This window comes from Eleginops maclovinus, chromosome 10, assembly GCF_036324505.1.
Source record: "Eleginops maclovinus isolate JMC-PN-2008 ecotype Puerto Natales chromosome 10, JC_Emac_rtc_rv5, whole genome shotgun sequence".
In the NCBI taxonomy this organism is placed as follows: Eukaryota; Metazoa; Chordata; class Actinopteri; order Perciformes; family Eleginopidae; genus Eleginops; species Eleginops maclovinus.
The window spans coordinates 21,532,470-22,087,469 of record NC_086358.1 but is presented as its reverse complement, the minus strand read 5'-3'; the positions used below and the strand labels follow the sequence as shown (position 1 = coordinate 22,087,469).

The 555,000-nt window shown below is 43.5% G+C and overlaps 10 protein-coding genes, 1 long non-coding RNA gene and 1 pseudogene across 31 annotated transcripts in view; 3 read left to right on the top strand and 9 right to left on the bottom strand.

The window, feature by feature from the left end:
- LOC134870801 (protein shisa-6) overlaps positions 1 to 6,880 on the bottom strand; it is an 82,401-nt gene extending 75,521 nt beyond the window's left edge. For 9 of the 15 annotated variants that reach the window (XM_063893216.1, XM_063893218.1, XM_063893223.1 and 6 more), the window contains exons 1-4: positions 6,802 to 6,880; positions 5,549 to 6,422; positions 3,983 to 4,143; positions 3,042 to 3,146 (exon numbers count right to left, since the gene is read on the bottom strand). In XM_063893216.1, coding sequence (XP_063749286.1) covers positions 3,042 to 3,146; positions 3,983 to 4,143; positions 5,549 to 6,078 — 796 coding nt within the window. In that variant the 5' untranslated portion in view covers positions 6,079 to 6,422; positions 6,802 to 6,880. Of the gene's footprint in view, positions 1 to 3,041; positions 3,147 to 3,982; positions 4,144 to 5,548; positions 6,533 to 6,801 lie in introns of those variants that run through there. The other 6 variants (XM_063893221.1, XM_063893222.1, XM_063893229.1 and 3 more) reach the window with 2 other exon arrangements.
- A 96,579-nt stretch (positions 6,881 to 103,459) lies between these two features.
- LOC134871300 (dynein axonemal heavy chain 9-like) lies at positions 103,460 to 369,726 on the bottom strand. Its single transcript, XM_063894016.1, has 78 exons — positions 369,367 to 369,726; positions 366,980 to 367,176; positions 366,752 to 366,910; positions 365,257 to 365,387; positions 364,919 to 365,130; positions 363,674 to 363,907; positions 363,345 to 363,512; positions 362,897 to 363,013; positions 362,666 to 362,816; positions 356,748 to 356,862; positions 356,586 to 356,654; positions 354,784 to 354,910; positions 353,378 to 353,524; positions 351,952 to 352,060; positions 350,034 to 350,275; positions 349,811 to 349,946; positions 348,774 to 348,970; positions 348,434 to 348,696; positions 348,190 to 348,351; positions 341,430 to 341,652; positions 341,090 to 341,256; positions 340,296 to 340,439; positions 340,035 to 340,194; positions 339,094 to 339,249; positions 325,646 to 325,778; positions 325,280 to 325,557; positions 324,888 to 325,018; positions 324,680 to 324,806; positions 307,184 to 307,336; positions 306,644 to 306,769; positions 299,611 to 299,850; positions 299,274 to 299,434; positions 289,844 to 290,000; positions 288,437 to 288,541; positions 285,360 to 285,517; positions 278,691 to 278,829; positions 277,184 to 277,471; positions 275,355 to 275,565; positions 275,148 to 275,275; positions 274,304 to 274,412; positions 273,889 to 274,036; positions 272,867 to 273,041; positions 271,958 to 272,131; positions 271,475 to 271,682; positions 271,171 to 271,336; positions 267,111 to 267,213; positions 265,064 to 265,303; positions 257,866 to 258,027; positions 255,072 to 255,265; positions 253,873 to 254,035; positions 252,609 to 252,732; positions 246,714 to 246,856; positions 244,205 to 244,366; positions 243,360 to 243,593; positions 237,077 to 237,157; positions 236,514 to 236,693; positions 235,753 to 235,983; positions 234,509 to 234,703; positions 228,521 to 228,640; positions 223,436 to 223,624; positions 222,661 to 222,896; positions 222,458 to 222,580; positions 221,238 to 221,442; positions 187,643 to 187,807; positions 187,004 to 187,144; positions 185,656 to 185,826; positions 185,361 to 185,483; positions 177,471 to 177,664; positions 150,222 to 150,370; positions 138,284 to 138,411; positions 131,058 to 131,285; positions 118,670 to 118,861; positions 118,334 to 118,525; positions 115,116 to 115,286; positions 111,444 to 111,626; positions 108,824 to 109,077; positions 108,595 to 108,730; positions 103,460 to 104,299 (listed from the first exon to the last, which is right to left on the bottom strand). The coding sequence occupies exons 1-78, from the start codon at positions 369,724 to 369,726 to the stop codon at positions 104,072 to 104,074; spliced, it is 13,401 nt and encodes a 4,466-aa protein (XP_063750086.1). The 3' UTR covers positions 103,460 to 104,071.
- LOC134871071 (uncharacterized) lies at positions 232,049 to 233,795 on the bottom strand. The gene is made up of 3 exons (XM_063893662.1): positions 233,754 to 233,795; positions 232,160 to 233,497; positions 232,049 to 232,079 (listed from the first exon to the last, which is right to left on the bottom strand). Exons 2-3 carry the CDS (start codon positions 233,317 to 233,319, stop codon positions 232,049 to 232,051), a joined length of 1,191 nt encoding a protein of 396 aa, XP_063749732.1. The 5' UTR covers positions 233,320 to 233,497; positions 233,754 to 233,795.
- LOC134871301 (uncharacterized) lies at positions 247,453 to 249,331 on the top strand. The gene is made up of 3 exons (XR_010166663.1): positions 247,453 to 247,490; positions 247,727 to 247,901; positions 248,156 to 249,331. It is a non-coding gene; the product is annotated as an uncharacterized LOC134871301 (long non-coding RNA).
- LOC134871297 (uncharacterized) lies at positions 249,476 to 252,311 on the bottom strand. Of its 3 annotated transcripts, none has more exons than XM_063894012.1 (3): positions 251,911 to 252,311; positions 251,101 to 251,694; positions 249,476 to 250,976 (listed from the first exon to the last, which is right to left on the bottom strand). In XM_063894012.1, the coding sequence occupies exons 1-3, from the start codon at positions 252,256 to 252,258 to the stop codon at positions 250,569 to 250,571; spliced, it is 1,350 nt and encodes a 449-aa protein (XP_063750082.1). In that variant the 5' UTR covers positions 252,259 to 252,311; the 3' UTR covers positions 249,476 to 250,568. The 3 variants fall into 3 exon arrangements, with proteins under 3 accessions (XP_063750082.1, XP_063750084.1, XP_063750083.1); XM_063894014.1 differs by having other exon boundaries at positions 249,476 to 250,223; XM_063894013.1 differs by having other exon boundaries at positions 249,476 to 251,694.
- LOC134871294 (52 kDa repressor of the inhibitor of the protein kinase-like) lies at positions 313,999 to 318,041 on the bottom strand. Of its 4 annotated transcripts, XR_010166661.1 has the most exons (3): positions 314,795 to 318,041; positions 314,333 to 314,444; positions 314,006 to 314,190 (listed from the first exon to the last, which is right to left on the bottom strand). XR_010166661.1 is itself a non-coding variant. In XM_063894009.1 (2 exons), the coding sequence occupies exon 1, from the start codon at positions 316,802 to 316,804 to the stop codon at positions 314,828 to 314,830; it is 1,977 nt and encodes a 658-aa protein (XP_063750079.1). In that variant the 5' UTR covers positions 316,805 to 318,041; the 3' UTR covers positions 313,999 to 314,444; positions 314,795 to 314,827. The 4 variants fall into 4 exon arrangements, 1 of the variants encoding a protein (XP_063750079.1); XR_010166662.1 differs by having other exon boundaries at positions 313,999 to 314,444; positions 317,793 to 318,041; XM_063894009.1 differs by having other exon boundaries at positions 313,999 to 314,444.
- Positions 369,727 to 401,980: 32,254 nt separating the features above from the next.
- LOC134870438 (uncharacterized) lies at positions 401,981 to 404,397 on the top strand. Its single transcript, XM_063892601.1, has 6 exons — positions 401,981 to 402,495; positions 402,769 to 402,897; positions 403,073 to 403,266; positions 403,450 to 403,597; positions 403,748 to 403,952; positions 404,053 to 404,397. The coding sequence occupies exons 1-6, from the start codon at positions 402,283 to 402,285 to the stop codon at positions 404,361 to 404,363; spliced, it is 1,200 nt and encodes a 399-aa protein (XP_063748671.1). The 5' UTR covers positions 401,981 to 402,282; the 3' UTR covers positions 404,364 to 404,397.
- A 60,983-nt stretch (positions 404,398 to 465,380) lies between these two features.
- On the bottom strand, positions 465,381 to 472,027 carry LOC134871141 (uncharacterized; annotated as a pseudogene).
- A 34,755-nt stretch (positions 472,028 to 506,782) lies between these two features.
- Positions 506,783 to 528,141, top strand: myocd (myocardin). Of its 2 annotated transcripts, none has more exons than XM_063894007.1 (11): positions 506,783 to 507,037; positions 511,044 to 511,109; positions 517,905 to 518,092; positions 518,518 to 518,622; positions 518,707 to 519,008; positions 521,179 to 521,320; positions 521,402 to 521,902; positions 522,253 to 522,732; positions 524,187 to 524,318; positions 525,237 to 525,294; positions 525,491 to 528,141. In XM_063894007.1, exons 1-11 carry the CDS (start codon positions 506,983 to 506,985, stop codon positions 526,027 to 526,029), a joined length of 2,568 nt encoding a protein of 855 aa, XP_063750077.1. In that variant the 5' UTR covers positions 506,783 to 506,982; the 3' UTR covers positions 526,030 to 528,141. The 2 variants fall into 2 exon arrangements, with proteins under 2 accessions (XP_063750077.1, XP_063750076.1); XM_063894006.1 differs by having other exon boundaries at positions 525,413 to 528,141.
- Positions 528,142 to 529,120: 979 nt separating this feature from the next.
- Positions 529,121 to 539,432, bottom strand: LOC134871296 (dual specificity mitogen-activated protein kinase kinase 4-like). Its single transcript, XM_063894011.1, has 13 exons — positions 539,413 to 539,432; positions 538,564 to 538,793; positions 536,543 to 536,578; positions 534,194 to 534,296; positions 533,412 to 533,586; positions 532,982 to 533,101; positions 532,779 to 532,898; positions 532,640 to 532,691; positions 532,361 to 532,488; positions 530,392 to 530,469; positions 530,150 to 530,298; positions 530,025 to 530,070; positions 529,121 to 529,600 (listed from the first exon to the last, which is right to left on the bottom strand). The coding sequence occupies exons 1-13, from the start codon at positions 539,427 to 539,429 to the stop codon at positions 529,484 to 529,486; spliced, it is 1,371 nt and encodes a 456-aa protein (XP_063750081.1). The 5' UTR covers positions 539,430 to 539,432; the 3' UTR covers positions 529,121 to 529,483.
- A 447-nt stretch (positions 539,433 to 539,879) lies between these two features.
- On the bottom strand, positions 539,880 to 543,142 carry adprm (ADP-ribose/CDP-alcohol diphosphatase, manganese-dependent). The gene is made up of 3 exons (XM_063894015.1): positions 542,456 to 543,142; positions 541,386 to 541,508; positions 539,880 to 540,837 (listed from the first exon to the last, which is right to left on the bottom strand). The coding sequence occupies exons 1-3, from the start codon at positions 543,072 to 543,074 to the stop codon at positions 540,542 to 540,544; spliced, it is 1,038 nt and encodes a 345-aa protein (XP_063750085.1). The 5' UTR covers positions 543,075 to 543,142; the 3' UTR covers positions 539,880 to 540,541.
- A 3,187-nt stretch (positions 543,143 to 546,329) lies between these two features.
- On the bottom strand, positions 546,330 to 548,162 carry LOC134870298 (uncharacterized). The gene is made up of 2 exons (XM_063892377.1): positions 548,014 to 548,162; positions 546,330 to 547,510 (listed from the first exon to the last, which is right to left on the bottom strand). Exon 2 carries the CDS (start codon positions 547,499 to 547,501, stop codon positions 546,623 to 546,625), a length of 879 nt encoding a protein of 292 aa, XP_063748447.1. The 5' UTR covers positions 547,502 to 547,510; positions 548,014 to 548,162; the 3' UTR covers positions 546,330 to 546,622.
- Between the last annotated feature and the right edge of the window lie 6,838 nt (positions 548,163 to 555,000).

Here is a 555,000-nt window from a genome sequence, read left to right as displayed (position 1 = left end):
AGGGGGCTGTGAAGCTTGAAAACACAGTGCTTGGTTTTCCATCATGTTCTCTGTGTTCCTGTGTCTTTTCATCATATCAAATGGAGAACTTTCGAATGGATGAGAGGGGTGGAAAAGTGAACCATGCTCGCGACCATAGTGCAACGATCCTCAGAAAAAAAGCAATATATTTTCCACCAGCAGCCTACCAATGCTCTTTGAACTCAATCACAGCCTCTCTGCTCTGCTGTCAGCGCTGCAGAGACAATCTGCTGGGCTTATTTTCCCATTCAATCATACTAGCAATTTTGTGTGTGACAGGAACGCCTTTGTTGTCTCCCTTTGTCACCTTTGTCATTAGTAGGCCTCTTCACGACACACTGTAACAACCCTTACATGTAAGAGACCCTTCAAAAGCAATCCTCTTTGTTCCTCCTGCTCCCGTTCGCAGCTCATTAAGGTGAGGTAGCATGAGGCACCTGCAGGGGAAGGCTACGCATTGTGAATTTATCGTCCTTGATACAAAGAAAAGCGTGACTTTCACCTTAACGACGCACCGAACTGCTGCTGAGGATTCATGTGGTAATACTTTTCAATCACATTACAGGGACTTCTTCACTGAACCTACATCTCTGAGTGGGAATAATAAGGTCATTATATTATGAACGGAATTGAGGGTGGGACTGTGTGCCTGGCATTGTGGAGGTTATCTAAATCAAAGGTCGATTAAGCTTTAACACAGACCATCATTTACATGGTTTACTGATTGTATAGCATTTTCAGATTCCGATGGGCTTGAGTGGACCTGTAGCGCACATCGTCTCCATGAAGCCGTTCGACTGGAGCTCTGCATCGCATATATCCATATCTTTATATTCCTCTTCTAATAAATAACATTTTGGCAAAAAGATAGCCTTTTGCTTGCCCTCCTGAAACTATTGGTGCAGCCACACCAGCTCATAATGAACAGGCACAGATATGTTGATAGACACACACACACACACACACACACACACACACACACACACACACACACACACACACACACACACACACACACACACACAGGCCAAAGTTCCAGCTGTATAATAAGGGCCAGTAACGAGATACAGGGCAGGAGGAAAGTAGGTGGGGTCTCATCCATGCTGAGGAGCACTGGAGGAAGCTTCTATTAGACATATTGAAGCAGTCAGCATGGAAGTGTTGTTAAAATACGAGTGACCATCTGACCAATAGGGAGCCACAGGGTCGTCACAGTGGTGATGTCATACCGCCACAATTCAACTTATAATTGTGTGTGTGTGTGTGTGTGTGTGTGTGTGTGTGTGTGTGTGTGTGTGTGTGTGTGTGTGTGTGTGTGTGGCTGTACATTTGAACATCATCATGCTTCTTTCTTGCCTATTTGGGTTCTTCTGGTGCTATAGGAAGGATTTTTTTGTTTCTGCAAACTGTGACAGCAGAAGCAGCTACTCTCTGCACAACCTCAAAACTATTTTCCATCATCCTGAACATTAAGAAAGTGTCAAAGAGGAAACCAAGCAATACTTTAAAGAGGAAACTCTTTCCCTGTGGTGTCTGGTAAATAAATCAACTTCATCTGAAGCGAGCCGTGGGCCACACTGCATTACTCACACACAGTAATGTTTACTTAACCAGATGCGACCTCCTGAGCAGGTATCTACTCCTTCCTTCCACAGGCGACTGTTGTTGTGGCCCTGGGTGCTCTGTGTTTAAACCCTGACCTAGAAGAGGAACTGGGCACGTAGCATTGCAGAGTGGATGCAAATAAAAATAGCAGCACTTGGGCTGGTATCATATTATGCTGAGTCTTTTACTTTAGGATCTGTTATTTTAAAACTATATATCGCTCTTAAAATGCAGGAAAGTTTTGCAGTGCACCAAAGAAATTCATGTCACTACATGAATATGAAAAAAATAAATGAGTATGTATTTTAAGAATTCAGCCTAAACAAATCTGAGGATGAAAGACAAGACTGTCTGCTGAGAGTGTCTGCATGGTGAGGGTCAGAGGAGGACTGGACCTGAGTCCCACTTTGGACATAAGTTGATAAGATTTCCCCTGATTTAAAGTGTCTGAAAAAGCCTCTGTATATGAAGTGCCATTCATGACTCAAGCCGAGGATCACCCCCCCAAGAGGCCTACCTCCCCGCTCTGTGCATAATGCCCATTAAGGCATACATGAATATGCATTTTTCTATGAGTGCGAGTGGGCTTACTCTCCACAGAACCTTAGAGCCACTGGAGGCATGGTGCGGAGCTCTCCGTTTATCTGCACACATTAACCACGCTTTGCTAAGAGTGTCACTGCCTTTCATGTCCGGCCCCATCAGGAGAAAGGGAGGCTTGGCTGTGGTTGTGTTTTCTTTGCAGTTATTGTGTACAAAGAGGCAAAACCATCTAAGCCTACTACCAGATATACAGATAAATTGATGCCAACCTTTACTGAGAATAAATGCATGCAAGGTCGAACTGAAGGCAGCCTGCCATGTGCAGCTGCGTATCAACCTCCCTCTGCAGGGCAGGATCCCGAGCGATAGAATAGAGTGGTGCTGCGTATGAGAGGAGAGAGGTCGCAACACTGAGCAGCAAGGAACGGTTCCAAGCATTTGATGGACAGCGATGTGGCAGAAATAGGCCAACTTTACATGACAAGAGTCTGAATGCACAATATATTATTTAAAGAACAACACACAAAAATATTTAGATGTCCTGTAGCTCCAATCCACGGTAACACTGCAGGAACTGTTCGAGCTGCTGTGTGCTGCACAACACTCAGAAGCAAACATCCTTATTTACATCCCATAATGCCCTGGGAACTTTAATCAACATAAACAATGTTTAATCAATATGTAAATATTTACATGTCTGAATAATCACAGTGGGTATTAGTTACAATCTGTTGTGGGAACATACTTTTAGATCCACTGGTCAGACTGCCGTGGGATTATTTCACATCTTTTAAAGAATACATCATGTGCATGAATCTCTTAGAAGCATATCATTGGCTTAAAGGCGTGTTATTTTATATATATTTCTTAACTGTGACTTTCCGTTTGTTCAGTTACAGCAGGCTGCTGAGGACATCTTCTTGATCCGAAGCGGGTACATTTTATGTTCCAAAGGGCCGACAGGAAACTGATCCTTTCTAGGTAACAGTGAGGACGAGACAGTAAGGGAGTGCACTGGAAATACAATATCTTGGTGCTTGTATAAATAGATGTTTTTCCTAAACCAAGAATAATCTGCATTCTGGATGTTTGAAGAACATTATTGAAAAGAATACAAGGAGAATGATTGCAGTAATTACACAAAGGCAGAGTGCAGAGAATGTTGTGCCTCTAATATCTCTGTGTCATGAACAAAAGCAAAAGCTATTTTATGATCTCCTAAAATATGACAAAAGTGCAAAATCTCCAAAATGTTTTTGGAAAAATAAATTCTGTTATTCGGAAAAAACCCGTAAACCCGAAAAGATTTCACTGGACATGGAGGATTCACTCAGGAATGATTGTCTTTTCGTCTTTGGATCTGATAACACCTCTCTGTAGAGCAACCTGTCTGTCTTGGACTCCTGTTTCTCCTGCAAAGTTTGCAGCTATAATTCACATTTATGCTCCATACCTGTTCTCTGAATCGCGGGTTGAATCATCCCTTGTGTGCTGCATCTAATTCACCCTGATTGATGGAGAGGACATCCCTTCAGCCTGCCAGAGACAGCAGGGCTGCACTATGCTGCCAGCCTGTAATTATCTCCACTAGCAGGCCCCTCTTTTCCTCTGTCACTCTCTCTTTTCCCCTCAAATCGGATGATTACTGGATGTTAACATTGGAGATAACACTGCTGAAAGGGGTGAGCACAGTGGGTGCTTTTTGGAGAAGAGTGCCAAATGCTGCATGGAAAACATCAATGTACCCCAAATGCTTTAGACACATTGAGGAGGATGTGTGCCAGAGGGAAGACTGGTGAGTGAGAGGACTTACCGTGGTTGGACTTGGAGCTGTGGACAGGGGTGTAGTGGTTCTTGGAGGAGGTTCTGACTGGTGTGTTGTCTTTGGGTGAGCCGTTCATCGCTGCAAAGTTCTCACAGTCATATTGCGATATGGGGATGGGCCCCTGCTGCCGCAGGATGTCTGCAAGGGCCCTGGAAAGCGAAAAGACAAGAATGACTGTTACCACTGCACTATGTTAGTCTGGCAGTGCAGCTGAACTTGTTAAAATGAAGTGATAGCGTGTCTGTTTTGTCATGCAGAAGGCTGCTAATCGTTCAGACAGTTTGTGCTATCATGGTTCAGCAGGGCTGCTGTGTTTCGTTCATTTTTTATTCTGGGAATACGACAAATGTTCATTTGCAAGAGAGACAACATTTGATGTGTTAGTATCTTGTCTAATTGGGTTGAATTTGAATGTGTTTCAGACCGCACCAGGTGCATATGGAAGGAAAGAGCCCTCGAGGGAGGAGAGTGGAAGAGAGGGAGATGTAATCATGATGAAAGAAAGTTCACAAAGTGTTTATTTGCTTTTTTCTGCCATTGCTTTGGAGAAATTATATCTAATTAGTTTTGCATTGCTGCGGCAATTCAAAGCTTTTTGTACCACAAATGTGTCATCTAACCATAACCTTTGCTTTTATATTCATATTTTAATTTCACTGCACCCCTCCCGCCATTCCCGTTCCTTCACTGTGTGCAGCGGTGCGTGCATGTCACACGACCTTGATACAGCCCAACGTTAACACTATCCATTATTCACAGTCTTTAGATTGCTCATGTGTTGAATTATACATCCAATAAAAAAAGCTATTCAATCTTGAGGAAATAATGTGTGTCAGCATTGTTTTTGATGGAGCTGCAGCACAACATGTGGTCCTCCGTGCTGAAGCCCCAGGAGGGAGTAGAGCCAGCTGAGGAGGTGAGATGCAATCTTTGGAAACAATATCCCATCTCTGCTCACCATTCTGGACAGATCCCCACATGAACACAGCAGACCATGTGCTGGGGGGGGGCAAGTTTATCGGCTAATGGGATTCAAATATGCATGATGTTATTGTTTCCCAGCTGATTGTAAAAGAATATTGTATATGCTAACAAATACCGCATATACATGTTGCCCTCCTCTATCCAACACAAAACAACTCTCTCTCTCTCTCTCTCTGCAGACTACACACTCACTGGAAGAGTTGTTTTATTGTTTATCGTATCCACTTCTTTGGGTTTTTACATCAGCTGCACATCCAACAGAATCTGATCTGAATAGCGCCTGTCCTAGTGTCAGTCTGAATAATCCTTTATGACATCAGGAATAAACACACACTTTAGCTACAACTAGGTGGTATTATGGTACATTGGAAACTACTGCTCTTAAAATGACTCCAAGCATGTTTCGTACACGAGACCTTTGACCCTGTCTGCAAGGAGCTCCGGTCTGTCTCTGTGTGTTTGTGAACCTTACAAAGGAGAGAACATTTCAAAGAACAGATGGAGTGTGCTTCAAACACATTGCAATCATTCTCACGTAATATGTAATTTTCAACTGTGCATCCCACTCACCTGTGAATATTCATCTCCTGAGGGGGCTCTGTGGCTTTGTCGTATGCGACTTTGACTGACACCCCCAGCACTATGATGAAGGCTATTACCCCACAGGTGATGTACACCGCCGTGTTGGTCTGATCCATGCTCGGATCATATGTTTCCCCGGTCGGGATGGGGGACGGGACCGCGGTCTGAACCCACGGCGGTGTTTGGTAATTCTTGCAGGCTTTCTGGTCCAGCCGGTCTTTCTTGTACTCGCAGCAGAAGCGCAGGTAGCACGTCCCGCAGCAGTACCGGTGGTTCGTGTTGTTGCACTCGAACATTTTGTCATACTGCCCGCTCACGTCGTAGTAGCCCAGGCATGTGTCGTGGTTGCTGGTGGGCGGCAGCGGCGGGGTCTTCTGCGGGACAGCCGTGGGCACCGCGGTGGCTTTGGGAGGCTTTCGAGGGGGCACCTGCTTGGTTTTTTTCCCGCCTGTAGCTGCGCCCAGCGCGCAAAGAGGGTCCAGGTATATGAGCAGCAACAAAAGGTGCCTTATCCCCATGGTAGTATGAAGACCTAAAGTATTAGGCTGTGTTTTGTCAAGGAGTCTTCAACTCTGGTGAAACATGCACGGGTTTAGACTTGTTTAGCCACCTAGTCTGCCGCTGATGGCTCAGTGTCCGGGGCTGCCGTCATGCTGAAAACAACTCTGCATAGACTGCTGTCAAGGGCATTCCTCTACTGTTAGTATGCCATTGACAAACTAAAGCTCAATGCGACCTAGTGGGGGGCCGTGCCAGGGGAGCCCCATGTCCTGTGTTCCACCCCGGCTCTGAGCTCTCCTCCGCGGTGTGTGAGAGCCGCGTTGTGTCTGTCCGAGGTGCTGATATCTGAAGACAGTCACTTCTGCTCGAGTAAGGGTGTAGAAACAAATAAAGCAAACGGGCTCATTAGATATATTCTCACGTCAGATGCACGTCATTATTAACAAGAAGGCTTTACACGTCTCCATAACTTGACAGATTGGATTCCTGAAAATGATCCTGTGTGAAGTCGTTCGTGCAGTTTGCATGACGCACTCCACTTGATAACACCCACACACACAACAGATTCTTAATGAATGTTCTCTCTGCGCTCAGCATTACACAACCGTCTCTGCATTCAACTCACTGTGGATACAATTACTGTCCATGATTTTATTCACACGATTCTAAAAAATATTGTCATATATTGTGACATTTTTCTGTAATCTTTGAAAGACTGGGAGTGAGAAAAGCCAGCCTACCTCAGTTCGGGGACCCGCTAGGGAGGAGCTCCGTCGGTGTCTCCTTCAGTGAAGAGAATATCAGAGCAGAGAACCTCTCTCACTCCCCCCTCTCTCTCCCTCTCTCTCTCCTTTGCTCCATGCGTGTCGTCTTTCTCCATCCCTCCGCTTCTTACATCATTCTAGTCAAGTATCGAACAGCTGACTGTTACTGTGTGGCAGCTCCATGCCCATGTACAACATCACTTTCAGGATGTCATAATTGTCTCTCAGTTCACAGTTAATGTTCAGTTGAAGTTCAGAGATCATCTGTCACCAAGTAATGGGGGCTCGGTGGGAGTGGGGTAACGGAGAATTGATAGGGCTAAACTACCAGTTCCGCTGCACTGACATGAACCGGAGCTGTTTAGCATACTCCTACATACCATTTTTTTTAAAATCTGCTATGCCACTTTTCCCCGCTGTGGGACTAATAAAGGATTTTTGATCCTGCCACTGTTTCTGCACATGTTGGAGAATTGGGTTGGCAATGAAACCTCTCTGATGGGCGTGGAAGTTGGACTCACATATGCCTGAACACTCCTCTGTTCTAATGATCCTTTGGTAAAATAATATCCATACCCAAATAAGATTTCTTTTTTTTTTTTTAGACAAATGCATCTTCAGAAGTATTCCATAACACCAGAAGGGAGGAGTTAGAATCCTACTTGTGTGGACAAATGATTGGTTAAGTTTCAAATACCAAAAAGGTAGAAAGAAAGACACTCAATACAGCATCCAATATGCGTTGAGCCTCTGCTGTGTGAGTCTTTCTAAATCCCTTTAAAAGGCAGCTCCCAACATGCAGCACTCCCTGTTAAAAAGGCAAGCAGGACACACACCCTTGGGGTTCACTGTTTATATCACTGATCAACCGACATGGAGGCTCTTCATAGGTTTTTTAAATTAAGTATTTCATGTTTGTCCCAAAATGGATTTGTTATCATTAAACCAAAGCCTTCAGACTTTTTGGAAGGAGGTATTTAAATCCCTTAGTGACACCTATATTATGATGATCAAATCCCTCCCTATAATTGCCTCGTTGGTATTTAGTCCCTAGTACACTATGCAGGGCAGTGGTTGCCTTTACTACTTTGTTGGAGATCAGTGCCACCGTCTCATACAGATGGCTAAGAGAGATGACTCGAAGCTTGAAAACATGTTTGCACTCCTGAAAGAGTGACTCTCACTCTCTGCAGTAGGCTGGTTCGCAGTATCTGAAGTAGAAGGCAGCGCTCAGCAGGTCAGGGGGGGAGATCTCTCTGACTCATTAAAACTGCTCCCTCCAACGAGCCATGATGACATGTTCTTATAATTGCAATATGTGCAGGCTCTGAACTCTCTTTGAAATGACCATGGGCAAATCAGAATGCTTCAGATCAGGGCCCCCCATCTGGAATTAGTGACCATTTTCACCAGTCACAATACAGCATTGTAACTACTTTGCACAAGTTTAGTTGTTATTTAAAGAAAAATACTGGCTATATTCTTCTTTTACCTTATTGCCAATACATTCAATGAAGATAATAATACACATCAGGAATGTATCTTTAGTTGTGTGTGTATGTCTCTTCTTCTCCTGTCCTCATAAGTCATTATTTTGACTCCAGGAACAGTTCCTTCTGTCTCACAGACTCACTAGATCACTATATTTAAATGATTCAAGCTAGAGGTGGTTTGGGAAATCACAGTTTTTAAAAACTAAACCAAATATTTCAGCCCCCTTTTGATAGAATTTAATACATTCCCTTCATCCCTAAATATTTCAAGTAAAATACATTTATTCAAAGACAAAGGTTTATTCTGAGCTGATGTTCATTCAAAGAAAAAGAGTTTACTACAGGATGTTGAAAAGTTGCTGCTGCTGCAGATGGAGGTCATGTGGTCACATGACATTGTTTATAAAACAGACAAATCTCAAACCCAAGAAGGACTTCCTTATTGTGGCACTTTTACTGCTGTCATACTCCCCGCTGCTGCTCCGGAGGAAATACTGAAGGAAGGTGGAATGCCAGCTTTCATTAGAGAAAGCATTTCAAAAGCTGCCTGACAGGAACAGTAGGGGCAGCAATGCTTAGCATAAGCATCTTTTTTAATATCACCAGCGGTGTGACTGGCAGCAGGTTAGGGTACCAAATATCCTAATTTAAAGACTGAGCCTTTTCTATTAAACTTAACTCCTGAACGGCTTACACTCCTTCAGTACATCAGGCTGAAGGTGATCGGCTGACTGAGCAGATAGATTTCTCCTTCAGGAGAATGCAGTGAAAAGACATTTGGATCAAAAGCACTTGTTTATTAAATGACTACATATCTAAGGAATCCATTCAATAAAGCTTGACTGAATCACATGCAGAGGACAAGACAATGTGAGCATATTTGTGTCTGAGTCTCAAACCAACAATGCTTCTGATTGGCAGGCTGAGGAGCAGTTGCTTGGTAACCGTGTTTACTATGCCATCCATACTTGTTGTGATGAAAAATTTAAACTCCTCACTACTGAACTATTCTCCGGGACTTCAACATGAGATATAGATGTGCTCTGAGACATATGGATCAGGGCTGGCAGCCTAGCATCAAATACAGGCACACGTGATACAAATGTAGAAGCTTAAGTAAGAACAGAGACCTCTCTGTCCATGTGCCTCCAAACAAACATGTCCTTTAGCTGCTCCGTGAGTGGCTGAAACACATGAAGTCATGTTTTAGCCCAAGTGTTCTACATCTGAGAGCTGCAGTCTGGGACCGACTGGGATGATGTTCCATTAATGTTTAAATCCATTTCTGTTCCTGCAATAAATAGACAGGGGCTCCTCCTGCATGACGCTCCGTGTGCTGCAGTTACTACTCCCTGTTTTTTTCTATGGGTTACTACATATTAACACTTTTGTACCCAACCCTTTTAGGTAGTTAAATTAAAATGAAAGGACAGTTTCCTAATCTGGTATGAGTGAACGGAGGGGCTGGAGTTGATTCAAATCTTATTTGATTGATTAGAAATTATTTTGTTACCCCATCCTGTAGTGTTCTCTTCCGTCCTTCAGTGAGACACTTCTAAAGGTTTGATTTCCATTAATTAAAGAGTAAGGGACTCCAGACGCTGCAGAAATCTGTTAAAAAGCTTCTGCATTTCTGTTTGTGTAGTCATAACTGAGAGTAAAGAACTTCACAGTGACCAGCTGTGCAGAAAAAAGGCCTTTTAACAGATTTTTTGAGTGCCTTGGCTCTCTTTTTTCCTTCTATAATTGTAAGCCTGCAATTATGACTAGCCATGCAGAATAAAGGCTTCAGACACATTTTCTAAGTGCCTTTGATTTTTTTTTGATGACCACCGAAAGACCCTTTTTCATTCCAAAAGGCTTTGGATGTCACAATCGTTGGGCTAGGAAACCCTAACAGATTCTTATTTGTTTATGAAACGACCCAGGACCAGCGCACACTGACTGTCTGAGATGATACCCAGAGTCTAAATGTGGTGGGTACACAAAAGCAAGCTGAGGAAAGACCGTTATTCAGCGGACAAACTTTGCTGTTACACCACTGACTGAATGAAAGCACTGAAGCGTGGCCCTGTCTGAGGCGGACACCATTGTTCTAGACTCCTCTTTCTCTCCAGGGGCCAATCCTTTATACATACCATGTTCTTCTGCCATTATCATGACCCATTTTCTTTTGAAAACTGTTTTCCAAATTACAAAAAGAGCCAAGGCTGTTACAACAGCTTTTAAAAGAACCTGTCCCCTTGAGTTTAACTATGCGTGCTGCTGAGTCCTTACTGCTGAAAGTGCTTTGTCAAGAATTTCTGATAACGCTCTGCTCTCTGTTCACAGTGCTCCAGCTTTGAGCTATAGGCTTTTGGCTGGTGGAGTATCCAGCTGGGCCGGAATTATAGTGTAGCAAATTCGAACCGCGTATCCTAATGTAAGTCATTTAACCCTGCTTTAGTCTCGTATGCTGTTGATGAAAGTGAATGATACACAATGATCCTCTCTGTATGGTCTGCTAATATCAAATGAAACCAATTGTGTGAATTGTCAGTCATTGGAAATACCAAAACATTTAAGCCCTGTCGATATTTCTGTCAGATTTCAGGCATTTGCCAGCTGCCTCCTCAGAATGAGCAGCATGGAAGGTCTGGAGTAACTTGCCAGCTTGCTGTCATCACTTCCCATAACTGTCTTGTTAGGCTAGAATGCTGTCCCTGGCACCAGCACTGGCACACTATAATGTCTCTCTAATTCAAGGCCAGACTTACAACTGAATGAGCCTGTTTGATTTCAGCGTTGGCTTTTGATCAGGGCCATATATTCACAGAGCTCAGTGGTCTGGGTTATAAATGATTATTACTCTAGTTCCGCTTTGTAAAATATAATGAATGGGAGTTAGGGGTGTAGTTTGTGTGCCTGGGGATGATGTCCTCATCAAGAAAGCTTTCTGAAAGCTTGATCACTTACAGGTCATGATAACAGGGGCGGTAGTGGCTCAGTAGGGACTTGGCTCGGGAGCCAGAAGGTCGCCGGTTCTAGTCCCGGAACGCCCTAGCACTACCGAGGTCCCCCTGAGCAATGCACCGTCCCCTACACTGCTCAGTGGCGTACATAATAGCTGCTCCTCATACTAGGATGGGTCAAATGCAAAATCCTGTATTTCCCTATTATAATTTCCTAGCCGGATGACTGGCAGCATTGACTTTATATATATATTACATTCCTACAAAAATATATTTTGAACAAAAAGACAGAAATGTGTTCAACAGGAAGGAAAACAGAACACATTTTTATGTTAAGGTATACATCTGCACACATGCATATTTTTGTCTGAACAGGAGATGAGTCGGATCTGTTTGTGAAAGGGTTTGAGTGAGGAACCAGGAGAGAACGCTGTGCAGCTCGCTGCTGTCTCTCAGTGTCTCAGCTCATTGTTGTTGCTTTCTGGCCCACAGCTCCATTAATGTCATATCCTGACGCAGCAAGCAACTGTCTTCAGCAAAACATCTCTGAACCCACGGCTGTACACTTCCACAAACAGCAGACGGATACAGTTAGCAGCCAGCAGGTGAACACAGCGGAGTGTTTAGCAGCTGAAGAAATAGATCTGTGTTGGAAGGGACCAAAACAGCTGAAGAGAGAGTAAAGATTAGACCTTCATGTAAATGAGTTAACGCTACATTAGTCTGCTGTATGTGTAATGTGACACTTATAATTTGGCCATTAAGCATTTTAACAGCCATTTTCAGACAGTCTCAAATAGAATTAATAATGTTAGTCAACCATATTTGCCATAGAAGCCATTTGTTTCTTTCTTTCAGCATATGCATAGACCCCAATAACCAGGTCTTCTGAATTGCAATTTGAAAAGACCATTCAATAAGTCCCGGTCATAAAAAGCAGACGGCTAATCATAACGTAGCATCAGCCAGCTGCAATCAGGGACCATCCAACCCAGTCTCCCAAAAAAATGTGTAAGAGCTACTAAGTTGGTCTACCAAAATCCCTCTCAAGACGGGACAGCGCTACAATATTTTTCCTATAGATTTCCAATGACCAGTGTCCATGTCACGGGATCGTTTTCTTTCCAGGCGTGAAAAGAAAAAACATGGCGGACACCCAACTTATTTTTAATGGAAAATGCTAATTTGTAGGATAGTTTGGCCATCATAATGCTTTTTGATTACATTTCTAGCGAGAAGTGTATGTGCTACTTTCAGAATCTACGTCCAGTGTAGGAACATGTATGCTATGCGCTCACCCCCTGAAACTGTGAGATTGCTACATCTATCCCCCCATTGAATTTCTATTGACCAGCGTCCATGTCAAGCTATCGTCAATTCTCACGGCGTGAAAACAGTATTCCGGTTATTTTGAGTTGTCACAGTAAATAAGGTGGTTGCTAAGGGCGCTGCTCCCGCTGCATAGTACAGCCGGAATTATTCTCCTAAAACATATATATATATATATATATATATATATATGGAGTATCCAAAGTATACACTATATGAAATAAAATCTAAGAATTCAAACTCACTATAATAGATCAATCTATTACTACAACAGAAACATTTGGGTCATACTATAGTTTATAAACCGTGTGCAAATATATTTAGTATCCTAGCCATGTGAAACTGTTTTAATTTGGGGGTGGTCCTCACATCCTTTAGGGTCGTCCGGAGGCATGTTCCTCCAGGAAGATCCATCCATCCATCTTCTCCCGCTTATCCATCAGGGTCGCGGAGGTAACAGCTCCAGCAGACAGCCCCAAACTTTCCTTTCCCTGGACACATCAACCAGCTCTGACTGGGGGATTCCAAGGCGCTCCCAGGCCAGCGAAGAGATATAATCCCTCCACCTGGTCCTAGGTCTACCCCTCGGTCTCTTGCCCGCTGGACGTGCCTGGAACACCTCCCTAGGGAGGCGCCCAGGTGGCATCCTCACTAGGTGCCCGAACCACCTCAAATGGCTCCTTTCAAAGCAAAGGAGCAGCGGTTCTACTCCGAGTCCCTCCCGGATGACTGAACTTCTCACCTTATCCCTAACGGAGATGCCAGCCACCCTGCGGAGAAATCCCATTTCGGCCGCTTGTATCTGCGATCTCGTTCTTTCGGTCATGACCCATCCTTCATGACCATAGGTGAGGGTAGGAACGAAAATGGCCCGGTAGACAGAGAGCTTTGCCTTCTGGCTCAGCTCTCTTTTTGTCACAACGGTGCGGTAAAGCGACTGCAGTATGCTGCCTCATTCCCTACCTGGAGTGGACAGTCCATCGGTTTCCTGCTGAGAACCATGGCCACGAACCGATCCAGTGAGTCCTGAAGGTCACAGACTGATGAAGCCATTAGGACCACATCATCTGCAAAAAGCAGTGGTGCAATCACAAACAAGATTGGTGACAAAGCGCAGCCCTGGCAGAGGCCAACCTTCACGGGAAATCGGTCCGACTTGCTACCGAGGACCCGGACACAGCTCTCGCTTTGACAGTACAGAGATTGGATGGCCCTGAGTAGAGACCCCCTCACCCCATACTCCCGCAGCACCTCCCACAGTATCTCCCTGGGAACCCGGTCATACGCCTTCTCCAAATCCACAAAGGACATGTAGACCGGCTGAGCGTACTCCCAGGCCCCCTCCAGGATCCTTGTGAGAGTAAAAAGCTGGTCCGTCGTTCCACGACCAGGACGAAAACCACATGGTTCCTCCTTAATCTGAGGAAGATCTTTTATTTATTTTGAGGTTACATGAATCACTCTGGTGCACTTTGAGAGCAAAATTAAGAGATTAGATCTGTGGATACATGCCTCATAATTTATATAAAACAGAACTGTATATATTTCAACAATCAAAAAACCATTAGAATATGGTCACAACCAATAACATACTGCACCATAGCCAATAAAAACTCATTTAAACTTGTTTATCCTTTATATTTGTAAGAGTGTGTCTGAATCTGTGTCAGGTTCATGCTGCATTAAATATTACAAATCTGCCGTAGTTCTTTATTTATAGAGCCCAGATTAAAAGACTTTTGGACAAACTCCACAGTTAAACTGAATGCATAACATATATCAACGTCTTTAATTTCTCCTCACACAATACGTCTCCTTGCAGTATCAAATCATTTGGCTGGCTTTCATATTTAATCAAATCGGTAGAAAGTCTATATAATTTTTTTCTAAAAACTGTAATCGCAACTCCTTTTGTGCAAACCAAAAAGAAACTACAAAGATGTTGTTTTTTTTGCATAATGGTGCACAGTTGATATAATGGGACTTTTTAAAAGATATTATTGATTTTCTTTGGATTAAAGAATATAAATACTGAGTTGAGAGTATAGGGTTAGGGTTACCATTAAATGACTGAACATATGTATATTTATATATATATATATATATATATATATATATATAAATCCTGTAAAATGATGTGAAAACGTAAATAAAACTACACATCTTCAGATGTGATTCATACATATTGTCCCACACTAATAATCAACAGTTTGTATGGCATTGTATGCTGTGTGTATCTTTTCTGTTTCATCCTCAGAAATTACCTTTCACATACCTCATCCGCAGCTACAGGTTAATGGTACAATGCATAAGTCTCATATATCCATATTTTTGCTTGGTTATGATAATTTATTTTTGACTATCTTTACTTTATGCCTCTGTATCATCCTCAGAAATTACCTTTTGGACTCCTCATCGGCTGCCTGTTTTTGAGTATTACAGGTGTCTACAGGTTCATGGTACATTGCAAAAGCCTCAAATAGTGCATATATTACTTGGTTATGATAATTACATAAGTGTAGAACTTGAATAGTAATGGTGTAAGCAATAGCAGCATTGTTGAGGTTGATGGACAGTTACCCTGGGCTACGGCTGTGTGGAGGAAATGGCAAAATTGAAACTTGGTCGTAGGAGTAAACAAAATACACATTGAAGAGGTTTCAATCTGTAGAGTAACATCAAGTCAGTCTGAAGATTATAAGCAGGTTGTTCTCTCAACTGGTAACCTTTGAACCTTGGTCTCAGGGACATTTTAAGTGCTTGTCTTTCTGTTACAGAAGGGACTACATACATGGGACCAAATGGGGGTGCTGTAAAATTGTGAGAGAAATTATGTTCAGTCATTGAATGGTTAGATACTGCAATTCTGATTCCATAGATGTGTCTCCCATCACCCTGACTATACTCTACGCTCAGTATTTACTTTCTTTAAGAAATCAATAGTATCTTAACAAATACAACTCCTATTATACCAGCTGTGCACTGTTATCCAAAACGACACCATATTTGGTCATTTCTTTTAAGTTTGGAAAAAGTTGTGGTGATTCAAGTTTTTAGAAAAAAAAAAGAGACTTTCTAACGATTGGATCTAATATGAAAGTCAGCAGAATTATTTGATACTGAAGGAGATGTATTGTCGGAAGAGAAATTAAAGACGTTGTTTAATTGCGATATATTTATGATCCATGTCATGCATTCAGTTTAGTTGTGGAGTTCTTCTTGTTTGTCCAAAAGTCTTCTAATCAGGGCTCTATAAATAAAGAACTATGACAGATGTGTAATATTACAACGCAATAATGTGAGGACTTTGAAAGAGAACAGCACACGCGGATTAAAGTATGATTTTTTTCATTTCGTATGTTTTTCATATTAAATCAACACCTTATCCCAACATGCATAGGCAACTTAAACATCCAATCACAGAGCTTCAACGACAGCTGAGGATTATGGTTAGTGTAATGTTTTCAACTATCCAAAACTCTGAAAAAAAGAATGTGTCTCTCAGAATCTAAGGGGAAAACACTAAAGCATTGTACACAATTCAAACTATTACACTAACAATTAATGTAGTGTAATTAAAAAGGACTAAGAGGTGTTTTTGACTTGATGAGTGGGTCAAAAATGACCCGGTGAGGTTGTTTTCTTGAAATATCTTCGTAATGAAAAATTCCTATCATTTTATATTCCAGGTATTCCTCAAAAAACATGTTTTTGATATCATGCCATTTACATTTTTAACTTACCTTGTTTACATTTTAGAAATTGAAGTTTTTGTATTACTACCCCAAGCTTCCATAAGTGGGTCAAAAATGACCCACATTAATTTTCTATGGAATCCAATAGGAACCTTTGATTCTTATCAACTGTGGCTGTCAGGAATAAATTAACTGTGGACCACACAGACTACATCAGAAGTGTCACCCCTCAGGAAGATTGTTTTACACAGCAAGATCTGATACGTGTAAGTATTATCCTCAGAAAATATTGTGTGTGTGTGTGTGTCATTCATGACTGTTGTGTAAAAGAGTATGTTATTATTATGTATCAAAAATTAGGCTTCTTTATAGCTAGCTAACACTAGCTAGCTAACTAAGATTACTATATGTATTGTGTGTGTGTGTGTGTGTGTGTGTGTGTGTGTGTGTGTGTGTGTGTGTGTGTGTGTGTGTGTGTGTGTGTGTGTGTGTATGTGTGTGTGTGTGTGTGTGTGTGTGTGTGTGTGTGTGTGTGTGTGTGTGTGTGTGTGTGTGTGTGTGTGTCTGTATGTGTGTATGTGTATTTATTTATATAGCTACATATTGATCTATTGAAAACATTCCTCTTATGTATCCTCATCCAAAGTCTCATGGCTGCTAGGTACACAGTTGAAATGGTCCTACAGATGCTGGATGATGGAGAGGCAGTTACGGGGTTGGACTCAGAATCGGGAATCTTAGATGATGAGGACCCAGACTATTGTCCAGGTTGCAGTTTCAGTGGTCCACCTGGAAATCCAACTCTACAAACTGAACAGGATCAATCAGACACAGAAGATTCTTCTTGTGAGTCCTCTGAAGAAGAAAGTGAAGTCCAAATCACGTCCAACAGAATGACTCGTAAGGTCTCTACTGGAGCGATTTACCTCCCACCCAGGGCAGAACACCGAGCCACAATATCCTCAGAAGTCAGTCAGGGCCTGCACAAGGGCTTACCACCACTGTTTCACCAAAAGATGCATGGGAGCTCTTTATCACTGATAATATCATAGAGGTGATGAAGTGCACAAACTCGGAGGGACGGAGAGTAGCAACAGCTAGAGGAAAGAGTGGAAAAATGTCAACAAAGATGAATTCATGGCCTTCATTGGATTGACCCTTCTTGCAGGAAGTGAGAAGAACTGGGATGTATCAGTCCGTGAGCTGTTTGGGAGTCCTTTACATAATCCCATGTACAAGGCCACTATGGCTGTTGGAAGATTTGAAGATATTCGCGGTGTCTTGCGCTTCGATGACAAGAGGACCAGAGCCGTCCGACTGGAAACAGACCATATGGCAGCCTTCCGCTATGTATGGGACCTGTTCCTGGTCAACTGCAGACAGCGATTCATCCCCAGTAATTGTGTCACTATGGACGAACAGCTTGTGCCATTCAGGGGGAGGTGCAAGTTTCTACAGTACATGTCATGCAAGCCTGCCAAGTATGGCCTAAAGATCTTGTGGGTTTGTGATGCATGCATCCCATATGCAATAGATGGTATAATTTACACGGGGAGACAACCAGGGGAAGAAGTTCAGAAAATCTGGGGGAAAACATTGTCCAGCAGTTGTGTAGTAGATTTAGAAATACAGGTCGCAACATCACCACGGATAACATTTTCACAAGTGTGCCTCTTGCGCAGCATCTCCTGGAGAAGGATCTCACTATTGTGGGGACTCTACGTCAGAACAAGCCAGACATCCCTCCTCTGATGAAGCCTTCGAAGTCAAGGGAGGTTCACAGCACACAATTTGGATTCAACGGCAGCCTTACCATGGTCAGCTATGTCAGAAAGAAAGGAATGACTGTGCTCCTGAGCACGATGCACCACGATAAAGTAGAGGATGAAAATAGCAGAAAGAAAAAACCAGAAGTGATCACAGTTTACAACAAGAGGAAAGGAGGTGTAGACACCACTGTCCAGATGCTTGGCACCTACACCTGCAAGCGCCAAACACAGAGGTGACCCATGGTACCGTGGTAAAACATACTTGACATCGCCACCCTGAATGCCTACAGCTTTTTCAGGGCTCAGCACCCAGAATTCAAGAGCGGAATCACCTATGCACGACGGCTCTTCCTCAATGAGCTGTCAAAGGAGCTTGTCACACCACACATGAGGAGTCGACTGGAAGGCTGCCCCCAACTGCAAACCCCGATTATTGAAGCAATTGGAAGGTGTGGGGTGACAACCCAGCCACAGGAAAGAAGCAGACAGGGCCAACCAAAGAGAAAGAGGTGTCAGATCTGCCCAAGTAACAAAGATCGCAAAGTCAACAATAGGTGTGGGAAATGCAATGTACCTGTGTGCAATGATCACAGCCAGAAACAGGTAGTTTGTATGAACTGCATACAGTGAGGAGACAAGAAGGCAAAACAGGGAAAAGAGAGAGGAACTGTCAAAGTTACACACACACACACACACACACACACACACACACACACACACACACACACACACACACACACACACACACACACACACACACACACACACACACACACACACACACACACACACACACACAATGGATGTTCACATTTTTCTTTTGCTGTTCTGGGTAATTTTCTTCGTTTTCAATTATCAAAATGTTAAAAATGTTAAAAAGTGAAGAGTTAAAGATATTTCAAACATGAAATCATTCTTGTGTGCTCCTAAATATAATACAACATATTATACAAGTGATTATTCTTAACCAAAATGATAAAAATGGCATAAAAACACATTGATTCTAATATGGGTCATTTTTGACTCACTTATGGAAGAGTGTAGTCACCCGTGCATCTAAGGGTTAAACATATTTTCCTTCGCTAATGTATGCGTTGAAATGTGTTTTCCTTCTTTCAGAGCTCCTACAGTTACAATAACCTGAGCTTGCAGTTATAGAGAATACAAAAAAAGAAAAGTAAAACCACAAACAACTCCATCACATCAAAGACGTGTGGCCAGTGGACATTCAGTCGATTCAGCTCCAGCTGGGCCTCAGGGAACTTAAATGCTTCCCCACACTCCTGAGGAGACACTTAAACTAGAGTTAAACATTAATGTGCAATTATTTATACATTGTGTGGTCTCACATGCCTCCTTACTGTATGGTACAGTATATTCCTCAGCTCCCTACGCAGGTCTACTTATGTGTTTCACCAATTAGTTCTGCATCCATCAGTTCCACAGCGAATGCACTGGAAAGGCACCCAGCAGAGCGCTCTACTACTAAAGTTCTGGGAGAAGCAGTGAGCCCCCGCAAATCATGTCAATGCCTCCCAAAGGACGACTTTTCCAGATGCTTCTGTTTTCCTCTTCACTGATGCGGTACAGCGTGTGTAGGCATTTGGTTGTGTGTATGTGTGTGAATGTTCAGCTCAAGTATGAATGTGTAAAAGTGGGTCACAGCTGCCAATATAAGACCATTTTTTCACAGTGGGTTTTCCTTGAGCAAAGAGGAGAAATGAAATGAGCGCACTAACCTCGTCCTTCCCTCATCCTCACCCAGCCTCGTCTCTAACCACATGTTCTTTCACATGGGAGTGAGAGGAACAAGCAGAACCATGCAGGCTGTAATACTGATGAGTATCTTTCACATCTTTTTTATCTGCCTCCACCTTTCTGTGATATGTGCCCTGTCTCCCACCCTGAGCACAGCTGGGTCTCACTGCCTCACATTTTCAGTTCCTGCATACTGAACATTTTCCTGAATAATTAACGTTGTGTTTTTCTACAAACAACCAAAAGTTTGAATTGGGGAGGAGACATTTGGTTTTTACATTTTAAAACGAAACATTATCAGCAAAAAACAAGTACTTTTTTTAGCTTAAAATCATATGTAGAACACAAGCATCAAGATGTAATAAAAGTTCAATAGCAATCCTTTGTGTCTCTCCTCTCTTTCTCACCGTAGGTTTTCCTAACTTAACACAGTATTTATCAGACATTTTCCCACAAGTCGGGCTGATGAGAGTCAACATTATTGATTCAGTTTTCCAGCTTATTAGCCACAGCTCTCCTGAGAGATGATTGGCTTCAGTGTGTCTGTAGAATAACACGGCATGGACCTGGATATGTTAACAGAGAGAGAAGAAACAGCAGCTGAGGTTTTAGGGTTTGTAAGATACTAATAATGGCTCCAGGCTCTCTATTTCTGCACCATCCATATGTCCATGGTGGCCGTAGTCACATGTAAATGGCCTCGGCTCCTGGATTTCCCCTCCCTGCTCCTGTCTCACTTGTCATGATCCTTGTTTTGTGTTTGTTGTTTCCTGTTTTATTTTTAAATGTTTTCCCTCCTGTGTCATGTTTAGTTTCACTTCCTGTCTGCGTTTCCCTCTTGTGCCAGATTGTGTCATTGTGTTCACCTGTTGCTCCTGTGTTTCTCCTCCCCTCTCCAGCTGTGTCTTGTCTTGTGATTACCCTGGTGTATTTAGTCTTGGGGTACGGTCGAATTGTCCAATAAATCAGCTCCTATCGTCTATTCCTATCTACTATTCCTTGACCTTTGTGTGAAACGTCACAGGGTTAAGGAATAGCGGATAGGAGAATTCAAACGGACTTAGGAAAAGAGACTGGGTGCTTTGAGAATCCGACTGCAATAACACTATCCCACGTATTTATGATGCGCCAGCAGACGTTATTAATATGCGTCTGCTGTGGGCAATCTACAGTTTTCTATTAAGCGCACCTAGAGACTTTGCACCGTGCTCTTTGATGGTGTTGTTTTATGTTTTATGAACGAGGACAACAGAGAGACATATATTCTTCATTATACAAAGGTTGGAATTGAAATAAAAAAGTAAAGTGAAACTTATGCTCGTCCCCCTCACCCTCCGGTCCAAACGTATTAATCCACATGAATCCAAATACGTATGATTATATGAAAATATTTTAAAATACAAATGTATTTTTAAAAAACTATGCCTCAACCTATCACTTTCTATATCACCATTAAACATGTTTTAAAACGTTTCAGAAACCCCACACAGCTCAGTAAACACTGAAATGTTGACTGACTTTATTTGATCATTTCAGTTAAAAAGTAACGTTCATATTTTTCCTTTTTATTAATATAGAGCTGAACGTTCAAAACAAAGCACTTAAGGAAGTTACGGCATACGTTTTAAACTACTTAATAAGCACTGTAACCTTCATGAAACGCATTTCTCCGTCAGAATCGGTTGTTCCTAGAACATAGAACAGCCTTTTCTCCTTTCCTTTCCGAAAGGAAAGTGTTTCCTAAGTTAAAGGAGGTTATAAAGGAAGTTTAAGAGCTCCTTTCCTGTCAGGAACCTTCCTAAGATATACTGACTATTCGACCGCAACCTGGTTTCCCCTTTTGTCTCTTGTCCAGTTGTCGTCGTCTTTCCTGAGAGTCTATTCCCTGTCGCATGTCCTGGTCTTCCCTCCCTTGTTCTCCTGCGTCCTTTGATTTGTCATAGTTTTCATTTGCTACTTTTCTGTTTTGTTGTACCTTGCCTTTTTGTGTTTTGTTAACCTCTTTTATTTAACAAAGCTCGATTTTAGTTCGAACCCCCATAACTGCCTCCCCTTGTTTCACAACATTTGGGTCCTGCTACCATAACTGTGACGTCACTGTGGGGACAGGAGGCTTCCTGAGGGCTGCGTGAAAATCCTGGATCCTGAGGTACTCTCAAACTACCCCATCTCAAACCTTGGCTATGGTTCTGGAAAAAGTTGTTGCCCTCCAGCTTCACGAACATCTCCACTCTCACCAGCACTATGAAACTTTCCAATCTGGTTTCAGACCATCTCACAGCACTGAAACGGCTCTGGTGAGGGTCCTAAATGACCTGCTGATGGCAGCTGACTCTGGCTCCCCAAGCCTTCTCATCTTGCTGGATTTAAGTGCAGCATTTGACACTGTTGACCATCACATCATGTGTCAGCATCTCAAGGAGGTGGGAATCACTGGCAAAGCTCTGGATTTTTACCAATCATACCTCTCAGGAAGACAGGAATATGTATCTGCTGTGCATATGACAAATAAAACCTTGAAACCTCTTGGAAAAAGCACCTCCGACACACACTGTGTCACCTCTGGTGTCCCTCAAGGGTCAGTCCTGGGGCCACTTCTTTTTTTAATTTACATGCTGCCTCTGGGACAAATACTGAGGAGCCATAACATACACTTCCACACATATGCTGATGACACACAGATTTACCTCCAAACATCTAGCACTTTCAAAAGTCTCAAGATGCCTGGATCACATACATCACTGGATGAGCAAAAACTCCCTCCAACTAAATAGCAGCAAATCAGAGGCCATTCTCATTGGAACACCCCATCAATTACTCAAATCCCTCAAATCGTCATCAATGGCCAATCCTCTCTCCCCTCTTGTAACAAACCTAGGCGTGAAACTGGACTCATCCCTTTCTTTCCAAACACACATCAAGAAAGTCAGCAATGTTTCCTCAGGGACTGCAATATGTACAAAACAGTGCCGCCCGGATACTCACTAAAACCAGCAAGTCTGAACACATCCCCCATCGTTCACTCAATCCACTGGCTCCCCGTAACCCACCAGATCAACTACAAAGTCCTCATCATGGTTTAAAAAGCCATTGACCACACTGGCCCCACCTACCTAGGGGACTTGCTTAGTGCACAACATTCACAAACATCACGCACCCTCAGGTCATCCAATACCAATCTCCAAGCTGTTCCCGTGACAAAACTGGCCAGCATGGGAGACTGTGCTTTCTCCTTCCTTGGTCCACGTCTGTGGAATCAGCTTCCAGAAGATTTAAGGACTTCTGCATCCCTCTCGGTCTTTAAGAAAATCCTCAACACCCACCTGTTCCTCACTGCGTTTCACTGACTGTGTCCTTTATTTTATATTTAAACCTTTTATGCTCTTAACCTTTTTTCTTTTATCTTTTTAAAACTCAGCTCCCTAGTTTGATTTCTTCAGAATCAGAAATACTTTATTAATCCCAAACTGGAAAAATATTTTCATTGCAGCAGCAAAATACAAAAAGAAGAAGCATAACAAATAATTAGAACTAAAAATAAAAATGAATAAAAATTTGAAACATACAAATATACAAGTGTCAAGGTGTGCATGTCCAATTCACAGAGAGGCTATGGAGCAGTGAGTTGTCTGCCAGCCAGGGGGGAATTATTGTACAGTGTTATTGCAGTGGGCAGGAATTTTCTCCTGTATCTGTCCTTTATATGTATTTTATTAAATATGTTCCTTAGATAACGTTTTATTTTCATTTTTGTTTTCTCCCTCATAGCATTGTGAAGCACCTTGAGATAACGTTGTTTTTACAGTGTGCTATAGAAATAGAATGTATTACTATTATCATTATCATTACATTCTTATTCTTCTTATTCTTGTTGTTGTTGTTGTTGTTGTTATTATTATTATTATTATTATTATATTTGATCTATATGTAACCAATAAGGATCCTCATGGAGGTTCAACAGAAGCTTTGGGAAAGGCAGAAGAAGAAGAAGACGAGAGGCTGGGAAAAAGACAGCAACAGAGAGACAGTGAGATCAAAAGGGTGAACCCAAGAGTAATACTGGGAAATCACCGCCTGGATGCTCATGCTCACATCAAACTGAGCCACAGCTGTGCTGAGCCGCTCTGAGTCACCGGAGTGGAGCTGTATCTGCACCCATGCATGGCCGTTTGTAAGCATACTCTCGTGTTTTTATGAGTTTGGGAGTATTTATAGTTGTGTATGTGTGTGTGTGTGTGTGTGTGTGTGTGTGTGTGTGTGTGTGTGTGTGTGTGTGTGTGTGTGTGTGTGTGTGTGTGTGTGTGTGTGTGTGTGTGTGTGTGTGTGTGTGTCTGAGACAGGTCGGGGACAAACAGTGACAATGACAGAAACATGACTAACCTTCAATGTTATGAGCAGTCAGAAAATCAACCGGATAGACAAAGGATTCAAAGCCACACGGTTAAACGGGTGACTTGTATCAAGCACAGATCACCATGTGCTATACGGTTGAACATTGATGGCCCTTCCACTCATAGTGAGCACCTGTTCACCTGTCCAACATTAGAGGGCCAAAAACCACGCCTACCCGTCTCTACAATTTGGTCAACATCGATCAAAACATTAATAAACATCAACCAAAACATCCTGTGCATAATAAAATAACGCTTTCAAAAAATTCACAATATTTCATTATAAACATAAGGTAGATATGTAGAATCAACAATCATTACGAGCAGAGGTTGAAAAAGTACTTGAGTAAAAGTAGAAGTAGCCTACTCAGACCTTATACTTGAGTAAAAGTAGAAGTACCAGAGTAGGAATACTCTGTCACAGTAAAAGTCCTGCATTCTAAATGTTCCTCCAGTGAAAGTAGAAAGTACTCTCATCTAAATGTACTTAAAGTAGCGACAGTAAAATAGTCATTGTTTGATTGGTGCCAGAATAATATCTCTGATATGTTTTATAATTATACTGTTCTCATTGAGGTGTGGCAACTCCAACTAAACATTAAGCTAAACTCTCTCTATTCATGAACATGAAGAAATTCTGAGTTGTTTGTATGTAGATTTATGTTCTTCATATTGTACTTAGGCTACCTTTACACGGAAACGATCTGAAACAAAAACGCAAAAGTGGCGTTTCGTTTTCACTTTTAAATCTGCATTTAGACGAGCGTTTTAGGGTGAAAATCTGCGTGCATACGAAAACGCAAAAGACGGGGACAGGCGCCCTCATGTTTGTTACTTGTCCGTGAGGACGGAGTTCCTCACTCAGGGCAAACAGAGACTCCTTCGACATGCGAAAATTTTCATGCCACGCTTGGTCGTCTACCACCTCATTCATGAAGTTATCCCACCACTGAGAAGTCCTCCCAGGTCTCACCCACAGCTGTCTAGGTCGCCTGCTCTCTCTATGAACTTCAAGAATTTCGAGAACGTAGTTCATATTTTTGGTCTGTTCTTTACTACTCTCGCTCATCATTGCTGTTATCTGATGAAATGACTCTTGAACGTCAATTACAGCGCCTAAGGCGAGTTGAAAGTCCGCAGGGACGGACATGTTGATAGCCTTCTAATGTGTTTCCCTCGGTTTTCTGGCGCTTTATTATGCTTGTCACGTCATTTCTATGTGACGAGAAACGAAGTTTTGCGTTTTTCATCCTTTACACGGTGGCGCGACAGTGGAGCGTTTTCAAGAATTCCACTCTGGAGGGTGGTTTCACTTTCTTGCGTTTTCATCCCCCCAAAACGCCGTTTCCATCTAAACGATATAGTCAGTGCATCCGCAAAAATGTTTTGCGTTTTTAAGCCGTTTTCGTTTCCGTGTAAAGCCACCCTTAATCCATACATAGCTATGATGAGAGACGAGAGAGTGAAACTAGAAAACAAACAGCAAAATACTGTAATTAGCTTAGCCGCCTAGCTTTCATGAACATTACTTTCACAGCATGAAATCAATATGCTTAAAAGTTAACTTAGTCAGAACAAAGATTAAATACAAACAAGCGATGCTTCTGCTGGGGAGTCAACAGGTAGGATGCATTTTCACTGGCGTAATGACCGTCTGCATCTTTAACCAGCCTGCCGTTTCTCACGTGTTTCTAACGTTGTGAATTCTAACGCGATTTCCTACCTCCTGTTTTAGCTCAGTAAACACACGTCAAAATAAGAGTCTGCTTGAAACTGAAAGTATACCAAGTCAAATGCATAAAAATTCAATTTAAATGCCCGAAGGGCAGAACAATTATTGATCATTAAAGTGTTCTCAGAGCTGGTAAAGGTGCAGCTAGTTTTAATGGCTTTGTAGACTGCAGGGTAGCTGCTGAATTTACTCCAGGTGAACTAAAGTCTGATTTAAGGGTTGATCATATTTCACACCATTAATCCAAAATCTTAAAGTAACTATAGGGATTAAATACATGTAGTGGAGTAAAAGTAGACCATTTACCTCTGAATTGTAGAGGAGAGGAAGTACAACGTAGCAAAAAAGTAAAGTACCTTCAAAGTTGAATTTACGTACAATACTTGAGTAAATGTACTTAGTTACTTTACACCTCTGTTCATGAGTCAGTGAAGAAGGAGCCTCTGACAGGGACTCACAGAATACAGGGATATACAATACAACATTCAAAAGAACATGATCTCTTTAGGAAAACCTCTAGCTAGTTGAAATGTAAACTCACTATTGTCTGCCAAATGTGATATAGCTCTTTTACATACAGTTTTATTTAAAGAAAACACAAAAAAGGATATATATCAGCCTGCTCTGCTACAAGCCCATTTGTGACAGCTCTTTGTGGAAATGGCTCAATTCAAGTGCATTAAAAAAAGAAACATGGCTGTATCAGAGGAACAAATGCCATTAAGGGGTTTTTGTTTTTGAAATAGCCCTACCTGGGTAGAACAAAGCATGTTTAGCTGTATACCTCTGGAGATAATGATCAGAAAGTTCCAAATGTGGATTCATGTTAACAGAGAGTTATTACATGCAACAAAGCAAATGTCTCATCAATAACTTAACCATCTTTAAACACATGAATATAAAGGTGGAAATGAAAAATGTAAAAAAGTATGTCTATGCTCATACATGTCAAGTGATGAGGCAAATCCCCCCAAAAATGTCATTTAATTGTACCAGACAGGGGTTGAAGGTATTTGTGTGCTGAGAATTATATTTCATTTATTGGTGACAGTGCTCTGCTCTTCCTGCAGCAGAGGCTTGAGCTCTTCATGTTCATTAGAATAACTGAACTATGATGGAAACACAGCGGACATTGTTTTTTAGGCTCTTTTGTATATTTAAATTTGGTGTAAATACTTGTCCATATTCTTTTTTAATGTTGAATAGTTTTTTTTTTTTGTTATATTATCTTTTTATAATCGTTATTATTTTTTACTCTTACAACACATTTTCTAAGATTGTCTATATTCCCACCACCAGACACCAAAGCAAATTCCTTACATGTGTAAACGTACCTGGCAATAAAGTTGATTCTACAATCATTTGTAAATATTAAACACTGCACCAGGTGAGGATATGTTAGTAACTGCTCACACACATTCTATGGCAAACAAGAAGTGTGAGTATCATTGTAAAGCTCAATGAGATTGGCGCCCAGAGGGTCCCTGGAGCAAGAGCAATAGTGCATTGTGATTTAAGGTCTGGTAGAACAGTCCCAGGGACCTTTTGAGGGAAGGTCCCAAGCGCTCTGTTGCAGAACACTTTGCAGACCTTTCTCTAGTTCCCAGCCTGCACTGCTGCTGCTTTAGACTGAAGGACACAGAAATGGCCCACTCATCCCAAATACCGCCCAGCTCATCAAAACAGTCCCGACTCAAGTTGATGTTGGAACATAGCGCACTTTTCTTACCAGAGAAAAAGTGAATATAGCGGTCTCAGCACTCCTACAGGCCCTGCTCAGGGATCAATGTCATTGGTATGTATGGGTTGCTGCACCCCCTCCCTGCTCTGTAAGCCTCCAGGCATCATCTTCAGCACTTTTCAATATAGGATCATCAGAAAGAAAAGTATAATCTCCATGTTTTTTTAATCTTTTTATTTCAGCATAGGAGATGAGCACAAAGACATTTTCCATTACCGGTCCGTCAATGATTTCATCTTACCTCCTCATTATTTTATACAGCCAAAGCTCAGAATAATGTTGTTTGTCAAGATAATCACAGGCCTTAGTTTGGATGTGTTGGTGTGATGGAGAAGTGTAAAAGACACCTGCAGCAGTGTGTGTATCATCGGTTTAACTGCAGCTTTGATACTCAAGGTGTTTTAGTAACTACTATAGGGTTCTAAATTCTATAGTAGGAATAGGCGAAAAGAATCCAACAGACTCCTCATCTAAATTTAACAGGATTTATTAATACAATGATATGATAAGTTTACAAAGGACACTCGGCCGAGGTGTTCTCCTATTTAACGGTCCACAGTCCACTTTCGAGTGGTTAGCTGTCTACAGCATCATAGGAAGAAGGGCTGATCCCAAACTTTGGAAGTTGTTTTCTAATCTAAGGTCTTTCCGGTCTCGTCTTCTCATTGGTTAGTAGCAACGGGGCGGGTCTTTGGCTCATCTGACTTCGTCATCTTCGTCTGTCTTCTTCTATTGGCTGACGTCGACGGAGGCGGGTCCATGGAATGTTCTGCTTAGCCTTCCCGTGACGTCTCTATTTATGATATCTTATACAATTCTTCTGAGGTTTATTGGTTATTAAACACGTAATAGTATTATTGCAGCGTCAATGAGTGATAGAGGTAGAGATGGTGTGTTTAGTATGTAACTCCACATGTCATTCTCCCTCCACTCATATTTACAATACAATATAAGCTACATGCTACCTGAGGCTAAAACCAATAACATCCAGTACTACCGGAAGTTCAAAATTTGGTCCGTCGGGAAACAGTGAATCATATCATTTAATGTTCCATTTCAATATATTGCCACGGTATAAGAGAAACAGGTGGGTCCTCTGTGACGGAAGATATGTAGACTGTCCGCTGTCCTGATATCAGTGGGAAGCTTGTTCCACGTTTGATTCAATAATGGAATGTGCTTCTCTATTACATCAAAGGTTTGATGTCACTAAATGTGGATGTGAAGCTAGTGAGTTTGGGCTCAGCAAACTGAGAATAAGTTCATAAGAATGAGATTTTATGAACTCATATAGGGGTGAGTGGGATAAGATGAGCCAATTTTTACATATATCGTCCTGTAGTCACGGCAAAACGAGATAGAAGTCAAATGACAACAACAACAACAACAACAACAACAACAACAACCGTTACTTCAGGATCTCTTCTGCCAATCAGAATGAGAATAATGCATCTATGACAAAGGGCCATGAAAATATGACTGCTCAAAAAACTTGCCCCATCTGAGGGGTAAGTTGATCCAAGTCGAGGGGTACAGTGAACCATCTGGGGGTAAATTGACCGACTGACTCTTTCATGGTTGACCCTGAGTTGTTGTTTGCTACATGAATGTTGTTTCTGTAACTCAAAGCCAGTTCACAGCATTTCTCCGGAGGAAGGCCATGGAACTGGTCAGCAGTTTTCTGATCTGGTCTGAAGCTCCTTCTATCTCTGTGAAGACCCTCTCTGCCTCTGCTACTCCACTGTACTGTGTCCACTTCCTTTCCTCTGATGGAGCACATGGTAAATGTATGTTTTCACAATAAACCATGTTTAGCTTGCCAAAGTAAATGCAGACAGAAACAACTCCTGTAGCAAACAACTCAGGTTCAAACTTGAAAAAGTCAATTGCTCAATTTGCACCCAGATGGTTAAATGCACCCCTCGACTCTGATCAACTTACCCCTCAGATGGGGCAATTTAGGCCACAAGCCCACTTTTTTTGAGAAGTCATATATTCATGAACCATGATAGATGCATTATTATCAATTTGATTGATGAAGACAGAAGACGTGGGATTTGAATTTCACCTTTCTACAGGTTTTACACAATCTTGATTGACAGTCATCAGTTTGTAAAATGAAAAGATTACTGTTAGCCAACGGCAGGGTAAGAATGAACTTCATGGCACAAACTTGCTGAAACTTTGAGAGCCCTTAAAAATAACACTGCTATCTTATAAACTGTCAACATGCAGCGTTAATCTGAAGATTACCTTACCCCTCTGTGTCTTCACTCTGCACTTCTGTTAACCGGGGGCTTTACTGCATTAATTTGACTGAATCAAAAGTGGAAGAAACAATCAAACATCTTTACTGAGGTCATACTGGCTTTACAGAGCATGCTAACTCCGTGAAACGTCCCTGCAACACAACACGCAGAAGACTTTGACATAACGTCAATTTTATTGTTAATAAAAAAATGTATTGTAGCCATATCCTACATATTGATTCATGTGGGTTTGAATTTTGCTGGTGGGTCACAATTGGAATAGTTCACAGATTTATTAAACTGAATGAATGCACGTTTTTTTTCAAATACATTTAGTTTTTCACTGCATTGGTAATAAGTCTTACCACTTTAAGTATTCCTCAATGTTTGAAAACAGTAGGCCATTTATCCAGGCTAAAGGTTTGCCAATATAATATTGGATTTCCCATCTATCCCAGCTCTGTTGCCAACGATGTCGCAGTTGCCCCTGGTCAGCCACAGGAGACGTGTTGGGTCGCAGGATTATTTCAGATGCTGGCACAATGCTCAGAGCTTGCTCACAGGGCCACTCCAACATGAGTGATCTCACACTCTAGATGGGATGCAATCTGTCTTCTCCCGGGGCTCTTTGTCTAATACTGCTTATTAAAGAAGGAGAGAAAAGGATCAATCCTCTCTGTGTGGTCTCTGTACACTACAATTACTGGATTAAAAGGCACACTACCAGAAGTCACTTAGAAAACCAGGGCATACATGCACTGTCACTACCAATATAAGGCTAATAGTGACTGTAACAAAGCCCTGAACTGCCCTGTGCTTTGGACCAAAGTCGGCCATTAGCTGATTACTGCAGTTAATGTAGAAGAGAAGGCAGATAAAAGGTTTCATATATATACTTCTGAAAGAAAGAAATCACCACAACAGAAACAGTATCTGAATGTGAGCTAAACGTCATTGTACTCACCGACACTGACTTTTAAAGAGATGTCTTTGATGTGCAGTGAAACATGAGGACCCATAATGCCTTATGGTGGTCCATAAGGCATTGGAAAAATATCAAGATATCATTTGGCTCGACTTGTTTGCTTTTCTGTACTGTTTGCTCCCCTAAACATCATTTCAGAAATGTGAAAGAATGGGCATCTCAATCAAAGGGTGTTATCCAGCCAACATATACTGCCAAAATCCACCATCTGTTCTTTCTGGGACGGAGGTAGTGGAACAGTGTATTAAAGAAACTCCAGAAACCTTCTCCTGGATGGAGTCAGTAAAAGTTGCTCCTCTCCACTTGATGATTCACAAAGTTAACCTTCCCAGACATCATTTTTAACAACCCTACCTCTCTGCAGGGATGTGGTGTAATGCTATGTAAATACATCTACAGGTACCAGATGGTTTGAAACGTCATTGAATGTACCATGTGTAAGAGACGTGCGAGATGGAGCTGCAGCGTGACCCTACATCAAGCCTGCCTGGTCTCTGCACCTGCTGTTTAGATTCAAGATCTAAATCTGGTTCAGTATTAAGCCTTGAGATTATGACAGTATTTTCCTTGGCAACATTGAAACCATTGAAAAACAAGGCAACACTTTGCTTAGAGAAACAGAATCTCCCTGGTGGCTACAACTGTAGTTATGAAATTGGAAACTTGTGGGTAAATGCAGGATGATTCACACATTGGACTATTTTACAGACGGCTCTCTGCTGAACCCTTCAGTAGAGATGTGTTGATTTCATGGCTCGAAGCTTTTGTCTGGTTTGTGTTCTCATTTTGTAATGCAAAAAACCCTTAGAGTTTTCCACAGATTGTATAAAATACACTTTTACATACATAAGTCATAACTCTTGTCTGAATAAGTTGTGCAACATATTCACAGCAAATCAAGCCTCTTTTGAAGGGGAGAGCCCCCCATCCCTTCTGCTTTTTAGCCAGCCAGTGACTTGACAGTGTTTAATTGATTAAACTATGAATGCCTTCGAAGGCTCAGCTCCACCGAGAGCTGCAGTGCAAAGACAGCATATGGATGGCAGGCGACAGCAGAGAGCACCTAATCTCTAAATGACTCACGAGTGCAAGAGAATATGCTGTTGATTATATAATTGTGTGCATGCCTCCTCCAGTAAGTCTCATTGACACAAGCTTTCATGCAGCACTCGTATCGTCAAAAGCACATTAGTGTTATTCCGACAATTTGTGTGTGTGTGTGTGTGTGTGTGTGTGTGTGTGTGTGTGTGTGTGTGTGTGTGTGTGTGTGTGTGTGTGTGTGTGTGTGTGTGTGTGTGTGTGTGTGTGTGTGTGTGTGTGACTTGTCTTACTAACAACCTACTTCACATGGAACTTTTCTGTTTGTCTGCTTTCATTTGATCTGCCAACACTGTTTATGCTTGTTAGCAGGATTGTGTATTGCCCTGAGAGGCTCAGTTTTGTCTCTGGACAGCATGTCAGCTGGACACTGGTTTCCTAATAAATTGTATGGCTTTTTTCTTTTTACAAAAAGATAATTCGTTTGACAACAATAAACAGCAAAGTTTCTTTAATGTCACTGAACTCTGATTGGACGACTTCAAGTCATTACAATGGTTGTTTGCTGTGTAGCCTTGGTCTTGTGTTTTCTTCATTTAAAATAAACTTGCTCTACAATGGTTACTTACAGACTGGTTCAGCTTTTCCTCCAGCCTGCCAGCTTCAGCTAATTAACATGGTATCATGCTAACAAGCATTACATGGTAAAGTTGATAAACAGCATGTTAGCTTTGCCATTTTGGGCATTTCAATGATGGGTACTAATGTTGACACATATTGAATATGTTCTTAAAGTCTGTTTTGACTGTTTTCTTACTTTAACGTCAAAGTGTCTTTCTCTGTTTTTCAATGTCAAAAAGCTTCATTGTATGAAGTGATATGGCCCCTGCAGGGAATATCTCCAAGTCTTCACCACACGTACAGTACGTGGAGAAACTGGCCGAGTCAACTAGGAAAATCAGGATTTATTGAAGTATATGAAAAACAATTTCATTTCTTCTGTGACTGGCTTATGATAGGGGTGAATATTGGAAGGATTCCATAGAAGAGAACCAAACAATGCTTATCAAAGGATATCGATAATTAGTTTCCACCATGGGAATTGTCTTTTTTCTCTATCATTTTCGAAAAGCTTGATCAACAGATGCAAATATTACATAATCCATTTGTATGCACGCCAGCTGGTTTGTGAGCTCCTGCTGACAGGATGACTCCTGGTTTACAATTCTAATCATAAAAGCAGGACTCACCGAGGAGCCAACCCTGTGTCAGAGCTGTCACATGATTTTAAACACTTGGGTTACTGGCAAATATTCTGCCACTCATTAAAGGGTCCATTTTATAATAATATAGTGTCCATGCTGATTTGATAAACCACATTCCTCCAGCCTGCGTTTGTACCTATTTTCATTACCCCTGTTTCTCCCAGTTTGAGTCTTCACAGATATGATTGCATTGCTTGGCGATTTTCATGAGCCCACATGGCAGTAGATATTCACTGCTGATGGAATGCATGCAAGGGTGCAAATTCCTGAAAGTCAAAGTGGATCATCAATCTGGCCTCTTTGGTCTGAATCAAAATGGAAGAACTGACTTTGTTTAACCGTTGTACCCAATAATAACAGTTTAAACAATCTATGAAATCAATGCATTTATGTCCGTTGCTTTTTTCTTTTTTTCTCCAAAGCGACTATTATTCAGTCATCAAGTTAATAGTTAGTAAATATAATAAAGTATAAAGAACCTGTTAAGGTGCTTCTGTGGGTGTGAAGTAAACTCAGCCTCTGTCGACCGAGTGAGAGATAGGTTTTCTGTGGTGTTGCCTGGATTTGTTAAGAGATATATTAAAGTATTTTATTTAAAATTCAACTGTCAGTTTTGATACAGTGCAGGGATTTTATTTAATTCATTCGTAATTGATTATTAATTCTGCATTGACCAATATTCTCTACATAGTAGAGACAGAGCATCACAGAGCTGCTTTACTGCTGCTGTGAACGCAGCAGTGGGAAAACATGAACCATACTCCGACTGCAAGAGGCCTGAGAGCACCCTCAGCTGAGGAATCAGTCGATCCCTCTGATCAGGAGGTAGAATTACACCACCTTTCATGTTAGTTTCCAGATGAAGTGAAAGGTGGTTGGTAGGCACTGAATTTCTCAAATGAAGGATTTTTTGTGAAAACATTTATGTTCCTCAGGGTATGAATTTGACTGACTTTTGTGATCCCTCAAACCAAATCTGACCCCTTTGCAAATCTTTATCAGACATGCATATCAATTTAGGACCTCAACTCATTTTGGTCCACCTCAGCTGAAGAAGAACGGATGAAATTGCATCATAAAATATGTTTCAGATGTCTGTTAAAAAGCCAATATCTGTGCGTAAATAGCATGCCAACATTGATGCATCATATTTACCTATGTGATTTGGTCTGCATGTGAGATTGGCTTGACTTCAAAGTTAACTATTCTGCTTTTATTTGCAGATGTTTGTATGCCAGAAGTCTTGGCTGTGGGATATTTAAACTACACAATCAAACTCATTTTACTTTAGTCTTCTTCTTATTCAACGCCGCACACTCCCGTTGACCTGTCATATTCACGCCTGTAGAGCACTCTGTATGTAATTCAACTTTAACTGGATGCCTACTTTAAAGCAATAAGCTGTATATGTCTGGCCCTTGATGTGATTCTTATTCCTAAGTGTGGCCCTTAGTGAAATTTGCTTTGACCCGTGTGTAAGGCATTTATGAGGGGCATTGTTACTCTTAATAGTGTTCACAGATGACTCGATGTGTGTATACCATCACAAAGAAGGGCATCATGTGTTGTCTTTTTCTCATGTTGAGCAGTATTATTTCTTCTCCCAAAGACACTGCACATTTTCATTCTTCCTGTGATCGTCGTCTATGTTTCCTGCCTGTTTCTGTCTGTGTTTCTGTTCCTTGTATCCTCTGGTTTCGTACTTGTTAGTTTTTCTTTGTTTTGTGTTTTTTACGTTACCTGTTCTGTTCAGATAACACTAACTCTATATGCTACACTTTTATTTACAAACTCAAATACTGTTACTGTACTTATTGTTGTTCACCTTGATGGATACTTTTGTTAATTGGAATGCGTGTCATTTCTTTCTCTAATATTTAATGCATGCGTCTTAATTAATATTATGCCTCTTTACTTTTGCTTTAACAATGAACAACTAACAAAGGTATTCTGATTCTGATTGTAAGTTTGTCAGTGTTCTGTTGTTAGCTTTTAGCTTATAGCACTGATGTTTCTATAACTTTACCATCATTTTGTTTAACTATAAACTAAAGGTCCTTTCTGTTTTTTTTTTTTATCATTTCAAGCATTCTTTTGAATAATTCCATGCACAAGTAACTACACTGCACTGATAACAATGGTCTGTAGATATAAACCGTTCCAATTCAGTGACGCCCTGAAGACAGCCAGCCCTTCTTTCTGCAGGGCTGATTCAACGGAGCAGATGAGAGTTGAGCTGGCAAGTAGTGGAGTTTGATTCCACTTAGAGAAAGGTAGCCCTCGAGATTTAGAAGCGAGTATTTGCTGCATGCATCGTTTGCTTCTTTAATTTAAGGATCCGAGCATAAGGGAGTGGTGCTGTATGGCTGAGCGATTCCATCCCTCATTAAAAACATGGCCGCTTGTCTCAGTCCATAGTCTTGGTCCTAATACTTCCACTGTGTCCGACAGTGGTTATTATAAAGCTCTGCAACTTATTCACAACAGGCTTATGTTTGGGAATGGCTTCTAGTTCAATCATTTTAAAAGTTACACAATATAGAATAAGTGATTTGTTTGTATATATAGCTCCGGAAAAAATAAAGAGACCACTCCAAATCTTCCTAAATTTCAATCTCTACAGCAGCCATTCCAGTGTCTGTTGAATTCCAACATAGAGAAAGGTTGTCAGTAGTTTATAGAAACCAATAAAAAAAAATAAAACTCAAAACACATAACTTATAAATAGTATTAGAAACTGATAATGCTGCAGTGGACTGTATGTCTGTAAAGAAGCCATGTGAGGTTGAAACCTTTGCATGGGATGTGTTTGAGGTTTCTCTCTGCAATTTTATCCCTCCCTTTAAATCCTTGTTTTATCATACTAAATCATTTGATGATTTCCCTCACAATCCTTCCACTTCAAGCAAACACTTCTAAATAATGTATTTTTTGCTCTCACCTCCTGACATCCTAATGTATTGAAACGTCTGTATTTTACCATATATTACTGGTTCGGCTCACTTCATGCCTGATTCCTCTTGCCTTTCAATCGCTCTGCTCTGGGATCAGATCCAAGCTCCAGCCTCAGCCAAAGAGAGACAATGCAACAGATAATGCATCCAGACAGTCTATCACTCTGATGGCTCGCACAATGATGCCTCTGAGATTTCTGTCCAATTTCAGGCGTTCATAACTCTTGTTTGTATCACAGCAAAAAACTGGACAATATGGGGGGGAAACAACAAGGTGTCCAAAAAAGAAAGTGCAGCCTGGAAACAAAACATCCTTTCTCACTCAGATATATTTCCCTTGACTTCTTGTCTGGTTGTCCTCATGTTCATGTTCATTTAAATCCAAAATAGATTGACAATGTATTTCTTGGTATTACAATATGAGATGGTTCTCTACCTCAAATGAATTACCAAAGCTCCTGCTGTGTAAATGTCATCTTTGTAGTGTGCATGCACTAACCTTGCATGCTGCCGGTTGCAGTTGCTCCTGCTGGATTTTTACTATTACTATCTTCAATTTTTATTGTTAACTTCCAACTGACTTCAACAATATATCTGACGACAACATTTCCAACAATGGCTTTTGGTCTGTTTAGCACTAATCATGTCTTAAGCATGAAGCTGAGCCCTCATCATGTCTTCATCATGAGCCTGAGTCTTCAGGAGTGAAATGTCGGGAAAATGCAGAGGTATAACATTGTGTGTGGACAATGTAATAACTGTTTTGCCCCAACAACACACCGTACATAACTAAAGAGCTTAAAGACTGCTTCAATCAGATTTTTTTTTTATTTTTTAAATGGGATAAAACAAAACTGAAAATTCTGCTAAAGGAGCTTCATCCCATGCTCAGAGAAGCTGGGAGGACACATAAGGGAATCATTAAACAGAACTTTTCTACAAAGAACTCCAAGGAAACTTTGGGATACTAAGAAGGCAATCACAAATATGTCTCTGTACTTCTGATGACCTGCAAAAAGCAAATAAACCGAACTTACTTTTACATCAGACTTTAAACCCAGGACTTCTATTCTGAATGTAGAGGCGTTTTAGAGACAATATCTGCCACTGACCAGGACGCGAGGGTGATGATTGACCCTTTTAAGGTCCAATCACTTTCAAGCACACCTGTACTAAGAAGGCCACAGGGCCAGATGGCATCTCTGCATTCCTCCTCAAAACGTGTGCAGAAGAACTGACATCAGCATGGTGTCCCATATTTTTTAAATCTATGGATTTTCACACCATCCCACCCTCTGGAAAACAAAAATTCACGGACACGAACGGGACGTATTCTTGCTATTTTTGTCTCCAGTCACAGCAAGTCATTACAACAACAGAGAAGACGGAGGCAGCAGAGGAAGTTAGTTAAGTCAAAAGTCAAAGTCCACTTTGTCAAAGTTTCCACATGTGTTATACATACAGAAAATTGAAATACCGTTTCTGGCAGTCCCACAGAGCAAATATAAACAAGAACATATAACATACAAACATAATTTACATCGTAAAGTTCCTAGATATGCCTGGGATATGTTGTGCTGTGGGCTGTGACAAGAGCCGCCAGAGAAACCCCAGACTACAGTTTCTATGAATCCCCAAATACTTAGACTGTCGTAATCAATGGTAGGCTGTCAGCCGACGTCTAACTCCAGATTGTGCAGTCAACACTTGGTTTCAGGTAAGCCCTTCACTAATTGTATTTTGTCAGGAAAAAGACTTCAAAATACTTTAACATAGATCATCCACTTCCTGAAAATGTAAGGTTCACAGTGTGGTAACTTAGCGCTATGAACATCTACCCAGGTTCCCAGCATTGAAATGACTTACGTAAAAGACTGCATTATGCTCTCTGTTCCTTTACACTGGAAACAGACTGTGAATAAGAGAGACATTTCTGGCAGTTAACCGAGGAAGAAATTACCTTGTTTGATATGATTATTATACTTATATGTTTGTACATTTGGTAAAGAAAGAATTTGAATGCATGCCTTCTTGAAACAGTGTCATAATCCTTGTTTTGTGTCTGTTTCCTGTTTTATTTTGAAATGTTTTCCCTCCATTGTGTCATGCGTAGTTTTACTTCTGGTCTTTGGTTTTTCTTGTGTCTGATTGTTTCATTGTTGTCACCTGTTGCCCTGGTGTTTCTTCCTCCCCTCCCCCGCTGTGGCTTGTGTTGTGATTAATGTCTTTGTATTTAGTCCTGCTTTCCCTTGTGTTCTTTGTCAGTTTGTTGTCGTTCTTCATGTCTCAAGTCAGGCGTTTTTCATGTCCTGGATTTCCCAAACTTTGTATTTTTGTTAAACAGCTTTTTTGGAATAAAGCTCGCCTTTTGTTTGGACCCTTACCTGCCTCCCTTTGTTGCTGCACTTGGGTCCTATTTCCCCCACCCTGACATAACAAACTGACAACAGGTGGACCCAGCAGCTGAGCTACACGAGGTGACATACAAATTAATTTGCTTACATTTTTTTTTTATTTCCCCCACCCTGACAAACAGGGAATTGATATGAAATATTATTGCTACTTTTACTTAAGGATTTTATTACTTCTTCCACCAGTGTCATTATCTTAATAGGAGGCCTACACGCACATTAATATTCTATAATGTTTGCCTCTGTCTCTGCTAAGTGTGGTGGTGTGGTTAAATTTAAATTATAATGAAGTGGAATGGAGGACCGACAACGCCACCTGGGGACGTGCACCCCAGGATATAAACATAAAAAGTGTAGGACACAGGTTCAGGACTGAGGGGCAGAGGCCTGTTTCAGAATAAAGGAACTTTTATTCATTGTAAATCAAAATAAAAAAAGGAAACTCAGGAAAACGGTGCTGGAAGACAAAATAATGGGTTATAAAACAACAAAAATTACTCAGTTTTAAAATGGTCTATAATGGGATTAAAATCTTTAACTAAAATGTAACATTTAGAAGTCTGTATAAAAAAAGAAATTAACTCTAAAGTGGGCTGAGGCCAGTTAATGGGGTGGCAGGCTGCTTCTCGTGACACTAGGGTGCAACCAAATACTCACCAGGTTCAGCCACAGCAAACCACACAGCACACAGGTCACTCACTCGTGCTCCCCGGTGATCTTCACCACAACAAATAGTGAGGATGACTAGCCCCCCCAATGACCGGCATTCAGCTTTGCCAACGGAAAAATAAATAAATGAAAACAAGGTTAAACAAACAAAGGGTAAACCCAGTTGGCTAAACAAAAACTAAACTATAAAGAGAAAGGCTAAACAAACAATATAAACAAAACAAGCGAACATGCTAAATAAACAATATGAACTAAATCAAAACAGTATAAACCACACAGTTAACTGGCCTAAACAAAAACAGCAACTGGCATACACAAAGACAGCAGCAGGTGAACCTAAAAGCAATGGTATAAGCAATCCGGTTAAAAATTGACTACCATGAGTCACAAACATTTGAGGTTCTCTACTAACCACAGGAATAAACAGTCACAGGACAAACTGTAAGGAAACAGCAAGTGAGCTTAACAAAAACTAGAAGTAACTGAGACCAATATTTTGAGAGAGACAGCCTACCTGCACCACCGACCATGAAAGCAGAGCCAAAGAAATTGCAGCAGGTTCCATTTATACTCTGCCCTAATTAGGGGAGTGGTTGGGGGGAGGAGTGCGGCCCTGAGCTGCATTCCCAAGCACCCCTCTACATTAGGAAGAAAAACTTAGAACCCCATGTGCCCTGATAACACCCCGAGCCTGTCTCCACTCACATCGGCTGGACAGCGGCAGATTAGAGCATAATACTAAGCAGTTGAAAAGGAAACAGACTGAGACTGAGTTCATGATACTGACCATGATTCCATGGCACTTTCCAGCACCAGTGATGCCAGTATGTTTGACAACACACTCCAGACTGAATGTGTGAAAGATGACCACATTACTTTCAGGCCATTCCTAGTCCAGGTTTTGTGGAAATATGCTCAAATGCTGCCTGCCTGTCGTGTGCACGACTCAGAGCTGAGGTTAATTCTCTTAAGGACAGATTTAATGAGCTGTCTTTCAATGAAAAATCTTTCAAAGGAAATGAAGAAATGGTACAAGAACTAACAGGCCGAGACTGACTCCCTTTCATAGCTTTTTGTTAAAGGTCACCTATTATGCAAAATCTACTTTTGGATGTCTTTTAAACATAAATATGTGTCCTCGGTGTTGTGACTTGCTCTCTGTTCAATGATTTCATATGATACACTCATTAGGGAGCTTCAGTTGCGTGGTTTTTATTATCTATCCAGCTAGCGTACATCACCTAGCTACCCTCAAGCAGCCTATTCCATATTACCACTTCCGGTTTCCGGGTAATAACCTTTCAGAATACGATTCCTGCATATAGCAGTATCGTTAAACATTACATCTCCCTTCAACCAAATGAGAAACAGTTCCTGCAATGTAACAAAGAATGCAAGTAAACAACCAAACAGCATTGTATAACATTGCCTTATTCTACAGTATACAATAAATGTGTTTTGGCTTGTTGTTTTCATCTGGATCTGTAAACTGAATAACATAAATGAGAATCAACAACATAATATCCTTTTTATAAACTTCCAGTAATGTAAAATAGTGTACTCAGTAATTGTGAACAACAGAATAGCACTAACAAGGCACCATATGTTAGTGTCAGTTATAAATCAAGGGTTTTCCTTGGTACGGCCATATCTTGTGCGTGGAGTTGTGTGTGTGTTATCAGATTCAAATGTTGGTCTGTGTGTGGGTTTGTTTTGTTCTGTCTCTGGTTGCCTAGGGGTCAAACCGTCTTTGTTGGTCTTTGGCTGCTGTGTGGTGTGTGTGTGCTTGTTGTCGTGTATGTGTTGACAGTTACGCCGGAGCGTCTCTCCCTCGCCGGTTTCGATGCAGTAACTTTGTGGAGTCTCTGCAGGTTAGAGTATTGTTGCAGGTGCCCATCGTCCATCTTCCCGCTGGAAACGGATGGGATTTCCGGTGTAAAGCGCTGGCAGAGGTCGAGAAGACTTGTCGTAATGCTGTTTCTGGCGCCTCTGGCAATCCTCCCTACTTTCTCGCACTTTTTCCGGGGGGATTATCTGGGGTCGCAGTTGCTGCGTTGTTGTAGGTTAGATGGAGCGCAGTCTGCGGCTCATTAGGATTTGGGATGGAGATTTTAAGCCGTCGGCAGGTGTGTTTCTGTACTCTAATAGGCTGAGATATGGGTCTTTGTTATCCTCTTTAGCCTTTGTGAGGATCCGCTTTGCTGTTTGAACAGTCTTTTCGGCCAGCCCGTTGCTTTGTGGATAACGGGGGCTTGAGGTGACGTGCTGAAAACTCCATGACTCTGCAAACTGCTTGAGCTGTAGCATGGACTGTTGTTGCTGATTACCTTCTTTGGTATGCCATGCCTTGCAAACACTGCTTTCATTTTTTTTAACAACAGCAGCTGTAGTGATGTTGTGCAGGCGTTCGATTTCAAAGTAGCTGCTGAGATAGTCACTTATGACAATGTATATGCAGAGTTCCAGGAAAACAGGTCTGTTGCTACAGTCTGCCATGGGTTTTCTGGGATTGCTTGTGAAAGCATGGGCTCCTTTGTATTGGAGTTGCGGTGTGTTTGGCATATTTCACAGTTCATTACAGTTTCTCACCTTTTTAAAAGGATTCCTTCAGCTTCAAAGATCTCATCCTGGTGGTTCCAGTACTCGCTGTTGAGTGTGGGACATTTTCTTCTCAGATCTGGCCAGCCTGAGCGAATGACCTGTTTCAGAGCAGACAGCTGGGTGTCCTGAGCTGTGGCTATCCTGATGTCATGTAGCCTGTCTTCACTCACTGGTGCTGTGCTGAGGACAGTGTGCACCTGGGTCTCCATAGCCTCAGCAAGCGAGCTGTCTTCATCATGCATGGACTTTCTTGCAATGTGTCTGCCACTGGTATTTTCTTTCCCGGTCTGTGGATGAGATTGATGCTGCATTTTTGCAGCGCGAGCAGCATGTGCTGTAGCCGTGGTGGTGCGAGAGCTAGTGGCTTCCGAAGTATTGTCTCTTATGGTTTGTGGTCCGATTCCACTGTTATTTTACACCCGTAAGGGTACTTGTGGAACCTCTTAACCCGTACAGGACTGCATAGGGCTCCTTTTTAAAATTTGGGCATAGTTCTGCTCCGTGATGTTGAGAAGCTTTGAGGCATATGCGACTGGTCTGCTTCCTTGCATTATCACTGCACCCAAGCCATTTTTTGATGCATCCACCTGAAGAGTCCTTTATTTTTGTGGATCGAAATACGCCAGCATTGGCCCAGGTTCAGCTGTGATGGTTTCTTTCATCTGCTGGAAAGCTCCGTCATGCGTTGTATCCCTTTTGAACTCTGTGTCTTGTCGTAGCAGGTGTCTCAGTGGTGCACTCACTTCGGCTGGGTTAGGAGCGAATCTCGTGAGGTAGTTCACCATGCCAACAATGGTCTCCAACTCAGCCTCATTCTCTGGTGGTTTTATGTCTCTGAGTGCTTTCACCTTGAGAATGTCATGATTTGTCTGGGTTTTATTTTCGAAAGTGTGCACTCCCCTAGTTATGTCTGCTTCTTCTTCCTGTCTCTGTGTTCCCCTCTTGTTTGATTACCTGATTGTGTTCACCTGGTGCTCCTCCGCTCCCCCCCCCCCCCCCACCTGCATCTTGTCTTTGTGATCACTGTTCTTGTATTTAAGTTCTGTTTGTCCTTCACTTGTTGATAGATCCTCCGTTGATTTTGGATGTGTTATCCAGGAAAAGAGTTCAGATCTGTTTGTTTAGTTCTCTGGGCTTGAAATAAAGGTATTTTCAGTTAAACCCTGTGTCTTCCCTGCATTTGGGTCCTGCCTTCTTCGTTCTTGGTAACAAAAGGATCTAACCAAGAATGGACCCAGCAGGCGACCTTTATGAGGTAACTTTTAACTTAATTTGCCTCAAAAAGGACTGCCGCTATGACTCTAGTAAGGAGGAGAGGCAGGCCATTATGTCTATGGCACGCATGGAAGTAACTTCAAGGCTCTGGTTAAAGAACTTATTACCTGAGTAGGTAGAAGACTTTCTTGGTAATTCTGATGTCAAACCTGATACTCTGCCTGCTAGCCCCAGGCATGCTGCCTGTCACAGTTCCCAACATGGCTCATTTTGAGGACACTTTTGTTGGATCTCGTCTGGCTTTTGGAGGTTCTCTGAGCCTCCGCAAGGCTTCAAGGCCTCACGGTAAGCAACGCAAGGCCAGGATACCAGCTCCAGCCCCAGCAACCGTGCTTCCTGCTCCAGCTCCGGCCCTGGCAGCTGTGCTTCACGGTTCAGCTCTGGCCCCAGCAGCCGTGCCTCCCGCTCCAGCTCTGGCCCCTGCTCCTGCAGTCAAGCCTCCTGCAGCCACGCTTCCGGCTCAAGTTCCGGCCCTAGCCGCCATGTTTCCAGGCCAAGCCCTGGCCGCCATGACTCCAAGCCCAGCCCTGGCCGCCATGCTTCCAGCTGCGGCCCGGCCAACACCTGCACCTGTTCCGATGGGGGTCCTGCCAACACCGGCTCCGGCCCTGTTGGGGGTCCCGTGGTCACCTGTTCTGCGGGGGGTCCTGCCAACGCCAGCTCCTTGTCCGTTGGGGGTCCCGTGGTCACCTGTTCCGCTGGGGGTCCAGCCGACACCTCACCCTGTGAAGTCGAGTGCCCCGCCGCCACCTGTTCCGATGGGGGTCCCGACCAAGACCTGTTCCTTATCCATTGGGGGTCCCGCCGTTGATCACTTTTCTTTTATTTAAGTTCTGTTTGTCCTTCACTTGTTGTTAGATCCTCCGTTGATTTTGGATGTCTTATCCAGGAAGAGAGTTCCGACCTGTTTGTTTAGCTCTCTAGGCCTTGAAATAAAGATATTTTCAGTTTAACCCGGTGTCTTCCCTGCATTTGGGTCCTGCCTGCTTCGCTCTTCATAACAGAGAGGGTCTGGTGTTAGGCCATCAGTTGTCAGCTTGTGTCCAAAGTAGCTCACCTCAGAGATGCGGATGCGGCACTTCAACCCTCTCTCTTTGGTGTGGCTGCGCATGGCTCTGAGGTTGTGATCATGTTCTTCTTTGGTCTTACCGAACATAACGACGTCGTCAACTATGCCGGCCACTCCCTCAAGGCCCTCGTAGGTCTCGTCTATCCGCCTCTGGAATTCGTCCTGTGCAGACACGATGCCGAAGGGGTGCCTGAGGAAATGGTACCTGCCAAATGAGGTGTTGAATGTCGTTGGCAGCGACGACTACTCACTGAGCTTAATAGCCCAGTAGCCTGATCGTGCATCCAAGGTGCTGAAGTATTTTGCTCCAGCCAGCTTTGATGTCACATCCTCCAATGTGGGTAGGGGGTAGTATGGCCTTAATATTGCCTTATTCGGAGGCCGTGGGTCGAGACACACTTGAAGGTTGTGTGTTTGTTGGTTTCTCACAAGTTACTAGGGCGTTGACCCACTTGGTTGGCTCAGTCACTTTGCATATTATGCAATCTCTTTCCATGTTGTCCAGCTCCACCTTTAGACGGTCTTTTAGGGCAAATGGCACCCTCCTAGGCGAGCAAACTACTGGTGGTACGTCTGGGTTTATTCTGAAACTGCATTCACCGTGGAATTCACCGATGCCTTTCAAAACGTCTGAGTACTCATTCAGTATGTCAGCTGAATGGGAGCCGCACTCGTTCTTGTTTGCCTCAGTGATTGCTTACACCAACTTAATTAGTCCAAGGGCTTTACACGTCTGTAGCCAAGAAGAGGTGGGCCATCACAGTCTACGATGTGAAACTCTTGTTATTGTCTTGTTCTTGTATGTGCTTTCCAGGTTGCAGTAGCCTTTAACATTCAATGTGTGACCCCCATAGCCAAGAAGCTTACGCTTAACTTTTTTTCAGTGGTGCACTGTGCCCAAGCTTAACAAAGTCAAGTCTGTTCAGTTTGGAGTATGGGACTTCAATTAACATGATCTGGCAAAGTGGTTCAATTTGCAACAACATAACATAAGGCATTTTTTACCTTTTGCTGGACGCTCAGTTTGCTTGATGTGGTGCCCACCACATGCATAGCAGGTTTTGGTAGATAATTTCCCCCTGGCTGGCAGACAACTCACTGTTTCATAGCCTCTGTTAACTGGACTTAACATGCACACTTTACACTGTACATTTAGATAAACTGCTCGACCTCCAGTGAGACAGGATTAAAAGACTTGGAGAGAAGGAAGCCCACCCCTCCACTGAGAGAGGTGTTGTGGCTTAAAATGACTTCCCCCTCCCACTCTTTTTTTTCCAGTCATTCTCATTAACAACATCGCTGTGCGTCTCCTGTAAAAAAAGCACGTCGACATGTTTTATTCTTGCTGTTTGATAAATTAAAGCCCTCTTTCTTAGCTCTCTGGCTCCATTGACATTCAGGCTTCCCACTCTAAAAGTGTCCATTGTGAGTGAGGTAGTGCATACAATAATAAAAACAAACAAGTTCATTAAAACACACATAAGGGGTTTTAACCTCATTGCTGCTTATTTGTTTCCGTACACTATACACAAGTTTTCTTAGTCTCCAAACTTCTTGTTCTGTGAAGACAGACTCCTCTTTTTGGCTAAGATGGAATTTGGCCGAGGAACAAAAAACGACCAAATCAGGGAAATACTCTTCTACAACTACCCCATGCTGGTTCTTTGTCTGGAGTAGATAGTTTTTAATCATTTCCACTGTGTACATTTTTCCTTTTGATTGTCACTGAACCCTATCACGTCACTGCCGTCCGACACACACTCATCCCCACTCTCATCTGTCTGCCATTGCTCTCTTCCTTTCTTTCCCTCGCTCCCTTCTTTGCTGCTCTTTCTAACAGTAGGTGCGTTGTTCCTTGTGATTCTGCGTTTATTAGCAGTCTTTTTTTTTGTTGCTATTGCTGTTGCCACCTCTTCATCCTCCATCTTAGCAATCTCCACCTGCTCACCCCATGTTTTCCTCTCCTCTCCTGTTTTCATCATATGCTGTTGCGGCTTCCAAACACAAACCTTTTAGCCGCTGAGAGTCTATGAGGTTTGGGTCCTCAGGTACGTAGATTTATGACGCGCCACAGTAGACCATGACAAAGACACGCTGAGATCCAAATATGCTTAGGTGCATTTATTGAAAGCACAGAGCTATCACAGCGCAGCAAGGATGGATAAATGAATGAATGAGTAGCGGTAGCGGTCAACAAAAATTACGGCTACTCCCAACCCTGACTCTCTCTCTCTCTCTCTCTCTCATCTGCGTCACCGGTGAGTGCCCACCTTTACGCACACACACTTCCGCACGCACACACGCCCACTCCCAGGTGAACCACCCCCTCTGCAACACACACACACTCTAACACACCGTGCTGCTCATCTTCAGCCTATATGTCTCTTACACACCAGCCCCTAATTATTAGGTCTCACATAATAATTCACATTTCAAAACACAATAGGAGACATAATAAATCATCATATCAATTTCAACGATAATGCAAAAATCTCTAATAAATTGCTCAAGTCCATGAAAAGTCATTACAACGAATATTCCTTCTTCTGGTCGTCATGACCGATTAGTGCAAAGTCCATCTGACGTCCGAAAACACAAAGTCCATATAGAGGTCAGCAACGTCCTCATGCTGCCTCCTCCTTCTCCAGCAACAAACACACCTTGGATATGGGTCTGTCCAAGCAACTGGTTCTTGTCTTAATCCGAATTTGACGCACAAATCCCTTGCGATCTGGAAAAGTTTGCAAGACACGTCCCATAATCCAAGAATTACGAGGTGCAGTACTGTCCATTAGCAAAACTAGATCTCCTGCGACAAGGTTTCTCTGGACTCCAGTCCATCTCTGTCGTTCCTGTAACAGAGGCAGGTACTCCTTTGTCCAGCGCTTCCAGAACAGATCAGATATGTACTGGACTTGTCTCCATCTTCTCTGTGCGTACAGGTCTGCTGCTTGGAACTCTCCAGGTGGTAATGAAGGCTGGGTTTTAAGCAGTAACAGATGGTTCGGCGTCAGTGCTTCCAGGTCGTTAGGATCTGTGGAGGCCTTGGTGATGGGCCTGCTGTTAATAATGGCTTCCACTTCGCAAAGAACTGTGTGGAGTCCCTCCTCATCCAAGCGTTGTACTTTGAGAGTGGAGTTCAGGACTTTCCTCACCGATCTAATAAGCCTTTCCCACACTCCTCCATGATGTGATCCAGCAGGGGGGTTGAACGTCCACTTAATGCCCTTTTGAAGTAACACATCATGCACCTGTGCCTGGTTCCACTGCGCAATCGTTGTTTTTAGCTCACGTTCTGCACCCACAAAATTTGTCCCATTATCAGAGCGCAGCTCACGGACCTGTCCTCTTCTGGCTATAAAACGCCTTAGTGCATTTATGAAGGAGTCAGTGTCCAGAGAAGGTGCCACCTCGATGTGAATAGCTCTCAATACAAGACAGGTAAATAGGACACCATACCTCTTCACTGTACTCCTCCTGCTCCTCACTTCGATGGGTCCAAAATAATCAACCCCTACACATGTGAATGGAGGTTCATCAGGCTTGAGTCCATCTCTGTCGTTCCTGTAACAGAGGCAGGTACTCCTTTGTCCAGCGCTTCCAGAACAGATCAGATATGTACTGGACTTGTCTCCATCTTCTCTGTGCGTACAGGTCTGCTGCTTGGAACTCTCCAGGTGGTAATGAAGGCTGGGTTTTAAGCAGTAACAGATGGTTCGGCGTCAGTGCTTCCAGGTCGTTAGGATCTGTGGAGGCCTTGGTGATGGGCCTGCTGTTAATAATGGCTTCCACTTCGCAAAGAACTGTGTGGAGTCCCTCCTCATCCAAGCGTTGTACTTTGAGAGTGGAGTTCAGGACTTTCCTCACCGATCTAATAAGCCTTTCCCACACTCCTCCATGATGTGATCCAGCAGGGGGGTTGAACGTCCACTTAATGCCCTTTTGAAGTAACACATCATGCACCTGTGCCTGGTTCCACTGCGCAATCGTTGTTTTTAGCTCACGTTCTGCACCCACAAAATTTGTCCCATTATCAGAGCGCAGCTCACGGACCTGTCCTCTTCTGGCTATAAAACGCCTTAGTGCATTTATGAAGGAGTCAGTGTCCAGAGAAGGTGCCACCTCGATGTGAATAGCTCTCAATACAAGACAGGTAAATAGGACACCATACCTCTTCACTGTACTCCTCCTGCTCCTCACTTCGATGGGTCCAAAATAATCAACCCCTACACATGTGAATGGAGGTTCATCAGGCTTGAGTCGGTCTGTGGGCAAGTCTGCCATCTGCTGGCAAACTGGAGTGGCATTAAGTCTTCTGCAGATGGTGCACTTGGACAGAACTCTCCTAATGGCAGTACTTGCTCCTGTCATCCAGTATTTCTCCCTGAGCTTGGACAACATGTGGTTGCGGCCGCTGTGTCCTACCTCTTGATGTATATTTCTCAGCAGCAGGGTAGAAATATGAAGGTCTTTTGCCAGAATGATAGGATGCTTAGACTCCAAAGGCAGTGCTGCTTTGCTAAGCCGTCCTCCCACACGCAAGACTCCATCCTCCAGCCTTGGACACAATTTGTGCAGGTGACTATTTTTCTTGACATTTTGTCCCTTTTCCAGACACGAGAGCTCCTCAAAAAACTTTCTCTTCTGGCAAAACTGAATTATGGCCAGCTCAGCCTTGTCAATGTCCTCCACTGTAGGAGCTCCCAGAACAGCTGCACCTTTAAATGTGCACCTTTCCTGCTCCATCATTCTCTGTTGCTGCATGCTCTCTTCACTCTGATTGGCTATTAGCCTTTTTCTCTTCCTGATACAGGACGACAACCATTCCTTGTATTTCAGCCACCACGCCACAGCTTTCTTTAATCGGATCCACGAGGAATAATGATGGATCAGGTGAGTAGTGGGATCCTCTTCAGCTTGTACAGCATTGACAACAGCAGTTTTCTTCACCTCTGGATCGTCCTGGGGGAGATAACTCACAGGCTCAGGGTTCACAGGCCATTCTGTTTCAGGTTGGCAAAGAAACGGAGGTCCTGTTAACCAGAGTCTGTCCTTCAGAAATGCCTCCACTTTGAGCCCTCTGGATGCTGCGTCTGCTGGATTTGAAGCTGTATCCACGTACCTCCACTGAGCGGGGTGAGATGATTTCAGGATCTCCGAAACACGATTGGCAACAAACACCTTAAATCTGGAGCTTTCGTTGTTAATGTATTTCAGCACAGAAGCACTATCAGTCCAAAACACAGATTCCTGAAGACTCATGTGTAGTTCTTTCTTCCACAGGACATCCATGCGACTGGCCATTGTTGCAGCAATCAGTTCCATTCTTGGAATTGTAACTGTCTTCAGTGGAGCAACACGAGCCTTTCCCATAATGAAAGCACTGTGCATTTGGAGGTGCTCATTCTGTAACAGCAGGTAAGTGACTGTACCATAGCCTTCCTCAGAAGCATCGCAGAAATGGTGTAGTTGTGCAGTAATAACATCTCCAAACTCCAGAGGTTTTAGACATCTGGGCAACTCAAAGTTGTCCAGTAGGTGGAGCCCTTGCACCCACTTAAGCCACTCTTTGGAGACAGTCTCTGGTATGGGATCATCCCAACCAACTCCTCTTCTGCACAAATCCCTCAAGATCCTTTTTGCTGTCAGAACAAGGGGACTTAACATGCCCAGAGGGTCATAAATGGAGCTTACAGTTGAAAGGATGCCTCTGCGGTTGAGTGGTCTGTCCTTCCATACAATTTTGAATTTAAAGGTGTCTGACTTGATACACCACTCTACACCCAGCACTCTCTCAATGGGCACAAACTCCCGGTCCAGGTCCAACTGCTCCATGCCTTTAGCTCTGCGGGGCTCTGGGATGGTCTTGAGCACTTCAGATCTGTTACTGTGCCACTTGGTCAAACAGAATCCCCCTTTAGCGCACAGAGACATGAGCTCATGACAGAGGATCAGTGCCTCCTCCTCTGTTGCAACTGCCACCAAACAATCGTCCACATAAAAGCAGTGCTGCAGCTTGTCCACTGTCTCCTCCTTATGCTCATGTCCAAAATCCTCTGCACATTTCCTGAGGGAAAAGTTGGCGCAGCTAGGGGAGGATGTAGCTCCGAAAAGATGTACCTTCATCCTGTATTCACATGGTGCTTGGTTCAAGTCTCCTTGTGACCACCAGAGGAATCGCAGCAGATCAGCATCATCTGGGGGCACTTGCACCTGGTGAAACATAGCTTCTATGTCAGCCATGATGACCACAGGTTCCCTCCTGAACCTGGTCACAACTCCAATCAGTGAGCTGGTTAGATCGGGCCCTTGCAACAGCTCTTCATTCAGAGATTGTCCTTTGTAACTGGCACCACAATCAAAAACAACTCTGAGCTTTCCCTTTGTCGGGTGGTAGACACCATGGTGCGGTATGTACCAGACCCTGCCATCACTTCTTTCCAGCTCTGCATCAGGAACCTTTTCAGCATAACCTTTACCAAGTAGATCGTTAATAAAGGTGTTATACTCCCTGTAAAACACTGGATCCCTCTGGAGCCTCCTCTTCAGATGGTTTTGACGCTGTTCCACCACTTTCCTGTTATTTGGCATGCTGACGTTTGGATTTTTCAAAGGCAGGGCGACCTGGTAGTGACCATTGACATGTTTGGCTGACTTTGTGACCATGTCCATGAACCTCAGGTCTTCCCTGGACAGACCCACTTGTTCCTCCACAGCAGATTCTGGAAAGTCCATCTTAAATTGCTGTTGCCACAGTTCATCCAGATTTACAATGGACACACGGTTCACAGTTACTGGCTGCTCACAGTAATTGGCCTCTCCACCGTTTCCTGTCAGTGGTCCATTTACCGTCCAGCCCAGTGCCGTCCTTATAGCGTAGGGTCCATTGTGCTCACTGCGGATAACTTCCAGCGGTTCCATGGCTCGTGGAACATTCGTTCCAATCAGCAACTCAATTCCAGCCTCAATCTGTGGTAAGGAGATGTGTTTTAAATATGGCCACCTTGTCAGATCCTTATTTGTGGGTATGTTTGCTTTGTGGACTGGCATTGACAACTGAGTATACGCTTTTGGCAACTCAATGAAGCTGTCATCTTCAAGTGCTGCCACCTCCAGCTCTGGCACAATGTAGCTACTGACCACCTTCTCCTGCCCCATGGTCCTGAGAAGAATGTTGGCTCTCTTCCCAGACAAATTGAGCTTCTGCTTCAGACTCTCAGTACAGAACACCGCAGTACTTCCCTGGTCCAAAAAGGCGTATGTGAGAATGATTTTATTGCCCTTCTTCGCCTTCACTTGAATCGGCACGATAGGAAGCTTGCAATCCATCTCACCAGCCCCTGTAAGCCCACTGGAAACCAAGGTGTCGTCCACTGTAACCTGGATGCTTCTCTCAGCTGGTTCTGCCGTTGCCACACTATCCTTATGGAGCACAGTTGGATGTCTTAGGCCACACTTCGAGCAGGAAATCTTCCTTTGGCAATTTTTGCTTATGTGTCCTATACACAGGCAGCGAAAACAAGCACCATTTTCCTTCAGGAAGTCAATTTTCTCTTTGTGTGCCATTTTTTCCAACCGCGCACACACATCCAATGTGTGTCCTCCGGTGCAGCAGGGACAGATCTTCTTGGCTGGTGGTTTTATGTATGTAGCTTTCACAGGTTGAGCTGTTCTCTCCACACGATTCACTGTGGTAGCGAAGCTGGTTCCTCTGATGCTGGAGCGAGGGGGAGGTTTGTGATTCATTTGTTTAGTTGTTATAACAGTGTCCTGAATGTTTCCAAACACAGGGTCTGTCAAGATTTTTACCTGTTTTTCAACAAAGTTGGCAATATCCACAAACCTTGCTCTCCTATTGTACCTTTCCTGCAGGTCACATGCGTCGCACCTCCAGCGGTCTCGGAGTTTGTACGGCAGTTTTTTAATGATTTCCACCATGTTTGTGGGTGTGTCCAGATCACTTAAATACTGCACATCCTCCAAAGCGTTGCAGCATCCACGCAGAAAGAGGCCGTACTCCTGGAGGGCTTTCACATCTTCTGTTTTAATAGTGGGCCATGACAAAGCTCTCTCCATGTATGCTGCTGCCACCTTTTGCTCATTGCCATAGTGCTCTTTCAATAGAGCCTTCGCCTTCACATATCCTCTGCTCGACTCAATGTGCTGACAGCTCCTCACTAGTCCCTTTGCATGCCCTTTGGTGTATTGTTCAAGGAAGTAGAGTCTGTCACAGTTGTTACTGGTGTTTCGCTCAACTCCATTTTCAAATGCTTTAATAAACGAATGGTATTTGAGTGGGTTACCATCGAAAATGGGAATTTCCCTTTTTGGGAGTGCTGAGAGGCATTGTTGTTGCATCAAGAGTGTTGAAATTTCATTTTGTTTTCTCATTATGTCCAGCACACTGTCATTTTGTGATGCATCAGTTTGTGTAACATTGGTCACAGGATCTTCAGGAGTGGTTAGATAACGTTGGAGCAGGTAAGAAGGACCTGGGAGATGTTTTATGTCAGGTAAGTGAGTGACTTTAGGCTTCACAACTGTCTGTGTGGTTTCAATTGCGTTGGATTTTAGTTTAACTGGCAGTGATGGGACAAATTCCATAACATTGATGTTAAGTTGTTGTTTTGAGCATGTCTTTTCATAGTATAAGTTCATCCCATCTGAAACCTTTGACTTTGATTTACTGCCAACACTGCTTTGTGATTTTATAACACTTAGTTTTGCCATTTCCTCAGCGATTTCATTCTCCAGTAAAAGCTGTTCTCTTCTTTTGCGTAGCTTTAACTCCTCTTCATCCAATGCATGTTTTTCCTTTAATGCCTTTTGTTTTGTTGCCAAAATTGCAAGATTTGTTTCCGTTTTTAAGCGAGCAGATGAGCGTGAAGCCAAGGATGAGGAATGATGTGAGCGTGATTTCTTGGTTGCATTTGAGATGCTGTCACAGGGCTGTAGTTCATCCTGAGGATCTTGTCCAGTGGAAACAGGTACTGGAGGGTCAGCAACAGACAAATCCTTACTTTTTTCGACAGGAATTTGTTCTGCATAATTTATTTCCTTTGTTGGTTGCTCAGAAGTATTTGTCTGTAGTGGTAATTCATTTGAGTTTTCATGCGGATTTTCCTTTATCCATTTTTCCACTTGTTCCTTGAATGCATCACTGTAATCCATAATGCTAGAAAACCACTCCTTTTGTTTTTTATGTTCATCATCAGGAAGAAGTTGCAATACTTCGTTGTGCAGGTCAGTGGCCTTTTTACACAGTGCATTCAAGTTATTCAGTTGTGAGGGGATTTCAGTTACATTTTCTTTTGATTTCATGTGCGCTTTTATTTGCGGAATAAGCTCTTTGATTTTATTAACGGCACTTTTGCGCTCATGCTGCAACCGTTCGATTTTATTTTCCATTGCTTTGGCCGTCAGTTTGATTTCCCTCTTTTCACGTTCCATGTTTGAACATTCAGCATCAGCGTTTATTTGACTCATTTTCGTTAGATTGTATTTTTGTATGAAGCAACACAATCACATTTCATTCAAGAGCGTATTCAAATCCATCCATAGACATTGCATTTAAATTTATTGACAGAGCGGATTCGATCCAAGCATTTCAACAAGCAGTAGGTCTTTAGACAACATCAGCCGCCACATGCCACAAAGTCCCGACATCACAATCCATTAAAGCACGGAGAATATGCGCCACCATCAATGCGCCAATGCAACCAGCGTATCCATTTAATACATTGTCCTCATTTGACTCAATGCATTCCAATCGAAGCGGATTCCTTAATCCACAAACATTAACAGGTTCAGGCCTACCTGTTCCCAGGTAAATGTTTGGCGTGGTGTGGCACCTTTGTTCTCGGGCTAGTCGGTGCGGGACGACTTGGTTCTTTGATGCGGCTTGATGATTTTCATTAAACGCCTGTTTTTTGTTGACAAATGTTGCGGCTTCCAAACACAAACCTTTTAGCCGCTGAGAGTCTATGAGGTTTGGGTCCTCAGGTATGTAGATTTATGACGCGCCACAGTAGACCATGACAAAGACACGCTGAGATCCAAATATGCTTAGGTGCATTTATTGAAAGCACAGAGCTATCACAGCGCAGCAAGGATGGATAAATGAATGAATGAGTAGCGGTAGCGGTCAACAAAAATTACGGCTACTCCCAACCCTGACTCTCTCTCTCTCTCTCTCTCTCTCATCTGCGTCACCGGTGAGTGCCCACCTTTACGCACACACACTTCCGCACGCACACACGCCCACTCCCAGGTGAACCACCCCCTCTGCAACACACACACACTCTAACACACCGTGCTGCTCATCTTCAGCCTATATGTCTCTTACATATGCGTTTCGTTTTCCATATTTTCCTCCTGTGTTTCGCAGACTTCACCTGTCTCTACCATTTTTTCAATTATCTCAGTTTTTTTTGGTGTTTTTTTTTACCATTTTTTTATTTTATTTATTTTTTATTTTTCTCTCCCACCCTGATTTTCTTCACCTCTACACAAAACCACAACCTCCCTTTCGTGAACATCTTTACCATCACCCACACCCTGTGCAACACCCCCGCATGCCCCGTCGGACACAGCAACAGCAGCAGCCGGCTGCTCCGGAGCAGCGACGCCGTCAGCAGCCGCGGCCGCCCCAGGAGGGGAGCCCCCCACCGCCACAGCGGCCGCATTAACGGCCACCGCCGCTGGAGACGCCCCTCCCTCAGCAGCACCCGCCGCCGCCTCCGGAGGGGAGCCCCCCACCACCACAGCGGCCACCGCCGCTGGAGACACCCCTCCCTCAGCAGCCGCCCCTCCCTCAGCAGCCGCCCGCTGCTCCACTACAACCGGCACGGCCGCAGCCGGTCCCGGCGCGGAGGCAGAAGTGACATCCGGACCAGGCGGAATCGAGTCCCTGCGCCCCGGACAGGCACTCACGGTGTGCCCCTCTTCCCCGCAACCAAAACACTTCATAACCGATGACGTTGCAAAAAAATCACGTAGTCATAGTCATCTACTTTAACGTGAAAACGGAGGTTGAGCTCCGCGTTCCGATTGTTCAGTATCATATAGACCTGTCTGCGATGAGACACCACATGCTTCAGTTACTGAGACTTACACCCAGACAGCATCTTCTTCACCGGAGAAACAAGTTTCCCGTGTCTGGATAGCTCTCTACTGAGGAACTCATCAGTTATGAAGGGAGGGACGTTGGACAGAACCACTTTGGTTGCGGGGAGCGTCAGCGGCTGCACCCGAACAAACATATCACTCACCGTGATGCCTGTCTCGATAACGCAGTTCACCTTTTCCACCTGGTCCAGGAAGATCACGACTGCACTGTTCATCCGCGCCAGGGACTTAATGCTGCTGTGTCCGACCTTCTCTCCCACAGCCAGCCCGATGTCCTCCACAGTGCATGGGAAGCCAGCTGATATTTTAGTGCCGTGCTTCCGCGTGAGTTTGGCAAAGTCTCCATTCACCATGGCGTCAGACGCCGGCCAGGGAGACACCTGCAGGAGAAGCCCGCAGAACACCCAAAACCACCACCAAAAGACCCAAAAGTTAAAGCAAAATACACTATCACCGATAAACTATATTAAACTAATACATAAACAAGCACAAACGGAAAAATGTAACATATAAAGTGTTGCTCTTTTCTTCCGCTCACACTCCAAAATCTCCCAGCATGCACAAGAAGAAGAAGAAAAAGAAGATATACTTTATTAATCCCTTACAGGGAAATGTCTTTCCCCACTCTTTTATGTTTACACACACATTACACACAGGGAGGATACACATGCAAAAATAAATATGATAGGCCTATACATGCACAAACACAACCACACATGAAGGGGAGGCTGCCAGACACCCGGCGCCAGGGAGCAGTTTCAGGATTCGTTTCCTTGCTCAAGGGCACCTCGGCAGTGGCTGAGGAGGAGAACTGGCACCTGTCCAGCTACCAGCTCACTCCTTTGTTTTAGGTCCAATCAGGACGTGAACCGGCAACCCTTTGGACCCAAGTCCAAGCCCCTACGGGAGGGACTTAAGAGTAAAGTTGTTATATATATATATATATATATATATATATATATGTCACTGTTCTAGTGGTAAATACTGAAGAAAGAACCATCTATGTGCAATGCGCCATGTGTTTTAAAGCTACAGTCACAGAATTAGCACTTCAGGAACAGGGCTGAAATAGAGGGGGATGAGGCATGCTCCAGGATTCCCTGGACTATGACTCGAGCCGGACTCGAGTGACGATTTTCGTGACTCGACTTGGTCTAGCGCACTGATGGACTCGGACTCGAACTCAGACTTGTGAATTCTCGCATATGAGGACTCGGACTCGCACATTGATGATCGGACTTGGAATCGGACTCGAACAAGTTTTGTCTCAAGTCCAGATGTACTCAGCCCCAGGCTTTTACAGCTGGGGGGCGAGTTCCCGTACCATGCTGCATGTGCTTTAACAGAAAAGACGATTGAGGACATTTCATGACCTAAAGTTTTGTTACATTTTATTCATGTATTTTATACATGTTGTGTTTATTTCATTATCTTTGCTCTTAAATGACTGTTTTTAAATGCCCTTTTTTCATGTGTTCATACTGCACTATTTTGTACTGCTCTTAATGTTTTTCATGTTTGTAAAGCATTTTGAATTGCCTTGTGTTGAAAGGTGCTATATAAATAAACTTGCCCTGCCTTGCCCTTGCCTTACATTCTTTACTATCGGTATCTGGACTGTAGTTTGGATGCTCAGCGGCAAGGTCTGACACGGCTCATTGTCAGCGGGTAACCAGTTGTCTGGACTATTATTTATCATGGAGAAAAGATGAATGGGCGTTCAGGTGCCGTTGGAAACATCCATTATTGCTGGTTCTCCACAGTTAACAATAAACACAAAACTAAACTGGACTCCTCTCTTTGTAACTACTTTGTCTCCCTTTTCGTAAACCTGAAAGTCACTGTGTTTATTGTAGAGCATTTTTATTCGTGAAGCAGCTCTTTGAAGGCAGTCTTGGAACTCGACCCAACCTTAGTAATTATTATAATTATATTTATAAGCCTTGTGTTTGTAAATGCAGAAAATAAGAGTATAAAAGCAATGTAGAGAATAACAAATATTGATAAGAACCAAACCAACAGCTAGATTTACACAGATATATCCTCTCAGATTAATACATGATGACTCAGACAAGTGCAATTTTCACCAGTCCTGACGTACTTGCAAAATTTGGTGAGTTTTCACATACAGTATAATACGGGGGTCAAAAGTGTGCGCAATGTATTAAAAGAAGATTTGTAATAATAATAATAATGCGAGCGGTTCTTCGACGATCTGCGCAGGTTCGCTGTTGTCCACACGTCGACATCACGCAGATGTGTTTTCCCGACTGGGCTGTTGGCAAATGTGTGAACTTTCTGGCAGATCTGACATGTACATGGGAGTTACAGCATTAACATAAACATTGTGTTTGATGACGAGTGATCTGTTGCCATGGCAACTGCATATGATGACACTCCAAAATAGGTCTAGATGTCTTGAAGGCTGCATCATTATCAAACATGAGAAATTTGGGATGTTTGGAACATTGTTTATCTATGGCAACGGCATATGATGAAATCTCAAAACTGACACATGAATGTCTTCAGGGCTGGATCGTTAGTACAGTTGTGAAGTTTGGGGCCTATTACAGCATTTTCTGGGGGGGACGCACACGCTACAAGCACCTAACAGAAAACTGCTCACATCCTGAGTAATGATCACCAGGAGATGTTGTTCTTGCTGATAGCGGCCTCAGTGTGAGATACACTGTGGGGCTGTATAGTGCACAGTTGAAAATACCAGCATTCACCAAAGGCAAGCAGCAACTGCATCCACAGGAACAGGAATCCACGAGGGACTCCCTGCCGCCAGGATCCATGTGGAAAGAGTCATTGGCCTGGTCAGGAACAAATACACCATCATTCAGAGCACCGTCCCTGTCTCTTTGCCGAGCAGCCACTCAAGGACAGCCTACCTCCCTTGACAAGATGGGAGCAGTTTGCTGTGCTCTTTGTAAAGTTTAATAATCTGTGATTCCCACAGAATAGACGGATGACAGTTCTAAGTCGCTTTTGATAAAAGAGTCAGCTAATTGAAATGTAATGCTTAAAAAAAATATTCCTACAATACTACAATGTAGCACATTTAAAAACAACACCGTTGACCAAAGTGCTGTAAATCAATAAATATATAAAAAGCAGCATAATACATTTAGACAAAACAAATGTAAACCATGAGACAATAAAACCATACTTACAGCCACAGGCTGAAAACTCTCTTTATATTTAAATGATGTAAATATAAAACACGAGTAAATAAAACCCCAACTTAAAAGCACAGACTGACCCACCTTATAGGTGGTCTTCAAAAGCATGGGAGAATAAGTCTTTATAAGATATTTAAAAACATACAAAGTGGGAGCCAGTCTGATAAGAGGTAGAAAATGGTTCCCATCCTGGGAGCAGCAAAGGCCCTGCCCTGACTCCCCGCTGTTTCAACCTGGACCTCGGGACCACAAGGAGGAATCTATCAGCAGACCTCAGGGACCGTGAGGATGTATAAAAGATGGACGAGGAGTTCTGTCAGATAAAGTGGCGCCAAACCATTAAGGGCTTTGTAGACAAACAATACAATTTTAAAAGCAATTCTAAACTTTATCCGAAGCCAGCGCAGAGATGAGAGAAAAGGTGTGATGTGCTCACGATTGCGTGTTCTCGTAAGAAGGCGAGCAGCAGCATCCTAAACTAGCTGTTAGCGGGAGATGGAAGCCTGGCTTACTCCAACATAAAGAGCATTAGAGTAGTCAAATTAAGTTGTGATAAAAGAACATCATACCGCCTCAAAGTCATTCATTGAAAGGAAAGGCTTGACGTTTAATAACATTTGCAGCTGAAAAAAGCTGACTTTTACAACAAAACTAATCTGTTTATCCAATTTTAAATCCCGATAAATCTGTTCACCAAGATGTGTTACAGTGGGTTTTTGTATGGGACCAGAGAATCAAGCACAAGCGGAACTTTTTGGCCACCAGTGGGTCCAAACACTATCACTTCTGTCTTATTTTTATTAAAAAGTAAAAAGTTCAAGGCCATCCAGGCTCTGATGTCCTGCAAACATTCAGTCAGGCGTTGCAAAGAACTGGGGTCATTTGTCTTCAGGGCCAGGTAGATTGGGGCGGTACTACTGGTTCCCACAGAATGCTTCAGGCAAGAGATCAGAATGCCGTGATCAGTGTGGAAGGCAGCTGAAAGGTCTGCTTTTGACATACATGTTCCTGTCATAAGGAATTACAGGCATATGTTGGCTGTACTGAGGAAGGGAAATGTATAAACAAGTGCTGTATATGAAGGGAGACTTCAGCCCTGATAAGTAATGCATACACATGAATAGTAGCCAGGTCACCAGTATGGAAATAAAAAGTAACATTCATGGCCTTACCAGTGACCGTTTTTCAGTGGACTGTTTTAACTGGGTCCAACTCATGCCACAAAATGAAGTTCAGATTTGACTGGACATGTCAGCTTCATGGAAATATAATTTGGAGGTGCAAGTGATAAAGTAATCTACTATCTTTAAAGTTCAATAAAAAATGTTTGGTACTGTTAATAATCTGCATTTGTCTGCAATAGCGTTTACATTCAGCAATAATGCGCTACAAGATTCCCAGAAAACAGTGCATGGATGAACTCCAGTGTTTGGAATTATATTAACAGACCATCTCTATAATACAAGTTGTTAAAGCAAACCAAACCTCCGATGTCCAAATCCCAAAGAAAGGCCGGTTTTCCTTCTATTATAAAAAACAAAATGACTTACATCTGAGAAGCTGAACCAGTTAACATATGGCATGCTTAAAAATGACTTGAATGATTAATGGAATTTAAAAAAGGTTACAAATACATTTTCATACTCTCAACTCATTCATAAATTGCGTAATTGTTAGAGTTCGGCTTTTTACATCAAGTTAATGAAATGTTTCTTAGTGGATCAGATCAAATAGAGTAAACCCCCAAACCATATTATTTTTGGTGCAAAGATAACCAGATCTCTTTCAGTTCCACTCAGAGCTACCTACAGGACACACTGCATGTTTTATTGTGGTAGAGAGAAGGTGACAAGTGGAAGAGCACTGGGTGTTTACCACGTCTCTGTTTCAATGTAGAAATGGTCATTATTTTTGGACTCATTAAAAATAACGCAACCTGTTATGGCTATCTAAATTGGGACCTTTTGACTTTGGATCGAAACCGGAGTTATCACAACTTAAGGCATAAGCGAGGATGAGTCAGTCACATTGCTGGTGTCAGCAATTTGCCCACACAAGTGTTTCAGGCATTCATGCAGTCCCAACTAATTGATATATGTTAGAGTGTGGGATATGCTGATGTGCCAAAGTCATTAGCTGAAATGTGAGGAATAATCATTTTGTTTCAGGGCCATAGGCCAAAGCAAGATAGAGGCCCTATTCTAATTCTCCAGCCAACGGAGCCACAAAGTGAAGTAAGCTCACCTGGACCAGATCCAGGATCTGCACTTGGAAGTCAAGATCCCCTCAGTTTATCAGAGAAGCGCATCAATATCCGCCAGGAAGATATGAATAGGAACACAGATCATTTAGCAAGCCCTCAGGAGCTCAAATGAATCTACAATCAGTGTGGGAACATTCTCTGAAATCTGCTCATCTGCTTTGCTAAGCTTTATTGTTTCAAAATGGATTTGGATTTTGTGGTTTCACATCCAAGTGTTTCTGTTTTGATATAAAATATTTTTCACTGTTAACTTTATCATCTCCGCAGTGAGTGTTACGTACAGTAGGCAACAGAAACCTGTGAAATACAGCCACTGTGGATTACCATAATCAGCTCTGACATGATTATATGATACAACTGGGCTTCATTCGCATGGCTCTGGTAATTACATTACAGCAATGTTGTGACCCTTTTCCCTTTGCACAATTTGTCTCAAATAAAGAAGGCGTTAAGCCCTGTGAAAAATTGCCTTTGTGCCTCGTCTTCTTCTGCTGCCTAAACCAGAGGAAAGTGGGTCACATAAAAATATGAATGAAACCAAGAGAGAGCTGAATGTGTGGCCAAGGAATCCCTGTGACGCGCTGAGAGAAGAGGCAGCAGGAAGAGGAAGGAGGTGTCACATGGAGCTAGGTGCATTCAGAAGCGGTTGTCATGGTGTTGCTTTTTAGAACTATTAAGACAATTCAAAGCACAAGGTTTTATTACTTTAGTTATTTATTTTACTTAAATTACAATTGAATGATTTCATATTTGGCATATTAGTTGAAACATTGTATTATTCGTATAGCCATTTTAACCAACTTTTGTTGCCAACAGCTGGTTTCTGTGAAGGTTTACCTACTGTGGGTGTGTGAGAGGTGGTGGTTCTATGGTTGTATTTTCGGAGATGTAACCTTTGTGACAGTTGGTAATGTCGTGCAGAAGTAAAGTCTGAAAGCATACAGTTGTTGTTGGAGTTTTTCAACTAGCATTGGTAGCATAAGATGTTGGCTGGCATTAGAAAGTTCTGCCGCCATTTAGAAGAATCTTAGGAGAGTTGCATAAAGGAGGTTGAAATATGGAGACTTGTTGCTGACCTGGATAAGAAGAAGCAGACCTTGGCTTGGGAGAGCAAGGGACAGTGCACTGGAAATCGCTGCAGAGGATTTGAACAAAGATGAAGGAATGTCTACGCTTCTCACGAAATTAGACTTGTGTGTTTCTAAAAGAGGAAATGGACTGCCAGTACGAGTCGTACACAGAGTTTGACCAGATCACGAGAGAAAATGGCATCTCTATGGTCGACTACGTAGTTGAATTTGAACGCGAAACACATAATTGTAGGAAGGAGGTTCCAGATGCTGTGTTAACTTTCAAGCCACCAGATGCTGCCAGACTTAATGCTAAAAACAAACAGTTTGCTCTTACCGCTTGGAGATCCCAAAAGACTCACCTACTATACATGTGCCTTTAAAAATGATCATGGATGATGAACTGAGCTTTTTCACAAGGTAAAGACTGAACCCGAAATGTCTATATCACCCTCCCCAAGAAGCTCAGAGCAAAGGAGCTCTATGGAAGAAGTGTGTTTACTGCCAAGCAGATGCTTCCCTGTATTGGTACGACAGGGTGAAAGACACCATGCAGCAGCTGGGAGGAGCTGTGTCACAGGTTGATCCAGCAGGGTTCTACTGGCTGTGATGGGAGTCCTCGCTTGTCATGTGGATAACTTTATCTGTTTTCCTATTCTACCTAAAGCTGCACCTCCCTTTAAGATGCATCATATCACCTTGGGGTCTCATTGCCAAAGACCTGTCCCATTTCTATAATCTTGTGCTTTCCAATAAATATTTTTTAATCAGAAAATAAGTCTCTCCTGATTGAATTGTAGTTTTCAGTTACCAATTAGAACTTGTCTGATGGCAAAAAGAGACATTCAAAATGATGACACAATATGCTACAAAAAGTCAAGCATAGTGTGAGTTGTGAATCTGACCCTCAGTTTCAGTTAAAACAGCAATGTGGTGTATAAACAAACGAATAAACAAATTAATTAATACATAAATGAATTAACACATTTCTGAAATAATGCAAAAGAAAACAAAGCATACAACAAATGGAAATAACTGTAAATTAAATATTAGATAATGACTGTTGCAGTAAACTTCAATGTCATCACAACACTCTGTAGGCCTGTTAGTGAGTTGGTTAAGGGTTTAGCAATGCTAGTTACTGAACAAGCTACATATACAGCAGGTTTTAATAGCATTACCAACATGCAATTAATATCCTTCTTTCATATGAACAATGAAACTCCATGAAACAATTGGGATCAGTTTTCCACATGAACATTAAAGCAGCTCTCCACTGGACTTCAGCACTGTAGAGACGCAGAAACCATAAAGGGGAGAATACAGACACTAATCCCAACAACAAAATAAAAGTGTTAGTTTGGGCAGGCTCTGATTCCCTCCCTGCATCAGATTGCTCAACCTCAAACAAGGCACTGCTGAACTCAAAGCTAAAATAGCGACCCCCAGCTTTCTTAAACTCTGGCCGATTAACTGTATTGGGTTTTCAGAGTAGTCCTAAGCCAAGTCTATCCACGCTTCTGCTTATGTTGCTATGATACAAAAACTATGGCATTCAAAATCCATATTTGGCATTTAATGGAGAGCGAAAATGTATCTTTCAGTTAGGTATATAAACTTAAAACCACCTTTCGTGCTTCATCTACTCTAGAAAAACCAAAACACTTTGCTCAGAGATACACAGACATGCGAATGTTCATGCAGGATTCTTGAGTTTGCATCTTCATGGTTGAAAGCACTCATTGTCGCTTTCGATAAAAGCATCAGCAGAATGAAATGTAGAGAAGAGAACAAAAAGACGGCGTATAAAGAGCAAATGACTCACCTGAAGAACAACCTGTCAAAGAATGTTAGAGAAACTAAGCAGTGGGTAGTGGAATTAAGGAGACAGGAACTACCTCAGGATTAATCTTATTATGTTAATGAATTAAACAGCAAATCAAATCAAACTTTATTTGTAAATCCCATATCACAAAACACGTTTGTCTCAGTGGGCTTTACAGATTTAAAAAAACGACAACATTTTAAATGATGCAGTTACAGCAAAATGAGCAAGACAAGATACTGTATCTAATACAAATAGAAATAAAAAAAACAACAACAAAAGACAATACAAATACATAAAACATTAAAATTATTCAAATTTAGTACCAGCAAAATAAAATGAATACCACAAAATGACAGCTCTAAGGTTTTGTTAAAAATGTAGGTCTTCTTAAAAGTTTGGACACCCTTTGCTTCTCTGATTAAAACAGGAAGTTGGTTCCAGAGCAAAGGAGCTAGCTGAACGCTCTGACTCCTGATCTGGTTTTGTGGAATCTGGGCTCCACTAACAGACCTGCACCATGGGAGCGTAGTGTTGTGGCGGGGCAATAGTGGATTAAAATATCTTTTAGGTACGAAGCTGCCTGACCATTTAGCGCTTTGTAGGTTAAGGGAAGTATTTTAAACTAAATTCCGTGCTTTACCGGTAGCCAGTGTAGAGCAGCTAAAATTGGTGTGATGTGCTCCATTTTCCTGGTCTTAGTTAGTATACGGGTTGCAGCATTTTGTACCAGCTGAAGGTTTTTAATAGATGTGGTGGGACAGCCTGATAGAAGGGAGTTCCAGTACTCCAGCCTAGAGGTTATAAAATGCAGCAGTTTCTAACAATTTAAATAACATGATCAAGTTCCATCAAGTAGAGCGAGCCATACTGAAAGATATCACGTGTTTTAGAATGAGACAGAGAGCTTTACTCTGGACATCACTGCAGCATTTCAGCACTAATCCTCTTCCCAGGCTAATTAAGTCCATAGGCACGGCAGTAGAGCCGAAATACAGCTCACACACAGCAGATGTGTAGGGTGGGGAGGGTGTGAGCTGCTGGTGTATTACTTCTCTTTGATGCCCCCTCCCCTCCCCCCCATCACTTAGCAAAGATGGTCTGCAATGGCTTGATAACTGGAAGAATCCTTTTAATCTATTTCCTTGTAACCCTACTCCTCTCATTGGTCACACACACACGCGCACACACACACACACACACACACACACACACACACACACACACACACACACACACACACACACACACACACACACACACACACACACACACACACACACACACACACACACACAAACACCATGTTTCTCACAGGGCAAGGCTGGATGTAATTCGCCTTTCGCTAAACCACACCTTAGAATGCAGACTGGCCAATCACAGCGGAGCCAACATCGGACTCCGACAAAGCTCTGACACTTTCATGACAGCGCTCTATTGACTGTATCTCAGATTTTCGTTCTTTTAACACTGTCGTTTGTGGACTATAAGAAAGATATGGTTAAACGTTGTGCCTGGAGCACTTGTAAGACTGATAGTCGTTACCCAGAGAGGTTGGAGATGGGTGTGCGTTTTTTCCCCTTCCCCAAACCCAAATCAAAGCCTGACAAGTGTCGCCTGTGGATTAAATTTAGTGGATGTCCTCACTCTCAGCTGAACCCCTCAAGGATCGACCTGCACACTTGTGTGTGTTCTAAGTTAAGACTTTTGTCTTTAACCCTACAGTTAAGTTAAACTATTCGGTATTCTGTGATTTTAATCTATACATTTGGTTGTTGTGTTGGCAGAAGATGGGTCGCCTTTTTCTATCTGTCTTGGCCCTGGCCACAACGATTAATGTCACAGGCTGTGGTGTTACTTTGACACCTCTGGGTTTATGCCACTGTTGTGGTAAGCTTGTGGAGGACTGTAGTTCTAGGCCTACATACATGTTGGCGTTTTGTGTCTTACAGAGGTCCAGGGTATGGATAAGCCCGATGATGTGGGCGCAGAACCCTGCGGAGCTATAAGATCACCTCGTTAATTACAGCTAGCCTGCTAACATTGCCTATTATGGTTATGATACGCTAGCATATAAGGCTATACAACGTTATACGTGCTTTGTGCTTTTGCTTTATAATAACGACGATAATAGTGAATATAGACCTACCAAGCTTTACAGGAACAGTGTTGCTCGTTGACATCATTTGTGCCAGCCTCGGTCTGGATCATCAGCTGATGTGGCAACTCACTTTTTGATTGTGATCTATACACTATTGTCTCTATTTCCTGTGTGTAACCCTCAAAGGCATACTGTAAACCTCTCTGTCTACTTCGGTCAGAAACAGCATTTGCTGCTTTGTAAAAGCAGGACAGCAGTTCAGCTGGAAGAGCTGTCAAAAACGCCATGTTGAAAGTATGTTTGTCGGACTTAGCAACAATAACCAAGGGGGGCAGGGCTTAGCGAAAGGTCAATTGTTGGATTGTATTGCTGCTCTCCAGAGGTGAATGATCTAGAAGTGAGCTGCTGCCTTCCGTGCTTTTATAACAACGCTCAACCTCACAGACAGCATCTAGACAAAAACATAACTTTGTGTTTGTGAGCTGTAGAGGTATTCAGTACAAACACTGCAATCAAAGAGGATTAGATTCAGACACACAGGCAATTTAGGATTCTCTTTTTCAGAGACACTGATCTCTTTAAAATCCTCCTAATGTGTTCCAGAACAAATGTTAAATGGATTAGTTTTAAAAAGTATATATATTTTCGTTACTTTGGTTCGGTTTACGTTGTTGCCCCTTGTTTTAGTCTTTATTGTCTTCTAGGGTGTCCATGTTAAATATTTAAAGATATAAAGGATAAATAGCATGACAATAGAAAGCGTTTGGAGTTGTACTACTGCTGAATTGTTGGACCGTTGGAAATGTTAACCTGGATGTATTTGGGTAATCACCAAAGTCATTACATGTATATCTTTGCTGCTTTGTATGGAAGCCTCTGTTTGAATGTGTGTGAAGGCTGACCTGTATAAATTAAAGCGTTTTGAGGTGTCGTAAAGACTGGAAAAGTACTTTGTACATGCAGTCCCTCCATCATAATCTGGCCACCATCAGCAAAATGCTTATCTCGAATCATTATCCATATTGTAAACTAAAATGCACTGCGCAGACCACCTCTGAGGCCAGTACTGCGTTCAGTTGCTCCTGGCTGTTTCTATTTCCCATGATGGGAAGTTGTTCCTCTGACGTCAGCTGAAATGTAGAAAAAAACATGGATTATATGCTGTTGCTCCAAGTTGAAGGGCATTTAAACAAATTGTCATAGTAGGGATCAATTATAAATCATTTGTTAATGCCTATAGCAGACAGTGATTTATTTATTTGAATTATGGTTAGAATATTGTTATTGCTTACACAGTATTTTTACGTAGGTAAAGTATTCCATGATTAAAACAATGCAAAGAATATTATACAAACAGACCCTCTCTTTAGTCACCAGTGAAGTGAAACATGTGGCAGGAAAGCTGCTGATCTGATCCTCAAAGCGTCCGGGGTAAACATGTTAGAATGAGTGACATTTCAACATTAAAGAGCGACAGCAGACACAGCTCCACCTGCTGCTGAGGGCCACTCGGAAACATCACCTAGACATTGAGGCTGGACAGCAGCCTTCTGCTCTCACAAAGCATTTTGCACATAGTCTCCTGTCCCAGCTGAGGAATGACTCTGCTGCAGCAGTGAGACAGTGATAAATAGAGGTGTTTAGGTGACTCATAGGGAAGCCTTTAACAGCTTAGAGCAGGGCGGAAGTGCAGCACAACTGCATTGAAGAGTACTTTTTTGTTGGCTTGAGTTTGTAGAGTGTCTCTGAGGACTTTGTCTGGTTTTTCCAACCCTGGAACAAAGCTAATAGATAATTGTCTTAAAGAAAGCAACGTTTGTTCTTTAACAATGTCAAATGGTGTCTTGTGAAGAGTGATAAGTAAAAACTTGGCAGGTAGCAGAGCTGCGTATATCTTACTTCTGTGCAACGTCTGGCTGTCACTCAGCAGGGCAACGACATGCACAGTTCCATTAAACTGCTGGACCTTTGAAAGCTGCAGGTGCACGCTCTTCTCCCAGATGGCGCCGAGGATGGCTGCCGTGTCTCGAGCTCCTCAACAACTCCACATCTTAGTGTTTTTATTGTTTTACTTTGTTGGTTGTTTTTAACTTTTTTTGCAACATGCAAACCGCCCAAGCGAGCCCTATCATCCAATATGATAGAGAACAACTTTTACACATCAGGTCGCTGGTGGACAGCAATAATCCACGACGACCTGCAAACAATGGAGAGTCTCCGTGTTTACCTGCTGGAGCTCTACCTGTGGAGCGCAGGAGGAAGAGACCACGAGGTTCCCGGGCCGGGGTCCTGGTCAGGCTGAGGAAACGTGAAAACAGGCCTCCTCTACCGAGTTTACTTCTGGCAAATGTCCAATCCCTGGATAATAAGCTGGACGAACTCCGTAGCAGGGTGGCATTTCAACGGGACATTAAGACCTGTAATGTTTTGGTTTTCACGGAGACTTGGCTCGACCCCACGATACCGGACGCCGCCATTGCTCCACACGGATTCTCCATTCATCGCCAGGACCGGACAATAAACTCAGGGAAGAGCAAGGGAGGAGGTGTCTGCTTCATGATTAACAACAACTGGTGCTCAGATGTGGAGATCATTTCTTCGGACTGTTCTCCCAGCCTAGAGCACATCATGATCGGATGCCGGCCTTTTTATCTGCCGAGGGAGTTCACATCTGTTGTTCTAACAGCAGTGTATGTTCCGCCGCACGCTGACAACAACACAGCGCTGGAGGAGCTGTATGGGATTATCGACAGGACAGAGACTTCTCGGCCAGAGGCCGCATTTATTGTGGCCGGGGATTTTAACAGAGCCAACATGAAGAAAGTCCTGCCGAAATACTATCAGCACGTCAGCTGCCCCACGCGCGGTGGAAATACACTGGACCATGTTTACACTCCTTTCCGGCATGGATATAAAGCCCTCCCCCGCCCCCCCTTCGGCAAGTCAGACCACATATCTCTTCTTCTGCTCCCCGTTTACCGGCAGAGACTGAAGAGGGACCGACCTGTGACAAGGACAGTGCAGCGTTGGTCCGAGCAGTCTGACTCTGCTCTCCGCCACTGCTTTGGCATCACGGAGTGGTGTGTGTTTGAGGAGGACGATATAAACACACACACTGACGCGGTGATTTGCTACATCGGCAAATGCATCGATGACGTCGTGCCGCGGATTACTGTACGGACATTCCCAAATGAGAAGCCCTGGATAAACGGCGAGGTCCGAGCTAAACTTAAAGCACGGGCCATCGCGCACAGCGGCGGTGATTTGGATGAGTACAGGAATTCCAGGTATGCACTCCGGAGAGCTATTAGCAGTGCGAAAAGACAATACAGGGACAAGGTGGAGTCGAACTACAAGGGCTCCAACGCCAGAAATATGTGGTCTGGACTAAAAACAATAACAGACTACAAAAGGACAACGAGTGGTGCTGAGGAAGTGTCTGCATCTCTCCCAGATGAACTGAACACATTTTATGCACGCTTTGAGAAGCCCCCGGCTGTGGAGGCACAAAAGGCCCAGGATCCCTGCTCACTGGTTTTAACCAGTGCAGATGTGTGTAGATCTCTGAAAAGGATCAACACACACAGGGCTCCTGGAACTGATGGCATCCCTGGCCGTGCTCTCAAGGTGTGTGCAGTTCAGCTGGCAGATGTGTTCACAGACATTTTCAATAGGTCACTGCTCCAGTCTGTAGTCCCCACATGTTTTAAAAAGTCCATCATTGTCCCTGTCCCCAAAAAGACAAAACCCATCTGCGTCAATGACTACCGCCCAGTTGCACTCACCTCCATCATCATGAAGTGCTTTGAGCGGTTAGTCAAAACTTTTATCACCTCCTCCCTCCCTGACTCACTGGACCCCCTGCAGTTTGCCTACAGAGCAAACAGGTCCACGGATGATGCCATCTCCCTCACCCTCCACACTGCCCTCTCCCACCTGGACCAGAGGAACACTTATGTGAGAATGCTGTTCATTGACTACAGTTCAGCATTCAACACCATTGTGCCCTCCAAGCTCATCATTAAGCTCAGGGACCTCGGGCTCAACAGCGCCCTCTGTGACTGGATCATGAGCTTCCTAACGGGCAGATCCCAGGCAGTGCGGATGCGGAACATCACATCCTCCACCTTGACCCTCAAAACCGGAGCCCCTCAGGATTGTGTGCTCAGCCCTCTCCTCTACTCCCTGTTCACGCACGACTGCGTGGCCACACACAGCTCCAACACCATCATCAAGTTTGCTGACGACACGACCGTCATCGGCCTGATCACAGACGGCGACGAGACGGCGTACAGAGAGGAGGTCAGAGCCCTGACATCTTGGTGCCAGGACAACAACCTCCATCTCAACGTCAGCAAAACAAAGGAGCTGATTGTGGACTACAGGAAGAGGCAGAAAGAGGCACACACACCCATCACCATCGACGGGACTCCTGTGGAGAGAGTCAGCAGCTTCAGGTTCCTCGGGGTAAACATCAGTGAGGACCTGACATGGACACATCACACCAGGGTCATATCCAAGACGGCTCGACAGCGGCTGTTATTCCTCCGCAGGCTGCGGAAGTTCAACATGGACTCCAGGATACTCTGCAACTTCTATAGGAGCACCATTGAGAGTATCCTGACTGGCTGCATCACCGCCTGGTATGGCAGTTGCACCGCTCTCAACCGTAAGACTCTACAGAGGGTGGTGAAAACTGCTCAGCACATCACCAGGATGGAGCTGCCATCCATGGAGGACCTCTACACCCAGCAGTGTAGGAAGAAGGCCGGTAGGATATTAAAGGACCCCCATCACCCCAGCAACAATCTGTTCTGTCTGCTGCCATCTGGCAGACGGTACCGCAGCATCCGGACCAAGACCACCAGACTCAGAGACAGTTTTATACCACAGCTATAAGACTGCTGAACTCCTGAGCTCTGTGAATGTCTACTCACATCTGTTTATAGTACACACATACATATATATTATACATATCTGCCATATACATCTGTTATATGTAATATATGCATCTGTCCATACCTCCTCATTCAACAGTGTAAAGTATTTAAATACTCTCAATGTATTCCATATATGTATATATTTCACATCCTTAAATCTTTATTGTTGTTATTGTAAATATTCTTCTCTCTTTTTGCACTATTTTATTTATCTTATTTGCACCATGTATGTTGAGTTGTTGGAGGAGCATGGGATATAAGATTTTCATTGCCAACATATACATTGTATATGCTGTGCATATGACCAATAAAACCTTGAAGCCTTGAAACCTTGAAAAAGCCACAACATCTCAATCGGATTCAGGTCAGGACTTATAGGCCCCTCCAAAGTCTCCTTTTTGTTTTTCTTAAGCCATTCAGAGGTGGACTTGCTGGTGTGTTTTGGATCATTGTCCTGCTGCAGAACCCAAGTGAGCTTGAGGTCACAAACAGATGGCCGGACATTCTCCTTCAGGATTTTTTGGTAGGCAGCAGAATTCATGATTCCATTTACCACAGCAAGTCTTCCAGGTTCCTGAAGCAGCAAAACAGCCCCAGACCATCACACTACCACCACCATATTTTACTCTGGGTATGATGTTCCTTTTCTGAAATGCTGTGTTACTTTTACAGCGGGTGTAATGGGATCCACACCTTCCAAAAGTTCAATTTTTGTCTCGTCAGTCCACAGAGTATTTTCCCAAAAGTTCATCAAGATGTTTCCTGGCAAAACTAAGACAAGCTTTTATGTTCTTTTTGGTCAGCAGTGATTTTTGTCTTGGAACTCTGGCATGCAGGCCATTTTTGCCAGGTCTCTTTCTTATGGTAGAGTCATGAACACTGACCTTAACTGAGGCAAGTGAGGCCTGCAGTTCTTTGGATGTTGTTCTGGGGTCTTTTGTGACCTCTTGGATGAGTCATCGCTGCACTCTTGGGGTAATTTTGGTCGGCCGGCCACTCCTGGGAAGGTTCACCACTGTTCCATGTTTTCGCCATTTATGGATAATGGCTCTCACTGTGGTTCGCTGGAGTCCCAAAGCTTTAGAAATGGCTTTATAAACTTTTCCAGACTGATAGATCTCATTTACTTTGTTTTCTCATTTGTTCCTGAATTTCTTTGGATCGCAGCATGATGTCTAGCATTTGAGGATTTTTTGGTCTACTTCACTTTGTCAGGCAGGTCCTATTTAAGTGATTTCTTAATTGAGAACAGGTGTGGCAGGAATCAGGCCTGGGTGTGGCTTGAGAAATTGCACTCAGCTTTCCAAAGATGTGATAAACCACAGTTAATTTCATTTTAACAGGGGGGGGCAATCACTTTTTCACACAGGGCCATGTATGTTTGGATTTTTTCCCCCCTTAATAATAAACACCTTCATTTAAAAACTGCATTTTGTGTTTAGTTGTGTTATCTTTGTCTAATATTTAAATTTATTTGATGATCCGAAACAATTAAGTGTAGAAACCTGCAAGAAAATAAGAAATCAAAAAGGGGGCAAACACTTTTGCATATATATATATTATTGTCATTTGAGACTTTGAAGCCTAAGATAAGATGACAGTCCTAGATAATATTAATGAAGCGTACTTAAATGACGGGGCTATCAGACTGTCAGTATGATGAGGTCACTCAGAGTGTTCTGTGCATCATTTGCTGAGGATGGAAAAGCACTTGGTGGCCTTCTTGCTGCACAAAAATGGACCACTAACATCCTGCTGGCATACCCTCAGTATAAATATATAAAGGGCACTCAAAATACAGAAGATCGATGAATTATTAATGGAACCTTTGCTGTTCAGGAGGAAGGCCGTTTCAATGAACAAACCTATTAAACAGAATCTTTGTTGCTCTGTGTATAATGCATATGTGCTGCTGAGCATCATCAGACTGTATGTCCCACTGAAGATTGTGTGTGTGTGTGTGTGTGTGTGTGTGTGTGTGTGTGTGTGTGTGTGTGTGTGTGTGTGTGTGTGTGTGTGTGTGTGTGTGTGTGTGTGTGTGTGTGTGTGTGTGTGTGTGTGTGTGTGTGTGTGTGTGTGTGTGTGCATCTGTGCGTGTGCATCTGTGTGTGTTTGTGTGTGTGTGTGTTTATGCTGAAGAGGCTTGTGACTACACTGCTTATGAGGATGTGAAGAAAGCCCTCACAGTTTGTCACAGAGATAATGGCTCATCACAGAGAGGTTGTCTCATGCAGCTTATACACAATGTGGGATAACATCCGGTGAAATGAAACGATGGAAGAGCAGAACTCACAGCTTTTCTGCTTTGATTTCTGAATAAAGAAATCCTTTGGGGGTGGCCATGGAGTCTACGATTTGTTCCTACCTTTGCAGAATCCTGGACCACTTTTTATAATTTCTCATCACATATTTTTTTATTGGGATCAGTGACGGCTAGTGAATTCTTTTTTCTGCTTCTCCCTCACCTCAAAGGTGAACCTTGAAGGTCCAGCTCCCAAAAAGTCCCCATTATCTCCAGGCCCCAGGAGCCCCATGCTGAGAGCCTCCTGACCCTGCTGATGAAGGAGTTCTGTGGAGAAGGAGGGGACATCCTCAGTCGAGGACAGACTCCAGGCTTTTCAAAGATCAGCACTGCACTGAAAACTCAAACGTTCATTAGTTTATCATCTGTTAAATATTCATATAATGACTTTTATTCGTTTTCCTCAAAGCCAAAGATTTGTTTGCCTCTTTTGATGAAGCATATTCCTCTATATGGTTTGTCAGTTGGTTCTTCTCAAACCTATATTGGTTTTATGAAAAAACTATTTGGAAATACAAACAAATCTTTAAAGCTATTTCAACTGGATCACCGGGGAAGTAAACTGTTCAAAAGAATTACATTTCAATGCCAATCAGAAAATCAACAGCTGTGTTCCAGATTATATTTTTTGACGAAAAGGAAGATGCAGCCGTTACAGTCAGACTGCAACCAAACAAATTCTATGTACTGTTCATTATCTCATGCTCTGATTCACTCACACACACACACACACACACACACACACACACACACACACACGCACGCACGCACGCACACACACACACACACACACACACACACACACACACACACACACCCACACACACACACACACACACACACACACACACACACACACACACACACACACACACACAGGGACAATCTGCTCTGAAAAGCAGTGGGTTTTATGAAATCACCTTTGCTTTAATCTTATGGGTTACTGAGTGGACAGTAGGGTAGCTGCTTTATTCTCACTTCTCACCATAGAGTGTGCATTGTGTGTGTGTGTGTGTGTGTGTGTGTGTGTGTGTGTGTGTGTGTGTGTGTGTGTGTGTGTGTGTGTGTGTGTGTGTGTGTGTGTGTGTGTGTGTGTGTGTGTGTGTGTGTATGTGGCACAGGGGCCTTGCCATCCATAACAGCCTAAATGAAACACAGTTTGGATGTGATGGAAAGTGATTTCTCTCACAGCCTGTCTTAAATAGAGATCCCATTTACTGTTCTCACCCCCTCCTCTTTTGTCCCTCATGTCCTTTCTGTCTCTCTCACTCTTTCATCATTCTCTTTTTTCAAATCATTTATGAGTTTGAACGTCCCCGCTCTTATCGTCCTCCCATCAATCTTTTTGTTCTTTTGATTTTCTCTCTCTTTACTCAGCCATTAGTCTATCTTTCACTCACTGCCTGTTTTTACTGTCTGACTCCATATCTGTCTCTAGTTTCAATTCTCACCCTGTCCCAACCCATTCCCTCTCATACTGTGTTGATCCACACCACCCCGTTTATTCCCAGCACTCATTTACATACTGCGATGTAGTGTTTCTCAGCGTCTCATGTGTTGTTGCCCTGAATGTTCAGGTTTATATTCCTCTACAACATGTTAGTGTTATGGTTTGAGCAAATAATTCTATTATCATTATACATAAAATTATAAATATTGGTTGATATTAGCTGACACTACAATTAAGCAGGTGCATTAGCTCGAAATGATATTAATATGGCTTTCAGAAAATGATGCATGCATATATATAAATATATGCTGTGGAGCATAAAATCTCCAATGTGAGTGAAACTGATGTGATCGTTTCAGGAGTTGCCACTGCTGCGGGAGTCGGGTGCTGTCAATCCACCGTGGTCACCAGGCTACCAGACCCAAGGCCCTGGCTCTGACTTCCACACCACTTCGTTACAACTTTTTGACACAGCTATTCTGGTCGGAGATCATCCTTGAGGGTAGAGACCGCCCTGCTGCAGCTACATCATGGGTTCGACTGCAGATGTTGAACCGCTTTGCAGCTCTTCCTAAAGAGGCTCCAGCTTGACTTTTGGATGCCGCAGCGTTCTCGAATTTGCCGGACATGGAAGCTACCCCTTCTGGTGCTGCCGTCTCCCCTCCACCACCTACCCGGAGTATTCGAAAGGCCAGCACAGGAAAACAGAGCAAAACCTCTCGCCGCAAATTACTGAAGGAGGCAGTATTCAGGAGAACTCCTGGAAGACTTACTCGTTCAGGATCCCGGCTCCGAACACCCAGCCTCAGCCAAGAACCACTGCCAGGCTATCCTCTCCCCTGTCACTTGATCCTCACCTACAGTTGCCGGGACCCATCCTCGCCGACGGTCAAGAAGTCCAACTCCGGTCGGCACTTCCATGGTTTGACATGTGGCGGTAAGCGGCGGCCAGACCTTCTTCTTTGCTGGGGCCAGGGTAAAGGACATAACATCCTCAGCTGCTCAGATCAGTGATCATACAAGCTGGGACTAATGACAACAATGATCAAGAGTCCTCTTCGGCCCAATCCCTCTGACCCGTCCTGGTGATGTGAAATTAAGCGGCTTACGCCATGTTCACATTTGGCTAAAACGCAATTGCAGGAATAGAGACATCCTTTTCCCATCCCATCTCTTTCAAGGCCTTTGAAAGTTGAAAGCCAGAAATCCTTCTGCCTAGATACTGCCTTAACACAAACGTTAATTCAAAAATACCTGTCTTAATCACCAAAAGAATACTTCAAGAAATATTGGTGCTCATTCTATTAACCTTAGATGTCTGATATTATCTGATAATCCAAAAAATAATTCAAGTCTACCAGTAACCCAATGGCACTATTGAATGTCAGGTCACTTTTAAATAAAACAGTTCTTATGAATCTAAATCTCAAAGCTATGTGTTACACTGATTATTGACCGTGAAGGGGGAGATAGTATTGTTTCTATTTGTGAATTGTCTGTGTTCTGGCTCTGCCAGCAGTTATTTTAGACTAAACGATGTGGAGACTTTTATTTTGATACTCGATGCACTGTAGCTACAGGAAGTCGGCAGAAAGCCAGAAGAAGAAATAGTAGACAGCATGGTTAAGAGCAGCACGGACGTTTTATGCTTTTCCTGCGTAGTTGTTCCTAGGCATTCTCTGTAAGTACATGTTGTTATGACATTTGTGCCTAAAACTAATTACATTAAGAATAATGCCTTATAATTTCCAGCCAGAGTTTTACAGTTTATTTGCCCTGCTAGCTTTGAATAGCCTTGTATTGATCGCATCTGTCTGAGCCATTTATGTGTAACTCATATTGCCATATATTTACTGGTGTATGTACTGTGTGTATTTCAGTTTCACAATTTCCCATATAAAGAGTCATCTTCACCCTCGGTGTCCGGATCTCATTGTGGGAAGGTGTTTAGCTAGTTGGATAGCAGAATAAGGACATTCTGTGAGGCCATCATAGTCTGTATTTGTTAAATATATATATATAATATATACACACAATGGTTATTTTTTTATACATATGATATATTGTATTTTGTTAATTATTAATTATATTAAATCATATGAAATGGTGTATAGTGTAATAAAGTAAACTAGACTATCAATAAACATTTTTAATCAATAATTAATTTAAAAATTACAGACAAAACGATAATTTCAAAGGCTAGTAGATGCTGAACGATTTTGGAATACTATAACAGAATAAAAATCCCTTATTCACAGTGGTTTGTCTAAGTCATGGATAACAGCATAGAGAATCGATGTGTATGTAATTTGTTTGCGTGAAGGGGCCAAGAAGACCAAAGCGGTTCTGGGGCCACCAAGGCCGACAGAAACAAGTTGTATTATTTGAGTAGATAATAGAAGGCTTGTGATATCCGTGTTCTGTCTGAACACCGCTGTTGAAACCAAAACACTATGTTTAAAGGCAGTCATGAATATGTATTGTATGATATGTGAGCAGCATGATAGGGTTACAAGAGGGCCTTCATTTAGGAAGATTGTTGAGTGTGACCTGACACAGTTACAGGAGTGGGGTCTACAGAAGAAAAGCATGGACAAGGTTGATCAAATCCTGTTTAGACATACGTCCTTTAGTCCTAGATATAATCATGAAGTGATAGGACGCAGACTTTGCAATTGTCCTTAGGGTACTGTTGAAATTCAGATTTTAAAACTACACCATGATTGCTGGCTATGGTGTTTACATGACTGAAGCTGAGTGCTGACTTGTAATCGTTCCTCCGCATCGTTTTGTTTTTGTTTATAGAATCATTGATTTGTTTGACGCACTTACTGAGCTTTTATTGGACCACAGTCCCCAGATGTAATGATTATGTAAACGTGTGTAACCTCTGCTTCATATGGTAACTTTTTCCCATTCAAACTTTAACAAACTCAGAAAACACAGGAATGATCAGAGAGACAGCAGGATGAGGCATGCAGCGTGGGCCAAAGAAAGATCCTGTTTTGTTTTAAAAAGCGAATAACTTTGTTTCAGTTTTTTTTTCACAATTTTGCATTCATCTGGTGTCTGGTTAATTGGAAACATTCATTTGAACAACTCTAAAGCTATCAACATACTGTTTAAACAACTCATCTTTGTGGCACCCATGACCGTTTGAAAGTATGCATGGTTCAAATTCTACAATAAAATACATACATTTAAATAACAAACTGAAACCCTTATTTCTCAACACAGTAGAAAGACAAACATTATGTTTCACACATCAGATACATGCAGATGAATAGTCAGATAGTGAAACTAAACTAATCTAAGGTAATATTGTAGTGACTGTAATACACATAATTCACCTCCTTCTAAAGTGTGGTTCTACACACTGTTGTTTCATTGCTGTAAGTATGACCGTTGGTTTATGCTTGAAAGTACAACTGTAAAAAGGGATCGTGGTCCCTTTAATTAATCTGTGTTTACGATGACGTGGAGCCCCATGCTTGTTGGTTTACAGGACAGCGCCATCTTGTTTTGTTAACTTTGACTGTGATTAAACGAGACACGCATTCGTGTGCTGAACGGTAATGAACGTCTCCTGCGTTTCAATACGATCTCCACAATATATATATTACGTTCACTACCTTTGGCTACGGCTGAATGCACAGCCTGTCTGCAATTGCTCCCAGCTTCATCTTGGTGACATTTAGCAGCTATACCCAACCCTCTTACATACTAAAGGGAAATAGCAGCAAACTCATTATGGAATCAGGCGTGTGGTAGCTGCAGCAGAAACTGATATCTCTTCATTAGGGAAATGATAGTCCTGAGAGCAGGGGCTCTGAACCAAACAAGCAGTTCGCCTGAACCATAGTGAGGAACAGTAAATTACAGTCAAGATCACAGCATCAACATGGATGCATGCACGCAATGCAATAGTGTTGGCGTCCAAAAAAAGATGTCTTGCTCGCTAAAAAACTGTGATTTACTCAATAATAGCATCCTATAATTTAAGGGAACTGTTAATGTGATAGTTTACAATATGAAGAAAAAATCTGCAGCAGTGCAATCATAATATAACCTACCTTATTAAGTTGTATTACAATCAGAAGTAAATTAAAATCAGAACAAGGAGTGTGAAACCGCTAAACTGCTAATAGAGTATTACCCCTTTCCCAACAAAAGTTTCGAGCGCCATGCTAGTGTTGTTTTGGTTCAACACTGTTTCGCCTGGACTTAAACCATACTGTACATTCTATAGTTATTCTATTTAATATTCCACACCTTCACACTGATTGTACATATTATATTCTGCTTTACATTTTGTTTTGTTTTATATTTTCTGTAAATTCTTTGTCCAAAATGTATATTTTTTACTTTCTTTTTAAATGTTATTTTATTGTAATTACATTGCCTTGTTTTTATGCTGCTGCAACGACAACCTTTCCCAAATTGGGATCAATAAAGTAATTCCCTCCTTTTGGGACCACTTGTGTTTCCACCGCCCAGAGCCCGACTGGTAACGCGCACAAATTGGAACAAGCAATCCCAGCAGGGAGATATCTTTATTTCGGTAAACATCCATCCATCCATCCATCCATCCATCCATCCATCTATCCATCCATCCAGCCATCTTCTCCCGCTTTTCCGTCAGGGTCGCGGAGGTAACAGCTCCAGCAGAGAGCCCCAAACTTTCCTTTCCCTGGCCACATCAACCAGCTCTGACTGGGGGACGCTCCCAGGCCAGCAAAGAGATATAATCCCTCCACCTGGTCCTAGGTCTACCCCTCGGTCTCTTGCCCGCTGGACGTGCCTGGAACACCTCCCTAGGGAGGCGCCCAGGTAGCATCCTCACTAGGTGCCCGAACCAGTCATTTTTCTTCTTTTGTGATGAAAAAATATAAATTTCCCTTGGCCAAAACAAGTATGTTTTTGCCGCAAACATAAGTGTGCAAAAATATGGAGGGGTAGTTAATCTCAATATCATAACCCTGATTTTATGATCTGTCCGGAGTCTAACCAATATTCACTCCAGCCAACAGTGGTGGCTTGACATTGAGTAAGACAGAAGTTGATAAACCACACAGCTTCCGGTCTCTCGTCGATCCGACTCTCGCCCTGATGGGGCAATGCATCAACACGCCTTTTGCAGTAGGGCTGATAAGACGCCGCTGCCCCAGCAATACAAGAGTTGATTAAATTAGCCATCCATTTTTCTCCCAGCTCATACATCTCGCTCAAGCGAGATGTATGAGCTGGTGGCCAAACGCTTGGTGCACAAACGCACTGGTGGCCAAACGCTTGCGTTGGTTGGGGAGACTGAAGAAGAGAGGAAAGTCAAGAAGTTGAGAGGACATGCTTGAAAAATGAGAGACAGAATGTGAAATTACTTTCCCACTTTGTCCTGCAACTGTTGCACAGCAATTTCCCTTGGGATAAATAAAGCTTCTTGAATCCTGGATCTTGAAAAGTGGATGACTGATGGGGGAAGGCAGAGCAATTGAATGTTTTTGAGTTGGGGTGAGGGGGTCATAATAAACGCCTAAGCCTCTTTTTTGTCTCTTGTCCTTCAGATCTCGTCCTTTAGCCTCTGAAACTGACACACTGTATAATAGTTTTTTCCCTAACCCAAGCATTCCACCATCAGACAGAATGAGGGGAATGAGGTCAACAACTAGAGACGCCCAGCGAAAAGTCCTTCACATCAATGATTAGAGTGTGTGCCACTAAATCAATGATGTACTGAGAGGACGTGTGCTGTGGCATGTTTGTGAAACATCTGAGACCTGAGGTAAAAAAGGAAAATGCTACAAAGGTTTGCAGCCCTCCACACCGGGAGAATATAAAGCATGAAATGCTGGAGGGAAGACGTGTCCCTGTGGATCATGTAAGATCTTACGGGCCCAGACTTTGAACAGCACCGCTGCTTATTAATATTCCTGTCCCACCGCATGCTTTCGTGGAGGCTGAGATGGGATTGCAGCGATAACTGAAGTACATGGCGTTGGATGCAATCCCCTGAATTACCTGGAACCTGACCAGCAAGCTAAGCCGCCCATAAGGCACCCTGGAAGTAAATCAATGCCTGTAATTGGTTTGTTCCCCCCTCCTCCCATGCTCTTGCTCTACCTTCCTTTACTTCTCTTGAACAAAGTTGACACAATCCCAATTTGTGGTCTTTATTGCTGTTAATAAAAGAATGGACACTGTTAGGGAATATTTTGTGTAAGCTTGTAAATCTTTAGCTCATTTGCATCTCTTCTCTCGGTCCTCCTTCGACCTTGCTCTACGGCCTTGCAGGTGCTGTTATCTTCATTAAGGAGGGGCAGCCTGTGCTTTCAAAGCCTTGTTGTTCCCCCAGTGGGTACAAGCTCATGCTGACCTAAGATTGGCTTTATTGTTTAGGGACAGCTGGCTCCAGAATTTGTTTGGCAACCGCTGTGGCAACTCGTGTCTACAGAAAATGTCTTGTCAATTCTCCGGCCGTAACTCCGAATAAACCCAACAGTGTTTTGCCATCCAGTTCCTGCTCTCCAGTGTCTCTCTGTTTCGTCTCCATTGCTTCAGAAGTTTCCACCACAGACACTCACATGTTGAGGGTGTGTTCAGAGGGACATCTGGAGATCCAGGAAGTGGCAGATACTCTTCCTTTAGCTTTGATAACTTGATCTTTGTTGTATTACTTTTCATAGAATAAATCTTTCACTGTTTTATTCAGAGTTTAACTTGTTGACAGAAAACATTTTAGAAAACATTCAGCAACTTGAGGAAACATGAGCAACGTTACTAAAAGCTGCAGGAACCAAACGCTGCAAGAAGCTCCAAACACAACGGAGACCAGGGGACACTAAAAAGTGACGCACACAGCTGGGATCGGAGCTCCTGGTGAAGTTCAGGATAATACAGCTGGACAACTGTCTCAGAAATGGAAGTGTTTGTCTCTGTATCTGGAAGTACCACGTTAGCTTGCTACATTTGAGGTAAGTTTCCAATGTTAATTAACTGCTGGCCCTGTTGCACCTCCACACCTACATAATTTATTGACATGTAACTTAAATGTTTTCAATTGATACAGTAACTAATGTTTAATGTGCGGGCAAGAAGCCCCAGACCTTTTTCATTACCTCCAGAGTAAATGCAAGAATTTGTGTTTCAGAAAATATATAAAGATTAAATAAATGCAACCTGCTGTCTTGAGGGGGAAGTATATTAATTTAAAAAGCTTAAAATAGTCTAGCTTTAAAAAGATTAAGAGCTAAAAGCCTCCCTGAAACCTCAGTTCCAGCAGCACCCAGCAGTTTGTAGGCAAAACCAGTCCCATAATTCTGATGGACTTTTTTTTCGGTTTAGTTCAAACATTTCTCATTTGTAAGGGAAACCATTTTTTTTTGGATGACTATGATGATGAGTCAATATTTGTATGATTTGATGGGCCAAGCCATGATGACTCAGTGGACGGTCCTCCTGTTTGGAGAGGCAGCTGTCAGACTGTGGACTGAGGAGCAGTCCCACAGTTTCGTACCTCTGAAGTCGTTCAGAGAAAAAGTTGACCTCGGATCGGGGTTTGCTCAACTGGTCTTCGCAGTTCTGTACAGATAAATGGCTGCGTGTTTTTCTGCTGTCAGAGGTTAAACAAAGGCTTCAGATGAAACAGATGGGTTGATGCAATCCTCCATCATCGCAGCACCATTCCTCTGCTTCACACCTAACCAGTGATACTGCAACAAATTCATTTCACATTACAAGTTACTTAAAAAAACAAGTAATGTGTTACTCCCTGCTGAAAGTAACTAGTTATATTACTCTTAAACATCACTATTACTCAAGGACAAATAACAATATAAAGTTAAACCTCATATCCAGATCAGCACAAATCCTAAATCTAATCAGGACAGTACTGAACACAGACCTCTGTTCCTGCTCTCTGTTTGAACATCTTGTTTTCTTTAGCTCAGTTTCCATCAGAACTCTGGTCCAGGTAGATTCAAGTGTTCCTGTCTGATGGCGGCCGCCTGTATCTGTATCTTGCTCAAAAGGATTTGGAAAGATGGCGATTCCACCGGGGAAACAGTCATTTCCTCCATGATGTTTACTGCCACAAACCTGTTTCTCTCTGCTATGAGACTGACATTGCCCGTCCTCCCGTTAAGCAGATAGTGGAAGACCTTAAAGTAACACGATCATTTTGTGCTTAGTAACTGTAATTACTGTGAAACCAACAGTAACGTGTTATATAACTGCGTTACAGACAAATGTAATCTGACTATTGCGTTACTTTAGCGCGTTACCCCAACACTGCACCTAACCCAGCTATACTCACTTCCACCTCCGAAAGCCCCCCCATTCCTCTCTCACTGTCCCTCTCATGTGTGAGCGACCATGTTTTGAAATGTTTTCTTTCCCTGGTTTTAGAGTTCACCTGTTTATTCATCTCTGTGTGATTAGTCAGGTAAGTTTCATTTATTTTATGTTGAAGGTTGGTTGAGTTATCAGAGGTTTAGTTGACCTCCAAACAAAACACTTCATGTCAGTACGAGGTCATTCTGTTAAAATTCTGAAGGATCTGGTAGACTTTGACCTTTGAAAAAATAAAACGTATTCATCTCAAAAAATAGAACAAGAAAAAAAGAGGCCAGAATTGGAAAAAAATGCCAAAATCATTATCATGATCCTGCAACCCAAGGTGTTTTCCACTAAGAGCTACCCGTCTCTCACTTCTGTTTCTACTTCCTCTATACATACCACACTGGGTCTCTGAACATGAATGGTGGAAAAGACATAAGAATGATGCAACAATATGGAAGGTATACACCATAAAAAAAAAAATTGGGGCAAATAATTTTGTTTAAGTTATTATTACTTTTTTTTAAATTCCATTTTCCAGGTAATCATCTGCAGGGAAGGGGTTTGTTTTCTAAATTGATCTTTTTGCTATCAGCGACGTGCAGTCAGGGGAGGCAGAGGAGGCAAAGCTCCTTAATTTTTTTTAAACTCAAACTCAATAAAGAGGACTTCTACAACAAAGTCACAGACATCTTTGTCCAGAAGAATAGGACAATGGACTTCATTTATAAGTAAAGGTAAGGCCATGCAATATTTTCATTTGTGTTGAATGTATGAATAGCGGTAGTAAAAAACGTTTTTGTAATATACTATCCGTGCCTTCCCAGGCATTGAGCTCACCACACGTCACTGGTTGCTACCCCAGCTGTCGTTAATGGTAAGGGTTCTGGTGGGCAATACGTTGGTACATACCCTTTTTCACAGACTTATGGCCCTGCTACATCCAGAGAGCGACGCAGACTTTTTAATGGTGTGGGGGGGATATCGTTCCATGTAGCTGAGGGAGGTTTTCAATGACCTAACAAGGAATAGAACACTAAAGCCTGCCAGCCTGGCTGTACCAAACTAAGACATCTACTGAAGATGAAGGTGACATCGCTGGAGATCCTGAGGAAAAAAAGAAAAATCACAATCCCAGGAGGGGCTGCTGTAAGCCATACTGAGGGTGAAACACACATCTGATCATAGGACAGACAGGAAGAGCTTATTGTTTGTTTTCAGTAAACAAGCCCCTTTTCTTTTGAAATGATGAGTTGAGAGTGATCTGTTATCTCCATGCAATAGTTTAGTAAAAGGACCTTAAAAAAACAAAAGCTCTCCCCTCTCTGCTGAGTGCTGCTCAGCAGGGGGTGAAAAGCAGCTTCCTACATTTACATTTTTTAAAGAACAACACTCAGAGGGATCCAACTGTATATTGGACCCTTAATAGCTTAAAAAAATAAATCTTAGTCATATAGATATGAATTATAGCTGCTTTAATCTAAATAATAATTTGGTCCCATGCTGAACTGTAGCTTCTGTCTTTTCGTACAGTAATGGACAGAAATAGGAGCGGGTCCAGGCATAGGAATGTACAGGACAACTGTATCTATTATCAGTGGTTCAACTTAACCCCCCATGAGGCACTGGAGTTAAGTTAAGTCTATGAAGTATAAATGCTATTTCTGTGTAGTTTTACACAACTGATTTGTTTTTTATGTTTAAACACTGTAGAAACTGTCATGCCCAGAAAGTCCCAGAGAAAGACTGAGGAAATGGAGAGACCAGCCTCTGACGGGAGGCTGAAGAATCCATCCATCAGAACAGTGGCTAAAGACAGAGATATCGACAGGTCCACCCTGAGTAGAGACATAACGAGGGAGGAGGACAGGAAGTAGAGACAGTACAGTGGAGCAGCAGAGGCAGAGAGGGTCTTCACAGAACTGGCTTTGAGTTACAGAAACAACATTCCTGTAGCAAACAACAACTCAGGTTCAACCATGAAAGAGTCAGTCGGTCAATTTATCCCCAGATGGTTCACTGTACCCCTCGACTCGGAAAAACGTACCCCTCTGATGGGGCAAGTTTTTTGAGAAGTCATATTCACATGGCCCTTTGTGATAGATGTATTATTCTCATTCTGATTGACAGAAGACATCCTGAAGTAACGGTTGTTGTTGTTGTTTGACTTCTAGTATGTCATTCAAGTAAAAATTTACTCGTCTTACCCACTCTCCCCTATCGACAACATAGTCATCATCAACATGCTTAGTGCCAGAATTTAAAGGCAGCATGTCTAAAAGGAAGATGGGTGAACACAACAGTAGTTTTAAACTATCCTCATAGCACAATCAGGTCTATCGTACAAACCTGCTTTATGTTCAGACACCATCAGCAAGACAATCTGGCTAAACTGATTGTTTTTTAGCTGTGCGTATGTTTGTGTGTTATTTTGCATGTGTCTCACATTGTCAAGGACATGCTACACTGCGAGGGGCCCCTGTCAGACAGGGTCAGAAGTCTGCTGTAATAAGGCACCACGTCAACCTGCCTGTCATACACACACGCATACACACACACACACACACACACACACACACACACAAACACACACACACACACACACACACACACACACACACACACACACACACACACACACACACACACACACACACACACACACACACTCACACACATCATAATCAAGTTAGGCCTGGGCACTGTGTTTCACTCAAATCTCTCCATTTGTTTTGATCGATACATGGAAAGTGAGACGTGACCAGTCCAATGGCTTCTCCTGACAAACAGGCTGGAGTGTGTGTCAATAGAGAGCTTTTACTGCATTCTGTTCTGCTGTGGTGCTTATCGGGTAAGAGCAGGACTCTCAAACCACATACATGCCTCTGACCCTATCCCCCCACCCCCGTCTCTTGGGTATTAATAGGTGAGTTGATACTTAGCAGAGGGTGTATGGCTGTATTTGTTCTGATAGTTCCAACAAGCACGCCAATGATGAGAGCATAACCACGCTCAGTAACACCTTGGTGATAGCAAGAACAGAGAGACTCTCATGGCAAGTCCTGCAATCCAATTTTCATATTATGCCGAGCGAATCATTGTTGCCAGGCAATAGCATATCTATGGTTCCCTTAACTTAGCAAGACGAACTCTGTATGCATTCCTCTGTATGCCTGATGGATTCCCTACACGCTCAGACACCATTCAGAAAGGTTCCCCTGCGTCACTGAGATTAATATCCTAAGGGGGAAATGAAGGAAACTGATTTTTTGTTTTAAGAACTGAGAAACTCAAGCAGGCGTTTCCAAATACAGATTTATTAAAAAGTAGAGAAGTGAAAAAACAATGCTGCTTTAAAAGCAGAATTCACACCTAACAACAAAGCATTTTTCAGTTCATCATGTGTGGGGGCTTTATTGCACAGGGACATCACTATCTGAATAAAGAGATGTGCATGAGAAGTGAAGCTCCTGCTGGAAATAAACACCCGCACCTGGTGTTGTTTGGCTGGTGCCTGCAGAGGACCAATCTAGCTGATGCAAAGATAAAAATGCCTTCAGACTGCTCTCAGTACACTACACTGTCATCTGCAGCAGCTTTCCTTAAGCTCTGCTCTTCCTTATCTGCTCCACAGCCTGAAAAACAGATGCACACAAGCACAGAACAAATCCAGGTTGGACACACCGAGAGCACGGAATCAATCCAGGATCAATAGCTTTCTGGGAGCGCGGCCAGAAACACTTGTATCCTCAGTTTAGTCTGCGCTTACTACGTGTGGCACTTCACTCATGTTAACAGGAGTTCTGCTCTTGGTTAGGATGTATTTTCTGCTTGAATGATCGGATCTCTCACACTACAAACACCGTTTTTATGATGTGACTTAATCCTCCCATGTTCTCATCCTCCCTTCTTTCTCACAGGGAACAGAAAACAGCAGCTTTTGTATCACTAGCAGGGGTTTTCTTTGTGATCGTGCGATCACTGTCTTGACCGCAGAGATGCCGGCAGACAATTGGAAGGAGGAGAAATTCCTCCAACCCCAGGATTGCAGAGGCATGTTTGTTGCTGGTGAGGATGATGATGTGACCTGTGTCGCAGAGAGGGGGCAGTGAAGGTGGAGTTTGAGCCAAGGAAACACGGCTGTAGTTTATTACTGCCTGCAGGCACGACCAATCAGAAAGGAACAGAGACAGATCTCCACTTCCTTCACCATAACAAGGAAACAACAGCAAACTTGCAGTCGCCCAGTCAATATGAGGATAGCACTACACAGATCCGGTATCTGCAGAGAACAGTCATCAGAGGAGAGCTGCCTTTTGGGAAGAAGAAGTTTTATATTGTATTTTAAAATGAAAGAGGGTATTTAATAGATCTGTGATTTCAAATACATAAAAAACACAATCCACCCTACACATCCAACAAATATAAATAAATACAAACTAAACACTTCAATAAAAAAACATTTATCAAACATCTATTTGGTGTCTATTTCCTGCAATAATAAGGTAAAACATTGACTATGAATATATGAATGCATCAGAGCACATGATGTTGCCTGAATAAAAGTAGTCTTAAAGTATAATGTTTCCCTGAGGCAGAGAACAAATGAGAACATGTTGAGTATAATCAAAGCATGGTATTTAATCAATAAAACATGTATTTTTGTACATATTCATGCACATACATACTGTATTTTCATATGAAGTTTTATACATGGATGTGTAGAAAAACTAAAAGTAGTTCTCAGGCAAATTGCTTCCTGAAATGACTGCCCCCCGCTACAAAAAAAGTCCCACACATACAGTTCAACCCATACTTTCAGTGAACACATATGTCTGGTGATATGATATCTTTAAACAAGTATATTATTTAAAAAAGTTAAACGGTGTTGGGTACAAAAAGGCAGTTTCTGCCAGAGGGCAACAGTGTGCCATAGTTTTTTAAAATATTAATATTATCAAAGCATTATTTTCAGATCAGACAAGTAAGAAATGGGTTAATGGGACAAATTTAATTAAACAATTAGTTAAATGCATGTATGTATTATGTTATTATTTATGCTGCCAAAGCTGTCATATGCACAGTAGTTAAAGTGTAGATATGCAATGAACAAGTCCCATAATATATAAAGGACATACATATCCATGGCAGAGTCATTGCCCCAGACAGATTTTCTATAATGTCGTAACTCATGTGCTACCTGTTCCCCATTACCTAGGTATTGTTAACAGTCGTCCCGTACAGGCAGCAGTGGACACAGGCTGTGAAGGCAGAGAGACGGCTTTCATAACTTTGCACATGACAGAAGAGAGGGATGAGATTTTTTTTTAATTACATATAGGTCAACTTTATTTTGGAAATGTTTATGAACTAGGTGGATTAATCGTTAGCTAGCAAGTAACAGAGCAGCTAACTATTCCGTTTATGGTGACAGTGTACTCGCTACAGCATTGATCTGTTGGCTCAGCAGTATTCAGCAAAAAAAATAAGCAGCTAAAATATTTTTCTTTTAATGAATATATGATATATATTTTTTAATGTTGGCATTTATCTAACTCAGAAGAAAATGTCATTATCTCACATGAGGGTTAGGGTTATTCTGGAATTCTGGGAGGAAGTATCAGGATGTTCTCAGTTCAACAAAAGGTGAAGGTCATACTGTTGGTGCACACAGAGTGTAACCATTCTTCTTAAAAAGAATATTTCCCAAGCTGAGCAAAGACCTGAAAGACAATAACTAGAAACACACATTAGCAAGTAAGAATCACACTGTGATATTGTTAAAGTGAGTGAGTGACTATGATACTTTTCTGTTACAAGGCTTAGTCCTGTCCTTGCGGTAAACCCACGAGAGAGAAACGTTTGAGCTCCAGACTGTTTCAGAAATAATGCTGGATGTGGTTTGGAACATAATGTGGCGTTTAATCACGGCAGCGTTTAGCTGAGTTTCTCCCGGCCAGCAGCAGCTCCAAAGGGGCGTGGCCAGCAGCAGCTAGTTCATTTAAAGCTACAGCACTTCAGGAACAGGGCTGAGATAGAGGGGGATGAGGCATGCTACAATGGGGGATCTGTTTGGTATTTTGAGCAAAACACTTCCCAGACATGTTTTGTTTAGATATGGCCCTACAATATGTTGTTCAAATATAGTATAATATGAGACCTTTAAGGCTTTAAGTGCAAACAACCACACTGTAAAGGTGCTTATGACATTAAAACCTTTGAATCTTATCATTCCACTCAGCTGGGGAAGTATCTGAATTTTTTGCTTCATATATGTAACTTTGGACTCTTTTAGCCTGGTCTCTTGTTGGGCTGATGTGTAACAGAAACATTAAAGTGCAGCTGCACAAAGGAAATGAGCTCATACTAGCATCCTTTAGGCAGACTAGAAATAACATTTGTGTTCACCTAGGTGCAAAAATCTCAGACTGTGACTGGTTTGAAAGCTGCATCTGCCACTTTTCATGATCAGTGCATACTGTATGTTGTGCTATGATAGGATGCTTGACATGCAACAATAAGAAAGGATATCTGAGCTAAACTAGTAATACTATTACACAATACATTATTACAACATGTTTGCATCACGGCAGATGATACATCAACCTGCCTTCCTCCTCCTACTTCCCCACACCTTCTCCTCACACCACTCAGTCTCAGCTGCATCGTGAAAGCTCTCCAGTAAACAGAGACAGGAGACACTGGGGAGCCTGGGCTGAGATCAAGGAAGAGGCCTGTTTAATCTCGGGTGAGCAGGAGGAGGGAGGAAGAAAAGAGAGATGTGGAAGGAGATAGTGCTCTCAAGACTTGGGAGAGAGGAGGCAGGACTGGAGATAGGGGAATGACTGCATATTGGAGCTGAAATAGGTCTGGAGTGTGTGAAAATAAACTCTGTGCTGACATCCTCTTTGTTGAGAGAAAAGCAGTAGTTTATTAGTCGTTTTTTAAATGAATTTAAGCATACCTACACACCTATAAACTGTATAAGATTATAGTTATAGAAAATGTGGCCAAAGCTCAGGTACTTTAACAGATTTTGATCCAACGTATGACTCCCTCCCAAGCACAGTCAGACACCAGTGGTTTTCTTATAAACGGGTTTTATGAAGTCTTCTCCCCATCCAACCGTGAAAACTAAAACACGGTATGAAACACATAGTACAAAACGTTAACGAGTTAGCAAACATACATAAAAATAACATACATTGAAAGTAAATGACAAACGGACAAAATACCTCTTTGGCTGCATGCACAGAAAGGAAATCTTCTTCTTTTATAACACTTTTCTCCTTCAAAAGGCATTAACTAATCTTATAATGACCTCTTATAACTCTTAAACGTGTGTGTCACTACAGTACGTACATCTTCTCTGTCTCTATCTCGAGCTCTCTCCTGGCTCCGCCGAGGCTTCAAAATAAAAGTCCTACACATGAAATCATTTACTATCGGAAGCCCTTAACAAATTATACAGCAACAGTTACACTCCCACCAAATCACACAACCATACTGTGAGATTTCCTTACACATATTGTTACACTTTGACCTTTACATTAAACATTTCCTGTTATTAACCACAAATATGGAATGTCAGAATAAACATTAAACATTTCCTGTTATTAACCACATATGGAATGTCAGGATAAACATTAAACCTCTTGCACAAAATGCAAAGATAAACATTATACTTCTTATATATAATGAAGATAAAAATTAGAAATATTAAACCTGTTCTGCTTCAAGCAGAGTGACCAACTTATGCACAGGTCTCTCTAAGAAAACTGTCTTAGTTGTGGATTTACCCTTTTCATTGAATGTAGTGTCACTAACTAACAATCTGACCTTGGATAAACTTCTGTTACTCTGGCCAGCTTCCATTCATTACGTGGGGCTTGATCATCTTGCAAAAGCACAATGTCGTTCACTTTTAGGTTTCTTCTGTTCTTTTGCCACTTCTGTCTTGGTTGTAAACTCAAAAGATATTCCTTTTTCCATCTAATCCAAAATTCATTGGCTAAATATTGGACTCGACGCCACCTCTTTTGAAGATAAAGATCTTCCTTGATAAATTCTCCAGGTGGAGGAAGAATGATTGTGGACTTCATTGTAAGAATATGATTCGGAGTCAAAGGTTCAGGTGAGGATGGGTCATTCAAGTGCTCAGCGGTAAGTGGTCTGCTATTAACGATCGCCATCACTTCATACAGAAAAGTTCTGAGAGATGAGCTATCAAGTCTTTGCGCTGACTGGTCAAGAATGGCAGTGAGAACACTTCTTACAGTTCTGATTTGCCTCTCCCAGACGCCACCCATATGACTTGCCGCTGGAGGATTCATCCGAAATTCACATCCTAGAGCCTTTACTCTGTCTTCATCCATTCCCTTCATGAGTTCTGCAAACTCTCTCCTTGCACCAATGAAATTGGTTCCCTGATCACTTCGAAGTTGGCGAACATTCCCTCTTATAGCAATGAATGCTCTTAAGGCATTGATGAACGCGTCAGTTGTCATGTCATCAAGCATCTCTATGTGTATGGCTCTTGAACATAGACAGGTAAGTAAAAGTCCATACCTTTTAATGTCTTTTCTTCCTTCTTTGATATGGATCGGACCAAAGCAGTCAATGCCAGCGTAGGTGAACGGAGGACTTGTTTCCATTCTATCTTCAGGTAAGTTACCCATTTTCTGTTCTTCAGTACATCTTCTGTACTTTCGACACTTGACACATTTAAAGATGTGTGATGATACTGCACTGCTGCACCCCAGGATCCACAATCCATTAGCTCGCAGTTCATTAACAGTCATTCCACGTCCCTGATGATGAACTCTTTCGTGGAAGTGCTTGATAAGTAAGTCTGATATGTGACTGTTTTTCGGAAGTATTGCTGGATGCTTCACATATGGGTGTAACGTGGCTTCACTTAAACGTCCTCCCACTCTTAGGATCCCTTCCTCATCCAAAAATGGACATAACTTGTGCAGCTTGTTGTGCTTTGTCTTACAGATCACTTTCTTTACTTTCAAGCTCTTCATCTCATCTGGGAACGCTTCTTCTTGAACTAACCTAATGATAGCAATTTCCGCTTCTTTCCTTTCTTCTAAGCTTGTACTTCCACTGGTTCTTTGTTTGTCAGCTCTGTGTTCTTTAACTCGTCGTTTCAATCTGGCAACTGCTTGCACTACCCTTGTCCAGTCAGAAAACTTCTCGAGGCGGTCCAACAATGATCTGTTCTCCCTTGCCTTAGTGCTCAATACAAGAGCCTTGCGGAGCTCAGGATCATCTTTCGTAACTTCTCCCACCTTGCATGCTCTGTCAGGTAGGTCCTTTTGCCAAAGAAACTTCGGTCCAGAGAACCAGTTGGAAGACTTGAGTTGCTCTGCAGTTAATCCTCGGGACGCATGGTCGGCTGGATTATCCTCGGATGCAACGTGGAACCATTGTTCAGGCTTTGTACTTGACTTTATTCTTTGTATGCGGTTGGCTACAAACACTTGAAATCTTCTCGCATCGTTGTTTATGTAGCCGAGGACGACTGTGGAGTCCGTCCAAAAGTATTCTTGCAGGTCTTGAATTTCCAATTCATTGCGGAGCATGTCACTGGTGCGAACTGCAACTACTGCTGTAGTGAGCTCCAATCTTGGAATTGTTGTCACTTTGGTTGGTGAGACTCTGGATTTTCCCATTATTAGAGAGCAGTGGACTTCGTTGGACTCATTGATGACTCGCAGGTAAGTACATTCACCATATCCGGAGGAGCTTGCATCGGAAAAGTGATGAAGTTCATGACCCTTAATGTTGCCAAAACTTGAATGTAAGTAGTATCTTTTGACTTCCATCTCAGCTAGATTGGGTAGATCTCTGGTCCAGGACGGCCACTGGGGCTTCAGGGTTTCAGGAATTTCATCATCCCAGCCAATCTTTTCTCTGCACATTTGTTGGAGAATTTGTTTTCCGAGAAGGACGAAAGGTGCCATGAATCCCAACGGATCATACACAGAGGCTACTGTAGAGAGCACACCTCTTCTGGTGAGTGGATTGGACTTAACTTGAACTCTGAATCTGAATGAGTCAGAAGTAATGCACCATTCAACTCCAAGCACTCTCTCCATGTGAGGTAAGCTCAAGGCCATGTCTTGCTCTTTAATTGTGGCACGTTCTTCTTCTGGGATGGATGCCATCACATTGTCGTTATTGGAGACAAACTTGTGGAGTCTTAGCTTGCCAGTGGAGCAAAGTTCTCTTGATTCCTTTACAAGCTGAATGGCTTCCTTCTCAGTGTGAACACTTGCTAGACCATCATCTACATAGAAATTTCTTTGTATGAAGCGGATCGTGTCTTCACTAAACTGACCTTGCCCTTGTGCTGCCAGATGTTTCAGGCCAAAGTTGGCGCAGCCAGGAGACGAAGCCGCTCCAAACAGGTGGACTTTCATTCTGTAGGTTGAGGGTGTGGTTTCCAGATTGCCATGCTCCCACCATAGGAATCTTAAGTAATCCTGGTCTTCCATTTTCACATGAAACTGATGAAACATCCTTTCGATGTCACACATCACTGCGATCGAGCCTTTTCGGAATCTACACAGGACACCCACTAACATGTTTGTCAGGTCAGGTCCGGTGAGTAGATGATCGTTAAGAGAAGTTTCTTGAAATTTGGCAGAACAATCAAATACAACACGAATTTTCCCTGGTTTTTGCGGATGATAAACTCCATGGTGTGGAATATACCAAGCCGGGGTGTTGTCAATTTCCTCCTCAGGCACTTTCTCTGCATCGCCACGTGAAATGATGTCGTTCATGAAGTTCACGTAATCCTTGCAGTAAGCTTCATTCTTCATTAGTCTCTTTTGAAGACAATTTAGACGATGTGTTGCACATATCTTGTTGTTCGGTAGTTTCGGTCTTTCCTGTTTGAACGGTAATGGCATTTTGTAGTGTCCATCCTCCTTTTGTGTAATGTTTTCTCTTATAGTTGACAGGAACTTGAGATCGTCTTGAGACACAGGATCCTCTTCTCCAGCTCTTTCTGAGAAGTCTGACTCGAGGACCTTTAGGATGTCTGAGGGGGTGACTTCTTTGACTTTGGTTCTATTCACATAGTGTACTTCTGTTTTCATTGCAGTCATTTAGAATCTCCAATGCTTTGATGTGGACCATGGCAGCCTCGCAACTTCTGAGAAAATCAACAAACTCTCTGAGCTCAAAGCTCTCTTTTGTGCCGATCCTGGGCCATGCTTGGAGTTTGTCTCTGTATGCCTTTGCAACTGTAAATGAGTCTCCATATCTTTCCTCCAAAAGCTTCCATGCAGACACATAGGCAGATTCAGTCCCAAGTAGGAAGTACCCATCTAGTGCACTCTTGGCTTGTCCACTTACATATCTACGGAGGTAGTATATCTTCTCTTTCTCATTAATATTCTTCTGGTCTATCAAAGTTTGGAAAGAAAGCTTCCAGTCACTGTATATCAATGGATCGCCACTGAATACTGATGGTTCAGGAACTGGTATTCTGTTGGCACTTAAAGCATCTGCCAGGATCTTGACAAGCTCTTGTGTGCTTTCACTCGTGGAGGAAGTGACGGCTTGAGGGGCAGGAAACACAGGCAGGGGCAGGTGTCTTGGGGGGCTCCGTGGCTGGTTATCTGCAACCAACCGATGGCCTAGGATGTCTTTTGGCTCTTGATTGTACACTTGCATTCTTGCTTGCGCTGCACTGAGCTCCTTCATGGCCTCCAACTGCTTTATTCTTCTCCGTCTTTCCTCAAGAGTTCTTTGTATAGCCATATGCTCTTCTTCCAGCTTAGCTTTCATTTCAGCATCCTCTTCTTCTTTCTTTATTCTTCGCTTCACCTCTTCTGCTTCTTGTTCTAAGCGACGCTTTAGAGCTGCGGCCTCTTGAGCAGCAATCTTCCTTTTAACCTCTTCCTCCAGGCGCTGTATTTCCAACTGTTCTCTTTCTTGTTCTTGCAACACTTCCAGAACAGCTTGGCTTGCAGCAGCGTCAGCGGCAGCTTCTTGATGTTTCACAGAAGACCTATTTGAATGCACTGAGGCAACCTTTAAGATAGAGGGGACAGTTCCGAATTCGCTAATGCTTGAGTCCCAAAGAGAGCCTGCATCTGGCCAACCTTGTTCTTCTCCCTCTGGCGTCTTCCCACTAAACCGATTTGAGGCTTTGGACACGATGAAGCTGGAAATCTCTACACAAAAATCCACTCTTCGACGTGTGTCTTGGTCTGGTGTTGTAACTCCGCGCAGCTCTTCATAAGCACGCTGGACATCTGCACAAAGGCCTCTGACGTCACCAATGATATCATGAAGCAGACTGTCTTCTAATGAATCTGATAATTGTGATAATGCTTGCTTAGCTTGTTTAACTTGTGTTCTCCATTTTTGGTTAATGTAATTAAATCTTTGTTGCAGTGCTTTAATTTTCGTATCTTGCATTTCTTTGCCTTTCTCTGTTAGATTACGGACTCGTTCACCGCGTCTTGGCTGATGCACTTCCTCTTGCTGAGCTTCAGTGTCTCTAGCTTGATCTTGGCTCATTCTCACTATCCCTAACATTATCCCTTACCTGGATTGGAGACTCACTACCCTCTGCCATTATCAAAATGTCTTGAACAGTTTACATGTAAATTGTAAATAAAACTAAAACTCAGAAGTATAATAAATGTCTAGATGAATTGCTAAAGCTTACTCAAATATGTATAAAATGTGTGTACCTGCAGTGTCTTAATATTTAAACTGAAAAAATAATCATTAGCTATGATCATAAATAGCAGTAAAGTCAGTGGGTATTTTACACCTAAATAACTCAAAATGCACTTAGAAAATGTACAAATAAACCTTGGTTCCCTTGGAACAATAATTGAGACCTTAAATATCAAATGGCAAATAGCCTTCACTTAGTATTACCACTTTACACACACTTTAAATTTGTATATTAGAAATTCAAAACGAAAAGGTATGTAGCATACAACTTTAAGCCTTTAGCTTCTTAAACCTGGCTATACAGTAAATGGCAAGATTCAGTTGAACTTGCTGAACAAATAAGTTGCATTCACCACTCACACAACAGTGCTTCAATGTTAGCATCCAAATAAACATTTAAGCAAACTTTGTAAAGCCCTCTTCTTAGCCCACTCTTATTAGTGTCCAAGTTCTTATGGCATTGCATATAAACGATTGCTAAATGAGTGTGTGTGTGCGTCTTCAACTGTGTGAAAGTGCGTGATATCGACTCATCTGCCAGTCCTTCGACGAATGTTCCAAGCACCGTAGCCACCGTAGCCACCACGTTGAGATTAGCTTGCTAGTCTTGGGACTTCTTGCTGCTTCGCCCACTCGCGTCGACGAACAGTCAGAGTTTTCACTATGACTCCCTCCCAAGCACAGTCAGACACCAGTGGTTTTCTTATAAACGGGTTTTATGAAGTCTTCTCCCCATCCAACCGTGAAAACTAAAACACGGTATGAAACACATAGTACAAAACGTTAACGAGTTAGCAAACATACATAAAAATAACATAGATTGAAAGTAAATGACAAACGGACAAAATACCTCTTTGGCTGCATGCACAGAAAGGAAATCTTCTTCTTTTATAACACTTTTCTCCTTCAAAAGGCATTAACTAATCTTATAATGACCTCTTATAACCAGGGCTGGACTGGCTATCTGGCGTACCGGGCAAATCCCGCCAGGCCCTCCAACGTTTTGGGCCTTCCCAGGGCCGGAAACAAAACATACATTATATATATTATATTTTTTATTGATTGCGACGGTAAAAACATGACACATCGTGGCCCATTGGATGCTTCTCTTGAGGCACATTTGGCTTGTCCAATGAAATTCCTTGGTTCTCGAAGGCCCGCCCCTCCCTAGAGGCCCTCACTTGACCCAAGTCATCACCTCAAATTTTGTAAGCGAATGGTGGAGGATAGAGAGGTCGCGAGATGGAGAAACAAAAGAGTGGCCATGAGAAGCGAATGGAAAAGAGAAAGCAAAAACTTAAAGACGACGCAGCAAAATGTGCAAAAATCACCGACTTATTCAAAAGCACAAGCTCAACCTCGGGTTCGGGTAGTGGGGCTGCTGCTGGGGCCGTGGGAGATGATGGGGAACCAGGCAGCTCAACCTCGGGTTCGGGTGGTGGGGCCGCCGGTACAAAGACAACGAGCGCACAGGTGGTGGAGAATGTAGAGGAGGAGGAGGCGGAGGAGATGGTGGTTCGAGCCGGGGAACCAGAGGAGGAGGAGACGGAGAGACGAGAGTCACGAGACGTGACCCAGCAGGGAGAGATTGAGGTAAGAATTCAGCTCAACACACCCGCTAGCTAGCCAATGCAGTGTAGCTATTCACTGCCTCTGCGTTTCGTTTCCCATTTATTGCCTGAAACCGAGACCAAGTTGTCATCCTGACTTTATCAAATCAGTCACAAACATGTACCCATTTGATATATTTTCATGCACTTCTCTTGTAATGTTGCGCCAGCATATATAAATCTTCCATTTGTCGAGCTGTTACAAGGTCATGTGATGTGTTTTAAGTTATGCTTGTGCCGTCCCGTCTAGAAATACCCTAGCTAGCTAGGCAGATTAGCTATTCACTGCTTCGGCATTTTTCCCATTTATTGCCTGAAACTAAGACTAAATGTGTCGCCCCCACTCTCTCAAATCAGTAACAAATATGTACCGATTGATTTTCGTACACCTTTCTTGTATTGTTTTGACAGCTTATAGAAATCTTCCATTTGTCTTGTGCTGTCAGCTGTCACAAGGACGACATGTGCTGTGTCTTGTAATTGCTAGTGCGTGTTAGTTATGGCATCCCCCCTTTCACTTTCTCAAATCCAACAAATATCTTATTTCTACTCCACTGCTTGTCGTGTCTTGTGCAACTGTGATTTTATACAAAATGTATTTTTGTAATATTTTCCTTCTGTAATGGCATGCCATCATTATCAAGACATCTCGTATTATCTTAAGTGTTCTGCCTATTTGCACGGTAGATGGATAGGTAAGAAGCTGACTAGCCGTGCTACTGTAGGAATAGCTGATAGCTGATAGCTACGCGCTCACTCCAATTTGCATGACATGTAAAAACATGGTAGATTAGCTTTGTTGTTGGCAATGTGTATCTGATATTTTAATCGTGTCTTTATGAGTTGCATTTTCCTGTGGTGGTCATGGATAGGCTATCCTACCATTCAAACACGTTGTGTTCTGGAAAGCATTAAAGCAATGGATGTTTCAATTTCTTCATGGTTGAGACAACGCAGTTGGATGTTTCAAGGCGTATTGTACACGGAACTTTAACAAGTTATGTTGGAAGCCTAAGCAATAAGAAGCGGTCACTTGGTTTTGCTGTGGTGAAAAAAATGACGAGTGTCCGAAAAAAAACACTGTTAGACATAATGACTAGCTTACGCTGTTTTGATCTGTCTCAAGTTGCATTACAGTATGCCTAGACAACTAGAAACGTTTTGGGGGGGGGGGGGGGGTGTTAACATTCCATTCAGTAAGCTCACTAACAGTATGTGGATTGGAGGAATTTTAAGCTGAAAGTATAAAAACATTTAACCAAGGAAATTATTACTACAGGTTTAATTTTATTCAGTAAGACTTAAAACATACAGTAGTGTGTGTGTGTGTGTGTGGTGCCTTAGCTTTGGTGTCAAATATTGCTCTGACTAGATTTGGTTTCCAACTTATATTGTTGTGTTTAAAGCCAAATCAGAACGTTGAAATGGGAGTGGAAGATTTATATATATTTATATATATACAGTGGGGCAAAAAAGTATTTAGTCAGCCACCAATTGTGCAAGTTCTCCCATTTAAAAAGATGAGAGAGGCCTGTAATTGTTATCATAGGTAAACCTCAACTATGAGAGACAAAATGAGAAAAAAAAATCCAGAAAATCACATTGTCTGATTTTTAATGAATTTATTTTCAAATGATTGTGGAAAATAAGTATTTGGTCAATAACAAAAGTTCATCTCAATACTTTGTTGTATACCCTTTGTTGGCAATGACAGAGGTCAAACGTTTTCTGTAAGTCTTCACAAGGTTTTCACACTGTTGCTGGTATTTTGGCCCATTCCTCCATGCAGATCTCCTCTAAAGCAGTGATGTTTTGGGACTGTCGCTGGGCAACACAGACTTTCAACTCCCTCCAAAGATTTTCTATGGGGTTGAGATCTGGAGACTGGCTAGGCCACTCCAGGACCTTGAAATGCTTCTTACGAAGCCACTCCTTCGTTGCCCTGGCGGTGTGTTTGGGATCATGGTCATGCTGAAAGACCCAGCCACGCTTCATCTTCAGTGCCCTTGCTGATGGAAGGAGGTTTTCACTCAAAATCTCACGATACATGACCCCATTCATTCTTTCCTTTACAGGGATCAGTCGTCCTGGTCCCTTTGCAGAAAAACAGCCCCAAAGCATGATGTTTCCACCCCCATGCTTCACAGTAGGTATGGTGTTCTTTGGATGCAACTCTGCATTCTTTCTCCTCCAAACACGACGAGTTGAGTTTTTACCAAAAAGTTCTATTTTGGTTTCATCTGACCATATGACATTCTCCCAATCCTCTTCTGGATCATCCAAATGCCCTCTAGCAAACTTCAGACGGGCTTGGACATGTACTGGCTTAAGCAGGGGGACACGTCTGGAACTGCAGGATTTAAGTCCCTGGCGGCGTAGTGTGTTACTGATGGTAGCCTCTGTTACTTTGGTCCCAGCTCTCTGCAGGTCATTCACTAGGTCCCCCCGTGTGGTTCTGGGATTTTTGCTCACCGTTCTTGTGATCATTTTGACCCCACGGGGTGAGATCTTGCGTGGAGCCCCAGATCGAGGGAGATTAGCAGTGGTCTTGTATGTCTTCCATTTTCTAATAATTGCTCCCACAGTTGATTTCTTCACACCAAGCTGCTTACCTATTGCAGATTCAGTTTTCCCAGCCTGGTGCAGGTCTACAATTTTGTCTCTGGTCTTCTTTGACAGCTCTTTGGTCTTGGCCATAGTGGAGTTTGGAGTATGACTGTTTGAGGTTGTGGACAGGTGTCTTTTATACTGATAACGAGTTCAAAAAGGTGCCATTAATACAGGTAACGAGTGGAGGACAGAGGAGCCCCTTAAAGAAGAAGTTACAGGTCTGTGAGAGCCAGAAATCTTGCTTGTTTGTAGGTGACCAAATACTTATTTTACCAAGGAATTTACCAATTAATTCATTAAAAAATCCTACAATGTGATTTCCTGGATTTCTTTTTCTCATTCTGTCTCTCATAGTTGAAGTGTACCTATGATGAAAATTACAGGCCTCTCTCATCTTTTTAAATGGGAGAACTTGCACAATTGGTGGCTGACTAAATACTTTTTTGCCCCACTGTATATATATATATATATATATATAAATTAAAAAATGGCCCTTGGGTGATCAAAAGTGCCCGGGCCCTTTTCAGATGCCAGTCCAGCCCTGCTTATAACTCTTAAACGTGTGTGTCACTACAGTACGTACATCTTCTCTGTCTCTATCTCAAGCTCTCTCCTGGCTCCGCCGAGGCTTCAAAATAAAAGTCCTACACATGAAATCATTTACTATCGGAAACCCTTAACAAATTATACAGCAACAGTTACACAACGTGTGAAATCACTTGATAGTTGCTTTTTTTCTGTGGGTTTATAAATCTCCAGGTACATACACCTCCTATGAAGTGACTCACAGAAAAATGATATTGCTTTAGCTTCATCTCAAACACATTCGGATATTTAGCATCAGGTTTTAATGGTCTTCAAATACTGAAGTCTGAAAAAGTTGAATTTAAATGCAACTTAACTCAACACTGCAGCCCTCTGAAAGAGAAGTGTGATTCACTTGCTGCTGTTTTTGACACACTTGAGATGTGTCCCCAGCTCCAGCAGGGGGGTATGACAGCATGAGTATGAAGATCTTCAAGTGAGATGTGATGACGCTGAATTATTGATTATTGAACTAGGTTGGCTTTAAAGTAAGGCAACAGTGATCAATGTGGGCACAAGACGTAAATACTGCACAATGTATTTCTTAAGTCAAGTGAAGAAAACATCACATTGGGGGACCTAACTGTGGCACTGAGCTGTGCCCTCAATTGTATTTAAAAAGCCTGCATTCCAAACCATACTTCCGTTGCCGTATGGAAGTTGTATAAGCCATCGGTAAGGGGTGCTGTACTTTAGAAGCGTAGTGTGCTGATCTTCAAATCATTGCGTCAGCAGTCCAATCCCTCTGCAGTCAACATGTCAATGTCCTTGATCAAGACACTTAACCCCAAATTGTTCCCATAGGCATGTCCTCGGTGGTGAAGTCTATGACGTTGCATTGTCAATGCACTTTTTGATATCTTTTACACATAAATATGTGTCCTCGGTGTGTAATGCCAAGTTCACACAACACGTTTTTTAGCCCAATCGGCCGCTCCCAGACGGATTTTGGAGCTCGGGGACGAATCGGCGTTAAATCGGGGGCTCGGCAGTCGGCGTTTGATCGTTATGTGTGAACTGCTCAAAAGCGAGGTGAGAGACTCCCCAACGCCCCCCGGCGCCTCCCCGACGCCCGACAGATCTAGCAAGCTAAATATCTGGACCTGTCGGCGAGTCCAAATCCAGTAGTGGGAAAAGGGTTGTGCCTGATAATGGGTGCGCCGACGAGCTACAGCCAATGAGAGCGCAAGACACGGGGTGGGGAAAAGCCCCGGGGAGGAGCTGCACAACTTTCTAAAAAGAAGAAGAAGCGTTGTCCTACACAAGTCGACACAGCTGTTTGAAGCCTGATTTTGAACTGTGAAGTTGTAGCTAGGCTAAACAATTCACTGAAGTTAATGTTAGCTGATGTGCTAACAAGCTTAAGCAAAGTAACTTATTGACAGTTTTTAGGTAAAACATAATAACGTTCGAAATCTGCGTCATTTCCCGTGTCACTTCTCCAAGTTTCCGTGAGAAAACGTAGTTTGGAGACCAGACAGACTCTTCAGGGATTTATCCTGGTGACAGATCGTGTAGTGTGTGTGACCCCCCTGTCTCTGTTCAATCGTGTAGTGTGCACACCACAACGACTTCAAGACTCCCGAGCTTGTTGTGTAGTGTGAACTGGCAAGCGATCGTACGACTTTGAAAGTAGGCCTAGTGTAGTCAGTGCAAGGCATAAAGAGACTCACAAAGTGTCAGAAAATACAACCCTCTCTCTTTTCCTCCTTACCCACATCTCTAGAAATGGGGGTACAAACGAGCTGATCCAGATTTGCCGTTCTTATAATGTAATCAGGAAAATGTGGGCTGGCTTTACATTGAACTCCTGGCAACGTCCCCCCCACGTGACACATCTGAATACCGTCTGCTTTGGAAGTAATATGGTCTATGTGAGACTATATAAAGGTCCTGTCCTTGTGGTAAACCGAGAGAGAGAAACGTTTGAGCTCCATGCTGTTTCAGAAATAATGCTGGATGTGGTTTGGAACATAATACGGCGTTTAATCACGGCAGTGTTTAGCTGAGTTTCTCCCGGTAGAAAACTCTCTTCAGAGGAGAGATCATGACGCTCCAAAGGGGCGTGGCCAGCAGCAGCTCCAAAGGGGCGTGGCCAGCAGCAGCTAGTTCATTTAAAGCTTCAGTCACAGAATCAGCGCTTCAGGAACAGGGCTGAAATAGAGGGGGATGAGGCATGCTACAATTGGTGGATAATAGGAGACCTTTAACTAAATAACATGCAATGTAATGCACTTATAGTATCAAATCATCAGGTTGTGCAGTTTGTTGTAACGGTTTATTTAAGAATAACTGGACAGTATATAAAGTGGGGAGAACAAGTATTTGATACACTGCCGATTTTGCAGGTTTTCCCACTAACAAAGCATGTAGAAGTCTGTAATTTTTATCATAGGTACACTTTAACTGTGAGAGACAGAATCTAAAACAAAAATCCAGAAAATCACATTGTATGATTTTTAAAGAATTAATTTGCATTTTACTGCATGACATAAGTATTTGATCACCTACCAACCAGTAAGAATTCCGGCTCTCACAGACCTGTTAGTTTTTCTTTAAGAAGCCCTCCTGTTCTCCACTTTTTACCTGTATTAACTGCACCTGTTTGAACTCGTTACCTGTATAAAAGAGACCTGTCCACACACTCAATCTAACAGTCTCCAAACTCGCCACAATGGCTAAGACCAGAGAGCTGTGTAAGGACATCAGGGATAAAATTGTACACCTGCATAAGGCTGGGATGGGCTACAGGACAATAGGCAAGCAGCTTGGTGAGAAGGCAACAACTGTTGGTGTAGTTATTAGAAAATGGAAGAAGTTCAAGATGACGGTCAATCTCCCTCGGTCTGTACCAAATATTAAGTTCTGTTTTCCTGATGTATCAAATACTTATGTCATGCAATAAAATGCAAATGAATTACTTAAAAATCATACAATGTGATTTCCTAGATTTTTGTTTTAGATTCCGTCTCTCACAGTTGAAGATTACCTATGATCAAAATTACAGACCTCTACATGCTTTGTAAGTGGGAAAACCTGCAAAATCGGCACTGTATCAAATACTTGTTCTCCCCACTGTATCTTTTCATTTATATACTGTATGTACTGTAGCTTAAGGAAGAAGAGAATTGTATCCGTACATAAAGGAACTTCATTCTTCAGTTTATTCTTTAACATTCAAATCAACACATCTGGAGACACATGATTTACACTCGACAGTGAGGGGATACAAACTGTAATCTGAAAAGGGAGACAAATGTCAGACAAATGTTTTTGAGAGGAAAATACAACCTCTTCTCTGAGATAAGAAAATAATAATAGATTTATTTCATATAGTGCTTTCCTGATAACTGAATTATTCTCACAAACGTACATGAAAAATGTATGTTGAGAAGATACAAATATTGGCACATTTTTCTCTTTGGTGCTTTACTGACTGTTCAAGAACTTGTCAAAAGGTAGCATGGCCTCCAAAAAGTATCCTGCTAAAGCCCGGCAGCTCTCTCCACAGACACATTACAGTGGCTTACACATCATTGTATTTCTGTACTCACAAAGCTTTATACTGTATATCTTTTTGTTTGCAAACATGAGCTTGTGTTTGCCAGCACAAGCTATTGGTTGCTATTGGTTACACCACACTGCCTATACTGAATTGAGTAAGGCTGTGTTTTATTTCTCATTATCTGCATTATTAGTCTCCCTTTAAAATGTCTAAAGCGATCAGAACCAGAACAGGGCCAGGGTTAGGCTCACTCCTAGATCTGCAGCAGCAAGGCCACTCCAGCTAAAGTCCACTTGGAGGGCCTTTCCTTGGTTTTCAGGTTGAAGGTCCAGATGTAGGTGGGCCCCCTCTGTCGGGTGTTGTAGACAGGACACTGATACACACCCCTGCTCTCCTGTTTGTCCTCAGGAATGGCCCTGAGAAAGATGACTGGCATGGTTGGAGTGAGCTCTTTCAGACGGGCATCTGCAATCAAGCCAGTCTGAGGGAAAGGAAGGGAGGGAGGTAGTTACACACACAAAAAAATCACAATTATAATCTTTGATACAACAATTAATGACATGTTTAAAATACAGTATTATGTTCGTGTTATGTCTGCTGTCACTTCCTGTCTCTGTGTTCCTTCCTGTTTGATTACCTGATTGTGTTCACCTGGTGCCCCTGTGTTTCTCTTCCCTCCCCGCCCGTGTCTTGTTCTTGTCATTAGTCTTGTGTGCATTTAAGTTCTGGGTTGCGGTCGATTAGTCAGTGTATCTTAGGAAGGTTCCTAACAGAGTGAAATTACCCGAAAGTCCCTCAGTGGCAGCCATGATAAGAGCTGTTCCAATTCTCTAGATCAGGGATTCACAAAGTGTGGGGGGGGGTGCGCGAGCTGCCACCAGGGGGTGCGCGAGATGAAACATGTAATGGTGGTCTGGAGTAAAAATATTACAGTGTTGTTTTTTAAGTGGGATTTTTCCATAGGCTACAATAAAAAACAGGAACAATAAACATTTCCTTTGTAATCCCTTTTATTTTAAATCAAAAAACTGTAATTTATTACTTTTTGATAGAAACGTAGAAGTAGACAGCTTCTACTAAATTTTACTGTAGGCTAGGATATACAGTATGCGCGCCAACTCGTTTCATTCATTCTTTCAAATATGATTAACTGGCAGAAATCAGGGAAACTGTCAAGTGGAACGTCTCATGACAAAGTTATTTATATGGCGATAAAACAAAGATTGGTTGCGTTTTTTGGGGGGCTGCGTTAACCCGGTTGGGAGGTAGAAGGGGGTGCGCCGCAAAAAAAGTTTGGGAACCGCTGCTCTAGATGATAGGAAAGGAGCTCTGAAACTTCCTTTATAACCTCCTTTAGCTTAGGAAACACTGGACCTTCCTTTAGGCGGCCACAACTTTACCTGCGATACAACATTCGGCCTTTCACGGAAACAACCGATCGTGACAAGAAGTGCATATCATGAAAGTTACGGTGCTTAAACTAGTAATTTTGAACTTGTATAAATGTATGTCCATAAGATATTGAATTTTAAACATACGCTGTAACTTGCTTAACTGCTTTGTTTGGAACATTCAACACTGTATTAATCAAAAGGAGAAATATGAACGTTACTTTTTTACTGAAATGATCAAATAAAGTCAACATTTCTCAGGGTTTGTCACAGTTTCACTTTCCTTTTTCATTTCCTACGATTCCATCCTAATGAAAAATATATGTCTCTCTGTTGTCCTCATTCATAAAGCATGAACAACACCATCAGAGCACGGTGCAGAGTCTCTAGTCTTTCAGTAGTCCTTTACAGGGAACTAGTCTCCCCACAGCAGACGCTGAATAATTATAATAATAACGTCCGCTGGAGCATCATAAATACGTGGGATAGTGTAAGTGCAGTCGGATTCTCAAAGCACTGCAGTCTCTTTTCCTAATTCCTTTGAATTCTCCGATCCACTATTCCTTAACCCCATGACGTTTCACACAAAGGTCAAGGAACAGAGCAGAGGAGAAGATGAGAGGAGCTAATTTTTGGACAATCCCAACATACCCCTGGTTTTTCTTTCAGTCAGTGTCTTGATGTTGTTGGACGTTCTTGTCCTGAGAGACAAGAACGTCCAACAATCCATTACTGGCACAGCTCAGCCAGTAATAGATTCTGAATTCTAAAAACAGTTTTCTGCATTTGGGTCCTAACTGCTCCGCTCTCAAACACTGACAGCCTGCGCTCGTCGCTCTGCTCTCTTTGCCTTTTCACTGTCATACAATTCATTGCTGAAATCTGCCCTTAAACGTGGTTATTAATAGAAAGCCCTAACAGAAACATTTTACAGAGCTTGAAACAAGCGTAAGATTTAGTAATGTTGTCGTTATGTGAGTAATAGATGTTTGATCAATTTAACAACATCAACACGTTTGAAGAACATAATGTCATGGTACCCTTGGAAAGTGTTGAAAGTCAGCAGTTTGGGAAGTGGAGCTGCCTCAAAAAGCACTCTGAAAGCAGTGAAACACAGAGGTCCATCTCATTAATTAATCCTCCTACACTCAGCGCCTGACAAACACAAGTTTCGCTATGCATGCACAGTGACTTTCAGGAATGACTGGACATCCTGATGACTTTAGAACGCTCAGAGGACAAATCCCTAATTGCATCTGCTTCAAAGTTTTTAAGAGCTTTTAAATATCCATAACTTTATGTTTGTTTGGGTAAATACAAACGATGGGGATCCCAGAGCAGGCCAGTTGAGATGTAAATGACACTACACTAAAGCTGCAACAACTAGTCGACTTTTGTTGTCGACACGTCGTATTATTTAAGCAACCTAGGCATTTAACTCATGACTCATTAGAACACACGCAAAGGAAATTGCAATAGAGTTGGCAAGCCACCACCGTCATTTTGTATGCTGCGGATTAGCATTTTACTGCTTTCGGTTCTGAAGGGGAAGTAAAAGGACCATTAATTTTCCCATTGTTTTGTTTATAAAGTGTCTAATCCCCATTGATGCTCCACACCCGTTGGCACCGAGTTGGATGCCAACTGCCAATAAAATAAAAAAAGAAGTAGTAGCTTCGTCTTTGCACCATCTGCGTCCTAAACCAACCACTGACGAAGTTCAACAGAGATGAATCATGGCAGGGGCTCCGGATCAGCGTGAGCCGACTGCAGTAAAATTGAGTCCGCGATTATCTAAAGTCTGGGCATTTTTTAAGGAAAATAAAGCTAATAAACAAGTCAAGTGTACTGTCTGCAACGCAGAGCTGGCCTACCACGGCAGTAAAACGGCGATGCATGAGCATCTTAAACGCAAACACCCAGGACGTCTAGCGCCCGAAGTTCCGGATGGGTAAGTTAGCCGGTTTTTGTTTACCTTTCGGAAAATGCGTCCTCTAGTCCAGAGTGACATTAGTTACTTTTAGGCCCTCTCATGAAAGATAATGTGTTAACCCAATTGCATAAGAACATTGAATTACAGTCTAAGTGTCCCTCTTCTGTTAACATTGTAAATTCACACGGTCACCTCGCCTACCTAACTTTACTTAGCTCTGTATGACTGCACGTATGCTAAATAGATAGGAAGATAGATAAATACCGTAGATAAATAAGTGTATACATAACTAATTATAAATCATTCATTTGTCAGATAAAATCAATCAAATTGATTAATTTAAGTCTACAATTTGTGGTAACTATGCCTAATAGTTTTCTATTTTCAGTTTGCTATTTTAAAAGTTCCAAGCAAAGGCGTGTGGATGACTTCGTCCTGCGGAGAGGCCCCTGCACCCCTCAAATGGCCAGACTCCTCACAGCGTGTTCTAAACATGCTGGTCTACGACATGAGGCCAATGTCAATGGTGGAATCCGAGGGTTAATTGTTGGCTAATCGAAAAAAAAATCTACTGACTAGTCGACTATTAAAATAATCGTTAGTTGCAGCCCTACACTACACATACACAGTTACTATGGTAACAGAGTGTAAAATCCCATATTTAGAGAACATTGTATTACAAAGCTGCAGTCTTCATCACCATTTACATACACACACATGCTGTCTCTCTTATCCTTTCAGCACACAGTGTTTTACACACAGCATCGAGCTGTCTCTGAAGTTGGAAATCCCTCTGAATAAAACGCAAGCTTCATTCATTAATAAAGATGAACAGGTATAAATCTTAAACTTCCTTGCAGCACAGAGCTGTGTCCAGATGGAGCTCTGCTTACTCTCCTCTCATTCTCTGCTGCTCAATGCCAGTGGCACAGAACTGGCCTTGGGGCTGAGAGGAGAATTTGAAGAGAGGAGGAGAAGAAGAGAGGGGGAGTTGTGAGCGGGAGCCTGTCCACCTGTCTTTTTGCCTGCGTCTCCACTCCTCTAAAGGGCGATCTAAGTGTTCAAGAGCACCGTCTGCACATTCCCTAATTAAAGAGTGTGCAGGGAGGCTCCTCAGAGCTGGGTGTGTACAGAAGCTGCATGCATGCAGATAGATGGAGCTCTGGGAAACTGAGGAATATCCTGCACTCTGAATGAAGCAGGACGCAAAGCAGAAAAATAAGACTCAAAGGAAATGTGAAAACAATTCAGGGGAAAATATCAAGTTACTTTACTTGATTTGCTCAGATTAAAGAATCATTTTTAGGTCAGCTCTTCTTTATGCTCAGTCTGTCAGCCATCATCACAAGTGCCATGGCTGACATGAGGTAAGGAATACCTCTGTGAATGTCAATAGAAGTGCAGTATTTTGTATCCACACTGAACAAAGTCAGCCATCAGTCAGTGCAGTACCTGGGAGTCCCAGCGTGCGCCCTCCATGTACAGCCCGTGTAAGTAGGCTCCATCACGGGGCGGCAGAGTGAAGTCCTCACGGTTTTTCTTGGTGACATCACACTGAAGACACATCCTGTCCAGAGGCCACTCATTCCTGCCATTCAAAAAGAGGTTGATCTGCTTTTTCACACCCAGTAGCTTCTGTCACATTTACACCCTTTATGTCTAATGTGAAAAACAGCCCTACCTTCGAGCCATTGCCTGCATGATAGCTGTGAGGAAGGACTGTGGGTTAAAGAAGCCAGCCAGCCACACCACAGAGGGTAAGACGAAGTCTGCTGACCAAGCCTCCAGCTCCTTGATCCTGAGCAGCAGGTCAGACAACCACAGCGCCAGGCCGGACAAGGAGGGGTACGCCCGCTTAGTCCAACCGTCTGGCACCATGTCCAGAAAAATAGCATTCTGAAGGTTCTCCATTTCACTGGTCATGGTTAACTCTCCCTAAAGTGTGGGGAACAGAATAAAAACTGGAATCATCCATTTTGCAGTCAATCAACAACACCTCTTTATGTGTTGGTCGAGGCAAAACAGCGATACATGGACATTCACATGTTCTGGCAACAGCAGCTTAGCAAGATCTATGTTAACAGGCAAGCCAGATTGGACCATGGAATGATAAGCTAAAAGGAGGCTAAGCTATTATGTGAGCTAGAAGGCTTTCAGTCAGTGAACAGACAGCGTTTCATTAGTAATGGTGTTGTAGCATAAAGGCCAAAGCATTTAGCATTTATGCTAACTGACCTTGGCATTTATAGCTAAGCATTGCTGTTTATAAGGTCTTTATTTGTTGGCTGATTAGCTAATTAAATATGTAGCAGATATACTGGTCGTAGCAGGGCACTGCCAATATATTTGGTACTTAAGTGAGAAACAACAATGTGTGTTCTTGTTTGTAATTCTGTTCTTGGCTAGCAGGCTAGCTCTCAATCAACGTCCAGGGTCCTGCCAAGCAGAACACTCGTCTCTCGAAGGCTTTTTTGATCTACTTTTACAAATTACATAATAATTCCTTTTGGAATAATTACGGTCTTAGGGTCAAAAGCAATACACAATTATTTGTTTCCAAATTTCTTTGGCTGAAGTTTATTTTCCACTTTTAATTGGACAGTTAGCATGTATTATAGCATTGCCTTTTCATCTTTTGGCCTGTTATTAAGTTCTTGATGCACCAATGAAGTGTAGAATATTATTATGATTCCATTTGCTGATACATTAGTCTACATGGCTTTTAAATCACTGAGCCGATTTATTAAGGCTTGTAGTGTTGGGGGATCGAAGCCTCATAACTCTTGACAAACGCTTTCCCGCTCTTTCTCTTTTCACTTGTCAGCACTCAGTCAGACAGTGATGTCTCATTCTTCTCTGTTCCTCTAGAAGACTTTCTGACAAAAAAGGGATACAATGGGTCAAGTTCAGTCCCAAATTTCCCTCATGACTCTTCACTTCCTGAGTATATCATAACCTTCAATGTCTTTGCAAATAAATTGGCATAAACAATAATCTTCAGGTGTTTATGTTTTATTAAAATCTGGTTTTTCTGTAGAATAATCCCTGAGATCCGCTTTAAAATCATTCAGTCATTTTCAAAGAAATTACACGCATTATCAATTAATGTTTATTATGATGAGAAAGCAATGTGAAACTTTGATTTTTAATTATTTTTGGATTGGAAAAACAAGGACCAACACTGGCAGAACACAGAGAAGGGTTCATGATGTAGGCTACTGTCAGGTCTCCCCAGCCCTACTTATTCAACTGTGCCTGTAGTCCAAACACACACTCCCAGACCAGTCACACATCTGAAGGTGAGGGTCGATGTCACAATGTTCCTGTCTGCCTGCAGTGAGCCAGCCTCTGGGTCTAAGAAGCACTTCACAGTGCCTTGAGTATTGACAGACCAATACCATCCATCTTTCCCGCTTATCCGTCAGGGTCTCAGAGGTAACATTTCCAGCAGAGGGCCCCAAACTTCTCTTTCCCTGGCCACATCAACCAACTGTGACTGGGGGTGCTCCAAGTGTCTCCATCATTGCACACGTGTGAATACTCTGAACTGCTGTTTGGTGCATAAGCACACATAACAGTCAAGAGTTTTCCCCCCATAACCCGCAGGCGTAGGGAGGCAAACCTCAAGTCTACTGGGGTAAACTCCAACAAAGCGGCACTCAACCGGGGGCTTGTGGGTATTCCCACACTCGCTTGGCACCTCACACCTTGGGCAACTCCAAGAATAGAGTCCAACCCCTATCAAGAAGTAAGGTTCCAGAGCCGACGCTGTGCCTAGAGGTGAGCCCCACCAGATCCAACTGGTAACGCTCCACCTCCCGCACAAGCTCCGGCTCCTTCCCCCCCAGAGAGGTGACATTCCACGTCCCCAAAGCCAGCTTCTGCCGCCTGGGTCTGGTCCGTCGAGACCCTCTGCTTTCGCTGTTTCCCGTAGGTGGGCCTGCGGGACGGAGAAGCGGAGATGTGGCCCACATTGCTTTTTCGGGCTGTGCCCGGCCACCAGACGCTCGCTGACGAGTCCTCCTTCTTGGCCTGGCTCCCGAAGGGGACCCCGGGCTTCCTCCGGGCCGGGTATCCTCGCTTTCATGTTTGTTTTTCATGAGGTCTTTTGAACCAATCTTAGTCTGGCCCCTTACCTGAGACCAATTTGCCATGGGAGAACCTACGAGGAACACAAGCTTCCAGAAAACACAGCCCCCAGGTTCACCGGGGCACACAAACCTCTCCACCACGATAAGGTGCTGGTTCTCGGAAAAGTGACCAATACCCACACAGACAATATTCCTCCTCAGTCTCCCCACCTTGAGACCCAGGCTGAGCTCGCGGAGGGAGCGTCTCATCTCCAGCGTGAGGAAGTTCATGCGCTCACACTCCTGCAGTGCCACCACCTGGTAGGGAGTCCTCTCTTCTGCCTTCCCCAGCAGATCCACCATGTTGAATTCCTCCGGGAGCTTCTCCATGATCTCCTCCAGCACCACACGCACCTGAAAATGTGTGAGTAAATAATCATCACATGTCACTAGTCAACAAAGCGACTTACATATACTCAATACTGTGGACAATCCCCACAGGAGCATTTTGGGGTGTAGTGTCTTGCCCAGGGACACAACGACATGCTGACTGCAGTGGGGATTGAACCAGCTCTCCCCTGATCCAAAGATCAGCCAGTATCCCACTGCGCCACAGCCTAGGAATCAGTGATTAATAAAACAATAACCGAGTGTAAATTATAGATGCTGGAGACGAGAACTATAGGAGAAGAGAAACTGAGGTCATCTGAGTCAGATAGCACTGACAGCTTGTGAAATACAGACTCCATAAATATTCAAGCAAATATATTTTGCAAGGCAGCTCTTTGTTTTTTAATCACAATGTAATCCATCCATAAAAATCAATGCTCACATCATATTTGTGTGGTTAAGCGATGAAAGCTAATGCTCATGTCAACACTTTCCCAAGGAACCACACCACCAATCAATCAACGGATTAGGCGCCAAACAAAGGATATGAGGTCATCATGTGTATGGATTTCTCAGTTGAGATATCCGATCTGGCAGCTAGGAGCCGCTGAATACAAAGGTGCCTCACTGGTTAGCTGCCACACACACACACACACACACACACACACACACACACACACACACACACACACACACACACACACACACACACACACACACACACACACACACACACACACACACACCTCAGAACAGCTGCAGAAGAAGGAAAATCAGGCTGATGGTTATACCATTAAAGCAGAGCCTGGTACATAACCCCCATTTTGCTGCTTGTTTAATGCAACACTAAGTATAAATTACTTTTAACAAAGCTAACACTGAAACAACCAATACCCTTATTTATCATTTTAAAATGTGTCACTTACTATCTTGAGGCTGCTCTCTCTCAAACTGAATATTTGTTTGAGCTTTAACACTCAAATCAGCTTTATTTCGGAGCAGTCCTGAACCAGAAAACACCATCCTATAAACCAGTGGATCTCACCTGGTCAAGCCTCAGGACCCACTTCTTTCTTTCGTCAATAAATCGCGAGCCAAAGTTTTGAACCACTCAAATGTATTTCACAAAAAAAAAAATATATATATATATATGCTTCTCAGCATACACTTTTAGGTAAAGTGAATTACAGTGAATTCCTTGTTCAGTGTATGGTGTTCATGAGTTCATTTTTGTCAGGACACAGAATCTGATGGGACACCAAATACGGTGTAACACCTTCACTAATCCTAAATGTCACTACGACTCGTTCTGAAAAGAGTCGCCTGTCAATCTCTATTTTATTTTATGTTATCTCATTACGTGTTCATTTCTATTTGAAGTTGTACCCATGGATGTATAAAGAGTAGTTCTACCACAAGTTATTCTCCGTGTGGACTGAAGCATCACCAAAGATGTTTTATGGAGAAGAGGATCACTACGTGACAGCAGTTTTTCAAAATCGTTTCTGGTCTCTGGCATTTCCAGTCACACGACAACTGCACGCGCAGCATTAGAAATGTTGGCCTTCAAAATAAAAGCTTGATTTTTCCGTCAATTTATTTTTCTTCACTTGCACATATGCAACATGCTCAAAATGAGAACCACTGCTATAAACATTCACCCTGGGGACTTTCAGACACCCAGATCACTCTGTGTGCGATTAGTTTTCAGTGTTTAGTGAGACTGTCGGCCAGTGAAAGTCGTTGGTTTACATATCTACACATGGTATCTTCCAAGCATGACAGTTCAACTTTCCCACACTGAGTATCCCATTACAATCACAGCTTTTAACAGCCAGCATTCTACTCCATAACCTCACCTACCTGCAGTTGCATTGGTCATAATGAATTCATTCTCTGCAGCCAAACATTGTTCAACCCAAAATACTCCTTTTATAATGAAAACCCACTATTAAACAATACACCAGAAAGTTATGTTTAATTTGGGGGAAATGTTTATAAAATCATGGAGAATTTGTTTAGAATGTTTCTAATTTAGGAAATGGTGCCACCAAAAGAGGATGCAGTAATATTTTTGGTATAATTAGTTTTCTTAGACCGGCTCCCTTTTCTTTTATGGAGTGATCACAGAAAAGAGAGATCTTGAGTTACTTTTTTTATTCAGAAGAGCCTGGTGTATGACCTCAGAATTAGTCAAATCTCAGAGCTGGAACAAGCCAATCGTGTTTATGTGAGGCAAATTTGTTATTGTCACAGTGAAAAAACTTGATGAAATAGCATTTAGATTGTAGAGCAGTATGAATGAAATACACTGCCCGACCAAAAAAAAGATCACACACTATTATATTCGTTGGACCGCCTTTAGCTCTGATTACGGCACGCATTCGCTGTGGCATTGTTTCCACAAGCTTCTGCAATGTCACAACATTTATTTCTGTCTTGCATTAATTTTTTTTTTAATCTTGTATTGATGATGGGAGATTTGGACCACAGCGCAAAGTCTTCTCCAGCACATCCCAAAGATTCTCAATCGGGTTCAGGTCTGGACTCTGTGGGGGCCAATCCATGTGTGAAAATTATGTCTCATGCTCCCTGAACCACTCTTTCACAATTTGAGCCCGATGGATCCTTGCATTGTCCTCTTGGAACATGCCTGTGCCATCAAGGAAGAAAAAATCCATTGATGGATTAACCTGGTGATTCAGTATATTCAGGTAGTCAGCTGACCTCATTCTTTGGGCACATTGCTGAACGTAGACCAGACCAACTGCAGCAACCCCAGATCATAGCACTGCCCCCACAGGCTTGTGACCTTTTTTTGGCCGGGCAGTGTAGTAAGGAAGTAATCAGCATTACTGAAGAAAATAAAAATGTAAAGATAAGCCCTTCAAGCCTTTCCATGAAGCCTCTGTAGCATCGATCAAACATGATTCATATGGCCAAAGGGCTAAAACCATTCCTCCATTATTCTTAGTTAATTACTTAATCTGCAACATTTTGAGAACTGATTGATTCCTAAAGTTCACTGGGTGCAGCTCAAGAGTTTTTTTTGGAAATATGAGGTATAAAACATTTGAACTTTGAAATCTGATTGCTTACCCTCATGCTGTTGCATTACAACTCAAATGTTACAGATTTTTCTCTGACATTACAGACAAAATTAGGAATCTATTGTGTCTAAAATGACACTGATTGTTTTCATTAGCTACAGCTCTATTCCTTGTCCAGACATACTCTAGGCCCCATGTATCAAATGAAGTGAAATCTTAATGCTACAGCTATCTTGAAGTTTGCTTCCAGCTCGGTGTGGTAGAACTGGACTGGTCTGCAGAAAACCCTGACCACAACACCATCCAGCAGCTTTGGGATGGTCTGCATCTGACTGCAGGTGGAGGCAGTTGTAGCAGCGGATTAATGCCCATGCATTTGGATTGAGACGTTCAACAATCACTAAAGGGGTAATGCTCGGTTGTCAACATACTTTTAAAGCTGTAGGATAGAAATAATACTTACTTTTTCCTCAAGTGTAGTCCCACCACCCTCCCCGACTCCTCCGTCCCGGGGCTGCATCTCTAGCACTGTGCGGAAAAGCTTCTCAGAGGTTTGTGTGAGGAACCCGATCTCAGCGTTGGAATGAAGGCCATACAGGTAGGGAGACTCGGCAGGTAAGTGTTGGTCGATGTACTGGAACAGAAGAAACACATGTCATTACATTTCATTTCATCAAGCTGATGCTTTTATCCAAAGTAACTTCCACAAACTTCCATACTATAGACAAGACTATGAAGCAACTTGGAGTTTAGTATTTTGCCATTGACACTTTGACATGTTATCTACAGGGGCGGGGATCAAACCACTAACTGCCTGAATGGCATATCTTCACACTAAACCCCTGAGCCACAGCCGGCCCTTTCAAAACTGTGTATAACTCTTGAGTCGTCAGAAGATTTATACATTTCGGTATGTGAAAGTTTGATATTCTGTGATACTCTGTATGGAATTACTTTTTCTTGAAAATGGAAACAGTGCAAAATATATTTCCACTTGGACAGGACAGTTATTATTATGCATCCATGGGGGTGGATTTCTTAAATATATTCATCATAAATATAGGCAACTGCAATTACATAAGGACAGAAAGTAATCATGTTTCTCTCTCCGATCTACAGTTCTGCTGACAAAGGAGAAAAAGCCTGGAAAATATGAGATATTTCTGGGTGAGATTCAAACAGTAAGGATCAATTGACAGACTGTATATGACATTAAGAAAGAGGAAATGTGGTATTGCCCATCTGCTGATCCATAATGACGATCAATATTCTTTCAAGTTAGTGCAGATGAAAGTCCTGATGAAAGTTTTGATGTAAAACATATTGGCCTTTAATGCAGAAATGCTTTGTAGTCAACTCGTTTGATCTCCTCTGTATCTCTTGGCTTACTTTTGCTAATTGCATGCACCTGTGGAAGAGGAATGATATTGCTGAGTCGTCTTCATGTCTGTGCCATAATATGTTTGGAAATGCTATTTACTTTCTGTGAATGCTATAATATCATATTCTTTGTACAGTTCTTCTGCAGTGTATAACTGCAGCCAATGGAGACAGAGTTGTAGTTAGTTGGCCAATTGTCACACTTCCTCATTAACATACAGGTGAAAATGTACAAACATATTCTGATTCAAACTGTAATAATTACATTGAACATAGATGAGGTCGCAGTTAACATCGCTGTAGTCTCATATCGACAAAGGTCCGCACTAGATATTTTCATGTGACTTCCTTTAGAACCTCAGATTGAGGAGGAACAATGTGGATTTCGTCCTGGTCGTGGAACGACGGACCAGCTTTTACTCTCGCAACGATCCTGGAGGGGGCCTGGGTGTACGCTCATCCGGTCTACATGTGCTTTGTGGATTTGGAGAAGGCGTATGACCGGGTTCCCAGGGAGACACTGTGGGAGGTGCTGCGGGAGTATGGGGTGAGGGGGTCTCTACTCAGGTCCATCCAATCTCTGTACTCTTAAAGCAAGAGCTGTGTCTGGGTCCTCGGTAGCACGTCGGACCGATTTCCGGTGAGGGTTGGCCTCCGCCAGGGCTGTGCTTTGTCACCAATCCTGTTTGTGATATTCATGGACAGGATTTCGAGGCGTAGTCGTGGGGGAGGGGGTCTGTAGTTCGGTGGGCTAAGGATTGCACCACTGCTTTTTGCAGATGATGTGGTCCTAATGGCTTCATCGGTCTGTGACTTTCAGCAATCACTGGATCGGTTCGCGGCCGAGTGTGAAGCGGCTGGGATGAGGATCAGCACCTCTGAGGCCATGGTTCTCAGCAGGAAACCGATGGACTGTCCACTCCAGGAAGGGAATGAGGCCTTACCCCAAGTGAAGGAGTTCAAGTGTCTCGGGGTCTTGTTCTCGAGTGAGGGAACAATGGAACGTGAGATGGGCCGGAGAAACGGAGCAGCGGGAGCGGAACTGCAGTCGCTTTACCGCATCGTTGTTACGAAAAGAGAGCTGAGCCCGAAGGCAAAGCTCTCTGTCTATCGGGCCATTTTCATTCCTACCCTCACCTATGGTCATGAAGGATGGGTCTTGACCGAAAGAACGAGATCGCAGATACAAGCGGCCGAAATGGGATTTCTCCGCAGGCTGGCTGGCATCTCCCTTAGGGATAAGGTGAGAAGTTCAGTCATCCGGGAGGGACTCGGAGTAGAACCGCTGCTCCTTCGCGTTGAAAGGAGCCAGTTGAGGTGGTTCGGGCACCTAGTGAGGATGTTACCTGGGCGCCTCCCTAGGGAGGTGTTCCAGGCACGTCCAGCTGGGAAAAGACCGAGGGGTAGACCTAGGACCAGGTGGAGGAATTTTATCTCTTCGCTGGCCTGGGAGCACCTTGGAATCCCCAGTCAGAGCTGGTTGATGTGGCCAGGGAAAGAAAAGTTTGGGGCTCTCTGCTGGAGCTGTTACCTCCTGACGGAAAAGCGGGAGAAGATGGATGGATGGACTTCCTTTAGATCAGTTTGCCAGTTAAACTTACAATCCCCACCACTCCACCCCATGGATGCATAATAATAACTGGATACCCATTACCCATCATGCCTGGTTGTCAGAGCACAGAGCATGCGCAGTTGAGTTTCCCCTTAAGCCCCGCCCCCGATCTCCCGCTCTCGGCTCAGTAGAATGAATGGAGAGAAATTAAATCTGGATTTAGCTTTTAGCGCATTTTACAACTTTAAGGACCTGATTTTTTTAATAAGGGCTATAAAAGGGTTCATACTGGGTAGTTTATTTAGTGTAAGATAAATTATCCATCGATTTACAGACGTCTCTTTCCCAATGTGAGTCAATGGGAAAAAGTCTTTCTGGACCGGGTGACATCACACACTGACACAGAAGTTGTAGTACCTGCTTGTTTGGCCACTACGAATAATTTCCTCAGAGTACGGAAGACTTCCTGGGGGCTCGCTACACCCCCACAGAGCAGATCCACCTCAGGAAACGAACACGACTGGTGATTACATTTGAGCAATATGAAACCTGCTTTTGCTGGTGACCACAAAGAACCTGGTGGCCCAAAGAACACAGTGCCGTCATTATGTTCTTCTATTATAGTTTTTTTGGGTATCTTTTCTGAATTTACATTTTAAGCTGTTTTTTCTTTATCTGTTCTATAATGTTTTGCAGCCTGAATGATTTTTCTGTATTTTCGTGTCTTGGAAAGACTAATATTGCCTCACCTTGTGGTAGCTTTGGTAGTCCATGTTTCCAGGCAAGAGGAAGCCGGGCGCCAGGTGCAGCCCTCCCTCCATCATCTCCGGCTGGATGAATTCCTCCAGGTAGGTCCGACAGAGACGGCGATCCCAATCATCTGTGATGTGACCCCCGTACATGATCTCCCCGAACAAGTAGCGCAGGTCATCGTATGGCACCTGGGAATGAGATTGTAAGTCGCTTTACTAGATGGTGGCTTGCTGTGTTAAGCTGAGGGCACACATGTTTAGACTTCCAATTAAGATTACCAACAGTGGTCATTGTAAAACCTGGCACAGAAATACAAACTGAAACATGTGTACCTTAGGATTGGCCTCCAGGTAGTTGTAGAGGACGCTGATGGAAATGGTGAGGTCTCCAGTGTTAAAGGGGTACGATCTGTTCCAGCCCTGAGGACCAAACTTCCTCCTCTCTGCCACCACCGCATGGAAGTAGCACAGGGCAAACAGAATGCTCTTAAACTCATTCTCTCGCACACACATATCCAGTGTGTCCTGGAAAACATAAAAACAAATTGTGGAACATTAAACAGTGCACTCACACCTCCTGGACTAGCTGCATAACTAATCCGCTGTGGTGTGTTGCAGGTCAGAAGTTGAGGCAGGCAGACATGTGATCTTTTGACAAGTCCTCAGCAGTGCAGGCACTATCAGATGAGAAGACTAGAGGGCAAGGAGCAGGGGTGCCGGAAGCACCGGTGCAGGGGGTGCAACCGCAAAAATAAATAAATTATATACATATTTGACCACGACACGGCATCACAGTGGTGATTGCAGCATGAACTAGACCTAATGACAGCACTGTAGCTTTAAATTAAGTCTGCTCTAGCCTGGCCTCTTGGATACTTCGACCGCAGGGTAGGCTTCAAACCAGGAAAAAGGTTATCCTACGAAGCTACGACACTGAAGCTCAGTTCAGTTGTCTGCGTTAACATTGTCTACGTTAATGTTTAGGTATTTGCGGCTACTGAAACTGTAATAGGCTATACAACATTGATTAGCTGAAGGTAAATATGTCTAGTCATATCCAAAAAAGTAAGCGACAGTTGTCGCAGACAACTATATCTTTCTGGGTGAACCAAAAAAAGTGTGGAAATGGGGCGGCTGAGCACTCAGCTTGGGATGTTGCCTTCTCTGCTGGCCGTGCACAACAGCTGTGAGGCAATGAAAATCAAGCGGGTGACACAGATGTCTACTGCTGTTCACATCCTGAGCAAGCACCCTGCAATGCACGCTACCATGTCAGAGGTGTGCCAGCTACTTCGCATTTATCTGACCATACCGCTCAGCAGTGCCACCGCGGAAAGAAGCTTTTCCTGCCGTCCATGACTGAGCAGCACCCCAACCACGTGCTGTTCCTTAACATTCACAAGGACTTAACATATGCCCTTAACCTTCAATCGGTGTTTAGGAAATTCTGTTAAGCTAAAGAACGACGGATTGCGTTTTTTGGGAAAGGAAAATAGGAAAATTGTGGTTTAAAAAAAACCTTTCTCTTCAGCCTTTCTCTTCTGTTGTAGGCTATATTCTAGCCTGTCTGTCTGTTTAAAATTAACTCACTTAAGAATTTGTTGTTGAAATGGCATAGACCAACCTGCTGGCTGTGCAACTGTTAAACTGAAAATAATTAAACTGCTCAAATGTTAACTCAACCATTATCCGTTGTCTGGCCTCATGATTTTTAATTGCCGATCCAATAGAAATTATTCTAGCAGTATGACGTAATTTCAGAACCTGGTGGGCTGCATCATGTGGGCCTACAGATTTAATTTGAATCCTTAATTTATTATTCACGAAGGTGAGGTCAAGAGTTCTTGAGCGAAGCAGAGCCCATTGTGCTGTTAGATCGAACTTAGAAAGAGACTTTTGTTTTGAAAAGAAAAGAAACTTTTATTTTGAAACCGGAAGTCGTTCTCATGCCAGGAAAAGCGGAGTCATTGAAGCACAGGTAGTGTGTGAGTGTTTGCAAGGCACATGTTGACTGCTGAAGGATGGGAGCTTAACTAACTGGCCATTTCCAGGGATGCTACTGGTAGGATCATGTTTTGATGTTTATCTGTAGATCTTTTGAATGTTAATTTCGATTGTTAAAGTGAGTTTAAGTGCTTTAGTTAGTGTCATTTATATCTGACTGTGGTGTGCTAATGTTAGCTTGTAATGACACACTAGTGCAAATATGGGAGAAATGTTTGTTTGGTGAAACAGTGAATGTAATGAGAGGCAGTTTTATGAAAATGCTGTATTTTGTGTTTTGTTTTCTTGTAAAGGTTTTCAACCTATCTATAAAAGACGTATTCGAACTGATGACTTAGTAAAATAAATGAAAGAAGAACGAAGAAACCGTCTGAGTTGTGTCCATTTTACCCTGTTGATGGCCAAGGCCTTTTTTCAAGTTTGGGCAGAAGTTAAGAATACCCCGATAACTTGACACCCATACTGTCAGGGTTGGGGAAACAGGACCCAAGTGCAGTACATCAAGGGGAAGCAGGTAAGGTTCCAAACAAAAAGCGAGCTTTATTCAAAAGCTGTTGATGAGAAAACGAAGCAAGGGGAACACAGGACATGAAAAACACTTAGCTTCAGACATGAAGGGCGACAGGAACAGGCAGGTACCTTGGACAAGATCAGGGAAGAAATGAGGACAACCGAACAACAGACAAAAGGGAAACAGGGACTAAATACACATGGGTAATCACAAGAGGAGAGACAGCTGGAAGGGGGAGGAGAAACACAGGGGCAACAGGTGAACACATCAGGCACAGGAGGGAACCGCAGATAGGAAGTAAAGCTTAACATGACACAAGAGGGAAAACATTTCAAAATAAAACACACAACACAAAGACATGACAGACACGAAACAAGGACACATATGCCAAACCTTCTTCTATCTATGAGCAACATTGAAGTACATCTATTGCTGTTTGAGGACGTGGTGGAGCACAAGATTGTTTCAATGTTTTTGATCGTTTCAATGTTATAGGGCTCTTGTAAAATGCAATGAAATTATAATCTGTCATTGATTCGCAGGCCAAAATATGCAGGTGCGTCTTGGCACTGCGTTGAGAATGGGAATGACGTTATCGGCTGCGCAGGACAGAAAACGGAGATTATTATTATCATTATTATTGTACTACCTAGTCCTTGAATGGAAATTCAGGTTATGATGGTGTGTCTTTGTCAATATCAGGCGCAGTTCATTTTACCAGATTATTAATTCAGAACTTGTAGACTAAATCAGTGTGTGCAAAAACACGCTACATGCAGTCCAATCAGCTTGAATGAAACCACCCAAAATCATTACACAGCACCTAACAACCAACCCACACATAATGTAATGACAGTTTTTTGTTTTACTTTTTTTATTATCTTATATTGTAATATCCTACATGAAAACGTGCGTGAATGCCAATTGGCCTCTGGAATTTTCAAAATTGTCTCGGGAACCCAGCCTTTCAAACTCGTTCTGGCGCTGCTGGCCAGGAGATTCCCTTTTAACTGTCACTGTCAGGCGCTTCCTACCTTCAACCATGTCCTGGGCTCATTATTCCAGACAATCAAATAAAAAAGCTGAATGGAAATGGCCTTGTACTCTTTGGGGGAGAGACGGTTAAATAAGCATGCCAATAACCCCCTATGGAAATAAGCAGGCTACATTGTCTTTATTCCAGAATGTGTCATGCTGAACGCCACAGTGTGAAATCCCCTGCTGCACTGCCCTGTGCATCTGAGTCCTAATAGTGGAGCAGATAAGTGAAACAATCGTTCAAATAGTGATACAAGCACCAAACTTGGTACAAATACTCCTTAGACATTACTCTTTTGAAAAAGTACGTGGGCCACTTGAAATTCAAGATGGCCACCCATTTTCCAAGATGGCCGCCATACAGACTTGTAATAGAGCAGCATATAACTGAAACAATCGTTCAAATAGTGATACAAGCAATAAACCTGGTGCAAATACTCCTTAGACATTACTCTTTTGAAAAAGTACTTGAAATTCAAGATGGCCGCCCATTTTCCAAGATGGCTGCCATGCAGACTTGTAAATGAGGACGTTTGACACATAATCTCACCACTTTGATCAATTTGGATGATCTAGGTGTTTAAAAGTATAGGATATGATCTAGGTGTTTAAAAGTATAGGGGATTTGAACTTTTCCTAACCCTCACACTTGCAGCTACATAGTCGTGTGCAGGTAAGACCATATCGGTAGCATTTGCACCTTCCATGGCATTCTGAATGGCATCCACACTTGGCCAGCTGTTGGCAACCCTATGCAATGGGTACCAGAAGACCTTCCATGTATCTCCACTCTTTGTCCATCCCCAGTCAGCAGAACTCTGTGTCTCTGGTTGGTGCAGTATTGTCTGACTCCATATGCAGCCTGCTTGATAGGCAGCACGCTTGACATGCTGAAGTAGTGCTGCACAAGTTGGAGGAATGGCTTCATAAGGCCTCTGTTGCCAAGCAAAAATGTCCAGTCTGGCATCATCTACACATGCAACTGTACTGGACCTGTCATACATTGTCACCACAAACTTCTCGAGGATCTCCAGATCATCATCACCTACTGTTGGTGGGTACTGGCTTAGCTTGGCAAAGACATCAGATGCCTCAACACACACATCCCAGGTTTGCCATGCAGACATTTTCCCTTTGCTGCTGAAGCCTGAAACCACATCGCAACCAGTGAAGGCATGAAAGAAGAGTATTCCTTTGCTTTTTCCCAGTCCGATAGAGGTGTAAAGGTCATGTATAGGAAACCACCTCAGGTTGCATCCTTGGCCAAAGGACACCCACAACTGCACCAAACCAATCTGTTGAAGGAGAGGCAGAACACTGATTGCTATGATGAGGACATCTGTGTCACTGGCCTTAACCATCAGGACCTCGCTCACCTCCTCCACTGCATGTCGGCATGTACAAAGATGCGTGTGTCTGCTTCCTCATGACTACATGGTGCTATCCTATCCAAGCTGATCGTGTTGTTGCAGGCAACATCTTCATCTTTGGTCACGATGACCAAGTTGGGTGTAGACATATGTGCAATCTTGTCAGCCAGGAACCTGAACAGCTTAGTTTTGTTATCACTGTCTCGTAGGAATTTCCGCCAGTTTGAGGGGATTTTGCCCTTGCTTGTTACTCTGCATTTTACACCACGTCCACGCTTTGACCTGGTTTCAGCCTTGAGACTTGATGACTGGTAGACATCAAACACAATGTCTGTTTTCTTGTACTTGGTGGAGTGTGCTTGTACTTTGGGGAGCACATCCAACATGGCATAGTCTTCAAAAGTGTTTGAGGTTCGTGGTGGCAGGGTGTTCACCAGTGCTGAACCATCAATGATGATTGCATCAGCCTTTGGTTCCACATCAGGTATTGTAACATGGCTCTCAAGAATGGCTGCAAGCTGGGATTTCTGACTGGAGTAAAGCTTCCCACCATCACTCAAGGCAGCAGGCAACTGCTGATTTTCATGGCGAAAGAACTCGTGCAGGTCACATTCTCTGCTCTGGCATGAGATGAACAGCTTGGAGAAGAGCTGGCAGTCCTCCTTCAGCACTTTCTGCTTTGAAGCATCAGCAGAAGCTGGTTCCTGTCCGAAGAAGTGTACCCTGTTTTTCTTGATTGCCCCTCTCATAATGTGTGCTGAGAAGTGCAGCTACACAGAGATAAGTGATATCCTTGGTGTCCAGTGACAACAGATCCCCACTCTCTGCCTGGAAAGGATTGGTCAGCTCCTTCAAAACTTGGGTCAGCTTCTTGACTTTCTCAAGGAAAACCCATTGGGCTTGTGGTGTCTCATTGTGGTGGCAAGTTTGTTCTGCAGCCTCCTTGTCTTCAGATGCTGCCCCGCACTGTGAAACCAGGTGGCAGACTTGAGGACCAGATATCATCCAGCTCCTCAGTGCTGAGGGATCTTCAGTTATACCAACTGCTCCCCCGTCAGCTTTGATAACAGCATTTGACTGCTCATGAGCCTGGTCAATAGCCATTGCAGAGAACTCTCGCCTTGACTGGTGAACAACAAACTTTCCACTCGCAAACTCCTTGGCCAGCTGGGGATGTTTCTCTTTGAGGGTCACCATGTCTCGGAGATAGATGGGGAGCCAGCGTGCATAGTTAGTGTTGTTGTTGGCAAAGAAGTATGGGATGAGCTCAGTCAATGCTTGGCCGTACAGGTTGAAGTTGGCTTCCCTGACTGCTTGGATCAGTAGTAGGATCGCCAGTTCCATGGACAGCACCAAACTCCAGAACTGAAACTGCGGACTTTGAAGCTTGCGACTATCACACCAAGCATCAAAGCATAGCACTTCCTCAGAGTTGTCAGCTGCCTCAGTGCAATAGTAATTGTAGGCTACCTTCAACAGCTGGTAGAGACTGCATGCTGTTATCTGGTGGGCCTGGCATGTCTTAATGAGGCTTGCTGCTGATAGGAAAGATTCTGCACAGGGCTCGCAATTAACGATGTCCCGATGTCCCGGGGACCATAAAAATTCCTACTGGGACACAAATATATTTTGTCTGGGACTATTTCGGGACAGTGAAAAAAAATTCTAAGTAAACTTGGAAATTGGTGTTATTTGCAAAGTCATTAAATATGAGTATCTTTTTCGGTTTGAATAATTTAATAAAAACGTGTGAACGGTGAAAATTCTACGTCATCCACTCTGCCGCTGACTGCTGCTAGCTAGATTCGCGCCACTGCAACGTTCATAGAGCGAGAGAATACACCGTCATCAACGACAGTTAAACAAAAGAAGAAAGAAATGCTGAGGTGGTTGAATAAAAAGCCCCCTGATGCAAGCCCCGATACTGCCGACTCCCGAAACGAAGACATCCCAAGTCCTGGTCATGATTCATCGTCTTCCACTGTGGTAAGTTAGTTGTCTTAAGTGTCAATGTTAGCTACGCTAGCTAGTGCTCAGCAATAGCTAACGCTAGCAACTGAAGTGTGCCTTACAATGCATATAAACGTCCTAAAATGCGGTCTCATATTCTTTTGAAGTTTGTGAAAATGATGTGAAATACAGTTGACCAGAATAAGAGGTGTAGCCTATCATTTTTGTATTTTCTTTGTCAGCCAGTCAGTGACTAGGCTAAAATCTTTAGCTGCAAAAACGTAAGGCAGTTAGCTAATCATTCTTTTTTTAGTCCATGAGCCATGAGGGTTTTTTTGGTCAAGAACGTCAGTCAGATTGGGTGACGATTAGAAAGGGGGTCGCAAGGTAATTTTAGTTCGTCAATCAACTTTGGTATGAGAATAATGTGTCATGTTAAGAGAGAGTAATGTTCCAGTTGTTTTTGTGCCTAGCCCCAGTAGATTTTGCCCGCAAAAGCAAGGCTACAATGTGCATTAGTGATGGCACGTTCACGAACAGGCAGTTCGATCGAACGTGTCTTTAACAAGAACGAACTGACCTGACCATTGTGCATGTCTGCATTTTTTGGGATCAGGGCTCCCCTAACAGGCCGAAAAAAATACGTGTATATCTGTTGAAACCAAAGACTAAAATAATGCTGTAGAAAAATATCAAAATGACTAAGATTATAATGCTCATACAAATGTTGCATTTCACCACTTTTGTAATAAATGTTAAATAAATGTTTAGTGATTGTGACAATGAAAGACTTTTTTATTTTATCGTGTATTTCAGACAGTCCCAGGCCAGCATCTGAAGCAGTTCCTGGATGAAGTGGGGCCCTTTCCTGGAAACATGTACTCTGATGTACAGCTCAACAGGAAACAAGTGGATGATGACAACCTCCACAAAGTGAAAGAAAAACTTATCAATGGCTTCTGTGACTACGTCACCACACGGTTTGGCAACCTTGATGATGGTGTCTTTAAAGCTGCTGCTACCATGTTTGACCTTAGCAACTGGCCAGAGGACATCACTGACCTGGCTACCTTTGGCCTGGCTGATCTTGAGACTTTTGTCTCTCACTTTAAGGGAGTTCTTGAAGCATGTGAGGACTTCAGATCAATTCAAGAAGCGAAACAGGAGTGGCTTGACCTAAAGGTACTAGTGCATCGACACTTCAGGCATCTTCAGTCTCAGGTGTTATGGCAGAGACTTTTGCAAGGTGCCATAGGGAGGCCTGAACAGTTTCCCCACATGCAGATGATCGTAGAGATACTGCTTGTGTTCCCGATGTCAACATCATGCTGTGAGAGAGGCTTCTCCTGCATGAAAAGGATCAAGTCTGACTGGAGAGGATCGTTCTCTAACAAAATGCTAAATTCCCTCCTCCGTATATCTCTGCATGGCCCTGAGGTTGAGGAATATAATGCAGAGCAGGCAGTTGAGAAGTGGTGGCAAAATAGCCAGAGAACACGACGACCTATGTTTAATGACGCAGAGTAAATGTGAAGGGGGAGATCTGGTGGGGTGGTATGGCGTTATTTTTGTGCCTCTATCCTGAGCGCGCAATTAAACATTTTGAGCACAGAAAAATATATTGGCAAACTTGAGCGCACACAGGGTGGAGAGGTTGAGAGAGGGAGAGAGACAGCGCGTGCACTCAGAGGCACAAAAATAACGCCATAGGGTGGGTGGGTGAATGAGTGAGAGCAAGATGATTGACATTGAATGATGATAGAAGATCAATTTATATTCTTATAGTACTACTGACTTGTAATTACAACTGAAAACATGCATTTATTAAACTGTATTATGGAACTTCTGTTTTTTGATTATCATTCATACCACTTTTATTGCCAGATAGAGGGTTCCGATCATAAAACACAGAGACCATATTGAATTGAAAAATACAAATCAGAATTCTTCAATGTTGACATGACAATGATAAATTAGTCTGGATATGGAGAAACAATAGAAACATGTCTTAAAACAACTCTCTTCCCTTCTACTCTAGGAGAGGCAACAGATCAGACTAATAATCATAAGTATTTTAAACTTATATGGTGGACCAGAGTCCATGGTGTGATGATTAAGTGACAAAAAAAGTATCAAATTATATGTATTCTGCATAACTAGGGGGGCAACGATACAAATTTAAATTTGGGACACTGCTGGTTATATCCGGGACAGTACAAAGTAGAATTCGGGACAGTTGTGGGACACTGAGGAAAAAAGTTAGTTTCGAGCCCTGATTCTGCAGTCCCAGAGGAAGCCACCCCTGCCTCCACCAGGGCTCCTGTCCAACCACTCTCCTGTAGAAGTGTTCCAATTGACTTCAGTGCAGCCATCTCAATGTGTAGGCCTCCAAACATTATGAAAAACTTATCCTCACCATACTGCTCAGGCCAGTGCCACTGGATTTGCTTTGCCAATGCATATATTCGCTGGTCGGCAGTCATGACAGGTATCTGACCTGGATTCAGGAAAGATACAGTCCCTTTGACTTTGTCCATGACATGTCTGATGGTAGCAACCGAGTGGGCTGGGTCTCGCAAGAGAGGTAGTAGTGGTGTTATGCTAACCTCAGCTTCAGGGCTTCTCTTCTTGGAAGCATGGTGGGCTGGCCAGGTCATGTTCACTGCCCCATCTGTCTCTTCAGTTGCATTGACTTTTCCAGCCACTCATACTCCATTGCCAGTTGTGGTCCTAACAGAGTGGTATCTGGATGTCCGGTGTCTGCACAGGACGGCTATGTGGAGGAAAAGGCTTCTTCTTGGTGAAGAAGGCTGGGCGTATATTGGCGAAGGAGTCAGGCAGTTCTGGAACTGTCTTGACCTTCTCCTCTCCAAGTCTCACAGGTTCACGGTATTCACTCTGGTTGTCTTTGGTTGAATGTTGGAAAGCTGAGATGCTGGTGCCATGAAAAGAGATTGTTGCAGTTGTTGCAGTGGGGTTGTGGTCAATGTTGTCCATGGCTGTTGTGGTGAAGAACCCTCTCCTCAGAACTTGTGGGCAGACTACCCCATCCTCTCTGTACTTGTTAACCGTTGCATCTCCAAGCTGCGCAGATATTTCCAGTACTCTGTCATATGAAATGCTAAGGCCATGTTCATGAAGCATTGTCCCCAGCATCCTCTTCCTAGTCTTGGCATATATTGACATTCCCATGTAGATGGGGAATGGTGTTTCCCGATCTTTGGAATGCCTGTGAGTCGATGCTCCTTCCTTGTGTCTTGTGTTGCAGTGGTACTGCAGGAGCTGTGCAATTGCAAGGTCTGACTTGGAGGCATCGAATCTCAGTTGTGATTTGATGTCAGCCCAGTGTTCAATCATGCCTACAAATTGAAGAAGACTGGGTGGAATCGCATTCTCAATACATCCCTCATGGAAGGTTCCATCAAAGGAAAACTTGTGGTCTAGCATGTGTCTCCTCAATATCTTGGCTGCTTTGGCAAGTGTCATAGCATCACTATAGTCAGAGGCTTGTAACAGGACAAAGCTTACATCATTTTGGAAAGCCAGCAGGACATCTCTTCCCTTCTTGTGAGCTTCCAGCTCAGGTATTTCAGCCAACAGTGTGTCCTTCAGTCTGGTGGCGTTAACATCCGGTGTCTCCATACCCAGCTGTTCTAGACGCAGTTTGTACAGGATTACCATATCTGCAAGTCTGAATATTGCAGGTCCCTCAGAACTTAATTTGGTCTCCACTATGTAGGTTACTAGTTCTGAAAATGCCTTTGCTGTCTCTGCTCACTCTTTTCAACATTTCTCAGGTAGGCTCTCTCTCTGTTGTAGAGGGATGTCAAACATGCAGCATGATACTTGAGCTCCTGTGCTATGACATCGCCACCACTCAGTACTTTCAGGAGTCTTCCATCATTTAGAGTTTTAGCACAGTCATTGAGTATTTTGATAAGCTTCATGGTCATGGCATGTCTCAGTTCTGATGCTGGCTCTTTTTGTTCACAAAAGAAGCACTCAGACTCCAGACCCTCACGGCTGGTTCTTCGAAGTTTGTTTGCAGTGTGATATCACCAGTGTGCCCTGGCTGTGCCTTGACAGCCACTCTTTTCTGACTCTCTCTCCCCCCTCACCGGGGGTGCATCCAATTCAGTTCTCATTCCTGGGATATGTTCCACATCAATCAGCTGTGGGTGCTGTCTTCATGCACAATGTGTTAGAGTCTGAAATGCTTAATCACACACAGAGACCCTCACCTGGTTTAGCCCGTGAGCCAACATAGTGGATTATTTTTTATCTAAAGTCAGATTAAGGCAAAAGTAAGATTTTGATAGGTTAAAGAGTCCCGGATTTGGATTCTACATGGTAAAACATTTATATATTGATGTCAGAATCATCCAAATTGGCCAGTTCTGTGCATATTTATTACTGCTTATGGCGGCCATCTTGAAAATGGGCGACCATCTTGAATTTCAAGTGGCCCGCATACTTTTTGAAATGAGTAATGTCTAAGGAGTATCTGTGCCAATTTTGGTGCTTGTATCACCATTTGAACGATTCCTCTGAAAATATGATGTTATCTGCTCCACTATAACACACACACACACACACACACACACACACACACACACACACACACACTTGGAGCTTGAGTTAATATTCTGCACAGTGCTCCTCTGCTGAACACAGAGATGCATAGCCTCCCTATTCATGACCTGTGGAGAGGAACTACATCCAGTCAGCTGGCAGAGAGGAGGACACACAAACACACAGCAGCATGCACAAGCACTGAAAAACACACCTCGTTATCTGTGACATGACAGAGGTACCAGATCAGCCTGTGGGTTGGCAGTAGCCACAACATTTGATAAATAACATTATAACAAACAAGGGAAGCCCGATCCCCGACATATTATTTACCACATTTATTCAAATGCTATCATAGTTCAAACTAAAATACAGTGCCCGACCCTCACTTCAGCCCAGATTGACTTCTACCGGCGTCTGGGGAGGAAATAGTGGTAGAGCTGTACTGAAAAAGTCATGAGCAAAGCAACTATTACTTCTCTGGCTTAGCGATGGCTTTAGCCACGTGGGTGGGCTATTACAGAGACTTAGCCTAACATTGATTAGCCTTCACTGAGTAAACATGCATGGAATATTCCCCCATAATTACCTCAGTGGACCCTGTTGTTGGTGTGCATGCACAGGGCTCACAAGCACTTTGCAGCTATCAGGCAGATAGACATCAGCAAGCTAAAGAGCGGACTGGACATGATGTGGATAGAGGTGCATGGGGGGGCAGCACTAAGGTAATGGGAGGTGTAGATAGAGACGTGATAGCAGAGAGGCTCCTGCATGTTGTGATCTCTCCTCACGTTACATACCAATGTGTCCCCTACAGCCACACAAACGCTCAGAGAAACTACGTTTAAATCTGTCCTCCATGGCCCTCAGGTAATTCCAGAGTGAGTAAAGGTGACTTTCCCCATCTGGTAACTCTCAAATTGGCAACTTGATTAGAAATCTGGAGTGAAACCGGCATGGCTGGTTTCAACTGCCACTCAATCTTGATTTCCTCTGGGGGAAGCCATCCTAACATACCTGATCTCCTTTAAAGGTAACAACAGGAAATAGTAACGTTAGGAAACCAGTGGTATTAGATGGAACCTTTAATATCAAAAAGGCCCTTTCAAATAAGTATATTAAAACACATTCTGTACATACATAGGAATTACAAAAAATGACAAATAACCAGTAGGCAGCAGTGTATCAGAGTTACGGCTGTTTGGATTTTCTTGGCCCAGGCATTGGTGTGAGTTTCCACCACCACTAAAGACCTTCAGGAGAGACATCAGATTACCTGGTTGAAGTTATCCAGGGCCTTGTGCAACTTGGCCTGCATGCCACTTGGCGGTTCATTGGTGATCTTGATGGAATTCTCCAGAATGCCCTGCGGGATGATGTGGCCCTTAGCGCTGGAGGAGGGCTCAGCACTCACAAACACCCTGAAGTTCTCGTGGCTTCCCTCAGCGTGCTGCTCCAGAAGTTTCTCTAAAGTTCCCAGCCAGCGAGCCACCAAGTGGATATTCTACAGGAAAAATTAGGATGGCATGTTGGGTTAATTAGCGGTAGAGCCTAATCTGCTGGATATTTGTGAAAGGCTGAGTTAATCAACAGCACAAAATAGCTTTATATGGTACATCAGTTGGATTTGCCAGTATATTGCATTTTGGTTATGCAATTACAATGATGCATAACCTCGTCCCTTCACTGTGACTTTGATGTGGCGCCAAATTAAATGGTACACAGCACTTGAAAGCCAATTGTAGGTTGGTGACATTAAGCGTCCTCTCCAGCGGAACTTCAGCCTGACTTTTCTGCATATTCATCTCTCAGTGTGTTGCAGGCCGTGGAGCTGTCTTGTACTATCACGCAAGCATGGATGAGCTCAATTTTCCAACTCAACTGCCCTGACACTTACAGGATGTCCTGTGAAGGAGTGAGCCGCCCACATCTCACCATGCAGCACTGCCCATTCCCCAAATCTAATTACAGCACTAATAACTGCAGTCATTAATTCATAAGCCTCTTTACTCTCTCATTCCCTTTGCTCTTCATATTTAATCTTCCTTATGATGGCTCAAGTAAGGGATAAGTTAGTTTACTCTAGAGGAGTTAGGATGCTTTAGAGAATAACGAATGATAAAAATTAAAAGTCTAAATTCAAGTGCTTTTACATCAACCATTCCTCTTGGCATGTAAATAGTTTGGCAATAAAGAGAGCCAACAGAGAATTCAGAGACTGTTTCCAAACTGTAATGAAACCATTCATCCTCTGGCTGAGAGGGGGACAACAGGGGCGGGGGCGGGGGGGGGAGTCGAGAAAGAGAGAGTGAGTGTGGTTAGGGGTGTGGTTAGGGCGCCGGCTGCTGGAGTGGTAGGAGTGGCTCAGCCGGAGGCCAGACAGCTGATCGGGATCAGGTAATCAGGCACTGATTAAAGTCATGGTCGTAACCTGGTTCTGTTCTGTTGCAGTAAACGGGGGCCAGAGTGAGGACTGTTTCCCCTCGCCCGCAGGACGAGAGCCACTAACCGCCAGTACCATTGCGAAAGTACTGTTCCCTAATAAAGATTACATTGTGCTTCAAAGTACCGAGTGGTCCTTCCATCATTGGGAACGTAGCTGTGAGCCCGAACGCTCACAGTGGCGCCTGAACTGGGACCTGATGTAAGGCCAGAACCCCCCGAGCCCGCTGGGGCAGGCTCTCCAGAGCCTCGCGGCACTGCAGGATAGCCACAGCCGTCTCCAGCGGCGGCAGAGCGAGGCTCTCCTGGAGTTAGCGGCGACCCAGCGCGAGGATCGTGCTCTCCTGCGGGAGCTGCTGCAGCATCCGTCCACCCGGGAGGTCGATTCCGGGACCGGGACCAATCAAACGATGATCCACCAGCGCTTGGTTCGGCCGGGGGCATTGATTGAAGCATTGTGGGTGAAGGTAAGGTGTGTGCATGGGGATATTCACCTTTTACCCGGAGGGGACGCTGGAAATTTCCTTTAGGGGCAAAAAGCATAGAGTCAGGGCTGGAGTTAGTACTCGCCTTACGCACCCCCTAATTTTGGGAACGGATTGGCCAGGGTTTGGTAAACTGGCGGGAGCTATGGGGGTGCGTTCACGGACGGCAGGGAAATGTGAGTTGTGTGCTGTATTGAGTGGAGAGTCGGAGGCTGCTGAAGACGTCGAGGGGGAATCGGACACGGAGGGGCCGGAGAGGGGGCCCGGGAGGGCCCTCTGGTTCCGCCGGTGGTTCCAGTGGAGGATTTCCCACTCGAGCAGTCAAGGAATGAGACCCTCCAGCACGCATTCGACCAGGTGGTGAGTATTGATGGCTCCCAGCTGCACCCGAATGCAGCACTCACTCACCCCCATACTTTACGGTGATTAGGAACAGGCTGTACGGTGTGAGCCGTGACACACAGACAGGAGAGTTACACACCCAAATGTTGGTGCCAAGAAGCCGCCGGGAAATGGTTTTCCAGGCGGCTCATTACAACCCCATGTCAGGTCATCTAGGGTAAGACAAAACATTACACCGGATAATGGCCCGATTTTATTGGCCGGGCATTCGCGCGGATGTGAAGCGGTGGTGGTTTCGGGTTGTTCGGGGCCCCAGCCACCTTTCAGCGGCTCATGGACCGGGTCCTGCCTCCCCACTCTGCAAATGCTGCTGCCTACTTGGACGATGTTATAATTCACAGTGAGATGTGGGAGCAGCATGTGCAGCAGGTGGGGGCAGTGCTCAAGTCCCTGAGGCAGGCCGGGCTCACGGCCAACCCAAAGAACTGTGCGGTTGGGCGGAGGGAGGTACGGTATCTGGGGTACCACTTGGGCGGCGGGCAGGTAAGGCCACAGGTAGAAAAACAGCCGCCATTTCCGCCTGTCCGGTGCCCAAGACGAAAAAAGAGGTCAGGAGGTTCATGGGGCTGCCCGGCTACTACAGGCGGTTCATTCCGTCCTTTTCTGAGCTGACCAGTCCCTTGACCGACTTGACCCGAAAGGGTGCTTCAGATCCGGTCCAGTGAACGGAGCGGTGCCAGCTGGCGTTTGAGAAGGTTAAGAAAACCCTCTGTGGAAAGCCACTGCTGTACACACCTAACTTCTCTCTCCCCTTTGTTTTGCAGACCGACGCCTCGAACAGTGGGGTGGGGGCCGTTTTTTCCCAGGAGGTGGAGAGGGTCGACCGCCCCGTACTGTATATCAGCCGTAAGCTCGCTCAGCAGGAGGTGAAGTACAGTACGGTGGAAAAGGAGTGCCTCGCCATACGGTGGGCGGTCGGCACCTTGCGTTACTACCTCCTGGGGCGTCCTTTCACCCTCTGGTCGGACCATGCCCCGCTCCACTGGCTCCACCACATGAAGGATGCCAACGCCCGGATCACTCGGTGGTATCTGGCATTACAGCCTTTCAGCTTCAAGGTATTCCACAGGCCCGGTAGCCAGATGGTCGTGGCTGATTTCCTCTCTCGCTTGGCGGAGGGGGGGAGGAGTCGGCTTTCGGCCGGCGCGGTCCCGGCCTGAGCCGGGCGGTGGGGGTATGTGGCAGCGGGGTGTGGTCCTTCCATCATTGGGAACGTAGGTGTGAGCCCAAACGCTCACAGAGAGAAACCAGCGGGTTGACAAAGACAAACAAGACAGAGGAGCAGCCACTGTTTTATTTTAAGGCTGGTTAATTAAGTTCCAGGTGCAACATTTGTGCTCCCCCAACGTCTCCTGGATAAGGGCCTTCCAGCCCTCTGATGACTGCGCTGATACTGCATCAAAGACTCTCCTATTTACATAATAATACAAAAGTTGAACCTAAAAGCCATTAGAAGACACCATTGGCAAGCTCTTTGATGCATTACTATCACACACAACCTGAGGGCAAGAAAGCGCAATGGCACGTCAAACTGTCTTTACGCACGCACACACACACACACACACACACACACACACACACACACACACACACACACACACACACACACACACACACACACACACACACACACACACACACACACACACACACACGCTGACTCCTAAACAGCAGATACAAACACATGCAGATCACACACACAGCATTTCTCCTCCACACACATTCGTCAAGACGCAGCACCGAAGAGAGCTGCACAGCTGGGCTCCAGCACCCTGCAGTGAGAGGCTGCAGACTGATGCAGACAGCCAGCAGGACGGAGGGGCCGATGGGACCCTGCTGAGGTAAATAATAATGGGGATGAATTCACAGGTATGCAGAATAGTCCGCTCTCCGATTTACGTTTAAATCATATGTCCTTAGACATTTTCTGATGTTTGCCATGGTCTGTCTGTTTTGAAGGGTAAAGTGGTGCCGTAGAAAACACAAGCAAATACAGAATTATGCTGCAGACAACACACAGGGGACAGAAACAGTGATGCATACGACTGAGATGAACCTTCCTCAAGCCTTTTGCTCATTATTAGTCTGCCTATTGCAATTATATGAGGGAATGCAGGGAATGAAATAAGAAAGCAAAATTAAAGTAGCCTAGCTGCTGTAATGACTGTCTCAGGGGGGCGAGTTGGGGGGGGGTGACTGTGGGTGGGTGACCGATGACCCAGCACTCCCTCATGGAGCCAGGTCGGCAGCAGGAGAGTGAAGGTGGACCGTGAGACGAAATGGTGGGGAAGGGCGACAGTACACCAAAAATGTATTAGTATTGTGATTGATTGATTGATTAAATGAAAATCAGGTTAGCTTAAAAGGTGGGAGGAAGGGAGGATGCCTCTTCAGCCTCCTGCCTTCAGGGAGAAGGTTTCGCAGCCTCCGCTCGAGCTCCACCAGGCTGAGGAACAGCTTCTTCCACCAGGCGGTCAGGATGCTGAACTCTCTCCCTCTCTCCCTCCCTCCCTCCCTCGCTCTCTATCCTCCGTCCCTCCCTCAATCCTCTCTCTCCCTTCCTGTCTCTCTCTCCTCCCTCCCTCCCTCCCTCCTTCCCTCCCTCTCTCCTCTCGCTCCCCCTCTCTCCGTCCCTCCCTCTTTCCCCCTCTCTCATCTCCCTCTACCCCCGCTCCCATCTCTCACCTGACCTCTCCGCCCTCTGTCCCACCCACCTTTCCCCACAGCCTCAATGGAAATGTACCAGGACATTAATCCCCCTCCCTCACACACCCGTCCCTCATCCAGCGCCAGTCACTTTCTATTCTCTGCTGCTACTGAAAATGTACTTTAGTTTTTTTTTGTATACCCCGTTTTACTCCCCCCCCCCCCCCCCCTTTTTTTTTCGAAGCTCTTATCTTTTTATGTTATATGTTCTTGTTTATATTTGCACTGTGGGACTGCCAGAAACGGTATTTCAATTTTCTGTATGTATAACACATGTGGAAACTTTGACAATAAAGTGGACATTGACTTTGATGTTGGTAAAGAGGAGAGGAATGTATGACAGTGATGTAGAGGAATGAGAGGTCACAAAGATAAATCAGGAGGATGACTGCAGGTGAATCCATGAGCAGAGGGCAGACACAGAGAGGGTGATGAAGTGAGTGGAAGCTTTGTGGTCGGGGGCATTTTAAGCATATTCATCGTGAGTTGTATGCAAAGGTAATTAAACAACTGCTTGTCTTTGCTATCCTGGGTATGGGGAACAGAGTGATGGTGTCCAAACCTCTATATTTATTTTTATTACCAGTTGTGATTATTAACAGGAAAGCCTATCCCACCGGCCTTCGCTTCATACAGTATCTACCAAGCCATTACAATTCCACAAAGGTTTTCACTTAAAATTCAATCGCCGGCTTTGCTCTCCTGATGAAAGGACAACAGATACCGTGTAGATGATGTCCTGACGTTAGAACATTTCCGCAGAAATTTTAATTCACTCTTTCATGCAGATTGGAGGAAAGCAAACATCTCAGTGAGCACAAAAAAACACATTGATAATGCACCTCATTCACAAGCTACACAGCTTAAAGAAATCCCACCTCAAAATATAGAAATGTGTTTTTCCCCTTTTGTGGAATGTAAATGGGCAATGGACACTGAACGGACAATTCAGTGCGAGCCAGAAAGTTGAAAGTCATACATATCACCAGAGGTGGGAAGTAACTAAATACAGTTACTCAAGCACTTTACTTAAGTACAATCTTGAGATACTTGTACTTTATTTGAGTATTTCCATTTGTTTATACATGGTGTACTTTTACTCCACTACATGTATTTAATCCCTTTAGTTATTTTACAGATCTGGATTAATGATGGTAAATATAATCAGCCCTTAAATCAGACTTTAGTTCACCTGGAGTAAATTCAGCAGCTACCCTGCAGTCTACAAAGCCATTCAAACTAGCTGCACCTTTACCAGCTCAGAACACTTTAATGATCAATAATTATAAAACATATCAGAGATATTATTCTGGCACCAATCAAACAATAACTACTTTTACTGTCGCTACTTTAAGTACATTTAGATGAGAGTACTTTCTACTTTTACTGGAGGAACATTTTGAATGCAGGACTTTTACTGTAACAGAGTGTTCTACACTCTGGTACTTCTACTTTACTCAAGTACAAGATCTGAGTACTTCTACTTTACTCAAGTACAAGATCTGAGTACTTCTACTTTTACTCAAGTACAAGACCTGAGTACTTCTACTTTTACTCAAGTACAAGATCTGAGTACTTCTACTTTTACTCAAGTACAAGATCTGAGTACTATTACTTTTACTCAAGTACAAGATCTGAGTACTTCTACTTTTACTCAAGTACAAGACCTGAGTACTTCTACTTTTACTCAAGTACAATATATGAGTACTTCTACTTTACTGAAGTACAATATCTTAGTACTTCTACTTTTACTCAACTACAAGACCTGAGTACTTCTACTTTTACTCAAGTACAATATCTGAGTACTTCTACTTTACTCAAGTACAAGATCCGAGTACTTCTACTTTTACTCAAGTACAACATCTGAGTACTTCTACTTTTACTCAAGTACAATATCTGAGTACTTCTACCTTTACTCAAGTACAAGATCTGAGTACTTCTACTTTACTCAAGTACAACATATGAGTACTTCTACTTTTGCTCAAATACAAGATCTGAGTACTTCTACTTTTACTCAAGTACAACATCTGAGTACTTCTACCTTTACTCAAGTACAAGATCTGAGTACTTCTACTTTACTCAAGTACAACATATGAGTACTTCTACTTTTGCTCAAATACAAGATCTGAGTACTTCTACTTTTACTCAAGTACAACATCTGAGTACTTCTACCTTTACTCAAGTACCAGATCTGAGTACTTCTACTTTTACTCAAGTACAAAATCTGAGTACATCTACCCCCTCTGCCTACCACACATTCATATTAGTGTTATAACTTAAGCTCACTATAACTGTTGTCCGGAGAAATATAATAAGCTGGTGTGAGAGGTGAATGTGAACCATACAGCAGCACACTGTATTACATGAAAGGGGGTATTAGTGTGTGTGTGTGTGTGTGTGTGTGTGTGTGTGTGTGTGTGTGTGTGTGTGTGTGTGTGTGTGTGTGTGTGTGTGTGTGTGTTTATACCTGTAATATCACCCAGTGGCCGCTCCTAGCTGCCAGATGGAGGGCCTGTTCAGCTACCACCTCCTGCCCCTGACCCAGGGACACATTGTGGAAGTTCTTATTGTCAAATGTGTAACCCAGCCTTTTCCCTGAAAGGAAACACACAGGTAACATTCCAAACAAAACTAGAGAAATCATCACGTTATTCACAATAATGATCAATGTCACAAGTTTAAAATTATTGAATTGACTGGTGAGAGACACAATACGATAGACTTTATTGTCCTTGTAAGGATATTTGTTTTGGACATACTGTAGTTCACGATAATGACAACATTCACACATGACCTACATGACATGTACACAATTATCATACACACACGTATACACAGACAACTTACTGACACCCTATTGCACAAACCCCGTGGCCAACATTAAAACTCCAGAGGCTGTAAGTCTGCGTGAAACATAAAGCCTCTGAAGTCTGGAGACATTGTGACGATAACCAAAATGAACCCTTAAGTCAGAAAACATTAGAGAGCATAACATGATTGTGACTATAACCAAATATTCGGCCTGAAGTCAGCCCATTTTCCGACACTAAAGCATGTAGGAAGCCACGGTCACAGAGAGCCGCTGCGCTCCTCTCTCTGTCACTGTCATACTGCAGCTTTATCACTGCTCAACTGTCTGGGATCCTGACCACTATCTCTCACTCCTGTGTAACGTAGGAAAGTAACGCAAAGTTGGACAAAAGGCCTTTCCTCTGTTTTCCCCACACCTAAGAACAAGTGGGTCTCCCTAAAGTCCAGTGGTCTCCCGTGCCATACATGCAGTTCGTGCTAATACGTCCGCTTGCTTCATCCACATGGTTATTTTTACACATTAAGGTTTCCACATCGAATTCTGACAGCCCTCCTTCGCAAACATCACTGAACTCACAGGCTTTACACTATGAAAGCCACTCTGATATTTTTGAAAAATGCATCTTACTGTATATATATAAACACAGAGGTTGCTTTGAGACATGCTCCACCTACTGTAGCTGAGCACAAAGACTACAAGCTGAGAGAAAGAGCTCACCTTGATGGATAAAAAAAAAAAATCACTCCAAAGCTGTCATTTACATTTTGTCAGCTAGGAAACCCGGCATCAATACACACCGAGGAGTCACCAGGGTTTAGATCAGAGTTGGATCGTGCAGGTGTGAAAAGGTTGGTATGGAGCATTGAAAGTCTGCTACTAGCCGGAGAGAAAGTTAATTGCTTGTTGTTAAAGTTCGTTAAGGGGAAAATTATTATATATAAATGGTAATATAGTTGAATTGTAGGATGTTTGGAAAGAATGAGAAGGTATTCTGTCTGTGCTTGCGTGTGTTAGTTTTGGAGACGTGTGATCTGTTGAACTGTGATCGACTAGATGGCCTCAACAGTATCCTTTCGTACTCGGCGCCGCACGGAGTGGCAGCCTGTTACAGCAGCTCATAGCCTACTCACAGTGAATAATTTCCTTATAGGTACTTTATTTAACATACTTTTTTTTTGTTGCTGTTTTGTTTTTATTTATTGTATTTAGCTCTTTTTACAACATATAGTTGCACTATGGATGCCAAGCCGTTTCTCTTCACCCTCTACACTGCAGACTTCACTCACAACACGACGACCTGTCAGCTGCAGAAGTTCTCTGACGACTCCGCCATTGTCGGCCTCATCTCCAACGAGGACGAAAGGGAGTACAGCGAGTACAGGGAGCTGACGCAGGACTTCATCCTCTGGTGCTCAGAAGAACCCCCTCAGCTCAACGCAGGGAAGACCAAGGAGCTGGTGGTGGATTTCAGACGGCGCCAACACCCCACCCCCCTCACACACCCGTGAACATCCAGGGAGTGGACATAGAGATTGTGAAATCCTACAAATACCTGGGTGTTCATCTGAACAATAAACTGGACTGGTTCGAAAACTGTGCTGCTCTCTACAAGAAAGGACAGAGCAGACTCTTTCTGCTGAGGAGACCGAGGTATTTTGGGGTGCAGGGGGCACTCCTTCAGACTTTCTATGACTCTGTGGTGGCATCAGCCATCCATTATGGTGTGGTCTGCTGGGGCTGTAGCATCTCGGCTGCTGACAGGAAGAGACTGAACAGACTGATAAGGAAGGCCAGCTCTGTCATGGGGTGTCCTCTGGACACTGTGGAGGTGGTGGGAGACAGGAGAATGGCAGCTAAGCTGTCCTCCCTGCTGGAAAATGTGTCCCACCCCCTCCAAAGTGTCCAGAGGACTCCAGACACCCTGTCCGCACTGTGCAGTGGCTGCTGTGCCCGCGGTGTCTCACGGAGAGATAGCTACCGCAGGTCCTTCCTTCCTACATCCGTCAGACTTTACAACCAGCATGGCCCCTTGTAGACCCCATACGTACAACAAAAAACGGACTAGTTGTGCAATAAGAATTTATATGCAATATATAAACAGAAATATGCCATTATTAACAACTGCAATATTTACTTGGCTGCTATATCTCACTACAGGATGTGTATTTTGTAAATTGTGTTTTTCTTTATCTTCATATTTTATAATGCATATTTTCTTTTGTAAAGCTGTCTTTGCCTCTGTTGTTGCTGTTGCAAATTTAAATTTCCCCTCTGTGGGACCAATAAAGGGATTCTGATTCTCATTCTGATTCTTAATCTGGGAGCTGGAGATCGATTGCTTTTGTCTCTTTGTCGCTTTTGTTTTTGTCTTTGCCACATATTTGGGGGGTTCCGCGCAAGCCCCCGGGAATTGCTCCGGACTTCTCCGGGTACTACAACTTCCGTATTAGTCCGTGACGTCACCCGGCCAAGAAATACTTTTTCCCATTGACTTACATTGGGACAGACACGTCTGTAAATCAGTGGATAATTTTTTAAAAACTAAATCAACTACCCAGAATGAACCCTTTTATAGTCGTTATTAAAACCTTAAGTTGTTAAAGTTGTAAAATGCGCTAAAAGCTGAATCAAAATTTTATTTTCTCTCTCCATTCATTCTATTGAGCCGAGAGTGGGAGATTGGGGGCAGGGCTTAAGGGGAAACTCAACTGCGCATGCTCTATGCTCTCAACAGCCAGGCATCATGGGTTTTGCTCTCGAGAATCTCAGGCCATTTCGTTTTCATGCACCAATGAGCAAGCCTGGCAAAAGATGTTTGGTCTGGGCACATACAATTGACCTTTCACTAAGCCCTGCCCCCCTTGTTATTGTTGCTAAGTCCGACAAACATACTTTCAACATGGCGTTTTTGACAGCTCTTCCAGCTGAACTGCTGTCCATTTTTTACAAAGCAGCAAATGCTGTTTCTGACCGAAGTAGGCAGAGAGGTTCACAGTATGCCTTTGAGGGTTACATACAGGACATCAAGGTAACACAAAATGAGCATAATGCGATCAAAATAGAGACAATAGTGTATAGATCACAATCAAAAAGTGAGTTGCCACATCAGCTGATGATCCAGATGGAGGCTGGCACAAATGATATCAATATGAATATGATATTCACTATTATCGTCGTTATTATAAAGCAAAAGCACAAAGCACTTATAACGTTGTATGGCCTTATATGCTAGCGTATCATAACCATAATAGGCAACGTTAGCAGGCTAGCAGTAATTAACGAGGTGATCTTTCGTTAGCTCTGCATCATCGGGCTTATCCATACCCTGGACCTCTGTAAGACACAAAACGCCAACATGTCTGTAGGCCTAGAACTACAGTCCTCCACAAGCGTACCACAACAGTGGCATAAACCCAGAGGTGTCAAAGTAACACCACAGCCCGAGACAGCAATCGTTGTGGCCAGGGCCAAGACAGACACAAAAAGGCGACCCATCTTCTACCAATACAACAACCAAATGAATAGATTGAAATCACAGAATACCGAAAAGTTTAACTTAACTGTAGGGTTAAAGACAAAAGTCTTAACTTAGAACACACACAAGTGTGCACGTCGATCCTTGAGGGGTTCAGCTGAGAGTGAAGACAACCACAAAGTTTAATCCACAGGCGACGTCAGGCTTTGATTTTGGTTTGGGGAAGGGGAAAAAACGCACACCCCCCTCCAACCTCTCTGGGTAACGACCATCAGTCTTACAAGTGCTCCAGGCACAACGTTTAACCATATCTTTCTTATAGTCCACAAACGACAGTGTTAAAAGAACGAAAATCTGAGACAAAGTCAATAGAGCGCTGTCATGAAAGTGTCAGAGCTTTGTCGGAGTCCGTTGTTGGCTCCGCTGTGATTGGCCAGTCTGCATTCTAGGGTGTGGCTTAGTGAAAGGCGAATTGGCAGGGCTCAGTCTGAGGGGCGGGATAAACGGTTGTCTTTCAAATTCCCTCTCCACGCAATAGGATAGCGCTACAACCAATTAGAACAACGAAGAAGGTGACGTAGTCAGAGCGACGGAAAAGTAGCACAATAAATTCTACAACAAAAAATGTTTAGGTCTGACTCAAACTATCCATTAGTTAATTGTTCTGTGATGTCACTGGCTTTAACATCTGAGCCGTATGGGGATGGCTAGTCGCTACCTCATCATATCAAAAGAAGCCACTTCCGTGTCCACTCGTTAACATTCTAATGGTTTCTACTACTAGCGGTTACTAGCTAGCCAAACGTCAGATGTTAACAGTGCTGTGCATGAACTAGTTCAAAAGAAGTGAACAAGTTCATTTTTCTATGAACTTTGAACAGAACTTAACATAATTTTAACTAACTAACCCTCATCAAACCCTAAGATAGCTAAAGGACAATCAGCAACGCACAACCTATGTTTACATTAGATAGGTAGCGCTAGCTTCCAACCCTGAATTCACTAACCTATCTAGCTATGTTTCTAAGACATTCCCGGTGTGTTGTAACGTTATTTACATGAGCAAAACGTGTAGAATTGTATGTTACGCTGAAAACAACTAAGCTAGCTAACCCTTACCATACCCCAACACGGCTAAAAGTCAGCATCGCCCCGTTAGCTAGCACTATCAACACCCTTACTTTCTCACCTCAACATCGTAGCTTTTTTTTTCATTGAGGCGTGGACTTTACCTGTTAGACTTCCACCTGACATTGTGCTAACTGATATCACCCTATTTGAATTATATGAGTTTAAACCAGCACCTTATCATGGTGGAGAGGTTTGTGTGCGCCGATGAACCTGGGGGCTTTGTTGTCTGGAACCTTGTGTTCCTGGTAGGGTCTCCCATGGCAAATTGGTCTCAGGTAAGGGGCCAGACTAAGATTGGTTCAAAAGACCTCATGACAAACACACATGAAAGCGAGGATACCCGGCACGGAGGAAGCCTGCGGTCCCCTTCTGGAGCCAGGCCCAGAAGGAGGACTCGTCAGCGAGTGTCTGGTGGCTGGGCTTGCCACGGGGCCCGGCCAGGCACAGCCCGAAAAAGCAACTTGGGCAACACCTCCGCTTCCCCGTCCCGCGGGCCCACCACCTACGGGAAACAGCGATGGGGTCGGGTGCGCTGCCAGAAAGGTGGCAGTGAAAGCGGAGGGTCTCGACGGACCAGACTAAGGCAACAGAAGCTGGCTTTGGGGACGTGGGATGTCACCTCTCTGGGGGGGAAGGAGCCGGAGCTTGTGCGGGAGGTGGAGCGTTACCAGTTGGATCTGGTGGGGCTCACCTCTACGCACAGCGTCGACTCTGGAACCTTACTTCTGGATAAGGGCTGGACTCTATTCTTCTCCGGAGTTGCCCAAGGTGTGAGGCGCCGAGCGGGTGTGGGGATACTCACAAGCCCCCGGTTGAGTGCCGCTTTGTTGGAGTTTAAACCAGTCGAGAGAGGGTTGCCTCCCTACGCCTGCGGGTCATGGGGGGGAAAACTCTGACTGTTGTGTGTGCTTATGCACCAAACAGCAGTTCAGAGTATTCTGCCTTCTTGGAGACCCTGAAAGAAGTCCTGTATGGGGCTCCTGAAGGGGACTCCTTAGTCTTGCTGGGAGACTTCAACGCACACGTGGGCAATGATGGAGACTCTTGGAGGGGCGTGATTGGGAGGACTTCTGTGCTAGTCATGGATTGGCCATAACCCCATGTTCAAACATAAGGATGCTCATAAGTGTACGTGGTACCAGAGCACCCTAGGCAGAAGGTCCATGATTGATTTTGTTATCGTATCATCGGACCTGAGGCCGCATGTTTTGGACACTCGGGTGAAGAGAGGGGCGGAGTTGTCAATTGATCACCATCTGGTGGTGAGTTGGGTCGAGTGGCAGGGGAAGCCTCTGGACAGACCTGGTAAGCCCAAACGTGTAGTGTGGGTGAACTGGGAACGTCTGGAGGAATCCCAAGTCCAGGAGGCCTTCAACTCACACCTCCGGCGGAGCTTTTCAGGCATCCCTGTGGAGGCTGGGGACAGGCTGAAACAGAGTGTGCGGTGTTCAAAGCCTCCATTGCCGAAGCTGCGGCGGGGAGCTGTGGTCTCAAGGTCTTAGGTGCCTCAAGGGGCGGTAATCCTCGCACCTCCTGGTGGACACCGGTGGTCAGGGAAGCCGAAGGGCAGCAGCCTCAGCCGTGGCCGAGGAGAAGTTCGGAGAAGCCATGGAGAAGGACTTTCGGTCGGCACCAAAGTTGTTCTGTAAAACCGTCCGACACCTCAAGCAGGGAACCATCCAAGCTGTGTACAGTAAGGATGGGACACTGTTGACCTCAACTGATAGTGTGTTAGGGCGGTGGAAGGAACACTTTGAGGAACTCCTGAACCCAACAACTCCGCCCTGTATGTTAGAGGCGAAGTTGGAGTATGAAGGGGGATCAATTCCAATTGGCAAAGCCCCGGGGGTGGATGAGATCCGCCCAGAAATGCTGAAGGCTCTGGGTGCTGAGGGACTGTCATGGTTGACACATCTCATCAACATTGCGTGGAAGTCGGAAACAGTACCGAAGGAGTGGCAGACCGGGGTGGTGGTTCCTCTTTTTAAAAAGTGGGATCAGAGGGTTTGTGCCAATTACAGAGGCATCACATTACTCAGCCTCCCCGGGAAAGTTTACTCTAAGGTGCTGGTAAGGAGGGTATGGCCGATTGTCGAACCTCAGATTGAAGAGGAACAATACGGTTTTCGTCCTGGTCGTGGAACAACGGACCAGCTTTTTACTCTCGCAAGGATCCTGGAGGGGGCCTGGGAGTAACGCTCATCCAGTCTACATGTGCTTTGTGGATTTGGAGAAGGCGTATGACCGGGTTCCCAGAGAGATACTGTGGGAGGTGCTACGGGAGTATGGGGTGAGGGGCTCTCTACTCAGGGCCATCCAATCTCTGTACTCTCAAAGCGAGAGCTGTGTCTGGGTCCTCGGCAGCACGTCGGACCGATTTCCGGTGAGGGTTGGCCTCCGCCAGGGCTGTGCTTTGTCACCAATCCTGTTTGTGATATTCATGGGCAGGATTTTGAGGCGTAGTCGTGGGGGAGGGGGTCTGCAGTTTGGTGGGCTAAGGATTACACCTCTGCTTTTTGCAGATGATGTGGTCCTAATGGCTTCATCGGTCTGTGACCTTGAGCAATCACTGGATCGGTTCGCGGCCGAGTGTGAAGCGGCTGGGATGAGGATCAGCACCTCCAAATCTGAGGCCATGGTTCTCAGCAGGAAACCGATGGACTGTCCACTCCAGGTAGGGAATGAAGCCTTACCCCAAGTGAAGGAGTTCAAGTATCTCGGGATCTTGTTCTCGAGTGAGGGAACAATGGAGCGTGAGATGGGCCGGAGAATCGGAGCAGCGGGAGCGGTACTTCAGTCGCTTTACTGCAACGTTGTGACGAAAAGAGAGCTGAGCCAGAAGGCAAAGCTCTCTTTCTACCGGGCCATTTTCGTTCCTACCCTCACCTATGGTCATGAAGGATGGGTCATGACCGAAAGAACGAGATCGCGGATACAAGCGGCCAAAATGGGATTTCTCCGCATGCTGGCTGGCATCTCCCTTAGGGATAAGGTGAGAAGTTCAGTCATCCGGGGGGACTCGGAGTAGAACCGCTGCTCCTTCGCGTTGAAAGGAGCCAGTTGAGGTGGTTCGGGCACCTAGTGAGGATGCCACCTGGGCGCCTCCCTAGGGAGGTGTTCCAGGCACGTCCAGCTGGGAAGAGACCGAGGGGTAGACCTAGGACCAGGTGGAGGGATTATATCTCTTCGCTGGCCTGGGAGCGCCTTGGAATCCCCCAGTCAGAGCTGGTTGATGTGGCCTGGGAAAGGAAAGTTTGGGGCTCTCTGCTGGAGCTGTTACCTCCGCGACCCTGACGGAAAGAAAGAAGATGGATGGATGGATGAATGGATGGAGTTTAAACCCTTCTGAACAGACTTTGGGATGTCAGCGAAGTAGGCTGTCACTATAAAAAGTGACCGGTTCCTGTGCTGTAGCCATTGTTGTTTACATGACCTAAAAATGCTAATGGACACGGAAGTGATTCCTAATGGTTACTGACATCACACTAGCCATGCCCATAGAACTGTGTAACATCAGAATAGTTTGCTGTAGCTTTGGTTGTAGCGTACCCCCAACATCATTCAATTCAGATTACTTGTTGAATATCTACTTCATCGCTAAAACATATATACCATTTGTAAGTGAGATGAACCTCATCGACCACAATCCCTAATAGGTTTTCTTGGAAGACCTTGGTGGCCAACATATCTCGCCATTGTTTTGGAAGAAGCCAGGATTCAGGACTCCTGTATATCAACTGGCACCGGCGCTTCAAATGTCCTGATGGTCGACTTTGCCAAGTTGCAGGGCCGAGAGTCCAAATTTGGTAGCCTCGTTTACCTGGTCCTCCATAAGCGCAGTCAGTGGTGAGACAACAATCACCAGTGGGTTTTCACTGAGTCCCATGCGTTTGGCCACCAGCGGAGCTAGCTGATAAATTCAGCTTTTTGCCATATCCGGTTGGTAAAACTCCAAAAACATCTTTCTTTAGAATGGAATGACTTCCATGCCGTTATCTGTTCATTTTTCAAAGAAAAGTTTAACTCCAAATCCTTTAACTTCGAGGCCAAAAACCGATTTGAAAGACTACTGTTCGCCAGCAGCAGCCATCTTCTTTATTTACATGTAGCAGAGACTGGCAGGGACTACATGTGGAATGGTCGCCACTCTGTCGTCATTATGTTTAGCCTGCCCACCGACGATCACACGATGGGATTGGCCAAACCAGAGTTAGGATTTTGCAGCTCACGAGCTAACGAGGAGTTTCTAGGCGGAACCCTGGCTGCAAATTAAATTAGCTACTGGTAGGGTGCGCCTAGATTTCTAGGCTACCAATGAGCAGCTCTCATAGGAATGAATGAGGCCCCGCCTCCAGGTTTCGAGGCACTTGCTTGTAAAGTTCGCAACTGAAATATAACTTTGACTCTTGTCATAATTCTCCCCTTTTATCAGGTATGTAGATAGTGCAAAAACATAGCAAATCGGGCCACTATAACATAACATAACATGTTTAAAGAGTGTTTTAAAGCGGTTCTATGAAATATTGAGTGCGTTATTGTTACATTTGTTAAGCGCCACGCTTGCTGCCGTTTCGTGTATTTGTGTATGCAAACAATTATACTATTGTGTAATGTTGCCTTTGTTTTTGGTTAAGTAATTCTGTGAGGTCTTAGCTATCTTGTCAATGATATTGTGGAAATTAAGGAGTCTCGTGATTGAATTACAGTGTTAAAAGACAAGGGTAGGTGCTCTTATTGTATGTGTGCTATTGGAAGGTACATTTTTTAACTCACTCGAGTAAAGTTCCCACAAGTGAAACCTAGCTTTGACTCTTGTCATAATTCTCCCCTTTTACCAGGGACGTCAATCCAGCACTAATTAAAACAACAGGACTATGCAGCATGGCTGTGAATAAGCTAAATGCGTTCCAAATGACATTGTCCTGTTTCCTGCTCTACATCAGTGTAATACACACAGCAGGTCCACCTTCTTCTGGTCTGTGACAGCCAAAAGTGGTCAGCACATATACAGAACAATATCTAACACAGAAGACCCCAGCCTCTCTGAGCGGACAGTATCACCAGGCATCAGTTCTTCTGCTTGCTATATTACAAATGACTTCCTTGTTTAAAAATAAAAAAAGAGCATGACACTACGGTGCAGCAAAAAATGCTTGTATAAGCCTAGCTTTGTAAGGAACACGCTGTATTTAAACACCTCTGCTGTATCAAGGTGATGTAATTATTCTACATTGATGTGAAAAAAGATTGAGCTCCACACTACGACTGCTGGACACAGACAAGAAACTGATAGTGATCTTATTAAATAGGCAGGTTTCCTGAAAGCCAGTGTTTATAATGATAATCAGAATGAGCAGACGGTCAGTGAAACACTGAGATGAAGCTCAAACAATAAAGGTGTTTCTGTTTCACTAAAGCTGGAATCTGAAACCAGGCATATAGGGAGGTTTAGTCTCAGGGATAGAAGTCCCCTGCAGAGCACACATAATCACATCATCTATCTAATGAAAATCTAATTGAAGCCTAATACCAATAAGAAAGCCAATTGTCACAGCTCTAATGGAAAAGCACATCTGCAGAATGTGGTTCTGGGTAAGGTGCCACCGTGCCGCAGTGATTGCTTACTTTTAGCTTTGATGTGATTGACTACGCTAAAAGTGAGGGTGTAGATAATCCATAATCACAGCCATCAAAGGCAGGGCTTTATTTTATCACTCAGGAGGGGGCCGAGGTCTGTCCACTACCTGTTGCTGCCTGTTGTTGTGTGTTTGAGCAGGTTGCTGGGTATTTTCATTAAACGAGAAGCTTACTGTCATGTTGAAATCGCTCTGTGGGATGAGTCATTTCAATTAGGGGGAATTTAAAGCAGAAATATAAATCCAAAAAAGTACCATCAGACCAAACCGTGGATCCATCATGATTTATCATTGGAACGGGGACTCAAGAACCCACATTGACATCCTTATGTTCTAGGGAACTGATACAATCCCTGCAATCTGGACTTTTCATCGAGCTGACCTCAAACATCCACACACTGAATAGTTTGACAGAAGCGATGCGTGATGGGCCTAATGCCAGGTCAGTAAAGCTTTGAGAAGCACATTTGTGGCCAGAGTAATAGCGTGTCCAGCTGCCATCCACAGGATTCATACAGGGTGATAAAGGAACTCTGAAACAGGTGACATTTACTCTCTGCGGCCCTGACACACCGGTGGTGTCATCTCATATATTTGTGACCTTTAGTATAATGCCTTCTTTCTTCCGCCTGCTGTGTATTGGCCGTCGTACATAGCTCATGCAGGGTCGGAGTCATGGGGAATCATTCGTGGGCCATGACCCCCTAAATGAGTCACTGTCACCCCCCCACCCCCATGCAGGGCAGGCAAGCCCTGCCACTTTGCCGTTTATTTAAAAAAAAATCATATTAAAAGTGAAAAAGTTTCCAGTAAATGTTTTTGTCTTAAAATAAATCAGAACTAAAGAATACAAATAAAAAACACAGCCTGAGGCATGCTCACTGCTGCTTTTTGATTGCTGTGTTGCTTGTCCAATGACCTCAGCCTTTGATTTGTTGTCTTTACATCAAAAAATGCGTTTAGCACAATTAGCAAGCCAGTGAGACGAAGCTAAGTGCTGTGTGTGTGTGTGAGAGAGGGAGAGAGTGCACAGTGCTGTGTGAGAGAGGGACAGAGTGCACAGTACTGTGTGAGAGAGGGAGCGAGTGCACAGAGAGGGAGAGAGTGCACAGTGCTGTGTGTGAGAGACAAGAGACTTTACAGCATATTTTGAAATTAAAGTTGTGTTGGTTGTTGACGGCAGTGTGTGCCCCCCCCTGTGGTAAATGATTGCCCCCCACCATTTTGATTTGTTCTGGAGCCGACCCTGAGCTCATGTGATGTGGGGGGGTCAGAGTGCAACTTAACCAGACTTCAATTGGCTTTTCTAGAAAAGGTTCCCACAACATAAAGATTGACAGATATGTATTACCATGTTTCTCGACATCCTTCAAAGGATCAACTCCAGGAGAGAGGATGAAGCACATGGGCGTAGCTGGACCCGACTCTTCAAAGGAGACCGCAAAGTCCAGTGATCTGCCAATCACGTACTTGCTGCCCAGTTTCTCCTCCACAAAGTCTCTGCAGGGGGAACATGACTTAAGCTGAGTACCTTGAAGCTGGAATCATCTGTAGTTCAGAGCGTTAGACGGACAGAAAAGCGTTAGACGGACAGAAAAGCGTTAGACGGTGTTGCTGGTGGATCCCTAACCCTAATCCACTTGCTGAATTGGTTCTAATTCTTTTAAACACAGAACTGTCCAATGTTTTAATCTCCTGATGACATATTTTGAAGATAAAATATAATGTAAATTCTGTTGATGAATAATTCAAATCACCTAAAAAGGAAATGGAATTGAATATCCAGACAAAGTATTCAGGTATACAGCTCTGTAAAAAATGAAGAGATCACTCCAAATGTTCTTAAATCTTTATCTCTACATGTATGGCAGCCATTCCAGTGTCTGTGGAATTCCAACACAGAGAAAGGGAAAGTAGTTTGTAGAATGCAATACAAAAAAAGTGTTTTAAATTAACTCAAAGATATGTCTATAAATAATAAAACAAGACAAAATGATAATGCTGAAGTGGTCTCTTAATTTTTTCAGCGGCTGTATATTGCATGTACCAAGCAAGGTCCTAAAAACTGAGGAAGTGAAGAGTATTGTGTTGTATTGTATTTGGATGTTTTAAAAATGTGTTTCCAATAAGTCTACAGAAGTGTGTGTATTGATGATGTGGGGGGATACACAGAAATACAGACTTAGACCCAGGAGTCCACTGCTGTATGTCCTCATGACCTAAAGTCAACAGAAGGCATACTTTAATTTACATCAGTAACATTTTATGTATACGCAAAACACATTTTCACTCAAAGTAAATGTGTAGTGTTTTTTTTTTCAACATTAAGTAAATGTTTAAAAAAACAAAGAAGTTCACCCTTGAAAGGTATTGAGAATACACCAGTGTTTCCCATACATAGATCAATGCGTGGCGGGCCGCCACAGAATCAACACCCACCGCCACAAATTGATTGCGGTTTTTTTTGTGACCAATTTTTTATTAAGCAATTGCACATCCAAATACAAAAATACAATACAATATTGAGTGGGCATGAAAAGTGTAAGGTCGGCCATTTGTCACAAAAATATGCAACCAAATTTCAATAAAATACCACAACTTCGTGACGCAAAGAAAAAAAATGACCCCCCACCCAACCCACCCAAACCAATCTAACCAAAACAAAACTAACACAGCACAATAACATGTGATAAAGAAAGAAAAGGGAAAATTAAAATTAAAACAAAAAAGCAGCCCCATGCACGCCTGCCTGTATGCAAAGGGCTGCATCCAAAACACAATGGAAATAATATAGACACACAGACATACAACAAAGACACAGACAAACACACACGCACACGCACACATACACACATACATCAAACTTCAAGGGAAAGAAGGAGGGAATAAAATGAATGTCACAAGGGGTGATGATAGTTAAGGTTATACGGTTACCCCAATAAGCCTTTCAAAGATTCAGCTGCTTTCTGCAAAATGGACAGAGTTTTTTCAGTAGCTCCATGAATACGGGCAGTTGACAATAGGTTGGTTTCACGTAACGTCACACTGCTGCGTTGCGAGAGCGCGAAATTCAGATGGAGGGCAGGAAGTGAAGTAGCTTCTGAGGATCTGCCGTCCGAAAAAATGCTAATGTTTTGTGTAGTTTACGGCGGCTCCAATCGTTCTAACCGAGAAAAGGAAAAGGTGTTTTATAGAGTACCAAAGATTGTCATTGCCAAAGGTGAGAAATGTAAAAAGCTCTCAGAATTACGCCGTAAAAAGTGGATTTTAAACCTACGTCTGCGGTCGGGAGGAGCAGAGTCTGCTAATGCCGTGTCTGCAGCGACCACTTCGTCAGAGGTATGTTAGCTAGCTTACTTGGTTTTTGTGGCTGTGTTTATATAGCATTTGGTTGTCGTCAAATGCTCTGTTACTTAGTAATGATTATTAAGTTGCCGGTAGTCTAATAGGGACTTCATTGGAACTTTTTAGGCTGCCCTAGCGCTTTGAGTGACGTTGAGTCGGTAGACTGGGCTACGATGGTCAAACTCGGTTACCAAAAAACTAAGTCCAAATCAGAGGCATGTCTTCAACGACAGCAGAGGATGAAGCTATAGGAACACCAACAGAGACAGTCGGAATGTGCTGAGGCTATGTTGGATCTCCAACAGACTGCTGAGAGCCCGGATATGAGCCCGGATCTGAAGCAGACAGCTGAGAGCTCCGAACCGAAGAAGCCAGCTGACAACCCACAATCAGAGGGCATCAGTGGGAATGGGACATTAAATGATCAAGGTCAATTATTGTACTAAGATGTGTAACCAGCATTATTATTAATGTCTCCATAAATGTCCTATTGCCACGCACGAACTGACAGACGTCATGGCGGATGTCTTCCAACAAACACTCACCCTGGCGAAGACCAAACGATAATCATCGTGGAGCCGTTTTGTACCGAGGCTGTGGACCCACCCGCTGACAAAAAAGTGATATGCCTCCAGACTTTTATAGACTTTCATCTGCTGTTTGGTGTAGTAGGATGTCTGAAGGACCAGATACTTTGTGATATCAACAGCCTCGATTGTCGGCAAATCTTTAGGTTCTGTCGACAACTCACTCATCTTCATGAGATATGGGTCAGGTCCAACAGATTTGTTAATTAATTGCTTGTATCTTTGTCTTGAAACTGGATCTAAATCCGTACAATACGGACTCTCTGCAACGGTTTCCTCCATAGACGTATTCTCCATTTTTACTTCCTGCCCTCCATCTCAAATCGCGCCACCTTCGCGCGTCATCATAATCACGTGACTGAAACCCAGCTATTCCAAATATACCACATCTAAAAAGGTAAGAATCCACTGTCTAATGTTAAGTATCTGTGAGGGTTTCCATCGCGTAACCACCATCTTTTCGGCGGCCGTGAGCCCAGCTAGGATGATGAGCTTATTTAGTCTAGAAGTATGAAGCCCTGAAAAATCATTCAGAATCAGAACAGGGGCAGTCGCTGGTACAGACACAACCACTAGGTCTGACAGTGTTGAAGCAACATCATACCAGAACTGTGTTACCGGTGGACAATCCCACATCATATGTAGGAATGTTCCTGGAGACTTTAGAGTACAAAAGGAGCACAAGGGAGAGTCTATCAGTTTCATGTAGAAAAGTTTGCGAGGGGTTAAATAAGTTCTATGTATGAAATTAAAATGTATTTGTTGATGTCCTTGATTGTCCTTTACACTATCCCAAACATCCTCCCAGTCAAATTCTGGATCCAGAGCAGGATAGTCTTGTCTCCACAATCTGTCTAAAGGCAAGTCAGGGTATGAGGATCCTAGAATAAACATGTACAACCTAGATACCATACCCTTGGTATTATTTTGCATTGACATAAATCTTCTCAGGGGATGAATGGGTAACGGTTGCTGCCAAGGCACGCCATATGCTTTCAGGGCTGATCTGATCTGTAAGTAAAAAAAGAAAGAGGAACCTGGAAGATTGAATGAAGTTCTAATATCCTGGAAGGAACCTAGGGTGGTGTCACTGTATAAGTCTTTAAGGTAATGGATGCCATTTTTATGCGTTTACAAAAAGTTATGAGTTGTAATGCAATTCAAAGAAGGGAAAATCTTAATTCCAAGATATTGAAAGTGCTGGACAACAGGGACATCAGCGGGCAAAGGTAGTGTTTTCGCTGAGTCATTAAGAGGCAAAAGAGCAGATTTGGACCAGTTGATCTTAAATCCAGAGTGAGAGCCAAACTCCTCACAAATTGATAATAAATTTGGTATTGACTGAATAGGATTTTCCATAAAGACTAAGACATCGTCTCCAAGAGCTACTTTATGTTCTGTTTGAAGAATCGAAATGGGGTTTATGGAGGTAGACTGTCGTATCATTTGAGCCAGGGGTTCGAGCAAAAGGGCAAAGTGTGAAGGGCTCAAAGGGCAGCCCTGTCATGATGACCTAGTGACAGGGAATGGAACGGAAAACAAATGCCCAGTTAGAAATTGTGCAGTGGGGTTAGAGTACAAGACCTGAATCATATGGACAAACCCTTTCCCAAACCCCATAGTTTCCAGTACAGACCACAAAAAGGACCACTCCAGCCTATCAAAGGCTTTCATGGCATCAAGCGACAGCACAGCTTGTGGGAATTTTGCATCTTTTGCAGTATCAATTATGTGAAGAAGTCGCCTAACATTGTCAGAGGCAAGTCTGGACTTGATAAATCCCGTCTGATCACAATGAACTAAAAATGGCATAAACTTTTCAATACGCCGCGCAATTAGCTTTGCGTAGATTTTGAGGTCCGCATTTAACAAACTCAGGGGTCTGTAACTAACACAGTCTGAGGGGTTTTTGTCTTTCTTTAGGAGCAAAGATATAAGGGCTGTATTGACATCTCTTGAAAAAGTCTCAATTGACGCTTTGATCATGTCTAGAAGTAAAGGGCCTAATTTCTCCCAGAACAACAGATACAACTCTGGAGGTATCCCATCTAAGCCAGGGGATTTATTGGACGGCATAGAAAAAGCCGCTCTTTCTAATTTTTCCACCGTTACAGGGTTATCAAGGCTCAAGGAATTGATAGACATGGTAGATTTAGCAGTCCAAGAATGTTCTCGCATCCATTTTTGTCCAGCTGGCCCTCGGATTGGTATAAAGTGGAATAAAACTCACTAAGCGTATTATTAATCTATTTGGGTTCTGTTGTAATGAGGCCTTCAGTCGTTCTAATGGAGGGGATGTCAGCAAAGTTGCCACTAGATCTAATTTTCATGGCCAATAAATGACTGGGTCTGGATCCCTGAAAATAATACCTCTGTCTAGTTCTGTGTAACAAGAATTCAGATTGCTGTTTCAAAATGTCATTTATTTCTTTTTTGATGAGGTTACGTTTAGTCTCTATGTCTGAGGAATAGTTATTTTGCAGAAGACAATCTAATCTAGAAAATTCAGCTTCAAGGGTTTGTAATCTGGCAGATTTAGCCTTACACAAATTGGAAGTGAACAATGTGACATTACTTATAATAAAACCTTTCACTGCATCCCATAATATCCTAGGATCATCTACTGAACCCATATTAAAAGAAAGAAACTCGTCCAACTGAGATAGAAATTGCCCTTTAAAATCCCCATTCTTTAATAATGAAGTATTAAAGCGCCATCTAGTGGCCCGTTTTGATAAGTATTTCAGAGAGGCGCGACAGAACACTCCTTTATGGTCTGACAGAGCAATGGGAAGCACAATAGTATTATCAATGCTTTGAAAAAGGTTTGGGGAAGAAAAAAGAAAATCTATTCTAGAGAATGTTTTATGCCTGTGAGAAAAAAATGAATAGTCTTTCAACGTAGGATTAACTGATCGCCAGACATCTACTAGACCTAGGCTTTGGACCCAAGATCGCAAAGCAGCAGTAGCCGATTCTTGGTCTCTTGAGGCTCTTGGATGGGAACGATCTCGAGCCACATCCCATACAGCGTTCATGTCAGCCCCAACTACTAATGAATAGCCTACTCTGTCAGTTCTAGCATATGATGCGTTAAGCAGTCATAAAAACATTTCTCAAATTTCTTCGGCACATAAATTGAAGCCAACGCGACTTTCCGCCCGTAAAGCTCTGCTTTCACAATTACCAATCTGCCCATCGTGTCAGTCCTAATGTCCAGCACCTTAATCGGAGGATTACGTCTAGCTACCACCACCACTCCCCTAGTTTTCGTGTCTACTGACGAAGATGCAATGACATGGTAGAATCTATTAGCAAGGCGTTTGGAATCATGACCTAGCAAGTGAGTTTCCGGCAAAAGGGCAAGATCGACTTTTTTACGACGGAGCAGTGACAAAACACTAGCTCGCTTATGTGGTGCGTTTAAACCGCCAGCATTCCAAACTAAGACAGACAGATCACCCATTATCGTATGGACCAGATTCCATAAAAAAGCAGGATAACTGAAAACATTGGCAACAACCGGACCCAACAACCCCAAGCATAACGCTAACATCTGACAAACTTCCCCCCATGTCATGCATGTTGGATTTCCTCACATAGCATTCAAGATTTGCCATCACACAATATAACATATCCCCCGTAGACAAAGACAAGACAAGAAAAGGGACAAACAATGACGAAAAAGACAAGACAAAACATGAGACATAATGCATCAAATAAACTAGGCAGGCAAACAATTTAACCTTTAGCTGATCCGTGACCATGTATGGATATGGGGCAGCAACATGTCAAAGCCCAACCCATGACTTGTTACTAATTTAAGCATAACAAACCGTAACTAAATAACATGATACTCAGCAGAATACATCAGTTCTGCAAACATTATACCATACCGAAGTAGCATTCATCATGCAGGTAACGTAAGGGCTAAACAAAAGAGAACGCTATCCTTACCCTTCACCTTTCAATAGAGGAAGAAACAGTCCAACAACTAAAAAGTTCATGTAGGAGCTCCCAGGTCCAAATGGAAATCCAAAAAATCTGTAGATATCCGAGTGCAGTCCACATAAATTGAGGAGAAACAAATGTCCAAGTGCAGCCCAAAGAGGCTTAGCTAAATGGACGGTTAGTGCTAGCCTCAGTGCCAAGGTTTATAGCATAAACTAGCTAGCTCTATTTTAGCCTAGCTACTGAACAGGCTATCTAGTAAAAACTACTGAGAGCACTAACATAAAATCCAGAGAGTAACAAAATCCATAAAACAATAGAAATAAATGTGAACAAGGCGGCCTTGCACAGAGGGCTGCAAAAATACCAAAGGCAAAAAGAGGAGGGATGGGAGTCTAGCGTCTCTCTTCGCTCAGCCAACTCGTCTTCATTAGTAGCGCTAGCTGGCCGCAACTCCGTCTCCAGCTGAGCGACGCGGTCCTGCAGATCCGTAGCAGATGAGGGCTGTGTGTTGAGGTTCGGCAGAGAATTGACGAAGTCCTCGGCGTCCTTAGAAGAGTGAAACGACTCGGCGTTCCCACCTTCTTTGATTTTCAAAGTGGCAGGGTAGCGGAGGGAGAATTCAACCGCTTTAGCTCTAGCAGTATCCATGGCTCGCGAATGCCTGACGTCTCTTGAGGGTATAGGCACTGTAGTCAGGGGAAAAGCGAATCCTCCGTCCGTTTACTGTAGCAGGTGATTTCCTCGCTGCCCGCAGGATGTGTTGATGGGTGGTAGAGCGAAGGACAGTAAAAACCATGGTGCGGGGACTGGCTCTATTGTTGCCGTTATCACTATATATCCGGTGTGCCCTCATGATTTCGCCTTTAACATCCCCCAAGGTGGGAAACCACTGTGGTAGGGAATTTGTCAAGAATTGTATGGCATTCGAACCTTCCACCCTTTCAGCTAGACCGATAATGCAGAGGTTGCATCTCCTGTTGCGATCCTCCATGTCGGCTAGCTTGAGTTGCATCTGTTCTAGCACGGACTCATGGTTGCTTAGCAGAGCAGAATTGCCTCTCACCTCAGCGTTCATTTTCCCCATTTCTGCTTTAACAGTCCCAATACTTCCTCTTAAGGTCGTCAAGTCCGCCTGTATAGCGCTCAATGTCCCTTCGGTATCTCTCCCAATTTGCTCCAGTTGATTAAAACGTGCTTCAAGACAGACACGTTGCTTTTCTAGCACAAGGTCAGCGATGGCTTCCACATCTGCACGTGTTCCCTTTTTTGTGGCAGATGCTGTTGATTTCTTGCCTAATTTGGGCATCGTAATAGATAAAGCAGGATATACATTCTAAATCAACTCAAATTAATTCCAGTAACGGTTAATAAAAGCGAACTTTATAAGTCAGGGTTGAGGAGAGCAAAAATTATGCTGCCATCTTGTCCAACCGATCACGTGACTCTGCGTTTTGTTTTTTTCAAGGCAATTTAAAAATATAGCTATCGTTCCGTTTATTCAACTCTAGTGCTCTAAGCCTGAGAGTTTTAGACATAATCTCAAAATGAATGTAGGCTAGGCTAGGCTACTAAACAAAAACAGAATAACACCCTATAACTTTCCGTAAATGTCAATAGTACAGTAGACAAGGGATCGCAACCTCATAAATGGGTCCAAAACGGATCCGGTGTTCCAGTTTAACTGGATTCCGGTTCAACTGGTGGCGTTTGTTCCACTCCTTGAGCGTCATATGACGCTGTACGGGCTAAATCATATGTGGTTGCCAGGTTCGTCATTTTCACCTTACTTGTGTTTCTGAAGTGTGACCAGACAATATTTTTTTTTTAAAACTCAGCGAAAAAACGTAAGCATCACTTCATGTAAATGTGCATGTGGAGATCACCGACAGACAACAACACAAAATATGCTGGCCAAGAAATAGAAAATATATACACAACATTCCAACTCCACTGACGGGATTCGAACCCGTAAATATAAACCTAAGCCATGATCGTTACTCATTACCCCACCGACCGGCTCAAACAACGTCGTGCTTGAACAATATACATCTTGTCAGCTCTTGTCAGCTGTTTACAAATCACCGCTTAACATGGATGAAATAAACCCCACCATGTTAATATTCACAATATGACACAGGCAGACGCTGCCAACGCAGGCCTCAAAAACGAATGGAAAAGCCATGTGTTACGGACAATAGACAAGCATGGCCACCTGAAAGGATATCGCTTTGTTTTTTAGCCTTAAAAAAGTGCATATAGTGACCATTACAAAGCACATATCAAATGCTATGAAAGTAGCCGCTGTGAGATACGAACCCAGTCATGCTTTCAAAAGGTATTAATCCACTGCCTTACCGCTTATGGCCTGAGCTACCGTTCAGACGTTGAAAGAACCAGGTGAATACTAGACTATTTGCCTGTAGCTGTTCCCAATTCTGTCATAATTGGCTACAACTTCATCACTGGATGAATAGAGGCATGGTTCGGCAAGGGAATTTTTTTATTTTTTGGCTGTCAATACATGCAGGACAGTAATCTTTGTCCACAGGTGGTTCCCCCACACAAAGGCTGTGATACCAGCTTTTACAAAGCGTGCAATACGTCTGGAAGAAAAGGGCAAAAAAAAAAAAAGAAGATATGCTTTAGGACAGTTGTATAATAAAAACATTACCATAATCAACTTCAAGTGCTCCAAACTTGTCTTACCCATTCGTCATGGGTGTCATGTTCGCCACACACCCGACATAGCTCAGACAAATCATCTGCTGATTACAGATAGCCATGTTATTGGCTGAAATAAATATAGCACTTGCATAACAACTGAAAACAAAGTAGAAACCAACCCGTTTCCTTGATGAGCTTTTGGGCTATGTCCATTCGCAGATGGCTGATCCCCTGCTCATCAAAGGGACCAGCCACCAGTTTCATCAACAATCGACAAAATAAGTCCATAATTACCAGTTTCCAGAGTGTCTGCTTGTATTTCTTGTACTTGTGGAAATGTAGGGCTGGACTAAGTAGAGGATGGGGACTGAGGTGAGGATGGGTCAGTCATTGCGGATGGGGAACCAGTTTGCCATTTGTGCGGCACACGTGGTGTTCGCTCTATGGCCGAGTTGGTCTATATACTTTATGCAAGGTCTTGCCCTTCTTTGACATTATGTCAGCACTTTTTCCATCCATGCTGACGATTATAAATGGCCCGTCTAAACAGCTATATATATATATATATATATATATCCTTTGCCACCTAATTTGCTAATTGACTTCATCCAGTGATTAGTTTCAATGTCATTGTTACTGTTTTTCCCAATTGTTGGGAACAGCTACAAGCAAATAGTCTAGTATTCACCTGGTTCTTTCAACGTCTGAACGGTAGCTCAGGCCATAAGCGGTAAGGCAGTGGATTAGTACCTTTTGAAAGCATGACTGGGTTCGTATCTCACAGCGGCTATTTTCATAGCGTTTGATATGTACTTTGTAATGGTCAGTAGGCTATATGCACTTTTTAGGCAAAAAAACAAAGCAATATCCTTTCAGATGGCCAAGCTGGTGTTTTTTCCGTAACACATGGCTTTTGAAGTCGTTTTTGAGGCTTGCGTTGGCAGCGTCTGCCAGTGTCATATTGTGAATATCACCAGTTAACATGGTGGGGTTTATTTCATCCATGTCAAATGGTGATTTGTAAACAGCTGACAAGAACTGACAACACTTAGATGGTTCAAGCAGGACGTTGTTTGAGCCGGTCGGTGGCGTAATGAGTAACATTCATGGTTGATATATATATATTACCCAAATGTACGGGTTCGAATCCTGTCACTAGAGTATGAATATTGTTTATTTTAATTTTTTGGCCTGCGTATTTTGTGTTGTTGTCTGTGGTGTTCTCAACATGTGCATTTTACATGAACTAGTGATGTTAACGTTTTTTCGCCTGGGTTTTCTCCGTTGTCTGGTTACACTTCAGTCACACAAATTACGTGAAAATGACGAACCGGGCAACTACAACATCTGGCGGAAAAGGTAAACAAACGCCACCAGTTAAATCGGAATCCAGTTAAACTGGAACACCGGAATCCAGTTAAACTGGAACACCGGCCCGCATGAGCCGTTTCGATTTTTATGAGTCCGTTCCGGGTCCGCCGCGGAGGTGAGGCGTATGATGCGGACCGGATAAAGCGCGTAGCCACGGCGGGTCGGATACGGGTCCGTTCCGCGGGTCGGGAAACCTCGCTGCGGATCCGCTACGGTGTCTGTTATGTCTGAAAAAAGGTTACCAGCACAAAATCACCCATTTTCCTCTGTTTTTGCCTTGTCCTGGCACCTTCTTCAGGGATACTGAATGTGTGGCACAGGGCTTTGGTTCTGTCATAAAGCTCTGTAGCAAATGCATCTGTGCGTTTTCCCTTAAGTGTGTCACACTGCAGATCAAAGCTTCTGCCAGGTCTAAAGTCTCTTTCTGAAGGAGCTTGTGGAGTCCTTCGGTTACAGACAGAAGGGCCTGACCAGGGGCGTGGCCACGTGGTGGCCAGGGGGGGCCACGGCCACCATTGGTCAGAGTATGGCCACCCTGCCGGCCCCCCCAACCTCACGGCACGAAAAAAAAAAAAAAAATACAACAAACCCTCATGAACAGAAATGGTATAAAGCTGAAATAAATGCATTAGTATTTTTTTTTTATCAAGTCGTTTTATATTGTCATTCGTCACTTCTGCTACAAGCCCCATATTCGCAACATGTTGGGCCACGCCCCCTCCAACGTGCCTGCATTCTGACAGCGCTTCAGTGGAGAGACTAGCACTGGAGACGAACGCGCTGGATTGATATACCACTGTAACTAACAGGTGAGTAAGTTGGTGATACTTGAAAGGATCATTGAAATGATAAGATCATTTAGTTATCTTCACACTCAATTAAATGTGTAATGATGTCTCGACATTAAGGATTTGTGGCAGAGTGAGTTGAGTAAGGCTGCTGTTGTTATTTTTGCAAACTTGTAAAATGATCTATGGCTAGCGAGCTATCGCTAGCTAGTTAGCTTAAGTCCATTCCCAGGTGTCACTAAGTCATAGATAACGCACTGTCGCTAGTTTACACTTGAAATGGAATAAAAGCAATCTAAAGTTAATGTTGTGTAAAACTTTTCTTTAAAAAGGACACAATGAAAAGGATAAGTGCCTCAGGGGGAGACAGAAAAATCAGCGCTTTTTTTGCCAGCACCAGAGACCAGCAAGCTAGCACGACAGAGAATGTTGCAGACAGAGAAAGGGAAACAGAAGGAGCTAGTTGCGAAAGCATGACAAGTACAGAAAGGGAAGCAAGTGGCAGTGAATATTCAGCAGACAAGTTGACAGAGACAGAGCAGGAGGAGGAGACTGATACTAGGAGAAGAGAATTTAATTACAAAGTCTGCCCTCCAGGTGAGTGGTTATCAGTAGCTGAATAATGGGACATGTTCGGTCGGGTTATGGCAAACAACAATAATTTAAAGGCTGGCCATATAATAAACATGTATTTATTAAATCTGTAAAATGTTAATGATTGCATGTTTAGTCTTAAAAAACAACTAAAGAACAACATGTAATTGGAAGTGGATAGCATTTATGTTAAAAGCTGATATTAATGGGATTCTTTGGTGTTTTACAGACATTTCCAAGTCCAGGGGTGAAGCTCCAGCTCAACCTAAAGTTAATTTCCCCAAGACACTCCAGGGAGACAGAAGCAGGAGCTTCAAGGGTGAGTGGTATGAAGTTCACCCCTGGTTGGAGTACTCAATATGTGAAGACTCCACCTTTTGCTTTGCCTGCAGGCATTTCAGCTTACCTGGCCATGAGTCTACGTTTAATTCAGGTTCCGGTTTCAAAAACTGGAAGAAAGCTACCTATACAGACGGAGGGTATGCTGCACATAGTAGATCTGAGCATCACAAGAATGCCATGCTAGCATGGAAAGAATACCAAATTGCAGAAAAAAATCAGGGATCTCTAATGGGGCAATTAAATAAAGAGTACAACAAAACTGTTGAAGAGAACAGGGGGTACATCAAAACTCTTGCTGAAGTGGTTCTTCATTGTGCAACCGAGAACATTGCTCTGCGAGGGCATCGTGAATCTGAGGCCTCAAGCAGGAAAGGGAACTTTTTGGGTATGTTGAATATCATAGCAAACCATGACGACAAGATTTTGAAAAAGATGGATGGTCCCAGGAATGCTAAATATACAAGTCCTGACATACAAAATGAGATTTTGTCATGCTTAGCAGAGATGGTGCGCACATCAATAATCAAAGAAGTCAAGGAAAGTGGTGCTTTTAGCATACTTGTGGATGAGACTAAAGACAAAAAAAAAATGGAACAAATGTCTTTTGTTTTGAGATACTATTACAATGGTGAAATCCTTGAAAGTTTTCTGGAATTCGAGGTAGCAGAGAAGCTAGATGCGGAGAGCTTGACAATAAAAATAATTCACCTCTTGTCCAAATATGGTCTAGAATATGGCTGCAGTCATGAGTGGCAAGCACAGTGGTGTGCAGGCCCGAATTAAGGAAGTAGCGAAGCTGGCTTTCTACGTTCACTGTAATGCGCATTGCCTTAATCTGGTGCTGGTGGACACTGTGAGAGGGATCCCAGAGGCTGATTGCTTCTTTTCCTTATTAAAACAGCTGTACGTCTACATGTCTGGATCGGCAGTGCATCCCAAATGGTTACAGGTGCAACAGGAGATGTATGCAGGTGCACCCAGAGAGTTGCAAATGTTGAGTGACACACGGTGGGCCTCCAGATATTATGCTTGCCGTAATTTGTGGGATAGGTTGCCAGCAGTTGTGAAAGTTCTTGAGGAACTGGGTGATGAGAACAGTGGCGAGAGGTCAGTAGGTGCCAGAGGCCTTTTGCCTCAGATTGATTTCCAGTTCATTGTGTTTCTTGCCATATTTAAGAAACTTCTGGGAGATGCAAAATTACTGTCAGACATGCTCCAGTCTTCCTCTCTTGATTTGGCCAAAGCAGTGGATCTTGTGGAGGCACTTATTAGTACTTTTGAATCTTACAGGAGTGAGCAGCAGGTGTTTGGTGATTTGTGGGACACTGTTTTGGAGCTTGCAAAGCAATGTGATGTCTCTGTAGACACTGCTCCAAAACGTAAGAGAACACTAAGTTCAAACAGTCTACAGGGATACCATGTTCTGTCTACTGTGGGCAGACAAGAAACAGGCGATGGCAAAGATTATTACAGGACAGGAATCTTTAATCTGGTATTGGACCGGATGCTCATTGAGCTCAGGAACAGATTCTCCAATCAGAATTGTGACATAATGCGTGGAATACAAGCTTTAAATCCAAGTAGCAGAAGCTTCTGTGACAAAGATAGCCTTTTTGCATTTGCCAAATTGTATGGGTGTGACCTTGTGGACCTTGAGCATGAGCTCTACCAAATTAAAAGAGTTTTAGATCGTAAGATAAAGCAAGGGATGCAGAGACCACCTACAATTGTAGAGCTGGCAGCTTTTATTGAACCATACCAGGATGTCTTTGATGTTTTCTCCAGGCTTTGTAAAATTGCATTGGCAATACCTGTCAGCACAGCTGCTTGTGAACGCAGTTTTTCCTGCTTGAAGCTTGTCAAAACACACCTGAGAACTACAATGGGAGAGGATAGGCTGAGTGATCTAGGGGTGTTGAGCATAGAACACAGGAGGGCAGCGTCTTTAAATTTAGATGAGTTTGTTGATCGATTTGCTAGAAATCATCACAACCGAAGAATACAGCTGCTGTAAACTAACAGCTAAGTAACCAGCATCTGTCTGTTATACCTGCCAATTCTGCATCATTAACAGCCCCAACATTCTTTTGTTTTTCCTAGTGTATTATGTGACATGGGTATTGCAATGTTAGTACATGTCTGTTCTATTTAGACTTATCTGGTCAGCTTCCCAGACAGACACTCTCAGATATGTTCTCAAGAATTACAAAAAAGACAATTGTCAAATTATTTACATGGATCTACCTTCACTCACTCACTCACTCACTCACTCACTCACTCACTCACTCACTCACTCACTCACTCACTCACTCACTCACTCACTCACTCACTCACTCACTCACTCACTCACTCACTCACTCACTCACTCACTCACTCACTCACTCACTCACTCACACACTCACACACACACACACACACACACACACACACACACACACACACACACACACACACACACACACACACACACACACTGTTTGTAGTGAAACAGTTCAATGTACATGTTCTCACACACACACACACACACACACACACACACACACACACACACACACACACACACACACACACACACACACACAATTCAATGTACATTTTACACATTGTTGATATTTGTTTTTCTTTATGTTTTATGGGACATGTGTGTGTGTGACGTTTATTTTTTACTCTTTATATATACATATGTTTATTATCGCAAATAAAATGAATATTGCACTTAAAAGGCTACAGTTTACTTTAATAAATGATCGCCTAAAATGACAATTCATATCGTGTCTTTCTGTCATTTGCACTAAAAGCTTCCCCTTCTCATGTTAAAGTCCTGAACCCCCTCACATAATCATGACACATCGCACTCGCACATTATCTAAGCACCCATTCCAATAACATGGGATTATCAGTAACAGTAAGACATCATTAGTGTCCATAAGAAGGTTCAATCCATTGTTTATGGCTAGATGAGCTGTTAGAAAAACTGCTGCTCTGAGTGATGCAGTGCGTGAGTTTTAAAATAGTAGTTTTTGACAATCAAGTGCCACCCCAAATAAAAGACTGGCCAGAGCTGGCCCCCCCAGAAATAATGTCCTGGCTACGCCCCTGGGCCTGACACATCAGTAGTGCATAGACTGCTGAGAACTTATAGAGCTTTGCTCTGAGACCAACAGCCATGGGGGATCTAATAGCAGAAAGGCACTCCAAAATGGCAGACAACGTGTCAAGAGCTGCACTGATTGACCGCAACTGACAAGCCCAGCGAGTGTTTGAAAGTTGGACAAGTTCAACTGTTCTCAATCCAAGCCTTGTCTGAGTCTCCATGAACTTATAATGATTCACTAGGGAGGTGCTGAAAAAGGAGTAAACACACTCCAACAAGCTGAAAAGCTCCACAGCTTCTGGGATGGCCTTGCAAGTATGGCACAACAACAGGTTGAGTTCGTGAGCGTAACAATGCACATAGATAGCTTCAGGGTGGAGCCTTCTAAAATGTGCTTGTACACCTCCAGTGGTCCCACTCATGACAGCTGCACCATCATAAGTTTGTGCTACACACTTAAGCTCTGCAAGACCATTTTTTTTTAATCTGCTGCTGCAGCTCCTTTGCAATGGACTGGGCATCAAATGACTTAATCTCCGCAAGCGCTAGGAAACGTTCCTTCACTGCCCCGTCTGACACATACCTGACGCAAACAGCTAGGCTAACTGCTCTGATTTGACATCTCTTGCTTCATCTGCCATGATGGCATAGATTTTGGACTTTGTCATTTCAGATACAATGACACTTGTCACTTCCTGGGCACAACAGTCAATCATCTCATTCTGGGAGGTTGCTGAGGTATACTGAGCATTTGATGGGGGGTTATGTTTTTGCAGAAAAGGATCAAATTCCTTCAAAAGCTCCATGCACGCAAGAAAGTTCCCTCTGTTTGTGCTGTCTTTTCCTTCATCATGGCCACGAAAAGGGAGTCCCTGTCTCCCTAACATAGAAGTGACTGCAACAATTCGCCTGAGATATTGTCTTCTCTCTTCTATCTCACTCACATTTGCTGAAGCTATCATCTGTGCAACATTTCCCTGTTTTCTAGTTGCCTGATAGCTCTTCCATGCAACAACACTGTCTTTATGTGTTTGTGCAATCTCATGTTTGTCAAAGATGACTAAAGCTTTCTTCCAGTTCTTGCAACCACTACTGACCAAACTATCATGTTTGATGTTTTTGCCAAACACTCTACATGGGAAGCAGAAAGCTGTATTGTGATCGACTGAATATTCTAACCAGTTGTGCTTTTCAAACCAGCTGTAGTGAAATGCTCGCTTCTGCGTACCAAAACTATCTTGTGGGTAGCTCTTCAGCTTTACCTGTCTGGGCCCTGTGTCTTTGTCACCTAAATCAAATCCTGTAGTGGAGAGAGATGCTGCAGCTGCTTCACCAATTTCCCTCTCTTGGTCTGTTTGCTCTCTTTCTCTCTCTGTAATATCTTGATCTTCCTCTGGCTCTTGATCCATCTCTGGATCCCCTTGCTCTCCCTGCCTTGGCCTTGCCTGTTGATCTTCTTCTCCCACTGCATCTCCTTCTGCCTGACCCTTCAAGATAAATTCAATTAAAACAATGTATCTCCCTCTTCGATGGAATACTCTTTTCTGATTGGCTAATGGGGTGTACATTAATTCTGTATAACCTGGACACCTTAAAGTCCCACTAGAAAAGTTAAATCACCGTTCCATATCAATGCTTTTATGAATGGTTACCATTAACAACCAGTATCGATAGTCTAACGGTTGATCAGCGTCTAGCTAATGGTTTTATTATCATGTTTCGTATTGATCGTATATATTTGTTTTTAACAAATTAAAAACGTACGTACAAAAACAATGCCAAGGGCCGCGAATACAGCGTCACCAGCTACGTGTCTTTGCGGGCCGGTATAAACAAACAAGGTAACCATGACAACTAAATGAACTACGAACTACTTTCTATAACGACAGCACTAGGCTACAAATCAATAAATCATCAGGTTGTTACGCATGGACTTAGCGGAGGCGTCGTGGAGTTCTTTGCCCCGCTGCGTCCATTAACTTTGTGTAATGTACACCTCAACGGCCGTTATCCCTTACGAATTGAATGAATAACACAATGAATTGAATTAATAACTGATCAACAAAGAGGCTAATGCCATGACTTTCGCTCACAACACAATAATTGTTTACTCCCAAATATTTTGAAGTCGCACAGATTACATTTGGGCACATACAGTGGGGCAAAAAAGTATTTAGTCAGCCACCAATTGTGCAAGTTCTCCCATTTAAAAAGATGAGAGAGGCCTGTAATTTTTATCACAGGTATACCTCAACTATGAGAGACAAACTGAGAAAAACAAATCCAGAAAATCACATTGTAGGATTTTTAAAGAATTAATTTTCAAAGTATTGTGGAAAATAAGTATTTGGTCAATAACAAAAGTTCATCTCAATACTTTGTTATATACCCTTTGTTGGCAATGACAGAGGTCAAACGTTTTCTGTAAGTCTTCACAAGGTTTTCACACACTGTTGCTGGTATTTTGGCCCATTCCTCCATGCAGATCTCCTCTAAAGCAGTGATGTTTTGGGGCTGTCACTGGGCAACACAGACTTTCAACTCCCTCCAAAGATTTTCTATGGGGTTGAGATCTGGAGACTGGCTAGGCCACTCCAGGACCTTGAAATGCTTCTTACGAAGCCACTCCTTCGTTGCCCTGGCGGTGTGTTTGGGATCATTGTCATGCTGAAAGACCCAGCCACGCTTCATCTTTAGTGCCCTTGCTGATGGAAGGAGGTTTTCACTCAAAATCTCACGATACATGGCCCCACTCATTATTTCCTCTCCACGGATCAGTCGTCCTGGTCCCTTTGCAGAAAAACAGCCCCAAAGCTTGATGTTTCCACCCCCATGCTTCACAGTAGGTATGGTGTTCTTTGGATGCAACTCTGCATTCTTTCTCCCCAAATACGACGAGTTGAGTTTTTACCAAAAAGTTCTATTTTGGTTTCATCTGACCATATGACATTCTCCCAATCCTCTTCTGGATCATCCAAATGCCCTCTAGCAAACTTCAGACGGGCCTGGACATGTACTGGCTTAAGCAGGGGGACACGTCTGGAACTGCAGGATTTAAGTCCCTGGCGGCGTAGTGTGTTACTGATGGTAGCCTCTGTTACTTTGGTCCCAGCTCTCTGCAGGTCATTCACTAGGTCCCCCCGTGTGGTTCTGGGATTTTTGCTCATCGTTCTTGTGATCATTTTGACCCCACGGGGTGAGATCTTGCGTGGAGCCCCAGATCGAGGGAGATTAGCAGTGGTCTTGTATGTCTTCCATTTTCTAATAATTGCTCCCACAGTTGATTTCTTCACACCAAGCTGCTTACCTATTGCAGATTCAGTTTTCCCAGCCTGGTGCAGGTCTACAATTTTGTCTCTGGTCTCCTTTGACAGCTCTTTGGTCTTGGCCATAGTGGAGTTTGGAGTATGACTGTTTGAGGTTGTGGACAGGTGTCTTTTATACTGATAACGAGTTCAAAAAGGTGCCATTAATACAGGTAATGAGTGGAGGACAGAGGAGCCTCTTAAAGAAGAAGTTACAGGTCTGTGAGAGCCAGAAATCTTGCTTGTTTGTAGGTGACCAAATACTTATTTTCCACAATTATTTGAAAATAAATTCATTAAAAATCCTACAATGTGATTTCCTGGATTTTTTTTCTCATTCTGTCTCTCATAGTTGAGGTATACCTATGATAAAAATTACAGGCCTCTCTCATCTTTTTAAATGGGAGAACTTGCACAATTGGTGGCTGACTAAATACTTTTTTGCCCCACTGTATGTGACTAAAATGTTTGTAATTTCATGTCCTGAATAATATTACTTGATTACTTAATTTACAGTCATATTATGGTAGCCTACTCTTGAAAATATTTGGGCCAGGCTAATTTGGCTTATATATCTCTCTCTTGGCTATCTCCACTTTCCAATCATTACTCTCCTAAATAAAAGCTCAAGTTAAATATGTCTTATATGGTGCACCTGGACTGAAATGTTTCGTATTTCATATTCATATCGAGTTCCATAAAATTCCAAGACTGTCTGCATCACAAATGACTATCCTGTGAAATCCTTTAGACTCACCTTTCCAGTAGAGGATTCTCCCCACTCACTCTCTTTGCTCCTCTGCCCTGACTCCTACAGGTCAATAGGGGTGGTGGAGTGATTATTATTACCATAATGTATCATTACTATTACTATTATTATCCACTGAAGATATCATATGTGAATGTGCTCAGCTCTTGTTTCACTGTGTGCATGTGTTAAGTTAGAAACACAGCTGATATTCCAGAAGGAAGTCCCCCAGTGGTTAATTTGAGCCGGATCCTGCCGGAACAGGATCCGGCACCTCTTCATTTTGGCCACCCTGTGTTCCGGCACCTATTTGGGCAGATCCGGTACCTCTCACAAAAAATAAAAATAAAAAAATGGTTAAAATGAAATAAAATATACAGATATTAATTTACAGAAAAAAATCCCAAGAATTTCATGTCGTTTATTAAGATTAAGATTTGAAAGAGTCGGAGATCTGTGTTGACGCACTGAAAAGCTGGACCAACGGACAAACGCGTTCACTTTTGAAATTCGCCACATGAGGAGCACTTCGCAGAGAGGAAGAAACTAATTAAATGCAAGCATGTCAAAAAGACAGTTAAATTTACTGTCTTTCTTCAAAAAGAAGGAAGAGGTAATAGACACTTCAAAACGAGTCAGAAAAGCCTCCACAAGCAGCGACGAGGGCAGCTGCAGCGGTCATGTTGATGGTCAAAACCAGGAGGAGGTTAGCGCCGCAACAGCTAGCCAGCTAGCTAACCGACAGCTAGCCAAGCCCGGGCAGGAGGCTGGCACCGTGTCAGCAGCGGGTCAGGTTCACCGCCAGCCGGAGCAGGAGCCAGCTACCGTCGGCCAGGTGGACCACCAACAGCAACCGGTGGGTACCCTGGCATCAACTAGCCCGGTACAACAGCTGGAGCAGGCAAGTGGAACCGCGACATCAGGCTTACAGCAGGAAGAGTCAGTAGGAGAGGAGAGCGTAGAGGAGTGTGGGACGTCCAGCGACAGGTCAGGGATGGGATGCATGGACAAAAGCTCAGCTAAAAGTGAAGCAGACTTACTATCCCTGGCTTTTTAGGGGAAAATCAGGTTTGGGTTGCACAACGTGTAAGGCGGTGGGGACTTTGGGGGCAGAGAAGACGTCGGGGATGAAACTGGCAAAAGAGTGGGTTTTATGCACAGTAACCTCATCTGCTTCAGATATTATAAAACAGCAACGCGCACTTAGAAAAAAGGTATTTGAACATGCCCGTACCAAGGCTCACCTAGCAGCAGCAAACATTCTCGAAAAGGCAAAAGTGGACACTTTAGGACAATCTATAATTAATAGTCAGTCTGGACAGATGGCCACTACAGCTCGCGTATTTCGCACGGCGTACAAGGAGGCTAAACGCCACCGTCCCGCATATGGCTTCGAACAGGAGATTGATTGCCAAGAATTAAATGGACTCGATATGGGGAGAATTTTACATTCCAATGTTGCATGTGGAAACATACAGAAACATATTTCTGAAGAAATGAAAAGAAAACAGTTTGAAAAAATAGTAGGCTACAGTGCACTCCCAAAATCAGTGTAATGCTGGATGAGTCAACCAGTTTAAGCAAAAAGAGCTGCTTGATAATATACATTAGGGCTCAGTTGCCCGATATGGACAAGCCTACAAACATTTTTACTGAACTCGTAGAGCTAGATGATCTAACTGCTCAAGGTATTGTCCACAAACTGTTGTCTGCTCTGGAGCGCCTGCATTTGACACAGGATTTTCTCTCTAAGACCCTCATTGGAGTAACTTGTGATGGTGCTTCGGTTATGTTAGGGCGTAAAAGCGGAGTGGCGAGTCGGCTCCAGGCCATGTTTCCCAACATTACTGTGTGGCACTGCTCAGCCCACAGGCTTGAGCTTGCAGTCGCAGACGTAGTGAAAGAGATGGGTGCTATAAATCACTTTAAAATATTGATGGACAAGATATATGCACTGTATAGCACATCTAACAAAAATCGAATGGAGCTGAGAGAGTCAGCTGAGAGCTTGGATGTCCAGCTATGCAAAATAGGTCGTATTTTAGACACTAGATGGGTGGCATCAAGTTTTAGAACCGTTGAAGCAGTGTGGAAGAACTACCCAGCACTTTACAAGCATTTCAAAACTGCATCAGAAGATCCCTCCCGTAACAGTGTCACAAAGCAAACATACAGTGGGCTTGCTATGCGCTTATCTTCGCATGCGTTTGTGAACAATTTAGGCATAATGTGCGATGCATTGCAAGAATTATCTGAGCTCTCAGTCGAGCTTCAAAAACGAGACATTACCATCATTTCAGCACACAAGTCAATTTGTCGGGAAATCAGGGTACTTGAGGCCATGTCGGATCGGCCAGGTCGCTACACTGAACTGAGCCAAAGGGGAATTGAGGAAAACTCTTTCCATGGCATCACGCTGAATGGAGGAAAATCAAGCGACAGATCACTCGACCCCAAGCAGTTTTTTCTAACTGTGGCCAAGAACTTGGAGGACCGTATGTTATCTCAAGGAGGCCGGATGCCAGATAAAACTGGATATAACAAGTTCATTGAGGAGTTGAAGGTGCTTTACGCACAATACTGGCCCGAGGACGCAGGTGCGCTGTATGGAGAGACTGAGGTCGAGTCACTGTGTCAGCGCTTCAACATTGCCAACCCGCGCGCAGTCATACGGGCCTACAGAAGGTACAGAGACTCAGATGGCAAAGACCCCCCGATGAGCTGATGGAGTTACTTGTTGCTGTCAACAGCATTCCAATTGCAAGTGCTGAATGTGAGCGCGGATTTTCACAAATGAACTTGATTTGCACTCCCAACCGTAGCTCTTTGCTCACATCCACCATGTCATCTTTACTCTTCCTAAATCTTGTTGGACCCCCCCTGGCTAAATTCAATCCAGTCCCGTACGTGAGGTCCTGGGTGGCCAAAGGACACAGAACTGCCACAGACACACGCAGTAAAAGTAGAAAAAAAGAGATGGAGGACAATCCGGACATGCTCGTGATGTGTGGTGTTTTAAACAACTAAATATGGTGAGCAAACATACTGTCTATTAATAGGCCGCCGTGCCAATCTTTGAATAATCAATATTTTTTTTACACGTTAAACCTGTTGAGAAATTGATTGCTGGCTGTATACTGAAGTCCCACCTGTGGTGATGTGTTGTTGTTGTGCGTTGTGCGTACTATCCTAAAATAATTGTAAATTATCGTCATAACATTTATACCATGGATACTATTTGAAATCGAGGCTTGTATGTCCCACAGCGTTGCAAGTGGACATTTTCATGTTGTTTTCAGCACCTTTTATGTATACGTTCCGGGACCTGTACGCGTCTCGTCATCCCTGAGCTGTCATGTACTTTGCGTTCCGGCACCTTATGATTTACAAATTAAGCACTGAAGTCCCCCCATAAAATTCAAAGACTGTCTGCATCACAAATGACTCTATCCTGCGACTCACCTTTCCAGTAGAGCTCTCTCCCCTCTCACTCTCTCTGCTCCTCTGCCCTGACTCCTATAGGTCAATAGGGGTGGTAGTGTGATTATTATTATTATTATTATTATTATTATTATTATTATTATTATTATTATTATTATTATTATTATTATTATTATTATTATTATTATTATTATTATCATTATCATATTATTCTTATTGTCATTATTATCCACATAATCATACGTGAATGAGCTCAGCTCCTGTTTCACTGTGTGTATCTGATGCTGGAGCTGATGCTCCAGAAGGGAGTCACCCAAAAGATAGTATATGGTAAAAATAAAAGACTGCACAGCTAACTCTATAAACAACCAGGACCTTCACAGTGCATTTCAGATTAACTAGCTAGCTATGTAGCAGCGTTCTTTTAGAGCTGAAATGTAACTTTTGACTGCAAAACAACTAAGGTAAGACGTGCACAGAGATCTTCTACAGCACACAACACACGCTGTCTCCTGTACAGGGGGCTCTCTGCAAGCCCGGTTTTTATTTGTCAAACAGGGAGCATTTCGTTCATTAATTACATGGGACTTTCTGTTGTTAGCTGGGGGACTGGAGCTAACTTATTGTCACCAACAGCAGTGATCAATACTTACTCTCTTGAAAAATGTCCGTATATCCATTCTTGTTAACGTTCTTCTCCTAATGCTGCTCTAGTCGGTTCTGTGTGCTCCCTCCCGGTACATGCTGCAGGTACCCAGATGCAGAGACGAGTGCAACCTAGGTTGCAGTGAAAACGTGGACTGGATTTCAGTGATGTGGGCGTGCTCTATGAACAAGTAGAATGGATAAGATAACGACGCACTGACCCTGCATGTCCTGCAGGTCGCCACCTCCTGGCCTGACCGCTACTCACACCTGTTCAACGGGCTGGGCCACATGACGGGATTTGTACACCAGCCTACTGTCAACCAGTCAGTCCGCCCTGTCATCCAGCCTCTACGGTGCATTCCTCTGGCCCTCTGTGACGCAGTGGAGGCTGAGCTGCAGCGCCGGGTGGAGGCAGACGTCATCGAGTCTGTCAACGCCTCACCATGGGTGTCGAACCTGATAATAGCTAAGAAGAAGGGGGGGGACTGCGACTCTGTATGGACCTCACAGACGTGAACAAAGCCATCATCCCCGACAAGTACCCCCTGCCTACGGCTGAGGAGCTCACTAGCCATTTCCAGGGCTCCACTGTCTTCAGTAAGATGGACCTACGAAATGGCTACCTGCAGGTTCCTCTTGCACAAGCCAGCATGGACCTTACAGCGTTTGTCACGCACATGGGGGTTTTCAGATTCAAACGCATGGCATTTGGACTCTCATCAGCCCCGAGTTGCTTTCAGAAGATAATGTCACTCATACTGGCTGGTATCCAGGGTGTCTCCATCTACCTAGATGATGTGGTCATGCATGCACCCTCCACCACACTGCATGATGCTCGCCTGGTGCAAGTCTTTCAGCGTTTTGAACAGCACGGGGTCACACTGAATGCTGAAAAGTGCATGTTCGGAGTTGAGGAAGTTGAGTTCCTGGGCTTCAGGCTCTCGAAGGAGGGCATCACGCCAATTATGTCCCACAATGAGGCTATTCTGTCCCTGCCAGACCCGCAGTCACCATCCCAGCTGTTTTCCTTCCTGGGGATGGCCGCCTACTATCCACACGCCATGCCACACTTCTCTAATTCGATGGCTCCCTTGCGCCGGCTGCTCAGGAAGGAGGTGGCGTGGGACTGGACCCCGGCCTGCCACGAAGCCGTGCGTGTCATCAAACAGCAGCTCACGTCCCCGCCCACACTGACCCATTTCAGCCTGACCGCGCCCACATTGGTCACCTGTGATGCCTCCGGGGTGGTGCTGGGCGCTGTGCTCTCCCAGACTCAGGACGGGGCGGAACACCCAGTGGCTTTTGCGTCGCGGTCGCTTACTTCAGCAGAGCAGAAGTATTCAGTGGGGGAGAGGGAGGCCCTGGCCTGTGTGTGGGCTTGCGAACGCTGGCATGTTTACTTATATGGGAGGCGTTTCACCATTCGCACAGACCACCAAGCGTTGACGGCACTGTTGGCGACCCAAGGCTCGGGGCACAGGCCTATGAGACTGCTAAGGTGGGCTGACAGGCTGAACCAGTACAACTTCAGTCTGGAGTTTATGCCTGGGCGGGCCAACACAGTGGCCGACCTCCTGTCGAGGGCTGTGTCTGTGACAAGGGGGGGGGGGGGTCATCAGACCCAGAGAGCGATGAGGACTGGGTCCACATCCTGCAAGTGCCCCTCAGCTCAGTAGATACCCTGGCGGAGCTCCAGCAGGCCTCAGCCGCTGATGAGGCCCTCACGGCTCTCCGCACGTACATCGAGGACGGCTGGCCCGCCAAAGTGGATGATAGGCTGCTTCCCTACTACCGTTTCCGCGACGAGCTCTCCTGCTGGGGGGCAGTGTGCCTAGCTCATGGTCACCGTGCGGTCATTCCAGAGACTCTCAGGTCCAGAGTACTACACATGGTGCATGAGGGGCACCTTGGGGTGGTCAAGGTAAAGCAGCGCTGCCGTGATACAGTGTGGTGGCCCCACATAGACTCTGACGTTGAGGAGCTGGTGCGAAACTGCGCCTGCTGCCTTCTGAGTGGGAAAACAGGCCAGCCTGCCACAGCCCCTCTCACCCCGACCCCTTGGCCGTCTTCACCCTGGGAACATATTCAGGTCGACATCTGCGGAGAACTTCACGGGGCGCCTGCTCATGCTTGTTACCTGCTGGTGGTGCATGACCTTCATTCGAAATGGCCAGAGGTTTTTCAGTTGAGCTATATCACCGTGCACTCCATCGTCGACCGCCTGGACAACCTGTTTGGGCGATGGGGCCTCCCAGGTGTGGTCACAACAGATAACGGGCCCCAATTTATATCAGCAGAGTTCGCAGAGTTTCTCACGCTACGGTCCATCAAGCACATCAGGACGGCAGTGTATCACCCACAGAGTAATGGGGGGGTGGAAAGACTGAATAAAACTCTCAAAAATGGTATCCGAGCCTGTCTGGAGGAAGGAAAGACCTTCAGCGACGCTCTCAACCAAACTCTCCTGACCATCCGGCCATCCAAGCATTCCACCACTGGAGTGTCACCTGCATTGCTCATGATTGGATGTGAACTAAAGCAACCACTGGACTGCTTGAGAGCTGAGCCAGCTCCTGCACGTGGGAGCCCAGGGCTCCAGAAAGCCAGGACCCAGGTGAAAGATTTGCAGGCTTGGATGAAAGGGAAGTACGATGCCACACATAGAGTGCAGACCCCTCACTTTCAGCAGGAGATTGGGTCAGGATCAAACGCCTTCACCGCCAAAATAAGCTGTAGTCCTACTGGTCAGAGCCCCTGCGGGTGACTAAGCAGCTGGGGCCGGCCACTTACAGACTGGAAAACGGGAGTCGTTGGCACTCAAACCGCCTGCACAGAGTCGCAAAATGTAAGGTTTGGGGCAGTTCATTAAAGGCAACAAACGGAGCAACACGGTGTGGTTATTGAGTCCTGCACAAACACAATAGTGTCCTTTTGCTGTGTGGGTTGTAACGTTTTATATTATACAATATTAGTTCATTTCATATGCTACTGATTATGTAGGCAAAGCTTTTTTTTACCGTACATTTGGGACGGTGACATTATTCCGTGGCATCAGTTACCGCAGATGCCAGTACCGACGAATGCTGAAGGAGAATTACCACTGGATGCCGAGGCAAACAAATGTTTAAGGTAGTTGCCACTCGCTTTCCGTGGCAAATGCTGCTGTTTTAACACTTATTTATAGTGGAAAATGTCTCAGTCAAGTAGGGTGCTTTCTCTGTGGAAAGTGTAATATCTATAATAATAATTGATTATATTAACACATGTGGAAACTTTGACAAGAAAGTGGACTTTGACTTGATATGTTTTCATATTTCATAATAAAATGTTACTAACTATCATCATGTGTTTTAAGTACCTTACTGTTTAATATATATATATATATAAACCATTATTACAGTATGTAACATTCAGAGTGCATTTTCGACTTCTGAACACTTTGCCTTCCGTGGCATCTGCAGCAAGTTGTGGAGTCTGCGGCTAGAGATGCCATAGGAGCAGGTGGAGATGGGATCAAACTCTGATCTGATGAAAGTCCTTAGACAAATGTTGAGGCTTATAATGAGGCTCACAGAATGTTCTCTTACAGCTGTGTATTTGTGCTGCCTCTAAGCCACAGACAACAGCAGCCGCAGTGAGCACAGCGCTGTCACATCAAACCAAAAGGTCTACCTTTTACCCTTTCAGCAAACAGCAAGGTTCAGAGTAGAGGCTCTCACCTGACAGCGTACGTCATGCGGTCCGGCCTCAGGGCCCTCATTATGCACAGTCTCTGGACAGAGGTTTTGTTCTTCCACTCCTGAGGGAGTTTCTCTTTTTCTGGACATTCAGACTCCACAAATTTCTTCCATCGCTTGGCCGAGCCCTCAATGTCTCGGTCCAGGTTCCTGAACTCCTCCATGGAGCACAGGGACTGGATGTTTGGGGAGAAAAATTAATCATAAAGAAACAGTTCAACCACTTTGGACAAATTTCACCACACACAGCAGATGGATCAACTTTGTTTGCAAAAGTTTGTAGAATAAAGAGACAAAATACAGAAAGCACTGCTTATTTTTTGTCACGCCATTAGAAATAATATTATTTCAAACAGAAATGCTGAGTAACCAGGATCCCTTTCATAAAGAGACAGCGGGGGGGGGGGGGGCTGAATATGCATCCGTTGCAGAACTAGTACGGGCTCTATTGTGACACCCCAGCTGACGGAGACCTTTATCACACACACACACACACACACACACACACACACACACACACACACACACACACACACACACACACACACACACACACACACACACACACACACACACACAGTACAGTGTCCATGTAAATCCATAACTGGAGGAAGAAGTACTCAGATTATTCACTTAAGTAAAAGTAGCAATTACTACATTAAGAAGTAGAAGTACTGCATTCAAAATTGTACTTAGGTTGACGTAAAAATGAATTAGCATCAGAATATACATAAAGTGCCAAAAGTAAAAGTACTCATTATGCAGATTCAAGCACAATACATATTTTAAAATAGTTTATTATAATTATTGATGCAATAATCTTTTCATCACTTCAATGTTGCACTTGTTAAAACTCTATATAATACTGGGCAGCTTAATTTAATAGTATATAACATGTTATAAGTTGACCTAAATTGTGTATTTGCAAAGTAGCTGGTAGCTACATCTTTAAAAGTATAAAGTAGGATAACATGAAAATACTTAAGGAAACTGCAAGTACCTCCATTTATTACTTGAATAAATGCAGTGGCGTTTTAAAATGTAAAAAACTGGTGGGGCACTAACAACCTAGATATTTATATAGGACTGTATATAGAAGGAAAACACCGACAATCGTCACCGTGGTTACAATATCAATCGATCCAGCAGATGGATAGCCTAAAGGCTAAACACAGACAATCATAAAAACTGTACTTTCGCTCACCAAAGCTCCAGTAGATGGTTAACTTCTTTCATTTTCTGATTGTATTATTTACCACTGACGATGTAGTCTTAGCTCTCTCGTCTCCTCTTCATAACTACACTGCTTCAACTACATTTCATCCTTAATGACCACCAGAGGCAGTGCTTAGCACTGGATATCTTCCACTTCGCGCATTCAGTCCTTTTTCATCTTCTCGCTGCGCAGGTTACTACTCTAAAAGCAGAAGCCTAAGCTATTAATATTGATTATTCAAAGCTCATCGCTATCTGTAGCCTTGTGATCGTGTCTGTCGGAGCTGCGGAATAAATGCGACTCACCCTCCAAAGGCTGCGACTAGCTGTCCCTCCCAAGGGAGATATTCATAGATCTCGGGGTCGCACGGAGTGGCAGCCTGTTACAGCAGCTCCTACTCACACTGAGTAATTTCCTTATATTTACTTTATTTTACATACTGTTTTTTGCTGTTTTGTTTTTATTTATTGTATTTAGCTCTTTTGTCAACATATAATTGCACTAAGCACATAATTTTTGCATTGCTTTGGCTACTTTTCTGTTCACTTCATTGTCAGAGGTTTCGTCGTGCAGTGAACATACCATTGTTTACACTCGCGATCAACTGTTAGCCTCCCGTAGCATGGCTATGCTAATTGGCGATAGACCAGTTGTTCCCCACGAGCTGAGAAGAAAGAGATAGGGACACAGTGCTGGGGCAAAGCTGCGAGCAAGGAGGAGACGTTACAGACCTGTCCTTCCTTCCGTCATCATGGGGAAAGTAAGATATCTCCCAACAAGATGGACGAGCGAGCGGCGTTGACCCGGCATCAAAGCGAATACCGAGAGAGCAGCATCATGGTGTTTACAAAGACCTGGCTAACGGAACTAACCCCGGACACTAATGCTACACTGGATGGTTTTGATCTTTTGCGGGCGGACAGGACGAGAGAGAGTGGTAAGAGGAAAGGAGGAGGGCTGGTTGTGTTTGTGAACGATAGATGGTGTAAACCTGGGACATTGAGTTGAAAAGCAGTTAGCATGCGGGCACACTATTTGCCTCGCGAATTCTTGCATGTTATCGTGATAGCGGTGTATATTCGGCCCTCTGCCAATGCTGAGGAGGCATGTGACGTCATCAACTCTACTGTTAGCAGACTGCATACACAGCACCCAACTGCCCTCACCCTGATCTCTGGGGACTTCAATCATGCCTCTCTCTCAAAAACTCTGCCCACACTCAAACAATATGTCACCTGCACCACCAGAGACAATAAAACACTGGACTTACTGTACGCCAACACCAAGGAGGCGTACAGCTCATCACCCCTTCCTCCCATGGGCAGATCTTACCACAACCTGGTCCACCGCCTGCCTGTGTATCAACCTCTGGTCTACAGACAGCCGGTGCCCACACGCAGTGTGAAAAGGTGGTCTGAGGCTTCTGAAGAGGCCCTTAAAGACTGTTTCGACAATACTGCGTGGGATGTGTTCACTGACTCTCACGGGGAGGACATCAACAGCCTGACTGACTGCATAACGGACTACATCAACTTCTGTGAGGAAAACGTCGTACCCACCAGGACTGTACGGTGTTTTCCAAACAACAAACCCGGGATTACCCCTGAGATAAAGGATCTCCTGAAGTTCTCTGACGACTCTGCCATCGTGGGCCTATCTCCAACGAGGACGACAGGGATAACAGGTAGCTGACGCAGGACTTCATCCTCTGGTGCCAGGGGAACCACCTCCAGCTCAACGCAGGGAAGACCAATGAGCTGGTGGTGGATTTCAGACGGTGCCAACACTCCTCCCCACACCAGTGAACATCGAGGGAGTGGACATAGAGATTGTAAAATCCTACAAATACCTGGATGTTCATCTGAACAATAAACTGGACTGGTCCGACAACTCTGCTGCTCTCTACAAGAAGGGACAGAGCAGATGCTTTCTGCTGAGCAGTCTGAGGTCTTTAGGGGTGCAGGGGGCACTCCTTCAGACTTTCTATGACTCTGTGATGGCATCAGCCATTTTCTATGTTGTGGTCTGCTGGGGTTGCAGCATCTCGGCTTCTAGCATGAAGGGACTGAATAGACTGATAAGGAAGGCCAGCTCTGTCCTGGGGAGTCCTGTGGACACAGTGAAGGTGGTGGGAGATAGGAGAATGGCAGTAAAGCTGTCCTCCCTGCCAGACAATGTGTCCCACCCCTTCCAGGACACCATGTCTGCACTGTGCAGCTGCTTCAGTGACAGGCTGCTGCACCTGCGGTGTCTCATGGAGAGATACCGCAGGTCCTCACTTCCTGCAGCGGTCAGACTCTATAACCATCATTGCCCCTGGTAGACCCCCACACATATAACAACACTGACTATAACACCCGCCGTTGTGGTAATAATTGTGCAATATATATCTGGCTGCTATACTCAGAATGGTTTCTGAGGTCTATTTTTGTGTATTTTGTAAATTGTGTGATTGTTGTATATTCTTTAGTATCTTGGGTGTAATATTAAGCTCTCTTTGGCTCTTTCTGCTGTAGCGAATAAAAATGTCAGGAGTCCCGAACTGGCGGATGCCCCTCAACATCAGCCGTGGAGATTGCTGCCGTTTGTGCCAGTGAGGACAGTGTCCCGCTCCTCCTCACTGTAGCTCTGTAAACTCTACAGGTCGGATGCTAATAAGAATTCTGCCGATAATTAAGACTGTATATATTGTTTCCCTATACAGTGACTGTTTAATAGTTAGCAGAGTGCTCTCGTTCAGGCTAACTTGGCTGGACAGTAGCAGTAATTGGCTGATGCCGCATACATTGTTTTTTTTTAGACCACTGAAAAAAAAGGTAAGTAGGGTGCTCTCGCCCAGACTAAATTGTTCGGCCGCTAGCTTACTGATTGTTATCTATACCTCAAGCTTAAAGGTAATTGAGTGCTATCGCTCAAAGCTAACTTGCTACAGCGCTAGTGAAGAGAGTCTCCTCTCTCCCGTGTCACTGCATATAACTGTTTCCTTACTTGTTCCTTCCCCCAGTTAGCAGAGTACTATAGCACTAGCTAACTTGCTACGGCGCTAGTGAAAGGAGTGTCCTCACTCCCCTCTAACTGCATATATTATTTCCTGGCCCGGTTTTTTACAGTCAGCGGAGTGCTCTCGGACTGACTTAAGCTACCCGCAGCAACTAGTGTGGAGTTTTCATTGGTGCTGTCACTATGTTTATTCTCCCCGCTGTAACTTCTGTATGGCTCCTCTCTAACCAGAGGATGGCCATGACCTTTGCCCCTCTTGTCTTGGCCTCGAGCATCAGAGGGAGGGCCTTTCGGAGGACCCGTGCATGAATTGCACCATCATGCCTCTTGAGGTGGAGCTACTAGCTGATGTTGACCTTCTCCCTGAACAGTTTACTCCAGCCCAACCTACCCATCGTATTCGTCGGGCCGCAGAGGCTGCGGGTGCTCCACCCAAGAAGAGGAGTAAGTCTGATAAGCTGTCCTCTAGGGTGGACCTGCTGAACTAGCCCAGATGAAGTCACTTCTCCTGGCTCTCCATGTTGGTGCCCATACAGAGCATCCACTGCACCCAATCAACCCATGGCTGAGCTGGTTCCAGCTTCAGCCACTAATTTTAATGAGTATGACGAGGAGGGTCCAGCCCATGCTTATGGGCCTGGTTCCTGTTCCTCAGCTTGTGGATCCTCAGAAGGGGCCAGCCCTTTGGGTCAGGATGCCCTGGCTCATTCATGGCCAAGGTATGTTCTCTATGCCTATCCACCCCTTCCTCTGATCCTACCAACACTTGTCATAGGGCTCCATCTGGACCACAGGCTTCTTCTGGTGGCCCCCTTCTGACCAGCCAGGACTTGGTTCTCCCTGCTTCACAGACTCCGTTGCGGGACGCCTTGGCGTCTCCCCAACATGAAGGACCTCTTGTCTCAGCTGGAGGATTGGATGTAGCATCCCAACCCCTGCTGCCTTCAGCTGTGGGTCTTGCCACTCGAGGGCAGTGGCCACAGGGTCCTACATGGGACCTGCCCATGGAGCTGGACGCCCTATGCTCTCCTCCCTTTGAACCCTTGTCACAGGCAGAACTGAGGTGGCTCTCAGTCAAGACTGCTTTCCTTTTTGCCATCACTTCAGCAAAGCATGTTAGCGAACTACAGGCCTTGTCCGTGAACAGCTTGTGTCTTTGATGGAACTCAGATGGCTCAGGTGGGCCAAATACAGCGTTCCTCCCTAACGTGCTGGCACACTCTCATTTCAATTAGCCTATGCAGCTGGCAGGGTTTGACTATTATAGAACCGTAGTTAAACATGTAACTGTCGTTTTCATGGCACACTCACTTACAGCCAATCAGCTCTGATTTATGAGATGACGTTTTAGTGGGGCAGCGAGCACTCTGCCCCACTTGTGATTATTATATTTTAAATATATTTTGGGAATTATTATTTTAATTAATTTCTGCTGATCTAACCTGTGCCCCACCTGCCCCTAGTGATGGGTCGCCACTGAGTAAATGTACTACTGCTCCCCCCTCCACATATGGTGAGGAAGAGGAGGAGGAGGAGCATTCCCACAGGAGGGTAGCAGCCTGTGAGCAAGGTGAGGGGAGAACACACTGCATGGGCTTCATGTTCCAAACAACCGGAGCTTACTCTCCCTTAAAGCTTAACTGATTATGTTTCAATGCCAAAGGTAAACGGAATGACAGAATTTGATTAGAAGGCCTAAGCATCAACAGTAGGTTTAGTGCTGTTAGGGGCAGGTGGTCTCCAAACCCTTAGAGGGGGTAAGTTAACATTCTAGGCAGTACAACGTGAAAGAATTCATGAGCATGAGAGGGTAAGAAACATGCTGCCCATAGGGTTTAGTGTGCTGCTAAAGTGATCTGACAGAAAGGAGCTCTGCTGCTGCACCCCCAGGCTGCTCCGTCAGAGGTCTCTTTCTTAACAGGAAGTACGGCTATGCAGAACTCTGTGTTGACCTTTTAATGTTAAAAGGTCACAGAGCAAAGCTGAGTGCTGCAGAGTCCTGTCAGACTGAAGGTCCGGGTAAAACACAGCAAACAGACTTCAATTACAGCGCCAAGCCCTTAATATGTTCCACTGCGAGACTGGGGGGCTTAAATAACTGCAGGGATATAGGCAGTGGCGGTGCGTCAATAGTGGGCGCTTGGGCGCCGCCCACCCTGACTTTTTGAGTTAAAAAACGTTATATATACAACATAATTGAAATAAGAAATGTACCGTGTTTATGGGTTAAATGTGTATGGGAGACCACTGTCAAGAACCGCTAAAATGTGTCCGGACATAATATATTGCCATTCGCCTTTTCTGAGAATAGGCAGGTCGGCTACCGTCCGTGGGCGCCGATAACATGGGAGTCTATAGGAGAGCTTATACTTTTCTCAGTCATTTTAGCAAGGATAGCTTTTCATTGGGGGATGAAACTTAGATCTGTGGGCGCAAATCTTTGCGCCCACAGCCAATGGCATTGTTTCTTCAATGTGACATTCTTAGATACGCGATTGGACTATTTCGGCGAATCAGCATCGTTATCATTCCCTAACCACAAGCGTAAAGAGCAGCACCGTAGCTAGCTGAAACTTAGATTGAGTGAATATGGCGACATCGATGGCTGAGAACTCCGTGCAAGCTCTACTTAAAACACCGTTTCATCGACTATCAGATGTCGAAAAGAAGAAATTGAAAGACTTGGGACCCGAGCGTCCGGATTTAAACATTCAACAGACGACCACTGATCGCGGGAGAACCTACACTCGGACTTTCTCCTCAAACTTGTATGCTAAGCGGAATTGGTTAGCTGGTTGTACAGTGAGCAATGCCTTTTTTTGTTTCCCTTGTCTGTTATTTCAAAGTCCTGGGACTGAAACACTTTGGACTACAACCGGGATGAAGGATCTAAAGCACTTCACACAAAAATGTAAGAAGCACGAATGTGGCCGCAGCCACCTAACCAACTGTCTTAAGCTAAACCTCTAAAAAAGTGCTATTTAAACCGTGCCGCCCAACTGCGCCCCCCCCAAAAAAAATGTTCACCAGCCGCCACTGGATATAGGGGCTCTCGTTCATGCCTTTTGTACAGGCCAGGCAGAAGGAACACAGTTTGGAAATACTCGGGGTGCATCTAATGTTTCAATAGTGTTTTGGGGAAATTCACCTTTTGTGGGACATTCAGGATGTGATTTAAATATAGAGCTGATCAACCACGCTCATGATTTTAATCTGCAGGATGTTTTAAACACCTACAGTACAAACACACACACACACACACACACACACACACACACACACACACACACACACACACACACACACACACACTAAAGGTACTAAAATCAAACCCTCTTGGCAGTGTTACCTTTGACGGAACGGAGAGCCAAAGGGTCCAAAATAAAAAACAAACTTTCATATGAGCCCTGTCATAAGATCCACTTTATATGACCCTGCATGGCTCTGCAGGAGGAACAATATGCAGTCTGTTGTTGTTGTTAATATAAAGATGAAAACAGTAATCTTATGCATTTCTGTGGAGAGACGAGAGCCCAGGATCAGTCTCTACATTCCCTGTTTCTGGATCGTCCTCACACCTGGATGTCATGTGATCCGTCATACCTCTTTGCATTCCATATCATTATATTTCAGTATTCACGTGTGTCCCTCTGTACCTTGAGACCCCCCCAGGAGTGGTTGGAGAGGAAATCCAGCGGTGATATCACAGCTGGTTGGACAGGGTATCTCAGGAGGAAGTCCAGCTCTGCAGGGTTTATTTCTTTATTCCTCAGCAGGATCTGGGACACAACAAACAGCAAGGACCTGGAATTGTTCTATTTTCAGTACAAAGCACATTTCATTTTCACTTGATTAGATGCAAACAAGCACTAGTCTCAGAGCTCCTAATACACTGGAAGGCTTGTTCTGGAAACCAACAATGCAGAAGAGGACATCGGCCTGCTCTCGTACCTGGAAGGTGAGCTGAGCGATGTACGTGAGCTTGTCACACTCAAACAGGCCTCTGGTGGTGTACTGGAAGACTGAGGAGGTGATGCTGTCCATTAGGTTGGACAGCCGCTGCTTCAGAGCTTCGTCAGGCTCTGCCCTCAGAACCGCTCTCTGGAACACCACACTGAAAGCCTGTGTACACACACACACACACACACTGGATCACTATCTGACATTCAGTACTAATCGGATCATGATCTGTATACATACACAGATATTCTTTGTCTTAAAACCATAATAATAGGAATAAGATGAATGTATCAGTGTTACAGTGGGGATCCCTTCACTGTGATCCACTGAAATGTGCGTAGAATTCATGAAGTATCCCTGAAGTATTCTCTGAAAGGCCTAATTTTAAATGTCTCCTGATCAACAAAGATTAACCCTTGTTTTACACATGCAGTATAGAGTGGTGCAGCAAGTATGTATTTTTGTAAGCCAACCCAGAAGTTGAAATTGCATTGGATTTTTTAGAAAGTAAAATCCTCAGCAAACAAACATTTACAATACTTACATGTGTTTTTCGGCATGATAATCTCCACATATTAACACCACTTTATGATTTTTGAAGCTTAAATGCTATCGCGTCGACAGAACGGTCGCATAGCTACCGCTACTATACACCGCTAAGCTTAAATGATGACTCATTTCTGGGTCCTTTCAAAGACCAACACCTGCTTTATGTTCTTCCTCTGTGCCAGAGTCACAGATCAGTGAGCCACACTGTGTTCCTTCATTAGCATTTACACAGCATTCGGTACAGAGTGTCTACTAACATCACGCAGAATATTCTCCAACCATACAGCTAATTTAACCTGACCCATCTCGCTTATGTTTACAGCAGAAATCACGCCGTGTGCTCTGAGATCTACACAGCTAAATATGCATCAAAGGTTCTAGAACTGTAATCCCTGTAAGAGTTGAAACATTAGAACAGTAGTTTTCAGTAATCACAGACTGTAGTCTCACTTCTGTCTCACTTTGTTCTAAATTAGTGTGAAGAACATATTACAATGTGTTTTCATTTGATTATGTTGGAAATAACTTGTGCCAGGGCAGCTGACTGCGGAGTCGGAGTGATTGCAAACCATATCTCAGGCTGCCTCCTCTCAGCGTCTCTGGCTGACAGTATGGAAGACATTACGCTCTACACAAAGACATTAGGGAGCCACAAACACAATAAGAGCAGAGCAAAGAGCATAAAACACAAGGAGCAAATGGAAGAAGGAGGGGAAGAACGGAGAAGTGAGTGTAAAGAGGGGTCTCAGCGGAGGGGGGAGGAAACATGGCATGTCAACAGACAGGCTACCTTGAGAGAGAACTGGTACATGGGGTGGATTTTATTGAGGTCGTTCATTATGAAGTACAATAAGGAAGCCCGAGCTGCCGCCGGCCTGTAGTACTCCCGGGCCTCGTTGATTCTGGCCTCTGTCACCTTGGCTTCTTTTACCTGCAGTAAAGACATACACACTGAGTCATACTGACGCACAGGCATACATCTCAGATATGCATACACTCAGCTAATGGTGATATTGTGCACCATCCTAATAAACACCCTCAGAGCTATTTCTGTGTTCCAGCCAAATGTTCTCACACTCTGTGGAACACGTTAATTATGAGCCGGTTATCTTTTTTTAAATAATGCCTAAGAATAAACACCTGCAAGGCAGCGCTCATCTCCTCACTGACAGGAGGCACACTCACATCCTCCAATCACAGTGATGTCCTCGTCTCACTGATCTAATGTACTGACCAACAGGAGGCAAACAGCAGGGGGGTGACAGAGAGGGAGGGGCTAACAGTGTGCTAACTGCTCTGTTAACATTTTATTCTAAACTGCTCAGTAGTTTGGACACCCCTTGTCTTCACTTTACTCAAAATAGCTAATAGGAGTGAATACGATCTAATAAACAAAGGAGATACAGAGTTGTTAAGATAAAATAAAAACCTTCTCTTCAATCTCTCCGGCGGTGCGTTTGGTTGTCTCCAGGTTTTCCACCAGTTCCTTGTCTCCCAGGAAATTCCCTGAAGCTGAGGACAGACGGGACAACAGGTTGTCCTCCAGCGTCTTCAAAGTGATCTTGAAACTGATTTGCTGCTTGGTCAGGTCGAACTAACAAACACAGAAACACATCATTTGGACAGATGCTGAAGATACACTCTTGTTGTCAGCTTCCTGTCCGGCCTTATCATCGTAATCTGAGGGGGAGGGGAGATGTTCAAGGTGGGTCAATATGAGGACATGCATGCTGAAGGGCACCACAAAGGCAGAACACATCAATATGCTCTGCTCTGGCTGTCCAGTCCCATGAAGGCAGCGCTGTGGGCGAGATTAGCAAGCCTCCGTCTGGTTGCAACATCAAACCTCTGCTGAGCGACCTGACCCTCCATGTGATGAGCCTGTCGATTCCAGCAAGAGGGAGAGGAGCTTTGATGATGAACCCCGCACACACACACACACACACACACACACACACACACACACACACACACACACACACACCCTGTGTTTCCTCTGGTATGAGACATTATGTATTCTGTTTTGAACCAACAATATACTCAGATGGACACAAAGCCCATTCACCACAGGTTTGCTTCCACCTTACGGTATGAATACAACAATGTCTGTTGTTGTATTCATACCGTAAGGTGGTAGCGCTAGTGCACTCTTCTTTGCTGCCGTCTGCTGGGGGGCAGCATTAGAGTCGGTGACACCAGCAGATTTAACAAACTAATTAAGAAAGCTGGCTCTGTCATCGCCATCAAACTGGACCCCTTTTAAAGCTGTGGTGGAGGGGAGGACTCTGAACAAACTGCTGTCTATCATGGATAACCCCACCACCCTCTCCACCTGCAGCTGGAAGGACAGAGGAGCTCCTTCTCCAACAGACTGCTCCAGCTCCGCCATCACAAGGACAGATACAGGAGAACATTCCTGCCCACTGCAATAACACTCTATAATAAATACCCTCTGGCTGGCAGACAACTCACTGCTTCATAGCCTCTCTGTTAACTGGCCTTAACATGCACACTTTACACTTAACATTGTACATTTATATTATATTTTCATTTAATATTCCATTACATTGCACTATTTACTATCTGTATATTTCTTATTTTTATTTCAAATGTTTTGCTATGCTTCATATTGTATTGTATTTTGCTGCTGTTACAAAATGTTTTCCAAATTTGGGATAAATAAAGTATTTCTGATTCTGATTCTGAATTAGTGTGCCCTGCAAAACTCAGCAGTTTCTTCCTGTCTTTGTTCAGCTTAGTCCTTTTGACTAAGGACTAAGTGTCCTTTTTGTCCTTTATTAAAGTCTGTGCAGCTCCTTGTTTCTGCTCCATAATGACTGCTTTATTGAAGTTCCCTTAATAGAAGCCTCTGTGACCTTGAATTGTTGAAACTAGGGCTGAATGGGTAATTGTGAGATACTGCTGTCTCTGATAACAGCTGAGGGTTTTGAGTGGTATGATCCCTGCTACACCGTTTGTCCCTGCCAAAACTGCCCATCAAGACAGAGATGATAGGTGGTGTTGAGTATACTCCGAGTACAGAGTCAAATCACAGAACGGTTTGAGTGATGGACATTTATTTGTGTGAGATTAAAATGAGATATTATATCTATCATTTTTTTAGGCAAATGATTAGTGAGTGCTGCGCAGAGCAGCCCTGTTAGGGTAATTTGGGAAGTGGAGCATTTTAGTTCTCATTAATGCTGGAGGGAGCCAACACACACACATGGATGTACACATGCACAAGGAAGGAGCGGAGGAGGCGGTTACTGATCCCATGTGCTCGCTCCAAAAAGGCGACTTGACATTTTAAGCTCTTTATCTCGTCGTTGGCTAGGTTAAATGAGAGCTCTTCCACTCATCTTACGGCTGAGTAGCAACGCTAACCTCGTTGAAGGTATAATGGCACCGAGGCATTCATAGGATACAATAACAGGTAGAGCCCATTTACACTCCACTTTCACACTGATTGTTATCAGTCCGGGCTGTTTACCGGCAACAGAATCCATTCAGCACTTCATTCTTTATGATGGGAAGTGTACACAGGACCCCCCCCCCCCCCCCCCCACCTCCTTCTACTTTTAATTAGAATGATGGTAAGTGAGTTCCAGATATTGTTTTCGTCTCAACATATGATCTCGGAAATGCTAAATTAAACAATGCTCATTAAACCACATTTACATTGAATCCTGCTGAGGGGACAGAAGGCTCAGAATACTCTGCATTCGTCCATGGATGAAAGCCTACAGGTCTTAGTACAGCTCTGAGACCGAGCAAACCTCCAGAAAACAATCAAAATGCAAATAAGATTATGTGCCGGACCCGTGAATCTGTCGGAGATGGCGCCGTCAGCCGGTGTTCACACTGCAGAAGGATTTCAGATGTTCCTTTCCTCTCAACTAACAAGACACGCATTTAAAGAACAGTGGAAGTGTGTCAGTGTGCTGTCTAATTGCTCTGGAATGGCAGCACCACCGGCTAATCCATTTCAAACAGCTGACATGAAAAGCACAGATTGTGGATGAGACGAGCGCGAGGTCTCATTATGCGCCGGGGCTTTGATCAAGTGAGTTTTCACTTAATCACAAACATTTACATTCACACCATACTGTGGAGCTGGTAACTATCTGCTGCTCATTACCCGGGCCGTACAGCTCCAGGAAGCTGCAGTCTGTCAGACAGCGTGACCAGCAGGGAGGCTCCAGCTGAAGGCTCATCACTGAGAGAAACCCCAACCTCTCCTCTCTGCCTAACTCCACTCTGGAGAGGTGGACGGGTGAACTAAATGAGATAAAGCGACGAAAGTCCTTTTGGAATAGCATCAAGACATTAATAAACAATTCCTGCATCTTCATGATACTTTCACAGTTAGTTGCTCAACTGTGTGGTGGCATGGATGAGAAGACAGAAGGAAAAGTGATCCTGGCCATCATGGCTGGACAGAAAGACAGACCTTGAAGATGTATGGAGGAATCCAAGCAGCTTGTGTTCAGCAGCACCACCGTGAGGGACAGGTGTTTCCTCAGTCTGCGCAGGCTTTCCTTCTGTTTGAGCCTGGAAATACTGTGCTAAGTTTACAAGCTAGCTTTCTTTTTCTACCCTTTCTTTATTAGCACATGTGCATCTTGAAGAGTTACCACAACATGTAGATTAAAATGTGATGATGACTGATGTTTTTGTGTTAAAGGTACCCTATTTTGCAAAATGCACTTTTTGCTGTCTTTTATACATAAATATGTGTCCCCGGTGTGTAAGGAGACTTACAAATACAATACACCCTCAGAAAATACAACCCCTCTCTCTTTTCCTCCAACCCACATCTCTAAAAACGGGGGTACAAACGAGCTGATCCAGATTTGCTGTCCTTATGAGGGAAATGTGGGCTGGCTTTACATTGAACTCCTGGCAACGTCCCGCCCAGGTGAAATGTCCCAACCTATCGTCTGCAATATACAGTTGGGAGCTGAATCCCTCACCCAGCTGTGTGTCTGTGTGTTCAGCAGGATGTCTGCAGGAGGGACTTAGAGTTGTTGTATATATAATACATATCATGTCTCTGTTCTAGTGGTAAACACTGAGAAGTGTTTCAGAAATAATGCTGGATGTGGTTTGGAACATGATATGGCGTTTAATCACGGCAGCGTTTAGCTGAGTTTCTCCAGGTAGAAAACTCTCTTCAGAGGAGAGATCATGATGCTCCAAAGGGGCGTGGCCAGCAGCAGGTCCAAAGGGGCATGGCCAGCAGCAGCTAGTTCATTTAAAGCTACAGTCACAGAATCAGCATTTCAGGAACAGGGCTGAAATACAGGGGGATGAGGCGTGCTACAATGTGTTTCATTCTGCCCTGTCTCTACCCGACACAGAATGGACGATTAAAGCATATTCCAGTTTGCTTACACTGTTTATTTCAATCTATCACTGGCTCACAACATAGTACTTGCAACTCTGAACAGCTACCGTTCCTAGGTGTCACACTCTAACATGTCCGTGTTGAAACAAACACTACATAACAATACTATTGTTACATCCTTTTTCTTTTCCTTTTGTAGTGTGATATATTATTCAACAGTCTTACCTCACTAACACCACCTAACTGTAAACCTAAACCATGTCACTTTATTTGTATCTTCTGCTAACAATAAACACATTACCAAATAAAAATGTGTTCCTTATCAATGTTGAAAATAACTCTTCTCCCTGTGACATCTCAAACAATATTGTACAAATAACATTTAACAATGCTTTCCAACATTTTCTCCTTTTTTTTTTTTCTTTTATTATTTTCAGTGTCCTTATACCACAGTTCAGCCTGCATAGTCCTTCAGGTACCCTGGCCTAACAACTGCTCGACCAGATTTGGTAGTTACAGTCTGTTGTGTGTCACCCACGACTCTGTCAGGGGTTGCAACAGTCTCTGGTGTTGTGTGAGTTTCTTCAGTCACTGTGTGGTTCGCCACACTGGGTGCTGTGCCCTGGTCCCGTCTTAGGTGACGTCGATTCCTCCGAAGAACACCTCCAGTGTCCAGCTGTACTGCATAGGACCTGTGGTCCACAGGATTCACCACCGTAGCCTTTCTCCAGACTGTGTGGGGATCAAACGGCTGTATTCTAACACGGTCTCCCCGTTTCAGTATATCCATGTCCTTGGCTGTCCTGTTGAAGTATTTGGCTTGTCTCCTTTGCCTGTCAATCAGTTCTCGTGTTGTTTGTTTTACCTCTGGCTGCAGAAGACTATCCCTTGTTGGTAGTAGGGTTCTGGTTCTCCTACACAGCAGTCTCTGAGCTGGGCTTGTCTTTAGTCCTTCAGTTGGTGTGTTGCGGGGATCCAACATTGACAGGTATGGGTCCTCTCCTGCAGCTTTGGCTTTCCTCATCAGTCGTTTTGCTGTTTTCACAGCAGACTCTGCCTTCCCGTTGCTTTGTGGGTATCCAGGAGATGAAGTTCTGTGCTGAAACTCCCACAGCTGACAGAAACGCTGGAACTCTTGGGAATTGTACTGTGGCCCGTTATCCGAAACAACTACATCTGGAATACCCTGACGGGCAAAGTGAGCCTTCAGCTTCCTTATCACAGTACTTGATTTTGTATCTGGTAAGTAGTCGATTTCCCAAAAGTTGGAATAGTAATCCACTGTAATTAGGTAATCTTTGTTGTCATAAGTGAACAAATCTGTACCAACCCTGGCCCACGGTCTACTTGGTACCTCATGTGGATGTAATGTCTCTTTTTGTTGTTTTACCTCAACTGATCTGCAAATGTCACATTTTGCTATAAATGTCTTAATATGTTCGTTCATTCCCGGCCAGTAGACACATTCTCTCGCGCGCCTGAGGCATCCTTCCACCCCCAGGTGAGCGGAGTGAATACGGCGGATGATCTCATTGCGGAGTGTGTCCGGGATGACAGCTCTCTCTCCTCTGAAAATGATTTCCTCCTGAACGCTCAGTTCCTCTTGGAATGAGTAGTAGTGCATGATGTCCATTGGTGTGTCTTTCTTATTTGGTAGCCATCCCTTTTGAATGGTCTTATTTAGTGTCTGTAGTGTTTTGTCTTCTCGGGTAGCAGAGCGGATTGTGCTTAATCTCTCTTCTGAGATTGGTAGGTAGTCTACCATGTTGATCGTCTCAATCTCCGCTTCCACTGAACCTGTAGTGGAGCTCTCCATCAAGTATGCTCTGCTCAAGGTATCTGCAAGCAACATGTCACGTCCAGGGACATAGTTCACATCTATGTCATATCTCTGAAGCCTGAGCAACATTCTTTGGAGTCTCTTTGGTGCGCTCAACAGCGGCTTCTTGACAATGTTCTCCAACGGCTTATGGTCACTCTGTACTGTCACTTTTCGGCCATAAGTATATTGATGGAATTTTTCCATCCCAAAGACAATAGCCAAACATTCCTTTTCGATTTGGGCATAGCCCCTTTCCGTCTGTGTCAGTGCTCTGCTCCCGAAGGCTACAGGCTCCCCTTTTTGTGTCAGTGCTGCTCCTAGCCCCGTTTCTGATGCGTCACACTGCAATGTCAGTTCCTCTTTTGGGTTGTAGTATTTAAGTACAGGTGCTTTGGCTATCTTGTCCTTTAGCCTGCAGAACGCTTCGTCATGCATCTCTGTCCAATCCCACATATTGTCTCTGTGTGTGAGCTGTCTCAGTATCTCGCAGTCGTCCGATAGGTGTTGATAGAATTTAGAGAGATAATTCACCATGCCAACAAGTCTCTGTACGCCTTTCACGTCTGTTGGTCTCGGCATGTCCCTCACTGCTCGAACCTTATCGGGGTCAATTTTCAGTCCATCGGCTGTCAGCAGGTGTCCGATGTATGGTACTTCCTGTTTTCTCAGCCTGAACTTGTCTGCGTTCAGTTTTATGTTCTTTTCCCTGCATCTGTTTAGAAACTGTCTCACTTTCGCATCGTGGTCTTTGTTGGCCATCTCTTGTGTATGACCTTCACCTGTGATCAATACATCATCGGCTATGATGTATATGCCCGGCAGCCCCTCCAGCGCTTGTGTCAGCTTCAGCTGGAAAATCTCAGGTGCTGGGCTGATTCCCATAGGCATCCTGAGCCACCGAAATCTGCCAAACGGTGTCGAGAATGTAGTCAGATAGCTCGACTCCTCCTCCAGTTTGACGTGCCAAAACCCATGTTTTACATCACATACTGTAAACACCTTTGCTCTAGAGAGGTCTGGGAGGATGTCATCGATGGTAGGAAGGGGAAAATGGCTGCGCTTCAGTGCCTTGTTGAGTGGTCTGGGGTCGATGCATATCCTAGGCTTCCCATTAGGTTTCTGCACAGTGACCAGACTGCTGATCCACTCCGTGCTTTTCTCCACCGGTGTGATGATCTCTCTCCTTTGAAGATCCTTTAGTTCTTCCTTCAGTGGAGTCATCATGGCAACAGGGACTCGTCGTTTAGGAAGTTTCACTGGCTCCACCCTCTCATCGATCTCAATCCTGTACTCTCCTTCCAGGCAGCCATCACCTGTGAACACATCTCCGAACTCCTTCTTTATTTGTTTGATAGTTAGTTCACACTGAGATGGTTCCTCTTCAGTTACGATGCTGTCTATAGCTAGAATGTTCTCATATTGTACTTTGATCAGTTTCATAGCTTCACTTGTCTTCCTGCCAAGCAGTGGCAGTTTGCAGTCCTCATTCACTACCACAAACTCCAGCCGGTATAGTTTGTGGTTTCTCGGGTTCCTCACCTTCACCTTGCATTTTCCAAGTGGATGCAGCTTGGTTTTGTTGTACATAATCAGCACTTTCTTTGTGCGTTCCATCTGAGTGTCTGGATTCAATAGATTTATGGGGATTACATTACAGGTAGCTCCACAATCTATTTGAAACTTCACAAGCTCTTTGCCTACCAGCATCCCTGCAAAAATGCTGGCTGTTCTTGGCTTTGTCATCTCTGGTCTCATTGCCAGTCTTTGTCAGTATCTCTGTAGTATTGACAGTCATGACGTCCTCATAATCATCACTGTCCTCTTCAGTCACATAGTGCACCTGTTTTCCTCTTTTCCATTTCTCTGTATTGGATTTGCACCTGACTGCAAAGTGATTTTCTTTACCACATTTTTTGCAGCGCTTTCCAAAGGCTGGACATTTGGCCTTGTTCCTTTCATGTGTCTTCCCACAGAACATGCATGACACAGTGTCCATGTTTTTATCTTGCCTTGCTATCTGTTTCACTATGTGTACTTCTTCCACTGTGCTTCCTTCAATGGTTTTGCTATTTTCACGTGACAACTCTGTAGCTCTGCACAACTGTAGACACTTGTCCAATGTCAGCTTTCCCTTTCTGAGTAATCTCTCTCTCAGTCCTGAGTTGTTGTTGCCACATACTATTCTATCACGTATAAGTGAGTCCTTTATGTCTCCAAAGTTACATGTGCTGGCTAACACTCTGAGATCAGTTACATACGTATCAATGTTTTCATCCCGTCCTTGATTTCTCATGAAAAAACGATACCTTTCTACTGTCTCATTTACCTTAGGGTTGCAATGTTCATCAAATTTTCCAATCAGTTCACTGAGTTTCCTCCTGGGAGAAGTCACATCGCTCATCAAAGTTTCACAAAGTTCCCTACCGGTCTCTCCGATCAGGTAGTAGAACAGTTTCACTCTTACATCCTCTGCCGCCTGAGGCATGGAAAGATCCATGTATAGTGTAAACTCCTCCTTCCATGATTTCCAAGCCTTCGCTATGTTGCCGGTGTCCAAACACAATGTCGGTGGAGGTTTCAAACCTTCCATTTTTCACTGCCGACTGACTGGAGCGTCCTCTTCAACTCCCGCGATTTTCTTGTTAGCCGGCCCGCTAACGATAGGTAGTTAGCTGCACCGTAGAAGTCCGTTTTTCTGCTCCGTCCTCTTTAAGTTTCCGCTGCCACCATGTTTCATTCTGCCCTGTCTCTACCCGACACAGAATGGACGATTAAAGCATATTCCAGTTTGCTTACACTGTTTATTTCAATCTATCACTGGCTCACAACATAGTCCTTACAACTCTGAACAGCTACCGTTCCTAGGTGTCACACTCTAACATGTCCGTGTTGAAACAAACACTAGATAACAATACTATTGTTATACAATGGGGGATCGGTTTGCTATTTTGAGCAAAACACTTCACAGACATGTTTTGTATAGATATGGCCTTACAGTATATTGTTCAAATATAGCATAATAGGAGACCTTTAATGTAAGAGCAGTTAAAAAAGACCGGTCAACACGGAACTCTAAAGTAAGGGAAATGAACAGGACAGGAGGTTTAAAAGAGTGCTTGTGGACTTGGTCGGATCAACTACTGTGATCCCTCAGGAGGAAGTGGAACTCAGAATTATACATTCATTAACTCATCAAGTTCAGGCCCGGCATCTCAGCTCTGTATGTTCTGGCCTCCACAGTGCTAGTCCTGCCTTACTGGTTCTGTTCTCATCCCTGACACAGTAGAATCACTGTGTGCATTTTCAAAATCCACTTACAGTCCATAGAGAAACAATCTGTTCTGGGCTAAAATACTTCTGTATCCCCTGCAGCAGCTTGATTCTGTTTACGCAATGTCCGATCCTCTGCCTGTAAGTATACTATCTGCCAGGATTTTACCATTACAAACAATATATAGATATTTTCATTATAATTGACTCTTGCCCTAATTCTGGTGAAAGAGCCCCCCGCATTCAGTCATCCCCATGTATAGCTATCTTTTCATCAGCCCAGGCCGCATATCTTGCAAATACAAGCAGCCTTCCTTTACCTCACATGTGTGTTTGCATGGACTCTTCCACCTTTCTTCTTTTATAACCTTCTTCAGTTAGCATGCATGGACGGCCCATTGGCAAGATAAAGAGGTTTTCACTTCAATCTGGGCTTGGGTCTCCACAAAGCAATGAGACTGCTCTGCTCAAAGTTTCAAATTACTTCCTGCTTGCGGCCGACCCTGGCCTGTAGGCCTACTCCAATTAAAATTTCTTGACGTCAGCTCAAACAACACGTTCTCACTCCCAAGTCATCCTATAGTGACGTTAAGTCAGGATCCTTTGGTGTTACTTTCAAACGCATTGGGAAGCCCTTAGCGTCTATTTCCAACTTGCAGGGTAATCCCATAGACTTCTATAGAGCTCTCTAAACGTTGTTAGTAGACGACTTGAGATGGCGAGGGAATGCTCCCCGTTGTGTTGAAATTCAACGACTATGGCCCGGTCTCTGCTGAAGCATATGATGCGAGACTGCGTCACATTTAATACATTATGCTCTCTATCAGTGACGTGCGGTGAGGGGAGGCGAAAAGTAAAATGAAGGAATAAATTTAATGATCATATTTATCCAGTTGTTTGTATTATAAAGTTATTTTCCTTTTAATTTCACCAGTTTTACATTATTTTGATCCAAAATCGCTGAATTTTCATATTCACGTTCAAACACTGAGAACGGCTGCTCGGTGAGGCACCAACCTGCTGACATGCTATACAGTGAGAAGACTGTAACTGCTGTCTGTCTGTATGTCGCTATTAAAATGTTCAAACACTCTGGCTATATTAACTAATTTCCATACTTTAGCTGGTGTATATAATATGCAGTGTTTTTTGTCAACTGTATGGCTGTAACGTGTCTCTTGTGCTGAGCAAAACCGCTGCGAAGAGAGACTAGGTGAGGCACGCAGTTCTCCTGCCTCATGGCAGTGGGTGCTAGTGAGTCCAGTTCAAATCTGATTGTGATGACGTCAGTGCCTCACCAGCAAGGGGCAAAAGGGGCAACTTCCGAGTCTCCAAAATGAAGCCCATAAGGAAGTGCCAAAAACCTGCAGTTCCTCGAATGGCCGCGTGGCCTGGCTGCAAAACAGCGCAAATCCCCATAGAACCCCATGTTAAAATGTCTAATTTTGGAGCAGAAATAAACATGTTTACAGCCTGGTTCAAAAAACGGTTTTCTCTGTATAGCTAGTTTCCGCGTTCATGACAACTGTGAGGGGGGTGAATTTTCATTAAAAAATCCAGTTCAAAAGATATTAAGCCATAAAGTTCTGCATAATTAGGGGCGTGGCCGATTTGAGTGACAGCTGGGGTTGTTATATTAAGGTTAGCCGCATGGGATAGCTGTCACCTCATCCACTCAGCTCTCTAAATCGTTGAACTTGACCTATCGGTCGTGTTAGGCTTTTCTGAGTATTTTAATACGAAATTCTGAGGGATAACATGTCTTGCTATGCAGTTAATTGTGCTAACAGACCATCCAAGGATTCTGTGGTTCGTTTTTTTCGGTGAGTGAAATGTTTTATTGAAGTGTATTATATATGTATCACACCATTAGCAGGTATGGATTTTAAGAGTGCCTTAGGTCACCTCCTTATGCTGTAGGGTAGATTAACTTTACTGCAATCCAGTAATGACCGCTAAATTAGCTAACGTTATAGTTATTGGGAATAATGTTAAAGAAAATATGTTCATTAAATGAAGTCCATCAAAGTTTGTTGTTTAATGATGAAGTAGTCTTGCTCACGCTAGCTAGATTGGCTAGCGTTGCTATCGGTTGCTATCCTACTATCCTAGTGTCATTAACTTTGCACCAATATGACTTTTTTTTTTAAATAGCGCAGCCACACTTTATTTTATTTGAACTAGGCAAACCGAATCAAAATTGCTATGGTTGCAATACTTACAAACTATTTACAATCTATTCTAAAACCACATAAGGCCAGGAAGACGTTTCTGACATTCGAGTTACAGTTCAGGTTAGCATATACCGGTAGCCTAACTTCTAGCTACCTTGGTAACCTCGAGGTAGGTGGGCGTGTTCCAGCAGCCAGGCTTCATTCGCCCCGCCCCAGTTTCACTCACAACCCAACCCTTTAACCATTTATGGATTATCCAGGAGCAGGCGGAGTCAGGCACTGACAAGATGGCGCTGACAAGATGGCGCCCATTTGAGCTTCATTTGAGCTCTTCAGAAACCTATGGGTGACGTCACTGAGGGTTTGTCCATTATTTTTACAGTCAATGCTCACCAGCCATGAACTTCACCGCACGTCACTGCTCTCTATATATTGGCTTTACTATAACCCAGCATCACGGCAAGACGTGAACATGTCACGTTGATCCACGCTGGGAGACGTGGAGATGAGACGTTTCGACCCCTCAAAACGTGAGTTACGCGCTATTGTCAACACGGCCCACAAGTGGAGAAATACCCGGATGTGACAAGCAAACGCTCTCCTATTCCTTTCTATTGACCAGCGTCCATGTCAAGTTATCGTCAACTCTCACGGCCTGAAAAGAGTATTTCCGGTCGCAGAACTGTCAGTTAAGATCCCTTATTGGCGTTACTTTCAAACGCACTGGGAAGCACTTTAGCGTCACAATAGTTATTTTTACTTCTTTATTTTTATTGTATAATGTCAGACTTTTCGCCGTCAGTGAGGAAGAGAGTCAAAAAGTCGGAGCGACTCATCCGACCGTCCCTTTTTTGTTCATTTCCATTTCAAAATAAAGTTTGTATTGTGTTCGTTATTAATATGTAGTTTTTACCATCGGTTTGGTGTAACAAATATCAAAACAATATAGAAATAAGCCTCATCAGCCACAACTATCAACAGAAAGAGTGATCTGGATTCCCCCCGGGCGGCCGAAAGACAATTCCGCCCAGCCACGGCAGACAATACAAAACAGGATTTTGAACGAGTCCACCCACACACCGAAAAGACTACATGCAGTCTGGCTATTTGTGTGTTTCGCAACATGTTCTATGGCGGTAATATTTATCGTAGAAATGTATAATAGTCCCATTTAATGTCACTGTAAGTTTTCTTCTGCAGTTCGACTTTCCCAGTTTCAATCCACATCTCACGAATGAAATTCACATCCAGCTGTTAAAGTATTGACTTCCTGAGAAAGACAAATGTCTGCCTCTCTGTCCTTTGATTTAGCTTCCCCTTTCCCCCCTCCCTTTGTTTTAGTATCCTGTAATGTAGAGTTTGACTGGCTGTTCCCCTTCTTCCTTCCCTTTAAGAATCTGGTCTAATGTTTGATCGGGGTCAGATCCTTGTGCAGGTTATCTGGCCTCCAGCTGGAATTGATTCTGTTAAATGCTCTACTCTATTAAATAACACAACTTTGATTTGAAGCTTGTAGAATTGTTCTTTTTAGAATTGGATTTTACATATTTCAATTTGATGCTACTTTGTACTTCCACTTCACTACAATTCAGAGGTAATTGTGTGTTTTTACTCCACTATATTTATTTTAGTTACTTTGCAGATTTGGATTATTGATATGAAAGATAAACAACCTTTAAATAACACTTTAGTTACACCTGAGTAAAATTCAGGGAAGGTTATTATTAAGTCCCTCAAACAGTTTAGCAGTATATTTGATAGTGGGTGTTTGAGAACATCTGCAGATCCTTATAAAGCATATTCATTACCTGTTATTCTCTAATGGTTCATTAAAGACTGTTGGCTACTTTGCACATCCCTCTATCAAATGTGTGTACTTCCTCCATCAAACTGTCATATTCTGCACGTTTCTTATACTATCAACATATATCTTATACGCGTAAGACAAATGTATAATGTCAGTTGAAATAAGTGCTTCAAGATAGTTAACATTGCAGGGAAGTCGATTGCGAAGTCCCCAAAACAACTATGCAAGATATTAGACATTATACTTTGCCAGGCTGAATATTTATCTGTAGATATCCACAAAGTGTTTAGCCTATTGCAAAGAAGATCTCAACCTGAAATATTCTTCATGTTTCAATAAAGCCTAATTAGTTTGTCTGTTTCGCTCATCCTCCTATCAATATCTTTGGACATCCAGCACTAAAATGTGATATTCTAGATATTACTTACAGTATCTTCTTGATACTTGCTATTTTATATTTCTAACATTGGCTTTCTACTTGCCCCCTAGTGTATATCTCCTCTTAATATGTTAATTTGTTTTCATCAAATATAACATATTCAGCAAAACATGCAGCAGACATTAGCAACACAACCTACTTGCATTGCAATAACTAAAATAATAACACCGTGTTTTAAGCACTAGGTGATGCGGGTTAAGAACAGTGCTGCTGAAAAAGCTCAATCTTATTCTATTAAATGGCCTATCTCGAATCTTCAATATCTGATTTGGTTAATTTAATAATTATTTTTGGGAAACCCCATTTACACAGCTGGTAATGGTGTAACTGCTGTCAATAAAGTCTATAAGTACAGTCGACCGCCAGGGGGCGCAAGTGTTATTTTCTGAGTATCATTTTTCTCTTGGTTCAAAAGTTGTTGTTTGTTTACATTACATGTAGATGCATGCTTTTCGTTCGAGAGAAAATTTGAATCATGGTGAATGCTGCTGCTAAGTTCCTAAATTTGAGTAATTTATCTTGGGAAAAGATAAGTGCTGATCTTAACAAGATAGACGAAGCACCTGAGACTATTCCTCCATCACCATTGACTAGTCAAAAGTAGTGGTTTTGCAATGGAATGCTAGAAGTCTCAGATCTAATGGGCAGGAGTTTAAGGGCTTTATTCAAGATCTAAGCAACAAATTACATGTTATCTGTATACAGGAGTCCTGGTTAAAGAGTTCATTGGATTTTGTGATCAAGGGATACTCTAGTATCAGGAGGGATAGGGTGGAGGATAATGGTGGAGGGTGTGTAACTTTTGTAAAGCAGGGATTACAATATAGGGAGATAAAAAGAGGAGATGCATTTGATTTTATATGTTTTGAGGTATGGACTAAAAAAGGGGGTGTGAGTGTTGTGCATTTTTATAATCCATGTAAACAGATTGAGTCAGGACATTTAGAGGAAATTTGGGAGGGTTTGGGTGAGAAAGTCATCTGGTGTGTGGATTTTAATGCTCACAGCTCACTATGGGGGGATAAAACGATATAAATGGTGGTGTAGTTGAAGAGCTTTTAGATGATAAAGAAGTTGTTTGTTTGAATGATGGTTCTTATACAAGAATTGATGTTGCAAAAGGTAGTGGGTCTGCCATAGATCTCACAATTGTATCTCAAGCTTTGGCTAGTAGGTGCAGTTGGGAGGTGCTAAATGAGAGTACTTTGGGTAGTGATCATAACCCCCTGGTGGTCCAGTTGGAGATTGAGCTAGTAAGAGAACAAGTGGTAAGGAATGGGAGATGGATGCTAGAGAGGGCAAAGTGGGGATCCTTTTCAGAGATCAGTGAGAGCGGGCTGGTGGGTATTAGGGATGGTTTCAGTGTTGACCTCATGTGCCATGCAGTGACTAATAGCTTAATTAGTGCTGCTGAGGTAACTTCCTAAGTCAACTCCTGGTAGTGGAGATAGAATGGTCCTTTGGTGGTCTGAGGCATGTAATGGGGCTGTCAGAGACCGGAATAAGGCTTTCAAAACCCTAAAGCAGACGTTAAATTTTGAAAATGTAATTAAATATAAACAATGTCAAGCTGTGGTGAGAGGTACAGTTAAGAGTGCGAAAAGGGAATATTGGAGAAAGTTTTGGAGTTGATTGAAAGAACAACTCCAATTCAATGAGTGTGGGGCATGGTTAAGAAGATGAGAGGCAATGGGAGGGATTTTGAGTATCCAGTAATGATTGAGGAGCAAAGATGTATTACTAATAGTAAAGCTAAGGCTGAAGCTGTGGCTAAGGCATTGGTAAAGGTGCATAGCTTAGGAAATCTAACTCAGGAGGAAAGAACTGGAAGAGAAACAACATAAGGAAATACAGAGAAGTTTTAAGTGAGGATGTAGGAGATGGGGAAGTTCTTAATGCCCAGTTTACTTTGAATGAACTTAATAGTGCTTTAAAGAAGGTTGGGAAGTCTACTCCAAGGAGGGATATGATTTGCTATGAATTGTTAGACAAGTTAACTGATAAAGGGAAGGAGGTAGTATTGAGGTTATTCAATAAGGTGTGGTTGGAGGGAGTTATTCCAGCAGCATGGAAGCAATCTGTTATTGTACCCATCAGGAAACCTGGGAAGGACGCAAAGAATCCAAGCAACTACAGACCGATAGCATTAACGTCCCAAATGGGTAAGGTGATGGAAAGGTTAGTCAATGACAGATTGGTTTACTGGTTGGAAACAAAAAATCTGCTTCACAGCTATCAGAGCATATTTAGGAAGGGAAGGGGGACTATGGATCCTGTAGTTGCTCTAGAGAATTCAATCAGGAAAGCCCAGGTTAATAAAGAGACAGTTTTAACTATATTTTTTGATGTGGAAAAGGCATACGACATGATGTGGAGAGAGGGCCTTCTCATCAAACTGAGAGAGATGGGTATCAAAGAAAAAATGTTTAAGTGGATTAGTGACTTTTTAACTGGAGGAGAATAAAAAAAGTGTGAGGAGATCAATAGTTTTATAGTACAGTGTTATATTAGAGATATGTATGGGGACAAAATGGTGATATTTGCAGATGCATCAAAATTAGAAGATGGAAAAGTTGGAGCTGCCTTTGTAATTCCTAGTCTCAAGATCTGTAAAAGAGAAAGACTGAATAATGATCTTGCGGTTTATACTGCAGAGTTGGTAGCAATCCTCATGGCTCTGGCCTGGGTTGAGAGTAACAGGCTTTGGAATGGGGTGCTAATTGCTTCAGATTCTGCATCTGCACTGATGAGTATTCAACACAAGTTCTCAATCCAGACAGGACATTGTTCTAGAAATTGCACAGATGATAAGTAGGTTACAGTCTGATATTAACGTCAGTCTCCTATGGGTACCTGCTCATTTAGGAGTCAGAGGAAATTGATGCAGATGAAAGGGTGTTTCAAGAAAGATGGGAAGGTGAATACATGTTTGTGCTTCAAGGAGAAAAACCGGTATGTCTTTTGTGTTATGAGACGTTGGTGGTTGTCAAAGAGTACAATCAACGTCTGCATTTTGAGACCAAACACGGAGCTAAGTATGCCAAAATTAGCCATCAAGACAAACAACAAATTGCCCAAGACTTAAAAGGCAAACTGCGATTGCAGCAGAATGTGTTTGCAAAAGCCACAACCAAAAACAATGCGGCAGTGAAAGCTAGCTTTGTTGTGGCTGAAGAAATCGCCGTGGGAGGGAGCGTTTTTGAAGCAGTGCATGCTGAAGGTCTGTGAGCAGGTGTGTCCCGACCAGCTTTTTCATTAGCTGTTGATGAAAGCACAGACAACACGGATACAGCGCAGCTATTTATTTTGATCAGAGGCCTGAAGTCGGACCTCTCTGTCACTGAGGAGCTGTTGGATGTGGCTGCCATGCATGGGACCACGGGACGGGACATTTTTGATGCGTTGGAGAAATCTGTCAGTAAAAATGCATTGCCCTGGGAAAACTTGGTGGGATTAACTAAAGACGGTGCACCTGCAATGTGTGGAGGAAAAGTGGGCTTGGTTGGACTAATGAAGGAGAAAATGCAAGAAAGTAACTGTCACACGCCTCTGATAACGTATCATTGCATTATCCATCAAGAAGCTTTGTGCAGGAAGGTGCTGGGGATGGATGATATAGTGACCACGGTCATGAAGACAGTGAACTTCATTTGGGCCCTTGGCCTGAATCATCGTCAGTTCCAGCTGTTCTTGCAGGAGATGGGCTCGGAGCACAGAGACGTGCCGTACCATACAGAAGTACGGTGGCTGAGTAGGAGCAAAGTCCTCAAACAATTTTTTTGAGCTTAGGGAAGACATTGCTCTTTTCATGCAGAGTAAAGGAAACCCCTTGTCTGAACTGTCAGATCCAAACTGGCTGTGTGACTTTGATGTTGTGTGACATAACCGAGCATCTCGCCCAATTGAATCAGAAGCTGCAGGGACGCAAACAAGTCATCACGCAGATGTCCGACAGGATCACGGCTTTCCAGCGTAAACTTGACCTATGGATGTGCCAAGTGAAACAGGACAATCTTGCCCACTTTCCTGTTTGTCAGAGCATCTCAGCCTCATGTCCCAGTACTTGCTCAGTTGGCTACCAAACTGAGCCTGTTGATGAATGAGTTTGATCGGCGCTTCTCTGACTTCAGAACACAGCACTCTGGCTTTGCCATCTTTGCCAGTCCTTTCACCACCGACGTGTGCACTGCACCCCACCTTCAGATGGAGTTAATAGAGCTTCAAAGCGATAATGGCCTGAGAGCAAAGTTTCAGGATGCTACAATCCAGGACTTTTATCGTCTACTGCCCCCTGCTTTCATGCCACAGCTTCGACTTCATGCTGCCCTTGTTCTGTCTATGTTTGGGAGCACCTTTATGTGCGAACAGATGTTTTCAATAATGAATTTAAACAAAAACAAGCACAGATCACGCATCACTGATGACAACCTCCACGCTGTTCTACGGATTGCTACAGCACAGGACCTAAAACCAGACATTGACACACTGGCCACGGAAAAACGGTGTCAGACATCTGGTCAGAAAACAAATTGGAAAGCATTTTTAAAAACCTAATAAAATATAATAAAATGCAATTCAACCAAGAAGAAGAATAGTTAAAGTATGTGCAATTTAATGATTGTGCTTGCATTTTGTTTTGTGTTTGTTATTTTCAAAACATGATCAATGGATGAGGATGTTGGAGAGGGGATCCACATGGTGTGTTCAAGGACAGGCAGCATCTCCTCATCAAAAACTAATATAAAAACTTGACCAATATAGTTGTGGACTGAGACAACCCTTATTTTGTTATTTTGAGTTTATTACATATACTTTATATGTGTAGCAATGTATTTAGTGTTTGCATGTTTTATGTGTTTATGCAGACAAATGTTTGCTGTAATCAAACCATCTCTCATTAGTTTGGATGTGTGCCCCCTGCAAGGCTGTGTGCAGCCATTTGTTTTTTTTCATCTGTCACACATGTTCTTAGCAGCTCAATTGTTGGTTTTACAGTTATTTGTTATTTCAAGTTTTGAACAAAGTTAATGTCATAACTTGTATTGGACGTTATTTTTCTTTATTCACTTGGATAGTTTGATCGTTGATTGATGGAGTAATGTGGGTTTTTATAACCTGACAAATTAAAAGGATGTATGTTATAATAACAGAGCAACAAGCAAACATATTTTTTTACATCTATGCAAATATATATGTAATATTTGTAACTTGAATAAGTAATAAATTCAGAGTTATTTAATATTAAGGAGTAGTTATTTTACATTGCATTTAGTTACATTTATAAGTTACATCCGGCCCTTTGAGGGCAACGATTATGCTGATGTGGCCCTTGGTGAAAATTAGTTTGACACCCCTGGTCTAAGACAATCTATCAAGAATAATGATGGCGCAAACCTGATGAAGTTTTGAGCACACTTATCACCCTCCAAATTGATGTTGATTATATCTATGTAAAAATAAGAGACATTGCACGTCCCGATCCTGAAGTTCGGAGAATGACACATGCGGTGCCATCACTAAGACTGCGAATGAAAAGGTTCGACATTACCTCAGTGGTATAGACCCACATGTTTTACTCTGGCCTTATGCTGAGTCAGTGTTTCACAAGTCAAGTGTGCCCCTCAGTGTGCTTCCTGTCAAGCCTTTTCAGAGGGCTGGATTTTAACAATCCTCTGAAAGCAGCAAGCTCTTCCATTGGGTCTAAAAAATCTTCACATCTAAAACAACAAGCAGCAGCTGAAGTTGCAGCTACGCAGGAAGTACTTAAAATGATGAAAGAACAACACAAACAAGAACAAGAAATTCAAAGACTTGAGGTGGAAGAACACATGTTAACAGCTCAAAGAGAAGCTAAAGAGAAGGAAATAGAAGCTGCGAACGCAAGAAGAAGAGCTCAGTTTCTATCAGAAAAGGCTGCCAGAAAAATGACCATGGAAAGAAAAAGGAAAGAAGTGGAATGGTTGGAGGAAGTAAAAAGGCACAACGCGGCACAGGCAAGGCTACAAGTCTACTCAGACAGTATCCACAGTGATGATGAAGGTCATCTGCGCCCTTCTGTCATTCAACAAAGCCAAGAAGTAAATCCTTACCAACCAAGAGACCCCATTTCCCTAAACCAACCGTCTCAACTCAACCCTTTGAGCCAGATCTTTCTCCCTCTGCAACAAGCAGCGCCTTCCCAAGCTCTACTATCTCAACAAGCCATTCCAGCTCATTCCTATCATCTAAGGCAGTCTTTCTCAAAGAGTGGTCCGCGGACCACTGGTGGTCCGTGAGCGGCCCCTAGTGGTCCGTGAGTATTTTGGTAAAATGTCACATTTGAAATTAATATATTATAAGTTTAAAGTGTTTCTCAAACTGTCTTAAAATGACTAGTATAGAGTGTATCATAGATGTAGCTACGTAGGTTACGATCTTACGTCAGAAATGATTTGCGCGGTCAATTTGAGCTGTCAACTGACAAGATGGATCGATGGCTAAAGACAGGGTCAGTTAAAAGCAAATTAAATGACAAATCTGACGTGACAGTCAAGGTGCATCGTCCTGATGCAGGAGATCCAGCAACTACAAGTGGTTCAGCCGCAGCGACAAGTGATTTTGTGTGCGTTACTGAGTCCCAGGAGAGCGGTTCGCCGTCTAACCACCACCCGGCTGAAAGCTGTGAAACTCGGCTTGATTGCGGAAAGTCCAGCGCTGAAGTGAAGAGAAAATATCACAGCGACTACATAAAATTCGGATTTTTCTGGACTGGAGATGAAGAGGATCCCAATCCACACTGTGTTTTGTGCTACGAGTCGTTGGCTAACGAGGCTATGAAACCCGCCAAGCTCAAGCGTCATTTTGAGAGCAAACACAAGGATTACATCGGGAAACCCTTAGCATTGTTTGAGAGAAAACGTGATGAACTTAAAAAACACATGACGAAGGCGCCCTCACATTTTTTTGCGACGGGGGAAAATGCGAAGGCTACAGAGGCATCATACAGGGTATCCCTTCTCATCGCAAAAACAGGGAAACCTCATGCGATAGGTGAGAATTTAGTCAAACCAGCTGCCAAGGTTATGGCTAATGTATTGTTTGGGGAGAAAGCAAGCGACGAAATTAACAGGGTCCCCCTCTCCAATGATACTGTCCAGCGGCGAATAACAGCCATGGCCGAAAATGTCAAAGATCAGCTGATCACACGCTTATGCCAAAGCCAGTTTTTCACACTGCAACTGGACGAGTCAACTGATATCGTGAATGAGGCAAATCTGCTGTGTTTTGTAAGGTACATTTATGATGGCGGTGTGCAGGATGAATTTCTGTTTTGTCGTTCCCTGCCGACCAACACCACAGGGGAAGCCATTTTTGACTCAGTCAACGATTTCATCCTGCAGAATAATATCGACTGGACACGATGTGTTGGTATTTGCACAGATGGTGCAACTGCAATGACTGGGAAACACAAGGGACTGGCAGCGCGCGAACGCGCAGTTGCACCTTGCGCCACAGCAACACACTGTTGCATTCACAGAGAACAGCTGGCTGTGAAAAAAATGCCACCATGCCTCAAATCAGTACTGGACGAGTCTGTGAAAATTCTTAATACAATAAAAACCAAAGCACTGAACACACATCTTTTTAAAGCTCTGTGTGATGAAATGGGAAGTGAACACACAAAACTGCTTTTCCATACTGAAGTTCGCTGGCTGTCGCGTGGGAAAGTTCTCACCCGTCTATTTGAACTGCGCCATGAGGTGATGTTATTCTTGCATCATACTGATGAACTGTATGACAGACTGCATGATTTCCAGTGGCTCTCAAAATTGGCATACCTGGCCGATGTCTTTAGCGCACTCAATGCTTTGAACTTAGCGCTGCAGGGAAAAGCCGTCACCGCCTTCAATGTGCAGGACAAAATTAAAGCTGCACGCCTCCAGATGGAATTGTGGTGTGTCCGTCTGGATCGCCAGGAGTTTGACTGTTTTCCGACGCTTGTGGATTTTCTCCTCGCTGCAGATGAAGAGCTGGACGGCGGCACAGTTGCAGCCTTCAAGGAACAGCTGCAAGGCCTTCACTTTCAGCTGGGAAGATATTTCCCAGAACTAGATGCAGGCTATGAGTGGATCAGGAATCCATTTGGGGACAAAACGCACATCGAACACGTCAGTTCCAAGCTCCCATCAAGACAGGTTGACAGCCTTGTGGACATCGCATCTGATGGGACACTGAGGACGACTTTCAGAGAAAAAGCTTGACGGACTTTTGGGTCCACGTCCAGCCTGAGCACCCAGAGCTGGCTGACGCTGCTCTGAAACTGTTGATGCCGTTTCCAACCACCTACAACTGTGAAGTTGGTTTTTCTACACTTGTTGGTCTGAGACACGCAGTGTATGAGTGAGTAAACAATGCTATTTGTAAATGTAACAGTGTAAATAATTACCTTGTGTCTATTGTTAAAGTCTTGTTAAACTTGGGCCTGCAACCATAGTTTTACTGTATTTTATTTTTGAAAATACACAGCAGAAGTTTGTGTCGTACTAAATGCGGTGCATTTTGCGTATCTCTCTGTTCGCTCGGACATAAACTCAGTAATAAATGTAGTCTATGTTTCATATGATGTGTAAAATCTATCAGCATTGACCGTTTAAATCGCATGTGAACGAAATGCTTGTAGAATCCGTAGTTGTATTTGTATTGTTGATTTAATGTGTGAACGAGCGATATAGAGAAGGTCACATAAAGCTGTTATTATTAGGCTGTAATTTGTAATGTACTGTTGGAGTAGTAAGCAGGCCTATTGTATTTATTCTAGTTTATATTTAGTTATATTTGGTGTATATTTAGTTATATTTAGTGTATATTTCTCCTTCCTTCTTTGTATTGAACTGTTGCACCTCAATTTCCCTCGGGATTAATAAAGCTTCTTGAATCTTGAATCTTGTTTTGGGATATTGGGGGAGTTAGGTGGTCCGTGAGTATTTTTTTATTGGTTAAGTGGTCCTTGGTCTGAAAAAGTTTGAGAAACACTGATCTAAGGCTACAGTCACCAACAGCTCTCCCCCACATCCTGCTATGTTCACCTCAGTCTCAGCTCCACAACCAGCTACATGGACTAACTCTCATGATACTTCATTGATGTGGTCAAGACACTCGCAGCAGCAATTTGAGGGCTTTGGAACCAGAGGGGCAAAAGTGGCATTTGACAAACTTTACAGGAGACCCAAACATTTTGACCACACTTCAATCAACTGTATTTATTAACCTTCAACCACAACATTGCAACCACATACATAGTTATATGAGTTAATAGTTAAGTAGTTACAAATATTATGGCATATTAACACAATGAACATATTCTAAAACCTTGTAAAATCTTAAAAATATGGCAAAAACATCAGATACGCCTTTTTGGCACCAAACATTTCCAATTCTTCTAAAGACAAATAGGGCGTATCTGCTGATCAATGCAGACATTATTGGTCAAAACATTGGTTAAAAACACTGTAACTTCAGAAGTAATTATTTTTTCAGTTTATTTAAAATAGTGTTTACAATAGACACATTCTGCGTTGTTACTATTTTCACTTTTCTATTAAGGTCCATTCCAATTTAGCCCGGCCATTGCTTTCCTACGCAATTCCGCTCGATTCGCATCTCCCTTCAGTGCTCATTCTGATGTTGGTGTCATTTAATTTCAAACTGTTTAATTTCAATTCTCATTCATGCGTTCACATTCATGCATTTCATTTCAAACAGTTTAATTTCAGTTCTCTTGTTTTTTAGGCATTTCTCTTTTCAGTTCACTTAGGCTATCTGTTCACTCACCGCCAACTGAGTGTTATAGAACTCTGCATAATAGTGAGGAATACTCCCATTGGTGCACAGGGAGTGTAGGTAGTTTTTCTTTACGACACTGATCCCTGGAGGACTTTCATACATTGAGCTGGGGTGTTTGGTTCTGGTGCCTCTGGTGCCTCTGGTTGCCTGTTGTGCCACCGTCAGTTTTTGGAAGGTTGGGGCGGTGAAATCATACTTGAAGATTTGTTTTGGTTCCTTTCGTGTAGCGGAGCCATTTAATCTTCTGCCAATGAACTGCTTGTCCCTCCTCATCTTTTGTTCTGTTTTTGAGTATGTGGTTGGAGAGGGACTTGAAGTCCAGAAAGTCCTTGTGTCCAAGTTCATGTACACTGTATGGGTCGTTCTTTCTTGCCATTCTCACAAGTGTGTAGTAGCCATCAGGGGAGTAGATAGAAACTTTTCTTTTTGCAGTTTCCATTGCAGCATGCACACTATCGCACTCCATCTGGCTGTGACCAGACTCCATGTACTTATGGTCAATAGTGGAGAGAGGCAGTGAGCTGAAAGCATGCAGGCACATTGTGCTAAAGGCAGCATTCCCGTTCTGTCCACCACAAGTATCTGAACAAAGAACTGCATGTTTTCCATGAGGACTAAGTTCTTTAAGGTACTTGCAAACACATGTGCTGATCTCTGAAGATCCACGGCCGCCTGCCCCCTCATGCCACATGTAACACTCGACATCTTTACTGTCTAATTCATACACAGTGAGGTTGTACGTACTTAGCTTGCGTGAGTAGAACAGGCTACTTGCGTTGCTCCAGGGAGTGGTCAACACTTGTTCCAGGTCAAAAGTGACAGCCTTGTATGACACATGTTTTGCTTTCTTTTTATCATTTTCTTTTTGTTCTCTGGACTGGGTCTTTCTTAACTGGTGGGCATCATATTCATCCTTGTGATTAGTCTTCTCATTGTCTTCTAAACGTTGGTACCATTCACAGTGTTTACATGCATCTTTCTTCAGAGTGTGAAAGGCAAGATTGAACTCATTGTCAAACACTGTTCTATAAAGACTTTGTTTTTCTGGTTTAATCTTCCACTCCTGTTCGCATTTCTCTTTATACAGTGCATACATTTTTGGCAGATTCAGAGATCCTTCCAAGTACAGCTTGTTTGTATCTTTCCTGGAGTAGTGGGATTCAAGTTTTGGGAAAAAATTGATATGCTCTCGTATTTTATCTTTGCTACTCTCATGGACTTTGTTTTGAGGTGCGTGCCGCCCTTTCTTACTTGGAGGGGTAATTCCCAATTCACTAGAGGTATGGCCGCCTGCATCTGTCTTCCGTCTGAGGTTAAATAATACTCAAATGTATAATCTCATTTCTTCTTGAGATTTTTTCCCTGTTTCTTTTCTCTTTTGACAAACCGATTGACAATGAAGTCGTTCTGCCTCGCTGCCTATCCCATCTCCCAATAATATTCAAATATTTTTTCCCTCACTTCCTCAGGGAAGTTTTCATTGCATTTGTAGTGACAGGAGGCACAGTTCTTCTCCCTCATCCTCCTTCCTGAGACCTGAATGCCATGTGAATTCATGTAGCTTTGGCCAGAATTTCTTAACCTCTTATGTTTGTTCTTTTTCTAGTTGTCAACATTTCTCTGTCTTTTTCTTCCTCTTTGTGTGTTGGCATCCTCCTCCTGTCCATTGTCTGCCATTCCCTCCTGAACAACTTCTAGCACAATAACTGTCTCACTCCCTAGAGCTTCTTCTGTCTCTGTGTGTCCCTCATTAATTGCATGATCTGTCTGTCTGTCTCTCTCCCTCCATCTTGTGCTGTTTCCACGTCTCTCTCTCTCTCTCTCTCTCTCTCTCTCTCTCTCTCTCTCTCTCTCTCTCTCTCTCTCTCTCTCTCTCTCTCTCTCTCTCTCTCTCTCTCTCTCTCTCTCTCTCTCTCTCTCTCATCTCATGTGGCCGTGTCCCTAAACGAATAAACATTAACATTTATCATTATCCTAGATCAGGGATTCTCAAAGTGTGGTGGGGGTGCGCGAGCTGCCACCAGGGAGTGCGCGAGATGAAACATGTAATGGTGGTCTGGTGTAAAAATATTACAGTGTTGTTTTTTAAGTGGGATTTTCCATAGGCTACAATAAAAAAACAGGAACAATAAACATTTCCTTTGTAATCCCTTTTATTTTAAATCAAAAAACTATTATTTATTAGTTGTTGATAGAAACGTAGTAGAACACAGTCGCTGCTTTATTGCAGGGTTTTTTTGTTGCGTTTTTTTGGGGGGTGCATCAACCCGGTTGGGACGTAGAAGGGGGTTCGCCGCAAAAAAAGTTTGGGAACCGCTGTCATACATGAATGCTATATGAATTGAATAAGTAAGGGTTGAATTAGAATGTGCTTAATGTTCAAAAGTGCAAGTCAGAACTCACTTTATGTTCAAAAGAATATTCTATGCCAGAATATTAGGCTACTTTAATTCAGTTAGCCAGATTAGACCAAGACAAAGGTAAAAGCCATGCTAGGCTAGGCTAGCAAGGCTAGACTATCAAGGCATGGTGTCTTACCTCCATCATTCAAGTGAGGAGCAGCATTCAAATAATAATAATAATAATAACTTCAACTTATAAAGTGCCTTAGATGGTACCCAAGGTCGCTTTACAAATAGGGAGGGGACAATGGGAGTGGGGGTTAGGGATCAAAGGACTTAGTGCAGAGAAAGGTTTTGAGGTGCTTTTTGAACATGGGCAGGGATTGAGCAGAGCGGACGTGGGGTGGTAGACTATTCCAGAGTGTGGGAGCATTGGCTGAGAAGGCCCTGTCCCAAAAAGTTCGCAATCTGGTGCGGGGAGTGGCCAGCAGGTCCTTGTCAGAGGACTGCAGGGAACGTGACTGAGTGTAAGGGTGGAGGCGATCTGTGAGGTATTGTGGTGAGAGTCCATGGAGAGATTTGTAGGTGAGCAGGAGGATCTTGTAGGTGATGCGTGACGTGAGCTTTTGGAGGATGGGAGTGATATGTTGCCAGGGCTTTGTGTGGGTTAGAACCCTGGCAGCTGAGTTCTGGACGTACTGGAGTCTGCTAAGGGCCTTGGTGGGCAATCCAGACAGGACACCGTTGCAGTAGTCCAGACGGGAGGTGATGAAGGCATGGATGAGTGTCTCTGTGACTGAATGCGTGAGTGAAGGCCGGAGTCTTGAGATGTTTCTGAGGTGGTAGAAGGCAGACTTGGTGACGTTGTTGATGTGGGACCGGAAGGAGAGAGTGGAGTCCAGGATGACGCCCAGGTTGCGCACCTCAGGAGATGGGGAAATGGAGCAGCCATCCACAACCAGGGCCAGGTCACCAACTTTCCTGAGCATGGGTGCAGGGGCCACCACCATGAGCTCTGCCTTATTGCTGTTTAGTTTGAGTAGGTTTGTGGTCATCCATGATTTGAGTTCCTGCAGGCAGTTGACAAGTTGTGAGGGTGGGAGCTGGGAGGAGGGGTTTGTGCTGATATAGAGTTGGTATCATCAGCGTAGCAGTGGAAGTTGAGTCCATGTTTACGGATGATAGGACCTAGGGGTAGCATGTAAAACACCAAATGGTCCCTGACAGAGCGGCACTACCTTCATCCTAGAAGATGTAGCTGAGGCACTGAATGCCAAGAAAAACCCAGTGAACCTCAAGGTATCAACAATAACATCAAGAACAACAATTGTGTCAGGTCCAAAACTAAGGTCAAGCTTCCAACAACCTACACTAGCAACTATATACCAACAAATAGATCACATATACCCACAAACAAAACAGCACAGTCCTGGACTTACTTGGAACATCTAGCGGATGAAATATCTCCTGAGCTTGACTGCGAAGTAGGACTGTTAATCGGCTACAACTGCCTTCAAGCCTTACTTCCCAGAGATGTCATCTGTGGCAGTGAGAATCAGCCATTCGCACAAAGGTCTGTGTTAGGGGTGGAGCATTGTCGGCTACAGCAACGCTGACAACGCATACGAAGATGAACTAGGTGTGAGTCACCGTGTCATCACAAAGCAAGTCAAACCGGTTAACCAACTGTCCACTGCGCTCAAGTCTGAAGTCCACTTTGTTTGCAGAAACCAAGTAAAGGAAACAATCTCTCCAGCAGACATTATCAAGGTTTTTAAGTCAGACTTCACTGAATGGACAAGTGAAGAAGCTCCAATATCACAAGAAGATATTAGGTTTTTGGCAAGACTGAAGGAAATCATCAAGCAAAAGCCAAATGGACATTACAAAATGCCATTGCCTTTCAAAGAGGAGAGGTCAAGTTTGCCAAACGGAGTGTGCGCGGATCATCGACTCAGGTGTCTGGAGCAACGTCTGAAGAAGGAAGAACAGTAGCACAAGGACTATGTGGCATTCATGAAGGACATAATTGCAAGAGGCGATGCTGAAAAGGTTCCAGAGACAAGCGATCAAACCGTGTGGTATATCCTTCACCATGGGGTTTACCACCCCCAAAAACCTGGAAAGATCCGCGTTGTTTTCGATTGCTCAGCAAAGTACCGGAGAACACGCTGAAGGTGCAGCTGACCTAGACATGGCCCTAGGAGAAAAAAGATGGAAAGGGCACTAGGGGTCCAGTGGTGCATCGGCACAGACATGTTTCAGTTTCGAGTGGGAGTAGAAGGTAAGCCTTTTACTGGAAGAGGAGTGCTTTCAACAGTCGCCTCAATTTTTGATCCTCTTGGATTTGTCTCGCCTTTCATTTTGATCGGTAAGAAGATCCTGCAAAGGATGCGTCAAGAGAAGATTGGTTGGGACGAGTCACCTCCCAATGACCTCAGGGTGCAGTGGGAACCTTGGCTGAGGGACCTCCGGAACCTATCTTCAGTTGAGATACCAAGATGCTATGTACCAGCAACAATCAAGGAAGTTCAGCAGTAGGAACTACACCATTTTGCTGACGCTAGTGCAACCGGCTGCGGCGTCTAAATCAAGGAAAGGAAATGCATAAGTCAACCAAGCTGTACAACTTAAGTCCTTTCATGGATAGTCAAGGTATCCTAAGGGTAGGTGGAAGATTGACACAGGCAGCACTCCACCCCCATATCAAACATCCAGTCATACTCCCAAGAGGACATCATATGTCAAGTCTACTCATCAAGCATTTACACAAGAAAGTGCAACATCAAGTTCGTGGAATGACCATCAATGAGATACGAGCCAATGGAATTTGGATTCTGGGATGTAGTACCGAAGTGTCATCTCTCATCTTCAAATGCATCAACTGCAGGAAGTTTAGAAGGTGTACCGAAGATCAAAAAATGGCAGATCTTCCATCAGAGAGGATGGAATCCACTCCTCCATTCACATACAGTGGAATGGACTGCTTCGGACCATTTTATGTCAAGGATGGAAGGAAAGCTCTTAAGAGATGGGGACTCCTGTTTAACTGCATGTGCTTGAGGGCTATCCATATCGATGTATTGGATGACCTTATCATTGATTCTTTCTTCAATGCATTGCATTGCTTTGTTACCATAAGGGGTAATGTAAGCCAACTGCAAAGTGACCAAGGCACAAATTTGTTGGTGCACGAAACGAGTTCCAGGAATTGATGAAAGGAATAGAGCAAGAGCGTATAAAGGAACTAGGATGTAGTTTTGTCATGAACCCACCTGCTTCCAGTCATATGGGCGGCGTCTGGGAGAGACAGATACGAACAGTGAGAAGTGTCCTCACATCCATCCTAGACCATTCTGAAGGGAGGCTAGACAGCTTTTCATTGAGAACCTACTTATATGAGGTAATGGCCATAGGAAATAGTCGACCATTAACCTCAAAACATCTCAATGATCCATCAGGACCAGAACCGCTAACTCCGAATCATATACTGACAATGAAATCGTCGATCATTGCACCACCACCTGGTGAGTTTGTAAGAGAAGATTTCTATCTTCGGAAGAGATGGAAGAGAGTCCAGTTCTTGTCAAATGAGTTCTGGAACAGGTGGCAGAAGGAGTATTTGCTGAATCTGCAGCAGAGGAGTAAGTGGAACAAGGACAGAAGAAATGTGCAAGTTAAGGACATTGTCCTGTTGCAAGATGATGCCACATCAAGAAATCAGTGGAAGATGGCGAAGGTGATCAAGGTCTTTCTAGGAGCCGACGGAAGGGTCAGAAGAGTCAGACTGCTGATCAGTGACACCACACTAGATAGTAAGGGCAAACGCACAACAAAACCAGCTTATTTAGAAAGGTCAATACACAAAACAGTATTGTTACTCGAGGCAGAGTAAAGGGCGACTGTGGCGACGGCAAAGCGGCACAATGTGGAGAGACACTTTACTACGCATCACAAAAGGTACCATGCTAACTACCCACCGGGAAGCGCTCTACGGGCAGAAAAAGCCCGTGAGCTAAAGGCAGCTTTGGTTAAGCAGCAGTCTTTTTTCACGAGGCCGGTGAAAGACTCCCAAAAAGCAACTGAAGCCTCGTTTAGAGCTACACATTTTCTAATAAAGAAGAAGGCATTCTCAGACGGAGAAGTTTTCAAAGAAGCAATGATGATAATTGCTAACACTGTATTTAAAGACGAGAAAAATGGAACCGATCTAATATCCACTCTCTCTGATGTCCAACTTGGAGCATCTACGATGACTAGACGAGTGTCGGCTATGTCCGGTAACCTGGCCGATCAGCTGGACCGGGATCTGGCGAAGTGCAGGTGGTTCAGCATCCAGTGCGATGAGTCCGTGGACAGCAGCAGTACAGCGCAGCTGTTGCTCTTTATCCGGATGGTGTTTGATGATTTCTCCACAAAAGAAGAACTCCTGACACTACTGCCCCTAAAGACAACTACGAGGGGAGTTGACATTTACAACGCGGTGAAGGACTTTTTCGTGCAGAAAAGGGTAGCATTGGAAAAGCTTGTAGCGGTGACGACAGACGGGGCTCCTGCTATGATCGGCCGACATACAGGTTTCATCGCCCACTGTAATGGTGACCCAGACTTCCCAATATTTCGGCATTACCACTGCATCATTCACCAGCAGGCGCTATGTGCAAAAGTGATCGGCTTTGGGCACGTGATGACTCCCGTTGTAAAAATCATAAACAGCATCCGCTCCAAAGCAAAACAGCAAAGGATATTCAAGGTGCTATTGGAGGAGATGTCAGCTGAATATGGTGACCTGCTGCTACACACACAAATCCGATGGCTCAGCAGAGGACGAGTTTTACTTCGTTTTTTGTCACTTTTGGGTGAAATCAAAGAGTTCATGCAGTCCAAAGGCGAAGACGTCTCGCTGCTAGAGGATACAGAGTGGACACTTGGCATTTTTAACGGACATTACAGGGAAACTAAACCACTTGAACTGCGAGCTGCAAGGCAAAGGTAAGACTGTTGTTGACATAAGTGCTTTAAATGCATTTAAAGCCAAGATGATCATTTTCTCTGTGCATATACAGAGGTGTGTTGCACTTCCCTCTGTGCAGTCGGTGCTGAAAGACAATGCTTCTGCATCTGAGACATTTGACAAAGTTGCAGAAAAGTACTGTCAAGTCATAAACACACTTGGGCAAGAGTTTGAGAATAGGTTTTGTGACCTTGATCAGCTTAAGCCATGTGTGTCATTCATTTCCAATCCTTTCATGAACGTGGACATAACATGCATTGCTGAGCAACTAAGTGCAACGTTCAACTTGGAAGCTGGACAGGTGGAGATTGAAATCGTAATATTGCAAAATGATCTCCACCTCAAAGCCTACCAGGCTGCACCAAGCTTTTGGTGCCTTGTTGACCCAGAAAAGTACAGTTGGGTAAGCACAGCAGCAGAAGGTTGCCCGCCTGTTTGTTTCAACCTATCTCTGTGAATCAGCGTTTTCGGACATGAACTTCATCAAGAACAAACACAGAACATGCCTCACTGATGCACATTTGCAAGACTCACTCAGAGTTGCAGTGTCAAGTTACAAACCAGATTACGATACACTGGTGAAAAGCATGCAATGCCAGTCTTCCCACTAACAAAGAAACCAGATGTTGTCAGTGGCAACATGGCAAAGTTGAATAAAATATTTTAAAATTGTGTTCAATTCAAAAGTGTGTTCATAAAATGCAACCAATATAATTTTGTTAAAAATGCAGCAGATTTGGTCATTAGTTCAAAATGTGATAATATAACATTACATAATTGATAACTTTTTTTTTTCAAACATGGTGCAACATAGTTCATGATTTGTTAAAAGGGTTTGTCAGTGGCGGGTGAAAATGTTTCCTACGAAATGGATTAAACAATTGCTGAGATAAATAGAGATAAAGTGCTGAATATTGATATCTGTTTCCCACCTTGTTCAGTCATTGTTGATAATTATTGTGAGAAATCATTAACGTGATCAGTGTCTTCACATAGATGAGTATCATTAATCATCATTAATAATGTATAGCTAAAGGCAAACTAAGCAAATTTGTTATTTCAGAAGAGCGTATCAAACTGGTAGACCTTTGTATGACTCAGTACCATGAAGTAGCTCTCAGTTTCAAAAAGGTTGGTGACCCCTGCTCTAGAGAGTGATATAATCACATTTGTATCTTTTTTGTTTCATAACTGTCATACCAGATGTTTATTATGCATAATGTTACAGTACATTTTATTGAGAATCACAAGTGTTGTGATGGTGGGAGTCCTCATAGAGATTTTTGTATTGTGTTGTAAGATCTAAATATGTTTGATAACTAAAAATACATTGCTGTTTCCAGTTTAGATTATGACCAATACATTTTGTTATACACATGATATATTTTGTTATAGACAGATTGCTTTAGATTAAAGTATTTTTGTTTAGTTAAAAAAACTCAATCAAAACAGTAGAGTTCTTGTTGCAGAGATTGTGAATGAACCCAAACGGGTCTGGCAGCGCAGTTGTGGCTGATAAGTCTGTTGACGAGTTGACAATAACTTGACACGGACGCTGGTCAATAGAAAGGAATAGGAGAGCGTTTGCTTGTCACATCCGGGTATTTCTCCACTTGTGGGCCGTGTTGACAATTGCGCGTAACTCACGTTTTGAGGGGTCGAAACGTCTCACCTCCACGTCTCCCAGCGTGGACCAACGTGACATGTTCACGTCTTGCCGTGATGCTGGGTTATAGTAAAGACAATATATAGAGAGCATAATGTATTAAATGTGACGCAGTCTCGCATCATATGCTTCAGCAGAGACCGGGCCATAGTCGTTGAATTTCAACACAACGGGGAGCATTCCCTCGCCATCTCAATTCGTCTACTAACAACGTTTAGAGAGCTCTATAGAAGTCTATGGGATTACCCTGCAAGTTGGAAATAGACGCTAAGGGCTTCCCAATGCGTTTGAAAGTAACACCAAGGGATCCTGACTTAACGTCACTATAGGATGACTTGGGAGTGAGAACGTGTTGGCTCAAACAGTGTTAAAGTTGCCCCCCCCAGTGGCTATCAAAAGCTAAGTCTATTCCATGTCTAGGGTCAAGGTGGCATGTCATGTCGTTTTCGTCACCGTCCCACCCATTTCCACGTTCCCTCTCTTGCATCTTCCCCTTGGTGGCTCCTCCCCCTCAGAGATCCATCCTCGCTCCTCCAGGCAGAGTAAGAGCTTTGGTCCTTCAGATGGTGTGTGTGTGTGTGTGTGTGTGTGTGTGTGTGTGTGTGTGTGTGTGTGTGTGTGTGTGTGTGTGTGTGTGTGTGTGTGTGTGTGTGTGTGTGTGTGTGTGTGTGTGTGTGTGTGTGTGGTTTCCTGTGTCCAGCCCACTCAGCTGTCCCTCATCCTTACGTTATTTCTTTGTGTTTTCATTTGTCTCCAATCCCACACTGCTACTGAAATACATGGGGGTGGGGGGGATTCTTTCACTTGAGAAACACTATATGATGAACAGAGAGAGAGGCGAGGCTACTATGACGCGCTGCATATTAAACGGGATGACATGTTTCCATATCGTGCTAAGCTTCAATATAACGTGATTGAAAAATGCTATGTCAATTAGTATTATTATTTGTACTACACAGACAGACACACACACACACTCAGCAGTGTCATTATTTTCCCATATGCACTGAGTCTGCCGTTAATCCGAGGCTCCAGCTGATCACAGAGCTTGGAGTTTCACACAGAAATGTTTTGTGGATGCTGGTCTGCTGGAGGAGGACTTCTGTTACTGTTCTTACTTCTCTTTAATTACACCTCAACAGAGGTGGTAGCAGCGCAGTGCTTGTCAGTTCTCTGATAGTGCCTGGAGGGAGTGACATTACCGCTTTCATACCTGCTCAGATTCACTCTTACATGCTGGGACATGCTAGATGTACCAACGACTCCTCTCAGTTGTTTTAAATCTAGATCAGGTGGTGCCTCTCCTCTGAACGCTCACCTTCAGCTGCTCCAGGTCCGGTCTCTCCATGGTGACTGTGGCAGCCAGCAGTTGCTCCACCAGGCCGTCCCGGGTCACGGTGAAGTTGATCAGGGTGCACTGGGCCTGCAGCTCCGGCTGGTAGTGGGGGCTGGCCAGCTTGGTGTGCAGGATGAGGCGGAAGTTGGGGTTGTACTCACACTCCTTGTCGCCAATCTTAATGTACCTGTTTGGATCATTGAGTACAGAAAATAAGAGCTATCGTGGAAATGTATCATAAGTCTAATTTAATTATACGCCCTGGGTTGATCCTCTCACATCTACATGTGCATTGTTACCTCACCTAACTACCTCTCTTCAATAGCCTGTAAAACAGAATTTGATTGGCTGAGATGTTCCTGTTTTCTGTATAAAGTGATTGCTTTTCTGTTGTATGGGGTCGGATCCTTGTACCACACATTGGTGCAGGGTTATCTGGCCTCCAGCTGGAAATGGATTATGTTAAATGCTTTAAAGTCTTTATTAAATTACACAACTTCAGTTTGACGCTTGAAGATTTGTTCATTTCAGAAGGTGATTAACAAGAGCTAAGACTGTAAGATGTGAAGATGGTACGGACAGCAGAATGTATCAATGTTATAATTATGTCTCATGGTGGAGGTTTTCATATATTCAGACAAATAAATCCTTTCATTATGTGCAGTACAGTCAGTGGTTCTCTCAGAATGTCAGGCCACTATCTTTATAAATTAGACGCCTGTGTTAATGTAGGTTTTTCTTTTTCTAGGAAATCCCACGTAAACATTGATTCCAAAGATGTTAGTCCATCCCTCAAAATGTTCTGGTTGTATATTCTGTTAAAGCTTTCCTTACACACTTAATGTATATGTAATATCCTGCTTTATATTTTGTTTACATTTTTATTCCCACATGTATATTTTTGACTTTTTTTAGTGCTACTTTATTTCTATTGAGATGTTTACATTTTGAATTATTTAATGCTAGTCTTTTAATTTCTCTAATGTACAATGCCTTGTCTTTATGCTGCTACAATGCAAAAAAACTCCCAAATTGGGATCAATAAAGTACTTATCTATCTACCTATCTAAGTCCATTTGCGCCTACTTTACAAACTGATCGTAATTATACAGTTTCTTTTATACAACATATGTTTTTAAAAGCTCAGTATATCCACCAAACAGCTGTTGTCAAACTGTTCAAAAGGTTCAAGTCTTCTTTACCTGCCCTTCTTTATGGTTTCTCTGCCCAGTAGAGGTCCAAGAACGGGGTCCAATGTTTCCTCCAAGTTTTCTATCAGAACCACATCCCCTGCTGCCAGAGCTCTCTCAATGGTGTCCAGGTACCTTTGAGCATAGAACACACCTCTCTGTCTAAATCTCATCCAAAAAAAGACCTGAGCCCGTCCCCCGTCCCGGCCTCTTACCCTCTCTGTCCGATGCGGACGCTGCGTAGGCTTTCGCCATATTTGGTTTTGATCCACTGGATACCTTGCAGCTGGGGGTCCACCATGAGGGGCCAGCGCTGGCAGGAAGTCAGAATTGTGGCATTGTCAGTGGACATCCTGTCGGCGGGCAGCCCCTCGTTCTGCCAGGCAGCGATGTCTGCGTCGTCTGTCAACATGGTGAGAGGGTCCAGGTCAGGGGTCACTGGGATGGGGACCTTACAGCGGGTAATGAGATCATAGTTCACCACGGTGATGAAGTCTTAGCAAACTGAGTTATATAAAACTAACCTTTTCTCCAGGCTAACACACTCGTTCAGTGTTTACTGATTATTATATCTTAATGAAAACTGTCTTACATCTTCATTTTTACAATATCATTTTTAATCCATGAACAATTTATATTTACTAATTGTCGTAACAAAATAAATGTGTTCAAATGCCTGACATTAATCCTATGTTCGCTCTGAACACTATGAACCAATCTGAGCATGAATAAAGATTCACAAGGATAGAGAACTTCTTCTAAATACTATGTGTGTGTGTCAGATCACCTGAACGTGTGTAGCATATTCTGACCTAATCTTTAATGCTGTCTCCATGCACAATGAGCCCCCCTAGCAACAGAAACCCAAGCATCCCAAGCAGCAGACAGCTCCTGAAGGCTCTGTGTGGTTTCTCCAGCTGCCATAGCCCCAACATGAAGATATATTTTGACGTAGGTTAGCACAAGCATAAAGTCCCCTTCATGGCCCACCTGCAGCTGGCTGAGGTACGGCCTCCAGCTGTGCTCCATCAGCTGCAGCCGGTAGGGTTTGGTGAAGTATCCCAGGTAGGAGATGAAGGCGGTGGTGAGGAGGACGTCCCCACACAGAGTCCTCTCCTGCTTCTTAAAGCTCTGTATGGCCTCTGCCCAGCGGACGTTCTCCGAGGCCAGACCCCCCACCTGAAGCACAGGGACAAACCAAGTTTATTTCTCTTTATCAGACTATCAACCACAGCACGTATGAGTACCTCAGTACTCTACACAATACTTTTATTCCAAACCCCTCAGTATCCAAAACAGTCGGTAAAATGTCCTTTAAGTTCAAAGAATAGTGGAATAATTGGCTTTTCCCCTTTCAAATGTTTAAAAATGCCCTGTCTGAATTTTCTTTTTGTGCTGTTTGTAGTAATCATGTCAGTGGTTGTATTGTGATTTTGTTTTGTTTGTTTTTGTTTTCTTGTTACTGTTTCTTGTTTAACGAGATGGATGCTCTCAAGGGGTTCAGGAACCCTTCACAACGACAATGTGCCAGCTTCTGAGGCCTGTACGACGAAGCCAGTCCAACAGACCCTGGATATCTCTGAGTTGTCTGGCTTAACTAAACCTAACAAACGCGATCTCGCTAAGCAGTCCTACTGCCCCGTCGGGATCACCACCTTATCGTGGTGGGGCGGCTCGCGCGTCTCCATGAACCCTAGAGCTATGCCGGCAGGAGTCTTGTACTCCTGGCAGGGTCACCAAAGCCGAACAGGTCAAAGGGTAGAGACCAGACAAAGAGTGATCCCACTGGTCCTCCAGGTTGGGGGTTGGGCGATGGGCTAACTACCCGTCCCCGGAAAACTAAACTGGTTACAGAAACTTAAACTATGTAAACTCTACCTCTGACTGACCAACACCTTACTGACGACCCACAAGTTGGATGTATGAACCGCCTGAGGCAAACTAATCAGAGACCCCAGTGGGGGAATTGTCTGCTGAAGTTGAAGTCAAGAACGAAAATTGGATGCTGGAATGTCAGAACACTATACCAAACTGGAAAATTGGCACCACTGACCAAAAAATGCAGCGTTACAACCTAAGCATTGTTGGTGTATGTGAAAGCCGATGGAATACCTTTGGAGAAGTAACAACTGCCACTGGAGAGACCTTTCTCTATTCAGGTAACCCCAAAGAAGAAGACCCCCACACACACGGAGTAGGACTACTCCTTTCAAAAGGTGCAGTTAAAAGCCTCATTGAATGGGAACCAATTTCAGAACGGATCATCACAGCCAAGTTTACATCAAAAGGACGCAATATCATATTCATCCAATGCTACGCTCCCACCAACACTGCTGTTTATGAAGAAAAATACACCTTTTACCAACAACTACAGGCTGTCTTCCAGAAGACTCCCAAAAGAGACATCAAGATTGTAATGGGAGATTTGAATGCCAACATTCGATAGGATAACAACGACTGGAGAGGAACAATGGGGACTGAAGGACTGGGGCAGATGAACGAGAATGGGCTCCTCTTTGCCAGCTTCTATGCCCTCAATGAGCTAGTGATCGGAGGCAGTCTCTTCCACACAAACAAACCCATAAAGCTACCTGGATATCCCCAGACCACCACACTGAGAAGATCGAAGCTAGACGAGACATCAAAGCAAAACTCAACAGAGAGACAGACAACAACAACAAGAAACGCCTCCGACAAGACAACCAGGAAAAGAACAGGGTGGTCCATAAAAGCTGCAAGAGGGACAAGAAAGCACAAGTGGAGGAGCTGGCCAATGAAGCAGAAGCAGCAGCCAGAGAAAGGAACATCAAGGAACTGTACAGAATAACCCGTCAACTGTCTGGGGAAAAAAGGACCACAAGCCGGCCTATCAGAGACAAGCAGGCAATCCTTCTCACCAAAGAGTCCCAGCAATTAGAGCGCCGGAAGGAACACTTTGAAAAGGTCCTAAACAGACTCCCCCCAGACAACCCCGCAGTCACTGAGGAAGCAGGAAAAGACCTAAATATCAACTGTGGTAGGATACCAAAGGAGGAAATAAGGAGAGCCAGCAAAAACTTGAAGCTGGGCAGAGCACCAGGGAAGGATAACATCCCACCTGATGTACTGAAAGCAGACATCAACACCAGCACTGATATCCTCCATGGGCTCCTAAATGACATCTGGGAAAAAGAGGAGATTCCCAATTATTGGAAGGAGGGGTTAATTTTCACAGTCCCAAACAAAGGACACCTCAGCGAATGTACAAACTGGAGAGGCATCATGCTCCTCTCAGTCCCCTGCAAAATCCTCTGCTGAATTATCCTAGACAGAATCCAAGAACCACTAGACAAGATTTTCAGGAGAGAACAAACAGGTTTCCAGAAAAACAATTCCTGTACAGATCCCATTGCATCACTCAGAATAATTGTCGAACAGTGCATCGAATGGCAGTCATCACTATTCATAAACTTTGTCGACTTCGAAAAAGCTTTCGACAGTCTAGACATAAACATTCTGTGGAAGCTGCTCCGACATTATGGAATACCCATAAAACTGGTTAACATCATCAAATGCATGTATGATGGACTCACAGGTCAAGTCATCTCAAATGGTAAGCTCTCGGATACCCTCCTTATAAAAACAGGAGTACGTCAAGGCTGCCTACTGTCACCCCTCCTCTTCCTTATCGCCATCGACTGGACAATGAAAGTGTCAGTGGATGGTCAAAGGACAGGACTACAGTGGAACCCTTTTGAGCAACTGGAAGATCTCAATTTTGCTGATGACCTGGCTCTGATTTCAGGAACATTCAACGCAAGACCACCAAATTGCTCGAACACAGTGAACAGATAGCCCTCAGGATAAACGTTGAGAAGACCAAGGTCATGAAGCTCAACACCAAAACACACCAACCTATCACAATCGAGGAGCAACCTCTGGAAGATGTGGTCAAGTTTTTATACCTGGGAAGCAACATCAGCACAGACGGAGGAGCTGATAAAGATGTCGAGCTGCACATCAGCAAAGCAAGACATGCCTTTAGAACACTCCGACCTGTATGGCTCTCTTCCCAGTTCTCCAGAAACACCAAAATCAGAATTTTCAATACAAACGTAAAATCTGTCCTTCTCTATGGCTGTGAAACCTGGAAAACCACCAGATCAGTCTTGATAAACTACAAGTGTTTATTAACAACTGTCTCAGATACATACTGAGGATCTGGTGGCCAAACAAGATGTCAAATGTAGACCTGTGGAGACACATGAACTAGGAGCAAATCCACATCGAAATCAAATCCAGAAAGTGGGGATGGATCGGTCATACACTTAGGAAGGATCCGAGGAACATAGCAAGACAAGCTCTGGACTATAATCCCCAAGGCAAGAGGAAACCAGGGAGACCTAAATCCAACTGGAGGTGGTCCACGCTTGATGAACTGACCAAGACGGGGACCTCCTGGCAAGAAGCAAAGACCATCGCGCAGAGGAGAGTGAGGTGGAGATCCATGGTGGACGCCCTATGCTCCCAAGGGGGCAAAGAGGATTAAGAAGAAAGAAGAAGTCCTACGACGCTGGTTAACAACTCGGTAAATCAACCCACGGTTTCTCTGTCCGGCTGAGAGCACGTTCACATGAAAGGGGCGGGGTTAGCAAATACATAGTTGCAGCTGGAGGTGCGGGAAGAACAGCTGTTAAAAAAAATGTGTTTGAATGTGTACATTAACAGGTTTATAATATCACTGCCCCCCCTCTAGGAGCTGAACAGATAAGGAAATATAAATTATGATGTGATTTGAACGATAAATGCAACACATCGGCGCCTGCCCCACAGTACCGTGGACTGTACGCAATGCTCTGAGTTACTTTGCTCCGGTTACTACTGTTGTGGCAGATATAAAAGTAAGCTTGCTTGCCACAAATGTATAATAGTGAAATTGCTCTGAAGATGGGCAGTGATTCTATTCATGTTCATGTTCATGTTCACACAGTTGGCGAGTTTGCCGTCCGTCGTTCCTGCAGACGGCAGTTTAAACTGTATTTCCTTTATCCTGTAATATCACTCATAGCTTTAAACTCTGCACAAAGAGCTCTGATTGGTCAGCAGGCGGTGCTTTCACTGAGTTGATCTCCGGAGCAGCTTAGGTATTCGGCACACGTTACCATGGAGATCTACCCCGGTAAGAAGTAAACCAGCAATGTAGGACCAAAAACCCAGAATTAACCCTGAAGTTACCTCGCTGACCACACATCCTGCTTTGTTGTACAGGCTTCAGGTCTTTATCAAGGCCTCTCTACTTGGGACCGGCACCTCTATGCTTTACTCCAGCAGGATTCAGTCTCCCTTCAGGGATCAATTAGCTCCACCATAATATCTGGACTCTTCCATACTCTGATGCAGACTAACTTCCCAGCACCCCTCACTGAGAAACTGCACACCTCAGCAAGTTCACTGCTTTTGCATTTCTGTTTGTGACGGGCTAGCAGCACAACCTCCACAAGCTTTTGAAATCCTCCCCTGAATAATTTAGATTATCATACTCACAGTGTCAACACTCATCTCTTTATTGTGCTGCTGTCAGCAGAAGATTTACACACTGTCAGATGAAGCTGTGTGTTCAAATGTATGCCGGAAGTTGTTAGAAATGATGTATGGTAAGCTGCTAAATGACATTTAGAAAATAATGTGTTAACCATGTAGCAACATTTATCAAATATTTTAGCTAATAATAAATACAACAACAAGATTTATTCTGCAGTGAAAAACATGCAGTGAGCATGCCCAGCGTCTGACTCTGTGTTTGGACCGTTTTCAATTTGAAACCTTCACATCATTAAGTCATGCGGTTACACACTGTGCCTCTATGACCCCTCAGGTTTCCAACTGGACTTTACATAAAACTCTATGAGCACCTCAGAAAGAGACATATTAACATCTGTCATCTGTCCAGATAGGTGCAGAAATACCAATGGTACCCCAAAAGTAACATATTGTGTGTGTGTGTGTGTGTGTGTGTGTGTGTGTGTGTGTGTGTGTGTGTGTGTGTGTGTGTGTGTGTGTGTGTGTGTGTGTGTGTGTGTGTGTGTGGATCCTCACCAGACGGTTGGCCAGGGAGATGGTGCGAGCGGTTGACTCTGCTTCCTGTTGGCATTTCAGCTTTTCTGTGGTGGCTTTCTCAAACTTGGCTGTCAGCTTAGCCAGGTTCTCATTTAGGAGCTAATTGGACATTCACACACACACACACACACACACACACACACACACACACACACACTCACACACACACACACACACACACACACACACACACACACACACACACACACACACACACACACACACACACACACAGGAATACAGAGAAGTTGGCACCTGGCAACAAACGGGCTGATACAAAGAATGTTGAAAGACAGAGAACAGACAGAGCCGGGGTATGACTGGGGGGTTCTTTGGACTGTGTGGAACGTTCAGTAGAACGTCTCATTCCCTCGCTACGGATCTATTTGGCATAAGGAAGCAATTACCACAAGGACAAACAGGATTAATGACAGGAGAGGCACACAGGTCGAGTAGATTAGTATTAGGATGGTTAATTGCCCTCAGCTCTACAGCTCTGCTCAGGGAGCAGCTGAGCGGGGACAGAGGATCTCTCAGAGTGACTGAATGTCAAACCCCACAGAGCAACAATTATTTACAGCTGCTTTTATCTATAGGGTTTTACATTAATGAACAGTAAAAGCCTTTAATAGCACTCCCAGCAGCTTTGTATTGATGGAATGGTGGTTGTATTTCACTACTGGCAGAGCTCATATGTCAACTGTCACTCCAGCACGGATACAATCATTCATAGGGTGTGCTTCGGCTCATGGCCTCTAGATGTTTTAATTTGATTTCTGTGGCAGCAAACTTCTAGTCATGCATATTCTTCTGCCCTCAGCTATGTGTGGTGCTACACAGCCTAGACAGCGAGTTAAACAAACTGATCCAAGGAGTCTGAAGAGGCTTTCAGAGCGTTTACTTGACACAGTATTCTTGTGAAACTGCAAAAAATACAAAAATACAAAATAAAGATCTGTTTTCAATCTACTTGCATTGTTAACCTACTCTAGCATTACGCTATCTAATTTATGCTACAACAAAGGACCAGTTCAATGCTAAGCTCCACCGAATTGCTAGCTAGCACAACATGTTGTTTCATAAATGCACAATTACTCTTTACACATTACAAACATGAATATATATGCTAAAATTAACCCAAGCACATATAGTTGACCTAGTTACAAAATGACTACTTACAGATTGTCCTGTATCGAGTGCATTGCGAGCAACAGAAACAGCACGTCTTTCTCCCTCGTTTACCGTTCGCACACTAACCACACTGAACGTAACTTACTGACTAAATTAAAACCGATATCTAACTTGGCCACTAGATGGCAGTATTTGACCACATAATAGGCGATTTTAGCAACAAACCTAGAGACAGAATACTCCCCGCTTGACATCTTAAGGATGTCACCCAAACAAACTTATGTAGAATATTTGAAAAGGATATAAAAGTAGTTCAAAGTCTCTTAAGCAGTGTCCTTAGAAACCAGAAGGACGACTTCACATATAGGCCGTAGGAAGAGTCTCTGTTCGCCCTTCCGCATGACTTTGACCTCTATTTTCCTGACTCTGCCATCCTCACTGAAAAAGGTTTTGTTGACGAGTCCGATGGGCCAGTCATTCCTCTTCTCCTGACCATCCTTCAGCAGGACCACGTCTCCTTCTTGTAGGTTCGGTCTCGGTGTCCGCCATATCCGTCGGTCTTGGAGCCCGCTGATGTATTCTTTTCGCCATCGTGCCCAGAAGACCTCAGCCATGTACTGCACGCGCCGCCACTGCCCTCTGAAGAGGTCACGGCTTTCAAACTGGCCTGGTGGTGCTGGTGACGTGCCATACTTTTGTGTGAGCAGCATGGCAGGGGTGAGAATCACAGGGTGCTCTGGATCTGTGGAAACTGTTGTAAGGGGCCTTGCGTTCACTATTGCTGTTACTTCAGCCATGAATGTTACTAACACCTCATGAGTTAGCTTTGCATGCCCATGTTGCAGTAGCATCGCATCCAGGATTCGGCGAGCAACTCCAATCATGCGTTCCCAGGATCCGGCCATGTGTGACGCATGAGGAGGATTAAACAGCCACTGGCAACCGTTGTCTTCAAGGTAAGTTTCGATGTTTTTGTTGTGGCATCCGTTCTTGTCAATCTGCAGCTCTTTGCAGGCGCTCACAAAGTTGGTCCCACAATCAGATCTGAGCAGCTTCGCAGCACCTCTGATCGCTAAGAACCGGCGCAGAGCATTTATGAATGATGATGTGTCCATTGATTCTATGATTTCAATATGTATGGCACGTATACTCATACATGCGAAGATGACCGCCCATCTTTTGGCCTTGGCTTTGTGGAATTCTCTGTTCATGATATCCAGAAATGTCTGGTCTTCTACAGAAAGTGCCAGCTTGTCATCATCGGCTGTTTGCTTGAATATGAGTTTGCCTACACCCTCCTTAGTCTGCGTCTTTTCACCCAGGGGGCAGGTGTCTGTGTACCTCTCCCTGACGTGAATTCTGCTCTCACAGGGGGTGAGGAAACTGGGTCGCCCATTTTCAAGTATGCTGGTCTTGAAAGAACTCACAGTGGGTTTGTGAGCTCCTCTGAGGCAAACGTCCCCTATGATCACCCACCCTAGATCAAGACATTGAGCGTAAGGTGCATCATGTGGGCCGTTCACCTGACTGCGTACCTTGTGTGCCCTGATGATATCCCTGCCTAGGAGGAGAAGGATCTCTGCAGAGGGATCCAGTGGAGGTATCAGAGACGCGATGGGCTTCAGATGAGGGTGATGAGCTGCAGCCTCAGGCGTAGGTATTTCTCTCCTATTATCCGGAATCTGGTTACATTCAGTGAGTGTCGGTAATGGCATAGGTGCTTTCCCATCCATCCCCTCAATGATGAAGCCGTTGACTCTTCTTCCGCTGGTGTTCGTTATGCCAGAGCATGTCTTCATTGTATATGGTAGAGCTTCACTTTGTACGTCAAACATATCAAAAAAGGAAGACCTTGCCAGTGATACATTGCTCTGGTCATCTAACATTGCATACATTTTCTTCTTCTTTTCAGGGAACTTGGTTGGATAAACATAGACCAGGCAAATCTTCGAGCATGACTTTCCCTGTAGCCCCTTTCCACATACCTCTGTGCAACTGGAGGAGGTTTCAATGTAGTGTGGGTTGTCTGGCTCCCCGCCTTGACCCTCTGTAGGTGTCTTTGGATCTTTGACTGACCAGGGCAGTGGGCCAGCATGCAGTGCTGACACGTGACTGTTGCTGTTGCACTCTGAACAGTGAATCACTGCTTTGCAGTCTTTTGCCCTGTGCCTTGTAGATATGCAACATTTGTAGCAGATGGAATGCTCTTTGAGTAAACCTTTTCTCTCGTCCAATGTCTTCATTCTAAAGCCCCGACATTTAGCAAGAGAATGTGGCTTCTTGTGAATGGGACATTGTTTATCTGGATCAAGAGGTGGTGTATAAGCATTTGCATCAGGCGTGTCGATTTCTGTTTTGTTTGCTGTGATGGGTGTTCTAACCTTTGTCTGCTTCTCTTGTGCTTTTTCTGCGTTGGGATGTGGCGTGTTGTAGCCTTGAAGCATAAAGCTGGGGTCTGTTTTCATTTCAGCATGACTGTTCAGAAACTCGACAAAATAAGAAAAGGGTGGAAATAAAGCATTATGTTCTTTCTTATATCTTGATCCTTGCTTGATCCAAGCCTCTTGGAGATTATTCGGTAGCTTTTCAACTATGGGGTTTATTCCTCTCGACGTATCAAGAAAACTGAGGCCTGGTAGATAGCCTTCGTTCTTCGCTGCTTGTAGCTCAAGAAGGAGGTCAGCGAGTTCTTGCAGCAGGTGGTTGTCTTTGTAGAAGATCCGGGGGAAACTTTCCAGACGCTTAAACAGGGACGCCTCAATGGCTTCTGATGAACCGTAATTCTTGTCCAGCCGCTGCCACAGACGCCAGAGGCCTGTCTCTGGATTGTTCACATGAACTGCTCTAATCCTCAGGGCATGTTGAAGCGACTCCCCGTCCAGCCATTTTGTGAGTAGATTGAGCTCCTCGCTGGCTTTGAGGTTTAGTCCTTCGATGCCATTGCAAAACATAGACTTCCAGGACAAATAAGTCTCTGGTTTGTTGTCAAAGACCTTGAACCCAGTGGTTAGAAGATCACGGCGTGCAAGGTAAGTGGCGAGATCTGAGAATTCTGTTGTTCTGGACATTGATCTGCTTTGTGAATGTGTGTTGTCTGTTCTGGTACCTATGTTAAAGACAGGTGGGGCTCGATGAGGATGCCATCCAGCTGGGGTCCCTGTAGCCCACCCAGGTGTGTACTGAGTGACTGGTGGTGGCACACTGTACCTAGGCTGAGATTCTCGCTGAGGCCTTTCTTCCATCTCAGGTTCAGGCTCATCTTTAAAGTGAGTTTTGATGTATTCTGCAACGCGTTTGACTGGATCATGCGTTGTTACTGGGATAGCTGGAGTGGTCAACTCACGGTCATCTGGGCCTTCAGCTGCCGCCTCAAGGACTCTTGCTGCAGCGAGGGCTGCTTCAGCCTCACCCTCCTGCTTTAGAGCATTCAGCCTTGCTTCAATCCGTGCCTTCTCGACCTCCATATCGATTTGGCGTTTGGCAAACTCGGCTTTGGCGCGGGCAGCTTCAGCTACAGCCCGTGCTCGGACTGCAGCCATGCTAGCACTTGACTTGCTTGACCGGTGTGAAGCTGACGTTTTTGCTGATCCACACTTTGATCTAACTTCCATTTGGGAGACGGGAGGGGTGTTATGTGCATCTGACATCTTGACTGGTTAGAGATGTAGCTCTTGGTGAATAACTTGATGTGTTGACTAATCTTTTCACTCTTCTGCCCTCAGCTATGTGTGGTGCTACACAGCCTAGACAGCGAGTTAAACAAACTGATCCAAGGAGTCTGAAGAGGCTTTCAGAGCGTTTACTTGACACAGTATTCTTGTGAAACTGCAAAAAATACAAAAATACAAAATAAAGATCTGTTTTCAATCTACTTGCATTGTTAACCTACTCTAGCATTACGCTATCTAATTTATGCTACAACAAAGGACCAGTTCAATGCTAAGCTCCACCGAATTGCTAGCTAGCACAACATGTTGTTTCATAAATGCACAATTACTCTTTACACATTACAAACATGAATATATATGCTAAAATTAACCCAAGCACATATAGTTGACCTAGTTACAAAATGACTACTTACAGATTGTCCTGTATCGAGTGCATTGCGAGCAACAGAAACAGCACGTCTTTCTCCCTCGTTTACCATTCGCACACTAACCACACTGAACGTAACTTACTGACTAAATTAAAACCGATATCTAACTTGGCCACTAGATGGCAGTATTTGACCACATAATAGGCGATTTTAGCAACAAACCTAGAGACAGAATACATATCTTCAGGGTTTGAGTTGTTCTTGTCTCTGGGGCTTCAGCATGTAACACAGAGCTTGGACCCCACTCTGGCCCCCCTCAGAAAGAATAAATATATGATAATGCAATTCATGTAAGTTTCTATGCTGTAACCTGTGCCAAAGTTAACAGGGATTTTTTTCACTTATGTAATTAAATAAGTAACTGAAAGAAATCCCAACAACTATTAAGAAATAAAATAAAAACAAAGTTTGGCTGCATATTTAATGTATTTATTATCCCAAACTTCTTTTAATGTTTTGTGTCTTGGGCCAAATTGTAAAAAAGTCATTGGCACAAACTCTGTTGCTAAATCAAACACCAATAATGCTTTTTTTTTTTTTTAACTTTATACTTAACTAAACATGTTAAAATCTCCTTCCTCCTTCATTAAATGTGTCCCTCTCATAAAATGATTGGCCCCATCAAGCCCCCCCCCCCCAGTAAAATTAGTCTAGAACGGCCACTGGGCTTCAGAGAACAGCTTTTATATTATACCCGGTGGATTGATAAACGGATGCTGAATCCTGTGTGTGATGCTTACAGTGATCTTGTGCTTGATGGCGGAGAGCTTCCCCTGTGCAGCAGCCAGCTCTGCGTTGGCCTTGCTCAAAGCCTGCCGCTTGGGCTCCACCTCGCAGTAAACCTGGTAGAATTTGACGATGTTTAAGACCCAGGAGCACAGGCCAGCTGCCGCATTCGACTTGGACGCCACCAGATCCGGCTGGAACTCTGGATCCTGGACGAGTAGCAAGAGATACAAATATCACATAAAATTCCGGTCAAACACGCTGTGTATGGCTATCCGACACAAAATGCCCTCTCAACAAGGGTCTTACTCACATCTGTGCCACATGGAAGAGAGCAGCGTCCATAGCTAAGATGTCCCTTCCTTTAGAATCCCATCACATCAGATCTTTGGGACCTCAAGATCTGTGCATCTGAGCCATGGATCTCTAAGTCCCAGAGTTCTGCCCACCTCTACTTTTACCCCAAAAATGTCTAATCAATTGATATGGTCATTTTGTTTATAATTATTAATTTAATTATATAACATTTCTTATTTTCTTGTCTATTATATATAAATGAGACTTTAGATATTTAATTTTCCTCTGATCCAGACAGGTGTATATTAAGTCAAACTAATAATATAATAATCAAACCAAATATAATCGTTAACAACTCTTAATGTTCAGAAACCTCATTTTGAAACTCGCCGAGCCAACAGAATTAATGAATCATGTTTTTCATAATTAATTAATGAATAAACCATTTCAATGCCCATTTTGAGCTAATGAACATACTTAATTGTAGTGCCACTTATTGATAACCCCTATTTATGATTTTATGAATATTTATAGTGGTATCAATACAAATATCAGTAATATGTGTAAATATCCAGACTTGATTCTATCATGATTATATTTTCTTGGATTTTATTTGAGTTACAAAGACTTCTCAGGACTTAGGGTGCTGTTCTTTGTCAGATTAAAAGTTGCTTATTATTTCTTGTAGTGTGATGTTTGTTGTGTGAAGGACATCGTTTTAGTTTTAAATCTCTATTAAATATTAAATGCGTTTTATAAGACCATATAAAGTGATGTTACATCACTAGTCTGAATGCTGCCCCTTCCACTCTCTGCTCCTTTAAGCTTCAGAATCAGGGCTACATTAACTGCAGGGCAATCAGCGGCTGGCACTGGGACTCTGACATGTGTGCCACAGTCATGCTAGATCTCTGACTTCATATATATTTATAATTAAGTGTAATGACTGAAGCTGGGTCACCTGCAGGTAGGGCTGGATGGCTTTCAGGCAGGCCTCTGGGATCTTCTCCTTATTGAAGTTGATCAGAGAGTCCAGGAATGCGTCCACTTTGGCCATCATCACCTTTGCGGCCTTCCAGCTGCGATCCTTTGGCACTTTGCCACCGGACGCTGTCAGCACCATGACTGCGGCTGTGACGTTGGTCACTGCCGCCACCGGAGAGCCAAAGGACTTCAACTCTGTCAGGTTGTTCTGAAGAAGGCAGGAAGGGAATAATGGATTAAAAATGAAAGAGCTGTGATTTAATTGAGTTTTAAAAAACAACATATCTCCGCTGTTGGCTGAGGAGTGAAATAAAGGATTGGATGAGACTAAGGAAGCAGAACCTGTTCTGACTTTGAGAAGACAACAGAGAATTCTAATTAGGACGTCTTTACAGAGCTGTGAGCACTGATTGATCTGTCTGTTCTGCTGGTTTGAACAGAGAGCACCTTTTAAACACAGAGGGTGTTTCTGAAAATCCCACAGGCTGTTCAGAAAGACTACAAGGGATGCCAAGATGAAGTGAAATACCCGCCGAACATAGAGAGAAATTATTTTAGCAAAGACCCGGTTAAAGCTGTGATTCAGTAATCTGTTCTACAGTCGCAGCTGGCCTGTGTGCACATAACTGATTTTGCTAAAGCTGGGAAAACATACATAGAGGAACAAACCCATGGACTTTAAAAAAAGGGACAACAAAGAGAAGAGTGTGATCAATAAGACAGATGAGAGAGGCTGACCTTGTTGAGAGTGTGGAGGGCGTCCTGAGCGGCGAGCAGCGCGGGTTCAGCCTTTTCCAAGTCCTCCTCACAGTCTCTTTGTTTGCCGCTGACCACCACGGCTATAGCTGCCACCTTCTGCTCCTCCTCATCAGCTCCTGCTTTCTCCTTGGACACCTTCTCAGTTTCTATCCCGACCACCTGAACACAGTGTTTACTGCTGGGTTATTGGTGCAACTTTTCACTGCATGGACACAAGAAAGGACTTCCCAAACAAGGATATATGTAAATTGGGAATTATTAAAAATGTTACTTGTAATTTTGAATGACTTTACATTTTATAATTTGAAATATTATGTGTGTAACGGTGGGACGGATAAAAGTATTCTCATTCTGAACTTTAAATGTTGTTGGCTGAAAAAAAGTTTCACATACAGAAAATAGAAAGAAATCCCAACAAGGTTCTGAAAACCTGAGCAAGAAGAACCTGGGTATCTGGAAGGCTGGATATCCCTCAGTGCCCTGTCTGTGAGAAACATGCAATATGTGTGTTCAGTCTGTCTGAAAGGAGCAGATAGTCTTGCCTGGATCAGCGTGTCAGCGTCCTCGTTCTTCTGCTGGAGTTCAACTTCCTGTGCAGCCAGCTTGGCCTTGAGATCATCCACCTATCAGAGGATCACACAGATATGGAGGGGATCATATTCTGCGAGGACTGGAGATATGGATAATGAATGCAAACTGCAGTGGAAAACACATCTTGAAGTTTTAGTACAAGTTGTACTTTTCTATGCATTTTTTAAATGTATACTTTTACATATTTTCTTTAGTTTACGATATATTTCTAGTCTATTTTAATGCTGTCTTATTTTACAAATCTAGATATTAAATATGATCCCTTTTAAAAGCATTCTTTGAGTCAAGAAATAGTCCACAGTATACAAAGGTAGACTAAAAGTTATCTCCTCCTGAGTATGCATCATTATTTAGAATCTGTGTGACATTGTATCAAAAACCTTAAAACAATCTAAACAAGGTCCATTTTAAATGTTCTGTACTTATATATCTCTTCATCAGGTCTTCTGAACCCCTCAAAGCTTCGCATACTACGAGTCATTCAACCATTCACTCCTCATTCATGCAGAGCAGCACCAACAGCTCTAGGGAAGCTAACACTCACACACACTCACACACCGTTGGGAGCACCTCAGGGTTCAACATCGTGCCCAAGGGTACAGTAGATCAATATGTTGAATAAACAGGCTGGGATCCAACCAGCAACCTTCTGGTTGAAAGACGGCTGCACCACCACACAGCCACAGTCGAACTTGGGCACTCTGACTGCAGGAGCTTCTTATCCTCTTTCTATCTGTTATGGCCTGCACAGAGGACATGTTTACATCGCCATCCTCTCCAGACGTCATTAAACCCGCAATGAAGGCAGTAGTTACCTAACATGGTCAGTGCGTTGATCCTAGCGCCTGCACTTCAGCATATTGAAGTGTCCTTGGGCAAGATGTTGAACCCCAAAGACCTCTGAAGGACTGTTTGAGGCTGCTTAAAGATCAGTTACTGTTCAGTTATCTGTTCAACAGAAACGGGAGCAAAGCTTTAGTGCTGGAATCTCAGGAACCACAGTGTGCAGGAACCTCAGTGTGCAGGAACCTCAAGAACCTGTGTTCCTGACCTCAGGAATTTCAGTGTTCAGGAACCTCAGTGTGCAGGAACCTCATGAACCTCAATGTTCAGGAACCTCAGTGTGCAGGAACCTCAGTGATATAGGGAGTGGCTGCATGAGGCTGGCTGCTTACAATAATCTATATCTTTTTGTCCCATTAAATGATATAAGAAGCAATCAGAGTGTACATCATGGCACTAATGAATGCATTGCTATCATCTAATGTAATCTCTCTAGCCGTTTTGAAGGACCAAGGATTTCATTACTCGTATAATCGCTGATCGAGACCAATGGCACTTTAATTGAAACCCTTACATCTCCTCAATTTCTCAAATTAAGAAATAGGATTCTGTGCTTTTGGTAAATCAGACAAATCAGATTCACAAACCCATGCGTACACCATGCATGCATGTGATCTTCAACCCTTTAGAAAAGAAACACATCTTGGTTTGTCAAAATAGACACAGGTTCAGATCACAGGGAGGCCTGCATTATGGGAAAAAAAGGCTTAAGATGCTAGTACTGCCCAGCTACTGCCGTAAAGGGAAATTAAAGGTGATGGAACTCCTCATAATTCTCCGGCCAACGTGACTGTCCGACTGCATCACACAGTGCACCGGGGATATAAACACAGACTGTTCCACGCTGTCTTTCAGCTAATTAACAAACAGGAAATCAGACCGGAGGGAAGATAGCCCTTTTGGGCAGCGACGCAGTTGAGTGCCAAGTGAGCCATCAACATGATAGAGCAGCAGGGGGAGAACCGGTGGGGGAGGACAAAGTATCTGGTGGGAAACATGGGTAATATTCAATACTATATAGGTTCTGTGTTTACGAAATCCAAGTCTGACTCACTGCTGTTGCAATGCTGGATAACAACAATTGTTTCTTAAGGAAGGAAAATGTTTGATACCAAAGCAATAATATATTCTAATATGACTATTATGACTAGTGACTAGTACTAATAGTATCACTCTTCCTACTACACCTACTAATACAGCTAGAGCTTGTTAGTAACAGTAAGTACTTTTATCACTGGAATAAGTGTAAGACTGAATGCATCGAGGTAGGACATAACCTCCACAGAAAATGAGGACAGGACAAACGCTTGGAACTAATGTGTCCTCTGGGGAGCCGATGACTCATACACTTAAACAGCATCTACTACAAGCCACACACACACACACACACACACACACACACACACACACACACACACACACACACAGATCACAGATTCTCTTGCACAGAATGTTAAATAACAGCACTTAAAGCAGCACTGGACGCACTAACAACACAGGGTGCATTAATGGTGGCTTGCTGCTGTAAAGGGGGTGCACTCTAATTAGAAGGCTTCTCAGTCACCAAACATACCCTATATATGTATGTGTGTGTGTATGTGTGTGTGTGTGTGTGTGTGTGTGTGTGTGTGTGTGTGTGTGTGTGTGTGTGTGTGTGTGTGTGTGTGTGTGTGTGTGTGTGTGTATGTGATGGGAAAACCTCATGCAGGTCTCTCTTTTGCTTTTAACAAATGTATGTCACTGATGTGTTTGTGTGCATGTGTGTGTGTGTGTGTGTGTGTGTGTGTGTGTGTGTGTGTGTGTGTGTGTGTGTGTGTGTGTGTGTGTGTGTTTGTGTGCATGTGTGTGTGTGTGTGTGTGTGTGTGTGTGTGTGTGTGTGTGTGTGTGTGTGTGTGTGTGTGTGTGTGTGTGTGTGTGTGTGTGTGTGTGTTTGTGTTTGTGTTTGTGTGGGTGGACATGTTTATGCAAAGCAGTTGAGATGCACAATATGCAGGGGTGAAATAAGATTTGTGTGTGTGTGTGTGTTTGGTTGTACATTCAGCGTGCCGGGCCTCTATAATTAGGGCTGCCTCATACACACAGAGCTGGTGCTGCATTATTCAGAAAGCTTGTCTTCTGCAAAGCTGTGGAGATGGCAAGCATTTGGATAAATGGATCCAGGTGTAGATATTAAAGATGGAAACAACAAATGATGGAGATAAACATTTAGGAAGGCCAAAAGTGGACATGTATAGCTTATTAAGTTGATGGCTGTGTACGGAGACATAAAGTATACTTTTTGTACTTCATTTTGTAAAGATACAACCCTGGGATTTCAAAGGACTAATAAACCTTGGAACTACGCCTACTAAGACTAATAATATTAGTACTATACTGGTTCTATTACTAGCCTACAGCATCACAATCCATTTATACCTGCGTAACTGCTATAACATGTACAGGTTCTACTGCTGTTACAAAGCCCACTACCATACTACTACTATTATAATGCTACGAATGAGATAGAATTCCTATTACTACTTCTAGTAGCATGTTACTTCCATTGCAGCAGAAAGAAAAAAACGATTCAAAATGAAATTGAGATTATATAACGACAAAAATAATTAAACAAAGGATAGGAAAAACCAAATGTTCATTCAGTCCCAGAAGCCCTTCAACCGGTATGTGGAGAGTCCAGGTTGTCCACAGAGTGTCTTGCTCTGTGGACAACTGCTTTCTCATTGAGAATATAAAAATGAAACTAGATAAAGGGGGCATTGTGGGTGCATTATTTTTTAGACTTAAAGAAGGCCTTTGACACTGTCAATCATGCAGTTCTTTTGTCAAAACTTTCTTACTTTAATTTCTCTGGGGATGCCATCAAATGGATGAAATCATATTTAACTGACAGAAAGCAAAGTGCATGCATAAATAACACTCGGTCTACATACCTAAGCTGTAAAATAGGTGTCCCTCAAGGATCTATACTGGGCCCTCTTTTGTTCAGTCTATACATCAGTGCACATACAAATGTATGCAGATGACACTGCCCTCTATGTGCATGCTAAACATAAACAACAAGCCGCACACCAACTGACTGAAGCCATGAGCCATGTATCCAACTGGGTAACCAATTCATGCTTACACCTGAACATAAGCAAAACTGTTTGTATGTATTTTTCAAAACAATCTACTGTGTCTCATAACCCTGCTGTCCTAGTTAAACAAGAGAAGATCAGAGTGGTGCCTGACTTTAAATATTTGGGAATCATCCTAGACTCACAACTCTCATTTCAAAAGCATGCAAAAAAGGTGGCCAATACTGTCAAAATTAACCTTGCAAATTTTAGGCACATAAGACCATACCTGCCAATGAAGGCTGCAAAGCTCTTCTTGCATGCAATGCTCTTCTCTCATTTTTCTCACTGCTTAACTAGCTGGTCGCAAGCTAATAAAACAACTTTGCAACCAATTGAATCTCTCTATAAGCAAGCACTAAAACACTGGACAGTAAGGCAAATAGTTATCACCATTGTCTTATAGTGAAAAAGCATAACTTGTTTAACTTTGAAACCTTTATACAATTCTCTGATGCCTGTCTCATCTTTAAGGTACTTCATGGGCTTGCTCCACCCCCACTGCACCAATTCATAAAACAGAAAGATAGTGTCAATAGAGTAACCAGATCAACCGCCAGAGGGGACTGCGTAGTGCAGTACAGACAAAGCAAGTTTGGAAACACAGCCTTCTCAATTAGAGCCACCAATTATTGGAATGGTCTGCCAAATGAATTAAGGGAGTGTAACAGCCTTACAACTTTCAAAAGCAAACTCAAATTTTGGATTAGGGAACATCATATCTGTAACCACATACCAAATGCTTAAAGCCATGTAATGTTATTCTTCTCTTTCCCTCCTTTCTTTATTCATACTGTAACCTACTGTGTGCTGTCATTTTTATGTGGAGGGTGTAGTTAGAGGCGTGCATTGTCTGTGTCTGTTTGAGGGTGTGGTTATGTCTTTTTAATTATTGTTTTATTTGTTATCAGTTTATGTATTTTTATATCTTAGGGTGCCTTTTAAGATCTGGCTAGGGACAAAAGATTGAAATTAGCATAGCAGCTAACTTATTTACAGCAATTTGTCTGTTAATCAATGAGCACTGTCCCTACCAACTAAATAGATAAACAAATCTCTAAAAATGGGGAGACAAACAAGCTGATCCAGATTTGCTGTTCTTATGACGTAATGAGGGAAATGTGGGCTGGCTTTTCATTGAACTCCTGGCAACGTCCCACCTCATCCCAACCTATCGTCCCCCATATGCAGTCAGCGAGCTGAAAACCTCTCTGTTTTGGAAGTAATATGGTCTGTGTTTGCATTAGCAAGCATCGCTAACACTCAGCGCTAATGCTGTACTGGACAGACTATGTGTAATATAAAGGTCCTGTCCTTGTGGTAAACCGAGAGAGAGAAACGTTTGAGTTCCATACTGTTTCAGAAATAATGCTGGATGTGGTTTGGAACATAATATGGCGTTTAATCACTGCAGCGTTTAGCTGAGTTTCTCCCGGTAGAAAACTCTCTTCAGAGGAGAGATCATGACGCTCCAAAGGGGCGTGGCCAGCAGCAGCTCCAAAGGGACGTGGCCAGCAGCAGCTAGTTCATTTAAGCTTCAGTCACAGAATCAGCGCTTCAGGAACAGGGCTGAGATAGAGGGGGGTGAGGCATGCTACAATGGGGGATCTGTTTGGTATTTTGAGCAAAACACTTCACAGACAAGTTTTGTATAGATATGGCCCTACAATATGTTGTTCAAATATAGCATAATAGAAGACTTTTAAATTACAACACTCACTGGCAGCCGATCTGCTCTATCAAACACACGTTTCACTCTTTGTAGAAATAGGTTCTGTCTAACCGACAAAAATACAAGCTTCTTGTCACATAAAGTACAGAAAGTCACAATCGATGTGTGGACTGAACCATGTGACCCCAAGTCTATCCAGAGGATGACCTGGAGTTCTTCAGCAGGGGGAGTGTACGATTATAAATGTTCTAACATGCCCTTTTCTCCTGAGCATTTGAATGACTTCTTATTGATGTTAGTTTAAATGTTTTTAATTTGATCTATTTTAACTCAAATCTGATACAAAACAAACAGAAATTGAATTCAGAATTAAATCCGAAGATATACTTAATGGACCTTGTGTGATGTTATTTGTCTAACCGCCAAATGTTTAACATTAGCTGTTCAACTGCCAAAGTCGTGGGAATTATGGGACGTTAGTATGGTCTGATTGGTCTCAAATGCTTGGTAAGAAAATGTGTGGATAAAAGGACAATCAATCATGTTCCTATGCTCAGTGTGTTGGGGGGGGGGGGGGGGGGGGGGGGGGGGGTGAGCAGTACCTGGGCAGAGGTGCTGCTGAGCTTCTGCAGGCCGCTCTCCAGCCGCTCCGTCCTGCTGGTGAGCTCGCTGCTCTTCAGGCGCAGCAGACTGTCGTACAGCTGGATCTGCTCCAGGAAGGATTTGGGGGTGGTGTAGTTGTACCGCCGCTCGTTGGCCAGGTACTCTTTGGATGTGTCATTGACAGTCATGTGGATGAAGGCCATGAATTTACTGACCGACTGCTTCACCTGAGGCTGCAAGAGAGGAATCACAGGAGCCGCTCCTTCACGTTAAAAGAGCATGACTGTGCATATTTTTGTTCCAAGCAATATTTTTCCAGGCTCCAGCTCCGGATTTAATTTTCAGGGACTCTTAGAGTCCCTTTATTTGTGTCACAGAACCTGACATTTGAAATAAAACCATTTCTTGCTTTTATCCATCTAATAATATATCTTTAAATTAATATATTCAAACATTACACTTTATGCATATTTTGATATTAGAATGTCCTTTTATGTTCTCTTGGAATATTTTAGATGTGTCTTAGGTCAGAGCTGGGTCACTCCAGGCAGAGAGTAACACTGTGATGTCACTCCTAATGCGGTGCAGACTTCAGAAATCTCCTGAGAGTCAGTTAAATATTCAGAGCAGGGGGATGGTTGTGCAGAACTGACAAACAGCGCCAACACGTCTCTGTTTGAAATGTCAGTGTTTGCTCCCTAGGCCGAGCTTTTAATTAAACCTTCAGCGTAGTGAGACCTCCGCTCCAGCTGAAGGAGCGCTGTCATCACAATCTGAAATGATATTTTGTGAGTGTGAACATCGAGTGGCTTCATCCCTGTGTGTAAATGAAAGTTGTTCTCACTTCAATGTTCTCCACCTCCTGGAGGAACTTGAAGCTGACCGACTCCAGCGCCTCCTGTGGCCACTCGTGGAACCAGTCGATGGCTGTACAGTTCACCAGAGCCGGGAACCTCCTGCTGCGGACCCTCAGTGTACTCCCCACCGGAGAGAAACACAAAGCCACCTGCAACACACACGCACGCACGCACGCACGCACGCACGCACGCACGCACGCACGCACGCACGCACGCACACACACACACACACACACACACACACACACACACACACACACACACACACACACACACACACACACACACACACACACACACTGACTAAGGTCAGACCAAAGTGATACAGACAGATCATAGTCATCTTCAGTCTCTGTGAGTACACGGCTGCCGCAGCAGGGAACTTCCACTCCGCTCCGGTAAGCACTTCTTCTTCACGGTCAACAGAGGGGGAATGCAAAACTGAAAATTAATTATTTGCACTACATCAGTAGGCAAATAACGCCTCTAGCAGGCATGTGCATGGAGGAGTTTGGGGAGCTGCAGGCTGCATCAGACTCCACTGAACAGCTGGCTTTTGGAGGAGCTCGGCCAGATGCTCCATGCCTTTAGAAACAAACATGCAGAAACCCAAAGCCACTGCTGATAATATCACATAGGGAGGAAGAAATTATCATACACACAGAAGGCTAACTTCCATATACATGCCATGAAGGTTACAGCACTTATATTGGCAAAAAACAACTAAGTGGACCCTTTGGAATAACCCTCGCTCATGTATGAATTTGTTGTAAAATACAGTCTAACCTCACCGAACAATAATCAACAAACTGTTTTTAATTGCCAACAAATAGTTTGGTTCTTCTCCGTATTTAGAACATCATTCAAACATTCACAGTGTAGGTTGGCGTGTAAAATGAAGAGACCACTCCACATATTTCTCAAATCTTTATCTCTACATGTATGGCAGCCATTCCAGTGTCTGTTGAATTCCAGCACGGAGAGAAATTGTCAGTAGTTTATAGAATACAATAAAATAAAAAATAATTTGACTCAAAGACATACCTATAAATAGTAAAACAAGACAAAATGCTAAAGTGGTCTCTTCATTTTTTTCGCGGCTGTGTAATCACTCTAACATTGCTATGTGCTTTTCACAAGAAGCATCTGCTGATGGAACCATGCCTCACTAGAAAAAGATCTCAGCAGACCTAGCATCGAGAATTATTGATTTGCATAAAGCTGGAGAGGGTTACAAAGTAATCTCCATAAGTTAAGTTATACATCAATCAATATTTAGACACATTTTCTATAAAAGGTGCCAATTTAGTACTGTTGCTCGGCTCCTCGGGCTATCAACGTTGATACGCTCTCTAGAATTGGGAGCCCAGCAAAGATGAGTTCAAAGGCACAATGCAGGAAGATCAACAAGGTCAGAAACACCCCCAGAGAAACAGCTGAGGCTGGCAGGTGTCATTATATCTGGATTACATATCTGTTCAAAAGTCTTTTGGATGCTTAACATACAGTAGTACAGCAATAGCGACCATGAGAGGGACCACAGATTGCTGTACAAAATAATACCACTGCACACCTTTGCCACAGAGCACTTTAACACCGCACAGAGCTGCCAGGAGCAAGTTTTGTAGTCTGATTAAACTAAGGTTGAATTCTGGGGGAAGAAGACGTAGCACTACAAGAGGCATGTCATGATTCAGGGCTGCTGACTAGGGGCTTGGACAGCCTGCCATTATCTGCCTCCTGGAGGAGGCAGGCAAGCCTGGATATCCTCCAGGACAATGTCAGGATGTCCACAAGCTGAAGCTCAGCCGACGTTGGGTGGTGCAGGGTCAGTGACCCTAAATATAGAAGTAAATGTAGTAGAGGATGGCATGTACTGCTATACGACCTGCAGCCACGTAATTATTTTGAGGATATTGGAACAAAGGTGCAATTAATTGGGAATGCACACTTTTTTATCAAGTAACTTTGAGTTTTGAACAATTCTTTTGTAGATTTCTTATAAAAATTTTAAGATACATGAATAGGTGAAAAATATGCAGGACTTCCAAAGAAAAATGGAGGTTAAAATTGAAAGTAAAATAATTGTAATAATAATTCAGCAACCCCTTCAGAGCCCTCTACTGACAGTCAGGGGGGTCTGGTCTGGCAGTGTTTGGTTCAGGATTAAACTCCCTCTGAATCAGATTGACACATTACCCTTTCCATCACGGTGAATATTCAGGGATCCACTCTTTGCGAGATTATAACGCCGTTATAATAAAAGAAAAGAAAAAGCAAGCCCTTGGAATCTCTTTGTCCCAGGAAAGGTGAAACGATCCGAAGCTAAACAGTGGCTTTTCATCCCAAATATTCAAATCCATCAAAAAATATGAGGACATATAGTGGGATGCTATAGATAAATAAAAAAAGGGTGGAGATGCTGAGTTCTATGAGAGACTGGCAAACCTTCAGATAGTTGGGAGGGATGAGTTTGTGTCTGACTCTCTGCTTCACCTTGAGCTGTCTGCGAACCCGGTCGATGAAGAACTTCCAGCAGTTTTCCCTTGAATCCATCAATCCCGAGCTGCGGACCTCTGGCCTCACGCTGCCAATGATGTTCTCCACCTCGTCGTCTGGGAACAGGTCAGGAATCTCGCCTTGAATGAATAAAATAACCCACATTACCACCGGGGAGAGCACCGAGCATGTGGGAAGCAGCCTGAGATCTGTCTCTGTTAGCGGGCTGGAGTTGTGCAACCAGAATTTTCTTATCTCCTTAGGATCTGATGTGACACGGAGAGTCTTTTATTAGAGCTGGTGATGTGGTGGCAGCAGGGGTTCAGGCAGAGGGCGTATGCTAATGCAGAGATCTGATGTAAGTGGGGGGGCGACAAGCAGCGTACAGCACTGAGAAGGGAAACATGATACAGAATTCAACTAATAAACAACATAAGGTATATATGAACTACTATAGAGCTCCTGCAGATGATGTCATATATGCTGGTCACGTGACGAGATACGACAGGGGCAGCCATTTTGGCAGTCATCGCGGCAGTAAATTGACAGGCACTGGCAGACTGTCAAGGATGGTGGATAACTGCTGTGCACCAGGTTGCACAAATAGGCGTGGGAAAAAGAAAGGTGTATCGTATTATCGCATTCCTAAAGACGCGGAGAGGAGGGAGAAGTGGATTGGAGCGATTAAAAGAGCCAGGAGCCTTCAGAAAAAGACTGAAAGATGGGACCCCCCAGCCGTTGGCTTTCGCTTATGCAGTGATCACTTCATATCAGGTGGGTGAAGGAATACAGTAGGCTACAATGCTACAAAAAGTTTCTGGTCAGTTTAATTAAATTTAATTAGTTTAATTTAAGAAGTAGCACCCAGTTATTATAGCTAACGGACACTGTGATGTCCCTTTTTAACTCAACAAGTGTGGCTCTGGCGCAGCCTAGCCAGTTAGCAAGTTAGCTTGTAGCAAGCTAGTGGTAAACAAACCCGTGTTGAAATATTCCTTCTTATTTTGTAGGGAGAAAGAGTGATAATCCGTTGAGTCCGGATTTTATCCCCTCAATTTTCGATTACCTTCCATCTCCAGAGAAGAGGAGACATAAAACGAGACTGGAGGTTTTTAACAGAAGGCAGAAGGCTAAACTGCACAAAGTAGAGCAGGCAAAGATATCTGCAGAAGCCATCCGTCAAAGGTGGGTAGATCAAACTCCTGTCTGATTACATGTTGGGTCTACTTGTGATCGGTGTGTTATTCAGATTATTTTATTTCAAATAGTTAACTGCCGTGATATGGTTATAAACAATAACGTCACACCAGTCATTTAATGAAGGCTAATATCATATGATTTCCATTAAACATGTCAAACTGTAAACATGTAAACATGTCAAACTGCCATCAGTATTGTATGCATGAAAGCTTATTTTGCTGCTTCTGTGTTTTCATCAGGACATCAACTGATGCAGCCCCAGAAGACCATATCACAGAGCCTTTGAAGGAGCCCCCCATCACAGATCCGTTGGAAGACTCAGCCGATGATCCTGTCCAGCCTGAACCAGTAACACCACCATGCACCTCTGAAACCTGCTGTACCCGCATCCAGAGTCTTGAGCAAGAATGCCAAGCTCTAAGGGCTGAAAATGTGTTGTTAAGGGAAAAGATTAATAGGAAGACCCTGACAGAGATTAGTTTAAATAACAATGATAAAAAGGTGAATGTCCTCACTGGGCTGGCAACCTATGCATGTCTCATGACCATTTTTCAATATCTGGCTCCATTTCTCAAAGTTAAATCATCAATAACATGTTTTCAACAATACATGTTGACTTTGATGAAGCTTCGAATGAACTTAACATTTGACTTTTTGGGTTTTTATTTTGGCATCGACCCAACTACTGTCTCCAGGCACTTCAAAAACTGTGTTAATTTGATGTATTGTAGACTGGTGCCAAGCCTAGTGGTGTGGCCTGAAAGAGAATCTTTAAGAACATCTCTTCCATATGTATTTAGAAATGGTGACTACGAGAAGACTGTTTGTATCATTGATTGCTTTGAAATATTTCTAGAGAAACCAAGTAGATTGCGACCCAGTGCGCAGTGTTACTCAAGATACAAATCACATCACACCATGAAATATTTAATTGCCATTTGCCCTCAAGGTTCAATTTGTTTCATTTCTACTGGATGGGGAGGTCGCACCAGTGATAAGTTCATTACAGAACACAGTACTTTTTTACCTAATATTCTCCCAGGGGATGTTGTTTTGGCAGACAGGGGGTTTCTGGTGAAAGAGTCTGTTGAAAGGTGTCAGGCTGAATTAAAAATTCCAGCATTTACTCGTGGAAAAACACAGTTAGATCCTGCTGACATAGAGAATACAAGATCTCTAGCCTCTTTAAGGATTCACATCGAAAGAGTCATAGGAGTACTTCGTCAGAAATATACTATCTTACAAAGCACTGTGCCAATAACTTTCACAGACATAGAGAAAGAAAATGATGTTACTTATCTTGATAAAATTGTGAGTGTATGTTGTGGACTAACAAATGTACCTGATTCTGTGGTGCCCTTTGAGTGATGAATTTGTGCGTCAACAGAAAATAAACCTTTTTGATTCGCTTCTCACTTGTTTCTTGTGACTTCTTTTCTCACTCACTAGATTTGAGTGACCTATCCACATTTTAAGATCGCTACAGATACTGCTACAGACACAGAAGACATTGGTTTAACAGTTGTTTATTAATTAATAAATATTTACATTGCATCAGCTCATTCATATTCACACATTTCGTAAGTAAGTAAGACTAAGTAATTATGTTTTTTTTTTTTGAGCATTGATTAGTTTCCTACAACTAGGACACACCCACTGTTTCGGTACCCTTTTCATCCGAAGGCAGGTTTGGTGGAACCTCTTCACGGCACAGAACCCTGAGGCACAAACAAGCATATTCCCTGCCGCAGGTGCACGGCAGTAGCACCACTGTTGCTGGGGATCGGTGCTTGCAGTTGCTTGTTTTGGTGCAGAAAACCATTTGCCTAACAGCTCTGGGATGATGCATTTTAGGAAGAAGTCACGAGCAAGTTCAAGTTCTTTGAGAAAGAATTCTGGGTCAAATGTAATGCGTTCCACAAAGGGTGAATCACCTTCCTTTTCAGTCCACAGAATGAAATCACAGTATGCCAATTTGGTAACAAATAGCTGCATCTGCACTTGGTAGAAGTATGCATGGTCTCGCTTAAGTCTAGTTTTTCCTAGGGAATCTTGTTCAAGGCAAAAGTGTGCAACAGAATTTACAGCTTCATTGACAGAAAGCTCCTTTGCAGAAAATGGGCACTTCATTTCTAAGACACCTGTACCACAGCAGCTACAGGACACATACCCATCAGGTGAGGCCCGATAAATGGGTGCAGAGGTGAAATTCTAAATCCGGCTGGTCGCACCAGGACGTCTGTGTGTGATAGGCGATGCTGCATTTCGTAGTATTTTCTGGCCAGTTCTTCATTATTGCATCCCCATCTGAAGAAACAATGGAAATATGAGTTTTGGACAATAGTAATGCCACCCCACATTGCTACCTCCCTGCCCTTTACAAATGTTTAATGCTGTACTTGGTTTTACACTTCTTTTTAAAGAATAGCCTAGTACTTACTGCATTTACCCTCTCTGTTCATTCACCTCACACTAATTTTCTTGTACACCATATGTTGTACGTAAGTAAGTTAACACATACATAGAAGAGATTACACACTGCACACCCTATTTTAGTTTACAGGGAAATTCCAGCTGATTTCAACATGCAGTTGTAATGCTCACACACACTACCCTTGACTTGTCAGTACCTTCCTGAAGATGTGGCATATATCATCCCACATGATACAGCTGTATTGTAAGGTGTCTGCTGATGCACATGTCACAATGTTTCATACAATAAGTAATCAAATGCATATGCCCATTACTTTTGGGATGATGAACATCAGCTGACACCTTACAACAAGGCAGAAACTTTTGGGATGCTATTTGGAGTATGTTAGGATGTTCAACTGCATGTTGACATTGGCTGGAATTCTCTGCCCATGAATACCTGGTAGCCTCACTGCTGAAAACATGGGACTTTGGGTCACATATCTGTCTTATGAGAGACACGGCTGGCTTTCTGAGGTCTGTTCTTGTTGCTGCTCTGAAGGTAGATCCTGTCACCCTACCACTCCTTTGATCAAACCAAATTCTGGACTTGGACTGTGCTTGGGTCTCCTCCTCTACAATATCACTCTGAAAACATGGCAATCCAAACAGTTTCTCATTTACATTGCAAGATAGCGCACACACAGTACACGTGCACATAACATGGTAGATCTTAGATTTCAGTCATTAGTAAACAGAATATGTTATGTACCTGTTCTTCAGTGACAGTCAAGTCCTCAAATATTCCTTCTGCACGCTCTTGTAATTCAGCCAGGTTCAGGTCTCTTGCCTTCTTGTCATACAGACTGGTAAGGGGTTCAGGTAAATCTAGCTTGACAGCCTTGGGTACATAGGATGTGGCGTACCCGCGAACAACTGACAGGACTGCAGGTCTGCAGGACTTCCCATCTTGAGTCCGGCACTGTGAGAGATTTTGGTAGAACTGTGTTTGCTCAGCAGCAGTCAGGGGTGGGAAAGATGGGGGCGCAGAGGTACCCTTGGTGGAATTCCCCTTTTTATTTTGTTGAGTATGGTTGAATATGATGTCCTTGCCCTGCAGGTACTCCACATTCTTCGCAGCATCCTCACTGGGAGAGGCCCACTTGCATTTTTTGGATGTGCAGCTGATCTCCTCGTGCCTTGCGTTGTTTTTTCCCCACAGACTGAAGAGAACAGCTGACACATGAGAGCAGCTCTCCCCGAGTCCCGCTGTGCAGTTGCAGTGGGCTCCCAGCACAACACCGTCGTTCCTCACCACCACCCATGGCTTTAGTTGACTTTCATTAAGCCTTTGGGAGTGATTAACCTATATGAAATTCCAAAACAGATAAATAAAGGTAAAAAACGCCAGCCACTTTGGTTGAGTACGATCAAAAATACAAACTAGCAAGTTACAGATGCACTGCAGTAGCTATCCAAGCTAAAAAACATGCTAACGTGACACTTCCGTAGCTAGCCAAGCTAATAAACAAACAATGCTAACGTGACACTGCCTATCAAACTGGAATAATTTAATACTTACCCTTGCAGTGATGATGCCGAAGTTTTTGGATGTAAGACTCCACAGTTGAATGTTGTTTACGAAGCCGGACTGACACCATTTGTAAGCCTCCAAGCTTTTGTACGCTCTGAGGGAGTCTCCTGAGTACACTGATGGAAAGCTTACAAGATAGCTGTGGATGTCTGCGTAGCGCAAGTCGGGTACATCGTCTTCAGAGCAGGAGGTTATGCTCTTGAAAAGCACACCGGGTGAATTATATGGGTCGCTTATATTTAATCTCTCTAATTTTGTACTATAAAGCCGAATTTCACTTGAATTAAAATGAGAAGTATACTCGCTCGGTAAGAAAACACTGGCACCGGTGGTCATGTTGACTGCCAAAATGGTGGCTCCCAACCAAAAGTCACGTGACCGCAGGAGCTCTATTGGCTGTGCATGCTGTCATTAAAATGCTGCAGATCTCACTTTACAGTTAAAACGTTTACCGTTTGAACCACTGGTGGTCATAGAATTACTGGAATAAACACATATTCCATAATATTAGGCAACATTTACATTTCAAGTGGGATATCTGACTGAAAGCATTCCTTGCTGCTTCCTCTAGATGATGTGTTGTGGAGGATGAGTAATGCTGCGGGAAAGTCCTGAATTGTTGCTGTATCAAAGCAAAAGCATTTCTAGAATGCAAACATGACCCAGGACAAAGAAGCTTCCCTCACCCGATGCCAGCAGATCATTGACCAGAACCAGAAACTTCTCATCTGCCACCTGGGTGTCAGTCATCAGGAACACAGTGCCGATGTTCTTCACGCCCGCTCTGAGGCAGAGAGACGCCAGGTCCGTCTGTGAGACAGGCGGGAGGCAGACAGAATCAGAGGAGGGGTTCAGGGAGGCAGCAGTGGCTGTAGGGGGGGAGAGGTGAGCCAAGGACTGGGAGTTCAATCCCCTGGGTGGGCAGGATAAAGTCCCTCCCTTATGAGCCTCACTGAGGGGCCTTCACCCCGGCCGTCATCCCGCTGCTACGGAGGCCAGCAGATCATACTGTGGTGGGGGATCCTGCTGTGAAGTCTAGGGCCTCATTTATAAAACTTTGTGAAGAGCTTGCATCTGGATGAAACAATTGCTTACGGACACAAATATTCAGATTTATAAAACAGTGTGCACGTCCTACGCTGGTTTCTCTTTGTAAATCAAAATCAACTCGACATGCGGCACAGCTTCTGCAGGCTTCACTATAAATGGTCACTGAAATGCCCCGTATTAATATTCATTTAGACTGACTGTAGGAAGAAGATTGAATGAAACCCGAGCGGCCGAAAGAGACATTTCACACAATGTTATATCTTGGTTCTTGTTTAGGGGGTGGAGGTTTATGTATGCCATGCTTTGAGCATACGCCACATTAATAAATGAGGGCCCTGGACATCCTGCAGTGAGGAAGGTTATGGAAACTCATGCGTCTCACCTGGGCTCAGAAGCTAGTTCACATCTTTTTCTGCCACCAGCAGTGAGAAACAGACAGGCAAATCAGCGGGATGTAGGCTCTACATATTTTATAATCATACATAAAGCAGCAGAGCGAAGTGAGAGCGAAGTGAGAGCAGGCCGAGCGACTCTGCAGCAGCCAGGTGAAGAAGCTGACAGATCAGGGGAAGTATACCTGGCTGTATATGAAGCCCAGGCTCTATCTGAAATGAGTATGTGCTTTTTGTGGCATGGGGCTCCAACATAACCTCTTCGGAAGCAGGTTTGATTAGAAAGCATAAGTTGCCATGGCGATAAAACCCGGTAAGAAGTGAACCTCCTTGAGGGACTGAAAACCAAAAGAGGAAACCCAGCAGTTACATAGCTGAGCCCAAACCTGCGTCACAGCAGACCCCTGAACACTCTGTGGAACCTTTCACTCGCTTACGCCTGGCACACTGACCTATCTGGATGGATTTATTTGCAGTGTGGTATGTCTGCATGAGATCCTGCTCAAACCTTGAGGTCGGCGATACCGTATCCTTTCCTCAGGGTGATCTGGAAGACCTCCAGGTTGGAGATGAAAGCAGCCAGTCGGGTCAGACTCTGCTTGCCGCTGCCGCCCACTCCCACCAGCAGCGCATTCCCCCGCGGAGACTCCAGGATTCTGTTTATACGGCAGCTACATGAGGCAGGGAAGAGAGTCGGGGGAGAAAAAGGTGTGAGGGAGGAATCAAAGGACTGTTACAGACAACCTGTGACTCATAAGAACACATACAGGCTGTTCCTGCCTCTTCACTCTGCTTTCACACTGCTGCCACCCCTCGCTCCATTCAGAGCCTACCAGGAAAACATCAAGCATTACTTTGAGTAAAAACAGATGAATGGTCCTTTTATTCCCATGTTTAACAGAATGTACTTCTGCTGCTTCATTCAAAACACTTCCACTGTTCCTTTCACACACACAGAGTTACTTTACTGTTATCAACACCTTCCCTGCACTGCAACGGAAATATTTTACAGATTATCAGTCATTACAGCTGCTTCATCTCTTTATCTTCAACTGAATACTCATTTTCAGATTCATACTGGTATTTGGGTTTCTACTAGAACATGTTTACAGGCTATAAATCCCAAAAGATTGTACTTGAAAACAATATATTTGAACATTTGCCTCTACAATTTTTATCAGTACACTTCAGTTTCCTCCAGAGAAAATATCTGGCTGTCTTTGTTTCATGTTTCAATCCTCTCACCCGCTACGTGATGACAACCTTAATGCTGCTGGAGCGGTGAGCTCTTGCGGCCCACTGTCACTCTTACAAAACATAGAGGAATAAAGAGAGGGCCCCTGTTCATGCTCGGTAAAATCATGTCCGCCTGCACCACAGAGAGATGCACTGATCAAACTGCTCCGACTGATCAGAAATATGTGTCTGTGTATTCAGAGAGAAGCTCCAAGGGAAGACACAAAGCCTTTCTATGTGATAAAATAATGCAACAATATAAAATGATTATTTAGCCCAGTGTAAAATCCAAAAGCTTCACTGAGGAGAACCAGATGATAGAACCAATGAAGGGGCACTGAGCTGCTTCACCCAACTCAAGGTCAAATAAATAAAAAACAAAATTGAATGTCAAGGGTTTAATTGTCTTTGACATTTTTAGACTGAAGTAACCTCCCCCCTGTTGAGTCCCAGGGGTTATATTCTACTCACATGTGAGCCATGGCGTCCTCAAACAGCACCAGGTTCAGTTTGGCGTTGACCTCGTTGTAGCCGTCCAGCAGCTCCAGCATGGTGTGATGCAGGCTGCTCCACGAACCTGCAGACATGTACCCCCCCCCCGGCCCCCGGGCAAAGTGACAGTACAGGTTAATCTCCCTGGTCCCCTCCAGAGGCTCCTCCACATCCTGAGGGAGACACACACACACACACACACACACACACACACACACACACACACACACACACACACACACACACACACACACACACACACACACACACACACACAGTTAACTTTCACCTAACTCTTTTCTGGAAGTGTGTCAGTGTGTGTGCCTCGTGTTTCCTCTGCTTACTTCCACTTGTATGAAGCTGCCGAAGGGGAGAGTAGGGTAAGTTGAGCCAATTTTTACTCTTTTTTTTTTTTTATCGTTGATTTTGTAGGGACAGATACAATATACATTGACGGACTGAAAACAGCTATCCAATGCAAGTATCATAGAGTTTATAGCGAATGTTAGTTTGCAACACTCTTCCTCTAGGCACGGAAAAACGAGATAGAAGTCAAATGACAACAACAACAACAACAACAACGACGACAACAACAACAACAACCGTTACTTCAGGATGTCTTCTGTCAATCAGAATGAGAATAATGCATCTATGACAAAGGGCCATGAAAATATGACTGCTCAAAAAACTTGCCCCATCTGAGGGGTAAGTTGATCCGAGTCGAGGGGTACAGTGAACCATCTGGGAGTAAATTGACCGACTGACTCTTTCATGGTTGAACCTGAGTTGTTGTTTGCTACTGGAATGTTGTTTCTGTAACTCAAAGCCAGTTCTGTGAAGACCCTCTCTGCCTCTGCTGCTCCACTGTACTGTCTCTACTTCCTGTCCTCCTCCCTCGTTATGTCTCTACTCAGGGTGGACCTGTCGATATCTCTGTCTTTAGCCACTGTTCTGATGGATGGATTCTTCAGCCTCCCGTCAGAGGCTGGTCTGTCCATTTCCTCAGTCTTTCTCTGGGACTTTCTGGGCATGATAGTTTCTACAGTGTTTAAACATAAAAAACAAATCAGTTGTGTAAAACTACACAGAAATAGCATTTATACTTCATAGACTTAACTTAACTCCAGTGCCTCATGGGGGGTTAAGTTGAACCACTGGCTCACTCTGCCTCACAGTCACTTCTTTGGAAAGAATCTGTCTGGTTGATCCCTTCATGCTACTCTTTAAATGATCCACATGGTTTACACTTTGCTGGATTACCAACATGTATGATACATGTTTTCCGAGCTGGATACATTAGCTTTACAGAACAGTAATTATACCTGACATGTTGAACATTTACTTTGATGAGCAGGACATGGTTTACTGTGAGAAACACATTAACCACTGTGCCATGTGCTTCTCTCCATCACAGCCAAACAGAAGTTATGTGTGCCTGAATTTATAGCCACAAGACAACAAATGTGAAAAGTTCCCTGGATAAACGGGGTGGGTAAACTTACCCTCTGGCTCATCTTACCCCAGTCTCACCTATTTGTAATAAATAAAATGATTAGCTAACGTTTGGGTTGGGAGGGTTATTTCCAAAATAATTACTAATCTGTAAAATAAAATGTAATTGTTCACTTCAAGGAAGAGCAGAAATATAAAAAAGGAATCTGATAACTTTCTCTCACTTTTGGATAATGTCAATAACAATTATTCTAATACATACAAGGAAAAATATTAATCAATGATAAGGATTTTACAAGTGTAATCCAGGGAGTACAGATGAATAGTGTCTTGGATAACTCTGGCACATTTACAGAAATCTTGATTAATGTGCACTGTCCCTGTTAAAACAATGTGACATTAGAAAAAGAAGAAACCAAGGTATTTAGTATAAATGGAGGACCCTGCTTTTCTGTTAACATATTCATGCAGCAGTCTATAGACCAACAATGAAAGTGCACAACACAATTCTACGTTCTACTATTACAAATCAAACATAAAATATGTGTGCATGTGCATCCTAATATATCTTTCTTTATTCTAAAGTCTGTTGTAACATTGTAATCCTGCTAGTTATCCATATTTTAAATGAACCAGTGATCTGATAACATCTTTTTCTAATGTAACTGTAATGGAATATAGTTCCCTTTTTTTGTATCCTAATTACTTCATCCCGTGACCTGTAATCTGTTCCTCTGTTACACCTCCTTACAGCTCTGCATACAGCTCTGTGCTCAGACGCCGAGTTTACACAGGGAGCCGACTCTGAATAATATATTCCGGAGTGGTTATTATTATCATTATGCTCTCTCTCTGTGTGTGTGTGTGTGTGTGTGTGTGTGTGTGTGTGTGTGTGTGTGTGTGTGTGTGTGTGTGTGTGTGTGTGTGTGTGTGTGTGTGTGTGTGTGTGTGTGTGTGTGTTTGTGTGTGTGTGTGTGTGTGTACACACTGTCAGGTTCTTCACTGTGGCATGACTAGTGTGCATGTGATAGAGCTGAGAGGGCAGTGAGGGGAGCAGTACACAGAAAACCATTAAAATGTTTTTCAATTTGCGGGGCTGACAGTGCAGACCCTGACAACCGGACCCCCACAACACACTGATTAATATTCTGTCCAGCTCTCTCCTGGCCCTCCTCCTCCCAGCATTCCTTTTTCTCCTGGCTTTGTTAACACTGATGTCCAGGATCAGACACAGAGAAGGCAGCTTAATGATTTCCCCCAACCCCCCATACTCCAGTCTCCCGTGGTTGTCTTCCTCTGCTGAACTTTGTAAATCCCTCACCTCATAAAACTTTTTCACTGTGTCCGCCTGCAGCTTATCAAAGGCCTGGAGGTCCTGCTCCTCCACCAGCTTGTCTCTGTAGACCCTATTGGACTCGTGCAGATAGATTTTCAGCAGGTCCGGGGGGGCTTTCAGACACTCGGCGGTACAGAAGAGAATACCCTGCGCAGAGAGAGGAGACAAGAAGGCTTTGAGTTTCATTCCAGAGGCTGATTTAGCCCATTTACACCCCCACAAGCAGTCACTGTGGCTAAATCAATGGGTATTGAGCGGGCTGTTAGGAGGTGTGTCAGAAAATAATGGCAGGACTTTCTTTTTCAATCTGCCTGTCTCAGAAGTAGTGCTGCATGTAGAGATGTTTAATGGGCATAAAATACAAAAAAGTAGCTGCACACTGTGGAGAGTGGGCTCCTGATCTGCCCAGCTTCAGCTCAGAACCTGCCCAAATGTGTTTGGATATGCAACTCATTACTAATTAAATTCTGGTAATAAAATACCAATTACAATTCTCAGTAACACACGTTACAACACATTTAAACCCGAAATGAAGTGGTGTTTTGAAAGTTGAGAGACTCGTGGCAGAGTGTTGAAGATCTGCAGCCTCTGTCTCTGTGCAATCACCGGCTTTTAGAAAGCTTGTCAGTCAAATCCCCAACACACCAATGACAAGGTGAGCTAACGTTGCCATAGAGACTCGTTCATATACAGCAGGTCACAGGGCCGTGCAGAGGCTCCACTAACATGTTATTAATAACACACAGAGACGTCATGTTACCGGTATCACATATTATTCAGCCCACTTAAACGGAGCATGAGTTTAATTTCTAGCTCTTTTCCTAATGTTCAGCGTGTACTGCCAGATAGATAGACATTTGCCAAAGAGTTGGATAAAGCTGTCGTGGCTTTAGTGATTTTGACGGTGATGGATACATATTGGATTATTTAATAAAGAGTAGAGCATTTAACAGAATCAATTCCAGCTGGAGGCCAGATAACCGTACAATGTCGTACAAGGATCTGACCCCGATCAAACATTAGACCAGACATTCCCCAGATCCAGGGAAGGAAGAAGGGGAACAGCCAGTCAAATTGTACAATACAGGATACTAAAACAAAGGGAGATGGGAAAGGGGAAGCTAAATCAAATCAGGAAGTCAATACTTTAACAGCTGGATGTGAATTTCATTAGTGAGATGTGGATTGAAACTGTGGGAAAGTCGAACTGCAGAAGAAACTTACAGTGACGTATATATAATAAAATGGGACTATTATACATTTCTACGATAATAAGTAATATGTACTATATTACATTTTGGAAGTAACTTGCCAAACACTGCATCTACTGCATGTCAGGTAGGAGCAGAAAGATGTTCAGAGTTTGGAAAAGGTTGAGATATGTTGATCATCAGTAGTGTGTGTTGTGACATATGACCTCAGTATTTAAGCTATGGACTATTCCTTTGAATTTCCTTTGCTTATTTCATCTAAAAATCAGATTTGTTTCCATTCTACTGTCCAGGAGGAGTTTGTGACACTTCAGAAACATATAGGTAGACATACAGAGACAAAAAAGAGTTAAATCTGACCTCCAGGTAAACAGGAGTTCCTGATCGTGTGACCAGTGAGTGAATGATTACAAACCAAATATGAGATCTTTTTTTAGACGGACCAAAATCAATGTCCATGGAGTCACAAAGGGAGCATGGCCTCAATTAATGTGTGTTTTTGTTTCAAATGTATCCTTCTCTTCATCCTCTTAAAATAAGCCCAAACACAGGAGTCATCACACCAAGCAGATGTGAGTAGATCATGGATGAGTGTCTCTCTCGAGGAGACCAGAGTGACGTGTTTGATCCCCACAGGGCCCTTTATAATGCAGTCGGGCCCACCTATGCAAAATTTAGGAGCCTGACACAACAGGTGCAATATGGGATGAGGAGAGGGACAAAGAGGCGCAGAGGGGATGTGTGTTCCCCTCTGAGCACTGTCACCCAGGAGGCAGAGGCTGAGGAGAGCAGATGGTGTGTGTTTCCAATCAACAGAAGCTTCTCTGGGGGTAAAGCCAGCTGAATCTGATCTGCCGTCATATCTGAGTCTTCTGCATGTGCTGATTGGCTGCTAAGTCTACTGTGTAATGCTGCATATGGGTAATGTGTATGTGTGTGTGTGTGTTTGAAGATTCAAACTGAGCCAAAAGAATCACAGCTTCTCAAGAACTACAACTAATGAAGATGTTTCCACACTTCTAGGAGAATGCTCTACTCCTTTGACTTTAAGTAGCAATGTTGTTTTTATATTCTATAACAATCTATCAATCAAACAATCTATCAAAATACTTAATCAATCCCATGGGGAAATTCCGTTTCGTGACATTACACCATATAAGAATTATATAAATAAATACACATTTATATAAACATAAGTAGAAAGTCCTTTTATCCACAGGTTCACAACTCCTTAGGCAAAGTGTCTCAGACACAGCGTCTGAAGCACAGGAAGGATGTCCTCCACTGCACAGAAGACATGATGAAGACTCAGGCTCATGAGGAAGACATGATGAAGAATCAGGCTCATGATGAAGAATCAGGCTCATGATGAAGACTCAGGCTCATGATGAAGACATGATGAAGAATCACGCTCATGATGAAGACTCAGGCTCATGATGAAGACTCAGGCTCATGAGGAAGACATGATGAAGACTCAGGCTCATGATGAAGACTCAGGCTAATGAGGAAAACTCAGGCTCATGATGAAGACTCAGGCTCATGATGAAGACTCAGGCTCATGATGAAGACATGATGAAGAATCAGGCTCATGATGAAGAATCAGGCTCATGATGAAGACTCAGGCTCATGATGAAGACTCAGGCTCATGATGAAGACATGATGAAGACATAATGAAGCTCTCGATGAAATCAGATTTATCCAGGTGCAGCCATGTCTCTGTAGAGCACCTTAAACACCCTCTAGGTATTCTGTCTGACTCTGTGAGCCGGTCCATAATCAGCCAGTGATCTTCAATGCCCATGTTGAGAGGGGGGAGACATAGCTTAAACTTCCTTTCCCTCTATAAATCTTTGCCCCAGTTTTCCTCCTTTGTATCTTAGGTTATCCCTGTGTCCCCTGTGTCCTTGTCTAGCTTTCTGTGGGGATAGCTGCTGTTCTGAGCAACATGCTAGCCGGCTTTAGCGTGATCAGCTGTCTCTGTAAACAAGGCAGCCATGCAGTTGCTGCACCAGAGTGGACGGATGCACAACAGCAGCAAAAACTCTCTCTACAAAGAAGTTTAGAGAGGGAACAGCTTAATAAGTTACTAATAGAAGTTAATAATAAAAATAGTTTGAACCAATTCATAATATTAGTATTAGCAGTTTGTGCATGCAAACTAGATTACTGGTGTCATAAGTGTGCTAAAACAAACCACCATAAGGCAAGTTTATACAACAGTCAGACTCACAGGCTTAGCTGTACTTAGTTGTAGCAATCAACAAAAAGCACAGCGCTCACTCAGCCAGAAGGAGAGAGAACTTTCTTTCCCTCTCATCCTCCCGCTCCCTGATCTCTCAGAGCTTTGTTCGACTCAGAAGAGAGGGATTAGAGTTCTGGGTGTTGGTGTGTATATGTCTGTCTGCTGGGCTGTCTGTAGTAGTCAGGCTTTCGTCCTCCCTGACAGGCTGTAAGCCTCAAACAATGCTTCCCCTGCTAACCGAGGCACCCAGCTGACTGTCCACAGAACATCATACGGACATATTGTGCAGGCAGTACAGTGCGCCTCACTCTCTCTCTGCACGGCAGGTCTTCCTCTTCCCCTGTCTCAAGCCTCCTCTTTTACTATGTCTATTTCCCAATCTCCTCCCTCGCCTCTTGAGATTCGAGGAGTTCATTAATGCTGACATGGGAAGACAGGCCCTCAGATATGCTCGCTGGTCATGGCAGAGAACCAACATTGGCAAACGGAGCTCGTTGACAATGATCCCAGATGGATGACAAACTTTCTTGCCCAATAAATGGAATTTGGGTTGTATACATCACTCATAATACATCCAAATGAATATAGTTAGAAAGAGATGGATAGCTACTGAGAGAAAAAGGACTGAAACAAGTCAGTGGTAAGGGACAAAGTGGAGGAAGCAGATATAAGTTGTGAAGAACAGGGGGGACAAAGGGCACTTGATTGCAGTAGCTACTACTTACGAACTAAGACACATTTCTTCAGGAAAAAACACCAAAAATATTTGAGATAAAAACCACTTTTGCGGGCTTCATCATAATGACAATGCTGTTTGTGGCTCCATTTCCAAAAAACTAAGTGAAGCATCAAAGCTGAGGTAAACACATGACAAGACATGTCAAGCCAGAAAAACACTGAGTGACAATCATTGAGGCCTGATGCTCCTAATTAGAGAAAGCATTTGCACTGTCTTGCCCATCCTTACCCACCTCTAAAGGTACAAAGCACAGCTGTACGGAGCTGAAGAAGTTCGGCAGAGAAAACTTCTTCAGATGAGCCCCAGCAGTCTGACTCTCTTTTTTCTCTTTGTATGGGGGAGGAAAGGACATCAAGAAAGCTTTGAATGCTTCCTCTCTTTGGGGATTGGACATTCAGTCAAGCTGTGCAGATCTAAACAAAAAGACTGAAAGAGAAACTGAAGGGATTTTTAAACTCAGGCTTTAGAGTAATATGGTGAAATTATTATTGCATTTATGTTACAATATTTGTGATCAAGGCTCTGGAAGAAGGGTCCAAGGGTCACCAGCCTCAAGCTTTGGGATAATAATGATCAAAGCACATACCGACCCGTAAGAGTCCAGGCTAGAATAATGCACGTAATGTTGGACCTGAGTTCTCCAGGGCGAGTTCTGCTGGGAAACTTTGAGCCGATCGCTGCAGTCACTCTGTATGATTGTGTTCCTGGTCAACTACAACTCAACTGAGAGTTGGTTTCCAGGTGAGGATGCCATATTGGATTGTAAATAAAAACACATCCAACTTTTGACAACATTCACTAAAAGTGATGGGATGATCTTTGAATACTTTGATTGTGAAAAGTTGGACCTGCTGTACTTCGTAGTTGTTATAAATTTATGTTTGGACTTATGCTACTCATTATCCATGTCAGAGATCGTTATTTATATGACATTTTGTACAGTTTTCTTGAATAACTGTTTGTTCTCTGAACAATTTGAATTAAGGCTTCTGCTTTTAAAATGTAATATTGATATTGCGACATTCAAATCATCTGTTTATAAGTATGATTCACATGATATTTTCAGGAGCTATTACTTTGTTTGTCTTGTAATTTATGTTGAGTATTTAAAGGTCCTTAATTCAGTTTTTTTATTTTACTTTTTCATGTTTGTGGCTGATCATCACCTCCAAATATTTGACTTCTTGGTTGCTGTTTGCTCGGTGGATGTTGTCATCTCTGTATCTTCCCTGAGATTTTAGTCTTATAAAGAGTGGATCTAGTTTTTTTTTCTTTAGGAAGTGTTCATTGGTTCCTTTAATCCTCCCCCCCCTGCTTGAGGAAAGCATTTTTTGGTTTCTGCTCACAAAGCACAGTGGGCCATTACAGCTGGGATCTTGGTCTCATTTCTTGGGGAAAGGATGACCGAAAGGATGCTCACACTCATAGGCCTACATGAGACCTGCTGCAGTAGGCCGTCCTGCAATACTCCTATACTTTGTCCACATCTGTGATTGGGCTGCTTTGGGTTTTGTAACTGCTGTCAACCTCTGCCTGCAGCGCTTTTATCCTGCTACGTGAGCCCTGCTGCATTACGCAGCGTACATATGGTTCCGTTGCATCAACGCTTGCCGGTGGGCGTGTCTGGTGCTTGGGGTTAACGCGACCAACAACTAAGCACATTAATCTCCCGCCCCATACACACATACACGTGGTTTGATTGGCTAGCGCTTGTACTGGCATATTTGCATATGCGGGATTTGATTGGCTGGTGCTTCCGTCAACGCTTGAAAAGTTGAACTTTTCTCAACTTTCACCGCAAGCAACGCAGCCAAAGCGAAGCAACGGAACCACAACGCACTTTGGCAAAGCTTTGACGTCAACCCATTCAAAGTGAATGGGGTGACGTCAACGGAACCGTGTGGACGACCCGTTACACTGATACAGTGATGCGATCCGTTGTAACGTAACAAAATGGTAGTTAATGCACCTTTAAAAGTCCCCTATTACGCAAAATGCACTTTTTAATGTCTTTAATACATATACAGTATATGCCTCACCTGTGTGTTAAGAGACTCAGAAAGTGTCAGCATTAAAGGTTGTCTCTCTTTCCCTCCGGAGCCACTCAAGAAATAGGTGAGTTAGTTTTCGGTTTACAAATGATGTAAAATTCACAGACTCAGAATCAGCACTTCAGGAACAGGGCTGGGATAGAGGGGGATGATGCATGCTACAATGGGGGATCTGTTTGGTATTTTGAGCAAAACACTTCACAGACAAGTTTTGTATAGATATGAAACTACAATATATTGTTCAAATATAGCATAAAAGACCTTTAAGGGTTCTCAATTTGACATTCAGAGCAGCCAACAAGAACGTTTTTAAAGAAATAATGCACTAAAGTCTAACCTGAGCAGAGAACGTTTGAGTGTGTGTGTTAGCAGGTGGGCCACATGTGCATGTTAGCGCATGTGCGTCCTTGTGTGTGTGTCCTACTGACGGCTCCTGCTGGCAATGACAAAAGGATGAAATCTATAGTTCCAGTAGCGCTGGCCGAAGGCAGTAATTTAAGAACAGAGCAAGTCACATGAGTCAGCCAGCCCTCCATGCAACTGTGGAGGATTTTGACAGAAAAAAAGCCTCCAAAGCGTCTCTCTTCATGGCCTCAGATATAATAATTTAAATGCATGAAATCATCACTAACAGACAATGCATTGTTTTTTCTGTTACTCTAATTTCAGACTTATTTCTGCTCTCCGACCCAGCTCATAAATCAATAATAGTTTAAGAGAGAAGTTATTGGCAGAAGCCTGGCTCTTTACATGTGGGAAGCAGAGCCTTAGAGAAATAGATAATCACGGCAAAAACACCAAATTCTTTCTTTGAAAAATAATTGCGTGAAAGAAACACACACCGTTCTCAAGATTATTTCTTATAAATAAATGAAGAAAATATGAACCTGGGGTCATTCTTCTAAAAGGAGCATCTGTAGATAAGGCCTGTCTGTGTCACCTGGAAGATGTTGGAGAGGTCTCGCAGGTTGAAGATGTAGTGGAACTTGACTGCAGTCGGGAGGAAGGTGGAGGAGAGACGCTGGTGCAGGGCCAAGGAGAACAGGACGAGGCGGGGGCAGCTCTTCCGCACGGCAGCGCTGAAGCCTCCCCCGCTTAGGTGCTGAGACAGGATGGAGGTATAGATGTGGCTCAGGGCCTCGGCTCCGGGGAAAGACAGGGCGAAGACGGAGAAGTGGCGCTATGGAGGGAGATCCAGCATCAACAAGACGACAGTCTAAGTACATTTACTCAAGTACTGTACTGAAGTACAATTTGAGGTTCTTTTTTTCATTTTAGTATTTACATGTTTTGCTACTGTGTATTTCTACTCACGCATGCAGTAAGAGTGATGACTGTTGCTCATATGACCATTTTAACATTGATGTTTAAACATATAACCAGTTCAGTCAGCAGGTACTGTATATCATACTATATGCTTAATTATATTCTTATTTTCAGCGTCTGAAACGCATGATAGACAGTTGAGGACAAGCCTACTTTCTTTGATGGCTGCAAAACTAAGTATTCTCTGCCACTGGGCTCAAATGTGCATCAACACATGTTATGCACGCCAATGCGCTGCGGTCACTCTTCTTCCCACATGCTTCAGGATGGAATCTGATCAGAGTGGCTGGCTCGTCCCCTGCTGCTGTGACTGACTGTCCTTTATGTCATTTACAAGAAACCATTTCCCATATGTTTTCAAGGTTTCAAGGTTTCAAGGTTTTATTGGTCATATGCACAGCATATACAACATATATGTTGGCAATGAAAATCTTATATCCCATGCTCCTCCAACAACTCAACATACATGGTGCAATAAGGTAAATAAAATAGTGCAAAAAGAGAGAAGAATATTTACAATAACAACAATAAAGATTTGAGGATGTGAAATATATACATATGTGGAATACATTGAGAGCATTTAAATACTTTACATTGTTGAATGAGGAGGTATGGACAGATGCACATATTACGTATAACAGATGTATATGGCAGATATGTATAATATATATGTATGTGTACTATAAACAGATATGTATGGCAGAAATGTATAATATATATATATATATATATATATATATATATATATATATATATATATATATATATATGTGTGTGTGTACTATAAACAGATGTGAGTAGACATTCACAGAGCTCAGGAGTTCAGCAGTCTTATAGCCTGTGGTATAAAACTGTCCCTGAGTCTGGTGGTCTTGGTCCGGATGCTGCGGTACCGTCGGTACAGTTTTATATTTGGTTCAGGTTACAGAAAGATGGACAAAGGGAAGTACATTTTCTTTTAGGAGGGGTTAATCTGTGTGATACATCGGAAGGAAAACAAGCCTGAGAACAGGAGGCCATATCAGTGTGTCTCTGTTACATCAGAGCTGGATCGGTGCTAGAGTTTACAGTTGTTTGCTAACTTATAAAAATGTGCTACATTTGCACAGTTAATTATAATGAATCACATTTCCCATGAATTTAATGTATGATTTAGAGTGACAAAATAAATGTTGGTATTTGATGTCTATAAATATGTCGATAATAATATCGTAAATAGAGAATCTTTGATGGAATCTAAAAATATCCCCCTACAGCGCTGTATATATTACAACCCCTAATACTAGAATGGGTTGAATGCAAATAAATCTGACTGGTGCAGTGACTTCATGTGTTAGGAATACAAATTTTCCATTTTCCATTTTCTTAATGGTGCAGGGTTTTGTCAAATACAATTACAAATGACGAACGAATGAATTTAAAGCAGCACACATCTCCCCACATTTAATGATGGGAAGCAAACATGAAGAACACACTGTGCATGATTAAATGTGCAAGAGGACTAAGTGCATGTAACCTCTGCAGTGTTTCATAACAAGTACTGGTGTGTGTGTGTGTGTGTGTGTGTGTGTGTGTGTGTGTGTGTGTGTGTGTGTGTGTGTGTGTGTGTGTGTGTGTGTGTGTGTGTGTGTGTGTGTGTGTGTGTGTGTGTGTGTGTGTACCTGCAGCCGTGGGTTGATTGTAAAGCTGCCTGCTGTAGGGTTCATGCAGGACACGTATTGAACACTGTGTATTTCTTTCTGAAGTAGCTTATTGCGGTCATACCTGGGAGTATACACACACACACACACATGCAGAGGAAATCATTATTTAACAGTGTCGGGTGCACACAAACAGCTGCCCACACACACACACCGTCCCTCAGCTCCAGCCTGAGCTGCTGTGGCTCAGTAGCTGTGTCCTTCCTCTCAATTTCATACCTGAAATCCCCCCCGCGTATCTGTAATGGGCTGAGCGTGTCTAAGCCAGTCAGCCGATCCTGACGCAGTGGCACCGTGTTCAGAACGGCCCTGCTGTGTCAGGGGACCAGCAACACAATCCTGCTCATGGAATCATACAACCCTGATCATACAACCCTGACTCTGGATGCAGCTGTATCATAATGACACTGAGGCAGGGATCTGTGTGGGACTAAAATCATTTTTAGAGTAACTATTATGGGATAGGACCCATAATGGACTCTGCTAGGTTTGACGACTGCTCCTAAAAACACCAGGGTTAACACGGAGTGGGTCCTTGTGAAAAATGTGTCGTATGGCCCCCTTTGTCCCCCTCCCCCACACCAAAAATAATGCAGCAAGCAGACTTGGGGGCAGCTCACTTGCTCAATGTTTTGCCTCCTGAAATGCATTACTGTCAATTCAGCCACACAGAGGGTGGGCGCGAAAGCCGGAGAGAGCTAGCTGCTGGCACTGTGATATCTGAATGGATATTTTCTGTGTTATTACATTGAGAAATTGCCCGAAAAACATCCTCCATAGAGCAGGAATGAGTCCTAGAACAGGTTCCACCGTCAGCTCAGCGGTGGTGAGGGGTGATTAATTGTGGGTGTTAATGTTAGATTTTTACTTCTGGCGATTAAAGTTATGCTACAAAACATGAAAGTGGTGTTAATATGTAGAGCTTGTCCCGCTGTAGAAAATGTCTAAGTTTCATAAATATGTGTGGCCGAAGACCTTATTTTTCACATTATACCCAATGCCTTTTTGGAGAGAGCATTTGCTATTGGAATGTCCTGCCTGAACCAGCGTTCCTGCACAGAGAGATAGTGTGCCTAGCATTGGGGGGGTGAATGGTCACAGGCGTTCTCTCACTCGTCTCAGCCGGGTTGCTGGTCCCTCCCAGATGTGTTTAAAGACAAAACTGCCCCTCACACTGCAGATGCTGTAAAGTTGACCACCCGTGCTCACCTCATGTGTAACCGTGGTAACGCAGCAGCTTTTGGTATGGCTGGTGTTTTGTTGCAGCAGTGTTGAGTCAGGTGTTTATGCAGCTCACTTCAAACATTAAAGGCTAGGTCTGATGGTAACTGGAAATCTGGAAAACTGGGAGGACGTCACAATGTCATGTTGCATGTCAATACCAAATATGCCAGATATGTTCAGTCTGAGAAGCTGCTATCCAGCTGTGTGAAGTAGTATTTTTTGTAGGTCTTATTTGGACTTATTATACAGTGGGGCAAAAAAGTATTTAGTCAGCCACCAATTGTGCAAGTTCTCCCATTTAAAAAGATGAGAGAGGCCTGTAATTTTCATCATAGGTATACCTCAACTATGAGAGACAAAATGAGAAAAGAAAATCCAGGAAATCACATTGTAGGATTTTTAATGAATTAATTGGTAAATTCCTCGGTAAAATAAGTATTTGGTCACCTACAAACAAGCAAGATTTCTGGCTCTCACAGACCTGTAACTTCTTCTTTAAGAGGCTCCTCTGTCCTCCACTCGTTACCTGTATTAATGGCACCTTTTTGAACTCGTTATCAGTATAAAAGACACCTGTCCACAACCTCAAACAGTCATACTCCAAACTCCACTATGGCCAAGACCTAAAGAGCTGTCAAAGGAGACCAGAGACAAAATTGTAGACCTGCACCCGGCTGGGAAAACTGAATCTGCAATAGGTAAGCAGCTTGGTGTGAAGAAATCAACTGTGGGAGCAATTATTAGAAAATGGAAGACATACAAGACCACTGCTAATCTCCCTCCATCTGGGGCTCCACGCAAGATCTCACCCCGTGGGGTCAAAATGATCACAAGAACGGTGAGCAAAAATGCCAGAACCACACGGGGGGACCTAGTGAATGACCTGCAGAGAGCTGGGACCAAAGTAACAGAGGCTACCATCAGTAACACACTACGCCGCCAGGGACTTAAATCCTGCAGTTCCAGACGTGTCCCCCTGCTTAAGCCAGTACATGTCCAAGCCCGTCTGAAGTTTGTTAGAGGGCATTTGGATGATCCAGAAGAGGATTGGGAGAATGTCATGTGGTCAGATGAAACCAAAATAGAACTTTTTGGTAAAAACTCAACTCGTCGTGTTTGGAGGAGAAAGAATGCAGAGTTGCATCCAAAGAACACCATACCTACTGTGAAGCATGGGGGTGGAAACATCATGCTTTGGGGCTGTTTTTCTGCAAAGGGACCAGGACGACTGATCCGTGTAAAGGAAAGAATGAATGGGGCCATGTATCGTGCGATTTTGAGTGAAAACCTCCTTCCATCAGCAAGGGCACTGAAGATGAAGCGTGGCTGGGTCTTTCAGCATGACAATGATCCCAAACACACCGCCAGGGCAACGAAGGAGTGGCTTCGTAAGAAGCATTTCAAGGTCCTGGAGTGGCCTAGCCAGTCTCCAGATCTCAACCCCATCGAAAATCTTTGGAGGGAGTTGAAAGTCCGTGTTGCCCAGCGACAGCCCCAAAACATCACTGCTTTAGAGGAGATCTGCATGGAGGAATGGGCCAAAATACCAGCAACAGTGTGTGAAAACCTTGTGAAGACTTACAGAAAACGTTTGACCTCTGTCATTGCCAACAAAGGGTATATAACAAAGTATTGAGATGAACTTTTGTTATTGACCAAATACTTATTTTCCACAATAATTAGAAAATAAATTCTTTAAAAATCAGACAATGTGATTTTCTGGATTTTTTTCCCTAATTTTATCTCTCATAGTTGAGGTTTACCTATGATAAAAATGACAGGCTTCTCTCATCTTTTTAAATGGGAGAACTTGCACAATTGGTGGCTGACTAAATACTTTTTTGCCCCACTGTACGTATGTGGATAATTGGATTATTTGGATGTTTGGATAAAGTTCCATGTGTTGTGTGGGGATAAATAGACCTGGAAGACATGTACAGCACATCTATGCAATGTCTCCCTGTCTGTATTCAAAAGGACGGGTCAGTCTGTGCTTTGAAGTTTTATTTACCCGTGTTTTATATTTACGTCATGTATGAAAGTTTTCAGTCTGTGGCTTTAAGTATGGTTTTATTGTCTCATGGTTTACATTTGTTTTATGTCCTTTCTGTTTGGTCTAAATGTATTCATGCTGCGTTTTATTTATTTATTGATGAACAGCCCTTTGGTCAACTCTGTTGTTTTCAAATGTGCTTTATGTTCATGATCATGGTGTTATTTTCTTACCTTTTAATAAAGCAATTTGAATAGGGGTAAGTAAAATTTGACTTGAGTAAGTGAAAACAAGACAATGAAAGGTTTAATTTACACTAAGGCTTATCAATCATAGTATCGAACATTTACCAAATTCATTGATGCAGACACATATCCTCCTGGAATTCTAGAAGTCTGCAGTATCACTGAGCTACAATCTCCCAGAAAGATGCATGAACAAATGTTGGCTGTACAATTTTCAGGGGGGTTATTGAAAGATTTTAAAGCCCCCCCCCGCCTGCAGCTCCAGGACCCTTTCCACAATCTGCGGCACAACCCCAGAGACTGCAGGGCATCTCACACCTTAGTATGTGGATTACATGGACTTTATTCATTTCAATACTTTGCAATTGTTCGTTGTTTCCTAACTTATCCTGTTCAAATATAATGTATACATTAGTGTGTGTGTGTGTGTGTGTGTGTGTGTGTGTGTGTGTGTGTGTGTGTGTGTGTGTGTGTGTGTGTGTGTGTGTGTGTGTGTGTGTGTGTGTGTGTGTGTGTGTGTGTGTGTGTGTTGTGTGTGTGTGTGGCTTTGCGTCTCTACCAGTGGTTGTAGTCCATGTGTTGGCGTATGAGTGTGTGAGGTTGCACAGTTCCATAAGCGTCCACCTCGGGCATATTCATGTCGTCTATGAAGTAAATCATCCTCCGGCTGCCTGCTGGTCCGTAGTTCCGCCCTGCTTTCTTCTCCAGGGGCTTCTCCAACACAGCTGAGGAGAGCAGGTCCCACATGAATGGAAGGAAATAAGCAATATTAATATAGGGAGTTCCCGGTCCGTGTGGACATCAGTACATACGCTGGGACACGATCACAAACTGTATTCACGTCTTCCATGCAGACATCCTACCTTGGAGCATGGCAGATGTGGTGTAATAGTTAAAGGGGACATCTGTAATCATGTATTTCTCTGCGTCCAGCAATCCCAGTTTGTTCCTAACCAGGACGGACTTCCCTGTCCCTGCACCCCCCACCAGCATGACGGGCCGCCGGTGTTCCAGGAGGCGCTCCATGAAGTACCCCACTCGGATGGTCTCTGTGGTGTGGACCACGCACGCCTGCACATGAGAAACAATCAGACCTATGTTTAAAGAAGCTGTGTTCAAGTCTGCAAGGTAATCACTGAGAAGTGCGAGCTCCACCCTTTCAGGGACTCTGTTCAAGACAATAAAATAAAACAGAGCCCAGGAGAAATGTTGGAGTTCTCACCAGCTCATTAGGTCTCAAGCTTCTCCATTCAGAAGCTAACTTTGTCACTGTTTATGCTTTCAATAATAACTGAATTATAATCTAAAATCCAAGAGGGGAAATCTGTGAATAGAACTGGAGGTACCTGAAGAGGAGTTTCTGTTTCCATCTCGAAATTGGGCACCATCCTGGACCAGGGCTCGAACTTCTTACTGTGGGGGTCGATGTAGTAATCAAAGACGGTGCCCTGGGAGGGGAACTTGATGCTTTTGAACTCGGACACCCACCACTTGCTGAACTCCACTCTGTAGTCCAGCAGCTGCACCCACACAGAGAGACAGAGGGAGGTGAGTGCTCAATAACCCCCTCCCCACCTCCATACAGCACTTATGGATCTGTGAGTTTGATTTACACTGGTGTGAATACAAAGCAGAGGACAAGGCAATGGCAGGAACAGAGAGACATTTGAAGGGTGGAAAATGGGATATGGCAGGCCTATCCATCCATCCGTCTGATTCAGACAGTGCCCCCTCTCCGCCCAACCCCCCCACCCCCCCACCCCCTTTGTCCCTGTCTCCTCCATTCACTACCAACTCTCCAGTCAATAAAACCACTTAGCATTTAAATGCATCTGTGATAGGAAAATAAAGTGGAGTACATTTGTACCGAGGGGGGAGCAGCTTTCTGCTATAACTTAGATGGACACGCTTACTGTACACCACTAACTGGATTGCTTAGCAACCACCCCGACTACCGGCTCATTTAAATTCAGACTCCCTCTGTGCTGCGGAGAGGGAAAGGAGTCCACTTCAATTTCAGATAGAGATCTTTGTTTTGCAAATATCTCCAGCTGAAAATCATTTTCAGATGACTTCTCCTAAATAGAGGCTCACAGTGAGTTGCATAAGAGTCATCAGGGCTGTGTAGGAATACCCATTATGCAGGAATTATGAAGAGAGATAAAAAATAAAAACCTTCAGCTGTGTCCTATGCTTTGCAGTTTTTATGCAACCACTTAGTAAGCGCCTCACATGCCCAGAGGCCCCCACAGTACCTGGTCCTGGAACATGGCTCCCCCGAAGGCCCAGACAGCAGCAAATACAAAATAGAGCTCATACAGTTCCTTGGCGCAGTCTGCCGGGGTGTGTTCTGGAGTCAGCAGACACTCCAGCAAGTAACACAGCATCTGGACCATGCTCTGCTCCGGGACTGGGATGATCTTCTTAAATCTAAGCAAAGAAACACATATTACATCACTTTATTCATGCTTTAAAGTTCACCCGTGTTTCTCATTCTTAATTAAAGCATAGCCTACATTTTATAACAGATTCACAGAAAAGGGGCTTATTCTGACAAAAATGTCCACTATCATGCAAAATGCACTTTTTGCTGTCTTTTATACATAAATATGGGTCCCCGGTGTGTAAGTAGACTCACAAAGTGTCAGAAAATAAAACCCTCTCTCTTTTCCCACATCTCTAAAAACGAGCTGATCCAGATTTGCGGTGTAATGACCGAAATGTGGGCTGGCTTTACATTGAACTCCTGGCATCGTCCCACCCACGAGACATATCCCAACCTATCGTCCCCCATATACAGTCGGTGAGCTGAATCCCCTCTGTTTTGGAAGTATTATGGTCTGCGTTTACATTAGCAAGCATCGCTAACACTCAGAGCTAACACTGTACTGGAGAGACTATGTGTAATATAAAGGTCCTGTCCTTGTGGTAAACTGAGAGAGAAACGTTTGAGCTCCAGACTGTTTCAGAAATAATGCTGTAGAAAACTCTCTTCAGAGGAGAGATCATGACGCTCCAAAGAGGCGCGGCCAGCAGCAGCTCCAAAGGGGCGTGGCCAGCAGCAGCTAGTTCATTTAAAACTACAGTCACAGAATCAGCACTTCAGGAACAGGGGTGAAATAGAGGGGGATGAGGCATGCTACAATGGGGGATCTGTTTGGTATTTTGAGTAAAACAGTTATGATATGGCCCTATAATATATTGTTAAAATATAGCATAATAGGAGACCTTTAAGTCAATTATAGGAAGAACATGCCTGCTGCTCAGGAGCCTTTACCTTGATCTGAGGACATCCAGGCAGGAGGGGAGGTACTTGTCAAACAGTATTGTCAGGTTAGCCTTCTCTGATTGGACCTCCCTCTTGTCAATCCAGCTGGAAACCGAGGGGTTCCAGCCGAGGTCTGCTGGGTTTATGTACAGGATCCCTGGCAGAGAAACAACACAATCACTGAAGAATGCACCTAAAAACATACCTGGGTTAACAAGGAGTGGGTCCTCGTGAAAAATTTGTCCTATGGCCCCCTATGCCCCCCCCCCCCCACACACACACACACCAAGAACAATGCAACAAGCAAAGCCTGCCACTCCAAGTCAGCTTGCTGCTAAAGAGAGGTACAAATAAATCCAAAATATAACTATACTATATTATCAAAAACACAAAAAGGATAAGACTCAGGGTAGCACTGGGCTACCTGCTCTAGAGACTGTAGCAGGGGTGGCAGTGCGAAGGTGGCTAATCTCAAACACCAGCCTCATGGTGGGGTTCAGAGAGATCCGCTCGTTACTGGCCAGGGTCAGCACCTAGCAGAGGGATGCACACAGTGTTCACACATATGATATTTAAAGAGTGAAAACAACATTTATAGTAACAAAAATATCTTACTGGGCTTATGCAAAGAAATTACTGATGGACAAATTCTAGGCACATATGAGCAAAGACAGACAGACAGACAGACAGACAGACAGACAGACAGACAGACAGACAGACAGACAGACAGACAGACAGACAGACAGACAGACAGACAGACAGACAGACAGACAGACAGACAGACAGACAGACAGACAGACAACCACACACCCCTTCAAAATAAAAGCCTATAGATGTACTGTATCCAAACAAGAAGCTCAGGATAAGCTTTTTCTTTTTTTTTTCTGGATGAAAGCCCCCCCACCCGACACACACACACACACACACATTCACACTACTACTACTAATACAACTACTGCTAATATAACTACTAATAAAACAACTACTACTACAGTTACTAATACAACTATTACTTCTACTCCAACTACTACTACTAGTACTACTACACCTACTACAACTACTTGTACTTACAGTATACTACTTACGTACATTTGATATGCAACTCCTTCAGCCTATTTGCATTTTCTAGTTTGCATTACTTCATCTCCCCACACACACACACACACACACACACACACACACACACACACACACACACACACACACACACACACACACACACACACACACACACACACACACACACACACACACACACACTAACACACCTTGTTATCATCCATGACTGTGTTTAGTGACTCGATCCACATGGGGTCGATGTCTCCGTCCAGCACTATCCACTTGGGTCCGCTGTGACTGACGCTGGCCAGTTCACGCATGATTCTGGAGAACAGGCCTGTGGGGGGGATTCACATTTTGATCAGACAACACTTTGTACTTAGAAAGTATCCACTGTTCCACCTCCCTGTAATCACCATCTTTCCACTCTCTGGTTGCCGGGTTGATAATGCCAAAGAGCTCGTCATTGGTCACAGCCTTTGGGTTAAGGTCCACCCACACCGGTCTGCGCTTCATGTTCTGATAGGTCATGTGGAGTGACCTCATCACCTGACTCTTCCCCGTACCAGCACTCCCGATCACAAACACCGAGTGACGCACTGCCAGCAGCTCCTCCAGCTGCACCACCTAGTGCAAACACACACACACACACACACACACACACACACACACACACACACACACACACACACACACACACACACACACACACACACACACACACACACACACACACACACACACACACACACACACCTGGACAATAACCGTGTTTCGTTTCATGTCATGTGCCTTATCCATCAGTCAGACCAGGGACAGCAGTAACATACGTGTCTTTGGCCTGTTTATCTTGATGGACAGAAAAGTGTATGGCATGTCTCGATTCATCCTAAAGAACAGGGTTACCCTTCCTATCAGGCTCCTGTGATACACATTAGTTTAAACGTAACAAGGTTAGGTGGAAGAGGAACAAATTCCCCCCCCCAAAATACTTTTGTTTTTGAGATGCCCTACCGAGAGGAGATCAAGTCACAACTATGTTTTTTTATTACTCTTTTAATTCTTACATAAATTCAATACGTTACAATGTATTTACGCTGTTAAAGTATGTGCGTTTGACTTCCTTGTTTACCCTTGACATGTGAGGAAGGCCAACATGGATAGATACACCCTCTCTGACATTTATAGGAACAAACATGTTACAGGGTTTATCATAAAAACAAACCGGTTATGTTTTGTGAGTTAGTATTGAAAAGGTCCCCTATCATATTTGTTTCCAACCATACATTATTGGTCTCACTTGTTGTTGAATATTTGGGGAACCGTAGAGTGACATATACACATGCTAATAATATTTCTGTGACTTACAGTGTGAGAGTTTCTGTCAGTGCAGGTCTGCAAAGTGAACCAAAGTGTGTGTAACCCAGCGAAAAAGGCTCAATCAATCTCATCGACCGGCTCCTACTCCATCTATTCAGCAGGAGCACAGGGGTCCGGCTGATTCCTGCTTTAATGGTGGGGGGGGGGTGGTAATGCCAACACAGGCTAAGGCTAAAGGTATGCAGTCCTCCCCCCTTGTTTGAAATAAAAGGTTCGCCCCACAGACAAAGGCAGTAAAAGTTCAGGCTCGGGGGTGGGGGGGAGGGGGGGGTGCTGGTTATTGACTCTCTGTCTTCCCCCCCTCGTTGTTTATTTGTCAGAGTCAGGGCAAAGCGGTGTGGAGCGGTGGCAGCTTCGCTGATGGAGTGTTATTACCAAGTTCCGTGTCTATTTGACCTGAGGCAGATTGCACTTATTTCCCCTGATCCTGCGTTCATCTTTCTCTGATATATAATGCTTTTTATTGTGCATGTGTTTGTGTTTGTGTGTGTCTGTATCAAATACAATGACTGAAATTAGGTCAGCAGCTTGGGCACCTGAACCCTCATCGCAGCCATCCATTTGTTTTCTGCAAATATTTGCAGAGCTGTCTGACACTAATGTGTAATTCCCAGTGGGACGGTATGACACGAGGTAAATAGCTCTTTGGAAAGAACTATGAATCTAAATGAAAAGTGCTACAACTGTAATATCTGTCTCAGTTGTTAAAAATGAAACCCCCATCTGGGGACTTAACTCTTGCTTTTCAGTTGACTGTGTGTCTGCCGTCATGCTCGGCATCACTTGTGACACTTCTTAACGGAACGCTTTAAACTGCAGCAGACGAGCACGTCAGGGAACTATCCAGGAAGTGTGTTTAACTTACCTTAAGGACAAAATTTTCATCTGCCTGTAACTTCAAATCCAAAATGGACTCCTTCACGTGTTTCTCAAAGTCCAGGTCTCTCTTTCTGGGAACATCCAGAGCAGGAAACAGGTCACCTATCAGGCCCATGAACACGGGCATGTCATTGGTCACAATCTTGGGGATGTTGAAGTCTCTCAAAGCTCTCATCAACACCTGGTCCTCCGCCCGGCCAGGGTCTCCTCTCTTTAGAGAGCCGGCCACCACCAGGACCGACTTGATGGCCCGCAGACCCCAGTCATAGTGGTCCTTTGGGAAAGGTCAGAGAGCAAGGTGAGCAGAGGAAGAACAATCTTTGCCTCATTTTCTCATTTTGTGGCATTCACAAGCCACGCCTTTATGCATGCCATGCTTTACCTTTCTCAGGGATGCCATCAGGTCCAGGAGCCTTGTGTGGATTAACCCTTTTAAAGGATCTGCACACATCTGCCCTGTATCAAACAGAAGGGCAGGGCTCCTGGGCCTTCTGGGCCTCCACAGACTGGGTGCTCTCAAAGCGTGCTTGAAAAGCGCTCAGTTCCTCTGGTAGAGACATACACACTTCCTCAAAGTCTGTTATTGTTCTTAGTCCCGCCCACATGTTTCTGTTCTCCAGTTTGACCCTACTGGAGTTCCTGTACTCTTCCAAATCACTGATGCTGTGTGTGCCTGTGCTTTACATTTAGCGTGGACACCATTTATTCAAAGCTTTCAATTTGGGAATGTCTGTACAGTAGGTATTTTATGGCATGACTTCAGAGTCATGCAACCTGCAAAAGTTCTCTGATGAGGGTGACGTTTATGATTGGACAGCAGCCGTTGTCAAGTGTTTCCTGGAAAAAAGGCAGAGGGGTCCGTGGCAAGGAGGACCCCGGGGACCTAAAGTAGACAATAAACTTGAAATTCTGCTCCCTGCAAACTCTGATAGCATGGAATATATTTAACTTGACTCTCCTAGCATGCTCTTGTGGCTAACGTATATTAGTTCAGCTCATGACCAGCAACACAGCCTATGCAATGTAAAATCAAAAATTATAATGCACCTGTTTGAAGACAGGAGTCCTCAGGATCTGCACTCTCTGTTAATTTAAGTGTCAGTATGTGCTTAGCGAAGCAGTCTGTTCATTATCATCTCATTTCATTGCCTGTAGGTTGCAAATATTTTAAAACTTGAAATGAAACTCTGGAAAACAACTTTGGAGCAAAATGTGCTATGAGAGTGATATTAAAAATGTCCGGAGAACCAGGGCTTTAAAAAACTGCCATTAAAAGGAAGTAATGTGGGATGACACTGTAATGTGCCTTTGGGAAATTCACTGAGAACTGAGAGATTATTACATTCTTACCTAAGTTGCCTTTTCTTTAAATGAAGTTAAGCATGAAATGTAAAACATGAATAAAGAAGTGATGAAAGAAGATGGAGACATAGAATAATATCTAAAATGCCTTCAGATTCTTCTTCGTAGGTTTGATACACAGCAGATAGTACCTGTTTGGACAACAGCTCTTTACACAGTGTGTACAGGGTGATGAACTTCCTGGCCAGGAACCGAGCGTGCACGAAGCCCTCGGCCACCAGCATGATCTCACAAATCAGCTCGAAGTCCGGCACCACCATGGCACACGGTCTGTGGAATCATGGCTCAGTTGTTGCAAAGACTCAAGGTGCTAGATGCAGATGTGTTTGACATATACAATACATGTGATGAACACAGCCTCAGCCCAATTTACTGAATATTGAAAGCACGCATAGCAAACAGCAAAGATACAGGTCACAAGGACACTTGCTTTATTCCCACAGTGGTCAGCTATCCTCCCTGAAGGAAGGTCTACCTTCTCAGTAAGAAAAAAAAATGTCTTTTACGAAAATAAAACAATCTAGCTTTAGTCTCCACAATTAAAGGTCTCCTATTATGCTATATTTGAACACAATATTATGGGCCATATCCAGACAAATCATGTCTGTGAAGTGTTTTGCTCAAAATATCAAACAGATCCTCCATTGTAGCATGCCTCATCCCCCTCTATATCAGCCCTGTTCCTGAAGTGCTGATTCTGTGACTGTAGCTTTGAATGAACTAGCTGCTGCTGGCCACGCCCCTTTGGAGCTGCTGCTGGCAACGCCCCTTTGGAGCGTCATGCTCTCTCCTCTGAAGAGAGTTTACTACCGGGAGAAACTCAGCTAAATGCTGCAGTGATTAAACGCCATATTATGTTCCAAATCACATCCTTTCCGAGAACCAGCACCTTATCGTGGTGGAGAGGTTTGTGTATCCCGATGAACCTGGGGGCTGTGTTGTCTGGAACCTTTTGTTCCTGGTAGGGTCTCCCATGGCAAATTGGTCTCATATAAGGGGCCAGTCTAAAATTGGTTCAAAAGACCTCATGACAAACAAACATGAAAGCGATGATACCCAGCCCGGAGGAAGCCCAGGGTCCCCTTCTGGAGCCAGGCCAAGAAGGATGACTCGTCAGCGAGCGTGTGGTGGCTGGGCTTGCAATTGAGCCCAGCCGGGCAGAGCCCGAAAAAGCAACGTGGGCAACACCTCCGCTTCCCTGTCCCGCAGGCCCACCACCTACGGGAAACAGCGATGGGGTCGGGTGCGCTGCCAGAAGGGTGGCAGTGAAAGCAGAGGGTCTCGACGGACCAGACTCAGGCAACAGAAGCTGGTTTTGGGGACGTGGAATGTCACCTCTCTGGGGGGGAAGGAGCCGGAGCTTGTGCGGGAGGTGGAGCGTTACCAGTTGGATCTGGTGGGGCTCACCTTTACGCACAGCGTCGGCTCTGGAACCTTACTTCTGGATAAGGGTTGGACTCTATTCTTCTCCGGAGTTACCCAAGGTGTGAAGCGCCGAGCGGGTGTGGCGATACTCACAAGCCCCCGGTTGAGTGCCGCTTTGTTGGAGTTTACCCCAGTGGACGAGAGGGTCGCCTCCCTACGCCTGCGGGTCATGGGGAGGAAAGCTCTGACTGTTGTGTGTGCTTATGCACCAAACAGCTGTTCAGAGTATTCGGCCTTCTTGGAGACCCTGAAAAGAGTCCTGTATGGGGCTCCTGAAGGGGACTCCTTAGTCTTGCTGGGAGACTTCAACGCACACATGGGTAATGATGAAGACACTTTGAGGGGCGTGATTGGGAGGAACGGCCCCCCTGATCTGAACCGGAGTGGTGGTTTGTTACTGGACTTCTGTGCTAGTCATGGATTGGCCATAACAAACATCATGTTCGAACATAAGGATGCTCATAAGTGTACGTGGTACCAGAGCACCCTAGGCAGAAGGTCCATGATCGATTTTGTTATCGTATCATCGGACCTAAGGTCGCATGTTTTTGGACACCCGGGTGAAGAGAGGGGCGGAGTTGTCAACTGATCAACATCTGGTGGTGAGTTGGGTCAAGTTGCAGCGGAAGCCTCTGGACAGACCTGGTAAGCCCAAACGTGTTGTGCGGGTGAACTGGGAACGTCTGGAGGAGTCCCAAGTCCAGGAGGCCTTCAACTCACACCTCCGGCAGAGCTTTTCAGGCATCCCTGTGGAGGCTGGGGACATTGAACCAGAGTGGGCGGTGGTCAAAGCCTCCATTGCTGAGTGGACACCGGTGGTCAGGGAAGCCGTCCGACTGAAGAAGGAGGCCTTCCGGGATATGTTATCCCTGAGTACTCCTGACGCAGTTGCAAGGTATCGACAGGCCCGAAGGGCAGCAGCCTCAGCAGTGGCCGAGGCAAAGCAGCGGGTGTGGGACAAGTTCGGAGAAGCCATGGAGAAGGACTTTCGGTCGGCACCAAAGTTGTTCTGGAAAACCGTCCGACACCTCAGGAGGGGGAAGCAGGGAACCATCCAAGTTGTGTACAGTAAGGATGGGATGCTGTTGACCTCAACTGATAGTGTGTTAAGGCGGTGGAAGGAAAACTTTGAGGAACTCCTGAATCCGACAACTCCGCCCTCTATGTTAGAGGCGGAGCTGGAGTATGAAGGGGGATCAATTCCAATCTCACGGGGGGAAGTCACAGAAATGACCCCGGTCTGCCCAGAAATGCTGAAGGCTCTGGGTGTTGAGGGACTGTCATGGTTGACACGTCTCATCAACATTGCGTGGAAGTCGGAAACAGTACCGAAGGAGTGGCAGACCGGGGTGGTGGTTCCTCTTTTCAAAAAGAGGGATCAGAGGGTGTGTGCCAATTACAGAGGCATCACATTACTCGGCCTCCCCGGGAAAGTTTACTCTAAGGTGCTGGAAAAGAGGATCCGGCCGATTGTCGAACCTCAGATTGAAGAGGAACAATGCGGTTTTCGTCCTGGTCGTGGAAAGACGGACCAGCTTTTCACTCTCGCAAGGATCCTGGAGGGGGCCTGGGAGTACGCTCATCCGGTCTACATGCGCTTTGTGGATTTGGAGAAGGCGTATGACTGGGTTCCCAGGGAGATACTGTGGGAGGTGCTGCTGGAGTATGGGGTGAGGGGGTCTCTACTCAGGGCCATCCAATCTCTGTACTCTCAAAGCGAGAGCTGTGTCCGGGTCCTCGGTAGCACGTCGGATCGATTTCCGGTGAGGGTTGGCCTCCGCCAAGGCTGCACTTTGTCACCAATCCTGTTTGTGATATTCATGGACAGGATTTCGAGGCATAGTCGTGGGGTAGGGGGTCTGCAATTCGGTGGGCTAAGAATTGCACCACTGCTTTTTGCAGATGATGTGGTCCTAATGGCTTCATTGGTCTGTGACCTTCAGCACACACTGGATCGGTTCGCGGCCGAGTGTGAAGCGGCTGGGATGAGGATCAGCACCTCCAAATCTGAGGCCATGGTTCTCAGCAGGAAACCGATGGACTGTCCACTCCAGGTAGGGAATGAAGCCTTACCCCAAGTGAAGGAGTTCAAGTATCTCGGGGTCTTGTTCTCAGGTGAGGGAACAATGGAGCGTGAGATGGGACGGAGAATCGGAGCAGCGGGAGCGGTACTGCAGTCGCTTTACCGCACCGTTGTGAAGAAAAGAGAGCTGAGCCAGCAGGCAAAGCTCTCTGTCTACCGGGCCATCTTCGTTCCTACCCTCACCTATGGTCATGAAGGATGGGTCATGACCAAACGAACGAGATCGCGGATACAAGCGGCCGAAATGGGATTTCTCCGCAGGGTGGCTGACATCTCCCTTAGGGATAAGGTGAGAAGTTCAGTCATCCGGGAGGGACTCGGAGTAGAACCGCTGCTCCTTCGCGTTGAAAGGAGCCAGTTGAGGTGGTTCGGGCACCTAGTGAGGATGCCACCCTGGGCGCCTCCCTAGGGAGGTGTTCCGGGCACGTCCATCTAGGAAGAGACCGAGGGGTAGACCTAGGACCAGGTGGAGGGATTATATCTCTTCGCTGGCGTGGGAGCGTCTTGGAATCCCCCAGTCAGAGCTGGTTGATATGGCCAGGGAAAGGAAAGTTTGGGGCTCTCTGCTGGAGCTGTTACCTCCGCGACCCTGATGGATAAGCGGGAGAAGATGGATGGATGGACCACATCCAACATTATTTCTGAAACAGTGTGGAGCTCAAACGTTTCTCTCTCGCGGCTTTACCACAAGGGCAGGACCTTTTATATTACACATATTCTCTCCAGTACAGCGTTAGCTCTGAGCAGGCCTGGACTGGCCATCGGGAGCACCAGGAGGTTTCCCGGTGGCCTGGCGTGTAAAGTGGAATGCTGGCCTGAGGTTACTGGCTGTCTACATGATGTGGCCGACCGACATGGCCACAGCCATATCAATCATACATCAAAGCCCTCATAGGTCTCTGTGTGTCATTCAAGCAGGGTGTGTATTTGTGGCGCGAGAGAGAGAGAGAGAGACTGTGCGCCGGTACATGGGATTGTTGTTGTTAGCATCTGTTGCTAGCTGTGCTAACGGATATAAGGAGCTGTTTCTACAAGAAGGTGGAGGAGTGTCCTCTCCTGTCAGACTGAGAGGCTGATAACCTCAGCTCAGAAGTAAAGGACTCTCTGAGTGTTTGGATAGTTAACTTTAATCTAAGTTATCTCAGTGGCTCTTAAACAGTTCTTTCACCATTTATGTAAACACATATTTCCAAGACACACCTTTATAATATTATTATAGTTAAAAAATAACAGATTAAATAAAAACAGGTATGAAATCATTCCAATGTATACCATAGGACAGTAAAACTAAAATACAGTTTGAAAGGGGAGTGATTAGTTAATATCATGAATAAAAAGAAAACATTTAAACTAGGTGAAATAAGATAAACTTAAAAAACTTGTTGAGAGCTAATACTAGTCTTTACTGCTGTGTCACAGAGGAGCAGGGGTAGAGGAGGGAGACAGGAAAGGCTGGTTCAGGAGCCCAGACATACTCACAACTAAATTAACCAAAAAATATAAAATAAATCAGTTTTAATGTGTTGCTATTGGATATGATATGTTATTTGTTATGGCCATATTCTTACAATTTTTATGATGATTGAAATGTATAAAGTTCTGTTTCCTATGGTTGTTTCCATACATCTTATCTCTGTAATTTGGCCTCAAAGTGCTCCAGATTGAAGCATTTCAATCCAATTTTTTTTTAAATCATCCAGGGGGAGCATGTCCCCGGACCCCCCTTCAGGATTTAAGGTCCACCCCCTCTTAAAGCATGTACACATGGATAAGTTACCAAATACAATAGCACACTTTTAAAAATACTAACTTATTTCCATGTGTTTCTATTGGGGTAGTAGAACCAGCAGAACATAGGCGCTGGCATGTACAGGGCCAGCAGTCCACAGGAGGACATGTTATTGAAGTCAGGGAGATTTAAACTATAGAGCTTCTATGGGCAGCAACGCTGTAAATATTGACGATTCATCCAGCAAAATGCCCCCCCCAAAAACTGGTAGTGGCCTGGCTGGGTGTATAATTCCTGGCCTGACTTATTGTCCCAGTCCGGCCCTGGCTCTGAGTGTTAGCAATGCTTGCTATTGTAAACAGACCATATTACTTCCAAAACAGAGGGGTTTCAGCTCGCCCACTTAATGTGGGGGACGATAGGTTGGGTCATGTCACGTGGGCAGGGCGTTGCCAGGAGTTCAATGTAAAGCCAGCCCACATTTCCCTTATTACATCATAAGGACAGCAAATCTGGATCAGCTTGTTTGTACCCACATTTTTAGAGATGTGGGTAAGGCATAAAAGAGAGAGGGTTGTATTTTCTGACACATTGTGAGTCTCCTTACATACTAGGACACATATTTATGCATTTTGCATAATAGGGGACCTTTAAACTAAAAAGAGTGACAACTTTGGCTATGTCATGTCTGCAGAAACAGAAGAAATGAGAGAAGACGGTCAGGTGGGGGAAGGAGGAGGAGAGTCATGTTGCAGCTTTGAGATCAGTTTGGATTTCCTCTCTGTTCCCACAGATCTTGTCTGGAGGTCTGTTCAACAAACTGAACATGTTTTAAGCAGAAAGCAGAAACTGTCAGAAGACAAGGGGCTGATGTTACAGGAGTATGATGGGGTGGAGAAGCACAAACTGTGATTTGCTCATAACATAGAGGGTCGCTCAGGGCCAAAAACAACGCTAAATATGTGGATTTATACAAAGCCAAAGGGAAAAGAATAAATACAGTATGAGTTGCATAAAGGAATTGAATACAAAGAAGCTTGATACGGGGCTGGATATGGAGAGCAAATCGGAACATAGTGGGGACAAACCATCACAGAGGGTGCAGTAAGAGGAGAGTTGTTAGATGTTACAGTTCATCTTTGGTTCTAAAACAGTTAAGAGTTCAAAATACCTGCCCCGCCCTGTGACAAAACTAAAAAATGTACTTCACTTGTACTTTTTATGAATGTGAGAGACGTAATGTCCTCTTTTGTTATATATCAATACACATATCACAACAATCAGTTTACTTATCAGCCGTCACACTTTGAGCCAAAGCCCAGGATTAAAGCATATTTTGACCCTTTCAAATTTTTTTTTTTTTTTAAGAAGACAGGCATGGATCAAAAGCGAATCCCTATCAACAATTTTTAGTACAAACAGCCTTAAAGAAAATATTCCCAATTTATAAAAAAAAGACAGTATATCTAATTTAGGCCAACTCACTAAACCTGGATTGATGGGCCGACACATTTGAGGAATAAAGACTGGCACATTAAATCAGAGCTGTGTTTCTTCTCCCACCTGAACAGAGCCTTGAGGTTCTCCGGAAGCTCCGTCCGACCGGCGTATCCTGGGTTCATGGTGATGAAGATGCCGACAGAGGGGCAGAGGCTCACTTCCTCTCCCATGAAGATAAACCTCTGCTTTTTGTCTCGAATGGCATCCTGGATGCTTTTGACCTGTAACAGAGGAGAAAACAAACAAACACAGAGTAAAGTACATTGGTATCAAACCTTCATACCTTTTAGTTCATTTGATTCAATAAAATGCATGTTAAACAAGCATCTTCAGTCCTGCTCTGTGAAGCCGTACTGAGGCACAGTTGTTTTTGACCTCTATAATAATGCCAGCAGTCTAACAAGCTCACATGAACAAAGCTAACATGCTAAATGCACATGTTGCTAAACTAAATGTAGGCTAATTTGATTGAAGGATTAGACTCCTGTGGTGGCTGCCTATAATTGTTTTAGACATTTCCCAAAACCTCCAGAGCGTTATGAAGACAAATAAGTCACAACATGTTTTTAATGTTGCAGCAGTGCCTCACATACACCCAGACCCAGCTCAGAGTGAGCCGCAGATGAGGGGGCAGCCCCGCTGCACGCTGCCAGACTGGAAGAATTTTGCTCTAGTTCATCCTACAGCTCCTCTGAGATCAGATTAACATTAACTGCTTTTGATCCAGAATCCACCTCTTGCACTGAAAAACTGAAACATTGACTTTATCGAGTGTATTCTGTCAACACATTTCACATAACTGTATTAGGTTAGTTGAAAGCAATAATTAATAATACATTTAGTCAAAGTTTTTACAGTGCGGACTGAATGTCATATTCATCCACCTGACCTGAACTATAGCAGATCCAGCATTTGTACTGATTATTTTCAAACAAATAAATCTCCCTGGTGTTAAACTGAACACACAGCAAGTAAAACTGTGAAAAGGGGTATGAAAGAACATATAAAACACAGAATTATTTTTTAAAAGATGAGGCTCAAACACCTCTCTGAACAGTGTAATCCTTTTCTGTCTGTTTGAATGTCCGGACTGGAAGTAGCTGCTTCAATATATTCATTCTGTAACAGAGGCCAAACTCCACCAATTTATCTTCATGTTGTTCCGTCTGGAGGCCTTCTGTTTTTCCTTGCTTTATTTATTGTTGAACTATTCCTACCACCTGTGTTAGCAGAGGGACTGTGTGCTTGTGCGATGAAGAGGATGGATTGTGTGTGAGTGCTGGTGAGAGTAGCTCCTCTGTTCTCGAAGTCTACCTCTGACTTATTTCTCATTTCCCCCATGCCCATTCATTCTGGCAATTGTTCTTAGTATGGTATGCTTGCACCGCTTACGGAATACATTCTTTTATTCATATTCGGAGGGAAAGACAGAGAAGGGTTGCAAGTCTAGAAAGGAGTAATAATCCTTTGAGAAGCTCCATCTCCATTACCATCAATGTAAATGCATTTGGCAATGACAGTATTACACATACATGAAGACAAGGACTGGGGCAGCAGCATGCAGGATGTGAATACACCAGAGAGAGGATATTTTTATCAAGGATAACAGAAGGCAAGATAGCAGAAAAGCTAGCATCAGCGGAAACGCATATGGCTGACTCCCTTAGGTTGCTATTCAGCAGCTACACAGAGCTCAAAGTGTAGGGAATAAGTATGCATGATGGGAAGAAAGAGACGGAGAAGCCAACAGAACTTCCTCTGGTCATATTGAGGGGATGGACATAAAGTTTCCATCTTCATTTCTTTAGCCGCTTGTGTGCAGCACGACAAGCTGTAAAAACGTTTTATATATAATCACCTCATAAAGCTGATATGGCCCTGGTATCTGCACATTGTAAAGTTTCACATTTTAAGAGATTTTTAGACCTTGAATATCAAAAACTAAAGTTAAGACATTTCATGAATGCGCAGGAGAATTGATATGACTAACTTATTAAAAAGTGGTTGCCAAATGATCATAATGCTTTTGGCTCAAAGTGTGACGGAGTGTATGTAAAAAAACAAAACACATCCTCTCAGTTTTAGCTCTTGTTTGGCCTCCACCAGGTCCTAAGAGAAGATTCTCTTTTGAGCCGCTTAATGCTGCTCTACTTTCTCCAGCTGCTCTCATACTGTCTGCTGTTTACTGCTGAGCAGGAAGTGATCAGAGCTGCTTTGGTACCTTTCCAATGAAAACTCCTGACAGGCTGCCAGCTTGATGAGACTGAATCATATAGTATGTTTTGTTCTAAAACTAAATCAGTAATATTACACTCAATGAAACCCATGAATGAAAACCCAGTCCCACAAAAAAAATATCTAGATACGTCGGTCCACAGGGCAAAATGTAGTATATTCACAGAAAACAAAGATTTCTCCTATTGATTTGTAACTGCCAGTAAAAACCTAGTAAGATCCTACACATCCACTTGATGTAGATTCTGAAAGTATAATGGCCAAAGTATCCTACAATATCGGATTTTCCAGTAGAAATAAGTCTGGTGTCACACTGGGAAAGTTGAAGATCACGTGACATGGGCACTGGTCTTTAGAAATGAATAGTATATGTATATGTATGTATATAGTAAGTATATGTAATATAATGTACAACAGGTGAGACTGAGACAGAAATTCACTTCCTCCTAAAGTGTGAAACATTTAGGGAAACAAGAAATGGTTCCTTTAACAAGTAGAACTCTGATCCTAGATTTCAAAGAGGTTAATGACTGCTCAAGATTAAAGACACTCCTAGGAGAAGGAGACAAGGCACATCTTGCTGCCCAATATGTATACACATGCCACAACCTGAGGGACAGTGAATGAGACACACAGACACCCACACAATCACACACAGAGACACCCACCCACCCACACACACCCACCCACCCACCCATGTGCTAAATATAGGATAAACCTAATTTTTTAACAGTTTTCATGACAAAATAGTCCCATTGCAAACTGCACCATGCTGATGCAAGATTTTGGGGCATCTGGCTAGTTTTTGGGCTCCAGGAAAGTTGAATTTCACTGAATGGGACACATGCCTCTGCCTAAATGGAGTTTTGGTAGTACTGAGGCAGTAAAGCTGAATTAGTTCTTACCTGTACCGCCACCACAGACAGCACCTCCACTGAGATCCGGTTAAATTCATCAAAGCAGCCCCATGCCCCCGTCTGAGCCAGGCCTTTATAGATGTTCCCACAGGACTGGTGGACAAAGAGAGACACGGCTATTCAGAGAGCCGCTGCGGGACAGTCAGCCAGGCTCACAGGTAGAGACCGTGTACGACTGGCTGATAATGAATGTGGCGAGGCAGCCACAAGGTATGCCAATAACACAGAAGACAGAACATGTAGCCAATGCAGTTAGAAGGCTGAGAGTAGGTGAATAATCACAGGACGATTAGGCTGTTATAAACTGGAGTAAGGGTCATATCATTGTTTTTCACACAGTGTCTTTTGAGCTTTAGTCCTTGCTTATATATGTGCTTTCTTTGTCTGTTTTGTGTTAATGACTTTGTATATACAGTAAGGGCTTTTAACCGGGCATACGTGCTTTACATGTGCTGCAATCGTGAGTAAATTTCACTTCACTTTTTTAATCCTGCTTTTGTGCCTTTGTCTGTGGTAATGTGATGTCATTCTGCTCATGAGTTTTCTGTGCTTGTGTACTCTTGTATGTTTGCTTTTAATGCCAGCAACCTGCACCTGACTGCAGATTCAAATGAGCCCCTATGGCTAAATCTGGCACATTTAAATGGGGGAATCAAGTGTTCATGTTGATTAATTTTGCATTGTCCCTTCTTAAATAAATACATACAAATGACACATAAACAAGGCCTCATACTAATAAAACCAGGAGTTGATTGCAATATAAGAAAGGCTTAAATATCTCCCACATATTTTGGAGTTTTCTTAACATTAACTCTGGAGCAGGTGAACAGACCTCCGGAGAGCAGCTGGCCCGGGATGAGGCAGAGTTTTTCTCCAATTACATAGTAAAGAAAAAAAGTTAAAAACAGGAGCCGTCTGCCTGATTGATCCAGCTCGAGTGTGTGTGCATTAGTGAATATGAGTAACTTGATGGGGCTCTGTTTTGCTCAAGGAGTGTATTAACAATTCTCTGTGCCCTGGGGGCTGTACACATCTACACTGTAATAATGCTCCTCTGTGGGAAGCAGGAGCAAGTCAGATCTCAAGATTATGTTTATGTCTCATCTCAGCACTTCTTATGCAGAAAGGGTGTGCAGTAAACAAGAGTGCGTATAAACCAAGGTGGAGACTGGGTTTAGTTAAGAAATAACGATCATGGTTTAGCTAATCAGCTCTTCTAGAAGGAAGCTGGCAGCCAGAAGATGAAAAGACAGAAAGAGGGCACGAAGGTTGGTTGACAACTTGAAATATCGCTGACAAAACACAGATGAAACGAAACACACATAGAGGATGCTGCCAATGCAGATGAGCTGCATGCATCTGCTGGCTCACAGGGCAGCACGCTCTCCCGCTCACCTTGTAGTCCATCTGCTCAGAGCAGTTAAACACATAGACCATGATGCCGAGAGCTCTGCCCAGATCCTTGGTGGTCTCAGTCTTCCCTGTGCCTGCGGGCCCTGCTGGAGCTCCACTCATGGTCAGATGCAGGGACTGGGTCAGGGTGATGTAGCACCTAAATATATCAGGGAGACACACATTCAACACTGATGAGGACTGGAGACGCCAAGGAAAAAAAAAAGCTTTGACTGACTGGACTGAATGTTCTAGAAAAAGCAGTCCCTTCCACTGACACACTTCTGTGTCTTCTGAGCTTTCAAAAATGTCAACTGTTCTACAGAATAAAGGAACAATTTTATCACTTGGTAAATTGAAATGTATCATTATTATTTTTATTTTGTTTAAAAAATAATTGAAATACAAGTTTAATACATATGTTTATAATTGTTTACAAAGTGAAATATCAATAGCCGCACTCCATTCTTCTTTCTGATTCCCAGTCTTTGTGCAATGCATGATGGAAATATCTACTTCCTCCCTCAGGGCTAAACCACGTGCATGGACCATCTCTAGGTGCCCGTGTCTTGGCAAACTTTTAGCAATCAAATCCAAAATGACTCAAGTTAAACAAGTAATTACACACGTTTTAATTAAATGAAGTTTAAAATCTGGAAACTAGTGTTTCAGACGAAAGCACAGGTTCTTTCTTCCAGCTGGGCCTGGCTGCATGCCACACCTATACCTGTGCCATTGGGCCAGCTGCAGGGTCCTCAGCTGGGAGCCACTCTTGCCCTTTGTTTTCGGCCATCTGAGGCCGACTTTTTTCTGTCGCCAGCAACTGAAAAACAGTTTTTGCACTCTCACGGGAATATCTCCGCAACAAAGCGACATTAGGTTTCAACGGCATGGTATACCTCAGCACCACACCGTCATCACTCATGGTGCCACTTGTTTGTACCATGTTCAGCCAATGTGTTATCTATTCTAAAATATAAACTATAGCGTATAAACGTAGAAGCGTTATTACAAACTTTTATGTAATTCCTCGGAGTTAAGATAACATAGTGTTTTAAGGCGAGTTTGAGTTTCCATGGCAACAGCATATGTCTTAACCACAATTTGAGTCATGAACCCATGATATACATGTGAAGTTTGGTGGCGATCGGACCATTAACATTGGAGTTACAGACATCGTGTTTTATGGCGAGGGATGCGTTACCATGGAAACGCCACATTATGAAACCTCAGATTTGATGTAGAGCTGTCAATTTTCGTGTTTGTGTTTCCGTGGCAACACTATAGGTCTTAACCAAACCAATGCAGTGACATCACATATGACATCTCCGGAATTACATACTAGAGCGATGACATCATCATTACATCACAGGTTGGCACTCTCCAATTCCGGAATTGGAGAGTGCCAACAGCGCTCTGAAGAAGAAGATGAAAGCTGCAGAGCGGCAACACAAGCAGCAGATGGACGACATGGTGGCAGGGTATGAAGCACAGAAGCTCTCAGACCAGAACAACAAGGCCAACCTGGTGACCTTAAACCTGCTGAAGAGATGAGAGGGGTCCACTCTCATGGTCTCATCTCGTCCAGGTGTCAGGACAGACCATTTTGTCTGGTTCACGTTCTGATCTTCAGATACTTGCCTGCAGAGTCTATCTGTCCCTGTGATGTTGACCGGCTGTCAACCCCTGTGCCTCCAAAACCTCTGCCTGTGTCCCCAGGACCTGGTTGTGGCACCATCAATGCTGGCCCTGGGTAGGAAGGTGGTTGTCAGTGGACCCAACGAGGAAGCTCCACATTATAGCTCTGTTGGTGATTGCATCCGAGTTTGTCCACCTCCCTTGTTGCCGTTGCCTTACAGATCTGATCTGAGCGCTTCGTCTTCCATTCTGATAACTTCTGGTTTGATCTTCATCCTCGCCCAGATAAAGACCCATGGGGTGAGATTGAACAAATCATCACTAATGCCTTTTCCCAGCTTCAGCCGGCTTGTTGTGGTTTCCAGGCTTGTGTAGCAGACATATAAATAGTAGAAGAAGGTGGATACCAGGCTTTGGAAGCAAGTTGGAATATGGAAGAAGATGAGGGTGAAGGTTTTTCCAGTGTTTGGTTGACTGTATTTGCTCCCAGATCCTGGCAGAAAGCTCCCCTGGTACCCCTGCCTACTGGTGTCAATATAGTGGTTTGACAGTAAGTTACTGGTCATGCGTCTTTTGACCACAGTAAAGAAAATCTCCCCTTCCATTTTCAGTCTAAATGAAGATGTCAAAGGACAATGTGGCCTTCAGATTTTCATGAGGTTAGCAGAACAATGGAACAAAATGCTGGAGAGGCTGAACACAAAGCTGCAAAGCACTACCAATTGGTGAATGTTCTACTACAATACCAACTTATTATCTAATCAATGTGAGAGTTTTTTTAAAGTGGCCATAGAATGCCACTTTTATTTTTTATCTGCCCTACTTTTTTGTTTGTTTATTTGTTTTTCGTCTGTCATTATTATTATTATTATTATTATTATTATTATTATTAATAATAATAATAATAATAATGCATCTATCTGGTATTTTAAATTGTTTTAAATCGTCTACAAAGAAGGCATATGACTTTGGTTGATCCAAAAAATGTCCAGATGCGGTTTTTCAGGCCCATTTACGATGATTTGGTCCTAGAATGAAACAAGCTGAATTGCCTTATTTAGGGGCTCATTTAAATAATTATGACGAGCTCTGCTCTGATTGGCTGGTTTACAAGGAGCAATCCATGGCTGCCTCAGAGTCGTTCAAGTTTGTGAAACTGTGAGATGAACCATGGAGGCTATTGGCATCCAACCTTACATGTTTGAGCCTTTATCGGAGGAGGAAACCGATGAATTTGAAGAACAGCCAGTTGGTCGGAGATTGGAGAGCAACATTATGGAGTGGTAATTGTTAGTGTTAGTGTTTCCAGCAGCTGGTGTATGCAAATGTTGGGGCTGGAATACCGTGTGTGACGTCACACACAGGGATTGTTGTAATTCGCCCGTTTTACTGCTGTGATATGCATATTCTTGATTTGCACATGAAGGAGGAAACAATGGTGTTTGAGGTTCACAGTATGTCAGTTCAGTGTATCGAACTCTCCTTATTCAACTATGCCAAGGTAAATACAGTTTTCCATTCTTCGGCACCTTTAACAAAAAATAACAACCAAATAAACTACTGTGTTTTCAAGAACTTTTTTGACAAAATAGTCCCATTGCAAACTGCACCATGCTGATGCAAGATTTTGGGGCATCTGGCTACTTTTTGACAGCAGTGACCAAGAAAGTTGAATTTCACTGAATGGGACACATGCCTCTGCCTAAATGGAGTTTTGGTAGTACTGAGTACTTTTTTTTAATGAGTTCTTAAGTCAGGTGATATATTCCTCGAAGGACTGTTTTTAAACATGAAACAAACAGGAATTCCTCCAGGATCTTCACAGCTCTGCATTGAGCTGCCCCCTTTAACATTATCCCAGCCTACTTTGATAGAAGCATTCTAGAAAAAGGCTGTAGACACAGCTGAGGAATGACAGAAAGGATACATCCTGAATGGATGCAGTGCTATGAGCAGCACTGACTCTGTCTTGCTGTGGGTTCAGCACAGCTCATAGCATCATTATAATAATAATCTGTGCTCTGTGCATATGATGAGTAGCTGTCAGGACTAACACAGTCTGCCCATCTAAATAAACTAGAGCAGCATCATGGATGTGAACGGATGGAGACGATCAGGACCTTATTGATCAGAGTAATAAACTGAATGCATTGCTGGAATATCAATAGTACTATGGTTTCAATGAGCTGCTGGTTATGAGATGATGTATTGAAGGGGAATATATTGAAAAGCATAACGAGAGACAGATGCTAAGATAGGATCCCATCTGTATACAGAGTATCATCTGGATACCAGCGCCAACAGGCTTTATTGCTCACAATCAGCCGTCTGTGGCTGGATAAGGAGGAGCTGTCTGTCTATCTATCTGTCTGTCTGCCTTACACTGATGCTTCTGAAGGTGAACAGAGCATAGTGACTGATGACAGCGTTTGCTAAACAAGAACATACACGCTTGCATTCATCAAACATTTTCTCACAGTGGCTGCCCTTGGTATAATCTGAAATGTTCCAGATCACTGCTGTCATAAATCAATTCAGATGATTTATGTTTGACACGTTTGAACAACTCAATGGTTCAGGGAGCATTTTTAAAATGGTTCCATGTGTGTCAAAGAACTGAGTTTGAAATACTACTGTTGGTTGATGAGGCTTTAAATAGTTAAATGTCAAAACATGTAATCTCCTGCTTTAGTGAAACCAGACCTCTCTGATCGTCCCAGCCTCAAACTAAACATGAACAAGCATTTACATCCTAAAGAGTTTGAATAAACTCCTTTGAAACTCCGTCAGCTCCAACTGTCACATTTTCAAAAACAGGCTCAAAATGTGTCAGCCTTTCATTAAATCAGATGTTGGGCCATTTATTCATAAACTGCCCTGCACTGTAACTCAGCTACCATTTTAATGCCTTTGTACACTACTTTTGAATTAGTTTGAATCTTATTTATATGGCTTTTATCTTTAATTCAATCAATTGAAAATACACGTAAAAGTGGCCGATTGTTTTTTGTTAAAAACAATCTTTCTTGGCAGCTACTGTGATGTTTGGGGAGTAGTTTCTTCTTTTGCCACCTATGGTACAAAAACTGTGTATCCAATATAATGAAGAAAACATGATTTCAGTTTTCTCAAGTTGTGGATTAAAGGATTTGACATGCAGCTCCATGGTCCATTGTTGAAATGGAAGCCGGTGGCACACTGTGTGATGGCAGAGAGGGCTCGCACCATCTGGTGAAGTGTTGATACCCGGCCGCTTATCCGCCCATCAAAGCCCATTGTTTCTGCTTTGTTCAGGCTTCAAAGGAATACTGGTCAGTCGGTAAAAGCACACTGTCAAACACTGCAAAATGCCAACAGGCTCTGAGAGGCAGGTATTCATCTCAGGGCAGTTCAAACTTTGTTTTGGAATCCTGCAGAATCATGTGCAGCGGAACAAACAAGCTGCTGGCCAAGGGTTCCGCTTGTGGTGGGTGTATATAATTATTCAAATAAAGACCCTGAAAACGCTTCAGAAGCTTATTAATAGAGGAGAGACGCGTTTCTCCCATACAGTTTTTCAATTTAAAGGAAAAATTAATTTTCACCAACACAGATGGATTTTTGAAAATACTTGTGTTGGATTTTGAAAGTGTTTAATAGACACTGGCATATTTAAAAATGCTAAACAACATTTGCTATGTTGAGGAAGGTATAATTTTGTCTGCTTAGAGACCTCTACCATCGAGGAGAGGATCGACAAAAGACAATCTTTTTGGAAAGATGAGAAAGGTGGATACTGTATGTTGCACCCTTACGACCAGCATTTGTCCAAAGTGAAATTTTGTGCCGTTCTGACCACAACGCCGTTAGCAAGTAACAACATTAGCAAGTTCAGTTATGGAGAGCGAAGTTAAAGAAAAAAATCACTTTTACCTAATTACATAGCAACTCAAATTTAAATGTTATGGCAGGCCAACTCCCAGGCTTTGTGCTGAGAGGAAAAACTGACTGACTTTTAATGACCAAAATAGTGTCTGCAGGAGCGGCGAGCTGGTAGTGCAAAACTCCAGCAGCTGCTTTGCTAGATAAATATCTATTGACTCTAATGTTATGGAGGACAGGAGAATGGCCTTCCTCTACTAATAGGGTGAATGACATACACACCCCTATGTCTCTGTGACACTACTGTTTACTGAGCTGCCCGTTAGCTGTGTGTCATTTCTGATGTGGTTCTGTTGCTTACTGTGCACTTCTGGACTGGTTAAGCTTCATTTGTTAGTCAGTCTGAAGTACACGTTTGATTGCAGTTGTTTAATGAGGTGATTGAGAGCAACGAACAGAGAGGAGGACTCGCTGTGACGTTAGAGAGGGAGGGGAAGAGAATGTACTGCTCATAACAGTTTTTAAAATGCATTAATTAAAAAGACGTTATGAACGTTGTTTGAGTGGGTGCGTTGGTGTGTGTCTGTGTGTGAGAAAGAGAGACAGAGAGAGTGCATGAGTGTTTGTGAACTCAAGTGTCCACTGGACTGTGTGCGGCGAGTGCATGGCTGCTCGTTACGTTACATCAGGGCCGGACTTGCCATCTGGCATACCGGGCACTTTACCGGTGGGTTGACGTACCTTTTGGGCTGGCACAACTTCATATTATTTTTATTTTTATTCTGACGGCTGTAGGTGTCCTAGGTACTGTATGTTGGTAGCTGTGTGAGCACTGACAGTTCCGGTCAGGAGCCGCTACTGGGTTTTTGTTGTATGGTGATGGTTGTATACCGGTCTGGGCCAAAATGCCAGGGCCAATTTTCTCTCCCAATCCAGGCCTGGGTTAACATTACAGAACATTATACTCCCCCCCCAACAACAAAAAATATCATTCTATGGACAACAGTACACTAAAGTAATGAAACTTGACTATTTTCTTAGCACCCCCACTTATTGGTTTAGCCCCACCTTTGCACCAGTAGAGAAAGCATCCTGGCGCCCTGCCTGAATGTCACGCTAACAGCTAGCGACTAGCGGAGCCGGTTGCTTATGCTAAGATAAAAAACAGGAACATTGGAAGTTTTAATTATTTAGGTTTCGCTTGTTGTGTAATGTTTACTGACTGTGAGATGTATATAGTGTTTATGCATATCGTCGCTGTCCGATGAAACTCACGTACATCCAAAACGGTTACTTTTCAGGAAATGAAAAAAACACCCTAATTTCAAAGCAGTTAAACGTAGCGTTGTCATACTTGGTACGTCATCTTTAATTATAATCGTAATATTGCCAGTGTGAAGGTATAGTTCACATTTTACCAAAATCTAGTTTAAATGGATATACGTGCATATTTTACAGTAACGGTGGTCGATACGCGTTCTTCCGATCATGAATGGGCAAGTCGCGTTTCATACTGACAGATGAATAGGCTACGCTAAGTTTATTAAATAGCCTACGTCCAACCTAAGGCTATTTAATAAACTGAGCATAGCCTATTTATCTTGTCAGTATGAAAATCAGTGAACTGATTCATTGTCCCTTCATAATTATGTCTCCTGCTAACTATGGGATAATGAATCAGTACGCTAACAAGCTAGACAGAGGTTGTAACGAGACCTACCGTGCCAAAAAAACGAATTACGTTACATAGTATATGTCTCATCTGGTTTAAGTATGTTTCTGTAGTGTGTTTTCAGTGATCATGGAAAAGGCGATAACGCAGTGGATTTGACTGTGGAGCTAGCTAGTAGAAATATATGTTGTAAATTAAATTTGGATTGTATTTTCTGAACACTTACCTGAACATGCTGTTGCCTGAAGCTGGAATGAGCATGGTTTGGAGTTCTTTTGTTGTGGAGTATTTCCCATGATGAGTGCAACACAAAGCTAATGTTTCCTGCCTCTTTGTGTTCTGATTACAGAGAGTTTGAGTTTGCTCCAGCCCAGGTTCCCCTAGGCCTGAGGCCAGCAAATTGTACCTTGTACAGTGTTTCCCCTAGGTTTATTACTTTGGGGGGGGGCTGCCTGGGCTTGATGAGGGCGGTCCATGCGGGAAATAAATAGTAAATATTTATTTGAAAATAAATATGGATAAATATATACAGTGAAGGAAATAAGTATTAGATCCTGCCGATTTTGTAAGTTTGCCCACTTACAAAGAAATTAAAAGTCTCTACTTTTTATGGTAGGTTTATTTTAACAGTGAGAGACAGAATATCAAAAAGAAAATCCAGAAATGTACATTAAAAAAGATATAAATTGATTTGCGTTTAATTGGGGGAAATATATATTTGACCCCCTTGCAACCAAAAAGGATTCTGGCTCCAACGTACCGGTTAAATAAGTCCTCCCCCTTTAAGAAAGTACTCCTGATGTCAACTCGTTACCTGGATAAAAGACACCTGTCCACAGTCAATAAATCAGATTACAACCTCTCCACCGAGGGCAAGACCAGAAACAGGTCTTGTGATCATGGTGGAACTGTCTAATCAGGGACCAGATTGTAGACCAACATATGACTGGGATAGAAACTAACAAAGTCGACAGGGGATCAAATACTTATTTCCTTCACTGTATATACTACAATTACCATAAAAAAAACTGTGCAAATGTATTTAGTATCCTGTCAATTTGAACATGTTTCAACAAGTGGGAGGTCCGGGGTTCTGCTGCTCCCCTGGGAAGATTTTGTTTTAAATGTTGGACTTTATGCGTCAATGTGGTAATCAGAGGCAAATGTAGGGACTAGATCTATGGACACATCTCTCAACAACCATATGAAAAATATATGTATATATTTCAATAATTTAAAAAATCATTAGAATTTGGCCTCACCAATAACATACCACTAATCACTGCCCTTTTAAACTGTATTTTATTTTACTGTTCTATAGTAGACATTGGAATGATTTCATACTTGTTTTATTTATTCTGGGTTTTTTATATAAGTATAATTATAATATAAAGGTGTGCCCCTGACCAAGCCATTTGAGAGCCACTGAGATAACTTCGCCTAACAGTAACTATCTAAACCCTCAGAGAGTCCTTTACCTCACTGAGCTGTTGTTATCGCAGCTTCTCTCTCTGAGCGGAGAGGACTCTCCTCCACCTTGTTATAACAAAAAGTTTCTCATATCCGTTAGCGCAGCTAGCACCAGATGCTAAAAATAACAATCCCTGTAACCGGTGTGCTCTCTCAGGCTGTGTGTATGCGTTTAAAAAAAATATATTTTTGCATGAGTTTCCTAACCTTGGGTTTGACGTCTTTCCATTTATAATTAATGTGTTGGATTTTTGTTTTACTTTTTGCACTTTGTAGTTTCTCCTCTCCTCTGCTCTAGTCTCTGACTGTGATTGTGTGCGCATGTGTGTGTGTATGTGTGTGTGTGTGTGTGTGTGTGTGTGTGTGTGTGTGGGGAGTGGAAACCCACCCCCGCCATTCGGGAAAAAAAGCAGCAGTGAGAATGTGAATGTGCAAAGCAACGCAGTGGACCCTGAAACCTGTCCACAAATTGGATTAATAACATAATTGTTTAGTTTAATAAATAAAACAGCACCTGTTCAATTTGAAAAGTCACCGTAAATAGATTACTTCAGTCGTGATTTGGCACTTCATATAGGGGGGCAGCGCCCCTCCGAGACAATGTTAGGGGAAACACTGTTGTAAATGAATTGTGATGCTAAATCGGCTAACCTTATCAATATCATGTATGACGTGAAAATGTATAGCTTGGTGAAGAATCAGCAAGCTAACAGTTGTTTAAACAGCTTCCCCTCCCAGTCAGTCCAGCAATCATATTCTTTAGACTACTGAGTCTGAAAGGAAGCTTCATACCTGTCTGTAAGAGGAGTGATGACTAATCGGGGGGTGTTGCCAAGGTATTCATAAGAGTAGAGGAACTGTGCATCACAGATGTTGGAAAAACAATGTTTGTCTTTCTCATCCCAACGGTGTCTCAGCTGGGAGAGCCATACGAAGGCCTGGGAGTTCTCCACCTTTAAAAAACAAGAGGCAGATGGAGCTTTAAATAAAGCCAGAAATATCACAGCTTTCCCACCCTCTAATTATGCTAATGACATGCGTCGTTGAATATTGTAAGTGCATTACTCACTGGTTATAGCCTCTGAAAATACAGCCTGTACAATGATGCATACAGTTCAGAATGATCTACCTTGTGAGCGATCATCTTGGCCACCACGTCCCTGGCGTGGACGTCGATGGTGCAGATTGTCATGACCTTCTGCCGATCGCCCAGCGTAAGCTGCCCAATCAGCATGGAAATGAGGTTGTTGAGCTGGGTAACTTGCTTCCTGTGGAACTCCTTCATGGCATTGTCGTAGCCCTCCTCCAAGCGGACAAAGGCCATGCCCACATCAGACGTCCACCAGATCTGAGTGCACGTCAGTGCTACCTAATACAGGGGACACAAAATCAATGATGGAACACAAACACAGCTGATGACTGATTGCTGTGTTGAAGGTCCAAATCCCAAAATGCTGGAACCCAACCACTCTTTGTTTTGTTCAATGGTGTTGGCTGCATTCCCCTCAGTGTGTCCGCTCTACCCCCACCCCACCCCTCTGTCTGTATGTATTATGTTGTGTTTGTCTTGTACTTTCACTTCTTTAGTTGTTCCATTGATATGTATTCCAATTTATTATTTTTATGTTCATTTATTATAATATTAATATAAAGAACATGCTAAGGCAATATTTTCCAGGGTGAGTTGGCCTTAGTTACTGCTTTATAATCGGGATCAAATCCCGACTCAGGAGCACACTGCATCCAGAGCTGCTGATTTTTAAACCAGACTGAATCTGTCCTCACAATGATTCATAACGCAGTGATTAACCTACAGCCAATAAAAAAGAAGCTGAATTTTTTACAGAATACCATTTGTCCTGATCAGATGTGTAATGTCTGCTTTCAGTGGGCTGACAGAATCAGTGATGTCAGGCAAAGGGTTTCGCCCTGCAGAGCATCAAATGAATACGTTTAGAAAAAGATAAGCAATTCACATTATGGAGAAATGTAACTTTATCACAGACACACAACAATAATTATCTTGCTCTTTCTTACTGTTTAAAATACCTACCAGCGAATGTCTGTATGCTGTGTTTGTGAAGCATTACAGAAAGTGACTGTAACGTCTGCGAGACACAGAGACATGATGATTGTGCTAATCGTTCAGCTGTTGGATAAACTCAGTGAGATCTCTCTACCTATAGGAGCACAGTATAGCAGTATGCATCATCCAATTATTCAATATGTGTCTGTAGTATATTAGTGTTCCATCCATCCATCTTCTCCCGCTTATCTGTCGGGGTCGCGGATGTAACAGCCCAAGCAGAGAGCCCCAAACGTTTCTTTCCCTGGCCATATCAACCAGATCTGACTGGGGGATTCCAAGGTGCTACCAGGCCAGTGAAGACATATAATCCCTCCACCTGGTCCCAGGTCTACCCCTCGGTCTCTTCCCACCTGGACGTGCCCGGAACACCTCCCTAGGGAGGCACCCAGGTGGCATCCTTACTAGGTGTCCGAACCATCTCAACTGGCTCCTTTCCGGTAGACAAAGAGCATCGCCTTCTGTCTCTGCTCTCTTTCGTCACAACGGTGCGGTAAAGTGACTGTAGTACCGCTCCCGCTCCATTCCCTCACTCAAGAACAAGACCCCGACATACTTAAACTCCTTCACTTGGGGCAAGGCCTCATTCCCTCCCTGGAGTGGACAGTCCATCAGTTTCCTGCTGAAAACCATGGCCTCAGATTTGGAGGCACTGATCCTCATCCCAGCCGCTTCACACTCGGCAGCGAACCGATCCAGTGAGTGCTGAAGGTCACAGACAAAATGAAGCCATTAGGACCACATCATCTGCAAAAAGCAGATGTGCAATCCTTAGCCCACTGAATTGCAGACCCCCTCCCCCACGACTACGCCTCAAAATCCTCTCCATGAATATCACAAACAGGATTGGTGACCAAGCACAGCCCTGGCGGAGGCCAACCCTCACTGGAAATCGGTCTGATGTGCTATCGAGGACCTGGACACAGCTCTCGCTTTGGGAGTACAGAGATCGGATGGCCCTAAGTAGAAACCCCCAAACCCCATACTCCCACAGCAACCTCCCGCAGTATCTCCCTGGGAACCCGGTCATACGCCTTCTCAAAGTCCACCAAGCACATGTAGACCGGATGAGCATACTCCCAGGCCCCCTCCAGGATCCTTGCGAGAGTGAAAAGCTGGTCCGTCGTTCCACGACCAGGACGAAATCCGCATTGTTTCTCCTCAATCTGAGGTTCGACAATCGACCGGACCCTCCTTTCCAGCACATTAGAGTAAACTTTCCCGGGGAGGATGAGTAATGTGATGCCTCTGTAATTGGCACACACCCTCTTGATCCCTCTTTTTAAAAAGGGGAACCACCACCCCGGTCCACCACTCCTTCGGTACTGTTTCCGACTTCCACGCAATGTCGATGAGACGTGTCAACCATGACAGTCCCCCGACACCCAGAGCCTTCAGCATTTCTGGGCGGATCTCATCCACCCCCGGGGCTTTGCCACTGTGGAGTTGTTTAACTACCTCAGTGACTTCCCCCCGTGAGATTGGAGTTGATCCCCCTTCTTACTCAAGCTCCGCCTATAGCGTAGAGGGCGGAGTTATCGGGTTCAGGAGTTCCTCAAAGTGTTCCTTCCACCGCCCTAACACACTATCAGTTGAGGTCAACAGTGTCCCATCTTTACTGTACACAGCTTGGATGGTTCCCTGCTTCCCCCTCCTGAGGCGTCGGACAGTTTTCCAGAACAACTTTGGTGACGACCGAAAGTCCTTCTCCATGGCTTCTCTGAGCTTCTCCCACACCCGCTGCTTTGCCTCGGTCACGGGTGAGGCTGCTGCCCTTCGGCCTGTCGATACCTTGCAACTTTGTCAGAAGTACCCAGGGATAACATATCCCGGAAGGCCTCCTTCTTCAGTGGGATGGCTTCCCTGACCACCGGTGTCCACCAGGAGGTTTGAGGGTTACCTCCCCTTGAGGCACCTAAGACCTTGAGATCACAGCTCCCCGCCGCAGCTTCGACAATAGAGGCTTTGAACACCGCCCACTCTGGGTCAATGTCCCCAGCCTCAACAGGGATGCCTGAAAAGCTCCGCCAGAGGTGTGAGTTAAAGGCCTCCTGGACTTGGGATTCCTCCAGACGTTCCCAGTTCACCCGCACTACACGTTTGGGCTTACCAGGTCTGTCCAGAGGCTTCCGCTGCAACTTGACCCAACTCACCACCAGATGGTGATCAGTTGACAACTCTGCTTCTCTCTTCACCTGAGTATCCAAAACATGCGGCCTCAGGTCCGATGATACGATAACAAAATCGATCATGGACCTTCTGCCTAGGGTGCTCTGGTACCACGTACACTTATGAGCATCCTTATGTTCGAACATGATGTTTGTTATGGCCAATCCGTGACGAGCACAGAAGTCCAGGAACAAACCACCACTCCGGTTCAGATCAGGGGGCCGTTCCTCCCAATCACGCCCCTCAAAGTGTCTCCATCATTGCCCATGTGTGCATTGAAGTCTCCCAGACTAAGGAGTCCCCTTCAGGAGCCCCATACAGGACTCTTTTCAGGGTCTCCAAGAAGACTGAATACTCTGAACTGCTGTTTGGTGCATAAGCACACACAACAGTCAGAGTTTTCCCCCCCATGACCCGCAGGCGTAGGGAGGCAAACGTCTAGTCTACTGGGGTAAACTCCAACAAAGCGGCACTCAACCGGGGGCTTGTGAGTATCCCCACACCCGCTTGGCGCCTCACACCTTGGGCAACTCCGGAGAAGAATAGAGTCCAACCCCTATCAAGAAGTAAGGTTCCAGAGCCGACGCTGTGCGTAGAGGTGAGCCCCACCAGATCCAACTGGTAACGCTCCACCTCCCGCACAAGCTCTGGCTCCTTCCCCCCCAGAGAGGTGACGTTCCACGTCCCCAAAGCCAGCTTCTGCCGCCTGGGTCTGGTCCGTCGAGACCCTCTGCTTTCACTGCCACCCTTCTGGCTGCGCACCCGACCCCATCACTGTTTCCGGTGGGTGGTGGGCCCACGGGACGGAGAATCGGAGGTGTTGCCCACGCTGCTTTTTCGGGCTGTGTGCGTCTGGGCTCCGTGGCAAGCCCGGCCACCAGACGGTCGCCCACGAGTCCTCCTTCCTGGCCTGGCTCCAGAAGGGGACCACGGGCTTCCTCCGGGCTGGGTATCCTAGCTTTCATGTTTGTTTTTCATTAGGTCTTTTGAACCAATCTGAGTCTGGCCCCTTACCTGAGACCAATTTGCCATGGGAGACCCTACCAGGAAAACAAGTTTCCAGACAATACAGCCCCCTGGTTCATCGAGGCACACAAAATTCTCCAGCACGATAAGGTGCTGGTTCTTGGAAAGGTGTTTCATGTATCCATTGGTTCATTATATTGTAATGTAATGTAGTGTATTATTTTGATTCTCTAGTGATACAGTGGGGCAAAAAAGTATTTAGTCAGCCACCAATTGTGCAAGTTCTCCCATTTAAAAAGATGAGAAAGGCCTGTCATTTTTATCATAGGTATACCTCAACTATGAGAGACAGAATGAGAAAAATAAATCCAGGAAATCACATTGTAGGATTTTTAAGGAATTAATTGGTAAATTCCTCGGTAAAATAAGTATTTGGTCACCTACAAACAAGCAAGATTTCTGGCTCTCACAGACCTGTAACTTCTTCTTTAAGAGGCTCCTCTGTCCTCCACTCGTTACCTGTATTAATGGCACCTTTTTGAACTCGTTATCAGTATAAAAGACACCTGTCCACAACCTCAAACAGTCATACTCCAAACTCCACTATGGCCAAGACCAAAGAGCTGTCAAATGAGACCAGAGACAAAATTGTAGACCTGCACCAGGCTGGGAAAACTGAATCTGCAATAGGTAAGCAGCTTGGTGTGAAGAAATCAACTGTGGGAGCAATTATTAGAAAATGGAAGACATACAAGACCACTGCTAATCTCCCTCGATCTGGGGCTCCACGCAAGATCTCACCCCGTGGGGTCAAAATGATCACAAGAACGGTGAGCAAAGATCCCAGAACCACACGGGGGGACTTAGTGAATGACCTGCAGAGAGCTGGGACCAAAGTAACAGAGGCTACCATCAGTAACACACTACGCCGCCAGGGACTTAAATCCTGCAGTTCCAGACGTGTCCCCCTGCTTAAGCCAGTACATGTCCAGGCCCGTCTGAAGTTTGCTAGAGGGCATTTGGATGATCCAGAACAGGATTGGGAGAATGTCATATGGTCAGATGAAACCAAAATAGAACTTTTTGGTAAAAACTCAACTCATCGTGTTTGGAGGAGAAAGAATGCAGAGTTGCATCCAAAGAACACCATACCTACTGTGAAGCATGGGGGTGGAAACATCATGCTTTGGGGCTGTTTTTCTGCAAAGGGACCAGGACGACTGATCCATGTAAAGGAAAGAATGAATGGGGCCATGTATCGTGAGATTTTGAGTGAAAACCTCCTTCCATCAGCAAGGGCACTGAAGATGAAGCGTGGCTGGGTCTTTCAGCATGACAATGATCCCAAACACACCGCCAGGGCAACGAAGGAGTGGCTTCGTAAGAAGCATTTCAAGGTCCTGGAGTGGCCTAGCCAGTCTCCAGATCTCAACCCCATAGAAAATCTTTGGAGGGAGTTGAAAGTCCGTGTTGCCCAGCGACAGCCCCAAAACATCACTGCTTTAGAGGAGATCTGCATGGAGGAATGGGCCAAAATACCAGCAACAGTGTATGAAAACCTGGTGAAGACTTACAGAAAACGTTTGACCTCTGTCATTGCCAACAAAGGGTATATAACAAAGTATTGAGATGAACTTTTGTTATTGACCAAATACTTATTTTCCACAATAATTTGAAAATAAATTCTTTAAAAATCCTACAATGTGATTTTCTGGATTTTTTCCCCCATTCTGTCTCTCATAGTTGAGGTATACCTATGATGAAAATTACAGGCCTCTCTCATCTTTTTAAATGGGAGAACTTGCACAATTGGTGGCTGACTAAATACTTTTTTGCCCCACTGTATAAAGTGTAACATTTGTATATACTTGCTGCTAATGTTAATTGTTATTTGTATTATATATACTTGCCACTAATGTTCTTTTTTTTATACATTTGTATCTTATTGTATCTTTTGTGAATATATCCAAAGTACTACAAACACACTTCGAACCGGACCATCAATGAAGAGTTGGATAAAAAAACTTTCAGGTAGTGTTGTTCTAGAAAGACTGACATACAGTACATCACTAAGGGCAAGTGGAAGGACTTCGTTGAGCTCTGGGAAGGGTATATAAACATTATGAGGGATGGGAATGTGGACTGCATCTGAAAGGATATTTGTGAAATTCAATGATTTTATTTATTTTTATATGTATGCTATTTAGTCCTCATGTGAGTTATGGAAGTGTGTATGTAAGTGTGAATTACATTTGTGTTTGTTCTTTCAATTTGTTGTTCCAACATAAGAAAATGCCAGTAAACATATTGTGAAAACAAATCTTTTAAATTTGTGTCATGCTTGACAACACTGCTGCTGTGACAAAATTATTTCCCAATTCAAGATAAATAAACGGTCTGGTCTGGTCTGGTCGTCTGTCTGTCTGTCTGTCTGTCTGTAGTTGGAGTAGAAGTAGTAGTTGTATATATAACTGTAATAGTAGTTGTTTTATTAGTAGTTATATTAGCAGTAGTTGTATTAGTAGTAGTAGTGTGAATGTGTGTGTGTGTGTGTGTGTGTGTGTGTGTGTGTGTGTGTGTGTGTGTGTGTGTGTGTGTGTGTGTGTGTGTGTGTGTGTGTGTGTGTGTGTGTGTGTGTGTGTGTTTGTGTGTGTGTGTGTGTGTGTGTGTGTGTCGGGTGGGGGGACTTTCATCCAGAAAAAATATGAAAAAGCTTATCCTGAGCTTCTTGTTTGGAGACAGTACATCTATAGGGCTTTTATTTTGAAGGCGTGTGTGGTTGGGGGGATGAGAGTGGGAGAGAAATAAATCTCTCCTATTGCCTGCCTGCCTGCCTGCCTGCCTGCCTGCCTGCCTGCCTGCCTGCCTGCCTGCCTGCCTGCCTGCCTGCCTGCCTGCCTGCCTGCCTGTCTGCCTGTCAGTCAGTCAGTCATCTATCTACCTGAGCTGGATAGTCAAACAGCCACTGCTCCCTGGGTTTGTCCTCGGAGGCCGTCACTGCGTTGCTCAGCTCGTGTCGCACCGTGGAGCGCATGCTGTCCAGAACCCGGTTCAGCCACAGCTCCACCTACACAGAAACCAAAGACCGGCCATTAACACAGCGCAGCCACATGAGCTCCCAGGGCTCTTTTCAGGGCACCTTAATGAGCTCATTAATAAGCATTATAGTGGAAACAAAGTCAGGCAAATACTATGGGATGTAATGGAAATAGATTTCTGGGCTTCGATATGCAAAGCCCCAGGGGCAACAGCAGACTCAATTCCATGTCCCTCCTTTAATATGGGCTGTGATATCTATATTTGATATTTTCATCCATAACAGAAAATGGAGGTAAGGGAAATTCCTCGTCTATCTACGGAGAGTGCCATGGTCCGCAGGAAGTCTAATAAAGATATTCAATGAATGCAGCATTTCGCTTATCACACAGAAGTTATGGACCATGATTTTACAGACATGAATAAGTGATTGGGCGGTGTGTACCTGTCCGCTGCAGTCACAGGGCTGACTGAAGGAGACGTACTCTCCCTCCCTGCTGTACATGCCCACAGCAGTCTTTGCAGGGCTCTCCTCTTCATCTGCATCAAATCGCATCTTAGCCATGTTGTCAAACAGCTTTGACAGATGCTTCTCCACCTGAGCACACACAGGCACATTTAGTTGGCTCTATGTACAATAAGCTCCTGTCTTACTCTGTACATCTTGTAATTAGCATTTTCATCGCTTGTTTTGTTTTGTGTTGGTTTCAAATGTTTTTAATGCGCCATAGATCTATTTGATAAAGCGTCTGTATGATTGAATGGACATTCTTTATTCTGTGATTCTGTGGATCGTATTCCTTCAACTGTTTGCATGTGATGTAAATGGTGCTGTCATCCGCGGGAGGACACAGTACACCAGAGATATGCTGCTGCAACTGAACACAGCAAGTTTGCCTCCCGCTATACCACGTTACAGTTACCAGACATTATTCTGAGGAATTCTAAAGGAACCAGTGGTACAACGGGGCACCAGAGGAGGAAGCGGAGTAAATGCGGCGGTGTAAGATTACGCCTAAGGAAGCAGCGGCTCCCTCCGATTCCTCTGCCCTCGATGATCATGGGGAACGTTCAGTCCCTGAGAAACAAGGTGGACGAGCTTCAGGTTAATGTTCGTTTCCAGAAGAATTTCAGGGACTGCTGTGTTTTGGCCTTCACTGAGACAAGGCTCACTGACTGTAACCAGGACAACGACCTGTTTATTGACGGTTTTGGAGCTCCTTTTCGTCTGGATCGAAAGGCGGAAGTGAAAGGGAAAACTCAAGGGGGCGGAGCATGTTTGTACGTAAACAAACAATAGTGTAGCTCTGAGACTGTCAGAGAAAGCATTTGCACCCCAGATATTGAACCTTTTCATTATGTCCCTTCTACCTGCCCTGTGAGTTTCCCCAACTTTTTATAACAATAGTGTACATTTATCCGGGCAAATGCCACTTCTGCCTCCAGCACTATCTTTGACTTGGTGCAAAAACTGCAGTCAATCTCACCTGATGCCCCAAACTTTATAATTGGTGATTTTAACCATGTGACCCTTAAAAAAACACTTACTAACTTTTTTCAATATGTCTCCTGTCCAACCAGGCGGGATAAAACATTAGACCTGTGTTATGGGTCAGTAAAGGAAGCCTATAAGTCAGTCCCATTACCCCCACTGGACTCTGCTGATCATAACGAAGGTTACGTATTGTAATCCTAGTTCAAGGGGGGTCAAACTCAAATACACAGTGGGCCAACATTTAAAACCTGGACAAAGTCGCGGGCCAACATTGATGTTTATAAAAAAAAAAAAACACATCAATGGCATTCATTTCTTAAATACAATTGAAATAAAAATAGTATGCCTCTATTTTTATTTGCAGCCTTTTGATAAATGTCGACAGTAAAAAAAATTCCCACAGGCTAATAATAACTTAAAAAAATAAACCACAAAAAAATGTATAGAAAGATGTGCCCTATACAGAGACATTTGCATACTAATATTAAAAAAACAGCATGTAAACAACAAACATTAAAAGTCAGAACTTTGTAAATTAAAAGGCACCGCTGGTGTCACTGCTGAGCAAGGCCCACAAAAACAACAGAATTCCCAGTAGTGATGTCAAGTGATGTGGTAGTGATGTCAAGAGCGCTCTCTTTGTGTGCAAGTGTTGAGAGGGAGGGCGTGTGTGTAACATAGATGTGTGTGTGTGTCTGCTTAAGTAAGCTCACTGTGAAATCTATTTATATGAGAGGTAGATGATCTTCCACTCACACATAAAATAAAATAACAATAATAAACCAATTAACAAATAATAATGTCCTTCAATGAACGTGCAATCATTCAAGCCCATGCCTTGGAGGAGCAAGAAAATGTGCATAAAGAAAACGTTAATTATAGATCAGTTTGCAACACACTGATCTACTCTGATGTGTCCAAGCCAGATACCTGGTATCTCTTCTTGGATGCTAGTTCATCAAAGTCTGAGCTCAGGCTCTGACCTAAGGAAATCCTCAGGATCGAGCGAAGGTGTTCATCAGTCAGACGAGATGTTTTGGTCAGCTTCATCGAGGAAAATAGTTCCTCACATATATATGTGCTGCCGAACACGGAGAGCATCTGAGCAGCTTGTGTACGGAGCTGAGGCATTGTGTCAAGGATGAAATGTGGAAACTGTGCAGCGCCCACAGCATCATACTTTGACTTCAGCGTGTCACTACACTGGAGTTCAATCAGCTCCATTTGGAGGTTAGTTGGTGCGTTTTCCCCGTCAACTGCAAACGGATTACTGAGCAGTTCAAACCTACATTTCTGGACATCAAAGTCGGCAAATCGCCGGGTAAACTCAGCGTCGAGTACGCTGAGTTTTTCAGCAAACTGTGCACATGGGAACACGGCGGTAGAGATCATGGTTTGGCAGCGGGGAAAATGGCCCAGGTTTCCCTGCAGCATGCGATTCTCCCACAGGCACAATTTAGTTTTAAAAGCCCTAACTGCAGCGTACATGTCTGTGATGATACGCCCCCGCCCCTGAAGCTGCAAGTTCAGCGCATCGAGATGACTCGTGATGTCACACAGAAAGGCCAGCTCACACAGAAACTTTTGCTCCCGGAGCTCTGCTGTGTCTTTCCCTTTGCTTTCCAGAAAATGATATATTTCCTCACGCAGCTTGAAACATCTGTTCAGTACTTTTCCTCGGCTTAACCATCTCACCTCTGTGTGATATGGCACGTCTGCGTATTCCGAACCACACTCCTCCAGAAATGACTTGAACTGGCGGTGATTCAGGCCTTTGGCTCTTATAAAATTAACTACTCGTGTTACTGTGGTCATAACATGTTCCGTCTTTAGGGCTTTGCCACACAGCGATTCTTGATGTATGATGCAGTGATAAACAGTTAGTTCACCTGCACAGTTCTCCTCCCCCATCTTCTCCCGAACCCTGCCCACCAGTCCACTTTTTCGACCGCACATCGCTGGCGTACCATCCGCAGTGGCGGACCTACCATTAAGGCGGAGTAGGCGATTGCCTTGGCTCTCCTGGTTCAGGAGGCCTCCAACCAGCCACGGCCACAGGCCAGTAGCTCCCACACCACTACCATTGTAAATTATAATAGCATTTTAAAGAAATAAATAACAGCAACAAAAAAAAAAAAAATCGAAAAAATATCAGAAAAACAAATGTACAAAAACTAATATCCCCCCTCCTTCTGACCACGAAAGTGATGCTGCTGAATTAGCACGAGAGATGGGTCATTCGCGAACAAATCAGTTCGAACGAACAACTCTTTGAAACGAACGAACTGACCTGATTCGTGGATTCACTTTCCTCTTGTTCGTTCGTTCTTTCTCCAATCGTATGCTGTTGTCTGTTGAGTCTGGGAAGCCCTCGTTGAATTTTAACCAATGAGAGACAGGAATGCTTCTCGTTTATTCCTCTCTAGTCGTTCTCGTTCAGTCAGTCAGTCAGTAGCGCTAGCCTTGTAGGCTAAATGGGGCCTTCTCCTTGGCGAACTAACCGACACAAAATGAATCCCGGGAAAATAATCATGAAATCCATCTCTAATTAGCACTAGCACTAGTGCTGGATGATGACCCGGCACTGTGGCCAACAGATGTCAGTGACAGTGAGCGATAGTGAGGAAAGGGCCTGTGCAAATACAAATAGACTTCGCCAAAAATTTAGACGGTCGGAGGTTTACTAGTAGTAACTACTGCATTGTAATGAAGACTGGATAAAAGATAAACAGGTCCTTGCTGGTTTACAGCAAGGCAAAGGTCTCTCTCTCTCTCTCTCTCTCTGATAGACACATGTGTCTTCTGAAAATAAATCGTTGGTATTTTGACATACACTGGTGTTATATATCTGAAACTTTATTCTCTCATTCGGTTCACCCTGACTTAACTTTCTGTAAGGTTGTATACTGATAGGTGCCTTTGAGGTGGCCCCTCCTGTTTTTTTTGCGTTAAAAAACGGATGAAGAGGGCCCCTGGCTATGTTCGCCTTAAGCCCCCAAAACTGCTAGGTCCGCCACTGACCATCCGTCGGTAATCCCACGAGTTTATCCAACAGCAGCTTCATTTCAGTTACACATTTGTAAACCTCATCAAAGATTTCCTGTCCTGTGGTTGTGCCATGCATTGATTTTAATCCCAAAAGTTCCTCCGTAACACACAGATTTGAGTCCACTCCACGGATGAAGACTGACAGCTGAGCAGTATCAGATGTGTCGCTGCTCTCATCCACAGCAAGGCAGAATGCAACGAAATCTTTTCCCTTTTCCCCTCAGCTGGTCATATAGATTGGTGGCAAGATCACATGTGCGATCAGCTACTGTGTTTCTGCTCAGGCTCACATTTAAAATTGCTTGCTTTTTCTCTGGGCACACGAGATCACAAACTTTCATAATGCACTTTTTCACAAACTCTCCCTCATTAAAGGGCCGGGCTGATTTTGCGATCTCTGCTGCCACAATAAAACTAGCCTTTACAGCAGCCTCACTTTGTGATGTGGTTTTTTTTTAACATAGACTGTTGTGAAACCAAACTTCTTTTCATCTCCTCTACTTTCTGGCGTTTTTGAGTCATGTCCAGCTCCTTGTACTTGTCGTGGTGTTTCGTTTCATAGTGTCGTCTAATATTGTACTAGTTTATAGCCACGTTGGTTCCACATACAAAATAAACAGGTCTGTCTTTTATATATGTTAAACAGATATTCTGCCTCCCACCTGCCCAGAAACATCCTGTTTTCTGCCTTTCTTTTCGGCATTTTTGGGAGGGGTTCTGGCGCGGTGCCAGTAGTGGCATGAGGACGCTGTCACTACTGTCAACAGAGGAGAGGGTTTTTAAATGCGGATCCTGTTTTGATTGACGTGCAAAAACACCAGCAGAGTATTCTGGGATTTGTAGTATCAGCGATACATGCGCTGTATAATACCGGCGGGGCAGCTCTAGTAATAATTTGGTATTTGGTCTCGCGGGCCAAATATAATTACACTACGGACCAAAACACATTGCACACCATCTTTCTCGGGTTGGGACCTGGGAAAAAACAAGTGTATTACGTTAAACAAAAAGGGGGGTCAGATACTCTCACTGACCCACACTCCTCCCCCTTTTCACCAGTCCTGTGTCGCCCCCGTAAGGTTTCAAGGTTTTATTGGTCATATGCACAGCATATACAACGTATACGTTGGAAATGAAAATCTTATATCCCATGCTCCTCCAACAACTCAACATACTTGAAAGTATTTAAATACACTGTACAGTAATTTAAATACTTTACACCAGCGATACTCAACCCGCGGCTCGCGAGCCGCATGCGGCTCCTTTAAGACTAGTTGCGGCTCTTTTAAGTCCCAGTTAAAAAAAATAAAATCTCAAAAAATCTTTAAAAAACGAAAAACAAAAACATTGTCAGCAGAATTCATCAACATTTCATTATCACTCACAAGTCACGTGTATTAAGCCGCCCCTCCCCCCTCCCTCTGAACAACCAATCACAAATGATTTCAGGTTTCCCGCTCTGATTGCAGGTGCGCGAGATAAATGCTCCGTCACACTGGGAAAACTAGCATACAGCACTACGCAAAAATGGCAAACGAATATAGGAAAAGAAAATATGAAGAGGAATATCGAACATTTAAAGAGGACTGGGAACTCGAGTTTTTCTTCGTCTCCACCGGTTCGGGAAAATGCATCTGCCTGCTTTGTGACGACGTCATTTCACAATTTAAAAGGTCCAATTTGCAGCGCCATCACGACACAAAACACCCGAAGTTCAGCACCGACTTTCCGAAAGGTGGAGAGCTGAGGGCGGAAAAGCTGGCGAGACTCAAACAGAACCGAACTGCTCAAAAAACGTATTCCACACTAATACGAGTGAAAGAGCGACAGAGGCATCCTACAAAATCACACATGAACTGATGAAACAGATGAAGCCATATACTGATGGAGAAATGGTGAAGGATTGCATACTGCTGGCTTGTTCAACGTTGTTTCCTGAGAAAAAAGACCTGGAACGAGAGGCAAAAAAAATTCACTGTCGGATTCTACTGTAGCTAGGAGGGCATCAAACATTTCAGAGAACATTGCACATACTCCTAAGGACAAACTGTCATCCGCTGAGTTTGTCAGCCTTGCAATGGACGAAAGCTTGGATATCAATGACACGCCACAATTACTCATCTTTATCCGAGCCATCAACAGTAAGTTTGACATTACAGAAGAACTGCTTGACATGGTTTCACTGGAAAATGGAACAACGGGCATTGAAATAAAAAACGCTGTGCTGGAAACATTAGAAAAGTTGAACATTGGACCAGAAAAAAATCACAGCATTCACAACAGATGGCGCACCGGCAATGCTTGGTAAGAGGAACGGAGCCGTGGCTTTGTTGAAAGAAACGCTGAAAAACGGCGGGGTTGCTGCTGAGGGTATTTTCTCATACCATTGTATTGTGCATCAACAAGCCTTGTTTGCTAAGTTCAAATGTCTGAATGAAGTGATGGCAAATGTAATCGAAGTGGTTAATTATATCAGGGCCCGTGCAAGAAACCACCTACATTTTAAACTGCTGTGTGAGGAGTTTAACACTCACTATGGAGATTTGGTGTTACACACCGAGATCACATGGCTGTCTAAAGGACGTATGCTTGCACATTTCATGGACCTGCTTGAACCCCTGAAATCCTTCATTTTCGGCCAAGGGGAGACTTCCCGATTTTCCTTTTTGGATGATGAAGAGTGGGTGCTGTCTGTTGCGTTCCTGTGTGACATTACAGGCCCGTAGCCAGCATTGTGGTGGGGGGGGATCTTTTCCCCCCGAAAGTGGACTTCATTTGGCTCCCTACTCCAATGCCCCCTAAATACACCAGCACACTTCAAATCTTTTAATTTAGACATATTTTATTCATCGTCAAGTTTGTTGTGAGTCTGTTGTTGCTGTCCTTCATTTTTTGTCTGTTGCTCCCCACTGTTAACATAAATGGACATGAATTGCTTCAATTGAGCTATCTCTATAGTCATTAAAACTTTAACAAGAATGAAGAATTTGATATAAATGTAAGTGTTACTCAAACTTCCTACATCTGTGATTGTCTGTCTCTGTTGCTCACCTCAGTTGTCTGTTGCTTTCTTCCATTGCCTGTCTGTTGCTGCCCTCCATTGTCTGTCTCTGTTGTTGTTCTGTCTGTCTGTTGTTGCTGTCCTTTATTGTCTATCTCTCCACTGTTGACATAAATAGATAAGAATTACTTCATGAAGTACACTATCGGTATGGTCATTAAAACTTAAACATGAATTAATAATGATATAAATTGAAGTGTTCCAGAAAAGAGCTTTCAAACAGCATCAAAACCATCTCTTTGTAATTTAAATTGACATAATCAAGGTTGAATGTGTAGTGCCCTACCCTCTTACTTAAAACATTCTTAGTCCATTTCTCCCTTATATTAGTGCCAGATTCATGCAAATGCAGTTCTGGGGTTCTACCTTACCACTAAGAAGGCACACAAAGTTTGATTAAAATCTGTGTCGGTTGGGCCCCAAAGTGTCTGATTTCACGTGAAATGACCCACCCCCCATGTCTCCCTCTTCTTCTTCTATGGCTTCTATTGCATCAGAACGCTCATCAGCTCCAATCGTCTTGGGTGCATTTTTGAGTATAGATCGACAGCTTCATCCAGATCCAGAGCCATGTCGTAGTGGGTATGGATGAGAGCCAAGGATGACATGCGGTCCTCTCCCATGCTGCTCCGCATGAATGTGTTGAGTCTCCGGAGAACACTGGCAGACCTCTCACATTCGCAGGAGGTCACTGGCAAGGTGCATGCAATTTTCAGGAGTTTGAAGATGTTCGGATACATCATCTCATCACACTCTTTGATAGCTGAGGCACATGAGCTTGGTCTTTGGTGTAATGCTTTGACCTGCCACTTCAACTTCCACCGTTTCAGCTCCTGGTCAATGACCTCTGGTGATGGCAAGTCATCTTGGTACAGAGCGACTGCTTCAGAGATGTCCACCGTTACATCTGAGTTGCACTGGACAGATGGAATTAGGCCCATGAGCCTTGATGCGACAAAGGCACTGTAGAAGTGACTGTAGGCATCATGCCGTGCTGCCCATCTTGTGCGGCTGAGGTCAATCAGGGGCTTCCGCTTTCCGGTAGAATGTGCCTCCTTATCTACAACCTCCTTGAGAAGGTGTTCCCTCTTCGGGCTGCAGGTGAAGAACATGACGATGTACTTCATCTTATCAATCATGTTGCGCACAACTGGAAGAGCACAAGAGCGTGCAATGACAAGGTTCAAGCAATGCCCATTGCAGTGCATATAAACTGCCTTAGGCGCATCCTTTTTTATCAAAGCTTGAACGCCAACATTTTCGCTGCTCATATTGCTGGCGCCATCGTACCCCTGGCCTCGACAGTCAGCAATCTCTATGCTTAGATGACTCAGCACATCTTTGATCGCGCTTGCAATGTGGCGACCTGTGATCCGTGGCAAAGTACAAATCTCAAGCAACTCCTCTCTGATATTTAAGTCTTTGTCCACGAAGCGAACACACATTGGCATCAGCTCTTCATTATGGGATGTGACCTCATCAGCTAGGACTGTGTACATCTGAGCATGCCTGACCTCTTCCACGATCTTGGCCTGAATCATGTGCTTCCCTATTACATCAATCATTTCATTTTGGCTTTGAGGTGATAGATATGTGGCATTTTTTAGCTTTGGTTTCTCCAAATGCTGCTTCAGCTTTTCATCGTGATTTGAAAGCAGTTTCAATAGGGCCAAGAAATTCCCAGGATTGCCACTACAATGCTGCTGCTCAGCTGATCCTCTCAGTGCAATGCATTGACGGCCACAGTAGAGAACAGCCTCTGCAACGCACTTGAGAATGTGCCTGTTCTCTTTGATGTTGGTCTCCTTTGCACTGTCCATACGGACTGATATCCGGGTATTGGGGTTTTCATGTGACTGTCGAAACAGTTTTGCTCTTTCAAATGCCACTAAATGGTTTGCTTTCGATTGGTGGCTTCCAATTATCTTCGTTTTCTTATGCCATTTACTGAAGGGCGCATTTATCAGTGAAGTTGACTGTTTCCTCTCTGTGGCATTGAGAAAGAGAGCACAGCATATGCAGAAAGCGCCATCGAGTTTCATGCTGTAAACCAGCCACCATCCATGCTCCTCAAACCAATCATACCTGAATGCCCTGTTGCACCCACCAATAAATGTAGTTGGGAAAATGAAATGTTTCGAAGGTCTGACGTGGTTTTTCACCAAATTGTACTTTTGGCCATCAGACATCTGACACACAGCCTGTGCTATTTCCTCAATAGATTTGGTTGCATCTATGAAGAAGCCAAGGTCACTGTCAAGTACAGAGCTCGGCTGGGCTACCTCACATTCTGCTGCCTGTCTCACTCTCACATCCTCAGCCACTTCAGGAGCTGCTGCATCTCTCTGCTCTTCCACTGCACTGTTACCTGGCAAGGCTGTTTCATTGCTGCTACTACTAGCTGCTGGTAGCTCACCCTCCACATGCTGACTCACTAAATAAATACAGCAAAAGAAAGACATTTAAGTCAATTTTAGAGTATTTCAAACCAGACATAATAATAATTTTATTCTCTGAATTATTTTATTTTCTATTGTGCACATAGAATTGTGAGGGTTTGGGTAATTTCATCAAGCAGATATATTGCATTTGTCATAAAACGGTTTTAACAAAAAGCACACACAACAAACGTCTGACAACAAACATCTGCACCTGAAACACAAACATCAGGTGCAGGGAAACTACACTGATTGACTCACATACACCCTATCCATGTTTAACCCCCTTTTTTTTTTACACCTCTATACTGTATTTTATTTACTATGGCCTTAGGAGCAACAGGCATGGTGACAGTAAAATACAGCCTAGCTGGAGCAACAGGCATGGTGACAGTAAAATACAGCCTAGCTTGATCATCAGCATTGCAAAGTGAGTTACTGAATGTTATTGTCACTTACATTTCTTAAAAATCAACTAATGGGCATAAAATAATTTGGCTTTAGTGTGGGGGGAACCCCTCATAAAATCCGTTTCACTTTCAGGAAAAGGTGGAGAGGCACCAATAGAGACCGAGGTCGAAACTGCACATAATAAGTTCTGTCATAGACATCTGAAGCCGCGAGCACAAAATGGTAACACTCTGCGTCAAGACAGTAGACTCAGGAGACAGACACTAGTCTAAAACAGACGGGGGGAACTGTCAGCTATGTGGCACTTGCAGAGCACAAGCATAACGAGATGGAGGGGGGGAGACATTGAAGCACCGAAGTCACGTTAACACGCCAAGCAATACACTTTTAACAATCCCGAAAATAGTTACTGTTACGTTCGCTATGTTTCCTACAAAATTGACAGTGGTATTTTCTGTGTTCGGCGAGGGATGGGGCTAGCATATAGCCTAATGGAGCTAGGCAACCACTGACAAGTAGCCTAGGTCAGTGAGTGTTCAGATGCAGCTAGGTCTAGCAGCTAAGTAGTAAAGAAATAGAAGCCCTGCACTCAGCAGCTTACCGATTTTGGTCCTTTTCTGGAATAAGTCACCAATGTTTTGGGACAATGTTGCCGCCGACTTCTTTCGTTTACGTTCCTTGTCTTCTTTTTTACCCATTTTCGCTATTCTTCTGATTCTTCTTTGTTCCTATGTAATAGGCGATTAGGCTAGCTACCAACAGAAATGGGGGCATTACCGCCACCGACTGGATTGGTGTAAAACAGTCTGAACAAAATGTGTAAACAGAAATATTAACCATTTTTCTTACTCGTCACTTCTGTGAGTCTACTTTTCTTTTTTATTAGTCTGGATTTTGATATTGTAAATTTAGATTTGAATCATGTATATTCACCGGAGATGAACAATTCATTCATTGAATAGCCCACATATCTTGAGGGGCGTGTCTGTGTATGGGGGGAGGGGGGGGGGGGTCGAGTGCGGGAGGGGGATCGAACGAACCCTTCGATCCCCCCTGGCTACGGGCCTGCATTACGCAGCACTTGAACGAACTTAATCTCAAGATGCAGGGAAGAAACAAGACCGTGTATGAGCTCTACACGGCTGTCAGAGTATTCTCTGACAAACTGGATGTACTTGAACGAAGTGTCCGTGGTTCTGATTACCGTTTCTTCCCCACCGTGCAGAAAGTGATGGCGATGCATGCAGACGCTCTCCTGCCCTGTCAATCACAATGCTGTGACGTGCTAACTGAGCTCAAGCAAAACTACACATCAAGATTCCACGACTTCAAGGACCATAGCAATATTTTTTTACTTGTGAAAAACCCATTCCTGATTGAGGTCAATGAAATGAAGCAAATAAGCGACCAGCTCGGACTTGTGCAGCTTCAAATGGAGTTTGTGGAGTTAAAGAGCTCAGATGAACTTCAGCTTCAGTTTCGGATTACAGATGTCGTGGACTTTTGGAAACTGGTGGGGCATCTACCAAATATCTCCAGACTGGCAAGACGCATCATCTCAATGTTTCCGTCCACATACCGGTGTGAAGCAGCATTCTCTGCGCTCTCAAAAATAAAATGTCGCAACCGAAACAGATTGAGTCTGCAGCACACAACAGAGGCCCTTCGGATCGCCGTTTCCAGCGCAGAGCCCGACTTCAAATCACTTGTGCGGCAGAAGGAGTGTCAGAAATCACATTGAGTGTGAAGTAAGTACAACATTACTCTTCTGACAACCCCTGCTGTCTATAATCTGCTGTTATATGGACTGTGATGATCAGTAAACATGCTGTCTGTTATCTGTTGTTATGAGCAGTGATGATCAGCAATGTGTGTTTTGTGGTTGCAGTGAAAATAATAAATCACAGTTATTGCACTGTACATTATGCTTTTCATTCCTTAGTAACATATTACTATGATCCATATTCTCAAATGCATAATGCTTTCAGGGAGGAAAGGAGCGTTTTTGGATTGTGGCTCTTGCAAAAATATTTTTTCGTCAATGTGGCTCCTGATTAGGACAAGGTTGAGTACCACTGCTTTACACTGTTGAATGAGGAGGTATGGACTGATGCATATATTACGTATAAACAGATGTATATGGCAGATGTGTATAACATATAGATATGTGTACTATAAACAGATGTGAGTAGACATTCACAGAGCTCAGGAGTTCAGCAGTCTTATAGCCTGTGGTATAAAACTGTCTCTGAGTCTGGTGGTCTTGGTCCGGATGCTGCGGTACCGTCAGACAGAACAGATTGTTGCTGGGGTGATGGGGGTCCTTTATTATCCTACCGGCCTTCTTCCTACACCGCTGGGTGTAGAGGTCCTCCATGGATGGCAGCTCCGTCCTGGTGATGTGCTGAGCAGTTTTCACCACCCTCTGTAGAGTCTTACGGTTGAGGGCGGTGCAACTGCCATACCAGGCGGTGATGCAGCCAGTCAGGATACTCTCGATGGTGCACCTGTAGAAGTTGCAGAGTATCCTGGAGTCCATGTTGAACTTCCGCAGCCTGCGGAGGAAGAAGAGCCGCTGTCGAGCCGTCTTGGATATGACCCTGGTGTGATGTGTCCATGTCAGGTCCTCACTGATGTTTACCCCGAGGAACCTGAAGCTGCTGACTCTCTCCACAGGAGTCCCGTCGATGGTGATGGGTGTGTGCCTCTTTCTGCCTCATCAGCTCCTTTGTTTTGCTGATGTTGAGATGGAGGTTGTTGTCCTGGCACCAATATATCAGGGCTCTGACCTCCTCTCTGTACGCCGTCTCGTCACCGTCTGTGATCAGGCCGATGACGGTCGTGTCGTCAGCAAACTTGATGATGGTGTTGGAGCTGTGTGTGGCCACGCAGTCGTGCGTGAACAGGGAGTATGATGATTACTTGTGGCAATGAGTTAATGACCCAGACGTGGTTAGGTGCAGGATCAATTGGGCTGTGCGGAAAATTGCCCATTCCCTGGACTTGGCCATGACCGGAGGTCCTTGAACGCACCGGGCGCGCCCTCCGTATTAACGCTTTGTCCACTTTGACAGCAAGATGCGTTAATCGAAGTCATCGAGATAAAAGAACACTCTCATGCCATGGTCCCAAAGCGGCTGAAGCACTGATTCCACACATTTGCTGAATGTGCATGGGGACAGGGTGTAGCCGAACGGTAGCCTGTTGTACTCGTAGGCCATCCCCTGGAAGGCAAAACACAGATACTTTCTCTGCTTTGTAGCAATTTCGACACGAAATGAAGCGTCCTTTAAGTCGATGGCTGTGAACCAACAGCCCGGCCGCCCCAGTTCCAGTAACCGTTTTAACATGTGGGACTTTATGTGGGCAATGCACTGATTCAGGATGCAAAGATCCAGAATGGCCCTGAATTCTCCTGTCTTCTTGGGAACCAGGAAGGAAGTACATGGAATAAAACCCCTTTCCTCTTTCCTGAGGGCGTCTGGGTTTCTGTTGAAAGGAAACCTATCTCCTCCTGGGATGATAGATTTGCCTCCCTTACATCCATGAATGGAGGAGGGACACTGCGTTTTATCTTTAGTAATCCAGTCTCCGTGTCCTGTCCATCTGTCAGTACACAGCTGAGCCCCCATTCCCCATAACACTGTGTTAGGGGACGGGCAAGCAGTTGTGGAGCAGCAGCTAAGAAGCTGTGGTACTCTCTGGTGGCCCTCTCCGCCACCACATCATCCAAACAAGGAAGATTGGCCCATGGGGGACCGACATGGAAAGGGCCAAGCCTCCGCGGAGGTCCTTGAACGCACCGGGCGCGCCCTCCGTATTAACGCTTTGTCCACTTTGACAGCAAGATGCGTTAATCGAAGCCACTATACCAGCTGAGGTGTGTTTTCTGACAGCAACACGCCGGTTATAGTGTTCCGGAACGCTCACAGTGCTTTGAGGGCACTATCTGCGGTTAATACCTCAGGTGAACTCGCCCAACCGCTGCGTCCTTTACTGGAGTTATAGCGGGGCGGTGAGTGAGTGTTTTACAATGGGTGACGATATCGACCCAAAGAGCCCTTCGGTAAACACGGGGGCTCCTACGGGATCATTGCGATCCTTATTTTTTTCCAGAATGCAGTGAGTCCCAGCCATATGTGGCATGATTCCACTGTGGCCAGGAACATCACACGGCCAGCAGTGTCGGCCACACTGTGGTTTGAGTTATTAATTTGGTCATTGCTGCGGTCCAAATAATCACTCTGCTCCGGTGAGGTGGAGGCATCTTGCTCAGGGGTAATCAGCGAAACGCTCCGTAGGCCTACACCCATGTTGTTGGCGGCCGCGGCTAGCTATGCTTCCAGTCGGAATATTTTGTAGAAATATTCCTGTGTCTCCCTGTCACGCAGCAGCGGAGGCAGAGGTTTCCTATTTTCCGCCCACCCCGCTGCCTGTGGGAGTAGATGTGCTGCCAGGCTCTCATCGAGTGGGAGCACACCGGGATACGAGGTCTCCGTGCGGCCCTGCACCCTCAGCAGCCCCATCATTCCTGCCCCCAGAGCATTGTTTTGAGTGGTTGTTGCCACGACGCCTCCACACACTGCCAGCCTATCTGGCAACGGGGGGCGAGACAAAAGCCGGCTGTGCCGGGCGGGCCGGACCTTAAAACCCCTCGGTTTCAGCGGCAGTGGTGGGGGGAGCACACGGCTGGGATTATGTATACCTACCTTTGTCGCCTCAGGGTTCCCTTGGGGACAGCCAGGCCGGCGCGGGGACATTGACCGACCCGTGTCGCAGGAGACACCGGGAACCGGTCCCCGATAGGAGCCAGGCCCGAGGCGGGGGCTCTACCATGTCCACCACCTCGAGCACAGGGTTGTCGGTCTCTTCGCCCTGCGGGGAGACGTAGACCCTCCTGATATGGTCCCACCGTTGCTGGTGTCTGAGCCGCGGAAGTGCTCGACGGCGATGGACGGCGTGGTCTGCTCCCAGGTACCCAAGCACCCGCCATTAGCCCGGGGCTCGAACGGGAGGAACGTACTAATCTCGGCTTTTGCTCTTTCGAGGTAAGACTTCGTTCATATGACCTAAGTCTTTTATCAGGCGTTGTCTCGCCGTTCGCTGAAGAGAAACGGATGACAGATAGCGGTGTAGCTGCTTTATATACTATGAGGCCTACGCGTGCATCCGTGTAATTTCGTCCTGATTGGCCGACTACGTTGACGTAAATTCAGTGTGTGAACACTCGCGTGTCATTAGTGAAGGGTAGTACCCATAGAGTCCAGTAGAGGGCTGAGCCTGTGTGAAATAGAACTGTGTGCATCTACTGCCCATACTTACACAACAGTTTTGAAGCGAGAGAAAACATTGACAAAGGACATAAGTGTCTGGACAGAAGAATCTGTAGCCTGTTTGCAAGAATGTTATGACTGCACTGACTGGGATATGTTTAAAGAGTCCTGTGGTGCCGACTTGGATGAACTTGTTGATATAACATGCTCATATACAGCCTTATGCAAAGACATGATTATTCCATGTAAGCAAGTCAAAATATACCCTAATAACAAACCATGGGTGACCAAGGCGGTTGAGTCCAGCATTCAGAAAAAGAAACACGTTTATAAACAGGGAAGTGCCTCTGATCTGCATAATGCTAACAAGGAACTTAAAATAGAAATGTTGAAACAAAGAATAGCTGCCATGTGACTTTAATGAAAATGTACTTTGCTCAAAGTATTTTTTGCACTAAAGCACTTCTTGCACTACCGTCGAACTGTGTTGATTGTGTCTAACATATGTATATATTACTTTTTTTGTATACCCCTTTTTACCCCCCCCCCCCTTTTTTTCTACGCTCTTATCGTTTTATGTTATATGTTCTTGTTTATATTTGCACTGTGGGATTGCCAGAAATGGTATTTCAATTTTCTGTATGTATAACACATGTGGAAACTTTGTCAATAAAGTGGACTTTGACTTTGACTTTAATTCAGATGTTGAGTTTTCAAATGCACAATAGCTGCCCACTGCTCCTAGTACTAGGATGGGTTAAATGCAGAGAACCAATTTCACTGTGTGTGCTCTGCTGTGTGCATGCATGTGACAAATAAAGAGGGTTTCATCCTCCGATTCTATCTAAATCATGTTTATCCTTGTTTCGACGCATTTGATTTCAGTAGTAACATTTCTGAACTGAAGCTTAAACTTGAAGGCAGTCAGCACTTTAATATAGACCGGAGGGAAGTGGAAATGGCCTTCCGTTTAGTAAAAACAAATGAGAGTCATGGACCTGACAACATCTGTGGTCGTTTACTTAAACTTTGCACAAAATAACTTAGCCATGTGTTCCACTACATTTTTAATATGTCTCTACAGACACAGCATGCACCAAAGGTTTGGAGGGATGCTGTGGTAGTCCCTGTTCCCAAATCCAGAGGCCCCAAAACTCTTAATGATTTTAGACCAGTTGCACTTCATCAATTCTAATGAAGACATTGGATTAACTAGTCAGAGCAGAAATCTTAAGGACGACTGAGCATGCACTCGATCCCATGCAGTTTGCTTACTGTGTGCAAGAGGGGGCACCAGCGATAGTATTGTCTTAGGAAACTGTCTAATTTTAACGTTGACAAAACCATGATGATCATGTTTTAACATGCTTTTATCGAGTCAATTCTGTCTTTTTCGTTAATGTCATGGTTTGGTAACCTGACTTTGAAGAGCAGAAACTCTCTTCGTCAAATTATAAAGTGGTCCAGCAGGCTGATTGGTGAACCACAGCTAAACCTGGAGACTCTGTACAGCGGTTATCAAGCTCCATAGTAGTCGATGACTCCCACTCTCTGCACTCAGAGTTTAAGCTTCTTCCTTCGGGCCAGAGGTTAGTTGTCCCAAAGAGCAAAACTAAGCGGTATAAAAACAGCTTCATCCCAGCAGCTATTGCACAAATTAATCAATCATAGGATCATACGAGCGTCACATAGATGGTTATTTATCTATTTATTTGTGAATTTTGAATGTCCATGTTTTGTAAATGTTTTACAATGTTTATAGATTTGACGGAGCAGGGTGTACTTGTACTTTTATATGTACTTGTATTAGTCCTTTTATTAGAGATGTGTCTGTGTCTGTGTTGTCTGTGTTTGAGTGTCAGAATTTTATTTGCAAACCAAATCTACCTACGGGTATAAATAAAATAACCTGAACCCGGGCCAGACCCCCCGCTCTGCAGCACGACTGGTGGCTTCTGTAGGGGTGAGTTGTTCTTAACAGTGATGTACCCCTCCATGACGCAAAGCATTAGACAATCTCCTAATGATGGAGGTCGAGGCTGGCTGCAAAACTATGAGCGAGACTGCCCCTGTGTGGACACTGCCAGCACTACCGCAGTCAACAGCACTCAGTGGAACATTAATATGAACTTTTAGGTAGATTGCTTTCTGACTCTGTGAGCAGACTGAAGCATAACATGCATTGTTACCCATCAAATAAAATGAGGTAAGCCACCTGCTGTGGGTTGGTCCCATTGGACAGGATGTCCAGCAGATCAGCTGAAGAGATGAAGTAGAATCTGGGGAAGGCCAGACGCTTGGTGTCCAGGTATTCAGACAGAGCTTTTTCACATAGAGACAGCCTACAGAGAAACACAGAGAGCGTGTTGTCACTGAAGCCTGTACTTATTACACACATACACAAACAGAGAGAGAATTCTCACCTGCTCTGGATGTCCTCCAGTTTACAAAACAGACCCACTTTATTGGTGGCCTCCATTACATTGGGCGTTTGATGCACAGCGTTTGCCAGCTCTTTGAAATCTGCATCAATCCCCCCGAAGCGCCTGGAGTCCTGCAGAGGATTTCACAAGGGAGGAATCAGGCTTAATAACGAACATCTGGCTCTAAGCACAGCTCCGACGTCTTTGGAATAAATCAAAAGTTGTGTAATGTGCTAAACTTTGAGCATGGGCCAATTTATGCAGTCTTAATTAACAGCCGTTCTCCAAGGGTTCATATGGCAGAGCCTTCGGTCAAATCCTGCGTGCTTGTTAGTGATGTGCACCTATACAGCTGACTAACTGAGTGTGCTTCTGTGTGATCAGTGAGTAACCTCAGGCAGCTGTGAGCGGATGTCCTCTGAGCCAATAAAGATGCTTTCAAGGTGGGTCCATGTCTGCTGCACCTCCAACCACATGGAGATGACCGAGTCGGCCACTGACAGCTTGTTTTGCCATGACGACACCTCATCCAGGAAGTGGCCGATGTACTTCGATGACATGAGGTTCTGAAGCTGCACCTGGTTGTCTTCCAGCATCTCAATCAGCTGCTCGTCTATGCACATCAGAGGCACCTGGTTTCGCTGGTGGGGCATGTACTGGAACTGCATTGCTGGACAGGATCAATACACTGTGTCAATAGTGAAGCACTCGTATGTAGATGCAGAGCAGTCCCAACACACACTACACTTTCTCTGTACCTGCCCATGTGGAGTTGAGCTCAGAGAGGACTTTCTCCATAGCCATCTCTTTAACAGCCTTGTCCACGATCCCTCTCACATCCTCTTCAAAGCAGTGCAGGTTCAGCTGCAGCAGGTCCGCCAGAGTGGTGTCCTGCTCAGAGAAACACACGTTCATCCAGGCAACAAGATACTGAATGATAATGAATGCTCAATGCTTATGGACTGCATTTATATAACTGCTCAGACAAAAAAAAAGGTCACCACCTGGATTTAACTAAGCAAATAGGTAAGAGCCTCCCATTGGATAATTACTGCATGGGTGATTATGTTTCAGCTGGCAACAAGTTATTTAACCATATCTGATGCAGTGAGTCCCCTGCTGTACACCCTCTTCACACACGACTGTGTGGCCTCACAGACTAACACCTGTATCGTCAAATTCGCGGATGATACGACAGTCATTGGACTGATCACCAGTGGGGCTGAGGCAGCGTACAGAAGAGAGGTGGCGGACCTGGTGACCTGGTGTCAGGATAATAATCTCTCCCTGAATGCGGAAAAGACCAAGGAGATGATTATTGATCCACGGAGGAAGAAGGTGCAGCACCCACCACTGTACATAGGTGAGACAGAGGTGGACAGGGTTAAAACATTTAAATTCATCGGAATCCACATCAGCAAAGATCTCACCTGGTCTCACAATAGACAATAGAACATCAAAAAATCCCAGCAGCGACTGTACTTCCTAAGGAGGCTGAGAAACTTTGGTATGCCATCCAAAATTCTCATCAACTTCTACAGATGTACAGTTGAGAGTGTCCTTACCAGCAGGGTTTAAATTGGGGCGGAGCGCTCCGGAGCGCAGCTCCGCCTCCTCACTTCGGACGGACCGGCAAACGGAGCTCCGCTCCGCCTGCTCCAGTGATCATATTTTAATTTTTTTTTTTTTTTTAATGTGATTAAATTAATTTTTCAAGTCTTCTAAAAAATATTAAAATTGTAAGGAAGGTTTGTCAATAATAACGCTGAAAATAAAAGCAAGTTTAGGTGAATTACAGCACTTTGCAGAGCCATGACATCACAGCATTATTCAATCCAGCCAGTCAGTGCAACATGCCAGATTTTTGGCGGTAATGCACCATTCACGTTAGTTTGCCAACCGCCATAAAACCCAAAAATAAGAAGAAGAACATGCGAGATGTCATTCTGAGTGAAACGAGTTTGCAGTTGGTCGCTGTCTGTGCTGTATCTTCGTGCTATGAATTTGCAAATACATTATCAACATAGGAACAATTCTTTAGCAAGACAGGGGTAAGTTGTGCTTCTTTCGTGTATTTTAGCTTCTCAGGCAATGAATGTCCTTTTGTATCATTAACAGACGTCTCTCAGTCGAGAAATAAAAATCACCCTCAAGTTCGTATTTCAGGCTGTATTTCTGTCAGATTGTTCATTTACCAAGTTAGTTATTCTGTGGGTTCTAGCCTGCTAGTTAAATATCACATCAGAATGTTTTAAAAAAGAAAGAGTTGGCTAACTGATTGAGCGAATGCCTGCTGCAACGTTGCTTTGCGTATGGAAACTAGCAAACGTCTCTCTTGCTAGTGAGACAACCACCAGCCTGGATAGCGTGCTCGACTCCCAATCCTATGAGTTTGGCCAAAGTTATGAGGTCGCTAAACTTCGTTATTCGTTACAAATTAGTTATTTCTAATGGAAAGGATGAGGGGTAACCTACTTCAGCACACATGGTAAATGGCAGTGTTGGTAGGGTAGGCTTTTGAAAGACTTATTGTTGCTTCGCTTGTTACAGTAATAACATCAGATGGATTCAGTGCCACAATGTCTTTAGGTAGCTCGATTCTTTTTCATTCTGTACTGTAGCTCATGTTGATTTTAACTACATTCAAGTTTGTGAGCCTGTGCATAGTGGACCACCCCCACATACATTGGTATTTAACTTGATTTTTCTGTTCAGACGCTGTAACTCTGACAATGAAGCGGACACTGAGGGACTTTTTCAGTGGGTATGTTGAGGTCATTTTTCAACAAAAAACCCAGCCATATTTAATACAGTGTTTAGAATTGGTAACCATCATATTTTATGCATTTAACAGTACCACTGTCAGGAGCAGCAAAGGAGTAAGTGCAGGCCCAGCTACAGACCCCTCCAGAACCAGAGCAGGTCCAGCTACAGACCCCTCCAGAACCAGAGCAGGTCCAGCTACAGACCCTTCCAGCAGCAGCAGCACCAGTGCAGGCCCAGTTACAGACCTCTCCAGAACCAGAGCAGGTCCAGCTACAGACCCCTCCAGCAGCAGCTCCAGAGCAGGCCCAGTTACAGACCTCTCCAGAACCAGAGCAGGTCCAGCTACAGCTCGCCCCTCCAGCAGCAGCACCAGAGCAGACCCAGCTACAGCTGGCCCCTCCAGCAGCAGCACCAGTCCAGGCCCAGCTATAGACCTCTCCAGCACCAGAGCAGGCCAAGCTACAGACCCCTCCAGCAGCAGCAGCACCAGTCCAGGCCCAGTTACAGACCCCTCCAGCAAAAGAGCAGGCCCAGCTACAGACCCCTCCAGCAGCAGCAGCACCAGTCCAGGCCCAGTTACAGACCTCTCCAGAACCAGAGCAGGCCCAGCTACAGACCCCTCCAGCAGCAGAGCAGGCCCAGCTACAGACCCCTCCAGCAGCAGAGCAGGCCCAGCTACAGACCCCTCCAGCAGCAGAGCAGGCCCAGCTACAGACCCCTCCAGCAGCAGAGCAGGCCCAGCTACAGACCCCTCCAGCAGCAGAGCAGGCCCAGCTACAGACCCCTCCAGCAGCAATTTGCCAATATGCTGGAATTTAAAACAATATGAACACTTCAAGACCAAATTCCCTTTCATATATGTTTCAAATAAAGCCCTAGGATGTGAGGTTTGTAGGGATGCAGCTTCAGCAGGAGTTTTTAAGTCAGGACCCATAAGGCATTCCTTTTCTTCTGAATGGCAAAATGCCAGAGTAACTCCTTATGGAAACACAAAAGATAAGCAAAAGAAAACATTGAGAAATAACTACATGACCACAAAACCTCCCACAGTCACAAGCTAGCTCAGTCAGTTTATCAGAAAACACCTGAGGCTTCATTAGAAGACAGTTTTCTCAGAGCACAGCAAGAAAAGTTGAGCACAACTGAAAAGGTCTTCAGAACGGCATATTATATTGCCAAAAATAACCGACCGTTTACAGATCACCCGGGCCTCATAGACTTACAAACACTCAATGGGCTCAACATGGGCAGAGTCCTCCACAGTAATGTGGTATGCACTGACATTGTTCATTTTATTGCTGAAGAGATGAAGAAATCCCTAATGTCCAGTATCAGGCGTACAAAGCCCAAGGTGTCTATCCTGATGGATGAAAGCACTACAGTGAGTAAGAAATCCTGTCTTGTTATATACTTACGAGCATCTGTGGCAAATGCAGACCCACTTACATTTTTCTTAAATGTCATTGAGCTGGAAAAAACTACAGCAGATGGCATTACTGATGCATTGATCCAGTGCCTCGTGGACAATGGACTAGATGATGACTTTCTGAAGGACTGTTTTGTTGGATTTTGCTCAGATGGGGCATCAGTGATGCTGGGTAAAAAGGCAGGCGTATATGCAAAACTCAAAGCAAAATACCCTGACATTGTGGGATGGCACTGTTTCAATCATAGGTTGGAACTCTCAGTTGGTGATGCAGTAAAGTGCTGTGTTGAGACTAACCACTTTACAAGCTTCCTCGACAAATTGTACAGTCTTTACAGCCAATCACCCAAAAACATCAGAGAACTTAACAGTGCTGCAGCATCAGTGGGAACACAATTGCGGAGGATAGGTCGGGTTTTAGGTGTGAGGTGGGTAGCTTCCTCCTACAGAACTGTTGAGGCTGTGTGGAACATGTATAGTGCCCTGCACAAGCACTTCACAAGTGCTAGTCAAGATTCGGCTAGAACCTCTTTAGAGAGGTGTATGTATGAAGGCCTGGGAGATAAACTGTCATCTGCAGACTTCATTAAAAATCTTGGACTTATGTATGATGCTTTGGAGGAACTAAAAGATTTATCAGAAGCATTACAAAGCAGAGACATCCGTCTCTCTGAAGCGATGAAAAAAATAAAAAGACAGGCTGAGATTTTTTCAGCAATGGGGGAGGAAAAAGGGGCATACTATAAACTTGCTTGTCAGGGTGTTGAAGAAGGTGTTTTCAAAGGGGTGCCAGTGAGAACAGGTGGGAGGCAAACAATGATTCCACCTCAGAAATTCTTTCACACTTTGAGTAATAGCATGCTGTCCAGGATGGTCACAGAGGGTGAACTAGACCTTTATGAGCTGCTGAATATTCTTAATCCCGAAACCTGGCCAACTCCAGTGCCAGTCTTATTTGGAGAGGCCGAATTAAGGCTGCTTTGTACCCGTCTTAAAATCCACTTCTCAAATGTCAAGCAAGATTTCAGAGACCTTAAGGACAGTGGCTTGCCACTGAAAGGAGGACTGATACAGTTGAAACATGCAGGAGACACACTGGCCGTCAGTACTGCAGAGTGTGAAAGAGGGTTCTCCCTAATGAACAACATAATTTCACCCATTCGCAATCAACTAAAAGTTGAGAATTTGTCATATTTAATGTTCATTAACTTAGTGGGCTATGACCCGGCGGTCTGCAGACCATATGTCTTGTAAAGTGAGGCATGAAAGCCACCACAAGCTTGACATGAGTGCCATTTGGAATGTCATGAATTGAAGGTGCACTGTGTAGGATGGTGGCCACAGTATGTATTGCAACTAAACTGCTCATTAAAACTGCTGCCTATTGCCAAACAAAATGACTTGTCAAAGGACAAATGGGTTATGTTATTGTTGTGATATGTGCATATGAGATAAATAACTAATAAAGAACACAATGTGAATTAACGGTGTGTTAGTAGCAGTGTATTCATATAGTAGAAATGTTTCGCGACATTGACCACTGCGAGTGAAGGGCTCCCCCACTTTACAAAAGCCAATTTAAACACTGCTTACCAGTTCCATCACAGTCTGGTATGGAAACTGCACTGCTCAGGACAAGAAGGCACTCCAGCGTGTTATAAAAACTGCACAGTACATCTCAGGAGCAGCCTTCCCATCACTTCAGGACATTTACACCACCAGGGTCACCAGGAGAGCACACAACATCATCAGGGACAGTACACACCCCCAGCACAGATGCTTTACTCTCCTGCCATCAGGCAGGCGCTACAGGAGTCTGAAATGCAGGACCAAGAGACTGACAAACTGCTGCTACCCACAGGCCATCAGGCTTGTGAACACGCTACCCCCAACCCCCCCCCCCCCCACGCGCGCACACGCACACGCACACACACACCATTTGCACTACCTACAATGAATAGTGCACTTTGTTGTCTGCCATGCAATATTTCGTACACTGTGAACCATGTGCAATAAAACTATTTCAGTATCTTTTAAACTGCTGCTACTAAATACTTTGTTAGTTTAGTTTCAAATTTTATCTTTTGGCTGTTTATATTTGGATTTTTATATATATACAGTGGGGCAAAAAAGTATTTAGTCAGCCACCAATTGTGCAAGTTCTCCCATTTAAAAAGATGAGAGAGGCCTGTAATTTGTATCATAGGTATACCTCAACTATGAGAGACAGAATGAGAAAAAAAAATCCAGGAAATCACATTGTAGGATTTTTAATGAATTTATTTTCAAATGGTTGTGGAAAATAAGTATTTGGTCAATAACAAAAGTTCATCTCAATACTTTGTTATATACCCTTTGTTGGCAATGACAGAGGTCAAACGTTTTCTGTAAGTCTTCACAAGGTTTTCACACTGTTGCTGGTATTTTGGCCCATTCCTCCATGCAGATCTCCTCTAAAGCAGTGATGTTTTGGGGCTGTCGCTGGGCAACACGGACTTTCAACTCCCTCCAAAGATTTTCTATGGGGTTGAGATCTGGAGACTGGCTAGGCCACTCCAGGACCTTGAAATGCTTCTTACGAAGCCACTCCTTCATTGCCCTGGCGGTGTGTTTGAGATCATTGTCATGCTGAAAGACCCAGCCACGCTTCATCTTCAGTGCCCTTGCTGATGGAAGGAGGTTTTCACTCAAAATCTCACGATACATGGCCCCATTCATTCTTTCCTTTACATGGATCAGTCGTCCTGGTCCCTTTGCAGAAAAACAGCCCCAAAGCATGATGTTTCCACCCCCATGCTTCACAGTAGGTATGGTGTTCTTTGGATGCAACTCTGCATTCTTCCTCCTCCAAACATGACGACGAGTTTTTACCAAAAAGTTCTATTTTGGTTTCATCTGACCATATGACATTCTCCCAATCCTCTTCTGGATCATCCAAATGCCCTCTAGCAAACATCAGACGGGCCTGGACATGTACTGGCTTAAGCAGGGGGACATGTCTGGAACTGCAGGATTTAAGTCCCTGGCGGCGTAGTGTGTTACTGATGGTAGCCTCTGTTACTTTGGTCCCAGCTCTCTGCAGGTCATTCACTAGGTCCCCCCGTGTGGTTCTGGGATTTTTGCTCACCGTTCTTGTGATCATTTTGACCCCACGGGGTGAGATCTTGCGTGGAGCCCCAGATGGAGGGAGATTAGCAGTGGTCTTGTATGTCTTCCATTGTCTAATAATTGCTCCCACAGTTGATTTCTTCACACCAAGCTGCTTACCTATTGCAGATTCAGTTTTCCCAGCCTGGTGCAGGTCTACAATTTTGTCTCTGGTCTCCTTTGACAGCTCTTTGGTCTTGGCCATAGTGGAGTTTGGAGTATGACTGTTTGAGGTTGTTGACAGGTGTCTTTTAAACTGATATCGAGTTCAAAAAGGTGCCATTAATACAGGTAACGAGTGGAGGACAGAGGAGCCTCTTAAAGAAGAAGTTACAGGTCTGTGAGAGCCAGAAATCTTGCTTGTTTGTAGGTGACCAAATACTTATTTTACCGAGGAATTTACCAATTAATTCATTAAAAATCCTACAATGTGATTTCCTGGATTTTTTTTCCTCATTCTGTCTCTCATAGTTGAAGTGTACCTATGATGAAAATTACAGGCCTCTCTCATCTTTTTAAATGGGAGAACTTGCACAATTGGTGGCTGACTAAATACTTTTTTGCCCCACTGTATATTTTTTGTATTGTTTTGTTTTTTATATGCGTAGGGTGGACTAGCAAAGTCAGATTTTCATTGTACAGTGTAACTGTCTTTTACTGTGCATATGAGAATAAATATCTTGAATCTTGAATCCTTTGTTAAACAGTCATGTCGAAAGACATATCCTGTGGTCGTGGAAAAGATGTTAGTCTGTTTCAGAAGGGTCAAATTATTGGCATGCATCAAGCAGAGAAAACATCTGAAGAGATTGCTGAAACTACTAAAATCGGGTTAAGAACTGTCCAACGCATTATTAACAACTGGAAGGACAGTGGGGAAACATCATCTTCCAAGAAGGAATGTGGTCGGAAAAAAATCTTGAATGATCGTGATCGGCGATCACTTAAACGTTTGGTGAAATCAAACTGAGAAAAACTACAGTAGAACTCAAGGCTATGTTAGTAGTGAAAGTAAGAGCATTTCCACATGCACAATGCGAAGGGAACTCAAGGGATTTGGACTAAACAGCTGTGTAGCCATAAGAAAACCACTTGTCAGTGAGGCTTATCAGAAAAACGGCTTGAATTTGCTAGGGAGCGTAAGGTTGGACTCTGGAGCAATGGAAGAAGGTCATGGGGTCGGATGAGTCCAGATTTACCCTGTTCCAGAGTGATGGGCGCATCAGGGTAAGAAGAGAGGGGGCTGAAGTGATACACCCATCATGCCTAGTGCCTACTGTACAAGCCTGTGGGGGCAGTGCTATGATCCGGGTTGCTGCAGTTGGTCTGGTCTAGGTTCAGCAACGTGCCCAAAGAATAAGGTCAGCTGACTCCCTGAATATACTGAATGACCAGGTTATTCCATCAATGGATTTTTTCTTCCCTGATGGCACGGGCATGTTCCAAGATGACAATGCCAGGATCCATCGGGCTCAAATTGTGAAAGAGTGGTTCAGGGAGCATGAGACATCATTTTCACACATGGATTGGCCACCACGGAGTCCAGACCTGAACCCGATTGAGAATCTTTGGGATGTGCTGGAGAAGACTTTGCGCAGTGGTCCGAATCTCCCGTCATCAATACAAGATTAAAAAAAATTAATGTAACTCTGGACAGAAATAAATGTTGTGACATTGCAGAAGTCTGTGGAAATGATGCCACATCAAATGCGTGCTGTAATCAAAGCTAAAGGCGGTCCAACGAATATTAGAGTGTGACCTTTTTTTTGGCCAGACAATGTTTTACTATGAAGCTAAACCTGGGCCAAAAGTTTGCATCATTTGAAAAAACAAGAAGTATTTGAAGTCAAAGTTTTGATCTTGTACTTACAATTCAGTTTCAGTTTCGCATTTTTTATTTTATAAATGATTTGTTTTCATATTTAACTTTTATATATATTTTCATATTTGTGTACCTCTTGACAGATGCAGATGTGCTTCATTTAGAAACATTTTTGTTCGCTTTCAGACTTTTGGCTCTGATGTTGCATAGAGGGCAGGCCTTAACTGAGTGACAGGCCTTATCATGTTTCCTTCAGGATTTGTAGGTACCACTATGCCTGTGATAAGGTTCTAGATATCCAGCTGTTTTTATCGTACTTGGCAACAAACACGCTACAGGAACAATAAACTGCCAGATTAAGCAACCGCACTCTAAGCATGGTGATAGTGTCCGCTCCCCCAGGATAACCTGCCGGCACCATGGCTGGCACCAGCACACAAGGGAAGACATGCATAATCTGGAAGTAGCAAACATCAGTTTTATATTTAGGCCAACTTCCCAGACTATATATTGAAAATAGCCAACACGATCAAAAGCAGCAGGCTAAAAAGAACCTTGTCCCCGGCATTAGTTTTGTTTTACTGCCTATCACGTGAGTATCGTGTAGGAAAAATGACCTACACTTCCTGATGCATCATGACCTCGGGAGGCCTATCACTCATGATTCCAAGCCCCTCTCAGGTAGGGCCCGCCCCGCAAGCAACATCAGGGCCAAAAGACTGAACGCGGAAACAAAGATTTGGAAGATTGAAGGAAATAAGGACTTGTACATCAAAAAATAAATAAAGGTGAAATATGTAGAAGAAGAAAAAAATAAACCTTAAACAATGTTTCAAAAACATTTTTGCTTGAATACATCATTGTACTTTTCAAAGTTCAGGATCAAAACTTGAATAAATAATAGTAATTTTTTCAATGATCCAAACCTTTGGTCTAGATTTAACTCCATTATTTAGGTCCCTCAAAGTCTTTTACAGGTCAGCATTCACCCATTCACACACTCAAACACTGTTGCCATGCCATCAGGAGCCAGTTGAGGTTAAGAACCTTTCCCAATTAAATAGATGTGTTGACTGCGATGGCTGGGATGGAACCACAGACATTCTGATTGGTAGAAGAACACTCCCACACAGCCACAGTCAGAGTAGCATAGTAATTGTGAGCATAGGCTGCGACTGCTTTTACAGTTCCATAAGAACACACTGATTCATGTGGAGCATAAAGAGCAGTCACAGTAATTAGAGTTACCATTCTTATTGAAAACGTGTTTATGTTGTATTATTTTAAACTGCAGGTCTGTATTTGGTGCTTTTTGTAGTATCAGCATATGTTTGTCTAAAGCAGGGATGTCCAAACTAGGGCCCGGGGGCCAAATGCGACCCGCAAGCCATTTTGAATCGGGTCTTTGCAAATTCTAAAAGTATAATGCAATATGGCCAACAAATTAAACTTTTGCTTGTCTTATATTGTACTTCTCAAATACATATGTTCAAATATATTAATGAGCCCAATTTTCAAATAAATGTAGTCATTGAACATTTAAAATATTTTCTAACAAATCTTAGTTGATAAAAAAAGGCCAATAACTTATTTCTATAACAAGCTTGAAATTGAGCCTTCATATTTACTCGTATTATCAGCAATCTGAGGGTCTGTTTTAAGGATGGGATGTAGGCAGTTTTTTTCTGAAAGCGTTTTCAAGTATCGCGCATTATTCACCAACATTTGATTTGTTTTGCTAACAAATAACTTAACTTATCTGACGATATTCACCTCTATAAAGTGGCCCAGCTCTCCATATATTTTTCTGTATGTGGCCCTCGGTGAAAAAAGTTTGGACACCTCTGGTCTAAAGCATCATCACAAACCCTTCCTGATTGCAATCTGAACAATTAAGACGTGAGACTGACTCACCGACTCAAACTCTAAGCCGTTGCCATTTAATATTGAACCACATTAAGAAATTACGTCAGTAAAATATCCAAACTTGTCCTGACATTAACTGTGTAATGTAGTTGTCCATTAGTAACAGTTCTACACCATAGCCACTAATGTGGCGTTTGCATTCCAAACTGACAGGAAGACCCACTCCCAAGGTGCCAATTCAAATCTTTCAAGTCTCTGCCAATCGGATGATCCGTGGAGCGCTCCCTGATTAACTTAAAACTTTTACAATAAAAAGTTCCAAATATTTTCTCTCAAAATAGCTACGTCATGACGTCATAACCGAAGCAAATCTGGATCAGCTCGTTTGTACCCCCGTTTTTAGAGATGTGGGTAAGCAGGAAAAGGGAGAGGGTTGTATTTTCTGACACTTTGTGAGTCTCCTTACACACCGGGGACACATATTTATGTATAAAAGACAGCAAAAAGTGCATTTTGCATAATAGGGGACCTTTAATTAATAAACTGTTGCAAATATGTCTTGTTTCATCAGACTTCAATAATCCAATCCACCAAACAACACCAAAAGAGTCAATAGCAAAAAAAAGCTGTTTGGCAGAGGAGATTTGTCACATTTTTCATGGGCACAACCCACATACTCAGCTCAGCTGCTCCTCCCACAAATGCATGATCCACACATACAGTGGGGAGAACAAGTATTTGATACACTGCCAATTTTGCAGGTTTTCCCACTTACAAAGCATGCAGAAGTCTGTATTTTTGATCATAGGTACACTTCAACGGTGAGAGACGGAATCTAAAACAAAAATCCAGAAAATCACATTGTATGATTTTTAAATAGTTAATTTGCATTTTACTGCATGACATAAGTATTTGATACATCAGAAAAACAGAACTTAATATTTGGTACAGAAACCTTTGTTTGCAATAAGAGATCAGACGTTTCCTGTAGTTCTTGACCAGGTTTGCACACACTGCAGCAGGGATTTTGGCCCACTCCTCCATACAGATCTTCTCCAGATCCTTCAGGTTTCGGGGCTGTCGCTGGGCAATACGGACTTTCAGCTCCCTCTAAAGATTTTCTATTGGGTTCAGGTCTGGGGACTGGCTAGGCCACTCCAGGACCTTGAGATGCTTCTTACGGAGCCACTCCTTAGTTGCCCTGGCTGTGTGTTTTGGGTCGTTGTCATGCTGGAAGACCCAGCCACGACCCATCTTCAATGCGCTTACTGAGGGAAGGAGGTTGTTGGCCAAGATCTCGCGATACATGGCCCCACCCATCCTCCCCTCAATACGGTGCAGTCGTCCTGTCCCCTTTGCAGAAAAGCATCCCCAAAGAATGATGTTTCCACCTCCATGCTTCACGGTTGGGATGGTGTTCTTGGGGTTGTACTCATCCTTCTTCCTCCAAACACGGCGAGTGGAGTTTACACCAAAAAGCTCTATTTTTGTCTCATCAGACCACATGACCTTCTCCCATTCCTCCTCTGGATCATCCAGATGGTCATTGGCAAACTTTTGACGGGCCAGGACATGCGCTGGCTTGAGCAGGGGGACCTTGCGTGCGCTGCAGGATTTTAATCCATGACGGCGTAGTGTGTTACTAATGGTTTTCTTTGAGACTGTGGTCCCAGCTCTCTTCAGGTCATTGACCAGGTCCTGCTGTGTAGTTTTGGGCTGATCCCTCACCTTCCTCATGATCATTGATGCCCCACGAGGTGAGATCTTGCATGGAGCCCCAGACCGAGGGAGATTGACCGTCATCTTGAACTTCTTCCATTTTCTAATAATTGCGCCAACAGTTGTTGCCTTCTCACCAAGCTGCTTGCCTATTGTCCTGTAGCCCATCCCAGCCTTGTGCAGGTCTACAATTTTATCCCTGATGTCCTTACACAGCTCTCTGGTCTTGGCCATTGTGGAGAGGTTGGAGTCTGTTTGATTGAGTGTGTGGACAGGTCTCTTTTATACAGGTAACAAGTTCAAACAGGTGCAGTTAGTACAAGTAATGAGTGGAGAACAGGAGGGCTTCTTAAAGAAACACTAACAGGTCTGTGAGAGCCGGAATTCTTACTGGTTGGTAGGTGATGAAATACTTATGTCATGCAATAAAATTCAAACTAATTATTTAAAAATCATACAATGTGATTTTTGATTTTTGTTTTAGATTCCGTCTCTCACAGTTGAAGTGTACCTATGATAAAAATTACAGACTTCTACATGCTTTGTAAGTGGGAAAACCTGCAAAATTGTTAGTGTATCAAATACTCCCCACTGTATGTGGCACCATTTGAAAGGTAAGAAAACAGGCTTTCCAACGGTATAAGATTTATTGCCAAGAAGCTTTGTTACAAAAAAGAAATAATCTACCAAACACAAATTTCCTTCCTTTTTTTGTTAAGTTTATATACACATATACATACAGTGTATACACTGTGGCTGTTTATGTGAAATGCAAGCTCTTGAAGCTTTTATCATGAGCTGGATCCGATACTGTATTGTCATTTTTTCTAAACAACGCAGAACAACAATACATGTCAATTAAGATGCCACTGCCTGATTAAAAAAAAAAAAAAAAAACGTTCATCCTCCTCAGAGGCGTATCATTGGTTACACGAGATAAGAACAGGTAGTGCTATGAAAAGGTAGATGAATATCTAATGTGTGTGTCAATCAATTAGAAATGTCATCACTGGGAGAAAATGCAAAAGACATGCCTGTTATAAAAAGAACATTGGGAGAGTATCCAGCTGTAACTTGACACATAAAAACAATATTAAGAAACTTTATGAACAAACATTACAGTCCTAAGGTTTCACTGTGCTTCCTGTAGCTGCACCTGCTGCTCTGACTTCTTCTGCTGTAGATGGTCAGCGGATTCAAAGCCAGACTGTCACATGCCTCATGTCAGTCTGTCAGTACATCACAGATTAGTTATATGCTGCTAACTTAGTCTCTGTAACAGACTACCTAACTAACACAACTACCCTCATCTGGTCTTCTGCAAAACAGAAAAGCCCAGTCGAAAGCGGACCAGCTGGGACTGAAAATAGGAACGTATGTATCAGGCATTTTATCAATCACACTTCTGTAAGATACTCAAGGAGTTATTATTGCTGATATGTAGGATAAAATGTGGAAACCTGGTCCATGGTGAAGTGGACTCCTGTAGCAGCCATCAGCTGATGCCAATGTCGGGCTCGTATGGCCGGGTTCTGCAGCTCCGCCATGGCCCGAATCGAGGTGAGCAGGTTCTTCACCCTGCTGTCCAGACCTGAGAAGGCCTCCCACGCTCTGACCTAGTACACACACAGGCCAGCAATCAGAACAGGCTTTTGAGGGAGATTAGCTCAGGACTTCTTCATGTGTTCCACCGGAGTTATGGGCAGACTCCCTCCTTTAAACTCCATGAAGGATTCACGTCAAAAGGTGACATACAGGTGACACAGAAAAATGTATCATGCACAAAAATATTATCCGAACACAGTGCACATGCACGTCCTCTGCCATTTTTTCTTTAGGAATCCAAATCAACTGGGAATGTGGCACATCTTTGCAACCTACACAACGGCCACAGTTCCTGCCCTTATTCATTTCATTTATACTGCAGGATTTTTATTCCTTTTTTGAATTTGTATTAAACCAGATTCACTAAATGTGTAAACACATTTATGTAAAAAAGCAACCCCGAACATATTTCTCAAAAATATTTTCTGTGACTCCATTTAGGAGTTAAAGGGGAAAAAAAGAATTTGTTATTTGGCCTGAGCGACAAGTGCTTTACAATGAATTCAACAAAACACGTGTAAAACAAAGAGATAACACAAAATAAAATCCATAAAAACACACTGTGAGATATGATAACAGTTGTATGACCTGATCGTTCTCAGTGGAAACATTATTGATATGAATGCTGAGTCAGCAATCATACCTGTGCTCCTCTACTGTTTTTCTCATGATGGATGATCACTGTTCAGTACCGTTCGTTGAAGATGGTAGCTTGTTATCATTCTCAGGTTTTCAGGAATTTTTTTTTTACTCTCCACCTTTTAAAGCTCCATTAGTTATCCTGATCTTCCCTCACCTCTTTGTCCAGCCCCCGTATATCTTTAGAGAAGCGTTTGCACTCCAGCTCCATGTCCTCCACATTTATCTCCCTCCAGGGGGTCCTCCTCCATGCTGTCATGCTTGACTCCACCACAGTGACCATGTCCCACAGCTCCTTCAGCAGCACCACCTCGCGCCTTAGGGAGGGAACAGTGGAATCAAACAGACTAGTGCAGCTCTTCAGACAATTCATTTCAAATATAATCTCCAGCTCCTCAGTATTGAATTTGTGCTCTACCTGCACTGTCGGAGCTGTTTGTACTCGGAGACCGTGACCTCGAACAGGCTGGCAGACTCCAGCAGGGACGCCATCACCTCCTCTTGCTCCTGAAGCTGCCGCTGGAACGCATCCAGAATCTGGAAGGGACTTTCACTGTCAGACCTGTGCCATGGAATGATCACACACAGGCCCCGGTTAAATCACACACACACACACACACACACACACACACACACACACACACACACACACACACACACACACACACACACACACACACACACACACACACACACACACACACACACACACACACACACACACACACACACACAAGCATTAGCACAGGCCCAGTATAAATCATGCTGTTTAGGTAATGAAGGGCCTGACTACAGTCTCTGGTGTCAACTGCACACTGAGACAATTAGCAATGGCTGCCATGGCAGTAATGGGAAAATAATGGCCGGGTTATAAAGAGACAAATTAAACACATAACTAATCTGACAATTAGGCATTATGACTAAGCCTCTCTTCCTATAAATGAATTATCATTATGTTAAGATTCAATTAGCCTTGTTGGATGTGTGATAACAAGTTTCCTCTATCAGGTGAGAGAGCAGTGTGACATACTATACTTTCAAATGAGCCCGCCAAATGTCAGACTGTGTAATCACATACAGAATGCTACAGAGAGATAACATTTATATAGACGTTGAAAATCGTACGTTATTGAACACTTTAGTGTCCTTATGCCTCCTAACAACCACACAGCACTGTACGTCAGACTTTCTATACGTCAGAGGGGAAGGTACCTGAAAGGCCCGTTGCTGTGAAAGTGCTCCCTGAACCGGTGTTGCTCCACATCAAAGGATGCACACTTCTGACGCAGGCTCGCCACCTCGATGGCCTGCAGCGGCGCCACCTGCTGTTTGACGAGCACAGCCTGCTTCTTTACATTGTTCCACTTCTCCGGCAGCTCCTGGACGCAGACAGAGAGACAGGGAGATAAAACCCAAAGGGCAGGAGCAACAGAGGAGGAATTATTTGGGGAAAGAGCCCAGACACTGGTGATGTGGAAGACAAAGAAAATGTCATCCTACAGAAACGTCGGGAAAAATATGTGTCAGCAGAGGAGTGAGCCTCAGCCCTTACCTCCAGCTGTGTGTAGACCACCTCAGGCAGCTCCTGACCATAGACCTTCAGCAGACCAATGGTTTGCTGCAGGGGCTCAAAAATGGCATCTGTGCGGGTAAGTCTTTCCTTCACAGCCAGCAGGAGACTCAAGACCCCCACCAGACCACCATAGTCCCCCTGCTCCACCGGCTGGCTCAGACCAGCTTCAGCCTCACTGATAAACTTCTCCAGGTCTGCCAGGCTGGGGATGGAGGACAATGATCATCACAGGGTCGTTTGGTTAGGATCAGTTCTGTGTCATGAGGAGTCTGTGGGACCGATCAGCCTGATCAAGGATCATAACAAGTTGTTCTTTTATTTATTTATCTTTGATGGTTTTCATGAATCAATTACAAAGCCAGAGAGTTCTGCTTTTCAGAGAATGTCAAATCTAAAAGAGCTGTTTTGGCAGAGCACAGGGAGCGCTGGTCTGACCTATAATAAGAACTGGATGCGGCGTTGGAGGCGGGCCTTTGTTCATTCCTATGAGAGCTGCTCATTGGTGCATGAAGACAAAATGGCCTGAAATTCTCGAGAGCAAAACGTCACAAATTATTTGGGATGCACCGGTGAGACATCAGCATCGGCCAATGTTAGTCCTATTTACCACCATCGGCAAATCGGTAAAATAAGGTGGCATCACCGATGGCAGTCTGCGATGTTTATGCTTTGTTACGTGACCGGGAGAAGTCAGCTAGCGCCGTTGTTTTTAAATCTGACCGACCAAATCTGAAGTCAGGGCATCATTTTGAAGGATTATATCAGTGATTGTAGGTCTGCCGTAACTTTAAAGTCATTCTCCTCTCCTCTGTGAGGAGCTGCAGGACTTCCACCCCGTGTAGCGGTTGACAGCAGGATTGGTAAATTAAATCCATTCTTCAGTGTTCTTGGGAGGCCGTCGTTTGTATTTGTGACTTTGTTATACTTGCTGCTACTCCCGTTAACTTCAAGAAACTTACTATAACTCGCTCAACTTCTCTCTCGCTCTTACACATGCACACACATATCCACCACTCACTCTCTTAAAGGGATAGGCTGCCTTATCTGCATTATTCTACTATTACAGTTTACATATGAAAACATCAGCCATCAGCATCGGTATCGGCAAAATTGTTATTCTTAACATCGGCAGACATTTTTTCAATCGGTGCATCCCAACAAATTACCCATCATGCCTGGCTGTTGAGAGCCTACAGCCATGGTCGCCATTGCGATCGACAGGTAGATCTTTGAAGCATTCCCTGTAGATCCCGAAAATAGTAGAAAACATATTTTGTATTTTGTAAATATTTGTATATTTTTTCAGCGTAACAGGCGGCATTAAATTGACTAATAAGATTAAAGAAGGATACTGGCACATTAACTGTCGCAAAATGACAATATACGGCACTAGCAGGTGATAGCTAATAGACGGCAATGTTGTCAGCTGGCATGGCGGAGGCTCCGAGAACGAAGTCGAAAACGTATAATTTCCATGAGGAATGGGAAGAGGAATTTATTTTCAACATGGTGAAAGACAAGTATGTTTGTATGCTGTGCCACCAAACTCTAGCGCTGTCTAAAAGAGGAAAACTGGAGCGGCACCACAACACTAACCACGACAAATTCAAAGACAGTTTTCCCGCCAATATTTTTCAGTACAGTTTGATGAATCCCTGGATGTAATGGACACAGCTCAGCTTGTTGTATTTGTCAGGATGGCGTTCCCGGACTCTACAACAAAAGAGGATCTCCTCACTGTTTTGCACTTAAAGGAGAGAACGAGAGGTGAGGATATTTACAACGCGTTTAAAAAATATGTCCGCGATAATGACATCCCGATTCACAAACTGGTGGCAATTAACACTGATGGAGCCCCATCGATGCGCCGTGTGCGCGTTGGATTTATTGCGCTGTGCCGTAATGACCATGATTTTTCTGACTTTGTGAATTACCACTGTGTCATTCACCAGCAGGACTTGGCGGGGAAGGTCGTGAACTTTTCTCATGTTATGAATCTGGTGGTCAAACTGATCAACTCGATTAGAGCAAAAGCACTTCAACACCGCTTATTCAAGGCTTTATTGGATTAGCTCGATGCCACGCTGATGTCCGCTGGTTGAGTCGCGGCAAAGTGCTGCAGCGATTTGTTGATTTGCTGCCCGAGATAAAAACTTTTCTGGAGACAAGGAACGAGGAGCATGAGGAGCTGTCAGATGATCAGTGGCTGCTGGACCTGGGGTTTCTGACAGACCTGACGGCCAAACTGAAATCACTGAACAACGAGCTCCAGGGAAAAGACCGACACCTGCCCCACATGATAAGCGCAGTGAATGCGTTCAAGGCCAAGCTCGGGGTTTGGATCACACAGCTGAAAAACGGGAGACTGACACACTTTCCCAACCTGGAGAAAATGTCACAGGCCACTGGTGACAAAGACGCTTTTCACCCTGAGCAGTACTGTGTTCACCTGGACAAAGTGGCAGCAGAGTTCAGTCGGTGTTTTAGTGAATTAGATGTCATGGAAGATGTTGCTGCCTGCATTCGTCTTAAACCCATTCCTGACCATTGATGTGGAACAGGTAGCTGCCAATTTTCAGCAGGTATTTGCTCTGCCTAGTGGGGTTGACATGGAGATGGTTGATTTGCAAAATGATATTGAGCTTAAAGTAAGATCACGGGACAGTATCCCCAGGAGACGTTTCCCCTCCTCACCTCATGTGCACTAAGAGTGAGTGCCTACTTTGGCTCCACGTACATCTGTGAAATGGCGTTTTTACAGATGAAAATAATTAAATCAAAGTACAGGAGACGCCTCACTGACAAACACCTCCCAGACTGTCTCAGACTAGCTGTCAGTAGCTATTAGCCAAACTACAAAGCACTCACAGACAGTGTTCAGTCACAGCCATCTGACTAACCTGGGTGAGTAACATGCCAGTTTTGACATCTGATGGCAATGTGAAAAGTGATGATGCATAAGATGGTACATAACTGCACTGAGTTTATTTACACTGACTGAGAATTTTGTTAAAACACAATTACAGTTCTATTTTAATAATAATAATACATTTTATTGATGTATATTTTCTAAAAAGCTTGAGTGGATAAGCATAACACTGCATGTGATCTGCTCACTGCTAGTGTGTTGTGTGCGTGTGCCTTCTATGAACAAAGTAATAACCTCATACAAAAGGAAATAGGCCACACCTTTATTTTTTGTGTTGGACATGAAGCTGTACTTGGCCTAATTGCATTGAGAATTTTGTTAGCATTACAGTTCTATTTTCTAAAATGCTGATATTAATGTGACTTGAAGCTTCAGTGGATAAGCATAACACTTGATATGATCTGCTTGTCTACCATGAAAAAAATACTGTCCTCATATGTGGAAAATTCCACAAATTCCACATTCCTTTTCTTTTTGTGGTGAAATGAAATTGAATAACTTGGAGAATTGAAGTTGTTAGAATTGAAGTTGATGTGTTAGAATTGACGTTGATGTGTTGAAGTGAAGCTATGGCTAGTTTGATAAGCTAGTTACAGTGTTTTCTTTGTTGCATAAATTTGAACGTTGGACCAAAGCATTTCACGTAATTCAAATACAGTTAGCCTGAATAAAAGGCGTCAAGTTGGAAGTACAATCTGGGCTGTCTTTTTCTTCAATGCTTAAATAGGTAGATCTTGCCTCTCACCAAGGTGGAGATCAGGGATCTTGGGCTTAAAAAGGTTGGAGACCACTGGCCTAGAGTATGCGCAGTGGTGCAAAAAGTGGGTATGCACTATATGCGATGCATTGGGGCGCCACACCAGGGGGGGCGCCAAAGCCATGGTAAAAAAAAAAGATAATAAAAATAAAATTGGTGTTTTCTTTATGTTTTGCTGTTGTGCGTTTCTAAATAGTTTCTGCATTTCCTTAAGGTTATATAACATTTTGGAGGACTAACATGCTAGAGAAGGGTGCCCTATCTCATATGATTCCATCATAGAATTTTGACATAGAAGAGGGAGCAGGGGCGCCGCGAGCGCTGTGCGAGCACGCACTAGTAGTGAGTTGACGTCCATGGCAAATTGTTGCTGCATACACCCCTGACACTGGGTAGCTGCGCCCCTGAGTATGCGCAGTTGAGTTTCCCCTTAAGCCCCGCCACCGATCTCTCGCTTCGGCTCAGTAGAATGAATGGAGAGAGAAATAAATCTGGATTCAGCTTTTATTTCATTTTACAACTTAAAGGACCTAATGTTTTTAACAAGGGCTATAAAAGGGTTCATACTGGGTAGTTTATTTGTTTAAAAAAAAAAAATCCACCCATTTACAGACATCTCTTTCCCAATGTAAGTCAATGGGAGAAAGTATTTTCGTCACGGACTGATACGGAAGTTGTAGTACTGCCGTTTGGCCACAACTAATTTCCTCAGAGTACTTCCTGGGGGCTTGGTCTGACCCCGATTCCAGAGAGCAGCTCTAATGGACTCCACAACAAAAGTGTTCAGCGGGAAGACAGCAGATTACAGTGACCAGCCAGCTCCAGCTGAGACTTTAACTCCCACCTGACAACCAGCAGGGACTCTGAGGTTGAAAGGACAGGTTGAGGACCACAAGGAGCTTCAGGGGCCGCTGGGTGAGTAAGAGGCATGTAGGGCATAAACGAGGGTCTCCCCCCGGAGTTTGACAAGACATTGTGGGAGGATTTTAAAATGTAAATGGACGTTTTTGTAGAAAATTTGAATGACTTCTTCAGGAGGGCAGTGGACACACTGCTGTACACATCGTCGATTGAAAATCAAGCATGGAGCACTGAACTATTGAAAAGATGGATGAGCTGGAGAACAGAATTTAAGGATGTTTGGCTTCCTGAGTTGGTGGTGGATAAGAGCATCATTACCTTTCTGCAGGAATGGCTTTCGGAAGAACGAAGACTAGAAACCGGGGCTACAGTCAAATTCGGAAGGAAATCAAGTCCTATGTGCATCCTGAGAAATTGATTTGATCAACTTAATTAGAAGCTTGGCTGGTTTTCCAACGGCAAATTGAAACTTCCCAGCTACTGATTGGTAGGCCCTCAACCCCTTTATAAGAGGAGTCAAAATGTGTTACTCTCCCTGGAAAAAAGAAACAATATCAATCAAATTTAAAGTCTTTAGAGATGTCCAATGGATAAGTTGAGAGGCAACATTTTTTAAACACAATCAAAAGCATCTTTACACTAATTGACTGCAACAACACTTATACATAGGGTGTGACAATGATGGCATGACGGATAGGAAGGGAGGATGCTGCTGTGTCCCTGCCGTTAGACAGCGTGACTGCTGCCTTTTCACAATCAAACCGACTTCAGAAGATTAAGGTATCTCTTAAATATAACAAAGAACAAAGGAGGAAAGCGATAGAATCAAAGAAGGGGTGTTACGTGCAGGGGCCTGATGGTTTTTAAATAGATTTCTTCTAAATATTTGCTCACTTCTTTTAGACACAGGAGAGGTGACAACAGAACCAAACCATTTTATTTAAGTGAGGAAGAAGAGAAGAAAAGTCTTTTAGGGTGGAGAGCTGAACCCAGGTCTCTCCAAAGACCAACTCTCAACTCCCTGCGGCAGGACGCTCTGCAGGGAGATTTTAAAGCCTTCTAGGACATTTAAGCAACATATATTTTAGAAGTTTCATTTAATGTTAGGCTAGCCTCTGGTTCAAGGCTGATTCCGAGACAAAGAGCCATAATAACTGCTCCAAAAAAAGGGAAGCCTGCACCCCTGTGTCTTTGTTGTGTGGGCATTACAGCGTTTGTCCCTTGGACATCAGGCTAGGGAGGGCAATGGAGCGGGAAATTCATCGGGACCAGACATACTGTGTTCCTGGCAGGTCCATGGTGGACGATGTAATTGGGTTTATTTCCACCTCACTGGCTCATTTTCTGGTTTGATTTCTCTAGATCAAGAAAAGGCTTTTTCTTTTTTTTTTTAGCACAAATCCATCCAAGCAGTGTGCCAAACTTTGGGGGATTTTATTAAAAAAAAATATAGATATTATTCCATGGCAGTGTTCTAGCAGCCAGTTAAAGGAAATGTAAAAAATGTGTTGTATGATATTTTGGCTGTACAATTTAAAAAATAAACTGTTATTTGTCTCCATACTGCCTGTGACTTAATTAGCGATGCATCACGTCTTGGCTCACAGATAAATCATTATTTATTTGTCTGTAGTTTCAAAGTGCTTTACCCTTCAAACACATATTCAAACTGAAGTTTATCATATTTCAAACCATGCACTCATATCTGCACAACTGATAGGCATGAGAAGCAGCATCAGTTCATACATAATCCTGTCAGTTTACCTCATTATTATTGAGAATACATTTCATAACATGAAAAAGCAATGTAGCCTGTGGGGTTGTTTGCTGTAACATATCATCAGTTATGTACCTTTATAACTGTATTTTTTAATGCAGTCAGGGAGAATCAAGCAATCATTTGTTTATTCGTTTTAAGATGATCAGTTTTCTCTCTGTGCAGCATTTTGTCTTAATGCTGGTTGTATGTTCTTATCTCATATCTTGAATAAAAAACAGATGCTATGGAATTTCCATGGTAGTTGAAAGGATTGCAATTGTACTTCAACCATGTAGTTGATTTGATTGATATAAACAAACACTGCTGTTTTGAATGCCGGGGCCACAGGGCATTACTGGTAGTTCAGCAGCACCCATGGGAAGCTTGCTGACATTAGCCAGATACCAGACGGAAATTCCAAAACCCTACTGACCTGCTAGTGACATGATCGATGAGGTGCTGTTTGAACATGAAGCTCCACTTTTTGATGAGGTTCAGCAGGGCACTCTTCATGCTACGGCCATCCACCCTCATCCAGCCCAGGAACACGTGCACTGGCTCCAAGGTCTGCACCTCCTCGTAGATTCTCTCATACCTGCAGTGACGACACAGCATCAGTCAGTCTGCGGATTTTACCTCAAAAAACATCATTAATGTGAGAATGGCCAAAGACACACCTGTCCACCTGTTCTCTAAAGTCATCCAGTGTGGGGGGGCTGTTCAAAGAACTGCTGTCAGGGTTAACCTCCATCTCCTGGCTGCTGACAATGTGTCCATTCAGCAGGAAGTGACGTATGAACTCCTTCCTGTCGTCCACGTACAGGTAGCTGTAGTGTTCCAGTGTGTTGCGAAATTCACAGCACGTTGCCATGACGCCCTGCACACGTTCCATGATGAGATGACGCATGTCTGCCAGATCAGCCATGTCCTCCATGTCAGCCTAAAGGGTCATGTGAAAGTTGCCTTGAACATGTGGCATGTTGACGGGACTGATCAGACACTGACGGTTTTAAGTACCTGGTAGTGGGGGGAGGGGCTCTGCTGGCTGAGGCGTGGCACCAGCGAGGAGATTCTGAACACATCATTGATGAGGCTTTCTACCAACTCAAACAAACTGTCTGCTGCCCCGCGCTCCAGAGACGGAGAGAAAACCATCTCAGGAACCCTCAGATCCAGCTGAGCCTCAAACAGAGGAGCCACTCCCGCTCCCTGGTCTGGACCCAAAGGAAGGAAACAGTTAGAGCTGTAGTGTGAACACACCTACTGCAAAACTTACGATTGTGCTAATTACTGAACTGTCTTCGTTACTTAGACAATAATGCAACATTCAATTAAAGACTCTCATTGTGTTTAAACATTTCCAAAAAGTAATCTGAACTGGAGGAAAACTGTAGTGCTACAAAAAGCTCCAAAACAAAGGTCATTTATGAGATGACTTTCTATTATTACACAGCTTAGTTGAATTCTGATTGGTCAATTTGGATTTCAGAGGTTATCAATACTCGCTAGCACACCGTGGCTAAGCATCATGATGACTGTTTCTGAGGAGGATCAAGGGAGAGAAGGGAAGAAGTTAAGCCTTTATGGGGCGAGGAACCATATTTGGAAACTTCCCCACACACCAAACATAGCATTCTGATCAAATATTTTTGAATCCGTTATCTCGGCTCAGAATCTTTTTCATTAGAAAATACTTTTGGAACCCACAGTGAGATAGAAAAAAATGCAGATTATGTGTTGAATAAAGCAGTGAAACAGAACTGGACCCAGTGGCATTCCACATTCCTGTCCATCTCAGCTGGTAGACACAGCTCCTGACAGCAGCCAGGTCCAGAGCCACCAACACACACAATGAGTTCCTCCCCTCTGAGGATGACTTGCTAGGAAGCTGTCACTGTTGGCTGAATATCTTGTTTTCAGTTCACCGTGGAATCTTTTTAGGATATAGTGGATACTAAATGTTTGATTGACAGCAGCATGCTGGCTTTAGAAGTACCATTACTACAGATCGTGTGAGGTTCAGTTCACGGGTCAAGTGGATCATAACGTCCTACCTGTGTTGACAAGGAAGAAGTTAAGAGAGCACTTGATGCTGTTGAAGAATCCCTCTGTGATCATGTCGTCGATGTACTCGACGTACGCCTTCCACTCCTCTGAGCTCTGCTCCGCTCTGAACAACTCCAGATTGCTCTAAGACAGGAGGAGGCCTGACACTGAACATTACTGTGAAAATAACCTACGATGTTAAGGACATATCAAACGACCTCTTTATAATACCTTGAGCAGGAAGTGGATCTTCTCTCCAGAGTCGCGTGTGCCAGTGTAAAACCTGTCTCTCCTCTCTACCCTGTCCTCCAGGCTGAGCAGTGCGTCTTTCTTGCCCTCCTTCCTGTCAAACATAGGGCAGGCCAAGGACCGCATGCAGCTTTGGATGTCCTCCAGGTTGTCCCTGGTCCTCTGGAGGCGGCTCTCTAGATCACAGATGGAATCTCGCACTTCTTGGATATACTGCCAGATCCCTGGAGGTTATTGATGACTCAGAGGGTTAGAGGAGAGCTATATGCAACAAGTATGGTCACATGGTAGGGGGTGATTACATGGTTCTAGTATGTCATTCAGTTGCTCATCACACACTCAGTCCATGCATATATGTCTTGTTGGTGAATGTGGTGTTTTGTATTGTATTGTGTTTTACCATGGGAAATAAAGTAAGATTTAAATCAGCTGACCAAGGGAGCAAATAAACTAGTAAAAAAAAAATGTGCAGCTTACAAGGCTTAGTCCTTTACGGATGAGATCACTACGTGACTTATAAACCCTACCTGATGAACTGAATGAAGTTGGGAAGTTATGTAAAAAGTTTTTAAAAAACAGAATACACTGATTTGCACATCCTTTTCCACTTATATTCAATTGATGACACTAGGAAGACAAGATATGTAATGTTCAAACTGATCAACTTTATATTTTTCTGAAAATATTCACTCATTTTGAATGTGATGCCTGCAACACATACACCAAAGCTGGGACAGGGGCCACAGAAGACTGGGACAGTTGAGGAATGATCAAACACACCTTGAACATTCCACAGGTGAACAGGTTCATTGGAAATAGATGAGATTCATGGTTGGGTATAAAAAGGAGCGTCCCCAAAAGGCTCAGTCTTTCACAAGCAAGGATGGAGTGAGGTTCACCAGTTTGTTAACAACTGCGTGGACAAATAGTCCAACAGTTTAAGAACAAGCTCACCTGAGAGGGACTGAACCAAAGTGGAAAAGTGTACTGGTCTGATGAGTCCATACATCATTGACGCAGTGTCATCCGGGCTAAAGAGGAAAAGGACCATCCAGATTGTTATCAGCAAGTTCAAAAGCCAACAGCTGTGATGGGGGGTTGTTAGTGCCCATGGCGTGGGGAGCTTGCACATCTGTTAAGACACCATTGATGCTGAAAGGGACATACAGGTTCTGGAGTGACGTATGCTGCCCTCCAAGATACGTCTTTTTCAGGGATGTCCCAAGACAATGCCAAGCCAAATCCTACACGTGTGACAACAGCTTGGCTTCGTAGTACAAGAGGGGGGGTACCAGACTGGCCAGCCTGCAGTCCAGACCGGTCTCTCATTGAACATGTGGGGTGCAATATGAAGCGCAAAATACGACCGCGGACTGTGGAGCAGCTGAAGTCGTACATCAAGCCAGAACGGGAAAGAATTCCACCTGCAGAGCTTCAACAGTCAGTGTCCTCAGTTCCCAGAATAAAGCTTATTGAGCATTTTGGAATGGAAGCGTATGTCACACAGTGGTAAACACATCTCTGTCCAAGCTTTATTGGGAAGTGTTGCAGGGCTCACATTCAAAATGAGTGAATATTTTCAGAAAAACATAAAGTTGATTAGTTTGAACATTACATATCTTGTCTTTGCAGTGTATTCAATTGAATATAAGTGGAAAAGGATTTGCAAATCATTGTATTCTGTTTTTAATTACATCCCAAGTTCATTGGAGTTGGGGTTTGTAGGTTTATAGAAGAATGAAAGGAACAACACCACAAACTAAGAATGCTCGAACCAGAGATGTAAAGGCACACTCACACCCCCACTGATTTGGGGAAAACATAAGCCTCCACCCCGCCTGTCCAATATAACTGTATTGTTTAGGAAATGAACATCTGATCATGTAGTTATCATCCTGACCTTCGCTGTTCCAGTTCAGACTCTCCTCTGCCTCTTTGAGCTGAGCGTCGATGTCCCTGAGCTGGACCCGAACCAGAGGTTGCTCCACCTCCAGCACAGAGCGCAGCACCTGCAGCCAGACAAACAGGAAACAGAGAAAGATGCAACGTGTTCTTTAGCACCAAATAAGTGTGTGAAGAAATGTGATTTTGACATATATTGTGTGGATTATTCCATGTTTCCATAGTTTCATTTGACTGGGTCCTATTGAGGAATCAGCAACACGTGGCTGAGCACTGTGGACATGTAGAGATAAAGATTTAAGAAACATTTGGGGTGGTCTCAGGTCTCATACAGTATATGCTTCCCCAGAGGGTGATGCAAATTCAATCGCACAACTACATTTCACAAAATATCATATTTTGTAACACGAAACATAAGCTGACTTCCTAATATAGGCGATGTTGGCGCTATATAAAAATGTATGTCATTTACTAATTCAATATTTATATCCTAGCTTATTTTTGTTTGTATTATATTAATCATTATTTATCATAGTTACTTTTGTTTCAGTACTTCTTAATGCTTTTATTTTGAAGGAGGTTTTGGGCCCCCGGTGATTAGTGTATATATTGGACACAGGTGGTGGTGGCATTTGTATAGCCCAGGAGAAACTAGCTGGAGAGGCCACCGGGGAAACCTTGTTCATTTTTGTAAGTTTGAATATGACCAAATAAAAGAACAAACCCATATTCTTGCCTGGACATTATTTGACCTGCGTAAGATTCGCTTTCTGGTGTCCCAGCAGCAGATCAGTTTAAATTAAGTTTTCTATTTTATTTATTCGTTTAGCCGTTACAGGGGGGGCCGGATATTCCACTCCTAGGAAGAATGGGGTCCCCTGCTTTCCAGTCCCCAAGTCAAAGTGGCCAATCCCAAATTGAAATAATGATATGGTCAATGAGCTCTGATCCTTCCTGATCATTATGATATTAACATTGTATCAATGATTAACAATGTTATGAACATTATTGAACAACCACTGCCAACACTTGATTAAACACAGACACGATACACACTTCTATAGCAGTGATATGAGCAGCTGAGCAGAGCTGTGTGAGCAGGGACCTGCAGCGCTGCTGAATATGAGCGGTGACTGTAAAGATTATTCCAGCTCCTTCAGTACATTCTTAAACATGACATATATAAAGATATAGACAGAAGGCAGTCACAAGCAGAAGATGTCAATCTATACGAGACATGGAGTGTTAGCACGGCCTTGTTAAGATCAGTAAGATAACCTCATAATTACAGTTCATACAGCCAAAAGTGAACATGCTAGCAGGCTAGCTACCCCATCAGTCGATATACCTCCACCCTGCATTCCCTTTTTGGAACCTCTTTTCTAATCTGATTCTTGGATGCTCTGAGTCTGATGGAGGCCCACCTTATTGTATCTGCCCACAGTGAGCTCCAGGTTGGCCACATACTGCCACAGCTGTCCCCTGCTGCTGTAGATCTGCACTGCAGCTTCAGGAATGTTCTCGGTCTGTCGGGCTTCAAAGTACTTCACCTCCCTCAGCACTGACGCCAGCTGGAAGAAGGGAGCAGCTTGTCAGAGGTGTATGAGAAGCACTGGAAGACATACTGAGACAATGTAGGGACATATGCTGCCAATAGCAGTGGTTTAAAGTAACTAAGTACATTTACTCAAGTATTGTACTTAAGTACAATTTTAGGTACTTGTATTTCACTTCAGTATTTCAATTGTATGCTACTTTGTACTTCCTCTCCACTACAATTCAGAGGTAAATGGTCTACTTTTACTCCACTACATGTATGTAATCCCTTTAGTTACTTTACAGATTTGGATTAATGATGGTAAATATAATCAACCCTTAAATCAGACTTTAGTTCACCTGAAGTAAATTCAGCAGCTACCCTGCAGTATACAAAGCCATTCAAACTAGCTGCACCTTAACCAGCTCTGAGAACACTTTAATGATCAATCATTATAAAACATATCAGAGATATTATTCTGAAATGGACCAATCAAACAATGACTACTTTTACTGTCGCTACTTTAAGTACATTTAGATGAGAGTACTTTCTACTTTTACTGGAGGAACATTTAGAATGCAGGACTTTTACTGTGACAGAGTATTCCTACACTCTGGTACTTCTACTTTTACTCAAGTACAAGATCTGAGTACTTCTACTTTTACTCAAGTACAAGATCTGAGTACTTCTACTTTCACTCAAATACAAAACCTGAATACTTCTACTTTTACTCAAGTACAAGATCAGAGTAATTCTACTTTTACGCAAGTACAAAATCTGAGTACTTCTACTTTTATTCAAGTACAAGATCTGAGTACTTATACTTTTACGGAAGTACGAGATCTGAGTACTTCTACTTTCACTCAAGTACAAGATCTGAATACTTCTACTTTTACTCAAGTACAAGATCTGAATACTTCTACTTTTACTCAAGTACAAGACCTGAGTACTTCTACTTTTCCCACCTCTAGCCAGTACTTACATTCAACATCTTTACTATTAAGTAATACCAGAGTTTTGGTTTTAGAAAGCGGTCAATAAAAGTCAGAGCAACATGATCCAACTTTAATGCCTTGAAACATTTAAATACTACACCAACTCAATTTAGAATAGGAACTTTTTTTAAATGTGTTTAGTCTCTTGTGGATCTACTAACGTACAGAGACAGTATTATTCACAAGAGATGAGCTTGATATGTCACTAAACGTATACAATCCCTCAGATCTGTCCAAGGGTAATAAAAAAGGGTTTCCAGCATGTAGCAGCTGGTCTTGGATCAGAAGTTGATCAGACCTGCGGACTGAAGTTGACAGAGAGGAGCCAGGTCCCCGGGTCCCTGCTGATCAGCGGCAGGCTGAGGTTGTACTGAGAACTCTCACTCAGGCTCTCTGTCCATGCCTCATACAGGCTGCTGGAGTATCTGCAAGACCAAACACCAGGACACAGTCAGGAAAGTGTTCATACATATTCCACAGGGTGTAACATTGTTTAAATATGTCCATCCAAAGCTGTGGACTGTAACTTCACAACGCCACCAGCGTGCAAACGGCTGGCATTATGGAAATAAACGTATTTTTTAAGTCTTCTGAGGTTGTAAACAGAATGAGAAGCGAGACTCTTTTATGCTCATCAGCAGACAAGGCGTAGGGACAAATAGCGGTAAAGGAGGGGTTAGATGCACAGGTCTCTTTCATCTGAGAGAGACCGGGAACACGGAATATGTCAAGGTGCAGTACAGCTATATCAATCCGTAAATAGCCCGATTATGATGAAACTTCAGCGCGCACCGTGTGCTCCTTATTGGATTTCTGCTGTGAGCCTCATTTCCTGATAGTGGCACCGCAGACGCAGAGGCAATCAAATGCCTTGGTCACGGCCATAAATCACACTGCATTTTGTCTGTGGGGGTAATGAGAGAGCATGCCCGCCCTGTTCCTGAATGCAATGTGTATAATAATGATGGCATTCATTGGAGAAAGCGCCGATGATTATTCCAGCATAACAAGGCTCTAATTTGTGATGGGAGTAAATTGAGGGCAAAGAACTGGTGTTGTTCATCATCCCATTACTCTGCCGGGGGGGTAGGAAGTGAAGAAGTGCATGCAAAGCATAAAGAATGAGTGTGTGTAAGTGCTTCTGCACTGATTTGGACCTCATTCACAATAGATTTATTAACACACTCTGGATCATTTTATATTTCCATGTATCCCCTAACCCTGAGCTTCCACACACACTCATTCCAACTACTCTCATACTCACTTAACACGGCAGCAAAAATGATGATAAACAATTCTCACAATGAAAAGAAAACAGCAGTGTTTACGTTATCATCTGCTAACAATCCCACAATGCAATGCATCGTTTAAAGATCCCAATATACTGTCAAGACTGGATAGCCCAATCTCAACAACACAGTGAGGGGATGAAGCAAAATAGCAATGACTAAGGATTCTTCTTCTTACAATATCCAGGTGTATTCAGAGTGTCCGTGGTCTGTGAGGACAGACTGTCTGGACCCGTAGAGTCTCTCTCTGTGTCTCATGCAGCTTGAACAAAGGTTCAGACTCTGACCTTCCTCTTGCAGGTTATAATGGTGGATGGTCTAGAAGGCCATTCCTCACAGGGCCTCAGTGAGTAGGGACAGAGTTTATGGGATTATGTGCTCAGTGAAATAATGTGCAGAGCAGCACCGCAGTAATGAGAACATACATCATGCCTGGAGCTGCGTGTCGGCAGGATGTTCCACAGAGGCTGCTTCATATTTGTTGTACACTCAACTAACACAATCACAACTGTTCAGTTAGAAAAACTGTGCCGCTGTGAAATTACAGAGCAAACCTCTGAGACAGAACTCATATTTGTTTCATGCTGGCTGTTATAATATCTACAGTCACAGCACAATATGGAGCTTTCTGTTACACCACTGAACATTCTGTTCCATGCCCCGTTCTGTCCTTTTTAAATAGTCATGCATCTGACCTTTAATGAAAACACTGAGATAAGATCCACACACACACACACACACACACACACACACACACACACACACACACACACACACACACACACACACACACACACACACACACACACACCTGTCCAGCAGTTGCATCATTTCCTCATACTTGTGAAGGACCCTGGCTCCCTCTGCAGACTCAAGGCACCTGCAGACAACATTTATGAGGCCTTTAAAACAGTTCAAGAAGAAGTGACTTCAGCGACAGAACAACTCTTTATGTGATATGCAGCAGACTCACGGGTAGGAGAGGTGTCTGAAATTTGAGAAGGGGGTCTTGATGCGCTGCTGAAGCTCCTGGGCCCATCGCAGTGTGCCAGCTACTGCTGGCATGTTCCTATTCACTGGAGCCCAACCTGAGGAGGTGAAGAATGAGTGACTGATATCAGGTAGGTTATCCCGCACTACGACGATGCAACAAGACAAGTGCAAAACATCACAGTAGAGATGAGACAGCAAGTGTGTGGGGGGGCACGGTGAAACATGGGGGCTATGTTCCTTAACCTCAGGGCTCTAGGACCCCTGCTCTCTCACAAACTGATATATGACACTATTGCTATCCAGACACAGAGATGTTGGAGCTTTAAATGGACTTATATTATTTAATAGTTAATTATTTATTTACTTGTTGTTTTTGTTTACTTTGGTGCCGACCAAAGTTGTGCTGGAAAACCGTCCGACACCTCACGAGGGGGAAGCAGGGAACCATCCAAGCTGTGTACAGTAAGGATGGGACGCTGTTGACCTCAACTGATAGGGTGTTAGGGCGGTGGAAGGAACACTTTGAGGAACTCCTGAACCCGACAACTCCGCCCTCTATGTTAGAGGCGGAGCTGGAGTATGAAGGGGGATCAACTCCAATCTCATGGAGGGAAGTCACTGAGTGTTCGGATTTTTAAAATTCAGCCCTGCGAAAAGGCTTGACAGGAAGCACACTGAAGCATCGATGTTGCGTACTGGATCCACTTCGTAGATAGCCAAACAATCCTGGGAGCGATCGTGAAGGACAGTTATGGCTATCAGACCTTCTTCGCGAATTGCATTGGGGAAATCCAGAAGGCTGGACCAGTAGAAGATTGGAGGTGGGTTGAGGGCAGTCAGTGTGGCAAAGGGGTCCTGAGTTCCTAAGATGGCCAGAAGCTGAGTGGCCAGTGAAGACGGCCAGCGAGATAGTGACTACCGTTGCTGATGACATTAAGAAGCTCAAAAGAAAAGCTTTCTCAGCTGCGGTCACTAGGGCTCAGTCGAAGAAAATATCTAACCCCAGCAAAGCTGACGTTAGCGTAGACTTGGAAGACTCATCGAATGAAGGTTAGGGTTAGGGTTAGGGTTGGACCCTAACCCAGGGTTACCCAGGGTCCAACCTCAGCAGCAGAGAGACCAAACAGGAAACCCTGGGGCGTAGATCTTCTGCGCCTTGTTGAACCCAAGCGGTTCAGTACCTTGTCAAAGCTGTGTGGGACCGTTGCCTGGACTCGAAGAGCTGCAGAATCCTGGTTAAATAAACAACGGCAAATCTCAGATCCAGCAAAGTGGGAGGCAAAGTATTCCAGGCTGTCTGCAGAAGAAAGAGCTTGCCTTCCAAGACCTGGTCCTTGTGGCCCAGGACGGCGTGGAATTCCACGACACAACTCTAAACCGTCTGGTTGTGTTCAAGGATGTCAATACAGGACTATTGCTGTGTGGTGGTAGAGTCGAGTCTTGTAACGAAGACGAAACAGCTGTACCGTTACTCCCTTTCCAGTCGTGGCTTGGAACTTTGCTGGCAAGAGAAGCTCATGAGTCAAATCATGAAGGCGTTGCTGCCACTCTTCTGCGTATAAGAAGAAAGGCCTGGGTGGTGCAATGTCGGAGGACAGTCAAGAAGGTGATCAATGAGTGTCTCACTTTCAAGAAGCAGAGAGCCAGATTGTGCCAGCAAGTGATGAGCGACTTCCCTCAGAAACGTACCAGCAGAGCAAACCCATTCGAGTACACCACACTAGACCTCTTCGGCCCCTTCGCTGTAAAGAAGAGAGTCAAGAAAAAGGTCTGGGGAGTAGTGTACTGCTGCATGGCTTCTAGAGCTGTCCACGCCGACCTCGTCGATGACCAGTCTTCTGAAAGCTTTCTTCAGGCTTACTCTCGATTCACTGCTACTGAGGGGGCATCCGAAGAAGCTGTGGTCGGAGAGAGGCTCAAACTTCGTGGGTGCTACGTCTGCACTGAGAGAGCTACACAGACATTTTGCTTGTTTGCAAAAGGTATCTGTTGAAAACATGGCCGCCAGGAATGGCACAGAATGGCAGTGGAACTTCCATCCTGTGGACGCCCCTCACAGAAATGGAGCAGCCGAGGCAGCGGTTAAGCTCATTAAAAGAGCTCTTCACAGCCTTTGTGAAACAACTAGCTGCTACACCTGGGGGGAGTTCCAAACCATTCTTTACTCTGCAGCTAACTTGGCTAACGATCGACCCATTGACGCCAAGGCGCAGGAGCAGGAAGACGCAGTAGAGTATTTGACTCCTAACTCCCTTATCCTGGGACGCACCGGACAGGGAGGAGACATTCACGGAATCAACGTGGAAACCCACCCTTGGGGGAGCCTGAGGGCTGTCCAGGCTGGAGTGGACAAGTTCTGGTCAAAGTGGAGTGAGCTGGCAGGTCCAAACTTGTTCATCCGGCACAAGTGGCACTGAGCGGAGAGAAGCGTCCAGGTTGGAGATATGGTCTGGTTGGCAGACTAAAATACTTTGAGAGGACAGTTCCTGCTCGGCCGAGTCGTCGCTACATATCGTGATAAGAAAGGGATCATCCGGGAACGTGGACTTGAAAATTTGCATTGGACTTCCCGGCCGCCATGTATCCAGGGTCCGGAGAGAAAACTCTGATTTGCCCACGACCATCGTCCTTCGCAGGGATGTGCGAAGGCTGGTGGTCTTGATTCCCGTTGAGGACCAACAGAAGTAGGATAAGTCCTTGCTAAGGGTTACCCAAAATACTTTGTTATTTAGTTAGTAGGTAACCCTGGGAGGCAACTGAGTGATTAGAGGGCAAACCCTCAGTAACACTCAGTAAGTGGAAAGGTGGTGGTGCCTACCTCCTTAGTTAGCTTTTGTGTTCATGTTGGACCTATGAGGAACACTTAACCTATACGTTTGAGATACCTACAGAGAGACTCAAATGATTGTTAATTGTGGCCTCTTTGGATCTTTGATCAATCGGCCAAGTGGGAGGTGTTAGACTTTTATTATTTTAGCATTATTTTAGCTCTGAATAATTTATTTAAGGGTTTTATGCCTTATTTTATTTTGAAAAGTCTGTGTTGCTTCCGGTGTTATCGATGACGGTAGTTGTAACCAGGTTTCGACAGAAACACACGTCCCATTGGTAAGCTGCAGTTAGCTGGGAAATAGCCTGCTAATGATGTGTAGCTTATAAATATAATGTGTTGATGTTTGCCGCACTGTTAGGCATTCTTGAGAGAGTGTTATTTAGCGCTCGCGGTTAACGTTCGGTTAGCGCCGCTAGCTCGCGTTGGCATTGCCGCTAGCTCCGGTTAGCATAATAGGCTGACGCTATTAGCATTCCAGGCTAGCGCTGAGCTAGGTCTTGCTAGCATTAAGCTATTATTAATGTAAGCAATTTCATTAATATTATTATATGAAACCTTTTGTATGTGGTTTAATCATTTCAGACTTATGACCTGTGGTCACCTGTGGTCATTTTATAATAAAATAAAAGAAGACCGAGTTATTGCTTCAGTGTGCTTCCTGTCAAGCCTTTTCGGAGGGCTGAATTTTAAAAATCCGAACACTGAGGTAGTTAAACAACTCCACAGTGGCAAAGCCCCGGGGGTGGATGAGATCCGCCCAGAAATGCTGAAGGCTCTGGGTGTTGAGGGACTGTCATGGTTGACAAGTCTCATCAACATTGCGTGGAAGTCGGAAACAGTACCGAAGGAGTGGCAGACCGGGGTGGTGGTTCCTCTTTCTAAAAAGGGGGATCAGAGGGTGTGTGCCAATTACAGAGGCATCACATTACTCAGCCTCCCCGGGAAAGTTTACTCTAAGGTGCTGGAAAGGAGGGTCCGGCCAATTGTGTGACCATCTTTTTACTCTCACGAGGATCCTGGAGGGGGCCTGGGAGTACACTTATCCGGTCTACATGTGCTTTGTGGATTTGGAGAAAGCGTATGACCGGGTTCCCAGGGAGATACTGTGGGAGGTGCTGCGGGAGTATGGGGTGAGGGGGTCTCTATTCAGGGCCATCCAATCTCTGTACTCTCAAAGCAAGAGCTGTGTCCGGGTCCTCGGTAGCACGTCGGACCGATTTCCGGTGAGGGTTGGACTCCGCCAGGGATGCGCTTTGTCACCAATCCTGTTTGTGATATTCATGGACAGGATTTCGAGGCGTAGTCGTGGGGGAGCGAGTCTGCTGTTCTGTGGGCTAAGGATTGCACCTCTGCTTTTTGCAGATGATGTGGTCCTAATGGCTTCATCGGTCTGTGACCTTCAGCAGTCACTGGATCGGTTCGCGGCCGAGTGTGAAGCGGCTGGGATGAGGATCAGCACCTCCAAATCTGAGGCCATGGTTCTCAGCAGGAAACCGATGGACTGTCCACTCCAGGTAGGGAATGAGGCCTTACCCCAAGTGAAGGAGTTCAAGTATCTCGGGATCTTGTTCTCGAGTGAGGGAACAATGGAGCGTGAGATGGGCCGGAGAATCGGAGCAGCGGGAGCGGTACTGCAGTCGCTTTACCGCACCGTTGTGACGAAAAGAGAGCTGAGCCAGAAGGCAAAGCTCTCTGTCTACCGGGCCATTTTCATTCCTACCCTCACCTATGGTCATGAAGGATGGGTCATGACCGAAAGAACGAGATTGCGGATACAAGCGGCCGAAATGGGATTTCTCCGCAGGCTGGCTGGCATCTCCCTTAGGGATAAGGTGAGAAGTTCAGTCATCCGGGAGGGACTCGGAGTAGAAGCGCTGCTCCTTAGCGTTGAAATTAGTTAGTTGAGGTGGTTCGGGCACCTAGTGAGGATGCCACCTGGGCGCCTCCGTAGGGAGGTGTTCCAGGCACGTCCAGCTCGGAAGAGACCGAGGGGTAGACCTAGGACCAGGTGGAGGGATTATATCTCTTTGCTGGCCTGGGAGCGCCTTGGAATCCCCCAGTCAGAGCTGGTTGATGTGGCCAGGGAAAGGAAAGTTTGGGGCTCTCTGCTGGAGCTGTTACCTCCTTGACCCTGACGGATAAGCGGGAGAAGATGGATGGATGTTTTTGTTTATAGTGAATATTATAATATTATTATTATTATTATTATTATTATTATTATTATTATTATTATTATTATTATTATTATTATTATTATGTCTTGTTATTTAACTGAGTTAAATGTGTTTCTATGCTTTTATGTTGAAGGCATGATAGGGCATCTGGTGTAATTGCATATGTTGGAGACAGGTGGTGGTGGGACCAGTTGGATTGAAGCTAGCAGGAGAGCCATAGGAGAGGCTCAAGAAAAGGAAAGATTGGAAACTGTTTTCTCTGTTAATGATACTGGATGATGCAAATAAACGCACAAACGGTGTCTTGGATCATTTTCTCTGCGTATATGGTCCCTCAGTGGCAGTTTACTTTTAAATGAATAATCTGTTTGATTTTTATATGATTTTGGCAGCTACAGAGATGGTTTTGAGATGTAGCCTGTGAGATCTATGATGATTATCAGAATGTAGTGTTCCATTTCCACTGCAGTGCCAAAGATAAAACACAGTATTGTGTGCTGCAAAGACACCACCTTTAAAGAGAAGAGAAGGAACCCTTACTGGTCTAACAGAGGGGGAATTGCATTCTGCATTTGACCCATCCTAGTGTTAGGAGCAGGCGGCTGCCATATGTACGGCGCTGGGGAACAGTGCCTCAGGGACACCTCGGTAGCTCTTGGTCTTTCGGGGAGTTGAACCGAGCCCTACGGACTTCGCCACCACCGCAAATTATTTTATTAACGCAGCAGCTGATAGACAGGTATCTGAAAACCTGAAGGTCAACACAATTGCCTTCAATGATAATCTCACCCTCAGCATTATTAAGTGTATCTTACCTAATTTTGACTCTATAAAGGTTAATTTATGACTAAACCAAATCATACAAAAGGCAGACATTGTTGCAGATCTCACCCCGCTGCTCTGCAGTTTGGATGTGTTTGTTGTAAAGGCGTTTACAGCAGTCCAGCTCTCTGTCAAACATGGAGACAAGCAGAGGGTATCTGTCCAGAGCATCTGTGGCCACTAACGGGCGCTCCAGCATGCCCCCAAACATGTCCAGAACCTGCGGACGTCAGAAAGGGAAAGTAAGTGTGTGGAAAACGATGTGTGGGAGAGAAGCAGAGAGGGATTCATTTCTCAGACCTTGAAGGCATGCTCCAGTCCAGAGGCTTCCTCGAAGGCCTGACAGAAGATGGCTCCTACTTGTCTGTCTGTGTCGTCCACCTTGAGTTTGAACTGCCTCAGATCTTCTTCATACTCCTGCAAGGCACATAGCTCAGCAGCTGAAGCTTACCCACAGCAAGCACAGCAAATTCCTTTCACATGGTACTGACTCACAGCCAATGAGGAGCACTGACCAAATCTTTCAAGCTAAGGTCATTTCTTCTCTTGATGAATCTCAGGAGCATCTTGCTTAAGCAACTTGATGTGATCAAACATAATTTCATTTGAGCCAACTTAAAAAAGTTACAAAAATAACTTGTCCCTTTTGTAAAACTCAACCACAGTTCTGTACAAATGTAGGGCCTCTTTTTCCCAGAAGGCAAGTGAACAAAAGCATCATGGATCCTGTAGTTCTTACACTACATACCTTGTTGCTAAGGTCCAGGCAGTCATAGGGCTTCTCTGTGAACCGTTTGTACGTTTCCACAAACCCCTGGTGAAGCACCTGGACCTGCTGGCTGAGGGCTCGGCCCCGGACTCCTCCAACCTCTAATTTCTCCAGCTTCAGCAGGTCCACAGCTGTCAGCAGGAGGTCCTGTATGGGAGAGGGAACGGAACATAGAATAGAGGGCAGTCAAGCTGAACTGCCTCAGGTTCTGGTCTGTTACAGAGGGACCATTTTATCTCACAAACTGCACACTATTTTCAGGTGCAGTATGTCAACTTATAAAACATGGAAACCATTTCTATCCTCACCTTAATGCTCCCAACTCTGTTAATAAAGCACTCAAGTCCAGAGAAGACCAACAGTGGGGAAAAGTCCCAGGGCCTCACAGGGCCTCCGTTCCTCTGGTACTGGCTCAGACTGGCCCTCTGCTCCTCGTACGTGCTCCTGAAGAGCTGCAGGGTCTCCAGGGTGGTCTGCACCCTCTGGAGACTCTCTGAAAGCTCTTCTCTCAGTATCTCCTCTGGGACCAGATACGACCGAGCCTGGAGTTGGAGAGCAGTAACAACATAGTTGTTGCCATAGTAACAGATGGACTCTCATCCCCATTTTACCGTACACTGCAGCTGGCTCATAGCATATGACATCAACCATCAAAAGCATATATAACACTTTATATAGTGTTTGGGTGGTGTTTACATAAGAAACCATAGAGGCAATACATGGTACCCACCCACCCACTAAAGCTGTTACTAGTCTAGCGTAACCCCAGTTCTCAGAGTAACATATGTGAGATGTCTCACTATGGGATGCGCCTCCCCGTGTATACCTCAGAAGCAACAATCTGCACAGCATTTTTATAATTTTTCAAACCAAATATCTTGAAGCTCTTTGCTTGCACAGTTTGTGCAAAATAATCAACCTGCAGTAAAGTGTTGTAAGTAATATTTATTCGGCGCATCCCATAGTGAGACATCGAAACAAATGTTATGAATGAAAACCTTTTAAATTTCACACAATAACATGTTATATTTCGTATGCCTTACAGAAACAGAAATGTAAAATGATGAGTGATATAAGTCCAGAGCACAGTGAAGCCCTGGAGAATGTTCCTGAATGTCTCCTGGTTCTAGCTATCCTCTATCGAGCATCTAACCTGATCTGACCCTGTGTCTTATTTCAATTGAAAATATGCTTGCATAGTAAGTATTCCTTCAGACAGGTTTACAAATATAACTACCTGACACAGAATTATTTTAAAGGTCGGGTCACCAGTTGACTTCTGGGTATCAGAGGATCACATACCAGACACAAAGCTCAATTTGTCGCTGCGCTCTAATCCAGCCTGAGTTAAGAATTTCGGGCGCACTACAAATTTCTGATAGCAAGCAAAGAGGTGTGTTTAAAAACAATGAACACGGGGGCAGCAGAACGGATGGTAAGCCGTGAAAGCATTTGCTTCGCGAAATAAATAAACGGTTCGTCTCAGAAACAGTTGTTACCACCAAAGAAAACTAGGGAAGCAGACAGGCTCATGAGACAGAGCAGAGACTGGCCTGCTGGATGAGGAGGTTTGAGGTCTCCTGCAGCAGAACGATGAGGCGTGCGGGGGTGTTGTAGTATCTGGAGTTGGCCCACACCAGGCACACCGTGTGCATCAAAGGACCGATCTGACCCCTAACATCAGGAAACTCAGCGCTCTCCATCTCCTCGAAGAGTGGCTGCAGGGGCCTCAGGTAGGTGCACACGTCCTCTGCCTCCTCCAATGCTGGTGGGTCGACATGTGATCAAGAGAAGGAGTCAAGAATAATGGAGCTTCAAACCATGCTGTAACAGTGTGTGCTTCATCTAGTTTCAGTTGTGTGTGCTGCAGGTGTGTAGATAGTGTCATTACCTGCCAGTAGCCCCTGCTGCAGGCTGGTGAAAGCAGGAGCATAGCTGCTCTCCACAGCCTCCAACAGCAGCGCCATCTTATTCACCTTGGAGGAATTTAACTGGGAGTGGATGCACTCCAGGTCTGCATGTCTTCATGGAGAAAGCAAATGGAGAACAACAAGGCATAAGTTGTCATCATTAAAGAAGATATGGCCACAGGATGTAACAAGTGTTGTTTACATATGACAGCTTTTCAGTGTTTGGTAAACAATAAATTGATAAAATAGATTTGGTCAGAAACACATGTAGCATCTGTCAGGTGATGCATATTTGATATTCAAAGTATAATTGTTTTGTTGAACTTCTCGTTACCCATCCATCCATCCATTTTTGTATGTTTTAAAAGGGGGCGACAGAGGGGGTGACATGCTTAAATGGTTCCAGGCAGAATTCAAACTTGGGTCCTCTGCATAGGAACTGAGCCCCAATAAAAAGCTGTTGGCTCTGGGCCCTCCTACTTCACATATGAAAAGTTGATTGTGTCCAAGGTTTGTAAAGTTGTAGCATATAAATGGAATTTCTTTTGTGATGCTTACAGAACATACTTTTGTGTGGCGGTGGTGGCAGGGACTTGCGAAGCTGAAGGTCACCTGTCATGTCCTCGAAAGACCAAGTGCTACCTAGCTGTACTTATGGCACTGCTCCTAACACTAGGATGGGTCAAATGCAGAATCTACAATTCCCCTCTGTGGGACCAGTAAAGGTTCCTTCTTATCTAAGTGCATATGTCAGGGGTGTCTAAACTTTTTTCAGAGGGCCACATACAGAAAAATGCACGGAGAGCTGGGTCACTTATAGAGGTGAATATTGCCTCATAAGTTATGTTATAAGTTAGCAAAACAAATCAAATGTAGGTGAATAATGATCGATACCTTCAAATGGTTTAAGGAAAAAACAGCCTACATCCCATCTGTCTTTATGGTTTCATGTATTCTGTTGACAGCTCATTCCTTAAAACAGAAGCCTCAGATTGTTGATAATAAGAGTAAATATGAAGGTTACATTTCAAGCTTGTTTTTTTTATCAACTAAGATTTGTTAGACAATGTTTTCAATTCTAAATGACTGAATTTATTGGAAAATCGGTCTTATTAATATATTTTAACATATATATTTGAGAAGTAAAATAGAAGACAAACAAAAGTTTAATTTGTTGGCCATATTCCATTATACTTTTAGAATTTGCTCAGGGCCGATTCAAAATGGCCTGCGGGCCGCATTTGGCCCCTGGGCCGTAGTTTGGACACCCCTGGCATATGTTGTAGACAGATAAAGGGACACATTTTGTGCTTAGGGAAGCAAATGTAAAGCTAACATCCCTCAAATGCACAGGTGTTCTGGATCTAAAACAATAGGAAGCACCAGCTAGAGGTCACTCTGTCCGGGCCACACGCTCACAGCAAAGGAACAAGCGCTTTTAGTGGATATTCAGTGTGTAATGGCAGAGGAGCACACCTGTTCCTCCAGAAGAGCAGCTCTGTGTGAGGTGTGGGCGTTTGGCCATCCAGCAGGGCCTCAGAGGAGTCTTTCTTCAGGACAGCGTGGATCTGATGGCTCCACTCAATCACTGCTGACTCCAGGGAGTGGATGATGCTCTTATTCACCATCTCCCCACTGGGAAGAATCACAAGGGAGATGTTTAATTTGGACTTGGGAAATGATGGACATGATTTGTTGGTTTACCGTTTGTCTGTCTCCAGGTCAGCATGCTCCACCTTCCCGCAGCCTGCAGGTAGAGGCAGCAGCGTCTTGCCGTGGACTTGGCCTGACACCACAAACACATGAGTCCTGAGGGAGTGGACGTGGCGTCTGACGTCCTGAGACACAACCTGGGGCCATTCAGTGTGGTTCTTACTATTAAACAGCAGAGGGGCCACAACCTGGAGCAGTAAAGGAAGTTGACATTTCATTAACTTGGAAAACTCTGGTGCTTTGGAGTAAACGTGTGAATACACAGGTGAAAGTGAATCAGGACAAAAACCACCAGACTCAGGAACAGTTTCCTCCCACAGGCCATAAGACCATTAAACACCTGAGCTTGCACTATTTTTACTTAGTATATTTCTTGTCATTGCACTGTTGAGGAACCTGCCATCTAAGTCTTTCATATAATCTGGAAGAGAGTGATAGGATATTAACATCCAACTTTAACTTATTTTATTTATACATTTAAGTTAGGTTACATTTAAGTTACAGTTCCACAATGTTAAGTTTCAATTACATCATGCTAACCATATCATTTCCGACTGTTACCATGTCAAATATTTAAATGCAACCCTACAATGTTTCAATTCAAGAATTCTAGAAATCAATGTGTTGTATTTTATTTGGAAAAGGGATGAATAAAAACAAAATGATCATTCATTAAACCCCAGAGTCATCCAAAAAAAAGACAGACGGTGGAAGCTGGTGGTTCCCCTGAAGGAGAACTTTACCAACCCCAACATGATAATCTGAGACTGCTGTGAGAGATGTTGTAATATGCAGTTTATGAGCACTTCTCTCTTATTTGTATCTCTTTAAATCATACACACTGTCCAACCGTGGACATGTAGCTACTGTGTGTATGCACATGATATTGCATCATGAGTTGTGTTTTTACTATAGTTGCTCACAGAGCTAACCTTTTCGTTTTTTATTCCATATCTTTGATATCAGACGGCAGTAACCTACAATAGTTGTAGTAGTGTAAGCCAAAATGCTCACTAGCTAACTAGTAGGAGTGTCTTTTGACCCTACAAGTTAACTAGTTCTTCACACTTCGACCAGTTAACTTGCTAATGCAAAAATGCTAAAACGTTAACTAGCCCCTTTAATAAACCCCTTTCACCTCACTAGTTACCTAGTAAGGCTTCTAATGACGCTTACTACATTTCTGCTTCTTTTTTTATCTAGATAACATGTTCGAGCTTTTGCAGCTCACTAGTCAAATTGTCATGATCCTTGTTTTGTGTCTGTTTCCTGTTGTATTTTGAAATGTTTTCCCTCCATTGTGTCATGCGTAGTTTTACTTCTGGTCTTTGGTTTTTCTTGTGTCTGATTGTTTCATTGTTGTCACCTGTTGCCCTGGTGTTTCTTCCTCCCCTCCCCCGCTGTGGCTTGTGTTGTGATTAATGTCTTTGTATTTAGTCCTGCTTTCCCTTGTGTTCTTTGTCAGTTTGTTGTCGTTCTTCATGTCTCAAGTCAGGTGTTTTTTATGTCCTGGATTTCCCAAACTTTGTATTTTTGTTAAACAGCTTTTTTGGAATAAAGCTCGCCTTTTGTTTGGACCCTTACCTGCCTCCCTTTGTTGCTGCACTTGGGTCCTATTTCCCCCACCCTTGACACAAATAAATACTCAGATGTTGAAATAACATATGAATTGTCGTTGAAGGAGAAGGACCAAATGTAAATGTAATTAAAGACCTAGCTCACCAAAAGTAAAACAGTTGCTAAGAGCCGTTCAGAATGTGACTGTCTGACACACGGAAAAGAAGAACTACAGTGATGGAACACACCACTCTGCGAGTGGAGGCGGGACGGTCCACGTGGTGCTGGCTGTCCTAAAAACTGAATGTGATAAATGACTAAGGGGGAGATTCATTAAACTGCAGGGTAGTTTGATTTATAATATTGTATCATATTTAATAAGCTCGTCATATTATTTACTGTTAAACCTTCATGTGTCCAACAGCTGCACCGGCCATGGGTCCAGCTCAGAGTCTGTATCATGTGCTCCATAATACCTCCTCAATGCACCACTAAAGGCATAGGGCCATAAGGCAAACCCATCCATATTCAAGAAGAACATATTAGTTTTAAGACGTGTATTATTTCACTTTTGTGTGTATGTAACCTTAGTTACGGAGCATGCACAGTAACTAAGGCTACATAGACAAACAATGACTCGTCTGTTTGTTTTCTCTAGGAGAGCACTGACATAGCGATACCTGCAATAACGTGAGACTAACGGTACCGGTGTTCTTCTGTGCAGTGTGAGAGGAAGCTGGCTATTGTGCACCTGTTGGGCCGATCACAGAAAATGTTGGGCAGAGAACAATTATTAACTTCATGAACACAGTGTGCTGTACCTCCTCAACCAGAGCAGAGAAGTGCTGCAGTGGATTGTGGGACAGGTCCCCGTACAGCAGGCTCTCCTTCATGCAGTCCTGACGCAGCGCGCTCCGGCTGTTCTTCACAAAGTACACAGCCCTGACCCTGCAGCTGGAGGCGGGAGAGTAGGTGAAGGCGGCAGCGGGCTGCAGCTGCCCGGCTGCGGTCAAAGACATCACCAGAGTCCGCTGCTCGGCCCGGTCCAGGAAGTCCTGCAGAATCCGCTGGTTGTCCTCGCTGGACATACACCTGTGCCACCTGTCCTGCTGTAGTCTGAGGGTCCTCAGCACATAGTCCCGTATAAAGGCCAGTCTGCTGTCCTCTGCAGGGAGCTCCATGTCCGCACGTGCTGCTGTCCTCGGCCTGACTGACTGTGAGCTCTGTGTCTCCGTCTCTATAGTAACCAGGGTTTGCTTTCACCAAGCCGTTGCTAGGGAACTTGAGAGACCTGCAGCTGACCCAGGACTTCTGTCTGTCTGTTTGCTTCTTATTTCTTCAAACTCTGTATGAATGAACGTTTAACCAAAGATTCAGCCTACTTTTAAGCAAGTAAACAACATAACAGGAAATGAAGTCATTGAACATTTTTGTTAAATGTATTAAATAGCCTGCATAGCTCATATGTTATATTATTTGGCACACCAAAATACATGACAAGACTAGCCTACCGTGCTACAGGACAAAAGAGAAATGTGGTGTATACTGATTCTGGTCTCCTGTCATTTTTGTTAAAGACTGAGAGTTACTCTTCGGATGGGCCTGAGCACACATTGTGAGGAAAGAATATCAAATATTAGAAAGAATATATTTATCAACTTAAAAGTAGCCTTTAATTATTATTATCATTTTGTTCAAGTGGGTTTATGAGCACTATTAATTTAATCATTGGAGATGGTTTATGGCTGAGCCAAATGCGATTGCTTTAGCTGGCCACACAGAGGCAGTCCTGTGTGAGGACTATCATCTCACAACACACATTAGCAGCATTCTGGGGGATCGCTTATGCTCCCCCGTCAGGAATTATCTACTTTTATGAACGTGTAATAGAGATAACCTAGAAGCACCTGCAGGTTTAGCTCCTATAAAACACTTTGAAGATGAAATGGAAAATCGACTGTACTTTATCTTTACAACACCTCAAAGCCTTTTACATACAGTCAGCATTCAGCCATTCACACATTCAGACAGAGGGCACATGCTCAGGGAAGGAAACATTCACACACACCGGGGTTCAGATTCTTGTCCATGGATACATTGACATGTTTACTTTTACAAATTGGGTTGAACGACCGCACTACCTCACAGCCTCCATCACCCCTTTAAGATGACAGATCAAAGGGAACCATTACATCCAGACTGTGTTTGAAAATGAGCTGCAGGAAGCTGTGCCTCACCATGAACTGAGGATCAGCTCAGCCCCTCCCTCATCACTGGGCATGCTGGATAATTGTCCTGGGGGAGAAAACAAAAAGATTAACACTTTAATACATTTCAACAAATAAATATTTGCAATATTAAATATGACACTGTAGCATAAGCTTCAGCATGAACTGTGTTTAGTTATTTTCAGATTCATAATTTTACATTTCTAACACTGTTGATTATTTATTTATTGCATTATCAAAGTGTGTGATGAAGTTAATTGTGTCATGCCTTTGCTGTGTGCAATTTATTTGACAGAGACCAGAGACTTTATTGTAGACTCATCAGCCAGTTTATTAGTTAAACCTAGCTGACAGGAATGCAGTCTGACCCAGAAGTCATGTTTCATGAAGGTTATGGTGTGTAAATGTACTTCCTACACCGCACCAGCAGAGCGCGCTTCAGTCCTTCGATTGCTTCCAGCTTCTCTGAGGCTTGTTATTCAGTTCAGATTTGGATTAAGTCTTATCAATATATGTTTTAAAGTACATCATTGTACTTTTAGGTTTTGAATTTTCTTTGCAGATGAGAAGACGATCCACTGAAATATCTGACAAAGACAGACGCAGACCCCCTTAACTCAAATCAGGAATGTGTATTTAAAATCTGAGTTAAACATTAATGGCAGCCTACCCAAACAAATACTACCAAACCTTTCATAAACATAATTTTACTTTGTAAAAGCTCCACATAAGGTGCAGTTAGAAAAAGTATACCTTAATGTCACGATCTGTTTATTTTCTGTTTTATTTTGAAGTGTAACTGTCTGTTTTCGTGTCTCATGTCTGCTTCCTATCTAAGTGTTTCCCTCCTGTCTGATGACCTGATTGTGTTCACCTGGTGCCTTTGGGTCCCTCCCCAGCTATGTCTCTCTTGTTGATTGCTCTTGTATGTATTTCAGTTCTGGTTTTCTGTTGGTGTTTGTGGGTTCTTTCAGTTGACAAGAGTTCAGGTCAGGCCAGTTTGCTGGCCATTCAAGCACAGTAATTCCGTGGTCATTAAACCAGGTCTTAGTACTTTTGGCAGTGTGGGCAGGTGCCAAGTCCTGCTGGAACATGAAATCAGCATCTCCATAAAGCTTGTCAGAAGAAGGAAGCATGAAGTGCTCTAAAACTTCCTGGTAGGCGGCTGCATTGACTTTGGACTTGAGAAAACACAGTGGACCAGCACCAGCAGAGCACATTGCTCCCCAAATCATCACTGACTCTAGAAACGTCACACTGGACTTCAAGCAACGTGAAATGCAAAATGTACTTTCATCTGAAAAGAGGACTTTGGACCACTGAGCAATAGACCAGTTATTTTTCTCCTTAGCCCAGGTAAGACGCTTCTGACATTGTCTCTGGTTCAGGAGTGGCTTTACATGAGGTATGCAACAGTGGTAGCTCATGTCCTGGATACGTCTGTACGTAGTGGCTCTTGATGCACTGACTCCAGCCTCAGTCCATTCCTTGTGATGCTCCCTCAGATTGTTGAATGGCCTTTTCTTGACAATCCTCTCAAGGCTGCAGTTATCCCTGTTGCTTGTGCACCTTTGACTACCACACTTTTTCCTTCCACTCAACTTTCTATGAATATGCTTGGATACAGCACTCTGTGAACAGCCAGCTTCTTTAGCAATGACCTTTTGAGGCTTACCCTCCTTGTGGAGGGTGTCAATGACTGTCTTCTGGGCAACTGTCAAGTCAGTAGTCTTCCCCATGATTGTAAAGCCTACTGAACCAGATTGAGAAACCATTTAAAGGCTCAGGACACCTTTGCAGGTGTTTTGAGTTAATTAGCTGATTAGAGTGAGACCGTGAGTCTGCAATATTGAACTTTTTCACAATATTCTAATTTCCTGAGATACTAATTTTTGGGTTTTCATTAGCTGTAAGCCGTAATCATCAAGATTAAGACAAATAAAGACTTAAAATATTTCACTTTGTGTGTAATGAATCCATATAATATATGAGTTTAATCTGTTTAATTGACTTCTTTATATGCACCTGTATGTTGCTGGTATATTCCCTTAATTGTCCATGGACACATCATCAGTGTTTTACATGAAGATGAACCGAGTTATCTGCATTAAGCATGAAAAGAGTGAAAGAAAACACTTGTTTAACTTGTTAGTGTAACTCACACAATATTTACACTCATTCACATTCTTCTGTCTTGCTGACTTTGATTTGCTGACTCATCAAAAGATTCTGATGTTTAATTCCAAACTGAGTTTTACTTTTCTATCTGACCATCATTCCTATTGGACAGCACTAGTGTGGTGTCTGATAGCATCTTTCATTTATCTACAAATTTTCTCCCTGCCTGAGAAGTGGTTAAAGAAGCAAAGCTAACTGGGGCTGATTTCAATATCCAGCAGCTGAACGAACCAAAACCAAACAGAGACCCCAAGCGGACATGGAATATTCCTTTCATTTTGTTCCAGTGTCCCTCAGTGCACTCTATCTGCAACTGAATCGCAGATAGACATCCTATTATTGTGCAGACGGTGAAGCACCAGTGGTAACTGAGTGTATGCAATGTTAGAAATGCATAATAGTAGCCTCTGGTGTCACCTTCCTTCAGAAAGGGAAGGAGAGCACACCCAGAGAACTGTTGAGCTATCGTAGGTCTGGCCCTCAGAGGGATGTGACGCTGAGAGGAGAGGAAGCACAGGCTGTATCTGGCTCCATGCACTACTCTGATCAGCAGGCCTTGTGCTCGTTGAATTATAAGGCCTTACAAATTGCTCAGAACAACCCTGGTTACTGTGTTCCTCCAGGGGGAGGTAGGCGAGACGTATTGTGGTCGGTGGTGGTGGGGGGGCAGAGCTCTGCCAGTCAGGTCTGGCCTCAGAGCCTCTGAGGTTTGTCAAAAGAAACACTGATGGCTTTTAAAGAGCTGCAGGCCATCACTGGAAGGGTAATTTACATACTTTCTGGATTTTGGTGAGGGGCCAAAGGCAACATGCTGGAGGCTCACTCTCTGGAGCAGGATATTGGGTTAGTAATGACTGTCAGGGGACCAGCAGAACGACATTAAAGGCTGTTTTCACACATATCGAGAGCTTGCAAGTTTGGGTATCAAACAATCTATAGATAGGACAGTCAGGAACATGTTGGAAGGAAAAACCAACCTTGCACAACACAAATAACTGTTGATGTGTTTTATGGCCTTTTAGCAAAAATGATAAATGTGTCTCAGAGGGCTTTGCAGACTTCTCCCCCTCTGACCATTAACTCTTTCATTAGATGTTCAAACCTTTATAACCTCATCTTTACATCATGTACTGTCATGTGAGTATGAGCAGGTGGTGCAGTGGGTGAATCTCCTCCTCCGGACGGGTGCCATTAAAGGACGGTACACAAGATGGAAATGAAAGCAACAGTAACGTTTTAATTTAATGGGAAATTGAGAAATTAATATGTTTAAAGTATTCTCTGTATATCTCTATTTTCACTGCACAACCAGTTGATCACTTCAGTTATGAAGTTATACCCCATATGAGATTTTAAAAGATAGTGATTTCTTTGCAGATAAACACGTTCTCTGGAAAGGCAATGCCATTCTTGACCAAGTATCATATATTTGACGGGCGAAACTGTGGGTCTGTGTTTAAAGGTTTTCTTTCATATGTTGAAGATGTTCAGATCTGAGGACTGAAACAATCCCTTTCTACAGAACGAAAAACTTTGAAAAAACACTTTTTAAGAACATTGTTTATTATGTGATTATTCCTCTTCCACTTTTAAGTGGATACAAAAGCGGTAATGTAATGGCCTTAATTTCAGCTGTAACTGAGGGTCCTCTGGGTTTTAGCCCTTGGGGGACACCTTACCTGGGCTTCAGCCTCTGGCAGCATGGTTAACCCCCCCTGGGGCTCGGCCTGGCTGAGCTCTTCCTAATTGTTGTGTAATTAAGCCCAATGAGGAGCCAATTAGAAGCAGAGTTTCACCTCTAGGGTCAGCGTCCACATCAACCCTGGACGCTCAGCAGACTTTGCTTTTATTATTCATTCCTGGGTTCATAACAAGCACACGCTTGAAATATTAGTCCTGTAGAAGTAAAACACAGAGGTAAAGCTGGCAAACAACAGCATGCTGGAAAATAGCTTGTGATAAAATATGTCCTCTAGCAGTGATTGAGGCACAGATATAAAGATATATTCAAATCAGACATTGACTTGATTTCATGCTACATCCACAGAGGCCAGCAAGGCATGCAGCAGGGGGGGGGCGGGGGTTTACTATGAGGCAAGCAGAAAGCTGTTGATGAAAGGACTGACATGACATTAAAGTCTCTGTCTCTGGTGTGACTGCAGAATGTCCTTTACCCCACAGATTCCTGTGATACGGCTAAAGTAAATGTGGGCCTTGTTGTATATACCTTACAGAAGTATACTGTTTATTTAACATCTCCACTGTGCTGAGTTATGAGTAGTAATGATTACTCAAATGCCCAGTGTTTGGGCTATTGTACCAGGAGTGCCTCCAAACAGGCCTACTGGTGTTTATTTGAATTTTCCATTTTATATTGCCACGTGTCATTAGGCTGTTTAGAGTTTACTCTGAGTGATGGATCATTTCCTTCACCCCTCTCCACTCACAGAAAACCTGAAGGATGGCGTGTGCTCATCCTGAAGATGGAGACTATTTGCATGTGTGTGTCCTGTCTCCATGGCATGACAGATGTCTTATGTCATTAAAACACAGACTGTACAGCCAGAGCTATTTCTGGACTTCAGTCGTCAACCGTGTTTCTAAAGGAGATGTTCTTTCTGACCTCCTGCTAGCTGTGTAGAAGTCTATGAGAAAATGAGCCACAGCCACACCTATGTGTGTGAGAGATGATAGTTCATTCGAGCTCCAATAATCAATTGATATATCATTACCCCTCATAAGACACACCACAGTTACATTACCCATTGCAATTAAGTGTTTTTAACAGTTGACGGAAACTATTTGTAATTTCAATAAGTCAGTTACTTTTCTGTACTATCATTTGAAATAATGATAGTTAGAATTAGCTAGGAAGAAAGTCCAACACCAGATGTTTCCATCAGGAGCTGGAGGAGACCAAACCAGAGCTAAAATGAAATATATCCATCATTAGTAATAGTGTATAAACAGTATGCATCAAAAAAGTTAAAAAAAGGTTGAAAAGTGTAAAGTGGTACTTTAAGTTAACCATATATTACATTTGTAATTCAAACAGAAGAAATCAAACGAACAGTAACTGGAACTGGCTGCGCAGTGTTTCTCTTCAGAGGAGAAAGCCATCATAAATTAGTTTCTCTGTAATCTCTACACCCTGGCTGGCTGTCCCAAGATGTCCTCCTAAATTTAAAAGCAACCGTGTGATGTTTATGTTGGCTGGAAAAGAATATGAATCAGACTTCATTTGATGTATTCGAGACACTGTTGGATATACTGTAGTTTACACACGCAGGTGAAAGCTCTATGGATAAAATCCCATTTTATCCCTGTTTGATGTCAGCGCTTTGAAGGCATAAAACTTCCATCAAGATAAGAGTTACATCTGGGTATTGTTGAGTCATTCAATATCGTATTTAAGATATCTTTTATGGAAAATAGCTTCTAAAAGTCTAATAGCATGAGTTCATAATGTTTCCTTTGATTTCCTGATGACCCTTGCCCTGACTCTGCATCAGTTCTTTTAACATAAATTCAAACTGAATATTTTTAACAGAAGACGTTACTGCATGTTTTGAATTCTTAGTGAAAACAATGTTTAATTTAGTGATCATTTTCTAAGACATTGTCATAGTATCAGAGTGATATTTGGCTGTCAGTGTTGCTGATAAATAATCCAGTAGAAATATTTTCTCTGTGGACTGTGCACTGTGTATGAGCTGTTTCCAAATATTCCCAAACCCCTGCTTCACGGGAAATGAGAGCATGCTTATTTTTGAAAGCCATGGCAGATGTAAGCAGCACTACATGCCTCCACTGTTTCATGTGCCACTCCAGCCAGGAAGCGCTCATTACCGCATGACGCTTTATCGAAAGCCATTCATACACCTCAGTGATATAGACATGCCTACAGGAGCAAAACCGGGTTAAGTATCTTTGACATGTTGATTGCAGGGATCAAACCAGTCACCTTCAGATTGGACCCCCCTATCCCCAGCTGCCCATTACAAAAGTTAGACCATGAATAATTCATGTCATTTATGGACGTGTGAATGATTTGTTAGCTGTTGTTAAAAAAAAAAGAAAAAAGAATTGGGTCCCTAGAAGGAAGCAGCTTGAATGTTCTACACAAGCTGTAGAAGAGGTACTCCTCATGGCGTCACTACATACGTGTTAACATGAAATTCTTTCATGCTGTTTGAAGTGTGAAACACAGTCAATGTGACAGAGGTGAACCATGAAAAGACTTCATATGTGCTAAAAGTTGACAATAAACTTATTACCACAAACATACATGTCATTTCATACTCGCTGAACCGGAAGAAAGGAGCTTCTTTCAACAAATTGTGCTTCAACAGAGAGATACATTCAATGCACCATCATCACATTATAACGTGCAACAGAAAACTCCTCATAGTGGTGACTGAATTCTTGAATGCATGGTATGCAGTTACTGGGAGTGATCAGGGATGTCCTTAATGTTTCCGTCCCTGCTAAGGCTTTAATAGCACTTCACATTCACACACATTCTGGCATCTGTGTTTAGTTAGTGGCCCTGGGTTGAGTTTGGGGTTCAGTCAATGTAAGGAGGGTGGTCTAAATCAACACAGTTCTAAAATAATTATTCCTATTCATTTAAATGGTTTTAGCCATTGGGTCCATTGGCAGTGTTGCCACAGTTACTTCACAAAAGTAATCTGATTAGTGATTACAGATTACTCCTTTAAAAAGTAACTTATTTACTTTACTGATTACTTGATTTTAAAAGTAACTAAGTTAGATTAAAAGTTAGTTTATCAGTTACTTTCAGCAGCTGCCGACAACAACCCCCCCCCCCCCACCCCCCACCCCCCCACCGCCGCCTCAACATAAAAATGAGTCCAACTTACTTCCCGACCAACTTCTTAATCTCTCCCCCACTTAACTGGTTTTGCACCGAGGTCCAGCTTTTGTTGTTTGGGTGGTGGGGGACCTCCTGCTTTAGTTGCAGCTCTCTGCTTCGCTCCACCTGGTGGGACTTGCTCTGTAAGTCTGACTGTGCCGTGCTGCGACTCCAAATGTTTCTTCACATTTGACGTAATGTTTTTGACGCCAGACAGCACTTTGTCTCCAGCACAGAGAGAACAACGAACCTTAATATTATCATCTTTAGCTGACACAAACTCAAAATAGTGACCGTATTTCCAGCTAGAAAACGCGCATCTCTCTCCTTCCTCCATTGTTGGTAACGTTTGTGTTGCTGCGTGGTATTACACGTGAGTTGTCCTCATCCTGAAAACGTGACTTAATTGTCGCATAGACGTCACTCCCCGAGACGCAAGAAGAAAGCAAAAATATATGTTTTTACTAAGGAAAAGGACAAAAATAATAACGCGCAGTCACTTGGATACGTAACTTTAATCTGCTTTGGAAATAGTAACGACTTATATTACTCGTTACTGAAAAGTGGTCAGATTAGTTAGCACTAAAGCTGAGATGTGTAAAGGTCGAACCAGATGATCCAAAGCACTATTTTGTTCTCATTGCACAGGAAAACAGTGTGCGCAACAAACATGGTAGTAAGTTTCCAAATGTATAATTTACACATCTAGCAGACATGGAGGATTCTCATTCATTTGGAATCATGTGGTTGTAAGAGCAAAACTCTCTGTTGAAGCTCTAGGAGGAATACTGTTTAGCTGCTCAATGCTCCCCTATGTTTCCCAGCCCAACTGTTTCTAACCTGAATAAACATATCCTTTAATTCAAATGAGGTGGTTTAAACCCCAGGCTCAGTTTGGGTGTATGTCATCTCTTTCTTCTCTTACATTAACCCCACCATCTCATAACATGGACTGGATGGACTTCACAACAGCGTTTATCAAAATGCAAGAAAACACATAGGAGTGACAGCGGCTGTGAAGAAACCCAGACCACCTGGCTCCCCTGACTGGCTTTACCATGAGCGTGTTCGGTTCAGTGGGGCTAACAATATAGCTAAATGTGAACAACGTTCCTTGTGCTGCCATTACAGCTCAGGCTGAGCTCAGTTCAACATACCAATTGTTGCTATTTCCACAGGATGACAGCAGCTCTCCAGTCTTCAAGCACACGGCGCTCACTCAGAGCTCAGTGGATGAGGTAATGGCTGAGCCGCACGCCAGATATCCATGCTCAGAACAAGGATACCGAATCAGATCTAAATTTAGAGGACTGTTAAGTAGACCCAGTAACAATTCCATCAATCAAACAGGCTGACTCCCTCTCGTGTTTTACAAAAGAGGATTTTCTACATTTTATTGCCATGTATCATGGATTACGACACAAGCAGGGCTCACAGACAAAGAGTTGTATGCCATTACATTTAAGATGCCTAACTTCCACGTCATGTTTACATACAGTTTTGTATTTGTGCTTTATACGACCACCGAGTGAACCCCTTGTGGATAAGCACAGAGCCTGATCCTCGGAAGAGAAGCTGCCCCTCTGCTCATCCTCAGACTGTTTTGATACTTTGCTCTTTATCTGAGGTGAACGACACCAGCTTCTGATAAATACAGGGCTGACTGTAAAATATTAGCCCCTGTTACAGGGTATCACATGAGCCTGCCTTAGGGCGTCGCTGAAAGCTCTTAATGCCTTCCATCTTGCTGCAATGCCACTTTTCCCAGGAGCTGGACTGTCTGTCAAACTGCCTTCTTTGTGAAGAAAAATAACTGCATCAGAGTAAAAGCTTAGAAATTATGGAAATGTATCTGTAGGCTAATTATACATTTAAAGAAATTAGTTAATATAAACACTGACAGACAGATATGGAGTGAGCAGTTAATCAAAATGAGAACTTCAGTGTTTGAACAGCCAAGTCTCAAAAAGCGCAATATAAGCTAAAGACACTGGTGGATCGGGGCGGGGGTGTAGGTTGACAGGAGCATTGCTGCCTAACTGATATCATATCTTTATAACAATCTCGAGGCAGTTTGTCCACAGAAACATACCCTTTTTAAAAACACCACTCATTATTCCAGTCAGAATTCAGTAGTGAGCAGCGGCCCTTTAATGTTCAAGCTTTCATTTACCATGCCTAAAAATTCTATTAGCGTCTCTACTTTAAAGAGTCCTCTCCTGCTGATGTTCATGTGTATATCAGTATGTAGTGTCTCTACTTTAAAGAGTCCTCTCCTGCTGATGTTCAGGTGTATATCAGTATGTAGTGTCTCTACTTTAAAGAGTCCTCTCCTGCTGATGTTCATGTGTATATCAGTATGTAGTGTCTCTACTTTAAAGAGTCCTCTCCTGCTGATGTTCAGCTATATATCAGTATGGAGTGTCTCTACTTTAAAGAGTCCTCTCCTGCTGATCTTCAGGTGTATATCAGTATGTAGTGTCTCTACTTTAAAGAGTCCTCTCCTGCTGATGTTCAGCTATATATCAGTATGGAGTGTCTCTACTTTAAAGAGTCCTCTTCTGCTGATGTTCAGGTGTATATCAGTATGTAGTGTCTCTACTTTAAAGAGTACTCTCCTGCTGATGTTCATGTGTATATCAGTATGTAGTGTCTCTACTTTAAAGAGTCCTCTCCTGCTGATGTTCAGGTGTATATCAGTATGTAGTGTCTCTACTTTAAAGAGTCCTCTCCTGCTGATATTCAGGTGTATATCAGTATGTACTGTCTCTACTTTAAAGAGTCCTCTCCTGCTGATGTTCAGGTGTATATCAGTATGTAGTGTCTCTACTTTAAAGAGTCAACTCCTACTGATGTTCAGGTGTATATCAGTATGTAGCGTTTGTACTTTAAAGAGTCCTCTCCTGCTGATGTTCAGGTGTATATCAGTGTGTAGTGTCTCTACTTTAAAGAGTCCTCTCCTGCTGATGTTCAGGTGTATATCAGTATGTAGTGTCTCTACTTTAAAGAGTCCTCTCCTGCTGATGTGCAGGTGTATATCAGTATGTAGCGTTTGTACTTTAAAGAGTCCTCTCCTGCTGATGTTCAGGTGTATATCAGTATGTAGTGTCTCTACTTTAAAGAGTCCTCTCCTGCTGATGTTCAGGTGTATATCAGTATGTAGTGTCTCTACTTTAAAGAGTCCTCTCCTGCTGATGTTGAGGTGTATATCAGTATGTAGTGTCTCTACTTTAAAGAGTCCTCTCCTGCTGATGTTCAGGTGTATATCAGTATGTAGTGTCTCTACTTTAAAGAGTCCTCTCCTGCTGATGTTCAGGTGTATATCAGTATGTAGCGTCTCTACTTTAAAGAGTCCTCTCCTGCTGATGTTCAGGTGTATATCAGTATGTAGTGTCTCTACTTTAAAGAGTCCTCTCCTGCTGATGTTCAGGTGTATATCAGTATGTAGTGTCTCTACTTTAAAGAGTCCTCTCCTGCTGATGTTCAGGTGTATATCAGTATGTAGTGTCTCTACTTTAAAGAGTCCTCTCCTGCTGATGTTCAGGTGTATATCAGTATGTAGTGTCTCTACTTTAAAGAGTCCTCTCCTGCTGATGTTCAGGTGTATATCAGTATGTAGTGTCTCTACTTTAAAGAGTCCTCTCCTGCTGATGTTCAGGTGTATATCAGTATGTAGTGTCTCTACTTTAAAGAGTCCTCTCCTGCTGATGTTCAGGTGTATATTAGTATGTAGTGTCTCTACTTTAAAGAGTCCTCTCCTGCTGATGTTCAGGTGTATATCAGTATGTCTGTACTTTAAAGAGTCCTCTCCTGCTGATGTTCAGGTGTATATCAGTATGTAGTGTCTCTCCTACGCTTTGTGATACCGGCTTTAAAGGCATGCAGTACTGAGATACAGAATAGCGGGCTTTAACAGAGGCCGTGATAAAGAGTTTCCAGACATAGCATTGGTGAACACTAGTTGAGTTCAGTTAAACGGTTGAGAAAGAGAGATTCCGCTCTAACACCGAGATCTGACGCAGCTTTCTGCCAAACATAACCTTTGAATTAGACTAAGACAAAATAAAAAAGTAACCTCTGAATAGAACCAGTTAAGAATGGTCTGCATAGCTAAACAATGTGTAAGATGGATGAATACATCAATTACTTTTTCACTTTAAGATCAATTTCAGTTAAATCAATAAGTAAAACAGTATCTGTGCCACCCAAAAATACCTGCTCTTCAGAAGCATCTCACATACTGTTAACCTGTGCAAAATACATATATTCATAGACTAAACTGTGCTATAATCCCCTTAAAATGGGTAAAAGTACCAGCAATAATTTAACTAACATTATCAAGAGTTAGCATTACTGTCAGCAGGCTGTAAATGTGGCAATAAGTAGGAAAGGATGTTTGCTATTGGTTACGTGGGCCAGAACCAATGTTTAAGTGAACACAGGTCTGAATGATGTGGTGATGCTGGGGATGCTGTAAGACGATATTTGACTAGAACTTCAAAAATTTAAAATGTGAAAGACAAGAGCTAAAGTGAGCACTATGGCGGTATTTGTAGAGATCTGAAGGCCATGCAGACGTGTTGGCAGAGGTGAGCATCAGGCCCGTGTCGGAGGAACCAGAGAAGAAGTGTTTATAGAAGCAGAGAGGTTCAGGAGGAACGCTTCTTCTGGGCTGATCCCAGCAGCCAGACCTAATGAGAAACAACTGGTGGAAATGCACTTCAATGGCTCCACAGATCTCTCTTTCTATGTTGCTTGGCTGCTCATCAGCTGCACCTCAAGGCTCATCTCCGTCTCTTAAGACTTCCCTGGCTGCGTGCTGTTTGCGGATTTCATGGAGGGTAAAAAAGAATTGTGAGGCCCGCCACCTAACCCCCCAGCGTTATCTCTCCTCTCACACACATGCAGGTCTCTTCCTGAAACAACAGGCTGCAATCACACTCGTCAGGTCAAATCTGTTCCCAATCGGCCCTGGACTCTCTGTGCTCAGACCTCGCCCTTCTGTTTTCAGAAACATGACATCATGGACTAGCTTTACTGTAGCTGCTGTAGGTGCCTTTCTCATCTTAATCTCTCCCCCCGCTCGTGTTTGGAGTCGAGTCAGTTATCATTAGCGATGAGATCACAGAGGGATCACACTTTGGAAGTGCCACTGCCAAGTTGTTCAAGTCCAACTGCTGAATGCAGACCTGGGGCACAGCACGGATTATACCACAATGCACCACCCATACAATGATTACATTTCTGGCAATATTGCATTTTGGCACACATGAAGCCAGACATGAACCTCTCCAAGCTTTTCTAGCTGATCTAATCCTGTCATCAGACCATCTCATGAGGGAGTTCCTCCACATGTTCTCAGACGAGCACTGGCAGAGGCACTCACTCATATTCGAACCAGGTGATGGAGTTTCACATCAATATTTCTGATAACCTAGACTAAATAATCACAAGGCAGACAGCAACTGTTTCTACACTACGGATGGTGTTACAGCTAAAAATGTAGCTTTATTTTCTCACCTGACACTATGAGGAGAAGTCTAGAGAAATATATTGACGGAGTGAATGAGAGATGGAGTGAATGAGAGAACTTGAGGAAAGGCTGTTGTGAAATGAATGAGGAGATGTACTGCATGTGTGAAGTATGAGATTGCATAAGACACATATACGGTACCTCACAGAGCAGGCCTGTGCAGACCTTCCAGCCAGACACTTGCTGGTTATTTCACTCAAGAAGGAAAACAAATCAAGCCTCAGCTGAAAATAAACTCTTCACTATTAACTACTGAACTTGTTTGAGATTGTTGTAACCGAATTCCCCCAGTATTCACACCATATCTTCTACAAATTACTTCTAGATAGTAGTAATCTTTCTCTAGAGATATGGTCCTTGCTGCCTGGATTACCTTTATACACACGGTGTGTGTGACAGCAGCTCCTGGCTACATTAAGGCTTGAACAAGGGATGTCCAAACTTTATTCACTGAGGGCCACAAAAAAACAAGTGAAGTTATAAGTTGGCAAAATCAATCAAATATAGGTAAATTATGATTGATACTTGAATATGTTTTAAGAAAATAACAGCCTACATCACAGCTCTCCGAAGGGTTTCATTTATTCTGTTGGCAGCTCATCCCTTAAAAAGGAGCCTCAGATTGCTCATAATAAGAGGAAATATAAAGGGTATATTTCAAGCTTGTTATGCAAATAAGTTATATGGCTTTTTCTTATCAACTTAGATTTGTTAGAAAATGTTTTCAACTTTAATTAATGGAATGTATATGAAAATTGGGCTCATTAACTCCTTAATACTTCTTGAATATATGTTTACATATATGTAGTTTGGACACACCTGGCTAAAACACCTGGTTAAAGTGGTACTAATCAGCATTTTAAATAAAATTGCTCTTTACTACTGACAAAGGTGCTCAAGAATCCCTTAAAATCTATTGTTATGTCACTTTGCACAAAAGTGTTTGCAAAGGGAGAATACAATAGAACAGCTCTGTGTGTGTAAAGGGTGAACAGGGAGAGAGCCAGTTGAATAACAAGGCATATATTCACATTACAATGATTCATAGCCCTCTGGTTCCAACTGGACTGCACAAAAGGAATCCCAGTGAAAAATGATTTCATTATTGAACTTCATCGTAATCACGTAACACGTCAAGAGCTTAGCTGTGAGCATAAACCTGATGTTCCAGGCCGGGGGAGCTTTTCCAGATAAATGGTATCAATTTGCTCCCAGTCATTAGCATACAGTTGACTGGGATGACATGCTGTAGAGCCAGGCTCGCTGGCACCCCATCTCACACCAAAAGACCAGCATCCTGCCAACACTCAGTGTATGCCACTGGAAGACAGGACACTTTTCAGAGTGGGAGGACAAGGCTAGTTGGAAGGGATCATTAAAATGGTTCCAGCCCCCAGAATATTAACTTCTCTTTTAGGGGGGGAAGAATGAAAACAACAAATTTGCTCCCTTCCTCCCACTCACATGCACACCCGTTGGGAGAGCGCACCACAGGCGTCCAACAGAAACACCAAACAGAAATAGGCCTGCTATTTTGGTCCGGATGGGCTATTATTTTTAGAAAAAGTGACATTCTCTCTGTTGAATTACAACATCATAAGGTCACTACTCCCCTTTCTTCAGCCCTCTACCCTCCAGCCTATGACTCACCACAAAGTATTTGGTGACGTTAGCCCATACTCTCAGCCCCATGTTCTCATCAAACATTCGATCTGCTCCGCTCATTGACCTGATTCAATCAAAGCGGGGAACTCTTACTATCCACATAAATCTGCTTCTTGTTAAAACAGAAGTTTGATATTAGCGTCCTCCAGGTGAAAGTGAGCAGTCTCAGAGGGATGCTTACTAGCTTGGATTGCTTTGTTTAATGTTTGTCCATCATGTTCCAGGTCCATGACTGAACCCTGCTCCTGACAGCACATCACTTGTTTGCAGCATGAGAGTGAAATAGAGTGCACACACATAACGGGCTTATGTGGCTGTTGGTATGCCAGGCTGAAGCTTAATGAAACATGCAGGGAACACATGCTTTCAATTTCTTACTCACCTTAAGTGTTGGCCCAACCAGTGATGTCATTTAAAATGAAATGGTGAGTAATCTCCCAGCGTTGGTAGCAGATCACCACGAGGCTAAAAAACAACGGCACAAGATAAGAAAGTGAAAACTGTACAAATACTGAAAGACGGGTTTGAAATGGGGGAAGTAAAAGAGATTTAAAAAATGCTTCAAACAATAGTGCTTGTCCTGGTCAGAGACCCTAAAAAAGTGACCCTTTTCTCAAAATAAGATGTGAGGCAAAGTTCCACCTTAAGGTCCCTGTCAGGTGTGGGGGGTCGAACCGGGGGGACAGCAGCCACAGCTGAGCAGACAGCTAGCATAACTATGACTCTTATAATGATGCAGAACTCTTCTGAAATGAATTCTAAAACGTTGTTAAAATGTCCCTAAAATATTGGAGCTACGATAAAGACTCTGCAGGGATGGTCTCGCTTCCTGCTATAATTAACAGGCTGAATATAATTAAGAGGCATTTTCTTTCAAATTTCTATTTTTAAAATGTTCAATTATATCTCAAACAGAAATTATCTAGGCTGTTATGTCTGTGGACAAAATACAATTATTCCATTTGTTGTTTTATGTTTGTACACAGACTGCAGTGGGTTCAGAGTAGCTGTGTCCTGTCACCAGGTTGTTGAGCAGTAAATGATGTGGGAGAGAACCACAGAATGAACATCAGAGCTGCCTCTGTTGATCTGACAAGTGAGAGACTGGTAGTTTCATGAAAAAACATTTCTAGAGATGTTTGGCTCTATCCATCTGCAGTGCCGCTGCAGCAGGAAGGAAGTCCCTGTCACCTCTGCAGGCCGACTCTGCCTGCTACTGCTCTGCTGGCTCTAGTGAACATGGAGCATGAGGACACTTTCTCTTCTGGCTAAAAACTGTGCAGCAAATTGGACGTATAATGTTGGAATAATTACACATCTGAGGTGAGTTAATGATGGACTGAACAGAATGAAAACAATTGAATGGGATGACCCTTCATAGAAAGCAGCAGCCTGAGCCGCATGTTGGTGAGTGAAACTATGAGACTGATGCTGAGGGTTGTATAACAACATGGCTGTTTGCGCCTGTGATGTGTGCATACATAGAGTGACAGGCCGTGTGCGGTTTGAAAGAAACGCGAGTGTTTTCATATGAAAAACTAAAGTCAAGTGTCTTCCTTTTTTGTCTTGGTGGACTTTTGCTCCATGAGGGTATTCTGATGTCATAATAACACGATAACTCGCCTCTATGGATTTACAGAAAAACAAGGGTAGTGTTTGCTTACAGTTGTTATCCGTGTGTTTATTTACGTACACTGAATCAATTCATCCGTGATACAGCCAAAAGTCATGTAGTGGATAAGCTTTCCTTTCAAAACATTTGGATTTAATTATCATGGGGATATGATATCCAAACAATCTGGTTTCTTCCATTAATAACATGATTGTGGCATGGCAGTGCGAGCTTAGGCCGCGGCGTTTTCATATATTTTTGTGGATTTGAAACTTGTTTACTTACTATTATGGGCATGAGGCAAAACTCAATTTAGAGTAATGATATAGTTTACGTTTTGGAGTTTTAAAAGATCTGTGAGGAAGTGTCCTGGATTCACAGCCTGCAGTATCCCAACTGAAAAACAAACATTGGCTCTGTGACTTTCCAGAATAAAACAATTCTCACTCGTGTGGGCCATTTGCAGGTCAGCTCAGTGGACGTGAGGAGAAGGAAACCGGCCAAAGCTTCTCTGTGGCTGATAACTGAAGCTCTGTACATTGAGGAAACGTACGCAGTGTGTTACTTTGCAGATTAAGCTCTACAGAGCATGATGTTCTATTTGTAGGCTTTGACCACAGGGTCTGAGGTACTGGCTCATGAGACGTGTTTTTCTGCTCCTGATTAAAGTTCTGCTCGGCAGGGTTGCCGAGTGGCTGTAACACTTTCATTATTTAAGTTGGGTCTTTTAAATAAAGATGTATATCATTTTGTCACATTGTTGTCATCACCTGTGGAAGTCAGGATGTATTAAAGAAAAACTATTTTCATTTTCCCCATTACACTGTGTTCAGTAGTATTCTTCCAAGCTGTCTGAGTCGCCCTATTTAATTTAAACGGTCACATGGTTTACACATGGTTAATAAGAAGCCTAATTCTTCTTAGTAGGGGAGAGTGGGGAAAGATGAGCCTACTTATGTTGTCCTCTAGGCACGGAAAAATGAGATAGAAGTCAAATGACAACAACAACCTTTACTTCAGGATGTCTTCTGTCAATCAGAATGAGAGTAATGCATCTATCACTAAAGGCCATTGTAACTGTCTTCATTTTCCCTGTTATTTATTTGTTCTTCACTGAATTTTGGTTCCTATATTTAATGTGTTCTATGTGTAACACCTGTTTAATTAATCAACGTACTTGGCAATCACAACTCCAGAGCAACGTAGTGATCTAGCGACGTTTCTGGATTTTAAGTTTGAAAAGGAAAAAGGATACAGTTTAAGATATCAGCTCGTCTAAGTGGCAAGCAGCCTATGAGGTATGTTTGATTATGGTTTGTGCAGCTGTGTGTGTGTGTGTGTGTGTGTGTGTGTGTGTGTGTGTGTGTGTGTGTGTGTGTGTGTGTGTGTGTGTGTGTGTTTGTGCTACGTGTTAGTCCCTCATATGATAGCTTGTGTTACACGCTGCATGTTAGATGTGTGCCGTTTATTGTGTTTTAGCGGCATTAATAGTCATGACATATGCATATATATATATTGCATATTTATTTATTGTTCACCTTTATATTTCTCTGTGTTTTAACCCAGTTCTCACGGATTGGAATAGATTGTTCAACTACAAAAAAAAAACCCCCGTATTTTGAAACAAGACCTCGGCATCATGTCATTTATTGGAGGGAGCTACAGCCATGAAAATATGACTTCTCAAAAAAAGTGGTCTTGTGGCTTAACTTGACCCATCTAAGGGGCAAGTTGATCTGGGTGAAGTGATTTTGTGAAATAAACATAATTACCACTTTACCATATGCTTCTTTCTTTCACAGCCAAATACAAATGATGGCTGCTTTCTGAATTAATGGTCATATGATAACACAAGTGCACAGTTCCTTAGAAAAAGGGGGTGGGTCAATTTGCCCACTAGCTCATCTTACCCCGGTCTCCCCTAAATGTCATTGCCCAACTCATTTTTGTGCACATTATGGCAGCTACATATGCATTACTCAGAACCTCTATTCACTGAAAGACTGCTCGCAGTGAGGGTTGATAAGTATTGAAGTGGTTCAAATGAAACCGCTAATAGTTTATTCTGGTATTGGTCTTTGGCCTCTAGCAATTACTTGGGTCATTTCGGCCGCACTCAGTTTATTGGCTCGCCATTTTGTTTCTGCTTCTTGTCAAACTTTTCAGTAGGATTTTCCACAATTGTACTTTATAAATCTGTTATTTAGTTCCTTTCCAGTAATGGTAGCTGACACCTGCCAACAGTGTGTGTGTGAGGCTGAAATATAAAATGAATGGTGTGTCTTGGTGTCATTAAACTGAGGAATCGGCTACATGTCGATTCAGCTTTCCAGTGTCACTTTTTATCCATCTAGTTTCTTTTTATGTGGTTTTTACTGAATTACTAGCTGTATGTGTATGTGTGACTCCAAACGGCTGGGAGTGAATTCCTCTGAGTTGAAGTAACAAAAATGTTATGCTTCATGTTTCTCCTGATTTATGCCAAGTGTCTCTGAGCTAATTCATGAGAAGTTTTTATATTGAGTATATATCTGAGGAACAGACACGCTCCTCTCATGTTGTGACCTACTGTAAAGCATGCAGCAGTGACAGTGTCTACTTTCACTGCGAGACAAATCACTGAAATATACTGGCTGTGTTGTCAGTTGTTAGGGCTTAGGTTGAGTGCTGTGCTCGCATTTCAAAGAGCCCTCTCCTGTAAACCGAGCATCAGTGTTCCGTGGGATGACCTGGCATTCAAGGCTGGCTGCTCTGCTTCAGCCCACAGCCTGCTTATATTCCTTAAATGCTAATGAAGCTAGCTGCTGAAATTACAGCTTAGGTTTTACAAGTACACAAAAATAATTTCTACGAGTACAGAAACATAAATCCTACATAGACAAAAAAATATCACATGACTTTTGGCAGGAATATTCCGCCGTGCTCAGGGGGCGCTGCTGAGTCCATTTAAAGGAGGGGGTTAGAGCAGAGCAACTCTACTATTACTAATACTAAGACCCATTGGGAAAGAGACGTCTATAAATCACTGGACATATATATATTTTTTAAAACCACATCAACTACCCAGTATGAACCCTTTTATAGCCCTTATTAAAAACATTAGGTCCTTGAAGTTGTAAAATGCAATAAAAGCTGAATCCAAATGTATTTTCTCTCTTCATTCATTCTACTGAGCTGAAGCGGGAGATCAGGGGCGGGGCTTAAGGGGAAACTCCACCGCGCATGCTCTATGCTCTCGAAAGCCAGGCATCATGGGTAATTTGTGACGTTTTGCGCTCGAGAATCTCAGGCTATTTTGTCTTCATGCGCTAATGAGCAGCTCTCATAGGAATGAACCAGGCCCCACCTCCAACGCTGTATCCAGTTCTTATTATACATCCATGACAAGTACTCGTACTAGTCAAGTACTCGTACTAGTCATGGATGTGTAGCAGACCGCAGGAGCTATCTTACACCGACATAATTCAAAAGAGAAAACTCAAAACAACATGACCTGGAATGTCAAAAGGCTTAAAGGTGTGATAAAATGCATCTATCTGGTATTTTAAATTGATTTAAATCATCTACAAAGAAGGCATATGACTTTGGTTGATCCAAAAAATGTCCAGATGCGGTTTTTCAGGCCCATTTACGATGATTTGGTCCTAGAATGAAACAAGCTGAATTGCCTTATTTAGGGGCTCATTTAAATAATTATGACGAGCTCTGCTCTGATTGGCTGGTTTACAAGGAGCAATCCATGGCTGCCTCAGAGTCGTTCAAGTTTGTGAAACTGAGATGAACCATGGAGGCTATTAGCATCCAACCTTACATGTTTGAGCCTTTATCGGAGGAGGAAACCGATGAATTTGAACAGCCAGTTGGTCGGAGATTGGAGAGCAACGTTATGGAGTGGTAGGTGTTAGCGTAAGTGTTTCCAGCAGCTGGTGTATGCAAATGTTAGGGCTGGAATACCGTGTGTGACGTCACACACAGGGATTGTTGTAATTCACCCGTTTTACTGCTGTGATATGCATATTCATGATTTGCACGTGAAGGAGGAAACAATGGTGTTTGAGGTTCACGGTATGTCAGTTCAGTGTATCAAACTCTCCTTATTCAACTATGCCAAGGTAAATACAGTTTTCCATTCTATGGCACCTTTAAACAGTAGGTCACAAAGTTGGCAGACAGGAAGCTACATCACATCCAATCATATCTAGCATACACATTGCCAAGGTTTCATCTAGTTCCTTTCCCCAATATTTTGTAAAAGGTATCAGACTTTCCCTTTAAAGCATAGGTACTGAGGAAGTCCTAAGGAGGAAGAACAGCAAAGGCTCCTGGGAACATCTCTACAGGTCCACAGGGTTTTGGTCACAAAGTGTTGGACAAATTCACCTGATGACCTGATGGTGGACTGATTATCATACTTCATCCTGAGGGGAACCATCAATCATCATCTTTGGAGGATTGCCACTCTCCCGTCTGGATCAGTCATGGACTGTCCAACCCACCTGCTAAAGTCAAAAATCCTTAAGAAAGTGCCTTGTAGAAAGAACAGCCCTGCACGTCTGGATCATCTACGTACCTCGCCCTGACATCACTGGAAGTCATTTCCAACAAATTATAAGTCCTTAAAAAAAAGAATTCATGGTGAGTTGAGACCACCCTCAGTATTGGAGACACTGTCTCAGAAACAAACATGTTGCAGCTGAAATTATATATACATATATAATATAAATTCGATTCACTGTCAAAAATATCAAAAAATCTAGAAAAATAAAACCTAGATTTCTGCATGGTTAGAAACATCCAGAGGTTCCTTTACTATTACAGATTTATAAATCAGGTTCATTATCCACATTGAGTTTGTTGTTCCATTCTTTAATTTCACCTCTTATTGAGTGTTCATGTAGCCTCATGCCACACACACACTGGATGCATGTTACTGGTTTGCTCATGAATTAGCGTTTTGACACATCTTACCACATGGGTCCAATTAAACTTCCAGTAAACTGTATTGGCACACACATGCTTCATGATTTGGGTTGCTGAATGCCTATGGGTTTCCTATGATGACTAATTACATTGTAAAACACGAGTAATTTCAATAACAAGTAATTTGTTTAGATTATGCAGAAGTTGGTCCAGATGTAAAACATCTGTTTTGATCCTGCAGTTGTGCTTTTGTTACTTTACATGGAATTGTGAGAGCTGCTGTCAAGGGCGTTCATATCTCATATGTAAATCCATAAATGCAAGTGCTAGCAGCAAAGTTTCTCTTCTGAACATTGGTCAATTCAAAGTGAAAATAATTGTATGGACCCATGTAAAGCAGGAGTGCTTTTGACACATGGGCAGGGTGGAGTCGCACAGTAGCATTATTGCTCCGTGTAATAGCCATGAGGCTTGTACGTCCCCTGCTGAGTCAGCACCTTATCAGTGAGCTACTGCTTTACATGAATCATATGAAGTAATGCAATGAATACCATTCGCCCAGTGAAGTATACATCAGAGGGAAAGACCCATGATGAACAGCAGGGCCGCTAAGGCAGGGAACGTGAGGGAGAGTAATGATATCAAACTAGACTCAGTCTGACGTGGATAAGCTTCGGCAGACACAGGTATGTCTTCAGTGATGAATGTTTTTTCAGAATATTCTACACACTAAAGGTGATTTTGTTTCTGTTAAGCATGCCATCATATGTGATTAAATCTTAATGAGCTCCAGGAGAAGCAGCCGTCTTCTGGTTCCTAATATGGGCAGGGCCCTTCAATTGAAGAGGGCAGATTTTATTGTACTGAATAAAACATGCGGAATGAGGCTTCCAACTGATCAGTGATAGAGTTACAAACAGATTTGGCAGGTTAAATAACACCTTCGCAAACTTTAATGAGTTTATTCTGGTGCTTTGCACAAAATGGTTTAAAGATGTCATGATGAATTCTTGAGGCGGGAACTGTCTAATACTTTGCTGGGTTTTTGACATGGCTTAAAGGGATTGTGTTCATGAGATGTAATCCATGTAATCCAGACCCAGATGCCTTCTAGTCTTTTTAACCTTTCATTGAGTGCCCAGCTTACCCTGACCTTCAGTCTCATACCTGTGCAAAGATCTGCTGCTGCTTCAAAGGGTGGGAGCAGATTGTGCCGCGCAGGAGGACACAGCCCGGTGTAGGGAAGTGATTATAACAGAAGATCAATTCAGTCAGCTACATTAAGTCTCTCATCTATCACACTAACAAAGAACAGACACTAATAAATTCTTCATACATTTTTATTCTCTCTATCAAAATCCAGCCACTGATCATTACAAGCCATGACATATGAAGCTGACACACGACATGAAGCCTGCAGCTGGACAGCTGGCATTTGGAACACATGTGCTTACTTTTATCACAAAATAATTAAATTAACTCGTATATACATAATGATTTAACCTCTAAATTAAATATTGTGAGGTGTATAGCACTTTTATTTATCTCGACTTAAAGGCCCCTTATTATGCAAAATGCATTAATTACAGCACGCATTTGCTGTGGCATCGTCTCCACAAGCTTCTGCAATGTCACAACATTTATTTCTGTCTTATATTCATTTTTTAAAAATCTTGTATTGATGACGGGAGATTCGGACCACTGTGCAAAGTCTTCTCCAGCACATCCCAAAGATTGTCAATCGGGTTCAGGTCTGGACTCCGTGGTGGCCAATCCATGTGTGAAAATGATGTCTCATGCTCCCTGAACCACTCTTTCACAATTTCAGCCCGATGGATCCTGGCATTGTCATCTTGGAACACACCCGTGCCATCAGGGAATAACCTGGTGATTCAGTATATTCAGGTAGTCAGCTGACCTCATTCTTTGGGCACATTGCTGAACCTAGACCAGACCAACTGCAGCAACCCCAGATCATAGCACTGCCCCCACAGGCTTGTGACCTTTTTTTTGGCCGGGCAGTGTATATTACATATAATGTCTCTGTTCTAGTGTTAAACACTGAAGAAAGAACAAGCTATGTGCTGTATCAGAAACAATGCGCCACGTTTTGGGGAAGTAATATGGTCTGTGTTTACATTAGCAAGCATCGCTAACGCTGTACTGGAGAGACTATGTGTAATATAAAGGTCCTGTCCTTGTGGTAAACCGAGAGAGAGAAACGTTTGAGCTCCATACTGTTTCAGAAATAATGCTGGATGTGGTTTGGAACATAATGTGGCGTTTAATCACTGCAGCGTTTAGCTGAGTTTCTCCCGGTAGAAAACTCTCTTCAGAGGAGAGATCATGACGCTCCAAAGGGGCGTGGCCAGCAGCAGCTCCAAAGGGGCGTGGCCAGCAGCAGCTACTTCATTTAAAGCTTCAGTCACAGAATCAGCACTTCAGGAACAGGGATGAGATAGAGGGGGATGAGGCATGCTACAATGGGGGATCTGTTTGGTATTTTGAGCAAAACACTTCAGGCATGTTTGGTATAGATATGGCCCTACAATATGTTGTTCAAATATAGCATAATAGGAGACCTTTAAAGTGATAATACTTCAAATGTATATTATACCAAAACCCTCTTTAGATACTATTTATTCCAGGTAAATATTGTCTGTTAAGTTGTAGCTATGTCACTCAAATCCGTGTATCATTCGTTCATTTGTTTTTCCGATTTCAAAACCAAAACCAGAAATCGGATAACGGTTCGTTTTCTCGTTTTTCCGATTTCAATACCAAAACCAGAAATCGGATAACGGTTCGTTTTCTCGTTTTTCCGATTTCAAAACCAAAACCAGAAATCGGATTACGGTTCGTTTTCTCGTTTTTCGTTTTCTCGTTTTCTCGTTTTTTCGATTATGCACCCCCAAACGGAAATGTTAGTTGTCAGGGAAACCGATCGCGAGCCAACAACTGACTCATGCCACAACTGATCTGTAAGGAAACATGGCTAATTTGGAGTCTCACTACGAGATGATAAATCAACTCTTTCTGTCGGGGAAAACTCACGCCGAAATGTCTGAGACATTGAAGAGTATGGGAATTAAGGGGTCCTCGGAGATGTCGGTGAGGAGATTCTGTGGCGACGTTGGGCTGAGACGGAAGGGGCACATCACAGACCAAGAGCTGGAAGAAGCTGTCCTGACATCTATTCAAAAGGTGAGTAAGCCTAGATCTAGAACTAGGCATTTGTTTGAATATTATTGCCATAGCCTTATGAATACCGAAAACGATTCAGGGCCAGATGAGCCCCAGATAGGAAATAGATCGGGCCAAACATATTTTGCCGTCTGGGCTAAACCGTAGCCGAAATAGCCTAGCCTCGGCCTAATAATTGAATGTAGGCTAGGCTACACACTTGTAATCCTTTATGACTTTATTATTAGGGTATTTGTTTGTTTGTTTAGTTGTGTGTTTATTTACTGTCCATAGACCGGTCCAACGTACGGACGTAAATTTATGACAGGGTACCTGTCATCTGTGGGGGTGAAAGTGGGTGAAATAATAAATTTGACTGTACACAACATAGGCATACTAGTATTCTGTTGTCCAACGGTGCAACAAAATGTCCTGTGGTGCGACAAATTGAATTGTGAGGGGAAAAGGTATTTTAATGAAAAATGTATGTAAAAAGTGTTGGATAGTATAACAATGATATCATCACTATGCAGCTTTAAGGATGAAATGAAGATTCCTTGAGTTTTATACAAATTATAATGAATGTAACCCAGACATTTGGGTTAAGTCTCTATGTGTACATCTTATAGTATATAAATAACATAATTCTGAATTTGTTGGGGGTATGTTTGATGTGGAAATATAATTGGGACAAACTAATATGCCTTGTGCTTATCTATCTTACCTGTCCAACATTCTCTGAATTAAATAATGGCATTCTTTATGTCATTGCACCGGTGGACACATTTTAGGACTACCACACCAAAAAGTGAATAATATGCAAAATATATGAAGAATTAGAAATGGACACATTCAGTTTTGAATTATTCACATATAAGGGAATATAATTATATGTCATTGGACGTATATTTTTGAATTATTATTTTTTTCACTTTGGATTTGAGTTCACGTCAACCACCCATATACTCATACCTGGTTTTTTTTCTGTCTTCTTCCACAGCAATGTGATGTTCCTGATTTGGGATCTGCTTCTCTTGCGTCTGTTTCCGAAGAGTCTTACTTTGTTATCCCACCGGACAGTGTCCTTCAAGTTCCATTGGATAGGCCACAGTTCTCCAAGACTTCATCTTTATTCCTCAACATTATTCTCTGCAGTCTATGACATCACTCCTGCTTAAGCTTCTCTACGCTGACTACCATAAGAATTAAGATTTATGATAGAGGACCCTCTCATCCCCTTCATCAACTCCCACCAGACAGGAGATTCAATCTACTACCACCAACTACAAGAACTCCTCAGCAGAAAGCTTTCTTAACGGACAATAAAGTTTATTTATCTATCTTATCGTATTGTTGTATTTTGTTGATATCACCCACGTGATAAGCAGTGTTGGGAATAAAGCATTACAAAAGTATTTAATTACTGTAATGCATTATTTATTTATTTCCTGTAACTAATGTAAGGCATTGCAGAGGGGGGAACTGTAATATATACTAGTTACAATGCTAGTAACTTAAGTTACAATACGTTTTACTGTAACCTGGATTTTAATGGTGTTCAGTGTGGTGGGTCAGAAAGCTATTCCTGAACCTGCAATTTTTTTAGTCTGTTAAAGTTACTTAAGTAATGCAAAAGTAATGCCTTAGGCCTACATTTTAAATAGTAATAGGCCTATGGTAGTGTAAGGGTTGAAAAGACAGTAGGCCTATGCCTATTGGGCCTGATCAGTAGGCTGCTTTACAGTTTTTGAGTAACTTGCCCAACAGTGGTGATAAGGTGATTTCCTAGGTCTACTCTTGTATGCCTATATGGACTTTCATGGGTTTTTCATAGTAAGCTAGCCTGATATCAGCCAACAACAACAATGCACATAACAATGACAGACCTACGCGAATAGGCTACGATGGAGATTGCTAAAGTAAGGATTAAACATATGACGTATTTATTTAGATCAAATGCTCAAAACCCCCATGTTACAAGCTGCTTCATACAGTAGGCACCGATGATCTTTTACCCTGTGGCTCGCGATTGTTTGGTTTCCCTGACAACCAAACGAGCCCTGCCAGCCCTGCGCAAGAATCCGTGTATCATTCCTTCATTTGTTATCCGATTGTTTCATTTTCCATTTTTGGGGGTGCATAATCGAAAAAACGAGAAAACGAAAAACGAGAAAACGAACCGTAATCCGATTTCTGGTTTTGATTTTGAAATCGGAAAAACGAGAAAACGAACCGTTATCCGATTTCTGGTTTTGGTATTGAAATCGGAAAAACGAGAAAACGAACCGTTATCCGATTTCTGGTTTTGGTTTTGAAATCGGAAAAACAAATGAACGAATGATACACGGATTCACTCAGCTGCTGCGTTCTCTCCCACTGAATGTTAAATATTTTGCAGAGGACAGGAACTTGTGGACTGTGGGGGTTGGGATCGAACAACTGACACCCAGACTGGTACACTTAGCCCCAGCGCCACATTCACCCCTACAATACAACATGTGGTAGCTGCCTCTCTACGATATACTGTAAGGACAGAGTCTCATGTATTTCCCTTGAAATAAATAAATTGCATGTTCTTACACTATTTCCTTCTGAACGTGTCTGTTGTCCCTTGCAGTGGCTTTGAATTAAGCAGGGAGTCTGCATGTTCAGCTCCGATGCATGGTATTTGTGTATTTGTAAGAGATGTCGCTATCATTTGAATATGCCTTGGCCATGTTCAAATGGACTATCACAAATGCTGCAAACATGTGAACAATGATTACTACTAGATTATAGAATGGCTTTTAAATGGATAGTGAGGTAACCTTTGTTAGACATGGACCTTACTTATTAGATTAAGAGGTTCTATAAAAAGACAGTGACAAGCTATATTTTCCTGTAACTTGACTTTTTAATTCTTGGCAGAACATGACTGTGTGTTGATTAGACTCTGGGTGTTGTAATGTAACCTTTGCTGAAGAATGTAATGATCTCACACATCAGGCAGATGTTCTCAGTCAATATTTGTTGATGTGAAAGCCCATTAGTTTGCTAATTACATTTGCATAAACATTTCACTATTTCATATTTACTATGCTAAATTTGTTTTCATACAGAGTTTACATACAGTGGCCCTCAAGTGCTTACACATGTTTGGTGTAAATACGGTTTGGCCTACACACACACACACACACACACATAGAGCCCATCCCATTCTGTGCATGTGTGTATTAATGGCCACACACACGTACGCAAACAAAAGATGAGCAGCGTCCCGCACTAAACAGTTCGCATTCCCCACCAGTGACTGGCTCAGAGTAAACCAATATGCTCCTCCAGTTTATGGGATGACACGCCGGCTCCTGTAAACAAGATATGGAAGTTTGTTTCATGAAAGACTGTGGACATGTGAGGAGGATGTTTCGGCCGGAGCCCTGCGCACACACACTTAAAACATGGCTTTGGTTTCACAGAGAGCCTCAGAATGAATGTGACCTGGCAGCGTCTAACGTCATCCAACCCAGTTTAGACATTACCACGGCCACGTCCCCATGGCCAAAGCATCGACGCAGCGCTACAGCATCACCCTCAGCGATTTCATCGAACAAAATATGAATTTGGCAGCTTCAGTCACTTCATAGGAAATGCTTTCCTAGTAGATGATGAAAATATTGTCCTTTAGGTATAGATGGGATCATATTTAAAAACGCTTAGTAGCAGGAATGTTATTCCCGTATCGCCAGACGTAAGTAATTAGTAAAAGATGCATCCTGACATCAATGTATTTTTCTACATTTTGTATTGAATTACATATTCATATGATGTAATGTATATATTTTTTTAATTAATCATTTAAATAACTTGATTACGATGTGACTTATATAAAGTCTCTGGATGCAGAACATAAATAGTCACTTCCATTAAAGAGTGTGGATGGTCACGCTTTCATTAATTATTTTATTTATCATACAGTTGAATGGTAAATTCATCTTTTAACATTAAAGGATGCATTTAAGAAGAATTAACTACCGAACAATCTGAAGCCTAAAAGCTTGTTTCATTTGTTTGTCATGTTTTGTACTGACATTGGTACAATATTTGAGCATTTTTTACCTTTCCATCACTGTCAAAGGATATAAAATATTGCCCTTGTTGCAGACCGCTGTACATGTTCCAGCATGGCCTTCGCTGAAAATGGAGTTGCTAAAGAGGCTACCGAAGGTGGGACTCCTGTGCTTCGGCCGCTGATCTCCCAGTGGAGACTTCTCCAAGCGGCAGGAAGTGAGAGAGAGGGGTAGTTAGCTTATTCTTTGTCGTCTGATAAACAGCCCAAATCGTTTTTTTTCTGAGCTTAAGTAGACATAATATTCCTTGAGCGTTCAAGAAGGTTAGACCAAGTTACACTTTGATGTAAAACAATTGATGGAGTTCTGCTTCAAAGGGAACATTTTAAAGTCTGTCCCACATTTTGCTGACATCAACTCATTTCCATAAAGGGTTCAGTTTCTGATGATCAGATCAGATGCTCTGTATATGTAAAGTGCATCAATTATTCCCTATGGTGAATAGAAAAGGTTCCTGCATGTCTCTGACCCGTCTTTCTGGGATCCTTGAAATAAAAGAACTATTGTTAATGTTACGACATCTACTGTATATTGGCGGACCATTTACATTACAATGTTTACACATGTGCTTCTCATGCTGTGTCAAGTCAAATGTCTGCTCCATATTGTGCATTCTTTCTCAGCCTAACGGATAGAGTATGTATGTGTTGCTATTGAAAAGAAACCAGAAGCATTAGAATGTAAAGTCATTAACAACTGCAGTGCAGCTCCCATGAACCCTCAAAGTATCTTCGTCATTTATCAGTGTTCACATCCCTTGGTTAGTCTTGCAGAATGTCAAGGTCTCATCTCATAGCTGCTGTGTTGTGCTTGCTCTGACAGCGGTGAACATTCCTGTTTCTGTTAGAAGTGAATTTAAGAAATGTCAGTTTGTGGCAGGGCTGTGAATATTGAATCTAAAAAAGTGTGAGCATGTTTGATATTTCACAACTTACTATGGATACACACCTTCCCTTTTAATGTAGTTTTACGTTTGCAATGTTTTGCCCCATGCATGCCATGTCCCACACGCCCTTTTGTGTCTCTCCGAGTCCTCTCAGCCTTGTCCCGGCTCTGGAAGCTGCACTGGCCCTCCGTGTGCTCACCACTCGGATTAATGGCTGTTATGGCAACAAATGAGCTCATGGGTAATTGGCCGAGGTGACATTTCCTGTTGAATGCTACCTGGATATTTTGTGCTCGGCTTCATGGTTGCCCCCCCCCCCCCCCCCCCCCCGCCACTAACACTGGTAATTGAGCAGCACTTGTGTGACACTGCTTGTGAACCGTGGTGAGGAAGTTATTGCTTCGACAAAGTGTCATTGAAGAGGATGGCAGTGACTAGTTTCTGCCCAGAGGCATGGCATATCTTTTTATGTTTTTATCATCCTTCCCCTCTGATGATTTAGAAAATATCGTGACTTCATTTGAGCTTTTGTCCTTCAGTCAAATGTTTTGTTATTGCTGAGTATGAAGTTGTATCACAGCAGCATGAGTCCCTGCTAACTCTCTGTATTTTAACCAGTTGTTAAAAGACATAATCCGAATGTCCTGCCCTCACCTGAACACACTCCTCTCTGCACATCTCTCAGTATTCAGTCAGGAATAGTGCTGCGTACCGGTACGCCGAACCGGTACTGGACTTGTAAAAAGTTTCGGTTCAAGTCCGGTTAAAACCGGAACGTCGGGAACCGGTACTTGGACTCGCAAAAAAACTAGCACTTACGTATAATCTCCTTTTTATTCTAAACCATCTTAAACCTTCCATAGATCGAGAAATTTGCACTGAGAAAAGACGAAAAACATCGTGTGTGCTTCTGATATGGCGGCCATTACTGAACTCACCAAGTCTCGCAAAATATCGCAACTGCTCGCGAGATCTGTGTGATGTCAAGGGAAGCTAGTGATGTGATTGGCTTAGACATAGTGGGCTGCTGTGGTCGCCATATTGGATATTTGGTACTGTAGCTAACTCCTTTGTTTGGCCTACGGCATCACGGGTCATGTAAACACAATGCCGCGGGGCTTTAAATCCAGTAAGGTGTGGGATCATGTGACGAAACTGCCGCTAGATACTGCGACGTGTAACCTGTGCAGGAAAGTGATCAAGTGCGCTGCGAACATAGCGAAACCACAAAATACAAACTACTCCACATGCAGCCTCAGCCACATTTGGGGTGATGTTTGGCGAGCAAAATAACAACGATCGAGGTAAGCTGAACAATACTTTTTGAAAAAATAGGCTTTAATTTTAAATAGGCTTGTAAAAAAATAGGCATTCTTAGCATTATATTATAAGACATACAAGCAGTAGCATCGGGACTAGCCGACTAGGGCGTTTATTCAGCGTCATCTTTTCTTGTGCAGGGAGCTTTTGGTTTAGTTTGGTAAATGAAATAAATGTTTGAACTTTGTAGTAGACTAGTAGTTTACTGTAGTTGATGTCATAGTGACAAGTGGCAAAAAGTGTATGTAACTTTTTTTGTACATTTGTACTTTGTAGAGAAATGTAGACACAAGTTGGAAGGACAGTAACAGGGAATAAACCGGACGAGTTTGAATTTGAGTTGATTCTGCGTTTATTTTCAATTGATAATTAGCTTACAATAAGTTCACTTTAGTTACTCACACAAGCCATGGGTTCAGGTCCGGACTTATCCTGAACCTCTGGACTTGAGTCCGGACCTGAACCTGAATGTGAGTCCAGGTATGCAGCACTAGTCAGGAAGGCTCTTTGTGAACGCTTCTATGATCTCTCTTTGAAAAAGACCAAGAGAATGCAGTAGAGCACCGCACTGTGAGGAAGAGTGGAAATGACTGCAGCCCCCAAACACACCAAACCAACAGAGCCACCATAACATTGTTGCAGTAATGTTGGGGTACATGTTGGATAGATGAGAGTAACACATGCGTCACTTCTGGGTGAAGTAACAGCCCCCCCCCCCACACACTTTTTGGGGAAAATATTCGATGTCATTTGAATGGCGGTATACAGATTCTGAAGTTTCGGCAATCCCGTCAAAAATTAAGATAACTATGCTTTTTTATATCAACAAGAAGCCAAATAATGATGGTCAGAGGGGCAGTTTATTCAAAAATGTCAATGGAGATCGATGATCAACCTCGTTTAATTTAAATCAATAGGCAAATGAATCCGTGTATCATTCGTTCATTTGTTTTTCCGATTTCAAAACCAAAACCAGAAATCGGATAACGGTTCGTTTTCTCGTTTTTCCGATTTCAATACCAAAACCAGAAATCGGATAACGGTTCGTTTTCTCGTTTTTCCGATTTCAAAACCAAAACCAGAAATCGGATTACGGTTCGTTTTCTCGTTTTTCGTTTTCTCGTTTTCTCGTTTTTTCGATTATGCACCCCCAAACGGAAATGTTAGTTGTCAGGGAAACCGATCGCGAGCCAACAACTGACTCATGCCACAACTGATCTGTAAGGAAACATGGCTAATTTGGAGTCTCACTACGAGATGATAAATCAACTCTTTCTGTCGGGGAAAACTCACGCCGAAATGTCTGAGACATTGAAGAGTATGGGAATTAAGGGGTCCTCGGAGATGTCGGTGAGGAGATTCTGTGGCGACGTTGGGCTGAGACGGAAGGGGCACATCACAGACCAAGAGCTGGAAGAAGCTGTCCTGACATCTATTCAAAAGGTGAGTAAGCCTAGATCTAGAACTAGGCATTTGTTTGAATATTATTGCCATAGCCTTATGAATACCGAAAACGATTCAGGGCCAGATGAGCCCCAGATAGGAAATAGATCGGGCCAAACATATTTTGCCGTCTGGGCTAAACCGTAGCCGAAATAGCCTAGCCTCGGCCTAATAATTGAATGTAGGCTAGGCTACACACTTGTAATCCTTTATGACTTTATTATTAGGGTATTTGTTTGTTTGTTTAGTTGTGTGTTTATTTACTGTCCATAGACCGGTCCAACGTACGGACGGAAATTTATGACAGGGTACCTGTCATCTGTGGGGGTGAAAGTGGGTGAACCGCGAGTGGGAAGGATCCTACGAAACGTCCATCAGCCCTACAATGAGCTACGTCGTGAGGTAGGCCTAACGAGTGCGCAAAAAATAAGCTCTAAAATTGCTGACATCATGAATGTTAACTTAATGTTGTGTGTTTACTAGGCCTACATAGTAATCATATTTGCAAATAACGTGAATGTTTCTGTTGATGTTATTGTAGGCCTATTTTTCATTGATTGGATTGTACTTCTTTTAGGGAGCAAGAAACCTGAACCCAGTCCCTTATCACGCAGACTACACGGGCCATAAATTACACATGGACCAAAACGAAAAGTTGGGTATGTTCGGAGTGACCCATGTGTTGGCTGTAGATGGGTACAGCAGTAAAATTATGGCTCAATTCACGATGCCCGTGAAGAACAATCTGATCATCTATGAGGAAGTTTACAGGCAAGTTGGAAATCCTCTATGTCTACATCAGTGTTACATGTGTGCTCAAAAGCAAATGTACTACACAAGTAATAGCCTACAAATGATTCATTAATCCATTCATTAATGTCATTAATTAATTAATGCCAATTTACACTGCTCTTTTTCATTTCTTTCTTTCTTTCCTTCCTTTTTTAAATACAGGAAAGCAGTTGTCAACAACGGAATGTGGGACCAGATTAGAGTTGATCACGGCAAGGAGTTTTATTTGACGTTATACATGCAGGAGAAGTTGGCTGAACATCGACACAACAGCAATAGACTCCCTTACCTGCAGACAACCTCTTCAAAGGTATTTTTTTCTAGTAGTACTAGGCTACTACTACTACTACTAGCCTACTACTACTGGGATCTGTCTTCAGCCTTTTATTACTTTTGGGTGGTTAAAAAATGTCTGAAATGTCATATACAAAACGTTTTTTTGTGTGTGTGATTTAAACAGAATCTTCGAGTGGAAAGAATTTGGCCAGAGGTCAACAACCGGGTCAACTATCCCATCAAACAGGCCCTCATCCACCTACAGGACCAGGAACTAGTGGACATGCAGGACAACACAACTAAATTCTGTGTGTCAAACTTGGCCTGTCAAGTCAGTGCAATAGGACTTGCTCGAGTTGTGCAGTCCTGGAATGCACATAGGATACCAGGTAAAGTGTAATAGCTTACAAGTGTAATAGCAGTTTTTCACTGACCAAAAAAAAGGGAAAAAATTGTATAAAATGTAAAACTTTTTTTTACTCATTTTAGGCAGAGGGATACCAAACCAACTTGCGGCTGCTAGGTGTCCAGCCAGCTGTCCTGTAGAGCTGCTGCCCAATGCTGCTGAGGCAGCACATATGTACGAGGAGGAGATGGGATCATCTCTGACTTGGGTTTCAGCCTTTGGCTCTGACCCGTTTTCATCCGATGAACAGAGAGGTCTAGCAGAGCAAGCGTTTGGGGAGAGGTACCCGGACATGTCTCATCTCTTCGATACGGTCGTTAACCAGGACTACACCATGTTTCAGGAGGCACTGCTCCATCTAATTAATGTCTCTGACATGCATGCAACATTGTAAATAAATAAATACATATGAATCGTGTTAAAATCAACATCGTTTTGAATTATTTATTTATTTTAAAAAAGCTTCCTCAGCACTGCCAGGGCCTCGTCCAACCCATCCACTTCATTTGTCTCCCTGTCTTGACACCGACACTTCGGGCAGTAGTCGTGGCTGTGTTCCCACTGTTGAATGCACGACCTGCATCCGATGATGCTTCTGCAGCAAGATGAAAAAATGGGTTTTTCCACAGGACCTGTAGATTAAAAAACATAACATTTTGGTAGACCTTAATTGTTTTTCCTTAGGCCTACGTGTTTAGTTTACCTTCTTGACTTGGAAATCAACTTGATAATCAACTACAAGTAAAACTGTACTAACCTGGGCACACAAGGCAGCCAAAGACAGTCTTCAGGGCATTCACTTCTCCCTCTTGTAGGCACAGTAGAGTTGCTTTGCCAGTCCCTTCTGTTACCTCCTTGATGCTCTTGGTGACCTCCTTCAGGCCCTGGGCTGCCTCGATCACCTCCTCTATCTCGGCCACCACGTCTTGAAGACCAGTGTCTTCTCTACAACTGAAAAAACATTTTGAATTTACAATGTATTATTTATTATTGAATAATGGAAAATATAAACAAATGACTGGGAATTTACAGTCCCCTTTAAGGCGAGAGGGCACACCCCCGAATGCCATTTATCTCAAATGTGGGTGATTTTGAGATTGTTTCAGAATTTGATCCATTTACATGTCTTCTTTCAAAATAGAAAACTTGCCATACAAAAAAAATTAGGTTTTTATGCCCCTAATAACTGGAGAAGTTTCAAAGTCCTGCCTATTAATCCGAATCTAGGTGTGCCCTCTCGCCTTAAAAGACTAAATTAAATTGAAATACAGCATTTAACTATTTAGATGTTATGACAAAAGACTACCTTAGCCGCCTCCTTTTGCCAAGCTGTCCCAGCTGAATCTCAGGAACAGCAAAAGTCTTCCTAGAATTCTGCTTCCAGAAGTTGGATCCTACAGTGACAGCACAAGAATACAAATATCGTGGACGTTGGTCCGCTGCTGCTGCTGTTGCTGTTGCAGGTGGTGGTGGTGGTGCTGCTGCTGCTGATGCCGAGGCATCCCCATGCACCTCGTAGTGGCCCCGGTCCACCAGATCCACAGAGATGAAGTGCCCGTTCTCCTCTGGGAAGATGGCGATGTTGTGGTCATCTGTTAAATAAATAGTGTCCTTCTGCACCTGTGTGATAAGAGATGAGATTATGATTTGTTACATATAGGGGAGACCGGGGTAAGTTGAGCCACTTTTTACATAAAGGCGTAATTTGAGTGATAAAGGCGTAATTTGTTTCAAATCTTCACATCATACCAAATTTCAAAGTGTCATGTTACTATTAATGCAAAAACTAATTGATAAACTTTCATGGTTAAAATAATATTCTCTTTTTAAATATGTTTTTCAGGTGGCTAATCTTACCCCATGCATGAATAAAATAGTGAAATAAAAATTAAATAGTGAAATTAGACAGGATTGTGTGATATAGGCTACTTACTTGAAAGATGACAGCTATTTTTTCGGTCTTGAGGTCCTCTGGTCTCACTGTTGTAGTTTTTGAGTAACTTGCCCAACAGTGGTGATAAGGTGATTTCCTAGGTCTACTCTTGTATGCCTATATGGACTTTCATGGGTTTTTCATAGTAAGCTAGCCTGATATCAGCCAACAACAACAATGCACATAACAATGACAGACCTACGCGAATAGGCTACGATGGAGATTGCTAAGGTAAGGATTAAACATATGACGTATTTATTTAGATCAAATGCTCAAAACCCCCATGTTACAAGCTGCTTCATACAGTAGGCACCGATGATCTTTTACCCTGTGGCTCGCGATTGTTTGGTTTCCCTGACAACCAAACGAGCCCTGCCAGCCCTGCGCAAGAATCCGTGTATCATTCGTTCATTTGTTATCCGATTGTTTCATTTTCCATTTTCCGTTTGGGGGTGCATAATCGAAAAAACGAGAAAACGAGAAAACGAAAAACGAGAAAACGAACCGTAATCCGATTTCTGGTTTTGGTTTTGAAATCGGAAAAAACGAGAAAACGAACCGTTATCCGATTTCTGGTTTTGGTATTGAAATCGGAAAAACGAGAAAACGAACCGTTATCCGATTTCTGGTTTTGGTTTTGAAATCGGAAAAACAAATGAACGAATGATACACGGATTCAAATGATCTCTGGTCAGTCTGCTGGTGGACGAGTGGCAGGCAGCATGCTGAAGCTGATCTGTGATTTCTGAATTACTACATCCTTTCCTTTACTCTCTTTTTTTCTGCAGAGGAAGTAAAGAAACCGGAACTCTAGATTTATTGGTTGTTTAGGTGCAAAATATGACTCCGCAGCTTCAAGACATGAAGGAACTATTATTTTCCATTTTCGCTCTAAGCATTATTTTCACCAGAAAGTGGGCGGGGCCGTAATTTCGCCAGGAAGTGTTGTATGTGTTTCTCTCATAGTTCCCTGAACTATAAATCGACGCAGATCATCGATCATAAATGACATTTTTTTTATAGTTTGGCTGTTTGACCATCATAATTGGGCTTCTTTTAGATTAACGGCACCGTTATCTTAATACTTTGATGTGATTGCAGAAAACTCCAGAATCTGTATTTACCGCCATTCAAATGACAGCAAATGTTTTCCCCCAAAAGTGGGCGGGGTGTTATTTCGCCAGGAAGTGACGTAAGTGTTACTCTCATCTATGGGTAATGTAAGTGGAGTTGGGTTCTTCTGGTATCCTCTCTGTATAACCCTGCCTTTAGCAGCCTGAAAACATAAGCAGAATTAGATGGCTGTAATGTGATGTGTGTATGATGGCCGCTGGCCGCTGGTCTGGATGAAAAGATATGGACGCGGCTGTGAGTTCTTCCTTGGGTTGCTGCCTCGTTGCTTGTGTCCTGACAATGAATCCATCTTTATAATAAGAAGGGCCTGTGTATATGTTTTACAAAAGCACAAATCACTCTTTTATGATGCTCTCAGTTCTCTGACTTGTTCACTGGAGAAACAGACAGTGAAGTGTGGAGTTTGTTGCTGTTGTTGTTGGCTGGATGCTGTCGTTAGAGAAGCTGAGAGGAATGGCGTGACTTCATATCGGCATCATTTTCTTGGAAAGACTTTGTAGTGCTCTTATCACATGGGAAAGAATTATGTTTATAGGATCTATTAAACCAAGCAGCTCGCTTTGTTTCTCCAGTGATTCAGCAGCTTTATGAAGTGCATATCAATCATACACTTTCTCCCAATTCATATCTCAGTGTCTGCTTACTCATTCTTTAACATCACATAATATGCATTCAGAGTGTATGTGTTTGTGTAAATGTGTGAGTGTGTGTGTGTTTGTTCTGCTTGTGAAAAATAATAAAATCAGATGGCTTGCAAAGAACTAAAGGAATACAGTTCCCAGCAGCCTTTTTTCCCTCTCTGTTGTGTGATTTCGCTCTGTAGTTGGAAGCAGTGGTTGAGGAATAAGCCCGTCTCTCAGGTGGAGAAATCTATTCTTCTTCTTTAACTGGAATGTGGCCGTTTCCCCGTCGTACCCTCCCCAGATCTCCCGGGATTGGCCGAGCTGCTGCTGCTCTGTGGGATCCACGTTGAATTGTGAACATTCTTCTCGTGCTGCTCTGTTGTATTTATTGGCTGCCTGATTTTGTGCGTGTTTACTTGGCAGTTTGTTACCCGCCAAGCATAAAGATCCGCGGGGATAGTTGGAGCTTTCGGGGGTTTGGCTTAATCGCTTTGATGCACTGTCAATCAAAGGCAGAAACTAACCACTTGAGGCGGTGTTCAAATCCCCATCATGCACCTCTGGTGAGCAGAGAGGTTGATGGTGAAAGACCAGGCTGCAGTTGTTGTTCCTGATGTTGGTTATACGTCATAAAGTTGGTTATAAATGATGATTTTATGGCTTGCCTGTGAGGATTCAAACATGCCTTCATGAAGAGTGACTACATACATTTTTCCAACCTATAAAATGTTAATTTTCCATCTTTAAATACCAAACTATTTAGTCAACAACTACTGTTTTCTGTTAGACTCTCAGTGGTGATACTGCAGGCCTACTATGTGCGTAACCTGCTGATGTTGTATCTGTTTAAGAAAGAGTTTATGGTTGTGACATTTATTACAGCCTGTCGCAGGCTGTTTTTACTGTCAGGCCTCAGCAGTGTGGGGCTTATTTCCAAACAGCCTCATGTGTCAGGAGACCTGAAACATCCAACTAGTGCCACTGACATTCCTCTGCTTTGTGTTCATGGATTTTATGTTAGCTTTTTCCTGGAAAGAAACTTTGGACATAACATTGCTTATGAGAGCTCATACTAGCATTGTCTCATGACCTTAAAGCAGTTAATGGCTTTCACTGACAGATCACTCTGTTTACAACTTCCTCTGGGTCAAAGGTGATTACAGAGGTGAAACAGGGATCACACTGCTCTTCTCAAAGCTATGTAGCAAGCCATTTAAATAACACACTCTGAAAAACGGTCATGAGATCACAGCATCTCGGAATCCTAGAGGGGATTATGACGATATCCTTAGCTCCTCCACTCAGGGTGAGTTTCTTGACTTATGATGGAGGGAGGGCTGTCCAGGATGCCCGTGTGCACAACGTCTCCTGAGGGAATGTGAGAGGAATGGATGGAAGGGATCAGAGAGATGGGGAAGTGGTACCTAATGATTTAGAAATCTTTATCCTTCTTTTCAGGCCCAACTATAACCAATATAACTCCATATATGGGAGCTTCAACTGCCTCGTACACATACACATTACATATGTCCATATCTTAGGATCATTCTTTTGCGATGTCTCTCTTATTAATGCTCAAAAAGAAAGATATCTCTCTTCAACAATCTCTCCTTAACATGGAGAAGTTTTATACCTTTTTGGTGTTCCATTCAGCTTCTCGTTAGATCGGAGGACTTTAATATACATGGTTCTAATCAGAAGTGATTGCACAGGGTTTCTTTTTATTGGACGGTTGGGGACTTTTACAGAACCCTCTTCAGAATATGTGTTCAGAGACATGCTAAGATGATACATTGTGTATGAAAAGTGTTACAATGAAACCACGTTGCTATCCTGGGTGAAACACAGGTTCAAGCCTGATTTTTTGACCTATGAATTATAGGGGGGAAAAAAAGACAATCAAGATAGCTGAGGAATGAAGGTCAGATGCTAGGCTAAAGCCCCGCTTCTTGTACCTGTAGACTGTAGGAGACGACAGGAGGCTGAATAAAGATCAAAGTGTGTTTGATATTTATAAATTCCAGGGTCTTATAAAAAGGGCACTGGTTGAGCTCAGTGAGTGCAAGGCTGTTAGATAAGATGCTGGCAGCTGATCCTCCCTGCATGCAAAATATTAATGTTGTTGTTTTTTTCACTGAAATGAAGTGTTGTCTTTAAGTCTTTGTTCCTGGAGCACCTCTGATACCCATTTTCCACCAAACCAGTTCCCGTTAAGGCTCCAGGCTTGTGCTTTTCTGCTTATGAACTGGTTCACCTTCGTGGCCCCAGTTTTGTTTCCACCGCCCAGAGCCCAACTGGTGCCATGTCATGACATCACCGTTTATGATGCAGATTTTCTTGCCAACACCGCTTAAAACAGCAAAAATGGGTTACTGCGTTACTCATATTTCCGATTCTTGTGTTGCTTTTAAATCAGGCCAAGCCAGATTAAATTAAATAACTACTTCTCCAACCTTATACTTTTCTCCAGAATGCCTTTATTCATTGTTTATTAATGTGTTTCAGCGGCATTTACCGACCGTTATGCTGTTATCAAAGTTTCTCTTAGACAAGTGGTGTTAGCAAAGCAACCTAAACTAATCTGACTATCTTGACTACTTGTTGTCATCATATTGTGGCATAAGCCATTTTCTACACGCATATTTTACTTACATATTTTTATTTATGATTCTACTTGTGATAGTCGGACATGGCAACCTGTATAGGTTCAAGGTTCAAGGCTTTATTTGTCATATGCACAGCAGATACAGCGTATATGTTGGCAATGAAAATCTTATGTCGCGTGCTCCTCCAACAACTCAACATACATGGTGCAAATAACATAAATAAAATAGTGCAAAAAGAGAGAAGAATATTTACAGTAACAACAATAAAGATTTGAGGATGTGAAATATATACATATGTGGAATACATTGAAAGTATTTAAACACTTTACACTGTTGAATGAGGAGGTATGGACAGATGCATATATTATGTATAACAGATGTATATGGCAGATATGTATAATATATAGATATGTGTACTATAAACAGATATGTATGGCAGATGTGTATAATATATATATATATGTATGTGTGTACTATAAAAAGATGTGAGTAGACATTCACACAGCTCAGGAGTTCAGTAGTCTTATAGCCTGTGGTATAAAACTGTCTCTGAGTCTGGTGGTCTTGGTCCGGATGCTGCGGTACCGTCTGCCAGACGGCAGCAGACAGAACAGATTGTTGCTGGGGTGATGGGGGTCCTTTAATATCCTACCGGCCTTCTTCCTACACCGCTGGGTGTAGAGGTCCTCCATGGATGGCAGCTCCGTCCTGGTGATGTGCTGAGCAGTTTTCACCACCCTCTGTAGAGTCTTACGGTTGAGGGCGGTGCAACTGCCATACCAGGCGGTGATGCAGCCAGTCAGGATACTCTCGATGGTGCACCTGTAGAAGTTGCAGAGTATCCTGGAGTCCATGTTGAACTTCCGCAGCCTGCGGAGGAAGAAGAGCCGCTGTCGAGCCGTCTTGGATATGACCCTGGTGTGATGTGTCCATGTCAGGTCCTCACTGATGTTTACCCCGAGGAACCTGAAGCTGCTGACTCTCTCCACAGGATTCCCGTCGATGGTGATGGGTGTGTGTGCCTCTCTCTGCCTCTTCCTGTAGTCCACAATCAGCTCCTTTGTTTTGCTGACGTTGAGATGGAGGTTGTTGTCCTGGCACCAAGATGTCAGGGCTCTGACCTCCTCTCTGTACGCCGTCTCGTCGCCGTCTGTGATCAGGCCGATGACGGTCGTGTCGTCAGCAAACTTGATGATGGTGTTGGAGCTGTGTGTGGCCACGCAGTCGTGCGTGAACAGGGAGTAGAGGAGAGGGCTGAGCACACAACCCTGAGGGGCTCCGGTGTTGAGGGTCAAGGTGGAGGATGTGATGTTCCCCATCCGCACTGCCTGGGATCTGCCCGTCAGGAAGCTCATGATCCAGTCACAGAGGGCGCTGTTGAGCCCAAGGTCCCTGAGCTTAATGATGAGCTTGGAGGGCACAATGGTGTTGAATGCTGAACTGTAGTCAATGAACAGCATTCTCACATAAGTGTTCCTCTGGTCCAGGTGGGAGAGGGCAGTGTGGAGGGTGAGGGAGATGGCATCATCCGTGGACCTGTTTGCTCTGTAGGCAAACTGCAGGGGGTCCAGTGAGTCAGGGAGGGAGGAGGTGATAAAAGTTTTGACTAACCGCTCAAAGCACTTCATGATGATGGAGGTGAGTGCAACTGGGCGGTAGTCATTGAGGCAGATGGGTTTTGTCTTTTTGGGGACAGGGACAATGATGGACTCTTTAAAGCATGTGGGGACTACAGACTGGAGCAGTGACCTATTGAAAATGTCTGTGAACACATCTGCCAGCTGAACTGCACACACCTTGAGAGCACGGCCAGGGATGCCATCAGGTCCCGGAGCCCTGTGTGCGTTGATCCTTTTCAGAGATCTACACACATCTGCACTGGTTAAAACCAGTGAGCACGGATCCTGGGCCTTTGGTGCCTCCACAGCCGGGGGCTTCTCAAAGCGTGCATAAAATGTGTTCAGTTCATCTGGGAGAGATGCAGACACTTCCTCAGCACCACTCGTTGTCCTTTTGTAGTCTGTTATTGTTTTTAGTCCAGACCACATATTTCTGGCGTTGGAGCCCTTGTAGTTCGACTCCACCTTGTCCCTGTATTGTCTTTTCGCACTGCTAATAGCTCTCCGGAGTGCATACCTGGAATTCCTGTACTCATCCAAATCACCGCCGCTGTGCGCGATGGCCCGTGCTTTAAGTTTAGCTCGGACCTCGCCGTTTATCCAGGGCTTCTCATTTGGGAATGTCCGTACAGTAATCCGCGGCACGACGTCATCGATGCATTTGCCGATGTAGCAAATGACCGCGTCAGTGTGTGTGTTTATATCGTCCTCCTCAAACACACTCCACTCCGTGATGCCAAAGCAGTGGCGGAGAGCAGAGTCAGACTGCTCGGACCAACGCTGCACTGTCCTTGTCACAGGTCGGTCCCTCTTCAGTCTCTGCCGGTAAACGGGGAGCAGAAGAAGAGATATGTGGTCTGACTTGCCGAAGGGGGGGCGGGGGAGGGCTTTATATCCATGCCGGAAAGGAGTGTAAACATGGTCCAGTGTATTTCCACCGCGCGTGGGGCAGCTGACGTGCTGATAGTATTTCGGCAGGACTTTCTTCATGTTGGCTCTGTTAAAATCCCCGGCCACAATAAATGCGGCCTCTGGCCGAGAAGTCTCTGTCCTGTCGATAATCCCATACAGCTCCTCCAGCGCTGTGTTGTTGTCAGCGTGCGGCGGAACATACACTGCTGTTAGAACAACAGATGTGAACTCCCTCGGCAGATAAAAAGGCCGGCATCCGATCATGATGTGCTCTAGGCTGGGAGAACAGTCCGAAGAAATGATCTCCACATCTGAGCACCAGTTGTTGTTAATCATGAAGCAGACACCTCCTCCCTTGCTCTTCCCTGACTTTATTGTCCGGTCCTGGCGATGAATGGAGAATCCGTGTGGAACAATGGCGGCGTCCGGTATCGTGGGGTCGAGCCAAGTCTCCGTGAAAACCAAAACATTACAGGTCTTAATGTCCCGTTGAAATGCCACCCTGCTACGGAGTTCGTCCAGCTTATTATCCAGGGATTGGACATTTGCCAGAAGTAAACTCGGTAGAGGAGGCCTGTTTTCACGTTTCCTCAGCCTGACCAGGACCCCGGCCCGGGAACCTCGTGGTCTCTTCCTCCTGCGCTCCACAGGTAGAGCTCCAGCAGGTAAACACGGAGACTCTCCATTGTTTGCAGGTCGTCGTGGATTATTGCTGTCCACCAGCGACCTGATGTGTAAAAGTTGTTCTCTATCATATTGGATGATAGGGCTCGCTTGGGCGGTTTGCATGTTGCAAAAAAAGTTAAAAACAACCAACAAAGTAAAACAATGAAAACACTAAGATGTGGAGTTGTTGAGGAGCTCGAGACACGGCAGCCATCCTCGGCGCCATCTTGCTCTGTATAGCTCATGTATTGAGTCCATCGATAGCTGCAATAATACAAAACAACAGGAGAACGTCTGCCTGTTCTTCACAGTGATCAATAACAGCGAACAGATGGTCATTAAAGTAAGGTGAAATAAACAGCATCACACTGAGCCTGGTTAGTGTTGCCTTACTTTAAGTGTGTCTTTTATAAGTGTATGGTTCTAGTCACTTTGCTCAGCGCTGCTGCGCCTTACGACTTTTATTCGCTGTACTCTCCATGAACTGTTATTGTTCAGGTTAATCTCGTGCCCCTTCGACGTAATCGTGACGGGCAGTCGAGTGGGGCCAGTTAAGAACCAGTTTGCGGGAGCAAGAGCCGGTCCAGCTGCGGTGGAAACAGGAAGAACTGGTTCTTAATCAGGCACTTGCTCTGAACTGACACTGGAAGCGCTTTGGTGGGAAAGGGGATATAAGATGGCAGACTACATAAACTGCAGGTGCTTCATCCACAGAACACTTTCAAGTGTCTACTCCCTCTTATAACCAGTCCTTACATCTTTAGCTCCTTAATTTACTTTCTGCACCACACTTTTTAAAAAGGACTTCAGTTTTAAGGCCTTTCAGGAGGGAAAAAACAAAACAAGTGTGACGCTTTCTGTCTGCCAAAGCATTATCTAGCATCACACTCCGTGGATCACTCCAGCTTGTGTTTCTGATTACTTTAAGCCATGATGGTTCAGAGCAATACAGGATCTAAGGAGAGTGGCCGTGACCCCTAGATGAGGGGCCCCACCTCTAACCTCTGGTCTGTTTGTCCTAATATGGACCCTAAAGTTCCCCAAAACGGGACACACAAGATTAAAGGGGATTCCCTCTTTAAGCGACCTTCGGTTGCTATTTTAAGGATAATCTCTGCTCATTTTCAACATTCCCCTTTAAGTGACAGGCTCTAAAGTCCAGATCATGCAGTTGAAAGGGCTACCCGTCATAAAATGGACTATTTGGCACAAAATCTGTCAATTCCTTTGAGAGTTTTATTCTTCTTGTGCGTCTTGGGGATGATCTTGGAACATGAGCGGGTGAAGCGCTGCCCACCCACGGAGGCCTTTCTTGTGGGGGGAAGCCAGGAGCCTTGTCTTCTCTCTGGATCTCTGAGCTGTCCCCATGTAAACAGCCTCCCTGCAGCAGGAGGAGGCAGACCAAGCAAACTGTATTACTCCAGCTGACAAAGACATTCACTTCTGAGGAATGCAAATTTAGATTGTGAACGCTCCCTTTGCTTTATCACATTAGACAAACAGTGCTGAGTTATTGGGAGGATTATGAATAACTTTTTTCTACAGTGGAAAAAAGGAGATGTGGCCAAGACAGAGTCATCAGAGGTCCCTAAAATAGAGTCTGTCTGAGAATGAAGAAGAAAAAGGTGAACGCCGCTCATTGGCGTGCTTCAGTTAAGCCGACTGTGCTTCAGTACCCCCAGAAATCTGATTCATCCCCCTGGAATCCTCACGTTTTAGAGATGCTTCAGCTCTTGAAGCTTTATTGTTTTCTTTTAATAAATAGTGTTTTGTGTGGTGTTTAATGTACATGTTTTTGTTGAAGTGTGCTGCGCATATATGTGTTTACTTTGGCGAGGATGGCTAACATGCCCTTCTTTGTTTACAGGTCTTATTGGCTCTTCTCTCCCGCTCTCTGAATGTGTTTTGCTTATTCCTCTTCTCACTCATTGCGTCTGAGACGAGTCAACAACATGCACGAGCATGTACAACCTGCCTGCAACACAAACACACAGACTGATATAAACACATAGAAGAAGCCTCCCTTCTCTTGTGTATTTATTATTTGCTAAAGATAAATGAGCATTTGCATTAGCGTTGTAAATATATATACTAAGGGATTGCTGTTTCATTTATTCTGCTGAAATCTCCACAGACAGATTTGCATGGTTCCCATGACAGGGTCGCAACAGTGCGCTGGGCGGCTCCTGCCAGCCCTTTTTATTTTTATTTCAGACTCAGAGGCTCATGGGAAAGCTATTTGGAGACCATTTCCTGTCTGCCTCAGAAACAGTGCCAGTGGTTTGTTAACAGGTGCAATGTGAGCTTAAATGCTCTTGTTTGTTTGTTTTCTGTTGCAGCAAAGAAGGTGGGGGTCGCATGCTCGTCCCTATGGATGCAGTAAAGCTGTATTGTGGGTCAGGGGGCCGCTTACAGCTGTAAGATATTGTCTTGTAAGAGGAGGTTGCACTTTAAAAATGGGGTGCTCTATGGAATGCTAAAACCAAAATCCCTAGTGCAGTTACTGCCTTCGCACAGTGCCTTCATTGAAGTGATTTGAAATCTGACATGTGCTACCTTTTAAAGTTACAGAACATTTTTATTTCATTCATAACAAAATGCTTCGCCTGGGCGGGACTGAGCATGCTCACCTCGACTAGATCATGCCTCAAAAGTGTGTCCCTTTAACCACAGTCAAAAGATTTCATAACTGACAATGGTGCAAAGATATTGTAGCTCATCAACTGTCATGTGGAAATGGAGCTCCTGACCCTGATTGTTTTATATCATGTAAAACTGCCTGTGAGACTCAGCATGCTGCAATAAAGGAGACTTATCGATCTGGGAAGCTGCCTAGTTAGAAACTCATCAGTTTTGAGAGAGAAAGAAGGAACCCTTAATGGTCCCACAGAGCGGAAATTTTATATTCTGCATTTGACCCATCTTAGTATTAGGAGCAGTGGGCTGCCATATGTACGGCGCCCGGGGAGCAGTGTAGGGAACAGGTCTTTCAGGGACTTGAATTGGTGACCTTCCAGTTCCCAGGCCAAGTCCCTATGGACTTCGCCACCACTGCCCCAGCAGAGGAGGGACATTTGACGCAAAGATACAAATCACCAGTGGCAATACCTGTGTCAACACCTTCTCCACCTGGTCCGGGGAAAGAGCGAGGAAACTACGCACCAATTTGATCTGTTTTTATCCGAGTCAGCTGGGAGAAATCACACTTGAGAATAGTGTTTGAGACAGCGACCAGCAGACACACTGTAAAAAACAAACAAGCAACCATCCCAAGTTAGGAAAAACAAGCAAAACAAACAATTCAAGTAAAGGAACTAATTACCACAAGAATATGGATTACATTAAAGCCAAATGTTGAAAAAATCCCTAAAAGATATTGCATATTTAGGCCCAAACACAAACAAGGGAGCAGAGGAATTCTCTCCCAAAGCTTGCATTCCTGCAGGACAAATGAGCCCATGAACCGAAGATACCCCAAACTGCTCTAATGTTGCTTCGATCACAAAAAGGACATGCCTCCTTGGTGATGGATCAAGGTGAGCTCTGTGTCTTTTTAACCGCTCCCTATACTGGAGGTCAGCCATGTGTGTGTAGATAGGATGCGTATACAGGACTCTGCAGCTGCCTTCGGGGGTTCAGTCTGACGCAAAAACCTCTTTCCACCTCCCCTGCTTGACCTTCACACAACGGCAGTAGTGCTGTTTCTTCATGCATGGTATAAAAAATGCTCAGAACAGTTCGAACCTCGTCCAGGTATGTACGTGGCAGCTTCGGAGGCAGCAGCTGGCAGTTTGCCCTCCCCCCATACACTACAGAGACATCCACTGTTTGGGTGGATGAATCCAAAAACATAAATACATGTCTCCACAGAGACTGAACATATTTCAGCGCTGCGTCCTTATAGCCCGGACTCACCGTTAGGAACCCCCTCTCTTCTCCTTCAGAACTTCACTTCCTCCTCCAGGGCCTCATCGGGCACAAAGACTCGTTCTGTCATTTCATTCCAGGACCCTTTGTGAGTACATTCACAAACTCCTGTCTCTTCACAAACAGCTTTATTCATATGTAAGCCATAAGAGATGCTTCCATGCCCAACCTGATCACCTAACACCAACGTATTCCACCATGATCACCCTCACATCTTTCCTCAGAGGACCTCACTCCATCCCAAAGAAACACGGCTCACTGAATGTCAAAACCAACAAACACCAACGCACTATACTACACTAACAAAGATTACAAAGACAAATTGCAAGCAGTCATGCATTAAACAAAGTCAGAGTAAAAGAAGAAAGAATTAATTAAAGGGAACCATCCAACCCATGGATGGTGTTCATGCTGGGTTGTTGATGTAGTTCCATTAAAAAGCAACCTTGATTTATAGACTCTTTCTCAATGTAAGTCAATGGGAAGAAGTGTTTTTGGGACGAAATGACCTCACGGACTGACAGGAAGTTGTGGTACAGCCGCTTGTTGTTCAACTATCAGCGCTTTTCTTAGGAACTGACTTCACCACGCTCTCCACCACCAAACTCCCAGCATGCTCTTACACAGACGGACAGACATGTCTTTGGGAGCAGGACGACCCATGTGACTCGGCCTGCCCCTCTTTGTGTTTCCCACACAGTCTGCCATGACCGGAGCATTAACCCACCCTATCACGTTTACATTCTCTCTGCAGACTTCCCCTGGCTGATGATCCATAGCTCAGTGAAGGCACCATGTTTATGTAATGCCAGCTGCACATCACTGGAGCTCTCTCTCTACAAGGCTGCTCTCCTCCTCTGAGTCGCAGACCATCAAACTGCTTCGGTTCATATTTGTAATTTTCTCAGGAGGCATTTCATTTTTCATTAGATCATTGTATATGTTCTACATTTCAGGGATATGAAAATGCTTTCCATCATGTTGCTGCTATTCAAGTTTATAACACTCATGTTGTCTGCAGCCTGACAGACTGTGGGAAGGATCAGATAACATGGTGTCATATTTTGAACTACCTATTCTAGATTTGGCGGCCATGGGAACAGGTTCACTTGGTATGCATGTCCAAATTGTAAACAAAAATAGTCTTGATTTATTGACTTATTATTACATTCATGGTTTATTCTACTATCTGATCAAACTTTCACCACTGTGCCCAAAGGGGTGGAGCAGAAGATGGAAATGCCAACCCGTGTTGTTGTGAGGCATTCTACCCAAAGTAGTGGTGTCAATCAATGGAAAAAAGAATTGATTAATCATAATGAATCACAAGCTTACAATGTGCTTGAATTCTGTGTTCTGTTACAGCGATGTGGTGATGGTTCTTGCTGATGTTTGATGATCCCTAGTCGATACATGGAGCAGGTTCCCCCTCTTTCTTTGCCTTTTCACAGCGGCTTTAGTCGATACCAATACCAGTGAAAATCCAGGATTCTCAATACCAATTGTTATTCGATAAGACAACTTTTGTAGTTAAACAACAACTCCTTTATTGACGCTAGCCATAGTCCACTCCACGCTTCAAGCGCCAAAACCAACAACTAACTTCCCGTTTATTTCACAATAAGAGCCCCTACTTCCTTCTACTATGTCAACTCTTATACAGGCATTTATATGTAGATACATGAACATAATTAAAACTTTATGTAAATATAAGCATGTTAACAAACTCCCTCTCTTCTTAAAAAAAGAAATGTACCTTTTCCAGTACTGAGTTCAAACATTGAGACTTGAGACTCAAACTGAAACCATTGAACATCAATACAACAAAACAATAACATTGCATGTTTTAACAGGCCTCTATTATTGAGTCCACCTTTTTTTTATGTGACACAAATGCATCTTTGGTCTTAAGCAAGTTTCCATTGTCCTTCACCAAGTGCCTTGAGTAACTGGAGAGCTGATGCCCCCTTTTGAGTAAGGCAGTCCGCAAGTTGTTCTTTTGTGTTGGACCATAGGACTCGCTCCACCTTCTTTGTTTGAATAAGTTCTTTGATGCTGCTTACTTCCAGGGTTAGGGTTAGGGTTAGGGTTAGGGTTAGGGTTAGGGTTAGGGTTAGGGTTACTGACTTTGTGGACTTGAGTGCATCAAACAGTGAATGGTTGTCTGTAACACAGGTTGTTAGTGTGGTATCCTGGTTTCCTGGTTAATTCCCATTGTTGGAGATATTAAGTATTTATCTCCAAAAATCCTCTTCAGCGCTGACTTCATCAACGCAAAAGTCAGATCGTTACATGCTGTCAGAGCTAACTGGTGGTCTTTTATATCCAAGCATGCCGTGTCCAGCAGTTTAAAGGCTATACTGCATCAGGGAGTTCCATCTGATACTTGCGAATCCGAAAGTATCTTTGCTCAAAATCAATGATATAGTCCGCCATGGATACTTTACGGTCTCTCACAATCCGGTCAAAGCTCGAGTAAGCTTCATATGTTTGGTCTTTTTCTTCCTTGAGAAATAAACCATCGAGTTTTGCAAGTAAAGTGCTCATGCCAGTGTTCTTATTCAAATCATCTAACGGTATTTCCATTGCCGTTTCCCCTGATATTCCCGAAAGCGCCAAAGCCACAGAAAGCGCTTGATTGTTTTTTAACCATCCTCTGCTACAAATGTTACTCGACAAGAAGACAACTTTTGTAGTTAAACAACAACTCCTTTATTGACGCTAGCCATAGTCCACTCCACGCTCCAAGCGTAACAACCAACAACTAACTTCCTGTTTATTTCACAATAAGAGCCCCTACTTCCTTCTACTATGTCAACTCTTATACAGGCATTTATATGTAGTTACGTGAACATAATTACAACTGTATGTAAATATAAGCATGTTAAAACCAATTAATACAATTTTCATAAAAAAGGCATTACTTTAATCACCATTTTCATCTTTGATAGAAATTTAAACCTCTCTATTATCTCTTTTATGTTGCTGTGGACGGGGTCCCCTTCTGGAGCCAGGCCCAGAAGGAGGACTCTTCAGCGAGGGTCTGGTGGCCGGGCTTGCCACGGAGCCCGGCCAGGCACAGCCCGAAAAAGCAACGTGGGCAACACCTCCGCTTCTCCGTCCCGTGGGCCCACCACCTACGGGAAACAACGATGGGGTCGGGTGCGCTGCCAGAAGGGTGGCAGTGAAAGCAGAGGGTCTCGACGGACCAGACTCAGGCGACAGAAGTTGGCTTTGGGGACGTGGAATGTCACCTCTCTGGGGGGGAAGGAGCCGGAGCTTGTGCGGAGGTGGAGCGTTACCAGTTGGATCTGGTGGGGCTCACCTCTACGCACAGCGTCGGCTCTGGAACCTTACTTCTGGATAAGGGTTGGACTCTATTCTTCTACTCTGACTGTTGTGTGTGCTTATGCACCAAACAGCAGTTCAGAGTATTCGGCCTTCTTGGAGACCCTGAAAGAAGTCCTGTATGGGGCTCCTGAAGGGGACTCCTTAGTCTTGCTGGGAGACTTCAACGCACACGTGGGCAATGATGGAGACACTTGGAGGGGCGTGATTGGGAGGAACGGCCCCCCTGATCTGAACCGGAGTGGTGGTTTGTTACTGGACTTCTGTGCTAGTCATGGATTGGCCATAATAAACATCATTATCGAACATAAGGATGCTCATAAGTGTACGTGGTACCAGAACACCCTAGGCAGAAGGTCCATGATCGATTTTGTAATCGTATCATCGGATCTGAGGCCGCATGTTTTGGACACTCGGGTGAAGAGAGGGGCGGAGTTGTCAACTGATCACCATCTGGTGGTGAGTTGGGTCGAGTGGCGGGGGAAGCCTCTGGACAGACCTGGTAAGCCCAAACGTGTAGTGCGGGTGAACTGGGAACGTCTGGAGGAGTCCCATGTCCAGGAAGCCTTCAACTTACACCTCCGGCGGAGCTTTTTAGGCATCCCTGTGGAGGCTGGGGACATTGAACCAGAGTGGGCGGTGTTCAAAGCTTCTATTGCCGAAGCTGCGGCAGGGAGCTGTGGTCTCAAGGTCTTAGGTGCCTCAAGGGGCGGTAACCCTCGAACCTCGTGGTGGACACCGGTGGTTAGGGAAGCCGTCCGACTGAAGAAGGAGGCCTTCCGGGATATGTTATCCCTGGGTACTCCTGACGCAGTTGCAAGGTATCGACAGGCCCGAAGGGCAGCAGCCTCAGCCGTGGCCGACGCAAAGCAGCGGGTGTGGGAGAAGTTCAGAGAAGCCATGGAGAAGGACTTGCGGTCGGCACCAAAGTTGTTCTGGAAAACCGTCCGACACCTCAGGAGGGGGAAGCAGGGTACCATCCAAGCTGTGTACAGTAAGGATGGGGCGCTGTTGACCTCAACTGATAGTGTGTTAGGGCGGTGGAAGGAACACTTTGAGGAACTCCTGAATCCGACAACTCCGCACTCTATGTTAGAGGCGGAGCTGGAGTATGAAGGGGGATCAATTCCAATCTCACGGGGGGAAGTCACTGAGGTAGTTAAACAGCTCCACAGTGGCAAAGCCCCGGGGGTGGATGAGATCCGCCCAGAAATGCTGAAGGCTCTGGGTGTTGAGGGACTGTCATGGTTGACACGTCTCGTCAACATTGCGTGGAAGTCGGAAACAGTACCGAAGGAGTGGCAGACCGGGGTGGTTGTTCCTCTCTTTAAAAAGGGGGATCAGAGGGTGTGTGCCAATTACAGAGGCATCACATTACTCAGCCTCCCGGGAAAGTTTACTCTAAGGTGCTGGAAAGGAGGGTCCGGCCGATTGTCGAACCTCAGATTGAAGAGGAACAATGCGGTTTTCGTCCTGGTCGTGGAAAGACGGACCAGCTTTTCACTCTCGCAAGGATCCTGGAGGGGGCCTGGGAGTACGCTCATCCGGTCTACATGTGCTTTGTGGATTTGGAGAAGGCGTATGACCGGGTTCCCAGGGAGATACTGTGGGAGATGCTGCGGGAGTATGGGGTGAGGGGGTCTTTGCTCAGGGCCATCCAATCTCTGTACTCCCAAAGCGAGAGCTGTGTCCGGGTCCTCGGCAGCACGTCGGACCGTTTTCCGGTGAGGGTTGGCCTCCGCCAGGGCTGCGCTTTGTCACCAATCCTGTTTGTGATATTCATGGACAGGATTTCGAGGCGTAGTTGTGGGGGAGGGGGTCTGCAGTTCGGTGGGCTAAGGATTGCACCACTGCTTTTTGCAGATGATGTGGTCCTAATGGCTTCATCGGTCTGTGACCTTCAGCACTCACTGGATCGGATCGCGGCCGAGTGTGAAGCGGCTGGGATGAGGATCAGCACCTCCAAATCTGAGGCCATGGTTCTCAGCAGGAAACCGATGGATTGTCCACTACAGGTAGGGAATGAAGCCTTACCCCAAGTGAAGGAGTTCAAGTATCTCGGGGTCTTGTTCTCGAGTGAGGGAACAATGGAGCGTGAGATGGGCCGGAGAATCGGAGCAGCGGGAGCGGTACTGCAGTCGCTTTACCGCACCGTTGTGACGAAAAGAGAGCTGAGCCAGAAGGCAAAGCTCTCTGTCTACCGGGCCATCTTCGTTCCTACCCTCACCTATGGTCATGAAGGATGGGTCATGACCGAAAGAACGAGATCGCGGATACAAGCGGCCGAAATGGGATTTCTCCGCAGGGTGGCTGGCATCTCCCTTAGGGATAAGGTGAGAAGTTCAGTCATCCGGGAGGGACTCGGAGTAGAACCGCTGCTCCTTCGCGTTGAAAGGAGCCAGTTGAGGTGGTTCGGGCACCTAGTGAGGATGCCACCTGGGCGCCTCCCTAGGGAGGTGTTCCAGGCACGTCCAGCTGGGAAGAGACCGAGGGGTAGACCTAGGACCAGGTGGAGGGATTATATCTCTTCACTGGCCTGGGAGCGCCTTGGAATCCCCCAGTCAGAGCTGGTTGATGTGGCCAGGGAAAGGAAAGTTTGGGGCTCTCTGCTGGAGCTGTTACCTCCGCGACCCTGACGGAAAAGCGGGAGAAGATGGATGGATGGATGGATGATTCAGGACTACAGGAGTGATATATAGCCTCATAACCCACTTATATTGTAAGAGTCGGAGACCTGAATTGTATGTTTGTGCCTGACAAATGTTACAAATGGTTAGCCATTCAGGCTCAGTTAAGTCTTCCTCTAGGTCAGCACACCTGGCAAGTCTCTTATCATCAGATGACTCCCGTGACCCTGACATTAGAGTCCTATAGAGAATAGAGATACGTCTTCTCTGGGGCAGGCAAGCTACCACCTTTTCTATTGCTGACAGATCACGCAAGGTGAGGTTTTTTTTTTGTCTTTTAAATGAAATCTCTAATTTAAAGGTACTTGAAAAAATGTTTAACTGGTAAATCAAAGTTCTGTGTGATATCTACAAAAGACATAAGAACACCTTCATGAAAAATATCTGATATTTTCCAAATACCTTTATCTGCCCAAAGTTTGAATCCTCTGTCTTTTTCCCCTGGAGGGAAATTGTTGTTTCCCCAAATGGGTGTGAACTGGAACATTTTAAGGGAAACATTTAGGTATGTATGAACTTCATGCCATACACGGATAGTATTTGAAACAAACAGATTGTCTGTGGCTTTCCGTAGTTTTGCCAGATCACCAGAGTAAAGATGCAAATGTAGAGGTAGGTGAGAAGTTTCTCTTTCAATATGCACCCAAGAGAGGAATGAAGTACATCTAAACCAAAAAGAGGTTGTCCACAGTTGGCTTGCCCAGTTGAGGTTGGGGAGTTTCAGCCCACCCCTGTCATAAGGTAAGTAGAGTAGGGAGGGACGCAGTGTTGCACATTTGTTATTCCAAATGAAATTTCTGAAAATGTTGGTCATATTTGAAAAGAAGTTAGTTAGTGGTGGTAACGGTAAGCATTGGAATAGGTATAAAAATGTAGGTAGGACATTCATTTTAAGGATATTAATTCTGCCAATCAATGAAATAAGCATTGCTGACCACCTTTTAATGAGGCTAGTCATTCCTGATATCACTGGATCATAATTAGTGGATACAAGGTTATCTTTTGCAGGTATGATTTTGATCCCCAGACAGAGGTGGGACCAAGTCATTGTTTTGAAGTCACAATTTAGTCTCAAGTCTTTGCTTTCAAGTCCCGAGTCAAGACAAGCAGGTCCAGAGTCAAGTCCCAAGTCAAGACCGACAAGTCTCAAGTCAAGTCCCAAGTCTTACCGTTTGAGTTTCAAGTCCTTTCGAGTCCTTTTAACAACGGAGAAATAATATTTACACAAATCATGTATGCTTTTAAGATCTCTATATATTTATCAAACCAACAACATTGTTCAAACACATCTGAAATAAACAAAGGCAAATGTAATTTCCACAGAAAGTGCTGACGTTGTATTTCTATTGCTTATTGCACTACAACTGTCTCAAAAGATCCTCAATTTTGCAAAACACTCTTCACCTTAAAACTTAAATCTAGCTTTGAACTAAAAAACATGTCTTCACCCTCAAACAGGTATTTGGAGGATCACAGAAACAGTTGAATGTAACTTTTCCAAATGTGTTACCACTTTATAAAACACATTTTCAGTGTTTTTAACTCATTTCAAAACCTAAGTGTAACCTTAACCTTTTCAAACTGTGTGTGTGTGTGTGTGTGTGTGTGTGTGTGTGTGTGTGTGTGTGTGTGAGAGAGAGAGAGAGAGAGAGAGAATGAGAGAGAGAGAGTGTGTGTGTGTGTGTGTGTGTGTGTGTGTGTGTGTGTGTGTGTCTGGAAGGGGACTAGATGTGAAGTGTCATGAACATGACAATGAACAGAGTTGTACTTTTCTATCTCAGGGCCCTATGCTGCATTGCATTTGCAAAAGATCAAATTGGCCAAAAGTCTGTCGGTCATTTGTGCACGATGGGGACGTAGTATGATGCCACCATGGCTGAAAACTCGCTCCACTGGAGCACTAGAGGCAGGCACTGCCAAGACTCTGGTGGCCACTCGGAAGAGTGAAGGAAGAGACTTCATGTTCAGTGCCCAGAACAAAAGGGCGTTCTGTCCTTCGGCTGTGTCTAGGTAGTGATTAGCTGTAGTGCTGGAGTGGTCCCAACATCCTTCTTCTGCCTCTTATGGTATGCAGCAAACAGCCCTTCTCCTTGTCTAAGGTCCTCTTGCTCTTCTTCATCAACCAGAGGCACAGGTTGCTCAGTCTCTGCAGCATCTTGCAGGATCAATTCTGGAAAAACATTTAACAGCAGAAACAAAAGAGCCCTTATTACATTGGTGTTGGTGATACAGTGTTAGACTGAAAAATGCAATTATTGATGCTTTCAATAAGATCAGACTACGAGAAAAAAAGTTGCATTGAAGTCAATAATATTTACCTTTAACTTGTTGTGCCACCTCTGCCTTGATGTCACGATTGACCAGTACATGGTGCTCCACCCACAGCAGAGAAAAGGCTGGATCCAAGGCGGCTGCTTTGAGGTAGACTGGGTCTGAAAAGGGGGCAGTGATCCCATCTTGAGTCCCGGCCATTTTCACGTTAATGAAGATCCCAAGAAATCTTTGGTTCAGGGATTCCTGGAGACTTCCGACCAGGCCGCTCAGGAAACGAACTTGAGGCTTCAGCTTCTCAAGGTGATGATTGAGGGACAAGACGGATGGAACAACTGCACTGATTGTGACGACCTTCTCTCCCTGTGTCAAATCAGTTGCTTCTCCAAACGGCTTCAAGATGTCCACCAACTCCTTCAACAGATTCCACTCTCGTGGTGTGAATGACAACTCCTTATAACCAGCCTTTTTTGTAGAATGGCACAGAGCTTTAGATGATCACACTGGAGAACTGCCTTTACTTGCCTCAGTGTTGAGTTCCATCTTGTGTTGACTGCAGCAGGGATACCTTTCTGTTCCCCAAATTCAGCATCTACCGTTTGCTGTTCTTCCAGGGTTAAGTCACACCAGATATCAGGGTCATCAAGATGATCTCCGTCATCATCCTCTTGTTCACTGGGGAAGCACACAGTGAATGCCTTTCGCATGTTAGCAGCACTGTAACTAATAATGTAGTCCAATTTATCTTTGATGTTGTATTCATCGCATATTGACTCAAATTGGTCACAGATTCGTTCAGCTGTGTGTGAGCCTTTGAAGCGATTGCAGGCCTAGAGATTTGTATTTAGCTGTATCCTCTCTTTAGCTGTCTCTTTCTCTATCCAGTGGACAGTGACACCAAGGAATCCCCTCATCTTTCGGTCAGACCAAATGTCCACAGTGACTGAAACATGCTCAGTGTTGCTCAATTGAGTTTTTAATCTTGAACGTCTCTCCCCAGCGAGGCTCTCTCTTTTTTGATGTCAACGTTCTGCGACACACTGGGCTGTACTTACTGTCAATTACTGTCAGAAAGTGCCGAAAAAGTCAGACAGTATTGTGTTACTGATAGCCTTCTGCTGTGGATGACTCGTGCTGTAATGCGCTTCACGACTGTCCAAGAATTGTGAGATTGAAGGCTGTTGTGGTTCATCTATGATGCTTCTACTCATCTGGTATTCTTCAAATCTGTAACAGGTAAGCATATAAAACAGATGTCAGAAAGTCCCTTATAGCCACACATAAATTGCATTTGAAACTACCTCCTCATATATCAATGCTAACATTGTGTTAATATTTATTTCTGTATTATTATGAATTGTATTGTATACTGTAAGATTGTGTTCGTTTTAACATTACATTGATAAAATACATTTCCATTTTCAGTGTACACTTGCTTTATTAATTTATATTTTTCCTGCTTTACCTTGCCATCAAGCAGCCCTTTCCGACAGGAAACTGAAGTATGCTCGTTAATTCACTCTCTCCAGCACACCAGATTCCATTGGCAAAAACAGCTATTCTACCTGCATCACACAGAAATTGCTGGTCTACTGCTGGCTCAATGATTAAGTTTAATTGTGTTATTCTATGTCTTCGTTGATAGTTCAGCTTTGTTGTGATTTACCTAAATTACATAAACGACCTCAATGAGGCAGCAGTAGACTAGCAACTCCTTTGTGCTGCAAAGTAAAATAGCCATTTTTGTCAATGGAATCTGGTGTACTGGAGAGAGTGAGATATACTTAGTTTTCCTATCGGAAAAAATCGTCTGGCAGCAAGCTCAAATGGTACACATATTTATAATATAAAGTACATTAAACTGACCTTGATTTGATTAGGCTTGCTTTAGTTTTGTTGCTGGCAGCAGTCTACTGTGTATGATCCACTGACTAGCTGCTAAGTACTTACAATCTCGCTTCAAAAAATCCTAAACTATCCTTTTATAATATGAGTATGGATAAGTTCACTACTTTGCACTTTGAGCCCCATTTCTGGTTTGTCTAGGATGAAATAGTGTGTTTGACACTGACATTTTAACGATGGGTCCCCCATGCTTCATGTACGGGCATTCATAAAGCGGTCCTTAAATCAACCTTAAAGGTTAGTTTTCAAAGATGTGCAACTCACCGAGTGGTCACTGGTTAGTGGTGATGCTCCAAAACGAGTGTCTTAGCGAAATACAGTTTCTGTCGTGTTTAATTTGCCATGTTGTATTCCAAATATCAAGCGGAAGTTAATAGCCTACTCAGTGAGGTATCTTAAAACATAGCTAGTTCCAAAATAGCAAATAACACGGATGGAAACCAAATATTTCGCCGATATATATATTTAAAACAACTACGAACACCACTTACCACTCGGTGAGTTGCTCATCCTTGAAAACAAATGTTTAGGGTTGTTTTAAGGGCAATGTTATGAATGCCTTTAGCCAACCATTCTGAAACGGGGTGATTCCAAATTAGACAAAAGCTGGAGACTGGACAAATCGTTACCATTTCTATTTCATCCAAGACGACCCAGAAAGGGGGCTCAAAGTGCAAAATAGTGAACGTATCTGTGGTGTATTGGATCGAGCACTCGGTGCTCGATTGTTGGACTGCCACCACTACTGTGTTCTGTAGTACTCTGCTCTTGTCTGGGGGTGAGCCCGCCAGTAAAACATGAGACTTGTGCTGCATCCTCGTCTCCGTGTCTCAATGTATAGATAGTGATTAAGTTAGTAACCCACGAATAGTAACACTACAATAGTGTACAGTAAGTGAAACCACAACAGTATCCATTAATGAACCCACAGGAGATACCGTTTAGCGTGTTAGTAAGCCAAGGTGACGTTTACAGTCTCATTGATATGTAGCTAGCTAGCAATTAGCCGATAAGCTAGTGTTAGATAGATAGAAGATAGAATCGGAGGATGAAGCCCTCTTTATTAGTCACATACATGCACACAGCAGAGCACACACAGTGAAATTAGTCCTCTGCATTTAACCCATCCTAGTACTAGGAGCGGTGGGCAGCTATTATGCAGCGCCGGGGAGCAATGGGGAGGGGGGATTTGAGGTGTCCGGTGCCTTGCTCAAGGGCACCACAGCAGGGCCTAGGAGGTGAACTGGGACCTCTCCAAGTAGCAGTCCACTTTCCATATTTCAAGTCTGTTCGGGGACTTGAACCGGCTGGCTTTCATTCAAAACTTACCGTTCTTTGTGCAACTTCAAATGTCGAACGAAGTTGGAAGTTGTCGCGTCTCCGTCTGTTATCTTCGTCCCGCATGTTTTACAGACTGCAGTTCTTTTTTTGTTGACCACCTCAAAGTTTTTAAATCCAAACGATACTACCCGTGGTATCATTTTTGCCTACTTGGCGCCTTTTAGTTTGTTACGCCTCATTGGTTGGATGCTGTCAGATCAAAGCAACGTGGATCTAATTTTATTGGAATGTTGTGCAACACACACGTTACGCACACAGATGCACACAGGTGCAAAGATAGATTGTGCTGTCCATGTCAACATACTTTTTAATCTTTGGGTTTGGGGAAAGTAGCAAGTCTTTTCGAGTGAAAAGGGGCAAGTCCAAGTCCAAATGCGAGTCACTGATGTTAAAGTCAAAGTGCAATTCTTCTTAGATTTTGTCAAGTCAAGTCTAAAGTCATCAAATTCATGACTGGAGTCTGACTCCAGTCCAAGTCATGTGACTCGAGTCCACAACTCTGTCCCCATATATATAAAACTTCCAACATTATTAAATGTGGTGACTACTGGGGGGTTACTTCTCTCAGAAGCCTTAAGGAAAAGGATATTTGACTTAGATTCATTGACTTTATATCCTGAAAATGACCCAAAAGTGCTTATTATCTTAAGGAGATTAGGAATAGACCTCTCAAGGTTAGTCAGAAAGTTGTCCGCAAAAAGACCTATTTTGTTTTCTACCATTCCTATTGTGATGCCAGTTATGCCTCTGCATTGTCTAATTGCTATGGCAAGTGGCTCAATTGCTAATGCGAACAATAGGGGTGAAAGGGGGCACCCCTGTCTAGTTCCATGTTGGAGCTTGAAGGGCTGAGAGGTTACAAAGTTGGTCGTGACCAAAGCAGTAGGGGAATGGTACAGCAATTTCACACACTTACAGAAGTACTCACCAAACCCAAATCTCCAAAGCACTTCAAAAAGGTAGTCATGCTCCACTCTATCGAACGCTTTTTCAGCGTCTAAGGAGATTATAGCTGTATCTAGACTCTCCCTCCTAGCATGAATAATGTTTACTACTCTATGACTTTTGACTCTATGTTATGGAAAGCTTGGCGGCCCTTTATGAACCCGTTTTGGTCTGGAAGTATCAGAATAGGGAGATGGTTTTCAAGACGTTTTGCAAGCACTTTTGCAATGATCTTAGCATCGGAGTTTATTAATGAAATTGGACGATAAGATCCACACTTTGAGTAGGGTTTATCAGGTTTTAAAATCAGTGTTATTAATGCATTCATAAGGAGGGTGGTAAGTGCTCTGCTTTAATTGATTCGCCCAACATATCAAAGAGCGGTGGTACAAGCGTCTCCGTAAAGCGCTTGTAAATATCTATAGGTAGTCCATCAGGACCAGATGCTTTCCCACCGTTCATGCAGGACAGTGCATCAAACAATTACTCCATTGTTATAGGGGAGTCCAACTCCTCCTTTACCCCTTTTTTTAGCCCTGGAATGGTAAGCTGGTGTAGAAATGAATGGAGGTCATTAGTATATGGAGTCTCTGATATATAAAGGTTCATATAATAATTTTGAAAAGCTTTATTAATTTCGATTGGGTTTGTTTTTGTCCCCCCCTCAGTTTCAATCTCTGTAATAGCCCTTTCATTCTGTAGGGTTTTAATGCGCCATGCTAATAATTTTCCTACAGATTCTCCCTGCTCATAGTATGTCTGTTTTAACCTAGTGATACTGTTTAAGGCCTTACTTGCAGTAAGATCGTTATGTTTAGCCCTTAATTCGGAGAGCCTCTGTATATTCCAGTATATTAGCTGTGAGGGATTTAGAAATCAAGAAATAGTCTATGCGGGACTGTGTTTGGTGTGTGTTGGAGTGGCAAGAGTATTCTCGAGTATTGGGATTTTTGATTCTCCAGATATCACATAGGTGCAGTTCTGACACAAAGTGATTTATCGCCCTGCAGGAATTAGAATGGGAGGTGTCATTTCTGGTAGACCGGTCTAAAAGATTAGGGGCACAATTAAAATCTCCCCCCATTATTATTTCACCTCTGAAGGAGGAAACCATCAGAAAGAGATTATTAAAGAATTTGGCATCGTCAGTATTGGGCCCATAAATGTTTGCAAAAGTAATTTCTTGGATCAATAATGTGCCATTGACCACCACATATCCACCTGAAGGGTCTTGAATATATTTGTGAATCCTAAAAGGGACTGATTTATGGATAAGGGTTATTACTCCTCTAGCCTGTGAAGAGTAACCTGAGGCAAGAACTTGCCCTGGCCATCTCTTCCTTACGCGTATAATCTCGTCTAACTGTAAATGAGTTTCTTGTAGAAAAATAACTTTAGCTTGAAGGTGTTTAAGTCTGGAGAGTATTTGCTTGATTTTAACTAATTTTCTCATACCCCTAACATTCTACGAAGTAATAACGAGAAAAGGATCATGCTCATAACATAGTCTTAGCAATATTACATAAAGTTATTATATCAGCATCCCTCTGACCAAAGTAAAACAGTGCACCATCAAAACACAGAAGATAATAAAGAGAAAAGAAAACAAGAAACTCTCGAGAACAGCGAAAGAGCTCTCCTAAAACCTTGTGCCCTCTTAATTGCACAGACCCCTTTCACCCTTATGCACATAATTGAAGGACCGGAACACCTACGCCGGTTCTCAATGACGGAGCAGATACAAAACATTGATCAATAAAAAAGTAAACCCATGTCCGGCAGAATTAAATAAGAGAAAAAACCCTATAGCCTACTGGCCCATTGCGTCACAACCAAACTAAATGACCGCATTTTAGGATGAAACAGCAATGTTTACCAATCTAAGACATGGCCGAAATTATTCATTAAAATAGTTTGAATCATTTTTTGGAATGGATCCAAAGTGCTAAACTAGCAGGACTCACTCAGTCCACGTTACATTCAGTCAAGGACCATTCTGCTTCGATCTTTTGGACGATTGCCTCTGCATCGGCTGGGTTGGAAAAATTGAGCGTTTTACCATTATGGAAGATTCTCATTTTAACCAGGATTCGTAAACCAAACTCGATCTGAAGGCTGTGTAGTCGGGATTTCACTCCATCGAACAATCTCCTCCGTTGCTGGATCTCTGCTGAAAGGTCGGGGAAAAACATCAGTCGGGTCCCTTCGAATTCTACAGCTTTCTTCTTGCAAGCTGCCTTCATCACCCGGTCTCTGTCGTTCAACCAGCGGAACTTCATGATGATAGCCCGAGGAGCCGGTGTTCGGTTCGGATTGTTGTTGGCAGAGGCTGCTGCTCTTGGGAGTCTGAAGGATTGGTCAATAGATGGAGGATTCACTAAATTTTTCTGGACCAAGGATATCGGGGAACCACTGGTTGAGAAACGACACTAAGTCACCTTTCTCGTTTTTTTCTGGCAAGCCCACCAGTCTCAAATTTAAGTGATGCTGGCGGTTTCCCATGGATTCCACCGACTTGGTGAGCGCTAGCACCTGTTTATTGGTGGTTGCTGTTAGCTTATCCAAGTCGCTCAGTCGGTCCTCCGCAGAGCTTATACGTGATTCTGCACCTCCCAGTCTTTCGGAGAAGGAGTCAAGGGCTTCCTTAATGCCATGGTTTGACAATATAACTTCTTGGAGTTGGGCAGAAAAGTCTTGCCTAAGAGCCTGAATAGCTGCTAATATCCCTTCTGTAGCATGAAAGGTTTCTGTTTCTCCTTGTGCTAATTCAGACTCAGACTCAGCCTCTACCTTCTTTTCTTTAACTTTACCGGGTTTACTCGACGGCATTCTCAGTATTTCTAACTACATAGTATGTCATATACTTCGGACAATTGGCTTAAACTGTTTTAACTTTCAAAGGAGTGGGTTTATTTATCTTTTATCCAAATATTTCACCGGAGCACATGGGTACTGCGACTTCACGTCATAACCGGAACCATCTTTGGTTCATTTAGATGCTGAGCATTTAACTTATTAGGAACAAAATGACTGGCTTTGTTGCTTTTGTGGTGGGTGGGGTATTACGATTTGTTATTTATACAAAATGATATTTGAATTTTTAACAGGAAATAAATATAAGAAATAAACATGGGGAAATTAAAATGCTTTACCCGTTAAAGTCACCATAAAAAAGACACACAGATTTGTTCACTGAGGGGCAGAGAGAAAATGTAATTTAATCAGAGCGAAGAAAGTCAGGAAGCTGCCACTGGAAGATGAAATTAGTTAGTAAACATAAACTCTTATTCAGTAAAAATGATCTTCATAACAAAATAGTTCTATAATATATACTTAAATGAATTTTGAAATGTTTATGAAAATAGACGGAAATAACTCATGTGGGCTGAGGTTAGTAAATGGGGTCGCAGTCTATATTAAGTGAGTCTAGGGTGCTACCATACTCAACAAGTATAGTCACAACACACACACACACAGACACACACACACAGACACACACACACACACACACACACACACACACACACACACACACACACACAGTGAGGGGGGGTTCGGGAGGAATGCCAGAGTCACCTTGTTGCATTATATCGGAGTGATCCACCTGGTGTGTCGCTGGTAGGAAGCGTGGATCTGCAGGTCAGAGCACAGCTGATTGAAGGGCTCATATGGAAGCCGCAGCTCCAAAGCGGCAAGACCCTACCTCAGACCCTGCCATGGACACCGAGTGAGGATCAAACTGCTTTGAGTCTGCCACTTGTTCACATACAATACAGTCATATGAACGCATTCAGTCAGTAGAGATGGTTCCCGTGCCTCAAAGACACAGTATAGACAGAATGCAGGGTGTTTCATGTGCAGGTGTGTGTCCAACATCATGTGACGCTTCAGAGGAAAGGAAGGACGTCTCATTTTTCCACACGAAATGAAGCATTGCAGTTGCCTTTTGTTTTCTGTTTAAAGAAAAGAAAATAAATGATTTGGTTATGATTATAAGTACACAGACTAGCCTGTGCAAATGTTATGTTGAATCTCTTAAATGTATGTAGTAAATGCTGTAAAAACTAACTTCAAATCATGGTTCGACAATGCCTATCCTCCTGGACCAAGGTGTCAATATTTGAGTTAACATAGGCAAAACCTAGCTTATGTTAGCTAATTGTATCCCTAACAAACAAAATCATAAACCTTTGCGCTGAATCACAACAAACAAGCAAGACAGTTACAAGGCTCAAATGTTAGGACCTTCTCACCTGAGATTGTGCCAAAAAGAACCAAAATCTTGTTAATGTCAACCATGATGCCCACAGTGGAGGCGGCCGCTCAGCCCTCAGCATGAACACCATCCATGGGTTGGATAGTTCCCTTTAAGTTTAGCATATAGCAAGTAGAGGAGTGAGCTGACCTGTCCTAATGTTTCAGACCCGGCGTGTTTGTTGTTCAGTTGTAGAACTTTTGTCTCGTGCAGATATCTGGAGATATCAGATGCTGGCAATTGCTTCTTACCAACCCCTGAGGTAAATCCACTACAGGTTAGCTTTAATAGTGGAGAGGCTCTGGAGAAAAGTTCCAGAAAACTTAGAATACCTGTTCTCCTGGTGACCAATCACTGAGAATGTGGCCCCATAACTCCTGTTTCACTTCCCTGTAGCTCTGCAGAAACCTCAGGTAGCTGGAAATGTGCCTGAACCATTATAATAATAATAATAATTCCGGAATACTTCCGGACCAATAAATCAATATATTGTGTTATGTTACTGTTTGTAGCTTCACAGTAGCATGTAGCTAATAGTATATTGTGTTTGAGAGTATATGGAGAATGATGTGTGGAGTTCCATACTAAACCCACCGCCTCCAACTCTCACTCATCTACCTATATAACTATTATTATGTGTTTAATTATGTAATATTCCCAACGAATATCAGAGGAATTGTGCAAGAAATATATTAGGAGAAACGTGATATGGCTACGTCATAAGAGAGCGACAGAAGAAGATGACGAAGCAGGATGCGCCAACCAATGGAAGAAGACCATTTACACCAAATTAAAGAAGTTAAAATGTTTTGTAACAACAGATCGGGGCTTCTTCCTGTGAACCTGTAGGAAGATAACTACTAGAAAGTGGACTGTGGACCACTGAAATAGGAAAGACCTCGGCCGAGTTCCTTTGTAGACTTAAATAAATGCTGTTACCTTGACAAGAAGTTTTTTGGATTATTTTTGCCTATTCCTTCTTAAGATTTAAAAACCCTACAGTGTCACAGCATGGAGTAGATTTTCATGCTCTCCCTGGTCCTGCACCACAACAATATCAATGGCAACTACAAAAAGTAGAGGAAGTAGAAGTATTATAACTTATTCACTCCCAGTCCTTCCAGTTCAACATGAGAGAGAGCTGGTGTGACTTGGTGTTGGATGATTGTTTGTTTGTTTGTTTGTAGAGCAGTACATGACGCCATGCAACTATGTGACCTCTGACTCTGATGTTGAAATGTTGCCCCTGTCATTGACCTCTGTCTCCCTCCAAGAGCAGAACCCGGCTAATGGGGGGGATAGGCATGCCAATTGGCATTTTGGCAAAATCTCTTCCCTCTGGTCCTTAGCTCCCCAAGGACTGTCCGAGAACCTGGACCCAGCTTGTTTCCCATCTGCTGGGCCACAAACAGAATCGAACTAAGTTACACAGTGCTGGCAGAAGACCCATCAGTGAGTCCTCCAGCTGTGTGTCCATCCGGCAGGCTGCGGTCACTGTCCCACAAATAACAGGGGGCTTTCCCCGTGGTCTGGACGGATATTTTTATCCACTGTACTCCACCCCCACACAAGCAGCCCCCCTGGGAGCCCCTCATCATGGCATTATTCCAGAAGCATTGTGTTGAGCTCCTTTTTTATAATCACTGGCTTTCATAAGGCAGGAGACATTTCTAGAGCTAAAAAAACAGACAGTGTGTAAGTTCCCGAGGAGCCGCCGGACATGGTTCTGGATTTAGAGGGATGGTACTCACACAAGGGATTTCTGGGTTCCCAGCCTCTCAGCCCTCATGACACAATCACTGTTTTTTTAGGAAGAAAGTATTCCCCGTACATTAATAACAGATATAGATATACTGTAACATCCTTCATCACGCATACATCACTGTTTCCCCATCTCTACAGATTCTATACGTTGTCTCTCATCATACTATACTGACAGGCGTGTGTGTGTGTATCTGCGTCATGCTTATCATGCCAGCCCTCTGACTAACTACTTCCTGCGCTGCTGAGGTCTTGGGGGAGTGCATATACAGCGCGTTATTGGATCAGCCGCTCTGTAGAACACTGCGAGAACCTGGATCCTCCCAGCTGGACTTTTATGTAATACGCAGCGAACTGATGTCTTGCAGTAAGACACCAATATCAAAACAACTAGAAAAAAAACAATGTGTTTTTACTATCCAACTGTACCAACACAATCACAGAATTTCTGAATCTGTGTAAAGATTTAATGTGAAATACTCTCCACATCTCCCATGCTGCAGTAATACCCCAACACCCCCCCCCCATTTTAAAGCCCAACTAAGCATCCCATAGTGAGGAGCATAGGTCTTATCCTATAATGAACATGTGTGTTATATTTGAATTCTATACAAAACATGCTTGCCAGGTGGTTGATTTGGTCAATTTACTAATAAAGAATAATAGCTCAGGTAATCATACCCGGGCCCTCAGCTTTCTTCAAGGTGGCCCCTAAACAATAAAGTACAGTGGCTCTGGTTTATGTGAGACAGGAGAACTCCCAACAGGAACTAATGTTATATCTGTGAAAAACAACAGAACCAGTGGTCTGTCTTTGTTGTAACACACATGTAAGTATAATGTCACTACCAATGCAAAATCTAAATAGTCCCTGACCACAGTCTATCATCTGAGACACACACAGCCCCCCCACACAGACGGCAGGAACAGAAAAGGACAACATGTTACAGCAAGAGAAAGGAGAAAAATGAAGAGTGAAACTCAGAGACAGAGCCAGAGGGTCAGATTTGACATCCAGCCACAGAGGAGGAACACAGTGTGATTCTCCCCCCCATGTCCTCTGGGGGGTCTGACGTTAGAGAGACTGTGCTCGCAGCCCAGGATCCGGGGCAGGAAACCTCCCCTGCATTTCTTGGCGGTCCTGACTGCTCAGCAGGCATCGTATCACGGTTTAACTTCACCAGCTCATGAGCGGTGGGCCCTGCATGTTGAGAATAACATTGACCACAGAGAGGGCCGATACTTGTTTTGGTATTTCAAACAACGGTGATTCATAGCTCAGTAATTGTCTACAGCCAATAATGTATAATGTGTTCTCAGTGTGTGCACTGGACTGTGCTGTCTGTGATTCTACTGTTATTTTGCTAGTAATCCATCAGCTGTTGGATAAAGTGAGACGGTTAAATGTCTCTACCTGAGCTGGATAGTCAAACAGCCACTGCTCCCTGGGTTTGTCCTCGGAGGCCGTCACTCCGAGGACAAACGTCGCTCAGCTCGTGTCGCACCGTGGAGCGCATGCTGTCTAGAACCCGGTTAAGCCACAGCTCCACCTACACAGAAACCAAAGACCGGCCATTAACACAGCGCAGCCACATGAGCTCCCACGGCTCTTGTCAGTGCACCTTAATGAGCTCATTAATAAGCATTATAGTGGAAACAAAGTCAGGCAAATACTATGGGATGTAATGGAAACATGATGAATGTCTTTCTCTAAACAAGAGAATATTAGAAAAAGAAAAGTTTGCAAGGTGCTTTATATCATACAAATCCACGGACAGCAAGTGAATAAAAAAACTGAAGCTAAACACGATAATACATAATCATAAACATAGCAAACAAAACTGAAATACATGAAAATAAATGAAAAATAAAAAATGACTAAAAGTAGAATCACATTAAAAGCAATACTAAAACAAAGAGTTTTTAAAAGTGCCTTAAAAGAGCAGACAGATGTTGCAGCCCTGGTCTCCTCAGGTTGTTCCAGAGTCCAGGAGCTCTGACAGCCGAGGCTCTGACTGCTTTGTGTTTGGACCTGGACATTCGAAGGACCAGCAACGATGCCTCTGAGGATCTCAGGGTGCGGGACGGGGCATAGGGCTTTGAAAGGTCAGATAAATAACTTCGGGAGAGGTCTCTCAAAGCCTTAAAAATCAGCAATAAAATCTTAAAATCAATTCTAAAAGCAGCAGGTAGCCAGTGCAAGGCAGCCAGGATCGCTGTGATTTGTTCATACTTCCTGGCCTCGGTCAAAATCCTTGCAGCAGGGTTTCAGATGAGCTGGAGTAGGGTGGGGGATTTCAAGGTTTCAAGGTTCAAGGTTTCAAGGTTTTTATTTGTCATATGCACAGCAGATACAGCGTATATGTTGGCAATGAAAATCTTATGTCGCGTGCTCCTCCAACAACTCAACATACATGGTGCAAAAGATAAATAAAATAGTGAAAAAGAGAGAAGAATATTTACAATATCAACAATACAGATTTGAGGATGTGAAATATATACATATGTGGAATACATTGAAAGTATTTAAATACTTTACACTGTTGAATGAGGAGGTATGGACAGATGCATATATTATGTATAACAGATGTATATGGCAGATATGTATAATATATAGATATGTGTACTATAAACAGATATGTATAATATATAGATATGTGTACTATAAACAGATATGTATGGCAGATGTGTATAATATATATATATATGTATGTGTGTACTATAAACAGATGTGAGTAGACATTCACACAGCTCAGGAGTTCAGTAGTCTTATAGCCTGTGGTATAAAACTGTCTCTGAGTCTGGTGGTCTTGGTCCGGATGCTGCGGTACCGTCTGCCAGACGGCAGCAGACAGAACAGATTGTTGCTGGGGTGATGGGGGTCCTTTAATATCCTACCGGCCTTCTTCCTACACCGCTGGGTGTAGAGGTCCTCCATGGATGGCAACTCCGTCCTGGTGATGTGCTGAGCAGTTTTCACCACCCTCTGTAGAGTCTTACGGTTGAGGGCGGTGCAACTGCCATACCAGGCGGTGATGCAGCCAGTCAGGATACTCTCGATGATTTCTTACTAATACCAGGGAGGAGTGAACTGCAACAATCTAAGTTACTTGTGATAAAATCATGGATGGTTTTGGTAGAAAGGAGGGATTTTTGTAATAGTTCTGATGTGGTAAAAGCATGATTGAACCATTGAATTTACATGTTTGTCCAAACTGAGTTGATGGTTGAAAATGAGTTATAGACTGGGACAGAGAAACAAAGCTAATAAGAAATGTGTGTGACGGCAGTATCAACCTGAACTATAAGAATTACTTCCGTTGTATCAGCATTTAGCTGCAGGAAGTTTTGTGACATCCATTTGTGGATATCCTGAATGCAGTGGAGGAGATGAACAGTGATAAGGGAGTTCTTAGCAGGGTTGCAGCTTAAATAAATCTGGGTGTCATCTGCATAAAAATGGAAACTGATGTTGTGCTTACGGAGGATGTGGCTAAGAGGGAGCATCTAAATAGAAAGAAGAACTGGACCCAGCACCCATCCTTGGGGTACCCCAAAATGACTACCTGTTGCAGCTGATCTGGCATTGGCTATACTAACACGGAAATGTCGGTCTGTTGAGTACGACATTAACCATTGTAGAGCCGTGATACCCACCCAGGACTCTAAACGGTTTTAAAGGATTTTATGATCCACGGTATCAAAAGTGTCGCTTAAGTCAAGTGAAACCAAGGTAAAAGGCAGAGTTAAATTTGGCAGCAGAGGTGGAGAAAAAAGTTGTAGATCTCCTTATGGTAACAGGGTCGCTGGAAACAATCCATAAGGTTTATAAAATCCACACCTGGTGCATTTTCAGAGCAGCAGACATGAATATTAAAGTCTCCCAGGATCACCAATTGATCACATCTGGGCAGTGATAAGGATGGCAATTCTGAAAATGCATTAATACATTTAGGAATTAATTCAGGTGGTCTATATTTAATTATGCACACACAAGGAGATTTGCCTTCGATTAGGAAAGGGAGAGCTTCAAAAGTGCTGTAGAGCCCTAAATCTATTTAGGAGCCTTTCAAGCAGTCTTTATAAACAGTATTAAACTGCTCCCATTTTCTTCATAACATAATATACATCAATATGTATCCAGCATAACAAGTCAAATCCATTAATCCTTAAACCAAGATTACCTCACTAATCATCCCTAGTTTTGTTTGTCAGTATTGGGACAGACTTCAGTCGTGGAGATCAGCTGCCACCCTGACCCAGGGAGGTGGGCTGACAAACCCTGCTGTCATTTTCAGTGACCTTCCACTCAGACCAAAATACAGACAGAGCAGTGCAGAGGGTGGGAAAGGAGGGGGGGGGGGGGGCTTCAGATTTGGACCAGTTGGAATGTTCAGTCACACATCACCTCCCCTGACATCCTTTCACTTAAGATCTTATAGAGTTACAGGTTACGTTCTCATCATATTCATCTGTTCCATGGTCTATTGGTGTTGCTATGCTCTACAGCACTCTCACTTCAGTGTGGAGCATCAGATTGGATTTATGAAAGGCTGAATGACTACAGTGTGTCAGGACCTTCCAAAGTATCCGACACCATGTTCAGATGTGGGGAAAGTTGTGGGTTGGGTTATGTATTGCAATTAGAAATGTTGGAAGAAATGTTGTCAACACGTCTAAGTAAATAGTTTAGTTCGCTGACCCCCTCCTTACAAAGGTTGTAGGGTAACACCATCACACTGCTTCACCTCTGCTGTGAGTTATTACTCTGTCAGGAAAACTTCTGTTCAATGCATATTTAGAATTTTGCACAAAGGACTGATGATCTTGTTTTTAGAAGGACTGTCTCCTTTTCCTTTACAGTAATATAAAAACAAGTAACAACCGCTTGAGAGGAAAAGGCAGAGTGTGTATGAGGACTGTACAGCCACCGGGTCAGGGAGGGGGTCTGCAGCAGAGCCCTGTGGCAGTCTCTGGAGGAGGGAAACACGCGATGCACCGGGCGCACAGCGGCCAACACGAGGGCAGAAGTGCAGGGCAAAAGTTGGAATAGAGGTCCATTGGGAAGAGATTGAGAATCCTTGAAGGCAAATGAGGGATTAAAGTGGACAGCTCTGGACGGTGCTGTGGAGCGTGTGCACCATAATTGAATTTCACGCTTGCTGCCTTCTTCTGAAGTCGTGTAGCAAAGCGATCATTTGAAAAGAAAGCTATTAGTCAAGCCTTCTGCTAAGCTCAGAGCTGTGCCATAGGAAATCTGGGATTACACAGACAGCAAGCTTCGGTGTATTCCGTCAAAACACAAGTGTCACGATGAGCCGCAGGAATGGAGGGACAGCAGCAGTGTATTATGGGTTGAGAATGCCATTCTCAGAGTAAGAACTCAGACATTTCAAACAGCCCGTTAAAGCTACACTCAGAATGAGAACATGGTGTCTTCACTGCACTGAAAGCGTATAATGCAAACTTAATTTCTAATCAATTACCCTCAAATGTACAACTGGAAGCCTGAAAACATGGACTTACTGCAGGTTACCTGCAGCTCTTCAAAGGCATTAGAAGATGTTAAAGAAAAGTTATTTTGTAACGATCTCTTAAAGCAGGAGAGTTGACAGAAGTTTGGCAGCGTTAAATAATGAACAGGATGCATCAACTATTCAGCTATATATAGATACTGACTGACGTGTGTTGAATCAAGCCTCACTTTTATGATTCTGCATTATTTTAAACTCATTAATTGGAGCGGTGCTGTTTGTTTGGTTATGCAGAGTGACAGAAATAGAGATGTAGCGGCACATTAATCACAGACAGAACTGTTGCTTTACACTTCCATTGTCCCAGAACCTACAGCAGCAGGAGCATTTTTTCATGTCTGCTTGGGGGCTGTTATATTTTTATATACTATGTTATTTTATTACACGGCTTAGTGGAATACTCAAATCTGATTGGTCAATTTCAACATATTACAGTCTACTTTCTCTGTGCAGCCAGTTAAACTCATTAGGGGTATGATAAAGTGACTTCTCAAAGCCGTTGCATTGACACAGATTACTTTTCATAGTGGAAGCATTACAATCATTTATTAATCAATAAGCACATTTCCAGATTAGTATTTCAATTATTGTTTTTGTATTAAAAAGCTGTGTAATCAGGAAGTGTGCACCGAGGTCATATGATCATTATTTTCATTTTATTTAACACACTTCTGGAGTGAAATTTAACTTTACAACGTCATCCCTCTGGTTTTTATCATTTAACAGGAATCCGTTTTCATAAACAGTTTTTATCATTTAATTTAGTTATCAGCTAGGTTCCAATCGTTGCTTTTTATACTCATTGTAAGTCCAACTCTTTCTCTTTTAAGAAAAGTAAGAAAGACTTTTTTGATCCCTCAATGGGAATTTCAACTTTTCCTCTATGATTATTTTACACATAGCAATTGAACATCTTTGGGTTTTTTTCTATTGGTAACTTCTATTTGTAAGTTATTAATCTATGCCCTCTCTAAACATCTTTGTGGAGAGAGATTTTGTTTTAATTTTTTCGCCTTTGAGTTTCTGCTGTTGTGCATCCATGCCACTCAGAGACAGCTGATCACGCTAAAGCCGGCTAGCATGTTGCTCAGAACAGCGGCTATCCCCACAGAAAGCTGGACAAGGACACAGAGGACACAGGGATAACCTAAGATACAAAGGAGGAAAACTGGGTCCAGATTTATAGAGAGAAAGGATGTTTAAGCTATGTCTCCCCCCTCTCATCATGGGCATTGAAGATCACTGGCTAATAGAAACGACGAGCTAGCAGCATTAGCCAAACTGAATATTTAAAGCTCTAATAATGGCTTCCCGATTGTTGGGGCCAAAAAAAACGTTCCTTTGAAGGGCCGACAAGGATTGCACTGACAGTTTCATCATGAGCCTGAGTCTTCATCATGAGTCTGAGTCTTCATCATGAGCCTGAGACTTCATCATGTCTTCATCATGAGCCTGAATCTTCATCATGTCTTAATCATGTCTTCATCATGATCCTGAATCTTCAGCCTCTGCCTCAGCAGGGCTGGAAGAAGTGGTGAAATTCTAACTAATTTCCAAGTTTTCACTCATGTTTATGTAAGTCAAGTGATATTCATAAACTACTTATTATGATCCGAATGTATTCAAAAAGTAAACTTTCAAAATGCTGAAATCCAAGCGGTCTCCATTAGAGTGATCAGCGGCTAACATCCAGGACACTTTACAGAACAAAGGCCCTCACACACAGCCAAACTGTTTCTGTGAAAAATAAGGTGACAGCAGTGTGTGTGTGTGTGTGTGTGTGTGTGTGTGTGTGTGTGTGTGTGTGTGTGTGTGTGTGTGTGTGTGTGTGTGTGTGTGTGTGTGTGTGTGTGTGTGTGTGTGTGTGTGTGTGCATGCGCTGAGCGTTGCACAGACAGATGAGTGTGTCTTCAACACATCTTCCTTGATGTGAATACTGACTGTTTAACCTTCTGATTTGATTGGAGCACATTTCTGCTCTCTCTCAACAGTACAGAGTTATACACAACATTCTTCCACACACAGCGATGTGCATGTTGTTCTTTATCATGTTGGCTTCACAAGGGGACAGCAGATCCAGATATAGAGCATTACTGCTGATGCAGGAGTTGAAACGCTCTTTTCCAAGCAGAGGCTCGAAGTCCCAAATCTCAAAGTCATTCCAATGTTGCTATAGAAGCGGCCTTGTAGGTATGAAACAAAGAACTTTCAGGAAAAAAAATTATCAAAAATCACAAAAACATTTCACCAAACACAAAATATTTACCAAAACAATGTTCCAAAAAATGAAGAAACTGATTGGATTAGCTGTCTGTCAATCTGTACTAAAGAAATGTAACAGACGCCTCACTAATGGTTAAAAATATTAACCAGCATGAACATGATCATTTCCAAAACAAACCACAAAATGTATAAAAGGAACATTACAAACATTATGACATGGGGTGTTTAATGAAATGATCGTGTGTTTTGAGCTTCTGGACCATCATATTCCTCCTAGCAATCTGCTAATACAATCCTCCTTACCCACTTATTAAGGGGAACAGATTCGAGTGTGGAGATGTGCATGTGTGATCTCAGGACAGAACCAGAAGCAGCAGGTCACACTCGTTGGCTAATTAGCAGCCGATTAGAATGCAGCAGTTTGAGCGTGACACCTCAGTGTTTGTTTCCTGCTGCACCGAGAGCCGCAGCGACCTGACCCGCAGGAGCCGTGCTGCTGCTGGGGGTCACTGCTCACTGGCCCTGTAAACACAGAGGGGCCTTCACATGACACGCACACACACACGCACACACACGCACATGCACATGCACACGCTATGCCCAGTGGCGTCAAATGATATAAATCCAACAGGAAAGCTTTTTTTAATGTATTTATTTTTCTTACTTTTGAACTTTGACCGACTTTAAAAACGCATGAGACATGTGAAAAATAAACTTTCACAAACAAAACAAAAAAACTGACTTATACAACTGAGCAGGCCACTGGTTTGAAACAGCACAATTATCAACCGCAGCGCAGCCAGATACAGGCAGATTTAAAGGCCATCTTTAAACGTGCTGTCTGTCTCTACAGGCTGGACCGTCTACCGGTACCGGCACGCGTGTCACCGAGTCGGTGCGAGTCTGAAGACTTCTGTATGTCTGAAAGGTTAAGAAATGTGCAGGTGTGGAACAAAGAGGATATCTGTCCATTTTAAGCTAAAGTAGTTGAACAAATAAACAATGAATATATAAAGGTCTCCTTAATAGACTGATCATGTGATTCAGGTGAGATTAAAGACAGACTATTAGAACTGTGTTTGGTGTTATCTGGGATGGACACTTGTATGTGAAATATAACAAACTAACAAACCAAAGCAAATCATAAAAAAACCTCCTGGCTTGTATTCTCCATCTGTTGTTGTGCAAATCTCAATCCAAATATTTCTAAATTGTAATGACTGTTATTATTGCTTCTCCTCTCTGACCAATAAAACTCTGTTTACAGCTTCCTCTGATCGTTCTTCTCTCGTCTTTTTCTCCCCCTTATCTCCTCTCCCTCCCTTCCCTCCCGGCCTAACTCCTAGCACCTCGGTGCTCAGAGGGCTTATTTGGGTGCTGCTTTCCGAGAGGCCCAAGCTGCACCAAATTCCACTGGCGCTGCTCTTGCTTTTCTTGGAAATTCAGCAGACATCACAGAGGGGAAGAGCGTCAGAAACCTTCTTTTATTTTCCTCATTGAACACTTGACATTTTGATGTTTTCATTTGTATTAAATCAGAGGCCTGAGCTGGAAGCAATATTTGGGATCAGAGAGGTAACTTCAGGGTTAACTCAATCCCACAACGCTGGTTCACTTCTTACCCAGATCGATCGCCATGGTAACCTGAACAACTAACCTGCTGCAGTTATGTTCGGGATGAGTGATCAACTCGAGTAAAAGCACTGCCTAATCGCCAATCAAATACGAAGAAGTTTAAGGCTGTTAATTCAAGGCTAAAGGCAACTCAGTTAAATTGACAGATGCAGGACAGACGCCCTGCAATGAATCTCGGACTGTGTGAATATGCAAATTAATCGAGTTGTATATTGCTGCCCATCTACAGAACAATCTGACTTATTATATTTGCGGAATTCCTTTAATAATTGATTATTTCCCACAGCATGAGAACCAGGAGCAAAGTAGCAGTGCGGCGCTGTGCAGCTCAGCGGTGAATGGGCTCTGCACTGATGTAGCTGTGTGTTTCTATGGAGCGGGCGGGGGGAGGGCCACATGAACGTATGTCGAAATGTAAATTCAAATTATTTCAACTTTGATCTAGTTACCGCTGATCTTTCAAGGCGTGACCAATCAGCTGTATGGAGCAGCCAAGCTAGCATACGAGGTCACCTTAGGAACAAAACATAACTTTTCAGCACACGGCTAAGAAAAGGGAGTGTCATCTTAACTTCATGACTCACATGACACACTTGTCATTCATATCACATCATATATTCACTGATCAGTGTCAGCCGTATGTTGCAGTGCCACACGCTGGAGTCGTACACCCCCGGTGACGCATGTACGCAGTGTTGTCTGTAGGTCATACTGTAGACAGGGAGTGGCCAAAACGTTTTACTGAAGCACACACATCCAAGCACTGGACACAGGAACAAGACGGAAAAAATGGAGTCACTTTAAATAAAACACCACCAACTTCAAGATATCAAGCCAAGCCTGCTTAACGCTTTTAACAACGTCTAACAACGCATTAAGTTGACAAAACACTCAAATGTAATTTACGATCGGGTCAGTTTTTTGCCTGCTGTTATTCCTGCACCTCTTCGCTTTTATCCTGGATGTGTTTAAGTTATGAATGTTTAAAGTTTAACTTATTTTTAATTGTTTGATATTTCTTCATTTGGGAAGTATGACACTCCATTGTCAGTATATGTCCATGACTGTGATTGGTTAAATGCTGCTGACTCTGCCCTTTCTATGTGAACGCACCCGAAGCCCTGGGTGGACTTACCGAGTTGATAACCTGCATCAAAGGAGCGCTTAGCTTTTGTTAGGGTTAGTTAAGCCAGATAACTTGGAGGTATTTTTCATTGCATTATTTGTACATTTGTATATTTCTCATTTTTACTTAATTTTATTTTTAGGTCTAATTGTTTGTTATGCTTCTTCTTTTTGTATTTCGCTGCTGCAATGAACACATATCCCAGTTTGGGATAAATAAAGTATTTCTGATTCTGATGGTATCCAGGTGTGTTGGACTGGCTCAGAGTCCAGGCCTCTGGTCTGCAAACACGGCATCGTCCTCAGGACGCCGTCACTGCTCAACAACTATCTCCAGACTTGAGGCCAGATATTGAGATACAGCGCAGCACAAAAGAAGGAGAGCAGCACATATTTCACAGTTTGCACATCATTGAGCCGTGCCAATTAGACACAACACAATCACCATATTAGTCCTTATATATCTGCACTCATCACAAATAGATATTATTCAAACTCTTTGTCTAAAGTACAGCTATTTATATTATTATACAATTGAAACAGCAGGCTCTAACTAAGATGACATCATTCATGTGAAATTCCTGCTGCACTTATCTGCATTAGATCTCTAAACACTCAGTGATGCAGAATTATTTCCTCTTGTATAAATATAACAAAGTGATGCAGTTTGTATTTTGAAGTATTTGGATATGTTAAGGCATGCACTAAATACTGAAGAGCCATCAACTCATACACACACACACACACACACACACACACACACACACACAGCACATCTCTGACAAAAGACATGTCCGTGCTTCTCTTACAGTGTGTGTGTGTTTTAAAACAGTGAAGGTACACAGGCTCCATTGATCTGGAGCCTCAGGAATGGAAAATGTGCGTGGCCGTCTGTCTCTGGTGTTGTGAAGCTGATGTGACACCTTTTAAATAGAACAGCATTAGGCCAGTGTCCCTTCAGCTCTCTGTCTGAGTCTTCGTTTTTTTTTTTTTTACCATGTGGACAGATCTATTCGTTACCTCCTTCAAAAGAAGGACTTTTGCTAAATAAATTCCCAAAATCCCTGCATGGCCCGTGTCAAATGTCGTCTGGACGAGTGGCTGCTGCTCCAGTGTCTGTGGAGGAATGTGCTGCTGTGTATCTCTGAGCTGCACTCATGATAAAAGGTCCCAGCGGAATGTGACACTTTGTCATAAAACGCTGTGTAGCAGCACAGGTTGTCACGCTGCTTTCAACTGCATGCAAATACACCCATTTATCATACATCCATTTTATAGTGCTGTCTTCATCATTTATTTGAATTATTAACGGGATCATGTTGAGCTTATATTGAGTCACAATCAGAAAAAAGGTTTATTGCCAAGTAGGTTTACACTATTTCATCATTTTAATTTATTATCATTTTTTATTTCATTTCATTTTAGAAGAGCGGGTAAGGGTTAGGGTTAGCGCTCACAAGGAGGAAAAACAAAACTTAAGAAAAAGAGAACTTCAAGATTAACTCTACACTAGAGATTAATCTGAGCTTAACTTGAATAGCACGATAACTCACTTGACTTGACTGGAATAGTAACACACTTGACTTGAATATTACTAACCTGAGGCCTGGCACGACTGGACGAGGAAACGAACATGACGAACTGACACTGGACAGGGGAAGACAGGACTATTTATACATGAGGTGAGTGGGAACAGGTGGAAACAATCGGGGCGGGGCAGACGCTGACGATGGCGGGAAAACACACAAAGGGAGGAAGTAACCGGGCCTGGAATGAAAAACAAGAATAGAATACAAAATAAAACAAGAAATGGAAAACGAGACATGACATGAAACACGGGGGCTTGACTAGAGATGACATAAATACTTAGACAGACATGACATTACGAGAATACATGAAAACCTGACTTGACATGACATAAATACTTGGTTAAACATCAAATGACACACATAATAAATAAACATAACTAACAGATTTGACGTGATACAACAATATGTGGTGTATTGTTATGAAAAGTGGAAAACTGCCAATACTAAGAGTGGGAGCTTGTGTTCCGACAGCTCAAATGCTGACGCTAACAGAGAGCATACTGTATGTTAAGTGAGCACATCTTTATCTACTGAGCTGTTTCATAATTGTACTGTGATCTAGGAGATTTGTAAAGCTCAAGCAAGGGGAATATTTGTGCAGACTGGTGAAAATGGGGCTCTCAATGTTTTGTATTCATTCGTTCTAAAAATAGTTGATACAGCTTATTCTCAATTCGGAGACAATGAAACAGTGATCATTTCATGGCTTTCAATATTTTACAACGTCAGGGTTAACTTTGAACAGGTCAACCATTTCAGTAAAGCATCCTCAGAGTGGACCTTTGCTGGGAAATAATGTTCTTCTTCTGTGAAGCTCTGCAGTAGCCAGGTCTAAATGCTGAGCTCATATCTCAACAGGAGGGCATAGTAAGCAGGCGGCAAATGTGTTTGCTGCCACTCATAATCACTGTCAGCCCACCGCTGCCTTTTCCTGGACCTTTTGAGTTAACTAAATGCATTTCAGAAGAGCATTACATCATCAGCCAAAGCCCGGGGGAATCTGCCTGCACATGTGTCATGTAGTGGAACTGAGTGAGCGCACAGAGGTCAGACGTTTCATATTCTGCACCTTAGAGGTCAGAGAGAGAAACCTTCATTACCATAAAACATCAGCTGCTTCCCTGGGTGTCAAATGCTGCTATCCCTTATAGGGTGTCTATGTACATTTTTCTCAACTTTTTTAAAAATGTGATGATCATTATGGCTGTGGCATGAATTTTGTAAGGAATTTTCTTTTGAGTCAAAGTTTTGAAATCCAATGTCTTTTGTACTCATTACAGTATTTTGCCCCCCTCTGAACCATGCATTCTGTCAGCATTTCATTCTGAAGAAAATGTGTGATATTTGATATTTGTACTGTATTCCACCAGATACAACCACTTTCCCATTGTATACCGTTGCATGAAATTCTTGTATTTTTGCCAGTTATGTTATGGAGTCTCCATCTGACTCCATCTGCCCCATCTGAGGGGTAAGTTGATCCGAGTCGAGGGGTACAGTGAACCATCTGGGGATAAATTGACCGACTGACTCTTTCATGGTTGAACCTGAGTTGTTGTTTGCTACAGGAATGTTGTTTCTGTAACTCAAAGCCAGTTCTGTGAAGACCCTCTCTGCCTCTGCTGCTCCACTGTACTGTCTCTACTTCCTGTCCTCCTCCCTCGTTATGTCTCTACTCAGGGTGGACCTGTCGATATCTCTGTCTTTAGCCACTGTTCTGATGGATGGATTCTCCAGCCTCCCGTCAGAGGCTGGTCTCTCCATTTCCTCAGTCTTTCTCTGGGACTTTCTGGGCATGATAGTTTCTACAGTGTTTAAACATAAAAAACAAATCAGTTGTGTAAAACTACACAGAAATAGCATTTATACTTCATAGACTTAACTTAACTCCAGTGCCTCATGGGGGGTTAAGTTGAACCACTGGCTCACTCTGCCTCACAGTCACTTCTTTGGAAAGAATCTGTCTGGTTGATCCCTTCATGCTACTCTTTAAATGATCCACATGGTTTACACTTTGCTGGATTACCAACATGTATGATACATGTTTTCCGAGCTGGATACATTAGCTTTACAGAACAGTAATTATACCTGACATGTTGAACATTTACTTTGATGAGCAGGACATGGTTTACTGTGAGAAACACATTAACCACTGTGCCATGTGCTTCTCTCCATCACAGCCAAACAGAAGTTATGTGTGCCTGAATTTATAGCCACAAGACAACAAATGTGAAAAGTTCCCTGGATAAACGGGGTGGGTAAACTTACCCTCTGGCTCATCTTACCCCATTACTGCTCTACTAAGACACTGACATAAAGCCTTCCTTATAATACATGAAGCATTTGTTTACTTTATGTCTGGGGTTTGGAGGTTTTTCCTTTCTTTCTATAATTAGAAGAAGTATATGAGCTGCATGTGTAATACTTCACCACAGTATCAGTCCAAATGGAATAATATGTATGTTTTTGACTGCTAATCTGTCTACTATATGAAGTCAGATGCTATTCATTTCTCTCGTTTCCTAAGTGATCATTGCAGAATACTATTTGGCTCCCAGCACATTGTGTAGTGTAAATACTGCTTCTGAAGAACGTGGCTTCCTAGAACTGACATCATGGAGACATGATGATCTGTGGAGAGTTAAATAACCCATCAATGATGTGTTTCTTCGTCATACTCTGAGAGTCATGTGAGGGATTCACTTCAAACAGAACCAAAACATCGATCACATTTACTCCAAATGAAGTCTTGTGAGCACAAAACTCTTGATCTGGATACCTCAGGCTTGTAATGTCATTTTTGGAGTCATACAAATGTTATGTTGCAAGTGTTGAAATATCCTGAGTATCGGAATAATACTGTGGACATGTTTTGGCTAGAAGTGAACTTGTTTAACATATTGGCTGAAAGAGACAAAAGTATTACAACTCTCAAACCCCACGATGCTTTGCATAAACAGAGATATGTTCGTTATAGCTATATTATAGTCCTATTCAATTTCTTACAAGAGGAATGTCCTTTGCTGAAGTGTCATGGGAAAGTAGTGCCGTGGATTATCCAGAGTCACAGGGAGATACATACATACTACAAATTTCGGGAAAGTTTTAGCAACACAAGTATGAAGGGAAGCCACTGGTTACCTGGAGGAAGAGATCATTCTTTATCTATAAATGTCTTGTTTGCATTGTTACAATCATATGATTTTGAGGTGCTGGAACCTTAAACCGTTTGCCATTTTTGCTTTAAAGCTGCAATGAAAATTGTCAAAGCATTGCCCTTTTGAGATCCATTTAAAATAAACATTAATGTGTATAAAATGAAGGCATGTGTCAACACGTGTTTCACTTTACGAATCAAGTGCTAAAATAAAAGTAAAGAGATTTTCTTTATGAAAAGAATCGCAGGCCATTGCTCTACATTTCATAACAGACCTACAGTTAAGTGTACGAGAGCATCCCACTGGAGGTTAAAGGGAATAACAAAGACAATGCGGGTTACATTATTATTCCTGCCTACCGCAATAACACTGTTCAACCAATCTCCTCTGGTTGGCAGAGAACTCTCAGCTCCTTAGCCTCTCTTTGGTTAACTGGACATATAACATTCACACTGTACATTTTTACAATTATATTTCATTTAATATTCCACTCCTTGCACTCAACTGTATGTATTCTCTTTTACTCTAATGCTGGTGCAACGCAAAATAATCCCAGTTTTGGATCAATAAACTACCTCTTATCTTATCCTATTACATCTTAATTAGCTACCCCATCCATCGACTAACATGCACACTTCAACACCACAGACATGCCTACAGGACTATTTTGGGGTTAAGCATCACTCCACAAGGACACTTCTATTTGTTGACTGCAGGGACTGGGATCAAACCAGTGACCCTCTGATTGGTAGATCAGTTCATTACTCCCCTCAGAGTGTCATTACGTTGTCATATTGGTGTTCGGTATCTGTAATATGGGTCTAATAACAGCGTATTACAGGTGTTACATGGGTACAATATGGGTGTAATAGGGTGTATTAATGTGTAATATGGGTGTAATAACTGTGTAATTACATTGTAATATGGATGTAATATTGTGTTTACAGTGGGGCTATAAGGGTCTAATAACAGTGTTTTATGGGTGTAACATGGATATAATAAGGGTGTAATAATGTTGTAATAACGAAGTAAAATTGCTGTAATACGGTATTACAACACCGTAGCAGCGGTGTATTAATGTGTAATAACAGTGTAATATGGGTGCAGAGTGATAAATAGCAATACCTTAATTTTCCAAAATGTTTACATGCAAAGTTCTATTTAAGGGTTAAGACATAGGTTTGACTGGACTTAAATATAATACATATTTATAGGTGTAAGCTTACTCCACTCAGTAACACACAGTCAGCTGTTAGCCTGCAGCCTGACTATCACAAACACTATTCACTATCAACAGCGTTTTTTTTTAGGCAGGATACTTAAGGAAAACGGGAAAATCATGGAAATGCTTGAATGGAAAGTGGCAGAGAGGATTCCAGGGAGGTCTGTGGCTGTTTTCTGCTGATGGGTATGGTGCGTTAAAGCTTGTCACACAAAGCCCAGCAGAAGTACACTCTCTGTAAACTTTCCGGGAGCTTTTTAAACACAGAGTGCCAGCCTACCCAACCAGAGACAGAGCGGGAGGCACAGCCAAAATGTCGCACACACATGCTGGACACACACTCAGAGTACGCTTCCTTTGTATTTATATTACCTTATGTATTTAGATTACATGGCTTCTTTGTGTTCAGCAAGTTAAACACACAGGCCATTATTCACGATGCCAGCAGGGAGCTGTTCCGCAGCACTGATGTCACAGAGGTTATTGCAGGATAGATAGTCTCCACTAACTCACTGACAGACACCGTTACTAAAATACATCAACAAAATATCTTCCAAAAATCCTCAAAGGGAACTGATGAACTTTTGAACATGCGCATAATTGACAAGTTGACACAAAGACTGATGAAGAACATTCGGGATTGCTCAGGTCTCACAACACAGAGTGAGGACCACCTGCAGGGGGGCCAGCCTGCCTGGTTGCAGCTGTAATACAAAGATTGACCAACCCTCTCTCCTGTCCAATTACTTTTTACATCAGGGGTAACCAACAGGTCGATCGCGATCAATTGGTTGATTTTCAAAGCCTTCACTGTCGAACCATAGCATTTTCACATTTAAAAAAAAAAAAGAATGTTCATGCTCTAGTTGGTTGGTTGTTTTAACAGGCTTTTTAGACCTAGCTCTGGCTTGTTGATTTGAATAACGCATAGGTCATTTTACAAACTCCAATTGGTTATTTGATATGCTGAGGTCTATGAATGGCTGCATGCAATTGTGGGCGGGTTTTAAAAAAAATAATATCCTAACGGGCATCTTGATAAAGTAGTAACTTTAAACTGTGCCAAGTTCTGCCAACCCTAACTAACAGTTAATATCGATATGGCTGAGGGTCTGGCAAAAAAGAAATAAAAAACGTGTTGTTTCTAACTGGAATGGGAGCATGAATATCTTTTCACATCAGCAAAAGAGAAGACTATATGCCTCATATGCCAACAGGCATAGGTAGCCTAACTGTGTTTTTCTTTGTGTGTGTATGCACGTACATTGAGCCTATTGTAACAGAAATTGATTGCAAAAATAAATATGAGATGAACAGTCTTACTCCTAATTGGGTTTTTTGGAAGATATCGGATTGGTAGATCTCAGTTTACAATTTGGAATAAAAAGTGATCTTGGGCTTGAAAAGGTTGGTTACCAGTGTTTTACATTGTTGTATTTGACCTGCTATGCGACTTTTGCTGTAACAAATGTAAATGTCCCCGTTGTGGCACTAATAAAGGATTTCTGATTCTGATACACTCCTAAAAAGATTGTCCATGTTTTTCTCTTGAGGTAGCAGAATAAGCATGTACCTTTATGTGACGGGGATTGTCAAATCAGTGAGGAATGTCTCGCAGTTCTGACTGAGGCTCCTCTGGTTAATCCACTGTGATCATATTAGACCCAGCATGCACTCCTGACTGATCAGGAAGATATCATCCAACCAACAGCCCCAGTTGAGACTGGAATGCACTGTTGGCCAAAAGTGAGCTGTCTTATTCTTTAAACCACTTTTCCCTCCATCTTTAATAATGTAGAGAAGATGGAATGAATAGTCCAAGAATTTTCCGTCTTGCTCGTGTCTGAGCTTGCGGAACCACGTATTTTGTTATAAGTTTTTAGTGTTAAGTGACTGAAAACCTCACTGTCATTCCAATGAATTACTAGATGAAATAATGATTCAGACCTCCATATTCTCTGGCTGGGGAAATGCAGTTTCCTGGTGATAACGCTGTTACCTTGAAAGTGATCACAGTTTGGCCAAGAAATGTGAATTCTGTCACATGTTTCCTGAAAAAATCCAACGCTCTTTAAATGGTCCTCTGTGTTCCTGAGAGTTGGATCAGTTTTAGAGACCAGGTCACGGTCATTTCCCCCCCTTGTTTGTACTTCTCTTCTTGTAGATTTATCGTTTATTCTCTGAGTTTGAGAAAGACAAAGAATATTGTGAATTTTCTATTGTAGGTCTTTCACACCTACCGAAGGAGGCCCGGGAACACAGCGCTGCAAATCGTGCACACAGTGCTTTAGACCAGGGATTCCCAAAGTGTGGTGGGGGTGCGCGAGCTGCCACCAGGGGTTGCGCGAGATGAAACATGTAATGGTGGTCTGGAGTAAAAATATTACACAGTGTTGTTTTTTAAGTGGGATTTTTCCATAGACTACAATAAAAAACAGGAACAATAAACATTTCCTTTGTAATCGCTTTTATTTTAAATCAAAAAACTATAATTTATTACTTTTTGATAGAAACGTAGAAGAAGACAGCTTCTACTAAATTTCACTGTAGGCTAGGATATACAGTATGCGCGCCAACTCGTTTCATTCATTCTTTCAAATATGATTAACTGGCAGAAATCAGGGAAACTGTCAAGTGGAACGTCTCATGACAAAGTTATTTATGCCAACTCCATCCTGGCCCCAGTCAATCATGGCGTACCCCAGGGATCTGTGCTCGGCCCTCTCCTCTTCACCATCTACATGCTCCCCCTCGGCCAAATTATTCGTCACCACGGCCTCAGTTTCCACTGCTACGCCGACGACACTCAACTGTACATCAGCACCAAACCCTCCACTCTGCTCCCACCTGGCCCACTCATCAACTGTCTGCAAGAACTAAAAACCTGGATGACCTCTAACCTCCTCAAACTCAACAGCAATAAAACTGAGCTCATGGTTGTGGCGCCCAAGCCACTGCTCAGGAAGGTTGGGGATCTTCTCCTGGAAGTGGATGGCTGCTACATCACCCCATCACCCGTTGTCCGCAACCTGGGTGTCATTCTCGACCCCACTCTATCATTCCAGTCCCACATTAACAACATCACTAAATCTGCATTCTACCACCTGAAAAACATCTCAAGACTCCGACCCTCACTTTCAGCCTCAGTAACCGAAACCCTCATTCACTGCTTCATCTCCACCCGCCTGGATTATTGCAATGCCATCCTCACAGGTCTCCCCTCAAAAACCCTGGACAGACTGCAATATGTACAGAACTCTGCTGCTAGGGTCTTAACTGGCATTAAGCCCTGGCAGCACATCACCCCCACCCTCATGCAGCACCACTGGTTACCTGTCAAATTCCGCATCAAATTCAAAATCCTATTACTCACCTACAAGTCCCTCCACGCCCTTGCCCCCCGTTACCTCTCCGACCTCCTACACCCCTACACCCCCCTGCGGTCCCTCAGGTCCTCTGTCAAGGACCAGCTGGCAGTACCCCGCACCCGACTTAAGACTTTTGGGGACAGGGCCTTTTGTGTGTCTGCCCCTACCATGTGGAACCAACTCCCCCCACACATCCGCTGTGCCCCCTCAGTTGATTCATTTAAAAAGCACCTCAAGGCACACCTTTTCTCTGAGGCCTATGGACTTTAACCCCCTCACAACCCCACCTGGCGCCCTGCGCACTTGCACCCTCACTCACTCTCACACACGCACTCACACACACACACACACACACACACACACACTCTTTGTAAAGCGACCTTGAGAGTCCTGAAAGGCGCTATATAAAATTAATTTATTATTATTATTATTATTATTATTATTATATGGTGATAAAACAAAGATTGGTTGCGGTTTTTTTTTTTTTGCGTGTTTTTGGGGGGTGCGTCAACCCAGTTGGGACGTAGAAGGGGGTGCCCCGCAAAAAAAGGTTGGGAACCGCTGCTTTAGACTGTAAAATGTCACAAACAGACTTCTTACTCACTCCATGTCTCCCTCTGTATGCCGCCGTAAGTGCAGGGTGGGGCCTCCTTATTGAAAGCTGGTATATTGTTGCCCCCACGGTCCGTGTATGTCGCCGCCATTCGATTTCCGTTCTGAGATGGGAAATCCAAAATCGGAAAACGACTCGTTTCCCGATTTTCGTTTTGGAAATCAGAAACTGAAAAACGGGAAACGAATCGATATCCATTATCTGATTGTCTTTGCTGAGTTTATGAATGGAAATAGGGAATATGATCACCTGGGTCGTTTTTTCATTCCCGATTTTGCGTTAAGGTCTTTCATCCGCAAATTTACATATTCACATAAATGTACTATGAGCCTCTCACATACACGTATTACCGCCATATCTTGTACCAAAAAAACAAAAACAAAAATGGACTCATTCACTCTTTTTCGTGGGGGGAAACGACTTGTCACTCGGGAGGAGGACATGACTGTAGAGAAGATTGGGCATATTTTTCAGGTGATGTCACTTTGTGAATAAATATATGAAAGAAATTATATAAATAATGTAAAATATCCATGCAAAACAGGTCCTGTTAGCAGCTAGCTGCTAGCCGTTAGTTTAAACTCAAGCTAATCGGAGCTGTTTACGGAGGTTTACATAACTTTGTAATCTGGAAATCACTCAGGAAGTCAGTGGAGAAAAAGTGCAGTTGTGAAAATGAATAGTAATGTGTTGCATGCTTTATTTACTGTGTTATTAGAGACGATAGCAATCTGTCGATGAACAATTCCAGCCAGCCAGCCAGCCAGCCAGCCAGCCAGCCAGCCAGCCAGCCAGCCAGCCAGCCAGCCAGCCAGCCAGCCAGCCTTAACATCTGGGTAGACTGGGCTACACATACCTACTGGCCATACAATGCAAAAATCAACAAAATACTGCAGTGTACTGTAGAATAAAAGCAGCAAGTGAATCGAACCATTATCGGTCGAGTTAGAGTAGGCTACATGAGATACATTGCCTCATTTGATTGATTCACTTGATTTTATATCCATTGACTGGCATTAAGTTGTTTCGTTTCTTTTTCATTAGCTTACGTCGAATGATTGTCAAATAAAATGCTTAAGGGTATATACTAGGCCTTTCATATGCATACAGCGATGTAATTCCCAAAGTTGTATTTCCTTACATTCGTTCTTCTGAACTGAAGTATTTACCAACAGGAGTGAGAAAATGCAGTTAACTAAAAAAAAACTGTCCAACTTGGTGTTGCTAAGCCAAATTTATTTGTGTTAGTACATTTTGGTAAATGGTTATTGCAAGTGCAGAGTACTATTTCTGAATACTTAGTGTGAAGGATGCACGGACACGTCTGTCTAAATGGTTGGAATAGAACTAGATTACTGAAACATCGCTTGAATGCGTGATCTACAACATGTCATTGCATCATAGGCGGTACAGCACTGACTAGTGGTGCGGGTACAAAATAGCAAAGACATCACACTAGCCTATCGCCATGAAAGAAACATTTCACAGATAGCCAAAAATGAAACCTGGAGGCATCGCATTTTCCCATTTACAGTGGAAATCAGGCTTTTCAAACCGCAAAATCATTACAGTGTTGTGTAAGCCTTAAAAAGTTCTTGTCTCTGAATTGAGTTCATTGAGTCACAGCATTTTGCACATTTTTAAACAAGGTGTTCGTTATTGCAAAGTTGTTTGAAGTTGTTTACTTTCAGTGTTACTCAAGGTTGTTATTTTCCATTTCATCCCACTCCATAGGTTAGGACACAGTCAATGTACCTAACAGATGACCATAATGGGGCCATTTTCCCTGATGAAAATGGCCACTTCCAAACAGGGACCTTGCTGGACAGGAACCACTACGAGGTCAACGGGGAGCCGGACACCAGTGGCCCTGTGTCACAGCCACCCCCTGGCCCTGTCCCGGTCCCCTTCTCATTCTCCTCCACCTCAGCCACAAGCCCCCGAATGCCCCCACCCCGGGCCTCTGGTCATTTTGGACGGGCCTTCCAGAGGTAACTTGTGAAAATTATGCAACTGGATTCTGATCTCGAAAGTCATCTTTGTTTGACAATGTGAATGTGACAACCACAATCTGATTTTTCCACAGGTCCATTCATGTGGCTGAGGTGGTGGGCAACCGCCTTCTTACTAGCAGGATGCTAGTCATAAAGTTCATGGAGATCGAGGCCAGTGTGGAGGGCATTGTTGCCAAGGTGCGGGAGGCTCTGGGCAGTGAAGATGCCCTCACACTTATAGACAGCCAGGGCAACAATGTCCTTGACTCTGAGGGGACAAGAAGTAAGTAATGCCAGTGGTGCCACCGATATTGCTACACAACTATCAGATGCTTTCCTTGGCTCGCAGATGTAACCTAAATGTTTTGTCACTCTCAAGGTTCCCAGTACTGGAGGCAGAACTCCAGAAAGACCTTCGTAATGACCGAAGATGAATTTGTGGAGTTCCAGAGTGGCTGTAGGGCAAAATTAAGGTAACAAAGCAACTGTGAGGCTTTGTCGACCATAAACCCAACCCTCTTCAATTCTAACACACTCACCATATTAACCTTTTAAACAGCCTGTAATTGGTAGGTTGTAGGTTGATACAGCACATATAGCAGTAGCTAATACTGTATATTACTATGGATTTGGAAGTACTTTAAAGAGTAATTGTACAATGGTTCGATCACAACTTGCTAAATTCCTTCTAACGATTTGTGTCTGTTTCAGTCGTAAGGCCGAAGACAGCACATCAGCCCAAGACGTGCTGCTGGAGAAGGTGGTGGACCTGAAGCAGGCTGCTGAAGGCCTCCAAACCATCGCAACCACCGTACGCCACCTGTCTGAGGTGGCACGAAGCCATTTAGCCAGACCAGGCCTGCAGCGCGCCAAGGACGCAATAGCCTGCCTTGTGTGCAAAGGTATGTATGTATTCAACGCAAAAATTCACTTACTTTCACCTGCTCTGTTAGTAGTGTTGAAGTACAGCCATGAGGCTGGTCTACTGAGCTTTCAGAAAGAACACTTAAAATATACTTAAACTATGAATGCGGGTTTCAAAAAATCAGAAGTGGTTGAATAATTTCAGGTTCAACTGTATGCAGTGTGCGAACTATACCACGGTGTCCGGGGAGCCGGATTTTTTTTTTTTTTTTTTTTTTGAGGGGGGGGGGGGATTCTGATCTGTGACATAGGCCTATTAAATAGAAAATCCGTTGCACACGGGGTGCCAAAGGTCTACATTTACATGAAACAGAAACAGATTTACCGAGCATGTATGGGCTACGCAAACTTCAATCAACTTGATAATAAATAATCCACGGACCACCAATGTAACGTTTGACTGTTTAATTAGCCTAAGTCAATTTAAAATAACTAAAAATACATAGGCTACATTTCACATGTCATGGGCTTTAGCCTATAGCCGAACACACACGATAGGTGCGGCAGCGCAGCACCAACCATGAACATATATTAATATTAACAATACAACAATACGCAACGATGCACATAGAGGGAGAGAGCAGACAGATGACAAGACGCTGCATGGTGGAAGAGATGCTGATGGTCCATGGAGCCACTTGCGGGAGAGAAAGAGAGAGAGAGAGAGAGAGAGAGATATTAGACGCTGCATGGTATTTTTGGCATTTTTTTCAACACAGCAAAATTCAGTTAAGCGGGTCTTACCTAACACAAAAGCGACCACAGCGGTCTGGGCTCAGTTGCTTTTGCTCTAGGTCCACTAGCCCATGATGTGGACAGACGATGACCCGACTTCAGCCAAGATGTGATGAAGGGCGTTGGATCGAATCTCTCCAGTGGAGGTCCATTAAGGTCCACGAAAAGTAGTGAGGAGGTGCTGGCTTCACGCAGTCTATTGCGAGTCTTACTGTCCGTGTCATTCATAGCTGAAAAGCCCCTCTCGCACTCCGATGAAGTGGGCAGGTAAGTTCTGCTTGCAATGGACAGTTTCTCCAGCGTTTTGCCTGGTGCAGGTGCAGCATCTTGTAACTTCCAGTCGCGAAGCTCCTGTACTGCTTCACTAGCAGATTCACCGAGTTCTTTCGCAAGGGCCCGTATTTCTTTTTCCCCATACATTATAAGTGCGTTGCGGTCCTGTGGCCAAAAGCGCTTGTTGAGGGGTTTGAGCATATTGACAAGATCTGACTCTGGCATTCGCTTCTTAAGATTGTCGATCACAGACTGATAGAACTGACCCCTTTTAATTTTGCCGCTGCACTCCACTAGCTCCACACCTTTGAACAGTCTTTGTGTTATGCGGTCCTCGGCCTTCTGTGCTGATTTACCTCCACACTCTTTCAAAGCAGAAAGTACATCGATGCACTGCTGAATCTGACAATTCGCGCTCACTATGTCGATGTCTCTTTGCTGCAACCTTAGTGACAGGGCCTGAAGCTCACGAAGCATGTCTTTCATGCAAGCCAGATCGGCTACAAATCCAGCGTTTGAGAGTTGTTTATGGAGCCCTAGGAATTTCTTCCTTTCCGTGTCATTACGAGATGGATCCTCACTTGCGATTTTGAAGTGTCTTGCTAAAGCAGGGTAGTTGTTCCAGACGGCCTTAACAGTTCTAAAACTGCTTGACACCCACCTGATGGTAAAAATCTGCCCGATTTTTAAAAGCTGCATATTCAACTCCGCTGCTGCCTCCTCCAGGAGTCTCGCATTCTTTGCGGACTGATTGTACAAACTGTACAACTTTGAAACAAAAATTTCGAAGTGGTTACATCCAGCAACAAGTTTAAGAGAGTCATGGACTGCCAATTCTAGCCGGTGACAAAGACAATGTATAGACTGGATTTTGGGGAAGTCCTGTTTTAGGCGAGCAATGACCCCACTGTTTTTGCCAGTGAGGACAGACGCGCCGTCAGTGGCTATGCTGATGAGATTGTTAGACAAAAACTCGTCATCAAAACCTGCAACACGTAGAGCCTCTCTCAGGCTGTTGTAGATGGACTCGGCGTCTGTGCCCTCGACTAACTCTTTGAGGCCTAAAAACACATTATCCACATCTCCCTTTCCTGTCACGTCACATCTCACATATACAATCATATATGCACGTCCGTGCACAGTGCTCTCATCAATAGTGATGCTTATTTTTGACTGGGCCTTTTTAACATTACATACAAACTTTTTCTGCATTTCGAGTGCAATGTGGCCAATAATCTCAGCACAGGATTTGTCGGATCTGTGTACAGCGCCTACCTTTGCCCCATTGATCTCTTGAAGCTGCATGACAGGTGGGAGTTTTTTAAATGCCATCCTTTCCTTTGCTATCATATACGCAGATCGGAAAGCATTGGACGTTTCCTCCAGCAACTTTCCGTTGATTGCGAGAATCTGGTTCGGCAGTATTGCTTGTTTTCTTGTTTCTGCCAGTTCAACTGCCCTGTTGTGCGCCACACTATCCCGATGCTTGTAGATTTTCTTACGCAAGTTGTTCTTAGTTTTACTGGATACGTCCCCGTTCATCCATTCTTCTGATAAGTGCACTCCACCTTTATCAGTACTGAGGAGAAGGCTTTTAGCATCCCTGCAGAGAGTACAGCCTATGGATCCATCCTTGGAGAATAGCCATGGGAGGCGTGTGATCCACTCACTCCACTGTTGGCTGGTCCAGCCATCCGGCAGCCGCCGGACCACCGCAGCAACTTCACCCCCCCGATCTCGAGCAGCAGGCAGGGAGGAAGAGGAAGCACAAGTGGGGTGGTCATCAGCAACATCATCATCTTCTTCCATATCTCCTTCGACCTCTACTATGGTAATTGTAGTCATCACGTTAGAAGCCTCTTCTCTTGGCTCATCTTCTTGTGTCTCTTCAGCACACAAGTTATCTTTAACTGTCAAGTTAGCACTAGCAGCACTGACATTAGCTCCCTCCTCTCTCGGTACTGTTGTAACAGCAGTCACAAAGGATGTGCTTCCACCAGCTACATTCGTTTGGTCTTCTTTATCAAGTTGTTTGGCAGTCTTTTTAAAGAAATTGCCCAGTGTAAGTTGTTGTTTTTTTCTTTTCAACATACTGTCAGCAGCAGCAACAATACCTTGTAAACATGTAGTGCTACAGTAAATAAACGATCACGTGAGTGAATTGGTAGTGGGCGGAGCTGCAAACAGCGGCAAGCAGGCGACACTTTTTTCATGAATCATAAACTCTAAATTGATAGTTTTCACGTGACGTCAGAATGCACGTTGGAGTGCAAGAAAAGCTTTCCACAGCTGTCAGCCACTGGAATTAACGAACCGATTACCTTTCATTCAAAATCACTTAATATCTCTTTGCTTAACATTGTCTGAATAAGGTAGTACAATGCAAGACAGTTGTTGCTCGGTTGATTGTTCAAATCGGCTAAGAGACAAGTCCGGACGATGTTTTTATCGCATAGGCTACCAGCAGATAAAGAAAACTCAGACGATGCTCCTACCCCAGAAAAGCTTCCAAAGTCAAAACAACCCTCAAAGTATGTGTCTTTGCAGTGATCGTTTTATCAAATGGTAAGTTCACCTTATGTAATTAAAATACTTAAACCACCGTCACCGTGTTATGAATCGTGTAGTTTCATAGACTGGCTGAATATCGCAAATTGCGGGTGAGAGTTATCTAGCTCAGAGGATGCTATGCTTTCCCAGGATAACAGTAGGCTAACCTAGTTCAGCCTACACTTTACCAGTTAGCTGCTGAAGCTTGTTTTGAGACAGAGGGCTGATTTGTAAGAAAATAATTATTTGCAAATTCAACTATTCACGTGTATACTTTGAGGGCTGCCAAACTTTGATGGCATCTCCGAAGGCAGGGGTCACGTCTTATTGACTGTAACCACAACCTGGTTTTTTTTCTGCTGCTGATATGCCTAGTCCTGGCTTGTCTCCTCGCCGATTTGAACAACCAACCGAACAACAACTGTCTTGCATTGTATTACTCAGTCAGAACACATTAAGGTAGAGATATTCATTGATTTTGAATGAAAGGTAATCGGTGATCCTAGGTAAATTCCGGTGGTAGAACTAGACAGCTATCGAATGCCTTTCTTGCCCGCCAACTGGGCATTTTGACGTCATACAGCCTGACAACTATGAATAGAATTTTATTTCACTTATTTTACACCTTTGAAAAAAACATTACCCAAAATGGCATTTATTTGGTCATCATATCAATATTTTAGAGAGCTCCCCTAAAATTTTGCAAACCATGTTCCCAGGGGAGCTCATGTCACCACTAGGGGAGCTATAGCTCCCCCTGCTCCCCTCCAGTTCGCACCCTGACTGTATGTATAGTCACACCCCCTCTTTGGGCACTTTTTAATGTACAAATCCTTTTCTAAACCCCTGCAGCTGTAATGGAGGACCCAGTGTTTGCCACCTGCTGTGGGTGCTTGGTGGGGTGCAGGACCTGCATCGACCAGTGGTGTGAAACAGCAGACACCTGCCTCAAGTGTCGGGCAATCAGTTTCGCCGACAAAGTCCATCCAGTCACAGGCCTGACTGAGATGTTGTCTTTTTTTAAACACTTTGATTAGATTTTTTTATTAGTTTTGTTATTAGTTGTTTGTTATTACCGTAATTTCCGGACTATAAGCCGCTACTTTTTTCCCACGCTTTGAACCTCGCGGCTTATACAATGACGCGTCTAATTTATGGATTTTTCCCGCTTTCACAAGCTTCATGCCGCCAAAATGGGATTTTGAAAAGAAATAGACAAAAAACTGAGCACCGTCACATAATGTGACGTAAATCGAGCGTGCTCAAACTTCCCATCATTCTGATTACGGTAGTCATTTTGTCACCCTCATCATGGCAAAGACACGGAGAAATGCATATGATGCAGCTTTCAAGTTGAAGCGAATCATCAGTCACGCTGAAAACAACTGGGCATGAAAAAACGCACTTCACCTGTGTTCTGAGCTGCACGGCATCAGGAGAAAAGCTTCCACCGATGTTGATTTTTAAACGCATGACGATGCCAAAAGAAAAATTCTCGAGAGGAATTGTTGTGAAAGTCAACAAGAAAGGATGGATGACGGAAGGCCTAATGCATGAATGGCATACGGAGTGTTACGGCAAGCGACCGGGAGGATTCTTTCACAAGAACAAGGCTTTGCTCGTGTTGGACAGCATGAGGGCCCACATAACAGATTCTGTGAAAGAAGCCACCAAGAGGACAAACTCTGTGATTCCTGGGGGCACAACAAAGTATTTGCAGCCACTCGACATCAGTATGAATCGTGCATTTAAGGTGGCGCTCCGTGTTCAGTGGGAGGCTTGGATGACAAGTGGGGAGAAATCCTTCACTAAAACGGGCCGCAGGCGAAGAGCAACTTATGGTCAAGTCTGCCAGTGGGTCCTGACAGCGTGGAGCATTATAAAAAAATCCACTATCATCAACGTGTTTCGAAAGGCTGGACTGCTGCATGTTGAAGAGGGCAGCATGAGCTCAGCGGGGAATTTGCCTCCGGATGAAAGTGACGAGAGCGACAATGAAGACGATCCAACATCGGATGAAGCAATTCTGAGGCTATTCAACTCCCGACACCGAAGGAGATGACTTCAGTGGTTTCAGTGCACAGGAGGAGGAAGATAGTGACCAATGACTTTCTTGGTAGGCTACTGTTTACTGCTATTTTTTACATTTCTGTTACAAGCCGTGTTTCGTTAAAGCCTATTTATTTTTGTTACAAGCCGTGTTTCGTTAAAGCCTGTGTAAAGTTCATTTGTTTCAATGTACCGGTAGGCACCTGCGGCTTATAGACATGTGCGGCTTATTTATGTACAAAATACATATTTTTTTAAAATTCAGTGGGTGCGGCTTATATTCAGGTGCGCTTAATAGTCTGGAAATTACGGTAGTCAGTTTTTTTGTGTTAATAAAACCTTGATTAGACTTGGTCGGCGCTGGTTATTTCCACCTTTTGCTCCTGTTGCTGTACTAATGTAGCCTATTGGGCAAAAACGCGTGTTATCTACTTTGTTGACAAATGCACACACAAGAAAAGGTGAGAGTGATACCTTTTTATTCACCTACACTACACTTCGCCTCGTGATGTCTATCAGACATCGTACTGCACCCTGAAAGGAAGCAAAGTTTTCGTTCACCACTTGCTGGCGAATAGCCCGCAGGTCTGCCAAATGTGAGCAGAACTCATGCTCAGTCCGTTGCTGGTCTTCAATGTTGGGGAAGGAGTCTGTAGCGAAATGCGACTCCTGCGTAAGTGACGCTCCCACTTTTTCATCATAGAGGTTGGCAGCCACCTCACCAAGAGGAAGAAGTTCTGGTGAATTTTAGCTGGGTACCCTTGCCCACAGAGCTGGTTTGGAATCCCCTTTCCTGTATGCAAAAGGAAAATGCATCATTGTAGGCTACATAATAGATAAAAAGTTAAACATTGTAGTGCAACCAATACAGTGTAGATTCACATGAAGTTTCAAGGCTAAATCATACCAGGGATTCTGTGGGCATTCCATGTATTGACTACATTCTCCATGCCAATTCTGGCCATCTGACAGGTAAGGCTGGAGACACAATACCTTGTGAGGTTGTCCTCCATGTCAAGCTCCTCATTGTCTGTCATCTGGATGAGGGCTCTCTTGAGGGGATAATTGACCCTCTCATTAATCTCCACCCACATGCGCTCGATGACATGATTCTGTTATGAAAGGTCCACAAGTTCAATTTACAACCATCGTCACAAATGAGAAATGATTATTGGTTATTGATTATCTTTTCATATAAATGTGTATTTTACTCTTGTAGAGGGAGTTTGCAGATATGGCTGCCTGTCCTGATTGTATCGTTAGGCAGCCAGCTTCTCCTGAACGCACAGGGTCAGAAAAAACTCCTGTCCACAATCCACTCGGACTTGGTCCCACATGCCATAAGAAATTACAGCAGGTCTGAGGACAGTTAACAGAGGAACACTAAGCAACACCCATCATGCTGAGAAATACTCTGACACTGGCAAAATATTTATAGTAAAATTCTTTACCTGTACACTTCCTCGTAGATGCGTAGGTTGTTTTTCACAGGCATGGTGCAGTGTCCCACCACCTTCTTGCTGTACCCGTCAATTGCCATGACATGGGTCACACCAAACATGACCAACTTTTCATTTTGGTCCATGTGCATCTTGTGTCCCATATATTCTGCGTGGTATGGCGGGGTTTAGGTTCCTGGAGTTCTAGGGAAGTTCAAGTATATTAGTCCATGAGCCACATGGGGTCGTCACTTTCACTTGGGGGGGGCAAATTCTCACTATATTTTTTCTGAAAGCTATGCATCTCTGGAGTATACACTCACCTAAGAAAAAAGGGACAGCTGTTGAATTACTCCTTAATTCAAATATCTAATCAGTCATTCACTTGCCAGCAACTTCAGTGCATTTTTTGCATTTAGACATGGTCAAGACAATCAGCCAAAGTTCAAATTGGCTATTGTCAATGTCACAAGAACAATGCAGTCGAGGCCTACAATGTGCATGGGTGAGTGCATATTAAGTGCAAGAAGAAATTCCATTTGGCTTACTGTTTGTCTTGCGGCATGGTAAGGCTGATGGGTGTCCCGCAACACTCTTCCCACTCTGCCCTCCGAAGCCTTGACCCCCTTTGTTGAGAGGTAGCCGGTCATCAGCTTCCTTCCAAAGGATGGTCCGTTCTGAAGGAAGTTTTTTAATTATTATTGTTATTATTAGGCTACTTATTAAAGGTGCATATATTTAACGCATGCAAAACCTCTGCTTTTAGTATGCAAAGTTGTCGCCTATATTGCTATATACTGAACATGTCCACAGACTAGGCTACAAAATTGTACCTGTCTGTCTAGCGATCTGCAGGCACATATTTTTTTCCACCAGTAGGCTAGTGCTAAATATACAGGGCTTCTCAATCAAACATAGTAGCATGCCAGCCTAGGCTATATGGAGGTAATATAATTTTTGCCACTTGCTAATGTTGTATCTACCCATTCTGTTATCGTCCCAGGATAGGGCAGACAATCGCCATTAGTTAAGACTAATTTATTAAGCAGTGGGGTTGGCAGTGATAGTGTATTACTTAGACAGTGTTACATGCAGGTCTATGAGCAGAACTATTATTCTGACCCCATGCAGCCTGCGCAACGTCCCTCAGCTCTCTTTGTGTACAAACAATGAAGGGGTCAATATAGTGGGCTAGATTTGCTAGTAGTGGGTTTATTAGTGTTATAGTGGATACCTCCTCTTGCCCATAGTTCTGTAGACTAGGCTAGGTAAATAAACATCAACATACTAACGTCCTCTCATTAACCTCCGTTTTCCTTTCATCTGTAGGCGTTATAATAGGGTAGCCTATAGAATGTGAAGTTACGTTGCCTAGTAACAATGTGTTTCTATGTCCAAATACCGTTGCTTGGCTTTGACATTTAATTTCTCCCAGTACGGTCCGTTTTCTTTCACTTTCCCCTTCTCCATCTCTTCCCTTCTCCGTCAATCTCCCGTCCAAACAATGAACATTGTTAATAGGCAACCTAACTTCACATTCTCTATTCACCCTATTCTCCATGGTTACAAGGGCGGAGCCATCTTGTTTATTTTGTGCTAGTACTTCCGGTGGAACAGCTGAGGCGTTCGCTAACATTAAAAGCAAGGGCAAAAAGAAGTCAGGTAAAATGACGAGTATAATTTGTGCAGTCCGTGGTTGCCATAACAATTGGAGAAAAAGAAGATTGTCTCTTCAGCAAGAGTGTTTTACTCACGGGAAGAAGCGAATTGAATGCTGTGGGCCATCGTTTCATCTATATCCGCCTCCTAGCGTTGAGGAAGACCGGCGTCTTTGGCTGAGGGCACTTCACTTAAAAAAAACTCCAAAAAGACCCTATGTCTGTTCGTTTCATTTTGTGGATGGTAGACCTACTACCCAACACCCGTATCCTGAGAAATGGCTTGGGTATGAAGCTCCGGTGCGACGTCCGCGACGACAGCTTGTTAGGCAATCAGGTAAGTTCTCAGAACATACTTTGCCATAACGCGAGTTAGTAGCTGTGGTAACATTCTGTTACCGACTGCTTGTCAACACAGTTTTAAACGATTGTAGTTTAGGAGTAAATGTTTTCAAAATAGTGTTAACCTTAGTTAAGCCATGACAACACGGATACATCTTAGTTTTAACTGAGTCATTATTTTCATAGAGGCATCAACCAGCAATGCTGCTGAGGCTGAGCCTGAGCTCGAGCCGGAGGGTGATGGACATCGCGACATCGGAACGCAGTGGGAGGATCAATGCATGACCGATAATGTAATATAATAATAATGACAAGGTAATATAACGTATTGTTCTCTGTCTGTGGTACAAAGGACTACTAACAGTAGCCTAGGTACACCACAGGCGGCTACAGTAAGAAAGTAACGTCAGATAGCCAACTAGGCCTATGGTGAACATGAGAAGTAACGTTAGGAGAAAGGGGCAGACGGCCTAACGTTAAGCTATAGGCCTAAATGTTTACGTGTCCTAACGTTACATAACAATATGGTAAAGTTACACAAGGCCGACCTCTCATTGTGTTCTAGATATGAATGTGTTTGGTAATGTTGTTCTCTGACACTGGAGAACAAAAATAAGAACGGCTAGAAGTTGTCTAACGCTGCCATAACGTTAACGTAAGTTTAACTGAACTGCATGATGTAAACTTATATCTATGCTCGCTTTAAATGTCGTAATAGTACAAGGAAAGCAGGATTAAGGATATGACAGCTTAAGTACTACAACTCACAACATTACACACATCAACATAGCGCTGCCTTACTTACCTTCCACAAAATTGCAGCGGCGTGACTGCAGGATCTTCCCAGGCCGGCAATACAGGAGCATCCTGTTGTCTCCACAACTCCCTCCGTTGTTACCAAAACCCAAGCGTTGTGACCTAGAGAGCTGGCCTGGCTTGGGCTTACGTTGGCTTTTAAAAATAACTTTGTATCATCGACTTTATGAAGCAGGACGCGACCGACCCGCTGTGCAGGTACTGGTATGCTTCGGTGCTTTTAAAGTTTTTCATCGAAGCCCCGTCTACGCCTACAGATAAAACCATATGATTGAAAATATCGCCGTACATCACAGGGGGCCATCTCCTCATGTCGTCCATCCACTCTTTTATTTGACTAGGGTGTTGTAAAATTTCACCTCCACTACTACGAACAGCATCGCTTGTCTCTGCCCAGGTAACATCCATCTTAAAGGTCACACTAAAGGTTAGGTTACACTAGCTAACCGGAACTAGCTGACCGGAAGATCATACACAAAGCGGAAGAAAAAAGCCGTTAAAAATGGGCGGGGCGTAATAGGGTGAATAGCCTAGGCTACCGGTCACCAGATCTACTTCGCAGGTGTTTGTCCCGTTATAAGACATTTTTATAAGAAATGAATAGATAGGCCTATGTCACAGTACAGTATTTCTCCTCTCCGCTATACATTTGTCTCGACACTCTAGTAAAAAAAATGTAGGCCTACCTCTTCAATGCCTCTTGCAACCTCATACGCGAGGCGGCTGTCCGGGCAAAAGTCCCTCGCCGCTAGCCCCTGTTCTGCGCACCACCGCTGAACATTTCTTTCAGAAAATCCCCTCTGATTTCCGAAAGTTGACGCAAGTTGTCCGGCAATGCCACTACAGGACTTACAGGATAGGGTTATTTCATTAGCAATGAAATCATGGAATTGTTCAAGAGGAAGTTCATAACCACAGCTTAAAGTTCAGTTTCAAAGTATAGCCAAAGATCCTTGATGTGCTTTATTAACCGTGGCTATGTCTCGAACCGGACACTTCAGACAGTGCACTGAGGTTCAGGGTCCTGCATTGCAGAGCACTGACATCTGTGGTGCGCACCTTCGCTGATAAGTGTTCGATTCGGGACAGCACTTAACGTTAAGCACCTGGCGGAAGTGACGAACGCAAATCTGCTTGCGACTCTAAACCCGCGAAACATTAGCAAAAATAAACTACATTTGTAAACAAACCTACATGAGCAAAAATTAAAAATGAGTGTGGTTTTGGTGATTTTTCTCTCCTTGGTCTACCCCTTTCTCCACCCCATGTGGAAACTTCACCGTCTCCGCAATCGTGGGAGGATACTGCGTTTACTTGCTGAACTCGAGCTGGTATGCAAATTTGACATTTTGAGGGGAGGGAGGGGGAATGTGCGTAAACATTTAGCATACACGCATGATCCCGAAATGGCTCCTCCTCTTCCGCTACGTAGCCAAGATGGCGCCCGTGAGGTGTGCGAAGTGTCCATCGTTTCACACTCAATTTTTTTCCATCTGAGGGGCACCATCCGGGTACTTTTAGTGCGCTGAACTCTGCCGATTTTGCCAGTGTGAACGCCCTAAGCCCCCAAAGTCAGTGTCCGAAGGGCAGAAGTGTGCGAATCAAGACAGGGCCCGTGTCTGGTACTAGCCTGGCTCCGCCCTCCTACGTACTTCCGTTCAATTCTCATGAGCGGAAATACGTAGGAGGGCGGAGCCAGGCTAGTCCGGTATAGCCTAGGTACTAATATGTATCGGAAAGTAACCTTTTCCCGCCTGTCCCCTAATTCCATCCCCTTACGGCTATGTCCTACTAAATATTATTTTTTCTAGCAAACAGGACGACAGATTTTGAACAACGTAAGCTTCTTGATATGTAATTTCGAAGAGGTGAGGGAGGCTCATAGTACATTTATGTGAATATGTAAATTTGCGGATGAAATACCTTAATGCCAAATCGGGAATGAAAAAACGACCCAGGTGATCATATTCCCTAATTCCATTCATAAACTCAGCAAAGACAATCAGATAATGGATATCGATTCGTTTTCCGTTTTTCATTTTCTTATTTCCAAAACGAAAATCGGGAAACGAGTCGTTTTCCGATTTTGGATTTCCTATCTCAGAACGGAAATCGAATGGCGGCGACGTACACAGACCCCCCACCTCCTCTGCAGCTCCAGTGGTGCTGATGGAGGCTCCTGCAGGAGGTGGATACAGGATGTCCCCGGCCCCTGCAGTGTGTGTGTGTGTGTGTTATAATTCACCTGTGCAGGTAACACCTTGTCAACAGCTTGTATGAGTGTGTGTGTGAAGGTGTTTTTTGCGGTGGTGTAATTTAGTTTTGACTGTGAAAAAAAAAGGCAGTCCAAAGAAATGAGCAGAACGGAAGGACCAGACCTTTCGAGAAACATTAAAAAAGAGATATATAAAAAGATAAAATAATTGCAACATCTTCACTGCGTTGTAAAGACTTTGGGGAGCAAGATTGGAAAATAATGGATTCATAGAAACCGTGTTTTTGTAACACTCTGGACACATCTGGAGAAGAGTAAAATATTAACAGATCTTCTTCTCGGGAATATCTTAATATATCTTGGCATATGCAACCAGACAAGACAAGACCCTACGCACTATTCCAGTTTACTTCTGTTGAATGTTTGTATCTGTTTTCACTGCAAAAGTGTTGATGAAACGCCTGAGGCTCCGTTCCTCATGTGATTGATGTGGATTAAAGCAGTGAAGCTAAACAGGAGGGGAATACTAGAGTCCAGCTGCATTGACAAGTGCAGAAACATGTCGACTGACGGCAGCTCCTCACTTACCCTCTCTCGCTCAGCTTTGCGTTCACCAACATCTGCAGCCATCGGACGTTTGGAAGATGTGTTGGAGCCACGCATTTTTAAGTGAAAATAAACATAAGTTATCAGTCTTAATCTTGAAGTGGAGTGTACAATATGCTGTTAACAAATCACTTTATCATTTGGACAATTCTTCACATAAACGATACAAAATGGAATGTGACTTGCAACAAAGACCTTTGAAGCAATAGACAAGAACCAGAGCTGTCAGAAAACAATATGTAATCACCGTTAATCACATGATTGTCCATAGTTAACTTGGGATTCATTTCAAATTAATTGGCACATTCTTTATGAATTCTAAATGTTTTTAATACTTTTATCAGCATCCAGGTTGCAGTGCAGCAAGTCTCAATACTTTATTGTTCTCAAATCAAGAGGTCCACTAGCATCGCTCGAAACTCCCAACACTTACCAAGAGTGGGATCCTGTGACGTTCACAGCATCACGCCCACCCCTTCTAACCAGGAATGGTAACTGATATGTCATTTACAGGAGGGGCTCTCTGCATCAGCTTTGTTTTAGGACCAGACTTTCCCCTGAGATAATTCTGTTCACACCGACAGTCCATTCATATATCCTTGGTTTGAGAACCGTCTGGCGGGGCTTTGAAGCTGAACTGTTTCTCATTAGTTCGAGGCTTGTTTCTGCTCCCCATCCACAACGTTACTGCTCCATCAATTCCTGATTAAAGTATTTTTTTTACAATACTTTCTGCCTGATAATGGGTGATCCTAGCTAAACAGAACTGCTCTTCTTAGCATAATGTAAAACGTTGTGCTACAGTTATTGTTGGTTTTCCATTGTCTTATAATATATTTGACTATAAATCTTAATCGTAATGCAGTACCATCCCACTGGGAGTCCCCTTCCTGTGATGGCACACTCCCAGGATTCTGATGACTAAACTCATCAGAACAAAACTGCACTCTGACTTGACATCAATGAATGGAGACGTCCCCCTTTTCACACCAATGAGCAGATCCTTCCTTAAATGAGAAAGGATGTAGTGGATGGACTGTTTGTCAGACTCCAGATGACACTGGACTGCAGCTAATGGATCCAACATATGAAATGTTACTGTAACAACACACCATAACGCCTGACTTTCATACCCAGGGATCAGCAGCATGTCCCTAATAATCACTGCACATGTGATGATGATATTAATTACATCTGTAGCTGTTTTGCAATGATCCCAATTCATCCCCAATCATCCTCAACACCATTCCTACTGCTGTACTGTCGTCCTGCTGTATAGAAGTTAATACAAATATATTAAAACGGTTGTTTTTAAAAGTGACATTACACTCTAGCATTCTCTCACAATGTGCAGCAGTAAAGATGGCTATAGCCATTTCTTGTTTATTTGAAACATCTGACCTTTCAACTTTCTCCAGTGTTCTGCCTTCAGTCCCAGCCGCTGGGTGTCTGCGCCTGCTGCGCTCAGGCCTCCAGACAAAACCACACCGCTCATAAAATAGGTCAAAATAACAAAACATGTTGGGCCTGAAATGAAAAAGCTCAATAACCCCAAATCCTGTTATAAATCCAAGAATCTTTATGTCTATTTTGAAGGGTTTCAGATTTTAAAATGTTATTTACTTGTTGTTGGTGTGTGTTTAAGCTTATTTCCTGCAGTTATGACCTACCTGAATTTTTAAGTTGGCACAGCACTATAACACTGTTATCATTTATAAATCCTGTAAATAGGGGCTGAAAAATAGACCACTGGGATCTTTGGGTAGTTCTTGTAAAGCCGGCTCTGTGTTTACAGGCTGAGGCGGCCGGCCTGTGGAGCCTGCAGTCTTTTACTGCGCTGTCTTGTCTGTCACTTGACAGTTGACTGCCGTACAGCTCTCCCCCTGCTTAGCAAACAGTCCTGTTAGATTTTCCATTTGAAAAATCCTAGGGGTCACCAGTGTGTCTGACTGCTGGCTGAAGCCAGATGGGGTTTTCCTATAAACAAGTGTACAAGCAGTATTTAAACAGACTGTGGCACCTGACGCCATAACACTCATGACACTCTGTTTAGTGGCCTAAGTTGCAATAAGTCACTTTAGAGAATTAAGTAAATATTTTCATTATGACCATGCCATTGTTTATTATAGAATGGCAAAAGGTCTAAATCTTGCCAAATCCTCTGTTAAAAAATCATTTAATAACAACTTGTCTAAAGTGAAGCGCCATGTACATAGAGCTGATTTCTTTTTCATTCCTATCACGTCTTTTCAGTTTCAAACAAATCCAGAAACACCACCTGTTTAAAGAGCGGTGTGTGGAAGGCCCAGGTCGAGCAGAGCATTAGAGCTGCAGGCAGAAGTATAAAGCATACCTCTGCCCTGCTGAGGGGGGTCTCATTCAAACACAGTGTCTCACCTCCGCAGATACAGGCTCTGTGTTCACGCTGCTGGATCACAGCTGCAGGAGACAGGAGGATGCAGTTCGACATTTACTGGAGATTATTGTCTGTCCTGTGAGTGCAGGCAGCAGCCATGAACACCACTAACACCACTGAGAGGGAGGACCCCCATACTACCAACATAAATCTACAGACAACATTTGGAGATGCTGGACTGAGCCCAGGGTAAATATGAAAGGCCACGAAGCCTCCCATGAATTTGGCTGAGCTTCAGCTCAGCTGGTGGTCCCCGACAAGCCCCCAGACGTCCTCTTTTAAATGAATAATCTATCATTGAAAAATGACCAGGACTGAAGGAGAGATTCAGGACATGCTAAAAGTGCTCCACAAACAAAAACCAAGTAATAGAAAGTGCACTATTATCACCAAAAACAGCAGTCCGTATTTATTTGGTCAAATAAAACAAAAGCTGCTCCTGAAAGCCACAATTATATTGCTTAATGGTTTTGTTAGTGAAATAAGTAAACTACAATAGAAAGTACACCAGCTTTCCTCCTGCTAACAAGTGTTGCCATCTTCCACTAGGAGAATTACAGAAAGACGTTCCTTTGGTGCTTGGACGATTGACGGCACAGTTCCCATGGATGCAGACAGGCTCAAACCTCTGTAGCTGTTAAAAAGACTGACAGATAAATATCTTTTTAAAAAACTATACATACAAACACACATATAAAATCAGTACTACCATAAGAAACTTTAAAAATATATATTAAAAATACATTTAAAAATTCCTGTCTCAGAATAAAAGTGCATAATAAAAATAAAAATAAATAGGATATATAAACAGGGTGTATAAATATATAAATATGCAAAAGAAAAAGGATAGATAGCAGTATGAATATGATAGTAACAGGATGGGTATGTATCAGATGTGATCAGAAACAGTCGTCCCTTCAGAGGAGAGGAAGGACTTCTCATTTCTCCACATTTCCTCATTCCCTGTCTTCTCACATGGTTTAATTTGTTCTTCTAAACTTCTAATCAATGAATGGTCTGGGAGGACATGAAAGCCTGTCTCAAAAGGCCCTACACATCCTCTCCATTTATTCCCATGATATCGAAAAACTTTACCAAGTATGAGCTTTTATTTTGAAATTAAATCCGACGGTTCTGCCCCACAACGATCATTGAACAATTGATAAGGAAAAAGGCAAAACGAATAAGCATTGCAGTTCACACTGCTTCAGGAAGGAAAAACAATAGTTATTGCTGACTATTTTAACTCTTCTCTTTTTTTCTTTCTTTTAACTTTAAAGGCTTCAACACTTTATCACTTGTTAAAAAGTTAAGTTTACAATCTATAACAAGGCGTCTTGAAGTGTGACATCACACAAGCAGGTTCTGTGAGCAATAACTCCAAAAGTGCCAGGTAATAAAGATTAGCATCCCACCATGCCGAGGATAGGGTCGGAGTCATAAACGTCCCGAGGCGAGTGGCTGTCTCTGGAGCTGCTCATTATGGAGATAATAATAAAGTAGTTGGCCCAGCTGAAGCAATCAATAAGCCGACAGACTGCTATCAGCTCATCTTGATGGAGCTCCAAGTGCCACGTGTCTTGGCTCTTATTGTGTTGACACAGAGATACAGGCCACCATCCAGTCCACACAGCCTCAGATAGCATCACACCATAACCTGGATCTTTTGAAGACGGCCTTGTTTTCCTCCCTCTTTCATCCACACTTCCAGCCTTTCTCTCAATGGGCATTCTCTTTTTCACTCTTGTGTCGTAAAACAATCAGATTCACTGATAACTTATCATAGTATGAGCTAATATGAAACATAGTCATCGCTGTCCTCTCTTTGTCTTTGAGGAAGTGTTTTCCTCTGCCTATCTCCACCTATTCCTGTGGGGGTTGTCACTGTGGTATAAATTGCCAGAGGAGGCCCTATCTGTGTCTGGGTGGGCTTTTAAGCCAGGCCCATCAGTTAAGGCTTCATTAAAGTGGTTCCTCCTGATGCTCCATGGAGGAGTCCCGTTCCCCTGGTCTTTAACACACTATGATAACTGTAACAGTTGTCCACTTTCTGAGGAAAATGCACCGTTTGTTATCTTTTGCCCTGGCTTTATGTACAGCAAAGAGTGCCACCCCTTTCTGTTCCTTCAGCCACTCAACATATAATCTTTGTGTCAAGATATAGTCTGAGCAGATGCAGTGTCTTCAATATTGTTTCCTGGAAGAGGCCACTGGAAACTGTCAGGGCATCCTTTTCTGAGCTTTTACAACATGCCACATAAAAGAGTTAGTTCCTGATAACCGGGGGCTTTTAGGCGGTTACACATGCTTCAAACAGCTAGTTCTAAATAAATAAAGTTCTAAATGAGCTTGGCTCTGTGGACACAGTGGAACAGCCTACGTTAACTTCTCTACTGGTTTGGACTAAACAATATACAATGTGTAAGATATGGAATTCACCTTAACCTTGAGTTAGAATTTGGGTTAACCACCATCTTGGCAGATATTGAAGCCACACAGGATTAGCAGCAGATACAAAGTCTGTCTGCTTTGGCCTCCACACGGTGGGGCAATGATCACATATTTTTACAGACCGTCCCTGAAGCTAGCATTGCAAGAGCTCTGTCACAACCATTGGGATTTTAGGCTATAAAGGAAAAGTATGGCAGTCGCAAGGCTACATGTCACCACCACCGAGCTAAATGAGGCTAATGCTCGGCATATTGATGTTTAGTCTTATTTAGTCACATGTTAGCGCCTGCTGTTTTTATGACACGTAGATGCTTCGGACATTCGGACTGACATATTTGATGTCGTAGTACAAAACACGAGAATATCTTTAGCCTGAATAAGGTCTGTAACAACTAAACACACTTTTAAAATGTTGGCTTTGAGACAAGGGAACCGGAAGTGGTAAAATGATAACTCATTCAGGAGTCAGGACTCGTTCCCGAACCACTGTTTTACTGCCGGATGGGAGAAGGTTTTTTTGGGGCTGAAAATAAACTTAACCCAGCAACAACTGAATCATCCAGGTTTAGCATATTGTAGTGTATCGTTCATGCGTCATCAGATAAGGGTCATAACATTTAAGATACCTGAAAAGCAAATTAAGAGAGGCTGAAGAAGTGGAAATAATAATGAGTGAAGACCGGCATTGATTGACAGGATATTTGAGATGTGTGTTGGTGTCTTTCACAAGGACCTGAACCAGATGGCTCAAAGTGGGATTATTCAATCTCATTTGTTCTGCACTGCAAGCCTTCCTTGGATCCTAATTGACCCGGAATGCCCTTAGTATTTGTTCTAAGTACTCAAATATGACTCTTTGCAGTTTAATCCCAAAATGCTATTTTCTTGTGGCAAATATTCTACAGTAAAACTGCAGCCTTGATTATAAGCCAAGTTATGAGAGGAGCTTTTTTTTCATGTGTTATTTTAATAAACCATTACATATATTTATGAGAGTTTAATTGTTGGGTAAGCATAAGAGGAGCTCTCAAAACAGAGCTTATTAAAGAAAACAGTAATGTATGTTTGTGGTGCCCTGTGCTGCGGGCCTCAGGAACTGATGGATTGTATGGAGACAGGCTGCAGAGAACCCGGTGCTTGTCCAGGTTCTGAGTAAGAGGCTCATTTTTCACATTGACACCTTTTGGGGGCTCTCTGAGCTACTGAATTCACCGAGGAGATGAGTTAACTTCCTCAGGATGGACGAGGCTCTGCTCTTTGTAAATTGTGTAAATTGATCATTTGGCAGCAGCGGAGCATAGTGGTGGCTGATGGAGGGATGCATCCTCCACGTTGAAAGTGGGCTTAAAGCTGTGTAAACAAACAGACATGCGCTGCGCTGGTGCCTGAGCCGAGATGGACCTCTGGAAAGAAACAATACAGAATGTGGAACTGGCATTGATTTCTGAAAACATTAACATGGCTCCCCTCCAGCCCCCGCGCAGCCAAGGAGTTTTCAAACGCAAACATTCAGATTGCTGTTTGCGTGTCTATCATACTTTCAAACTTAATTAATGTTGACTCTCAAACTGCTGCAGCTGACTGAGGTAGTGGTCGGATTCAAGTGCTCTTACTTTGATGTGCGAGGAGTATGTGCTCTCATTGGCTCTTGTTCTTTTTGAAAAAGGAGTCAAGGTGATATCTGCCGGGAAGCGGAGTGTAAAGCCATGAACCCTGTGAGAGGCTGTGAGGCCCTGGTCAGCGGTCCAGAGGACAGACAGTGTCCCGGGCAGAGGACAGCTCCGGCTGCTGGAGATGCTGAACAGCTTATGGAGAGCAGAGAGGCCATGCTGAAGAAGCCGCTGCTCGGTGGTAAGCTTTCCTTTTGAAATCCAAAATATGGTAGAGAGGTTTCTGGAAATCTGTGCTCTCGTATGAGCTCTCACATGATTGGCTGGATGTTGATTACCAGGTTGTACATCTTCAGAGTTTTTCAAGTGTGTGTGTGTGTGTGTGTGTGTGTGTGTGTGTGTGTGTGTGTGTGTGTGTGTGTGTGTGTGTGTGTGTGTGTGTGTGCTCCTCTCTCTGCTCTGTACTGATGTCACATGGCTTCCGTCTAGCGATATACCAAACACAATCTGTTGGCAGACGTGGATTGGATCAAACCACATTTCACCAATATTTTTTTGGACTCTTTACAGAGAAATCAACAGGATCAAAATTGAGTCTTCAGGGGAAGGCTATGTTAAATATGCAGAAAAGTTCAAGTTGGTTATGATTTTGAAGAAGCAAAAGTTGATTGTACCAAGAGAACAACTGATCTTCTTGTGTTGTTAAACTCACTCAATACAACTTTTTTTTAAAAAACCTCATCTGTTTACAATCAACAAAATATTTACAGTGAAAATATTTTATTTACTGTCTTACATTTTTTAACAATGTCTACATGAAGGCTATGCATACAGCTTTAAAAGAATGCATGGTATTGATTGTTGAAGAAACGTTATATTTTTATTTTTATTGCTATCATTATATTCTATTGTTTACCTTGTTGATATACATTTCATGGGATATGGAAGCAACCTCTGGTGTAGTCTGAAATATTTGTATGTTATCATTGAAGCTCCATTTATCTTTGGTGTTCCAAAGGAAAGGGGTTGTAAAGTTCCTGTTGGCTGCACCTGATGAGGCTGAACACTCACTCTGAAGGACAAGAAAGAAACATTTGGAATAAGTTGTATCACCTTAATTTAACAACAAATAATCAGTCAACAAACAGTCAATCTTAATTCTATACCAACATTATTGTTTAGATATGTTTAATGACAACCTCAGTGCTGGTTCTAACACACCAGCTCAAGATGTTAGTATGCTAGTCACACATCTTAGCAAACAAAGTACCCTGGCCATCTAAAACAAGATTGTTTGAACATTGTATTGAATCCATCTGAGGATTAATCTGTTCTGAAATATCCCTGCTCTTCAGCTCCACAGCCCAAATCAGCCTGGCTTAGCTGCCACTCGCATCACAGGGCTGAAGGTGAAAGTATCCGAGGAATCCTATGAGTTAAAGTCGTATTTTTAGACTGATGTTTCCCCCTGGACTCTCAGGATAGTGAGAGCAACGCAGCATTTCCCTCTGCACTCCTAGATCCTACAAACTTTTCCATGATGTCATGTGTGGCTGAGAGTAACTGAAGAGGTGGATAACATAAACTGGAATCTCCTCAAATTCAGCTGATCATCCAGCACGTCAGAAACAGATTAAAGAGGAGACGCTTACTGCTCGTTTACAGGATATCCATACGGCCCTCTCACATGCAGCTCCTGTATGTGAAAGAAACATCTATATATGATATATTTTATACTATTTGTTTTGAATTATAAAAAACCCAGGGACTGAATATAAAAGTTTTGGTGTGTGGAGTCATACTGATGAAAAAGCAAGGCCGTCTGCAGGGAGTTATATTCATCTCTGACTGAGTAGCAGTGTCCGGGTCTTCCGATTCCATATGTATATATAATATATATATTTATTATATGATGTAATAAGAGTAATATGGGCTACATATTCTTTAATTGTTGTGATACAATTCAATAATGTTAAAAGTTAAGAGGAAATTAATTTAATTTAAACAAATTAAGCTCAACATAAACACATATAAAAAGGAAGGAAAATGTCAGCCCTAATAATTATTAAGAAATAGAAATGAATGGCATGGCAACCACACATGGTGTGTTTGTGTGTGTGTGTGTGTGTGTGTGTGTGTGTGTGTGTGTGTGTGTGTGTGTGTGTGTGTGTGTGTGTGTGTATGTGTGTGTGTGTGTGTGTGTGTGTGTGTGTGTGTGTGTGTGTGTGTGTGTGTGTGTGTGTGTGTGTGTGTGTGTGTGTGTGTGTGTGTGTGTGTGTGTGTGTGTGTGTGTGTGTGTGTGTGTGTGTGTGTGTTTGTGAATGTTGAGAGCTTGTATCTGATAACAGAATGTATTCTCTCAGTGAATGATCTTTAATTCAGCCGTTTTTAAAGATCTACTTTTTGTACTCTTATGATGTCAACATGTGCTTACGGTAAGAGGGCATCAGTAACACTTCATGGAGGGGTAAGGCCTGCTTAGTTTGGAATGGGCGGTGTTGGTCCAAGTCTTTTTCATCCCTGCTTTCATACAGTATATACATTTGTGTGTTTAGCGTCAGAGGAGCAGGCAGTGAGAGAGGTCCTCAGGGCTCAGTGTGTGTGATCTCCTGTAGGTCTCGTATCACAGATGCTGATTTAGTTCTGAGTACTCAGTGGAAGCTGTACTTATCACTTCTTCATGGGGGTTCATCATGAAACACACATTTACCTGGTACAGATCTGGGCAGCTGTTTTCATTAAGTCAGAAAGAGGTAGAGGAGTGTGCTGAGGTTGTTTGGCAGCGCAGGGCTCTCTAACACTTGCAGTAAAAACAATTGTTATTGCTCCAGCCTGGCTGTCCGTGCAGCGCCGCGTGGATTCCTCTCTGATTTGATGGTGGCCAGAGTTGGGGAGGTTTCTCTCATCTGGAGGAAATTAGTGTGTGTTGCTGATAGACGTGATCAGCACAACACTTGATCCTTTCGTGCAGCCTAACCTGGGTTCTGCACAGCCCGCTGTTTATGCAGCTCTGTGCCCCTCAACTGACTGATTTCCATCAGAGGAAATTAACTAAGCTGATTATAGACAATCATGCATTGCACAATAGCTTTCACCTCATTCCTGTGGTTACAAATATTTTAAATGATTGTAATGAAAAGATATTATCGTGGACAATAATAAATAAAGAGACGCACAAATGTTTATCCTCATTATTGAGTGTATGCGGACCTGCCAGGCGTTTTATCCTCGGTCCGATCAGCAGAAAACCACACCGGTGTAACAAGGACCAGCGTTCAGCAACAGGTGGAATGTGTGCTGATCTTTCCTGCTGTTGATTTTAGCTCCTAATTCATCCGTGAAATTACTCACATGTTCATTCATCATCCGAGCAAACGGAGAACAGGCCCGAGACCAGGAACAGTTGATGGATAGTACATTTCTAAGAGCGAATATTACCTCAGTCCACACGCGCAGTAAACACATTTATTATGTATCAAACCAGTCGTTGTGACGTGATGAAAAACACAAGGGCAGAGCACGGAATAAATAGTTGTCTCCAAAAAAATAAACCCAGGGACTGTTTGTAGTGCCGACTCATGCTTGTAATTGGTTTTGTATTTAGTTATACTACAATGAAATGTATTGAAAGGTGTATCAGAGTCTGTGAGCTCAGACACATAAAATCTATTACTCCGTTGCAAAAAGCTGAACACATCCTCATGCCAAGTGCTCTGTTGACTGGACATCGATCGCAGATTTCTTTTTTGGTTGTAAGCTTTGAAATATTCGCCTGCCTGGGCCAAGAGCTGTTCACCTATCTGGAATGTACAGTTAAAATTGCTTTGCGGTTAATATAAATACAGGCCAAGGCTGTGGAGTGCAGAGAGATGGCAGGCCCTTGTGTGGAGTGCAGGCAACTCTTAGTCACAGGCTCTTCGAGGGAAGTAAAAAGTGCTCATGTTAACTTTTATGTTGATAAATCTGTGAGGGATCGTGTGTGTTCTGCTGCCCTCCATCAACGACAATAACTAAGAAGATGAGGTCACACTGAAACCCATCGTCATAAACAAATCAACAATCACATATCATAGTCTTAAGGTTCAAGGGTTTTTATTATCATGAGCGCAGCAGCTACAGTGTAGTTATGGCAATGAAAATATTTGTTCCTGAACTCCTCCAACAATGCAGCACATTATATATAAGACATAAGATAAAATAATAAAAATAAAAATAATGATAGTGCAAAATAAAACCGAGTAGGATACATTTGAATAAAATAGTGCAGGTTATGTTTCTAGACCAGTATATAAGTATTGCAGATGGAGTATATGCAGGTCAGAAAAATAAATAAACACAATAAGCTCAATGATGCAGAGTATGTTGAAAGTGACAAAGTAAATGCAGGATTCTATGTACATTAAAGCGTTTTACATTATGTAATTAGAATAGAATAAAATATACAACAACAGAATGTAAGGTTAAATATTATACATTGTATATGGTTTGATCTACTCATAACTATTGAGATAATAAATTCAACAAAGGTCACCAATAATGCAAAATGTACTTTTGCATGTATTTCATACATAAATATGTGTGCCAAATCTGTTGAGAAATGTTGAAAGGCTCAGGAAAAGAGACTCTCTCCTTATCCAACTATAGCTATATAAAAACCAGTCTGAAAATGAACTGATCAGATCTGGCCACTTTGTGATGTCACAATGTTTTTCGAGTGATGCAATCATTAGCCAACAACCAACCAAGGTATCACCTGAGTAAAGCACTATTGTGTGATTTTGTGTACAAATGTTCAATTGTTTTTCCAAAAAGCTGTTTTATTTCAGAATGGCATTCACACAACATTATCAAGGTGGCAACAGAGCGCTCCTTTCCGGCGCAAAGAGAGCAAAACACAGACGGACTTTCTGTAACAATTCTAACACTGGCTTTTTACTGCTAACATAAGGCCAGAGCAATGGGAGGGTGAAGAGGAGAGGAGAGGTGAGTGTCTGTGTAGTCTACTGCAGGCCTGCAATTACAAAACTGTTAAGAAACTCTAGTGTTGAAATAACATTTAATAATAATGATGATGAGTAGAGTTTTAATAAGATATTTCATTATGGTACGATTGTTTATTACACATAGTTATTAAGCTCCATATTAAGGCAGCAGGGATAATGGTGATGTGCTATCTTATTGGCTGACTGACATTTGAAGGGTTTTTCAGGAGGGGAAATAGATGATATTATCCACTGGAAACAAAAACTCAGCTGGGAGGCTTTGGAACTTTCCGTGATTGTTGCTAATATGTGCTGTGGATATGAGGACAAATGTAATATAGAGGGAATTAAAGGGCTTATTCCGGAAGCTTACATTCAACGTTTTTCATTATTGGTTAGTTCTTCACGAAGGCAGGCAATTAAAGAAGTGCCCCCTTTCATCTGTCACCACAGATACCAGCCGTGTTATTATTATGAAAGCTTTAGAAGCTTCCCTGGAATGAATGTGGACACAGAAACACACACACTGAGGGACCCAGGAAAAAGAAAACTTATCATATGTACTATATTTTTTGATGGTGTAAGGATTCATTCATCAGAGAGAGATAAAGACCTTCTAGGATTATCTATCTCTCCCAACTCCGGAAAAGATTAGGTCATTGCATTCAGCCGGCTATTTTAAGAGCCCCTTAACGGTGGCATATTAAACAAAACGCTTAGAAATTCAATTAAGAAACCAGTCGCCCACAATGACCTGAAAATAACCCAGAGTTATTCTAAAACAAAGGCTCTGCAGAGCAGCCGCTGTGCCGCCTCACATGTGGTTTGGAAACAGGAGTGCTTAAAACCACAGATTCTTAGGGGCGGTGGAGATTAATGAAGAGTTTCTTTTTCCAGGTGTTGTATTGTGGATACAAGAGCTTTGGGAGGTGAATTTTGACCAAGGGGAGAAATCCTCACGGTAGAAATGAAAACAGTAACACAATATACAGCTCTGATCCGGCTCACGGCTCAGATCTGAGCATAGCATTGCATTCCAGAGCGGAGAGGAAAGGAGGCATGGCTCTCAGATCGATCACATGGATGGCTTTTATGTGAACGGGGGCTCCACAGATTCAGGGTCATATATTCCCTCTGGAGCTGTTTGAGTTCGTGAAAATGTTTGACTTTTTTTATTAACGTCTTTCCCCTCAAACCTTTGATAAACACCGTCTGACACCGTGACATAAATATCAGTTCAAGTGATATTTTGATATTTTCTATCATTTTTCTTCATCAGCACTACCTTAGGCGGTTAGTAACCTACTGATGCTTTCATTGGCATGGCCTAAAGATGGAACGTGTCAAAAACATTTATTTTATGTTTCAAAATGTCTTTATATGTCTCCAAATAGGAAGCAGTAATTGTACATGTTTTGGGTTCTGTCCTACACCTCTATTCTTTTTTTTTATGATCACCACATCACATTACAGCCTTGTGTGTTATTGCACTTTTTAAAATCCAACCAAAAGCCAAATAACATATAAAGGAAAAGTTACGCATCGATTAGACGTTGCTGTGAATCCGATCATGCATCAAAGCACACAGCAGAGGAGGGTTGCATGCAAGGTGAAATCATTCTCAGCTAGCGTCCACCTTGCTCATGTGTTTTAAATAATAAGAAAGAATAATTAATTCTATGGTTTTACTAGTCAGCAACCCAGGTATGCATTTGTCAAAACAGAGAAAGTTGGAACCATATGTAATTTGAATGGGATGCACCTGGTTGTGATTAGGGCAATACTGCAGATGATAGAAACACACTGTGCCGTTGCATGGGAGAGGCTTTAATCAGAACTTCAGATCCAATCATGGTGTCAGGTAACAGGCTGATGGACAGCTTACTGAGGACGCATCCCATCAGTGTGCTGATGAGCCTTATCTCCACACTAAGAGCAAAGAGCGTCCATAAATCATAATATCATTTATTTCACCACGTCCCCTTCAGATTGTTGGAGAACACAGTTGTTCCCCTCGCCTCTGCAGAGATCACGGCACTGTTATTTTTGGAACCGTTAAGCCTCAATATTAATACATGAACACAAAAGGATTCACAAATGTTTTTGGGTTTTTTTTATTAAAAAATATGTATATATACAGAGACCACTCCAAATGTTCTTAAATCTTTAGCTCCACATGTATGGCAACCATTCCAATGTATGTTGAATTCCAACACAGAGAAAAATGTTCAGTATAGAACACAATAAAATTAAATAAAATTCATTTAACTCAAAGACATACCTTTAAATAATAAAACAAGAGAAAATTATAATGCTGAGGTGGTGCTTTCATTTTTTCCGCGGCTGTATATATACACAAATATTTTTTGTTTTAAATAAATGTAAATGCAATCCAACAATATGTGTATTGAAAAGAATTTGCTTTTCTTTAAAAACAGATTTTGGGTGTATTAACACAAACTGTTGAACCTGCTTTTACAAACTTATTTTTCTTCTTGCAATTTTGTGTTTTTTTTTTTAGAATCCCCCAACTTTTTTTTCCACATAGAATTATGAGGAGCCAATCACAGATCTCCTGCTTTTCAGCCAATTACATGAGAGTGCCTCCACAGGGGTATGATTTAATACGCCATGAGGTAACCTTGGAGCTGCCGTTCTTGTGTTCTTGTTGCTGTGTTTTACTCTGCAAAACCTAACCTGCAGAGCGTTCCAGCGCCATGATAGGCCAGGAGACCAAGGGATGAGGCAGGAAGGTGTTCATTTTGATCGCTCATTCTGCGTACACAGATCCTCGTAGTGATTTCCTGAGGCAAATAGAAAATCATGCAGGTTCACCAAAAATGATGAAGGTTCAGACCTTAGGGGGGCTTCCAGCCAGGAGGCGGAGGGATGAAAGACCCTCAGTTGAGTGCATGATCGCACTAAAAGAGTCGTCAGGAAACATCCTCATTTTGTTGAACAAATGGCCAATTTAATTTTTTTTCTTCAGTTTCATTGGTGCCGCTTTACCCCGCTCCCTACTGTAGCCACGACCCTTTTAATAACTCATGAAGCATTTTTATCAACTCTTGAGAAAGAGAGAGCATTCAGAAAATAGTTCCTGTTTCATTGGTGCCACTATGTCCCTCCGCCACACTTTAAATCTGCCCACTCACATGTACGCATTGTCGCCAGTAACCCTGACGATTGCCCCTTCAATACTGCTTACAGCTTCAATTTAATTGGCTTTGAGAGAATAAAAGCTACACGATCACAGCTCAGAGGCAATCCGCCATTGTTGTTGTTGTGAGCGGTGATTGGTGTGTTATTAAGTGGCCCCACGAGTAATGGGCTGTGGAGAACTGGTCCGCATGCAGAACTAACTGAGGACCAAACTAGCACCAGCACGGAACCTGATTATTAACAGGCAAAGCTTTGTGTTGTGTTTGAAAAGCCTCTTTGTTCTAGATATGCTCTTCATTAAAGTGTTAAGTTGAGAATCTATCAAGAGTTTCCTCCCAATATCTCCTAAGTGCTGCCTATACCAAAGGCCAAGTATAACATGACATCAAGGGTCATGTTTTTAAAGCTGACATACCAAAGGTTATGGGAATCCACTTTAGAAAAAGCAGCAGAATACCAACTTTTATATTGAGATCACGCTCCAGCCAATTGTACTGAGATCAGGTCAAGTATGTGTTCATTACAGATGTTCCTCAATTAACAGACAGTTATCTCGTCTGATCACTCTCTGTTTATGTACATTGTCCATTTTCAGCACACCTTGGAAATTTCATTAAAACGAAGAAGAGCTAGATCAGGTATGATCCGCTGTTTTCTCTTGTTTGATGTAGACTGCTGTGCAATGATACTGAGCATTTTGCTGGTTCACCTTGAAATGATGAACTGGAAACACTGGGCTGAGAGATACTTTTAATCTAATAAGAACAGGAGAGTGGGTTGAAATTAGTCCATTTTATGACAATATGGAAAAATAAATATATCCTTTGTGTTTTTATGGAATCGTAGTGTTGGTGCGAACATTTTGAACATTTATTTTCCTTTAGTAGAGCCTTACCAGCAGTTTTTACACGAACAATGCTGTCCATAGCCTTCAGATGACCATCATCTCCCTTTCCTCTTCTTATCTTCTTTACCTCACTCAACTGATGAGAAACATATCATTTGACAAACTAAGTTCAAAGAGATTTACAGTGATCAACATTGACAACAAATAACATTCAATTGTGCATTCTAAAATACATATAGAAGTTTAAATACATATAAAATCCTCTAGATGTTGAATGAACATGATGAGGAAATGGATGGCAGGTAATAATGTCTTTAATGACAAAAAAAAAAGAGGACTCCTACAACAGTCACCTGAAGGATAGGCCTGGACTTTATTTACAATTAGGGGTAAGACCATATTATAGAATTCACCTATTTTAACATGAATTTAAAAAAAGTGTTTTTAAAAAGTCTGATATGACATATGAAACATACAAACGTCTAACCAAAAGGCTAGTCATTGTGCAAGCTCCCAATTTAATTGAATGGTGAATTTAATCTATCTCTATGGGGTTTATATGTGTTTGAATCTGGCTGTGAGACTAGCCAGTTGATATGAAGGCTTCTCTCTCCTGGTCTCTCTGAAGCCCCAGAGCTCTCCCTATTGGTTGACCTTCGCTAGACTGCGTTGACCTGCTGTCGTTGAAGATTGTTTATTGCAATATATGTACAAAGTGAACCAAAGTCACCGCCGTTGGTATATCTAGCATCCATGTAATATTTAACATTCAGTTTATCAGAACTTGGAACTGAACAACAACAAAACAAGAGAAGTATACTAATATTCTCAAATAACAGCCTAACACATTTATCTTCATCAGAAATTAAAGTAAATAAATGTAACCTCATGGATATTTATTTCTTTTTTCTTTATTTGGCATTGAGATATTCCAAAAGTAATGTCATCATATCACTTTTTCAGACTTAACATGGCTACTGTCTAGATTTTTGCCTCTAAAAAATGGTTGTTTTCTGACAGACTTCTAGCCCACTAGAGACATTCGGTTTAACGGATTGATTGTCAGGCTTCGCTATCATACAAATAGCAACTAAAGCCCTGCTGTTCTCAAGAGAGGATTCCGATGATGCATCATAACCAATCGTCAGTCCTTCTTGCTATGACACGCCTTTATTGAAAACAGAAACTATGTCTATGAATTTTTTTTCTGTAAATCAAACACCAACATGTAGTACCTCCACAACCCCTACCATTCTGTCTTCCTGCTGTATGGCCTCTTACCCGACAGCAGACATCTCCAGAGAATTTCAGGCAGCCGTCCCCACAGACCAGAGTTTTGGTTTGTGACATATAGGAATGATAAGAGTCGCCAGGCAGCACGTTCCCCATCACCATTCAGTCAAATCCTGTCGTACAATACAAGGTCACACTCCAAAAAGGCCCCCTCCAGACTCCGTCTGTTTACATTTCCCAGCAGACTCTTTGACATCCCACATGTTGGACATTCTTTTCAGGGGAGCTTTTACAACATTGTGATACAAAGAAAAGTGTTAGTAATGTTCCATTTAAAGAGGAACCAAAGAGAAAGACAGCAATGTGTGTGTTATCTGTTTCACTAATGACCTTATTAGTGAAAAGACACGTGGACAGTGGTAACGGAGACCTGCCTGAACGATTCACTTTGTTCCTCCCGCTGTCTGTCCTACTCTCTGACCAACCTGATGCTGCTGCTGTGACAGTTGTTTATCTGACATATTGCACTCTTGAACATTTCGAGAGGCAAAAACATTTCCTAGCTGTCTGTCAAACTGATGAGAAGTTGGGGGAGGGGCAGTTTGCAGGCTTGTGTGAAGTATACAGATAGTAGAAGAGTCAGCACAGTGCAGAGGTGTCTCCATCACACGCAAACACAGAGTGCGGCTGACGGATCTGTGTGTGCAGCTGTCATACACTGTCCTCATGGGACTGATCTCTACTCCCCTATGTCTCGACTCAGAGTCTAGGTAGGTATTTTTATTTATATTTAACATGAAAAAACTGAAAATGAGTCCATGCCAATACAAAATGACAAACACTTTTTTGTACCACTTTCTAAAACATACCTGGTTATTTATTTGTTTAGTTTTATTTAAATTAAACTTGAACACAGTATAGCAACTAGTTCACTTTTGACCTATAAATAATAGTTTGGCAATACAAGGTCTTTGCCATTTTTCATGGAGCTCTCAATAACTTGTCACAGTGGTCACCAGCAGCTCCTGGACGTTGCATCAGGGACCTGTGACAGACAGACGCTTGAAAGCTCCGGAGAAAGCTAGTGAGTGAACTTGATTTAAGATTCCGTTTCCGTACAAGTTACGTTTTTGTACAATCACTGCATTCCCTGCACTACACTGACCGACATGTGACCTTGTTAGTTTTCTACCACGTGACAGGGGAGATTTTACTTTTATCCAACTTCCTATCGTAACTTCGAACCCCATTCATTTCAGAGAATGTGAAGAATAGTCAGAATGAATCAGAATCAGAAATCCTTATTAGTCCCACATAGTTTACCTGATTCTACTAAAGTTGGCCTTTTGGTTTTACATTGACACTCTTTATCCTACATTTTGTGAGGCCTTGCTTGTAACCTAGTTCACACATAATATGCTCTCAACATTCATTTCCATCAGATGAGTCCTTTACGACCACATTGTATAAGGTCATATTTCATACTCTACAACAGAGGTGTCAAACGTAGGGCCCGCGGACCTGATCAGGCCCGCGACCGGGTTTAATCCGGCCCGCGAGATGATTTTGCAAAGTACAGTATAAAAATGAGCTGCAATTTCTCAATGAAAGAAACTGTGATTCTAAATGTGTCCAGTGGATGTGGCAATAGCAATTCTGTGAAGCAAGCAAACTGTTTATTCCGGGGCTGAGCAAGTAACGTTATAGCAAGTGCAGCTAGCCCGGAGTTTTGGGCAGTCAATCGAAGCGCAAAGTGAAGTCATTTATTGCGTTTTCAGTTGTAATTGATGGAAGTACGGACATTACAGATGTTGCGCAACTGGCAATATTCATCTGCGGAGTTGATTGTTGCCGTCACCGAGGAGCTCGTGGAATTGGTGCCAATGACGGATACTACAACAGCAGCTGATATTTTTACCGCCCTCATCGGAGCACTGGACAGGGTCGGAGTGGACTGGCTGTCAGCCTGGCTACAGATGGTGCGCCATCATGATCGGGAAAAAAGCAGGTGTGACAAAAGTCAGAGAGAAAGTGCAGATTGCAAATGGAGGATGTGGTTTTTGGACGTTTCACTGTATTTTGCATCAGGAGGCATTATGTTGCAAGTCATTAAAGATGGATAACGCCATGAAGGTGGTCGTCCAAACTGTTGATTTCAACCGATCCAGAGGCCTGAATCACCTTCAGTTTGACAGCTTTCTCAGAGAGAAAGACCACAACCATGGCCTGCCATACCACACCGAGGTAAAGCCGAGGTGCTGAGGCGTTTCTTTGATTTACGAGAGGAAATTGAAGAGTTCATGGAAAAAAAAGGAAAACAGTGTTAGAATTTCAGTCCACAGAATGGATGCAGGACCTTGCCTTTATGGTGGGTGTTACAGAGCAGGCGAATAACTTGAACAAAATGCTGCAAGGGCGCAACAAAGTGGTCACGCAGTATTATGACAGCATATGTGCGTTCAAGTTGAAGCTGTCATTGTGGGAGACACAACTCGCGCGTGGTGACGCTGCTCACTTCCCTTGTCTGAAAGATGTTTGCGCGACCCAACCTGCTGCAGACATGAAGCGGTTCAAAGATAAAATAACGGGGCTATTGCAGGAGTTTGAGCAACGCTTTCAGATTTTTGGTGAACTGGAGAAAGAATTCAAAGTGTTTTGCTCGCCATTCACCGTGAATGCCTTTGATCTGCCCGTCAACATTCATCTTGAAATAATAGACTTGCAGTGGGACTCAGATTTGAAGGGCAAATTTGCCGCAGCTGGCTTGAACACATTTTATCAGCACCTATTGCCAGGTTACCCCAACTTGACAGCCCTTGCTGCAAAAGTGTTGTGCATGTTTGGAACCACATATCTTTGTGAGCAAGTTTTCTCTGTATTGAGCATCAATAAATCAAAGCAGCGCTCAAGGCTCACGCACAAGCACTTGAATGACATCCTGAAATTGGCTGCCACACAGGATGTGACACCTGATATTGATGCACTTGTGAAAGGTTTCAAGGTTTCAAGGTTTCAAGGTAAAAGCTAAAAGATGCCAGGTTTCAGGAGTAAAATAAACAATGAGTAACCCCACTTAAAATGCTGCATGAGACACTGCACCCTGATATAGTTATGTGGAAAATGAATGTGTTCTGTGGCGATTTTAAGAAAGTGAACAGTGTGTGATTTACTGTAATAATGTCAGTCACTTCAGTTCATAAGTTTGGTTTGATGAAATTGTTCATGCATTGCTCAGCTTTTATTTTTCTATCAATACATAGTGTAGCCTACAAGGCAGGGAGTAACTCAACCTTGTTCAGTTTGTATGGTTTGGTGAGTTAGCCCAGGATTAATATGTGGAAATGACAAAATGAGGTATTTGATACCTAGAAGAGTTGTTTGTATTTTGTTCAATCCCAGATAGGCTGTGACTTAAAGTTGTATGCCTTTGTAGATACACTGAGACGAAGTTTAAGTTCCAATTGCTGAGGCAATGTGTTCTTGAAATTGCACAAATTTTTTCCTCAGAATTTTAAACTTATTTGAAGTGTTTTGTCAAGAAGATTATTTGTGATGTGTACATTTTCAGAATGTGCTTGTACTATTTTGGATCAAATTAAAACAAAGAAAACAGTCTGAAATTGTTGTTATTTTAAAGTTATTATGCCATAATTTTACCGGTTTCACTTGGGAATAGATTTTCCTCCATGTGGCCCCTACGCTAAAATGGGTTTGACACCCCTGCTCTACAACAATTGCAAGCATACCCACTATTAAATCAAGAATAAGTTTAATGTCAGCTTAACAGAATGTAATGCAACATTTATATGTCTCATTCAGCTGTAATGTGAGGCAACCGAGCATAGGCGGCGCCAGGGTAGGGCTTGGTTAGGCTATAGCCCAACCAAGAATTGTGTTAGCCCTACCGTTAGCCCTACCATAAAACCAACTAATATTCAATGAGTCAGGCCCACTTGAGGGAAATTAAACAACACGAAGGGAGACCAAGTTGATATAGATTTCAAATAAATCATTTATTAATTAAAATATAAGGCAGTAGATGTTTGCCTGCTGCGAACACGACTCATCTTGCTTGGGGTGAAGTCGTCCCGCCGTACTCTTACCGACACATCCACTGGAAAGCTATGGAAGCTTATAGTACGATTGTACCTCAACAAATTCATACAACGTGTTACACAGCAATGGAGTGCAGTCTTTTTCACGCGTTGATACGCCAACCGCCTCTCTTTCACCTGAAATCCACTCGTATTTAAACTTTGTCAATCAAATTATTAGCTGCTACTCTAAACTAGCGTCTCCTATCTCCACAATAACACAACCCTACCGGAAGTAGTCGAGCGTACGCTCAACACACGGAAGTTAATTGGAAGTTCTATTGTGCTCGTAGCCTATTAAGCTCAGGTCAAACTTTATCATGGATACATTTGTTTTTAAACGTCGTGGGACGGAACAACAGATGGCGGTGGCGGGCGTGTTGGATACGGACACACCTTTGACACCTGCAGAGGAAGACGACCACTCCGGTTCCGCGTCTTCCATGTGCCAGGCTCGGTCGGACGAAGATGAGCAAAAAGAAGAGGAGATGGAGCAGGGAATGGAGCAGGAGGAAGAGGACGAGGAAAGGGGCTGGCATGGCCAGCCACAGCCAACCACTGCGGGCAAGGACTCTGGCCATGATGCTAATGCTACCACTGACATTAGCCAACGACCCGGGGATGGACCGCGGCGCCCCTTCAGGAAAATGTACCCTTCAAGGCTGATAGGTAACCAGCAGAGATCTTTCAATGCTGCCTGGTTTGGCACATACAGCTGGCTTGAATATTCGGTTGAGATGGACGCAACTTTCTGCTCTGCCTGCCGACATTTTTTGGGTAGTGGTGGTGCTCTTCCTTGCTGCGGTCTTGTTGCCTAATTAGCATACTTAATGTGTTGGAGATGTGTTTTGACTCTTGGCTGTTGAGTGGTAGACTATATATGGCTTTAGGACAACGTAACTATTAACTATACGGTCTCTCTCTCTCTCTCTCTCTCTCTCTCTCTCTCTCTCTCTCTCTCTCTCTCTCTCTCTCTCTATCTGTGTGTGTGTGTGTGTGTGTGTGTGTGTGTGTGTGTGTGTGTGTGTGTGTGTGTGTGTGTGTGTGTGTGTGTGTGTGTGTGTGTGTGTGTGTGTGTGCGTGTTTCTAGCTGTGGGAGGGTGTTGTTTTATTGAATATATATTCACATTGAAATGATGGCATTGATTTGAGCCCCACCTCTGTATGGGTTAGCCCCACCGTAGTTGAACCAGAAAAAGTACTGCAACCGAGCTATCTACCATGATGGATGGATGATGACTCTTGGAATCGCTGGAAGTCATTCCTCTGCAGTGGAGGACCTGGTGAAGCTGTGTCTAGCTGTGATTCCTGCACAGCCAGACACCCGCCCTTGTCTGTCAGGCTCGTGTGGAGCCTGGAAGTCGTTCGGACTGTGATCATGGCCGTGGTCCACGACTCCGCAAACAGGCAGCCAATGACATCATATATCCACCATGGATGTGTGTGGGGGGGGTGGCTCCTAAAGTGACACCTCTGGTCACTGTGACACACTATCTGTCTCCCCCCCAATCTGGCACTCTGAGTAAGACCGTATTGTCCTAATGAGTGTGTAGTGCTGGTAATCCAAAGAGCCGTGCCGAGCTTTCTGTCTGGCTCTCCGTTCAGTCCGACTGTCTGAGGACAGAGAGAACTCATTAACGAGGCTACTTGAGAAAAACAAATGGTCTGATGCTTTGAAGGAAAGGGACATCCTTAACTGTTTCTTTTCATTTGGATTTTGTTTTTTTTTGTAACAAAAACCCAACCAGCCAACCCTCTCATCTCTGTTCTGTGTTCTGTGTCTCATTAAACCACAGACGGTGCTCTGAGCTGAGACACACTGATGGGTCTAAATGCTCGATAAAACTTCTACTCAACCAGAGCTTTGGAGTACAGATTAGGTTCTTGCTTATGTTTGTTTCATTTAAAATGAATGACTTTGGAGACAAGAAATGTTTCACATTTTGGGTGAAAAGGTACCCTATCATGCAAAATGCACTTCTTGCTGTCTTTTATACATAAATATGTGTCCCCGGTGTGTAAGGAGACTCACACAGTGTCAGAAAAAACCCTCTCTCTTTTCCTCCTTACCCACATCTCTAAAAACGGGGGTACAAACGAGCTGAACCAGATTTGCTGCCGATATGAAGTCATATCGGAAATGTGAGCTGGCTTTACATTGAACACCTGGCAACGTCCCGCCCACATGACACGTCCCAACCTATCGTCCGCAATATACAGTTGTGAGCTGAATCCCCCACCCCCAGCTGTGTGTCTGTGTGTTCAGCAGGATGTCTGCAGGAGTGACTTAGAGTTGTTGTTGTATATATAATACATATCATGTCTCTGTTCTAGTGGTAAACACTGAGAAGTGTTTCAGAAATAATGCTGGATGTGGTTTGGAACATGATATGACGTTTAATCACGGCAGCATTTAGCTGAGTTTCTCCCGGTAGAAAACTCTCTTCAGAGGAGAGATCATGATGCTCCAAAGGGGCGTGGTCAGCAGCAGCTCCAAAGGGGCGTGGCCAGCCGCAGCTACTTCATTTAAAGCTACAGTCACAGAATCAGCACTTCAGGAACAGGGCTGAGATAGAGGGGGATGAGGCATGCTAAAATGGGGGATCTGTTTGGTATTTTGAGCAAAACACTTCACAGACATGTTTTGTATAGATATGGCCCTACAATATATATTGTTCAAATATAGCATAATATGAGACTTTTATATAACAGCAAAACGGGATCTATCCTATTTATTCATCATTGGACATTCAGGGTTACTTATTGGTTGACGGGAGATAATGTTTTTAGAACTCTCATGAATATGTTGATGTTGTACTAGTTTTGTTACTCTGCACATTGTGGTGCTGTGCCCCCACTTTTTATTTGTTTGACATGTATCTCGGCCCATTGTTTTCACACTGGGGATTTATAAAGTCGTAATAAGTATTGTATCTTACCTAAAACAGAATAATCCAATGGGGCAGCCCGCTCACCACTGTTCATTTCACACACATCATAAAACAGTTGCATCACTATGGGGTTCTGTCCACATTTCACTTTACATAATGACTGAGCTCTCTCAATTCCAGTGGAGCAAACCTGTCCGGAGCCCTGTGTGATTGAGAGCTGTTGAAAAAGCTCGTAAGTGAACTCTGAGTTTCTTCTGTCAAAGTTCAGGTTGGCCCCTACTTTTCCACAACCTTTCCAAACACTAAAATAGTTCAGAAAGGTGTAAACACACACACACACACACACACACACACACACACACACACACACACACACACACACACTGTGCTGTTAGATCGAACTTAAAAAGAGACTTTTGTTTTGAAAAGAAAAGAAACTTTTATTTTGAAACCGGAAGTAGTTCTCATGCCAGGAAACGCGGAGTCATTGTAGCGCAGGTGGTGTGTGAGTGTTTGCAAGGCACATAACTAAGGAGCTTAACTAACTGGCCATTTCCAGGGATGCTACTGGTAGGATCATGTTTTGATGTTTATCTGTAGATCTTTGAATGTTAATTTCGATTGTTAAAGCGAGTTTAAGTGCTTTAGTTAGTGTCATTTATATCTGACTGTGGTGTGCTAATGTTAGCTTGTAATGACGCACTAGTGCAAATATGGGAGAAATGTTTGTTTGGTGAAACAGTGAATGTAATGAGAGGCAGTTTATGAAAATGCTGTATTTTGTGTTTTGTTTTCTTGTAAAGGTTTTCAACCTATCTATAAAAGACGTATTTGGACTGATGACTTTAGTAAAATAAATGAAAGAAGAACGAAGAAACCGTCTGAGTTGTGTCCATTTTACCCTGTTGATGGCCAAGGCCTTTGTCAAGTTTGGGCAGAAGTTAAGAATCCCCCGATAACTTGACAGTTGAAAACCAAGCCAGTTGAAAACCAAGCTGATTGCTAACTAAAGAGCTGCATCAAGACTAGAAGATTAACGGCTTCAGTGGTGTGGATGCAGAGGACAGACTAAACAGCAAGGATATTCAAGGTGCTTGAAATAAAATCAGTAAACCTGAATAAATAAGCTGAGAGTTTAAGAGAGAGAGAAGAAATCATCAAATTCAAGATGGCAACAGAAGCTCTCAGCAAAACTCCGGATCAGCTTAAGAAATACAGGACCGTTGCAAAGACCTCCTTCACCAAGCAAGCTAACTATCTCAGTCGGAAAGCAGGCGATTTAACTGAGTTAGAACTCAGACAAGAATTTGCTAATTTCTCTGCCGATTCAAGAAGAGTTATCGAAGCCAATGATGACTACCGGGCTGGTTTAGAAGCAGAGCTAGCAGCCAATGAAGAAGGTAAAGATGATGTACTTAGTCCGGCGCAAGATGCAGACCTAAGTAAATATTCCAGTGAATGTGAACAAAAGTTCAATGATGTAAAGCAGATTGTTCAAGCCAACCTCTGGAGCAGATATGGAGAGGAGATGCTAGAGGCTGCTTTTGAAGAAGCAGAAAAGGCCTCTAGGCATACATATGCACTACCTGTGGAAGGCAGCAACTGTGAAGGATTTGAAATACAACATGGCATACTGGAAAAGTTGATTAAAGGAACATCTGACGCATTCGCAGCCTGGGAGTCATGGATTCCTACAGCAGAGGAAAAAGACTTTCGAAAACGAAGCAGGGACCTGAGAGTGGCTTACAATGAGCTAGACATGAGGAAAGGTGAGTTTGCCAGAGCGCGGAGAATAGCTGGGGAGAGGCAAGGTACTGTTGTGAAACAACAACACACTGGACCAACAACACCAATAGTGAGAATTAAGCCAACCAGACTTCCCACGTTTAGCGGCTGCAAAAGAGACTTCCACCGCTGGAGGACAGACTGGGAAAGCCTGCAGAAGCAGGGAGAGCCAACCGGTTCACCAGAGGTGAAGAAGATTCAGCTTCTTGATAGTGTGGAAGAAAAGATTGTTAAAGATCTCCGCTTGTCTACCTACAGCACAGCTGATGATGTTTTCAGAGTGCTGGCAAATAGGTACGGTAATACATATGCCATTGCTCTAGAAATTGTCGAAGAGCTCGAGAAGATTCAGCCAGTTAAAGGGAATCAACCGAGGAAGGTAGTAGACCTTATCCAGACCATCGAAAAGGCTCTCGCTGACCTCACAGATCTAGGAAGTACCGGTGCCATCAAAAACCCACTGGTGGTGAAGTCTTTAGAGAGCAAGCTTCCTGAGATTTTGAAGAAGGACTGGCTGACGCTCATGGTGGACCCTAGCAATGGTGTAACTGAAGATAACCACTTTGATGCACTATTAGCTTTTCTGAAGAAGCAAGAGGAGATCTTCGAAAGGCTAGAGCACCTACAAATCACAGACAAGCCAGAGAGGTCAGACAAGGCAGAAAGGAACTTTAACAGGAAATATGCCTCAACTAAAGCCACAAAGAAAGAGGATGCTGAAGAGGGATGCATTATCTGTGGAGATGCAAAGTGGGAGGCAAGAAAGGGGAGTAGCAGACCCCACAACGAGGACGCCCCCTGAGACGCACAAAACATTTGTCCTGCCAAATCAGTTGAGAGACGAGGACAATAAGGCGTTAGGTATTGGATATGTAGTAGAGGAAGACAAACTCTACCTGATGGCATCGATCAACTTCTCCAGAAGGAGAGGAAAGATGAGAACAGGCCAAGACCTATTGATGGAGGAGGTGAGATCAAATACACCTGATCCTCTCACCAGAAGACTACTGCTGAGTCAGGTTGCTGGGCTCTATGACCCTATAGGACTCGTCACACCACTGAAGCAGAAAGGTGCCATACTCGTTAGGAAAGCTTTTCAGGAGACAGCAAGTGGAAATCTGGCCCAAAACACCTGGAACAAGCCACTCTCCGAGGGCCTCAGGGAGGAGGCCATCAAGCTGTTTGAGGAGTATGCACAGCTGGGACAAGTGAAGTTCCAAAGAAGCCTTACACCACGAGGCTGGAAGGGAAAACCGTGGGCTATCACTTTCTCAGATGGCAGTGACAAGTCCTACGGAGCTGTTCTATACCTTAGATGGGAAACGGACGAAGGTATAGACATCAGACTTCTGGAATCCAAAGCCAAGCTGACGCCACTGGACCAAAAAGGAGATGCAGTCAAAGCTGAGGTCTGTGGCGCTGTGTTTGCAGCTAGGCTGAGAAAGTATGTGGAAAGGCATGGCCGGATGGAGATAGAGCGCTGGTTTCATCTAGTTGATAGCCAGACAGTATTGGGAGCCATTCACCGAGACAGCTATGGCTACCAGACATTCTTTGCTAACAGGATAGGCGAAATCCAAAAGTCTGCATCAGTTGAAGACTGGTGGTGGATCCCAGGGACCCTCAATATAGCTGACACCATTACGAGGGGGGCTGCGCTGAAGGATCTGCAAGAGACATGGCAAAGTGGACCAGAGTTTTTGAGGAGGCCATTAGAAGAATGGCCAATAAAGTCAGCTGAGGAAGTGGTCATTGACGCCAGGGACAGCATCAGTAAGCTGCAGAGGAAGGCCTTTTCAGCAGTGATGACAAGGGGTCAAGTGAAGAGATGCCGAGGGGTCACCACTCAGGACCAAACCGAAGCTGAAGATTCGGTTGAAGAAAATGACGTTAACCCAACCCACCTGATTGTCTGCCCTGATGCATCGGAAACCGATCCAGAAATGAGACGGGGTGAAGTTGCGCTGAGAGTAACACTTTCCAACTCAGCCATCAAAAATCTTTTGGAGGTGAAGAGGTTTAGTTGCATGTCCAGGCTGGTGAATGTCGTTGCTTGGGTGAGACGGGCTGCTGACAGATGGCTGGGCCTCAAAGACCAAACCACAAAGAAATTAAAGTGGGAGGCATCACCCTCAAAAGAGAAATCTAAAGCTTTTGTGCTCAATGTTGAAGACTGTGAGCATGCCTTCAGAGCTCTCTGCTTGGCAGCTCAAGAAGGCATTACATTTCCCGACACTACCCTAAACAGGCTTGTGGTGATTAAGGACAAAGATGGACTCATTCTCTGCGGCGGCAGAATTCAGGTCTTCAGAGATGATAAATCTTTAGTGCCCATCCTCCCTCAAGATGCGTGGATTTCTACATTGCTTGCACGAGAAGCCCACAGTGCCAATCATGAGGGTATAGCAGGAACACTGTTGAGGATGAGAAGGAAAGCCTGGGTGGTTAGGGGAAGAAGGATAGTCAAAAAAGTAGTGGACAATTGCGTAACCTGCAGGAGAGTGAAAGCAAAACGGTGTCAACAAATAATGAGCGACCTACCACCTGAGAGAACCACGCCAGCAGCTCCATTTCAGTTCACCGCCGTGGACCTGTTCGGGCCATATGAAGTGAAAGATGAGGTGAAGAAGAGAGTGAGGCTGAAGGTGTGGGGTATTGTGTTCAGTTGCATGGCATCCAGAGCCATTCACGCTGACATTGTCAGTGACATGTCTGCAGAAGGATTTATGCTTGCTTACCAACGATTCACATCACTGAGGGGACACCCCAGCAAGGTATGGTCTGACCCAGGCACAAACTTCGTTGGGGCCAAACCTGCCCTTGAAGACCTCTACCGGTTCCTGGGGAAACTGGAAAGCTCAGGAGTGGAAGAAAAGGCGGCAAAGAACGGCACAAAGTGGTCCTGGAAGATCCATCCGGCAGACTCGCCACATAGAAATGGAGCAGCTGAAGCAGCGGTGCGGACTGTAAAGAGAGCTCTCCAGAACGTAGGTGGTAATGGAGTCTTCACATGGGGGGAATTCCAGACCTTTGTGTATATGGCGGCCAATATGTCTAATGAGATGCCTGTGGATGCAAGAGCACAAAGCCAAGAGGATTGCGTGGAGTATATCACTCCAAACTCTCTCCTGCTGGGGCGGGCGAGCTTGAGAGGAGACCCAGGAGACTTCCAGTTTGAGGGTTACCCCTACAAAAGGCTGAGAGTGATCCAGTCAGAGGTGAAGAAGTTCTGGAAGAAGTGGTGTCAATTGGCAGGCCCGAATCTCTTTGTAAGGAGCAAATGGCACACGAAGGAGAGGAATGTTGCAGAAGGAGACATTGTTTGGCTTGCGGATCAGAACGCCTTAAGAGGTCAGTTCAAACTAGGCAGAGTGATCAGTGCATTTCCTGACAAGAAAGGAGTCGTAAGAGACGTCAAAGTCAGGACGTTTCCTAGCTATCCAGTCATGATCAAGAAGCCATCCCGTGAAGAACATGGTAGTAGAACCTCAGCGGCGAGGAAGCTTTCCAGCAAGATCCCTGCTACGATCCTACACAGAGACGTCAGGCGTCTTGTTGTGTTGATTCCAGTGGAGGAGCAATGAAGAGAAGATTGGCACAGTCCAGAGAAGAGTGTCGTGACCTCCTTGGGTTCTGGTACCAGGAGCTCAAGTGGGAGGTGTGCTGTTAGATCGAACTTAAAAAGAGACTTTTGTTTTGAAAAGAAAAGAAACTTTTATTTTGAAACCGGAAGTAGTTCTCATGCCAGGAAACGCGGAGTCATTGTAGCGCAGGTGGTGTGTGAGTGTTTGCAAGGCACATAACTAAGGAGCTTAACTAACTGGCCATTTCCAGGGATGCTACTGGTAGGATCATGTTTTGATGTTTATCTGTAGATCTTTGAATGTTAATTTCGATTGTTAAAGCGAGTTTAAGTGCTTTAGTTAGTGTCATTTATATCTGACTGTGGTGTGCTAATGTTAGCTTGTAATGACACACTAGTGCAAATATGGGAGAAATGTTTGTTTGGTGAAACAGTGAATGTAATGAGAGGCAGTTTATGAAAATGCTGTATTTTGTGTTTTGTTTTCTTGTAAAGGTTTTCAACCTATCTATAAAAGACGTATTTGGACTGATGACTTTAGTAAAATAAATGAAAGAAGAACGAAGAAACCGTCTGAGTTGTGTCCATTTTACCCTGTTGATGGCCAAGGCCTTTTTCAAGTTTGGGCAGAAGTTAAGAATCCCCCGATAACTTGACACACACACACACACACACACACACACACACACACACACACACACACACACACACTCACTCACTTACTCACTCACTCACTCACTCACTCACTCACACACACACACACACACTCACACACACACACACACACACACACATAGAAGAAACCCACACATTCTTCCCGTTTCAGAACCCAAAAACAACATTCGATCATGACCAACTGGGCCACCCTGGGGTGTTAAAAGCAAGCGGGACCATATAGCTGTTGCTGCCCCTTTATTGTTTCAGCTTTTAGTGTTGGGCAAAAAAGAAAGAAAGATTTGTCTGACCAAATTACCTATCGCAGGAAAAATAATAGAAAAGGCAATGTACCGCATCAATAGGTCGGAGTGACGATAGCGCTGGCTCTTACTGACAAGTCGCATAAGTCAGGCCTCTCAATATCCCACTGAGGGGGGAGTGCACATGTAGCTGCGTTCGCTTTGAATGCGGAATGGCAGAAAATGTCACTGCTGATGAATGCTTCCTGATGCTGATAGGACGAGCTTCCCGCTGTAAACACACAGGACTCACATGCTAAACACAGAGAGGGATACGGTCCTAAAAATATGTCTTCGGTCCTGTGAGGTCAAGTGGGGTGCAGCCAGGCAGATTCCGCCTCTGTACCCAGGAATCATTCTGTGTCAGTCTGTGTCGCAGTCACCAACCTCAACCTCTGTACCTGGATCCGTTTAAAGAGCAGCTGAACCCTGACAAAACAAAGGAATCTGAGCTGGCATCTCGTCTGGACAGCATGATTTATTCTGTCAGATAGAGGTCATAGAGGAGGGAGGGGTGTGTGGGGTGGGCTCATACCAACAACAACATGGCTCCGGTCGGAATGTACCGGCTGACAAGCCATTTAAACCAGGCCATTTGTTCTGTTCTGAGCAGCTGTGCAGATCCAGATAGCTAAATATTTGCACTATTGGGTCTTTCTTGGTTCTGGTGGATCTGCAGTGCTGCTGGTCCGTTTCCCTGTGACTCACCGAGCTGTCTGAACTCTTCCCTTCCTTCGTGCACAGGCTTATTGTGTAGTCTCTGTTAGGCTACTCAGAAAGGCCATCATTTGGTTTGCCAGTGGCAGTAAACATGTTCTAGAACATTTTGATGACGAATAAAGACATAAACAGAAAGTGAAATGTTGCAGTCTTTGGGAATAATGCATTCATGGAAATACATGTTTAACCCAACTAAACAAAAAAAATACAATCATTCATTCTGTATTGAATTAGGTATGGAGAAACTTGGAATGTCAGTGAGATTTGTTTCAACTACCAGATCTCTTGTATGTGGACTGAGGGGGTCTCTGAACAATATTGGTTATTATTTTGTGTTGTAATTTGATTGACAGCAACAAATATACATAATGTTTCATAGATGATGAATATTTATCCACACTTTGTGATTACAGAGCTAAATCACTCCTCCCCCCCCCCCCCCAGTACCTGCAGACTACAGCCAAATCTGACCAAGTGACCGAGCCACAGTCCAGATAAAGTAAGAGAGAGCGGGGGGAACGGGGCTCCTCTTTCTGTCCCTCCTCATCAGAATCCAGAGCTCGGAGGCGGGGGGGGGGGGGGGTATGTCTGGCTTCCTCAAACACCCTGCCCTTTTCCCTTCTCTATCCTATTATATATATTTCAATTGTTTTAGTTCCATACTACTCCGTTGGTCCTGCTGGAGCTGGTGTTGTGGGAACGGCTCAGCGTTCTGATAAGACTGATATGAGCTGATAAAGTCTCTCTGTGGACTAGTCCAACGTCCGTCATCAGAACCTCGTATTCCCCAAAGACTTTTTTTATATAGTGGAGCTAAATGATAAATGATAACTTATAAAAACAGAGCTTCAAGTTCACTTTGACACTCATTGTATGATGAAGTGAATATTTGGGACAAATCAAAGTAAATTGGCAATTAGAATTTTACTGAACGACTGATTTTAAGAGCTTAGTTGGAACTGAACTGGTATGTTCAACCAGACTCATATGCTTTATCTAAAACACAAAATAACTCAAAACACTCCTGTCATGTTGATCTAGATGTCTGTACAATGGGCCAATAAACATGCTGTACTCACTTGTTGCATTATGGACTATGTGTTTTTAACATGCAACGGCACATGACTTATCGCATTTGCAGTATGCATCCCACAGCAGAGTGCAGCTGGATACCCTGCTGCAGATTTGTGTGTAATGTACAAAATATGCACTTGACTCTGTCTTTTTCTGTTCATCACACACACACATGTCCCACTCCAGACAGTTAAGATGAGATTTGTCACATCCAATGACATAGGGCCCAATTAAAGGGGAGGATTAAGGCAGGGCTCGGTGACCTCTGCAGGAATCTCGCTGAGACGCTGTGTGTACACTGTCAGACCCTGACAGACCTTCCCTTTAAGCACTTTCACCTGCTAATTAATACGCAGGATGTGTGTGTGTGTCTGTGTGTGTGCATGTGTGTTCATTGAACACATAAACGCGCGCAGACACACAGACACACAGACACACAGACACACACACACACACACACACACACACACACACACACACACACACACACACACACACACACACACAACAAGACAAAGATTTGCAGCCTGAGAAGCCTCTATGTAAATATTTGAGTGGAGCATTGTCCGGGTTTATGGATCTCGCTCCAGCACACGTCAGCGCAGGGCTACAGCGAACAGATAGGCCGTGTCATTTGTTACATTAAATCATTGTATGTTTTGGTGTGTGCATCGAACTGCAGTGTGTAGAGGCTCCTCGGCAACAAAAGCCGAGCAGTGTTTATGGTGTGAAGAGATTAGGATGGAGAGAAGGACAGGAGCAGTGAGCTGTTCCTGGACTCTCAATGACTGATTAGTGCTGTGCCGCTGCAGCTGTTACACAACGTGGAAAAAGCCTGTAGTTATCACACACTTCTAGTTTTGTACCACTTTGGTAAATTGGTTGATATTTTAAGGTGATAGGGTAACAAAGTCAAGCCGGATATTGGCTTGTGGGGATAAACAGGTTGATAAGTAAAAGTAAAAAAGGGAAAGAGGAGGCATTGAGATTAAATGAAGAAACGAAGGACCTGAGGACAGAGCGGAGTCCCTGCAAAACAAATAAATAAACTAACTAATATGTTTGTCTTATCATTGAATTCAGATCAGTAAAAACTTTGTAGGAAGGAAACACAAAGAATCACAAAGCTAGGAAACTTCAGAAATTCATAGGATAGGGTCTGTGGGCTTTTATCCGGTAGTGAGGAGCAGGAGTTAGGAACTATCCCATAATATAACATGCAGAGCCAGACTATAAAAGTCTCTCTGACTTGTATCGTGTTTCTTTCCTTTATACAAACCCAGAGAATGGCAAGCTGATCATATTAGCCAGCTGTTGATGGTGTGTTTTTAAACTGGACCAAGCCAGTCTTTATGCTGATGTTTGAGATATATCTCTGTTAAGGCCTGTTCTAATACCTTTTCCTGATAATATCTTAAGGAGCAGTCACTTTGAATAAAGGGAAATTATGTGATAAAAAGGTGTGACTTTATTGCTTTACTGTATATGTTGGGGTGCTCAGACAGCGAAGCTTGAATGTGGTTTCAGTGAGACACTAACCCTGCTGAACAGCCATCAGAACCTCTGACCGGGTTACATTTTTGATACTTTTTACACTGTTTTTGTGTCTTTCTGCTGTGCCAAGTGTTAAGCATTGCCTTGAAATGCTGAAAGGAAGCATGCAAATGAAGAGGCTCAGAGGAAGCCTCCAGCAGCTTATGCTTTGCGCTGACAGATGCTCCAAGCACCGCAGTGTGTGAGCCACAGTGTGAGCTGCAGTGTGAGCCGCGGCTAGTGGACGCTGTCACAGAGCTCAGTGGAATTCTGACAGATGTCTGCCTGCTGCAGTGTGTGGGAGCTGGAGGAAGGGAAGTTGAAGGAAGGCTGAAAAAGAAGAACAGCCTCCTGCCACTCCGCTGCCGGCTGGCTGACTCAACCCAGCACTCATTCTGTTCTTCATAAATCAAAAACTCTTTGTGTACACATTTCCTTTAACCAATCATAATCAGCGTTGGAAATTAACTAATTAAATATACTCAAGAACTGCACTTAAGTACATTTTTTTTAGGTACTTGTACATTTCTTGAGTATTTCAATGTTATACTACTTACCACTACATTTTGGAAGCAAATACTGTACTTACTATGAATATATATTTGACAACATCAGTTACTGATAATTTAGGTGTTTTAGGTTCATATTTTTGATATGAAAATGTAGTTAACTAATACATGATGTACTATTATTGATGGAGGAAGTATTAACAGTAATCAAAGTTATTAACCAGCTGCAATTACTGCAAGCTGTAATTAAAATGATGAACAAATGAATGCCTCACTAATTATAATCAAGTAACATATATGTATTATTCCAAAAATGACCTCTTAATAAGACGTACTTTTAGATATGGTACTTATTGTTGCTTATACTTTTGTACTTTTATTTAAGTATTATTTTTAATGCAGGTGTTTTACTTGTAACAGAGTATTTCGACACTGCAGAATGATTACTTTTACTGAAGTATAAGATCTAAGTACTTTTAACAACTCTGATCATAATGAATATGTTTTCTAAATCACACTTTAAATAATTTTACTTGATAACAGTTTGACAAACTTGAATGATGACCCGTTAACGTCTTGATCCTCAGCCATGAAATAAGCATTCATAGTGAAGGAGAAAACAACCATTTTATTGTTATTTATTGTTGTTATAAAGAAACGGCTCGTACTACATCTGCTGTAAGAAGGCAATAGATGAAACTTTCCCTGCTCCCTCCTGGCTGTACTGCGGCTCCACCATCAGTCTCTATCTGGATCTCCTCCCCTCTCCTCTAACGACAGCAGCTGATAGGCAGATATATTTACACCGGTGGCAAGGGAGGAAGAAGTCATCAGCCAAGCCCTGTCCAGCCCCCGGGGTGAGGAAGGCGGGGCTAAGAGGAAACCCTGGCCCCGCAGCCCCTCCCCGTGCGGGGCATATCTGTGCTCTGTGCCGGGCCTGCTCACAGTTCTCAGCTGGATGGGACCAAAGCTGCATTACAGACTCCCACACAGAGTCCTGTCTGTCTTCCTTTGCTTTCCCTCTGGAGCTGTGGATGAGGGGTCCACTCCATCTCCTCTCAGTCTGGAGTTCAGAGGGGGCAGTGGGGTCCAAGTGTGTACCGCTTTTCGAGTGTGTGTGACTTTATTTTGCAATTTTTGAACACTGGAACTGTACTGTAAGCATTATGACTCTCCTGGGCTCTGAACACTCCATCCTGATACGAAACAAGTTCAGATCAGGTAAGTGACATGAGGCTTGTTTGTTTCTGTGCCTGCACTGATCAGGGAATAGTGTTTGTATACACAAAGTCTGTTCTGTGTACAAGCCATTCATCTGTCTTGGATGAGTAGAGCTGATTTGCTCAGTGGTATCTGTAGTGACAGCAGTGACAGGTGTGTGTCTGCGAGCGTGTGGCTGTGTGAGGAGTTGCAGAGGAAGGCCATCAGTCCTGAGCTCCGTCCCTCTGATCAATCTCCAGCTTCATGCTGTCCAACCACCTCTGTGTGTGTGTGTGTGTGTGGGGGGGGGGGGACAGGGACAGGTCAGTGCACTTGTTGCCTACTAGCAGCTAACCTGCTGCTGGGGAGTCCAGAGGAGCGTTCCTCTGTGCCCGCAGATAAAGGCCCAGAAGGGTCAGAGGTTATCTTAATGAAGCTGATGGTGCTTGTGTGTGTGTGTGTGTGTGTGTGTGTGTGTGTGTGTGTGTGTGTGTGTGTGTGTGTGTGTGTGTGTGTGTGTGTGTGTGTGTGTGTGTGTGTGTGTGTGTCCGTGTGTGTGTCCGTGTGTGTGTCCATGTGTGTACCTGCACATATCAAAGAGGGAGGAAGGGTTAACCTTAACACACAGCAGCTGGGATGGCTTTGTATCCATCTGGCTCCTTTACGCCATCCAACACAGAGCAGCCGCACGCACGCACACACACACACACACACACACACACACACACACACACACACACACACACACACACACACACACACACATCGTTTCTTAGTGTACATTGTGCATTTGTGTCTGTTGGGTAATACAGTGTGTGTATTCTGACCAACACTGCCCCCTCCCTGAGGGACATGTAACTGATGCTGTGATGTACAGACATAGGGGGGTGGGGGGGGCCTGAGGAGGTAATTGCTTTCCAGAAATGGCAGAGTAAATGATGCTTTTCCTCTGAGTTGTTTAGAGCAGATCTGCAGGGTGGGAAATGTGTCTGGTGCTTCGGGAGCAGGAGAGAGTGAGGGGTGTGTTCAAGAGCCTCAGGTTCAGCCTCGATCATATCATGTTAATATCATGTTAATATTGCGCAGGTGTAGATACACTGTCTTTACAGACATTAGGGTCATCTGCTCAGCAGACTTTGAGAGAATGAATGTTATTCCCTGAATCTCTGGGTGAGGATGAGCTGAAGCTTCAGATATTTTCAGTGAGAAACACATTAATTGGGCTCCTTCTGCAGCACACTTTGGGCACATTATTAAAAGCCATGGGAACTGCCGCTGCATGGTTGAAGCTAAAGGAAATGATAGAGATCTCATCTAAGTGCTCCCTGTGGACTGCCACATGTTGTGTGAGTGTGTGTGACTGACTAGTTCTCATGCTGATTTGATTAACAGCTCAAAGGGCTCAGCCCGACCTGATAGTATGACGGAGGCCCCAGTTATTAGTTCAATCAAAAACTCCAAGCATAACACACACACACACACACACACACACACACACACACACACACACACACACACACACACACACACACACACACACACACACAGCTACTGTCTTCACCAGTTCATATCAGCTGCCACACCCACCCCCACATGAGGTACTGAGAACAACACACTGATATTCGATTAGGCATGAAACTAGAATTGATTCAGTCCAAAAAATGAAATGAAACCGTGTCTTCAGGAGGAAGATAATCAACTTTTACTTTCACTTTGACTTTAGGATAATCATTGGGGGCTCATCATGTTGTGCATTTAACGGATAAACAGCTGGTGAGACAAACAAATATTACTCCAATGACCTTGATTCTTGCTGTCATGTCATGGATACACGGATAATGAAAGGCACTCGAACAGATAAGACATAAAAGGAAAATAAAAGAGAGAAAAGCATTGACCTGTAGAAGGAGTTTGTGCTCCACTGTTCTTTTTCCACCACAATTCCCAGAGTTGACTTTGAGTACCTGCTGCACAGACTGAGTCTTAATGCTGCAGTGCTGGCTCTCTGCAGCTTTACTCTCTACCGGTCCAGAACCATAGGGGTCCCAGATGTGAGTGGTGTTTCCTTGTGGAAGAATAGTTCAATAATAAGACCTGCTTATTATATATTATACATCCCTTTACTTTTTCATGAAAAGTTGGATGAAGTGAGGCACATTACTGTTGTGTTAGCGTGTCACGTGAGCTGGACAGAAGCACCACATACGAACAGAACCACAGCTTAGAATAATATCTCTGATATGTTTTACAATTATTGATCATTAAAGTGTTCTCAGAGCTGGTAAAGGTGCAGCTAGTTTTAATGGCTTTGTATACTGCAGGGTAGCTGCTGAATTTACTCCAGGTGAACTAAAGACTGATTTAAGGGTTGATTATATTTACCATCATTAATCCAGATCTGTAAAGTAACTAAAGGGATTACATACATGTAGTGGAGTCAAATTAAACGATTAACCTCTGTACTGTAGAGGAGTTACAAAGTAATATTAAATGGAAAAACTCAAGTAAAGTACGAGTACTTGAGTAAAACTACTTAGTTAATTCACACCACTAGGTTGCGTTAGAATTTAATCGAATACAATGAGATGTTTGCAAGTGTCCAACGAGCAGATTGTAGAGCAGCTGCTTTTACATACAAACGCGGACAGCTCCACTACAATCCGGGTTATTCCGTGACAGGAGAGAGTGACTTAGAAAGCAAATACCTTATTGGCCTTCACATGATTGGAAACGTTTCTTTTTGCCAACCCCCAAGAAGGGACAGAGAGCCTTGGCAGCTTTTCGGTGTTGTTTCCATGGTTACCTCCACTGCTTGCTGCTGTGTCTGTGGTTGCACGTCAAAAAGATATAGAGGTCAAAGTTGAAGTCATTACAACTTTGAGCCCAGAGTCTGTGGCCCCTCAGCTCCACCCAGGAACACAAATAGTGACGTTAGCCTGTCACCCAGCAGGGCTCCAACATCTACAGCATGTGTTCAGCTAGGTTTTTCGTGCAGAGTTATTGACAGTGAACATAATTCACGAGTTAAAATCAAAGAGCCTCTCAGCTACATACCACTGTTGTTTGCTCTTAGCATGAAAGGCCAGACCTGGACATACAGCCCCGGAAAAAATGAAGAGACCACTTCAGCATTATCATTTTCTCTTGTTTTATTATTTATAGATATGTCTTTGAGTTAAATGTATTTTTCTTTTTTGTGTGTGTTTTATAAACTACTTCCCTTTCTCTCTGTTGGAATTCAACACACACTGGAATGGCTGCGATACATGTAGAGATAAAGATTTGAGAAACATTTGGAGTGGTCTCCCCCCCACCTTTGACGACATCAAATGTTTGAGAAAAGTTCATAAAACTGCTTGAATGTAAGAAGAAGCACCTGGGGGGGGGGGGGGGACCAGCAGCAGGGAGACCAGCAGAGGAACACATCATCCTCAGTGAATCCTCCAGATAATGGAAGACAAACACACGGACAAAGCAAGAGAGCCACAGACACGAGCAGAGCCACAGACACGGGGGAGGCTCTATGTTTATGACCCCGCACTCCCACCTCCAGCACTTTTACACACACACACACTCACACAGAGCACGCAGAAACCTGCGCGCACGCTGCAGACCACACACTGGCTAACAGATCTGTTTAAAAGCCAGGAGCTGTGTTTATCATTCCCTACATCCTGCTGTAGAGGTATGTGAGCCAGCAGCATGTTTTCCTGTGTTCTCTGAGAGCACACGTAAATATGTACACACACACACACACACACACACACACACACACACACACACACACACACACACACACACACACACACACACACACACACACACACACACATAGATTGATGTCTGGCCTGTAGCTGAAGAAGAATAATTCTGGGTTGAGAAACAGCATTTTAAATTGGTTGAATTCTCAGTATCCCCCTGCTTTTTGTCTGTCCCTTACCTGTCCTTATAAATCTTTTTCTCAACTGTCCTTCCTTTTACTCTTCCCCTCCTCATCCTCCTCCTCCTCCTCTTCCCTCACCTTCAGTCCTACAGTTCAGACTTCAGCAGAGGAGGACACGAATGCAGCTGGTAGACCAAGGCATCATGCCTCGTGAGTAACGCCTTCCAACACAGAGCCGCCGCACACAAACACACACACACACACACACACACACACACACACACACACACACACACACACACACACACACACACACACACACACACACACACACACACACATCCATGCTTTTAGACTGCTGTGACGGAGGGAAAGGTTGAGACACCACTAACAAGCAAGGGACACACCTTAGTTGTAAAAGTTAGAAAAAGAGCGACATTGTTGCCGTTACATTTCTAAAGACCTTTTTTAAATGTTTATTATAATAACATAAGCCTCACTAAAAGTGAGGTGAAAATAAAACGTACTCATCATAAGAACAAACCTGACAACTAAAATGAAAGATATGGTAATGATGGACTACATAGGAGGGGTTAGTGAGAATATACCTTTCAATATAATGAGCTAGGGGAATAGGCACAGTCATGGTGTCTGCTTTTAGAATTTAGCGTAACATCCAGAGTTGATTAGGTAAATAACGATATTTTTGGCCACATGGGGGCAGCAGAATGACACGCATTTGATCACTTGATGTGGCCATGGAGGTACTGTCATTACCCGATCTGTAGCAGAAACCTGATCGTTTCTACGCATGTGCGCGAATATTGATTCACGGCGTTGATGAAAAACTGTCCACTTTTTTAAAAAACATTATCGAACAACTGTTTCAACAACAACATCCAAAAGATAATATTCTATCGAACTGAAATATAGTATACCTTGATATTTGTTATTGTTCATAGCTGAATGACTTTAACAACGACTTTATTTATGTAGGCATTTAACTAACTTTTCTTTGTTAATAAAGGATGAAATTAGCTCCATATTAAAGACATTCTTCACCAAAACAAGAGAAAACATATTTATTTTAATAAGGACCAATTTAAGTCCTATAAGTATTTTATAACTAATCAAAACAAATATAAAACAAATGTTTTTTAAATCCCAGAAAAGTGCCGTAAATTGCGTTAAAATCCTTCTGATAATGGGCAGTAGCGGCGTATCCGCACATGCGTAGAACCGATCGGGTTTCCGATACGGATCGGGATAGGGACAAAGAGAATGGGATACAGGAACTGCGTCACTAACATACTGGCCGCAGCGTAACCATGAGAACCTGTGTTCAAAAGAGACCTTTTTTATATTGTGAAGGAGACGCCTGTAGAGCAGCAGATCTTATTGTTTTAGTGACCCTGATTTCCAGTATGAACACTTGACCTTATTTAAATAATTTGCTCCTAGAAGTGGTTAAATTCACTAATAGCTGAATCCAGAAGGAATTTCCTCTGAATAATGAGCGTGAATTAGACCCACAGCCTGTCCTGTGATGTGACATATCCGGCATTGTGTGGGAAATATAAGTAGTTATTTGCTTGGCAAATCGCCACTTTTCCTCGTTGGTCTATTGGAACACAGTTTTTAGAAGCATGTAATCACATGACTTTTTAATCAGACCTACTATTTGACCTATCAGGAGCTATTGAGTCTTTGTACCGCCAGGCTCGGAGCCTCCATATTGAATGACATGTTAATAGAAGAAATATTTTAAAAGACTAAGAAAGGAGGAGAGAAAGTGTAGCTCTGGAGCCAGCAGGGGATTGATTTCTCTAACGCTACAGCAAGCCGCTGCACTTTGACTCTATGTCACACTGAGTCAGAGCTGAGGGTGATAGGAGATCAATACCTGGTCACACGGCTGCGCTGATGCTAGCGTTGAGAACAGGGCCGCCCAACTGGATGGAACTGGACACACACACAAACACACACACAGCAGATGAATTGGCTAAAGACAGGACAGGGAGAAAACAGTAAAAATGCATGCTGCTGCTCCTGACAGACAGCCTCAGGGGTGATGCAGAGGGAGCAATTGGACATGCAGAGAGTGTGTGGACAGGACAGGGGTTGAGAGCAGAGGGACACTCACGTTCCAGGAGGCTCCGGGGCCTGTGTACAGTGCCCGCAGAGAGGCAGGCCAAACACAAGCATGAAGCACTGGCTTCCTCTAAGGAGACGCATGCTTTCTACTTCATGTGTCACATGGCGGTGACATTGAGTTGACCTGAGCATTCTGTGATTGTTGCTATGATAAACGGCCTTGTCATGTTTTTTAAGTCATGTCAGCACCGGTGTGTTACGAATGTTACATAAAGAAATGTTTTTTAATGCATTACAAAATGTACAATATTCATAAGAAACCAAAAGTATTTTTGAACACTGTGCCGTCCTAGCAAACGTGACAGCAGTGAGCCATGCCAGTGTGCAGAAACAACTTGTTGAATGATATCTCTGGCACCGTTTGCCATTTCACAGAGGCTCCAGCCTCCAGATAAACTGCCCGTAAGTGTGCGGGGGAACGGAATCCAGAGGCCCGGCGAGGCCATATCACTTTCTAGGAGTCTGTCACAGATAAGGCAGCTTGGGGAAAGGCAATTGGCCAGCGGGGCAGCAAGCACTTTTTGAAAAAGACATTTCAATTGACTGTTTATCTCTTGATTGCAGGCGGTGGCGCACATGGAAGAGCGTTCCAAAGACTTGTATTTTTTAGTACACACTTTCACACAGTAATGTCTGATCACTCTCTGAAGCAGCAGCATCATGTGTCCTTCCAGCTAGTAATGTATGAAATAGATTTCTCAGGGTGTCACAGCATCCTTTTTCCTCCGTGCTGCTGTGGATGTGTTATTCCTGCTGGGGAGATGGACACGGCACAGGGTCGGTGTATATATTACCCCGGGAACATCTGGTGTTTATTAGGCTATTCAGCCTCTTAGGCCTGACTGGCGTGTGGCCTGCAGAGCAGCTCACTGTCGGCCTGCGGCCACAAGTCTGAACACACACACACACACACACACAATCTAATATTTCCTCATAAAGATAAACGGGCTGTAGCTGTGCTTTAATGTGCTTCTTTCCTGCATGCTTACACATCAAAACACATATTTCCCTCCCCATAGCAGCGGCACTTTAATTCTCAGTGGATTGAGGCACAAAGGGAATTATTGGAGCCTAATGCACCACACGTCTTACTTCTAAGTGTAGTGTTTACATTGTACAGATACCGTCAGCAGGTATATGCATTGCAAACGGTTTAAAGTGCGTCCTGTGTTTTAATACCGCTGCAGAATGTTTAGAAGTGTGTAAGCCAGCTTTGGACTCACCGGATCATGTTACACTGTGCCCACAGAGGCCCGTGCAGCGGGCTCGGACATGTTTCAGTTTGGTTACACAGTTTAAACACACTTTATGCTGTGTGTGTCCGTGGGATGTGGAATCAGGTGTTAAATCAGGCATGTCAGTGCCAGGTGAGCAGAGTGTCGCTCTGTGACTTGCTGCAGCTGCTCCTCACTCCTTCATGTTGCCTCCTCCCTTCCTCAACCTTTCCAATTTTATACTACCCTTTTTCTAAGATTAAGCATTGCTACTTTTTTGTATCAACTTCTAACCACATGAGCTTCTCTTCTTTTCATGACTCTCTTTTCCTTCTTCTAGCCTTCACCCTTCATTTCTACTTTCAGTTTATTTTTTGAAATTGTCCGTAGATTTTCGTTTCAATTTAAGATTTAATTTTTTTCTTTCTTAGTTTATTTTCTTTCTTCTTCCAACTCTTCTATAAGAACCTGAATGTTCTCTTTTTTTCTTGTGTTCTGCCTTCCTTTCTTTAACCACTCATTTCATGCAGTCCAGACACATTCAGTCTCACCCAGGAACAGAACGCCCTCCATCCCCAAACTTTAAACGATTATCTCTTCCTTTCCCCTGACTTTCTTCATAAATCAAATTTTTGTGCACTGATTATTTATACTGGTGTGAAGTGTTTAGATAGAATAGAATAGAATTACTTTATTGATCCCAATTTGGGAAATATTTTCGTTGCAGCAGAACAATAAAAAAAAAGGCAATGTAATTACAATCAAATGAAATGGCATTTAAAAAGAAAGTAAAAAACATACAATTTGGACAAAAAATGTAGAGAAAATATAAAAAAATAAACAACCCCCCCCCTGAGAAATACAGATCATAACAAAATCACCATTAAATGTAAGGACACTTGTAATCAGACAGATATTCTAAATGTACACTTAAATGAATAGATAGCCCTAAAGAACAGGAAGATGTGTTGTAGAAGTCAGTGTTTGTGTGTGTGTGTGTGTGTGTGTGTGTGTGTGTGTGTGTGTGTGTGTGTGTGTGTGTGTGTGTGTGTGTGTGTGTGTGTGTGTGTGTGTGTGTGTGTGTGTGTGTGTACGTGCGTGTGTGTGTGTGTTTCTTGCTTTTCTGAGTGTGTCTCTACTTTGCTTTGGATAAAACGCTCACCTAAACGAGAGGTAATGTTGGTAAGGTAATATATCCTTACTTCATTAAAATAAGTAAACTGCAGTTACAGGCTGAACTTTGAACGAGAAGACGACAGGACCCTTACATATTAGGCTAAACATGCATTAAGAGACAGCAGTTAGAGTTCTTGCTCAAGGGCACATCGGCAGGGCCCAGGAGGTGAACCTGAAGGAGGTTACCTGTCCACCTCCCAACCATGACATGTTTGTTTCATCTCTTTGGTCCGTGCAGGGACTTGAACCACGGACCATCTGATTCCCAAGATGAGATCAGAAGTCCTTTATGTGTCCCACAATGGGGACATTTAAATAAATAGTGCAGGTAAAGTGAGGAACAAACTTAAGAAACGGCTAAGTATGCACATGTTATTAATAACACAAGTAAAAAACAAAAAACAAATAGCAGATAGGTACACCATGGTAAAAAAAAAAAAAGTAGCAGTATATTTGATTTCCATCCATCCATCCATCCATCCATCCATCCATCCATCCATCCATCCATCCATCCATCCATCCATCCATCCATCCATCCATCTCTAAAGGTTGCATCTATTGGTGTAATTACATCAACAAGAACAACTTCTGTGTCACTAAAACCATTTATTATTTATGAATACTCAAAGAAACAAATTTGGAGGATTAAAAACCCTTCAATTCATATTTTATCCATGAGGATTTCTTACCGACATTTGTATTTATCTTATAACTAAATAGAATGGGAAATTGGTTATTCACTCTATCCCCATTTTCTGTTATTTGTGGGTGATCTATAAAGCATTGATAAATGATATATGAACTATAACTCAAATGATAAATGATAAAGCTGCAGTAACGGGCACATTTCTAGAAAGTAGTACCGAGAAATGTAAATGAAGAAGATTTATTTACAACTCTGGTGTTTTGGACATTTTTTTTTCACCCCTCAAGCTTCCAGTAAACATGTTGCGAAAAAGGGGAGGGGGGGGGTCGGTCAGCGGGTTTACACTACCTCTGCAGGAGGGGGGGGGAGTGCCGTTTATTGAGAGGAACAGCAGCTGTATTTGGGTACACTCTTGTTCTTTTCAAGTGGGGATGTGAGTGCATCCCTGTGTGGGTGTACCTGTGTGTATGTTTGTACCTACCCCTCACATCCTCCCTCCTCCCGTCTCCACGGCATTTTTCTCTGCTTAACGGGCCTCCTACAAAGCTCAGTGACAGGAGCAGGCTGTGTCCTCTCCGCCTGTAGCATTAACCCTTCACCTCACAGCCCCATGTCCCTACACACAAGCCTTTGCCTGCTGTGGTGGACTTCCTGTGACTGGCTTCTAGGGAAGGGCAGGAGTGTACACAGCTCTCAGATCAGTCCTGCAAGCTGAGACAGAGACTCAGGAACTGGCAGGAGGCAGAAAGCAAACATCAATTTACACTTACTGTTTGTGTGTGTGTGTGTGTGTGTGTGTGTGTGTGTGTGTGTGTGTGTGTGTGTGTGTGTGTGTGTGTGTGTGTGTGTGTGTGTGTGTGTGTGTGTGTGTGTGTGTGTGTGTGTGTGTGTGTGTGGTGCTGTGATTGAAACCAGGGTCTGCTCCTGCCTGTCACAAGTCATGTTTGGATGCAAAAAGAGAATCTTACACTATATACACACACACACACACACACACACACACACACACACACACACACACACACACACACACACACACACACACACACACACACACACACACACCCATACACACATACAATCACAAACCTCCGACACCCCCCACCCCCTCTGTGCCTTCAGCTCTGTTAGATAACCACTCTAAGCTTGTCCTATTAAAACTGATTAAAGCAGTGCTCACTATCAGCCCAGCCAATGACGAGCCAAGTGTGTGGAGTGTGGGTGTCAGTGTGTCACACCTCAGGCTGAGTGTGCTGCAAGGTATTCCAGACATACCTACACACCTCCAAACACACTCTTTAATAAAGGGCTCTTTTCATGACCGATAAAGTTGGAGGTGATCTCCCTGAGAGAGCCGCTGAACGCTTCCATTCAGAGGTCGGTGATGGAAGGAGCACTTCACCTCTTTCCGCTTCAAATGTTTTTATGTTGTCCGTCAATCCAAAAAAATACACAAACAGCAATGGCAGATTCCCATAAGTGTTGAAGTTGGCAGTAACTGTGTAGGAGCCATCACAAGGGCCCGATCATGTGAACACAAAATGACTATCATTACTAAATACAATCATTTTAATTATGTGAACCATGGAGACATCACATGCACTTCTGAACAGGTTTGCCACGTTTATTTGACAGAGAAATAAAGAGGTAGTAAAACAACCAGCCGGACACAGCAGGCTCTCTGAATCCACTGTGACCCAGTGTGTGACGTTCAGGACGTGCTCACGTTCAGACTGACCTCTGCATTAAAGTGGTTCAATAAGGTGGATAAACTCCTGGCTGATGATTGTGTATTCCTTGGTGCTCTCCTTACAGTGAACCACGGGAAGTTCCCTCAGCAGGAGGACTCGTATGCGTTCGAGGAGGACAGTAGCAGTGAGAGTCTATCTCCGGAGCAGCAGCACAGCGAGGAGTCGCAGGGCTCCGCCTGCCCTTCTTCAGAGGCTGTTGCTGCTACACCCTCCTCCTCCTCCTCCTCACCTGCCCTCACCTCCCTCCCACAGGTAACACATCTGTCTTATCCTCTGTCAGCTGCTGTCCCTGCTTAGCTTCTGCTGCCCTCTGCTGGTTTGCAGAGAGAAGTTGCTCTGAGCTGACCTCAGGCTGAAGAAATAGAACAGGTTTTATCTCTGTCAGATATCCACCACTGAAAGGTTCCAACTAAATCTTTAATGCTGAATTGAAAAATTGAAATGCCTATTACAACTTTCTGGAATCTTTTGGCAAATGAAGGAAGACCTTTTAATTGTGATTCCATTTGGATTGGAATATACATTACGTCAGCTGGCCTTGGTTATCCTGAGGGACACCATTAGCATGTTAGCATTTAGCTCAAAGCATTGCATGGCTGAATATGGCAGAGGTTGAGGACTGGGGGGCATAGAGGGATACACACTGTATTCACTGTTTAGTTGTGATGTGTAACCAGGGAGCACACCGAGACCCCCCCGCAGATCACAGCCAGGATGAAGGGCTGTCTGCTGCTGACAGGAGCCAGACTTCCCCCCCAATACCTGTCCCCGCTATTGTCAAGGTCAGCGACATGTATCATTGTGATTTAGTTTCTCAGCTGACCGGTGGAGAGCCTCTGACTAACACCCCCCTGTTTCCCCCTCAGTCCAAGTCTTCAGACAAGAACCGACACAAGAAGCCCAAAGATGTGAAGCCCAAGGTGAAGAAGCTCAAGTACCACCAGTACATTCCTCCGGATCAGAAGGCAGAGAAGTCCCCCCCGCCCATGGACTCGGCCTACGCCCGACTCCTGCAGCAGCAACAGCTCTTCCTGCAGCTGCAGATCCTCAGCCAGCAGAAGCACGCTCACACACATCCACAGCCACAAACACACTCTCCCCATGCCCAGGCTCAGCAGCGCCAGCCATCCTTCAGCTTTCAGCCTCACCCCCCCTGCCAAGCAAACAAGTGAGTTGCTCTTGTGAATCAAATTCCCCTCCCCCTTTCTAAAGCTGTTAACTACAGGAGTACTAGAGTCTTGTTGTGAAAGGAGTTGGGTAAAGTCAGCTCCATGAACATTCAGTGATGAATAAAGGATGTTATGCGGTTAAACTCTGTGGTAAACTAGTTCATTCAGATTACTGAGCTTTAGTTAAGCTTTCTAACTCTCAACAAGCATTCAGCAGAACTCAAAGGTGTCCTATTATGCTATATTTGAACAACACATTGTAGGGCCATATCTATACAAAACATGTCTGGAAAGTGTTTTGCTCAAAATACCAAACAGATCCCCCATTGTAGCACGCCTCATCCCCCTCTATCTCAGCCCTGTTCCTGAAGTGCTGGTTCTGTGACTGTAGCTTTAAATGAACTTGCTGCTGCTGGCCACGCCCCTTTGGAGCTGCTGCTGGCCACGCCCCTTTGGAGCGTCATGATCTCTCCTCTGAAGAGAGTTTTCTACCGGGAGAAACTCAGCTAAACGCTGCCGTGATTAAACGCCACATTATGTTCCAAACCACATCCAGCATTATTTCTGAAACAGTCTGGAGCTCAAACGTTTCTCTCTCTCGGTTTACCACCAGGACAGGACCTTTATATTACACATAGTCTCTCCAGTACAGCGTTAGCGCTGAGTGTTAGCGATGCTTGCTAATGTAAACGCAGACCATATTACTTCCAAAACAGAGTGGATTCAGCTCGCCTGCCGTGTCTCAATTCAACAGCCGCTTCTGCCTTTTAATTGAGACACGGCCGCATCTGATGTATCCTCCGCGGTCTACCATATCCCAGGATGCAATGCGCACTGGTGACGAGTGACGTTAATTCAAAGTAAATAGCGGTCAGGTCCCTGCAGCAGAGTGGATTTAAAAGCAGCAGCAAGTGGAGGAATCACTAATGAATGTGAATAAAAATAAACAACTTGATAAACACACTTCTGCTGATATCTGTTTTACTGCTGGTGATGTTAAATGACATGATGGATTTCCTCTGTTAGTGATGGAAGTTCTCGTAATAGAAGACATGAAGCTGCAGAGAGGATGATGGATATATTCTTACCACTACTTTGAGATTAGATGAAAAATACAAATGAATAGTAATTGTTAAATACATTGTTTATTTCATTTACTCAGGTTTGAACCATTATTTACAGCATGAAGTACAAAACAGTGAAATAATAGGATATCTCTAGGTCATTAAACAGTGTTAAATTCGGCTTTAATTATATTAATAGGTTTAGGGGAAGAAAGAGAATATAAACAGTTTTAAACCACAGCTAGATAATAACATTAGAAAACTAATATTGCTAAGAATCAATCTATACAAGATGCTTTTGTTGATTAGTTAAACAAACATAGTTGTATTATTACAGAAAGATAAGACTTGTTTTGAATAGGAAACACATCATTTACTTGTTAACTAACTAATGTAACATTACTGGAGGCCAAAAAAACAGCTTAATCTTTATTCTATTTATTTCATCGCTGGCAGTAATCTCCAATGAATGGTTCAACAAAAAAAGGAAAAGTAAAGTGTCTGGATCCTCTTCAGCTGAGTTTGCTTGTTAAGTAATTTGCTTTCAGGCTTCTGGAGGGCAACAGAACAGCTCGTATCACGTGAGGTAAAACAGGAGGTGCTCCGTAAACTAGACCGTCTCATTTCGTAGGCCGCTCGGTCCAGCCTACCCGATCTACCTAGGCTGGGTCCTCCGAAGCATGCGGCCGTTGAATTGAGACACGGCTGCCGACGTTATATGGGGGACGATAGGTTGGGACGTGTCTCGTGGGCTGAACGTTGCCAGGAGTTCAATGTAAAGCCAGCCCACATTTCCCTTACTACATCATAAGAACGGCAAATCTGGATCAGCTCGTTTGTACCCCGGTTTTTAGAGTTGTGGAGGGAGGAAAAGAGAGAGGGTTGTATTTTCTGACACTGTGTCTCCTTACACACCGGGGACACATATTTATGTATAAAAGACATCCAAAAGTGCATTTTGTATAATAGGGGACCTTCTGCAGCATCAGTAGAAGAAGATTAATTATGAATAATTTATTATTAATGATGTAACTTTTTTAAAGCTTGACTCATAACAAAATGCTCGCACGTCTGTACTGATTCACCCTATGGCTCCCCCCTGCAGAGGAGTAAGTGAGACGCTGTCAACTCCATCCAGTCAGGCCAACAGCAGCTCCTCCTCCCCGGCCAAGAACACGTACAGCTCCAACAGCAACATGTCCCCGATCACAACCGGGCCCCTGCCAGCTAACCTGGATGATCTGAAGGTAAGTGTTACCGAGACAAAGACTAGAGAGAAGTATAAACCTATAAGAGAGCGTACAGGACGTCTTCTTTTGCCCCGGCAGGTGTCAGAGCTCAGGCAGCAGCTGCGTATCCGGGGCATGCCTGTCTCCGGCACCAAGACAGCCCTCATTGAGCGACTCCGCCCCTTCAAGGACTCCAACGCTGGCTCTTCGCCCTCTGGCTCCTCTGACATCACCACAGTGACCTTCCCTGTCACACCTACAGGATCCCTGTCTTCCTACCAGTCCCCATCCCAGGGGGGCTACTACCCTTACCCCAGCACTTCCTCCACCCCTCCCATATCCCCCGCCTCCTCAGAGTTGTCCCTCAGTGGCTCTCTCCCAGACAGCTTCAGTGACGTGCCCATGTCCTCGCCAACGCTCTTCACCCTGCAGCCCTCCCCCTCCCAGCTCAGCATGGAGGACAGCCTGGGCAGAGGTGGGGCGAGGTCGGGGGAGGGGGGAGGTTTGAATGGCGTGGAAGCTGAAAAAGATAAAATGCTGGTGGAGAAGCAGAAGGTGATCGAGGAGCTGACATGGAAGCTGCACCAGGAGCAGAGACAGGTGAGGGACAGAATATCCGCTCAATTAGAAGGACCTGAAACAAGCAGCCAATAAGAACACCAGAATCATTATTGATGCGTCCCACAGAGGGGACATTTCCATTGTTACAGAAAAAGTGAAGATAGAAACAAAAAGATAAAACACTATTACAAAGTAATAATATATTATAAATAATATTTAAATGTAAAAAAGTTATTTCAATTAGCAAGTAATAGAATTAGTGTTATCGCACAACAGTGGGGTCGTCGTCTGTCTTTGTTTTTACATCATCATGGAGTTCTGTGTAGTTATTGAATAAAGCTCTCTCCGGCTGTAAGAACTCACCCCCCCCTGTGCGATGGCTCCTGCAGGTTGAAGAGCTGAGGATGCAGCTCCACAGGAGGAAGCGCTGCTATAGAGCTTCACTGGACACCATCCCTCCCACACCTCACCCTCCCATGCACCACCAGCGGACTCCTGCCATGTTGGGCCAGCACTTCTTTGGGGTGACAATCAAGCAGGAGCCCACGTCCCTGTCCCCCGGCTGCCCTCTGTCCTCCCCCAAATTGCTCAAGTGCTCTCCTGGCAGCAGCTGCATGGAGGATGTAGGACACTGCAGCAACCCCCCTGCCAACATGAGGGGCCCCGGTGGGCCACTGTGTATGGACGCTTCCTCTGGCAGCCCCCCCACAATGTCTGCTTTCCTCAGTCCACAGTGCTCCCCTCAGGACTCCCCCATTGGAAAGCCTTCTAGCCCCCGGCCTTCGTCTCCTAACAACCCCTACCTGCTACCCGCCCCTCCGGGAAGAGGGCACCCCCACCTCCAGGGCAACAGAGCACTCAGCATGCAGGTAGGATGTCTTTATGTTCTGTTGAGTCGAACATAATCCCAAAGGTGGAAGTAACTAAGTACATTTACTCAAGTACTGTACTAAAGTACACTTTTTCAGATACTTGTACTTTACTTGAGTATTTCCATTTTCTGCTACTGTGTACTTCTACTCTATATTTATTAAATACCACGGGTTGCTAGGCAGATTTGGATTAATGATGGTAAATATAATCAGCCCTTAAATCAGACTGTAGTTCACCTGGAGTAAATCCAGCAGCTACCCTGCAGTCTACAAAGCCATTCAAACTAGCTGCACCTTTACCAGCTCTGAGAACACTTTAATGATCAATAATTATAAAACATATCAGAGATATTATTCTGAAATGGACCAATCAAACAATGACTACTTTTACTGTCGCTACTTTAAGTACATTTTGAAGTAAACATGCTGCTATTCTAATATGATTTTTGATCAAGGTAAGATATATTTGTTCATAACAATTAGTGCTTGTGGTTGGGTGCAGCGGGGGCTGTTGACTTATTGAATAGCTGACACCAACAGAGCGTTTTTATAGGAGCATATAAAAGAATCCTCTGCATGTATATTCACATTGATAACAAACTTACATACCTGAGTTATGTTAGGCAGTGAACACTCAGTCCTCAAAGTTGATGTTGGAAGCAGGAAAAATGGGGGAGCGTAAGGATGTGAGCGACTTTGACAAGGGCCAAATTGTGATGGCTAAACCACTGGGTCAGAGCTTCTCCAAAACTGAAACACTTGTGGGGGGGTTCCCGGTCTGCAGAGGTCAGTACCTACCAAAAGTGGTCCAAGGAAGAAAAACCAGTGAACAGGGTCAGGGTCATGGGCGGCCAAGGCTCATTGATGTGCGTAGGGAGGGACAGAAGAGTTTCTGTAGCTCAAACAGTTAATGCTGGTTCTGTTAGAACGCTGTCAGAACACACAGAGCATCACAGCCTGTTGGTATGGGGCTCCGTAGTTGGTCAGGGGTCTCATGCTGCCCCCTGTCCCCCTCTGAAAGCGCCTAGAAATAGGGACGTGATCATCAGAACTGGACCACGGAGCAATGGAGGAGGTGGGCCTGGTCTGATGGATCACGTTATCTTTTACAGCATGTGGTTGGGTGTGCGTCGCTAACCTGGGAAAAAGATGGCAGAAGGATGCATTGTGGGAAGAATAATGGAGGCAGTGTGATGCTCTGGACAATATTGTGCTGGGAAACCTCGGGTCCTGCCATTCATGTGGATGTTACTCTGACTCGTACCACCTACCCAAACTTGTTGCAGACCACTCAGGGCTGTTTTGGTCTAAAAAGGGGCCGACACAATATTAGGCAGGTGGTCATAATGTTGTGGCTGATCATTGTAGATATAAATATATATCTTTTGTATTTATATCTCCTCGTATAAATTCTAACGTACATGGTTCCATGTCCCTGCTCCTCCCTACAGATGCAGCAGAAGAGTGGTGTCCAGGCGGGGGGGTGTTCTTATCCCTCTGAGCAGCAAGCCCTTCAGGGAGTCTTCCATCCCACCCTTCCCTGTGACACGGCCCGGCCTGACCCCCACCCCCTGCAGCCCAAGGTAAATGCAGTGAGCCAGGATCAGCTGACAGCCCTGCCTCTCTCTGTTCATCGTGATGTCTCCGGTGTTGTTTCTGTCGTCGTCCCTCTCTCTGTTCCCACACAACGCCAACCATGTATCAAACTAAAACATTTAATGTGACATTGATCCTAAGGGCCTGATTTCTATTTATTAATTCTACTTTTATTTTGAATGGGCAACACCCTCACGTTTGCTATTCCAATTGTTGGGCTAACGTCATTCTCACCTATGTCTCATATAGATGTCAGTATTGCCCTCTCCTCGGCATGTTGGCCCAAATTGCCAGGTCTATCCCCCCGCCTTCAGTAGCTCAGATTCAGATGCATCAGACTTAAGACAGCCCCCATGCTATGAGGATGCAGTGAAGCAGGTAAACTGAAACTCATGAAGACATTCAGCAGATAATGGCTGGCCGGAGATTTTATTTGACCTATCGGCGTTGCTCTAATTCCCCTGTCCCTCCTCTCGCCTCTTTTTCTGTCTCAGTCCATCACCTGTAATCCACCTTTTCTCATTCCTCCATTCGCTTTGTTCCATGCATTAACCCTCACCATGTGACTGAAGCTGTCTGAGATGTAAACTGTAGATGATGTAGCTGTTGCAAGTTGAGTTAGAGCTACAGGAACATGTGGAGCTGATATCAGCCGCAGGTGGGACATTTAGAAAGCCTTTCTCTTGTTTGTCCACCAGCACTAACAGGTTTATTTCAACCTGTGTCTCTTTTGGCCTTAAGTTAGTTTTATTACAACCAAAAAGTGGTCTGTTTGTATTACCAAACTCTACTCTGCAGCTCCTTGCGGGACACTTAAAAAGCTGACATATTTTCCTCTCAAATGTTTCAATATAACGGCATTACATTCTGAATTATTAAAACATCACCATCTCCTTGTGTTGCAGCAGCTGACCAGGAGCCAGCAGATGGATGAGCTGCTGGACGTGCTCATAGAGAGTGGAGGTAAGCTGGAACACTGTTAGCATAGCTAGCCCTGCCATGCAGGATGGGTGTTACATCACATTGGTATGGGAGCCCAGTGCCTGCTGTGACCCTCCCCCCTCTCCTCTTTCTCCTCAAGAGATGCCAGCTAACGCCAGAGAAGAGAGGGAGAGGGCCTCTGTAACCAAAGTTGTGCCTCACATTACTGTGTCCCCAGGGTGTCCCGGCCTCCTCATCCCGCGGTTCCACAGACACTACGAACAACTGCCCCACACCCAGCTCCCTTACGACCACTCGGCCAATCACATCGCGGAGGGCCACTTGGAGAACCTGCTGGGGAGCGCAATAGTTCGAGGCGGGGAGGTGGCCCTTCTTAAAATGTCTGCGGACGACGGGGGACGGGACGATGAACCAAACAGAGAAGGCAATGGGTACAGCAGCCCCCACAACCCCCACCGCCGCCCTCACCACCCCCCACTGGACAAACATTTGACCAACAGAGATCTGATAGACACGCCTCTGTCGCCCGTCAGCACCAAAGTGTCCGCCCTCTCCGAGGTGCAGGGCTTGGTCAGCATGACTTTCAGCGAAACGCCGTGGGAGGCGATGGAGTGGCTGGACCTGACCCCCCCCAGCTCTGCCACTGCCTTCAGTATGGCTCCACCCAGCGGGCCCAACATCTTCACCACAGAGTTCCTGGATGTCACAGACATTAACCTGAACTCCGCCATGGACCTTCACCTGGAGCACTGGTGAAGGAGGGCCCCCCGTGCTGGCCCCCAGCTGCCCCCGCACCCAAGAACCTTTGACTGACACCAGCTTCAGCGGGGGCCACAGTGGGCTGTGATCTGAAGGACTCTTTGAATCTACATTCAGAGATGCTGACCTCCAGGACTGTCTCTGTTCCCTTTCCCTATATGGGATGGCCCTCAGAGCCTGGCAGGGGTCTGTGCTTCATACCAACACAACACCAGTGTCACTCCCCAGACTTGAAGACACATTTTGAACATTGTATATTTGATGTCTGTTTGTATTACTGGAAAAGAAATGAAAAGAATCACAAGGGGAATTATAGGCTGATGTAAATATCTTAACTGTCCGTCCTGACAGAGACAAGTCGACGTCCGTGTATTTGGTCAGTGGGGGGGACACACACAATGTAATCAGTTCATCCACTGATGTAGGTATGAGGAAATGATCTGCCTACTTCCAGCTGAATCCTCTTCAGTCAGTCTGGGTACAGATGCTCGTCATTCCTCTGAACCTTCTGATAAGCTTGCTCACTATTGGCTATTCACAGAATATGAAAAACCTTTGGTCTTATCGATATTCATCGACAAACTGTGCCTTATTTGCAACAACTTTTTATAACAATTTTATTCCAGTTTTCCCTTTTTAAAATATAATCAATTGGTTATTCAATGAAAGCTATAGACCAGGGTTGTCCAAACTTTTTTCACTGCAGGCCATGAAAACTATATGAAGGGTTGGGCCCCTCACTAGAAGCGAGGTAAACTGCCTCATAAGTGAAGTTATAAGTTAGCTAAATCAATCAAATGTAGGTAAGTTATGATTGATACTTGAATATGCTTTTAGAAAACCACCAGCCTACATCCCAGCTCTCCGTAGGGTTTACTTTATTTAGTTACAAAAAGTGTTGGCAGCTCATCCCTGAAACAGAAGCCTCAGATTGCTTGAAATAAGGGGAAATATTCAATTATGGTTTGTTAGAAAATGTTTTCAACTTTAATTGAATGAATTTATTTTGAAATTGGGCTTATTAACACATGAATACTACTGTGTTATATATGTTTTGATATATATATAGAACAAGTTTCAGGTGATATATTCCATTATACTTTCAGAATTTTCTGAGGGCCAAGTCAAAATGGACATCGGGTCGCAGTTGGCCCCAACCCGTAGTTTAGACATCCCTGCTATAGACGGGTGATAATATGCTTCAACAAAAGTCAACACCAGTTTTTCAGACAATTGTTAATGAAAATATGTCATCTGTTTTTATCCTTACAAATGTCACCCTTTCTATTCCCCGGCCAGTTGTTTATTTTTTTATATTTATACTTCATCCTGTATTAATACTGACATTCCTTTGAAGATTGGGGCTCTCTGATTTAACGGGGAAATTCCAGTGATGACATTCTGCCCGCGGACATTTCTGAGTAATATCGAAGTTCTTAAAAATGTAATACAAAGTGAAGGAGACACATCCAAAAGCCATGCTTTCTTAAAGGAATCCCATGAAGTGGACATGTCCATCATTAGCACTTGTGAATAGTCAAAATGTAATATATTTAGATCTTTACTGTGAATACTGCATATCGACACACAGTAGTGACATCACACAGCACCAGTACGCCGTGAGCTCTGGGGAGGGTCTTTGCTTCATGTGAGACTTAAAGACATCTCATCCAACTCCCAGGAGAGAAGCAGACATATACTGTGCCTATAAGTGCCTCGAACAATACATTTACGATGTGTGTGAACATGGGTCTAATGTGTGTTCTGCTCCGATCCAAACCCTGGCATTGTGAAGTGCTGTACCTGCTAAAGGGTCCTGAGGTCACGTGCAGGCTTTGAATGGCTATCTTAAATATGTGAGGGAAGTATTCTGTACTTCCTGTCTCCTGTTGTAAAAATATCTGCTGGCTTTTTTTCTTTGATTTTTTCTTCATCAGGACAGAAGCTTCCATGTTGCTTGGCCACTGACTTGCTTTACTTTTGTAAAAAGAAAAATACTTTATTTGCCAGCTATCCTGTATACTTCAGAAAGAGCAATACACTTTTCACAGTGATTATTTATGTCTATTTCACGAGAAGCACACAATAAAGGTTTCCAATATTTTTCAATACTTTCCATGGGAACTTTATTTGTAACCCTTGATAAAGATACAATATAATATTCAATATTCTTCTAATGAAATATGAACATTCGAGGCAATTTATACAACAAGTATTTTGGAGGTTGTTAAACTCCATTTGCGCCCCGTAGATGTGTCGCTTGAGAGGAGACAGATGTCCACCGTGGGACATGCAGCTCCACATGGTTGTAATGTTTTTCATTTTCTCAAAAAATAAATTCAAAATGTGTTGAAAGGAGAGAATGCTGAACTCCAGACTCATCCCGAGAGCAGGGGCCTGTCTCCAACATCTGCAGCAGTCAGCGGATTCCAAACGTAAAGTGGAACTCAGATCATCAGCTGGTCCTCTCTGCTGCTGTGGCTTTGGAAGAGGATAAGATCAGGGCTTTTCTTTTTTGGTTTTGAAGCTCACTTCATAAAAAGGATTAAAGATCAGAACATCTCACACCGTTGTTTTTGAAGCGGTCTTCTGCAGGACTCCCAAATCCCGAAAAAATACAACACTACAACGTACGGCAAACCCAGAAATGAAATGGAACCAAATGCAATGAAGTGGGGGAATGAGCCAAAAATAGCATTATTATTAATCTGAGTGTGTTCACATGCCTCCTCTGCTGTGGGCTTTAAACCGTTTAGCAGCATTTATGTCTGTCATCTCTCTGCCTGCCAGCAGGGTGTGATCTGTGATCAGTGGGGGAGGTTTACTGCGCAGTGCCAGGCTGAAACAGACACACTGTGCACCCTTTGGTTTCATCTGGAATGAGCCTCCGATCAACACATTGAAATGCTCTATTTACATATTTACATCAGTGGACATGATGAAGGAATCAGCCATGAAGCACTGAGCATCTGATGTGCTCTCATCGTGTCAGAGCGACGGAGCTAAATATCACTTCCCCTGAAAGGGAAACCCTCGACCAGCTCTGAAAAACTCAGAGGGTTCCATCTGAAGTTTTCCTGACCAGAACTCATTTTTTAAAATCATTTTTAATCAGCAGACAAGAAAGAAGATAAGTCGTTTTTTTTTACTGAGCATTAGACAAAATATGGGTTGATCTATGGGACAGAAGGACTGAAGCCTCTGTTAATAACTAAACACAGATTTATGATCATCTTGGTTAAGGATTTCAGCTTAGTTCTGTGACAATGGTACACACTGTGGCTGACATTAGGTCTGACGAATGTACACTCTCACAGATTGCATATATTGTACATTCACGCACACTTCACTCCGGTTTCCCCACATAAAAAGATGCTGAAGACGAGTGAAGGTGTCTGAGCTTCAGGCGGTGGGGCTCAGTTCCTCTGAAGAACTCGGAGGGCTCCCTCTATCAGTCCACAAACATGGGGGAGAGGAGGGGAGAGGGGGGGAACTGATCCAGGATGCGACATACGTAACTGGCGACGTCCACGAAGCGCTCTTCGTACATCAGGATGAAGGGATGTTTCTGGAGGACAGACAGAGAGGCTGAGCGGGGGGGTTTCTGTTCCTGTTTTCCCTTTATAAATAGAATTAATATTAATATTGGATGAAAGCTATAGACCAGGGGTGTCCAAACTTTTTTCACTGAGGGCCATGAAATATATATACGAAGGGTTGGGCCCCTCACTAGAGGCAAGGTAAATTGCCTCATAAGTTAAGTTATAAGTTAGTAAAATCAATCAAATGTAGGTTAGTTATGATTGATACTTGAATATGCTTTAAGAAAACCAACAGCCTACATCCCAGCTCTCCGTAGGGTTTACTTTATTCTGTTGGCAGCTCATCCCTTAAACAGAAGCCTCAGATTGCTTATAATAAGGGGAAATATGAAAGGTCTATTTTTAATTTGGTTTGTTAGAAAATGTATATGTAAAGTGCAGAGATCTCACCAGAAGCTCCTTGTACTTAGGCCGTTTGGATTCATCCTTTGTAAGGCTGGAGAGAGAGAGAACAGTCACTCATCAGCACTCGGGGTTCAGCGTGGTTTAAAGTTCTGGACAAACAGACTGCTCACCTGAGGTTCACAAAGTTGATGAACTTGGGGGAGAACTGCCTGTCCTCTGAGCTGCTGAGCTGGGGGGGCTCCCCTTTCACCACCTGTGTCAGCTGATCGAACACACTGTTCCACTTGGGGTAGGGGAACCTTCCTGTGGCCAGCTCGTACTGAAAGCAAACAGACACACACACACACACTGCAGCAGACCGTCACTGTGCTCAGCCATCACACACCAGATTAGAGAGACATGACGGTCTTACCAGAGTGATCCCCAGGCTCCACACATCGGAGCGCACATCGTAGCCCTGTCGGGACGCGCTGGGGTCGATCCTCTCTGGCTGAAACACACAGAGACACAGGGAGGTCAAAGGTCGCAGTCAAAAGCTGAGCAGAACCGGGAGTTTCACAGGCTACCTCAACAAAAAGCAATGAGACTTTTCCGTTGAATCAATGGAATATTGCAGAAAAAAACATCTTCGGATAACAGACCTTTAGGACTCTAATGGTGCGCTCACACAATTACACCTGAAGCCGAATCAAAAACGAGGACATAAGTCGCCCTGACAGTGAATAAGGCGAGAATAGAAATTGTCGAGCGAGATATTCAAAGCCGATCGGCAGTGGCGGTGATGATGGCTGCCGTGCCTTTGGCTCCTCTCCAACTCTGGTTGAGGAAGCTGTGAGCTAAGTTTTGACAATACATCTATGAATCTTAAATCAGTAAGAATATCTGCCTGTCATCACTGAAATATGCTTGATTGATGTTGTTGAATCAGAAAACCAGACATCAGCTGTTAGCTGTGGGAGAAAAATCATAAATTAAAATGAAAACAATTATCATAAATGGATGTGTACAAACCACACACAGGCTATAACATGGCAATTAAAGTCATTACTTTATTGCTGTCTGTATGACATTATTTGAAGTGTGCGCAGAGCAGCTACAGTGGTAGCTTGGCTTAGCATGATTTCGGCTGCCATCTTGTGGACACACTTGACAATGCACTATTACAGGGTTTCTACAAACTGGTATCAGTATGTAGTTATTTCTACACCATTTTAATATGTGTATTACAATTAAATCATGGCAAAATGTGTTAATTTGGGGTTCATATCATCAAGTAAACAAAAGTTTTTGAGCTAACGGACTACAGACAGATCCAGCGCTCAATGGGCTGTGAGAGTCTCTGGAGGATGTGCTGAACCCCGGCACTACGGGGTTTGGCATCATCCCAAATCTGTGACTTCTACTAGCCAGCTAAAGTGTTGATTTCAGGCATGGCTGATGAAACCCCCCCCTCCTAGCCAGCGCGTCTAGTTTGAATGACACAAGTAAACATAACTGCTGCCATAGTCAAACTGATGTGGGTAATGCCAGGTGAATCCTGCTTTGCATCTGGTGTGACAGTGTGTACACATTTACACAACTTGCTCAGCAAGAAAATCTCCACAGACAACTTTTTGGATTTTTTTAAGGACGTATGCAATCGCCAGAAATAAATACCTGACGTAAGGCAACATGAAAGTCGTGAAACACCACTTCTACACTCAGTTCAGCTGATGTTCAGTGGTCTCATTTCATTACAATTTTTTTTATGACACATAATAGCTTCAGACGTTCAGTAGTGAGGAATTTACTGACATTTTTATGTCGTAGAACAAATGTGAGACATCTCCACAGCCATCTTATCCCAGGTCTCTTACTAAAAACATGTTTAAAAGCAGACTTTGAGACAAGGGAAGCAGAGGTGCTAAACGGCTGGCTCATTTCTGGGTTTCAGGACTCATTCCTGTACCACTCTGTAGCACTGCAGTGTGTTTAATGTGGGTCAACAGACACTCCACCCCCCAGGGAACTCTCCCCGTTTAAATAAAGCCATCGTAAACTGAGACATAACAAATATGGAAGTTATTAAACCTTTTTTTTCACAGAGCATTTGTATTTTGTCAAACAGCCCCGGAAAAAATTAAGAGACCACTCCAAATGTTTCTTAAATCTTTATCTCTTCATGTATGGCAGCCATTCCAGTGTCTGTTGAATTCCAACACAGAACTGTTGTCAGTAGTTCATAGAATACAATTAAAAAAAGTGTAAAAACATTTAACTCAAAGACATACCTGTACCTATAAATAATAAAACCAGAGAAAATGATAATGCTGCCGTGGTCTCTTAATTTTTCCGAGCTGTATCTAATGAGTGCACACTGCAGGATGGTGTGTGGTGCTCACCGCCATGTAGGGTCTGCAACCGGCGTCCCTGGTCTTGGCGATGGAGTCCACCAGCTGCCCGCTGATGCCGAAGTCACACAGCTTGATGTTTCCGGCCCGGTCCATTAGGATGTTGGAGGGTTTGATGTCTAACATGACAGAAAGGAATCTTTCATATGGAAAAATACTGACAGAATTGCTCCAAGATTGTGAGAGCAAAAAGACTAGAAATAGAAATGTGACCCAAATATTGCGCTGACATTAAATACCTTTCTATAAATATATAAGAAAACTACTTACCTCTGTGAATTATTTTCAAATTTTCTTTCAAGTGGTTCAGTGCTTTAACGGTCTGTTGAGACAAAATAAAAATGTCACTTCTATTCCCGTCAGATGGTTTGAGTGCATTCAGTGTAGAAAGGAAATGGAATCCACCCACCGCTAATGTGATTTTGCCTAATATTTCCTCTGGAATGACGTCATCTAATGCACAATATACATATTTGTAGAATTTGTCTAATGAGGTAGCCATAAGTTCCATACAAATCCAGCAGTCGCCCTGAAACAGAGTGAGAAGTCAGTGTCGGATGGGGGGGGGGGGGGTGAGTCTCCACACTAGAGCGGCTCGGGACCCAGGCTGACCTCTCTGAAGAGAGCCCCGTAGAACTGAACGATGTAGGGACAGTCGCTGCTCCTCATCACCACGTCCAGGTCCATCAGCAGCTGCTTCTGCTCCTTCTCATCCACCGTGGAGCGGATCCTCTGACACACACACACACACACACACACACACACACACACACACACACACACACACACACACACACACACACACACACACACACACACACACACACACACACACACACACACACACACACACACACACACACACACACACACACACACACACACACACACACACACACACACACACACACACACACACACACACACACACACACACACACACACACACACACACACACACACACACACACACACAAATTCAGACCTCTGATAAAGTCTCTCTGTCTCTCCGTCTCTCTCTACCTGTCTGTCTTTGTCTCACCTTGACAGCCATGATCTGTTCCGTGGGTTTGTGTACCATCTTGTTGACAGAACCGTAGGCTCCGCGCCCAATCTCCCCGAGGTCCCTGAGGTCCTCTGCTGTGAAGTCACAGTGCTGCTCCGGAGAGATTTTCAGCTTCCCAGATGACTCGATGCTGTGTGTGCGCAGACGCTCTCTGGACGGGATGAGACCAGGGAAAATGAGAAAGATTAGCAGGAACAGAGAGCCATGAATGTGCATCAGAAATAAAAGTGATGTTTCATCAGTGACCCCCAACAGGCTGTGAATGCGACACATTTAAAAGGATCCATGAAGTGCCTCTGTAATCCAAGCTTTCTTATGTGATTGGACCCTCTGATTGGAGCAGAAGTTGCTGCGGATCACTTCCTGCCTTCATTGGCAAACATTAGGAAGCAGGTGAGGTGAAATGTACCAACCCTCCATCAGGGGCCATTGACTGCTGCTGCAAACAATGGTCCCCATGATGATGTATTACAAATTAGAAACTATGGAATTACTTATTGGTCCCAAAAAAACTAAATTGGGATAAATAAAGAAAACATTTTTACACAAATGATCATTAAGTTGCTGTTTCAGCCGTCATAGAAGTGATCGGTTGTTGGCGTGTTCGAAACAAGCTAACAACCCCTGTTTTAGAAAATTAGCAACCTGACAGGGATCATTCATTATGGAAGCCAACAAAAAAAAATCTGCATCCCTTTCGAGGATTTTTTTCTAAGACCTGCAGAACATTCAGAGACAGTGGCGAGGACGGAACTCACATGTGAGGATTCTGGAAAGGGGGGGCGGTTGGATGGAGCGGGAGCCTGGAGGCCGCTTTCACTGGAGGGTTGGCGAAATTCAGCTTCAGAGCTTTTCGTTTACCTGGAAGCACAAGGAAAGAAAGCGATCCAGAATCCCACAACATGCACATACACTGAGAAAACACACAGTGAGGCTCCGCTCAGGGTCCGGACACACACACACACACACAGACTGAGTCCGCTTTTCCACCAACCCGGAGCCGGAGCTGAAGCCGATAAAGATCTGGTTTTTCGTGTTTCCACCGCAGCGGCGCCGGCTTTAAGCGCCAAAATTAACCTGAGATTCCAGCGAGATTAACCTGAGCAATAACAGTTCATGGCGAGTACAGAGAGTACAAGTTGTAACAAGCAGTAGCGCTGAGCAAACTGACTAGAATGCGACTGAATGAGAAACTGTTATATTTGAGACTCCACATTTCCTTTTATAACTAGTCAATGTAATATTCCATTCCTTACACACTTAACGTATATATAACATCCTGCTTAATATTTTGTGTACATTTTTATTCCGCAATGTATATTTTCAACTTTTTTAATGCTATTTTATTTCTTTTGGGATGTTTACATTTTGAATTGTTTATTTTCTAGTCTTTTAATTTGACTGTGTACAATGCCTTGTATTTTTATGCTGCTGCAACGCAAAGAAATACCAAATTGGGATCAATAAAGTACTTATCTATCTATACATCTAATCACAATCCAATTTATTATAGAAAAAAAGAAATGTTCATATGTTCAATGTCATTGTATATGCCTTTAATAAAAAAGCCCAAATTAACATGCAAATGAAGCAACGTATCCTAAATGAATATGCTAATGGTTTGACGTACAGGGAAGAGGTCATTGTGATGACGTCAGGCAGGATTAGAGGGAAGTTACCAAGATTTTGGAGATGGTAGTTTCTGCTTTGGATTGGAATATTAATCTTGCAAACAAAGGCAGGCAGGCGTTGGTGAATAAGGCCGTGTTCAACTGCAAAACATTTCCAATGGATTTAATTAATAACTGTCATGTTCATCCACAGAAACGTGTTCCTGTTCAACAGCAGGCAACTTCCCCCCAACCTTGTACGTGTTTGGAATATTCATAAGTTAGTTGTCACCCATTTGAGCACGGATCGATGGCTTAACCCCAACATGGACCACTTGTTGATATGTATATGCAATTACTACATACCCAAATATTTTGCTAAGTGTTTTACTTTTTTAACCGATCTACACATCCAACAGTTTAACTAGTCAACACGTTCTAACCAATTTTGAAATCTAAATTGCCAGAAGTAAGCCCCGCTATTGAATGTTAAAATGGCTTGATATACAACTCAGTCAAAGTGAGGGAGGAAGGAAACCACTGTAGAGCACTGAGGAGGTCCCACAGAGACACAGGTCTGAGCTTACTTTGGGACACTGCAAACAGGCTTATCTGAAACCCTGAAGTAAAGAACACAGAATGTCTGAAGGGCTTCTTTAGCTGTCAGTGGGTAAGAGTGCAGCCGTTTGACTCTCTCCTCCTGACACCATGTTTTACCGTCCTTGGGCAAGACACTAAACCTCAAATTGCTTTGAATAATATGCAATGTGTAATGTAATAAAAAATGTCCATGTGCCTATGGTTCTGATTCAGGCTATGGTGGTTCCATTTATCCCAGTGGAATAATAATAATACAGCTCGATTTTAAGGCTATTGGGTTACTTGATTAATGTCTTCTGTGACCACCTGATACTTTAGTTACTGTTTCACATCAGCCTGGGAGGGAGAGTGGCTGATAGTTTTCCACTCTTGTCTTAGTGCCATATGCCCTTTCAAAGCATTCCCTTCCTGCCGTCCCACTTATGGTCCTGTACCACATGTGCACTTTGATTGGCAAACATGCCAATGTTCTGCTATGGACTAAAGTCCCTTCTAATGTTACAAAAAGGAAATTACAACTTTTATCAAAGCACCATTAAAAATGTGCACGTTGTACTATAATAGCAGTGGCACAGCATTGTAATGTGTTGAATCATCCGCAGGACATAAGATACAACATGTTCAGAAGTGACACATAGCACAACCATGCAGTGGCATATGCAGAAATGGTATTTGCCAATGAAACATTACAGAAATATTATTTGTGACATAAACCAGTAGAACAGCAAAGATCAATAACAGATTACAATGCCAACAGCAGATTAAAACTAGTCAAATAACACATTATGATCCCAACATCTGATTACAATTGTAAATGACTAAATAATCCCAACAGCAGATTAGAACTAGTGAAACAACACTGTATGTACCCAAGGGCAGTGTGATAAGTGTGAATACCTGTTTCATTTTGACATCTCCAGCAGGTGTTGGTTTCTGTAAGGTTAAGATAAAACATTTGAAAACAGAGTCTGCCATACAGTAGGAAATAATGTTACATCTCACATGTGTTAAAAACAGGAACATGAGTACTGCTGCTAAAGATCAACCATGAATTGGAATCCAGCAGCAGCATGTCCATTACTGGACACCAGCCTGCCCTGCTGGCTGCCCTACGTCCTTTTCAGTCAGCACATCACATAATAATCTAGTTGCCAGAGAGTCCTTTTGTGACCCGGAAATGATTTGAGTACCACAAAGATTTATGTTAGAAATGTATAGAAGGAATCCCCAGCACAATAGAGACTGCCTGCACAAAAAAAGCATTCCGAAATGGTCCAAATCAGCTGAGTATTTTCGCATCATGTTAATTTATAATTTTACTATACTACGTTTATGGAGGCACTTTTTTTACTTTTTACAATACTACATTTATTCAAAAAACAAATAGTTACTTGCTACTTTGACAAAATGGATTAATAATACAGAATATAAATCAACCAATATATAATTATATATTGTTATACGTAAAGCTACCCAGCGGTCTAGCAAGTCATTTAAATAATCCCCTCCTTTACCAAGTGAGCATTCACATTAATTCATAAATAGTCATTTAAAAAATGTAATATTTTTAAATCTTATATGGGCCATACTGGAAAATGACTACTTTTACTTTTGGAACTTGAGTGATACTTTGATGCCAAAACTTTTGTTCGAGCACAATTTTGAATGCTACTTTAAGTAAAAATCTGAGTACTTCTTCCAACGCTGCAGATTACACTTCTGTTTTCCATTTTCTCACATTCATAAAATTGATACAAATGTAACTCCATATAATTCATCTAAAGTAAATGAATGAAACGTGTAGGGCTAGCCACAGGTTTGTCGTCTCAGAGTATCAATTCATGAGGCTAACAGTGTGTGATGTTCCTCCAGACAGCTGTTTGACGGTGTAACGGCAGACATGTTGTTTCAGTACAGCAGTTTGTTGTGTGTTTATCTGATGTCATAACATCACTTTCTGACCTTATAATAGGATGATACTGAGGCTAGCGTTACTAAACCAGAAGTAGCTCAGTGACGATATCAGAGGACTGAAGCAAACTCATGAACAACTTTTAAAGTCATGAATATAATATTGAGTAATCTAACTTTAAGTGCCTTGTTTTAACTTGTGTTTATACAGCGGCCTGGCTCTCAGAGAGACACATGTGGAGGCCTTATGCTAACGGTACTTTTGGCAGCCTGGTGTTAAAAATATCGGGGTAAGGTTATTAATGAATACATATTTGCGATGGAACACATGTGTGGTTAAGGTATAATTGCAATGACAACAGTGTCAGACTGAAAGAAAGTTCCCAACAAGTCCGTGGGTTCATCAGATCAACAGCTTTGCTAACCTGGTAGCAGTGTACCCTTAGAAAGCTAGGCGAAGAAAGATGGAGGTTACCGGCAACTAAAACAATCCAGTTTTCAAAATAAGGGCGTATAGTTTGACAAACAGCGAACGACACTATAGTTTTCAAAATAGGGGGGGATATGTAATGCCAAGCAATACTTCTAAAGAGTGATTTTGAATGTTTTTATATTTACTATGTTGACACTGAAATGTGTACAAGTAGAGGATGAATAGTTTACTAGACAGTATGCAGACACGTGGCAGATCATAAGCAGTGTTCATCTATAAATAGCCCACTACCTGTCTTTCTAAAAACAATAACATGATCAGATCAAACACTTGAGAGACCAATCCAAAGTAATCTAAACAGAGAACACGTTATAATTATTAGTATGTTATATGGACAAGGACGATGATCTTATTCTGAAAATTTTAACCGGAAATGTTGAAGTATTCTATCCTCTTTGACTATGATTTTTGTTTGTTTGTTTTTTTCCTCTTCTGGTAAACTAAGCTACCTTTTTCTCTCCAGTCCAGTGTGCAATAAGAAAAGAAACGCGTGAATAAATGTCATGCCGCCTACCCTGCATGCTGCTGCTCTGGTTCTGCTGCTGGAAGCGGTGCGACGTGGATCCCACAGTGTTGCTGGAGTTTTTGGAGTTGCTGTCCGGACAGGGAGACGCCATTGTTGTGTTGAATTCCGGTGTGCAGCAGCGCGTCTTTCTGCCGACTCTTGACGGGACACTGCGCCCTGAACGCAGCAACAGAGCCGCTGCTGCCTTCATGGCCTGTCGTAAATACAGGCTATCCCGACTAACGCAATGTTAGACTTATTTCTATAACTTTTTCAAATCAGCACTCTACGTGTTATACCCCTCTACAGTGGTGGGAAAGTATTCGGATTCGGAGTAAAAGTTCTAATACGGTACTGTAAAAATACCCAATATAAAAGTACTGCGTCAAGAATACTAGTAGGCTAGTACTCATTTCATTAAGAACTAAAACAACTATTCAAATATTTCAAAGCAAAAGCAGCAAATCTTCACATTAAAGAAGTTGGTACTGGGAAATGTTTTGAACAACGAACTTCCTGACTTAAAATGTTCTGGTATCCACACCATCATTTTGGATGGTTTAATCCAGGGATGTCCAATTTTTTTCCCCCGCCTACACCAGAGCTCTCCGTAGGGTTTCACTTGGGCGAATTTGGCCTCCGGGCTGTAGTTTGGACACCACTGGTTTAATCTATTCAAAATAATCATATTTTTTGTTCAGTTTATGCTGTATTGTCTGTTAATATCTGAATTTATAAAGCTAATAAATCAGTAAACTACTTGTAGTGCAGTAAAACATACAAAATTGTGTGTGTGGGGGGTGTGTGTGTGTGTGTGGCTGATGCTGCAGCCAGGGATGTTTTAGATGTCATACTTACTTCATCTTGAAGCTCATCTCATCTCTCTCTCAGTGGACCTGCATGTCAACACATGATATTCTATTTTATATCTTTACTCCACTACATCTCAGAGTCAAATATGTAACTTCTAACAGCACAACATCTGTAGACAGCTTTAGTTACTTAGAGGATTCAGATTAAAAACGTTTCATGTATTATCACAGGAAGGATACAACTGTTTTGAAATTGACATCCTCCCAGGAGTATATAAACTAATCAAAAATAACTACTCTTTTACTCACGGCTACATTAATGATTATGTTTTTGCATCAATAATTATAATGCAGTCATATATGTTGTTCTGCAGAATGAGAGCCAAAAAACATCTTGATGGATGGCCTTGCAACAGGGTTTTGTAAACTGTGGTATTATGAGCGTAGGCCTACTTCATGCTCTGCCTATATCTTACTGTTCCTGATCCTTCTTTACACCACAATCTGAGAGGCTTTTATGTTTGCATTTATTTTATTCCAGAAAAAAAGCAATTTGCAATTACTAACAAATGATTTATCATCACATGTGCGAGCAGAACCTGCAAAGTCAAAGAAGGGGTTCAACTAACAAATTAACAATGCTAATTTTCACAACAATGCCCATCAAATAACTATAATAAAATCAGAGATTTCTATATGTGCAAAATGTAGTAGGTAGCATATGCTACCAATAATAATTTCTGCCTAAATTCTGTATAACTATAAAAACAATAAGATTTAATCTCCAAATAAACCCAAACTTGTGTATAAGATATACACTCATAAATAACCAAAACTATTTAATAAATAAATATTGGTGTTCCCCCTGCTGAGTTTAGTGGACATGACACTGCATGTTAACACTGTCTTTGTAAAAGCTCAGTACTTAACATTTTAAAGCCTTTACCAAAACTAAACCAATGGTAGGTAACAGCCCTCCCACGACTGAAGTGTGTTAAGGTTTATTCCTCTGAGAAAATCTTGGAAAGCCTAACACTACAAGACGGGAGATTGTCTTTCTTGTAAAAGTGAACTGTGTATAATTCCCAGAGAATAATAAACACCCTGGAAATGTCCCAGTCCACAAATCCCTGTCATTACATCCTGACAGCCTCAGTGAGGTGTGACCTGTATCCTTATGATGGGAACAGAAATACTCGATCCTCAACCCTCCCCTCCCCTTTCAGCACCATCCTGTCTGCATACACAGAGACGGTGCTGAAGGCGTCGCTGTCAGGCGGAGTCTCGATCACCCCGTCTATTGTCACGTGGTGTACGCCCGTGTCTTTATCCTGACAGTAACCCCCGTCGTGGCTGTGTCCGGCCATGTAGCACACCACGCTGCTGTGGGCCCGGATGATGGCCAGCAGCTCGTCGTAGTTCCAGGCCAGGCAGACTGGGTCCGTGGAGCAGGGGTGCACAGGGACGTGACCTGGACAACAAAACAAGGCTGGATTTCACAGCAGCACTTCCAGATCCGCAGTTGATGTACACAATATATTTCAAACACTGCTGCAACTCAATTTCCTTTTGATTCATCTATTCACAGTGGCGTCAGGACGTCCATCATCTACCATCAGCTTGAGGAAAACATGAGGACAGTGGTTCCCAACCTTTTCAATGAGAAACTTGAACTTGCTTGTCTTTCATAAGCTTTGATAGTTCTGGGGGCCGGACACCAGCCTCTAGGGATCCCCATACCCCCAATACATTAGGAGACATGGTTTGGTGGGAAAGGGGCTAATCACTTCAGGATGGGTGGTGCCCCCTTAAGAACCCCCAATGTGTGTGTATGTTTGTGCTGCTCTACCCTCAAGCTAAAGAAGTCCCCAGGCTGTGGAGGTTGTATAGAGTAACAAGCCGCTGCTCTGACTGCAGGACAACACTGGAGTGGATTTACCTTACATATTTAAGGACTCAACTTATAATACAAATATATTTAATAACTAATGCACAGTAGGGGCGACAGTTTGAACTTACTTGCAATTGTAACTCTTTCTCTTTTGTCATCGGCCACGGTCAAAAGAGCATGCAGCCAGTCCAGCTGCTCCTGACTGAAGCCCCCGTTGAACATGGTGAACCTCCGCTGCAGCCCCTCCAACACTGAACACAACACAGCATCTGAAAACCACCCTTTTCTTGAAGAAGAACTCAGATATTTTACCTAAGTTAACTTGCAGCTGGAAGGACAGCAGAGCTCCTTCTCAAACAGACTGCTCCAGCTCTGCTGTCACAAGGACAGATACAGGAGAACATTCCTGCCCACTGCAATAACACTCTACAATAAATACCCTCTGGCTGGCTGACAACTCACTGCTCCATAGCCTCTCTGTTAACTGAACATAACATGCACACCTTGACATTTGTATATTTCTCATTTTTATTTTTACTTCTAATTATTTGTTATGCTTCTTCTTTTTGTATTTCGCTGCTGCAATGAAAATAATTTTCTAGTTTGGGATAAATAAAGTATTTCTGATTCTGATTCTGAAGTACAAGAAGAAATACTACAGTGTAATTCAAAATATACTTATTGTGCGTAATGTCACATGTTTACATAAATAGATTATTCTTTTTTTTTATAGCAATAATGTGTTCATCACAGCTGGTAAAAATGTGGAGCTACTTTTTTAACTTGATAGACTATTGCTGGATATTTTACCTATCACTATATAGCATAGTTTATTTCTTAATTTTTATATGCTAATATTCTAGATCTCTAAAGTAACTAGTAACTTATTTTGTTTAATACATTAAGTGGAGTAAAAACAAAAATGTTGCCATCCAAATTGTAGTGGAATAGAAATATAAAGTTGAATTAAAAAAATTACTTAGGTCAAGTTGAATTACACCAAAATAAATTCTTGAGTAATTGTACTTCACTACAGCACTGCTCTATATCAGTCACCCTGGGGTCTGGGACGTGGCTTGAGTGTAATAAGACGTGAATGAACACCTTGGAATGAGCAGCACTAGGCTGATCTGTTCAAAGAGCTGCCGCTGACAGCGCCCTGAAGCCAGACACATCACACCGCCTCAGCCCGCTATACCTGGAGGGCAGTTCAGGTCGTCGTTGTTGTTGTAGAGTTTGATTAGATCCATAGCGTGCCCGTACTGCTCACTAGACGGCTCCCTGCCCAGTAAGCTCACATCATAGGCGTCCAGCACGACAAACGTGAACCCTGGGGCCGGGCTGAAGCTGTAGGCGTAGATGTCCCCACTCAGGCCCCGGTCCCTGTGCAGCGCGCTGCTGTCGAGCCGTGAACGCAGCAGCGCGCTCCTGCTGAAGTTATAGAACTCGTGGTTTCCCCACACATGGTGTACCTCCGCGGGCCCGGAGAACTCCCTCAGCACGGTGTCCAGGGCCCGCTCAGACGCACCGGGGCCCTTGTTGAAGCCGTCGATAATGTCTCCCAGCTGGAGGATAAAGTCGGGTCTGACAGCGGACTCTGCCCAGCTCCTCTGGGCGTTCTTCAGCAGCTGTAGGCTGCTCCGGTAGAAACGCCTCCGCGTCCGGCTGTAGTTGAACCCGTCCTCTAGATCCGCGTACTGAATGTCTGCTATCACTCCGAATGTGAACAGCGGAGTGAGAGGAGGACAGCCTTCCACGGTCGGTATGAGTGCCGACATAGCAGACAGCACGGGTAAAGGTACCCTTCTACTCCGCATTAATGCAGACACATATAGGTCCTGGTTCGTCCTACGTGATGACGTAGCAGGAACTTTTTCTCCTTCTTCTTCTCTTGGATTCTCCAAAACTGTGGGGTGTATTGGCTACTGTCAAACAACCAATAGGCGCATTACCGCCACCTATTGGACTCGCGTGTGGATCAGTAGATTGGCAGAAAAAAAAAGATGAGAAAATAAATACAAAAACACCAAATTCTCTCTATAATTCTGGTTGCTTTCAAGAACAGGTTGAGCACTTTCTCTGATGATCTTTCCTAGCAGATTCCCCAGGGTAAGGCTGAGGTTTTATCAGATAAACCTGACAACTGACACTTCCCTCATCTCCATCCTTGTCTATAAGACATGATTGACAATTTCACAGTCCAGTGGCGTGCCTACCAATTATGTGGAGTGTTTGATTTAGTCCTGTGTCCTTTTCTTAAACCTCCTCTTCCCTTGGGATCCTGTTCCATTTTGTGCATACCCCTACCTGTTTTTGAATGCTGTAAAGATGTCTTCCTGTGTCACTCAGGTCCCAGTATTATTACCAAGTTTGTGTATACAATCTTTAAGAATGTAACCTCCGCTTTACTTAATGGTATTTGTATGACTGTTGTGTAAGCGATTCTTCGGTTGGTTAGAAAAACAGTAAATAAAATAAGAACTCATTCTCACAAAAGATGAAAGCCATTCTTAAAATATATAAACGAACAATAGTTTTTCTTGCTGACCAACATTACTTCTGTCCCTTTTTTTACTTTACTTTTATTTGTTCATAATACAAATGAATTACAGGTCATGAAAACTGTTTCCAATAAATCTATAAAATTATTTTTGTCCACTTTGTTGATGGATGGTGCAATAATTAAAACAGTATAAACTGAGAAGTGACTCCCTTTGACCTGTCATCTTCACTCCGCTGTTAAACTGCTCTGATGTTAAAGGTCTCCTATTATGCTATATTTGAACACAATATTATGGGCTATATCTATACAAAACATGTCTGTGAAGTGTTTTGCTCAAAGTGGCTTGCCTCACCCCCCTCTATTTCAGCCCTGTTCCTGAAGTGATGATTCTGTGACTGAATTAAATGAACTAGCTGCTGCTGGTGGGACGTTGCCAGGAGTACAAGCCAGCCCACATTTCCGATATGACATCAACTCGTTTGTACCCCGGGTTTTAGAGATGTGGGTAAGGAGGAAAAGAGAGAGGGTTGTATTTTCTGACACTTTGTGAGTCTCCTTACACACCGGGGACACATATTCAGGGTGCGATTTGACAAAAAAACAGAGGGGGGGATGTTTTTTTTAATTTATTCATAGACAAGAACATTGGACTTTTAACTTGCATAACTAGGGAGAAAAAAACGCAAAAAGTAGACAGGCCCTTTTTTCGGGTCCGTGGATTAGTCCCCATCACAACATGGCAAAACTTTTAATAACCCATACATGGATTTCTATTCAACGTCACAAAAACATGCGTACGCACTAACAGGCAGAAAGCACCATAGAAAAGCATCAATGCTCTCCATGAAAAGACCCTCCAATTAACTTAAATCAAACACTCAAAATAATTCACTAAATAGCACAACGTGCTGTCAACACTCAGGGACAGGTCTGGAAAACTAGACAAAGTAAACAGTCGGCTCTGGTGACAAATTTGTGGTGGCTTTTTCGTTTTTCCTATCGGGGCATTGTCTGCAGCATTTCGGCCCTCTTCTATCCACAATTCTGCAAATGGGTCCTGTAAAGTAAGATGATATGCTGCTCTGAACGCGTTTCATGTTTGGTTCAGCGCTGTTTTTCCTGCGAAGTTCCCGCACAAAAATGTTACAATGTTTTTGTGTTCGATGACGTTCTGAAATATGCACCGTCTGCCAGAAGGCTGCTGAATAGCCTACTCTGATGTAAAGACACTGAAGATCGTTAGATTTCAAGAGTTTAAGTAGGCTAGCAGTTAAGTTGCATTCATCGCTATCAAGGGGGGGAAATCCTTGTCCCCACCGGAGATAAAAATAATTTAGCAGAGGTAGGGATAGGAAAACCAGAGGGGGGGAAATCCTCACCATCCCCCACTACAAATCGCACTCTGCACATATTTATGTATAAAAGACAGCAAAAAGTACATTTCGCATAATAGGGGACCTTAAACAGTCCATCTTGTTGTGCAGTCTACAGTAAATGTTTGCAGGAACTGTTTGTAACAGCGCTGGGTCGGTCAGGTAGTGCAGCAGGTGGAGTCAGGATCGATGCAGACTTCCTGTTGGAGGGCTTGATTTCACACTCCCCCTCCCCACTTGGTTTGGAACGACACTTAATGTGGCAGATCTTCCACGCTAACGCACAGATGGAGTAGAAGTGTGTAGGGGTACGGAGCAGGTGGCGGTTTGGAATTGGGCTTCATCACTCACACGTCCTGCTTCAACTCCCATCTCACTTCCTGATCTGTCACTTCCCCCTGCCTGTCCAATCACAGTCTAGGTGGCGCTACATTTTCTTTAACTTTCTAAACATTTCTCACTTTTTACCATTACAAAAATCGTGCCATTTTTACCTGTGTGATCCAGTAGGAGTCCAGTGATGACGGTTTTCTCCCTCCCCTTCCCTGTTCCTTATTTTATGTCTTTGTTGTGATATATATATATATATATATATATATATATATATATATATTTTAAAAGATTGACATCAACAGACAAATAGATTGATAGATATGCAGTAATTAATAACATATAAAAAAAAACATAGCATTTTAATGTTCACATTGTACCCCCGTTTTCCCTTTCTTTCAAAGTTTTTGCGACCACCCGGGGGGGTCAGGACCCCCACTTTGAAAAACACTTTTGGAAAAGAGTAACCTCAAGGGAGTTCATGTGCCAATTTTAGTACTTGTATCCACTTTTGAAATATTTCCCTGGTATATTCAAATATCTGCATGCAGCACTAATACTGTCATTACTGCACTCAACAACCAGGCCTCCTCCTACCTCATTCACAACTTTCATAATTCCAGGAATATTAACCATAATTCAGACAAATATATCCATACAATATTTGCGTCGGTGCCTGTCACTCAGTCAAAATGTCTGCAGAGGGGAATTTTTAGTCTTTATATATCTTCCGGTTGCTCTGGGTCTCTATAAAGCTCCCATGTCCTTTTAGGTAGTTTGAAAAATATCAGCCCTGATTTGTCAGCATGATATCATTAATGGGAATATAATTATGAAAACTCAATAAAATACTTAAAGGAAACACATTTCAAATGCAAAGGTATCTTTATTGAGAGCAGAAAATGTGCATAATAAAGTGAAACAGAGCCATAACATTTAATCATTCATTAAGATCCAAGTTGAAAAACAGACATTTGAAATAGTTTGATTTCATTGACAGGGAGGTTAACATGAGATCACAAGAAGTATTGATGCTTTCTGTGATTACCAGAAGCACTGATTGAATCAAAAGAATCACATTGTTTGAGAAAGAGGAAGAAAATAGATTTTGGACTCTGCTCTTTACTTCAGTGAGTGTAAAGAACTCTCAGCTCGGCCTTTACTGATAGAAACACAGATGCTCCAACCAGCCATTGTTGCCATGGTTGAGATTTCTTTTGATCACAGAGACACCAGACTTCTCATACTCTGTAATCAGACCTGTGTTGAGAAGCAGGGCGAGGGTCTTGATGGGGTTGTGGTTTCCCTCTTTCTTGTACCACAGGTACACCGGATGACCCCTGGTCCCCTCGTTGAGGTTAACACTCACTGACTTGTACTTTTGCTGCTGATATTCCTGATACTCTGTATCAGTGGTGGAGACTTCCAGTTGTTTGACTGCTTTCTTGGGGTCGGTGGTCTGACGGTACCAGATGAAAACATTGGATCCTCCTGCACCTCTGTTAGTATTTTCATCCAGACGGATGTAGCCATTCTTCAAGTAGTCGGCGTCTGACCCAAAGGAATCAGTGGCAGTGACATCACTGATGTACATTGGTTTCTCTCTCTTCAGCCAGAAGTGGATCCAGTTTCCACGAGTCTGGCGGTTTAAATCACAGGTTACTCTCTCCCAACCAAATTGGAACTTTGCAGCTTCCCTCTCTGCATCTGCAGTGACATCAATGTCTACTATTGGAGTATCAAACTCTCCGGACCCTTGGAAGTACCAAAGGTAGAGGTGACTACCTCCTGCTCCAACATTGAGAGATTTATGGATCTGGTGGTACCCTGCTTTGGTCAAACCGTCAGCCATCTCACTGTTGAAGGAAACTTGAACCTTGGTGATAGGACACGATCCACGTTTGTACCAAAGATGGATGCAATTTCCTCCTGCTCCTTTGTTCAGATCAACCGGGTTTTTTTGGAAGCCTTGTGCTTGGAGCATTTGCTCCTCAGCTTCATCAATAGACACTTGCAGTTCTGTGATGTAGTCGGCCATTTTTGGAAACTGCATTAAAGAGAGAAGAATCATTATTAAACACAGAACAACAAGCTAGATGCACAAATGGGCTGCCGGATCTGCCTTGCTAATGCTGCTGTTGCTGCTACTTCCACTTCACTCCTGCTCGCCTGCCCCACCACCACCCCAGCTTCCACCTGTAGGCTCGGGGGGTTAGTTATCTGTATAGACAACTATGTAGATCTGTGGAGTGATGAGGCCAGAGCCTAGACGCCAAACTCAAACTATATGCTGCTTCTAATAAACATATCAAATCAACATATGAGTTGTCTGACTGAACTCTGCCTTTTTAGGTGAGCTCCAAAATATTTATGAAACATCAAAGCATCAATTCTCAGATATAGATCACAATAATGATCATTGCATTTTTAAATATGCATTCATACTGCAACAATTTACAATATTCATAGATAATATTATGAAATAAAAATGTTCTGAAAAAGGAAATCTATGGTGCAAAGCTAGAAAATAATACATGGTTGAACACTTACGTGTCTGCTGGCAGTGAATGACAGAAGTCAACTGGTCTGCTGAAGTGTGTTGTACTTACCACAAATCAGCTGCCTTTATACAGAGATCAGAGAGGCTTTGGCTGATTGTGCAATCACTACTTCTGACGAGTCATATTCTAAAGAAAAGGTGTTACTTTATAAATAAACTCCCTTATTCAGAAAAACCACGCCTAACAAAGCTACACCCAAAAAAAAGTCAACATTTAATTATTTTTTTCTGAACATGAGACTGCTGAGTTTACCCACATCTTGTGTTCTTTTGTCAGGAAAAACAAAACAATAATTATGTATATTTTCCTAAGAAAGCAACAAAATCCTTCATCCCTTAATCCATAATAAAAGAAGAAAATTAGAAACAATCTAGTTGGTTGATGAAGTAAATTAGGGATGAAATGATAAGTTGTTTATAATTATTATTATGGGTAAAGATCATTGTGGCAGCCGGGTGTGGTTAGAGCGCCGGCTGCTGGGGTGAGGGGAGTGGCTCGGCCGGAGACCAGACAGCTGATCGGAATCAGGTAATCAGGCGTTTAATATAAGGCATGTTGGTAACCTGGTTCTGATCTGTCTTGCAGTAGGCTGGGTCCTGGGAAGACGACACACCCCGTCCTGGCCTTCCCCGCTCGGAAAGTACCGCGGAGCTGCCTGTAGTGTGCACAATTCTCAACCAATAAACGCATTGTTTTTGCCCAACGCCGAACGCTTCCGTCTCTTACCTGAGCCATCCCGCTCACAGTGGCGCCTGAACAGGGACGTGAACCCCTCAGATGACGGAAGGAGAAAGCCCGCTGGGCCAGGCCCTCCAGCGTCTCGCCCTCGTGCAGGAGAGCACAACGGCCTTACAACGGCAGCAGAGCGAGGCTCTCCTCGTAATCGCCTCCAGCCAGCGGGAGGACCGTGCTCTCCTGCGGGAGCTGCTGCAGCGTCCGGCCGCCCGGGAGGCCGAGCCGGTGACCAACCCCGCCCGGCCGCCGCAGATTGCCCTCCAGAAGATGTCAGCCGACGACGACCCAGAGGCTTATCTGGACATATTCGAGGGCACTGCGGCGGCGTGCGGGTGGCCGGAGGAGGAGTGGGCTGTGCGGCTTCTTCCCCTGCTGGCCGGGGCAGCGCAGCTAGCCGCCCACAGCCTGCCAGCGTCCGATCGACATGAGTACAAGCAGTTGCGGAGGGCCATCCTGGACCGGCTCGGCAGCACACCAGAGGGACACCGCCGCCGGTTCAGGGCCCTTCCCTTCGAGGACGCTGGCCGCCCCTTCTCCTACGCGAAGCAGCTCCTCGATGCGGCGAGGCGCTGGCTTCAGCCGGGGATGCGCTCCGCCGAGGACGTCATGGAGCAGGTGGCACTGGAGCAGTTTGTCGCCGGGCTGCCATCGTCAACGGCGAATTGGGTCCAGTGTCACCGCCCTGCCAGCCTGGAGGCAGCCGTCGTCCTCGCGGAGGACCACCTTTCGCTTCCCCGGCGGAGCATGAAGGAGGAGCCCCGACAACCTGTCGTCCCCGCGGACCGACCCGTTCCAGCCCCAAGGAGGAGGTTCCCGACAGCAGCCGCTGCACCGCGTTCCCCTCAACCCACGACCCGGCCCCTTCCCACCCAAGCCCTACCTCATCTCTCTCTCTCTCTCTCTCCCCAGGATCCAGCCTCCGCCTCTGGTCGTCCGGCACCACGGGGGGCTCCTCAGGCGCCAGGGCAGGAGTGCTGGCGGTGCGGGCAGCCCGGCCACTTCCGGCGGGAGTGTCCCATGATGGAGGTCGGACAGTTGGTCCGGGTTGCGGGACCGCCAGTTGCCTCCCCCGGTTTAGAAGGGACGTACCGTATACCGGTATGTATACAGGGGGGTACCCACCAGGCTCTGATGGACACGGGCTGTAATCAGACGATGATCCATCAGCGCTTGGTTCGGCCGGGGGCATTGGTGGAAGCATCGTGGGTGAAGGTGAGGTGTGTGCATGGGGATATTCACCAGTACCCGGAGGTGACTCTGGAAATATCTTTTAGGGGAAAAAAGCATAGAGTCAGGGCTGGAGTTAGTACTCGCCTCACGCACCCTCTGATCTTGGGAACAAATTGGCCGGGGTTTGCTAAGCTAGCGAGGGCTATGGGGGTGCGTTCACGGGAGTCAGGGAAATGTGAGTGGTGTGCTGTGTTTAGTGGCGAAGCGGCTGACGGCGACGAAGGGGGAACAGACACGGAGGGGGCCGGGGAGGTCCCTCTACCACCGGAGGGTGCCGGGGAGGCCCCTCTGCCCCCGCCGGTGTTCCCGGTTGAGGATTTCCCCCTCGAACAGTCTAGGGACGGGACCCTTCAGCACGCTTTCGATCAGGTGGTGAGTATTGATGGCTCCCAGCTCCACCCAAACACAGCACTCGCACACCCCCACTTTGTTGTTATTAGGGACAGGCTGTATCGTGTGAGCCGTGACACACAGACAGGAGAGATCAATACCCAGTTGTTGGTACCACAAAGCCGTCGGGAAATGATTTTCCAGGCGGCTCATCACAACCCCATGTCAGGTCACCTAGGGTACGATAAGACACTACACCGGATCATGGCCCGATTTTATTGGCCGGGCATTCGCGCGGATGTGAAGCGGTGGTGTGCATCCTGCAGCGAATGTCAGCTGGTTAATCCGCCGGCCACCCCAAAAGCGCCTCTGCGCCCACTCCCATTAATTGAGGTGCCTTTTGAGAGAGTTGGTATGGACCTCATCGGGCCATTAGACCGGAGTGCACGGGGATATCGCTTTGTACTCGTCCTAGTGGATTATGCAACACGATATCCCGAGGCAGTGCCGTTGCGCAATATCTCTGCAAAGAGCGTTGCACAGGCACTGTTTCATATAATCTCCCGAGTCGGGATCCCGAAAGAGATCCTGACTGACCAGGGCACGTCATTTATGTCACGCACACTACGCGAGCTGTATGAACTGTTGGGCGTCCGCTCGATCCGGACTAGTGTTTACCATCCACAGACCGATGGCCTGGTGGAGCGGTTTAACAAAACGCTAAAGAACATGGTTCGTAAGTTCGTTCACGAGGATAGCCGTAATTGGGATAAATGGCTAGACCCTCTGTTGTTTGCAGTGCGGGAGGTGCCTCAGTCCTCCACGGGATTTTCTCCCTTTGAACTGCTGTTTGGCAGGAAGCCACGGGGTGTTTTGGACCTATTTAAAGAAAACTGGGAGGAGGGTCCGAGCACAAGTAAAAACGAAATTCAGTACGTTATGGACCTGCGAGCAAAACTCCATTCACTGGGGCAGTTATCACGGGAGAATTTGCTGCAGGCTCAGGAACGTCAGCAGCGCCTGTACAACAGAGGGTCGAAACTGAGACAATTTTCACCGGGAGATAAAGTACTTGTGTTACTCCCAACTTCCAGCTCCAAATTACTCGCCAAGTGGCAAGGGCCCTTCGTGGTCACACGACGAGTGGGGGACGTAGATTATGAGCTGGTGCGTTCTGACAGGGGGGGAGCAACACAGATCTACCACGTAAACCTCCTTAAAACATGGAGGGAAGTGGCGTCTGCTTCTCTGGCCACCACGGTGATAGAGAGAGATGAGTTGGGACCGGAGGTCATTATTAACACCGAATTAGCCCCGGTCTGTTGCGGCGACCATCTCTCACCCGGTCAGGTGGCAGACGTTGCCGCGTTGCAAGGGCGGTTTGCCGATGTGTTCTCCCCGCTGCCAGGGCGTACCTCTCTCATAAACCACCGCATAGAAACGCCCCCGGGCGTGGCCATTCGTTCACGGCCCTATCGGCTGCCTGAACACAAGAGGAAAATTGTTCAGGCGGAGCGTCAGGCTATGCTAGAGATGGGAGTAATAGAAGAGTCCACCAGTGACTGGTGTTGCCCTGTCGTGCTGGTACATAAGCCGGACGGGTCAATCCGGTTCTGTGTGGACTACCGCAGGGTTAACGAGGTGTCCAAATTCGATGCTTATCCAATGCCCCGGGTCGACGAACTCCTGGACCGGCTAGGCACTGCTCGTTTTTATACGACACTGGATTTAACCCAGGGCTACTGGCAGATTCCCCTTTCTCCAGAGTCGAAGGAAAAAACGGCCTTCTCCACTCGTACGGTTTGTACCAGTTTGTCACACTTCCTTTCGGGTTGTTCGGGGCTCCAGCCACCTTCCAACGGCTCATGGACCGAGTGCTGCGTCCCCACTCTGCATATGCTGCTGCTTACTTGGATGATGTCATCATCCACAGTGAGACATGGGGGCAGCATATGCAGCAGGTGGGGGCAGTGCTCGAGTCCCTGAGGCAGGCGGGGCTCACGGCCAACCCAAAGAAGTGTGCGGTTGGGCGGAGGGAGGTACGGTATCTGGGGTACCACTTGGGCGGCGGGCAGGTGCGGCCACAGATAGAGAAAACTGCCGCCATTTCTGCCTGTCCGGTGCCCAAGACGAAAAAAGAGGTCAGGAGGTTCGTGGGGCTGGCCGGTTACTACAGGCGGTTCATCCCCGCCTTTTCGGAGCTGACCAGCCCTCTGACCGACCTGACCCGAAAGGGTGCTTCAGATCCGGTCCAGTGGACGGAGCAATGTCAGCTGGCGTTTGAGAGGGTTAAGAAAGCCCTCTGTGGAAAGCCGCTTCTGTTCACCCCTAACTTCTCTCTACCTTTTGTTTTGCAGACCGACGCCTCGAACAGTGGGGTGGGGGCCGTTTTGTCCCAGCAGGTAGAGGGGGTCGACCGCCCCGTACTGTACATTAGCCGTAAGCTGGCTCAGAGGGAGGTGAACTACAGTACGGTGGAAAAGGAGTGCCTCGCCATACGGTGGGCGGTCGGCGCCCTGCGTTACTACCTCCTGGGGCGCCCTTTCACCCTCTATTCGGACCATGCCCCGCTCCAGTGGCTCCACCGCATGAAGGATGCCAACGCCCGGATCACTCGTTGGTATCTGGCGTTACAGCCGTTTAACTTCAAGGTGATCCACAGGCCGGGTAACCGGATGGTCGTGGCCGATTTCCTCTCCCGCTCGGCGGAGGGGGGGGGGGAGGTCGGCTGTCGGCCGGCGGGATCCCGGCCTGAGTCGGGCGGTGGGGGTATGTGGCAGCCGGGTGTGGTTAGAGCGCCGGCTGCTGGGGTGAGGGGAGTGGCTCGGCCGGAGACCAGACAGCTGATCGGAATCAGGTAATCAGGCGTTTAATATAAGGCATGTTGGTAACCTGGTTCTGATCTGTCTTGCAGTAGGCTGGGTCCTGGGAAGACGACACACCCCGTCCTGGCCTTCCCCGCTCGGAAAGTACCGCGGAGCTGCCTGTAGTGTGCACAATTCTCAACCAATAAACGCATTGTTTTTGCCCAACGCCGAACGCTTCCGTCTCTTACCTGTTACCTGAGCCATCCCGCTCACAATCATTTTATGGAAATGTGTTGTAGCTCAATTGGTAGACCCGGAGGCCCATGTTCTTGGGACGGGTCTCCGAGCAGAGGACCTGTGTTGGAATCAGGCCTGGCATCATTTGCTACAAGTCATCCTCACTGTCTCCCTGTTCCAACGCTGTCTCTACAAGTTTAGAACAAAACTAAGGTCTCCCCAAGAGTAGAAATTGTAGATGTAGAGATGGTTAGTGTGACAAATCAGTTCTCTGTACACCGGGCCAAAACTCCATAGCAGCCTTCAAATTCTTGGACTAGATCATGGCATATACCTTTTGATACATTGTAAATGTGGGAGCACCATTCCTTTACTTTTTATAACAATTCATGTGTTTATGATACATCATTTTAAATTGTTTCCAGTTAAAGAGGCCCTATTATACTTGTGGGGGGGTTTCTCTTTCCTGTCCTGTGTTCTATAGGTTTTTGTGCATGTAAATGATCTGCAGAGGCTTAAATCCCTGGGTTCCCTAGTAGTCCTTTGTTTACTTCCTGAACATAGTGACATCTCTATGGAACACTAGCGCTCCACCACACTGTACGTGACAGGCTAAAGGGCTGGACATCTATAAGTGCTTGACAAATCACAACAGAGCTGACGAGCTAACCAATCAGAGCAGACTGGGCTCTGGTTTCAGACAGAGGGTGAAAAGAGGTGCTGCAGCACAGGCAGTATGAGCAAAATAAAGAGACACTACATACTGATATACACCTGAACATCAGCAGGAGAGGACTCTTTAAAGTAGAGACACTACATACTGATATACACCTGAACATAAGCAGGAGAGGACTCTTTAAAGTAGAGACACTACATACTGATATACACCTGAACATCAGCAGGAGAGGACTCTTTAAAGTAGAGACACTACATACTGATATACACCTGAACATCAGCAGGAGAGGACTCTTTAAAGTAGAGACACTACATACTGATATACACCTGAACATAAGCAGGAGAGGACTCTTTAAAGTAGAGACACTACATACTGATATACAGCTGAACATCAGCAGGAGAGGACTCTTTCAAGTAGAGACACTACATACTGATATACACCTGAACATCAGCAGGAGAGGACTCTTTAAAGTAGAGACACTACATACTGATATACACCTGAACATCAGCAGGAGAGGACTCTTTAAAGTAGAGACACTACATACTGATATACACCTGAACATCAGCAGGAGAGGACTTTTTCAAGTAGAGACACTACATACTGATATACACCTGAACATAAGCAGGAGAGGACTCTTTAAAGTAGAGACACTACATACTGATATACACCTGAACATCAGCAGGAGAGGACTCTTTAAAGTAGAGACTCTACATACTGATATATACCTGAACATCAGCAGGGGAGGACTCTTTAAAGTACAGACATACTGATATACACCTGAACATCAGCAGGAGAGGACTCTTTAAAGTAGAGACACTACATACTGATATACACCTGAACATCAGCAGGAGAGGACTTTTTCAAGTAGAGACACTACATACTGATATACACCTGAACATTAGCAGGAGAGGACTCTTTAAAGTAGAGACACTACATACTGATATACACCTGAACATCAGCA

Coding starts and splice junctions, on each gene's coding strand:
- LOC134871071 (XM_063893662.1), bottom strand. CDS start 233,319: ATGTCAGATGCACATAACACCCCTCCCGTCTCCCAAATGGAAGTTAGA. Junction 232,080..232,159: donor CCCTTTTCTTATTTTGTCGA/GTTTCTGAACAG, acceptor ATCCCAACGCAG/AAAAAGCACAAGAGAAGCAG.
- adprm (XM_063894015.1), bottom strand. CDS start 543,074: ATGCGGAGTAGAAGGGTACCTTTACCCGTGCTGTCTGCTATGTCGGCA. Junction 541,509..542,455: donor CGACCTGAACTGCCCTCCAG/GTATAGCGGGCT, acceptor TGTTGTGTTCAG/TGTTGGAGGGGCTGCAGCGG. Junction 540,838..541,385: donor AGAAAGAGTTACAATTGCAA/GTAAGTTCAAAC, acceptor TTTGTTGTCCAG/GTCACGTCCCTGTGCACCCC.
- LOC134871297 (XM_063894012.1), bottom strand. CDS start 252,258: ATGACCACCGGTGCCAGTGTTTTCTTACCGAGCGAGTATACTTCTCAT. Junction 251,695..251,910: donor TCGGCATCATCACTGCAAGG/GTAAGTATTAAA, acceptor AATTTCATATAG/GTTAATCACTCCCAAAGGCT. Junction 250,977..251,100: donor TGACTGTCACTGAAGAACAG/GTACATAACATA, acceptor CCATGTTTTCAG/AGTGATATTGTAGAGGAGGA.
- LOC134871294 (XM_063894009.1), bottom strand. CDS start 316,804: ATGTCTTTCTTTTGCTGTATTTATTTAGTGAGTCAGCATGTGGAGGGT.
- LOC134871296 (XM_063894011.1), bottom strand. Junction 534,297..536,542: donor GAGATGTCAAAATGAAACAG/GTATTCACACTT, acceptor TTGTGCTTCCAG/GTAAACGAAAAGCTCTGAAG. Junction 532,692..532,778: donor TAGGCAAAATCACATTAGCG/GTGGGTGGATTC, acceptor TTGTCTCAACAG/ACCGTTAAAGCACTGAACCA.
- LOC134870438 (XM_063892601.1), top strand. CDS start 402,283: ATGGCTAATTTGGAGTCTCACTACGAGATGATAAATCAACTCTTTCTG. Junction 402,496..402,768: donor TCCTGACATCTATTCAAAAG/GTGAGTAAGCCT, acceptor TACTGTCCATAG/ACCGGTCCAACGTACGGACG. Junction 403,953..404,052: donor GAATGCACATAGGATACCAG/GTAAAGTGTAAT, acceptor TACTCATTTTAG/GCAGAGGGATACCAAACCAA.
- myocd (XM_063894006.1), top strand. CDS start 506,983: ATGACTCTCCTGGGCTCTGAACACTCCATCCTGATACGAAACAAGTTC. Junction 507,038..511,043: donor ACGAAACAAGTTCAGATCAG/GTAAGTGACATG, acceptor CCTCACCTTCAG/TCCTACAGTTCAGACTTCAG. Junction 518,623..518,706: donor CTGTCCCCGCTATTGTCAAG/GTCAGCGACATG, acceptor TTTCCCCCTCAG/TCCAAGTCTTCAGACAAGAA.
- LOC134871300 (XM_063894016.1), bottom strand. CDS start 369,726: ATGGAGCTCCCTGCAGAGGACAGCAGACTGGCCTTTATACGGGACTAT. Junction 340,195..340,295: donor AAACAGCTCCGACAGTGCAG/GTAGAGCACAAA, acceptor TCCCTCCCTAAG/GCGCGAGGTGGTGCTGCTGA. Junction 131,286..138,283: donor GCCACTGGGTGATATTACAG/GTATAAACACAC, acceptor TTTTTCCTGTAG/AATATCCACTTGGTGGCTCG.
- LOC134870298 (XM_063892377.1), bottom strand. CDS start 547,501: ATGGCCGACTACATCACAGAACTGCAAGTGTCTATTGATGAAGCTGAG.